Source organism: Podarcis gaigeae (assembly GCF_964106915.1).
Source record: "Podarcis gaigeae genome assembly, chromosome: 3".
Lineage (NCBI taxonomy): Eukaryota > Metazoa > Chordata > Lepidosauria > Squamata > Lacertidae > Podarcis > Podarcis gaigeae.
This window is the reverse complement of record NC_139680.1, coordinates 38,732,944-39,309,659: the sequence shown is the minus strand read 5'-3', so window position 1 is coordinate 39,309,659 and position 576,716 is coordinate 38,732,944. Positions and strand designations below refer to the sequence as shown.

Below are 576,716 nucleotides of genomic sequence, written 5' to 3'. Positions count from 1 at the left end.
GGACTCTTTGGGGAAGCCATGTCATTTGAATGCATGGTATGGATGTGACCTCTATCAAGTCCAGCTAAAACAAGTTTAGCCCATTGTCAAGTGTGCAAGCTCCTGATAGGAATACATCTCATACACCGGACTGTAGGGAGAGATTAAAAAACAAACTTTGGATATATACTAAAAGGCATGTAGAGAACAGTGGGTGTAGATCATTTGTTATGACTCTAATGACTCGGTGATTTTTGTATGACCACTCATCCCATGCAAAAGTGTGAGGATGGATGAAATTTGAGGAATGCGTGAATTTTAAGACTTTGTGGGGGTTACAGTAGCGTAGCGTGGGGGGTGCAGGGGGGGCCGACCGCACCGGGACGTAACATCTGGGGGTTAGGGTTAGGGGGCGCAAATCCATGGGTTAGGGGGTGCAAATTACTTGCCTTGCCCCGGGTGCTGACAACCCATGCTACGCCACTGGGGGGTTACCTCTAAATATGGGATGTCAGATTATTTTTCTTGTTCTTTTTTCTTTTTCTAAATGAAAAGAAGTGGCGTAACTGTCCCCAGCCACGCTGTGAGTCTGAATGCCTGGGGAACTACGCTGCATCAGCACGACACAGCATTCCCAAGGGCGTGATCCACACAGTCATCTTTTTCTTCTTGTGATTGCCCCTTGGAATGAGGCAACATCATGATACAGCACAATCCTTGGGGCGTTTTCTCGAAGGATGCACCCAGTATCACCGAAGCCACCACTCAAGAAGAAGAAGAGTTTGGATTTGATATCCCACTTTATCACTACCCAAAGGAGTCTCAAAGTGGCTAACAGTCTCCTTTCCCTTCCTCCCCCACAACAAACACTGTGTGAGGTGAGTGGGGCTGAGAGACTTCAGAGAAGTGTGACTGGCCCAAGGTCACCCAGCAGCTGCATGTGGAGGAGCGGAGACGCGAACCCGGTTCCCCAGATTACGAGTCTATCGCTCTTAACCACTACACCACACTGGCTCTCAAAGGGGGAGAAAGGGGAAGCTCTCAAAGTGGAAGCAAGGCTTTCCACCCCACCCTACCCCATAAAATAGAGAGAGATTGCATGCAAAGAAGGTAAGAAAACCTCAGTCACCTTGGTTTTTAAGGTAAGACCCTTCCTTCTAATTTCATAAAATTTGGCCATCCAACAAAGATCATTACACTACTTGGAGATAGTTTCTTCCTCCCCCAATGACAGTTGAGAAATATAGCTGGACCTGGTCCTCACTGTAGATTCAGGGAATATTGTGCTATTTTTCCTGGATTTAATGCCACTGCTTCTGTCCCTTTTCTAATGCTCCTTTCACACTGCAGTGCCTATCATGTTGTATAACAGTGGATTTTTGACCTCTATACCGGCAAGTCATGCTACATTTCGTTCACATCAGTGGGCATGGTGTGACAAAACAATGAACATCATTTAACAATGTTGCTACTCCCCCACCCTCTCCACTTCTGTTTTCCCAAGTTTCACTCATGAAAACAGCAGGAAGAACTGTAGTATGTCAGAATACTGCCTCAAATTGTGTCCCTTTACTCCAGGTTAAGGAGGCTGCAAACAGATTTCTTCTGGGACCCGGCAGTGTGGAAATGAACACTAAACTTGTTCTTTATATTCCGTTGGTTTTCCAGAAGTGGTCTTTGCATCATGCGAAAGCTCAAATATAATGTGGAAATTAACAGGGAACTATCAAGGAAACAGAATATACTACTGTGTGAACGCAGCCTGTGGCAGACAGCTATTTGTTACTACTACTAGGACTACTATGTGTTTGTCCACACTAGTTTTATATGGCAATAGAAGAGCAAAATTACTGAGCACATTGACATGAAATTCCATAACTGTCCAGTTTATTATTGGCATTTCTTCTGAATGCCTTGTAATGTCTACTGAAAGAAACGGCATTGGAAAGGAACAAAAGGACAGTGCCAATCAATCAAAAACAGCAACAAGCAAATAGAAGACAGGACACAAATGCCACACAATGCATATGATTTATTGCAAAAATATTAAACTCTTGTTTTTTATATAAAAAAAATCTCATAAGCTCTCCTTCAGGGAAATGATTGCTTTCATTATTATTCCATAGCTTCCTTGAAGAACAGCTTAGGCTCAAAACACATTGGGATTTGTGGGGGTTTTATGAGTGGTTCACATACGAAAGTTCTATGAAATTTTAATAATTTTGTGATAAATCCACAACCACAGCATCTTTAGCTTTTCTTCCTTTACAGGGATTTGGAAACTTGAGGACTGCGGTCATTTCTCTCTCTCTCTCCACATACCATCAACAGGTTTGTCAGCTTCAGGAGAAACGATGGCAGAAGCCAACACAGAGTTAAGTGCATTCAGTGGTCACCCAAATTATTTTGCGGCAAAGGTGAAGCCAAATGGTTCCCCCCACCCAGCTGAGAAAGTAAGGGGGGAAGGACAGGGTTCCCACACCTTGTCTTGCAAGCTACACCTGCTGGAACCCCCTTTTCTGTGAAAAACTAAAGGTGCAAGAGCCCTCCCCTCTTTTCCAACTGCCCACTCTAGCCTTAACATAAACCAGTGGTGGCTGGTATCCACTGAGACTGGTGGAGGGGAAAGCAGAAAGTCCTACTGTCGGTGGAGCCAGAGCCATGTGATGCTACTTGCCCTCATCCTCTTCCCTGCTGAGTTCTACAGTGACAGCACTGAGACTAAGGAGGAGGAGGTGGTCAAACCAGGGCCATTCCCTGGACTGGATTTAAGTAAGAAGGCAGACCAGTGGGAGCTGGCTGCAATTGGTGGGGCAATGCCTCATTTGCCACCACTGGCATGAGCTAAAACTCATTGTTGTTTATTATTTCATTGGAAGAAAGGAGAGGAAAGGAGTTCCATAGTTAAACTGTGGAACTTGCTCCCACATGAGGCAGTGATGGCCGCCAACTTGGATGGCTTTAAAAGAGTATTAGACAAATTCATGGAGGAGAGGGCTATCACAGGCTACCAGTAATGATGAATAGGCTCTGCCTGAAATTTCAGATGCATCGTGACTGTGAGCACCAGTTTCTGGGATTCACAGTTGGGCTGTTGTGCTCACATCCAGCTTGAAGGCTTCCCAAAGGCAGCCATTGAAGAAGAAGAAGAAGAGGAGGAGGAGTTTGGATTTGATATCCCGCTTTATCACTACCCGAAGGAGTCTCAAAGCGGCTAACATTCTCCTTTCCCTTCCTCCCGCACAACAAACACTCTGTGAGGTGAGTGGGGCTGAGAGACTTCAAAGAAGTCTGACTAGCCCAAGGTCACCCAGCAGCTGCATGTGGAGGAGCAGAGACGCGAACCCAGTTCCCCAGATTACAAGACTGCCGCTCTTAACCACTACCCCACGCTGGCTCTTGTAAGAACAGGATGCTGGACTAAACAGGCTGTTGGCCTGTTCCAGAAGGCTCACATTACACCCTTACGCTGCTTTCCTGTGAATCTGCTGAAGCTGCAAGCCTAGGCCAGAACACAGCAGAAAGCCCAAAGAAGAGATGGCTCACTGCAACCTGCAGTGAAATACGAGACTACAATGTCTTGTTTTCTCCTCTGTTGTTAAATATTAATAAATTGCAAAACTCCCTTCCTCCTTAAAGATGACAAGACAACACTTCCCCCAAAATTGTGCCTGGAAATACGCATGAATTGCAAACTGTAGAAAGCAAATGGTGCTCTTTGCAACGCCTCTGTGATGTGCAACTTAAGGCTATATTTTTTAGACAAAAAGCTATGATTACTATGAATCCTCATGGCTACACATAAAAATAAAAAGGGGGAATTGAAAATCAGTGACATTGTTCTGTGACCATTGCCTTGAATGGCTCTTTCAGGCAGCAGCCATAATTTCCCGGGACTTCCAGGAGGAAAAAATAGGAGTATCTTGAAGGCCAAAATGTCATTGTGACTGGAAATTTGGTGACCATGAAGATATAGAAAATAACTTTAAAAGAGCAAGGGGGAGTTGCCCAAGAACCTCTTTACCATGGCTTTTGACACCTGAGATGTATATTTTGAGGACCCACTTTATTTTTGTGATCGTATGTGAAGTCATTGGGCTATCGAAGTCCACATTTCCTTGTTTCCCTCCTCTTCATTTCTATTATCCACTCAGGCCATCCTCTACTGTATTATAGGTTTTTACCAGTCACTTCAGGCCCGAGTAAGAATTTTAAATCTGCCCATGCATTGGCCTTAGTGGGCTGGTTTTGTGCACTGGGGACATTTCAAAGTTAGGTGGAGGGGATTGCTAACTGGGCTGATCTGGTCACATTTGAACAGGAAGGTGTAGTAGATGATGGTAGTTGTTCTGTAGAGCTAACACCCTTAGGCAACCTTTAAGGTGATGGATGGTTAAAGAGGCCAGCGCTTTGGGGTTATGTGACAAGGGGGGCTGGATATGGTCCACCTTTGAGGCTTATCTCACCCATTTCAAGTTGTGGGACCCCGGAAAGGTGGGGTCAAGTAAGCCTTTCTACTCACTTTAATGGTGGAGATAAAACAAATGGTGTTGTTACGTCTTGCCCAATGCAGGTTGGCTCCCCCAAGAGATTCAGATCTGCTTGCTCCTGCACTGCTTTCCCTTCTACAGACAGGTAATTAATAAAATGTGGTCCCAGCACAACCCAGACATGTCTCATCCCTTTTCACCTGTTCCAGTTGCATAATCTAGTTACAAAAACACAGATTCATATGAAGGTATTCATATTCTACAGTTGCTGTTCTGGACACACTTCAGGTTATGCTGAGGTACCCTTCCCTCTAAATGTTGCTGAGACTTGAACACCCATCAGCCCCAGGCAGCATCACATAATGGTCAGGGATTATGGGAGCTGTAGTCCAATGACAACTGTAAGGCCATTCCTGATTTAACGCAATGTCTCCAGCTCTTTGAATCTGAGGAGCTTTAGCAAACAATTATTCCATTAATGGTCAAATTCAGCATCTTTATTCATTTGCTTTCCATTATTGAACTGACAAAACAAACCTCTTTAGACTCACCACATTTGTATTGTAAAAAAATAATTCTCAGGACTTCACACAAGTTTTTGAAACAAATCAAAAGTGTGGTTTATTTCCTATTGTGTAACAATTTAAAACGATTATGTTCTGTGTCGCAGGAACCATACCCAATGCCGAAAAGCTTGCAATAAAAAAAAAATGTGGCAGCTTTCAAAATTGCATTGTCTTAATCAAAACTTTTGTTCCTGTAACATCATCATATTTTGAAAAGTATGCCATTCACTTTCCATTCCCAAAGAGAGAATTACATGTTTCTGTCATACAGAGAAACTTTAAACTTGACAGAAGATTAATAAAAGGAAGAGTACTTGAAATACCAAGCAACAATAAAATGCAGGTCCCTAATTCCTTATTTTGCATTGCCCTCAATGAGCACTTTTGTCTGCTACAAAATCGAGTCCAGAGATTATTGCCATCCCACAACCAAAGCCAAGGTCCATCAATCCATACAAAAAGAAGCATGATGAGTTTGGTCAATGGAGTGTCGGGAGCAGATTGATGAACGAATTCAGTTCCCTCAAAATAACACTGTTCCTCCTACCTTACCACAAATTCCCAATATGGTACTTTTGCTTAAATGGATGTCTTTCCCTTGAAACTAAATGCAGGGATTTATGGTAGTGTGTATGAGTCTGGTGAAGGCTATTAAGAAAAATAATTCTGCTGCCACATTCTTCTGACAAAATGTTGGATTGCAAGTAGATTCAGAAAACTGTAAGTCATGGTGCAACTTCTTGAAAGTTTTTGTGGTGCCTGTTATAATGTGAGACGGTGGTTGGCCATAGACTTTGACTACACAGTTAGGTCCAATGTTATTTCCATAATTCCAAGGATCACCAAAAGGCTGGTAATGCTGGACTTAACAGTGCTAGAAGACTATAGATCAGCCACCCCCAAACTTGGCCCTCCAGATGTTTTGGGACTACAACTCCCATCACCCCTAGCTAACAGGACCAGCGGTCAGGGATGAATTGGGAGTTTTGGGAATTGTAGTCCCAAAACATCTGGAGGGCCAAGTTTGGGGATTCCTGCTATAGATGATCCTCTATCCACTTTGTGGTGTTGGGTGTCATTGTAGGATTTTAAGCAGCTACTTGGGAGATGCAGCTTGAAACTGGATGCTGATACTGAATAGTTTGTTTCATCTGAAAACCCTGTATCTGTGCATGAAATCTGATTTTCCCCTGAGCCACAAGAGTCTACTCGTGGTGGACAGAACAAGTCTTAATGTGTACAAGACAATCATTAGATTGATCATTTGGCAAGCAGGGAGGGTGCAATAACCCCTCTCCTTCGCTGATAGGCATGGATCAACTGAGGAGAGGACCTGTGGTCCTGTGCATGTGAGAGTAGGGTGGCTACACACATGCACGCCACTGGCAGACACCAAGGGTGAATGCAGCCCTTGGGTCTAAATAAGCTGGCCACCTCTGCAACGGAGGGAAATAAATTCTTACAAACTAAACTCTATGAAAAGTTCCTCCAAATTGAGTGAAAAGTTCAGAGATTGCTAGAATGAAGGAAGGCAAGTGTTTAAAGCCAACACAAAATTATGGGGGGGGGGAGGAAATCAGCAAGAGGTCAAGAATTGGCAACAGGGAGACAACTAATGTATACTTTAAGCAATTCAGGCAGAATTCCTTTAGTGCCTGTCTGGCCAGAACAGAGATGTGATTACAAAAGTCAGCAATTGATGGAAGTGTAAATTAGTCCTCGAAACAGCAGGAGACAGCTTGAAGAATGAGATCATTGAAATGCTGAGTTACTAATGAGATGTGTGGTGTTACATGGATAAGATGCAGCAAGGTGAATTGGTGGGATGCCTGGTGTTGGAGGTGACCCATCTCTAACCAGATGTACATATCTTCTAAGACGATTTATTTCCATAGTTTGCTACCACTAGCCCTATCCCCAATACCAAATCTCTGTTTATAGATTCACCAGAAAATGTTTTACCATTTTTGCCCTTTCTTAAGTGGTGAAAGACAGAATAAAAGAGAAATAAAAACAATTAAGATGGCTATCAGAAAACAAGAACTATAAAAGCTTCCTAGCAGATTTGTCACACAGTTTACTTCCTACTAATCTATGGTTCCCTTCCAATTGTCCCTAATATATTACATTTTCATATGTTATTTTCACCAATGCACACTTGGCTGCAATATATGCATATTTGTAAACACTGGTTGGTTAAATTGCAAAATTCGGACAACTGCGAATTCCAAAGGATGTCTGTGTTTGGTTTGCATAGTTTGGAAAATGAAAATTTGGTCACTTTGCCTTCAAATGCACACTGTATTGAAGTTGTGTCTCATCCCTATTCACAACACAACACAACACAACATCTTCAGTTAGAGAGGTTTGCGAAGGTTGAAAAATAAATGTTTCAATTTTTTAAAAAGGTTACTTATGTGAACTCTCTTGTGCCTTGATCTGTAAACTGTTGTAGCTTTGCTGTATCAGGTATGCTAGCATCAGCTCTGGTTAGCACGGCCGATGGTCAAGGATGATGGGAGTTTCAATGCAGCAGCAACATCAAGAGGATCCGAGGATTCCCCACTCATGTGCCACAGAATGTCACATTAGTTTACCTACCTACCATCACACTAATGAGCTGATCCTTTGGTGGAAGCAGCCCTTATTTTAGGCTGCAATTCTATACACACTCACCCGGGAGTTTTCACTACAACTTTTTACAGCTATGAAACTGTAAAAGCTATTAGTTGCAATGTCACCAATTCCCCAAACTAGCCCATTCTGATATCTCCCTTGGAATTCATTTTCAAAGTGTTAATCGGATACATCCAAGGGGAGAGACTCCATCAGGCAAGGCCTCTTTTCACCTGCCTTGCCCCACCCTCTGGCCCTAGGAGTCCTCATAAGGGAGCTGGTCCTGGAGGAAGAACTGTGAGGGGAGAGACTCCATCAGGCAAGGCCTCTTGTCTGCTTTTCTAGTCTCTGCTTCTCAATTTGTATTGTATTATTTTATGTACTGTGGCTTGCCATTGTTTTATTGGTTATAGTTTATAAATTATTTATTGTAACTGTTGAGTGGATTTATATGTTATTATTATTTAATACTATTCTAATGATTGTTGAAGTTACTTTTTTGATGTAGGTTGCCTGTTTTAAAGTTATGTTTTATTATCACATTTTTGTATTGCATTAGATTGTTATAGTAAAGGTAAAGGGACCCCTGACCATTAAGTCCAGTTGTGGCCGACTCTGGGGTTGCGGCGCTCATCTCGCTTTATTGGCCAAGGGAGCTTCTGGGTCATGTGGCCAGCAGGACTAAGCCGCTTCTGGCGAACCAGAGCAGCACACGGAAACACCGTTTACCTTCCCGCCAGAGCAGTACCTATTTTATCTACTTGCACTTTGACATGCTTTTGAACTGCTAGGTAGGCAGGAGCAGGGACCGAACAACGGGAGCTCACCCCGTCGCAGGGATTTGAACCGCCAACCTTCTGATCAGCAAGTCCTAGGCTCTGTGGTTTAACCCACAGTGCCACCCAGCTTGTAAACCGCCTTGAGTATTGTAAGATAGAAAGACGGCATACAAATAAAAAATGATGGCGGTGATGATCCTAATATTTCTACCCATTCATCTTCAAGTTGGAAACTCAAGTGCCTCCATGGCTCTCTAGCTTCATCAGTATCCCATGGAATCAGTTCAAAAATATCTTTATTTGTGGGACCTCATCAACTATGTCTTCCAAGTGTTTAGAAGGGTGTGCATACATGACATTTGAAATGGAATATGTCATATATTTGGCTATATGGTTGTGGTGGTAGTAACTTCCAAGTAACATAGGAGCTAACTCTTAGGGGCTGTGGGGGCTTCAGCCCCCACAATAAAATATTTGAGGTGGCTGCGCCCCTACAAAGTTGATGGACATTTCCATTCAATTGGTGTGTGTACACTGTGTCATGTGATCAGTTATGCAGGGCGGGGCTTACCTGGGCCCCCACAATATTTTATTCAAGTTGGCACCCCTGCCAAGTAGATTATTGGCACATCATAAGCAGGTGTTTTACATATGCTTTGGGTAGGCATCTGGAGGAATATAACTTAGGAGTTATTTCCTATGAAGGGAACACAAAATCTAAACTGGCAAACATGCTTGTTTATGCAGCAACTGTCATTGCACTCCAGAAACCATTTTGTTATTTCTGCACTAGCTAAATTCACTTGGAATATATTTTGTTTGGATAACCACATAAAATCAATCTGGAATGGAATTAAAGTGACCACAGGTTTCTTGCAGCCCTGTATAATCAGCTTTTTTTCTTTTTACCGACTATTTTGAAACTAGGATATAAAGGATCAGTGATGCATTACTGAAATTCGTTACTAAATTACTGATAAATTACTAAAACAAAAAATATTTGGAAGAGTACTTAACTGTAGAAAAGTAGCCAATTTGTATGTTACTATATTTAGTGAAGTCAGAATCTGGGGCATCATCCAATCAAAGTTAAGCACTTCATCAGTTCTAATTAGTCCCATTGAGTTCACTGGGAGAGCTTCAAGCCTGTGCTTAACTTTTCCATTAAAATCCATGGATCTTAAAAATTGCTTAAGGCTGCAATCCTCTGTTCACATTTACCTGGGAGTAAGTCCTACTGAAGTTATGAGACTTACATCTGGGTAAACATGCTTAGAATAGTACTTAGTTTTAATTGTGTTTATTTATTTTACAGTCCGCAAAGGTTCCATGAAAGAATCAGACACCAAAGGATGAGAAAAGGCAAATATGCCTGTTTATTTTTTTACCATTTCTTTGATATGTTCTTAATTATTTGTTGAAAGGTTTTTTTGTTTTTTAAAAAACAACAGAAGACTCCCTCACTTCCCAGTGTTACAGTCAGTCCTATAGGACATGAAGTATTTAAGCATCCATGTCAGGTAACCGTTGTTTCAAATTTTGTGTTTTTCATATTAAACAATTTGCATTTATCCCTTAATACATACACCATTTGGGGTATAAAGATAATTGCTTTTCTAAATGGAGAAAAACATTAAAAAGAAAGAATGACAAAGAGAAGAGAAAAACATAGTGTTTGTGGTGCAGAGGGGAGTGTAGTTCACAAGGAGAAAGGGTCTGTTTCTTAATTCAGAACCATATCAAGCTCAGGGCCAAGTGAGATGTGATGTAAAAAGCATCTCTGCATTTGAGTCACAGCATTTTGGTTTATTGGTTTTTAAAGGCAAAAAACAGCTGCTAGGTGGGGGGGAGGTTGATAATTATTGTAGCAGGTTGGGAATAGGGGGATTTACTCTTTCTAGACCAGTGTTTCCCAAACTTGGGTCTCCTGATGTTTATGGACTACAACTCCCATCATCCCTAGCTAGCAAGACCAGTGGTCGGGGTTGATGGGAATTGTAATCTGAAAACAGCTGGAAACCCAAGTTTCGGAAACACTGGTCTAGACAATCAAATAGGGTGCTTGAGAGAAGGGTTTTTTTGTCAGGACCCACATCATTCCCTCTCTTCCCAGCTGTTGTGATGTTGCTAATTGTCCCCATTGGTTGCTATCGGGTTATTTGTTGTATATTAAATGCAAACTCACATTTAATGCCTTATCTAGTTTGGCTCTCAGCTACAATGATTTGAAGACCTGCATCAGTGGAAAATATCAGTATCCATAATACAATACTTTTAAATAGTTCATATCATTCAGTTACTGAAAATGCAGGAATGAGGAAGGATGCAGAGACCACCCTTTAAGTCCATGCAATGTTTACCAGATGGGGTGCGGGTGGCACTGTGGGTTAAACCACAGAGTTAGGGCTTGCCAATCAGAAGGTTGGCGGTTCGAATCCCCGTGAGGGTGTGAGCTCCCGTTGCTCGGTCCCTGCTCCTGCCAACCTAGCAGTTCGAAAGCATGAAGTGCAAGTAGATAAATAGGTACCGCTCTGGTGGGAAGGTGAACAGCATTTCCGTGCGCTGCTCTGGTTCGTCAGAAGCAGCCCGGAAGCTGTACGCCGGCTCCCTCGGCCAGTAAAGCAAGATGAGCACTGCAACCCCAGAGTCGTCCGCGACTGGACCTAACAGTCAGGCGTCCCTTTACCTTTTAATGTTTACCAAATGCAGCAAAGGTTTCACAGCAGTTCCTCACACTGCACCAGAGACAGCACGTGAACAAATATTGCTGGGTGGCTCAGAAACTGGAGTTTCGTTTATTCTTGGTGGGTTTTACCCATTTGCTAGGAATTGGTGGGTCCCCCCCCCCACACATTTGTGTCCCTCCAATACAACTGGCTTGTGATCAAGATATTGAACTTGTGTATTCTGCTGGTGTTACTTCAGACAGCATGTGCAAGAGGGGCAAGGAAAGTGTCTTCCACTCTGAAATGAGAGGGCACGGGTATTGTTCAGTTGCGTGTTTAATGCTCCCATAGTTATCTGAAAACAGAGAGAAATTAACACAGTCAGGGTTAATTAAATACAAGTTGTTCCACATGTTTGACCTGCTTGGTAGGAAATAATCATCACAGCATCACATAGCTAATTAAAATGCTGGGAAATGAAAGCAAAGGACAGGAGGAGTCAGTTCTTCTCTGAGACCTCCATTCAATATAGTAATCTAAAGATCTAAGTAACTTCTGTTGAGAAGTATGGCAAACTGAAAATGCAGTGCATTATGGGGGAAACCAGATGCAGCCTGGTAAATGGCATTGTCCTGGGCAAAGCTGCATAAATCACTTCTGCAGTGTATCTGTAGCCTGGTGAAGGAACGTCAGCCCATAGGAAGCTGCCTTACACCAAGTCATATCAATATTCACAGTATTGTCTACATTGACTGGAAGCAGTTCTGCTGAGTTTCAGACAGGGAGATTCCCAGCTCTGCTTAGAGATGCCAGGAATTGCACATCTGTCCTTCTGCCTTCAGAGCATGAGCTACAGTGAGCTACCACTGAGCTATGGTGCTTCCCCACAATGGGAGGGTGAGTTAAAAAGAAAGACCTTTGCAGGATTCCCTGTGCTCAGCGGCACACTTAAACTGGGCTGGAGGTGCCTATCCATGCACTGTTAGTGGGTCAAGGATCTGTGGCCTTGGTACTATGGCTGGTGGTCCAATTTAAAAGTGAAAGGCTAGATAGAATGCCACAAGGATGGGAAATTTTTGCCCATACCATGTCTGGATTACAGGTGGGGTCAAGTTCAATTCTCAGTATGAAGGAGCGGCTTGTAATCCTGCACCAGCCCTGCACATCCACTCCTATTGTTATGTACTGAAGTTCTCACCCTGGGCCAGCAGGGGGATACTGTAGATAGTTTTCACTCAGGTCCCCATATGCAAATAAGGGATTGAAAGTGACGTTCAGTGATTGGATAGTTACAGAAAGTGGTTACTGTTGCGTTCTAGTGGAGCTGTATATAAGCAGGCTGGCTGAACCCTTCAGTTCAGTTCTGTTCTGGCCTGTGAATAAACAAGAGCTGTTTGAAGAATTGCTGTCTTGTCTGATATGTTCACCCACAACTTAACACCTATGGGCTTTAGCACACCCACAGGAGCATCATCTCAGGCTGTAACCTGTATTAGGGGAGAATCAGCAGAGGCAGATAATGAAAAGGAATAATCTGCAGGGTAAATAAAATGAAGGAAGGCAGCCAGTAGAACAATCTTCCCTGAAAGCACAGGAATGACTCTTCCTAATATTATGAAGATCATAATTAATATTCATCTGGAGTTATTTACCAACTTCTTAAGTAAAGCATGGTTGGGCAGATTTCAGGCTTGTGACATCTACTGTACTTCATCTTTTAACCAGCACTATAAGCTTCAACAGATGCTAGGTGCAAAACAGTGTTTTGAGAGCAGGGTATGGCTACATGTAAAATGCTGGAATAGCGGGTGGAGCTAATAGAGGTGTAAATGATGCCCACTTGCATGCCTTTCTATGATTGTACCTTTTGTGTGACTTCAACTTCCTCCTGCACTTAGGCAAGCACCATCTTGGACTATAGTTCATCGCCTCAATAAAACATGCTTGTTTAGCTAGACAGTTCAGTTTTTCTGACCCTTTGCAGCTTCATTTGATTATGTACATTGCTGCACTTTAGTATTTAATTTATTTTGTATATTGCCTTTTAATATTGACACTGCCTCAAGACGCTGCTGAAGAAGTGGTATGCGAATGTTTTAAAGAAATTATGCATTCATCCAAAGCGTTGATATTTCATCCTTTAGCCAAGTTCTGAAGCAGCTTACAGGCATCAACACTAACTGTACCAACATTGGAATGTCCTCCAAATGTGATAAATACAAAACTTCATCTGAGTTGCTGTAGAATATAGATCAGGGATTTCAACAACCTAATTTGGAGGGGGGGGCTTGTTGTTGATATTGTTAAACCATGGGTGTCAGAAAACCTTGCAGATCTACTGCAAACAGTGCAGATCCATGCCAATAGATATCCCCATCAGTTTTACATTTGCCTCTGAATTATCGCATTCTTCTCTAGATTTCACAGCACACACCAGTAGTTCCAGGACATCTGTTGGCTGGGCTGCCCTCACTTCTCACAAACACAGCAATCATCCATCAGTTAGGTTCATTTCCAGGTTTGTTTGCTGAGGCTGCAGGTCATACACCAAGGATGCAGCACAGTTGCTGCTTGAATAATGGAAACCAAGTTGATCGGTTGGCTGGGCAATGCCATGTGTGAATCTCCTTTTGTGGAGTGCTTTCCCATGTGACTGCAGCTTTTTCAGTCGCAGCTGCACACAGTTTTGCCAGGTTTCGTTCTGCAGCTTTGTTTCCAAGTGGTAACCAAACACCAGGGCTATTGAATTGTGTTTTTGAATCACCACCTAAGAGGACGTTTGAGAAGAGCCGCTCTAAGCTGTTCTCCTGCAGTGTCTTTTTCTTGACCTTGAGTCCGACAAGCTTTTCTTTCTCTGAAGAAAATGAGTTGGCATTCCAGCATTCTTCCCTGAAGCTTCACCAAGGTGCCCAGTAGTCCTTAGGAAAAGAAGGCCATGGAGCTGTTGACGTGAGTCATTATCTAGCAACAAAACCACAAACAGGTGCAACCTGCTTGATTGCTTCACCCGGGAGTAATGTTTTCCTGTTCAGCCACAGAAAAGAAAATTACTGCTAACAAGGTAACAGTTGCCATGCTATTGAAATCACTTCATTCTTTTTGCATTAAAAAGCCTTTTCCCTGTCACCTATTTGCATTGCCACATGTTGGAAAACAGACGAGCAGATGGCACACAATCCGACAAGCTGGGTGACACAGTTACATAGTCTAGGGTCAATCTGAGGTGATGCATAGTTTACTGACAGCCTTCCCACCAGGGGCTCAGACTGACCTGTGCTGAAATTGTTCAGTGGGACTCCATCCAAGTCCAGAGACAAAAAAAATCAATTAAAAGCTGGCATAGCGGCCCATGAACACATTAGCTGACAGGGAAAACACACCGGAGACCATAGAGATATTAACATACCAATGGGAGCTGATCTAAAAGACTTTAGCTAAGCAGCAGGTGTCAGTATGAGGGGCTTGTCATGATTGCCTCTAAAGAGGAAATTATTACATGGTAAAGAATGGCAACAGGAGGATATAGTGACAACTGCTTCCTTTAGCAGTGTGACAGGGTCAATGCTGTGTATGTATTTAGTGTTTTTATATTGTGATTTTAAGTTGCAACCACCCTGTGACCCGCAAGTATATTTTGGAATACTAATATTAATAATAATAAAAAATAATGAAGAAGAAGAAGAAGGAGAAGGAGAAGGAAGAATTTGCTGGGCAGCTAGCTAGCAAAGAAGAAGAGGGGTGCTGCAGTCCAGGTCTCCAGGGTGGAGCATTACTGGTGGCTCATTAACTTTGCAAATGCTTGCCCCTAGGCCCTTTGGTCTTTTGGAGAGTCTTTTTGGGAGGTCCAGGTGGGAGAGAAAGGAGCAGGGTGGTTGCAGAAGCTGCTTGCTGCATGTGTAACCACTGAATACAACCCACTGACATTTATAAAACACCTTTTTGAGCTACATCATATGTAGACAAGATGGATGTGCTCCACAGAATATATAGTATGCCAAGAGCAGGGAGCAAAGCTTTGCCTGCCAAGCCTCCATGCTTACTCATTAATATATTCTGCTCTCTGACTTGTGTCATGACATCTGAGTCAGTCCATTCACACCTTCCCCTCTTGTGGAGGAGGTTTCAAAGTGGGAGAGGGAATTGCCCTCACCACCAGCCTCAGGTGTCACTAAAACTGTACCTCAGATGCACAAGATGATCTCATTTTTCCATCTGAGAAGGTTCTGTTGCTGTCCTCAGACTCAGGCATCATCTGCCCAGAAGCCCCTTTTCTCCCCCATGGCACTGGAGTTAGCAGCTGTTGAAGCCGTCAAGGCCAACTGAAAAGGCTTTACTCATTGGAGGTGGAGCTTACCCACCCAAATAGAAATGCAGCTCTTTTTAAGGCTCAGTTTGGGCTTCCTTCTTGTTGAAGCATTATCAATTGAGGCTGCTTGTATGGCACTTCAGCCTGAACTGCTCATGGCACTGTCTAGGGGAAACCCAACCAGATAGGCAGGTAAAAAGTTGTTGTTGTTGTTGTTTTTGGTTGCCTGTTCCTTTGGCTTTGCTTTGTCAGAACTTGGACCTCTACTCATCAGGACATCAGCCTCCACTTTGTCATGCTTTGCCTTTCCCAAGCCTTATCTTGGACTTGCTTAAATTGCCTCAGTCCTCTTGTTGGAATCTGAACTCATGCTTAGCACCCCTCCCTGCTTGAGCTGGAAATCAATTTGCCTGAGACCACCACTCAGAACAGGACAGCTTGGCTCCACAGGTGGCAGCCTTCACCTGATGTTGACCATATCTGCAAAAACATGAGAAGAGTACCTTTGGCTGAGTTTTCTTCCTAAAGTGGTATACGTTATGAAACTATATGCCCATAAGAACATGGGAGGGCCATCAACTCTTGAAGGATGAAAGAGTGACATGAAACATGTCAGTGACTGGTGTGCAGGAAAATAGCAATATATATAGCTATCACATCTCACTGCAAAACCAAGTCCTATTCCCATAAGCTCCAAAGCAATGTTACCTGATAATCAGCTGTCAGCTTCTAAGAAGCACCCCATCCTGCTCATTCCTTCAAAATATGCCTACATGGAGAGATCAAATAACCACCAGATTCTTCCTCCCGGCAAATCTCACTGAACTGAGATCGTGGGTGCTCTTGAGGCGGCAGAATTCCATCTGGTTGGTTTGCAAAGTCTTTCAGAAAGAGGGACCAGTTTACTTCCATGTGTCTGTAATCTCTTATATTGCCCACCAAGGTTATTTATCCTTAGTCTTTTTATCCTTATCACTGAAAATGAGTTCTCTGAAGCTCCTGTCTTCTATATTTCCCTCAGGTGATTAAATAAACAAAACATCATGAATCAAATACAGTGATGTGTTTAGATGCTTCCATGCTCCAAAAAAGAAGATTCTCTTTGTAGGCTATGAAACTGAGATAAATAATCTGTATATTTGCTTTGCAATGGAGATTTCTGAATTTTTATTCACTTAATGACTATAAATTCGGCTGATTTAATAACAAACTGCACAACAGTTGATATAAATTCTTGTTATGGTTAATGTTTTCACCCATTAGCCTTTAATTTAAAGGTTTTTCTTTTGTTGTTACTGATTTCAGTCTTAGAAAATACATGGGAAAGTGTTGCAGGTGAGTGATACAGCATCTGCTCTGCATGCAGAAAGGGCCAGGTTGAATCCCTATCATATCCACGTAGGGCTAGGAATGCCCCATGTCTAAAACCCTGGAGACCCAATGGCAGTCAAGTGTACACAGTACTGAGCTAAACAGCCCAATGAGCTGACTCTGCATAACGTAGCTTTTATGTCTATTAGGTCTGTTGTCCCAAATGACTAGCTGACTCCCCTCCCCCAATAACTTGTGTCATCATGACATCACAGTGTTCTCTGTTTTGCCCATTCAGTCCCACCTGCTGTCATTTGGGAGCCCATGATGTGGAGCATCAATAAGAGAAACACAGAATGTTGCGACACAAGACATCTCCTACAAGCTACAGAGAAGGAAAGGAAAACTAGGCATTCAGCAGCTAATTTTGGTGGCAGCCACAAGGGATCATACATGTTTCACTGGAAGATTAGATTTCAAAAGACAATTTGTAGTTTTTATACATCGCCTTTCTGATACTGCTGCTCTCCACAAGATGCAAAAGCCGTACACTCCATTGCCAAGGGAGAAGCCTGAAACTGGAAAACATGCCTGTGCACATTTTCCCGTGGTACTTCGAAGTTTAAGGCCATGGTTATACTGGCATATACTCAGTTCAGCAACTCCTTATGGATTCAGGAACTCCAGTGTGTACACAGAATCCTCTTGCCTATAAAAGGTTCACTACAAACTTTCCTGGTGGGAGAAAGCTCCAAACGCAACCATCTGCTGCTCTTGCCACTGAAGTGAATAGGAAGTGCAGGGCTTGCAATAAAATCCTATGGGGCTCTGAGTTAGGACCAAAATATATACCTTTAAAAAGAAACATTCTGATCCTTGAATGCAGGCAGCATGTGAAGACCTCCTCTCCAGCAGTATGGCTGTGATTGTCACCTTTGATAGTTTTGAGATGGCACAATCCTGATCATGCACAGCTAGTCTCCACGCATTCTAACTTTTCAAGGACAGGAATCGTAAATTATAAAATATACCTACATACTGGGCTGGATTCAAGTAACCCAGGACACAGAGATAGAGGCAGTGAGAGATTTTACTTTCTTGGGCTCCATGATCACTGCAGATGGTGACAGCAGTCATGAAATTAAAAGACGCCTGCTTCTTGGGAGGAAAGCAATGACAAACCTAGACAGCATCTTAAAAAAGCAGAGATGTCACCTTGCTAACAAAGGTCCGTATAGTGAAAGCTATGGTTTTCCCAGTAGTGATGTATGGAAGTGAGAGCTGGACCATAAAGAAGGCTGATCGCCGAAGAATTGACGCTTTTGAATTATGGTGCTGGAGGAGAGTCTTGAGAGTCCCATGGACTGCAAGAAGCTCAAACCTATCCATTCTTAAGGAAATCAGCCCTGAGTGCTCACTGGAAGGACAGATCCTGAAGCTGAGGCTCCAGTACTTTGGCCACCTCATGAGAAGAGAAGACTCCCTGGAAAAGACCCTGATGTTGGGAAAGATGGAGGGCACAAGGAGAAGGGGATGACAGAGGACAAGATGGTTGGATAGTGTTTTCGAAGCTACCAGCATGAGTTTGACCAAACTGCGGGAGGCAGTGGAAGACAGGAGTGCCTGGCGTGCTCTGGTCCAGGGGGTCACGGAGAGTCGGACACGACTAAACGACTAAACAACAACAACCCGGGACACTAGCCTAAGCCAGGACAAGGGTTCCTGCTAGCGCAACAGGGCTTTCTCCCCTCTCCTCTCTCCATGCCTGTCTGTACCTCCTCCAATCAATTATGGAGGACAATGAGAACCCCCAGAGCAACACCCAGGGGAACAAAGGAGGGAGTTCGTTTTGTCTCGGGGGGAATGTTGCATTGATGGGACTATCAGAAGAGCACATCACTGAATTCCTCCCACTGTTTCATAGTGCAGTATTTTATGTAAACCATTTAGAGATTTTTGTTGTTCTTGATTAAAAGGTCTATACTTAAATAAATAAAAGTAAAAAAATAAAGGTTCAGGGTCCCCTCGACCCATTCTTAGTTCATATGATCTAGGCCCTAGATTCTAAAGTTAAGCCACTGACATCAGATTCTGGAGCTGAGCCCTTGATGAGCCTTGGCACAAATTCAGCCCTGCTGTGGGATAAGAAGCAGAGAACCGGAGAAGGCAGGGAGTTGAGAAAGGTTCAAGGAAGCCATTGGGGAGCTGCATAAACCACAAAACAAGCCTAGGAAGAAGCTGGGGAAAGAGAAAGCTCTTGATCCAGAAGGAAATGAACAAAAACCGCTTAGGAGACCAAGGGCACAAAGGAGCCAAAAGGGAGGCTGAAATTCAAATATTGATTTGAACTAACTAAAAGGCCACATATTTGGCTGCAGGGCTGTAGCTCAAATTTAATTGACTGGAATCATTCTCCTCTTTCTTTCCCAAGCTCAAAATAAAACAAAGGCAAACATACACAAATTGTTTATGGTGTCTGTACATGTCCCCACATACATTTCAGGTTGCACTCTTACTCAGGAAGACTGGAGAGCAGAACCAACACAGTGTGCCTGCTGGCATGAAGGATGATGCTCCTTCATCCACATGGCTACAAGAACAACATCCAACATTCCCTGAGTTCTCTCCTTCTCTGCTGTGCTGAAGCAGGAAGTGATGCTGGGATCTCATTATTTCTATAAACGGAGCCCGCCTGTGCTTTTGCAGATGGCAGCCAGCGCCTGCTGCAGCCCAGCAGCCCAGATATCCAAATGTAAAAGTTACAGGCTGATTATCGGCATTCCTTTTTATCGCACATTTTCAATACGAACAGTGCACGGCGTAATTATGTTGTGCAATTACAAGATAAGCTTTGCAGGTTTCATTTAAGGGACGCCAAAAGAAATGGAAAGCTGACTAATGAGTGCTATCACGTGATTGAGCCAAATGGCACTCTTGCCAATCTGCCATATATTTTATTACAGAGTTGTTTTTAAACTCACAATTTTCTTGAAGACACAAAACAAAAGACAAGACAATTATAGAGCAAATCAATATTTAAAGAGACCGTTACTGCGGCTCCATCATAAATATCAAAAGGTTAGACATTAGAAAGGCAATTTAAAATGACTGACCAAGAAGCAATTGGCTTTGCCAGTAATTATCTGTAGCACCCTTGTTGTAATTAAATTTATTTATGTTTGTAGTGGAATATTTGCCTTGCCTCCCACAGGATACCAGTGTTGCTAATTCCTGCACGGAAGCTGTATAATCCTAGGCCTAGCAGTGCTCATCTGGAATCGAATGTGTTTCAGCAAAAGTATTGCATTTCCTTTCCCCTTTCCTACGGGATCCTCTGGGTAAGGAAATTTAGCTGTGAGCGATTAAGTACTTCAATAAAATAAAGAGTAAATAAAATTTGATTGTATGCAAAATCTATTATTTGCCTTACTGAGTGAACTCAATACTGGCTCTGTCTCACATGCCTCTGTTTCTTTTCTTAAAACTATTGTAGAGTTGTATACCAGCCCTGGAAAGTAACTAGGGCCAAAACAAACATACAATCATACCTCGGGTTGCAGACGCTTCACGTTGTGTTTTTTCAGGTTGCGGACCACCGAAACCCGGAAGTACTGGAACAGGTTACCTCCAGGTTTTGGGGGTTGCGGATGCGCAGAAGCGCTAAATCGTGCTTTGCACTTGCACAGAAGTGCTGAATTGTAACCAGTGTGTGTGCAGACGCGCCACTGCAGGTTGCGGATGTGCATCCCACATGGATCATGTTCACAACCTGAGTGCCCACTGTATTATCCTGAACAGCAGAATAACTCTTAGGCTGAGTGTTGCTAGATGCTTTTCATATAGCTGATCCAGTACTGTAATTCCATTTTCATCATTTATTGTAGTGCTGAAATGGCACTTGCGGGGGGCAGGGAGAGGGTATCTAAAAGAAAGAAAAAAAGGCCCCAATGAACGCTGGGGTTTGTGGGAGACGAACCCTATCTTAGACTGATTTTTCTTATTTCCAGGATGCTGATTGGCCATTACACATCTCCAGAGCCCAATATATTTTGCTGCCTGAAGGAGAGGACAAAATGGCAACTCCTGCCATCTCATGTACAGAAACTGATGGGAATATCAGCTGAATCTTATCTGCAAACTGGCAATGGGACAGCATCCTTCTGAGGACAGCAGGCTATCTTATTGCTATTGAATTTTATTTATTAAATTATATCTTTTCCTTCCTCCTGAAGGAGCCCAGGGTGGCCAATAGATTCACAACTGAAAGAAACAAACATGTTTTTCATTGTCCTATACTGAAAGATTTTTGGCAGAAGATAGCTGAAACTATCAACAGAACTGTATGGAACAACCTTACATTTACAGAACAAAATATCCTTTAGAATTATATGTCCAGCACATGGAACTTCACAAAAGGACAATATGAGTGGACTGCATATAAACACAAATTCAATGATATTTGGAATCCATTCTTACAAATACTGTAATAGGTTAAGATCTGGTGAAGTACAATAACAACTTTATAAAGTACACAGCTTTGTGGTCCCCTCCCCCCTTTACTTTCCCTTCTACATGGGTGCATTTTCTCTTTTTCTTTTTCTCTCTTTTATTTATGCCTCACCATTATTAGTGCACATATAATTATGCACTTTTAAACTTTCAATAAAGATATCTGGGGTGGGGGGGGGAGCATTCTAAAAGAGTTAAAGCTTTCTAAAAGTAGTCACAGTTAAAAACATCTAAAAGTGGTGACAGTTAACTTTATTCCATCTTGGGGTTTCAAGGAACAGTATTCTTCATCCATCAAATGCCTGTGTAAACAGGGATGTTTTCAGATTCCTCCTGAAATTTAACAATGATGGAGACCAACAAACCATAGCTATGATGAACCACAGATTAGGGCTGAGACATAAAGCCACATTATGGCTGCACTAGAGCAGCGAAAGGGAGGATAAAGCAGCTGAACCTGGGACAAAACACATATTCATTTATATTCATTGCATCTATTTTTATCATATGAGACTGGTTTTAGTAATTTCCTCTGTGGTTATATCTGAATATAGCCAATAAAAACAAGAATCAATACAACAAATTAATCAACTCAAGATACTTGTAATAAAAATACATACAATAAATACAAATAATTATGTGGCAAGTGGTTCGGTTGGGGTTGTGGATTTGTCAGCTAGCACCTCCTGGGCTGCCAATGTAGGTATAATAAGTATGCAAGAGTGCTCCTGGTTTCATCTGTGAAATATTGGTGGGTTGAGGCTCCCATCTAAGCTGACCCTCTCTGTGGATTTGACTAATTCTGCTCTGCCACACGTATCTGGTTTTCGGGCTGTGGCTATGTACGCAACGAGAAATACTGCAGCTTTGACCTTTCATGTCAGCCCCTTGGTCCCTGTGGGCATAGCTACAAATGTGCATATCTGAAGGTCAGATTGGCAATGGTCTGACACGCCCTTTCCCCTCCCCATTTGTCATGTAAACTTTGACCTTTCTCTAAGGAACTGCTCCGCTATAATATATCTCAGCTGAAAATTGTTCCAAGCAGGAAAACGTCAGACACACATACATGCATAGAACACAAAATAATTATTGACCTGAATATTTTTATTATTCTTGTTGATTCCTGTTTAAAACCACATAGATTAAAGATGTGTTTAAAGCAAAAAAAGTAAATGTAAAAAAAACACCAAGCCAGGGAATTATTGCCAATTATAGAGCATTAATTTGAATAATTGATTTGATATAAACTACAAATTACTACATCAGCATCATGCAGTGCCCTTATGCTCCCTTTGTAGAGAACTTAATTTTGTTAGCAAGGAGGTAACTACATCACAACCGTTTATGATCGATCATAGTCTATATGTAGGAAGCAGATTTAACAGGAAGCAAGAAGTTTTATTTTATTTCATTTTATTTCGCCTGAGGTCTACTCACTGATCGTTTGAGTTCTGGCAAAGTTTAACCACTCTGTGAGATCTAGAATTTGAACGTAAAATGAAGTTTTACAGTGGGAGGCTGTGTCCTGCGGACACATAGTTAATCCACAATTTGCAGATAGAGGCATTCCTATTAATTCCTGGGGAAACCTGGGCAGCTAACATCTTATCTATGCTTCCTTCAAAGGTTGCCCAAACTGAAAAGTTTGAAGCTAAAATACGTTCATTCAAAGATTTTGTTGTTGTTGCTACATCCTGTCACTGCAAATCAAGCTGACATGAGCATGTCACCTGATTGCAAGCGAAGCAGAACTTTATTGAAGTGTCTATCATCGCATATAACGCTTATCAACAAAGACTACATGGCTGCAACTTGGCAGAGGGTGGGGGAAGGGTTGCACTGATAATGCAAAAAATGCAACTGTTTTTCTGAAGGTAACTGCTCCTGTCAGTGTAACAATGATTTCTGTGCCTTGCCATATCAACCAAGAGAGCAACAAAAGAGAGCAGGGTTCTGCAGATAAGGAAAATAACGCTTCGTTAATGTTCTTTAGTGCTTAGTATTATTCTGTTTCAGCAGCCATCAAGACAATATTACACGTGTTTGGAAGCTGATATGTAAAATAATGAAGGACTCCATCAGATGACCTGTTTGTTGACCATTCATCCTGATTTGCTTGCACAACTTTCTATGTCCTTAAATTGGGTATAAAGTTTGTGAACAATACTAAAATATGGAACAGCTTCCTCAATAAGCCTTACAGATGCATTGAGTACATCAAGTAATGTACTAAAAAATGTATATACTAGGGTAAAGTGTGGATCGAAATGCATGTGCTAATTGAAAATAGCACAGAAATCATTTGGGGGAATTTGCTTTGCAAAAGTGTGTATATACCAGGAGACATTTGCAATAAATGCTGATAAATTTTCACAAGGACTTAAAAAATACCCCCAGATAGATGGGAAAAGTTATGGAAAAATGAGAAAGGGAAATAGATTCATGCACTCAAACTGTGCATAAAGATCTGGCACCACCTCACATGCAGTGTAATGTCAGTCAACACAGAGCAGTTTGACAACTGAAGTAATCAGCTGGCTTGAGTGTCTTCTCAAACACATTTCTTACATGGTTTGAGTAGTTTATAAGAAGGCTAAGTATGTGAGTCATTTTAAAAGCCAATTTTGCTGAAAGCATTTGACGTGCTGCATTTTCTCATGTTGTTATAAGTACGGTAATGAAATATACCCATGTTCTCTTCAGCCTCCTCAAACTTTTAGTATGACAGTGCTTTATTTTAAAACAATTTGGCACTGTATTTAGACACCCTGGGTTTTAATGTGCAGTCCTCTAAAGGGGGGTGGGGATAAGACTGGAGGACCTGCATAGCTGGGAACCCTGCATAGCTCTGCAATATTTGTTCATATGTAGGGCACTAAAAGGGGAAATGGGGACATTCCAGGATCAAATCAGAAATCAGGATGGCTTCTGTAATTCTGGGAATTGTGTTCCTGGAAAACCAGGACACTTGGAGGGTTTGCATTATTCAGCTACTAGAACCGCAGGAATTTTTGTCCATTCAAATGGTGGTTAGATCTGGTTAGTGGAAGCCTGATGTTTGGTTACCCTGTAAGGATCTAGCCAGAGGAGCACATTTGTTAAGAGCTGGTGACCTGCATCAAGTGTTCTGCAGCAGATCACAACAACAACATCCTACCTGCGTTATATCAGCTGTTGATCATCTTCACTGCAGTTCCACAAAAAAGTCAAAAGGGCCAGTACCCTTTGCAAATGATATTTTTATTATATGGCTGCACCTTTCAAAATACCCATTATCTGTCATCGAAGCACATCTGAAGAAATAGAGAACCCAGCCATGCCACAATAAACAATGCTATCACCTCTGCTAGGTGAGCTATAAATCAGCCACGGAGAAGCCATTGTACAAAGGCCATGTAAGGCATCTGGGCAGTAGCAGCACAAGACAGCCAGCATCAGAAAACTCTACCTGTGCAGGTGGGCTATCACTGAAGCAGGAAAAGAGTGAGGGCAATACATCAACTGGTAGCTATTAGAAACCTATTACAAGAAGCCTTGGTAGACTTATGGGGTTTGGGGAAGAAATGTGATCTTTTCTGCATTTTCAGGCTTCTTGACAGATCATAATCTTTCCTAATCCTATAAACAAACTCTTCAATGTGAATAAGAGCAGGTGGGGAAACAATGACATCTTCCACATGTATTGGAGGTACAGTAGATATTATTCATCTTCAGTTCAGAAACTGGAAGTAATTTGTTAATTTTGTGAGCTTTGTTATATCATTCCTGGGTATGCTACAATGCTTCCAAGGAGTCTCCCATACACGACTGAGCTCCTCCTTGAATAGGTTCTATCACCCACTTTATGGGTGCCTGTATATATGGCCATACCTATCCCCTTGATTTCTAGAAGTGACCATCTCATCCCAAAGCTTGATTTACACTAGTAGCCTGACAATGGCAAAACTAAGATTTAACAACTGGATTTAAAGGAAACACAGTTCCTTTATTATCCGATGGGTAAGCCCTGGCTTCCGATCTGACAATAGATTAAAGCCATTTCCATGGGAGAGTTAAGTGTTGAGTTGAGAAGCAGTTCCCTTCGAAGTGTTTGCTTTGTAGAAAACTGACACACATTCTTTGCCACTGTTATAGACAAAGCTCTTTTCTATAACAGCATGGCAGGGCACATTGTTTCGTTGCAGGCTGGATTAATGGAACCCATTATAAGGTACTAGCGGCATGCTTGTTGGCAACAACCCACAGCAGACATAAGCCCACAGCAATCAATGGGCTTTTAAAAACACTGGCTATCAAGCACCACCTTTTTGGAAAGGCTATGCTTCCTTCTACTGAGGAGGCAACAAATTTCCAGCAGAACTTCAGCGTTGCCTGCCTGGCCATTTAATTCTTCCATTTGCATAAAAGACAAGTGGAAATTCATTAAATGAAGTTAAATAATGTCACAGTGCAGTGATTGATTTTGAAAATCATATCCTTTTATCTTTGTCAGAGCAGAGCTCAAGTCACATAAGTGGAAGAGTTTTGCCATCAATGTGAGGCAAACCCTGATGAAAAGAAGAAAAATAGGCCCTGGTTTGCTTTCAGTGTTGCCTTTCTCTTTCCCCTACCCACCCACCCACTCTTTTCTGCTGTAGGGAAAAGTCACACATGCCCTAGGGGGAAGCTCAGAGTTCTCTCTGATGTTGTGCATCTGAGTAACAAAATGAATACTGTGGCTTTCATTAAGCGCTATACTTTCCATCTGTGGACACAATGTACTTACCAATGCAGATTAGGGCCTTCTGATTTGCAATGCAGACGAGTCCTTTACACATCCATAGTGTGGCTGGAGACTTCAAAGCCTTCTTTTTTTCCAAAGAACAAAGCAGATTAATGACGAAGGATCTGTTTATTGTATGCATTCCCCTGTAGATGAAATGTTCGTAACCTAGGGGGTGAGCACAAAAGCACAGCAAATCATAGAATTGTAGAGTTGGAAAGGAACCCTGAGAGTTATCTACTCCAACCCCCTGCAAATACCTACCTCAAGACCCAGGCCTGAAGCCTTATCACCATTGTCCTCAGAGCGAGCAAGAGAGGCTCTGTTCAGATCCTCACCACTAACTCTATGTACATTAAAATCACATTGTCATGGTCTACAAGCAAAATATTAATGGAGGAACAGATGACGCAGGTACATCCTGCGTGTTCTAAGTAATGACAACCTCTGGATGTACAACTGGCCAGCTCTCTTGCTGATTTAGAACAGGAATAGCCCATGTGGTGCCCTCCAGATGTTGTTGGACTACAACTCCCAGAAGCAGCATCACTACAGCATACGAGAAGCAGGAGGAGTGAAGTAACAGTGATATTGGCTCTGTGTATGTTCACAAACAGGAGCACTGAACTGCCTCCAAAAATGAGCCTACACAGCACTGACCTCTTCGGCCTTTCCTCTCCCTCCCAGCAAGCTATAGCAATGCTGCTGTCGGGGGGGGCAGGTGTATGACAAATCCTCTCCTCCTCACAGAGGGGAGGCGTTGTGATCGGGAACCGTTCTGGCCCCTGCTCAACGTAACCGCTGACACACCACGCCCCCAGTAAGCCTGCCTATCAGCGGCAGGCTTGGGGTGGGGTTTAGCTGCTTAAATGTGGCCGTGGCAGCCCCTTCCCTCATTGCGCTGCCAGGTTCTTCATCGGGTTCCGGCAGTCATGGATTCTGTCCGATGCCCTGCTGGGCTGGTGGTCATGGCACGACCCCCGGTGACATCAGGGCTTACGGTTGTATTTGCATCAACAGGTTCCCCCTACTGGTGATTAACCCCCACTAGATTCACCCCTCTCTGAGTGGGTGGAGTCAACTTTGCTGTTATTCCAGTGCCTAAGCCAATACCTCTCACATGCTGTAATCAATAAAGCTGTAGCCTTTTGTAGCCCATAAACCTAAAATGCTGTGTCCATGTGTCTTTCTTATCCCAAGCAAAGGGGGTATGGTCCTCGAATCACAATGCCCCTTCTCCACCGGCCAATTCTGATCATATGTAAGAAGAGCATGCAATAAGTTTTTCGGTAGCTCCACACTTGTCCCCCACCCAACAAACTCAAACTTTACCAAAGTTGTCTGACAGAGGAAGCCACTCCATAAACAGGCTGAGTCATTTCCTGATAAGTTGGGAGGTAATGAATGATCACTGACTTTTATAAATGAAAGTAAGCTCCCCCCCCCATTCCCTTCTCTCCCAGACAGAGAAGTGACACCTTTGAAAGAGGGCAGGGTGAGGGCTTCAAGCTTCATGGAGTTAAAATGCCATGAAAGAGCCCTTGGAAGCTGATGAGAGCTTTTACTGGGGGGAAGAAAGCAGGAGGCAGAGCAAAAGGCCATCTGGTGTTCCCCTTGGGGGAACAGAATTGTACTACTTTGTACTGAATGTGTGTTTAATGAGTTTGAATGGCAACTATAAAAACTAGTGATCAAACGGGTAGTAAAATTCACTGAATGCAGAATAATTTAATGCTGCTAGCCAACAAAGAAGAAAGGGACACATGGGAGCACGAAAAAGATAAAGAGTGACTGGGCAGTCATCCTGTTCCATCATTGTTAACACAAAAGTTAAACCCACTCATCATGACTCAACTTTTATCTTTTTAGTTTCTTGATTTATGAGAAGCAAGCATAGGTACCCTCTGCTCCTTCAGGTGGGGAAGCAGCTCTTGGACCAAGATAGCCTGGCCACTGTGGTCCTGGCATTCATCGCCTGAAGACTGAATTACTGCAAGGCACTCTTCGTGGGGGTTCCCTTGGACTTAAACCAGAAGCAGCAAATTGGTTGATTGGGTTATCTCATCCATACCATAGAATATCTCTGTTGAGGGATCCACACTGGCTGCCAATATGCTACTGGGCACAGTTCAAGATCTTGTGTTTGACATTTAAAGCCCTAAACAACTTGGCTCCGGTTTACCTAAGGGATCAGCTTGGCCCATGTATTCCCGCCTGGCAACAGCTATGAGGCTGCCATTGTTCTTCTCTGGAAATAGCTGCAAGAAAGGAGATCTATGTCTGTGATGAATGTGCAGTTCTGCTTGTGATAGAAGCCAATTGAGATCCTTTTAGGGTCCTGAAGGCCTCAGGGACATGCTGAAATGCAATGTGCATGCACAAACAAGGAACTACCAACATGGCACTATATCCGCAATGTGGGACTATCATGCAATTCTACTGCAGATGTTTTATGGGGCCTCCACTCACATATTGGCAAATTCAGGTTATGCAATTATACGATCGGGAAGTCTTCTGCAACAAGTCTGCTTCCATAAAGGGTGGAAAGGCAGTCCCATAACTTACAAAGTAGCTGTATAGAAGAATAGAAGGAGGGGTTATTGCCATGTACTTTAACGCAGGCTCTTCAGAAGGGAAGCTAAATAAAAAATATAGTATCTTTGCTGCTGAAACTGGTTCTTGCAGAATTTGAAACCCATCTTGTAATGGGTATTTCTTGTCAATAGGCTGGGTGTGTGGACCCTTGGCAGATGCCTGACCCTGCAGAGCATTGATGGCAGCCCCCGCCCCCATTATGCCCCCTTTTCCAGCCACTTTCAGAGTCAGCGCCTAAAATAGTACTTGCTTGCATTAGCAAAGCAGTAACCAAGAAATGGGCTAAACATTACAATGACAGCGTAAGTCCTATGATATAATTAACAAATAATCAATGAAGAATTTATCGTCTATAAAACATTAATAAAATAGCTATAAAAATAAGCTAAATACTATTCTGTTCATACACATACACACATTCCTCCCCATTCCTCCCCCCCCAAATGAAACACATCCATCATACAGGACAACCTGATTTAATAGAAATATCTACAACAGAGGTATACTTTAACTTTGTTAGTTATTATTCCTATACCATCACAACCCTTCCAACAAGTGAGCTTTTTATTTTCCTATGCTATGATATGTTGGAAGTGCTTGCACATTTTATGTACACTCCCCTGTGCTTTGTTTAATTGGCCGTCAGGCCCACTAAGTTCCATGGAGATCACCCAGTGCTGGATTTATGTGTAAGCTAAACATGCTATAGCTTAGGGCCCCACTCTCTTGGGGCCCCCCTAAAAATATACTTCTTCTTAATTGTATTTCACTATTAATATACTTCTTCTTAATTGTATTTCAGTTCAACAAATACTTTGATAAAATACATATTTTGTTATCTGCAAATGGCTTTAGATACCTATTAGGTCCATAAATTACCATATAGCATATATTCAACACAAAAAACAGCGACAATTTGTTGACAAAGGACAGCTGGACATACAAAGGGCCCCATTACCTTCAGTAGCTTAGGGCCTCATCAAACCTAAATCTGACCCTGAGGTCACCACCGAGTAAAAGGGCGTCAGATTGCAGCCTTCAACAGTTTTTATATTCATTGTAGAGATTACAAATTCAGTCACCCAATCAGATCTTTTTGTTTCTCCCTCTCTCTTACAAAGCTCATTGGTATGCACATGCTGTCTTCCTGTGATTGGTCCGAATTGCAAACAGTGAGAGAATGCGAACTAGTGGTCTATAGACAATGGAAACTCTTTGTGGTCTGTTAGATTTTATTGCAGGATTAAATTTCACCACAGTTTTAGATTTCCCCACCGTCGTCGAGCATGCTCAGGTTGTACCAAAACCTCAGTCCAGTATGTTTCCCTGTTCTTCATTACCTCCGTATAAACTATCCAAGACAGGCAGCAGCCTTTGCCATGCTGGCAAACCTACCTCTTTCCTCAGAACTTCTTTTCTGTCCAGATAAAACATTAAGTTATGCAGACAAGCAACACTGCACACCTCTATTAATAGAAAAAAGATCCAACAAACTACCTGTTCACTCAGTGAAAAAAAATCCAATTAATTTGAATAGAGTTGGGTTGGGGTTTTTTTTTTTAATATTGGTAAAATTATTCACCCATTAAACTTCTGCTTTATAGCTACTGATCTCTTTCAGCACCCTTCAATAAAATATATCTTCCTTCTCCCACATTTCTCTTACTTGATGAAAGCATTCAATATATTAGGATGAGAGGAAAAAATCTGTTCGGAGGGGGAGAAATATTTTTGAAGTAATATAATGAAAGGTCTTCAAAATGTAATTAAAATGGGTGAAACTGGGAAAAAGAGAGAGGGAGAAGAGGGAGAAAGAGAAATGGAGAGAGGGAGGGAGGGAGGGAGGGAGACTGGACTGTACCTTCTTGCTTTCATTACAGAGAGCATTGATACCATGTATATCCTGAAAGGGGGAGGTAATAATAATTGCAAGATGTACTAAAGTGATGATAAGGTTCATCTGTTCAATATGACTCCAGTTAGAGTAAGGTGCCAGGAGATGCAAATATGAAGAAACTTGAAACTTGGGTTTTTGCTGCTAGTTCTGCCTCTAAATTATTTATTTATTTATTTATTTATTTATAAATAAATAAATAAATAAATAAATAAATTCATTCTAGGTTGGATCCAGTACATTTCTTTCTGCAGACATAGGCTGTCCTTATGTTCATGGATGGGATTTTGATCTGGTGGAGGCACCCGCAAGCACCTTCTTCTTGCAGCCTCTCCTCTCCCACACCTGCTGTCACACACCATATTATTTTGCAAAATGAGCTGGAATGTTTTGTGAATTTACTTACATAATATGACTGTTTTTTTGCATTAATAAATGACAATTTTTGGAACGAATGCAAGCTCTATGCAAAAGAGCCAACAGCAACCATCACTCTTTGGCAATCTTAAATAAGGAGGACTTTAAAAAATAATAATTAAAAAGAGTATAAGATAGCAAAACAACCTTCCTTGGAAGGAGAATGTCGCATTTCAGGACAGATGTGCCTGTTTTGCTAAAGGCACCTTGATGGGGGGGGGGGGGCTGCAAGATGGTGCAAACAGCCTTGCATTCCTGAGAAGATGTGCAAACAGCCTTGCATTCCTGAGAAGATGTCCTTGCCATATAGTGCTTGTAACCGAAAAGGAACATCTAGTCTAAAAGGCTGAGCAGAGGGTATGGAATCATTGCCACCTTTGGGCAAAAGCCTCTGCCACACCCCAAGGAGGAACATGAAGTATCCATCAGTCAGAGACAGATTTAGGGCAACACAATTGGTTCTCCCACATAGGGTGCAGGAGCCAGTTGGGTATCTTCTTGCCTTCTTCCCACAGTCCAGTAAGCACTGGGTCCTAGATTCTTCCTACTTCCTTCTCAAAGCCTAGTTAGTGCTTTCCCAGCTTTGGAAAGGGTGGGAGGGCTCTAGGACCTCATGGCTCCTTCCCAAAGCCCGGCACCATCCTTCCTTTGCTTTTAGAAGGTGGCATGAAGATTGGGGCAGAAGTCAAATTTTGGCTTGGCACAGCATGCCATTCACCAAGGCCTGCTCCTGCATTATGAATCCAGAACAACCATGCCAGGTAATTACATGCCTGCGGAGCATGTTTGAATATAATGCTTTACATAACGCTTTCACACAGTTTAAAACTCCTCACATGCATGATCCAGTTTTATTCCTTTTTCATCCTAACATCAAAGTGATATCCAACTAAGCCATATTCGGAATAGAGCCACTGAAAACTGGGACTACTCTAAGCATGCCTGATGCTGGTTAGCACCCTAAATTTATTGCAGGTTAAGGGCAGCCCACTTCAGTAGTTTTTAAATCCACAAAAAAATGTGTCTCAATAATTCTGAGTGTCCACAAGACTAAAGACAGGCACATCAGATTACTTTCAGCCTGTGTCTGTCCTATGTGCTCATTAATAAGTTTGTCCTGACCATTTTTTGCATAAATCTGTAGGTTTTTTAAATATTAAATTATTAATATTTAAAAATCTGTATAAAACCCCATATTTAACGTTATCACGTAATATTGTCTAAATATATATTTCATCTCAGTGTTGTGTTTATCCTAAAATACATGTTTGGTACATTTTCAAGCCCAAAACTGCATTGCAAAATACAGAGAAGTGTGAAATCTCAAGGATAATTAAATTCTGATCTGCACATTAATGCAGGAGGTGCAAATTAGGTGTTTGCGGGCTGACTCAAGATCCCTTTCATCCCTATACAAGACGTTTTTCTCTCTCACACACACAGCATAACAGGGAAATCCTATACACAAGAAGCTGGTACAGAGCAAGCTGGTGTAAATATGACTGATGTAAAGCTATGCCAGATCCTGAGCCCTTTAAGAAGCCCCAAGGAGGGGGGGAAAGCCAGCCATAGCCCAGCCAAGCACGAATTAATACCGTGAGAAAGCAAAACACAGAATTTGCTTCGGTATCATCTTTAAGTCAAACGTAATGCCCACTACACTCTTCGATCTGGTTTCAGAGCTTACAGTGCCACCCGCTGATTCATCAATAGTAGCTTCCTGAAGTTTTAAACTTTCCTATACCATCACAACCAATAACAGATGGACTTCATTAACTTGTATGGCCTCACATCCTGAAGGAGTTTAGTTGTGTATATGCAAATACTATGAAGCAGGAAGAGCAGTTTGGCTGACTCTGTAGCATTGCCGTGACTGCAGCTCCTGGCATAAATTTGTGTGCTTACAAATGCTGACTCTATTACCAGGACAAGAGCTGTCACAGACTTATGGGTTGCATTCATAGGGTAGGGGAGAATTGGCTTGTGAAACATCATCTGCCTCAGGGCACCAGAGATCAAAACACCAGGCAAAATGAGACAGGGAGCTTGCTGTCTCATTTTTGTAACCTTGGGTGCAAACGGCATTGAAAACAAAATTGAATTTGATTGAGCATGAGATCATAAAATCTGTGTGCTTTAAGTTGAAAGTGTGCGTGCGTGTTTTCAACACCCTTTTGCTGGCGATTGTTTTGGCAGAGGCATTATTCCCCATAAAAACAACAAGTTATTCGATAATTGGCCGAGTCGCTTGTTAATTTTTTCAGCAGCGGTCAGCCACAGTTCAAGCACTGAAAAAGTGGGAAGCGCTGAATTAAATATAATGTTGGCATCAGGCCAAGATCTAAATAATCATATTTTTTTAATGTGTGTGAAAGAATAAAAATTGAATGACAAAGATGTTAGGGAGAAATACGATTTTCTGAATGGGCATTACTATGCATGGGTTATATTCAATGAAGTATTTGCACTCAAAATATAGTTTCTGCTTATGCAATGGAACTTCCTCTCCCTCTCCTCCCCCCCATTACCCCCATCTGCTTCAGAGGTTTGGGGGCACCCCCTTGAGGAGATTTAGGAGGGTGCCGGGGGTGTGCAGGGGGATGAGAGGGAGAGGAAGTTCTGTTGGGTGAATGGAAGCAAGAAACACAACATTGTTAAATATTTACTTGAAAGTTCATATAGTCTCTATAGCCAATGGGACTTATTCCTTAGTAAGTGTATTTAGGATCACAACCTGAGTGATTCAGTTGCCTACAAGGAGACGCAAACATTGGTCCGAGATGCTCTAGGATGACTCAGTGTGAGATGCAGAGATAAGATGGTAAATGTAAAACTAAGCAAAACTGAACTTGTTTCCCCAGAGCAAATCACAAGAGAACATTAGAAAATATGACTTGATCAATACTTCACATTACCAGAGATGCATGCTGTCTGACAGCAATGTAGCTGATGAAATATCCTACTTGAAAACAATATTAACAAATGTAGGGAAAATATATTATTATTATTATTATTATTATTATTATTATTATTATTATTATCATCATCATCATCATCATCATCATTTTGATAGATGTATTGGCTATAAACTAATGTAGAAAACAAAAAAAAATGAATGAAAAATCTATTATTCCTTCAAAACTATAGTCACTAACATTAATTAATAACCAGTTAATAGGCCTGAAAGTGGAGATGAGGCGCCACACCCCCTAGTCGAATTCAACTGGATTTAACCGTACAAGGGTCCTTTACCTTTACCTTTTTTATCAAATAATAAAAAATAAAAAATAATCTACTCTCACTGAGTACAGATAGGTCTATTTTTATTTTAAAATCAATTTTGGACAAAATTTAGCTCTTTTTAGGAGCCATTTTACAAAGGAACTTAAGAGATGTATATTTTAAAAAATAATTCAGTGGCAGGAACAAAATCATGCCTTCCTGTAACCAAAAGATTCTCAGGCGAAAATATATTTCGACCTGGATAATCTTTTCAATTGCATCTTTGACATACAAGGTCAGCATGATTTCCACAGCCGGACTTCAATTATATTCAGGAACTTGGTTGCAACTTTTAGCAAAGAAGCTTCTTTAGAATGAAACTATTGCAAGACCTTCAGCATGACAATTTCCTTCATTTAATGAAAGGAAAGAGAACATTTGTTTTTTGAGTGTGGAAAATGCTGAAAAGGGCAGGCTGGAATATTCAGGGCACGCTGAAGCATACACCAAAGTGTCAGCATTTAGTACTGAGGAGAGGATTATGACACCTATATATGTCTGTGAAACAGAAAGCTGCCACCATATAATTTCTTAAACACAACCCCCTACTGCCACCAAAAAAGTTACCCAGATATCAGCCATTTAGTAAGGCTTTCCCTTAATCTTGGATGAGGCATGAATCCAAGTCAAATAGGAGATATCTATTTGGACCACCTCAGAGTCTGAGGCAGGACGGTCCTAAGTGCAGCCTGAGGGCTGCATGCAGCTCTTGAGACTTTTTTTTTTTGGTGGCCCTCAGCAACATTTGAAACCCCCCCACCCCACCCGAGCCCTCAGGCTGCCTTTCCAAATATGGGTAAGTGAGGTGTGGGGGCTCTGACAGGGTCCTGGAGTCCTGCCTCCTTCCCAAAGTCTTCCCAGCTTTGGGAAGGAGGTTGTAGGGCTCTAGGACCTGCCAGAGCCTCACACCTCCTGCTCAAAGTTTATCTGGCTTTGGGAAGGCAGCAAGGTGGTTGCTAGGCCATCAAAATTTGGCCTTGCTCCTCTCCCCATGCACAACAAGGCAGTGTGCAGCCTGCAGGTTCTGTGTCAAAGTACTCTTGCGGCCCACTTGTTATGAAAAGTTGAGCCACCCTGGTCTGAGGCAGCCAAGGGTCTGAGACGGTCCAAGGTGTTAAGAGCAAAATGCTTACAGGACTGAAGGAAATGTAGGAGCTGCATGGAATGCAGGAACTGAATGAAACACAATGCCTGCCAAATGTCATGTAGGCAATGCAGGAAGACAGTGGCAGTACAACCCACAAGTGTGCCATTAACAATTAACCAGTGTATGTGTGCATGCACAAGGTGGGAAATTCAAAAATTGTTTGTTTGTATAAAAGTTTGGGTAGCTCCTTTGACATTTTTGGACAAGCATGTCTTATCAAAGATTTTCTCTGGGTGTTGAACTGCTGCTGCTGAAGCAGCAAACAATAAACTGGCACCTACTGGATGCTTTGCTTTTAATATCTCTTAGTTTGATCTTTAAAAAGCAGAGACATCACCTTGCCAACAAAGGTCTGTATAGTTAAAGCTATGGTTTTCCCAGTAGTGATGTATGGAAGTGAGAGCTGGACCATAAAGAAGGCTGATCGCCGAAGAATTGACGCTTTTGAATTATGGTGCTGGAGGAGAGTCTTGAGAGTCCCATGGACTGCAAGAAGATCAAGCCTATCCATTCTTAAGGAAATCAGCCCTGAGTGCTCACTGGAAGGACAGATCGTGAAGCTGAGGCTCCAATACTTTGGCCACCTCATGAGAAGAGAAGACTCCCTGGAAAAGACCCTGATGTTGGGAAAGATGGAGAGCACAAGGAGAAGGGGCCAACAGAGGACGAGATGGTTGGACAGTGTTCTCAAAGCTACCAGCATGAGCTTAACCAAACTGCGGGAGGCAGTGGAAGACAGAAGTGCCTGGCGTGCTCTGGTCCATGGGGTCACGAAGAGTCGGACACGACTAAACAACTAAACAACAACAACAGTTTGATATTTTATTTAATTCCCATGTGGGAAGACGTTTGGGAAAAAAGCCTCTCATGACAAAGGCAAAGTGGGCTGGTCTCTTGAGGCACTGAAACCAACTCAAAGCCAGGGGAGAGTGTTTTCGTTGTAGTGCATTTTTGTATCTCAACCTTTGCGACGCCATCAGATACCCAGAGCAAGGACATTCATAATTTGGAAAAGTAGTTAGGACACTGCAAAAGCCTCTAGATGAAAGAGTTACAAGGATATCTTAAAGTGTTCAGGTCTGTCACTCATAAATTATTGGGGTGGGTGGTGGTGGGAGAGAGAGAGAGATAGAGAGGGAGGATTGACAGTTAGAGTTGCGTATCCAGATCCCCTGACCCCCTCATAAACTCAGACATTCCCAGTAAACCCTTAGGGGAACATCCTGCCAATGGACACATTAGAAGCAGGCTTTTCTTGAGTTTTGATTTTATGCTGGCTCTGAACACCCAAATGCTCCCTTTTTCTCTCTGCCTATGAAAATGTAGCTACACACACACACACACACACACACACACACACACACCAGACAGCCTTTTGCTTTCCCAGTGGGCAGCCCACTGCCAAGTAAATATGCCTCCACTGGCTTATTTCCATTGCTAATTTGTCATGCCTAGAATCATGTTAACAATACACTAAATAGGTACTTAACACTAAAAGTGCAATGTTCGCAGCTTAAGCCATGTGGATAATTCATGCTTTATTACATAGCAAATTCTCCATTATATTCTTCATGTATAAACATTAAAAGTTCCGGCCAGCAGTAGTCAGTAAAGGAAAGTGATGAGCAGGAAGGGCCTGGGAGGATGACACACGCACTCATTCCCTTTCGCAAAACTTCCTGCGGCCTCCTGTAAGCAGGCAATAGGGTTATGTGCATTTTCTCCAAGTACATGTTGAGTTCCCATTAATTTCCTATAGGCAATAGAAATAATGGGAAAACAGACATTCTGAAGGCAGAGTGGGAAGCAGCTATGTGAAGGAAAATGGACTGGGAAGACCATGAAACTTAATCCACACTCAGCAGATATAGTATAATGTGTGTATAAAAGCTGTTAGAATTGCATAAGTAAAAGGTTTTTTGTTTTGCTTTTTAAAGAAAATCCAAACTCAGGCAAATTATTTTAGCCCTCTTCAGGCAATCAGAATGAACATGTGAAGAGGCTCTCATGTGTGAGCAAGCCAGCCCTGCCCTCTCAATGCCACTGATCACACACATTGGACACGTACCCCAGCTGGCAAGGGGGCTCTGTATATGATGGGATATGCAAAGGGTTCCCTCCATGAGGATGTGAACCCTGGATTTGTGCCCCACTAATCACATGTGCAGCTGAGCAATGCTTTAGACTGATACCAATTGAAAGGTGTGGCTGGTGCATGTGTTGGCACCTAGGAGACAAGGCTAGTCAGGTACCAAATTTCTGTTGAGTATAAATAACTTTGCATCCGTCTGGTCAGTAAAGAGCAGGGTTGAGACTTGGGGTTTATCCACAATTACCATTCCTCTGCTATTTCCAGGCATGGTCCTTGCTTTAAAGCTCTGTGTCTGAGTGCCCTCTTTTTTTTGCCCTTGAGCTTTCCCCATGAAAATCTCCTCTTTAAAGCACAATCAGAACAAAGGGCAATTCCCAAAAAATCCAAACTGATGTTTGCACCAAGGACAAGAAAAAGAGTGCTCAGACACAGAGCTCTTAAGCGCACACCTGTGCCAGGATAGAGCAGAGCACTGCGCACACACCATTTGAACGGGAGTGCCCATCAACTTTGGGGGAACCTGGCCCCCTCAAATATTTTATTGTGGGGGGGGGGCAAAGCTCCCATGGCCCCTAGGAGCTGGCTCCTAGGAATTTAAATAAGAAAGAATGGGCAGTGGATCCAGCTTCCAAGCTGTTAACTCTCCTATACACCAGACAATTTTTTTAAAAAAAACAACAAACCAAGAATGTTGGGTTTCCTTGCTGTCTATTTCACAGGACTGCCATGCAGATAACCATGGAACAACCTACCAAAATATCACCACAAACTATTTGGATAGATCAGATTGAATGTGTAGATCAGCCTTCCACAACACTGTGCCCTGCAGCTCTTTTGGACTTTAGACTTCAACTCCAATTATGCAAGACCAACATGGCCAATGGTCAGAGAGGATGGCAGCTGTCGAGGGTAGCAGTTTGTGGAAGGCTGGTGAAGAGGAGGACGTTTTTTTATTAAAAAAACAGCAACAACAAACCCATGTCTGTGGATGTGCCTTGAAAATTTTAATCCAGTCGTTATACAGGAGATCACTCTGTTCATTTTCTTGGAGATAGTAGCTCTGGCACAGTCAGCAGAATAAGGCAAACCATTATGACAAATAATCTTTTCCAAAGGAAAGTTTTGAAATGGCCCTGATAAAGTGACAGAAGGAAGAAGCAGGAAGGAAGGGTAATAAAATCCAACAAAAGAGAAGAAGTTGCTGACTATGCGGAGGAAAAAATGCCAAGTAAACATCAACCTGGTCAATCTATAGAAGTTTACCTAGGAATGGGATTATTTACTTTGTGAAGCTTTCGTATAATGACAACTCCAGCTGCATTTGTCATGCTGGCTGCCAATGTGACCAGAGAAGAGGGAGCGGAGGAGAACAGAAAGTACTATATTAAGGAGATACCTTGTTTGGTTTTCCCAGTCCTCTGTCAAATCACTTCAGGGAAGGGCTGATTGATCATCGAATGAAATCTCTGCCTTGAACACTGACAGGGCCAAAGAGGAATAGAGAAGACAGCAATCATCGGGGAGAAAGAGTGCAAGAACTAAAAGATAAAGCTAGAGGAGGTTGCAGTGAGTTTGAACAAGGTAAAAATGTACATTGCTTAGGAGGGATAGGTGGAGAGAATAGAATGGCTCTCGCTTTCTTATGGCAGATTCTTCTTATGTAAGTAATAACAGCAATTGCCAAAGGAAAATGAAAATAAATATGTTTCAGGTAACTCTTTGGAGAAGAGCTGGTAAGGAGCCTTACCTGAGGGCAATCGCATGGAGTTTTCCTCATCAGGGTGGGAAGAGAATCTTCCACTGCTGAATTGTTAAAGGTTAGATGCCTTCAGATGTGCAGTCCTAACTAAAGTGGCAGTGGCAAGGCACATGTTAAACAGTGCTACAGTTATGCTATAATAGGTGTTTGGGAAAGTCCCGCCAGAGCATACCTATACCAATTGCAGAAATTCAGTTTGATTTGCATTTCAGTTCAAGACAACTTAATCTGGACTTCCTGAAACAACACATGAACTGGGACACAGCTATCTTTCCAAATTCCTGCATCTCTGAATTTTGAGATGCGGTTATTCAATAGTGTGCATAAAAATGAATACACTAGAGGAAAGAAGTCCTTTAAAATGCTTGCATAAATGTGCATATCAGTCAAAATTGCATAGAAAAATGCGCATATTAGGGAAAATATTGCACTTAAATAACTGATGAATGTTCATGATGATAGTGATTAGCAAAGGGATGCAGAAATTTGGAGAACAGGACTTCAAGTTGGAACAAAGAGAAATTGAAAAAAACCAAACTTGACAGATGTGTCCATCCCTGCTAGATTTGACTTTTCTAGGGCATAGCTTGAAGCTCTTTCAAAACTTGCAAAGTGAGTTTAATTAGAAGAACCACTTCAGAACACAAATTAATATGCCTACGTAAGGCAAGGAGGGCTGCTCCATCGACCTCTTCTGGCAAGCAATCATCTTTATATAACATGAGACTGGAGTATTTTTTATAATGTCAGAACCACAGAACTTATTCTGCTAGCGCTCTGTTGGCATGTTGACTAACAGCTTCCAGTGGCAATTTAAAAGTCAGTATCTCTTGCTGCATCAAATTAAATATACATAGTTAAACAAATGGCTTTTGTTGCTGCTGTTGCACATGCTTATTTACTTCAGAGAATTTCTATGCACAGCTTGTCATTATAAAGACTTAAAACCTTCAGCTAATTTGTGTTAGAAGTAGAAGCTGCTGTTAAACGTTTAATGCATCAGACAAGAAAAGAAATCACCTGGTATGGCTGCAAACAAACACTGGGAAGGTGAAAAAGAAAGTGTTTTTGAGCATAAGGAATCAGAGAAGTCTACACTAGATGGAAGGGGACAAAGAAGAAGAAGAAGAAGAAGAAGAAGAAGAAGAAGAAGAGTACTAGTAGTAGTAGTTTGGATTTGATATTTTGCTTTATCACTCCCCTAAGGAGTCTCAAAGCGGCTAGCAATCTCCTTTCCCTTCCTTCCCCACAACAAACACTCTGTAAGGTGAGTGAGGTTGAGAGACTTCAAAGAAGTGTGACTAGCCCAAGGTCACCCAGCAGCTGCATGTGGACGAGCGGAGACGCGAACCCGGTTCACCAGATTATGAGACTACCGCTGTTAACCACTACACCATACTGGCTAACACAAAGGGCTGCACATTCTGGCTTAAATGGACTTTAGCATGTCTACTTCCTTAGGTCAGACTGAGGCTCAATTTATACAGTAAGCAGAATCCAGTAGTCAACATGCCTGGGTACAGGAGTTCCAGGGTGCTGCCACCCTCTCAACCAGGACAGGTCAGGAATGGAACAAGTCACTGCCCCAATAGCACCAGCTGCTCCTGTTCTAGATGAAAAAAGGCTTCCTTGAACGGGTTAGATGGATGGTGCTCCCTTCCTCACAACCCATCCTACTGTGCGAAGGGAGAAGAATTGCTGTAGCTTTTTCTCTAGCACAGACTCTACCACTGAGCTATGCTGCAGCCAAATTGGTCAATCAAATTGGTCAATGCTGATGGTGAGCCAGCAGCTGTGAAGCCTAGAACATATTCCAGAATTCTCTGCACATTGCCAGGGTTCCATGGTAGATGCTGAGTGCATCCACAGTGGAAACGTCAGTGTGGAATGGACTCTTTGAAGGTGGGAGCTTTCCTGGAATGATGGCAGCAGTTCGTTCAAATCAGTTACTGACATTGGTAGGGAGCAGGATTTTAAAAGGGCTCTTCCACATATTACATAATCACATTCACAAGAACATTTATTCATCAGAATAAAAGAAGTACTTTCCCCCGCCACCTTTTGAGAAACCATCCTAAAACTGAAAGGACTGGACTTCCGGGTCGGCGCCATCGCCGAATGGCGGACTCCCTCCGAGCTCCGGAGGGAGCCGGCTTGGCAGGGGCTGGGTCCTACCGCACCGGCGATGCGGGGACCCTTAAAAACCACGGCCAGAGGAGGCCGTGGACATGGAGACTCGGCTGGCACCGTTAGCGCTCTCCCGACTCGTGAAGGAGCCTTTTTAAAGGCTACGGATCGGGTGCCGGGGAGAAGCGTGGTGCTTTGAGTACTCTGCTATCCCTGCCGAGCGCAGCCGCATGCCATCCGGCGGAGAGCGCTGACTTCTTCTATTGAAAATTCGGCTCTAAAGAAGAACCCGTGAGTAATTGGAATATGGACTAAAAAAAAAAGGGATAAATTTTTAAAATTCGGAGCGAACGGGGGAGGCGGAAAAAAGGAAGTCAGCCCACCCCTAAATTGTAGAAGAGCCAAAACAAAGGACTGGACAACTAAGATCGAGTGTAACCTTATCTTGCCGAATCAGCAACTTCGCGAGGGAAAATTATAAGATTGAGCTGGAGGAGAAAAGTGGAATTGTTTTTTTAAAAAAAGCAATCCCCCCCCCCCCGGAATCCCTGGAGCGATTCGTGAAACTGCCTGGAGAAAAGCGATGGAGGTTTTGACAGCTGTCAAAGAGCTGTCAAAAAGGAAGATTAAAATAGAGATTTTGTTATAAGGACTTTGCCGGTTATATTTGTTATAAATTGAATATAAACTGTTTTAAATATCGGTTAACAAGCTACTTGGACTGGTGGATGTGATTCTGGAAGGGAACTTTGCTACTGTAATCCACCTAGAGGAGCCGAGGGATATTGCATGTGTTTTTGACAGGAAACTTGAACAGTTGAATGGAACTTTTAATCTCCTGGGAAACTGCAGGAATGGAACATTATTTTGTCTACAGAGGTCTACACACTACAGGAAACAATGGAACTATTTGTTGGAAAATGAAAGGAACATGATGTAATGCTTTGCTCCATGAATAACAAGCCTCTGCAGAGACACTAGAAACTTTTGGAAAAAGAACATTTCTGTGGGAGAACAGAGAAATAAAAAGGAGGAGAATGATTGACAAGAACAAGGAAATAACAAGAACTGGACAGAACTGGGGGAACATTTGGGATATTCAGGTTTGACAAGCTTATGGATACAAAATTGGAGTTTTTACTCCTGGATATAAAAACCTGGATAGAAGAAATGGGCCCCTTTTTTGATAGACTCCTTCTACGATTGGACATCCGTAATCAAAGACTGGCAAAGAACCTGAGGGACATAGTGTAATGTGGGAACTCCAGGAAGATATTAGAAGTAGAGGGATAGGTGAAACGCAAAGGGGAAAGAGGGGAGGGAAAATTGGAATCCAAAGGCTGTAAAATCACTATTCATATTTATCTTATTTCCATCTGTACTATGTTTGAAAGGGGGAAACTCGTGGAAGGGTATAGATCGATCTTAGGAGATGGGAATTTGGATAAATTGGGTTATTGATGATGAGTGTAATTTGGGGATAAGAACTTGTTGAATTTAATTGCTTATTTGGAAGATTTGGAACACAAGAGGGGGTAGGGAGGGGAAGTCCTAGTTATTGGCAAAAAGTTTATAGATTGGATTTAATTTGTTTTGATTTGTTTTAATTTGGAAAACCTTAATAAAAATTATTATAAAAAAATAAAAATAAAACTGAAAGGACTGTTTCATTCATCACAACAAAACAATGCAGGCAATTACACCTAACAAGGGCTAACCGAAACAGTTCAGGATTCATTCTTAGCTTGTGGGAGGAAACAAGAGAAGATTTCTCTGGGGCATCTGAATGCACAGGGGGAAATATGTTGCTAAGCCCCAGACACAGTGGGAAAGGAAGCTGCCATTTTAATATTCCACTCAAGGTGCTGAAATACCCAGCGGGTGTTCCTGGTGAAGACTAATTGAAGGCAGAAATCCATTTAGGAATATTCATGATTTTAAATTATATGAAAATGATATATCGATGGTATCGAACACCAAGTAAATTGGCAAAAATGTATAAATGTAAATCAAATAAGTGTTGGAAATTTAAAGAGAAAGAAGGTTCTTTTTTATCAAATGTGGTAGTCTTGTAGTAAGGTTAAAGCTTACTGGGGAATGATATATAATGAATTGAAAAAGATGTTTAAAATGACGTTTCTTAAAAACCCCAAGAAGATTTCCTTTTGGGAATTATAGTGACAGAACTACCCAGACTGTACAGAAAATTATTCATATATGCATCTACAGCTGCAAGAATGTTACTTGCCCCAAACGGAAAGAAGTAGAAGTCCCAGCAAAGGAAAAATGGATACAAAAGCGTATGGAATATGCAGAAATGGCAAAACTTGCTGGAAAAATAAGAAATCAAGATAACAAACTTTTAATAAAAGAATGGAAATGGTTTATTGAATATTTACAGACAAATTGTAACAAACAGATAAGAACATTGGCAGGATTATTGCAATAATAAGAAAATATATTTAAATTAGATGAATAAATGAATTTGGATAGGAACTGCAGAAAGAGGGGGAAGGAAGTCAAGTTTTGAAATGTTAAAATGACTAAAATTATTGAAATGTATAAACTTGAAAATCATAAGGGTACTGAGAGTTGTTAGGTGGTCTTTATTCATAGAATTATAGAACTTTGATTTGGTCATCTAGTCCATTGCCCACAGAGATGTACGTTCCCAGAGTTTCCTGGAAAGAGGGGCTGATCGTTAAACCATTGTTACTGTGAGAGGAATAGGGGTCTTCTAAACACCTCAAGCCACCTTAACAAACCTCAGTTCCCATAATTCTTTGTGAAAAGCCATGGCTGTTTAAAATGATATGATACTGCTTTAAATATATGGTGTGGATGTTGCCTATATGATTTATCAGCTTTAAGGTTGTATCAAGAAAAGAACAAGCATGTGGGAATGGATGGGGAACAGGCAGCATTTACTGAAATGTACACATTTAGGTAACACCACGGCCTTCTTGGGTATGTTCATCGGTGCTTTGGATTAGCAGACAGTATGGAGACACAATGTCTCTGCATTACTGTTGCCAGTACTCCCAGAAGATGAAAATTATGATTGCTTATTTGCAGAGGTTAATTAATTTCAATGTATGCACGTTGAAATCTGTCCATTGCCTGGCTGAACAAAAAGTAATATTGGCCGCAGGGACAAAAAAAGAAAAGAAAAATACTTCTAAGGCTAATTTCAAACTGACCAAGTATTAAGCTTAGCATGAAACTATGCTGCTTAGGGATGGATAAGGAAAGTGTTGGGGCAATGTTCTTAAATGCCAGAAAGGAAGGAGTGGCTATGGTTTGGCACAGTGTGCAGCCTTCCTTCCTTCATCAGTTTTTCTCAGCAAATGCCCTCATTTTTAATCAATTTCCCCCTAGCTGGGCTCTGAGACCCAAATTAAGTCCAGCTGTGGAAAAACAGCTTGGAGGAAGGTGATTGCTAAACACCTCTTCCTTCTGCCAGCCAATTCTCCCTGACAAATGCCCCCTTCCATCCCTATCTTCGTATAATCTCAGCAACTGCAAGTTTGAAAACAAACATCTGCCAAGGTGTGCTGTTTCACACTTGGCCTTGTTTATGGTCTTCCCCTCTTGTAGGATTCAGGGCCTTCTGGCAGAGAAGGAGGATGACTTTGTGTCAGAAACAGTTGTTGGAAACTCTATTCATGTGTCAGCCCTCCATGTGGAGGACTATGGCTGCTGTCCTCTTTGGCACCATCTCTCTGACCTCTCAGTGTTCAGGGGACATCTAAAGGCTAACATGGAATGGAGGGCAAACACAGGAACGGGAAAAAAGTTTTGTTAGGGCATGTCTGAGAATTAGAATCAGGGATGAGGAATGAAAGAAGCACTGAAAAGACCAACCATTGCAGTGCTGAAGGCAAAGAAAGAAGAGAAGAGAAGATTTTGGATTTGATATCCCGCTTTATCACTACCCTAAGGAGTCTCAAAGCAGCTAACAATCTCCTTCCCCTTCCACCCCCCCCCAACAAACACTCTGTGAGGTGAGTGGGGCTGAGAGACTTTAGAGAAGTGTGACTAGCCCAAGGTCACCCAGCAGCTGCATGTGGAGGAGAGGAGACGCGAACCCGGTTCCCCAGATTACGAGTCCACTGCTCTTAACAACTACACCATGCTGGCTATGGGAAGGCAGGGCAAAGTGGTGAAAGGGGAGCAGGAGAGCATATCATGATATGTGCAACCCAAAATTTAGTCATTGATAGTGCATGCCAGTTGCAGCATATGTGAGTTTAATGACACCAACTTATTAAGATCCATTTCGACCAGGAATAATTTCTAGTGAATTGACACCAACACTCCTGTTCGTCATTGGGCCTGTGTTTTACTGCTCTGACCACTAAACCAGGGTTTTGAAAAGCCAGTAAGGTTCTGGCATGCTCAAACAATGACTCACCAGATTCTAGGAAGCTTTACCCATGATCCACCAGTTCCTTCCTCAGTCCCTCTCCTTGATCCACCACAGAATTTCAGGCTCCACCCCGACAATGTGACTTCCACCTTCCTCCACTGACCTTGAGGCCACTATCCTACAAATCATAAGCTTGCAGCCTTCATTATAATCATTTCTTACATACCTGGAACTCCAATGAGATTCACTCCTCCAAGTACTTTTCTAAATGGGGGTGGTGCCGTTGTTTTTCTCCTCCCGAAATCCAATATAGGGTTATTCATTAGATCTTTGTTTATATTTCCTCTCAACTAAAAATAAAATGCATTCTATAAAACATGAAGTTGTCCAATTCCTTTCTAGTGCAACCGAAGATTGAAAGCCCAATTAATAAGCTCAAAACTATTTGGACCCGGGGAATTTAACAATCACTTTTGGAGAGTGGTAATTTACGAAATGTGGCGACTTGCCAGCATGCACACAGCAGCATGGCACCATCTAATGGATGTGGTGACAGGACAGAAGGACCAGGTCTAATTGGAATGCCATTGTGACAAGAGCCAACACCAAAAAAGAAAACATGATTCTACTGAGGAGTGAGGCATTAATATGAGGCTGCAGGATGGCGATAATACAGGATACTCTATAGTTATGTAAATGAGCATATGAATCAGCTCACTCTGTGAAGTAATAACATTTTCTGCCTACATATGCAAAGAGTTTCCTTTTTTCAAAAAAAGGAAGACAAATAAGAACGAAGCTTCATGTGTGTCAGAGTGTCCTAAAAGTTAGCCCAATGGGAACAACTCCCACCCTCAGAAAAGGGCACAATTCTGCAGAGACATCACAATATTGCAGTTTGGACAAGGCTAGCGGTTACCTACATTCAGTTCCAATCTTCTCACTCTTAGTGTTCCATTCCAAAAGGCCACAAGAGTCCTATATTAAAAAAATGCCTTTCTTTAATGGTAGCTCTGGACGATTCCAAAGTTCCTGGATATTTGCAGGTTACAGCTGTCATAGCTGGCTCAGCACAATGTTCCTGCACAGAGTATGGTGGTGGAAGGGAACCTGGGGAAGGGAGCAAAGAGCGAGGAGTTACAAAAGAAGCAATCCAAAAGAACGGAGGAGATAAAATGTCAGCCCAGTTTTTCTACTTGGAGTGGACAGTCAATTTGTACATGACTCATGACAACAGGGCATGTGTATAGAAAGCAAGTAGGGAAAGAAGGAGGACAATCTGTACATACTTCAGATTCTAGGAAATAATGTTTCTAACACTATCCTGTAATTGAGGATCCTTCCAAAATCTGAAAAGAAAATACAGTGGTACCTCTGGTTACATACTTAATTCATTCTGGAGGTCCGTTCTTAACCTGAAACTGTTCTTAACCTGAAGCACCACTTTAGCTAATGGGGCCTCCCGCTGCTGCTGCGCTGCCGCCACCCGATTTCTGTTCTCATCCTGAAGCAAAGTTCTTAACCCAAAGTACTATTTCTGGGTTAGCGGAGTTTGTAACCTGAAACGTATGTAACCTGAGGTACCACTGTACAGTTAAGCTTCAGTCCAATAGATTCTGTGCTTTCTGGATAGTAATCATCATTGAAAGCAGTGGCGCTTCCTTTCAAGTAAACGTTCACCAGATCAGGTCGTCAACCATGATATATTGGGGAAGAATTTATTCAGTAAGGGATTTTGGAAAGAGTCCAGAACAGTTTTTCCCCAACCCCACTCCTTTGATTAGTGTCATTAGGCCCACCCAAGCCTTGGTCCACCTTCTGTGGCTGCTGTGGGAAAGAAGGTGTATCCTCTGTCATCACTGCTATAGTAGTGGCAATTGTGGCAGCCTGTATTCTGCACCATATCAGTAAAGACCAGTGATGTCATTAGCCTGCACTGGCACTTCTGACAGCTTAGTGCCATCCAGGATTGCTATGTATTCTCTGTTAGCTGGTGTTCTGCTTGAAGACACCCTCTATTTCAGTGATGGGGTCCTTGGAGGCTTCCCACGTGGCCTCTGGGCCTCCTTCTCTCTGACTGTGGGAGGATAAGAAAAACAGTAAATTGCAGGTGCTGGAGGCTCTGTCTGGATGGCATAGGAGCCAACTCCTAGGGGCCACGGCGGCTTCGGCACCCACAATAAAATATTTGAGGGGGCCAGGCCCTCACAAAGTTGATGGGCATTCCCATTCAAATAGTGTGTGCACACTGCATTGTGTGATTGGTTATGCAGGGGGGCTTACCTGGGCCCCCACAATATTTCATTCAAGTTGGCACCCCTGCTGGATGGGGAACCTGGCATAAGGAGCTATGTGGACACTGAAACAAATGGATCCTTTTCGTCAAGGCAAATTGGTGCTGCAAGGTGCCTGATCTAGATCAAAACCACAGTCTGAGAAAGGGTTAGAGCCCCCCACAACTCAGACCCTAATCTGGTATTTGCATTGGGAATAGATATCCCATTGGAAAAATTGGATTTTTCTGCCCTAATGCAAATTGCAGTGGTGTGTGTCTGTGTACAAGAATAAATGGATGATGGATGAAAATGGATGGGCAAGTGTGGTGGGTGTATGATGAAAGTGGGTAGAGTGACTTTTAGGCTCCATCCCCACCCCCACCCCTGGTATGTAACCCATAACACTTTATCTTAAGAAACAGTGGCCCTCTGGGGAGCAGAAGGTTTCCCACTCCTGCTCTGTTTGAAGGGCTGTCCTGTCAGAGTCCAGTTAAATCGAAGAAGGGAGAGGAGAGCAGAAACTTTGAAGTCGCCCCTCACCTGTTAGCTCCTGCACCACAGCCTAAGCAAACACACAAATCATTGCCTTTGAGGTATTGTATTTATATTTACATTACAGTAATCCGTTCTAAATTTGCATCCATACATATACATTAGTATATGCATTTTTTACGAAACTCTGCATTTTCTCTATTCCTGTTTTTGAAAAGTGATAAGTGGCCGCCCGGATGCCATCTTTACATTAAAATATATTATAATTTGGTCCAGTTTTGAGAGATACCCATGAAAAATTATGTCTGTCAAATTACAAAAAGATTAGGCATCCCACACCACTTTAATTTGTTTTTTATATGTTTTCCTCTAAGTATTCTTCCATGGACAAAAAGATTGCGGAGTGGTTTTCCCCTTCACTCTGCTTTCTCTGTTTGTTTGTTTTACTATTTTAGCAGTTATTGCTGGAAAATAGTGCCTGGTTAGCAAAAAGAAATGCGCAACTTAGCTTTGTGGAAAAACCCAAAACCTCTTATCATGGTGGTGAACAGAGCTAATGCTGGATGCTTCCACAGAAGGTAACAGAACCGCTGCATTCAGCTGATAGGGAATAATTTGGTCAGGAGGGGAGTTTTCTTTCTAAACTGAATTAGTAGTTGGCAGATGCCTCAAAGAAAGAAGGTTTATATAATCCTATTGCTCCAAGCTCTTTTTTCTTCTGTGCTCCCAAATGAGTAGGCACCCAAAGCTGCCAACATTTAGTCACCAAAAACACTCTGGCCATTTTCACATTTAACTATACTCTTTCTGTCTTTCCCCCGCTTTTCCTTCCCCACAAAAAAAATCTCATTATTTCCCCCTATATAAACAAGTTGGTGGAAGGAGGCAGATAAGCTATCTCCTAACGGTTGGGAGATTGTATCCAAAGGCCCTGGAGCAAACTGGTGAGTTTTGCGTCCTCTTTCTTGACTTCAAGGCAAAATTAATCCAAGTAAGATTGAGAAAGTAACTCAGAACAAAAGGGAGGGGGAATACTGAGGGATTCAGTCCTGAAACTGGCAGTAGGCTCACTGAGGGGGCATAGGATAAGTTGTCAAGTACAGTGGTATCTCAGGTTAAGAACTTAATTCGTTCTGGAGGTCCGTTCTTAACCTGAAACTGTTCTTAACCTGAGGTACCACTTTAGCTAATGGGGCCTCACGCTGCCACCACACAATTTCTGTTCTCATCCTGAAGCAAAGTTCTTAACCCGAGGTACTATTACTGGGTTAGCAGAGTCTGTAACCTGAAGCGTCTGTAACCTGAGGTACCACTGTATTGGAGTGAGCCAGCAGGGTTTGGGAAACAGACCATCCCCATTATAGTCAAAAGGAATAAACCAAGCAGGAAGGGAGTGTCCTCCCTCCAACCTTCTAATAACTCACATGTAGGCACCGAACAGGTTATCAGGCTTTATTGGCATCTTCTCTGGCACCAGTTACAGGTATCAAATGACAGTCTAATCTATGGAGTGTTCTCTCCTTCCTCTTGGCAGGTTAACTCAAAGATTTATGGTGCTGAGGAATGCTGGCAACCCCATCACCAGCTCCCACTTTGGGGACTAATTGTTAACACCTGCCTGAGGGGTCCCACCCAGCGACACTTGCTTACAGAATCAGGTCCAGGGCCAAGGACCTTCTGGCGGTTCCCTCACTGTGAGAAGCAAAGTTACAGGGAACCAGGCAGAGGGCCTTCTCAGTAGTGGCATCCACCCTGTGGAATGCCCTCCCATCAGATGTCAAGGAAATAAACAACTATCTGACTTTTAGAAGACATCTGAAGCAGCCCTGTTTAGGAAGTTTTTAATGTTTGATATTTTATTGCGTTTTTAATATTCTGTTGGGAGCTGCCCAGAGTGGCTGGGGAAACCCAGCCAGATGAGAGGGGTATAAATAATAAATTATTATTGTTATTATTATTACTACTACTCCTTTATGACAGGGAGGAGTAGTGTTATATCTAAAGGTTGTGTACACCTGTGAGGAGATCCATGACTTGGAGCATGGAAGGCAAATTGAGAATATTGGGGTACTTTGTGTAGGAGACAAAAACAGTGAAGTCACCACTGTTTCCCTCTCCCCCTCCTCCTCTTCCCTTCCTGTTTGGTCTTTTCTTTTTGAATAGGTCTTACTCCTCAGTTATTTCAGTCTAGTCATTTCATTCCACCAGGTTTCAGTAATGCCCATTATATCACATTTGTATTAAGAGCTCAAGTTCATCTTGTGAACTTTAGCACAGAAACAGGCGAGGGAGCTTGACTTCCCTGTTACGTGGGAGCAGTGCTGATGGGTTTTTTTTTGGGGGGGGGGTAGAAAAAGAAGTGCTGGAACTCACCATGAACACCTCTTTTGTTCTCTTAGAATGGCAATGGTGCACACCTGAGAAGTGCTGGAACTGAGTTCTGGCTGAAAAAAAAGCCCTGTGTGGGAGCACAGAATATGGTATGACAACAAATGTTGGTAGGGTGAGAACTAGTGGAGACATGGTGACTACATTTGCCTTCTCAAGGTTTCATCACCTGATGAAGTCTTTTGGAAGAATGTGTGTGTGTGTGTGTGCACGTGTATGTGTGTGTGTGTGTGTGTGTCTGCCTGCCTGTGTGTGTGTGTGTGTGTGTGTCTGTGTTTTATACATTTTTACAAAAGTCTGAGCCATTTCATATTTGAGTGCTGTGGCTTTGAGAGAGAGAGAGAGGTTCCCACTAGGCTTCCGGTAATATAAGCTGCAATTTCTTTTGAGTTCTGTCTTTCAGGAGAATCTCTCATTTGGAGCCTTCCCTTTTGAGTGACAGAATAATGCTGATGATCATTAAGCTGTATCACTTGCCAAGCTTGCCTCTGTTGTTGGCAGTTTTCCTGAGACACTCTGGTGTCGTGGCATGGCATTAATCTTTCTAATGGTTCACACAATGCTACCTGGCATGATATTCAAAAGTCAAGTTCTTGACACAAAGGCCCTTTACAGCTACAAAGTGCAGGATGTCATGATAATTCTAGGCAGCGCATTACCACAGGGAGCAGGGCTTTTCAAAGCATGCACCTTTTCATCAGAAGCTAAAAGATGTGAAGTGTCTTTTGGGGGGGGGGGCTGGGGTGGAAATATAACAAAAAAAGTCAAACAAAATATAGAGATGCCGTGGGATTAGGTCATTAAATTCCACTACAGTGGAATTTACTGGGCCGTTCACTCTGCCATTGTGGACTTTCCTTCAAGAAAGGCAAATCAAGCAGCCTAGAAGGACAGAATTGTAATTAACTTTATCAGCTATCAATCCCATTCCCATAAGCACCATGATGTGTTCCTGCAAACACTTTCCCTTCAAAAATTTTGAAAAAATTGTTAGGAAGAACATTTATTTCATACTTGCTTGATTCTGAAAGTAGGTGGGAAAGGTATACATACTTTCAAATTTCACTAACAGCTATCATGAATGCACTCTCTTTGACAAAATTTAAGTATATAATCCAAAATGCAAAGCCAATATATTATTATTAATTAGAATAGATTATTGCTATTACTGTTCTGCCGCTGTTAATAGTGTAAATGTCACGGTCTGTTCTTTCCTGCTTTTTTATGCATCTTATTAAGTGGACTATACTTCATATGAGCTTATGCCATAATGAAAGTGATGGTCTTTACGGTGCCATTCATTAGTGTTAAAATATATTGTGATATAATAACATTAATTGCTATATAATCATTATATTATATCACTTTATGTTATATTATATTCCTAATAAAACAAGCAGTTGGAAGTGGACAAATTTGTCCATTTCAGTTTCTCTCCGTTTCTGTTTTTTCCATTCTTAATTTCAGTGCTCTGCAGTTTTCTTTTCTTTTTTTAGTAAAGGTAAAGGTACCCCTGCCCGTACGGGCCAGTCTTGACAGACTCTGGGGTTGTGCGCCCATCTCACTTAAGAGGCCGGGGGCCAGCGCTGTCCGGAGACACTTCTGGGTCACGTGGCCAGCGTGACATCGCTGCTCTGGTGAGCCAGAGCCGCACATGGAAACGCCGTTTACCTTCCCGCTGGTAAGCGGTCCCTATTTATCTACTTGCACCCGGAGGTGCTTTCGAACTGCTAGGTTGGCAGGCGCTGGGACCGAGCAGCGGGAGCGCACCCCGCCGCAGGGATTCGAACCGCCGACCTTTCGATCGGTAAGTCCTAGGCGCTGAGGCTTTAACCCACAGCGCCACCTGCGTCCCATGTTTCTTTTTTTAACTCCTCACAAAACTTCACCAGGATCTTAGTCCATGTATTTCCTACTACAGTGGTACCTCGGGTTAAGAACTTAATTCGTTCTGGAGGTCTGTTCTTAACCTGAACTGTTCTTAACCTGAGGTACCACTTTAGCTAATGGGGCCACCGCTGCTGCAGCACAATTTCTGTTCTCATCCTGAAGCAAAGTTCTTAACCTGAGATACTATTTCTGGGTTGGCGGAGTCTGTAACCTAAAGCGTCTGTAACCTGAGGTACCACTGTTTGCACATTTTTTTCCAAAGAGCTTCTCCTAATACAATATGCTTTGTGTGTTGGTGGGAGAACTGCATTACGAATACAGAGAAGTGTGACTTTTGAAGGGAAACTGCATTTCAGTCTGTGTTATGGAATTTAAGTCACTGTGCATTTTTTTTAAAAAGTGACCCAACCTTCACTGAAGAAGCCCTCTTTCATTTGTTTGCCCTGTGACGGTAGACAAAATATTTGTAGTCATGGGGATCTAATGTGGTTTTAATTGGATTGTGTGTGTTTTTAATCATATCTTGTACAACACCTTGGAAGGGGAATTGTGCCCTGAAAGGCAGTCTATAAATCAGTTAATAAAGGAAATATCAATAAAGAAGACAGAGAACCATTGCTGCTGTACTCTGCTAGCTCTTCCTGAGCTTCCTTCTGCTGCCCCCACCACCATTATGAGCACATTCATACTTCAGGAGCGGAAGAAGACTCAGCAGGGGGCAGAGGCAATGGCCTACATCCCAATGAGCGCTGGTGCTCCACAGACCATCTCCCATCAAAGGACAGACTGAGACACCCCAAGCCAAAGCAGATTCCTTGCAAGAAGCCTATACTGCACAGTAGGGCTACTGCAGTCATAATCTGAGGACCTCCTTCATGCGCCCACCCCACAAGAGCTCCAGAGGGTGTGGTCTTTTCTGTGGTGGCTCTCTGTTTGTGGGATGCTCTCCCCAGAGACGCTCACCTGGCGTCATCATTATATATCTTTAGGCAGAAACTTTAATCTATAACCAGGCCTCTGGCCTTTAACTATCTGTGGCCTTTTAGAAGTGAGTAGGATGTTTTTACTGTATTTCTTTTCCCACTTTATGGGACGCAGGTGGCGCTGTGGGTTAAAGCCTCAGCGCCTAGGACTTGCCGATTGAAAGGTCGGCGGTTCGAATCCCTGCGGCGGGGTGCGCTCCCGCTGCTCGGTCCCAGCGCCTGCCAACCTAGCAGTTCGAAAGCACCTCCGGGTGCAAGTAGATAAATAGGGACCGCTTACCAGCGGGAAGGTAAACGGCGTTTCCGTGTGCGGTTCTGGCTCGCCAGAGCAGCGATGTCACGCTGGCCACGTGACCCAGAAGTGTCTCCGGACAGCGCTGGCCCCTGGCCTCTTGAGTGAGATGGGCGCACAACCCCAGAGTCTGTCAAGACTGGCCCGTACGGGCAGGGGTACCTTTACCTTTACCTTTACCTTTACCTTTACTTTTCCCACTTTGGTTTTGATGAATCTATGGGGAGGAGTTGGTTTGTTGGTTGGTTGTAAGTTGTTATGGGCTGTCTCGGGCAAAGTAAAGTAGCTAACAAATTTAATGAATAAATAAAGTGTTGCCAAAACCCGTCTTCCAGTTTCTTTAAAGTTTTCTTTCCCTGCAAAAGAAGCTTTAAGTTTCCTGGCTCATTCGCAGGGTGTTTTTGAATGTCTTTATAGTTTCAGTCACAGAGGGGATGAGCTTACCGTTTCATTGTAAACCAGCCAAGGACAGTGTGCAAATTTCTCTTTTCATTAAACATGCCTCTAGCACTCTATAGCCCCTGTGGTTATCTACCTACCTATTTTTATTTTTATTTTAAGTCCCATAAATGCAATGCAATTTCTTTTCTCATTGATTGGTGCAGACTGATCTGGGGTGGGGGTCCTCATGAAATCTTCCCAAAGCTTTAAGTGAAATGCAGGAAACTAAGGAGGCTGGCATCAGTGCACTCAATTCTTTCATTTTTAAGGAAAGTAAAAAAAAAAAAAAAATCAAAAAAATCTGTGCTGCATTCTTTAAAGGTAAAAAAGACCTCATGTAGAAAAACAACAACAAGGAACCGCTAATCAGCATCCCCATCGTTCCATGCTTACAGGAAAGGCTAGTTGAGGACATCTTTTTCAAGATGTGTGGGCATCTGGGAAGTTTACAAAATTAAAGTCACTGCAGAGAGGTGACTTGCAGAATGGAAGAAAGGGCATTCATAAAACTGCTCAGCCACCTCAGAGGTAAGGTGAGCGCAACAAAAAGCCCATGAGAATTTCACCAGTGATTCCTCCTCCCTTCAATAATTAATTGATGGGGTGGAGGGGGACCATGGTAGTAATTGTTGATGCAGCACTAAGTAGGACAGAATTATTATCCTCTTGTATAAGAAGTAATAACACTGAGAGCAAACGGATTGTTGAAGGCCGCCCACTTAGCTCACAGCAGTGTTTCCCTGTGAAAAGGGGACATCCAGTTTATAACTCTTCCTCTCCCTCTTACTTTCAGCAAGTAGTGATATCAGGATAAATAACTCTGCTGCTCTGAAGCCCATTTTCACACAAATTGAAAATGGGTGTGTAATATCTGAAGTTACAGGATCATGGCATGCTTTTCCTGACATAGTAGCAAACATGCATTAAAAATTAGCTAATTCCCAATCTCTTCTCCCAGCCATGCTTAGGAGAAAGAAAGCAGAGTATTCAAACCTCAGTAGATCACAGACTTTGCATGCAGTAGGTCACAGGTTCAATCCCTGACATCTGCTGTCTGAAACACTGCATCACCATTGCTGGTCATTGGAGACCAGAAATGGAGAACCATTTCTGTGGTCTTCCAAATGTTGCTGGACTACAACTCCCATCATCCATGACCACTGATCATGTCAGCGAGGCTGATGGGAGTTGGAGTACAACCACATCTGGAGGGTTATAGATTCCCCATTCTTGGTGAAGACAATACTGGATTAGATGGATTAATGATTAACTAAAAGAGAGATTCCTGTGCTCCAATGGCTAGAAGTGGCCATAGGGTAGGACTTGGAGGGCACAATTCTGAGAATGAGCCTTTCTATGTTATGCGCTCTGCTGACAGGAGTGTCATCTAGGGGAGGTCATACTTTCCCTCTCCTCTTTCACCACCAGGTGTGATTATTCCTTGGAAACATCTATACCTCTGGTTATGAGGAACTATAAAAAGTAGATGCATATAAAACACACTGCTTTTATTTTTTTTTGCAGGGTGACCTTGAAAGCCTCCAAGATTAAGCCTCTGAAGCTTGCTCTTAATTTCCACACACACACACACACACACACACACACACACACACAACCACATAGTGGCTGCAGTCTCTTCACCCTCATCCTAATAAAGCCTGAAATGGCATCACAAATCAAGCAAGTAGGAATAGCCGAGTTTTGGCAAAGGCTGAATAAGACAGGCACAAGGCGACAAGAGAAGGGGAGGGAGGCGAGTCCCTGTGCTCCTCCGACTCTCTTGACTTTCAGCCTGACTTCCATAGTTGGAAGTCAGTTTAAATATTTCATCCGCTGGAAGGCATTCTTAGCAGACATGCATAAAAGCCCAGTGAAAGCCACATATCTTTCCACCCGGCCTTTTAACAAGAGAACAGAACACTCTCTTCATCGAGCGACAACTCAAAAATCACTAGAGGAAGGAGGTTTTTCTCTCTGCTGCCACGAGATGTGGAGCAGCACTTCTGAATCCTCTTGGTGCATTGCTTCGAGATGCTTGTGTCGGAAGGGAGCAGAGCGTCTTTTTCTAAAATGTAATTGAAAATTCTGCAAAATGTTGTTAATAATGCTAATAATGCGTTGCTTTTTAATACCCGGACTGCAGCTTGCCATTTCAGAGCATTCAGAATGCTTAGCTGCACAGGGGAAGTAAATTGTTCATGTATCACCGTCAAGCACTGATCCCATACGGCTTCATGTTGTGCCATAAAACAAGGCAATGACATGAGCTCTGCCATGCTACCTGGCTATAAAGAAAGGCTAAACACATTCAGAAAGCGACAGAGAAGGAAAAATGATGGGTGGAAGGTCACTTTTTCATCATTCAACGTCTTCTCTTCTAAGCCGTGAATTAAAAAATTAAGGAAAACAGTTGTTTACTCTGATTGGCTTGCCAACTCTTGCCAGGAGCAAAGATAAGCAAGAGGGAGAAACTACTTCGATTCTAGATTTGAAATAGAAAAAGAAGATTCACTGAACATCAGCTAGGAGTGTGTTTATTCAAGAAACTAAAGTAGTAGTAGTAGTAGTAGTAGTAGTAGTAGTAGTAGTAGTAGTAGTAATTTATTGTTTATACCCAGCCCATCTGGCTGGATTTCCCCTGCCATTCTGGGAGGCTCCCAACAGAATTAAAAGCACAATAAAGCATCAAACATTAAAAACCTCCCTAAACTAAAGTCATTAAACAACCTTTAACTTTTTTGAAGGTGGTCCTAAATGTGATAACTGCCCATTATGGAACAGCCTCATCTGGGATATTTATGTCCAGGATTAAGTCTTGCAAAAAAGAAAAAGAAAAAGGAAAAAAAAAAAGAAATACTCTGGCATTCATTCAGGGCCAGATTAAGATATTTAGAGGCCCTAGGCATTTGAAAGATTCGGGTGCTCCCATACATATCCAATTCAAAATATAAACAATAATAAAACGTAACGTAAAATTTTATTTTTCAAAATGAAATGAAACCTACAGTAAGATGGAAAAGAATGTTTATTTTTGTATATTTGTGTAAATAATGCTTATTTTTGTTCAGCTGCACCATAAGGTCTATGACGAACCCAGCAATGGAAAATTTCTGGGGTGCCCCCCTTCCCTTGATGCCCTAAGCACATGCTTATTTTGCTTAATGGTTAATCCAGCCCTGCATTCATTGCAAAAAATATTTATAGCAGCTGGCTCTTTAAGACTGGGGAGCTTGAGTCTCTTCTCTGATACTCTGACAATTACGATTGTGCCTTGTCATGCCCCCAGCTCAGTCACCCAGCCACTATCATTTCAAAGCATGCAATTACACCGATGGTGTTTCTAACCTTTCTAACTCCCCTCCTAAATATATTTTAAAATAAGTCAACAGAAATCAATGTGAATCGCAGCCAAGTAAATGAGCTGATAATTGGAGTATATAAAGGCCACGAAAAGTGCACGATACTGTTTTTTTCAGGACTAGGTTGCAAGATTCAGTGGCAGGGCTGGCTGCTTTTCATGGGATCCCAGCCTAACTTTCCTATTAATATGCTAGTTTTCTACATGCAAGGAGCATATGACACAGAGAACATCCGGTGATGCAATCTCCCATCTGCTTTCACTGGGAAGACCTCTGTGGCTTTATACCACTTGCATATCACATCTCTATCCCTCTCAGAAGAGTTTCATATACCTTATATTTAGATAATGCCGGTGACCTAAGCAGGCAAGAATTTCCATTAAGGAAGTATAGCTGCCTTAGCTTATTGCGGATTCTGACAGGTTTTACACAGGTTTTCAAATATATTTAAGGTAAAAGACTTGAGGAACGATTTCAATAAAAACCAATTCACTCGAAAATATCAAACAATATTTCCATAATAACAAGATATGGTGGGAGAGCATAGAACATAGGCAAAAAAAAGGTGGTAGTGGTGTTTCCAATAAGAGCAAGCACATTTTTTATTGATCTTGAGCTAGCCTTTCATCAAACACCTTACACAAAATATATCTCCAGGCGATACGTCAAATGGAGAAGAGAAGAAGCCAGGAGGAGCTTCCCTGACATAAAGTCAGGTCATGACAGGAAGAACCCAGTGCTGTGCCATTTCAGTCTAATACTTACATCCTTAAAGTCACATAAAGCAGCAATCTCCTCCAATTTGGAAAAAAATGTCTTGCCTCATCATTCTCAAGCGATGAGCTGTCTGAAATCCAGTTGAACGCCCTACATGTCAGCATTTTCTAAACAAAGTTTCCACTCAGATTCAAAACCAAATCCTTGACTTTGGGTCAGGTGCGAGTTCCCTACTTACAACCCCTAACAGAACTGTTTGGAAGCTCCCAAAATATTTTCACTGCATGTTCATCTTGCAGTCATAGCAAGCAATACTAGCTTAACGAGATTTATTCCACTTAAGTCCCTGTCAACATCTTTCTTTCCTCTTCAGGAAATAGGAAAAGGAAAGTGTCTACCATTTTTAAAAAAATGGTAGGGAGGAAACGAAAATACAGTCCATTTTTTTTTTACAAGGGTGGCCAATCTGGTGCCCGTGGGCAGAAGGAAGGTCTTTGTGGGCATTGTGGTGCCTATGGGTGCTGGGATGGCAACCCCTATGGAGGGTAAAAAAGAGGTATCATTTAGGAACTAGGTTTTTTAAAAAAAACATACTTTGTTATTTGGTTCCACAGCCCCAGGTACCTTGAACAGGGTCTGATTCTAACTATCTTATTATTGTGAGGCCTACCTATCTGGATCTTGCTAAAACTGTGACAGTGACACCTGACAAAAAATCTTCAAACAGCAGGACATATGCTTATGTAGTGCTGTGCCTCTTGCTCATATTCTCCTGGGATCTTACGTTCCTTCTGTGGCTGTCTACTTGTTATTCTTCCCCATAGGATCATCTGTTCTGTTGCACACTGCTAATGTTATAGGTAGCAGAGTGTGGCAATATCATGGCTGTTGTGCTCTGTCAAAATGCATCCCGTTCTTGTGGAAAGTAGAGCTTGGGGCCATTCTTTTTCATAACTTTGCAAATGTGCCTTTGACATCAGTAAGAGATTTGTGCAAAGCTCAAGGGCAGAAAAGGACCTCAGTCCGTAAAAATAGCGCTACCATATGGCTCACCTAAGCAAAAACAAAGCAAAATCACAACATCTAAAATTACTTCACTGATCTGTTCAAAACATCTCAAATGTATTTATACAGCCAGATGTGCTTTTTGGCATTCCAAGGTTTGAATGGCTATATGAATTGTATCACTATAACTAGCAGAAAAACATAGCAAACATGGTCATTTTCCATATGCCTATTATTATTTTCTTTGGGTGTATATTTGCGATGTACTAGACTACCGTGAAGCCAGGAACTGGCAGTCAAAAAGCTGCAATTTGAACATCTCAGCCACTTTACTGATTGCAACCATAAGAGAATGATATGGCTGATGGCCCAGTTACCACCCTATCTGGACAGGGATAACGTGGCTGCAGTCATTTATGTCCTGGTAACCTCAAGATTACAGCAATGTGCTTTGCACAGGTCTGCCTTTGAAAATGGTCCAGAAATTGCAGCTAGTGCAGAATGAGGCTGCCTAATTGTTGACAGGCTCAATGTGAGCAACTCATATACCGCTGATCACAGCACAGCTGCACTGGCTGCCTGTATGTTTCTGGACCCGGTTCAAAGCACTGTTAAACCTATACAGTAATGCCATTTGTGGCTCAAGACCCTGTCCTGATATGAACTTATCTTCAGTCCTTCCAAGTCCTTCCCTTGATACTCCTGCTGAGGCTCAGCATGTGGCCACAAGCACGAGGGCCTTTTCAGTTGTGGCTCCCCATCTTCCCAGTGAAGTCTGCCTAATGCCATCCTTAACATCCTATTTGGTGCCATGTGAAAACTGATCTATTTTCCCAGGTATTTGTTGGGTTATTATGACAAACTTGGATGGATGGAAAGCTTTGGCTGCAGAAGTGTTTGTTGCTATTCTGCTGGGTTTGTTTATGGGGGTTTGGAATGATTTTCTTAAAAAATGTTGGTTTATATGTTATGGCTTGTCTAGTAGCCTTTTTGTGAGTCATTTAGATGCTTTATTGTAGGAAGCAATACAACAACAACAACAACAACAACAACACAGCATATGATTAAGCACCAAACATCGCTTCACACTGAATCATGTATAGCTGTGGTCCACATCTAGATGTTGTATATGAAAAAATTTACCCCCTGTGTAGACAATCATGTGCTCTGAGTCTGTCCAGATCAATATCACATTATGTTTTTGACATATGAGTTTATTTGCAGCCTTTATTCCAATTGTCACATTAAACTGACAAGGGGGCAAATACGGGCACATCCACAATACATTGTTTCTTCTGTTGTATTATCCCACTCCATTTTGCTATTGTTTAAGCATTTTCTTTGGTCTTCTACAGATTCAAGTTACATGATGAAAGAATAAAGTCAGAACAAATGAGGAAAATCTGTTGGACGTGAACAAGTACTTAACCAACTATTTTTGGTATGTAATCTCCCCAGATTCCTATGTAAACCTGGGTAAGTATATTTCATAGACTGTGTTATGAAGGTCAGGCTAACTAATTAAAATAGCCACTCTTGCATCTATCTATAAAACAATTGGACTGCTTCTTTTTTTTCAGACAAAGGCTGATCAGATAACAGGCTAATTCCTTAAGTGAAACTGACACAAGGGAACCAAATTATCTTTCATACTAAAGACTAATTTGATCTGAAGCGGGCTACTAATTGTGTATGTTCTGAAACTACCAATCTGAGTTTCTTGCGAGACTGCAAAGCCTAATGTAATGGTTATAGGGGTTGCTCGTGCGTAAGTTGCCGCCACTCCTGGCTAGGTTGCCTGGTTAAACCTTTTCTGTCTGGACAGCCCTTCACTTCGTGGCTGTTCAGTCGCTAGCAGAATCCGTCAGTGGGCGTTTCTTGAACCTCTTCCAGCAAAGAAGTTATTTGACGCCAAGTCTCCGCCTACTCTCCCTGCGCGGAAGTCTTCTGCGCAGGGTGGGTGTGGGTAGCGGAGGACCCGTGCTCTCCCCGCTGGTCTCCGGTGAGGAGTCCTGGAGCCCCCTCGCCGATTCCCCATCTGCCCCCCTTTATCCCTGGTGTTACGCTGATTTCCTTCCCCAGCCGATAAGCTGCCTCTCTCCCTGCTGGGCCCTTCTCCAGCATCGCTTTGGAGCCTTGCCTCCGCCTCTAGCTCCGATCGCAGTTCCCTGACATCCACCTCCCCCCCAGGACCCCCTCCACCCCCGGCCCGACTTTTTGATCCAACTTCGTTCCTTTCCTTGGTCGACGATGCGGGGAATCCCCGGAAGGAGCTGTCGCCATCCTCTGAGGATTCAAAACCCGCTTCCCACCCGCTCCGATCTCTTCCTGCGGGGTGGGCCTCCCAGTCTGATTCTTCTCCCTCTGACGCCTCTCCTCCCTCCTCTTCGGAGGCAGGAAAATCCACAAAATCCTCTTCGTCGTCTGTGGTTCCAAATTGCTCCTCCCAGAATCTCGCTAGTGGTTTTGGTTTATCTGGGAACAGGCTGTGGAACTCCTCCACAAGATACCCGTCATTGATTGCCTCCGCGGGGACCCATGTGTTTTCTGGCCTGGGTTCTCCCTCCCAAGCTACCAAGTACTCCAGCTGGCGCCCTCGCCACCTTGAATCGAGTATTTCCGTGGCTTGGTTGTGCTGTTCCCTCTCCTCTACCTGTGGGTGTGTGGTGACTTCTCCCTCCCGCCCAGGGAATTCCCGCCCCTCCCTGTACGGTGAGAGTAGGGACCTATGGAACACCGGGTGTATCTTCATGCTGTCAGGCAACTTGAGCTTGAATGCCACGGGGTTCACCTGCTGTGTTACCTCAAAAGGTCCCAGCCGCCTCGGCTGCAACGTCTTGCACCCTCCCTTAAAGGGTAACCCTTGGGTTGACAACTACACCCGGTCTCCCACCCATATGGTCTCCCCTTCCCGACGGTGCTTGTCTGCCTGCCTCTTGTAAATTTCCTTGGCCCGTTCCAAGTTCATCTTAAGTTGCTGGTGCAAGGCCTCCATTTCTTCCACAAACTGCTCTGCCGCAGGTACACTCCACCCTTCCTCCCCCCTCCCCGGGAAGGCCCTGGGGTGACACCCATAATTGGCCATGAACGGGCTCATTCCCATGGACACATGTTCAGCGTTATTGTACGCAAATTCAGCCAGCGCTAGTTTCTCTTTCTGCTTGCCCGTTGGTTTCCGGGTGTCTCGCTGTCGAGAAGCCCACCTCGACCTGCAGCAAGCTCATGAGCTTCCTCCAGAACCGGGAAGTAAATTGTTTCCCATGATCTGAGATGACCCTCGAGGGATCCCCATGCAGCCTGAAGATGTGATCCACAAACAACCTGGCTGTTTCCTCTGCCATCACCACATGTGAGCAAGCTATGAAATGGCACATTTTTGTCAGTAGATCGACTACTACCATGACTGCTGTCTTCCCCCTTGACTTGGGCAAATCTGTCATAAAATCGATGGACACCACCTCCCAGGGTCTTCCCGGCATGGGTAAGGGTTCCAGTAACCCTGCGGGGGCAGCCCTCTCCCCCTTTGCCCTCTGGCAGCGGTCGCACCCCCGTACATATTCCCGTACATCTTCCCTTACCCTTGGCGACCAGAACTGCCTGGTGACAGGCAACATGGTCTTGTGCTGACCAAAGTGCCCCGCTGTTGGGTTGTCGTGGAGGTGTTTGAGTACCCTTCCCCTCAAGGTCTCCCCCGGTACGTACAGCGCCCCCTTATAGTACAGTAGCTCTTCCTTTTCCTCAAACCCTCCCTGGTTTTCCCTTCTGTCCTGGAGTTCCCTGATTTTAGTTTGAGCGAATTCGTCGTTTCTAGTAAGCCCGGCCAGTTCTCGTTTCCCAACCAACATCCCCCCACACACCCATTGGTTCTCGGGGAACACGTGTCGGACTTCCGGCGGTTCCTCTCCTTCCATGTACTCCGGCTTCCGGGAGAGAGCATCTGCTCTTATGTTTTCCTCTCCCGGCACGTACCGGATCTCGAAGGAAAACTTGGAGAACTCCTGTGCCCATCGAATCTGTCTCTGGTTGAGTACTCGCATAGTCCTCCAGTATTCCAAGTTCTTGTGACCCGTACACACCTGGATCTTGTGCTGCGCCCCTGTTAGTAGATGTCTCCATCTGCGAAATGCTGCATAGATTGCAAGCAGTTCGCGGTCATACACCATGTAGTTTTGCTCCGACTTGCTCAGCTTCCTCGAGAAAAAGGCGCATGGCCTCCAGCCCTGCTGGGCCCCTAGCTGCAACAGTACCGCTCCGATGGCTCGGTCTGACGCGTCGGTCTCCAGCCGCATGGGCTTCTGCAGATCCACTTGCAGGGGCTGCTCTTCCGAAGCGAACGCCTTCTTCAGTCTTTCAAAGGATTGCTGGGCCCTTTCTGTCCAGACGAGCTTCTTTTTGCTACTGAGACAATCTGTGATGGGCGCTGTCAAGTGGGCGAAGTTCTTGATGAACTTCCTGTAGAAGTTGCTGAACCCTAGGAACCTCTGTACGTCCTTCCAGGTTTTGGGGGCCTTCCATTCCTGCACCGCCTGCACCTTGATGGGATCCATAGCTAGGCCCTTGTCGGACAACTTGTACCCCAGAAACTCAACCTCTCTTTTTTCCAGCTTGACCCACAACTGGTGCTTCTGTAGTCTCTTTAGCACTTCCCTGACGTCTCTGACATGTTGCTTCTCATTGTCAGAATAGATTAAGACGTTGTCCAAAAAGGCTACGCAGTTCTTGTACAGCAAGGACCCCAACACGTGGTGCATGAATGCTTGAAAGCAGGCGGAGCCCGACTGTAATCCAAATGGCATAACTAAGTACTCAAAGGCCCCCAGGGGGGTGAACATGGTGGTTTTCCATTCGTCCCCCTCCCTCATCCTAATCAAATTGTACGCTCCCCGGAGGTCCAGCTTAGTAAAGATTTTCCCCTGCCTCACCCGTGTTAAAATGTCGTCAATCCTGGGCATTGGGAAGGTCACGGGTTCTGATACCCGGTTCAAGGCCCTGAAATCTACGACTAATCTAGGCTGATTAGTATCCTTTTTGTCCACAAAGAACACCGGACTGCCCCCCACCGCCTTTGATTCTCTTATGAAACCTCTCTTCAGGTTCTTGTCAATAAATTGCCACAACTCCTGCATTTCCCGGTCAGACATGGCATACAGCTTACCCACCGGCAGCTGAGCCCCTGGGAGTAAGTTGATTTGGCAGTCAAAGGGCCTATGGGGGGGGTAGTCTATCCGCCTCCTTCTCGCTGAAGACCTCCTTCAGGTCAGCATATTGTGGTGGCACCTCCCCTTTTGGCTCCACAGCCATCCCAGCCACCCTGGCCACAGTCATCCTTGGGTCCCCCCCCTAGACAGTGTTCCAAGCAGTAAGCTGACCCAAAGGTGACTGACCGCTGATGCCATGCCACTACTGGATCATGCAGTGCCAGCCAGCTCATCCCTAATATTATTGGGGGTCCTGCCAGTGTGGCTACGTGAAAGGAAATGGTCTCCGTGTGCCTGGAAACCCTCATTCTCATTGGTGGGGTCTGGTGCGTCACTTCCCGTCCCAGAAGTTCCCTGCCATCGATGGTGGTCACTTGCAAGGGAAAATCCAGGGGCAGCAGGTGGAGTCGGTGCTCTAGAGTGAAGTCCTTCCTGAAGAAATTGCAGGAGCTGCCTGAATCCAGCAGCCCCTCCACCTTGACTGGGTGCCCATTCGGGAGTTCTAGCACCACTTCTATGGCTATAGCTGCCCTGGGAGGGTCTGGCTGGGGCACTTCTATTGGTTTCTTGGTTGGCTGTTGTCCCCGCTGGTTGGCAGCCAAGCGTAGTCGTTTCCCTGTGCCTGCCCCTTTTCCCCCTCCTCCTCACAGCCAGCAGCTCCCACCATCCCTTGCCAGGCCTTTCTTTGAGGGCAGACCCTGGCAAAATGTCCTGGCCGTTGGCAGAGGAAACACTTCTTGGTGGTTTTCCAATCCTTTCCCTCCCTCTTGCGACCTTCACTGGAGTTTGAAACCTCACGTGCATGCACACCATCTATTTCCATTGGCTCAGCCGGCTGGGAAGGCTGCCTCGGTATTTCAGGAATGCGGTAGTCATGGCAACGTTCCCCTCTCCTTTTGCGCTTCTCCTGAGCCCGCGCTTCCTGTCTTACTCCAATCGCAAGCACAGCCTTGGTCAGCTAATCCATCGACTGAGGGCGGGGTGCGCGGGAAAGCTCGTCCTTCACAGTTGGGGACAACCCCTCCTCAAACAACATTTGAATGGGTTCAGAGTCCAGATCCCACCCTAGCTGGTGGATCAACATTGAAAAGCGAGCGCGACCAGTAGTCTCTAACTGATTGGCTCCCCTGCTTGCACCCCATCAATTCCCATCGAGTCACATTTTGCTCCACTTCACTGGAATACATTGCATCCATCGCCTGAAGAAATTTCCTAAGGTCCTTCAAGGCAGCATTTTGCGACGCCATAAGGGGCCTGATCCATTCCCGGGCCCCATCCTGTAGATGCCCGACAATATAGGCCACCCTTTCCCCATCATCAGCAAAGTCATTATGCTGCAGTTCCAAAACATACTCTATTTCCGTTCGGAACGCGTTATAGTCCTGGGGCTTCCCCCCAAACTTGTGTACCAGTCCTGGTACCTTCCTTGCAACGGGGGTGGGTCTGACCTGTGCATCCTGAGCCCGCCTTTCGTCCAGCCGTGCCGTCAGGAGAGCCACATGCTGTTCCAAATCTCGGTTCCTCTCCACCAGATTTTGCACTCCAGCTGCTTGCTCCGTTGCGCCGGCTTCTCCGGTTTGGCTCATTATGCTGCCTGCCTGTCGCTGCGCACAAGCAATGTCAGAGACTGACGGATTGCTGTAATGGTTATAGGAGTTACTCGTGTGTAAATTGCCGCCACTCCTGGCTAGGTTGCCTGGTTAAACCTTTTCTGTCTGGACAGTCCTTCACTTCGTGGCTGTTCAGTCGCTAGCAGAATCCGTTCAGTGGGCGTTTCTTGAACCTCTTCCAGCAAAGAAGTTATTTGACGCCAAGTCTCTGCCTACTCTCCCTGCGCGGAGGTCTTCTGCGCAGGGTGGGTGTGGGCAGCAGAGGACCTGTGCTCTCCCTGCTGGTCTCCGGCGAGGAGTCCTGGAGCCCCCTCGCCGATTCCCCCATCTGCCCCCCTTTATCCCTGGTGTTACGCTGATTTCATTCCCCAGCCGATGAGCTGCCTCTCTCCCTGCTGGGCCTTTCTCCAGCATCGCTTTGGAGCCTTGCCTCCGCCTCTAGCTCCGATGGCAGTTCCCTGACACCTAAGCCAATACTTGTTTCCTGGCTACTCTATAGGATTTACTTAAATATGTTTGTGATGGATTTACTTAAATAGGTTTGTGGTTTGCACAACTGACAGTTGGTGGAACAGCAGAATTTGTTTACTCTTTTAAGTTCTTTTCCCCCCTGCATCACAGATGTGCAACCTTTTTTCAGAGATTGCTCATGATCCACCAGGTAGCACAGCTTCTCAAATATGCCTTTTCAGTTGATGTACAAAGGGCAAATTTTCAAGAAGCAGCAGTGACTACATCAATAGGCACAGGAGGATCAAATCTGCCCTGTGAAATTCAGCATAAATCAACTGATTTCAAGAGGAACATGCTGAGCTACAGAGGCTCACACCTCTGTTATTTATTTGGTTGACTTTAACCCTGCCTTCCCAAAGGCATAGTGTAGATAACACTTTTGAAACTGTTAATAATACATTTAAGATCACACTGAAATTTTAAAGCATCAAACAGCACTTTGTACAAGCTTGCCTCCCAGAATGATGTAGTTAATCACTAAGACCATATATTTATTACAGTGACTAACAAAACAGAGATCCTGAAGCCTTAATAATTTCTGTTTTGAGACACATTTATATCTATATATAGACAAACAGATCTATTAACATAGGCTCACCCAAATCCTAATTTTCCTCCAAGCTTTGATGGGGAACATCTCTGCTACAACTGCGCTTTAGAGGTATTCTGAGCAATCTCGTCCAAAGGGTGGAGTTGGGATGTGTGTGTCATTCTCCAGCAGTGTTCTCAGGGACCAGGATTCTAGTCCAGAGAAGTCTAAGTCTCCTTCCCAAAATTCTTACCAAGGTGACCTGGAATGATGGGGCTGAGGCAGTAGTGTCTGAAAAGAAGCCAGGGGAAAGCAGGTAAAGGTAAAGGACCCCTGGATGGTTAAGTCCAGTCAAAGGTGACTATGGGGTTGTGGCACTCATCTCACATCAGGCCAAAGGAGATGGTGTTTGTCCACAGACAGCTTTCTGGGTCATGTGGCCAACATGACTAAATGGCTTCTGGCACAACAGCACACCGTGATGGAAGCCAGAGCACACGGAAACACCGTTTACTTTCCTGCCACAGCGTAGTATTTATCTACTTGCACTGGTATGCTTTCGAACTGCTAGGTTGGCAGGAGCTGGGACAGAGCAATGGGAACTCACCCTGTCACAGGGATTTGAACCGCTGACCTTCTGATCAGCAAGCCCAAGGGGCTCAGTGATTTAGACCACAGCGCCACCTGTGTCTCTACTAAGGGCAAGCATATGGTATTTTGTGTATGTGTGTGTATGTGCACTATTTTTATAGAAATCTTTCATTCTAAAAAAATCTTGCTGAATATATATATGTATGCATGACAGAAAATTGAGTGGGAGCAATGGGAATGTATCTGGAATGAGTTTGCTTTTACATTTTCCCAAAATTTATAAGATGGAGTATAAGACAGATTTTTTTTCCTATTTCAAATCTCCTACCCACCCACCCTGGTTTGTTCAATTAATTGTAAACATTTCCCCATTGCCTTCCTCTAGCTTCTCTGGAGCTCCCTCAAAATATTTATGGATATTTGGTTCTCTTTACCCACCCCTGGATATAATTGCCTTTGCCTCCGTTCCTTTGAAAAGCTGGGTTTCTCAAGTACAATTTGTGAATATTTTCCCCTGACTGTGCCAAAGCTTTTGAATCAATTGTTATGAGGTGTTTTTAAAAGAAATAATTACCTGATGTTTGCCCTGAACTTTTTATTTGGCCAGGCTTTCCAGGAAGTCAACTCGCTGGTTTAAAATCAGGTTATTTAATTGCTCTTGCTAATTTGCTACACTGCTGTGCTTGATAACTTTGTATTTCAGCACAGATAGTTTCTAGGTCCAGTTCATAATTCTGGTTGTGACCTAGAAAGGCTTGGAACCAAGTGATCTGAAAGACTGCATTTTCCCATATGAGTTTGCCTGGGATACATGATGCTTAGGAGAAGCCCTTTTGTCTGGTCCACCAGCAGCTGAAGCACGTGTAGGTGGAATGTATAGCAGGGTTTTCTCAATGGCTGTTTCTAGGCTCTGGAGCTCTTCACCAAAGGGGGACTCAGCTAGCCCAGTCCAGAATGACTTTTCTGCCATCAGGCAAAAGCATTTTTACTTAGGCAGATTGGTAGCCTCTAACCTGACTTCTAAATATGTTGTAATTAGTTTTAACTGTTTGGTTTATTGCATTGTTTTTAGGCCTTTTACTTCGTATTTCATCATTTATAGCCTATTTAATTTAATTTCTATAAGGCATTTGTATACCAGTGGTGTAGCTAGCCACTCAGGTGCTGGGTGCGGCCCGCACACCCTGTAGCTGGATGCAGGGAGAGCCGCCCATGGGGGTGGGGCGTGCTGTGTGGAGCCTCTCCACCACCTCCCCCTCAGCTGTAGGGTAGCTGAGGGAGAGGCAGAGGGCAGACCCAAGTCCCATGCTGCTGTTTTAGGCAGTGCGGAGCCTGCAGGTGCCCAAGCCACCATGTCACTCTCAGGATGGACACATGACTCGGGCACACTGCAGGCCCAACAGGAAGTGCCAGCCCCCAAGGTGTAGCGCCCTTTGTCAGCCATGTTTCATTACATTTGTTGAATGAACTAAAAAGTTTTGTGAGACCAGTTTTTTAAAAAAACAACAACCAAAAACTCATATTTTTGTCATTTTGTCACCCCCCTCAGTGATGACACCTGGGGCGGCCCTCACTCCCCGCACCCCCTTCCTCCACCACTGTTGTACACGGCTTAATTGTTAGAATTTCTAAAGTAGTTTTGCGCTTACATTATTTATCCCTCTTTGTCCACCTTTCCCCACCTTGTGTGCAGGCAGGAGTGGCTTAGGGGATGCAAATCTTGGCATGCTGATCTGGATGTAAGTTGCCCCGCAGTAAAATTGAAGCCATTCTTCATTGTCTCGGAGGAGACGGAGGTTCCCAACATTAGTCAAGGAAGGGAATGTGGTGGAAGAGTCTCTTTTACAGGCTTTATTCTCAACTTTGGGGACGCAGGTGGCGCTGTGGGTTAAAGCCTCAGCGCCTAGGACTTGCCGATCGAAAGGTCGGCGGTTCGAATCCCTGCGGCGGGGTGCGCTCCCGCTGCTTGGTCCCAGCGCCTGCCAACCTAGCAGTTCGAAAGCACCTCCGGGTGCAAGTAGATAAATAGGGACCGCTTACCAGCGGGAAGGTAAACGGCGTTTCCGTGTGCGGCTCTGGCTCGCCAGAGCAGTGATGTCACGCTGGCCACGTGACCCGGAAGTGTCTCTGGACAGCGCTGGCCCCTGGCCTCTTGAGTGAGATGGGCGCACAACCCCAGAGTCTGTCAAGACTGGCCCGTACGGGCAGGGGTACCTTTACCTTTACCTTTATTCTCAACTTTAATAGCATCTGAAGCCCTAAAGTGCATGCTACCATCTCTCATCCATGGCTGGTTGAGTTAAACCTCAGGACTCTTTTGTCATTCCTGTCCTTAGCTAATTCCTCACTGTCACTCCCCAGATTTACTTACTTTAAATCACTTCTTGCAACAGTGAATTTTTCATTGAAATTGAAACTTTTGTTCTTATTTTTGGCTAGGAAAGTTTTGGGGAAATGCATCCTTGTGAACCAAAAACACAATCCCAGTCCCCAGATGTGTTTACCGTTCACTATTAATGTTGTTGACTTGGCTACAACTAGGGATGCACTTGAGCAAGCAGTTCCATATCAAAACTCTTAACAATCCCCTCAAAATTCTTGAGATTGTCTTGCCTAATGAGGAGCTTCCCAATTTGCTATAAGCCAGTGCTCAGAGTAGGGTGAGGTTGCTGGGGTTGGGATTTCATGTGGCTTCATATAGAGCTAAACCAGCCCCACTTCATTTCAGTCAACACCACTGAATCAGACCTAATTTGAAACAAAAGCACCCCACGTGTTTTTCTTCGTCTTCCACTTGGAACACTAAGCAGAATTCCAGCAGCTTCTACTACCGCTGTCATCTGTGGGATCAACTGCATCGCCAATCATGTGCTTATTGACATGAAGACTTTACATCAGAAGCCTTATGTCAATGGGAAAGGAAGAAATCAAAGTGTTATAAGAGCCATGGAGAGTAAATTCATACAAATTCACGTTTGAAAAAACCATGCATTGACTCAGGTTATTGTAACTGGAAGGCCGCAATTCTAACTCCATTTGCTTGGGAGCAAGGCTGATTAAATTCGATAGGAATTAATTCTCAGCAGACCTTACTAGGATTGTGCTGTAAGATTCCACTGAAATAAAAGAATGGGAATGAGTCATCATTATGCTTTGTTCCAACCTGATTCTCACACAGTACCTAAAAGAAACTTCTTTCAATGTCTGCTACTTCCTTCCATGTCCTGTTTTAAGATTCTGAAATATCTCCTTCCCCAGCCCCTCACTTTGTTTACGATCTAGCCCGATGAAGAATTCTGCAAAACCCAAAAGCTGCACATTCATTTTTGATACTTTTGTTGGCCAATTACAAAAATTGCCCCAATATGGACCATCACCTTTACTGCCTTCACGAATCTATTTGCCGTGTTTTAGCAACAAATCTATCAGTGTTACGTGTATGTTCGATTTTCCTTTCTTTTCCTTCGTTTTCCAAATAGAGAACAATCCCACTTACTTGGATTTGGAAATCCCAAGAGATTTCCTCAAGCCAATGCTGCTTATATAAACATCTCTTAATTTGGTTTTCATAAAACATACCTGGAAATTCAAGTTGTCCATATTCTTTATTTCTTGTGCATTTTGTATATTGTTAGTATTTCAAAGATATTTGTTGCTACCTGCTAAAAGTATAAGTGATAGGGACCAGCATCCTGATAGGTAGGGGCTTAACTCCATTGTTACCCCTCTTGATTCTATGGAGTCACTGAGCTCGTGGATTTTGGTGTCTTTTTTATTTTTGTTTAATGACAAGCACTTTTTAAATTCTTAGATTTTTTATTTTTATTTTATTTTTTTACTGCAAAGAAGGTCCAGACATCTAATTACAAAGCAGTCACAAGTAAATAACTGTGATCTTTTTCTGGCTCTGCTTCCAGACGGTGGCACAGTTTGTACAAGTTCCCTGTTGGATCAGGCCAAAGGCCAATCTAGACCCTACAGTGGCCAACCAAATGCTCATAGGAAGCCCAAAAGCAGAACCAAAAAAGCAGGTCCTAATTTAGCACTCTAACCACTATACCACCCAACTGAGACTGAATAAAACTCCTAGTATTTAGTGTAATCCTCTAAGCACACCCAAAATAATTACCTCGATTTTCGTGATATATGCAGACAGCACACAGGAAGGATGATCTGCGTGAAACCATGTACATGACTCCATTGTACAACATTTGTCCATAAGTTTAAGACCAGCTGCTAGCACTTTATTGTCTATTTCAATCAAAGAACATAGTGTGGAATTATATTAAAGCAGATTAGTTCTATGGATTATGACATCAAGATTAGACCTCGGTTTTTGCCTATCTGCAGCTTGTGAAAGGCACTAGACGCTGGTGAGTAGTCTTTATATGGAAAGAAAATTAAGTAATTCAACTGTAGAAGGCATTAATGGGATTTGTTTTTAAAGAAATATATATGAAATAAATGTAACTAAAGGTCAGATAGATAGATAGATAGATAGATAGATAGATAGATAGATAGATATCTGGAAAAAAAAATATTCTGTTCCTGCTAGGCTTGGATTAAAAATCATGAGTTATGAAAAAAAAATATTATTTTCTAGAAAAGGTTACTTTTTTCCCAGGCATTTCTAAATGCTAGAATTTTCTAGCTGTATTTTTGATTGAACTGAACAGTATAATACTGCAATGACTGCACAGGGATTTATGTTTTTCTATCATTTCATAGGTCAGTCCCAAACTGCAGTAATTCTCAAATGTCACCTAACTAGTGATGAATGCAAGTGCCCCTGCGTTAACTTTAATAAATGTCCACTGAATTCCAAGAACTGCTATACTGTTGGGTTGTTCAGGCAGAAGCAGAGCCTGAAGTAATAGGAAAGTAGTTAACAGACAAATAGATTCAGTCGCTAGTCCTTCTAAGGCACGTAATTTCTGCCATTATTTCCAAATGTTCATTCTCTATGGCTACCAGAGCCTTTCAATGTAGTCCCTGAAACGCTGGTTTGCTCTATTATTTATTTATTATTACATTTACACCATTCATTATTATTTATTATTTATTACATTATTATTATACCATCCCTCTACAGAACCCACAACAGTGCTGGATTAAACCCTGTGGAGGCCCCTAGGCAGTTGAAATCTCGGCCAGGGGGTGGGGAAGCTTGCAAATTATATCCTAATATGTTTTTGTAATTTTATTTCAAGATCAAATCAATATTATTTTGATCCATTGTCACAGAGCCCCTAAAAGGATAAGGGCCCTAGGCCAGTGCTTACTCTGTCTATTTGATGATTCGGCACTGGCTCAAGATGGTGTACACACTAGTCCCCCTCCTTATTTTATCCTCACAGAAATCTTGTGAGGAAAATTAGGTTGAGAGACTGTGACTGGCCCAAGGTCACCTAATGAGCTTCATGGCTGAGTGGGGATTTGAACTCTGATTTCCCAGGGCCTAGTCCAACAATGTAACCACTATGCTATAATGGCTCTTTACTGAGTAATGTGGGCTATAACTGGACACACACACACACACACACACACACACACACACACACCACATTTTGGAAGCTCACCTCTGGCTGCAAAGTCCAGGTTGAGAATCACTGGTCTAAATCAGCCTTCCACAACCATGATTCCCCTGAAGTTGCTGGACTGAAACCGTGAAGGCTGGGGAAGGAGGCAAATGGTGGAATGGTACCAGGTCACTAACAGCTGACCAACCCTTCTGCCTGAGACCACTGGGCTTGGCATTGTCAATGCTAGGAGCGCCATCCAGGGCCTGGAAATAAGCCCCCATAGCCCTGATGTTGATAAAGATGGAGGGCACAAGGAGAAGGGGATGACAGAGGACAAGATGGTTGGACAGTGTTCTTGAAGCTACCAGCATGAGTTTGACCAAACTGCGGGAGGCAGTGGAAGACAGAAGTGCCTGGCGTGCTCTGGTCCATGGGGTCACAAAGAGTCAGACATGACTAAAGGACTAAACAACAACAAAAGCCCCCATGAAATCACTGATGACAGTGGTAATCATCTTCTGGCGGGGCAGAGGGAGACAAAAGTGTAGACCCTGTTCACTGGGAATGTTTCTGCAGCTGAAGCCTATCCATGTCAGCCAGCATGCACACTTTCATCCAATGAGGGGAGATTGCGCAGGTAGACAGGTCAGTACTTCTGTCTTAATGGGAACCAACAGAAGCATATCTACAAGCCATTGTATTAACGCTTCCTGAGGTTTACAGTATCTATAAATCCATTGCACTGCACAGCCAGCAAAGGGCTGCAATTAGTCTGGTCTTATAAATCTGTACCAGCCTGTCAACTGTCAGAACCTGCTGAGATTCTAAAGAGAGACCAAGCATGCATGTACTTATGGTTTGAGGACATCAGCCCCAAACAGAGCTTTTCTATTCTTCACAATCCCAAAGACGTATTTTTCAGATCAACTCCATAGAAGCATACTTTATATGTACTATGATCATTTTCTATTTTTATGGGGCACTTACTGTGCAAAGAGGTTTATAATCGCACTGCGGTGTGCCCTGTCCATTACCTCAAATGGGGGAAAGGATGCATGTCTCCCCACAGAGCAATCCAGTCACCATTCTTGCAGCCCACAGGCTATTCATGCTCCAAGCAGGACACTATGGGTGCACAGCAGAGGCGCAATGTGCCACTGAAGGAAATGTGCCTGGCCCTGTCATTCAAGGCAATGGCTGGGTGGGTTGCAATATGCTCCATGCTATGGATGGCTACAGTATTCAGCTCAGCGCTAGGGAGGTGTGAAACTGTTCCATTTAGATTCACCAATATTTCTTTCTTATTGATGTATTTTGAGGCTGTTAGGCAGAAAAGCAGCTGTTTACCTAATTCTTAATTGGCCATCACCTTCAATTGCCATTTTATTACCTTGTAACAGCATCTTTTGTCCATTCCAGTTGCATTTTGCCAACAAACATAAGGCAGCTCAGCTGGGAGCCCAATGGAGACTTTGTTTCCTAATGAGAGTTAACCCTTCATGGCCCAAATTCATCCACAGGTGCATTGGCATTCCACATTTCCTTCCATTCTGGCAGTAACTGTCCAAGAAATTACTTCCTGTTCCCCAATACATTGGTCTTCAACTAGTGAGACAGGACTCACTGCTGCATCACAGCCTAATCCAAGGTGGGCCGTGACAGTAGCTCTACCACCACCAAAATATGTGGTAAAAAGATGAAGAAGAATTGGGTCCCATGTCTAAAAAGGTTGAAAACTACTGCCTTCATTGATAAGGTAATGAGTGGAATATATGAAGGGAGTTTCCTTTATAGTCTACTTCACCCTGATTCCAGAGCAGTTGCCTCAGATCAAAACCCATTGGGCGGTGGGTTGGGGGCAATAGGCGATCGTGTGCTAGCTGGGCATCCATGCAATAGTTTGAACCTTAACAAACTAAATCTCCTTAAAACTTCAGGACAAGTCATATAATCTTATCTCAACTGTTGCTTTTCAAATCAAAAAGGAGAAAGTATCACCCCAAGGAAATTTCCGCAGCCAAACTTAATAGGCATCTTAATTCCACACATCATTGGCGTTTTTTTATGGTAATAGCCCAGCATCAGACATTGGGGGCTAGGAGCAGGGAAGCTTTGCCAGGTTTGATATTTTTTTTTTACTGAACAACAATTTTTCTTAGAAGATCAGGTAAGAACTAAGAAAACCTTACATTTCCATGATAGTAAAAACCAACCAACTCAGGCCTCTAAAGTTCCAAATTTAACGGAATGGCAGTGACAGCCTTCACCCTTCACTCCAGCTTTTCAACATACAGCAGCATAGTTCTCACTGAATGAATTTTAATTTGGTTTTAAGTGTCTAACCAGATTAGCCTTCCTGCTGTATTCTGCTAATGAGCTGACAGGTCAAAAGGAGGTGCTTAGCTTTGTGCTAGTTCATCTGGGAATTCTATCAGAGTTTCGCCCAAGGCTGCAGTAATCACTTCTTGTGGGTCTACAAGACAACCAACCACTCAGACTCGTGAGGAGCTTTAAGTACTCTTGCAGAAATGCTGCTTTGTTCTGCAAAATACCCTCTTCTCTAATATGGGGGAAGCATGAGAGAAAGATGGAGGGTACCAGTTTGCCTTATGTGTGTGAAAGGGAGGAGAGGGGTGAGGGAATTTAATACATCATCATTTTCTAATTACTAAGCACAGTAAATATTATTAATATCAATATGTGTAATTTTGGGTAGGAACCCTCTGATGTCTTCAAAATCTTGATGAAAGGAACAGGGCTATCACAGGAACCAAAGAATTGACATGATTAAGCACTGATTTAAAAAATATTTTCAATATGGAAAAAGCAAATTTTAAAGATGGCTACCATGAAAACTCCCTATCTGAAATTTGGCAGGAGCTACCATGTCTACAGATTTCATGCTGTTATGTGGAAAAAACCTTAATCGTTACATCTATTTTAATTTTTAAACACTATAAACTTTAAAGGTGGCTAGTGTGAAAACTGCTGTGTCTACCCATCTGGAACTTGTCAGGGTTAATCCATTCTCTAGAGCCTCCCATAGCCCCAAATTTCACACTCCTTTGGTTAAAAATAAAACACCCCAATAACACTATGGCCATTTGTCTGTGTGATGAAACAGGATTAAATTTTTGGAGATTTGTAATGTTCATATCACAATGCAGAGTGGGTCAGGACAGTACTGAATCAGTCCAGACAAGGTCGGATTCAATCTGTATTTACAAACTAGGGACACAAATCAGACCTAGCCTGAGATTGAGCTAAATACTTTATAAGCATGCAGTTAAAATTTACCTGACATTCTGTGTTTCTTTTCATCCATGTTAAGAGAGAGAAGAAAGTCAGCAAGGCTCCTGAGCAACTGCTGTTGCTGTGCGAAGTGCCACAAAAGAGTCCAGATTTTTGCAGAGCAGCAACAGGTGCTAGCTTCCTGCTTTCATTTTTGCTGCAGAGTGGTCTCTACCCCACCATGAGGGAGTCCCAGCAGCCATGGCAAGGCATTTTGACAGGTGGCCCAAGGGCCCTCAGAAACCTGGAGCCAACACTGCCTCTCCTCCCTCAAGCAGACATTGTTCTGCACCCACTCCGAAGCAGCTAGTCAGGATATGTAACAGTGCCACAACTTTTCAAGGCTGTTGTGTCTTTAATCAAAAGATTCCTGTGTGCATGTTCAGCCTGTTTTATTAGTGAGGAATTACCCCCAGGGGTAGCTTCCCTTAATTACCCTCAATGCCAATTTCTATTCCTGCAGGAGTTTAATTACTAATTTCTTCCCACTATTATTTTCCCCTTTCCCTTTTCAAAATAGTGGAATAGTGCCATTTTGGTACGTGGAAAGAAAAAACCAGTAATTAACCTTTCTTCCCACCTATCCCCAACAACGTGGGCAGAATGTGCAAATACAAAGAAAGCTGTTAATTAACGTTGGAAACGTTCACGAGGGCGCTGTAGGATAAAATAGCACTGTGTTAAGGCTAATAGTGTGCAGAACCTCCAGTTTAAATCTCCTCCCAGATAACCTACATTAAAGAAACTCCTCAGCAGGGCTAAAGGGCTTTGGGGTGGAAACAACCCATGTCTGGCTCCTCTTCCTCCCCTCCCCCCAATCTATCTGCCAACTCATTGCACGTTGCATTGATCTTGCGCTGATGGATCTGGTGAGAGTATGTCTCAACACCGTGGTCGGGCACACTCTGCTAGCTCATGCAGGAAAGGCCTCAGCTGAACCTGTTTAACAGAGTTCTCTTGTGAGACTAAAGGGGATGGGGATTTAAAATGCCAGAGCAGATAAATAATGAAGCAGCTGTTCGTAGTACAATAACTTTATTTATTTATTTTCTGGCTGCTCTAAAACATTAGCTCGGAATATAAGTTAAGCACATTATGGAGAACGTTGGCCTGCCCTGCCCTATAATTAGAAAGAAAAGCACAAGCCTCTAGCTAGCAGCAAGCAGAGTGGCACCTAGGGAGGCAATTTACCTTTGCTTCAGCAGTCCTCTGTTAAAAAAAAACAGATAAGAGGCCTCTTAATAAGAATGTTTTCCTTTAGAAACAGAGGCTTCTAAGTGGCTTTTCAACTCAGTCATTGTGTTCAAGGGAAGAATTTATAGCAGGGTGGCACATTCTTTGATGGCGGGGGTCCCAGGTTCACTCTCTGGTATCCCTAGGTTTGTTTGGTTGGTTGGTTTTGTTTTGTTTTTTAAAGAAAAACGGATTAGTAACAGGTGATGGGGAAAATCTTTCTCTGCTGGAAGTCCTAGAGAGATGCTGCCAGTCAGAGTAGGCACTGTTAGAATTCCTGCTCCATGATTGCAGTCATAGGATTGCTGTTTTTCACATGACGGTGTATGTTTTGACTCCACAGAGTAGGAAGTGATGGAGACAGGATGTTTGTGTTACTGTGTTCCGTGAAGTGGGTCTATTGTCCTTTGTTCTTTTTCTGTTTGCTGCCTGATGCTAGAGAGAGAGGGAGCCATGTTGCAGTGCTCCATGTGTGTTTATATGTAAATAAAGTAGATTAGCCAAAACGCTGAGTTGATGGAGTTCTGTCACACATGAGGCGCAAACTCTGCGGATCCCTAAGTATGCTGGTGTCGGTTGGCATTGGTCGCTGTGATGTTTGGGCAGAAGAAAGCTTTTGAAGCTCCCGAACAAAAGACCAGGAGGGAGAGAACATGCCATTCGGGCATGTGTCTCTGCCAGAGTCCTACTCGAGTGTAGGCTGAACTCCTGACAGGCACTATTGAGCTAGAAGCTGCAGACACATACTCTGACTGCCACTTCCTATGTGCTTAATCTTGGGTGTGGGGGGTGGAAGAAACTAACGCTCATATAATCCTATAAAGCTAACACAACCTTCTCCAATGTAGTACCCAAGAGTTTTGGACTACAATTCTCATCAGCCCCAGAAATGGGGAAAGGAAGGGATTTTCACAGTCAACAAAGAAGCAGGTTTAAACAGCAAGGTGGGCATTATCAACTTGTACCTCCCTTCCCCATGTCTCAGTGGACATATATAGTTGAAAAAGCACATGGCATGAGACCACTGTATCATTGTTCTCCTACACTTTCTACTTCATGAGTTGCCACATTTGGTGATGCAGTGAAAGGTCATCACAGCTATGACACACAACTTTTCCCCCCCTTCTAAACTACATATGACGGTGGAGGTATTGGATGAAGTGTGTGGACAGCAGTCCCAGTTTTGGTTGAAGGCAGGGCAGCGGTGACTTGCTCCACTCTCCTCGCATTGCCTCTCTTACCTTAACATAACATGCATGAGATAATAAATGGGCCAGTGATAATGCATCAAGCATGAGATAATAAAGTGCAATGTGATGAATTCAAATGAGCTATTTAACATTACATAGTGATACCCTGAGTCTGAGTTTTGCTTCTGTGACACCAAGATAAATTGCATTTGTGTGGAACTTTGCTGTAACTGCAACTCCTGATAACAGAACCCAGAGACCCAATGTCCACAGATAAGCAAAATTAAAACAAAAACAACTCCTCTGTTGTCTTCGCTTTTTCATACCATGGGAATCTATGACTTTGTTTTGCTTGACTTTAAAATTCTACATCAAAACATTGTATGCTATTAGAACAGCCGTTTCAGTTATGTTCTCATTGTGACTAGGAAAGTAAACATTGTCTCATTGCTCTGAAGGATGGATAACTTCTTACCGCTGCATGAGCTCTGCTAGAAATGCACAATATTCTATTGACAGTGTACACCTGGTCCATGTGTTAACAAAATGATGTGGTTGCTTTGTCATTCATATCCACTTAGCACCAAGAAAGAAGGTGATCTCCTCAAAGTGTGACACAACTAACCAGGTTTATCTGATTTCATGTTTCATGAGTTTTCATGGGCAGGGTCTTCAAGCAACATAGCTCTGAAAATGATATGGACTTGCTCCTCGGATCCAAGCCAGCAGGACCTCTAGCCCTAGGTGATGCCCTCTGAACTCCATAGAATTTGTTAAATTTATTATTATGAAATAATAAATCAATCAAACTCTGAGGCGTGGGTCTCAGGTTCCTCTGAAGACCAGGAAGGCCTTGAGAAGCATTTCCTACCAAAGTCACAACTTTCCAAATGACCTACAACAAACAAACAACTGCATTAAAAGGCACTGACTCTTTCAGATGTCCAGATATAGCACTTGGGAGGGGGGAGAGTCCAGAGCTTTCACACTATCTCTGTTGGTCAAACCATCAAACCCTGGCTTTTGCTCCAGGCCAGTGCTAAAATCTCATTGCCTTAGCTATAGGATTGCTAGTTATGGTCCTGAAATTTAGCTGCTGGCCTCTGTCCGTGGTCCTGTGGTGATTCCAGCCTATGCTGCCTACCCTCAAACAAGTAACATGCATGACAAAAGAAGTAAGTGTTTTAAATTATGATGCTGTAGAATTCTGATATGACCTGCCCTGTAAGACTCGAAAGAAACTGTATTAAAACTGTTGTGTGTATGAGCATTGGGGAACATGGTGAGGTGGAGCTGTGATGCTTACCTGGACAGAGATGGGGCATAGGGCACCAAGGTCAGAGATGCACAGGTGTGCTAGTGAGAGCAGCAGGTTGATTCTAGTAGTCCCACCAGTGCAAGTTGGTGACCCTAGCATCAGTGTTGCCCCAGCCCAGTCCTCTCCAGGTAAGTAGCAGTGACACCAGTGTTGAGAAGGAGGCTCCACAGCTCTGCTCCACAACATGGGCCACTATGCTATAAGCCAGCTTTTAAAACCATGCAACAGAGATCTCTCTCTCTTTCTTTTTCATATAGGGCCCTTTTGATAACCAGCTGAGTACGTTTGGTTTGAAAATATTGTGCAAAATTGCTACTAATTAATTGACTGTAAAGATGTACCCTCAAGACAAATTCCAGGTCATTAACTTCCGAGTCAAAACACTTCCCTCTCCTCAATAGCTTATTTCCAAACAAGTTTCCACTCAAGCAAATTTTCACCAAACAGCTTCAAACAAGATATTTGAATAAGGCATTTTTATGGCGAACTGCATAAGCAGAAAAATGCTAATGTGCCATACAGAAAGGTCAAACGAATAAACCTGATATGAATGCATGAGATAAGGGATTCCCCAAAAGAGCAGTTAACTGAACAAAGTAGCTTTACTCTGCTAAAATGCTGGCAATTATTTCAATAAAAATAAATAAACAGTCAAGGAAATATGGAATCAGCTGCTGAGTCTAGTGCTGTTTGCTTTCTAAATGGGTATGCTTGCTTTGAGAACAAGGGGAAACAATAGCTGCACTTATTTTATAGAATTACAGATTTACAGATGGTGACTGATGGTTTGCTCATGCTTCTGCATCATTCCATCTGTCAAGAGAGACAACTGTGGTGGTGGGAACAACCGATGGTCTTGTAGCTTATTTGGAGGGGGGCAGGATCCACCATGGCCACTGCTATGGATCTGCAGCTAGTGAGGTACCAAGACCAGCAAGAAGGACAAGACACAACATTGTCACCCTGATGTCTCTAACAACCACTGCTTTCAGCTTCCTTTATGTACTGGTAGCCATTGAAGTTATGTGATTTTAGCAGCCAGAGTTATGGAAGCAGGGACTGCTGGTGGACTGGGGAAACTGGTCTGAGGAACTGCATTTGATCTAAATTTCCCAGGAGTCCTTGTGTCTGACATGCAGCCAGAATTCTGTGCCAGGCAACAGGGCAGAGAGTGCAAAAGAGACTTCACTCCTTCCTCCTCCTCCTCCTCCTCCTCCTCCTCCTCCTCCTCCTTCTCCTGCTGCTGCTGCTGCTGCTGTTAGATCAGCAACAAAGAGAAATATGTGGCGGAAGGGACATGTGAGAGAAACAAGCAGGTGGGTTGGTGAAGGAGTGTTAGATGTTTATCAGATGTCCGGGGAAGGGATCAGACCCTGCCATATTCCTAGTGACATCACTGAGAGTGGAACAGACTCTAAACTAGGTGTGTACCAGATTTGAAAAAGTCCTTAGAGATGGGGCAGAGAGAGTTCACTTCCCCCCAAGCCTAGTTCTTAGCTTGGGAGGAACCATCGTACCATCTCCCTTACACACGCACACATACACCAGCATGGTTTCATTGCCAGGAAACTCTTACTGATGGGCCAACCTCTGCATTTCCTTCCCACTCACCTCCTCGTTCTAGTTGTTCAGGGATAAAAGAAGTGTCAGGTTAGTGAACAGGTGGCAAACATCTTATTTTACTGGGTGGTGAACATGCACAACGTATGTTATCCAGCTATTCCATTTAATGCAGGCTGACATCATTTTACAGCTTGAAATAGAAGAGGGAGGGAGGTAAGAAGGACAGCAGGGGAGTGAATGGAAAGGGTAGGTGGAATCAGAGTGAGTGACAGGCAGAGCGTGTCAGTCAGAAACGACAATTAGAGGAGTCAGTTGAAGAGTGTCAGGTGAAAAGGCTGGTGGGTGGAAAGGTCAGATATGTTGGGTCAGTTTATTAAGCAGTTACATTATTTCCCATTCTTTATCAAACAGCTCCATCTTCCTGGCTTTGTTCCCTATATAAATAAATAAGAAATCAAAGAGTCTTGTGGCGCCTTAAAGACTAACATTTATTATGGTGTAAGCTTTCATGGATACAAGGCCACTTCATCAGACCCATTGATGCATTCTCATCTGATTAGTTTCCTCATATTCTTCCTCACAAAAGTTCCACACAAACTGGGATTAGCCCAATAGGCAGCAATCATTCCCCTACCACCTTCCCTATTAAAGGCATATTTTCATAGTGAATGGGAAGGCTGTCCACAGGGGAAGTGTACAGCCACTTCTGGCCAGCCCTAAGTACTTCCATGCCCTACAAGAGAAGTAAGGAATATGGCACCCTCCAGGTGGTATTGGACTACAACTCCCATCAAGCAGCATTTCCAATAGCCCCTGTCCTAAGAGGAACTGGTACAGCAAATCCGTTTTGATGTTTCAGCAAATTACAGTATGTTACTGGGACATAACTCAATTACTCTCATGCAGTGCTTTGAAACGGTGTGGTTATTGACTGCTAATCATAAGTATAGCAGTCTTCAATTAAATGTTGGGCTTATGTCTCCTAAAGTAGTTGATGCAGTGTTCCAACAGAAGAGGTAAAACTAGAAGTGGGAATATAAGTAAGGGAGGAAGCAAATATTTGGTACATGCTTAGAATGATGTAAATTCATCTTACTCCCTACCCTCCATGAGAAGTGCACTGATAAGGAATGGTGGGATAGTGTGGAGGAAGAGGCAGACCATAAGACTTATGTCCAGCATAAATGGTAGAAGTCTGTTCCTCTTAAATAAGTTTTCACAGGAAATGGAAAGCAACTGAAAGAAGCAATGCAACATCACCACCAGTAGAATGTGAATGGGAGAGGGAACAAAATAAGGTAGCAATGACAGCTACCTGGACTATTGTCCATGGAACTTTCTTCATTTCCATTTTAAAAAAAGGTAAAGGATCCCTGACAGTTAAGTCCAGTTGCGAATGACTCTAGGGTTGTGGTGCTCATCTCGCTTTACTGGCCGAGGGAGCCGACGTTTGTCCACAGACAGTTTTTCTGGGTCACGTGGCCAGCATGACTAAGCTGCTTCTGGCAAAATCAGAGCAGCAACCAGAAACACCATTTACCTTCCCGCCGGAGTGGTACCTATTTATCTACTTGCACTTTGATGTGCTTTCAAACTGCTAGGTTGGCAGGAGCAGGGACTGAGCAACGGGAGCTCACCCCGTCACGAGGATTCGAACCACCGACCTTCTGATCGGCAAGTCCTAGGCTCTGTGGTTTAACCCACAGCGCCACCCGCGTCCCTTCATTTCCTGAAGATGAAGCTTTATATTATGATTTTTTTAAAAAAATGCATCTAAATCTCAGGGAGGAATGAAAACATATGAAGTTAGTTAGTGCTTTGCTTTTCAGCATGGCAAATGCAGATTTTGAGAGCCGCAGTGATAGGAGTGTTTGACTAGGGCTACAGGAAAGAGACCCAGTGTGGTATAGGGGTTAGATTGTTGGACTACGATCTGGGTGACCATGGTTCAATTCCCCACTCAACCACGAAGCTCACTGAGTGACTTTGGGTCAGCCAATGCCCCTTAGCTTAATACCACTTCACAGTGGTACCTATTTATCTACTTGCACTTTGATGTGCTTTCAAACTGCTAGTTTGGCAGGAGCAGGGACCAAGCAACGGGAGCTCACCCTGTCGTGGGGATTTAAACCCCCGACCTTCTGATCGGCAAGCCCAGGGCTTGGGTGGACATCCTTTTAAAGCAGAGCTGAATGTGCCAAACTTTGTTTAAAATTCAGTAGTGGAGATTTCCAATCTATATTCTCTTTATGGAAGCCTTTTAGATTACTCCCCTTGACTTCCAGTTCTGTATTATACTTTGACCTTCCATCTGCGGCACTGGGGGGAAAAGTTGCTGCCTTCACTTGTAAGGATGCTTTTATACTCAGTAATGTTGCCGTGCCCTCCTGCAGAATGACTTTTGCTCCAAACCTACTGTAAAACTACCCATTTCATTCAGCATTTATCCATAAAACATGCATTAAAAAGCAATGTATATTTTCTACTTTTTGAGCAGTTTCACCAATATTTGCCTGTAGAGAAAGCCAGAAGCAATCACAGCTGCCTCTGGGTGTCCCTTTAAGGATCCTGCTTTGAAATTTTCCCAGCTTTCTTTCCTTGTGGTCAACATTTTACTGCCCAGAAGTGTTTCCTTGACTGCCAATGGCCCATTTCCAACCACTGCAGATTTTTAGATTGTTCAAAAACACAAAGAGTTATTAGCTAAAGAAAACTGTACATTATATATAGTATTCTGTGTGCAGCACATATATTTAGTTGAGGCTGGTCCACTAGTGCTACTGTGACACAGCCCTCCCAATGAGAATGTCAAGCAATTGAAAAAACAATATCCTCCCATTGTTTGAAATCTGTGTTTGGCTACACACACACACACAGCCACCAAACTTTAATGGTAGTGGTTTTTTTGTGGCAAAACCATCCAAGGGGGCAGGAATAAGCAAGGGGCTATTTAAGCCCACTCTGCCCCTCCTTTGGCTTCCTCAGTTCTTCGCACAGTGCTTGCATAATTTGATGGCTTTGGATTTTTGCTGACAAGCTAAAGCCATTTCTAATTATCAGGTTCCAAAATCAGATGATCGTATTCAAGGATAGGGAAAGTATCAAGCACTCAATTTTTAGGTACTCGGGTTTCTTCCAGCTCCGTTCATAAAGATGAATCCTAATTAGGAAGCTTCCCAGATACTTATCTGAAATAATAAAAGGTAAAGGTAAAGGTACCCCTGCCCGTACGGGCCAGTCTTGACAGACTCTGGGGTTGTGCGCCCATCTCACTTAAGAGGCCAGGGGCCAGCGCTGTCCGGAGACACTTCCGGGTCACGTGGCCAGCGTGACAAAGCTGCATCTGGCGAGCCAGAGCCACACACGGAAACGCCATTTACCTTCCCGCTGGTAAGCGGTCCCTATTTATCTACTTGCACCCGGAGGTGCTTTCGAACTGCTAGGTTGGCAGGCGCTGGGACCGAGCAGCGGGAGCGCACCCCACCGCGGGGATTCGAACCGCCGACCTTTCGATCGGCAAGTCCTAGGTGCTGAGGCTTTAACCCACAGCGCCACCTGCGTCCCTTATCTGAAATAATAGGAGGTAACAAAATGTAATCGACAAAAAAGTCCTCTCTATATTTCCCCAAAAAACAGAACTTTCACCCCTGTTGTGTTCATGTCCTGCTTGTGGACTTCCAGTAGGGAACAGAATGACAGACTCATTGACTTACATCAAAATGAAATAATAGTCCACAAGCACTAGCAAAAGTATTACTGCATAAGCTTTCATGGATTACCAAGAATGATGCATCTGGTGAAGCAGACTCTAGCTCAAGAAATCTTATGCCATAATAAATTTGTTAGCCTTTAACATGCTAGTGCTGTTCTTGTTTTGTTTGCACAATGATCTACTTGGTAGGGTTGTTGTGATGATAAAAAGACTATAAAATACGCTGGCAACTTTAAAACACAATTGCCAAAGGTAGGCTGGTTGAAAGCATGCTTAAGATAAGACCTTTATGTGGTACTGGACCATAGATTGTACTCTGCCTGCACACCCCACCCAGCAAACAACCATATATGGCACTCATAGGTCTCCTTTTCCCTCATGTTATGCCCACAATAACCCTGTGAGATAGGTTTGGCTGTGAGACAGTGAGTGCCCAAGGTCATAGTCATTGGCAATTTATTTATATGCTCTATTTTCCACAAAAAAAAATCTGTGCTCATAGCGGCTCACACAAAAATCAAAGCCTAAATACAGTAATACAATAACATATTGTACAATACCTATAACTGCAACATAACTGTCAGGGAACTGCCATCGGAGAGTCAGGTGGTGGAAGGGCTCAAGGAGGCTAAGAGACCCTCAGATGCTGAGGAAGGAACCAGCAGGGGGAGAGGGAGAGTTCCTGCAGAAACTCAGGTGGAGGGATGGCTCCAAGATGCTTCCAGTGAGAACAGCGGGGAGGGCTCAGGACCTCCGCTGGGGACGCCTACTCCGCGCAGGAAACTGTCACGCAGAGAATCCAGACGGAGAGTTTCCGTTAAGGAACTCTTATGTTGGCGTAAATTCCGGAAGCGCCCACTGACGGATTCTGCCAGCAATTGAGGTAGCCATGCACCCATGGCTCCGCGGACTGGGAGAATTTAGAAACTGATTTGCAGAGCCTGGAGGGCTTAAACGCTTATGCACGAGTAGCCCCCCTAATCCCATAACAATAACAATACAAATGAATAATCAACAGTTCATTTAATATAATTGTTTCAATAGGCATATAGATTACCAACAGGCCAAGCCAAAGTATCCATTAAGCAACTCTTTATGAAGGCTCCTGGGGCTGAAGGCAGGACAAGGTAAGTAGAACAATCCCACCCACCCCCTGCCTGAGTCAACTTCATTGCTAAGTGGTAATTCTGACCTTGTACTCCAAGATCCTAGTACACTCAATATCCCTCACCTTATTCCACATTATGGGGAAAAGATGTAGCAGTGAATAAACTGTAGCCCTGAAAATTTCTGTGTGGTATTTTTCAAACTAACCAATTCAGAATGATGTCCTGTACATATTTATCAGGAAGCAATCCACATAGAATCCAGTGGGATTTACTTCTGGGTAATGTACAGTCAGTGCTTTTTTCCCTAGAAAAAATAAGTTGTTACAGCAAGTGCCACACTTTTTAACAACAAAAAAGGTGCCATCACTGCATACCCTTGACTATCCCCTGGAAAAAAGCACTGTACAGTTCTTATATGGGACGCGGGTGGCGCTGTGGGTAAAACCTCAGCACCTAGGGCTTGCTGATCGCATGGTCGGCAGTTTGAATTTGTGCGGTTCGAATCCCCGTGGCGGGGTGAGCTCCCGTCGTTCAGTCCCAGCTCCTGCCCACCTAGCGGGTCGAAAGCACCCCTAAGTGCAAGTAGATAAATAGGTACCGCTTTATAACGGGAAGGTAACGGCGTTTCCGTGTGCTGCGCTAGTGTCACCTCACCAGAGCAGCTTCGTCACGCTGGCCACATGACCCGGAAGTGTCTCTAGACAGCGCTGCCCCCCGGCCTCTTAAGTGAGATGGGCGCACAACCCTAGAGTCAGACACGACTGGCCTGTACAGGCAGGGGTACCTTTACCTTTTACAGTTACAGATAGGTAGCCGTGTTGGTCTGCCATAGTCAAAACAAAAAAAATTCCTTCCAGTAGCACCTTAAAGACCAACTAAGTCAGTTCTTGGTATGAGCTTTCGTGTGCATGCACACTTCTTCAGATACACTTCTTCTGAAGAAGTGTGCATGCACACGAAAGCTCATACCAAGAACTGACTTAGTTGGTCTTTAAGGTGCTACTGGAAGGAATTTTTTTTGTTTTACCTTTTACAGTTATTATGGGATGTGGGTGGTGCTGTGGGTTAAACCACAGAGCCTAGAACTTGCCAATCAGAAGGTCGGCGGTTCAAACCCCTGTGACGGGGTGAGCTCCCATTGCTCGGTCCCTGCTCCTGCCAACCTAGCAGTTCGAAAACACGTCAAAGTGCTAGTAGATAAATAGGTACCACTTCGGCGGGAAGGTAAACGGTGTTTCCGTGTGCTGCTCTGGTTTGCCAGAAGCGGCTTAGTCATGCTAGCCACATGACCCAGAAGCTGTCTGCAGACAAACGCCAGCTCCCTCAGCCAATAAAGCGAGCTGAGCGCTGCAACAGCAGAGTCGGCCACGACTGGACCTAATGGTCAGGGGTCCCTTTACTTTTACCTTTACAATTATTATGGCATGACCCAGAGGTGGATTTAGGGGAGCGTGACTGGTTTGGTTGCACTGGGGGAACCACAACTATGATGGAGTATAGAAGGTGAGAGGCAAGAGGGAGCTGGATTTTGGCACCACACAGGGTGCCACTGAAATTTGAGACCCCAAGGTCTGCGCCTGCATGACCCCAGGCTAGAAATTGTGACACTTAGGTGCTAGGTATTTGTAAACCTGTGAGTCCCCAGTATCTTTGCAAGGGAGGACTATGGGGCACAAACCAGATCTATTTGTCTACACACTATGACTTCACTGATCATGCCCCATGATCACATAGGGTCACAGAGTGCATAAGGACAAATTTGTACAGTGAACAGAAAATGACAGCATCAGTCGCGTCTATATTTGACACAAACTCTTTTCATGTTACAAATTACATTAATCATAGTCACATAAATTTGTTTCTCTTTTCAAATATGTTACACACAGCCAAGCAAAACGTGTGAAAGCAACATTAGGCTTTACAGGTAGTCAGACAAGTATCTATTTTATTTTTAAAAAGAAAGAAAGACAACGCAAATACTCCTTTGCGAATGCAAACCTCTTCTCAATTAAAAGTTCTTAATAAAAATGAAATCTGCTTCCAAAGATGTTAACATCGACTGTCATATTATCTTGTCATGTCTTAAACTCCTAGTAAACATAGCGTGTGACTTCCTTATGCAGCCTCCACAACTAACCAAAGAAAATAGATGAAAGCATCTGAACTCTCCAAGGTACTAAGGCTCATTATTTTGCTCTTTAAAGAAACATTATTCCCACAGCTCAACTGGAATACAAGGCAAGTGATAGGAGACCTATTAGAGTGCTAATTCTACACAGGAACTCTAACAATTCTAGAGCCCCCATAATCATACCGGCTCATTAATTCATACACATACATTATATACTCATTAGAATGGGAAGCTGGAGTGAAGAGTATGGTGCTAGCAGAGGAAACAAAACAGATTTGTTGAGAAAGGCTTAAATCAGAAGTAACCCCAGTTACAGCCAAGAGGAACAGAATCCTCTTGAAGTAACCCCAGACACAGCCAAGAGGAACAGAATCAGGCCCCTGCCTTTTCCTCGTATCACATTAGTACTCCTAATTGCTAATGCAGCATAATCCACTAATCCTACTTTGTAGATTTATCGAAAGCTGCTTCTGATATTTTTAGAACCTTTTTAATGAGTGGGGTCAGATACTCAATAAAGGAAGCATCAATACAATAGACAAGATTACCTAAGAAGAGAAATTTCTGGGAATACTGTTCAGAATGTTTGACGGGGTGGGTGGGTGAATATTTACAGCACAGAAATGGGGTTGGGGAACTAATAAATTTCCCCAGACTCCCCCCTCAAAGAAACTTACCATTTCATGCAGATTCACTGCAAAGCCATCATTTTTTTAAAAAAAAAAATATTAATCACCCATTTTATCCTAGTAACAATGACTTCATCATGCAACACTATATGCTCCTTTGAGACATAGTCAAAGGCAGGTTATATATTCTTAAATAAATAAACTTTTAAAAATACATGCACTATCAGCACTTAAAGAAGAGAATGGCAGGGGAACAAATGAACAAAGCAGATTATGGAAAATCATTAACTTCTCTGCATGGAGCTATCAGACATTTTTATTTGATATTATTATGTTGATCATGCTTCTAAGTTTATCAAGTATATTTCTCTCAGTAACTATAGTCCTGGGTCATGCAAGGATGATATGTGGAAGATAAGCAAGTCTAGGTCTGGTCAGTTCCTGGATGAGAGGACATCTGGAAGCATTATTTAAGCTGCCTTGAAACTGAGATTCATGAAAGAAAGGTAGAAAATAGATGTAACAAATAAACATATCTATATTTTTAACTTTATATACTTGGTGTTTCTGCTGGTCTTGGGGAAACTTCATTGCAGAGCTTGAGAAACACAATTGTAATTGGTATTGAAACAGAATTAAAACCTTTGCATAAAGTTACCACAATGTTTTTCACTGCATCCAGGGAATTAGTTCAGCATTAATAATATGCAATGCCCTTCAGACATCCAGTACAATCTCATTTGAATTATTTTTCTCTAACATAAATAAGTTGATAGTCAACTCCATTCCACTGCCAAACTCATTTTATTGAATTAACAATCAGGTCACATTTATACTTAATTGCAGCAACATGTTGTTTTTTGCTTTTTTAAAAAAAACCCTAGGAAAACAAAACACATTCAGAAAACAGAAGTTCCTTCACGGTGACATTGGGAGTGCAAACTTTCTTAGGTTTCTGTCTTCAGCATGACCCTGACCTATTAGGTATCATGTCAAAGGCCTGGAAGAAGTTACCAGATAGAGACTCCCTTGACAGTTCTGTTACCTCAACAGTGGTATACAATCCAGATTCAGAATCATTAACATATCACACTGCAGTTTCTAATAATACTATAAAGTCTTTTAAATCTCTGGCATCTCTCACCCTCCCTCATTTTTTGCTCTGAACAACTGAGGCATCTGGGAAGGTGAGAACCGCTTCTCCCCACATATGTAGGTGTTCATTGCAAATTACCAGCATTTGGGGTAGGACAGCTGCTTTATATGCAGAAGGTTCCAGATTCAATTGCTGGCATCTCCAAGCAGGACTAGTATACATAACATAAACTTAGAGAACACTGCACATGAATAACTATGTTACTCTGTTCCTAATCCCAAGAGTTGTGGTGGTGATTTTTTTGTATAAAAGATTAAAACTGATTGGTTGGTTTTAGAAAACAAACTCTACTTCTTAAACACACACCTTTAGGTATCTCCTTGTTCACTGTATCCTTAACATTTCCTTTATGAAACAAAAAATATGCCGGTTATTTAATTCCTGGTGTTCATGCTAAATTTTCTGTTAACTTGACCTTCACATAGCCCCGGGGTGCCAAGTCCCAAGAGACTGCAACCTACTTTCAAAATTAAAATCTGGCAGTGATCTACCCCGGTTTTTCAGGGGTTCAGGTCAAAATTGTTCAGCTTTTTTGCAGGGGAGGGGAAATGCCCCATTGGGGGGCGGGTAAGGACTTTTTTGCAAAATCTGAGGGAGGAACAGAAGTAGCCACTAATTACAATCTCTGGCCAGATAACAGCCTCCATTTCTAAACTCCGGCTTCCCTTCTGTAACAATAGAGGCTGACGCAGGAAGAGGGGACAGGGCCAGAAGGGGGCCAGCGATCAACCGCGATCTACCAAAACCTCACAGGGATCGACCAGTAGATCGTGATTGACATGTTGGACATCCCTGACATAGCCCATTCTGTAAGTGAGCATGGAGAAAGACGGCCCTTGCATGGTCTCCAATGATGAGGCAGTGGGGACTGACTGGTGCTATGTGCCTTCCATGACCTCAAATGCCTCACTTAGAAATGTGGTTGTAGGTTCCCAAAGGCAAAGGTGGCAGCCATTTTAGAACTGTAGAAGCTGTAACATGAGAGAAGGAACTGTCAGGCAACTGAAATATGGCTGTTAAAGATTTTGGTGTGGGGGCTATTCTGTAAAGATCAATCTATACAGTCCAGAATGAGATATACGACAAATCAAATATAGTTAATGTTATAATTTTATCTGGTTACTGATTTCTAGATAGTAATTCAAGAGACACTGGTAACAGGGAAAAGAAGACATGGCTGGAAAATGTGAAAAATATGTTTGCTGTATGTCCTCTTAAGGGGCTTTTCACAGCCTTCTGGCACACAAGGGTGGCAGAGACATTAAAATGGCTCTCTACTCTAAATCAAATTACTTAAAAAAGTACATAGTGCTGGCCCACATTTCCACTGTTAGCTTTTCTAGAGCTCACTGAACTTAGCACAGATACTATTAAACAAGATGCTGAAATGAAACGTGAAGCCAATGGCTGAATGCTAGCAATGGGATTAAAAAGAGGGCTTCAGAGCTGACATACTAATCACATTCTGCTTTTTCAGAACTGCAGAGAAAACAGTTAACAGTGCATGACAATGACTGAGCAAAGAGGAGCACAGAGCATTTTTCTGCCCAAGTAAAGCCACTACTGAAGATAACATTGCAAGTGAGAAAACTTTGGAATCTTCCTTAGGAGTCTGAGTGAGGCAAAGTAGCCTTGAATGATGAAGCTCAAGTGCATGTTTCAGACAGTAAAACATACAAAGATTATGTGAATCTTCATGTGATCAAGAAAGGGAGGTTGAATTTACAGACTGGTAGTCAGAGAAGTTTTATTAGGAATAAATTATTGAAATTAATAAACATGACTAAGTTAGGCCCATTAATAGGTCTGAGTCAAACTGAGTGGAATACCTTTCAATAAGTTCATCTGTTTCTTTTCTCAGAAGCTCCATGATCATGTTTCCCACAACGCAGCCTGTTAAGTGCCTCCCATTTGGGTTTATGAAGAAGAGTAGAAAATGTCACAATGCAGATATACTGAAGACTACCTTTAAAGCCCTGTGCAGTTTAAGCTTAAGAACCACTTTCTCTGGTATGAGCCTGCCCCTTGTTAGGATTATCAGTTGAAGGCTTTATCTCAAACTCACCATCATCAGAGGGACAACTAGCTGTGGCTTGGGACCTGGGCTCTTCAGTTGTGGTGCCCAGAACTCCCTGTTAGCAAAGTCACTTTCATAATGCTGAGGGAAAGAAAAGATATCCTGATAACATTTTGCTGAGTACAGTGAACAAGAACAGTGCATAACTTGAGGAGAAACAAACAGAGAGGCTTTTTTAAAAAAAAAAAAAAAAAGGGATAGGCCTTGTACAAAATAGGGAGAAATTAAACTAACCACCCAGAGGAAAGCTTGATAGTTTCCCCATTAATCTCTGTGCAGGAATTTAGGCTGCCATCCTTAAAATAATCAGGGGCAAAACTCACCAGTGATTTTGGTCCATTTCGTCTTGATATTTTGAGGACATGCAATTAGTTTGCCTTAATGTATCAAAGGTTATATTTAATAAGATTGATCCTGCGCAGTTTGTGGCCTGCCAAGCCAAATGCAGCACAAGGAACTCAGTAAGCATTGTGCATACATTTAATCGTAAATTTGGCTGTCAACCGCAAGACTGTTCAGCATGACCAATAAAGCAAAGCGTAGCTCACAGCCATATATGGTAACCTGAGAGATGCTTGATAAGCCTCTTGCGTTTACACTCCCAAGAGGGTAGTCTATGAAGTCTCTGACAGGCAATCACACAAGGCTGGTTGGCAGCATGCAACTTGGTAGGTCATGTTTTCAGGCCTACAATTCCTAAATTATGAGAGAGATGGAGGGGGGTTCAAGTGGAACCAGATGCTTTCTGCTGTTGAAACATTATACAGGAACAGAACTTTCTTGAAGCATTCATTTTATAGTGCCTCCTTGTCCTCAGCTCTCCTCCTCCTCATCTGTTCTGGAGATTGTAATACAATTTGTTAGCCACATGGTCGTACAGCCCCATAGGGAAAGATTCAAATGCAACAGCTAAGTGTACACAGGAACTTGCATTCCTACCCACCCCTTCCCCACTTTTCAACACATATCATTAAAGTCTACATGGATTTACTAGCATTCATGAGCTGAGAATAATCAAGTGTGTGCCTATATTTATCCTATGAGGAGAAAGAGCCAAATGTAGCTGGGAGGGAGCAGAGTCTGAAACAAATATGTTTTCTGAGGTGAGGGGGGGAAATGCAGGTCTGAGCAATTTCAAAAATGTATGGCATTTAGCTGAGAAGGGAAATTCACTGTTTCTGCTTACAATGGTCTTGCTCTGAGATAAGACTAAAACATAGAATAGCATTATGAGAGTAAGCATCAGTAAGCCTCAGGATGATGCACTGCTGCTCCTCTTCCAGCATGGAAATGAGGACGTCTTCTGCTTCCTTGGTTTAACTGCAGCTTGTTGTGTCATCCAAACCCATTAAAAGTGTGACTCATTTTAACTATAGTTTACTGAAATGGCTTGCTTCAATCACGCCCATGAGGCAGCAGAGCATGAGACTCTTAATCTCAGGGTTGTTGGGCAAAAAGATTCCTGCATTGCAAGGGGTTGCACTAGAGGACCCTCCAACTCTACAATTTTATGAGTGTATGTTAGTTAAAATTAATCACACTTTAGGGTTCAAACAATATGGCTGAACTGAGATTAATCAAACAGAAGTTTCTGAATTGCAGCCATACCAGAGGAGGAGAGTGGGGATCACTCAGGTCCTATATCAGGGATTATCATTATGTCTGAATTCAACCATTGACTCTCTATAAAGTGAGGCAAAATTTGCTTTACTCAAGCGCACAATTTGTAGAAATTTTATCCTTAAGAAGTACCTTTGAAAAATGTGGGTTTGCGATCTAGGAAAAGCTATTTAACTCCATTCTGTTCAGAAACATCAAAGCAGCTCTTCAAAAATATACAGACATAGGAATTATTATAATATTTTTAAGGGATAAAACCAGAGCTCTATCCATCAAATTACTAAGTGTCAACACGCTATTCATTAGTACCACAGCACTGGATATCCATCTCCCATACAACAAATAGGCATCTCTCCACCACAGACTTAAACTGGATTAGTAGCAATTCCTCTCCTTAGGAAAGTTAGGGATTTCAGGCAGTAGTCTCTTATGAAATTGCTGCTCTTTGGGAGAATCCATGAGAGTGTCTAGTTTTCATACCTTCATGGAGTACTTTCATAAGATTCCCATGATGAATTCAAAGATTGAACCTGGATTAAAATAATTGGACCAGTACATTTAGTCACACAAGGGTTATTATATGAACAGTAGAGATCGCAGAAGAAAGACCTACATCACTACAACTTGTAGGAGCAATTTTCCTAGTTTGACTATGCACTGTGTGGAAAAGTACTTCCTTTTGTTTCTCCATAAATTTCTAACATTCCGCTTCATTGGATGTCCCTGAGTTTTAGTATGATGAAAGAGGGAGGAAAACTATCCTCTATCCGCTTTCTCAACACCATCCATAATTTTATTCCAGTAGTTGGGTTGTATCAAGCAAAAGAAGCAGAGAAGGAAAGGGGACTTGTGGATGGGACACTTCTAGGGACATGTCTAAACAACAGAAAAGTAAAATAAAAAAGACAGTGCTAGCTATTAGGGGAAATGTGTGATACTGCTAGAAAATGCGATTTTACCCATGTTTATTCCACAGTGAGAGTTTACTGCAAGCTGCAACCTTGCTTGATAGTTAGCCTAATGAGTTTCTCTACAGTGCAATACTGTTCTTCAATGCCTGAAAGTCTCAAATGCCAACTTGAGAAACCATGTGGATCCAATTGTGTAGCAAAATGAATATCTTGGAAGGAAAAGCTGAACTACCAAAAATTTCCCAATCACAAACATGAACTGAAACACTCAGGAATTATAGGTAGCACTGGAAATGTGTGCATTATAGAGATGAACATCCACCTTGGTTGGAGAAATAGAAGTGAGCTATAAAAGTGATATTTTTATATATATATATTTTTGTCATTTAGCAATAGGTCGCCAAGGCCAAATAGTGGAAGAGAAGACATTCTGACATATGTCAGAAGCATTCTTTCAAGTTCAAGGGAAATCAGTTTTCATAGGGAAGTTTTCATAAGCAAAAGAAAGAAAAATACCTTTTATGAACAATGCTAGAAACAGAGATGGCCCAAGTGATTTTTTCTGCTTGAGGCTGAATAGCAAATGGTGTCCCCTCAAGTCCAGATGCAAAGTACCCAAGACTTGCCAAGCTATTCTGGCACCTAAAGCAGAAATACCACAACCACCTCTCCTTCATACTATTGCTGCTGCTGCTGCTGCTGCAACAGCTGCTGCTACGATGAATAATCTAACAACTTTCATGACCTCTAAAATCAGTTCCAGAAGACTAGCACCTCACAAGGACTTGAAGGGGGAGGCACGTGGGTCATTTCCATTCATAGGAGCTAGGGGCTGAGGTCCCTTTGCCACCCCACCATAAAATGTTTAAGGAAGCCTCTCTTCCCCAAAGTTGATGGGCATTGCCTTCAAATGGTGTTTGTGTGTGTGCTATGTCTTGGGATTGATTATACAGGGAGGGGCTTACCTCCCCCCCCCCCAATTTTTTTTATTGAAGTTGGCATCGCTGCTCCCATTGAATTTTGCCACCTATATTTCTACTCCAACATAAGGGTTCATAGAATCACAGGGTCATCTAGTTCAACCTCCTGGAATGCAGCAATTGGTAGCAATGCAGGTTATTGTCTGAACCAAAAGTTCCAATGCAGGCTATTGGTGAACCCAAAGTTTATAGCTGGGGACTGAAAAGCAGCAGAAACAATTAAAAAATGATCTACTTTCTGCTTAAAGCAGGGAAGAATGTGGAAGCCGTGGTCCTCCAGATGGTGGTTAGATGACAACTCCCATCATCCCGACTATTGGTCATGTTGGCTGAGGTCGATGGAATCCCAGAATTTATTTATTTGCTATCATTCTGAAGTACTATACTTTTCCACGTATAAGACTAGGGTTTTTTTTACTCTAAAATAATGTTCAAAACCGTGGTTCGTCTTATACACGGAGTCCTCTCCCTCCATTTTCTTAAACTGGAGTCCCCCAGATTAGGGGGTATCTTATACATGGGGGCGTCTTATAGATGGAAAAATAGGGGTACATTTTAAAAATTGATTTTAATATGTCACATTCTGTTCTAAATTGGCCATGCCGGCTGGGCAGATGGGTGTTAGTCTAACCACCTTTATTTATTTATTTGTTTATTTGTTTATTTATTTATTTATTTATTTATTTCTCTAGCGCAAATTGTTTTAACTGATTTTAATATTTAATAGTCTGCTGTACATTGCTTTCACTGGTTTTAATATTGTTTCGTTGTTATAGTGTTGTAAGGCCACCAGCCACCCCACCCCTTCTGGTAAAAGGCAGATAAGGAATCCTATAAACACATACATAAAATGTCATTCATAGAAGATTGCAAACACTTTGACAACAGTTTTCCAAGAGTACAATGTGCACAGCCTGTTTCCTCTTCTCGGAAAGATGGTGGCCTTTTGCACTGCTTCGCAAATCTTGCTCTTCATGTCTTCGTGCTTCCCTTATTTGCAGTAATTCTAAAACAGGGATTTACTGTGGATACCTTCTGAGAATGGATGATATTGACAAGAAAGCCTCCCCGTAGGGGGAAAAGGTCTCTTATCGAACCACCTTTCCCTCTGTAGCCCTAAGGACATGAATTATGACCTTCAATTTAAGCCTGGATAAGTAGATAAAATTATATTTACATATACAGTTATTCATAGAAGATGAAGAATTTCTCCTTGCAGTGCGTTTCATGTCGACAAAGTATATCTCTATTCTAAACATGTAAGACACAGAATTGCAACATAATAGTAAGACTAATATGGAGGATGACATATAAAAAAATACAACTTTTTGTGAACATTTTTGGAATGGAACTGCAGAGCACTTTTGAGTTAAGTAGACCTGACATATAAAAGAAAAGCACAGTAATAGAAGTAAATTATGTTGAGTAAATCATATGCTATTTCCACTGACAGTCTGAGGTTTCGAATAAATGTCTGCCTTAAAAATATCCCAGGGCAACCAAGCAGAATCAATATTTCAACTACTTTGCAAAGTCAATAAGGGCATAAAATCTCACCCCGCCCAGCCATCAAATGTGGAACAGGTGCATATATATGCCCTTGAAAAGACTGACCATTAGGTGTGCCTAGGGTCAACATATTTATTATTTAGGAATCTGTATACTTTATAGTTAATAAGACGGAAACAAAACTCATCTGGAAGAGAGGTAGTTAGTTGATGGCATTGTCAGCTATACCACCGTGGTTAAATAGAAAACTAAATTATAAGATCATTCAGTGTTTGTAGGAACCATCTCCCAGATAGACGAGCATGTGTCATAATAATGTGTAATGAACAGCTTCCCCCCCCCCCAAAGAATTCTGAGATCTGTAGTTTGTTAAGGATGCTGAGAGCTGAATCCTGTTCTCAGAGCTCTCAGAGCAACCATTCCCATGATGGTTTAACAGTCAACCCCTTTTCACAGGGAATTCTGGGAATGGTAGCTGTGGGAGAGAAATAGGAGTCTCTTAATTCACAGCATCCTAAATAATCCCATAAGTACAATTAACACATAACCAGTGGGTATTTGCTATTCTGGGCAAATTAATGTGGATTAAAAGAGTGATGTCTTTTGTTTGTGACTCAAGAAACAATTGAGCAAATGGACATCAAGTGATATACGTGGCATTATTAATCTGCTGCTCTCAAGTCTGCCTAGGTAGTTTTGAAATTTGTAATCAAGCTCCTCCACACTGAAAACATTTTCCTTGAAAATGTCATTCATTGCATTATTTAACCTAATGGCTCTGATTCTGCATTTTAAGTGTTCAGCACTCCGTGTGGTTCAAAGGTGTTTAACAGTTCATCTGGTAAATTGCCAATTACCATTTGGCTTGGGTCTCAGGAAAAGGTTTCCCCTTCACTCTGTTGGGTAGCCCCTGCATTGCATTGTGTCCTTGGGGAGGCACTTAACACTTTTCTTGGTACCTAAATAGATGCCTGAATACTGGTAAACAGCAAATCAATATACGCACCATGTATCATGCTTAGTGCTAAACATTTGAACAACCCCTCCCTCACAATTTCCCCTCTATATGTCTTGTAAGTGGAGAGAGGTACATGGCATTCAGAATTAATGGATTTCCCCCCCCCCCAGCTTTTATTGTTTGATTTACTCAGGTTTTCCTTTCAAAATACTCTAGTTTGTGTGGGTGTGGGTGTGGGTGGTGTAGTTTGCTTCTCCTTATGGCAGGTGTGGGGAACCCTTGGCCGTCCAGATGTTGCTGGACTACAAATCCCATCATCCATTGTCACTGGCCGTGCCTGTTGGCGAGGATGAGAGTCGCAGTTCAGCAACATCTGGAGGGCCAAAGGTACACCATCCCTGCCTCACATCATTTAATGTACACATTGTGGTGGTGTGGTTGTTGCTCCCCCATGTCGCTCCCCCAGGACACCACATTGTTGAAGCAAAACAGGTTCTGGTTCTGGCCAGTGTCTGGGTGGAAGACCATCCACATGTACACAATAATGGAAAGAAAGGTGGGAAACAAACGTATGCAAAGTAATTCAATTAATTCGTTGATGTAGTCTGACGTTCCAGGTCATGTAGCTCATGCAGATGAAGTTGCTATTTCCCATGCTAGGGCTACTTATCCCTGGGCATGTGTAGTACCCATATAATCCTTGTGATGTGCATGGCACACACAATATCAAACATTACCAATGTGGCCATAGAGGACTACAGAGGAATGGCAGAAACATCACAGAGGTAACATGAAAAAATTACCCCAGTATAGTTCTAGAGACTCCTATAGAATACATGGTTCTCTTCCTCCTCAGTTTGCCTTCACAACAACCCTGTGAAGTAGATTAAGCTAAGGGGCATTGGCTGACCCAAAGTCACTTAGTGAGCTTTCTGGCTGAGTGGGGATTTGAACCATGGTCACCCAGATCGTAGTCCAACAATCTAACCCCTATACCACACTGGGTGTTTTTCCTGTAGCCCTAGTCAAACACTCCTATCACTGCGGCTCTCAAAATCTGCATTTGCCATGCTGAAAAGCAAAGCACTAACTAACTTCATATGTTTTCATTCCTCCCTGAGATTTAGATGCAATTTTTTTACAAAAATCATAATATAAAGCTTCATCTTCAGGTAATGAAGGGACGCGGGTGGCGCTGTGGGTTAAACCACAGAGCCTAGGACTTGCCGATCAGAAGGTCGGTGGTTCGAATCCCCGCGACGGGGTGAGCTCCCGTTGCTCGGTCCCTGCTCCTGCCAACCTAGCAGTTTGAAAGCACGTCAAAGTGCAAGTAGATAAATAGGTACCACTCCAGTGGGAAGGTAAACGGCATTTCCGTGCGCTGCTCTGGTTCGCCAGAAGCATCTTAGTCATGCTGGCCACACGACCCGGAAGCTGTACGCCGGCTCCCTTGGCCAATAAAGTGAGATGAGCGCCGCAACCCCAGAGTCGGTCACGATTGGACCTAATGGTCAGGGGTCCCTTTACCTTTACCTCAGGTAATGGGGACAAAATGGAACAACTGCTTTTCCAAACAAAGCAATCATCCACCGGATAACGTGCAAGCATTTTTTGTGGGGCAAAAAGTGGGGAAAGCTAGAAGGCAAAACTACTTCATATCAGGAAACACTGGCACTGGTTTCTTTGGGGAGTCCAATGTATGAAATAAAATGCCTCCCTGTTCCTTTATCTCTCATCCTATTGTAAAGAAAATTAATTGTTTAGCAAGGATATTATCTCTCTTCACTGGAACGGCAGAGGGAAGGTGCTCAATACCAGGGCAATCTTCTTTCTGTCTATAATGCAATAACTGCAGAAAACAAAATGGCATTTGATCAATTCCACATTATCAGAGGAGCTTCTCTAGATCGAGGGCACACAGCCCTATTGATTTTGTTGGAAGCGGGAGAATCCAGGCCACTATAAAAAATAAAATAAAATAAAGGCTATGAAGCCTGCTTGCACAGTTGGCTTGGTAGAATTGATGGCATCCTTGTATGCAATATGGCAGAGAAGAAGGACTGATAGGTTAACTTCTCAAATTCGAATGGATCCATCACCACTGGTGATGAGTAATGTTCCCCTCGCTCCATAATAATAATAATAATAATAATAATAATAATAATAATAATAATTTATTTATACCCTGCCCATCTAGCTGGGTTTCCCCAGCCTCTCTGGTCGGCTCTCAACAGAATATTAAAAACACAAGAAACCATCAAACATCAATAACTTCCCTAAACAGGGGAATGAATGAATGAATGAATGGGGATGAAAAATTGTGCGCAACCTGGGAGAGCACTGAGGGGACCCCATGTCTGAAAATCTGGATAGTCATTGGCCTATTCCCATAGGCAACACTAAGCTGAATGAACCAGCACCCTGATTCAGTAAAAGGCAGCTCTCTGTGTTCCTATGCACCAGTGGCCTAGCTAGCTGCTCAGGCGCCTGGGGCGGCGTGTGCGCCCTGCAGCCGGGGCCAGAGCAAACCACTCATGGGGGTTGGGACAAGCTGCCCATGGGGGCAGGGCATGCTGCATGGAGCCTCTCCGCAGCCTGCCCCTCAGCTGTAGGGCAGTTGAGATGGTGGGCAGACGCAAGCCCCACGCTGCTCGAAAAAGCAGCTGCCCGCCGCCTCCCCATCAGGAGAGATGCATGGCTTAGGCACACTGCAACCTCTACAGTGTGGTGCCCAGTGCCCCCCGCCTCACCTAGATACACCTCTGGATTAATCAGAGGAGAGAGGGCTGTCGAAGGCTACTAGCCATAAAGGCTATGCTCTGCCTGCAAAGTTGGAGGCAGAAATGCTTCTGGTTTCTGGAAACCACTTGAGGGAGAGTGCTCCTGCAGTGGCATAGAAAGGTGGAGCAGTGGGTGTAGGAGTTATTTTTTCAAAAACGCATATTTTTGCCATTTTGTCACGCCCCTCAGTGATGACACCCGTGGAGGCCCGCACGCACCGCAACCCACTGCCATGCCCCAAACAGTTATAAAAAGTTTTAAAAGGAAATACAGTGGTACCTCGGGTTACAGACGCTTCAGGTTAGAGACTCCGCTAATTCAGAAATATTACCTCAGGTTAAGAACTTTGCTTCAGGATGAGAACAGAAATCGTGCAGCGGGAGGCCCCATTAGCTAACCTGGTACCTCAGGTTAAGAACAGTTTCAGGTTAAGAACAGACCTCCAGAATGAATTAAGTTCTTAACCTGAGGTACCACTGTAAGGCAAAAAGCCACCTCTGGACTACTTAGGAGTGTGCCTTCTTTCCGCAGAACCATGTGGATTTCATAGGAGCCCTGCTTTTAAAAAACATGTAAACATGGCAACACAGACCCATGACTGTGTGTGGATGAAACCTGGGCCAGAAGATGAAAATAGCTCTCGCAGTAGGGATGAGCAGATCAGCCTAACAGCAACTTTTGGGTGGCAGAGTTGGGGATTGAAGAAAAGCCTCCCAGTGTAGCACAGTCCCGATTTCAACCCCTGGCAGTTGCTATAGGATTTTTTAAAAGCAGATGTGTGAAATGCAGGTGCATGTTTAATGTACCACCCTCAGATCTTGGGGAAAGAAAAGGAATGTGTAAATCTGGTGCTGCTTTATTGTAAAGAGAGAGGGAGGGAGGGAGAGTTTGCGGTAATTTTCTAGTCATGTTTGTTGACGAAACATGGCTAGGATGAGGAAGGTGAGCAGAGAGAAAAGGCCTTAAGTGCTCCTGAATGGCATTGTTTGTTTCTATTGAGCAACACATTATGGCACTTTGTGGTGAACGATGGATATTCCTTTGCAAGCAACATAAGAAAGTGCAACAGCTTCTATTACGAGAAAATTTATGTTGAATTAATTCAGCCAACATATGTTTGTGAAAGCCGTAATTAGATGTTGAAGTATTTGACAATTCTTTGTAAGCATGAACACACAGTTGAATACATTTGGAGCAGAAACGTAAACTGTAATTTCATGGAGTTACTATATAGCAAGCAGCCTGCCTAGGCAAGGAAGTGTTTTGCTACCCACACATTTCATACAATTTGCCTAAAGCTCAAATCCCTTCCAGAAGGTAATATGCATCCAAGACAGTGGATTTTTGTGTGTGTTTCTTTTTGTTTTCTTAAAGAAGCAGATTCTAGTCTGAAAATTTCCTGTCTTAATGAAGTCTGATTTTTATGTAAAAGTTCTCACAGAAAATGCTTCAGAGAGCTGTTTGAAGCTGTTTTTCTTGCACTGGATAATTTTGTTCCTATTGATTCACTGTATTAAACAACAACTTTTAAAGAATGACGCTTCAATAATCTTGAACACTTTTATAATATGCCAAGGAAAGGAGATAATCTGCAAGAGTCTTATAGTATTAAACTCACAATGGTTCCACTGGTATAATAATTATCATTAAGTAGATATAAAAATACCTCAAGTGTAATCAAAATGTGCTAATTCGGTAGCAATTGTAATGAACTCTGGTAGATGATATATGGTTTTAAACTGGTTTTTTAACCGACATGCACATTCCACCTGAATGAAGCTTGTGGAACATGGTTTGGGCTCTCATACCATAATGCAATCAGCTAGAAATATTAAAAAATAAATAATTATATCCTGCCTCTCCATCCATCAGAATCCACAAGGCAATTGTTTTAAAGCAACAATCTGTTTCTGTAGATCTGCTTCTTTTGATTTTTCTTTTAAATTACTCTTTATTGGAACATTTTCTTTTTCAGATACAGTGACTTAAAAAGATGTGTGAAATGAGCAAGGTCAAAAACGGTCTGTTTCTGATATGTATTCATCATATCAGGTGAGACTGCATTCCCACTCCCGCAACCCTAAGCACAGGGATTGAATTTAAACACATACATTTTGTATGCCAGAATATGTAGAGTGAAAGATATATAGGAAAAGAAAGTCTGCATGTGTGGGCACATGCGCTCACACACAAACAGCAACCGTACAAACTACAAACAACTGCTCTTTCATGTACCTGTCTCATCTTTAAAACACACCAAATGAGGTTCTAATTTCAGGAAACGTGTGTAGACTTTTAAAGCTTTCAGCTTTTGTCAAAACCAGCCTCAATCTGTTAGTTATTCTCACTGCTGAGTTGGGAGGTTTCAACACATCGATCCACAATACATATTCTATTTCCTGACACAGCAGAAGATGAGGGAGCCTGCCTGAGGGGTGCCATGCCTGCAGTTTTGCCACAGATCACGGGGTTGCAACCTGACAGTTCTAAGGGTGTATTCAGTATGGGGGCGGCGGTATTGCATTAGTTTTCCTGGATATAATGCCAGCGCTTCTGCCTCGGTTTCCAATGTTCCTTTTACGCTGCATTACCTGTTACATTGTGGCTATTTTATCATCATACATCCATATCACATTTAATTTCATTCACACCAGTGGCCACAGATGAGCATTATTCTAGGGAGTGGCCATAGCTCAGCAGGAAGACATGTTTTTTTATTGCTGTAGGTCCCTTGTTCAATCCCTGATTCCCCCCCCCCCCCGTTAAAAGGATTTCAGGAAACAGGGAGGGGCTGTGGGGAGATCCTTCTCTGAGATCGCTGGATGAACCAATAATCTGACATATGGTAAGGCAACTATATCTGTCTAATGCTAGGACTGGTCCAAAATATATCTTTAAAAGCACTACTAACCTCCGTAAAGGCACAGAAGGATCACACACACATTATGCAGGAGTTGTGGAGGAGCACATGTATTTCATGCAAGCTCTCCCCTTCAGTGCTGAACATATAATAAACCAATGATTGAATGAGGGAAAAGAGGCTCTTTGTGTGCTGTTGACAGGAGAAGTCTGCAACCACAAGCAAAATTAAGCTTTCGCCTCTTGTTATTTGATATAGTAATACAAAAACCATAGGTTTCTGATTCTGTAACTAAATTGACTATTACCATTTCATAGAGAGCTATAGTAAATAATGGCAATAAATATCACCACCTTACTTCCAAATAGTTCAGGTGAGAGATAAAGTATTGACACAATACTTGAAATAACAAAGGCTGTGCTAGAATTTCTCCTTCTGAGCCAACTTGCAAGGTTCTATGGCTACAAAATCAGCCAGTAAGGATAGCAAAATATTTTAACACTGACCTTTCCTTTCTCCTAACACTTTACCAAAAACACAGATAAATTTTATATCTCCATCCTTATCAAAAATTGGAGAGGGGGTCATATTTATAGCTTCACAGTTGGATGACACCAAGGAGTTATTCCATCTAGTCCAACTATTCTCACATAAAGCCTGAGCAATAACCCACCAGGCCTCAATAGCTTAAGTCACACAATCCAGATCATCATAGAATCACAGAGTTAGCAGGGACCACGAGGATCACCTAGTCCAACTCCCTGCACTGCAGGAATCTTTCACCCATCGTGGGGCTCGAATCCACAACCCTGAGATTAAGAGTTTCATGTTCCATCAACTGAGCTATGTGGAAGTGTCTGACCTAAAGTGATTTGGTTGACAATGTTAGGAAATGTTGCGGTACAACAGCACAAACTGATACTGCCAACAGAAAAAGCATCCATCCCTGACTGAAATGCTAAGTAGCTTTAATGTGTGTTATAATGTGATTGGTGTATGTATGATAATTTATTTAGTAAATTTTTGGAAAATTAAGATAAAAAACAAATTAAAAGTTTTGTTGGTAATTATTTATTCCTCATGGAACACTAGGTCTTGAGTCTTAAAGCAACTGAATCCTGTGCTTACCACAAGCTGATAATAAAAATTGTGTTCACAGAGCAATGCTCCAAATAAACATTTATTGTTTCTAAATCAGTCCCCTTGAATCAATCCTTGTGTAAGCGTCTAGTAGCAGCCCCCAGACTTTCAATATGTATTTTGAGGCATTACACTACTATGAGATTTGAAATACAAATAATTGGTGCATGCATGTCAACTTGTTGTTCTCCTTTCTGAGCTTCTTTGGGGTTCCTTGCCTCTTAGTTTTCCAGGCCACACCCTGCTTTAGCCATGCTACTATCCCGATCCAAAGGGAATTGTCTGCTGCCATGCCACTGCAATGCACATAAGTGGAAGACCAAGGCTGAGGAAGTGAGCTCTTCAAGTTATGGATGACCAAGGTACATCAGAGGAGGGTTGTACTACAGAGTTGCAACTGCACTATCTGAGATCCATGGAGACTGCAGATCAGTGTAGTCCAATGAGTTTGGAGAGCTGCTGTCAACAAGTATTTGACAGACTGCCAGAAATGCCTCTTTAGAGTCAGTAAAAAAAATAAAAATCCAGCCAACTACAAAACATTTTTGGCCGAATTGAATAGATTGTTACTATTATTGGGTTATTATCGGATTGTTGTTGGGTGAACTAAGGTGAATGTAGATCTGGTCTCACCCACTCATCTGGCCTTTATTACAGAAGTGAGCCAAATGGTAGCACAAACCGGTATAGTCGTCATGATGAGGCCTAAATGCTCAATTATTTCTTACATTTTATACAGACACAGATTTGAGTTCCAGCGTAGTGTTGGCTTATTTATGCAGAAGCAATATGTTTGTCAAGACGTGAAAGCTTTATAATTTCTGTGGAATTCGTTTTTTCTTTCTTACATCATGATTTTACCTGACCTTGAAAATAAAGTCTGAGACTTTGGGACGGAAAAACAATTTTCTCACTTGAACAGCAACATAAACCATCATACTACAGCTTAGGCATAATTATGGCCTAAACAGAACCCTATCAAGCAGAAAATAGCCACAGCAATCTGTGATACTCGAGCTCCTGTTAATATTTCTCCTTTCCCTGACAATCTTCCCCTTGTCTAAAGCTCAGAAGGCCAATCACAATGATAATTCTCTCTACTCGTTTCCATGATCAAACTGGAAATATTTCAATAGTAGAAGAGAAACCACTTTTGCTTCATTTCATACCTTTGATTATTGCTTTATAATTTGGCTTAGCTGTTTGTTTACGTCAAGGTTATAGATGCTGGTAACCCCCCAAAGTCATGAGAATTGCTGCAATCTCCTATTATGTGTGCATGTGCGCACACACATGGCAATCTCCACACAGCTATGAGATTGGACCTGAAATCCCACTTGTGGGACAGTTCTGCTGATGTGAGGGAGGGGAGAACTAAAGCAAATACTAGTGATGAAGTTGGTCTCATTGGCAAATTAAAAATTAACAGATTGCCAAGTCCAGATGGCATCTGACTGAGAGCTTTTAAAAACCCAAATGTGAAACTGCTGACCCCCTCTACTTCCTGGTAACCAGTAGTCACGTGACCAACCAGAGGACAGGTGAGCAGAGGCACACCATCATGCTGTCTACTACTGGGAGGGATTGATAATGTGGAGTGGATGACAAAGAAATAATCAATGCCATGTAGTTGTACTAGCACTTGTTCCCGTTTCAATTTTCAGCAACACCTATTTGCATGCTTTTACCCTCTGAATTCCAATCATGAACAAAGTAAGATTAGACATAAGCTCAGTTTTCAGAGTCCCGTGCTTCTTTTCTGCCAGCAAATTTATCTGACACACTTTTTTAAAATGGAAGAGGAAAGGGAATCGCTGGCTTTTTCTTTATTAATAGCTGAAAGCTAAAGAAGTATTATGGTTTGTGAAGAAAAAAAAATTACTTGGACTGGATGAGGCTCTAAGGTTTAGTCAAGTACCGTACATTGCTTCAATCTTAACCCCCGTGTGTAAGTATTCTGACAGGCAATCTAAGCAGAACAGGGGGGAACACCTTTGTGACGCATTCAGAATACAAATGAATTAGAAAGAAACCAGAGAAATGAACACAAAGCCAAAAAGAAATGGAAAGGAATTGTGTTTCTTTGGGCTCTGGCATAGACAGACATACACCATCACCACACATTTCTAATATTCAGGTTTTGGGGGACTAATGATTTCAGGACGAATGGTTTCTTCCAATGCATATTTCCTTGCAAAAAATTCTCACTGTTTATGGGTTGTTTTGAAGTAAGCGTATATAGCAATGCAGCCTAATTCTGCCCTAGAAGGGGGAAGTAAATGTTTTTAAAAGCTTAACAAGTCTAAGAAAACCTGTTTCCATCCAGATAAAGGTAGGCTACTTCTTGCCTTTGGGGTGCATGGTCCTTAGCCTAATTTCATGTTGGTGGCAAAGAAAGGGAAGAGTTGAGATAATTGCCACCCCATCCTCACTATCTCTTTTTTATTACATGTTATTTCTCACTCTCTTAAGAGTCGGGATGGTGGTTCCTGTTCCTGCTCTGCACTAACTCTGGCCCCAGCCAATACCGGGAGTGCAGCCTTCCAGGGTAAAAGGTTGCCCACTCAGTGTAGACAATGCTCACTGGGAATATTATGAATAGTTACTTGGGTCAGAGAACGATATCTCCCAAACTTTATGGGAGATCAACAGGAGATCTATCCTATTATGAAACACTGTCTAACAAGACACTGTTGTCTAAAAAATAAAGTAAAAGGAGAGATGCAGAATTTTGAAAGAAAAGCATGTTTATCTGAATTCAGAGAAGGCCAAAGTGAAAACCTGGTGCCCCCCAGATGTCCTTGGACTACAAGTCCCATCATCCCTGACTATGGCCATGCTGGCTGCAGCTGGTGGGTGTTGGAGACATCTGGAGGGCTTCTACAGTTTCCCCATTCCAGAAATAACATATCCACTCTAAAATATCTTTGCACATTGTTGTAGTGCACGAAAACATCCGTATAGGATTGGGGTAGAATTTCTCCAGAGACAAACATTTTATTAGAACTCAAAATTTTATCTAGTTTTACACTTTGAAGCAAAACCACAAAAAAAAGAAGTGGTAATCTCATATTGTACATAGAATTAAGGATTAATACGTATAATGAATCTGTTGTGAGATTAAGATAATTGCTTTCTCTACTGCACAAGATAATGAAGACATATCTTTATTCAATTTCCCAAATCTATCTATAATATAATTACATCCATGCTGAGGTATACAAATCAGTCTGAGTATGAAAGGTTTTCTGACTGAAAAAATTCAGAGTGAACACAAGAAAGGGGGGAAAAATAAAAGCAGTGGCACAGCAGGGTGTTGGATTTGATGGACAAAAATTAGTTCTCACCCCAGATTTAATTAAAAGCACTTTAAGTGTGTCTTCTTTTTGTGAGGCAATTCACAATGCTAAATGAAGACCTTTAAATGGGGTAGATACAGTTGACTTTAAAAGCCTGTGAGCAGATACGGTGGTGTTTTGTTTTTTTATCCAAGAGGAGAAGAATGAATTGATCTACCAGTTGTATATTTTGTGAGATTCTCCAAGCCACTGCAGGAGTTACTGAGAGTTACTAAAATTCTAAGCAATCCAGTTATTTATATTTTTATTTACTCTCAGATAATATATTTAAAGGGTGCCAAGATGTATCATTCTGCCCCATTAAGAATACAACCAATCTCCCCAACTAGTTTAAGGCTATACAGTGGTATCTTGGTTTATGAACTTAATCCATTCCAGAAGTCCGTTCTTAAACCAAAACCATTCTTAAACCGAGGCATGCTTTCCCTAATGAGGCCTCCCACCGCCAGTGCCCTTCGACCGTTCGGATTCCTTTCTTAGACCAAGGTAAAGTTCACTAACCGGAACGCTACTTCCGGTTTTGTGGAGTTTGTAAACCGAATAATTTGTAAACAGGGCTGTTCTTAAACAGTACTCAGTTTCCCTAGTTCTCGGGTGGCCTCAAGACTGGATAACATTGGATTTCCCCACACAGAGATACAGTTCTTCTGATGACCTTTACATGTGCCAGCTTGGGTCAAGGGTACATGCAGAAAGGATCTAGCAGTCTAAAGACAATCACAAGCTGAACATGGTCAGCTTGAGCAAAAGCTATGAGAGGCAATGAGCAAACAGATAAACATTCTGTTGAGCAGATTGTGATCAACCTAACTTGCACTGGCTCTGATGGGTAAGGTTTAGTGATTACTGGGATCAATTTTTTAAAGTGCCTAAATTCTCACTTTAGGAACCTTATCTGCTTTGGGGGAAATGCCTAATTCCTAGGCAAACTACTTCATCTTTAATTCATCCCTACATGGACCATAAAAAAGGCTGATCACCGAAAAATTGATGCTTTTGAATTATGGTGCTGGAGGAGACTTTTGAGTGTCCCATGGACTGCAAGAAGATCAAACCCATCCATTCTTAAGGAAATCAGTCCTGAGTGCTCACTGGAAGGACAGATCGTGAAGCTGAGGCTCCAATACTTTGGCCACTTCACGAGAAGGGAAGACTCCCTGGAAAAGACCCTGATGTTGGGAAAGATGGAGGGCACAAGGAGAAGGGGATGACAGAGGACAAGATAGTTGGACAGTGTTCTCGAAGCTACCAGCATGAGTTTGACCAAACTGCAGGAGGCAGTGGAAGACAGGAGTGCCTGGCGTGCTCTGGTCCATGGGGTCACGGAGAGTCGGACATGACTAAACGACTAAACAACAACAACATGGTAATTCCAATCAACCTTCATTAGCACAGGGAATTTTATTTATTTAAGAAATGTTATAAACCACTTAATCAAAAATATAAGGGGGTGGAACCAGCAGAATTTAAAAACAAATGTACATAGCTCATATATATGCATGGGTAGGCTTGCTTGCTTGCTTGCTTGCTTGCTTGCTTGCTTGCTAAAAAGGGGGGGATATTTGGAAATAGAAAGTTGATATTAGCATAGCTTTTCCCTGATTAACTTTTACTACTCTTGCCTCTGGTAATATTTCTCCGATGTAAGATTTCGATTGATTTATTAGCAAGACTGAGTTAACTCTCTTCGCTCAATCCTCAAGAGTTTGGTTTCAAAAAGGAAAAGTTTGTGTCCCAAGAGCAGGTGATGTGACCTGGCAGTGCCTGGGCCACCCTCCCAACATCAGTATCATTGTAATTTACCTGGATGGGGTGAAGGCAAGGCATGGTGGCAGGAGGCTGGGATTGCACAAGAACACCAGAGGGAGAGCTGGGTCAGCTCTGCACGACTGACCTTGCCACCCTCATCCATTCCAGATGGCGGGTGGGAAAACAGTGGTCTGAACAAATCTGTCTTCCATTCCTGCCTTCAACACAATGCTACTATCTTAACAAGTGCTTCCTATAGGACTTAGTTCTGAGCAGACATGCATAGAATTGCACTGTCAAGAGTAAACCCCGTTGAATTAGATAGTACTTGCTAAGGATGCATAAGATTGCACTCTGAAGCATGTGTGTGTACCCTTTACACCATTGTGGAAGAAAGAAAGGTTGCTTCTTAGCCTCATTTAGAATGAATCGTTTCTTTTTATGTCTTGAATTCCAGGGTGTGGCATTCTTAAGAATAAGCCTATTTTACTAAAATGCCCACAAATTCCTCGGGAGCCAGCTATGCTGTATTGCTCTGTTCTGCTGTATGCAACTGGTAAATGGATATTCTAATTTTATATGAGAAAATAAGACATCTCTATATGCCAAGAAGGCAGAAAGCAATTAATTTATTATGGAATATTAATTATTAAGTGCCCAATTGGAGTGGTGTCAAATGACAGTTTCCATTCTTGTGGTTTTCAGAAGAAGCCAGTCTTCAGCAAAGATCAATTACCAATAGTGTTGGACTCGACGCCGATCTCTGAGCAGTAAGAGATTCCAGTGGTGACAGGTGTTTGCCCAGGGTTTGTGTTTCCTTTTGGAGATGAGGAGACTGTGGTATCTTTATGAGATATGGTCTATTTACACATATACACAACCTGATGAAGAGGGTCACAACACTGCCACTCCAAGAAGACTCTGCTTTTCCCATAGCCCAGCCTTGGGTTTAAATGTGCATATAATTTTGAACAGTTATTGCTTCACAGATTATGAGAGTGACAGAAAGACTCAGGTCTTATTTCTATTTTAGGGTCTCACTCCTTTTGTGATAGATGAGAACAAAGGGAATGCACAGTGTTATCTTTAATAAAAACAAAACAAGCTCTCTCTCTTTTCCAGATTACATTATAAAACCGCATTTATGAGCACATTTGTATTGTTGTTTTGTCTCTGCTGATTGCAATTAATATTTTCCAGAAGCAGTGCAAATTATATCATATATTGTATGGTATGAATTGACAAAATAGTTTCTTGCCTTTAAATCTGTTTTGAAAAACATAGCTGCTGCCTGCAACCTTTGGAACCTACATTTTCCTATTTGAGATCCCACTTGTTGGAAAAAGTACCGTATTTTTCGCTCTATAACACGCACCTGACCATAACACGCACATTGTTTTTAGAGGAGGAAAACAAGGGAAAAAACATTCTGAATGAAACAGTGGATGTATCATTTTTGGGCTTCATGCTGTGGCCACAGACATGTGATTTGATGGTGAATTTGGGGTGACCCAATGCCAAAATCCTGAGAATTCCTGTGGATCCATGCTTTTTAACCACGTTTTTGCACCATTGCAGCCCCAGGCAACAGTGGGTGCGTGATTTTTTTGGTGCAGGCTGTAGCCATGGATATGCTATGTGATCTGATGGTGAATTTGGGGTGACCCAATGCCAAAATCCTGAGGATCCATGTGGATCCATGCTTTTTAACCACATTTTTGCACCATTGCAGCCCCAGGCAACAGTGGGTGCGTGATTTTGGGGGGGCAGGCTGTAGCCATGGACATGCTATGTGATCTGATGGTGAATTTGGGGTGACCCAATGCAAAGATCCTGAGGATTCATGTGGATCAATGCTTTTTAACCACGTTTTTGCACCATTGCAGCCCCAGGCAACAGTGGGTGCGTGATTTTGGGGGGGGGGCAGGCTGTAGCCATGGACATGCTATGTGATCTGATGGTGAATTTGGGGTGACCCAATGCAAAGATCCTGAGGATCTATGCTTTGTAACCACATTTTAAGTGGGGAGGGAAGGAAAAACACAGAAGGGACAAGGAGCAGGAGAGGGGTGTGCAGAGAAGCAGCTGGCTAAGAATGCAGGAGAGGGGTAGGGAGGAAAGGAAGGCAAAAGTTTTCCCCCACCCAAGCCAGCCAGCCATCTCTCTCTCTCTCTCTCTCTCTCTCTCTCTCTCTCTCTCTCTCTCTCCCTCCCTCGCTCCCTCCCCCCTCTCTCTCTCCCTCCCCCTCCCCCCTCTCTCTCTCTCCCTTCCCCCCTCTCTCTCCCTCTCCCCCAGCAGCACCGGAGCTTGCCTGGAGGGGAGGGGCTTTCCCTGCTCTTTGTTCCGTTTCAGCAAACACAGCAAGGAAACAGGAGGGTGGGCAGTAAGACCCTGAGGCAGAATGCAGGAAAGCAGCCGCTTCCTCTTTTCAGGTTTCGCTTCTCCGTGCAGCGTGCAGCCCCGCGATTTGATTTTTGCTTGATTTTTCGGCTCCAGGGACCACACATTCGCTCTATAACACGCACAGACATTTCCCCTTCCTTTTTAGGAGAAAAAATCTGCGTGTTATAGAGGGAAAAATACGGTAAGATGTGGGGAAATGCTTTCAGTTGTAAAATGCTTGGGCTTTATTTCCATCCGTCAAGGATCCTGGAGCAGTTCACTGAAACATGTAGAATATTTTAGAATATCGTTAATCTCTATTGAATTAAAACATAGTGAACTTAAGCTCAGCAACAAAAGAACTGCTTCAAAAGTGTACAATCTCTTCACCAGTTCCCTTAAAGCAGCCTTTCTCAACCTGTGGGTCCCCAGATGTTGTTGAACTACAACTCCCATCACCCCTAGCTAGCAAGGCCACAGCTCAGGGATGATGGGAGTTGTGGTCCAACAACATCTGGGGACCCACAGGTTGAGAACCACTGCCTTAAAGCCTCAGCAACACTGAAATGCCTTGACCAGTTTGTGAATGATAGGCTCAGTTCAGATGTAAAGGGAAACTGGTATTCTACTCTGAGAACAAACCACATTATTTGGAAAACTGCAATGCCTCCATGTTCACTATATCTTTTCAAGGGAGGAAGATAGGGGGAAAACCAGTAAAACTTGGTCACTATCAATGGACCTCCTTGCAGCCCCACAAGGTCTAGTTGGCAACAACCACCACTGCTTGGACTTGTGTGCTCTCCTCTTTTCTCTACCTCTTTTGACCCTGGTGAAAGGAGACAATTTCAGTTTTAAACAAACCACAGTTCCTTACAAATCCAAACTCAGAACTGTGATTTGTTGTCTATAGTCTGAGAATAAGCCAGGATCTGAAACCACAGCTTGTTCCTGGTTTGTTTTTACTAGCTATGGTTTAAACAAACCACAGTTCCATGCCACAGGGAATGGTGGTTAGTTAGAAACTGAAAGTTTTTGATCTTCCCCACACAGGGACAAGAGAGGGGGAATGTGTGAGCCCAGTACTCATTGTGATTAAGTCTTATCATGTGAAACTATGGTTTCCTATTATTCCCAAACCAAGCCTAGCAGAGCAACAAAGGACATTTCAGTCCCCAAACTGGACTAGAAGCAGACTAATAAGAAAGAAAGCTTCCCTGCTAACCTTCTTAATCCTTTCCAGTGTTACAAACTACAAAGGTGGCATATCTCTCAATTTGTACACACTCCAATTTGCTGGGGGACACATTTGACAGCTACTGAGCAAAAGAGAGTTCGTTTCACACACTTCGTCTCTTTTGGGACACCCAACTAAAACATGTCCAATGCAAACATTTTGATACCTTTGGAAAATAAAATAAAAGTTTTCTTTCTCTATCCTCACATAAGTTTTGTTAGCATGCCCTTTTTAATACCCTGAAAGACTCAGGGACTGATTGTGAGGTTTCTGACCTTTGTTCCTTCTCACTGCACCAGGTCAATGATAGATATCTGTAATTAGATTGTGCTGTCGTCACGTGGCCTCCTTCTGGCTTTCCAATGACTGTCCCTTCTATGGATATATGAGCTTTCCATTGCTAACCCCAAAAGGGAGGTTGATCCTTTGTGATGGATCAAATCAAATGCTCGTAAAAAAGCCTGCAAGTGTCAGGACCCTCCACCCTGAGCAGAAGCCTGGGCTATGACTCAGTTGAGGAGGGAGAAACCAGATCCGGCACACCAATAGCATGGGTGGGGGACATGCTAGAAACTGGCAGAAGTCTTAGCATAAAAACTGGGCCTGAGTTAAAGTCTGAGCCAATCAATTTAGGATTACTGGAACCACTGCCAGAACCATCCTGCTCCACTCCAGAGACCCAGTGCTCCCCCATGTTGGTCCATCACCACAGGAAGCAAGCTGGGAGGGAATCGTCTGAGAGGAGGAGCACTAGGCTTCCAATGAGGCATCTGCCTTTTTAAGGCTTTCTGTTCCTTAGGGAAGAGGCAGAGCCTAGATGGAGGTTCTGAAGCAATATAAGCTTCAGGCCCATCTTACACTATTTGGGAACATGTTTCACACTTGGAGCTGTCCAGGGTGCTGGAACTATTAGACTACCTTTGTGCTTCATGCCCCATTGTGCCCCATTGTGCTTCATGGGCTTTTGTGAAGGACAGGGCAGGGCAGAAGGGTGTTCACAAACCAAGTATTGTCTGCTGTACTCCAGGGCAGCCTGCACCAAGAACCCAGTATTTTACCTTGAGCAAGGAGGGGCAAGGGACAGGAAGGAAGAGGCAGCATGTATTCCCCTGGTGGAGCATCTTTCCCCTCCATAGATGCAAGCAGAACTGGAGATACTAGCTCCAGAAACTCCAACAGCAAATTTACACAGTAAAGTGTAAAGCACATCATTTCCCAAGTGCAATAAGTGTGATGCATGCCTAGCATCAAATCCCACTGGGGATTCTGGGACTAGTAGTGCTATCCCTAGGGGGAGAGATGCTCCATCAAAGCCTGGAAGTATCTGTCATTGCTGCTTGCATCTCTCCTGTGCCCCAATAGGGCATCTTGGAGCAGGAGGCAACATTTGCAGGATTAAGGCAAGCAAGTGTCTGCTCTCCTCAGTTCTGCCTGTGCATTTAAACAGGGCAAGTACCCCCATTCAGATGATAATTACATCTCTAGTCCCTTTCTTTCCAGCAGTCTTATTCTATTCCCTTTAATTCTAAGCACTCTATTCATGCTTCTATTAGACCATAGGTCAGAAAGAATAAAAAAAAATTGTGATATGTTGCAACCCGGTTTGAAAAACTTGTGACAGCGACAATTATGGTGTGAGAAAGAGTTGCTTGGGCTGACTAAATGTGGGAGTCATAAAGCCATGGCAGAGATTTGTAAATGCTGCAGGGTACCTCTGGACCTCGTGACCAGCACTCTGAGCTTTACAATGCATTGGAATGTAATGACCCTATATGGCATGGGTGCAATAAAAGCTTGGCCGGAAGTAGGTAACATGAGATTGGCAAACGGCCATGCGGCTGGTCAGAACAAAGGAGAATAAATCAGAGAAGGGCAGACAGAAGGGCTGCTCTCTCATATCATGGAAATATTACTGGCTTTCTGCGTCTTTATTTTACCCTAAAGAAGTGCTACTTGTAATGGCAGGCTCCAACAAGTGGTGCCCTCTCTGAGGCTGAATAAAAGAATACAGCAGAGGCTCAATTAAAAGAAGAGGAAAACTTAAAAGGAAGCAGTGTGAGGCTGACTTCAGACTTCAAAGAGAACCGAGAGAAGCAACTTAAAGGAAACAGTCTGAGGCAGACTAAGAGGATTTTAAAAGACACTGTGAGAGGACTTCGATCCAAGCAGTGGATATCATCGGCTCACCACGTCCGGAAAGGATTTCAAAGCGCTTATACATCTTTTTTTAAAAAAAAGATCCCGGTGAGTCGATCCCTTATATATTGATTTTAGAAATATGGGCAGTTCCCTGTCATTTCCGCAACAGAAATTTTTAAAGGACTTAAAATTTTTCCTCTCCTCCAACAAATTGGAAGTCCCTGATGGCGATTTGATACAGCTCATTCAAGCCATCGATGAGCACTGCCCCTGGCTTGCTGCAAATGGGACATGGGAACTAAAGCAATGGGATAAGATTGGAACATATTTTCATGGACACCCCAGTTTCAGTGTTCAAATTTTAAATGCTTGGTGTAAGATTCGTTATGCTATGGGCTCTTTATCACCAAAAAATATCTCCATGGCTGCATTGCCAAAACAACCTTCAACTTCTTTAATTCAGCATGCTGTTCTGCCATGTGTTCCAGCACTTGCTTTGCCAGCAGCCCCAGACCCCAAGCCTCCAGACTACAGTTCCTCACCAGAGGACCCAATCCTGCAAAAATACAATGGTCTGGCTGGAAATGACCCTGCTCTTTCAGCAGCAGAATCAGCTACCCCTTTTCAACGTGCAGTACTTGCCTGCTCCTTATCACAGGATACCATGGCATTCCCTGTTATTGTGCCCCCTGCTGGTGCTCCAGCAGGAACTCAAGCCCAGCTGTTGGTTCCAGATGACCTCAAGCTTTTGGCACGTACAGTTTTACCCCCGTCAGCAGGTGTATTGTTTGCCCATGAATGGGAAATCGCCTGTCGTGCTTATGCTCCTGCTTTACTGCAACAAGCAAGAGGGAATAATCCTAATCTTACCCTCGCAGATGTGATGGATGCTATGATGGGGCATGGGCCCTTTGATCAGGCTTCAGTGCAAGCCACACTGCTGCAAATCCTGTTGAGGGATACTGCTCTTGCTGCTCAACAAGCAATGAGAAAAATCCCCGAACCCTCCAGTATTCAGTCTAAGTGGGGTTCAATCAGCCAAGAACCTAGAGAATCATATTCTTCCTTCATGGACAGGCTGATTACAGCAGTGAATAGACAAATTGAAAATCCTGAAGCCAAACAAATAATTATCAAACAATTGGCCTTTGAAAATGCAAATGAGGATTGTAAGGTTGCGTTGCGCCCGATAATACACAATCCTGCCACAGACACAGCAGCCATGCTTCACATTTGTCAGTCTGTAGGTACAGCAGCTCATCTGTTAGCAGCAGCGCTAAATAAAAACCAGCCTGTAGCCATCGATACAACGTTTCCAGCGTGGCAAACCAAGATCACCGATACCTCAGTGTGGATAGAACAGTGGCCTCCACCAAAAGAAAAATCCGCAGCAATGGCACCATCTCGTTTCTGAACAGCTTATTTCTGAACAATTGACCCTTGGCCACATTGAACTGTCTTCATCCCACTGGCCCCAGCAGACAGGAACAGTTTGCTTTTACATTGCCAGTATATAACAATTTGCAGCCCACCCAGCAATATCAGTGGGTTGTCCTGCCTCACAGCACGCGGAACGACCCTACACTTTGTCAGCATTTTGTGGATGAAGCATCGGAACCTTTCCGCATGCGCCACCTTGAACTGCATCTTGAACTACACACAAACTGCATCTGGCAGTGTTTGCCTTCCTCATCATTTGCCTTGCCATCCTTTCCTGCACCGTTATACAAGGAAGAGGAGCAGACGACACAGTCCAGTTGAAACCACCATATTTCACCCTATCGGCTGGCAAGCTGCAGTCATCAGAATCCTACTCTGGCTGGCAGCATCCATGGCTCAGCCACTCTCGAACTATAAGAACAGCTTTGTTGAATAAGACTTTTAGGGGAGAAAATTATCATAAGATATGGAGGAATAATATTTTTGTGCAAGATATGATTAAGTTTTATTGCATGCTTCTAAATGTTGGTTGTGTAAAATATGCCCCCTTTTACCCTTCATTCAGGCATAATGCTTCATGCTGTGCCTATTAATGGATGCTTTCAATTTACAAATATTATATCCCCTAAGCAAACCTTTTGGCCTCCAGTACAATTAAACCTCCATATGCCTGCCCCCATTTGTTTTCAAATTAAAGAGGGGAAAGAATCATGGGGCATATATCCAAACTGTCAATATACATTGAAATTCATGTTTAATAGCTCTTGTTCTCTTACAGGAACATACAGTGACCAATCTCAGTGCTGTAGGAGTGACAGTGCATGGCTATAAATTAGAAAGGAAGTCTACCATGCAGCTTGGAATCAGAATTCTTATATTCTTGGCTTCCGGATGGAAGTTGGCTTCGACATTTATTGATTTTAGTGATTATTATAGTAGTTATTTGCATTATTTTGTGTTGCTATATACAATGTATTCCTTCTTTAATTTCTATGTGTACTGCATGGTTCTCCAGTCCGCGGCCCACTTCCGGTTTCACAAGAGTCGCTTATCGCACTCAATATAACCATAGTGGAACGGACATTTATGACTGATTAATAAAATAAAGAAAGAGGGCATGTGGGAATCATAAAGCCATGGCAGAGATTTGTAAATGCTGCAGGGTACCTCTGGACCTCGTGACCAGCACTCTGAGCTTTACAATGCATTGGAATGTAATGACCCTATATGGCATGGGTGCAATAAAAGCTTGGCCGGATGTAGGTAACATGAGATTGGCAAACGGCCATGCGGCTGGTCAGAACAAAGGAGAATAAATCGGAGAAGGGCAGACAGAGGGGCTGCTCTCTCATATCATGGAAATATTACTGGCTTTCTGCGTCTTTATTTTACCCTAAAGAAGTGCCACTTGTAATGGCAGGCTCCAACAACTAAATGCTGAAAGTCTATTATGGTGTTTACCTCTCTGAAGGCTATATCCTGCTTTTACACATAATCCACCAAGCTTCCAATGGGAATGGGTGGAACACAAAGTCCGGAGAGTGGCACCTGCACCAGAGGCACATGAACAACAATTCCCATAAGCAGTGTCACAACTTGCTAGCCATTTCTGGGCCAAGACCTTTATGGATGAGAAAGTTCATACAATTTATAACAGTGTTGGGGATGCTTGGGCCCAGGAGCCAATCATGGCCCTCTGAGCCTTTCTATCAGGCCCTCATGACTCTTCCCCTCAGACCATAGCTCTCAATGGCCCTACGTCACATTGTCCTTTAGTTCTTTTGAATAGCTGGAATGTGCCCTTAAATTCCGGATGGAGGACAGAGAAAAGTGTGCAAATGTGTGCAGAGTCAAAGGTGGGTAGTAGGCTAGTTTCTGCACACATTTGCACACCTCTCTCTGTCCTCCATCCATTACTAGCAGGGAATATTTCCCTCCTAGGAAAGTATATCTTTGCCCAGGGATAGGAAACTTGTGGCCCTCCAAATATGATGGATTCCTGCTCCTATCAGAATAAGCAATGGTCAGAGATGGTAGGGGTTACAGTCCAACAACATCTGGAGAGCCACAGATTTCCCCCATTGTATCTTAGCCAGTAAAATCCTGAAAAACATCTTGTAAACATTGCCCAGTCAGCCCCATTTTGTAGGAGACGTGAGATGAGTGGTATTTTTTGTTAATAAAAAATAAATGCACTCCTGGGAAAATGTTAATGATACAATCAAACACTTAGATTTCATAAACACCACTGAAGTATGGGGATTGCTGTCTACAAAAGAGAAGGTAGGAGGCTCTAGCTACTCCAGTCAATCATTTTTTCTTCAGAAGATACAGTACAATCAACGGTGCATGGCTGCATTGAAGGGTTGCTCATTAGAAACTAGTTATTAGTCACACTGTCATTCTACACAAGTAGCCTAGAGAAGAGTCGCCACATGCAAATTAAGCAAGGGAAGAACACACCAGTAGCATTAATCTGGGGAGGCCAGAAGATCCGGGGCTATTAGGAAACCTGTCTGTGGCTGATAAGCATGAGGGGTTTGGCCTTGGATGCAATCCTTTCGGTTCAAGTAACATTTGCAATGGGAGAAACTGCATATATAAGAAACTTTCGGATGGAACTGTGTTGCCAGGATTCTAAGGGAGAATGTGCAGGCACTAATAGGCACAGCAGTCAGTGCTATTAGAGATCTTTCAAGATAGCCAATAGCAATGATGCCTAACCATCTATTCTAGCGAGAGATAACAGCCCAGCAGCAGTCATTTCTGTCGACATGGGGCCCATGTGATATGGTGGAGGAAGCATCCACATGGATTCCACATTTCCTGCCAGTTGTTGCATTGAAAGTAGAGAGGTTTCTGTAGGAGAGCTCCCCCTGGGGCGCCACAAGACATTTTCACAGGTGTACAGTATAAAATTGGTGTGATTACTGCAATTACAAAAGAAACAATAAATGAACCGGCAACAAGATGCCGCACTGTAGAAGTCTGGATGAAGATGGCAAATGAAATATTCAAAGAACCCCTCAGGCAACCATTTAGTTTGGAATCAAGGAAGAAGGAAAAAAACAAGCAATTCACCTTGTTTCCCAGTGCGGTACAAAAGAGTACCAGCAGGGTAGAAGGAGACTACAGAAGAAGTCTGCAGGCAATCCTTTTGCTCCGATTATCCTGTGAACATTGTCCAATGATCTAGGGAGATGACGGAGGATCAAACAAATTCACGACACAAACGTATATAACTCTATCAGCAGTGGGAAATCTGTGATCCTGCAGATGTTTTTTTTTCAGTCCCAACTTCCATCAACCTCAGCCAGCATAGCTAATAGGGCAGAGATTATGGTAGCTATAACCCAGGAACAGTTGTAGGGCCAGAGGTTAGCTACTCCTGTCCTATATAATCAAGAGAACCAATTGCAGATAAGAAACATTTTCAGAAAGTGCAAATGCAACAATATCACCACTTATTAGCAGCATTGTTGTCCCTAATGTCTGAAGCAGAGGAGAAAAGGCTCAGCAACTTCCCTTAAGCACCTGCAGAGAAAGGCTGAGAGGCTGTCACCCTAACATCCTTTCTTCAGGCAAACAGGGGGTGAAAGGTAGCAGAAACTGGGTCCTAAGCTTGCACCCTCTACATTTGCCAAGTACAACACAAAGGCTGCCAGTGTTTGGGGTCTCTGTGCTTCTCTACTGTGGGGGGATGGGAATAATATTGCACTGAATGAAACAAAGCAGATATTGGAAAGGTAGTCTTAGGAAAGGATGAGAAAAATAAGGAAAGGGGGAAAGGGGTGACATCGGTCAAAATAATCTCCCCATTTCCTCTAGCAGGAGAGTACAGTAGGCAGAATTCTGCCCAACAATTAGCCTGGATCCAACTCATAGCAAACGAAACTTCCTGCAGCCTTTACAGCCCCCCAGAAACTTTTGCAAAGTGAAGCCATGATGCTCCAGAATACTTCAGGTGGAACTGATATGTAAGTCATTGGCCTCTGTATATCTGTTTGGAAAAGCATCATTATTAGTGTGCATGGATGCTAAAAGGCAAATATGCTACGTTTTGAATAAGTTATACTCTATACCCAGTTTCCCCCATATCAACTGGTGGTGAAAGACAATGACATTGAAATTACATGCACACATTTCACAATTACTTAATTGTTCATAAAAGAGAAAATGTTATATTGCAATTAACCTTGCAGAGAAAGATTTTAATTTAAAGCATTTCTATTTAGCATTTGAGCATTACACGTTTATTAAGGGGATTTTTTTTTTTTTTTTTTGCTACTAAGCCTTCTGTGCTGCTGCTCAATTCCCTTCTGAAACAGTGAAGTGAACTGTTCTTTTCTTATGAATATATTGCAGTTTTATAAATGGATCAGAGCACAGATAACTCACCTTCCAGCAATCACTATTCATTATAACAGTTTATGGCTCCATGATTTTAATGCTAGTTGTTTTGGTTCATTGACAATAACATCCATAAATATTACATATAATTTTGAGTTTAATGAACTCATTAGATGTCACCCTATTAGGGAGGCAATTTTGAACTATTGCATTCAGGGTTATATTATTCAAACAGAAGACACCCTTCCAATATAATTCCACAAGTTAAAAAGGAAACAAAAGGCAAATTGCTGTCTTCTCCAAGTATTTTGCAGTATGCTAGTTGCTGTGAAAATGATTTCCCTTGATAGGTATTTTTGTTTTGTTTTGTTTTGTTTTCTAGCAATGAATGTTGGATTGTGATTTTAAATGCCCTTAGTTCCCTGGTGTATATTGGGCATTAGGCATGGGCCTTCTGGAGAGTTGTCTGAAGTTCTAACAACTTAGCAATAATAAAGATTGTAGAGTTCTTGCTGAAAATCTTATAAATAAAGGATTTGTAAAGAAGGCAAGTTTCACTGTGCATCCAACTTTGTTATCCAAGTTACAGTGGATGCCTGAAATTTTATCAGTATTGTTAATATTTCACATGCTGAATGTTGACGTTCCTCCCCACCACCCTTGAAAAAATATGCAATGTCTGAAATCCCATAGATACACCATAAATTATCATGGTCTCCATTTGTATTTCCTTTTCTGAATTTAAATTTCAGTGACAAAATTCTAATTGGGTTGGGTGCCAGCAGTAGTACAATTCTTTCATTTGGTTGCAAACAAATCCCACAAAGAGAGATGTTTGTGCTAAGCTGATCTGCAAAAAAATTATGGGCATAATGCAGCTGCTTGTAAACACATGTATTCCCCACTTATTCCAGCAGGACTTTAAAAATCATTGACCAGATCTTGTCTTTGGTCTATAAAGACCATGTTTATTAGTCTGTTCAAGAGGTTGAGCTGCAGCCACAAGAGACCACTGTTTCTATCATGGCTCCTTTGTGTCCAATAAGAAAATGTACAAAACATATTTGGTGTAGTTAATTTTTCCATATAAATCTTGACAGTGTTTCCACTGCCACCTTGGTCTCCTTTGGGAGAAAGGGTGGAATATATATTCAATAAATAAATAAATGTGGCAAAGATCTGTTTTTCTTACAGGATAGTGCCAGTCTCCCAAGCAAGCTCTCAGTCTCATGAGAAATCACAATCTTGGCTTCCCTTATAGTGTTATTGTGTTTATTGCAACCAGGTAATCATAGAATCATAGCATTGTAGAGTTGGAAGGGACCGTGAGGGCCATCTCGCCCAATTCCCTGCAACGCAAGAATCTTTTGCCCAGCATAGGGCTTGAAACCACAACTCTGAGATTAAGAGTCCCATGTTCTACCAACATGACTGCTGGCTACATTCCTCTTAGGAGTTGTCTCTTTACCTTCGGTCACTTCCTCACCATACATTTAAAGCACATTGTGTTCCTCAAAGGATCATGGGAGCTGTAGTTTGTTAAGGGTACTTGGAATGGTAGCTCTGCAAGGGTGAAACAACAGGCCCCAGGATCCTTTGGTGGAAGCCATGTGCTTTAAATGTATGGTGAGGATATGAGCTAAGTCCTGTTGCAATTAGATCAATGCAGAATTCCCTCTTCATTATCCCAATGTCAAGTTAGGACACAGAGCTTACAGAAGAGCTCTTAAAATCTGTCTGTGACCTTTGAACTTTTTCAGCATAGGACATAGTAAGTCTAAGCTAAGTGTTTTCAAAGTTGTGCAAGACCTCTTTCTTATTTAGGAAGTCATGCCCCATGATAATGTAGGAACAAGTCCTAATCTAATTTCATTTAACAGGAGAATCAGAACAAGACTACAGTGATTTTCAATAAATCACTAAACTGAAGTGGCTGTTATGGAAGTCTGTATTAGACGATCAAATACAATGCAAATTACGGTACCTAGCAGTATGATTACTTTGCAAGAGCACAAAACTATGATAAAAATTCTCTGTGCAAATTGGAAGAGAATTGTGATTAATTTATTATAGTAGTAATTCACTTTAACCAGGTAGAAGGGTGAATTCTAGTATGAGAGATTGAAAATATAATACAAAGTGAGAGTGTTTTCATTTCAGAAGGTACTGTACTTGAACTCTGAAATGGCAGTGAGGTTATAGCAATTAAGCTGTTAACTCCAGCTGGGGTTACACACATGACCCAGTACTGCAGCAGATGCGAGCAAAAGTTAAAACTCCTTTATGCTAGGTGGGAGAGAGCTACATTACTAGTAAATAGTAAGAGAATAGCAGCATAAGCCACATCTCTATGATTTAATACAAGCCAGAAATAATAGCTCTCTGCCCTTGAATGCTCTACATGTCCACTCTACACATGGGAGGAAGCAAGATCTTGCTGGATGGACTTGGCCTTTAGACGTGGTTGTGAAGGTGACCTTTGGACTTCCTCTACATGTAGAGTGTGGCACATATGTAGATCCTTCCATGTGATCAGGAACACTGAGCGAACAGGGTTCCCAGTCACGTAGAGGAGCTACAGTATGTGTGCACCACTGTATGTGCCCATTTTCACCCTTATCTCAGTGTGTAAAGTGGGACCAGTCAAGATGCCTACATCCTCCATCTCTTTGAAGTTCCTAAAATATCAGATGCCTGCTCCGCAGTAACTCAAAGCAGGGCTTTCAATGTGGCTGCCCCCATTCTACAGAACAACATCTCTGTTGAGATACGGCTGGCACCTGCTATTTGTACTTTGTGGATACAGTTGAAGACTTTTTGTTTTGACAAGACTTTTCTGCTGAATGAAAAGGTCCCCGCCTTAGGTGTTTATTCTGCATTGTTTTTAAAGCCCATTGTTTTAGTTGTCATGTTTTGTGCTGTTTCTAAAGCTACACTTAGTTGATTTCATGTCAGTTGCCTTGAGACTTGTGCGAAGCAGGCGATTCATAAAACAGAAAATCATAAAATGACACAGCAAAGGTGGGGAACCATTCTCAGCCCAAAGGCCATGTGCAAAAGTGGGTGAGGGAACAGATGGGATTCTTACCTTTGTACAGGCTTCAGTTCCCACAGGGACCATCCAGGGACCATGCAGATTGCATTACATCCATTCTGTCATGGATGCTTTAGCTTAGATTCTTGCATTGTTTGAAGTTGGACTAGATGACCCTTGGGTTCCCTTCGAACTCTACCATTCTACAAACTGACGGCAAGCCCTGCAAACCAGGACTGGTGGTCTTTAATCTGGGTTTGGAGACCTCACTCTGAGAAAAAGAGGACTCATCTCCAATCCTCCAAACCAGAATCATGCATGCAGTTATGGTGCAGTGTAGTCTTCTGCAAACTGGCTGTTGTTGGGCTCCAGTTTCCATCATCCCAGACCATTGGCCATCCTGACTGCAGTGATAGGAAATGTAGAGCAAAACATCTGGAGTGCACCAGTTTTGGGGAAAGCTGATGCAGTGAGTGCGTTGTTAGCCTTAAACTAGGTCACCTGGGTTCAAATCTTTAGTCAGCCCTGGGACAGTAACAAAAATGAGCAGACCACCTGTGCCAACTTTTTCTATATTAAGAGAGAGAGAGAGAGAGAGAGAGAGAGAGAGAGAGAGAGAGAGAGAGAGAGAGAATTTGACATAGGCTTCATTTTTTTGCTGACTTCCTTCTCCCGGTCTTATTAATTTAGTCAATTTGTTCCCTACAATGGTGATCACGAGCAGAGCCAATCAGCTTCAGTTAATTAATAGTTTCAGCTAGTTGTTCAAAACCAAGCAAGATACTAATTGTTCCTGTTCAAATAATAAAATGTCTGAAGTGGAGTACATGGATGACCAAAATGCCCACAGTGTGAGATTTTTTTTTCCTCCTGCCCTAACTCCCACATGCAAAAACCTTGAGAATAATTTGTTCTGCTTTCCCCAACCAGTTTAATATTGTATTGAATGTTTTCCGGGAAAGGATGCTTACATAAATAGTGCTCATTCCAGGCTCATCTTCTGTAATATTAAACTTCTAAAAAGATAACTGGCAAGTGCTTGGGAGTGCTGGTGGTCGTATTTTGATCTGTCAAAACTATAGTACTATTTCCAGCTGTTAAACTCACAGAAATGAGAATAAGTCCCCTGTTGCCACCTGACATATTGCCACCCTTTAGAACTGACATATTTTCTGTTTTAGAACAGCTATATTGATTGCCAGTTTGTTTCCGGCCCCAATTCAATGTGCTCACATTAGTCTTTAAAGCCCTAAATGACTTAGGCCACAAATATCCTTTCCTACAGGGCCTCTTGGGTGTTAGCAGAGGAGAGCCTCTTGGCAAGTCCATCACCCTCAGAAGTTCAGGGGTTGGTGGCCCCAGAGAGGGCATTCTCTTTGGCAGCCTCTGAGTTGTGGGGTTCACTTTCCACAGGGATGCACATGACACTTTCATTATATAGATTCCACTGTTCTCTGAAGGTGAACCTCTTTAAAACCTGAGATATATATTTTATGACCCACCGCATTCTTTTTACTACTATGTATTTTAACCATTTTCAATACTATATTTTAACATTGTTGGGACTTGCCCTGGGACCTCAAGGTGAAAGGCTGGGGGAAAACGATATTGTTGTTGTTGTTGTTTTGTTGTTGTCATCATCTGCAATGAAGCACAGTACAGTTTAGCAGGCACCGTGAGAGGGGGCACTGGGTGCAAATGAAGGTGGGAATTGGTGTCTAAATGGTTCAGCAAGACTTTTTAGTCTGCGCCTAATGCAGATTGCACAAAACATCTTGGGCTGGCACTATTGACATATCTTAACTCTCTGGGGAGCTGGAGCAGGAATTGTAATCAGAGCGAAAAACAGTTCTTGGCAGGCAAGTAAAGAAGATAAAGCTATATCTTGAATTTACATTGACTGATGTGTCAGGGGCAGGAAGAGTCCATTCAAGGTTGAATGGCCTGTGATGGCAACAGTGGAGAAGACATCTACACAGGGTCAGCTTGATTATCTGAGTTGTAAAGCTAAGCTGGTGAAACAGCAGACATTTCCCAGAATTGCCATGCAAACAGGATACAACCTTTGCATTCCTTTAATTTCATGTGTACCTACCGTATTTTTCACTCTATAGGACGCACCCAACCATAGGACCCACCTTGTTTCAGAGGGGGAGAACAGAAAAAAAAATTCTCCCCCTCACTGCTCAGCGCCCCTTCAGCGTAGTGGCAGGAGAAACGGGGCCCCTTCCATTTCTCCTCCCGCTTTGCTGAAGGGGCGCTGTGCAGAGAGGGAAAGCTGTGCAGCGCCTCTCCAGTGAAGTGAAGTCAGGAGAGCAAGAGGGATCGGTGCGCACCGATCCCTCTGGCTCTCCAGGCTTCAGCGAAAGCAACGCAAAGCCTCCGGAGCGCGGCGGGAGTGCTCCCTCTGCGCTTTGGAGGCTTCGCGTTGCTTTCACTGAAGCCAAGGAGCCTGCATTCTCTCCATAAGACGCACACACATTTCCCCTTAATTTTTGAAGGGGGAAAAGTGAGTCTTATAGAGCAAAAAATACGGTAAGTAGAAATGAAAAATTGCCTCACAGCGCACAATGTGAAGATTGAATAGTGAGAGGAGAACAGTTTCTACATATTGGTTACTTTACTGTGTGGATGCCATGCTATGTTTCACACAGTACTTTGAGGTCCTCAAGAGTCTAATATAAGCCCTTGAAGGCATTTCATGAAATATTGAAATCGTATGAGGCTTACAATTATATTTATGAAATACTGAAATTACAGCTGATAGTCTTAAGCCTCAGAGGCCCTGTTAGAGGTATAGAAACTAGGGCTAGGAATTGGGGAGGGATTTGTTTGGTCCACCTTCTGAACAGTTATTGTGCATTGAAAAGTATTTATTTTATGTAAAAAGAGTGTCTAAAAATGCCTACAGAATGCAGACAATAGGCTAGAATAGCACACAATGGGTTCAAAATTGTGGGGAGGATTGTAAGCCTGTTCATTGGGGAGGGAAGGGTGTAGAGGGTAGGATCAAATTGCATGGACCTATGCCTCCCCCGATATAAATTCTGAACAGCTGAAGAGGTCAAGACTTAGGTTCAAATCCTCTGAAATTTACTTAGGGAGTTAAGTCCCATTTAATCACTAAGGCATAGTTTTAAACTAAGCATTCATAGGATGGCATTTTTACTCCGTATTTTGCAATGCAGTTCTCCAGCTAAGATGTACAAAAATGTATATACTAGGTAAGGTAAAGGTAAATGACCCATGGACTGTTTTGAGTCCAATCAAAGGCGACTATGGGGTGCAGCACTCATCCCGCATAAATATGTACATAAATTACTGAAAATAACATGCAAGATGCATATAGTCATGGAAGGCTGCCCGCAAGATAATGAGGCCTGTAAATTGTTGGTTTTCTTAAAAAAGAAGATCTCCTACCCCTGCTTTAAATACTCAAAAAGATGAGGAAGTTGAGGTGATGTAGGTAGCTGATTTGAAAATAAAATATACAGTTGTACCTTGGAAGTTGAACAGAATCCATTCCAGAAGTGCGTTCGACTTCCAAAATGTTTGAAAACCAAAGCACGCCTTCTGATTGGCTGCAGGAAGCTCTTGCAGCCTATCAGAAGCCGCAGAAGCCCCATCGGATGTTCAGCTTCCAAAAATAGTTTGCAAACTGGCAGTGGCAGAGCAAGCCAATCGTTTGCCTGGGGCAGCGTGCAAGTCCTGCGCCTATGGGGACAGGGCCAGCCGCCCGTGGGGGCACAGCCAGCCACCCGCGGCGCAGGATACTCCGCTGGGCCTCTGAGGAGTCTGCCTGCCTCCTCCCACTCAGCTGCCCTACAGGTGATGGGGAGGTGGCAGGCAGACCGTTTGGTGCAGTGTGGAGCCTGCGGGCACCCAAGCCACCGCATCACTCCCAGGAGTGTTGCTCGGGCATGCTGCAGGCCCCACAGAGAGTACCACCTGGCATTTTGTCACCCCCCTGAGTGGTGACACCCGGGGCAACCCGCCTCCACCGCACCCCCCTTCTTCTGCCCCTGCAAACCGGAAGACTCACTTCCGGATTTGCGGTGCTCAGAAGCCAAAACGTTCAAGAACTAAGCTGTTCGAAAACCAAGGTAAAACCTTAATGGGTTTCTTGTCCCCATCTCACCGCCGTAAGTAATTGCCTGTCCCAGCTCAGAACTGAAGAGGGAATAGCTGGTCCCCAGACCAAAACCAAAACTTCTCTACTGATAACCAGAGATAAGAATACAGTGGGGCAAGTGTGGGAGGAGGCAATAACAGAAATGTCATGCAACTCCTGTTCCACACAGCCACATATGGAAGAACTTGCAGTATGACAGAACTTCTGCATAGTCACTCTTTGTTCACAGAACCAGAGTGGCTACGTATATTTATACATATAAATGTTAACAGGGTGACTAATCTAGCAGACCTAATTATAACTGGAAAAGCAAGAACAACTTTTTCCCTCAGCGAAGCCTTTCTGTGAAATGTTGGGTGAGGGCATTCCGTCCTTACTTTTTTAGTCCTTCTCAGCTGCTGCAAGCAATTGTTTAGATTTTAAAATGGAAGGAACAATGGAAGGCTTGATAGTTTTGTCATTCCTAATGGCATTTGTCCACCCACCAACAACGATGGCACAGATTAGATGGTACACATTCCTTAGAATTGCTTCTAAAGTATAGAAGACGGTTGGAGAAGAGTAATAGAGGTTAGGCCTATCAGGACCTTGCTTCTATGGAGTTCACCACCAAGTTAATTAAGCTGTCAGCCTCACAGTCTGGCCATTTTGATGGTGCAGATCCCATTGACTTCAATGCAGCTTGTATTAGAAGACTTCTCTGTGGATGGGACTTCCATTATTTAATTTACAGCAGTTAACCCAAATTGAACCTCAGAGGAGGATGCGATTCTGGATCAAGGGTGAAGTTCTCAAAATTAAATTTAATGGTGTTAGGCAAATGGGTTGCACTAAGGTTAGAGAAGGCAATGCACATTATCTCTGTTCCATGTTAATCAATTTACAGAGATAGCCGCTTTTTAGAAAAAGGGGGGGAACCATACTGAATACTCTGCCCTTCTGTAAGACATCAAAGGTATGGGAAGCCATTTTCAACTTGAGGGCCACATTCTCTTATGGGAAACTGTGTGAGAGCCACTGGTAAGGAGGAACAGAGGCAAAAGAGGGCAGAGAAACCAATGAAAATTTTACAGTAGGCAAGTTTCCATGCACAGTAGCTGATTCATCTCGATTCTTCATTCAAACAGGCAAGAGGCATTATCAGAGTTCAATGTACCTTCCCTGGCATCCACAGTGCATCTACCCCACCACTTGCTGAAATTAAGTCTGAAAGAAGCTTTCTGTTTCAGCCCATAGCATAGGTTGGTCGTGGTGTGTGGTGATCACAGCAGTTTCTCTAATCTGCCAATCTGCCCATGGGCTCGAAACAGGCTGGTGACCCCTGAGGTAAAGTAACATCAGAGGTGACCCTGAAAGTTGAAAAGTTTGGAGTCTGCAGAAACTTCTGAAGAGTGAAACAATACAATTGAAGCTGCAAATATACTGAGAGCTTCACTTTGAAAGTATGCCACAAGACTTTGGCTTCCTTCCATTGAGGAGAGGAGGACAAAAATGCTTTCCTATTAGCATGATGGCTGCATGTCTTACATTTCTGCCTGCTATATAACTGTGTGAGGGAGACTCAGGCAGGCATTATCGGAATAGTAATTTGATGTCAGAAAGCTTCTGAATTCTTACATTGAAAGGGAAGCCAATTGGTTGCTAGGCAACTCATGACCACCCAGATGAAGGGCCACTTTATATCTTTAAAAACACTCATTTATACATTTTTCCACGCTGTCTGTGGAAATGTGCCATATTATTGGGGACGAAATGCCCCCTCTTAAAATACTCATGACAACAGAAAGCTCTGTAACATCCTGTGTAAAAGAGGCATCGCTAAACGTTTGGTGTAAGGGTAGCAAGCAACCTGCAATAGCCTGCAATGGCCACCCAGCTCAGAATCAGTGAAGGCGGTGAAGGTCCTGTGTGAGTGCCTGGAGGCAGTTGGAGGATGGATGGCGGCTAACAGATTGAGGTTGAATCCTGACAAGACAGAAGCACTGTTTTGGGGGGGACAGGGGGGCGAGCGGATGTGGGGGATTCCCTGGTCCTGAATGGGGTAACTGTGCCCCTGAAGGACCAGGTGCGCAGCCTGGGAGTCATTTTGGACTCACGGCTGTCCATGGAGGCGCAGGTTAATTTGCGTCCAGGGCAGCTGTCTACCAGCTCCATCTGGTACGCAGGCTGAGACCCTACCTGCCCGCAGACTGTCTCACCAGAGTGGTGCATGCTCTAGTTATCTCCCGCTTGGACTACTGCAATGGCTCTACGTGGGGCTACCTTTGAAGGTGACCCAGAAACTGCAATTAATCCAGAACGCAGCAGCTAGACTGGTGACTGGGAGTGGCCGTTGGGGCCACATAACACTGTTCCTGAGAGATCTGCATTGGCTCCCAGTACGTTTCTGAGGACAGTTCAATGTGTTGGTGCTGACCTTTAAAGCCCTAAACAGCCCTGGTCCTATATACCTGAAGGAGCGTCTCCACCCCCACCGTTCAGCCTGGACACTGAGATCCAGCGCTGAGGGCCTTCTGGCGGTTCCCTCATTGCGAGAAGTGATGTTACAGGGAACCAGACAGAGAGCCTTCTCAGTAGTGGCGCCCACCCTGTGGAACACCCTCCCTTCAGATGTGAAGGAAATAAGTAGCTATTCTATCTTTAAAAGACATCTGAAGGCAGCACTGTTCAGGGAAGTTTTTAATATTTAATGCTGTACTGTTTTCAACACTTGATTGGGAGCCACCAAGTGTGGCTGGGGAAACTCAGCCAGGTGGGTGGGGTATAAATAATAAATTAGTATTATTATTATTATTATTATTATTATTATTATTATTATTATTATTATTACAAATCCAAAGAAAAGGGCTGAAGCCCTGAAGAGTGGACTTATCGACAGCTCATTCATTCATTCATTTTATTTGTATGCCACTTTTCCACACACAAAGAAAAATCATGCTCAAAGCGGCTTACAACAAAGAAACAGGAATGCCTTTCAAACAAACACTACAAAAGCAATTTCATAATAACATAGCAAAACAAAAATATAAGAACATACAAAAAACCCAGTTAGCATCAAAGACTTAGAAAACTCCTTAAAAACAGCCCAAGTTACACCCATCCTACATTTCTAGAATCTAGCAACTATTTGTGCTGGCCCAAAGTATTTGTCGGCGGTGGGGCGGTAATCGGTGAAATCAGCCCCAAAGAGAAGAATGGTCTTCAGAGGCTTACCAAAATTATGATAAACTTTTTGGGGGGTTCCTTACTGATAAGGCAACAGATGATGTTTCTCTCTCCCAGCCATCTCTCTCTTGACCCAAAGAATCATTTGCTGCCAATATGAGCACCATTGGGGCAGTTCAGACAGCCTGGTTGTGGCTTAAGCTACATAAATTCAGAGCATATTTGTTTCCCACCCACCCCCCCAAAAAAAATTATTCATTTTATAACACAAATAAAAAACACAGACAGAAAAGACAAACAAATTCTTGTCATATCCTTATTTTCCTAAACATTGTTAAGTTGGCTTCCCCAAGTCCCACCTATCTGATTTTCATTTTACTTCCTCTTTAGCAGTTTTCATATATCATAATTTCTAACCATTTTTTTTACAATCATACTTAAAATAACTTCACATTTTATCACTTACAAATAATACTATTTTAAAATACCCTATCTTCTACTTCTAACCCTACAGCCTATATCCACTTCCAAAGCTATTCTAGGGTTTAAATATTAACATATATTTTTTCCAAATATTTCTTAAACTTCTTCCAATCTTCTTCCACCATCTCTTCTCTTGGAGTCTCCCGGTCAGTTCGGCAAGTTCCATCATCTTCATCTGCCATTCTTTGATAGTTGGTAAATCTTGTTTCTCCCAATTCTTCGCTAACAATATTCTCGCAGCTGTTGTGGCGTACTGAAAAAAAAGTAACATCCTTTGGGGATTTCACCCCCCACTACACCAAGTAAAAAGGCTTCTGGTTTTTTTTAGTAAATGTGTCTTTCAACACTTTTTTCAATTCATTATAAATCCTTTCCCAGAAGTTTTTTACCTTGGGGCACGTCCACCACTCAGAGCATATCTGAAGTGCATTCCTTTCCCCACTCCAAAAAATCCTGGGAGCTGTAATTTGTTAAGGGTGCTGGGAATTGTAGCTCTGTGAGGGGTAAGCTTATGTTTCCAGGATTGTTTTTTGGGGAGTGCTTTAAATGTACAGTGTTTATGCAACCCTGCTCTTCATTTTCCAACAGAACCCATTAGGAATGTCTATGTTGTGAAGAAAGAACCATCTCTCCCCCCCACAACAGTGCCCCAAAGAACGGCATGGGATCATGACTCAGTGTCATCTACACTGGGCATCTACTGAAAAATAAAGACAGAAACAACAACAGCCTCCCTGACCAAACTTATGGTTGATGGGAATTTATTTTATTTGGAATTGAAGGGTCCGAAAATGTACATAAAGAAAACCGCAAAACACTCCTGATCAAGATGATGCTTTGTCCTACAGAGTTGCAGATCAAAGTGTTTACTCACACAGTTTTTGTGACTGTGTGAAGCTGTTTGCAATTTAACAACAACAAAAACACCATTCAATACTCAATAATTCATCTGAGTTGACTAGAAGCTGTCCACAACAGCACAGTATGTTTTATTATATTGACTAGTAGCCAAGAAAACAAGGTCAGTTGCATTTACACTTGATTGTATCACTGTGAAAAGAAGCTATTCAAATATCTACAAGACAGCTAAAACCACTGGGCATGCTATTCTGTTCCAAGATCATTCCAATACAAGATAGTTTTCTGATCCATTCAATTGCTTCTTTTTATTTTTTTTATTTTTTGCTGAGGCAACATTATCCTCTGTTTTATGTTAACAACTTAAAATACAGCTTATGGAGCAGAAGAGGTTTCAGCTGTTAGCAGGAGAATAATAGGATTAAGTACAGCCATGCTTTCAAAAAACTGAGTACTGTGTTACTAGTGGAGAGCTGTAAAATTATTTGCATGCATAAATGCTGAGGATGTGCCCTTGCCCTTGATTTCCACACATTTCGCTCATCAAAGCTATAATGCGCTACTCACATTGCATGCCTTCTGTGTATAATTTCTAAACCAAGTCTGGTCTACTGTTTTTTTCTAAACTGGCTAAACTTCCATTCTCAAAATGGGCACCTATACAAAATTATAATGTCTGGCAAATGTTCTGCCCAAGTTGGTGTTTCTGAGATGGATCCAGATGGTGTTTGTGTAAGGTAAAGGTAAAAGGTAAAGGTTATGTCCAGCCAAAGGCGACTATGGGGTTGAAACGCTCGTCTCACTTTCAGGCCAAGGGAGCTGATGTTTGTCCACAGACAGCTTTCTGGGTCATGTGGCCAGCATGACTAAACCACTTCTGGGGCAATGGAACACCGTGACGGAAGCCAGAGCACACAGAAATGCTGTTTACCTTCCCACCGCAGCGGTACCTATTTATCTGCTTGCACTGGCATGCTTTCGAACTGCTAGGTTGGCAGGAGCTGGGACAGAGCAACGGGAGCTTACCTTGTCGTGTAGATTCAAACTGCCGATCTTCTGATAAGCAAGCCCAAGAGGCTCAGTGGTTTAGACCACAGTGCCACCCACATCCCTGGTGTTTGTGTAGTAGTGTGGCGCTACCATACACCAAGAGTAGGGAACCTTTTTCAGCCTGAAGGATACCTCCCCTTCAGAGGAGCCTTCTGCGAGTCCATAATAAATAAATAAATAAATTGTTGTTGTTGTTGTTGTTATATTTGTACCCTGCCCATCCAACTAGGCTGCCCTAACCATGCCATTGATAGGCAGAGGTAGAGAAAATGTGGGCACAGCAACAAATGTAAGTGTTTTGATTTGTACAGCAGGCTAGATTCTTCAAACTCACACATTCCTCTCCATCCTTTCATGCAAGCATCTTCTCATTCACTAAGCACCGTCAGAGGTAAAGGACACATTCCAACTAGGCAAAAACACTCAAGGAAGGTGCAAACCAGGGCTGTTGAGGGGTGTGGCTCAAGAAGGTTGTAGGCTGGGGAGAGTCCCAGAGAAGACTGAAGGGCCACATTTGGCACCCAGGCTTGAGGTTCCTCACCCTACCATGCACAATAAAGTCTGGTTACTGTTCCAGACTAATGTTTCGCCAGTTTAAAAAAAGCTTATTTTTCAAATGTACAGTTGGGAAACCATCTCAAAGTACTTTCTCCTATCATATATATGATGTGTGAGTTACCAAGTGTGCCCAAGAACCAAGTGCTTCAGGGTATTAAAGGCAAAAAGATCCTGAAGCTTTATCTACTGCTTCCGGACACCCTCTCGTTCTACTGCAGTGTCCACGACACATTGCCCAAGTATGTCCAAGAGGAGCTCCAAATGTTATTGGGCTCATGGAGTATAAGAGCACCAATGGCTCCTAGCCACAGTGACCATGTTCTACCTCCAGCTGCTGAGAATCACAGGTGAGGAGGCCACTAATGCACTTAGGTCCCGCTTGATGGTTTCACATAAGCATCCATTTGGTCACTGCAAGAACAGGATGCTGGACTAGATGGGTCCTTAGTCCGAGCCAGCAGAGCTCTCCTTACATGCTTATGACTCCAACTCCTTATCAGCCACAGCAAGCATGGCCAATATTTAGGGATGATGGGATTTGTAGTCCAACAACATCTGGAACATCCACAGATTCCCCATCCCCTTGTTCAGGGCTCCGGTGTAACCAAGAGGCCTTCTTAAGTTGGAGCAGGGCTTACCAGCCCTCTGATTTAGTTTCTAGGCTGGAATCAACTGCTGAAAAATTATGTGTAGTTTAGTCCCACATTGTGCAGTGCTCTTCTGAAAGTACCATCCATGCCACCCACTCCTTCATGCAAACATTTTTATTATTAATGTCCCACTCCAGGCCTTTCTTTCTAATTTTATGCCAAATTCCATGCCAAACCCATTCTATCTTTCTCTCTGAATAAAACAGAAGGTGGAGAAAAGAAGCCATGGGGGGGGGGAGTTTTTACATTAGGGTGGTAAATATGTTCACATTTTATTCAGCCTCACCATCATGGAATTACAGAGGGTCTGTGAAAGCTTACAAATAGCACACATAAATACATTTAAATTTAATATTATAGGTTGGGTGGCACCTTGGCTATACAGCCAGCCATTATGCAAAAAATAGGCTTTGCTTCTTTTTAAGCACACATTCCTCCCCCCCCCCATTCATTTATGTCTGGATGAAACTGTGCACATGTCTTAATCGATGAAGCATGTCATTATCGTGACTTTCATTCCAGCGTGAGCTTGATGGACACATGCACCATTTTCCCAAACCCTACTATCTTTATGGATTTTCTTCTGCCTCTTGAGATTTCAATATTAATACTGCTGTGACTGACAAAGTTATAAATATCTTTTTTAATACTCATCAGACTGCATCCACACAGATAAAGCTGATGGAAAGAAGCCTCTCCAAAGACAGCACAGAGGAAAAGCTATTTATGAGCATGTTTACTTAAATTCAGCGGATCTGCTTAGGTAAAGAGATTTAAGCTACTTTCTGAAAGCTTGTCAGTAGCTCTTTCATGTACAGCATGAATTAACGGCAAGTAAGCTGAGGTTAGCAGTGAACAAGAGGGATGAGTAGCATGTACGGAAACAAAAACTAAATCTTGTCTGTTCATTTAAAAACTGAGAGCATAAGCATGTCAAATTCTTCTCTAGATCACTTTTAGGAAATCATCTGAGCAATTGGAGTGGACTGTATATAATAATACAATTCAATGAAAAAGCTATGTTATCAAACAATTTCATGGAGTTAACTGCAGATTGTGTCTCTCTGTGTATGAATTGGACTTTCAAGCAAGAGTTAATTCAGTGTTTGAGTATAAACATTCAAATCAGGGGCAAGGCAGTCACATCCGTGCAGTTTTCAAAGTGTACTACCATTCCCCAAATACTTTTCCAAATCATCTACTAGTATTGTAGCTTAATTTTATCATTGGCATGGGATGCCAATCATTTGGTACTTGCTGCTATCTAGTTAATTGGGTTTCATCGAGGATGGACTTAGTTTAAACCTCTGTGCATTTATTTCTTTAGTGGAAAAGAAAACCACAATGGATTGATTTATTTTGCCCTTAAATGTATTGTTAGTGTAAGGGTGCAGGAGTGGAGAGGCAGTTCAGAGTGGAAGAGGAAAAGGAGAAGAAGGTGAGGGAAGACAGAAGAAAAGGATCAATGGGAGTGCAGCCCACATTTTAGTCCTTTAATTGTTCTTTTGTTGGCTTTTGAGAGTGGTGATCAGGGGAAATAAATCATGGCCTCCCTAAAAGAGGGCACGTGTTGCAGTGAGACGTGGAGACCGACCTCGTGCGTTGTGGATGGGTAATATTGGACAGCCACAACACCCGATTGGTAGGTCCCTCTATGTTAGGTTCAATCTGGCCAATGGGCCACAGTTCAAGAGGATCGAGGGACCCATGCACGTGACCCAGAGCTTCCTCTTCCGGCTTGTGCATTCGGAACACCCGCCCACCTCTCCCTACTTTTAGGGCATTTTGCGATTGACATTGCTATGCTGTCATTTGTCGTCTGTCGTTGGGACAGGGGCACAGCAGGAATTTTCCCACCTGGCTGATTGGCTGTTGCCATCTGGGTTTTGCCTGCCACATAGCAAATCATCACAACTTGTAAGGTTGCGGATAGGCACTGGTTCAGGTGATAGGGACGGGAGAATGGTCTCACCATCCCTATGTGGAGGTTATTCCGTTAAAGGACTCCTAAGACTCAACTGGTTTGGTCAACCCCCAAGAGGGGGTTGTGCCCGTGCCTGAGGGGGGCATCTGGGTGGTGAACACAGTCTGTTCCCAGCTTTTCGCCTATCCAGGTGTTCACCCTTGGCTGACCTTTGCTGGTGCCCTGGATCAGTGCTGCCTGCAAGGGTGCAGGGAGCTAGTTCAACCAGAGCCTATGCAACCACTTCACCTTCTGTAATCAATAAAGCTGTGAGTCGAGTGTGTCTTTATTTGGAGGGGGGAGGTCTCTGGGTCTGAATATGCAACTACAGTACTTAATCAGCTCAGTCTGAACTCGCATTCACTGCCTTCCTTGTCAAGCAGAAGAGTAGCATTGTTTGGGTCCATTTAAATTAAGTGTCATTTTTTAAAAAGGAAGGGAAGGGAAACAGAAGGTGTAACACCGTACAAGAATTGACCCTATTGCTATTAGTGAACATGAAGTAAAGATGTGATCTGTGTGGTGCCGGTGTGATGTAGTGGTTAAGAGCGGTGGACTCGTAATCTGGGGTACCGGGTTCTTGTCTCCGCTACTCCACATGCAGCTGCTGGGTGACCTTCAGCTAGTCACACTCAGTGGCGTAGCGTGGGGGTGCAGGAGGGGCTGGCCGCACCGGGCGCAACATCTGGGGGGCGCACTTGCACTCGCAGCTCTCTGCCCCTACCTGGCTCACTCACTCTCTCTCACTGCAGTGCTGGCTGTGCGAATCCAATCCAAACCGCCGGGTCGCCCCCACTGTGGAGGGGGGGTGCCAGGCATGCGGGTTAGGGGGCGCAAATTACTTGCCTTGCCCCGGGTGCTGACAACCCATGCTACGCCACTGGTCACACTTCTCTGAAGTCTCTTCTCTCAGCCTCACTCATCTCAGAGTGTTTGTTGTGGGGGAGGAAGGGAAAGGAGAATGTTAGCCACTTTGAGACTCTTTCAGGTAGTGATAAAGCGGGATATCAAATCCAAACTCTTCCTCCTCCTCCTCCTCCTCCTCTTCCTCCTCCTCCTCCTCTTCTTCTTCTTCTTCTTCTTCTTCTGGAGCCAGCCTCCCACCAGCAGCATTAGTGGAGCTTATGCAGGCAGGACTGGTGTTGGACAGGGTGGTGGGGAGATTGGGATTACATAAAAGCAACAGTGGTGTCAACCTGGTGCTCTGTACAAGTGTCTATTCAACCTGTACCTCCACAGCATGGAGACCACCCTGCCCCATCCCCACCCAGGGAAGCTGCAGCAATGTTGGTGTTGAGAAGGCAGCTCTGCAGCATTGCCCCACCACACAGACTACTACTAGTGAAGTATGAAGTGGTTCAGTTTTCCTATTAAACCCACCCCCCCCCCAAAAAAAATTACAAATATTTTAAATAGCTGTTGGGGTCCACAGCAAGCCCATTAATGTAGGAGATTTATAACAAGAACAACAGGCAAACATTTGCATATCTCAGCAGCAGAAGGGGGGAGCATTCTTTTTTTAAAAAAACAGCAACTTTACTTTTCTTCTTGCCACCAGGTGCCTCAAATACCATTTCATTTAAAGCCAGCGTTAAATCACGAGCCTTAAGATCAGATAGGTTTTCAGGAATCTGCTGTTGTCATGATAGAAGATAAGAGCTTGCACACACTGGGTTATCGCACTACATTTCAAATTAAGCTTTGCATCTGAATAACAAAGTATTAAAAAGGGAGGGGGCGCGAGGGGAGAATGTTTGATATTATAAATTGTTAAAACTCTATTAAAATTTAAATAAAAAGGAGAAGATTGGTTTTGCCGTGCTACAATGATTTGAACAGAAGGAGAGCAACCCTGAAGATCCTTCTGTGTGAAGCTACAAAGAGACTGGTATTAAAAGGCAAAGCACCAGGGGGAGGCAGCAGGGATGAGATATAATCCAGACAGCAGAGACTTCTGGCTCTGCCTTTATAATACTAAATCAAACCCTGTGGCACTTTGACAGAGTGAAAACCATTGTTCAAGAGGCGTTTTCCGATACACAAATCTCACAGCATGCTCGTTTTCCCCCCTTCAGACATATAGCAAACTGCTGTCTACAACTTCAACACCTGACATATTTCTATGTATGCTATTCAAGGCATTGTTCACACTCGTATCATCCAGGTTACAAACCAAGTCGCACATTAAGGTCAAGAGGAAATCACGACAGAGAAAAGTGTATTTGGGTTCTTGCTGCCAAAGATCATCCACAAACTCATGGAAAAATCATTAGAACTGTGTTTGGGGCAGAGGTGTCCATCTCTATTGCTCTTCCTCTCTTGCGTGATTATTTATCACATGCCTGAAAAGCACACTCTCCATTGCACACATTTATTGAAGGTAGTGTATGAGTCAGAGGTTCACAAACACATCTTCTAAGCTGAAAGTCCATTCCCCATACTTTCTCTCACTCTAATCAGACATGGCTGTATCTTTTTAATAGCTACCAACCTTTTTCTGCACACTGTGTACAGTTCCAGGCTTGGGCCAGTACTAGTACCCAGGACCAGAGGATTCCTGCAGACTACCCACCCATCATCCTGGTTTTTCCCACATAAAAACAGGATCCAATATATTGTGGTCATGGTGTCCTGCGAGATAAATCATTCAAGTATGCAAATATTTTTGCAGCTAATGTTTCAAAAATCCTTTGGTGGGGTCATAACCTGGAATTTAATGGCTATGGTGAGTTTATCGTTGATGGTTTGCTAACCATGACAAAGTGGGCTTGTGGTTTTCCTTTGATTTGTGTTGAAGAATATAAAGAAGGATTGCATGGTAGTTTGATTACAGCAAATGTGCTAACATAGAAATATTACTTTGATGAAATCCACTGGGGATTCTAACATGGTGCCCATGGGCACAATGGCATCCTTCTAGACGTCCCATGGTGGCCGTGAAGCCTCTGAGGCTCCCACTTCATTCACTGCCCCCGTCATCAACAGCTGGTAAGGGTGGGTACCATTCCCCCCTCCCTGGAAAAAAGTACTCAGGGCTATTAGTAGCAGTAGCAGTATTTATGAAATTTGTATACCGCCCTTCATCCAAAGAGCACAAGATAAAAATACAAAGTGAGAACACAAAATACATCATAAAGGGGAGAAGGTGGAAGAGTGCTGTGTCGTCATCATCATCCCGTCCCCCCACTTCCTCTTTCAACTCTATGAGTAGGAAGGAAAGGGGGTCCTTGGTAGAGGGGGAGAAAAACAAAGTGGCCAGAGGGAGACAGGAGGAAGAATATGGGGTGCATTTTAAGTTGGGTGGGAAGGAGGGGAAGGAGAGGGAGAAAAGCAGGGAGACTATGTGCACATGCACAAGTCAGATCAAAATGGCATAATATTTTTATTATTGATCCAACCTGGTAATCCCACTATCAAATCATAGATCACATATGCCTCCATTGACTGAACCATAACAAAATCACAGATCTTGTATTTTCCAGTGCTCCCACAGTACAAAAACATGGATCTGAGGCACTGTTTCTTCTGGATCCCCATAATTTTTATAAGGGATCCCCATCACAGAATCATCAAACTACAGGTCAGCTTTGTATCCAGAGATATGTTCTGTGATTCGTTGGTGGATTTGCTTTTAGTCCTGTGCAAAAATCATGAAGATCCACACACTTTGCATTGGTGTTTCTGTGGTGTTGGTAAGTACTGGATCTGCGATATTATGCAGTAAAACGTAAACTTTGATTTGATGACAGTCTTTTTTGGGGGGGACTCCTGTGTAAAATCATGCTAATTCAAGAGGATCAATTTTAATTCTACTAGATTTGACTTAAAAAACAAGCAAACCATGGAAACATAAAGTCAATTTAATTATTTTGAAGCAGTTGGTCTTAAAGAAGTGCACTTTGCTTGAAATACGCTGGGAACTTTCAGTACAAAACACTGTGCTTTCATAGCAGCATATCGCCGCTAGTAATAGCAATACACAATAATAACAGACCATTTAAGAAGGAGGAAAGAGTTTTCTGCACTTCACAGCCTTGTCTTTGTGTGGACCTATCTCCTGTGAAAATATTATTTTTCTACATTTGACTGACTTGATGAGCTGTTGTCATAGAAATTACTAACAAAAGAGCAAGATCAATACCTCACAGCATGAAGAAGAAACAGCCTATTTGTAATGTTTTCTGCACTCCTCGGTTTTACTTCCACATTATCTTTGGCACACTCAGGCAAGAAAATCAAATATGCTTAAAAGCAAAAGCATAACATGGTTACTTTTGCCTCACTTCTGACTACAGTCATTTTACAAAGTGGAGAACAGCTCTGGAAGGGAACAATGGCGGGGGCACCTGAAGTATCCCAAAGGTGGTCTCAGCTGTGACGTGGAACAGAGTATGGGTAGTTGACAGTTCTCCACCGCACCACTCTGGGTGGCCTGGCAAGGGAACTGACAATACTTGGCTAGCCACTGAGACCCTGCCCACTAGCTGGGGACTCCAATTAGCCAATTTAAATTGGCCTTTTTGGTGGCCTGGCCAGTCAGGAAAGCTCCTGAATTGCCAGCTGTACAAACCTAAGGGCAGGATAAAAGAGCAAGCCAGAAGTTGAGACTGAAGAATGCCTAACAATACAGGGAACAGTGCAGCTCAGCTGGAACAGGATTCTGTGGTTGGTCTGGATGGGTAGAGTTCGTCTTGAGCCAGAAGATTCTTCATTGTGAAATGGCAACTCCTCAGCGCCTAGGATTTGCCGATCGAAAGGTCGGCGGTTCGAATCCCTGCGGCGGGGTGCGCTCCCGCTGCTCGGTCCCAGCGCCTGCCAACCTAGCAGTTCGAAAGCACCTCCGGGTGCAAGTAGATAAATAGGGACCGCTTACCAGCGGGAAGGTAAACGGCGTTTCCGTGTGCGGCTCTGGCTCGCCAGAGCAGCGATGTCACGCTGGCCACGTGACCCGGAAGTGTCTCCGGACAGCGCTGCCCCCTGGCCTCTTAAGTGAGATGGGCGCACAACCCCAGAGTCTGTCAAGACTGGCCCGTACGGGCAGGGGTACCTTTACCTTTACCTTTATTTAATGGTTCCCCACTGCTGTTTTTTCAGAAGGTCCTCACAGCTACATAGAAACAAGGAACAAGGCAGGTTGTGCTGTCCTCTCATTGTCAACAGTCCAACAGATAGAAGCTTTATATTGCAATTCTGACATATAACCTCCACACTACTGAAATCAAACAACCCAGGAACTGATATTAAGATTTCTGTTTCCCAGCCCTTGCTTTACAGAGGAAGCTGCCTTGTGCAGAGTCAGGCAACTGGGTTATACTCCACTGATGGAAGGCTATTTTATCTAGCGGCCAGAGATAGCCGGAACTGTCTATAACTCAGTTCCCACACCTTTCAGGTGGGCGCCATTGCCATTCTAAGAGAATGAAAGAGGTGTTCAGGATGAGTTCCGGCACCTCTTTTTCTAGAAAAAATGGCACTGGATTTCTCCAAACTCACCCTTTTTCCTGCAGCCCCTTTCAGTATCTCCCATCCCCCTCAACCCGCTGCAGCAGATTTCAGGGTGGGCACAGGGGCTGGAGAGGGGAGAGGGAATCCTTGAAAACTGCCCCCCTGCTTTCCATGTACAGAAAACTCCTGCTGGATCAAATAGTCTTTTGTCAGCAGAAGGCCACACTTGCGTCCAATCCATTAGTCAATCCAGCTCAGTGTTGTCTGTACCTACTGTCAAGAGCTCGTCCTACACTCAAGTAGGACCCTGGCAGAGACACATGCCCAACTGGCATGTTCTCTCCCTCCTGGTCGATTGGGGGCTTCAGGAGCTTTCTTCAGCCCAAACATCACAGCGACCGATGCCAACAGTCATTGGCACACTTAAGGATCCGCAGAGTCTTCGCAACTTGTGTAACAGACCTCAACAACTCAGCATTTTGGTTAATCTACTTTATTTACATATAAACACACATGGAGCACTGCAACATAGCTCCCTCTCTCTCTAGCATCAGACAGCAAAGAGAAAAAGAAGAAAGGACAATAGTCCCACTTCATGGAACACAGTAACACAAACATCCTGTCTCCGTCACTTCCCACTCTGTGGAGTCAAAACATACATCGTCATTTGATAGACAAAAATCCCATGACTGCAATCATGGAGCAGGAATTCTAACACCCACATGGAGGCAGCTCTCCAGGACTGAGGGCATGTTCTGCTCCGCCCCACATCCCCAAACTCTACTTGAGACCTTTTGTATGGAGAGAGTGCTATCAGTAAGTGGCAGGCTCTCCTTTCAATTGTTTATTTTAAGAAATGCTGTGAAGGAGCAAACAGTAATGTGCAGTAAACACATTAAAATATGCCATAGAATGGAGTCCTGTGACCAACAAGCACAAACAACTGACGTATCAAGGCAGTTCATGTTGCTATTATTTTTCTTTCTGCTATAATGGATCAGAGCTATAGCCACTTCAGATTGCTAGAACAGCTGTTTCCAACTGTTCCTATTTCAGCACACTATAGAAGATTTCACACCTATCCCAGAGGAGAGACTACAGTTCAGTATGGCGGCTGCTAATGAATATGATGTCGTTCAGGCAATGCAAATAAATCAGAGGCACAATATGATATGTATGTGTGCATGTATATGTATATGTATGAGTGCACACACACAATGTATATGTGTGTGTGAGAGAGGGAGCCATGCTCTTAAATACAAGACGGGAAGCTTGACAAACTGCCCGTGATCCCTGATGTAGTCTAGAGGTGCACCACAAACATGGTGCTAAGCATATTCACATCCATCATTCAGGCAGAAGCAAAATGCACATGCTCCCTCAGGTGAAGTTGCTAATATGAGCTGAGACTTTCAGACGGCTGTCGAATGCGTAAGGCTTTTCAGAATCAGGATTTTAAAAAATAATTTAAAAAGTACTTCTGCCATGTATGCTTTCTATCTCTTCCAGTCACAGTTAGAATCTCGGTACAAATTTCCAGATTAAAACAGAAACAAAAACATTTTACCAGTTAATGTGATCCCGACCTGCATGATTCATTTGGGCAGAAGCTAGTCAGAATGAATTTCTCAGGTTATGTAAGCAAAATGAAGATCTGCACTGCATAGCAATTCTAGGAGGAGACTTACATTTTTAGGTGTGAGGAAGAGCTATTCCAGCATACGCTTCAACATTTCTCAGATGAAAAAAGGGACATCCTTAACAACAACAACAACAACAACAACAATTTTATTATTTATACCCCACCCATCTGACTGGGCTGCCCCACCCACTCTGGGTGGCTTGCGACATATATAAAAACATAATAAAACATTATTATTATTATTTTAAAAAACCCTTCACTATACAGGGCTGCCTCCAGTTGTCTTCTAAAAGTTGTACAGTTACTTTTCTCCTTGGCTTGCAGGGTCACATAACTCCATACCCTCCAAAAATATGGATGTCTTAAGGGAAAGCGGAACATTCTGGGAACAAATAAAAAACCGGGATGGCTTCTGTAAATCCAGGAGTGTCCCTGGAAAACAGGGCCTGTCTCAGTAACTCACTCCTAAGGAATACAGAGAGATAAACCACAAACTAAACAACTCTGAATATAGTTTACTAAAACTCATTAACTATAATGTACAGAATTTCAACACTTTTTGTTACATGAAATATTAAACAATATATACAATGCCACAATGATGACTTCCTCAACTCATTATCTCAAAGCCAAGCTGTCCAAATATTTCTGAAATAAGTCCATGAGTGAAATTCTCTGTGTATATGCTTGTGCTGGTGTGGTCCCAATGGAACTCTGACAACGAGATATCTGGATTTCAATGTCTGTTTCATGAATCTTCTGTTCGGCCTGAAAAGAAACTCTACATTATATATAAAACATGCTTATAAGAACCTCATTCAATGCAAGCCTTATACAATGACGAAAATTATTAGCATAATAAAAACTCAGTGCATCACGTTTACATACACTTGTCAGGGACTGGGCAGAGGAGGAATGGTGGAAACCACCTCCCTATCCTGACCCTTCCCGGGTGAAGGAAGACAGTTCAGAATTACAACAGGGGTTGGAGGGAGGTCATAACTCAGAGGCAGGTGAGGGGGAAAGTTGGGAAATCTTGAGAGAGTCAGAACAACACCTGGCTGATACGTTGTCATTAGAAAGCATTCCAGACCCTCCATCTCCCAGAACCCGACGTGCCTTAAAAGTAGGAGAGCAAAGAGCTAAAAGACAGAGGGCACCTAGCAGCACCCATAGAGGAAGTGGTGATGACGAATGAGGAAGTGGGAGAGATTCACTCAGGACAATGCCGCTATCCAAGAGTCTGGGTTCTGTAGCCTCTCTCTGTAAAGACTGAAATAAAAAAGGACTTAAGAAACTTTTCCTTGTCTTTATAATTTCCTGGGCAACCAACCGGGAGCCACTGACAGCATCCTGACAACACTGGTCTGCCCCATACACTCACCAAAGACCAATAAACATGTGGGTGAAAATGCAACTAACCTGGCATGCCAGCACATGGCTCCCTCTAGCACCACAGATCTTTCTGTCTAGAATGTCAAGTGCTAAGGGCACTCTGCCAATACCTGCCATTGCCTATGGCTTGGCAGGTGCTCTTGTTGTGTATGGTGTGTGCGTTTTGCTGAATGCTGAACTGTGGGGCTGGGGTGCACATGTTAGGTACACATACTCAAAGCTCCCTTAGCGCAAATGGATTCTTTTTTTCACTCTCCTTTGTTTTGGAGCCAGGACTGCTGTTTTAAGCAGGCATAGGCAAACCCAGCCCTCCAGATGTTTTGGGACTACAATTCCCATCAACCCTGACCACTGGTCCTGTTAGCTAGGAATCATGGGAGTTGTAGTCCCAAAACATCTAGAGGGCCAAGTTTGCCTATGCCTGGTTTTAAGCATAGCCAGGACATTACAGGGATGTGTCCCTACCAGACTGATCCGATTTCACCTTCCTGAATTTTGCTGAAGGGTTTGCATATCTTCTGTTTGTTATATTAATAAATACAATCATTTATTTCCAGTGCTGTGTCTCTCAAGTCTTCTTTAAGGGTGTGTGGGCCAAGACTTTCTCACTACATATTTTTTCTGCAGATCTGGGACATACTTTTTGTTTATTCAGACAGAATGCAGAGTGTGATGATTATCCGTGGTATATAATATATGTATCACAAACAATATTTACCTCGCTTCCTGCAAGCAAAGCACCTTTCTAGTTCTACATGCCAAAGTTCATTGCAAAAGGTGGCAATCAAAACCAGCTTCAAGTTTGAAACAAGAACTGTGGTTTCAAAATCAATTATCATTCTTTTGCGATGCTTTTGATCATATCTCCACCTTGTGAATTCTTTCCCTTTTGATCTCTGTATATGCTAAATGATTCTTCCCTGGCTAGACCAAGAGGCCCACAACAGTTGCACTTTCTTTCTGTGCTGGGCCTTTTGACTGAACAAATGTTGTTTTTCCCTTTAGCATTCACTTTCTACCTATTGAAATTAACTCTTTGAATACAGAAGGTTTAAGGTACTTTCTGCCTGCCTGCAGCCTGATGGAGATATGCTTGCCGAGGTAGAACCCAGCTGCTGGATATCATAACTCTCCTCAGCAATGGAAAGGGATACAATATTGTAAATATCTGATGCCCACAAGAGGCTGATTGCCTCATAGAGGCTGATTCAGCCTAGAAGTCCACATTGCCAGCAGGCACAAGAGTGGCTCTACATCCTTATGCCTGGACTGGTTCTATATCCAATTATTTATTATGCCTGTATAGCTCAGTTGGTTAGAGCATGGTGCTGATAATGCCAAGGTTGCAGGTTCGATGCCCGTATGGAACACTGTATATTTCTGCATTGCAGGAGGTTGAGACTGGATGATCCTAAGGGTCCCTTCCAACTCTATAATTCTATGCTTCTATGATCCTGTGCCTCTTGCAGCTCATGGGGAAAATATAAAAGGTGGAAGAAATCAAACAGCTCACATCTGGCTGCTTGCCTGGTACATATCTTCTGCTGCCATTAAACATAGTAGAACACAACTGCATACAGCTTTTATACTGAATCAACAGCACAAATATTAATAAATTACTTGTCCCAGTCACTAAACATTCTCCTTACCACCAATTTACCAATTTACCATTGTTCATTAGTTCCAGATCTTTTTGTATCAATCTAAGGTTTATGAGAATATCCAGCCATTATCAAGTTAGGCTACCATTGCTGTGGGGATGTAACCTGGCAAGAAAGAAAGAAAGAAAGAAAGAAAGAAAGAGGAAGGAAGGAAGGAAGGAAGGAAGGAAGGAAGGAAGGAAGGAAGGAAGGAAAGAAAAGGAAGGAAAAGGTGGACAAACATCTTCAATTCAACTGATCAATTAAATACATTTGTCTGCTATAAAAGCCTAAACAGAAGTGTTTTTCTGAAATGCTGAATGAAGTATGAAATAGTGATCTTTTTAATAACAAGATGTGTCACTTGTTATTAGGAGGAAAAGCAAATTTCAGTGTTTTCTTATTCATTCCTCATTGCACGTCAAAACTGGAAACTGTGTCAAAAGCTATATTAAAAATGCAGCTTTCAGACATATCAATTAAAACTTGTCCTAAATTGTTCAAATTGTCCACATACATGCCCAGTTGATCAATTATGGCTGCAATCCTAATAACGCTTACCTGGAAGCAAGCCCTATTGTATTCAACAGAACTTGATTTTGAGTAGGCATTCATTCTGCTATTAGCTTGACAGCCTGGGCAGAGTTACGGGGGGGGGGGGGCAGGAAAAACAACCCAAGACATATCTAGTCAGAAGCAAGTCCCAAAGAGTTCAGTGGAACTTACTGTCAGGTGAATGTGCATTGCATAGGATTGCAGCCCAAGTCTCGCTGAACACAGTGGGAATTGCATATCTTTATTTCATTATTATTATTTTCGATTAAAAGTTTGAAGTCTTCTAGCACAACCCTAACCATATCTGCCCTCACCAGAAATGTCCTATGGTGATTGCAGCTGAAATCGCTAGTCTCAAAATCTATCCATTCAGCTCACTAGTGTTGTGCACTGAGCAACAAATAACTCACGTGGAAGAACAGAATATTGTGTTTTCTCTATCTACACATTTTTGCTCTTCCTCTGATGTTTCTAATCTTGAAGCCAATTTCAATGCTGATTTAACTCCTTATATAATCTCACTGCTGTCGGTTTTGAGTTTTACCCTGAATTTTTAATGCTATGTGTTCTGCTTTCAAATACATTCCATTACTTTGTGTATCTTTCATACAGTGCTGCATAAGCAATGCCGATAATAGGTAGGAAAACATAATTCTCAGCTCTCAGAATCTTACAAGAGATGTGACCAGGTTTAACTAGTGGGTGGGGAAAATAAGGATGATCACTTAAAATTTAAGTCTGAAATAATGCCTACATAGAGTCACAGAATTGTAGAATTGGAAGGGACCCCAGGGGTAATCTAGTCCAAGCCCTGCAATGCGGGAATCACAGCTTTGATGTTTTCATCCCCCAAAAGTTTTTGATTTGAGTTTCTACTGAAATGAGGCTGCATTTTAATGTTGTATTTTAAACTTGTTTTTAAGTTGTATTTTAATCAATTGTTTTTATACCTGGTGTTAGCCGCCCTGAGCCCGGTCTTGGCTGGGGAGGGTGGGGTAGAAATAAAATTTATTATTATTATTATTATTAAAGAATCCCTGGCAGATGGTCAGCCAACCTCTCTGTTTAAAGACCTCCAATGAAAGAGAGTCCACCGCCTTCCAAGGCAGTCCATTCTATGGCCGAACAGCTCTGATTGGCAGAAAATTCTTCCTAATGGTTGGTCAGAATCTCCTTTCTTGTCACTTGAATCCATTGGAATGGGTCCTGCCCTCTGAGGCAGCACAAACTTACTTCATGATCCTTGTGACAGCCCCTCATATATTTGAAGATAGCTAGCATATCACCTCTCAGTCGTCTCTTCTCAACCTTTCCTGGTATCAATGTCAGAATTCTGAATGCTGCTCTTGCTTCCTTTTTAGCTTTTTGAAAGTGCCAATGTTGTTCTAGGGACTGTTCAGAACTCTGAAAGTACATCTCTCCTTCCCAGAATGCTTATGATCTTTTTGTCTTTTCTTTTCTTTTAAAAAGGACAAGATAAACTGAGTAGGGGCATGAGAAGGGTGTTGTTGTTTAGTCGTTTAGTCGTGTCCGACTCTTTGTGACCCCATGGACCAGAGCACGCCAGGCAATTCTGTCTTCCACTGCCTTCCACAGTGTTCTCGAAGCTACCAGCACGAGTTTGACCAAACTGCGGGAGGAGTGCCTGGTGTGCTCTGGTCCATGGGGTCACGAAGAGTCAGACATGACTAAACAACAACAAATGTTCTGGGCAGAGAAACAGGGTGTGGAATCCACACAGATACACATGGAATAGGGTCATTTTCAAATAAGATGAAAAAGCATCCCTGCATTCTGAAATTGGCACTTCTGAATCAGTCCCCAGAGCAGAGAGACAAAGCCTCATTTTGGTTCTCTCAAGCACACGGTTGATTTGTGGGAAATACATAGAGGACAGGTTATGACCAATAACATATGTTATGACCAATATATTTTGTAAGCTGCCCAGAGTGACTGGGAAACCTAGCCAGATGGGTGGGGTATAAATTATTATTGTTGGTGTTGTTGTTGTTGGTGGTGGTGGTATTTCAACAGGTTCTCTCTCTGGGCCCTTATGCAGGGCCTTTATACTAACCTGAAACTGCCTATTATCCTTCTAGGCTGCATCCTACATATATAAGGAGTTAATTGTGTAGAAATGTGTGCCATGAGAAAGAACTGTGGTCTTTTACTAAGAGCACAGCATAAGAAAGAACAATCTTAAGGGTGGTGGGCTTCCCTTGTAAGCCATCATGATCAGACTTACCCTGTCAGCTACCCAGTCACAAGGTTCCTACAGGAGTGCTCTCTCCCATGGCTTTCAGCAAGTCCTTTCAAGTCACACAGCGGCTTTTGCAGTCAACAGCTGTTTGTGACTTCATCTTAAGATAAAAAACAACAACAATGTGTATAAAGCCCAATAGGACCACTGCTTAGTCAGGGAGACACCAAAGCCAGTCTTAGACTGAAGGAGTAGAAGGATGTGCTGCTTTTCTGGCAACTCAAAGGAATGTAAGATCTGTGCTTTTATTATTATTATTATTCGCTTTGCGTCCTTGTTTAGCAAATAAACCCTGTTCAAGTAGCAGTGTGGTGTTTCTTTTGATTTTCCTTCAAGGCTTCGCTTTTCTTGTCTGACGAGTTCTAAGCCAGGAATCAAAAGGTTGTGCTAGGCATACACAAGCACAAGTGTGCGCACAGCAGACTATTTCACTCCCTACCCATTTTGCCATATCACCTTTGAACACCATCCTCAGTTTCCAAAGACATTTCCCTCTTTGCACAGGAGGCTGCTGTTTGAGAAGCACAAGTGCACAGAGCTACAAACCATCGCTTGAATATACTATTTCTGATCGTTTCACAGATTTTGCTATACTCTGATTTTAAAAGGCATCTATATTGGGAGAGTGGGTGTTTTCTTCCTGTGGCTGTCTTGATAGTCCTTTACTGTATTTTATGTCTATGGTAGAGGGTGGCACTGTGGGTTAAACCACAGAGCCTAGGACTTGCCAATCAGAAGGCCGGCGGTTTGAATCCCCGCGACGGGGTGAGCTCCCATTGCTCAGTCCCTGCTCCTGCCAACCTAGCAGTTCGAAAGCACATCAAAGTGCAAGTAGATAAATAGGTACCGCTCTGGCGGGAAGGTAAATGGCATTTCCGTGCGCTGCTCTGGTTCGCCAGAAGTGGCTTAGTCATGCTGGCCACATGACCCGGAAGCTGTACGCTGGCTCCCTCGGCCAATAAAGCGAGATGAGCGCTGCAACCCCAGAGTCGGTCACAACTGAACCTAATGGTCAGGGGTCCCCTTTATCTTTACCTTTTTATGTCTATGGTATGTAGTATGTAGACCGAATAAGCTGAAATGGAATTGTTCTTCCTTAAATCCTGGCCACAACCTTTTGGGATTATTTTTTTTTATCATTCTCATTAAACAGAGCAAGCAAAATCTAACATTTTTTGTGAATAGTGAGTCTCACAGGTTACAGCTGTATTTGTTGGGTTAGTTAGCAAGGTGACACTGAACATGAAAGCAAGCCCCTAAGTCAGGCCTGATAAAAGCCTTCTCCATATCCTCCACATATACATCTCTGTTCTGTTAGTTTGACACAACTCTCACAATGGTCAACTGCAGAGGAAAATTTAACATTAAGGTTGTTCACCCCAAATGCATATTACCTGAAAGCAGCCAAACATTCCACCAGATACTTAAAAACACACACAATGGTGGGAAGTTATCTTACCTCTTCAATCAGGTTTCCTCTTATTTTAAAGCAATTTCAAAAGGATGCTTAAAGCTCAAGTGGTCTTGAGAGATTTAAATTGCCTTGAGAAGGAAGATTTATCAGGTTGACGATGGATGGGTGAAATAAGTCCCAGAGGATTTCTGGAGTGTGAAATATTTGGTCTCTGAATGCAGTAGGTGGCAATGTATCAGATGCATCAACCTGCAAGCCATGCTAAAGGGAATGTCTTAGAAAATGTAATTGAAATTATGTATCCCATACATCAGAGGGCTGACATAATATAATGATTCAAACTAGTGTACAGTGCGAGAGGCTGATAAAAATAGACCAGTTTTTGGTGTGTTTTTTTAAAAAAGGAAATGTGAGCCATCTGCTAGACTGATTTTCACACCATGGGAAGTCCTAAAATGTTTGCTAATAGCAAGCTTTCAGCATGTGTTACTGGAACAGTAAATAGAATGCAGTTTGAACAACGTTTTTCTCCCATGAAACAATAAATGTGATACCATTCTGCCTGCCACTGTCATTCATTCCCCTCTTTTCTGGCAGTTTTACCCCAGAGCTACCCATGAAACACCTGCTAGATTTTGAATGCAAGGACTAGGTCCCCAAAGAACCCTGGGAACTGTCATTGGTTAAAGGTGCTGAGAGTTGCTAGGCGTGTCCTATTCCCCTTGCAGACCTACAGTTCCCAGCGTTCCCAGAGACTGACTGTTAAACCATTCATGAGATTTGTAGCTCCACGATTATGCAAAGGCCTCTCCTCTGAGGCCTGGCTGGCGTCTACAGCAGCTCCAATTCATCACCAGGTTAAAAACTGGCTGCTCACTCAGGCATTTGGGTCTGGTTGATTACAGCTTCGTATTGGGATTTGCCTAGTGCTTGATAGATGTTTCTGAGAAATTATGGTTTAATGGTTTTCATGTATTGAATTATTATATTATTTTAAACAGACCCTTCCCTGAGATCAAAATTGATAGGAGGGAAGGTTACAAATATGTTAACCCTTCTACAATAATCAATTTCTAAATTATTTGCTGCTCTGGCCTTCTTTGACAGGAAGAGTGGGGAAAAACATCTTATGAATAATAATAAATGAGAAAACAGACCGCTCTACCAATATGCAAAAGCGATGTGTCATTCTATTGACACAGATAAAGTCTGGTTTCCTTCTACTAAATTCAGTGCCAGTGTGGTGTAGTGGTTAAGAGCGATAGTCTCGTAATCTGTGGAACTGGGTTCGCATCTCCGCTCCTCCACATGCAGCTGCTGGGTGACCTTGGGCCAGTCACACTTCTCTGAAGTCTCTCAGCCCCACTCACCTCACAGAGTGTTTGTTGTGGGGGAGGAAGGGAAAGGAGAATGTTAGCCGTTTTGAGACTCCCTAAAGGGAGTGAAAGGCGGGATATCAAATTCAAACTCTTCTTCTTCTTCTTCTTCTTCTTCTTCTTCTTCTTCTTCTTCTTCTTCTTCTTCTGATTTCTTCCTAGGAACTGTGCTTAGGCTTGCAAACTGTCTCTTCAGTCTGGCTTAGGGACAGAAATCCCAGACAGACTGAATATGTTTAATATAGTTCTCAGGGTGTGGAGGATGTTAAGGGTGGGGTAGTACCTTCATTGGGTGACATGTCATGCTCCTTTTGGAAGCACTCTGCTCTCACCTGTGGTTCCTAGAAGCTGTCAGCATGCAACAGCGGCCACACGCTAGGAATGGCTTCGATTGGCCGGCTAAGCTAGGTGAGGGTAGCCAATGGGTCTCAAACCTTCAGTGAGTTAGAGATTTCTCCTACATGGAAGTTAGGCTCCAGTGGATTGAGTGGATGAGACCAATAGTGGGTCCAACAGACAAGAAGGTGGTTTGTGTACATGCTGTAGAGGGAAGTAAGGGGCAGATGGGGTCATCAACTGGGGAAGATAGTCCATCTACCAGAAGGAAAGCTCTGGTCCTAAATGTGTGCTGCCTTGCATCATATCTTTGGGAGGAGAAAGGCTAAGGAGTAAACCCAAAGCAAATCTGAAGTGGAGTCCCTACGACAGTTGGATGGTGCCTTGAGTCTGCATACTGACTAATTCTTTTTATAAACACTATAACCACACATGATACTAACCACACATGACAGGCTAATGTACTTATCTTAGGGAGGAAAGGAATGACTGCTCTGTGTTGATAAAGTTGCTATAATTATGATGAGATACTAAGAAGTAACATCAGAAATGATGGTAAAAATACAATGGGTTGCCACTCAGCCATACAGCCTTCAATTAAATATGGAAAGCATCCAAAAGTGAATCATTAAACCTCAACTGAGTTCCCCCATGGTCCTCATGATTCCACCAAATTGTCTTAACTGAGAAAAATAAGGAGAACGTTTTGCTAGTGGTGACCAATTGGTTTTGGATGGGCTTCTATTAAAAGGGAAGTTCTGATTCCAGAATCCCAACACCAAGAAGTCTCCAACTGAACTTTGAGCCAATCAGTGTGGCTGGATGCCTATATAAGACATTGAAAAGCTTACCAATCTTCTCAGGTGCTGAATAAGTTAAAGAGTTTTGGACCAAATGCTTCCTACCTCAGAATCGGACTGAACTTGTCCTGTGGTGTAACTCAATATACAGATTTAACTTTGCTTTGCTGCGTATCCTTTCCTGACTATGGACACCAAGGCTTTAGTATTCAAGACACAGCAGCGTCAAACACTGCAAGCAACTGCTCCAAGGTCAGCTTTCAAACAGTATGATGTACAGTTCAGGGTGTTGCTCCACTGAACTCAAATGGTCTTCAGCCCCACCTGCCTCAAGCTATTATCTTCTGTCTCCTAGAAATTGATTATTGTAGAAGGATGGCTTATTATGCAACCCAAGTGCAGCACATACTTCACCTCCTGATTGCCTGCTGACTGCGTATGTCTAACACAGAACAGTGTTAGCCATACACATTTTTGCTGAACTACATATGGTATTTGCTGTCATTAGTAATAATTCATTCGGGGTAGTTATGAGCCAATTGGAGCATGCAACGTGGTTAGCTTCACTGCAGGATTCTCCACCCAAGAGCTCGTGTTAATACTGTTTGTTCATTGGATTCCCTTTATTTCTGATGTTTTGGTGGTGAGAATCAATGTTTATGAATCCAAAACAAACACCTTACACAAGAGGGTGTTTTCAAGGAGCTTGGGGAAGCTGCTTTTATACAAGTATGAAAATAATTAGAAAAGAAATGCGGGGGGGGGAATCCCCCCAAAAAAGACCCCAGAGGAACAAGCATTTTCAGTGGCAGTGGAATGCTGATTGATCATTGGAGGGGAGAAGTGGGAAGTGGGGGGAGGGGAATGGAATGGAGTGACTGGAATCCTGAACACTGCAGCATTTTGTGGATTCTCCCACCAGTCAGAATAGTACAGTGGTACCTCAGGTCACATACGCTTCAGGTTACAGACTCCGCTAACCCAGAAATATTACCTCAGGCTAAGAACTTTGCTTCAGGATGAGAACAGAAATCGTGCTCTGGCGGCGCGGCGGCAGCAGGAGGCCCCATTAGCTAAAGTGGTGCTTCAGGTTAAGAACAGTTTCAGGTTAAGAATGGACATCCGGAACGAATTAAGTACTTAACCCGAGGTACCACTGTACCTGTAATGTGCTAATTCAGGAGTCGCTAACCTGTGTGCTTCTATATGTTGGTGGACTACAACTCCCATCATCCCCGACTATCAGATAAGGCTTGCTGGGTTGTGAGGAGCCATGACACTAGCTTCGCACTAGGGAGAGGAGGAGGGGTGAGATGGCAGGGAAGTTGCCTTGATGCAAAAGCACTGGTGGAGCCAACCCAGCACACCTGTCAGCACTTTTTGTGTGTGTGTGGTAGAAGCCCTGAAGTGTAGAAAGTCAATTGAAATTCTGCTTGCAGCATATGATGGAAGCTCAATGATTGGGTTGTGTTTGGAGGTGTCAGCCTGGAATCTACAGTACCACTTCTACACAAGTTGTGCGCTGTCCTTGAGAGAGCTCTCAAACTCCCATATACTGAGTCAGCTAACATATTTTACCATTTGTAACATGTACTTTGTCACTGCTTCTGAGTGCTTTTCACTTGACTTTAAAACAAACAAACCAAAATGGCATGTCAGAAGAGTATTGCGTCTGTTCACCCTGGAGGATTATCCTACAGAAGTTCAGCGTGTTCCTTCAAGTGGCAACATAGCTGTCTCCACAGGGACTTTTCTCTACAAACTAAAAACAAAACAAAACAAGACCACTCTACAGTCCAGCACACAAAAATTCACATCACTAAGACAATATCCCAAGATGTGCACACGGTTAATGGCCTCTTTCCAGAGACCTTTGAGTGCTGTGCAGTGGAAGGTGTACGTAAGCAGCTCCTCTTGAGTATTGCTCCTTGACTCAAAGACACTTCCATGGCTGATCTTATCTTGTCAAGAAATGCCCTGGATAAAATGTAAAGGACAGATATGGAGGATACTAAATTTCTTCACTTTACTAGATTTGGGCTGTACTCCCCTGGTCAGGTACGGAACTGGGTTTGGAGAATTGAACTATCCCACTGCCACCCAAACTTGGAAAATGTGTATTCATATTTCATATTAGACCCTGATATGCCCCTAACATTGGGATCCAATCCTTTACCCAGCAATCTCCTGGTGAATTTCCAAATCTTCTCCCCCTTTCAACCCAATGACTTGCTTCTGCCCCTCTTCCTCCCTCTGGTGCCTGGCATATAGTAAAGCAGAAAGTAAGGCACCAGGAGCACTGGGGAACACTACTGAATCTTTTAGCAGCACTAGGAAGTATTTTCCCAGTCTACTAAAAGATTCAGTAGTGTTGGAAGCCTACATTGTCCTGTGCCAGGCACCAGAGGGAGGAGAGAGAAATACCTTCTTCCCTTTTTCTACCACCACAGAAATAGTAAGAACGGTATTGAAAGTGAGAGGAAAGCAGGAAAGAATGTCTTCAAATTTAGTTTGCTTTAAAACTTGACGAAGCGGAAGTCGTTTGGGGATGCAATGCTCAACTCCTCTTTGAAGCAAGGATTATGAGCCAATAAGATTTATATTTCTAGCCAAGAAGTACAAAATTTTAAACATTACTATTCTTGACTATGACAACTAGAGGTGGCTCATGCTTCAGTGTCATGCAACAAATTATAATAATGGTACCCAGGTAAGGTAAAGGACCCCTGGGCGGTTACGTCCAGTCAAAGGCGACTATGGGGTTGTGGTGCTCATCTCACTTTCAGGCCAAGGCAGCCGGCATTTGTCCACAGACAGCTTTCCGGGTCATGTGGCCAGAATGACTAAACCACTTCTGGCGCAATGGAACACCGTGATGAGTGCCAGAGTGCACGGAAACGCCTTTTACCTTCCCGCTGCAGCAGTCCCTATGTATCTACTTGCCCTGGTATGCTTTCAAAATGCTAGCAGCTGGCAGCAGCTGGGACCGAGCAACAGGAGCTCACCCCATCGCAGGGATTCAAACCACCAACCGTCTGATCGGCAAGCCCAAGTGTCACAGTGGTTTAGACCACAGCACCACCTGCGTCCCATTACTAGGCGAAGACAAGGAAATTATCCCAATATCTTAGATATCTTAGCTTGCGCTCAAGCATTCCAAACAATCAGCATTTATGTGACATGAGGTGAGATGTCTTCATACTAGGGAGATTGGAGTTTTTAATTTTCAAAAAAAATTATTTCAAACTTTCTGAACTTTGTTCAGAAATAATAGTTCTGACTGTGTGTGTGTGTGTGTGTGTGTGTGTGTGTGTGTAGTAAAACAACCTTCTATGAAAATAAGATTGCCATTGTATCTCATTAACATAAACACTGTCATAAGGCAATAACTTTTGACAATGAAATTGGTACAATATATCCATCAATCATACAGGTTTAGGGAAAATGAAAAGAAGAAACTCAAATACATAAATGCAAATCCATTTTTCTTCTTTCTCCTCTTTCTAGGCTGTTAGTTGTAGTTGATAACTATAGAATTTCCCCCCAGTTAATTACTGCTGAACCATCTCTTGCCCGCCCACCTCCCTTCTCAGTGCTGCTGGCTCTGCCACTTAGAACAAGCCAGGGTGCATGTATGTAAGTATGTGTATGCACACATACACAGAGCCATAACTGGTAACTGCAGCTGCAGGTTTCCCCCAGATGCTCCTAGCTTTGCCCTGCTCATCCTGGCCATCTGTGCTGCTATCTCAGCATCTGCCACATCCTTCCATGCCACCATGAAAGTGAGAGGAGGGTTAGAATGGAAAGACTGCGGCAAACCACAGGGGTTGTGTTGTGTCTTTGTACAACTGGAGTGACCCACTGATAGTCAGGACGCACTGTTACATGAAATATAATCTTCAAAACAAGTTGGCTTGTCTTTCATTGTTTTGAACAAGGTCTCTGGTTTAAAATCACTAGGCATATAATTTTTCTTTACTAAAAAAAATAATAGTTTGAAGTTTTTCGTAAACCTCTATGCCACTGATGTTGCTCTTAAGAGCCTAACACCTGTTAGCTGGGCTGCTTCTAAACCGCACGACCAGGCGATTTTTGTTCTGTTTTCATAAACAGCTTAGCCACTGATCTTTCGGGAGAAAATGCACAGTTGCAAACAGCATGTGGGTTACTTGGGTTTAACCGCAAATGTCAAGTTTAATTTGGAGCTAGCAAAATGAAGGGGCTCCTGACATAAAGTTGGACAGCTCAGCTCTGCATGTCAGTTGGCAGAGTGCATGGGAATGACCTCTACAGGCTAATGTCGTCATCTGCTAATGGCTATTGGAGTCCAAGGAAGGAAGGGGAAAACTTTGCTTTGCTTGGGCATTTTTTATTGCACCCAAAGTATTACAGAGGAGACTTTTATGACATATTGCGTGCTTTTGTGAGGTTCGTAAGAGCCAATTCATGTCACAATTCTTGTAGTTGTTTCCTCCCAGTGGCAAGTGGGATTCCATTCTGCGCCAATCATAGCTGTCAGAGAAACCATGGCATGAGTCAAGACTGCTTCCCACAATGATATAATCAGCTCTTATCCTGAGCTCCCTATGCCAAACAAATGACCTTCACCCACTGGTTCCTCCGCTACAACCGTTAGGCTCATCTGAAAACGATCTCTTACTTTAGAAAGCCAGTATATGTCAGGTTAGGATTGTGGGTAGGGATGACGAAGATATTTTGATTTAGTACATACTGGAAGACAGACTTACTAAATGCACACTTTCAAAAACAACACCAAAAATTGAAACGTAGCCACACTTTGAATATTGCAGTGCAGTTTCCCAGCCAACTAATGTGTACAAAAAGCCACATACTGGGGTAAAGCATGCATTAAAAATGCATAGGTTGATGAAAATGACATACAAAAATGTATTATATCGGGGGAAATGCTTTGCAAGAATATGTATATCAGGAAAAATTGCATGCAGAAATGTGTGCCGGGGGAGGGGAGGATGCAGTTAACTGCTAACTGATATTCATGATGATTTAAAAATAATCACAAATTGCTGCAGAAATGTGGAATACTGAATTTAGGACTGAGGGGGGGAATGAAACCAGATTGACAGATCCATCCATCCACCCCAATTGGTGCTGGCATGCAAAGATGGATTCCTGGTGACTGCTCCTGAACTTTGGAATTATTTTCTCCTGGAGAGTCATATTATATTTGATGTCAAAGGCCTATGGAACCTTCTGACATGACTGACCTGTGCCTGACCTGAAAAGCTGGCAAAAGCTTGTCAGAAACGGCTTACAGGATGCTCAAGCTACAGTTTCCATCAAGCACAGCAAATCCTATTGTCTCTGTAATCAAAGTTTACTTTTCTTGAGGACACTGTTTGCTGAAGAGAGATTATTCTAGCTGTTCTTGCAGAAGCTATTGTGCTGAAGAAACCAAAAGTTTGAGCATGAAACTAGACCATCACACCTAAAACTAACATTTCTACTAGTTGGTTTTTCTCCTCAAGTTAACACACAGAAATGCTGGTCAGCAGAAAGCAGGATTCAGGCAGTTGGCTCAAGGGCATGTGTCTGAGCTGTCTGCAAATCATTGTTCTCCAAGTTTGTTTCTGCAAGCTTGTGTTTGTAATTTTTACATGTAAGCTGAAAGTGGACTAGTGGACTTTTGTGACATCTTGTTGCAAGTAATGGCCAATACAGTATCTATGCAAACTTCATTCCCTGAATGAATTAATCAAGTCTATTTGTCCAGTCTAAAGTCTGCCTGCCTACCTGCCTGTCTTCCCTTTTCAAGGATTTTTGTGGTTGTAAGTTGGGCATGGTAAGTGTGTGTAGGTCTTTTCTGACACGTTAAAACCTGGGAATATGCATCAAGCAGAAATAATGTTAGCTGCTGTTTTTTCACACTCACTTTGTGTGCCCCCCAAGACAAGACTTCTAATCCTTGGAATGGTCAGGTTATCCAAACAATCCTCTCTCCCCTTCATGGGTAGGGATGGATGAGTTTGTCCATTTGGGGTTAGTTGGCTTTTTAAATCCTTATGAAAATTTATCCACAGTTTATTGTACATTTTACAATTCAGTGTTGGTGCTAACCTTTAAAGCCCTAAGCAGCCTCAGCCCAGTATAACTGAAGGAGCTTCTCCAGCCCCATCGCTCAGCCCAGACACCAAGGTCCTCCTCCAGGGGTCTTCTGCTGGTTCCCTCACTGTGAAAAGGGAGGTCACAGGGAACCAGGCAGAGGGCCTTCTCAGTGGTGGTGCCCTCCCATCAGATGTCAAGGAAATAAAAAACTATCTGACTTTTAGAAGACATCTGAAAGCAGTCCTGTTTAGGGAAGTTTTTAAGGATTGGTGTTTTTATTATGTTTTTAGATGTGTTGTAAGCCATCCAGACTTGCTGGGTGGGAAACCCAGCCAGATGGGCGGGGTATAAACAATGAAATTATTATTATTATTATTATTATTATTATTATTATTATTACATTTCTCCTAACATATAATTTCTGAAAGCATTCTCCTCCAAGTCATTTTTAAAATGGTGTTTCCATTTTTGTACAGATTACTTGGTTTGCATTGCAAAATTCAGAGACCTGCTGCGAAAGGATAGCTGTGTTTCAGCTCATGTATTATTTTGGGAAATTAAGTAGGTTGACACTAAAATGCAAACTGAATTTCTCCCACAGCCCCACTTCGTGGCAGTAAATAAATAAATGAATAAATAGAAGTGGAACTGGAAGAGGAATGTTTGCCTTTACTTTTTAGCACCTTTAAGAGGATGGTAGAGGTGTGAGAGTTGCTAGCCAGCATCATGCAAGCGCATGGGTGCTGGTGTGGGTGTGGGTTGCATGATGCTGTCTTCTGACACAGCAGTATTTGCACAGAGCTGGCAGCAGCACTCCGCGCCCTCGGGACCAAGCAAACTACTGTACAGGTTACTGTTGGGCAGGGAAGAATAATGATAGTTACTTGCACATGTTCTCAAGAAAGAGCAGGCTCTAAGTCAAATTACATACATAAATGAACTTTCTTATTCATTTTTATTATTGAATTTATATACCACCCTATACCCGAAGTTTCAGGGCAGTTCACAAGACAAAATACATTATTCCAAAATACATTATTCCAATGTATGTTGCCAGTGAAATGACTGCTGCGCTGCTCTGGTAAGATGTGAATGGGGATCACTATTTCTTCCAAGAGTTATGAAATGTGTGAAGAAGCCCAAAGTGATTCAGTGGTGCATGGAAACAGAATGGAGAGAGAGAGAGAGAGAGAGAGAGAGAGAGAGAGAGAGAGAGAGAGAGATTTTACAGAATATGTCTTTGTTTTACATGCAGTTAATGACACCCAGGTGAGAGGTGATAACCTTCTTAAAGAAACAAAAATTAGCACTGTGCTGCAGATTCAATTAATCTCATGGGGTATTTTTTGCCCCACGTTGGACTTTGAATATCCATTGACGTAAAAGAACATTTAAATCTGACTCATGGCTTTGAAAAGCACAACTTATTTCATCTCTCATTAATGTAATTTTCATTTCATATTTTAATGATCTAGTTATTTGTACAGCCTAGGAGAAAAAGATGTCATGATTAAAATGTGGAATGGGGGAAATCTCGTCAGAGGAACAGGCAACTTGTGGTGAGAATGCTAATCAAAGTCCCAAACAGGGACTGTTTGGTTCATGTTTTTCAAAGAGACAATGTGGATTTCAAGGAAACATATGTACTGATTCTCCTGCCTCCCGCAGGAACAAAGACCAGGCAAACACCACACTCTTGATGGATGACTGAATCAATATGGTAAGCGTTGAGAAAATATAAAACCACAAAGGAGGACCAAGGAAACTAGAACATGAAAAACAATGGATACATCATAACTAAGAATTAATCTATCAAAAGGCTTACGCTACAAGGGCAGAAATCCAGAAATCCACTTCTACCACCCAGCAGTGAAATTGCTTTCAATCATGTGCAAGTAACAACCACAAGGCCCCCCATTTTGCATTTGTTTAACAAAAGTTTGGGATATTGTCCAATGCAATCACTAGTTCATCAGTTTTCTGAAGCGCTTTCAGAAGGCAGTAGCTATAATATGGATGTTCTGAGACAACTGGGAGTGCAACAATGCCGAATGTTGTGCGACTAATAATTGAAATCCTAATGAAGAAAGAAAATACCATTCTTTCGTTTTGAAACTGGCTTTTCCATAGAGATCTTTTATTTGCACATTTGTTTTGTGTGTTGTTGTTTTTTTTTTTGGGGGGAAGAGAGTTTGAAAGCTGCAGATGCCCCAATTCATTAACAGAAAAAGAAAAGACAGTACTGAGGAATAACTGCAAAAACTGTTTTGTCAGTTAAGGCTTAGAAGTGAGATGTCAAGAGTTTAGGAAATATCTTGAGCCCTAAAGATTAATCTCTTGCATACACAGAAAAGCAGAGGCTATGTTGAAACACCCCTTTTGAAAACACACCCAATAAAGTGATAAAATACAAAAGATGTTACAACCTGGCTGTGTTCCCGTATGCGATCTGGAAGAGATATTTTCAGCAGATTCAATATTTAAACAACTGTACCAGCCAAAGACCATATGCTGTTTTCCAACTGATATCTTAAGCTTATCGAAAAGCCTTTAGTTCCACACAGGGAGAAATTAGGAAATTGACTGCTGTACTTTCTCTTCGTGTCTGTGCTTCTTCATGGTTGCCCTGGATCACCGGGAGGACGCCAGAGGCTTATTTCTAATGTCATGCTATGGATTTACTATACATGGCTTCTGTGGGGAAGCCCGGAGGAAACCTATTTAGCCCAAAGGGATACTGTGCAAATAACACCAAAGTAATGAATTAGCAAGCTTCATAGTGGTGAGCCCAGCAAGTCAGAGGAGAGGGACAAAAAAAATGTTAATTCCAGCAAAAAAGGTGTGGTGGGAGTATGTAATAATTCTAATGGCAAAACACTGGGAGATGTCCAACATTAGCCAATAGACCCATTAAACTCAATGGTCTTAAATTCATTAATTTCAGTGGGTTTACTTTATGCCATAAAGTAAACACATTACTTTTGTGTCTGTCTCTGTGTGTGTGTGCACGCGCTAGTTTTTGTGTTCAGCTTCAGGTACATTTTTGCTATGTTTTCAAACACATTTTTAATCACTATCCAGAGTTCTATAGAAACTTTCCCCCAGGGTATCTCCAGTGTCCAGAACTGCGTAGCTGCTATACTGGTAGTCCTCCATTTTAGCCATCTCCACCTTTGATTTTCTTCTTCTCGGCTTTACTGCCTCTGAGGTTCCTTAACATTCATTCAAAACGTTCATTTTCTGATGCCTCTGTTTGCTTCTCCTCCTCCATCACTTTATATGCAGGCAGGGTCAAAGTTGACATCTTCAGTCTGCTCCTGCAGTCACACCATGACCCCTCTGGCCCTCCTTTGTTTACACCCAACTGTGTCAGGGCCAGTGAGGTGCGGCAGGCGAGACTGCTCCTGGCTACCTCCCAACTGTGGTCTATAAATAAATTGACTGTGACTATTTGTTTGTTAGGCTGATGACCTTATTGTTCATTTCTAGACCAATGCTTCTATGATACACAAATCAAGAGATATCACTTTCATAGGTACTATTGGGGCTCTGGCGTGGTGTCATGTAGACTTTTCTCCTGAGTCTTCACAACGCTCTCCCTGTCTCAGAAAAACAGCAAGTGGGATGCGGCAGGCTCATTCAATAATGCCTCAAATTTTCATTATGTATTGGATTACACCACAAAGGTACTGTCACACTTCAGTTACTCAAAGTAAAGTGCTTCTGAACCAAACATGTTCAGCCCTCTTTAAGCCTGAGGAGTCACTAGACAAACGCACAGCTCTCCAGAGAATGAAAGCTTGGTTCAGCAGTTCCCAGTTCTGAAACACGGGAGACACACTAAGCATTTCTTATCTGTGTGCACACGCATCAGAGTGAAAATGACAGGCAGAGCTGTGGAAAGAGACAGATCCTGTATTTGAGAAAGTAAAAAATAAAAAACAGGTATAGGTCACTGAAAACTTTATGACAATCACTGGAATTATTTAGAGAGGGTGTTTCTGTTTCAAGCAAGGGTTCCCCCCCCCATACCACAAAAAATGGGGAATACCACAGATTCAAGGCATAAGAAGAGACTTTCCAATAGATGCACACAAAAGTTTAATCACAACACAGAACCCAGAATGCTTTGAAAGAATGTATTTCTTGGGTGTAATATTTTATTATTTCTCATATGCTTTCTTCAAAAGGAGCTAACAAATAATATCCTAGCTTCTACAACTGCTTCTCCATGGAGAAAGTCTAATCATTTTATTGAAACATGTTGAGATTGGAGCCGTCATTAAACTATTTCTTTCACCTTTTGAATTATGTCTCTTTTGTGCCTTTCCTTTTCCACACAACACGAGTCAGCCCCAAGAAAACAGCACAGGAAGTGGCACAATCGAGGAGAACTGTTCCTGGACTGTACTATTACAGATTACAGATGAACATGGACCCATTGGAGGGCAAAAAATCCTGCCTGCAAATACAAAATTGCCATATTAGAGAGGTGCTAGGCTAAAATCATTTGATGTGCTTGTGACACACATATTAAGCTATAGATATGTATCATACACAGAGGGAGAAATATTGAATAGCGATTTCCCTGCCTGAAACCTGAAGTGGTGCACTCCATACCGGTACAGTGTTACCTGCAGCTCAATCAATGTATGTGTGAACTAGACCTCAATTCTTTTATGCACAAGGAAGATAACCCACAGTAGATAAAAAGGCTGCAGGTGGGTCATCACTATTCAATGTTCTCTCACCTGCTCTGCATGTATAATACAGAGAGTTTCTGCTTTATCTCCAGCTTGAGTCCCAAAGCAATTAGGGTCTGCCTGCCTTTCAGCAATCCTAGTAGGTGAACGACCCCCACTGTAGGAAACTTGGTCCTTTGTTTATTGTCCTATTGCCAGTAACACTTGGAGGCTGTGTTATGCAAAAATTGTGTGGAAATTATGCTCAGAACAATTTGCGTGCTGAGGTCCCCCAAAACACCCCTACCCCAATAACTCACACATCACTCGTAAATTTTTGTTTAAGGTTTTTGTCATAATTTTGGCCACAACTTTATTAAACATACAAATTGTGAGTGGTTGCTTAGGCATTGGTTATGACTATGTGTCCCCCCCACCTTGGGGGACAGCACTGACTCCCGGATTCCAGCGAAAGCCAGTGTGGAGGAACAAGATCAGGGATAACTGGAGCTGCAGCACAGACCCTCGGCTTCTCCCCGCATGCTCCCAGGGGCTTATGCGGCCCAAACCCGATTCCAGGGGTTTGGGTGAAAGGATGGTAAGCCCCTGAATTCCTTTAACAGAATTCCCGTGCAGCAGCAGCATTGGAGGGGCAGGCACAGCCAATCCATACCCCTCCACCAACCAATTTAAACCAATGCCTAACCACCAACCTTACAAGTTGTGACGATTTGCTACGCAGTAGGCAAAAACCAAATGGCACATACTACTCAGCCAAATGGAAAAATTCCTACCAGGCCCCCACACAAAGGCGGACGACCCCATGACAGGCATAGCAAGGTGAAAGCACAAGCCCAAAAGGGAGGGAGGGCGGGTGATCCGGTGCCCACAGCGAAAGAGAAAGCAGCTTGCTGTGAACCTTGTTTAAATAACCTCTGTTCCCACCCCCAAATTGGCAACATCAAATTTACCCCAGCAACACCAACCACCAATCCAAGCCAGGCCCCTTCAATCTATCCTGCCTGGCAACTACGGGGTGCTTTGCCTGGCCCCATCCGCAACACGTGCTCTTCTTTAGTGAGAACACGCTTTCCCACACAGGGAAGTTTGTAAAATGCTCTTTCCTCACAATGCTTTTGGGAAATAAGGACCCCTTCATATCCTGGGTGAGGAAGGACCTGGAAAAGGAGCAAAAGTGACAACTGGTTTAGTAGTCAGTGCCATAGAGAGGGACGCAGGCAAACCAATTGCTGGTGGCAAAGCTGGAAGCTAAGGAATATATCCCCCATTATTATGGTTTTAACTATGCAAATGCAGCTTAAATATAAAATGATATGTGCATGTACGTATGTATTTTGATTGACATTTCAGTGCTACTGTTTATGTTTGAAGCCAATAGCTTGACAGGTTGTCCTGAAACAGGGAATAGCCAGTCAGGGAGCATTTGAAGATGGGGTGAAGGAAAATTCTAAAGTATTGTCAGGAACAGGAACTAGTGTGAGACTAGGGATAAGAAAAAATGTAGATATTTATGTTTGCTGAAATATAAAAGTATAAGTATCAGCTGAGAAGAAAAAGTGGAGGAAGGGCAAGAAAATATAGATAGATACCAGAAACTAGGTACTGAGATAATGGAAACGAAAAATCATATAAAAAAAAGCATAGTGGATAATTGGAAAGCTGACATAAAGTGAAAAGGGTTGAGCGTAGCATAAGTCAACGTCACACACAGAACAAAGGAAAGTTGCTGGATGAAGAGCTGAAGTTATTTAGCTGGAAGATTTAGAAGAAATTATAACTGCAAGAAAGGAAAATTGTCAGAGAAGATGTGCATAAAGGGAAAAAATAGACCTTGAAAAATGAGGGGGAAAGAGCAAAGAAATAAAACTGTGTGACAGGGTAACGGAGGAGCTGCGGTTTTTCAAACCTAAAAACCATGTGGGTGATATCAGGTACAGAAGAAGTGTCTGAATGTGCTTGCTCTGAAAATGTTTGAAATATAGGGGACCCACAAAAGGGCAAGGAGCAGCAACAAGGAAGAACATCTTCCAGCAAAAAGTGTGGTATAAATAAGAGCCGAGTGATAAACTCCACCTGCAAAATATCTTTTAAGTTACTATGTGCCACACTATTAATGTCATCGTATGTGCAAAAATGTGAATTGGACAACAATGCATAGGACCACTATTAACATAATTTACGTTCCAAAAACCAAGTGCTTTGTAAACATGATCAGGTTCAATACATTCTGAGATGGAGCTCAGTGCCAGAACGTCCCCCCCCCCAGCCATGAACAAGATCTTATATAGACATAGCAGTTTGCCAGAGGGTACAAGTCAATCAGTTCATAGCCGGTCTTGGTGTTTGTGCAGAATGTAGATGAGTTCAGCATTTTAAAGCATTTCTGAGGAGGGCCTGATATAGGCCACCTACTGTGCTTTGATGTTTCACCTTCAGCCATGAATCCATATATTCTGAGGTATGCCAGGTCAAGCTTAGGCAAGATGGACTCCAAAGTTTTCACTAAAACTACACAATGTTTTCAGCAGGGATGAATGGCCCATTTGGACTGTACATTTACAGCATTGCTATAGCATACCACTTCAAACAGTCATGCATTTCCCCAAAGAATCCTGGGAACTGTCATTTGTTAAGGGGTCTCAGCACCCTTATCTCCCTCACAGAGCTACAACTCTCAGTGATTTAAGAGTCAACCCTCCCTTTCCACGGAACTCTGAAAATTCTTTGAAGGAAGCCATGACTGTTTAAAGTGGTATAATACTGTTTTGAGTACATAGTGCAAATGAGCCAGCCCCCCCCCCCCCCGGATGGGGGCGTGAGGTGTTGCTGTTACTTCCCATATAGTGACAATCCCAATCAACCACTCAACAGCATGACACAGTTCCCCTGGGGACTTGTGAATTTCTGCTTGAGAGACAGACAAAATACATATGGTAGTGAAATGAAGGCTAGCATCTGGCTCTTCACTTTGCAGACATAAAAAATGGTAAAGATCACACCACAACCTGCTTGAATCAACAGTAACAAAGCAGTTTTTATGTGGACTTAATGCCACTTTTATTATGTACGGTATATATACATCAACCCGATCTAATAACTGCCAAAATTGGTTATTGAATATTTTAGACTTTGTCTTCTACATTTTTATTTTTGTAAACTGCCTGGACAAGATGATGGATGATGATGATAGATGATAGATAGTTGATAGATAGATAGATAGATAGATAGATAGATAGATAGATAGATGATAGATGATAGATGATAGATATAGATAGATGATGATAGATGATAGATAGATAGATAGATAGATAGATAGATAGATAGATGATAGATAGATAGATAGATAGATAGATAGATAGATAGATAGATAGATAGATGATAGAGATAGATAGATGATAGAGATAGATAGATGATAGATAGATAGATAGATAGATAGATAGATAGATAGATAGATAGATATAGAGATAGATGATAGATATAGATAGATAGATAGATAGATAGATAGATAGATAGATAGATAGATAGATAGATGATAGAGAGAGATGATAGATGATAGATAGATAGATGATAGATAGATAGATGATAGATAGATAGATAGATGATAGATAGATAGATAGATAGATAGATAGATGATAGATAGATAGAGAGAGAGAGAGAGATGATAGATAGATGATAGATAGATGATAGATAGATAGATATCGATTCAAACGCCACTGTACAAAAGACAAAACCAGCAAAAGTCCTTCATCTCAGTCAAGAAAGGCTGATTCGGGACTGCTTCACTATGTGCAAAGATTGAGTTTCTGCAGGGAAACCATTGTTCTCCAGAGTACACATAGGTTTGAAGGAAAGGTGCATGTTCCTTCACATCACATGCACATGCCCAGGAGCCTGAATCAAGCTGCCATTCCCTGCTGTGGTAGTTAGTACAAAGGTGTTTGGGACATGAATCTATTCTTCACAGTTTAAATGTTTGCTATGGGAAACACTACTGTTAAAGTCGCTGTGCTTGCAACTAGGGATGGGGGGGGGGGATTTTGATCCAGTCCACATTGAAAGACAACCTTAGAGGAGTTACAGTTTCCAAGATAGTCATCCTTTGGATGCAGACCTGGGCAGTGTTTATGGAGGTCCTGGGCTACCCAGACGACAAGACCCCCCTCTTGGCCTCATTGATGTGGTTCAGAGGAAATCTGAGCAATACATTTGACACCAGCTTGGCTATAGGAGTTGCTAGAATGAGGCATACATGGTACCATCCAACTGTCTTAGGGACTCCATTCCAGATTTGTGTCAGATTTACTCCTTAGCATTTTCTTCTCCTGAAGATGTCCCACAAGGCAGCAGGTACAGATTTTTCATTGGGGTTTACTCCTGAAGCCTTTCCCACAAATGAGTATAGCGGCAAGGCAGCAGAAATTTAGGATAATAGTTTTCTGTATACAAAAATACTGTGTACAAAATACATATTCTAGAATTCTGGAAGAATCTATTAATTTAATAATTTTGACAATTAATTACAATTGTCTCTAAGTGGTATACAAGCAACTCAATACAATAAAGATAAAAATCTGTTAAAATTATGAAACTGGAATTCAGTTCAAATGCTTGCTGGAATAATTCAGTTCATCTGGGAGGGAGCCTGTCTGACTTCAGCTGGAATGGAGTTCCCTAAAAATCAGAGAATTTTGTGAGAATAATATTTTTAAAAAAACAACCCAGAGAAGGACTGATGAGGATATGCATACTGTAGCCTTCAGGGGAAACCATGATAGCACAGCACAGTCACCTGTGAAAGGATTAATCCTCCCATCCTAATGAATAAAAGGAAAACAGTATTTTAGAAGCTACGTTTAATTAAAGCATGGAACACAACAGGAAGGAAAATTTTCACATTTCTGTGTGTAGGAGGAAATTGCTACAATTCAAATTTAAACAGAATAATAGTTAATAGCGAAGCTCTAAATTGTCACTAATTACAGCATATTAATCCTGTGGTTTCCTTAGGAACATCTGCATCTGCCTGTCACGACCTTTTAAGACAGGAGCGGGCAACCTCTTCCAAGTGTATAACTAACAGGAGAGGCCCTTCTTCACACAATGTATTTCACTCCTGGTACCATATGTCATCTTCAACATGAAGCTCCGGCTTCAATGTTGTAATTTAGAACAGGCATTTCCTTGACAAGAAACACCCATCTATGTTGAACATCCGTCAACTGAACTAAACCTTCTCTAACTGAACAAGGTACCTGACAGGCTTGCTCTCAAGAGTCTATTAACATTAAAGTTACAATGGCATATCTTCACAGGTGGGTAGATAGGGGCTACAAAATAGGGGAAGGCATGGAAATTGGGGTGAGGGTGTGCAATGAAGAGTTGGAAAGGGGAAGGAAGAGAAGGGGGAAATGAGTCTATAAGAGGCATGGGATTTGGGTGTAGCTGAAGATGAAGGTCTGAAAGGTGCTGCAGAATGAGAGGAGATGTTGGCTTCATCATTGGGTGGGAAGTGAACAGGGCACATTGTAATTGCAATGTATGGGAGGAGGAAGATGCCATGGGGGTGGTCTGTGTGTGTGCAAGCTGGGATTGCAAAGTGGCCAACCAGATGCCTACAGGAAATCCAATACAGTGGTACCTCGGGTTAAGAACTTAATTTGTTCCAGAGGTCCGTTCTTAACCTGAAACTGTTCTTAACCTGAAGCACCACTTTAGCTAATGGGGCCTCCCACTGCCGCCGCACCGCCACCATGCAATTTCTGTTCTCAGCCTGAAGCAAAGTTCTTAACCCGAGGTACTATTTTTGGGTTAGCGGAGTCTGTAACCTGAAGCGTTTGTAACCCGAGGTACCACTGTATCAGGACCTGAGTTCCACAGCACTCTGGCCTCCTGCTGTTTCCAGCATCTCAAATTCAGAAGCATTCGCTCCCCCTGACAGTGGGAATAGAGCATGTATCCATTGTGGCTCATAACCATGGGTGGCCTCATCCTTATGAATGTGTCTGATCAAGTTGGTGGCCATCACTATTTGTGCCAGGAGCAGATTCCACAGTAGTTGAAGCATGAGCTGTGTGAAGAAGTGTTTTGCTCTGTCCTTGAATTACCCGGAACGCTCCAACCTTTCCTCTTAGGGAAGCTGTCCCTAGCCCTTGATCCATCTCTCTTTGGAGCAGTGTTCGAAACCGGGAAAGAAAAGCAAGGCGCTACATAGCTCCTGAAACCTGAGTTGTTGTGGAGTGCTGAAGCACAATTTCTAGTTGTGTTTTGTGTCGCGGTGCCCGGCGGATCCCCCGTCTCGTGCAGCACCGAAAGAGGCACGTCTAGGGCTGCTGCTAGCAGCGGAAGGGGGCAGCAGGATGCTGGGGCTGCAAAGTGCTGCTGCTCCAACTTCTGAAAACAGCTTCAGCTCTTCCGCGGCAGCGTGGCTGCAAAACCACCCCGAGATCCTCTCGCTTCCCAAGGCGGCAGCAGCAGCAGCAGCGATCCTGCTGCCCCCATCTTCTCCCTCCCTCTGTCAAGCGAAGCCTCCCGTCCTTCTTCCCCTTCGCTGGGGTGAGAGAAGCGATGCTTCGCTTTCCAGCCCGGCCATGTAGAGGGAGGAGGCAGAATAGGGGGAGCAGGAGAAGAAAACGGCAGCAGCAGGATCGCTCCTGCTTCTGCCTTGTGGAAGGAGACGGTTATTTGGAGCTAGAAGCAGCCGCGCATTTGTGGCATCTCGGCAGCATCCACAACGGCTTAGGGTCTGGCGCGCGCACGCGCGCGGGGGGGTGTTCTGCAGCCTCACAGCTCTTCGCCATCCCATCCAACCCCACCCTCTCCTTACAGCCGGATCTGCAAAGCTCTCTTTGAAGTCCCAGCGATCTCTTTCACGAAGGGCTGGCGGGGAGGAATGTCTCCTGCGCGCCCGCAGTGGCAATTGAAATGTTCGGTGCTGTGTACAGAAAATGCTCACAGTGATTAAATTCTCTATCGCAGAATGCGCCCATTGCTATGCGAGTTCTAAACACTGCTTTGGAGGCGAGGCGACCACAACGGCACACGATATTCCAATTGCAATCGCGCCACAGATTTGTATAATGCACTGCAGTTTTATTTCCAATTTCTTTCCTAATGGTCCCTAGCATGGAACTTGTTAAGTTGTGGGTAGACATATCAGACGACACAGCGATTTCTCCAAAGCAGCCCTTTATTTGTAATCTGGAACAGAACTGAACTGAGGAGCTCAGTCAGCCTGCTTATATAGAGCTCCACTAGAATGCAACAGTAACCATTTTCTGTAACTATCCAATCACTGAACGTCACTTTCGATCCTTCATTTGCATAACTATCTACAGTATCCCCCTGCTGGCCCAGGATGAGAACTTGTTTAAAACCATAAGGGACTTCCAGATATTGGAGAAAATAAGAGAAGGAGAGAAAAAATTAAGATCTAGGCCTAAGTCGAAGGATGTGCTTAGAGAAGTGAAATTTTTCCAGGCGCAATATTCAAAATTGATAAATCAAGAGGTGGAATGGAAAATTAAACAAATGAAACAAAGATCCTTCGAATCGGCGAATAAGTGTGGGAAACTGCTAGCCTGGCAGTTGAAAAAGAGACAAAAGCTTAATACAGTTACAAATCTAGAGATTGAAGGGAGAATGGTTCAGAAACCCGAGGAAATCAGAAAGTGTTTCCAGAGGTACTTCAAAGAACTCTACTCACAAGGGCCGCAAAAAGCCTCCGAGGTGGATCAATTTCTTAAAACTAATGGATTACAAAAAATACCCCTGGAAATGAGAACAAACCTGAACTGTAACATCACACAGCAAGAAATTGAAAGTGCCATTCAAAATCTTCAATTGGGCAAGTCTCCAGGCCCTGATGGCCTAACCTCCAAATATTATAAAGTTTTAAAGGACTATTTGATACAACCCTTGATGGAGGTTTGTAACCAGATTATGGAGGGAAGGAAGGCACCGGAAACGTGGAAAGAAGCTTTCATCACATTGATACCTAAACTAGAAACTGAAAAGACTCAACTTAAGAATTACCGCCCCATCTCACTCCTAAATGTGGATTATAAAATTTTTGCAGATATTTTGGCAAGTAGACTTAAAAAAGTATTAAATGAAGTGATCCATAAGGACCAGGCTGGCTTTCTCCCTGGTAGGCATTTGTTTGATAACACAAGAAACATTATTGACATTTTGGAACTTCTACAAACAAACCTTAATACTAGAGCGGCTTTAATTTTTATTGATGCAGAGAAGGCCTTTGATAATATTTCTTGGATGTTCATGAAGAAAAATTTGGAAGGGATGGGAGTGGGGCGGGGGTTTGAAAATGGTATAGAAGCAATTTACACAGAACAAAAAGCTAAATTGATAGTAAACAATGTGGTGACAGAGGAGTTTAAAATTGAAAAAGGGACACGTCAGGGGTGCCCCCTATCCCCCCTATTGTTCATCTCAGTTCTGGAGGTGTTGCTAAACATGATTAGAAAGGACCGGTTGGTTCAGGGAATTGAGGTCGGAGTGAAACAATATAAATTGAAAGCATTTGCAGATGACTTGGTATTAACACTTCAGGAACCAGTCTCCAGTACTAAAAGAGTGTTAGAATTAATTTCTGACTTTGGTCGGGTGGCGGGGTTTAAGTTAAATAAGCAAAAAACCAAGGTTTTAGCAAAAAACTTGACAGTTACAGAAACAGATGAGTTCTCTAAAGAAACGGAGTTGAATGTAGTTAAAAAAGTAAAATACCTAGGGGTGTACCTGACCTCCAAAAATTTGAATTTGTTTAAAGATAACTATGAGAAATGTTGGTCAGAAATCAAAAGAGATTTGGAAACATGGTCAAGATTGAAACTTTCCTTGTTAGGCCGAATAGCTGCTGTAAAGATGAATGTATTGCCGAAAATGTTATTTTTGTTTCAGGCCCTACAGATCGTGGACAAGGTGGAATGTTTTGGAAAGTGGCAGAAGGATATTTCTAAGTTTGTTTGGCAGGGCAAAAAGCCCCGAATAAAGTTTAAAATATTAACTGATGCGAAAGAAAGAGGGGGATTTGCCCTGCCAGACTTGAGGTTATATTATGAATCTGCAGCCTTCTGCTGGTTGAAAGATTGGATTTTATTGGAGAACACTGACGTCCTAGATCTGGAAGGGTTTGACAATGCGTTTGGGTGGCATGCATATTTGTGGTATGACAAGGTCAAAGTGCACAAATTGTTTAAAAATCATATTGTCAGAAGAGCAATTCTGATGGTCTGGACAAAATATAAAGACTTATTGGAGAGTAAGACTCCGAGGTGGCTCTCACCGGTGGAGGCCAAGGCACGTAAGAGACTTAACATGGAGGCCCATTGGCCTAAATATTGGGAAATAATTGAAAAAATTGGAGACAATTGGAGGTTGCTGAGCTTGGAAAAACTGAAAACTAAGGTACGAGACTGGCTGCACTATGCGCAAATTCAGGAGGTCTTTAAAATAGATAAAAAGGTTGGATTCCAGGTGGAAAAATCGAAACTAGAGACTGAATTGTTAGAGCCAAAAAGTAAACTACTTTCGAGAATGTATAACTTGCTGCTTAAGTGGAATACACAGGACGAGACAGTCAAATCCGCTATGATAAAATGGGCTCAGGACGTGGGGCATAACATTATGTTTGTAGACTGGGAAAGGTTATGGAACACCGGTTTGAAATTTACGGCATGCACTGCCTTGAAGGAAAATATTATGAAAATGGTATACCGGTGGTACATGACCCCAGTCAAGCTAGCTAAGATATACCATCTGTCTGACAATAAATGTTGGAAATGTGGAGAGGCGGAAGGGACATTCTTTCATCTCTGGTGGACCTGCCCGAAAGTGAAGGCCTTCTGGGAAATGATCCATAATGAACTAAAAAAGGTACTGAGATTTACCTTACCTAAGAAACCAGAGGCCTTCCTCCTGGGCATGGTAGACCAGAGAGTGTTTAAGAAGGATAGAACCTTTTTCATGTACGCTACCACAGCAGCAAGGATCCTGATTGCAAAACACTGGAAGGCACAAGATTTACCCACGCTAGAGGAATGGCAATCACAGTTGATGGACTATATGGAATTGGCTGAAATGACTGGCAGAATCCGAGACTTGGGAGAAGAAACAATTGAGGAGGACTGGAAAAAGTTTAAGGACTATTTGAAAAAACACTATAAGCTGTATGAATGTTAAAAAAAAAATGCACCTTTCAGGAAACTCTAGCTTCAGCAAATGTAAGTTAATGAAATGAAAATTAAGACACAAGAATTTAGAGGTAAAATAATGAAATAACTTTATTGTGTTTAATACAAAACATACAAGAATTGGGTTACAGTAAAATTGAAATTAGGGAACATGATAAAATGGAAGATACAATAAGTTTTGAAATAAGTTAACAAATTGCTGATGTTTCATATGACAGGGAACGTAGGGTTTGGAGGATGTGGGGAAGTCCTTTAGATTGGATGGAAAAAGAACATGGAAATTTGTTATTCTTCTATTCTATTTTCTTATAACTATTCTTTATTCTTTTTTCTGTATTTCTTAAAATTAATAAAAATATTTTTTTTTAAAAAAATAAAACCATAAGGGACTTCCAGGGCAGGGCCTTGAGGCACATGAGGCGACCACCTTGAAGAAGCTAAGCAAGTCTGGCTCTGGTAAGTGCCTTGAAGGGTGACCAACTGGCACCTGCATTGTATGCTGCCTAGAAGAAAACCAGGGGCAAATGTATGCAAACAAACAACGTGCCATGTAGCCAGTGTGCAGCGGGATAGCATGGGGGTGCACAAGGGCAGTTGCCCCGGGTGCAAAATTGTTAGGGGTTGCAAAATTTCAACACCTCAATACAGCTGTGTCCTTCTGTCGCTGGGCTCCATTCAAAACGGTTTCTCCATGCAAACCGGGAAGTGACGTCTCCAGACAACAAAAGGACTCTTCTTATCTCTGCAGCTTTGATCTCCTGAGCGATGCAGATACCATTAGGCAGTTGAATGCACATGCATGCTCCATCCATTTTCCTTCCTTTCTGCCAAAGGTAGTGATGTCAAACCATGCTCTCCATGTATTTATCTATCTTGTTAGCCGCTTTATAACCCATCGTAGCTCTCAGGCTCAAAGCACTTACCAGCATATTTGAAACATAAAAAAGCATATCAGAAGGAACCAAAAAGCTAAACTAACGTCACAAATATCCCTGATCCTGCACAGCAGATACTTGGTTGGGAGGCCTAAAGGCCTTAAAGTTCACTCGCCTGTGAAAAGTGAAGTTAATAGAAAACTCTCACAAGGACGCCTAACTACAGAAATGTCACCAGCACAATGAAGCAGGGGCATAAATAAAAACCAGATTGTTCATGGTCATGTGAGGTTAAAAAAAGGGGGGGGAGAAGAGGTGGTGACTGAAGCTGGTTGGCATTTTAAAGAGCTGCCAGTAACCATGACATACGATACAGATTAGCACAGCAGCAAATTCCTGAACATTATGGAACTCTTGAAGTAGATAAAAGCTCCATGAAAAAATACTAAGCTTCACACTAAAAAGCCCGGAAATTGGGAGAATTCTGTGCTAATCTCAATTCAGCAACATGGAAAGCAGCCTTGTAACAAGTCAGACCTGTTGGTCCACCTAGCTCAGTATTCATACTGGCTGACAGTGGCTCACCAGGGTTTCATAGAGGGGGAGCTTCAAGTCCTGGCTAGAGACGCCAGGGAATTTTAAGACTGGGCAAAAATAGTCTCCTTATCTCTCATCTACAGTGGTACCTCAGGTTACATACGCTTCAGGTTACAGACTCCGCTAACCCAGAAGTAGTACCTCAGGTTAAGAACTTTGCTTCAGGATGAGAACAGAAATCATGTTCCGGCAGTGCAGCGGCAGCGGGAGGCCCCATTAGCTAAAGTGGTGCTTCAGGTTAAGAACAGTTTCAGGTTAAGAACAGACCTCCGGAACGAATTAAGTTCTTAACCAGAGGTACCATTGTATTTTCAGGGAGTGAATTTGGGTTGGGGTGAAGAAATTTCAGCAAATATTATGGGGTTGGGTGCATTTTTCACAGAAAATTCTCAGCTGAGAAATTAGATTATATATTTCCCCTTCTAAGCCCCACCACCATATAATATATACTGCCTTTGTGCTTCCAGTGACAGAGGTGTCGGGGTGCATGGGAGGACAGAATGTGTTTGAAATGAGACTTCGAGCATCAGATCATGATGGTTGCATGTTGGGCCTCCATAAATAAAAAAATTAAATAAACACAGCTTGATTCAACTTGGGTGGGCAGATTTATCAACAGACTGATGCTATGAACAAATGAAGGGAGCATCAGGGAGACCCAAGCCATGTGGAATTTGGGTGCCCATGTTTATCATACATCATTTTAATGTACGCCACCTTTCCATAGTTAAAACTTACCACTTACAAAGTGGCTTACAACATGAAACAAAATCACATAATTACAAGTAGAATATCCATAAACAATAAAAAAAAAACAAATCAAAATGTATGCAATCAAATCAGACAATGGCCACATTAAATCATAAGAAGATCTAGAAATAAAGACACAAAAGAGTAATATCACCAGCACACCTAAACAATTCCTCAATCCCGGAGTCTGTTTAGCAGGCTCAACCTTTGTAGCCAGGTGGGAAAAGGCCTGCAAGGCAGGGAGCAGGTCTTCCAGGACTAGCAGCCAAGATGGTTGTGAATATGAATGGTTTGTATGGGTGGATGTGAGCAGTGGCTCTTCTCACTCTGTGCATCTGATCCCACTCAGCACTGCCATGTGGCCCCTGGAATCTTAATTATGAGATAATACGGCTCTCAGTCTCTTCACCCCTGCTTTAGAATGGGGGCAGGAACAAATTGCATTCCATCAATAAGCTATTTGTTTAGGGTTATTAGTTATACAATTATATAAGATAACTAATTTCTAAAATTACAAAGGTAAATTTGTGATGCATGAATGTAATTATTTAATTCATACGTGCATTCTTTTCTCAGTTCAGCTGAAAGTATTATAATTAATGCTATTTTAAGAGAAAATGACTGTTAAATTGCTGATGGCTTAGAAGGAAGGGAAACTTTGTTTAAGGAGGAGGTGGTAATTGAAATAATTGAACTTCACGTCGTAGTTCAATTTGCGTTCTGCCTCTTCCTTTTAGCAGTCACGATACAATATGGAATAAATTACTTTAAACTTAAGGCAGTAGTTGTTTAATTTCACTCTTCCTGTCGCAAAGATGGAAAAGAGGGCTTATGTCTGTGGCTTTACACTCAGTGGCTATTAGTAGACTGTTCTTCTGAAGGAATATCCTATATAGAGATAGAGAAAGAACCAGGTGAGGAACAGGAACTTTTTGTTGTTTGTTGTTTTTTACCCCAGAAGGAAAATTACTGAGAAATAAGGCCTAGGCAATGAAGAAGCAACATATAGAGTAATTTTAGGCACGTTGCTGAGCACCACCTGTAATTTAAAGTGCACTTTCCTAATCTGAAGGTAATTTGAGTATAGCATTCTGCAAGAATGAGTTAACCACAGGTGCTCCACTAAGTACTTTTGCCTCCAAAGATAACCACTTCTCTTCCCTTGGACGAGGAGAAATTCTGCTTCAGGTCCTGCCAGCAAGCTGAATCTAACCCTATTTAATAAACATTTTATATTACCAATACTTGCGTGGAGCATGAGACAGTTACCAGATAAAACTTTCCTGAAGATGCCTCTGTCTTGCTTTGTTATTTTTAGATCATTTTTAATTGTTTCCTTGAAAATTAATATTTTTCCCCCAAGTTCTGTTTTTAATATTTTGATGTTTGCCACCGACGGCTCCTTAAAAAATAAATTAAAAAATGTTAGAATCCCCACTTCTAGATCTAATGCATCAGTTTCATTAATGCAATCCAAGGCAGAATAATAGAATCATGGAAACACAGAATTGTAGAGTTGGAAGGGACCCTGAAGATAATCTCATCCAACCAGAATATGCAGCTGTCCCATATGGGGATTAAACCTGCAGACTTGGTGTTATCAGCGCCACGCTCTAACCAACTGAGCTATAGTAAAATAGATGACTGTCAATGCATTGTGCCACTATAAAATTATATGAATTTGTTGTTGTTGTTTAGTCGTTTAGTCGTGTCCAACTCTTCGTGACCCCATGGACCAGAGCATGCCAGGTACTCCTGTCTTCCACTGCCTCCAGCAGTTTGGTCAAACTCATGCTGGTAGCTTCGAGAACACTGTCCAACCATCTCGTCCTCTATCGTCCTCTTCTCCTTGTGCCCTCCATCTTTCCCAGCATCAGGGTCTTTTCCAGGGAGTCTTCTCTTCTCATGCGGTGGCCAAAGTATTGGAGCCTCAGCTTCACGATCTTTCCTTCCAGTGAGCACTCAGGGCTGATTTCCTTAAGAATGGAGAGGTTTGATCTTCTTGCAGTCCAAGGGGCCTCTCAAGAGTCTTCTCCAGCACCATAATTCAAAAGCATCAATTCTTTGGCGATCAGCCTTCTTTATGGTCCAGATGTCACTTCCATACATCACTAAATTATATGAATATGACAATTATATGAATAATAAATACCTAAAGTATTCTAGTTTACCTTTCATAAAGGGAAGAACAAAGGGGGACTTGTAGTGTGTTTCATGTCTTCCACAAATTACAAATCAAGGAATTCTAGAGCAAAAAAAAAAGTACATCTTTTAAGAGAAACATTTGGTGGCTGTCAATGCCTGTGACTAGGGAAGAAATGACTTCAACCAGCTGGTCTATCTTTGTGTTCAACTTCCTTTAATTGGGGCAAAGGATGGAGAATGCAGAACCTTGGGGAGTTGCTGTAGGAATGTTTTCTAATTATTACCATGCTGTGGAAAGAAATGTAAAGGCCGGGGGTGGGGTGGTAGCAAAGGAATCGGTTAACTCATAAAAGTGGTGAATGATATAAAGCAGTGGGTAGAGAGAAGGAAGGAAGGAAGGAACTATTGCTATAAATGCTCATCCACAAGAGCCATAATTAAAAGCCGCTAAGAATCAGTCATTAAATTATTTCACTTAGGAAGCACAGAAGCCTAGCATGCTCATCTACACATATTAGCAATTAGCATTAATAACATTGAGACTTAACATATCATACCCCGCTCATTAAAGTGCATTCACTATTGTAGACCCAACCCAATCCTGTGGAAATTTTTTTCCAGACAATTGAACTCTCTCCCGGCTGAATTTCAGGTGCTTTGCCTGATTTCCCTATTTCAGAAGGCATTTTAAGGTAGCTTCTGTTTCTATGGAGAATTCTAACTGTTCTTATTCCATAGCTGTCAACTTACAGATTTGAAAATAAGGGATCAGCAGCCAAAATAAGGGATTTTCATAACACAGGTATGTTCAGTTTCTGAGCCCCTCCGAGCCAAAGGCAGAAAGCCCAGCCAGCAGCCAAACGAAGCCTCAAGCGGTGGTTCCCACAGCACAGCAACCCAGCAAAGGAGATGCAGCAAGGAAAACCACGTCACCTCTCCACTGGGAAGCACTGAGCAAAGGCGAGTCCCCAGGCAATGCGGCTAATTTGATTGGCACAAGGCATGCAAGCTCCACCCCCCAATCGTTCTTAAGACTCCTTACTGGGTGAGCAATGCAGCCAAGCAACACAGTTGGAGCCTCCTTCCTCCCTGGCCAGCACGGAGGGAGGGAGGGAGAGGAGCTGCTTTCTTTGAAACCCAGGAAATTTAAGGGACATCATCAATAAGGGATAGCAGTGGGACACAGCGCTGGGACAGGGAACGGTTGACAGCTATGTTATTCTTTGCATATTGTCAGCAGTTTGTGCACACTTACATTTTTGATATTAAGCAATACAAAAAGAAAAGGGGGGAATGCATAAAAAGCAACGTAGTCTTACCACCATAATTTAATTTTGGATTTGCAGAAGTCCTGTACATAGTGGCCAGGAACTCAGACATGCATGCAGAGTTCTGTGCTCACAGGGGTTTCCCTTATTAGGGGACAATGAATGTACGCTTTAAGCCACACGGACTATTCTTTTACAAATAAAGACTAGAGAGGGTGTGTAGAGACCAGTGTATAAATCTTGACTAGTCATGCTGTGACAGTAAGTAAGTGTTATAAACAGGTTTACGAACCGCTGGGAAAATCTGCAGGGCAATGACAACAATGACAGCAAACCAACAGTGAAAAATCATGGTCAGGATTAGGAGGGTTCAAGAGTAATCCTGTGGGATCCATAAAATATCTTCCCTCCAGAGGTGTCACAAATGATGCCTATTTCCAGCAGCCCTCTCCCAATACTATTTAAAAGGATGGATTAAAGATCGCCTTTTAGCTGAAAGATTGCGGAAAAGGAGTAAGAAATGTTTTCACACTTTCCATGACTACCCTTCAGCAACCTATCATTGCTCTCAACACACCATGGACATGTGCATTCTTATGTGCCGAGAGAACCTTCTCGCAATATCCAGCAAGTGGGACTCTGCACAAGGGTGCTTTGGAAGGCAGGCATCTGCTGCTCTCCAGATTGGAGCTCCTGCTGTGTGCCTGGACTAGCTGGTCTGGAACCCTGCAATGCACTTTGCTGCTTTGAAATGGGAGTCCCTGCCTGAGCTCCCTTTGGGCCATGGGATGGGGGTAGAGGGCATAGCTGTCAAGTGTCCCTTATTTGAAGGGACAGTCCCTTATTCCAGCGCCATGTCCCGCTGCTGTCCCTTATTGATGGATGTCCCTTAAATGATGTCCCTTAAATTTCAAAGGAAGCAGCTCCTCTCCCTTCCTCCCTGCCAGCCAGGGAGGAGGGAGGCTCCAACTGTGTTGCTTGGTTGTGTTGCTCACCCAATAAGAAGTCTAAGAAAGACTGGGGGGTGGAGCTTGCATGCCTTTTGTGTGGCTAGTTAATGCAAGCTGAGGGAGTTTTTGATTGCTGGGCGCCATTTTGTTGCACATGCTGCTGCAAACTTTGCAGTGCAAAGCCAGGCCGGGGAGGCATCTTAAGTTGAGGCTGCATAGGCCACATGTGGTGCATGTGATTCAGATTCTATTCAGTTGAACCTCTGGTTACAAAGTTGGTTGGACAGTGTTCTCGAAGCTACCAGCATGAGTTTGACCAGACTGCAGGAGGACAGGAAGACTGGAATGCCTGGAACAGGTGAGGCTGCAGGTCCCTTATTTTGGCTGCTGGTCCCTTATTTTCAAGGCTGCTGGTCCCTTATTTTCTAATCTGTAAGTTGACAGCTATGGTAGAGGGCAGGGCACACAATTAAGATAAGATAAAACTTTATTTGCATTAGCCAATGGCCATAGCAACAGTAAAACGTTACAGTATATGTAGAAAAGGAAATTTGATATAAGAGCACAATTTAAAGTCCTGAATTAGCTGTCAGTTAGTGGCCCTTATTCTGATTGCCCCTGCTATGAACCTAGCAACCTTTGCAGCCCCTCCAACCTCCCACCAACCAACCCCTGCCCTGAGCCTCTAGGGAGGTGTCTCCAATTCTGGGGCTAGCAGGTGCTCCAAGCTCTCCACCCCTGCCAAGAGTCCCCCCTTTTCCCTGCTTTTGAAGTGAGAAATTATCCAGTTACTGGAATGGTGGTGTGGGTTTCTGGAGTTTAAAATAAAATCATTTGAAAATAAATAAATAAATAAAGGGCTGGGTTGGAATGTGGGCGCATGTGCTGTTCTAATGAAAGTGTTTCCAGTAGAGATCTTGGATTCTTAAATTTTGCAACTGCACTCACGCCTGGTTTTATGCTACCTAGAGACTAAGGTGAGAGCAAATAGGAATGGAGAGATACTACATGCCATTCAGGGACTTAATTATGGGGGAGGGGAGTTAACTGCAGAATCTGCACTACCGGTATATGTTTCATCATCATCACCATCATCATTTTATTATTTGTATGCCACCTTTCCATAGTTAAAACAATGCTCAAGGCGGTTTACAACATGACAAGATTTATATAGGTACCGTATTTTTTGCACTATAGGACGCACTTTTTCCCCTACAAAAATGAAGGGGAAATGTGTGTGCGTCCTATGGGGCGAATGCAGGCTTTTGCTGAAGCCTGGAGAGCGAGAGGCATCGGTGCGCACCGACACCTCTTGCTCTCCAGGCTTCAGGAAGCTATTTCCAAGGCTTGCGGGCAGCAGCCTGCAGCCCGGAGCACGGGGCGCCCTCCGGAGGATGCCCCATGCTTCGGGAAGGTGTCCGCAAGCCTCCTGCGCCTGGCGGGAGGTCCCGCCAGGCGTGTGAGGCTTGGGGCGGAAGCCTGCATCCTGAAGCATGGGGTGCCCTCCGGAGGACGCCCCGTGCTTCAGGAAGGTGTCCGCCCCAAGCCTCACACGCCGACAGGAGGTCACGCCAGGCTCGCCAGGCTTGCAGGCAGCAGCCTGTTCTGGGGGCTGGGGTTGGGGGAAGCTCAGGCTTCCCCCGCGCCAGCCCCACGCCTGGGGGGGAAATAAAAAAATTTTTCTCCCCCCCCCAAAAAAAACACTAGGTGCGTCCTATGGGATGGTGTGTCCTATGGGGCAAAAAATACGGTAATTACCAACATAACAAAAGTCAAACAATACATCAAAAGTACACAACCAAATGGAAAACAATCTCCACAAAAATCATAAAATCTAAAACTAAGAATGCAGCATTAATATCAATCACAATTTAAAATGACATTGATAAAAAATAAAAGCAATTAAAAACAAAACAAAAACCGCCCTCTCTGCCCAGCAGCAGTGGTATGAGTCCTTTATGGAGCCTGTCAGGCCCCGCCTCAAGCCAAGTTCAGAGAAGCAGGGCAGGACCCTTCAGGGTCCTAGCAGGTCAATACAGTGGTACCTCCGGTTAAGTACTTAATTGGTTCTGGAGGTCCGTACTTAACCTGAAACTGTTCTTAACCTGAAGCACCACTTTAGCTAATGGGGCCTCCAGCTGCTGCCGTGCCGCTGGAGCACGATTTCTGTTCTCATCCTGAAGCAAAGTTCTTAACCTGAAGCACTGTAACCTGAACCGTATGTAACCCAAGGTACCACTGTACCATAGCCAGCCATGGCTCTCCCCACCTCCCCACCCCAATAATATTGGGAATTGTTAATAAGGGTGCTGAGAGTTGTTAAGAGACCCCTTAACAGAGCTACAATTCCCAGAGTGCCTGGGAAAGACGGCTTGACTGTGAAATCACTCTAGAGATTAGGCGACTCTGATGAGAATAGGAGTCTGCTAACAACTCTCAGCTCACTTAAACCACAGTTCCCAAGATTCTTTGGGGGATGCCATAACTGTTTAAAGTAGTATGATACTGTTATAAATATATAGTGCACGTGGGTTCATAGCTCTGAAATTAATGGGCCTAACTTAGTTATGCTCATTAATTTCATGAGTAAAACTCCTAGTAAAACTTAGTTGAATACCACCATATATGTCTTTCACAGCTGGTTGCAACCATAGCTGTCAATGATAGGATTCCTCGCAAGAAAAGGGAAAAGTTGACAGCTGTGGTTGCAACTAATGGGCCCTGAATCTCTCATTTTTTATTTTTTATTTTAAAAAGGTGAATCCTAAAATTCAAATTTCTGCCTCCCCTTAATATACAGCAGCTGGCTTTTTAAGTAGTTCCAGGAAGTACCTATACCAGACAAGGAGAAAGAGATGTGCAGGTGGTCAAGAATGATGGATTGTTGCAGGTAATTATTTTAGCAAAGTAAAAACCTATTGGCTTTATTTAGTCATGATGGTAAGACGATGGTTTATCAAGCTTGTGCCCTCCCCATCCACTCTCCACGAGGAAGGAGATCAAAATACTTTTATGTCCATTTTCAATTAACTACAGTTTAGCATTATCTCCGAACCATAAATTGTGCTTAGCCTTAACTACGATACTTGAACAAGTTCATAAACTGAGGTTTGAAGCTAGCTTGTTTCGGTAACTATAATGAAGACTAATGCTAAATTGTGGTTAGATAAACATAGATGCTGAAAGCTGCTATCTCTTCCCCACACCAGAGGTTAACCGCTGTGGATGGGTGGGGAACATGCCAGAGTAATTCATAATATGTTAATAGTTTATTGTTATGCCCAAATGTAGCCATTAAAGGCAAAGTGAAATTTCTTTGTGCATCTGTCTCTCTCCCATATACATGTTATTAAATGATAAAAGCTTTGGATAGTTATACCTTCATGTTTAGTTCCTTAAAAGCATCCTTACGTTTTTTGCAACAAAAAATAAAAGTGGGACAGGCAGCCTTTTAAAAAGTTACTAAGGTAATGAAGAAAAGATCTCATCCATAATGCATAATGATACAATGGAAGATAACAAAAAGTCAATGCTAATCCAAAAACATTTATCTAAAATACAAATCTGACTCCCACCCCATCTTCCAAACACAAGATTTCAATTCTTCAAATTAAGCATCAATATAAGTTCATCACCAGGGCCTTATTAGAGAATTTGCCTTCACACAAACAAAAGGTTCTTCCTCACTGTGCTGGGAGCTCAGCATCTTTATATTCTATCCAAAATGTTTAAAAGGTGAGTGAAATCCAGCCATCTATTTAGTGTCAGCTGCCATAAGAAAGACTTTCAGTCTGGTACAATAGATCAAGATTTGAGTAGCATGAATAAGCCATGTGCTAGTCTATGGTGGTCAAAAAGATAAAGATTCCTTTCCTGAGAAAGTCACATTTCCCTGATAACTACTTTAAATTATGCTCATTACAACTGCTCTTTCGGGCTACAAATTCCCATCAGAATTTGTGTGGGGGGAATTCTTTTCTAGAGCATGTTTCCTAATGCTTCAAATGTTTCCCAATAAAGGTTCTGTTCCAAAAAGTTTTCAGTACAAGCATCGTACTTTGAAATACATATTCCCGAGAGGAAAATTGGCTTCCAGATGGAGAGATCAAAACTAGAAACAGAGCTGTTAGAACCCAATACTAAGAACTTATCAAGAATGTACGACTTGCTGTTGAAATGGAATACATTGGATGAGACAGTTAAATCAGCCATGATTAAGTGGGCACAAGACATTGGTCATGACATTATGTTTGCGGATTGGGAACAGTTATGGACCACCGGTATAAAATTTACGGCATGTAATGCCTTAAGAGAAAATATTATGAAAATGATTTACAGGTGGTACATGACCCCAACCAAGCTCGCAAAAATCTATCATTTGCCCAATAATAAATGCTGGAAATGCAATGAAACTGAAGGAACCTTTTACCACCTTTGGTGGACCTGCCCGAAGATTAAAGCCTTCTGGGAAATGATTTATAATGAAATTAAGAAGGTACTTAAATGTACTTTTCATAAGAAACCAGAGGCATTTCTCCTGGGCATGGTCGGCCAATTGGTGTCAAAGAAGGATAGGACGTTTTTTATGTATGCTACCACAGCAGCAAGGATCCTCTTAGCAAAGTATTGGAAGACACAAGAACTACCCACACTGGAAGAATGGCAGACAAAGGTGATCGACTACATGGGACTAGCGGAGATGACCGGCAGAATCCGAGACCAAGAAAAAGAGACGGTGGAAGAAGATTGGAAGAAATTTAAAGTATATCTTAAAAATTGTTGTAAAATTGAAGAATGCTAAAATGTCAGGGGAAAGGAAAATATAGAATTACAGCTGTAACTGATTAAGTGTTAGAAGAAGTTTAAAAAGAAAATAAGTAATTAATTAATTGGTCTGAATAGTTGCTGGAAAAAATTTTAAAACAAGGATGCATAAAAGGGGAGGTAAGGGGAAGTCCGAGAAGTAAGCTTATGGAAAAAAAGGTTTTTGAAATTATACATGTTTATATGTTTTCGTTTGTTTATGTGAGTGTGTTGTTTTGTTTTTTATTTGTGTTGGAAAACCAATAAAAATTATTATAAAAAAAAGAAATACATATTCCCAGTCAATTGCAATTCACACCAGTTGATGCAGTATTTAAGATGTATTTATTTCAAATACTTTTTTTCTGTCGCTTAATGTGGGTTTTATCTCTTTTTTTTAGATAAAGAAGAAGCAGGGATGAGAAACATGTGGCCCTCCAGATGTTGCCAGACTACAGTTCCTATGAGCCCCAGCCAGTACAGCCAATGGTCAGGGATGATGGGAGTTGTAGTTCAAGAACATCTGGAGAACAACTGGTTTGTCATCCTGTTATACAACGGACTTAAGCTGTGTTACAAGGTGCATTTCTGAACCCACAGAGGGTTCAAACCACATGCATGGACCTCATGTACGTTCCTAAGAGGAATGGAACATTTGGTGTGGAGTCAAGAACTAACCAACCATTGAAAATCTTGTGTTTAAGTACACTTTGACTTTAACCAACTTCCATGGAGAGAAGAGGGGTTCCTTTATGAGTCAATAACATAACACCTAAGTTCATTGAACTGTTGTTTGTTCCTTCTAGTGTACGATTGTGTTTTGTGATATAAGTTTGAAGTGGGGAGGACACAACCTTAATTTAGGGGATACCACATCTTTATCTTTACAGCTCCCAAATCATAAATCGATTTCCATTGTCTATGTGAAGTCTGTTCTTGCTTACAGGAGGGTGTTAATTAAATCTCTTAGCAAATAAAAAGATTAGTGAGGTGATCCTTTCTGCAGCTATTATTATTACACACCCGAAGATTGAAAGCCAGGATGTTAATTATTTCAAGGTCACATCTGAGATAGGAGCTTGTACCAGGGTCACAAATAGTTCATGAGGAGTATCTTTTACATTAAACCTAGTCAGCTGCACTGATGCCATGATCTGCAGAAATAAACTGATTACACAATTACCCACTTGAGAGCAAGCTCACAATAGGACTTGCTTCTGAGTAAACATACATAGGACTGCAATACACATCTCACTGAAAGCAGCATACTTACCAGTCTAAGCACCAGTCAACCCACTTCTCACATGCTTGTCATGGAAGCATCCCCAGAGCGCCACAAGTTGTTTAGAGTATGTGCAATGTGTTATTATTCACAGTATGCTGAGAGCTTTTGTTTACTTTGCTGTGTGAATGGAGTCACTTTGCAAACTGGCTGGCAGGCCTGCATTTAAAAAATTTGGCTGCTTTCGTATATCGCTTGTTGGAGAAATGTATTAAACATTTTAGTGCTGTTTTACTGCCTAATGCTTGAAAATGCAGTAAAGATTAAAAGCAGATAAATGTTCCCTGCAACATGTTTCATCCTTTTTCTGAATTAAGCTGTGCGTACATTTTTGGAGACTTCAGAATCCAGACCAGAATGGAAAAAAATCCAGGCAGCAATATTTTTTAAAAGAAGTTTTATTGACTTTGGTTTATTTGTCAATAGTTTTTAGCTTTCAGCTTGCTCCTTATAAAATGGCTTCAGTCTGGCTCTCCAAAGTGGACCCAGGTGGACCCCTGGTCCTCACTCCTTCAACATTAGGCTGTGTACACATTACCGTTTATTTCAGCTCCAGTTCACTACCACTGCTAGTGTTTGAAGCCGTTTACATATAACCACAGCCCATGTTTTCTGAGATGTACACACACCTAGATTAGAAAATTCCCAAGGATTACTGTGTCTAACATCCAGTATATGCCTCTTAGTACATTTGGACTCTGTTTGTTTTGACTTTACTGTTGAATTAATAGTGATTGCTGGCTAAGAGACCAACCTTTCTCAGCTTCATGAAGTATTGCAGTCTGAATGCACTTTGCATTCTCCAGAGTCTTCCTAAAGTAACTTGCACACTCTCTCTGTGAAAGAACTTCATTAAATTTGTATTACACGTTCAAAATGATGAAATAACTTTGAATTCTGACATACTGACGGGTTTGGTACTTAGCAAAATGCTAGTACAACAGCAAAGCACTACTTCCCGCAAATATACATTTAAACAAAGTATTTCTTTTTTATTAAAAAACAACAACACCCTACTAACACAGCTGCTTCTTTTTAAACCAGAGCTCAGTTCTGGCGCCTCTCAGGTGGGCACCATTGAAATTCTAAGAGAATAAGGGAGAAGTTCATGGTGAGCTCCAGCACCTCTTTCTAGAAAAATAGTGCTGCCTACTAGTATAGGTATTTGTTATATTACATGTCCTTATCTAAATACAAATCCTGAATTTGGTCCCAAAGCCTAATTATCTAGACTATCTGATGTGTGCTAATTTGTTGAGCAACTGATGTTTTGGCGCTGTGCAGACTTTTCAACACGTGGAGTATCATGTACCCTACTTCCTGTATCACTGTGCTCAGTTGAAGGCTTCTGCAGAGTTGATGTGCTTACAATTTTACATGATAAGGCTCCCCCTGTACAAATGGGAACCCTGAAAAAGTAGGTTTCCTGATTGCATTGAAAACTCCTAAGTGGCAGGGGTCACACAGTTTCCATTTTTTCTTTGGAATGAGAGCTTACATTGGCATATCGTAGAAGACCATTGTTCTCTCAAGGACATCAAGGTAGTGCCCAGCAATTGCTCCTCTCATGATTCCATAATGTCTAGAATTCCTGTGGGCCTGGGAATTTAAAAATGAACAGAAGTAACCACTTAAAGCTTTAGTTTCTTGCAGTCAGTTGATTCCTGAGATGGCTCTGTGTGATAATGTTTATCTTTAAGATTAGGCCTTGGCTGGCACCTGGAGTAAGAAAAATAAGCTTGCCTATGTTTACTCCTTGCCAAGTATTAGTCAGTCTTTCACACAGGTGGGAAACTGATATGTCACCCAAACACCAGTTGCGACTTACGTAACCCAACTACCACATTGCTGGGAATGGGTCACTCAAATATGCAACTCCAAGGGTACTGCGTTCCAAATTTGAAATGAACCATTGACCCTTTGATGATGTAGCACCCTGCTTGTGGTTAACGCTTAGCTGGAATGAAATATTCAACGCAGCAATAGAGAAATTAAAATAATAATTTATTTGTCAGACAAATAAATGAGAGGCTCAGTGGTATATGGTTACCAAGCTCTGGCCTGCTCTCTTGCCATCCTGGCCAGCACTTATATTCCCTTAATCCAGCCCCCTTTGCTCCTCCTGTGGCTGCCTCTGTCCAATCAGCCTGGTTGAAATTCCTATTGGCTGTTTGGTAGAACCAATCACAAAAGATACACCCACAAAAGATACACCCACTTCCTTGCCCTTATAAGGGAGACAAAGAGCTATATATAAATGACAAATAAGTAATAATATATCTTACATGGAATCTTAATTACCAGCTCACCTCTTGCCCTCCTTGCCCTCCTTGCCCTATTGCCTTCTAAAACAAATGTTTAATCTTACATTTTTATGTTCAACAGATGTCAAGGATCTTGAGTTTCACATCAATATTGAAAGATTTCCTTCATTTGAAAGTTTCTAAACAAATGCCTGTCAACCATATATATATCAAGAGTGCTTGGATGGCGTCTTCTGTCTAGCAGGGGGGCTAGGCTGGTGGCTGACTTAATTTCAGGATAAATACAACTCTTACAACCATATGAAATAAGAATCTAGCATTCCTTAAATCCTTTGCATAATTACATTTAAGCCAATATATTTAAGCTAATATATTTCATTCACTTATCATAGGTAGCCTTTTAAAAGAATAAAGCCTTTGTAAAGTAAAAAGGAACTCAGTAAAAAACAGCTTTTAAAAAGAAGCCTCTTCAGTTTACACCTCCCCCCTTTCCCCCTCCTTTCCCAGCCAGCTAGATGCTTCTTCTCCAGCCAAGCCAGTTGCCTTTCCCAACATTTAACCTTTTTAACTCTCTCAGTTTAAGAAAAAGAAACAGCTTTTAAAGATTTCTTTAAAATGCTCTCTTTTTCTGCCAGCTAGATGCCTCTCCATTGCTCTTGGCCTTTTTAACCTTGGAAAGAAGATCTGGCTCATTTTACTGAGAGGCACTTTGGTATTATTTTACTATTTACCCTTGCCTTTAATTGTGTTTTCTCAGTCTGCAAGGGCAGCATATGTAATTCTCCCTTTTTATGACTTTGAGAATTGTTTTTCTACTATAAATCAATGGGGCCCCCTTGTCTTAGGAGAAAAACCTCTTGCCAAGGTTCTTTCTGCCTGGCATGAAACATTTGAAAATCTTTTTAAGCTCATTTTTAAATACAAGCCTTGATAAAATATAGAAGCTCTGATAAAAAATGCAGGCTTATGACTAGATGCCTCATTCCCCCCTTTCAAGCTCAAGGACCTTCATCCCAAGTGTCCTTGATAGCTTGACCTTCATCATATTCCTGAGGTAAAGCTCTGTATAGGGCCATGATATGAGGTAGAGTTTCATTTGAAACCATCTTGCTAATTGTACTTCTAAAACATGAAATGATACATGGCATCATACACAAAACCATTACCACTACTGTCAAGAAAAACAAGCAAGACAATAGTATCCCTTTGAGTCCTGTGACATTAGGTAACCAATTGGTGAGCCATCCCATATCCCATCCTTCCCATGTTTGTACTGGGACATGTGCTATATTCTCCATCTTTGTGGCCAACACACGGATTGCCTCACCATTATCTGAAATGTTAAAGCAACAGGCATTCCCTGTCAAGTTCAAGACTCCACATAGGCCTCCCTGCCTGGCAAGTACATAATCCATTCCCATTTTCAGCTGCAAAATGGCGGCTCTACTTTCATCCAACTGTTGTGCAATAAGTCTCAAACTCTGGGCCGTTGCATTGGTTACAAGTTCCACTACTGCTTGCAATCGAATTATTCTGTTTAGATTATAAATAGGATCCCGTGCCCCTTGTATGAGCTCACCAGGATTCCAGGAGGCAGGATCATAATAGGCTATAATGCGCTCTGGCGGCCAATCATCAGTACCGCTCCAACTTTGGGTACTTCCTCCTGCTATATGAGAAATATCAGCATTCCTTCGTGTTCGCCTGGCCGAACTAGTGGGCATAATCCACATTGGTGGTAATACCCAACCCAAGAAACAAGTCCCACTCCATTTGGAAGGGAGCTTTTTGTATGCCCATTCTCCACATATCCACCACAACCATCGGGTCTGAGGTTTTTGGTACGTGGAGTACAGAAGGCGAAATACCAAAAGAGGTAGAGAGTTCACAGTGCAGTATGTTAGATTGCCTTTTTCTGTCACAGTTATGTTCCACACCACTTTCCATGCGTGAATAAAAGGAGGTGCACAGGGCAAGGTATTCCGAGTTCGATAGGTAGTACCGTGTGCCCAGGTATGACTATTCTTAATATAATCCCAAGTATAGTGACAATGAGAAGAGCCTATCATGGGAGAATCAGCTGCATCTGATGATTTATGTACACAGAATTCCCCTTGTACAGGTATAACTCGTAATGGTTTAGTTGAGTTCCATCCGGGGAAATTCTGTATTTCTGTTTGGTGTGGCATTTCGCTTACCATACCAATGGCATCTAATGGTATCGGTAATAAGGGCATACCTCCCTCTGAATCATCTGGCCCAAGAGAGCAAACAAGGCAATTGGTCCTATTTGCAACATTGGCTACCATCTCAGCTAAGCCTACCCACATATTGTGGTCATGGCTGAATCCATATTTAGCCAATTTGGTCAGATTCAAGGACCCTTCCCCTTCCCAAGGGATCAGGATTAATAATAAAATCATGTTGATGTCTAGTATATGCATTCCTTCCACAAAAGATTACCTTATTGTGATAGCAAATAATTATTAGCCCCAATATAATTCCCCCAGTGACAGAAATGGGGAACCACCAAGACCAAAACATATATCCCGAGGATCCCCAATGAGTAATATCTCTGATAATTGTTCCACAAGGGGGCAGTCAATCAATTGTATTAGAGAATCTTTCCGTTCACAGTCGCTGGTTCAGACGCTCCTCAAGCTTCAGGCGTGCGCAGGTCAGCCAGCTTCCAGGTTGTGGCTGCAGCAGGCCGGTCGTCAAATGTTGCCCGTGACCTAGCCCGTTCCCGGTAGGGCTAGATACAGGGGTTTTTGGAGAGAGTTAGTTTTAAAGGATTAGAGGGGTCACCTTTGCACGTCCAACTGCCTTCGGACTTCTTCAAACGAGAGTGATGAATCCAGGGGGTCACCTCAGCTACCTTCACTGCTGTTGGAGTAGAGAGCAAGACGGTGTAAGGTCCACGCCACTTTGGTGCAAGTGGATCACGTTTCCACTCTTTCACCCATACGCTATCGCCAGCCTGGAACTGATGAATCGGCTCGGCAATGCTGCACGGCGTGCGTTCGAGGGCCCATCTGTTAAGAGAAACAAAAACACGGGAGAGAGATTGCACTTGTCCCTGTGTCACATGATCTCCTATTTGTTTAAGGTCAGCTGGAATATCCTGAACAAAGGAGGGCGGTCTCCCATACAGGAGCTCAAAAGGTGACAACTTAAGGCTTTTTGTGGGTGCACACCGAACACGAAACAGTGTTATGGGTAACACATCTACCCATCCCAATCCCGTTTCCTGGGTTAATTTTGCCAATTGGGTTTTCAGAGTCCGATTCATTCTTTCAGTTTTCCCTGAACTCTGAGGCCTATATGCTGCATGCAGTCTCCATTTTACTTGTAGGACTCGACATACATCTTGTACTACTTGATCAATGAACGCTGGCCCATTATCACTTCCAATGCATCTAGGTAATCCAAACCTTGGGATCAATTCAGTGAGGAGTCTCTTAGTTACCTCTCGTGCCTTTTCAGTTCGGGTGGGAAAAGCTTCAACCCATCCGGTAAGAGTATCTACAAACACAAGGAGATACTTGAATCCCTTAGAAGGGACCAGCTCTGTGAAGTCCACAATTAGACTTTCCATGGGGACATATCCCACATGTTGAATTCCAGGAGGTTGTACCGGTCCCTGCCTGGGATTGTTTTTAGCACAAAGAACACATTTCTGTGAAATGCAAGTTGCTAATTGTGATAGATTAATAATATACAACTTCCGACTGAGACTCTCTCTGGTTGCAGTACCGCCAAGGTGAGTAGATTCATGATAATTTCTTACAATTGTGCCTGCTAGATGATGAGGTACATAAATCCTATTGTCCGGCAGGATCATCCAACCGTCCTTCATAACCGCTCCTTCCTGTTCAGCCCACTTCCTCTCTTCTGGGGTATAGTGAGGTTTAACTTCTTCTGGAACTACCTCTGGTATGAGGGCTGCTATAAATCCTCCCACAGGCTTTTGGGCTGCCTCTCGGGCTGCTTTGTCAGCAGCATGATTTCCTCTGGTTATTGGATCCCTTCCTCGTCCATGACCTTTGCAGTGCATTACAGCAATCTGTTCTGGAGCCCATACTGCTTCTAACAGGATTTCTACTTCAGGTCCATATTTCAAGGCCTTCCCGTGGGCTCCTATTAGACCTCTTTCTTTCCATAGAGCTCCATGTGCATGCAGGGTTAAGAAGGCATATTTAGAATCAGTATAGATGTTTGCCTTACATCCAGCTGCCAATTGCAGAGCTCTAGTTAAGCCTATAAGTTCAGCCTTTTGTGCTGATGTGCCAGCAGGCAAAGCTTCAGCTTCCACAACTTCCTCATTGGTGACCACAGCATATCCTGCTCGTCTGGCACCTTCATGCAGGTAACTGCTACCATCCGTATAATATACAACATCTGGATTTTTCAATGGTTCATCTTTCAGATCAGGTCTACTGGAATAAACTTCATCCATTACTTGGAGACAATCATGTGATTCCTCATCATCTACCTCTGGTAGGGGCAGCAAAGTCGCTGGATTGAGCATATTCACTACTCGTAGATGAATCCTGGGATTTTCACACAATAGGCCTTGGTATCTAGCCATCCTTGGGTTCGTTAGCCAATAACTACCCTTATATTCCATGAGTGTCAGAACAGCATGAGGTACATTCACATACATCGTCTGGCCGAAGGTAAATTTATCAGCTTCTTTGACAAGGCTTGCAGTGGCCGCTACTGCCCTTAGGCATGGAGGCCATCCTTTTGCTACTGAGTCCAATTGTTTAGACAAATAAGCTACTGGGCGGTTCCAACTTCCTAATCTCTGGGTCAGGACTGCAGCTGCAATCCCATTCTGTTCATGTACATACAGCTGAAAGGGTTTTTCCGAATTAGGCAATCCAAGGGCTGGGGCCTCCATAAGTCGTTGTTTGATAACTAAAAAGGCTTGTTTCTGCTCAGGTCCCCATACGAATGGGTCCTTTTCTGCACCTCGAGTGCTTTCATGTAAGGGCTTGGCCAGACTGCTGAAATCAGGTATCCATAGTCTACAAAACCCTGCTGTTCCCAGGAATCCTCTAAGTTGTTTTCTTGTGGTAGGTTCCTTGATAAGGCAAATAGCTTCTTTCCTCTCTGGTCTCAATGCTCGTTGTTGGTGTGAGATGTCAAAGCCCAAATATTTGACCTTTTCTAAACATAACTGTGCCTTTTTCTGGGAAACTCGGTAGCCAGCTTCCCAGAGCAAGTGGAGCAGTTCCTCTGTCCCTTCTTTACAGGTATTAAAATCCTTTGCCGCTAGTATAAGATCATCTACATATTGCAGAACCACCTTTTCTCCCGGTATTGAGGGGTAACTTGTTAGATCCCTCGCCAAGGCAGTGCCAAATAAAGTTGGGGAATTTTTAAATCCCTGGGGCAATCTTGTCCAGGTTAGCTGGCCTTTTGTTCCTGTCAAAGGGTCTTCCCACTGGAAGGCAAATATAGGTTGGCTCTGTGGTGCCAGCCGGCAACAGAAGAATGCATCTTTCAAGTCCAATACAGTAAAAAATGTTGCTTCTGGTGGGATCAAACTCAACAAGGTATATGGGTTTGGTACATTTGGGTGCAAGGTCTCGATAGCCTGGTTTACGAGCCTCAAGTCCTGCACTGGCCTGTATTCATCTGTCCCAGGTTTTCGAACAGGCAAAAGGGGTGTGTTCCATTCTGATTGGCAAGGCTTAAGCAGACCATATTTTAATAGGCGGTCCAAATGTTTCTGGATGCCCTCTGCTGCTCGCCGGGGTAAGGGATATTGCTTTACAGATACGGGGGTAGCCATAGGTTTTAGGGTTACTACAATTGGAGCTATATTCTTAGCCATTCCTGGTGGGCTATTTTCGGCCCATACTCCTGGTGGCACTTGTAGAGTTCGGAGGAGCTTGTTTAATTCTGTATCCAATGTGGGTTGGACTTGCAGGGCTGACATTAGGCGCCATGATTGTTCCTTAGGTACTGAGAGGGTAATTATTCCTGCTGCTTTTGATGGCAGTTTCATTTCTGGACCTCGAGGAGTGAAGGTGATTTGGGCCTGCAATTTGGACAGCATATCTCTGCCTAAGAGAGGTATTGGACACTCAGGTATATACAAAAACTGATGGGTTAAACGATGTCCCCCAATCTGGCATTCCAAAGGTTGGAGGAAAGACCTCTTAGCTGACTGTCCAGTGGCACTTTTAATGACTACACTTTTGGATGCCTTTTTCTGCAATAGTTCTGGGAGTACTGAGTATTCAGCCCCAGTATCAATCATAAAGTCTATTAAATGGCTCCCTAATTGAATCGTGACCGTGGGCTCCTGGAAGCCTAACTTTATGGAGTCCGGTCGTTCCTAGTCTTGAGTAAAATCCTCTTCTGCCAGTCCAATGAAATTGTCTCTATTCTGTCCTTGTCCTGGTCTCTGATATCTTCCATTTCGGATCATTCCCCGTCCCCGTCCCTGGTTTCTTGGGCCGGAGCCTGGGCCTGGGCCTGGGCCTGGGCGTACTTCTTCCAACCTCAGGGGTTCAGGACACTCCCGCTTCCAATGACCCTCCTTCTTGCAATTTGCACATTGATTCCTTCCCAGTGGTGGATTCCTTCCTCACCCTCTCCCTCCATTTAAGGGGCGGTGGTCTTGCTTCACTGCTGTGGCTAGCATTACCATCTTTTCCTTCTGCCACTTCTTCTTCTCTTGCTTCTCAGCCTCATCCCTATTCCGATAAACTCGGCGTGCAATGGCCATAATTTGGCTCATCAGCATCCCTTCCCATCCTTCTGATTTCTGAATTTTCTTACGAATATCAGAAGCGCACTGGGCCACAAATGTAGCAGTAATCATTCTGCTGTTTTCAGGGGCTTCAGGGTCAAAAGGAGTCCATATACGATAGGCTTCTTGCAGCCTCTCTAAAAAGTCTCCTGGACTCTCATTTGGTTTCTGTTCTACTTCTGAGACTTTAGACATATTAGTGGGCTTCTGGCATGCCCTGCGGATACCTTGCACAAGTGTCTGGCGGTAGGTGGTAAGTCTGGCCAGATGAATTCCATTGTTTGGATCCCAATTAGGATCTTCCAAGGGAAAGTTATCTTGGAGATGACGGTCAATATTAAAAATATTTCCCACTCTGGCCTGCTCACGCAAATATATCTGTGCCTTTTCAATTATGTCTCTCCTTTCCTCAGTGGTGAAAAGAGTATTTAGGAGCTGGCGACAATCTGTCCAAGTAGGGCTATGAGTATTTACTATTGAAGTCACCAAGTCCATCATAGCCTGAGGTTTTTCTGCAAAAGATGGGGTGTGTGTTTTCCAATTCATCAAATCTGTAGTTGTGAATGGAATATATTGCAGGGTCGAAGTTCGAGGTGGCCGTGGTCCGGGTTGCCCGTTAACCAGCGCAGGCTCCTCAAGTGCATCAAATACTCTTCTAAGAGGGGCTACTACGTGATCTTTCTCTTCGCTTTGCTCTAGGGGCCTCAAATCATAGGGGATGGTATTTGTCCCAAGGCGTTCTTTTAGCAGCTTTATACGCCTGGCTGTATTGCTTGCTGACCGATTAAGGTCTCCCTGTAACTTCTGTAATAATTCTCTAGGACTTGGATGTACAGGGGTTTGGGGTGGGCAATCAGTTGTTCCACTAAAGGAGACTGTAGATGCAGGTCTATTAGGAGTCACAGGTGGAATAACCACTTCTGCTTGGGCTTTATTATAGGACTCCAATGCCTCCTGAAGATATTTATCATAATCTATCAAGGAATCAAGCTCTGTGACTCCACTCCCATTATTCATTCCACTTTCTTGCCTTGGGGTTACAACTGGCGGAGTGTTTGAATTAAGCTCCCTTCGATGTGGAGCATAGGGTGGAGGTGGAAGCACCTCTTCCTCTGGTCCCTCAAAAATGGGTTTGAGTTTATTTGGCAAGATTCCTTTCCTAGCTTCAGCTTTTACAGCCAATAATTTGCATCGTTTGACTTTGCATTCCCTTATCCATGGAGGATTTTTATTTAATGTGCTCAGCCAGGAATCTATATATGGAAATTGTTCTGGGCACCCTCCAGTTTCTTTGGCGATGTTAGACCAAAGTTTGCTTACTAAATTTATATCAAAAGTTCCCTGAGATGGCCATTCAGTACTTTGTTTCGGCCATTCTAGTTCACATAACGTTCTCAAGCGCTCTGGCGTCATTTTGACTCCATATGCCCCTGAGAAGGCTTTCTTAAAATTATTTAACATACACTCAAGAGGTGTATTTTCCCCCTTTGAACCCCCAACTCCCATTGTATGGCCCTGTGAAGTATCCACTCAGTCACTCACACACACGCTTTGTCAATTTTCCCTTTTCCTCCACCAGACCAACATCTGATGTACCCAACCACCTAGCGTACTCAGTTTCCCCTTACTGAGACGCAGAAGTTTGATCAAGACTTCTCTTCCTCCCAATTAATTGGAGGGCCAAAAATCCCTTTGTGCACTTACCCTTGGTTGGTTCCCTGTTTCCCCCGGTCCGTCGCCGCCAGTGAGCAGGGTATCAGACAGACGAGTCTTCTGCGTTCCCCCTGGAAAAATTTACCAGTGCGCGCTGGGTAAGCAGTGGTCCTCTCTCTTGTACCCTGCCCAGTAGGGCGAAGGGGCTGCGTTCCAGCAGACCACTTATCCGAGTCACGGCACCATAAAATGTAGCACCCTGCTTGTGGTTAACGCTTAGCTGGAATGAAATATTCAACGCAGCAATAGAGAAATTAAAATAATAATTTATTTGTCAGACAAATAAATGAGAGGCTCAGTGGTATATGGTTACCAAGCTCTGGCCTGCTCTCTTGCCATCCTGGCCAGCACTTATATTCCCTTAATCCAGCCCCCTTTGCTCCTCCTGTGGCTGCCTCTGTCCAATCAGCCTGGTTGAAATTCCTATTGGCTGTTTGGTAGAACCAATCACAAAAGATACACCCACAAAAGATACACCCACTTCCTTGCCCTTATAAGGGAGACAAAGAGCTATATATAAATGACAAATAAGTAATAATATATCTTACATGGAATCTTAATTACCAGCTCACCTCTTGCCCTCCTTGCCCTCCTTGCCCTATTGCCTTCTAAAACAAATGTTTAATCTTACATTTTTATGTTCAACAGATGTCAAGGATCTTGAGTTTCACATCAATATTGAAAGATTTCCTTCATTTGAAAGTTTCTAAACAAATGCCTGTCAACCATATATATATCAAGAGTGCTTGGATGGCGTCTTCTGTCTAGCAGGGGGGCTAGGCTGGTGGCTGACTTAATTTCAGGATAAATACAACTCTTACAACCATATGAAATAAGAATCTAGCATTCCTTAAATCCTTTGCATAATTACATTTAAGCCAATATATTTAAGCTAATATATTTCATTCACTTATCATAGGTAGCCTTTTAAAAGAATAAAGCCTTTGTAAAGTAAAAAGGAACTCAGTAAAAAACAGCTTTTAAAAAGAAGCCTCTTCAGTTTACACCTCCCCCCTTTCCCCCTCCTTTCCCAGCCAGCTAGATGCTTCTTCTCCAGCCAAGCCAGTTGCCTTTCCCAACATTTAACCTTTTTAACTCTCTCAGTTTAAGAAAAAGAAACAGCTTTTAAAGATTTCTTTAAAATGCTCTCTTTTTCTGCCAGCTAGATGCCTCTCCATTGCTCTTGGCCTTTTTAACCTTGGAAAGAAGATCTGGCTCATTTTACTGAGAGGCACTTTGGTATTATTTTACTATTTACCCTTGCCTTTAATTGTGTTTTCTCAGTCTGCAAGGGCAGCATATGTAATTCTCCCTTTTTATGACTTTGAGAATTGTTTTTCTACTATAAATCAATGGGGCCCCCTTGTCTTAGGAGAAAAACCTCTTGCCAAGGTTCTTTCTGCCTGGCATGAAACATTTGAAAATCTTTTTAAGCTCATTTTTAAATACAAGCCTTGATAAAATATAGAAGCTCTGATAAAAAATGCAGGCTTATGACTAGATGCCTCAATGATACAGAGGTTTTTACTTTGAATACATACTCATAACCAGCCTGCCCTCAATTACATTTTCACTCTCAGGAATCGGAGCTAGCTACTTCTGTTTCCCATGGCAAACCCTTCTCAGATCAGTTAATCACAAGGTCTTTTGAAAAAAGAAGTCCAAGCCTTCCATAATGGATGTTAAGGTGTGTGTTTTTTCCCTAAACACCAGGCCTCTCCGTGTCTCTTTGCATTGTTTCAGTCTGCTTTAGCTTCTGAGCAATCTAGGTCAGCATCCATATGTAACTTTTTACTTGTACAACTCCTAAAGTACACTGTTGGCATTTGGTAAATAAATAATAACAGCAAGAATGTTACAAATTCAAGGTTGAATATTCAAGACACTGAAGCTTGTACGCTGGGGTAGCTAGGAGAGCCAGAAATTCTGAGCCATCTGTGTATTCTTTTCATTTTCCATTATACACAATTTCCATTCTACAATCCCTGGTGAACACAAGCAAATCACTTCTGCAGCCTACAGACAAGAAGAACTGACACCCCACACCCACATTTCCCTTAACGTCTTTCTGTGTGATGCGTTCATCAAGTTTGAATAATTATAGAGTGTTTGTTACACCCTACAGACATGGAGTGGCCACTGCCAGAATCCTCCTATTTCACAGTCCCGTCCCCCCCCCCCCAGCATGCTGGATGGATGCCATATAGACATACACACATACGTCCCTTTGGACATGCTTAGCGGCTCCCTCCAAACAAATGTATGGGGGGGGGGACACAGGCTGAAAACTTCTTGCTCAGTGCTATCAGCTACACTTACATTCAAATAGCTGTCCGCAAAACATGTGAATATTTAAAGCTATTCACTAGATCTTAACAATAAACCAGTAGGTTTTTCAGCAAGTATGGGGAACTTATTGTCCACCGGATGTTGTTGTTGTTGTTTAGTCATTTAGTCGTGTCTGACTCTTCGTGACCGCATGGACCAGAGCACGCCAGGCACTCCTGTCTTCCACTGCCTCCAGCAGTTTGGTCAAACTCATGCTGGTAGCTTTGAGAACACTGTCCAACCATTTCGTCCTCTGTCGTCCCCTTCTCCTTGTGTCCTCCATCTTTCCCAGCATCAGGGTCTTTTCCAGGGAGTCTTCTCTTCTCACGAGGTGGCCAAAGTATTGGAGCCTCAGCTTCACGATCTGTCCTTCCAGTGAGCACTCAGGGCTGATTTCCTTAAGAATGGATAGGTTTGATCTTCTTGCAGTCCATGGGACTCTAAAGAGTCTCCTCCAGCACCATAATTCAAAAGCATCAATTCTTTGGCGATCAGCCTTCTTTATGGTCTCCAACTCCCATGCTGTATCAAAAACACGCACCTCTTCTCACACCATGCTGCACAGATTCTCCAGTTTCCAAAAGTGACAGTATTGGGGTGGCACTGGCTGTCAGCTTCCTCCTGCTTAGCTTCAGTGTAGTTCTTGTAGAACTCAGCAGGGAGCAAGATAGGGTCAGAAACAAAATTAGTTGGAACTGCTTGTCATTGGCTCTGGCGCCACCTACTGTTGACCTCCCTGCCTTCTGCCCTAGTAGTTCCAATGAATATGCAGTTCCCTTCATATGTACAAATCTTGACTCACACACAATGCTTGCAAGAAAATGAACTAAAATTATTTAAATTGCAGTACCTGCAAGGCATTATAAACTTACAAGTAAGATCTGATCCCTCTAATAGAATTTTTCAAGTTTGTTCCATATGAAAGGTTGCCGTTTACCTGTAATGACTGCAAAATATCTAATATAAGGAAATCAGCAGAGCAGCTGAGATTGTTTCCCACTCATTGCCAAAATCCCAGTAAGAAGTAGAATTGCATTCGCTTTTACTGGAAGATCAACATTTGCATAATGAATTTTCTACCTATGGTTGAAAAGCAGTGGATGACATGTGTAATCTGGTTGCCTAATATAGGGAAGCTTTAATTATATGGGGGGATATATTTCTCAGTTTCTACAGATGAGATGTTTATTCTAACACGTGGAGTTAAATTACTTCCAAAACAAATGATTGCCGGACATACAAGCAGTTCAGTCCGAATCCTTCCTTAGTAGGCAACAAGCAATCCAGCCGCGAAGAGTGCTGAAGTGGGATTTTGCAGAGATGGGTACTGTTTTCTGTAATTAGGTACCAGCTGTACTAGACTGAAAAACTTATAATTTCCTCAAAGTGGAAATTCCACAAAGTTCCCAAAGTGGCTTGCCCTTTTGGTTGAGGTGTTTAGAAACACAAGATAGGGTGGAAGTGACATTGCATTTTTTGGCATTTTTTCTAAAAAACAAAATACAAAAACAAACAATAAACTCAACATTGGGGGTGTCCAGATTTTTACTTCTTGAAATGTTGCAACCCAACACAAGACCATAGGCACAAATACCTACCTACAGGAGAAATGTGGAATGTGACCATCCTGGTGTGGCTGGACTACAACTCCCATCATCCCTGCCCATTGGTCATGCTGACTGCAGATGATAAAACTTGAAGTCTATCAATATCTGGATGACCACAGGTTCTCCATCCCTGACCTACAGTGCTGTTTTCTTTGTTGAACGTCGTCTAGCTAAGCAGGCACAACCTCAGTGCTGAAATATAAGGTAAAACAGCATTTATCCACCACTACCCAATACATGAATCTTTTCATTCACAGAAAATATGACTGGAATAGAGTTGGTTTAGAAGCAAAATAAGAAAATAAGAATCCCTTGAATGTACTTCATGCTCACTCAGTTTCATGCAGCCATAGATTCACTCTCAATGGGCTTCAATGCCTGGAAAGGATTCCACATTCAGTAAACTCCAAACTGCTAATGCAGTCTTACATCCTTCCATATTGCATGTGAGTTACATGACAATATGCTCACATTAGGCCAGTTTGGGTGTAATCCTATCCATAATTTACAAGGATTACCCTAGTATTTCCTCTCCTTGAGTCATTCTTCCACCTTCAGCATGGTCACAAGCAGCTGAGAAGTTTACACTTTTGTCTTTTAAAACTGCTATGTCATCCTAACCTGGACAAACTGTGGTAAATCTTAACTATGGCTAGTGGAAACTAACCAGTTTCAAAATGTGGGTTATGTTGGTGCAAGGGGGAAATGTAGTTATAAAAAGGAGAATTGCTGGATGCCAAGATCCAAGTTTGGGGCAAGTACTCTCAGGTGAGAGAACCCCAGGAGATATTTAACATTGCAAAAATGCAGCAAAGCATGGAAATATAGACCTTTCAAATATGTCCTAGCACATTTTAATAAATGAAGAAAATCAAGTCTTCCCCTCAATTTGCATGTAGCATTAAATTAAGGGTGGTGAAAGCAGTAGCATGAGCCAGCTTCAGTGGGCCTAAAAGCAAAGAGAGCACTTAAATGCTGTTTAAGGAATTAAACAGTTGGCTAAATGGACACTTAATAAAATACGAAAGGAAAGGTTTATTAGGTCATTCATCTAAAAGCAATAACAGGGGTATCTAAAACTACTAAATAGCAGCTGGAGTCCAGAAACAAAGGCTATTTTGCTATGCTTTAGCTAGTGATGGAGAAGGGCAAGTATGTGTTGATAATTATAGGTGATACACACATCTTTTTGATTAGTTTCCCCCCCTTCACTGTGGAAATTTTGTAGCTGCTCATTTTGCAAAATTCTGGCCATGTTCACCACCTTTAATGTTCAACCGCTGCAAAATATTGAAGACTATGCTCACGTTGAGTTTATCCAGTACACTCCTGCCCTAATAATAGCTTTTGCAAAATGGTGGAAATGACTGCCAGTAGGTATACTTGAAGGGACGCAGGTGGCGCTGTGGGTTAAAGCCTCAGCACCTAGGACTTGCCGATCGAAAGGTCGGCGGTTCGAATCCCTGCGGCGGGGTGCGCTCCCGCTGCTCGGTCCCAGCGCCTGCCAACCTAGCAGTTCGAAAGCACCTCCGGGTGCAAGTAGATAAATAGGGACCGCTTTCTAGCGGGAAGGTAAACGGCGTTTCTGTGTGCGGCTCTGGCTCGCCAGAGCAGCGATGTCACGCTGGCCACGTGACCCGGAAGTGTCTCCGGACAGCGCTGGCCCCTGGCCTCTTGAGTGAGATGGGCGCACAACCCCAGAGTCTGTCAAGACTGGCCCGTACGGGCAGGGGTACCTTTACCTTTACCTTTAGGTATACTTGAAGACTTTGTCAGTGTATGCCAATTTGTGAGATGCTTTTATCTTTCTATAATAAAACTGATAGTTCTGCCCTCAAGGGTTCTTTGTTGAAATTCCATAGTGATATGCATGAAGATGAGAGATATTATCGATGACAGCTCTTCCAATTGGCTCCAAGTACCTTCCAGCCAAGGTATTTGTTGCAATCCTCCCCCCCCCTTCCTCCCCTTGCCTATTAAAGGAGATTTACAAGAGGGAAAGCCTTTCCAGTTGACACTTGATAAGGATGGAGCAGACTTCTTCCTTATATGTCTATGTCACTGTTCAGGATATCAGAAGAATCCATCAAAAATGGACCATCATGGCAACCAAGAATAACTTTAAGAGCAAGGTGTGCTGTGGCAGTAATCCCCTGGTTGTGTAAACATGGTGCCTGCATATCCTAAGTGCTCTGGCATCTCCATCAGAACAAAAAAGCCTTCTCTGCTTTTGATCTGATTTGTTATAAGTAAACCAGCAAATATCCTTCAATAGAAACTGGGGGAGAGTAATGGCTGCAGTTTCCCTTTCCCCCTTCTGATGCATATTTAAAAGAAAAAGGGGAAAATGAACCATACCCTCCATTGCATTTATGGACTGTGCACAAAATGTTGGATGGGATCATTAAAAGATTGCTCTTACAACAACTATTTCAAACTGTGATGGCTCTGTGATAATCTAAGTTATTCAAGAGATGGATATCTTGCTGGTCAATTAAGTCACTGCCTGTGATAGCAATGCATTACTTTTGCTAAGAGGTTCAAAATTACATCAGGTATAGGCATAATATTAGCAACAGGGTGAAATAATCTTTCTCCCTAAGTTGCCCATTAATAGGTATGGGAAAACAAAAGTAATTTGTAATGTTATATGAGCTAATTGAACATCGGCTATTAGATGCCTACCATTTCTGCATGAATTTTAAATGAATATAATTAGAGGCAAATGTAATATGTTAAGATTTCTACAGGTGCTATCACAAAACATCCAGAAAGAACACTGGTGGTTTTTTATAAAAAAGCAGTATTTAAGAACATGCTGACATTCAATATCAAAATTCATAACTTAATCCAGCATCCAAGTTCATGTGGTTTGGCATAAAGAAGCAACTTGCAATCCTTTCACATTGTGGAGGATTTTTAATTTGGAATAAACTCATCTACAGTATTATAAACATTAGCAGAATCCCCAGGGAATTTGGATCTACATTTATTTGAACTTTAAGAAAAGACTTGGAGCTATTTTGGTGCATAGTCATGTACTGTTTACATCCAAAGTTTTTCAAGAGACCACTTAACCTGACCTGGCTTCTTTAAAGAACAAATCTGAACCAAAACAGACACTTGTTCGGTCTTACGTGGCGTGCAGGATTCTACCTGGAGTGAGATCAGGCTTGTACACCTTCTCCTCCCTGCTTCTTCCTTCACTACAGGAAGTAGATAGCAAGCACATAGGGATCTTTCAAACTGTTTGACTGCAGAATTCCCTCTCAATGGTGAAAAAGGCAGGAGAGATTATGTGTGCCTGTAGCCTACTACCAATTATACTTCTAGTGGAGAACATAAGTAATGACTGACCAATTCCTATGCATGCATTTATCTGTCTTCAGATTGAGCTTAATCTGAGTATGAGTCAGTCCCTGGCACACACACACACACCAGAATGGGAGTTCAAAAGAATTAGGAGATAGTTCCTTACCTGAGAGATCTTGTCACCTGTTCTGGGTCAAGGGTTTATCTATCTTCCAAGACTTTGGGTCCCAACAGAGGACTTGAAAACTGGTGGCCTCTAGTTGTTTCTAAATGTTGTTTTCCCTGTATACCATCTTGTTGGTGGCATCCATCTGTCTCGAGACAATGGATAAATGCGCCTTTGGGGGTGAAGTCAAACGGTTGGAAGGTTACAGTGCTGCTGTAACTGTAACTGCTGTAACTGTAGAGACTGATGTGGGAGAGACATGTTTTGTTGCAGATGGGGCAGGTTAAGGTGTCTGGTTGCGCTGCTACAGATGCACCATGGTGTTTCTTCTTCTGCACTCCGCCCAGCGGTCATTCCTCCTCTGGTCAGTGCTATGGATGCGTCACCTGACTGTCTCCAGGCACTGCAATCATCTGCAGGGGTTTCCCACATGGCAGAGTTGATGTTGCCAGCCTTCATGTCACATTTGCAGACATATTTGCAATACTTGGTCTGCCAATGAGCCTGAAGCCAAAGTTCCCTGTAGAGCACCTTCTTGGGGGTCCTGGCATCTTCCATTCTGTGTACATGACCTATCCAGGGTAGATGCTGTTGAGACAGGAGTGAGAATATAGTGGGAATGTCAGCTTGGGAGAGCACATCTTTGAGACTCTGTCCAGCTGTGCAATACTGAACCACTTCCTGATGCAGTGCATGTAGAAGGCATTGAGGAATTGCTCCTGGTGGTTGTAAGTTGCCCATGACTCACTTCCATAAAGCAGCATGCTCAACACCCAAGCCTGGTAGACCTGCATCTTGGTATTGGTCATTAGAATCCCATTTTCCCATACCCTTTTGGAGAGGCAAGCGGTAGCCATAGCTGCCTTGCCAATATGCTTGTCCAGCTCAGCATCAATTGAAAGGTTGCTGGTTGTGGTGGAGCCCAGGTAGAAAAAATCGTCTACCACATCATGTGTGTGGTCACCACTGCCACGCATGTTGGTCTTGTTAGGCTGATGGTAAGGCTGGACTCCATGCAGGCTTGGGCAAAACAGTTGATGTGCTTGAGTAGAGCTTTCTTAGAATGTGTAGTCAAGGCTGTGTCATCTTGCAAAAAACATAACTCAGAAAAGGACCCACTGCACTTTTGTTTGGGCACAGAAACATGCCAGGTTGAACAGACCCCCATCCCTCCTCAAATGAAAGTAAACACTAACTTCTGTTGAGCTAAAGGCATATGAGAGCACCAAGGAGATGAACACGCCCAAGAGTTGGGGCAAGAACACAGCCCTTTTTCACACTGCTCTTTACAGGGATGTCATCCAAGGATGAGCCATCATACCTGTCCTGAACCCCTGGCTTACCTGGCAGCAAATCAGTAAGTCAAGTCCAAAGTCCAAGTCTGGGGTCAAGCCACGCAAGCAGAAAGCAAAATCCAGGAAGCACAGTCCAGCGTCAATCCAAGTAGCCGTCTGAAGTCACACAGTCAGAATACAGTCCAGAGTCAAACCCGAAGCACAGTCCTGTAGAGGTCCAGGAGCATCCAAGCCAAAATCCATCAACATGGGCAGCTGAGCAGACACAGCACCTCAGCTCTGCTGCCATTTTATACTTTGCATGCTGATTGCAGCATGACGAGGCAGGTGACCCTCACCTGTTCTGAGCCTACTCCAGCTGAGGAATCACACCCCTCCTCCCAGAGCTAGTGAGCCCCATTTGGCCAGCTAATGAGCTGGGCTGTGGGCCCTTGCCTGCCTCAGCTTCCTAGAGTGCCTCTCCCACCACTCCCTACGCCTCAGAGCCTGCCATGTTCATGGGGACAGGGACCCTCTGGCTCAGGAGATGGATTCTGTTCCTCTAGTTCTTGGGCATAGACCTCCATCCCCTTGCCATTCTCTGTCACCCTGTAAGAACTTCCTTCCTTATCCCCTGTTTGCCCCAGAATGTCCCTACACCCCTCACCGGGATCTTCTTCATCCTCTTCATCCTCCCCATCATTCTGCCAGTTCATGACAATACTGGACGGTGCCTCACATGTTCTCAGGGAAGGACACAATCATTGACAGTCTATCCTGAGTCACAATGTGGCTTTAGTGCTCAGACATCAATAATCAACACTGTTTTTTCACTGTACCAGTTGCAGGAGAAATGCTTGGAGCGGAGGTGCCTCTTGCACATCACCTTCATAGACCTGACAAAGGCCTTAAACTTTGACAGCTGAAAAGGACTTTTCACACTGCTCATCAAGAAGAATGCCCACATAAACTTCGCAAGATGATTGTGTCCTTCCACGAGAACATGGGTGATATACCATTTATGGCTCCATAAAAACTGGCGTTTGTCTTTGATACCAAAACATACTGAATTTATGCTCTTGTACAATGTCAGGAAGCAACAAGAAATGTTTGAAAAATCATGATTTCACATATGACTCGTTGTTTTGATATGGATGTCAATAGATACAAAGCCTTCTCGCTGCTGGCATAATTAGTGCAGAAGTTTGATTGAGAGTGGATTATGTGATAGACCGTTCATTGAAAATTGTGACTGTTCATTGTAAAATTTTTCATTTTGCAATTTATGAAATTATGGTGTGCTGTGATTGTAAGGAAATATAAAAGAAAGGAAAATGACAGACTGTGGCAAGGAAGATAGTTTGAACTTTGATCTTTCAGAATAACTGTTCTCTTTGAAAGATCCTTTACAATCTCCCACCACTGCTACGTGTTTATATGCTTGCTAATCTCAGATTGCATTGCATTCATCTGATGATGCTGACTGCAGTCGCAAAAGCTCATGCCAAATGATGGTTAGTCTTTAATATGCTGCAGGATTCTGGATTGTTTTTGCTACTGGAAAACGCAGGCCTTCATAATTTTGATTAATGACATTTTGTATGCATTTAATCAAAGTATTTGCTAAAATGTCTTGTTTCTTTTTAAAAAATAAAATCCAGTAATTTAGTTCTGCTTAGCTTTTCTTTAAAACAAAAGAAATTCCTTCCATTAGCACCTTAAAGACCAACTAAGTTAGTTCTTGGTATGAGCTTTCGTGTGCATGCACACTTCTTCAGATACCTGAAGATACCTGAAGAAGTGGTATCTGAAGAAGTGTGCATGCACACGAAAGCTCATACCAAGAACTAACTTAGTTGGTCTTTAAGGTGCTACTGGAAGGAATTTCTTTTGTTTTGACTATGGCAGACCAACACGGCTACCTATCTGTAACTAGCTTTTCTTTGTTTGCATCTTGGTTGTTCTAATGCCAGCATTGGGTTGGAGCTTTAGCTGTTTTTGAACTACAACTCCCATCATCCCTAGCTAGCAAAACCAGTGGTCAGGGATGATGGGAAGTGTAGTCTGAAAACTGCTGGAGACCCAAGGTTGGGAAACACTGTTCTAACTCAAGATATTGGCAACCATCAAACTGATATATATTGCAAAACCATCAAACATGATATATATTGCAAAGCAGAGATACATGGTGGACTTGAAAGCCACAAGAGTTAAACAAGATACATTTGTATAGCCCTGCATCAAGTGAATTCCTGACTTTTGCACTGCCCCAGCCAACATATGCTGACTATCAGATATGGGGTCCAGGATGAAATTTATTTGCCTCAGTTGAATATATGTGAACAGGCTTAGGAACCCTGCCTTGTAATGGGGAGTTCTATCATTTGAACAATAAAAATGCTCAATAGGGGAATATATTTCCATGCATTTTTTGAAAGAGAAGCAATAATAGCAGAAGGTGACAAATGCAATTATATTTTCATTTCGTTGCAGAGAAGTCTGAGAAAGCACGTGTTACAAGGGAAAGAAAAATACACATCAAATAGCATATTATATTAATATTTTAAAAGCAAGTAAATCAATGGCAGGGTGTTGATGTGCAGCAAGAGATCGCTGGAGACAGATTTCATTTCTAACACAGCTTTGAGGGAAATGCTGTATGTGGCCAACGGGAGTCGTATAAGTCCTGGGAAATATATTTAAAGTAAGCAGGTAAAGCAAGGTAGTTTTTCTTGCATTGTAACACCAGCTTTCCATGAAATTCATTACAATTCCCATTGACAGCCTAGCTATTCCGCATGGAGGGTGGAACTGACCAGCTGTAAATTGTTCTGATGCTGGTGCTGTTCTGCTCAGCAGACCTGGAGCTTAGGGTTTTAAACTGACATTTCTGATTCTTTGTGAATGAAAGCCTCAAGGAACCTTCTCCTTTGCTCACAGAAGCAGACGTTACAAACTCGCTAATCCACAGTTTGAACTGATTACGGTGCCAAATGAGATTATCCATTGGGAGTGAAAACAAACTTGTTCGGCTAAAGAAAGCAGGAGTTTGCATTCAGAACCACTACCACCACCTCTTAGTAATTAGATGGTGTTATTCTTCACCGGTATCAATTCAGTTATTGTTAGAGAAAAATTGTCAAGTAAACCCTTGTCATCATGTGCATATTATGGATAGGGGGTGGGGCTGAAGTTGAGAGAGAGACTTCTGTGAAGGTCCACTGTGAGCTCATGAGACTGATTTCCAGCTCATGGTCTCAATAGCCAGTTAACCAATGCCACAGGTGGATGCTTCTTTGTGTGTGGATGTATTCTGCAACACGTATTAGATGCATTTGTGGTGGGTTTATACAGACCTTCAGATATAACAGGGGTGGGAAACCTTTTCTGCCCAGGGAGCCTGGTTACCATCTTTTCCCTACCGCATGGACCGAATTTGACAGTGGGCTGGGCAACCCAGTCACCTAACATCATTATTACATCAGGAGATGGGCAGGTGGGTTGTTTCACACACACCCCTGTTGCATTCCCTTGCTCAGCATTTGAGATATGCCTGACAGCCAGCTGGTTGTCAGGTGCTTGGGTGCCTCAGCTCAAGCTTCTCTGCCAACCCAGGCAAAAAGCACCAGGCAAAACAATCAAATTCCTCTTGGGGATGAGCAGTGAGTTCAAACCTGCTTTCTGTCATGATTGGCTGTGAAATTGAGTTCCTCATTATGTCAGGTGTAGGGCAGGTGGACATGGGATGGGGAAAACATCTTTTTGGGGTCATTTGGGTCTGTGGGACAGAGGTTCTCTACTTCTGAAAGAGAGGGTTGTCTTCTGTAAAACAGCAAACATGGCCACTATAGTTTGACCATCTCTCTCTTTCTATATCTCTACCCACCCCCTCTCATCTTAACAGGGACTTATATTGTGGGGAGGAACAGCAGGCAGGCTTTGTGTCTAAATAATAAGGAAGGCTCTATGCACAAGTAATTTTAGATGTCTACCTGAAACACATTTGTTAGAAAAGCTGAATATCGCTGTCTGAAATGGAAAGCACACACTCTGAAGGACTGCAAATCTAATCACTTAAAAGAGATATAGGCACAGACAATGCAAATACTGTAGAAAGCAGCTATCAAAATTACCTAGGAGGAATGAGCTTCTATATTATCAACCAAGTTTTTCAGGCATTCAGAAGAAGAAGAAGAAGATTTCCAGCACTTATGCACCAAAATGAATTAATTCCCATGCAGGATTATCAAAAAAGCTACTCATTAAAAAAAAAGGCAGCAGCAAACTAAACTGATAGCCATATGTGCCTGGAATTATCCACAGGCCTCATTTGATCGTGCATGAGGCAATAAAACTGAAGATAATTTGCTGCCACAGGCGCATGATGTCTACAGCTGGTGCGGGGAAGACTGAGGATATGAATACAGGAGATTGGCATTGGGTTGAACTAGGCCAGGTAAGTGTAGGTTTGGCTAAGACGTTTGGCATGTATCCAGCATCAGATAGATAGCCCCAACATAGGTCGGGTGCCACAAACCCACATAGGCTGTCATTGGGAGAGGTGTATTGGCCTCTGTGGACTCCCAGACAGAGCCACCCCTCCTGAAGTCCTTTGACAGGGTACCCCAGTGATGAAGGATCTGGCCAAATACCTTATCCATCATAAGACAGTTGCTATGAGATAGGCGAAAACCAATTTGCCTGCAGGAGAAAATTCCTCCCTGGTCCCAAATATGGTGACTGAGTAAACCAGGCATAGGCAAATTCCAGCCCTCCAGATGTTTGGGACTATAAGTCCCATCATCCCTAGCTAACAAGACCAGTGGTCAGGGATGATGGGAATTGTAGTCCCAAACATCTGGAGGGCCGGAGTTTGCCTATGCCTGGAGTAAACCATAGCAAGATCCTACACACACACACACACACACACACACACACATCCATCCAGGCAAGCAAGGGGCATTATAACACTTCAAGGGTACTTCACCAGAGACCTGCTGCACCAGTCACCATATTCTCTCATGCAGAAGAAACCTAAGTAACATTTACTACTTTTTTCCTCATGTGAGTGTTTTTTTAATCTGAGATGAAATACAGCTAGGTAAACTGTAACTGTAATTAGGGCTGCAGTTCCATGCGGTTACTTACCTGGAAGAAAGTTCAGTCAAACTCAGTGAGGCTTACTTCTGAGTAGACGTGTATAGGACTACTAGCAAACATGTGCTACATGTTAAGTGCATTTCTCAAACCCTGTCATAGGGTCTGAGGATCTTCTGAAACAGAAAACAGCAGGCATACTCAACAGGAAAGGACATAGCAGTCTTCTGTAACTTCAAGACATTTTGATGAGTTTTCTGGAAGGAGGGGGTATGTGGGTACTGACCTGTTGCTGTTGTTATTTGTGCTCTGTGCTTGAATTCTGCTTGAGAGTTTCCCATAGGCATCTGTTTAATCACTGTGAGAACAGGCAGGATGTGGGACCAGATGAACCATTGGCCTAATTTGACAGGTGGTTCTCGTAGTGTTTTATTCTTCCTATTGATCCAAGTGGCACAATGCTGATTTGTTCATTCCTTGCTATACTGTTGCTCCTGATGTTGTTTGTAATAAAGTGAAGCACAGGTTTTTTTTTTTAAAAAAAGTGAACCTTTTTATACAAAAATATTACCATCTCATTTCCACTCATTTTGTTGCTGAGTTTGCTTAGCTAGTTGTTGATTTTCTGTTGTGAGATGCTGTTTGGGGAATCCTGAGAAACTGGAGATGTTTTCTCACATTATAGAAATCTCTGATTTGGTTAGGAAGAAATCATTTCACCATGAAGAGGTAGGTTTTTGTTACTGTGTTAGCAAGAACGAATGTTGATATAAAGCTATTATGAAGAATGAAAATTTGATCAGGCAGTCATGTAGCAGTAGAGACGTGTAAATTCAATTAACGTTAGCTCATTTTCATACCGCAGCGGAGGTGGGGGGTGCATTTTGTGCTGGCTGTGGCTGTTGGGATCTTTATTTTTTATTTTGTTTCTTTCATTTCATCTCTCTTTTGGAAAGTTTTCTGAGCTATTAGGGCTGGACAGCTGGTACAATTAAAACATGGGATGTGAAGCATTCACACCAAGCATTTTCCAACTTTTTATTCCCTACAGACCACTTGAAAATTGCTAGGGGTCTCAATGGGCCATTTAGGAAACCTTTTGTTCTACAAATCAGAGCACATATTTCTTATTTTAATAACTTCAGTCTTTCCTCTTCAGTGCAGTGGATTTTCCTGTTTTGGTGAGCAAACAGGAAAAGGGAGGAATCAAATACAGGGAAAAGCACGGAGTTTCATCACTGTTCAGCAAATGTTCCGTAGGCCATCTGAATGGAACTTGCAGATAACAGTTTGAGAACTTCTGAACACAATGGCAATATGCTGAAGGTCATCTTTCTAAAGATTTTCCCTAATGCCTGGCACTTCATGTGCCATCACTATAAGTACTCAACAGATCAGTTATAGTTCTTGTTTGCCTTAATCATTCAGCTATTGTCCCTGTTTTCCCCATTTATTAAATTGAAGCCCTTGTTGCCTCAGTTATTCAATTATTGTCCTTATTAATGGCATTCATTAAATTATCCTATGTCCTATTCATTCAGCCTCCCTGGGCACTCAATAGTTCCCCAGGAGGACCAAACAACTGGGACAAGGATAAGTAAAAATCAATGTGTTTTAAAAATAAGAAATAAAAAATTGGATCTGCATTTAAATAACACTTTGCTTTTTATTTTATAATAGCTCAGACAAAGCCAAGTATATGATCCCAAGGTGTTTATGAATTGGACAACAATAGACTTTAAGTTAAATAGCATTGTCTGTGCATCTGCAGGACCTTTTCTACAGCTCAGTCTATAGAGGAATTTTGTACTGCATCTGAGCAAGATAAGTTCCAGTAGCGGCCCTACTGTTAGGCAGTAGGGAGTGACTTCCTGATGCAACTGATTCTGGGAATCATGAAAGGGCATCAGATTGTTTCTTGTTGCTGAATTCTTACTGCCATGGAGAGGGAGAGGGCACTTGTGGGGTTTTCTGCCTCAGCTGCCAAAATAAAATGACAGGCTTTGGGTACTATGCATCTTGATTTCTTAACTTGGAGTTCAGTGCAGTGGAAGACTAACGAAGGGCTCCTGGCTATTCCTGATCTGCTGTTTGGTGTAATTGGCCTTGTGAGGAACAAGGAGGTTGCAGCAAGGAGAGGGACAACCATTGGCCCAGGAATGCAGAGCTAGGGCTCCTATATGACTGTGAGGTCACCAACTGTATACTCACATCAGCACAGGTAAGGTTGCATATTATAATGGAGCTGATTCTGAGGCCTTTTAAAATGCTTGTGCCAATATATACTTCTAAGATGCACTCTATTTACATGTTATTTTATACTTTCAATATCCATAGCATTTTTCAGCATGCAAAGTGATTTACAGTTTGTTTGTTTTTTACAGATCCATACGTATTTGAAAAAGAGAGAGTGAGCAGGCACACACTCGTCTGAATTGCCCCTCTTACTGGAATACAGCATGACAATGCCTCACAATGAACAGCAGATGGTGCCCAAGAACAATGTCCAGCCTTGACCGGAAGACAGGGAGCAAGGACTCCAGTTTTTGTGGCATTGGAAAAAAGTAAGTGTTCGATGGCCATGCTTGTGTGAGGGACTCCTGGAACCAATATTGAAAAGGTCAAAAGGTTGACATTCCTGTGTACAAAAAAAGAGAGCTGTACTGAAGAGGAAACTTTGGAATAGCAACTGTCAGGGCTTTTTCCCTGGGGGGACGCAGGGGGATGCATACCCCTAAACAGTTGTGCCTCATTGAGGGGCAGTATTTCAATATGAGTAGGAAAATGAGAGTACAGTGGTATCTCAGGTTAAGAACTTAATTCGTTCTGGAGGTTCGTTCTTAAACTGAAACTGTTCTTAACCTGAGGTACCACTTTAGCTAATGGGGCCTCCCACTGCTGCCGTGCCACTGCCGCATGATTTCTGTTCTCATCCTGAGGTAAAGTTCTTAACCTGAGGTACTACTTCTGGGTTAGCGGAGTCTGTAAGCTGAAGCATCTATAACCTGAAGCGTCTGTAACCCGAAGTACCACTGTACCCCTAAACATTCTTGGGGGGGGGGAATCCCTGGTGACTGTCATGTCTCTTTATTAATTGGGGTGGTCTGAGATGTTTTGCCAATTTTGCTGCCTGGGGAGGCTCCTTTGAGCTCTAGCATGACCAAAAAATGAACTGGAACGCTTGTGGTATAGAAAATTACAGGAATCGATCAAGAAGTCACAGGACATGCACTGACTAGAAATGAAACAGTTTGTATGTGCTAAAACCTTTGCAGGTGCAGTTTTTAAAGCAGGATCATGTGCTGTATAATGACTCCCATTATGAGTACAAATCACTGAGTACAAACCATCATGGAAGCGCAAGAAAAAGGGCATCTGGAGGACGCCCTGATAGGAACATAAGAAGGGACTGCTGAATCAGACCAATGGCCCTTCTAGTCCAGAAGATGAAGAGTTTGAATTTGATATCCTGCCTTTCACTCCCTTTAAGGAGTCTCAAAGCGGCTAACATTCTCCTTTCCCTTCCTCCCCCACAACAAACACTCTGTGAGGTGAGTGGGGCTGAGAGACTTCAGAGAAGTGTGACTGGCCCAAGGTCACCCAGCAGCTGCATGTGGAGGAGCGGAGACGCGAACCCAGTTCCCCAGATTACGAGACTACCGCTCTTAACCACTACACTGGCTCTCGAATCTTGTTCTCACAGTGGACAACCAGATTCCTATAGGAAATCTGCAAGCAGAACCTGTGCACACAAGCCTTCGTCCTCCTGTCGTTTCCAGCAACTGGTATTCAGAAGAACCACTTCCTCTGACTGTGTCACTTCCTCTGACTGTGGAAGCAGGCTGTAGCCAAAATGGCTTGCAGCCATGGAGACAGCTTTATCCATGAATTCATTCCATCTTCTTTTAAAGCCATCCAAGTTGAAGGCCATCACAGCTTCCTGTGGGAATGAGCTCCACAGTTTAACTGTGGTGCATGAACAAATGGACCCCCAGCCTTCTGTAAAACAACCGGAGGGACAGAACTGAAACCTGCCAAGGAAAACAGCAACTTAACTTTCACAGTCTGCTTGGGCTTACTACATCATTCTTTTTTGTTTGCATTCTCTCCACAGCGTCATCTTCTTCTCGATCACAAATTTCCTGTTACCTCCTGGAGCCTTTGGCAGATTCTGTGGACATGTGTATGTTTCACCTCACATAAATCAAGCTCAGTAATCCAAGCTGTGCCTCCTCAACACCATATCAAGGAAGATAATGCTGAGCAGAGAAAGAGGATTTGAAGACAATAGTCTGGCAGGTCTTATGTTTGGCTTTGTAGCCATCATCTTCTTACCTTCCTCTAGAATCTAGAACACTGATAATGTAGCAACCATAATCTAACTTCTTTTATATCTTGAAGGCAACAAAGATAAACTTGTCTATTAGTATTTATGAGTGGCATTTTAATAAAGATGAAAAATATCACATTCTATCAGGCAAATATAAAAAATTGTTATCCTTAATCAGTGCAATGGCACCCACCTGTGAGATGCCAGAACTGATCCCTGCTGAAAAAAAAGCCCTATCCTTAATATAGAAACAGGAAGTTTCAATCCATACTACTACTACTATTATTATTAATTACATTTGTATATTGCCCATATCAGAAACACATGCCCCATAGCAGAGGTATGCAAGATTCATTTTCAAATGCATAAAAAAGGACATACAGCTGTTTTTGATGCCCTGTTTTAAGTGTTTGTTAAAATAGAATAATAATAATAATAATAATAATAATAATAATAATAATAATAATAATAATAATAAAAATAATATATTTATACCCCGCCCACCTGGGCGGCTTCCAACAGAATATTAAGATACAATAGTTCAAATACAAAATAAAAAAGTTCAAAGCTGCCCTAAAGTTGCAACCTAAAAACTAGAGGGGAAGAGGAAGGTTTTCCTAAAGCTGTTGCATAAGGACTATGCAGTGGTACCTCGGTTTACGAACTTAATCCGTTCCGGGAGCCCGTTCTTAAACCAAAGCTGTTCTTAAACCGAGGCGTGCTTTCCCTAATGAGGCCTCCCGCCGCCGGTGCCCTTCCAACGTTCGGCTTTTGTTCATAGACAGAGGTAAAGTTTGCTAACCGGAACACTACTTCCGGTTTTGTGGAGTTCGTTTACCAATTAGTTCGTAAACAGGGCTGTTCTTAAACCGAGGTACCACTGTAGAACCAAACGGAGGCATACTCTGGCCTCTGTCAGTGGCTAAGGGCCACCTGCAGGCTGTACTCCCTGCCTCCCAGGAACAAGATCTTGGGAAGGAGAAGACCAACCTGACTCCACCCATCAGCCAGTGATGGAGCAACTGCTTCAATGCAGCTTTAGTCTTCCTTCCCCATTCCCTTTCCTTTTATATCATGTCCATTTAGTTGTCATGTATGTAGGCAGGGACAGTCTTTATACATATAGCACTAAGAAGACTGTACTCAGTTTCTCAATATTAGAGAATAGCATTCTTGTTCCATGTTAGAAGTGAATACCAATCTTTTTTGAAGAGCTGAAGAAGGGGATATGAGAATGGATTTGGGATGTTCCAGGTTTTGGGTACAAGTTAACTAGGCTAAGCTAATTAAGAACATGTTAGCAATGGTGCATTGATGACGCTGAATGTGAAATGTCAGCATCGTTCTTTAGATGCAATATTTATTTATTGACAGCATTTATATTCTGGCCCATAACCAGAGTTCTCTGGGTGGCTTAGAATAAAGATGTTTAAATACCCTGCCAGCCACAAAATGCAAATACAGCACCAAGTTCAGTAGCTGATAAATCAAGGCATAACATAAATTGAAGACAGGAGGATTTTCAAGCAGCACGAGCGGATCTTAAAAGCGTCAGAATTCCAAATCCTGCAAAAACCCTTACAGGCCTTTAAGCCTTTAAAAAGCCCTTTAAGAACATTTTTTTTAAAAATCCCTGGGGAATAAAAAGAAAGTCTTCCTCTCACACCAAAAAGAATGGGTACCACTCTGGAGACAAGCTGAAAGTATGTTAAAAATAGTGAGGGGGGCAGGGACAACATAGGAAGCAATGAAATATTATTTTTTCAAAATTGAATCATGCTGAATTATTATTATTATTATTATTATTATTATTATTATTATTATTAATTAAGTTTCTATACCATCCATCATTTGAAGATTTCAGGGCGGTTCACAAACAAAGATAAAAGATAACCCCCCTCCCAAAAGGCCATGGAATATTAATTAGCCAAAGGCCTGGTTAAAGTGGAATGTTTTCGCCTGGCGCCTAAGGATGTATAATGAAGGCACAAGATTCAAGTGATGATCAATTTATACGAGGAGAGGCAGAGTGTAGTGGGGAGTTAAAAGAATGCTTTTTCACAGGTATGGTCCATGCACCTCATTAAAAAATTGTGAAAGGTAGAAAGTGCGACAGAAGTTGATATTGGTACTAAGTGAATATACACTCAGCCTACATTCTGAATCTTGGTCAGTGTTCCAGTCATGAGATGGGGGGAAAAACACCGGAAGAACATTAATAGGATTTATGATATAAATATATCTCTGCCACTGCTTAGTGTCCCCGTGAACATGAATAATGTTGGTCCAGCTAAACTAGAACAACACACACATCAGCGCCATAATCTTAGATAAAACAAATTTAATGAATTGAGTTATATTTGAGTTCTGGGGGACCGAACAGGCATTTGAATCATAGTAACGCAATCCAAAAGAAAGCTGAGTAATGGCAGCCACATAATCTCAGGGTTCAAAGCAACTCCTTTTCTATAAAGGACCCCCCAAGAGCAACAGGAATGGGAGGAAATAACTATAGGCTGCAGAGATATGCAGGTTAAAGTCAAAAAATGGTCACAGCCAATTATGTGAGTTGAAACTTTAAAAAATGATAGAAATCAAATGCTATTTGTCATGAATAGGGAGCATTATCAATAGGCAGAAGCTGCAATGTTAAAATGGTTCCCAAAATTTTTGACGGTTGAACAGGGCAATCACATACATGTTGACTCAGATGTAAGTCCAATTGTTTTCAATAAGGTTTTCTCCCAGGCCAGCTAAATGCTTAGCATAATTTCATCAAGTGCATGAGGACATAAAAGGAACTGTAATGAAGAGATGAGATTTAATATACAGCAAATGAATATAAACACTTTCTACATACCCCCCCCCCTGAATGCTATTCTCTTTGTTGTCACACATTCTTTTCTTTTTCTGTCTTCACACTCAGATTTCCACTTTTACTGGCATGACTTCTGTTCTTTTAACAGCTGCAAAACAAAAATGCAACAAGTGACTTTTCCCAAACATGATAGAAAAAGCATCACCCATTGAATTCCTGCAACTTGACTTCACACAGGATAGTTTTCTCCAGTTGCTTCAGCTGTTGACAAGTTATGATAGCGGAGGTGCATTGTTGTAATAACTCAAAAAAGAAAGAAAGGTAAGAGTGTTAAAATCTTGAAATATATAGTTCAAGCTCCAGTTGTCAGCCTGACTCAGTGTGTTGATAAGGAGAAATAACAATTAATACAAAGGCATGTTAATGAATAGGAGATAGCTTATAGGTGTGCCAGTTCACTTCCTTGTATTTTGTCACAGCTCATAAAGATAAACAATATTAGGAATTCTGTTGCTAAATGTTCAGTAGTAAGTAACCTTTCCCAGGCATCCTGTCAACTTCAGATAACTTTTGTACTGCTAAGGGAAACTTAGGGAGGTATTTAACTATGTTTTACTTAGAGTAGACCCATTGAAATTAATAAGCTTGACTAAGTTGTGCTCATTAATTTCAGCAGTTTTATTCGGAGTAAAACATAGTTGAATACCACCCTTAATCTTCATCCAGTTCATGTTGCAGGTGTGTATATGAGCTTCACTAACTTTCCACATTGAAAAATATTCTTCAGATGCACCTATCTTGCAGAACAGGTGATAAATAGCACCATTAGATGTCCAGATGGTTTTAATTAAATGTATTTAACTAGTGTTTGTCTCTAATGAGAAAAATGGCCCTTACATTTGTCTCTCCCTCCCTCCCTCTCTGATTCAGTTCTCCGTGTAGTAACTTGGGAACCACAGGTGTGACTTCAGAAGTAGGGAAGAAACACAATGAAAGAGCAGGAGTTCTTAGAAGCACAATGAAAAGAAGCTTCTACATACAATATTGTTCTTTTCAGAAAACACACACAGCAGTGCTGCAGGGTGTTTTTGTCATGCTGCTGCTTTATACATCAGGAATCAGTGGACACAAAGCCTGTCAAACTTTCCTAGCACAATCTTCTGAAAAAACAAGAAACTTCTTGCTTCCTGTGAAGGAAGCAAGGAAGTAGTAGAGCACATGTAAAGTCCTTAATCCTCAGCATCTCCAAGTGGACCTGGGAGAGATAGGCCTGAGACCTCACAGAGTCACCACCAATCAGTACCAACATTACTGAGCTAAGAGGACCAATGGTCTGAGTCAGTATAATGTGGCTTCCTGTGTTGTTTTGTTCTGTTGGTGAAGAACTGAGTCAGCAACTCCTTGGGTCAGGCAGTCTCTGATATGCAAGCAATAGCTCAAACCTTTTTATTTATTTAGGAGTTCAACTTGGTTCAGCCTGAGCATGATCCAAAGCTCTGCAATGTGCATACTGAACTTCCTGCAGACGGGAGATGCTCATGTCTTTTCTGAAGTGAGGTAATAGTAAAGGTAAAGGGACCCCTGACCATTAGGTCCAGTCGTGGCCGACTCTGGGGTTGCGGCGCTCATCTCGCTTTATTGGCCGAGGGAGCCGGCGTACAGCTTCCGGGTCATGTGGCCAGCAGGACTAAGCCGCTTCTGGCAAACCAGAGCAGCGCATGGAAACACCGTTTACCTTGCCGCTGGAGCTGTACCTATTTATCTACTTGCACTTTGAAGTGCTTTCGAACTGCTAGATAGTGAGGTAATATTCTGTACTAAATAGCCATTCCCATTACCACATGACGGGAGGATAAAAGTTCATATTCAGTCAATTCTGATACAAAGCAGGATCCTTGTGTAGCAACTACACTGCCGCCTACATGTGTGAGATGGGAGTAATGGCAGCATATTGGCTATGGGTCCAAGAAGTGTTGGTCTAGGAATATGTTTTGACACAGATCCTCCTTGCCCCTGCTTTGCACATGTCAAAATCTCTAGTTACAGATAGGTAGCCGTGTTGGTCTGCCATAGTCAAAACAAAAAAAATTCCTTCCAGTAGCACCTTAAAGACCAACTAAGTCAGTTCTTGGTATGAGCTTTCGTGTGCATGCACACTTCTTCAGATACACAGTATCTGTGTGTATCTGAAGAAGTGTGCATGCACACGAAAGCTCATACCAAGAACTGACTTAGTTGGTCTTTAAGGTGCTACTGGAAGGATTTTTTTTTTGTTTTGTCAAAATCTCTATTACCCTACAGATACAACAGATATGATGATGTCTCCACTCTAGGACAGTCCCTGTGCATTTCAAATGCTCTCAGGCACAGGCTCCCAGTTGTCCCTCCCTTCCCATATTTCAATTCATCCCATTATATCCCATACACCCCACATCAAAAGGATATTGGGGGCTCTCCTGTATCTTTCCACAATTGGTTGAAAGAGAGTCTCTTTGTGGGTGCAAAGTTTGATCGCATAAAAGTTGCACCTACAGCAATTTCCTTTTGCTATGGGGGCCTACTGGGAAGCAAAAACAATAGCTGATCCTCCATCTTGGGAATTGCACAAACCACCTGCTAATTAGGAATCAACGAAGCAGTCCACTCTGGTTCCTTTGTTTTACCAGTCTTAAGTTCACTTTGCCACATTTCCACATCAAATTTTGCAATTTTTTATTTTAAAAAAGTCCTAATGAAAATCCACCAGCATTTTAGTGAAAATGTCTCATATTAGATACCTTTTTGCAAGACTATTTCCCTACTATTATGCATTTAAATATTCGTTTTCACTATTACAGTGGTACCTCGGGTTACATACGCTTCAGGTTACATACGCTTCAGGTTACACACTCTGCTAACCCAGAAATAGTGCTTCAGGTTAAGAACTTTGCTTCAGGATAAGAACAGAAATCGGGCTCTGGCGGCGTGGTGGCAGCAGGAGGCCCCATTAGCTAAAGTGGTGCTTCAGGTTAAGAACAGTTTCAGGTTAGGAATGGACCTCCGGAACGAATTAAGTACTTAACCCAAGGTACCACTGTATATGCATTTTTATGAGCATTTCTCCCTAATAATACACAAATTTGTACACATTTTTGTTGGGACCACTGCATCACAAAATTCAGAAAAGTGCAAATGTAAATTATACTCATGCCTTGCATTTTCTTGGATGCAAATTAGGTAGGTTTGCATTAAGATAGGAACAAAACCAAATTTCTCCTCCATCCCTAGCTATTACCCACATGTTCCATGATAGGTGGAGAACAGATGGTGACAAATGAAGTCTTCTGGCATTCATCTGTGTTGTTGTTTTTTAAAGTAATATTTATTAAGAGTTTAAAAATTACAAAAAGAAGAAAAAAGGGAAAAGGGAAAAAAGTTACAATACATGAAAAACAAAAAACAGCACTTATCTTAACAAAACAGAAAGAAAAAAACAGAAGCAATTAAAAACACATTCAATACTTCCATATCTTATCTTTCATTTACTTGTTTCAATGACCTCCTCACACCTCCCTTTTTGTGTTCTAGTTCAGTTAGCTATTTCAGCAAATCCTTTCCATCTTTCTCAATTTTTGTCCTATAATTTATCTTAACACAATCTAACCTTACGTTTTCCCCTTTGGGAAATCTATTTTTACTTAATTCTTTATAACATTTCTGCTAAAGCCATATAACTTCATTCCAGCATCCTTCTAACATTCATTAAATTTACAGTGTTTCTGTAAATAGTCTTTAAATTTCTTCCAATCTTCTTCCACCGACTCTTCTCCCTGGTCTCGGATTCTGCCAGTCATTTCCGCCAATTCCATGTAGTCCATCAACTTCATCTGCCATTCTTCCCGGGTGGGCTGGTCTCAGATTCTGCCAGTCATTTCCGCCAATTCCATGTAGTCCATCAACTTCATCTGCCATTCTTCCCGGGTGGGTTGGCATTCATCTGCGTTTGCTTCTCTTGGCTCAATGAATGCTTCAGCTTCAAGCACTACCCAGCTATGCTTCACTTGTATGTTTATAGTGTCCCATTGAAATACAGCCATTAAAAAAAAAAAAAACTTTGCCTCTTTAAGAATGTATAATTATTTATGACAGCAAACCGGCTAGAAGAAGCACTTCTAGATTAATTAACAGTGACCCATAATTAAACACAGCAGTACTTTAGAGAAGCAACAGTCCCTTGATAGCATTGCTTTTGCTATAATGAGTGTTTATCATCCTTGTTTGCTTTCACAGTGGTAGTTATCAAGTTTAGTTACCAGGTTTTTTAATTAAGTGGAAATATGGATAAGGTACTGTAAAAATACCCAGGATTTACAGATAGCTCTCAGTGTATCAATTCCATCAGAGAAACATTCATGCGGCCCATTCCTGTCTTTATTTGCAAGGAAATAATTCCCACTAAATTCAGTTGAGTTTATCCCCATGTGAGATGATGCTGTTCATATCAATGTGCTGCCAAAACTTCCAGTGGCTGTCATGGGAGGTTGTTTTGTGTGTGTATATGCATTTTAATGAATTGTAGGTGTTTTGTATGGGCTTTTCTAATGGTGTGATGTGTTTATGTTTAATGTTTGTAAGTGATGCCAATAAAGGTTTGATGATGATGATTATGTTTTAAAATGTGCTGTTAAGAAGTTTTACAGTCTTTTCAGAAAGTTGCTGTATATCTTAAGTTTATTAAAGTTAGCAATATGGAAATTTTGCAAAATATGTTATCAGCTTTTGGTAACTTTTAATGCACTTACAATCTCAATAGCAAAGTTTGATGAGAGAGTGCTGGCGCTAAGTAATTGTGTGCAAACACACATTAATTTAGTAATATGCTAAGTAGTAGATTATTCTGTTCTGAATATGTACTGGGTAACTAATAATCAAATTTTGGTTCTGCCAGGTGGTGTTTCAGTATTGGACTCTAATGCATTTAAGCATTCTTCAAAAACTTTGATTCCATTTCTCTGCCTTTCCTAGTGACCACTATTATGTTTATCTATTTTGTTAATTATCCTTTAATAATGGGTATCTTGGCTACAGAGCAAGTACAAGGCTTTCAGAGAACATTCAGTTCTCCTCGAAAATCCATTCATTGTCGTTGCAGAGGTGATGTTGCATTGAGAATTCCTGCAGTGTGTAAAAGAACAGAATCTCCTAAAGAACAGACAACTTAGTCTTTTCATCCTCTCATGTTGTGATTTTTACATGGCTTAATTATGGTTGGAGTTGCACGTTGTTCCCAGTATTTATGAAAGAAGAAATATCACCATAGCTATAGTGCTGTTGGTATTCTCATGTGTAGCTCAGAGTAAATCCAGAATTCCATTGTTCAAGATGGCTAATTTCCTGGCACAAATTTCTCTCTTTATTTCCAGCAGGCTGGAAGAAATATTTGTTCAGAAAACATAAATCTATATTCCTAAAGAATGTAAAAAATTAAAAAAAAACAGGCAGCAGGGTAGGTCAATTTGGGGTCCCAACAGCAGCGGCTTTGTAATCCTTGCCACAAGTAGATCAAAGAGGGCGATCTTTGTTTTCTTCTGCCATTGTTTAAATCCCAAGTAAAAATAGAACTCTGACCAGGTTCAAATGAAGGTTGTTCTGAGAGCAACTTGTTCCTGCAGCACTAGGAAAGTTTCTTGCCGCCAGTGAATCTCACAGTGTGAAGTCTAACCAGGGCAAACAAAGATATGCAATAGAATGAAAAGACCAATCCCTGCTTTTCTGGAAGACGTGTAACCTCTTTTTAACCAAATAAAGATAACAGTACCCTGGCACAAATATAGGATAGGTAAATGTTACAATAGGTCCAACTATCATTATGGAATGGAAGTGTAGAAGGAAATACTTAGCATTAACAGTATTGCAAATTTTGTTCAGCTTCAGGCTGCAGAATGCATTCCTCTTACTTTCCTGTCTCTGCCCATGAAACCTTCTTTTCCCTCCCCACCCCCTCCTAATCTAATTTGGAATTGGATGCTCCAAGTTGTGACTGCTACAGAACTTTCCTGCTGAGTCATGACATTGCTTGCTCAGACATTGCTAAAGCAGCCTTTTCATGGTTTGGTTGGTTTGTTTTTAAGGGAAAGGCTCCGCACCGTCAGCTTGCTGAAAGGATGTTCGCTAGCTATGATTGCACCTCACCAAAGTAATGGGCTCTCCTACTGCCGTCATTTGCCGATGCTTCTTGATGTGACATAGGCCACATGACTGGGATGTCCAAATGGCAAGTGTTGACAGGTAATGGTCACTAGAAGAAGGCTTCCGTTGTTTATCATGGTGCTACTGAAAGTCTACTGGGAGCTGACAGATGCCACTCCAGAAGGTTAATAAGATGAAGGCAGCTCCTCCAGCTGGACCATAAGAGGGATTATGTCTGAGCAGCAGATAAACAGCTTATTCCAGAAACAGACACTGCTTTTTTTTCTTCTTGTTTAAACTTCGTCACTCTTCTCTGAATTCTCACTCCAGTTCTACTTTCATTCTCTCTGGGTGACAGGTGTGATCTTGAGAATTTGCTCAGGTTTTCTGCATCCACACCTGTTATTACACATCAGGCCAGAGAGGATTCTAAACAACTTGGGGTTTGGCAACACCTTTCAGGGGGGTGGGAAACGCAGCTAGTAGGAAGTTTTGTTCCTAAAGTCAGTCCAACATAAGTTCTGTTTCCTGAATAACCAGCCTTGAACATTGTGAATGATAAAAAAGCAGCATGCATCTGAAAAGTGGATTAATATTTCTTATAATTTGGCTCGCGCTCCAAGTTCAAGGAAGCAAAGGTGAGTATATCTTAAAATACATTGATGCTTCAGTTGGGGGTGGGGAAGCAGGGGGTTTAGCTGAGAGGAACAAATGCCAAATTTACTGTGCGAATGTTAAAATGTGTTTTGCACTCCAGATTTGGGCATGCTTTCATTGAAGAGTATTTTTTGCTATAGGATTTGTTATTCCTTTTCAATATCGCTGTATTGCAGAAACTTTTTGTGCTACCCTTCATAAAAATTCCTAGTATGCCTGATTCAGTCAAATTAGCCTCTGTCGATGATGCACTTCACTTTAGACCTTTCAGTAAGACACATATAATCTCAAAACCAAAAAAGGCAATAAATGTGAAGAGGTAAGTACAGTATGGATTTCTGCTGAAAATGTTTAATCTAGCTAAAGTTGGTCATTTAAGTTAGTTGCAAATTCACTACCAACTTTTCCTTTTAGTTTCAGTGAGGCTTAATTATAAATATCTTTTGGGTGAATAATGTGATTCCATTTCATTTTAAGAGAAACTGCTATAGTTCAAATTGCAGATGTATTTGCCATCAAGGTGTTTATGTGTTAATGATAATGCTGTACAGGGATTAAAAACATTATTTAAGTGTTTGCTGAGAAAGGCATGAACTAACAATGATAATAAAATGGTACATACTACTTTTGCAGTGAATTAATTTTAAAAAACAAACAAATAAAGTCTCACTTTGTTTTAGAATGGAGTCCTAATATAAGCAAAGGCATTTAGTCCACATCAGAACTGGGCTATCTTCCTTCTGATGAAGTGAAAAGTTCACATGCTTTGAATTTTGTGTAACAGAAACAGCATTGTCAGTGTTACGTTTCCCTTTTTCTTTCTAGACAGAAAACAGCAATTGGGTGGGGGATTTTGTTATTATTTAGTAGTTCATTTGGTGTACTGATTTTCTTTCATTTTTAATAAATAGATAAATTCACATTGCTATGATTGGATTTTTAAAAAATGCAAGGATTCAGTCCACGTTCCAACTCTGGGTTTGTCCAACATATTTCCATGAAAAGTGAAGTGCAAAAAAATGAGTGGATTTTAGACTGCCTCACTCATTATTGAATAACTTCATACATATACCAGACATCTCCATTGTGCAGGTAAACGTCAAACAGGATTCAGGATCAAATCTATTTTTATTGGATTGTCAAAATGAGTAGGGATAGATTAATGACAGTGTGTTCCCAATACTGTTTTGAAATAATGTCTCTAGATGAAACAATGCAGTCATTTTTCTGCTATTTTTCTTAAGCTGCCTGATAATAGGAAGTATAATCATTCACTAACGTACTCAAATAGCTGTAGCAAACACTGATCAGAATCAACGTTGAGAATATTTGTCTAGAGAAAAATATAATTTAGCTAAGTAGTAGTACCACTTACAGTTGTCTTTTGAAACCATTGTTTGTTATTCCATCTTTCATTTTCACAATCCAGTTAATATAATCCTTTAATACTGTTTTAAAAATTGGGACACCTGGATGCTAGAGAAAAGTGAATGCTTATCTGCAGCAAGAGCTATAAGCAAAATGTGGGCAGAGATTCACTGCTCTTGCATTGAATGAACCTTTTAAAGCAATTAAAACAAACTTATTTGACAGATTGTCAATTAACAAGGGTATGAATCTTGTAGCCTTTAAAAAAAAAGAAATTTATTATACGGAAATATATGTTTGTTCTTATATAATTCTTGAGGATTTCAACCCGTCTGAAATTAGGAGTTACTGGATGACATTATAGGAAGAAGAAAGTGACTATCTGAAACTTCCTGATAGAGATTATGAATTATTTCCCCAAGAAGTCGTCATTTAGAGGATAAGGCACAAGGCAACTACCTGGGTCAGGAGGGGACAGGAAAAGGATTAAATAATAAAATCTCTTTTTTTATATACTTTGAACCTGCACCAGACAGCTTAACTCAAGATTATTTCTGTGCATAGGGGCTATGACAGATCAGAAGATTTATCTTAAACAGTGCTGGTATTTGTCAGTTTGTGTTATAGTCTTCCCAATGTGATTTCCCCCTCCCCATTTTTCATTTTTGGAAGTATGGCATGAAAATGCATGCACATTTTTTGATACCCCTACCCTACCCGCTTGATACTAGAGTCTTGTGGCACCTCAAAGACTAACAAATTTATCATAGCATAAATTTCATGTCCACAAAGCAGTCCACAATTTCATAAATAATTTGTTAGATGGCAATCCAAAGTCTACAGACCCAGGGAGTAAGCCTCGTTGAATTCAATAGGACTTATTTCTGAGTCGAAATGGTTAGGACCACACTGTTAGGCTTTGTTGTTTTGGGTGCAGCAGGCTAACATGGCTAGCCTCTAGAGATTTGGGCAGATATATATTTTATTTAAATGTACTGCCAGAAAGTTGTCATTATACCTGGACAGAGATTAACACTATGAGAGTTGCATTAGGAAACTTCAATTATTTGTTCGGATGAAAGGATCGCTTTGATACTGGGCTCATCATTTTCTTGCTTGAGTAAAGACAGAGACAGCAATTATGCAGCTGCCCCAGAGCACATTGTGATCCAACTATCTTTTGGAAACTTTCCACAACAGTAATGTCATCTTCCAGGAAGGTCTGTCATGTTAGATTCTACACTGGGATGTGGACAGTCATGGCATAGCAGCTTACTGCAATGGTGTGTATACGGGCCTACTCTAAGCCACATCCTAGAATTCAGTTTCTAATCTTGGCTCTACCTCTGTTTTTCAGCAACTATTAGCTTTGATAATGGGTCTCAGACATGAAACACCGTTTCAGAATGAATCTGATACCCAAATGAAAGGCAGATGCAAGACATTCTGTCATACATGGACAAAGTGCTGCGAAAGCATTAATTTGACTTATATACTGACTTCCTACTTATATTTAAATAACTTTGTTATCCTTGCAACAAAATTCTCCCATGACATAATTGAAATAGTGTATCTTCATGGTTTGAAGGTGCAACTTCAAGAACATTCCAAATATCAATGCACAGGTATAAAGAATAAACTAAAATAATAATTGTAAGTCTTCTTGTTAGAGAATTAGAGGGAAATACACCCAATGTTAGGAGGAGACTTCCAGATGATTTGACCCACATCAGGGATATAGGAAGCTGCTGTTTACCAAGCCCAAATCCATTGCTCCCTCTAGCTTAGTTTTGTCCTTACAGTGATTAGCAGCAGTTCCCCAAAGCTTCAAGCAGTGCTCTTTCTCAACCTGCAGCTGCCAGAGATTGAACCTGGGTCTTTCTACCTGCCAGCCACGTGCTGTGCCACTGACCTATGGTACTTCCTTATCCTTTCTTAGCACATTAAAGCTATTTGGAATTTCCTCTTAGGGCTCCATGAATATTAGGCATAATTCCAATGGTTGCTCAGACAAGCTAGCAACATACACATATCCCTCCTAAGCAGAATTCTAGTCATATTTTTCTTCCACACCCTGAACTGCTAATATAAGATGCATGATCATTCTTGTCACAATATTATTGACTCCTTTTGTTATACATGAAAATTATGTAGTGGTGAAATGTTGCTGAAAGCATTAAAATATATATATATATTGTATTTAATTGGGTCAGCCACATGTGAATGTACTATCTCTTGATGATGTTCCATCGCTTGATGGCTTATCACACACTGCGTTGCCTTTGCTGAAACAGTGCAATATTGTTGAATGGCATCAAAGCATAATTCGCACATCCGTGTTATCATCACATGATTCAGGAGTTACTCGGTGAGTCATATGAATATGTGGACATGTTCTTTGTCTAAATTACTTACAGATTGAGATCAAGTACCTCTACGTTGTGTCCTTTCCTTTTCAGAAAAGAATACGAGGATCATGTGGTTCATGGAAGCCTAATGTGAGTTTTAGGTCAGAGAATAAATATTCACCAGTTTATTCAGACAGGCGCACAAAAGCTTTCTATGTGCTTTGAGAAATCATTCTAATTACTTCTGGCTTTCCACTTCCCCTCCTGACGGCCTCAGCAGTGACTAGCAACTGTTAAAGATCTCTGTTTATATAACTGACCTCAAGAAGAAGGTTAAAAATATCTGTACCAAGAGGCCCTCATCACAATTTTTCTTTTGTTTATGCAAGGCTACAAGCTTTTGAGTGCTCATCGCCATTCCACAAGTTAATTTTTCTGTTCACAGTGGAAATGCTATAGGCAGTTGTATTGGCTGTGTTAAACACATGCAACCTGTTCTCTGACACAAGACCTGGGAGTGACCTTTTTGTATTATTGAAGTATTACTTATAAATATGACATAGGGATAAACTAGTCAACATGATAGATATGCTTGTCATATTTATTGTATACCATCCATCTGGGTCCAAACTATTATGTTTTAAGATCAGGAGGGGGGAGCCTTTTGCCTACTTCTGAAAGAAGATATATACAATGAAGTGTTTGAATTGACTCTGTTGGTCAGTTAGATTAGATAGAGGCGTTGCATGCTTGACTCTTGATAGCATGGTGACTACTGTCTTTTTCCTCTGAGACAAGTAGACTTGATAATAACAGGGAAAATGTGGGGGGGGGGAGAACTCTGGAGTGCGAGAACAAGGCAACTAATGCTAATAACAGACCCTCTGTACAATAATGATCCAAATCAATAGGTCCAAATTAATATCGAGTACTACTGTACTCTTGGCAGGAAGCTCACTCTATTGTAGTCCGTGGTCTGGTGTTTTCTTTTTAATTTCATAATTTTACTGTGACTTCAAACCGATCAGAAGAGCATTGCAATCTGTATGCTGTTCAGTTGCCTGTGTGTTCATATGGATGCATTTGCATCTGTGTGCCCTGGAGACGAGCTGCATCTACTCCTCCAGGAAAGTCATGTGCCCATATTTACAGAGGACAATCCTAGGCCAAGCCCGGTTTAAAGACAAAGAACCATAAAGAGAGACATTGAAGTTGCTCATCAACAGATTGATGAGCTTACAGATCACCTGATCGCAGTCTTCCCAATATGGTGACATGTACTGAGTTTCTATTTAGAACAATCATTTAACAGGAATCATTTCTAAGCTAATTTGTATATATCCATTTCAGTTAACACATGCAAATTTAATGTCTTTACCTCCTCTTTTTTGGTGATGTGCAAGTGACCAGCCTACAATCCCTATTCTAAGTCACTTCTATAGACTCTGTGGCAGGGGTGAGTGAATCGATGGATTGGGGTTTATTTGTTTCTCTTTTTTCCCATTTTAAGTTTAGTTCTCCACATTTCCACATCCATTTGCAAATTCTTCTTTTTTAATCACGAAAATTCATCAGCGTTTTAGTGTGAATTTCTCCTAATACACACAGTTCTATATGGAATTTTGCCTAACATTTTTATGCAAAGCAATAATACAGTTTTATGGTGTCTTCATTAAGGTACGCAACCTTTTTGTGCAATCTTTGCCATAGAGTATGCATTTTTGTAAGCATTACTTGACTGGAAAACTCACTCACTTGCAAAATACAGAGTAGTGTAGATTTCTAAGGCTGTTTAGCTTTCAGTTCCTGTATTGGCACATTAGGTAGGTTCACCTTTAAATGCAAACTCCCATATCCCTCCCATCTCTACACTGAGGAAGGAGCTGGTCACTGAAGAATGGTAACCCTAGGAAGTCAAGTGAGCAATTTGTTAAGAAGGCATTTTGAAAAGGCACAGAAGGGGACCAAAAAGCCACCACCATTTTTGAGGGGCAAGTACCAAAATGAAAACTGTTGTTGGTAGACAGGAATATTTGGGCATACGGTACCTCAGTATATATACTTGCATGGGAGAATAATTAGTGTGTTTAATGTCCCTTCAATTGCTGTATTTTCTGAATTTTAAATTATTTATTATTAATAACTTATTATTTATCCCACCTCTCTTAAAAGGTGTTGCAAGTGGCTTAGTGCATGAGTGTGTGTTATGTTTTTCTTCAAAGAACCAGCCAGCTCTTTCCAACTCAGCTCCTTTCTTATTTTCCCTAGAGGACCAAATCCTACTTTGAACTAACTTCACACTCTTTCATAGTATAAGTTTGGAACTGCCTTATAAAGAGGCAAAATGTTAAGGTCAAGGCATGTAATGGGGGTGATGGCATTTATATAGAGCCTGTATAGCTCTATACATTTGTTGTGCTTACTGTTTGTATTTTAAATAGTAAGATTCCCTAAGGGCCAGCTGCTTTAGTACATCCGGTTGAGAGCTGATGAATGGCTGAGAAACCAGACTTTTAGCAAGCTGTATCCTTTCGCAGTAGAAGGGAGCAGAATTAGTCCTACTCTAGCAGCTTCAAATACACAGCCAAAACTCTACACAAGCAGGAGCTACCCTTTTAACTTGTATTATAAGAAAGGGAAAGTTCTGAATGTGAATATTCCTCCCCCTTCATTGAACTGAATGGGAAATTCTGCTACTGGAAAAATATGCTCAAGTTGTATAGTATGTGAGTGATACGTCTCTTATTCAGCTGGCAGACTCAAGTATTATTTCTTTGTTCTGACTGTATTGCAATGTTCATATGATAATATAAGCATATTCTTGATTGGATTTGTCCATCTGCCACATTTAAATACTGATCTGTATTTAATTATTAAAGCTCCCTTTCCATCATTAGTTTTGCCTGGTAATTTAAATACAAGCAGTGCAGCAGCTGAAAATGTAATTCTTGTTCTTAGCTTGCTTAGCAGCATATATAAGAAAGCTAATAAAATTATCCACTTGATAATTTTTGGAAGGGGAAGTTGTCATCCAATACTGCTTTTGTCTCTGAATTTATGCAACTTTTCCCATTAGTAATTGGTCTACAGTGGTACCTCGGGTTAAGTACTTAATTCGTACCGGAGGTCCGTTCTTAAACTGAAACTGTTCTTAACCTGAAGCACCACTTTAGCTAATGGGCCTCCTGTTCCTGCTGCGCCGCCGGAGCACGATTTCTGTTCTTATCCTGAAGCAAAGTTCTTAACCCGAGGTACTATTTCTGGGTTAGCAGAGTCTGTAACCTGAAGCGTATGTAACCTGAAGCGTATGTAACCCGAGGTACCACTGTACTCTGAAGGCAGTATGCCTTGCTAATCAATCAGGCAATCCTGCCTGCATTTTTAAAGTATCTTATGGGACAGAAATAATTTGCTTTTCATAGCTTTCCAGCATTGGGCTGACCTTCAGGATATTATTGCCCCTTCCTCCAAAATTATTCAAATTTCAGCAGGTTTGTTTTATGCGAACACCTACAGCTGTTTGGTCCACATTCTACATTTTGTTAGTCTTCTATTTTACATAACTATATTATTTATGCTTTTTGCTATGGGAAGCTGTGACAGTGCCCCTCAACTGAATCCACTATTTGTCAATCAATTTGTCATCAGCCAATGAAATGATCTAATGATCTAATGTTTGATGCTATCAAGTGCTGCCATGAATAGGGCACCAACATTGAGGGCTAGCTTGTTCCAGGAGGACTGTCAAAAGAATTTAGGTGGCATGGCAAGGGGAAGGAGTTGTTAAGAAAAAGAATAGTGCCTCAAAGACGTACCAGTGAGTCAACATTTGCACAGATTTGTGAATAAGAAAAATGTTACATAAATGTTAAGTGATAATGAAAGGTCAGCGGTGTGTGACAGATGTCTGCCTATCTACAATTGAATTATAATTGGGGAGGGGGTAGAATATTTCCACAGCTGTCTTCACAGTACAGAAATCAGGAAATGCCTTTGCAAATAACCAGAACTAAGTAAAAGGGCAAAATTATCATGCTTAGCAAATATGTCACATGCAGATACAACACTGATAATAGCATAAAATATTTGTTATATGTGGCAAATCTGAGGCTGGAGATTAGCTATCCATGCTTCTGAGGTTATTTGAAAATATATGTATTGACAAACTCATATATGTAGTGCTTCGAAAGAGCGAGAAGCTGGATGGAGCCCAAGACTGACAAGCCCTGCCATTAGCTGTGGTAGGACTGAAGTAGAACACAACATGGTTACTCAACAATGCAGGATACTCAAAAGCACTTCTTAAAACTGTTACTTTACATATTCTAGAATTGGTCATAACATTAAAAATGGATTCTAGGGCTAAATCCTTTCACAAATTACTAAAGCATGCTTACACCCGGCACAATTGAACAGCAGCCTCTCTTACTGAGAGAGGGAACTAAACTGCCCCACCAAGTGAATGTTTTAATGTGAGTGGGTGGGGTGGAGGATAAATGGGAAATCCTTCTCAGACTTGGATTTTGATCCAAGATGGAGGATACTTTGGGGCTTGTGATACCATGCACCAGCCAGTGTGGTGTAGTGGTTAAGAGCGGTGGACTCGTAATCTGGGGAACTGGGTTCGCATCTCCACTCCTCCACATGCAGCTGCTGGGTGACCTTGGGCTAGTCACACTTCTCTGAAGTCTCTCAGCCCCACTCACCTCACAGAGTGTTTGTTGTGGGGGAGGAAGGGAAAGGAGAATGTTAGCCGCTTTGAGACTCCTTCGGGTAGTGATAAAGCGGGATATCAAATCCAAACTCATCTTTCCTGTTCTTTGAGCTGCCAAAGTTTCCTTCTTGGGACAAACTAGGTGAGCTCCATCAACACCCCTACATTCTTGCCCTGCTTGTGGACTTCCAAACAGTTGGCCACTCTCAGACATGAATCTATATGGTTCGATTCAGCAAGACAAATTCATATATCCTTGTCCTGAATTTTCACACGATGTATATATGTGCTCAGTGTGAACAGATTAGCTATTTAATCCTGGAATACTCCTCTTTGTCACAAGCAATTGAATGGGAGGTTGCTGGTCCAGCACTGTGTTTTACAGCAAGGCCCTTTGCTCCTTTCTGGTGTTTGAATTGTATTTCTTTAGTTGAATATAGAGAGCAGCCTTATGCAGAGTCAGGCCCGCTATGCAACTTGCCACAGTTCAGAGAATGGTTAAGAGTCAAGACACACGGTGAGTTCTGCTACTATGCATTTTGCCCTCCCCAGGGAGAAAGCAGAACTACACCTTTAAAAATGATTTGGTTGGCTGTGGTATCAGGTGCAAATGGGAATGGATCGTCAACACCCTACTAATCAACTTCTGTTGACTTTTTAAAAAAGAGAGAACAGGTATATCACAGTTCACCTGTCAAGGATTTAGAATTATGTGAAGCTAGGATGAGTCAAGCTTAATCGCCTACAGAAGGAAAGGAAGGGAATTCATAGTAGTACAAGTAATTTTCATGTCACAGGACTTCTTAAAGGATATATTGGTACTGAGCAGCTATAGAACTTGGCGAGTGAGATATTTTAAAAGGTGCTCAATGTGATGGCCTGCATTTTGTTGGTTTTGCTCTTTGGTGGAAAAAAGGTATGTAATTACTAGTAACTATATCTATGTAAGTAAGATATAGGGGAGGAGTTGGTGAACAATGAACTTTCCAAGTGTGGAGAGCTTGAAGACACGGGATATTGGGTTTATCTATTTATATTTTAGAAATGGATTACAGGGGAGATACAATTACCTCACAAAGCAGGCAAATGTGTTTTCATCTTTCTGTGAATCCTTTGTCTGGCTTACTTCCCCCTGGTCTGGGAGGGGAGGGCCTTGACTGTGCCTAGTGATGAAAAGTACATGAAAGATTATGTGAGAGCAAGTATGTGCGGTGTTCAAAAAATGATGGGAAATGAAACCTCTGGATGCTTCCTTTTTGTCCTTAACAGCAAATATTTATGCCATCTGCAAGAACCAGCTGCAAGGGACTGTCTTTGTTTAGGCCAAAGTTTCCCAAACATAGGTCTCCAGCTGTTTTTGTACAGCTCCTATTATCCCTAGCTAGCAGGACCAGTGGTCAGGAATGATGGGAAATGTAGTCCCAAAACAGCTGTAGACCCAAGTTTGGGAAACCCCAATTTAGGCATTTTTAAGGGGAACCAACCCCAAAGAGACTTACTTGCATTTGCACCATTTAAAGGTGTCAAAATGTAAGCACCAGTTAGGAAGGTTGAGGCTCCAAATTATTCATTTGCAGTTGTGGCTTTACCTGCCCTACACCTAACATCATGTGGGCATGGCTAGCTAAAAACAGCTTTCTGAGCAAAAGTAGAACCCCTGATGGGCATAATTTAGCCTGCAGGCCAGAAATCCCTCACTCCTGCAGTGGAGTGTTTGATGGGGACTAGGAAGGCCTGAGTTCAAATTTCACAATGTGTTAGTGAAAAACAGATCTTGAATGAAAAATAATAGATTTGTTTACTGGGCCCAGGAAAAAACAACAACCCAGCATGTGAACTACATTGTGTTGTCACTTTAATGAGGCAATCTGAGACAGTTGTGCCAGGCACCAAGCACCATTCCTCCCACTTGCTTGCTTCACTGCCTGTACCAGCCATACTCTACCCATCTCTGTCCACCCACCTCGTGAGGCTTTCTGCCTCACTGTCTCATTCTGAAGAAGGGCCAGAGGTTTTACCATGACTGAGGAAGAGAGGAGGGGGGGGCTGCCAGTACTGATGGCAAATTAGCAATACAGTGGTACCTCTGGTCACGAAATTAATTCATTCCGGAGGTCCGCTCTTAACCTGAAACTGTTCTTAACCTGAGATACCACTTTAGCTAATGGGGCTTCCCGCTGCCACCGCACAATTTCTGTACTCATCCTGAGGTAAATTTCTTAACCCAATGTACTCCTTCCCAGTACTCCTTTTGTAACCCAAAGTTTTTGTAACCCGAGGTGTTTGTAATCCGAGGGACAACTGTATAAGAAACCAGCAGTGCAGTGAGGTAATTTTAGATTCTGGACTTAATGGCTGTGTCCATGTGCAGTACACCAGTTGTAAAGCACATGTTTAAGACTTCTCATCTGCCACCCCGCACTTGACCCAGTCTATGATTGCAACAGCCTCTACAGTCCTGATAGATTCAAACCAAAACACCAACCAAAAATAGCATGGCAACTCTGTTTAAAAAAATAATAATCTGAAAACGAACAATTTCTATACTTCACACTCGCTTAAACCATAATGTCATCTCCACAACAGGAGTGAAATGGAGTTTGCTGTGTCTCAGGAAAAGAAGTAGGAGAAAAGTGCAATCCCTTATGCCAGCCCTACATGTTGCTGTGCCCATTCTGCATGCTGGATCGCAGAATGAACAAATAACAACTAACTAAATAAAAATAAGAACTTTTGTGAATCAATTTAGGCCAGTGCTGGCTGGGGCTGATAGGTTCAGTATATCTGTGGGGCTTCTGGTTGGGAAAGACTAAATAGAAGTTTACAGCAAAATCAAGGTTTTATTTTCCCCGCCCCTTCCTTAGAATTGTAGAGTTGAAAGGGTCATCTTGTCCAGCCCCCTGCAATGCAGGAATCATTTTGCCCAATATGGAACTCGAACCCAAGACTCTGAGATTAAGAGTCTCAGACCAACTGAACTATCAAGAAGTTGTTCCATACATGCTTCACATTTGTGCCTTATGATTGAAAGTTTTTGTATAGTGCTGCTTTTCCACATTGGCAGTGCCTTAGTTCATGCAAGGTTGTTTGTTGTTATTATTGTTTACAAGTCCTTGTCAAAGCCTTCCCAATTATTGAATATCTCGTGTGGTTCTCCTTCTTAGGGGTGCCGTTTCAGCAAACTGTTTTATTTGTGTTTGATGCTCATTTTGCCTGGTCACAGGTTAGTGAAAAACAAATGATTGTTGATAGAAATGGAGCTGAGAAATATGGCAGAACCACATTGCTGTCTTCTCTTTCCTTGTTGTCAGTAAGATATTAGAAGCTCAGTGTGTGTGTGTGTGTGTGTGTGTGTGTGTGTATGCCCTGCACTTGCAACCAACACTAAGATTTGTGCAAAAGAATAGTTCTGGACCAGACTCATATTATCCAGGTGTTTTACTCTCTGTGTGGAAGAGCACTTGTCTAAATGGTCTTAAAACATACTGGAATAAATGTTCCCAGCTTGTGTGTTTTGAAAAAGACATCCATTGGAATGTTAATTAAGAAATTATGCAACAGTCCAATGCACAAAGGAAGCTACTTTTTCTCTGACATATTACCGGAAGTGTCACTCCCCCCAATTTTTTTCCTGTCAGTTCAGATTCAATTCATTCAATTCCAAATCATCACAATGAAGCATATATTCTCTCTTATTTTCTTTTCATCTATCTAACAACCACTGACATAATAATGAATGTTTTCGGCTTTGCTTGAAGCTATATTCTTCATTTCAGAGAGTAAGAGAAAACTATAGACGTAGATCATTCCTGCTACGTGGAAACTTGTCATGCTCCACTAAATATTTAGCTCTTAGTTTTCCTAATATTCTTATTTTCTTGTAAGCTTGATTCTCTTGAAAGACATTTGATTCCTTTTCTCTGCCCCTTACTGAATTTGAACTATTTCCAAATGCAATTACCATCTACAGTCAATTCATTGGTATCTAAGTTAGCTACACACATATTGTTGGCCTCCTAGACAAATATTTTCTGCCTCAGAAAGTTTTCCAATTATCTACACATTTTACCATTTCCTTTTCATGGAAGGTCTTTAAACAAATATTGGGATGCTATTTACCTTTCCTTATTTTAGGTTGCTTGTGCAATTAAAAGACAGAACTGCAAAAATGCTTCCAAAGCATCTTGAAAAGTTCATTTAAAATCAACATTATAATTTTTTTTAAGCATCAGTGAATAAAATTGAAAATATAATTACTTCACTGACTGCTCCTTCATTATCTCCATGAAACTGATAATGCAGCTTTTTTTTTGAGCCATTGAAATTCAAAGCTCATAATTTCCTTACTGTTAACTTAAAAATTCACATGCACCTTGAATTAGTATGTCATGTATCAAGTTGTGTTAGGCATACTATCTAGACTAGCAAATATGCTGTACAAAGTTCTGCTCTCGTTTATTAAAGATTACTTTCCTGCATAATTTCCCACAAAAAGGTTAGTGACAACTTTCCCAGTGCTTTGGTATCTTTCATGCGCCAGAAGCAGGTGCATCCTGGTGGGGCTGGGAGTGCCTGGAGTGCATGTGACTCAAAACAGCCAAGCATAAGCTGCTGAATGATGCAACAGGCAAACCCACTTTGACTTGAAAGAGAAGATAAATGTAGCACAGTGGACAGTAATGCATAGGTTAGACAGCAGATCTACACCCAGTTCCTTGTAACAGAGGCAAGTTATAATGAAACATTTGTCATGTTGTTGGTATTTTGAGGTAATAGTTTGTTTCCTTATTCTTCAGTAAATGGGGGTTGACTACCCACAACCATCTGTGTACTGTATAGCATTTTATTGATGTATTTTTTTCTCTTTGCCTTTCCTTTAACAGAAACCCCTAATAAAATGAATCGCGGTGAAGCAAAACACCTTGCAGATGCTTCAGGGTCTGAAAAGTCAGAAAGAACGACAAAGAGGTCTAAAGTATCCACCATCCGAAGGATATTTGATATGGCGAAACATCGAACAAAGAGGTCTTCTTTTTTCCCAACTGGAGTGAAGGTTTGCCCTCAAGAGTCAGTGAAACAAATTTTAGCAAGCCACCAAGCTTATTATAGGCTAAGAGGTGAGCATGCCACAATTTGACCTGCTTTCGATATACCATGCAATTATTTTTGTAACAAGTACCCATAGCCTATTGGCCCATAACCTATTGGCCACATGTTTGCTTTTTCTTGCAAGAAAAGACTTTGAAAGCGACTCTGTAGGCAGTGTTATATCTTTCCTGATATAAGTGGTACAACACTGCCAGTATATTAAAAATGACCGTGTGGGGTCCCAGTGTTATACATCAAAGTTTGGCTGTGGAGAAGTTGGTGTCAAAATTCTCCTCAGCCGTGAAGATCAGTGGATGACCTAAGGCAAGTCAATGAAAGTCAGCCTAGGCCAGCTCACAAGGTTGTCTGATGCTAAAATGAGATAATTTTAAATGTATTTTATAGTGCTGCAATCTCCTTGGAGAGAGGGTGAGGTATAAATGTGACAAACAGTCTATAAGCAACAATTTATACTGAATCAGACAAACAGTCAGCCTGGTCTTGTGCTGTCAGTTCTGCCTGTGTTTCATCTCTTCATAAGTAACCATGTAAACCCAGGGTAACCAAAATGGTGTCCTCAAAATGATGCTTGACTACAACTCCCAGAGGATTTCACAGAGGCAGGTAGTTGACTGCTGTGGGAAATGGGACTTGATGAGCCCTTTGTTGTTTTCTTAAATTGCAGCTTAATTCTAGAGATGTTGTGTTGAACCAACAGCATTCCAGAGGCAGCTTACACACTGAATCCTAGTACAGCCCAATGTGAGCTGTGTCACATGAATTTCTGGATGATGTGTTTTCATTCTAGGAAAAGTAGCACAAGGCAGAAGTAGGATTCTTTTATGCCCTCCTGCGTCACTTAGAACTATATCTAACCTATGGACATCTGGAGATTTGTGCTGCACCACGCCAAAAGAAGGGTGTTGGAGGAAGGTTTTCCAAGACACACAGGCTTTTGAGGGGCTGTTTATAATGATGTAGCTGCTTTGAATTAAAAGGATCCAGATAGCGTACACCTGCAGTCCAAGACAAATTTAATAGTTTAGTGAAGCTGTTTGAGTTTGTCTGCTAAATATGATAAATGCTGTCCCTCTTCTGGAGCATCAGCAAATGCAGAAAAATTGTCATGCAGTTCCACATATTTCTGCATCTCTCATATTTATGTTTTGTGAGTTAGAGTTAAGATGTTCTGCAAGAATGTTTGTAGAACGTATATAATACATTATCTTGAATAATTCATCAGCCGCGGTGCCATAGGTTTTGTCACACATGAGTTTTGCAAATGGGTTAAAAATGATTCATGTGTATCAGGAACTTGTGGTGTTTACAGAAAAACTGCAAGCAGATAAATTTTCTGCCATTTTTTAGAATGGAATAAATCCAACCTAGAACTGTAAAAGTTGATGGCTTCCTATTTGCCCAGAATGGCACCTGTTTTCTTCAATACCGCAAGAGGCAGCACTATTACTAGGATCACAGGGATAGGAGGAGTATGGTTAACCATTCCCTTTCCAGCAAGATCCTCTCCCTGCATAGTAATTATGCTTAGGAAGAAAACTGGTGCTGTGTGTGCTCCTCTTTTTATGCTATGATCCCAACAAAAATCCCATCAAAATCACCACAAGATGTGGTGTGGGGCAAGGAGAAGGCATGGCTGGGTGTGGCCTGCAGATTGGTGTTCTCTGACTGCAGGATTTCATGCATGCTCTGAATGTTACTTGATATCATTAAACAAATAGTGATTGAGCAGGAGATGTAGTTCATCTGCCAAGGAACAGTTAAAGCATCAAAGACTAGGGGGTGGGGCGGGTTAGCATGGTGTGCTGGCATATTCTGGGTATAGCTACTTCAATAGCCTCTGAGGTACTCCTTAGGTAGTGGTTTTACTCAGTGGTGTTTCTCTGTTTGTGGAACAGCCCCCTTAGTGTGATGTTTCTGTCTCCTTTGCTCTTAACATTCGGGAAGTTGAAATAAATTTAAAAATTAAAAAAAATGTCCAGTAGCACCTTAGAGACCAACTAAGTTTGTTCCGGGTATAAGCTTTTGTGTGCGTGCACACTTACACAAAAGCTTATACCCAGAAGAAACTTAGTTGGTCTCTAAGGTGCTGCTGGGCAATTTATTTTATTTTATTTTTTATTTTTACTACACCAGACCATCACGACTACCTACCTGAATTCGGGATGTTGTTTTTTTATATCATTGTATTACCCTTACAAAAAAGTACCCTAAGCAGCTACCTAGAATGAACTAATAAGGATGGAAAAGAAAGTTGCACAGTGATTAACCCTTTTATTTCAGCAAGACTATGGCAGAGATGGTACTCTTGAGAATGCATTATTGAATTCACCAAGTCACAATGTTTGCTTCCTTGAAGTAACTGTTTTGGGCTTCCTTGGCAATTTCCCACTCAAATCTATGTTGAATTTGGTAGCACCATGGCAACTTTTAGCAATCAGTTCAACAACACTTAAATCTTGCATGTCACCAGGTCCTGTGCACCGTTCAAGTTTCTGTCCATGGATGCCTCTCGTCTGGTTGGTTCCATGGCCAACTGTTTTAGGTTAGTCATTAAGGGCACCTAGAAATGTTACCTCTTTTTCATCACTGGAACATTGTAATCAAAGTCACTCATTATTACAATGTTTCTTCCTACAGCTTCCTCCTTTATTTCGCTTTATATCTCAAAATCACTCTGGATGTTTTCAACAGGGGATGGTGGTACCTTCCTGGTACTAAATTACTCTTAGGGCCTTGTATTGCCACCTAAGTGATTCTGTGGAGAAGTCCTTTTTGGATTTCTTGTTCATTCGACACTATAATAAAGAATGTTGTGACTCCTAATATGCCCTTTTGGTTTGTATTTGTATCCAGAGATAGCCTTGTCCCACTGCCTTTCTCTCCACTTCACCATGTTTCTGTTTTGCCCATTATATTGATGCTCTCCTTTAAAATCAAGCACTTCATTGGTTCACCCATCTTGGCTCAGAAGTTTCTAGCATATAAACACACATACATGGTGCCTCTCTCCAAATTTCTCTGGCATGTGTGTTTTCCTCTATGGCGCTTTGGCCTTTGTGAATGCCTGTCATGCCCCTCTGCACTTTCATTGCCTAGTTACTCTAATCAAAAACATTTTCACCCTCATCCCTTAGGGATGATTCATCTGTAACTGCACGGCCCTCCACTCCAGTTGGCTTTTTCCTAGGGTTCAGTTTAAAAGTTGCTCAGCCACCTTTTAAATTTAAGCACAAGCACTCTGGTTGCACTCTGGTTCATGTGGAGCCTTTCTAGAGGTCTGGCTTGGCCCAAAATATTCTCCGGGGCCTAATAAATCTAAAACATCCATCTCATGCACACATTGAGACTCATCAGCTGTAGATGGCCTCACATGTGGAAGAGGTTGCATTTTAGAGAAATTACCTTGGAAGGTTCTGCTTTCTACCTAGCAACCTAAACTTTGCTGCCCAGATCACAGGCTATCTAGATCAGTGTTTCCCAACCTTGTGCCTCCAGATGTTTTTGGCCTACAACTCCCATCATCCCTGACCACTGGTCTTGCTAGCTAGGGATGATGGGAGTTGTAGGCCAAAAACATCTGGAGGCACAAGGTTGGGAAACACTGATCTAGATGACTTGTGATCTGCCATTTTGCACCAGGCAGGCAAGTCACCATGTGGTCTTGCACACTGATCACAAACCCAGCTATGTTCTGATTTAATCACCCACTGCCAGGAGCCCCTGACCCACTGAAGGAAGTATTATCAACGCAAAGGTTATTTATTCATCCTCCAAGGAATGAGCCCATTCAAAGGGATCATTTCAAAAGAAGGAATATAGTCACATCTATCATATCACTTTAAACAGAAAGCAGTGGGGAGGGGGACATAGTTCTTATTTTGTGCACATACTTTTGTAATATTTCTTACCTGTTCCGTTATTTATAATTTACTGTAGTATTAAAGCTTCCGGTGGCAAAGGCTTGGATTAGTTGATGGCTCATCAATGGGTTATTTATTCACAGTATTTACCACTTTTCAGGCAGACCTCACAAAGCAGTTTACATAAGTCAGCATTGCTTTTTAAGAAACAGTTGCAACAGAAAGGCAATTTGTCTGTTTGGAAGAAGCTGCTGCTTCTCCCCTCCTCTCTGGGCAAGGTGGTCCTTCAGAGCCCCCAGCCCCCCCCCCCCCCCGGTGGCAGTTGGGCGGGAGGAGAGGCCACAGAGGGATATCAATGGTGACAGTTCCTCAAGTTTCTTTCTTCTCCCCTCCCCTCAGGAGAATACTTTATTTATGAGTTGCTTCCCATGATACATTCCAAAGTGATTCACAATATGATCAAAGTTATATATCTTAAAACGATTAAAGCAATTGCATATATAAAAAAGCAATCATATACAGGCACACATACAACAACAGCAGAAACATAAAATCAAATCCAGCATACCAACTTTTGCTACCAATTTAGATACCCAAATACTAATAATGATGATAATAATAAAGGTGCATTAATTATTTAGTATGTAAACTAGTCTGTCTCCTAGTATTCAGCGATGGTAGTCTACTGTAAATTTTTGGGTTTATTTGCCTAAATTATGTATTATACTACTTTTCCTAACTATCCAATAGTAAGATACAGATTGCAGCTGCGTGAGCTTATTTCTGTAATCAGTCCCATACCTGAGTTGAGCATCAAATTATGATGCCAACCTGGGCCTTCGCCATGCAGGGCAGCAACACCTATAGCAGCACTTCATGTTGATTATACGAGATGCACAATAATGCTTCTATGTGTGGTTGTTCACCACCATATGATTAAAGAACAGCAGTTGTTCTTCCCAATTATGAAGTGTGAGAATATCTGTCTTTATGAGGTTTGTGATAAAAGCTTACGGAATCTTTTTTTTGTTCTTTCATTCATTCTTTCTTGCATTCATTCTTCCTTGCATTTTCTCTCTCTATGCAGTCCTTGCCTATATATTCTACAAATGAATTTTCAAAAACATTAGCAAAATTAAATTGCATAGCAATTCTTGATTTTAGACTGCAGTTCTCTTCATGCGTATGGGATTGAGCTTTCTTTTTCAGGACTGTCTTTAAGGTATGGAGGTTTTTATGTCATGAGTTTCATTGCATCTAGAAACTATGCATTTCATATCCAGGTGAATATGGAAAGAACTCCCACAGGTACCTGTTATATTAGAGTTCAAAAAGTAAAATTCCTGACACCTACAAAGTTGCTGAGCCCCGAAAATAGTGATTTTAGGCTTTTAGGCTTTTAGCTGTTTCTGCTCCTTTTTGCACCATATTGCCATACATCTGGGTTTTTCCTGGCACCAAACACCCCCTGGCCAGCCCCAGAGGCACCATGCACCTCGGAAGCTTGTAGCCTGGGCTGCTGCAACAAACAGCTGTGCAAGCTTTTGGTAGGTAGAAATGTGAGAGGGCATCAGAGAAGGGAGAGAAAGAAAAAGGGACAGAGGCCAGTGTTGCCCACGGCACTCCTGACCATCATTCAAGGCATCACAGGGTGCCATGGCACACTGGTTGAAAAACCCTGTTCTGGGGAAAGGCCCTGGCTGCCAGTTTCCTCCTCTTCCTTAGTTTCCATGTTGCTTTTGTAGAGCTCAGCAGGAAGGATGGAGGCATTAGAAGTAGAATTAGTTGGCTCTGCCAGTCATTGGCTCTAGCGCCACCTGCTGTTGGCTCCCTCCTTTCTGCCCCACCAGTTCCAATGTATACCAGCCACTACTGCCATCTTCCTTTGCATCTATACCCTCCATCCATTGTTTGAGGACAGGATATTGTGCTAAAAGCATTGGATCAAGGCCACCATTGATATATCTCCCTCCCCATCAAAAAAAAAGGGGGGGAGAACCAATTGAAATTTGTTTTTGGCTTGTTTTTTCCTCTCAAAAACCCCCCTCAGACAACATATGTTTCATCTGTGTAGTGCCCAGCTCCCTTTTAAAGCTATTCAAGCTGGTTTGTACGATATGGCAAAAAAACAAAACCTTGTTGCTTTTCTTTGTTAGGAATTAATTAATGGGCTTGTGTAGTCTGACATGCACACATTCATTTATGAACAGCAGGTTGTTAAATATTTGTGTGCACGTTAGTCCTCCTTTTTGGAGCTTGTTGTATTAATTGCACGAGGCTGCTGACAGAGGCTGAGCAGAGGGGACTCTTGGAACTCTTCCTTGCAGCCATGAGATTTTACCCTACTGTGTGTTTGTTCTGAAGCGTCATCCCAGCCTTATTAGTTTTGTGCGTTTGCACATGCTTGCTTTTATTTCCCCAAATGATACAGAAGCCAGCAGTTGTTCCACAGCTGCGATGGCTGTTATTTTCCACCAGTAGCTACAGTTTTGGCATGCGGTTCGGTTAGTTATTCAGCATTGAGAGGGAGCACTTTAACTTTTAACAAATTAGAGCCAATGTACAAAAGAGGAGAGTTGTTTCCATGGGGACTATACATCAAAGCAGGTTTTCTTTTCTTTTTCCTGGAGGGTCATTTGAAACGACAACAAATGAAGCAGGAATATAGATGCATAGGACCACATAATTATACTTCGGACAGTATAACATTTATGAGTCAATAGATTCGGGGGGGGGGGATAAAATGTACACTAGAATTGGCATTATCTATGGCTAGATTATTTCCATCTGTGCCTAGGCAATTCTTTCTGTGGAACAATAGGAGAGTTTTTCCCTTTTACCACAGGATTCTGATCCCGCTTCAGTAGCTTGGTTACTGTTCAAATGTAATGAATGAGAAGGCATGCCCAGAGAAAAACACTTTTTTCCAGAAATACGCCATTTCAAGAGCATTTTTGTATCATATTGGTAGTCCTACACTGTAAAAGGCTGCAGTAGGAGCCATGAGGATCAGCTGATAAATAACTATGCTTTCAGTAAAGTGTGGGTTTTAAAACCCTTTGAAAACCATTTCAGGAATTATCTGGGCATGAATGTGAGGAAAATACTTTACTTCGAATAGGAACCAGCCATAGTCACCTTTCGTTATTGCAGCAGCACTAGGAACTAGTTCTGGTGGCTAGCTTTAGATTTTATAGGGTACAGGTATAAAGCACTGTGAAATCTCGGGGTGGGGAATAGTTTTGCAAGGTCTAGAACAGGATATAAAAACTGGATGGGTGTATGTACTCAAATGATGGTTCTGTAGTATTGCCACCAAATATCTAAAAAGCTATTACTTGGCCCTTAGCTCGAATCTCTTGTTTATATGATTTGTTGTCACCAATTCGCCCCACCTCAATCAGTGCAGCTTTTTGCAAACAGCAGTTTCATCTATCCAAATCACTGATTATTTAGATGCCAATACATGCGCAACTTGCACTTGCCCTTCAAAGCACTTTCTTTCCCTCAAAGAGTTCTGGGCACCATAGTTTACCCCTCACAGAGTTAGTTTCCAGCAACCCTTAACAAACTACAGTGCCCCGAATTCAAAGGTAGTTAATGTGCTTCAAATGTGCACTAAATATGTCTAGTGTATACAGAGCCTTAGAGTAGTAGGGGTATAAAACATTTCTCACAGAGAGTTTGAGTTGACATATTTTATTGCAGCAGAAGCTTGTTTGATTGAGGTAGAAAATCAAGAGGAAAGGCATTTCTCATTATTGTACTTGCCAGGGTATTTCCACCTGTCAATGTAACTTTTAAAAGCCACTCTTTGGAGCCTGCTATTTTATTTACTACCATCATACTTAATGCAGTTTTCCTGCCATAGGCCTGGTTCTTCCAACCAGCCGCTTGATCATCACCCCGGCTAAAGGAGCCAACAGTTCAATAACCACCCCATACCCATGATTTTCACTATTGATTGATCTGAAGAAATTAGTGCTTCATGACTCTGAGTTAACATGTTCACCTCCAAATTACTGCTGAGCAAGCTGCTGTCCTTTCTCTGTGTCTTCACTTCAGCTGAGACCTCATGATTTTCTGAAACATTTTTAAAAAAATCATTTTGGGGAGATGCCTGAATAGAACTATAACCATGTAGAATTACAGTCGCAAAAAGGCATATCCCTGGGGAAACAAAGTCTATCGTTTTGAGTAAGTGGCTTTATTGTAAGCTTTATTGAACAAATAAATAATTACTTCTGAGTAACTCCCACTTAAGTGAAATGCCCTCCCAATGCATATTTATCAGGCTAATCTTTCTATGCACATCTGGCAAAAAACACGACTGTTTTGGAAGACATTTGATTATTTTATTGGCTTTGTTGTTTTATTTCTGTCCCTCTATTACTGTTTTTTGATATATGAATGTTGTGTGTGTGTATGTCCATTTTTAGTAGGTATTTTATGGTATTCTGTGACGTTCTTATACTGTAAGCTGCTTTGAACAAATCTGTAAAAAAAATGAACAATGAAATAAACATATGAGGACTAGTTCTGACTAAACATACTGATGAGCATACTGCACATTTCTTTCCAAAAGGAAAAGAATGGGTGTAGGGGGGTGGTTTTTCCTAGCTTTGAAGTTGCTAGACAATTCTAAACAGAGAGGCCACCAGTGGTCCTTTTGCTTCTTAAAAAAGTTAGAACTAGTAAGCGATTGAATGAGCTTCAGAGTTTGGGCAATTTGGGCATTTGTAGTGCAGAGTTCCATGTAACCCAACATTTAGCTGCCTATGTGAGACAGACTGAAGCATTAGTAAGGGATCAAACACCTTTAAGTCTCTATACAGGTGCTGTTACTAAATTAAGATTAAAGTTTTTGCCCAGTAAAGTGCAAGCATTCTTATTCTCTTTTCTCAGTCTGCCAAGAAGCTGTATGGGAAGCCTTCCGGATCTTTCTGGATCGGATTCCAGATGCATCAGAATACCAGAATTGGGTCACCGCCTGTCAACGAGACACTTTCTGCATATTTGACATTGGGAAAAATTTCAGTAATTCTCAGGAGCATCTGGAGATAATTCAACGGGTAAGACCTAAAGACCGTGTTTTCTCACACAGAAGAATGTCTCTTTTAAAAGACCAAGGCACATCAAAAAAACATTTAAAGGGTCCACGGTGGAAAAGAAATGGCATTAGACTGAATCATGGAATAATGAAAGAAGAAACTTGCAAGTAATCTGTTTTTCTCTTTTTAAATCTTTTTCCAGCGAGTAAAACACAGAACCTTCCAGGATAGGTAAGTAAACCAAAATAAGAGTTCTCTTCAGTTGATGTTCCTGCCTTCTGTAAACAAAAATGTAAAAGGTATGTAAGCATTTTGAATGTTATGTAGCTTATGTGCATGACATACATTTATTACACCTGCTACAGTTAAGAAGAGTGTAAAAAATCCTCTGAGTCTGGTGTGTCCATGAGTGACTGCCTCTAAAGAGTGAGTGATTCAGAATCACACTCTGTTCATAAATAATTTGATCCACAATCCTATCCAGGAAGATTTGGGCATTAGCTATTGTAGGCTGGAGATCTTTCAATCTCCAAAACAATTTCTAAATAGACATAATGCAATATTCACAGGACAACTGAGATGGATAATGTCAAGATTGAAGTCATATAAAGTTATTTCCTTCTGACTGTATATTTGTTTGTTTAAAATTCCATGAATTTTTCAATAATGTGCCCTGTTACATATACCATTCTGTAATCTGGTTTTTATCAACATTTCCAAATTCAAGATGTCCAGTCCAAACCCTTTTTAAACAGTTCTTGTGAGCTCATATGATTGGAGTAAAGTCTGGCTAGGAAACCTCACAAATTCCACTTTCAGCAGAGTGTGAAAGTTGGTATATAAGTTTCCTTTTCATTGGTTCTCATGACTAGACCACTTGTGTGAGCTGTTAAATGTACAAGAAAGCATTCCTGTGGCTTTAATCTGAGCTTTAGCAGCCACCAGATCAAGCAGAAAGAATTTTGAGAAGACCTTTTGTTTGGAAAGATGTTACTTTAGATACAAGTGTGTTCTTGATCTGGCCAGTTATAATCTGGGAGAAAGAAAAAAAGAACATGGAGTCCTCTTCATTTGTTCACTCTTTCTGATTGCCAAACTCTTTTCTCCTTACAGTCCTCCCCCTCACTCCAATCATTCCTCCTCTGGCAATGCCATAGTAATAAGAGGGCATATTTTGGATGCATAATGTCCCAAAATAAGCCTCTGCATGGCACCTCTAGTTGAAAGATACCAGGTTGCAAAGGTAGAGGATTGAGAGAATTTGGCAAATGGATGTTTTAGAAAGGGTCGACACCCTAAATTAGAAGAACGTTTAGCTTGTCACAATGTAAGACAAGACCCTCAAAGAAGGAGAACATATAGATTTCCTGACTTTCATCTGTTGTGTGGTAGCCACATGAGGTGCTGCGTCATGCAGAATATTGGAACAATTCATCAGAAAGGAAAGTAAATATTTTACCTCCGTGAAAATGACCCCTGTGGTTGTTTGTTGTGGCACTTATTCGTTTTATTTACTATTGCTTCCACTACTACTCTTTTGAAATTGGATCAGTTTTGTAAATTAAAGGAACAGCGTGAATGGAGAAAAAATGAGTTATAGGACCAGTTCAAGCATCACTGTAGAAAGAAACAGAAGCAGTCTTTTACATTGCCTAAAAAATAACCCTGACAAGAGTTCATTACAAGTTTAAACTGAAGTGAGGCTACATTTGGTGCACTTGTATATGATTTGGTTTTCCCTTCTGAGGCCTTCACAACATTGCCTCACCTTACCTTTCTCTGCTTGTTTTCTGTTATACCCTTTTATGACCTTCGCTCCTCCAACTCTATTAGCCTCAGCTTTTTGCTCTCTTAGAAGCAGGCACAGCTGGCAATGATGGAGCTGGTTGTTATCCCTCACTGCCCCCTGTGTCTGAGCTCCTTTTCTGACTATGAGAGCAGAACCACCTTTTTATTTCAAATCCCTCCTCAGAACCCACTGGTTTCTTAAGGATTTTGGTATAACCCCTTAATTCTCATCCCCAGCTTTAAGCAAGTCCATGTAATATTAAAAACACGATAACATCAAACATTAAAAACTTTCCTAAACATGGCTGCCTTCAGAAGTTTTCTAAAAGTCAACTAGTTGTTTATTTCCTTGACATCTGATGGGAGGGCGTTCTACAGGGCTTTGGATTTCACACTTCTCTGAATTTTGCGCTGTAGCTCTTGGTTTTAAGGACATACACATTTTAAATGTATATTCTAGGATAAAATGGAAGGAACTCGATACCACAGTAAACATTGCCGGATGGAACAATACCTGTTCTGGGGATTTCCCCCATCCCCACCTTGAGCCAATTTTGGGAGGGTGGGGGGTAGAGATGAGGGGAAAGCAAGTTGTGCAAGCCCTTTGTGTAGGACCTCCACTGATAGGACTCATTAGTTGAATCTCACCCAATGTGTTTAGAAAAATTTACTTTGAGATAGAAAATGTATTTAAATCATTTGTGAAAAAACAAATATATAAATATAAATTTTTGTATGGATTTTTTTTTTTTAAGAAACAGGATGGCATTGAATTATGAATAAACAACTTGTAAAATTGACAGAGACCAGAAACAGACTGATTCATTCATGGATAGTGTTGTTGTTGTTGTTACTATTGACAGAAATGTTTTAATTATTGGGGGGGTATTTAGAAGCATTTATTCCATTATTTGGGCTGCGTCTATAAAACTAAGGCACCTGCCCAGCCAACATAAGCAGTTTTAAGTTCCACTGATGTAAGTGCAAAGAGGAATGAAATAGAAGATTCATTATCCTATTGAGACCAATAGAACTTTAGAGAATACCTAGTTGAATCAAGGCTTTAATCTGTATGTCAAAGAGGAAACAATTCCTGTTCCTTTCATCTTCACTGCATAATTTACAGTGTTCCTTCTTTATTTCTGATAGAAAAGAGGAAATTTCTACAGAGAAAACTAGTGGCAAAAAAATTGAAGAACCTTCTGTTGCTACAGGTAAAGTAAAAGATGCCATATGTGCTTCTATCCATTAACCCTGAGTATTATTGTTACTTGTTGTTCAGAACTCTGAAATATAATGGGTGTCACAAGTGAAATATGCTAATGGCATATGTTTGGATTATAAGTCTCATATCTTTCCCGTAGCTACAAACTGAGCTTTCAGTGCTTGAACCAGAGTGTTTAACTGTGCACTATTCATCTTGTTTCTGCTGTAAAATACTTCTCAGGAAAGCTGCTGGGGTTTGCTAAAAGAAATAATCAGGCAGGAAATTGGCAACACAGAATTTCATCTGGATGGGGTTTGATGGTATGTTGTTGAAGGTGATGCTATTGTTCATGCAACTGCACGAATGGCTTTCAAAAACTAAATGGCAGCACTGAAGGGGCCATTTTGGAATGTGATCCTAGCAGGGTTGTAGGGGGTTCAAAACTTTTGTCCATTGCTATGGTTCTAGTCTGTGTTGGGCCCCTGTGTACCTGCTATTTGCAATGAAATAAAACCTTCCACTTGCACCAACAGTCTTTCTTCTAGTGCAAATAGTAAGTACAGGGCTCTTAATCTGGATTGGGGCTACAGCAGAGGAACAGAGGCTTAAAGCCCCTACAGTCCCACCCCAGTCAAGCTCCTGATCTGAATTGGGGCCCTTATGCCTACTATTTACTTCAAAACATCCTTTACGTAATTGTTAATTGCCTGAATGGTGGCACATGTCGTTTGGCCTTTAAAGTGAAGTTCTAACTCATGGTGAATTCAGTGAGTCTTACTCTTAAATTAGTGTGCATAATATTGTCACCCCAATCTGTGCCTTTGTTTCTCTTGAATTATATACATCACAAGAGGTAAATGTATATTTTAATTCATTTCTTAGGTTCAAATTGATTCTGTTATTTTGCTAATTCACATTATTTGCTTCTTGGGCAAAGAAAGAACTCCCACACCTGTTTTTAACCCCTCTCTACCTTTACTGCACACAGCAGCCCCTACAGGCCCTGTTGTCGACGACACCAAAGTTCCTGTGAAGGTGAGGGCACATTAACATTCCATATCACTAGCCAATTGCTCTTGGTTTTCTGACTCAGTGACTTGTGTGCCATTAGAGAAAGCCATTAGGTTTTCTCTATATTCACTTCAGTTATGATGTAAATGTTGTATTAGCGTCTCTCCTGTGAGCTAATTGTGAATGATGCTTCCTGCCCACGCTTGTGGAAAATAATGGTCATTTGAAATGGCTTTAAAGCAAAGGTTTCACCCACCAATGTTAATCAAGGCTTTTTGACCTTATTGCATAATCCATTCCCATTACACAAACAGAAGCCTATGCTTTGCTATGAAAGGGGTGGGAAAACAAATCAAAGTTTTCTTTTCTAGCTTCTGGGAATGAGGGAAAAGGCATTGAGGAAACATTGGTCGAGGGAAAAAGCCCGCCAGGAATTCATGTAAGGAATACTTTGAAATACTGGCTGGTATACACAAAGTAACCACAAAGCCATGAGCTGGGCATACCTTGATCCATTGTATGTTGCAGTCAGGACCATTGCAACTTGCCCATACCATTCATGCAATCATTCTAGAAACCTGTATGTTTAGGGTCATTAGCAAAGCTGTGTGCATTTTGCGATGTGCTCCCCAATAGCCCTTTCATTGTCATAGAGGATGCTACAAATCTTCGGCTGTAGTCTTCAGACTCACCAGAGCATCCTCTGTGCCATTACAAGTTATTATGGGATGCACCTCTCAGTTTTTGCAGCATAGCTGGGCAGTGAGGGAATGAAGTATTGGGATAGATGTTATTTAAACTTACATATTTTTTACATCCTGTCAAATCATCACAGTAGCCCTACCCACCAACCCAAGGGAAGACCCAAGCAAACTGGTGGCTGGCATCAGTACCACTAAGGGCACCCCACTTGACTTATTATTGGAAAAGTCTCAGCTGAAAATAGCAGTGACTGGTACATCTCCTTGTTGTGATGCTGTTACTGATTGTATCAATCTACGACTGGGAGATGTTGCTTCTACAGGGATTTCTGAACATGGGAAAATATAGACATTTGCATGCTGACAGTTTTCTAGGAAGTTGTAACTAATATGCATATTCATATACACATAAATATTCATTATTTTAGAGATTAGTGCTGTATCCAGCCTTTTAATGCAAAATCAGTTGGTGTATATTCTGTGCCCAGTTATTTTTAAATGACATGTGCATGCATCTTTAAGAAATATCACACAAAATTTCTTTAAAATATAGAACTAAATAATATTAGTGAGTTCTGCAACAAGGTGTTGTAGTGTGGAGTGCTGGCTTGAAGCACAAGCCAGCCAGTATTCCATTCCCCTTCTCTAGTTTTTCTTCTTCTTCTTCTTCTTCTTCTTCTTCTTCTTCTTCTTCTTCTTCTTCTTCTTCTTCTTCTTCTTCTCCCCCTCCTCCTCCTCCTCCTCCTCCCCCCCAGAACCTTCAACTTTTTTCTCCTTTTACTTTGTCTCCTTTCCCAAAGTTTGTGTGTGCATGTGCATGCTTCTGCTAACCTCACAGGTTAATACCTCTGTCTTGTGTGTGGATGGTGCAGTTTTGATCGCATAAGATTGGCAGTCAGAGAATGAGTTCACTTTCAGTATACAGGATACTGGGTGTTGCCCAGGTAGGATGGAAACTCATTTCCTCTCCTGTTTTTCTCAGGAGCCAAAGCCAGAGGTCCCGAACATAGTCCCCGAACGTCCTGTGGAGCAGATGGTGGAGTTCAGTGTGACCCTCACTGACCAGGAGTATACTCCAGAACTGAGTGATCCTACATCTCCTCAGTACCAGAAACTAGCTGAAAAATTTCAGCTTCAAGTAAGAGCGCTCAGTTATTCAATGACAATACAACTTACGCTTGTTTGATTAGAGGGTTGGTTTGGTTTGGGTTTATTTAGTGGGACATTATAGACAGTGATAAATAAGAAATGTGTCTGTTGTCTGCTTTGCTGTGTGTTGATATAGAGTAGTGAAATTATTTAGACTGAAATCTGTGGGAAGTTGCTTAGTTTTGTGTTTCCCAAGTAGTTCAGATTTGCAAGGAAATAATGAAGTGCTCAATATAGGCAAGTTAAGCGCTTTTAAACCTCATTGATTTGATACGGGAAGGTCTTGTTCTTTCAGCAAATGATAAGCAGCCCCATGTTTCAGTGGGGAAGATGCATCAGTCCATGCCAACTGTTCAGTCCACAGTTTTGTACATGTGCATGCCAGTGTCAAATCAATATCGAGATGCTAAGCTAAGTAAAGAGCTTTCTGCCATACAAACTAATTAAAAACACCAGTCCTTGGTTTTAGCAAGGTTTAAAGTACATAGGCACTGTGTCCAAGAACCAGTTTGCCTGATAACCCAGCACCAGAACCTGAACCCACATTTCACAGAAACCGGTTGACGCTCTACTACCCTGGACCACGCTAGCTGTCAGGAAGTAGTAACAGTGACGACATTCTGGCCTTATGGTAATTGCTCTTTATATCAGTTGGAACCTCAGTTAGTTTAAAAATTCAGTCATTCAAAATAGAGAACACCGCTTGCTCCTAACTCTTACGTCCAACACTGCAAAGGTACCCTGCACAATTTGTGAGCCATTAAGCCAACAGCCATTCATGCAGGGGTGCCAACTTGAATAAAATATTGTGGGGGCCCAGGTAGGCCCTGCCCCACATAATTGATCAAATGATGCAGTCCACACACACCATTTGAATGGGAATGCCCATCAACTTTGGGGGGCAGCCCCCTCAAATACTTTCTAATGGGGGCTGAAGGTCCCATAGCCCCTAGAAGTTGGCTCCTATGCATCTATGGTTGCCTAAAGATTCAGACTTCCTGTTTTGGTTGCCTACCTGAGACTGCAGGGTTGAAGGAGGAGGTGGTCAAGTACCTGACAGGTCCCACAATATGTGATTGGTTGGTTGTGTTCAGGGTTGAATACTTAGGTGTGCGCAAATTATATGAACTGTACATTCTCTGTTGCTGTTTATAGATATGGTAGCAGGAGGAACAGTGAGGTGGTGATCATCTTGTGGGGTAGAAATGATGTGGCCCTGGAGAACACCATGTTGACACACACACTTACTTCATCTTTAGATGTATCAGGGAGATCACAAAAGTGATTGTGTCAAGCTGCTGCTTAAAACTCACCAGGGGAGAAGGGGGTTGAGCTGACCCACATTGTGAAAAGGATCAATTCTCATGGGGTGGTTCTTCATTATCCCTTAGCTGATGCCTGTTCATGCATTTTGGGAAAATTTGGTTTGGAAGGAGACCTCTAAAAGCCTGTTTAGCCATTTAGATTATGCTGTGTGAACATGATGTGGTGTTTTCCATTGTGGAGCCCAGCCTTTGGAATTCCTTCTTCCTAAATATGACAGGTATTGACCTTACCTGTATTTTGACATCTGCTAAAGACATTTATTTCACCAAGCATTTGCTGATCTCACACACACACACACACACACACACACACACACCAACCTTCATCTGAGGATCAAAGATGGTTTTCCATATAAAAACACAAAAATAATTAACATAGTTACAAACAAAACAATACCCTCCCAGTTTAAAAGGCCATAAAATATTTAATTTGCCAAAGGCCTGGGAGAGATGGAATGTTTTCACCTGGCACCTAAAGGTATGCAATAAAGGTGCCAGACCAGTCTCCATGGGGAGACCATTCCACAGGGAACCATTGCAGAAAAGGCCCGCTCTCATGTTGCCACCCTCTAGACCTCTTGTGAAGGGGGCACACGAGGAAGGGTCTTATGATGATCACAGGGTCTGGATTAGCTGCAGGAGATGTGGTCCTTGAGGTATGGCAATGCTGAGCCATCTTGAATTGGGCCCAGAAACTAATTGGCAGCCAGTGCAGTCTTGTCCCGGTGAGCAACTTGGCTGCTGAATTCTACACCTGCAGAAATTTATGAACTGTCTTCATTTTTTTTAAAAAAAAAAAAAAGATAGATATTAAAGTTTTACAAAGAGAAAAAAGTTACAGAATAAAAAAGAAGAAAAAGGAAAAATACAAAAAGTACAAAGATACATATAAAAAAATGCGAAATACAGAAAGAATAAATAGAAAACAGTTAAAAACAAATCAATCTTTTCATATCTTAGATTTCATTTACTTATTTCCCTGACCTCCTCACACCTCCCTTTTTGGTATTCCAATTCACATAGTTAATTCAGCAAATCCTGGACTTCCGGTCAGCGCCTTCCCCAAATGTCTGTTTAATTTTTGATCTTTCTTTTCTTAATTACATAATCATTACAGCTAGAAACCCCTTAATTTCTAAATCAACATTGTTCTAACATTCAATAATCTTACAATGTTTCTTAAGATAGTCCTTAAATTTCTTCCAATCTTCTTCCGCCGTCTCTTTTCCCTGGTCCCTGCCATTCTTCCAGGGTGGGTAAATCTTGTGTCTTCCAATACTTTGCGATGAGTATTCTTGCTGCTGTTGTAGCGTACATAAAGAAAGTTCTATCCTTCTTTGGCACCAATTGGCCGACCATGCCCAGGAGAAAGGCCTCTGGTTTCTTCAGGAAGGTATATTTAAATACCTTTTTCATTTCATTATAGATCATCTCCCAGAAAGCCTTAATCCTTGGGCACGTCCACCAAAGGTGAAAGAATGTACCTTCATTCTCTTTACATTTCCAACATTTATTATCGGACAAATGATAAATTTTTGCAAGCTTGACTGGTGTCATGTACCACCTGTATATCATTTTCATAATATTCTCTCTTAAGGCATTACATGCCATGAATTTCATACCTGTGGTCCACAACTGTTCCCAGTCAGCAAACATTATGTCATGTCCAACATCTTGTGCCCATTTAATCATAGCAGATTTAACCGTTTCATCCTGCGTATTCCATTTCAACAGCAAGTTATACATTCTTGATAGTATCTTAGTTTTGGGATCTAACAGTTCTGTTTCCAATTTTGATTTTTCCACCTGGAAGCCAATTTTTTTATCCATATTGTAAGCCTCCCTTATTTGATAATAATGAAGCCAGTCTCGCACTTTATCTTTTAATTTCTCAAAACTCTGCAATTTCAATTTGTCACCTTGAAATTTATGAACTGTCTTCGAAGGTAGCCCCACATATAATGCATTGCAGTAATCTAACCTAGAGGTTACCAAAACATAGATGACAGAAGTTAGGCTATCCCTGTCCAGATGGGGCACAACTGGGTCACCAGCCAAAGCTAATGGAAGACACTCCCTGACACCAAGGCCACCTGAGCCTCAAGTGACAGCAATTAATCTAGAAGTACCCTAAAACTATGTGCCTCTCCTTCAGAGAAAGTGTAGCCCCATCAAGAACAGGCCACCTCTCATCCATCAAGTCTAGGAAACCACTTGGTGCCTCAGTCTTATCTGGATTGAGCTTCAATTTGTTGGCTCTCATCCAGTTTGTTACTGAGGCAAGATAGTTTCCCGGCACACTCACAGTCCCCCTTGCAGATTTAGCCTTTAGTGATGTGTTTTCTATTTTTTCTGATGTGGATTGCTATCTTTAATTTACTACTGTTTTAATATTTTCTGTAAACTGCCCTGAGATTTGATAATGAAAGGTGGCATATGAATATTTTAAATGTTGTCGTTTAGTCATGTCCGACTCTTTGTGACCCCATGGACCAGAGCACACCAGGCACTCCTGCTTCCACTGCCTCCTGCTGTTTGGTCAGGCTCATGTTGGTAGCTTCTAGAACACTGTCCAACCATCTCGTCCTCTGTTGTCCCCTTCTCCTTGTGCCCTCCATCTTTCCCAACTTTGGGGTCTTTTCCAGGGAGTCTTCTCTTCTCATGAAGCGGCCAAATATTGGAGCCTCAGCTTCACGATCTGTCCTTCCAGTGAGCACTCAGGGCTGATTTCCTTCAGAATGAATAGGTTTGATCTTCTTGCAGTCCATGGGACTCTCAAGAGTCTCCTCCAGCACCATTATTTAACAGTTTAAATAAATAGACAAAATAATAAAACTATGTGTGCTTGTAAAAAAGAAAAGAAAAAAGCAAACAAACAAACTTAACAGGAAGATGCTTCTAGCTCAAATCCTCTGGGCATGCTCTGAGATGGTACAGGCCTATGCGAGGCCTATACCACTGTGCTGCACTCCTTCGCCTCAAGTGGTTTAAGCATCTGTTCCCCCATTGCCAGCATTTCCTCAGCAGCATAAGACAGACTATAGAGATACCCAGTCAGCAGAGAGCATTAGTCGTACTACACACCATTAGGAAAAGTCATTTGAGCCTCATCAGGAATTAATGTACAGTACTTTGTAGCGATTTCATTTCAACAATAAACCTAATGAGCAATCTAAATACGAATGTTGAATGAAATTAGCCACTGTTGTCTGAACTACTTTTCAAAGGAAGCTGCCAGGGGACCCAAAATCACACATTCTCCTCTATTCATTTGGGCATTATCCCATTTCCTCTGAGTTAGAGGAGAGATGGCATGTTTATATCATTACTAAGGCTAATTGCATGCTTCATTAGCTATTTAATAGCCAGCAATTAATGATCTGAAGGTTGCTTAGTTGAAAGTTAAGCAAAAGTCAGTATGGCAAGTGAGGAGGGAGGTGTTGTGGGAATGCTGCTTTGGGGTATTCACTTTGCCTTTTGAATTCTTAAATCCTTTGCAAATGCAGTGCTTATTCGAAGTGCGTTTGGAAAAAACTTCAAATAACCTCTTCCTAGAATGTAACACAATTTTTTATGCAAAGTTGTGGGTAAACTTTCCACATTGTAAAACACCCTACTGAGATCTGAGAACTAATAAACTGACAGTCCAACAGCTTTTAAACAAGTTTTGAGAGAGGTGTATGAATAATAACGGGGAAAGTGTGTGTTTGCATGTATCTATCAATCTATAATTTCAGTCCAAATGTATATGTATTGACTGAAATTGCCACTGACTGCTTTGAAGGGCCTGCAGCTTTGTTCTTGAGATGAAGAATTCATCAATGAAATTGTTCACAGCTCTGTCTTTCATGCCTAGACTCATTGGCCTCCTCCAGAAAGAAAATATAAGAATGCAGTGGGCAATGCTAACCAAATACAATGCTCTCAATTCTCTAGCTTTTGATGCAAAATAGATAGCGACAGATCTCATTATTCATGGCAAGGTCTGTAGCTACCCTGCCACCACTTCCATGACAAAGAGGGGGAAATTAACTGACATGTTCGCTGCATTGCCATTGCAGCACATATTCCAAGAATAAGGGGGTACCTCTTTTGACTGTTGAACAAAACAGTGGTTCTCCTGCCCACTTGGCTGATAGGCTGCTCCCTTTCCCCTGATCCAGCCCATCATGAGAAGGAGAGGAATGGCCATGCATGGACAGAACATCTAAGTACAACCACTGTTCTTAAGTCAAAATTGCACAGTTGGGTATTGTATTTTTCCAGGAGGTTGACCGAGTGTTTTTTGACCTTCATTTTTGGATTACATACACTTAGGCAGTATTGGGATGTGTGGGGTAATTGAAGGAGAGGCAGGTGTGCCAGGTCAATGGGGAGTGCACTTGCTGTCCTCCATGTGATGGACCAGGTCAGGGGAGTGGTTTCATCCAATCCAACTCAAAGACAGCCAGCATTTCAAGTAGTTATAAGCACCTCTGGTAAGTTACCATTTGATCATCAGTCTGTGTTCCTGATGGTCAGTAATCCTGAAGGTCTATTTATGGTGGACTATAAATACAAAAAAGAAGATGATTGGGCATGTATAGTATATGTACCACAGTGTTTAACACAAAATATTAACCAAGAAATGGCAACCAAGAGAATAATAATAATAATAATAATAATAATAATAATAATAATAATGGCCCATAATCAATCTAAGCTTCCCATGGGAAAATGAAGCTTAGCAAATGTTTACTTTACTTGCCTCAGTATGGGAGGATTCTTTCGGATAGCCATAAAGTTATTAACTTATACCTGAAAAGCCTTCTGTGATTTGTGTTTTCAAGATCCTGTAGTATGTTTGTAAAGAGCTGCCGCTGTAGTACTGGTTTTGCTTGGAAAGAGAAGCACTATTTATATATTTATTCTTTCTATTTCCACAATTTATATACACTGTAGTCTCTAGGTCAATAAAGATACAAAAGAAATAAGTTAGATAAAATAGGTTACAATTAACCACAACATCAGAAAAGCTTATGTAAACTTCGGGATACGTAGGCCGCAAACCCAGAAGTCTCTTTCCGCGTTTTTGCCACACACACATGTGCAGAAGCGCTCTACCGCCACACGTGTGTGCGCAGAAGCAGTCCCTCCAGTTGCGGAAACCTGGGGATCCAACCAGAGTTCCAGAATGGATCCCGTCTGCAACTGGAGGTACCACTGTACTTTAAATACCTGCTGAAATAAAAAGGTCTTCTCCAAGTGCCAGAAGTTCAAAAGGGAGGAGACCTCTCTCAGCCAGGAGGAAGGTCCACAGAGTCCACAGAGTTTAGGTATTGAATGGGTACCTCAAGATCAGGCATTCAAGATACCCAGCTAAGAAGCTAGTGCCAACTTACCTGGAACACAAATATGCAGTCACATGTGGGGTAAATAGAATAAAATAAATAAGGAAGGAGTATTGCAAAGGCAGCCTCATTGTCATCAAGCTCCTTCCAAGGTCCACATTGGAGCAGGGAACTCACGGCCAGTCCTCAGAGCCCTACTCCTCTTCTCTGATGTTAATGTTGGTCACTTGCCCTCACCTAGCTTTCAAGGGCAAGAATATGGAAGAGCGCCCACTACATGCTTTGCCCTCTGTGCAGCAGTAGTGTGCATTTGGCCCAGAAGGAGAGCGGAAGACAATGGGCTGTGTTGAGCGTAGCAAGGAATCTGGCCGACTCAATAAGGGAGGGCACTGAGGGCATCTTCCACAAAAGAGTGATGTCAGAAAGGCAACGTAGCCATTCTCTGTCATTGTTCCCTCCTCCCCATTACTGTCAGCACAACCTGATCTACTGAAACAAAGTACCTAATAATTTTTCTGTCATTTGTATTATGCACAGTATCATTCAAGGGCTAATTAGGTAGCAACAGCAATAGCCGCTTCCTGAGCAAGTGGGCTAGGATGGATAATTAGGCTGCATTATAAGCCGGTGGATTTAGTAGAAGGCCATTAGATTGGTTGGCTTACTTGGGTGGGCTTTTATTTCTCTGCATCATCCATGTATGAGGTTCAGCCATTATCTCCTGCATCCCACTTTATAGTGTCTCCATATATACCCATCACTTAGTCACTGGAAATAAACTGCCTTATGTCATTTATCAGGTGTAGGAAGTGATTGTTGTGTAACACAGTGGAAGCCTTTTCTAATAATGATTTGTGGATGTAGGAAGTTGGTCATTCATGAACTAAAGAAGTGTTTTGCTTCAACCCTTTGGTTAAATTCTTTTATGGGATTTAACTGCCACAAGTGCAGGGAGAGGTGGGACACAAGTATTATAAATGAATGCCAGGAAGGCACACCCACCCACTGCCTACTGTTAGGTGGTGTGAAACAACCACCCGGGTAACAGATTATTGGCAGTAGAGGGGTGTTGGGAGGACTGAAGAGCATGCGCCATGTATCCTGCGCACACACCCCTGCTAGCCTTTTGCTTCTCTTGGCTAGCCTTTCAGTGGTGAACAGTGTTCTGCCAGCAGTGGTGAAATCAGATTTCATTGTCATTCCAGGTAATGGGGAGAGGACACCCTATTACCCATTGCCTCTGGCAGCAAAATGCCCTGATCTTAGGTCTCAAAGCTCAGGTCATATGGTTTCCCAGCTTATATCACAATGTGGTAACCAACTTAGATTTATTACTAAGTGTACTCTAAACAGCTTTACCGAAACCGGGCTCCCTGATAAAGTGAGCCACCGTGATGCATTTGTTTGCAAACACATGTTCCTACCTCATTCGCTTTATGTGTTTAAGGATGCATCAAAAACCATAAAGTGACTAAAGAGGCTGATAGTGGAGTTTGGTGTTCTGCACATGCTGAGAGGAAGTCAAACTCTCATATTGCTTCATGTAAACTGGAGGAAATTCTGGCCCTGGAAACCAAGGCCCTGGGCTTAAACAATGCCCTCTGTAACCTTATTGCGATCACCAATACAAATAATGCATACAGGCTCACTAGGTGAGAAAAGCTGCAACATTGCAGGGCTTTGTCCATTAATCTAAACAGTATCTCAGCATGTCCAAGTTAAAATGCTTAATTAAGGTCTCCACTAACCATGCAACGAAAGCAAATTCCCCAATGGTCTTTCTGAATTCCAAAGTTCTGTTTTACAAATGCTAGAATAGGCTCTGCTGGGAGTAAATGCTTATTTAGCTAACATCTGTTAGTTCCCCTGACAGAAGAATGAACATATAATTAACTTTTTTCCCTCTCTGTTTAATAGATGCAAAAGATATTTGAGAAACTTGCAGGATTCAAAGAAATCCGTGTATTAGGATTTAGGTAAGTGATAACGTTATTCACTTTCTAGTTAGGGTAAGTGTTCCCTTCTCACTAAGGAAGCAAATAAGGCATTTTATTCTAGGAAACATTTTGTTGTAGATTAGCATTTCAGAATCTTCTAATCAGTTTTCTCTGTGATCTGTAGCTTTGTTCTGTGTTTATTTGGCTTTGGGGAATTTTTCTGAATGTTGCTGTGTGTCCTTTTATTATTCTCTGGGGACCAGATTCAAATCATCCATTCGGCTAGCAGAAGCCAGTGCAAGGACTCCTGCTAACACAATGGGACTCTCCCCCAGTTCCCCCCCCCTCCATGCCTCTCCCTCTGGAGAAGCCCTGGGACACCAGTCGGGGGTGGGGCGGAGAGGAGGGGAGATGGTTCTGATGGAGAACAGAAATGCTTGCACTGATGGAACATGCTCTGGTTATCTCCTGCTTGGACTACTGTAATGCGCTCTACGTGGGGCTACCTTTGAAGGTGACCCGGAAACTACAACTAATCCAGAATGCAGCAGCTAGACTGGTGACTGGGAGCGGCCGCCGAGACCATATAACACTGGTCTTGAAAGACCTACATTGGCTCCCAGTACGTTTCCGAGCACAATTCAAAGTGTTGGTGCTGACCTTTAAAGCCCTAAACGGCCTCGGTCCAGTATATCTGAAGGATACTGGACACTGAGGTCCAGCTCCGAGGGCCTTCTGGCGGTTCCCTCACTGTGAGAGGCCAAGTTACAGGGAACCAGGCAGAGGGCCTTCTCGGTAGTGGTGCCCACCCTGTGGAACGCCCTCCCATCAGATGTCAAAGCGATAAACATCTACCTGACATTCAGAAGACATCTGAAGGCAGCCCTGTTCAGGGAAGTTTTTAATATGTGACATTTCAGTGTATCTTTTATCTTTGTTGGAAGCCGCCCAGAGTGGCTGGGGAAACCCAACCAGATGGGCAGGGTACAAATAATAAATTATTATTATTATTATTATTATTATTATTATTATTATTATTATTATTACAATCTCCTTAGCAGTGTGTTGAACTCCACTCTATGTAAACAGTTTAGTGATTTATTTTTTAAGTGGTATAATTTTTAGTGATTTCAATCAGTTTTGAAAGCCGGTAGAGAGGTTAGTTTAGACAAAAGTATTTCTAAATTGGCACTTCAAGACAGTATGAGACTGTAGACCCTGCCAATACCTCTTCCTCTGTCACCTCCCTTTTCCTCTCCTCTATCTGTTGCTCCACCTTTCCGAAAGTGATAGGCAGGAAGCTCCAAATTGTAGGTGCTACCATACTATAAGATCAAAGGGAACATGCAGTGTTTTCTTACATACAGCAGAAAAGAAAGTCCCTGGGGACATTAGGTTATTACTCACGTTCTTTACAACCCACATAAGTGGTCCCACAACTACAGGTTTGTTTGCAGCGCACTGAAATTTTCAGGGATCCCAAGGGACAGCAAGAGCTCATGTGGTGGTGTGGACAGTAATTCTACTTGGGGTGGAGGCTGACATGCGAGGGAGCCTCAGCAGAACTAGGTCAACATCCCATTCAAGCTCAAGTAATGCAGGAGGTTGGCCTCTATTATTGTCTCCATCTTTATGCATTTAGGTTTTCAGGTTTTGTTTAAGACATCCTAGTTAATTCATGACTACGGTGAGATTTCAGTTGGGGACATTCCAGCTTGTGCTCTTCACCACTACAGTACTATCTACCTGTGATGCTGTAGGTGATGTTAGTTTACAACTCCCATCAGTCCTGAGCATGTGCCAGGCTGGCTGGGGCTCATGAAGTCCAACAACTTTTGGGGGACTACAGGTTCCCCACCCCATTCTACCATAATATCCATCTAGACCAACGATTCTCAACCTGTGGGTACCCAGATGTTGTTGGACTACAACTCCCATCATCCCTGAGCTCTAGCCTTGCTGGGGACCCACAGGTTGAGAACCACTGATCTAGACCCTTTCCATGCCTTGAAGAAAGCTTTCTATCATTCCCCCCAGGTGCTGATGTTTTTATCAATATGATACTAGTGTGTTATCCCACACCTACATTTTGACCAGATGTGGGGAACCTCTGGCTTCAGATGTTGTTGAACAACAACTCCCTAGACCCCTGACTATTAGTCATGCTTGCTAGGGCTGATGGGAGTTGTACTTAATAATAATAATAATATTGTTATACCCTGCCCATCTGGTTGGGTTTCCAGGAGACAAAACTTCACAGCACATCACCACCAGAAATAAAGATCAGTTACACAAGGATTAAAGATATCCTGCTGCATATGGAAAAGAAGCCTCCATATATATCATTCACTTACCTGGCAAATTTAATATATAAATGTTGGGAAATAGCTAGTTTAGAACCTGGCCCTACACAAAGATTCTTTCTATTTACCTCTGAACATTGAGCAGCACTAGAAATGGAGTCTTGACTTTCATGATTATCTTCGAGAGAAAACGTAGTCTTTGTTTTGGTGCCTTCCCTTCTTGTACATCTCAAGCTAGGAGAAAGAAAGCTGTTCTGGGAGAGCCACATGGGTGTGCGGGGGCAGCTAAGGAGCTCCATATTTGGCATGGAAGATATGTCAGACAAACAAAGAGAGGACAGTATTACAAAGTGTCATGGCAGGACATGGCCTCAAGAAGTGTGCATAGTCAGAATGATAATTAGGTCAGGTTACTGAGGCCCGGATTTGGACAAGAGCCAAACAAAGTCAATCCCAGCTTCCTCGTTGCCACGGGAAAGGTACAGATTAGCACCCGATGAATTGCAATTAGTGACCTGGGGAGGGGAGGGGAAATGGATGGAAAGAGAGGGGAAAGCTGAAGAGCTTTCTTTTACTCCAGGAAGGGAAAGAGAAAAGGAGCACTCACGTTTTGTGAAGAAAGGAATTTTAATGATGGAAATCACTTGCCCTGGCAAATAACAAAGCGGAAAGATGCAGAGTATATTATCAACTGCAAGTTAATATGTTTGTATGCTTTAATGTTCTTCTTTCTTTTCCTTCGAAATACTGCCATCTGTCCTGCCTTCGTGTGCTGGAACTGAAGACAGAAGAAGGAAAAAGATGGGTAATTTCCCCGCACTTTTTTTATATAAAAAAACAACAACACATGATATGACATGCATAGTAATGTCAATGTGAAATTACCTAGTTTTAAGATACAGATCTGGAAGAAACATGTAGGCTTGGCTGACTTTAGGCCACTTTAGCCTAAACCATTATGTAGCATAGGCAGACAAAGACTGATGTGAATAGCAGAAAGTTCCTCCATCTACAACATAAAATAGACAAGGGAAATGTTTTTGCTTTTCTGTTCTGCTGAGAAGACCAGATTCCTTCTCCCCACCTCCCTCTTGATAGGGTCATCATCCTATCACAGAGCTACTGTAACCGCCACCTTCTGTGTAGGAGTAGGAAGCAATAGTGCTAGCACAGTAAATTAAATGCATTTATACATGGCTTTAGAAAATGATAAGAAGCAAACTTATTCTCAGGCTCTCTTTATGTATCTTTGAAGGTCAGTTATCATCTGACTCACAAAAGGAAGTTGTCTGACGTGTGGGTTTTTTGGAACCCCTTAAGTGTCTACCAAGTAACTATTGATTTTCAATGTATGATACAAGTCTAAAATATTTTTGAAACCTATTCCCTACCCCACCCTGCCATTGAGGAGATTTGCCACAGAGTAGAATATGGAAAGCACAATTCAGTGTCTCCCCCTCCCTTCAGATGTTTGCCATTGCAGAGCAGTTTTAAGCAAGTTTAGTCCATAACTATTTGTTGTTCCTTTTCCCATTCAGAAAAGTGAAGATTGATATCCTGATCCTAAACATTTGTACTGTTAATTGTCTGTGAGGTTGATGTAACATGATGACACTTGCAGTGTGGTGTAGTGGTTAAGAGCGGTAGACTCGTAATCTGGTGAACCGGGTTCGCGTCTCCGCTCCTCCACATGCAGCTGCTGGGTGATCTTGGGCTAGTCACACTTCTCTGAAGTCTCTCAGCCCCACTCACCTCACAAAGTGTTTGTTGTGGGCAAGGAAGGGAAAGGAGAATGTTGGCCGCTTTGAGACTCCTTCAGGTAGTGATAAAGTGGGATATCAAATCCAAACTACTACTACTACTACTACTACTCTTCTTCTTCTTCTTCTTCTTCTTCTTCTTCTTCTTCTTCTTCTTCTTCTTCTTCTTCTTCTTCTTCTTCTTTCCTTAAGGAGTCATGTTCCCTTACCCTGGAATCCTTTATCTTAGAACATACCAGCTCTTTCAGGTCTGCTTGTGGTTACTCAGAGGTGAAGAAAAGGCACACTGATCTGCTTCATATGACGTATTAAATTCTAGTCAAATTTGCTGTGGTTTAATATGAATGACACTTTACTTCTCCCCCACTTCTGCTGCACTGCCAAGGAACAAACCATGATCTGACTTGTCACGCCATCTGAGCTTGGTTTCATGATTTATTTCCTCAAACAAACCATGAGTGGCAAACTGAGAACAAACCTTGGCTTCCGCTTGTGGTTTGTTCAGAGAGAAACAAACCACAAGTCCTGGTTTGGACAACAAGGCAAGCCATACCATGGTTTGTTTCCTAGCAGGAGCAAGGGAAGAGTGAAGCACTGCTTGTTCACATTAAATTGTGGTTTATTTTAACTATGGTTTAGTGCGGCATGTGAACCAGGCCTCTGAGTACATAGTCACTCCTTTTTTATTTGATGTGACTCCTAACACAGAACAGGTCTTTTATGGCACTTTTATTTATGTGCCCTGTTCCTCTTAAGCATTCATGTACTGTTCCAGCAAGAAGGGTAGAAAAACAACTGCGTTTGTTTGACTGATGAGCAACTACTCCTAGGGACTTACCCAATTAGTGCTATAGTCAACATTACCTTTAGTACACGGCATGATATGGTTGCCACAGGTACTGAATGTGGGAGGCTGCCTTGTTGTCTCGAATGTGCCTTTTTGCTGGGATCTGATAACACCAAATTATAGGAGTTGAGGTGACCTAGCACTGGAAGGGCTATGTTTTTTGATGCTACATGCACGTGCACACAAACCTATATCATCATATAGTGAGTTATAACTTACATGAACACTTCTGCACTTGACAGATTAGGAACGCAGGAACATAGGAAAGTGCCTTTTACTGAGAAGTCAGGCCATTGGCTATCTACTTCAGCATTATGAATGCTGATTGGCAGTAGCTCTCCAGGGTTTCCGCATCGTACCTGGAGATGCTGCAAACAGAATCTAGAACCTTCTGTATGCAAATAATATGCTCTAGTCTAGCAGTCACCTACAACCCTTCCTTATAGGTTCAAACAGGGAGTGTCCAGGCTCCAACTATGTCTTTTAAACATTTTAAACTGCTTAGAAAGGCACCTTACCCCATGGGTTGAGTGGGATTTTTTTAATCCAGCACTAGTTATATAATAAGTACTGTTCAGTAGCTGCCCATGCCATGTGTACCATCCTGCAGTACAATTAGAAAAGCAAGGGATGTGCTTGGAGAAGAATATTGCTATTTGAATGCTGAGGAAATGTAGTCATTCTGTTTGGGAGATACTGGTTAGAAAGGCGTCTGGTTTTCCATGCAAGTGAGAAGCAAAGTTCATTTATTATGCTAAATGGGATTTTAAGCATCTCCCCCTTCACAAACATCTACCTGCATGCCTCAATCCAAACTAGGAAGGATGGGAAATCTAGTTTTTAAATTTTGCATCATTAATTGTGTTGCATTGTGGATTAAATGTTATTTTCCATTGCTGGTATTTTAATGTGTTGGTTGCCTGGAGAAGGCATTTCAATAATTTAGCCAAGTTGACCTTTACATGACTGGAGTGAGTCATATTGCAAGAGCTCCTGTTAACTCGCATCAGTGGCAATATCTCCTAACCCATCTCAGTCACCATAAAAGCAGTGTGACTGGGTTTTAACCAGTGAAGAGGGCTGGGTGACCGAGGGAAGTTGTGACTCATTGCTACTAACTTAGATTAGCAAGCTAGCCAGTGAAATCAATCACCTAATGACAAGCAGGTCTTCCATGTCCTCCTCTATTACTAAACCAATTTCAGTGAAATATGAACTTGGCACAGGTAAAAGCATTTATCATACACTTAGTTTCCTCCCACACCCAAAGGTCAAGCAGCACGGTAGCTCGGTATGTCATCAACTTTGAGAGAGAGGAGTCCGAAGTTAAAGGTCCTGCGGATGACATCTCAACTATCAGCTCCAACAAGATTGAAAACGAAAAAGGTTCTATTAGTACGGAGGGCGAGATACCAGCAACTAAACCGAGAGTGACAGACCTCCAGCAGATGGTTGCCATGGCACTACAGGAAGATAAGTCACTGTCCATGGATCTTGGGACACTTCAGTTTGCTGACGGTCAGTCAATCAGATTTTCCTCTTTGTGAACTAGGGAGCCAGTTGAAAATGACCTTGCGCTGTGCATCATTGATTCTCTCTGAGATTGCAGAGATCTAGTAAAATGAATAAATATATGTATGAATGCAACAAATGGATTTGAACAGCACATATATTTCACAAGCGTACCACATTTGTCAGCAAGCTAGAATTAACTGGTGCTTTGAGCCAAATAGACACTCAGTAGTAAACCCAGACCTGTTGCTGTGTAATGGGAACAATAATAATAATAATTTATTATTTACACCCCGCCCATCTGGCTGGGTATCCCCAGCCACTCTGGGCGGCTTCCAACTGAATATTAAAAACAATACAGCATTAGACATTAAAAACTTCCCTAAAGAGGGCTGCCTTCAGTTGTCTTTTAAAAGTAAAATAGTTGTTTATTTCCTTGACATCTGCTGGGAGGGCGTTCCACAGGGCAGGCGCCACTACCGAGAAGGCCCTCTGCCTGGTTCCCTGTAACCTTACTTCTTGCAATGAGGGAACTGCCAGAAGGCCCTCGGCGCTGGATCTCAGTGCCCGGGCTGAACGATGGGGGTGGAGACGCTCCTTCAGGTATACAGGACCGAGGCCTTGCAATGTGGACATCCTGAACAATCTGAGTTCATACTGCTCTTTCCCATTAGTTAATTTAGAGAGAAAGCTCAGTTCTCTGGAGTAAGCAGCATCTTTAAAATTTAAATTCATATTGAATGACCAACCCCCCCCCCAGCTCTGTAATTGTATTTGTCGTGTGGCATTACTCAAGTTTACAACATAGCACCTTATGTAACATTTTGCACACTTTGATCAGTAAGCATGCTTCTTGTCATTTATGCAGATTTACTGAAAAAAATCCGTTTGCATTTGTCTCATTTTGCAGAAACCATTAGGCCATCAAGTGACGTAGATAATGATATCCAATCCATGGTAACCGATGGTGTCGCTGGACCTGGGTTGGTGAGTAAATTTTCCTGCCTTTGTTCCTTAAGGTAAGATATATACCAGGAACCCAATAAAATCATTGTAAAATAAAAGTTTGACTGTGAATATGAGTAGCATCCAACAGACCCAGGCTGCTATTATGTCTTCTCTGTCCAATACAACTCCTTCTGCTTCACGCAATTTTCGTTTCCCCTCTCCCCCCACCATGTGTTCACATCCTATGAAACCCTAGTGCCGGAGTGAACTTTTCAACACAGTTGTTTTTAAGGCAAAGTTTCCAACACTCAGCCTCCTGCCCTCCCGATCCCCCGCATAAACTCCTATTTTGTGAACGTGTATATTTTATTCCATTGGTGGCTATTAAACTTTGTTTGCTAAACCAAAACAGAGCTGGTGCTCATCTGCCCTAGTTTTAAAAACTAGCAAAGGAGGGAGATCCAAAAGGTTCCTGCCCCTTCTACCATTTATCTCAGAGCAAATCTATGTCTCCCATGGAGGGAGGAGGCAACAGATACGGAAAACAAAATCTGGAGCATGCATGACTTGTGGCACCAAAAAATAAAATGTGTTTATTGCATAATTTATTGATTGATCATGTGAAAATGTCATATAGCAGGAGTAACCTACCTGTGACCCTCCATATGCTGTTGGGCTCCTACTTCCATCAGGCCCCAGCAGCATGGTCATTGATGACGGGAGGCATAGTCCAACAATATCTGGAGGGCCACAGATTACAATATCTGTGGTTTCAATGATACGTTGGATCCAGGAAAGAAGAAGGTGGCCTGTTATAGATGGAGCTGACTCCTCTTGAAGGATCAGATCTGTAGTGTGGGGCTACTCCTTGATTTTACCTTGTCACTGAAGGCCCAAGTGGTATCTGGTATGGAGTGCCTTTCTCCAGTTGGGGCTGTTTCACCAGTTATGACCATTCTTGAGTAGGGAATGGCTTGGCCATAGTGATCCATTCTCTAGTAACCTCCTGTTTGGAGCACTGCAGTTCACTCTGTGTAGTATTGTCCTTGAAGATGGTCAGGAGACACCAGCCATTTAAAAAAATGCAGCAACCACAGAACTAATGGGCATGCAGTCCTTAAATATCTGGACTGTCTGTCATATTTGTCACTGGGCCTATTATAAAGTAACAGTTCAGATGTATAAAGCCTTAAATGCCTTAGGACCCAGTTACCTGAAAGATGGTGTCTTCTCCATATTGTCCTTCCTTTGATGTTGACTATGGAGGCTCTTCTGGTACTGCCAATGTTAACTGAGAACAAACAATGAATGTTTATTATTTGTTTACAGATAGTTGCCTTGGTGATACTACCTTCTGTCGATTGCAATAGTCATTGTATCGCCACCCTGTTCATTGTTTTAATGTTAACTGAGGCCAGGATATCTATGACCCTCTCCGATAGACAGACACACCAAGGGCCTTCTCAGCAATAGCACCCTGGGCTATAGAATATTCTCTCCCCTGAAGTCTAGCTAGCACCTACTCTGTCAGTTTTCTAGTGCCAGATGAAGCAGTTCTCTTGCTTCAGAGTATTTTGAATATTTGTGAGAGGACAGGTGAATGTGTTAATGTTACCTTTATATATTTATATTGTTATGAGCCACTCCAGGATCATATGTGACAAATAGTGTAACAATAAACTCTATAAATAAAAATACATACATGTGTGCGCGCACATACGTACACAGTTGTAAAATATTTTCTGGAGTGTACCTGTATACATTACAGCAGAGTTTCCCAAATTTAGGTCTCCGGGGTTTTGGACTACAGTTCCCATCATCCCTGACTATTGGTCCTGCTAGCTAGGGATGATGGGAGTTGTAGTCCAACAACAGCTGGAGACCCAAGTGTGGGAAACCCTGCATTACACAGAGGCAACCCCTGGTTTGCAGTGCAGTTTATAGAAACCAGAGCAAATCAAGGTTCTATAATGTACACTTAAATCATAATAGACAAGCACTTAGCAACCTTAATGTGTGCAATGGCCTTCCCTAGGACCACAACTAAGTATCATAGCAATTGTTCCTCTCTTCAGGTTTTCTTCATCCTCTCTTTCTTCTCTTTGCTAGACCTCTGAAGTACCACTGGTTTATGCAAGTCCAGCAACAGTTAATGACATTGAGGATACAAACCTCATTCTAGATTACCCAATGCCCACAGTGCCTTTCAATGCCTTGGATAGTACTGGGGTTCCTCTCAGACCAGGAGATCCTGATTCACCTCCTCCAGCAGATCAATCAGCCAGCAATGATTTAAGCCCAGCCTTTTCTGAGATGCCGACTGAACAGTTATTCACACCTGCAACATTTACTGCTGGTATCTTTCAGGAGGTTAGCGATGAGGAGAGTGAAGATGAGAAGATGAAAGACCAGATCCCCAGCACAGACTCAACGATCCTCTCTGAGCAAGGTAAGCTATTTAGTACCTTTCCAGTACAGGAGATCCTGTGTTCATACCATGTGTTGACAGTATGCAGATAATGGCATTATATGTAAAATGTGCATTTACTGTTGCAGAAAGGCTTGCATTTCCCTTCCAGACATTTTTAATGAACTGCGCTTATAATAATGTTGAGCATGTATATACTGCATGTCAAGTGTTCAGTTCACATACATTACCTCAGTTAATATTACAACAAGTGAGCAAGAATTATCTTCCCTATACTGCAGATGAAGTGAGTGGCATAGCTGAGGCTGAGAGAAAGCAGCCACATGTTGATGTCACACTGCACTGTAGTTTAGTGCAGCATGAATGGGCCTAGCCCCCTCCAGGCAGATCTATACAGGGCAAACCATTCACATAACCCAGTCGGAAGCAGTTTAGGGCTTTAGGTAAGTACAAAAGCCTTAAACTTGGAATGGCAGTAGCGTATTGGCAGCCAATGCGGTTCTTTAAAAAGCGGTGTTAAATGTTTGCATTAAGCTTCCTTAGTCAGCAGCCTAAGCACTGTATTCTGCATTAGCTGCAGCTTCCCTACCAATCTTAAAGGTTGCACCTTGTAGAACTCACCACAGTAGCCCAGTCCTGATGTTACCAAGTCAGTGCGGCATGGTTAGCGGGACCCAAGAGCAGTCATAGGTGCCATTCCCACCACCTGGGCATTCTGCACACCTGCTCCTTCAGGGATAGTGTAGCATTAAAAGTTGCCTGCCAGACTCGGGGCCTCCATCCTATTGGCATTTAGCTGAAGCTTATTAGCTCTCATCCCATCCGCCACTACATCCAGGCATTGATCCATCACTTTCATAACTGAGACGTGATTCAGATGCAACATAGAAATAGAAGCAGCATCACAGCTGGGGAAGGGAGGTTGGGACAGTGGGCAACCAGCAGCTGCCCAGCCAGGCTACCAGGTGATGTGGGAACTGCCTCTTTTCAGTGTGTTATTTTCATGATCTTGGTGTTCTCTGCAATTGCATTCATAGGCATGTTAATTGTCCCAAAATATAACATCGGAAATGAAATACCTCAGCGTGGTGTGCACAGTTAGCATTCTTTTATTCTGCAAATCATCTCTTTGGTGGTCTGCATTCTGTAGCCTCCCAGGCTACTCTGGCACCCTGGGTCTAGAGCCTTTGCCTGAATGCACTGTAGGATTTTCAAAGTCTCAGCTGGGATCTGCAAAGCAGTTCCATTTTTCTTCTTTCACATTGCTGTCACTATCAATTTAATGGGGCTCCAGGTTTGCTGGAATCATCATGAGGTGCATGAAAAATGCACACGTGTCACTGGGATCCTATAAATTCTCAGCATCTCAGAGCAGAGTGCCCAGTTCATGGCAGCAAGGAAGTGTTAAGATGCTGAATGTGAGGCAGTCTTTCTTGGCATACATCTGGCGGTTTTTTGGGAGTCAAGATTATCACTGTCCCTTTCAGAATAAGGTTTACAAGGGCAAGGTAAGAAACTTGGCTTCCCAGGAAGCTCATTGTTCACACAAGAGAAAGTGATCCAAGGTGTTTTCTGTTAGGACTTGTGACAAAACACTCAGACAGGCAGTGATGAAATGGAAGTTATACACTCGGGGTTATGAAGGGATTTGCTGTAACTCATTCAGCTGATGGCAAAGTGACAGCAATTCCCAGTCTGCTTCCATGTGTGATACATTAGCTGCATTTCCCTTATCTGGCTTTCTGGTTTGCAGCAGCTAACAGGGTACTCTGAAATGCTTTCCACAGGCAACGGAGGAAAAAAATATCTGTGCCAACAAGCTTAAACAATCATATCTTAGTTTATTAAGCTGAGATTTTCAGAGGGCTTCTGTCCCCTTTACCCAAGCCATAGTTAAATCTGGGAGCTTTTAATAAACCATAGTTTCCCAGTTTTGGAACATTCCAAGATAATAAACCAACTTCAGTTTGTAGTATAGTATCCCGGATTGTTCCAAAACTAGTAATCCTAGTTTCAGATGGAACAGGAAACTGGTTAGTTAGATGCCTCTTTGTTTAATCATGGCTCACAACAGAGGCAGTTTAAGGGCAGAGCAACCAGTTGGGTCGCACTGGTCACCATGCTGCGCGGGGTGCCATGATGATGCTGTAGAATGGAGCATGAGAGGTGGGGTGGGCACTGGATTTTATCAGAACACAGGGTGCCACTGAAATTTGATAGCTCCAAGTCTGCCATTGCTCGCAACAAAGGGGCTGTGTGCATGGGCAACAGGCTCATGTATATCTTTAAGCTGATGTATGATGGTTCAAATGTCATATTGTATGCCTCTGCTCTGTGGACCTGAAAAGGAATGTGTAGCCTCTCTTCTGTCAATTTGAAACTGACCATGTTTTCTGTTGAAATTGCTTTGATGGTGAGTTTAGCCGACACCTGCAGCAATCTGTTTGCTGACATCGTAAAGACTAAAACTGCACAGTCCAAATGATAGAGTGTATCGTCGCTTTTTCCACTTTATTGGCAGGGGCTGCCACTTGGCATAAGCTGTTGGAGCACCTGCACATACCTATAACACCAATCATTCCACCATCTTCTCTCCTTCGTGTGGCGTTTTCTAACAAAATGAAGCTGCATTTTCTGGGCAGCTCAGTGTGTTGCAAGCACGCTTCTGCATGAACTAACTGGGGGAAAATACTTGAAAACAAAGGACTGTTTAAATAAGGGAAACTATCAGTTCTCATTTGATTTCCAAGTACATGCAGGCAGTTTATTCATGCAAAGGGGCCCATCTCAGTGCTTACAGAATGTTGAACAGATCAAAACAAATATGGTTTTCTTTCAGACATCATGGACACAGCCTGCAGGCAAATGCAGCTCTCGTCTCCATCTCATTAGTTTGTAGACGTTGTCACAAATCTGTCTCATGTTCCAGATTGCTGGATTTTAGATAAATCCTTTGTTTGTTTTTTAGTGGGCTGACAGGTATTAGTGCTTTTGGTTCCTTAACCAAAGTAGCAGAAGGGAATTATTCATTTCAGAAATGATTTGAAACAAACATTATGCTAAATAACTTGCTCCCATTCTATTCTGATCTAGGAGTAGCCTTACCATGAACTGACGGGAAGTAATTTTCTCAGCAACAGATTCCAGCTAGAGATGCCCCTTTGGCTCCTCCAAACTTCATATTTTGATCTTATTTTTTAAAAAAATATATAATGACTGAAGTGGGCCCAAGATGGAGCAGACACTTAAGCTGAATACACTGGCATAGCCATGATGGTGAGATTTTACCTTACAAAAGCTATTCCACCTCTAGGGACCTAGTGTTATTTGCTAAATACAAGGGAAGGTAAACAGTGCAGGACAACAGAATCCAGTGCTCAGATTATGTGGAAAGAAGATAAAGTCACAGGGCATTTGAACATCGTGGGCCCCCAAAAAGTGCATTTTGCGGGCTAGAGTGCGTGAGGTTATCACCCAAAATGGCTACCACAATCTCCTGCAAAAAAAACCCCAAGTTGTCCCATTTTTACCAGGGCCCTTGGCAGGTATGTGAAGTACATTCATGCTTAAGTTACCACTGGAGAAGTGTGCCACTGTTTGTGGATGTAAGTGAGAAAGCGTCCGAAATGACATGAGACACAGGACCTTTTAAAAATTCTTTTGGATAAGCAAGCCTTGTCAGGTAAGAACTCTGATTTCATTATCCTTACTTTTAGTTCTTACAAATTCTGTTTGATCACAAACTGACAAAGTCATTGTTAACGTTTTCATCAGGAGCACCATCCACTGTCTGCCAATATCTTTTCCTGCTATAGATGTGTTGAGAATGATCTGGCTGAAGTCAATGCTTTGAAGATAGAAAAAGCAAGTCCAGCTATGTACCTTTTTATGAGAATTACATGAAGTTTTGATGAATATAAGGCTTTCTGTTTCCACATCCGGATGGATGGATAGATGATAGATAGATGATAGATAGATAGATAGATGATAGATGATAGATAGATAGATAGATAGATAGATGATAGATAGATAGATAGATAGATAGATAGATAGATAGATAGATAGATGATAGATAGATAGATAGATAGATGACAGATATAGATAGATGATAGACAGATAGATAGATATAGATTTTTTTTGTGTGTGTGCTACTTTAAGGTTAGAAAGCTTTTCAACCCTGGGAGTTGAAACTCTGAAAGCAATATTAGATTGTATGTGCAATGGTTATTTTGGGGGTTTGTGAGAAGCAACATGCAATTTCATCAGCAGCACAGGGTATTGTAATAAAGACACTGATCTTGATGTTTTCAGACAGCTCATATTTCTATGTTCAAACATCCATATTTTTTGTCAGTTTTTTTTTAAGTCAGTCATTATTCTGTAGTTATTGTTTTCTGCAAAAGGACTGCTGTACAGATACATTTCAGGAATACGTTCACAACTTTCAGGTTAGATATAAACTTTCCTTCAATAACACATTGCTGCTTTCATGCTCACCCAAGATTCAGCCCAGCTATTTTCCTGAAAAGCACTGTGCAGTACTATGCATGCTTACTTGGAATTTAGTCCTGCTGAGTTCAGTGAGGCTTCTTATTGCCAAGTAAGTATGCAGACAATTGCAGCAGCGTCATGATTGACTATAGGCCAAAGTTGCACATTTTCTTCCACACAAATTGCTTTTTAAAATGTTCATTCAAAGGAACTCTGGTTCAGGATGTTCCCAACATGTGAAAGGGTGGGAGAAACAATTGGGATTTCAAATCAAGATCCTTCATAGCCAGTCATCCTTTATAGGTTATGCCTTAAATCCACCTTAAAATGTAATTCAAACATACCAAGATGTGCCAGGGCTAATGTGCCCTAAAGGTAAAGGTAAAGGTACCCCTGCCCGTATGGGCCAGTCTTGACAGACTCTGGGGTTGTGCGCCCATCTCACTCAAGAGGCCAGGGGCCAGCGCTGTCCGGAGACACTTCCGGGTCACGTGGCCAGCGTGACATCGCTGCTCTGGCGAGCCAGAGCCGCACACGGAAACGCCGTTTACCTTCCCGCTGGTAAGCGGTCCCTATTTATCTACTTGCACCCGGAGGTGCTTTCGAACTGCTAGGTTGGCAGGCGCTGGGACCGAGCAGCGGGAGCGCACCCCACCGCAGGGATTCGAACCGCCGACCTTTCGATCGGCAAGTCCTAGGCGCTGAGGCTTTAACCCACAGCGCCACCTGTGCCCTAGGTATTGAGAAATAACAAATAGTTTTAGTCCACCTAATTGAAGAGAAACAGGCATTACAGTTGAACCAGTAGGATTGGTGTTATTCTTCCGTTTCTAATTTTCTGCTTGCCTTTTTTTTTCTTTTTTAGGAATCTTGGCTTATTCTTTCATGTGTTTTGTGCCTTGTTGACTCCTGTCATTGCTCCATCCAATAAATGCTGATACCATAGAGCTACGTTTCCGGGTATTAAATTAGCCTGTGAAAGGGTTTGCCATAATGTTCAATATGTCATATAGCAAATGAGAAACAAAGGGTTTAAGATTTGATTTGGAATCGCATCTCCATTTACAGAGAACGTGGATTGTATTGTTGCACACCACTCCAATCTCCCAGCAGTGCGAGATTCCAGGGGTTCCAGGGGTTCAACCAGGCTCCATGATATATCGTTTATTTACATACATACACAACCTGAACCTGGAGGAGTTCACAGCACTAACACTCCAAGAAGGTCTTGCTTCTCCCATAGGCACAGCCTTGGATCCAAACAGACTTAAGATATCATGCTCATGCTCTCCAGCTTGCTGCCTTTAACAGCCTGACACCTTTTTGTCCTCCCAGGTCACATCACAGCCAGCTCTAAAAACTCTCCTTCAAACTTCTAAGTAACTCTGAGTTGAGGGAGTGCCCCCCTGTCTTTGGTTTCCTAATCACTCATTGTCTTCCTTTTGTTCTCCTAATGGCTCATCTCCCAGGCGACTACCTCATCAGAAAACTGGTCTGGTTTATATTTTAACATTTGCTGAATCCAGGGGTTCAGTGTCCGGCACCCAGAAACTCATATCAGCAGGGAGCCTGGAACTCATAACACAGGGGATTCTGGCACCCACAAACTCATAACAATGTACTGAGCTTGTCAAAATATAATTTTAAAGGTGCTGCCAAATAGTATGCTTATACAGACAAGCAGAGTTATTTTAGTTCTTTACACTTCTTTTTTTTACCTTCTGTAGATAGCTTTTTGGCCCCCTTGCGACCTCTCTCATTTTGAAAAATGTTAAGTATGCTGAGAATCAGGCACTCCCTGCATTTGATTACAATTTTTGGTAGTGTATTTTTGTTGCCACTAGTAGCTTTCCATCAAAATGCTCTGCAACTGCTAAATGTATATGTAGCAGCAAGGTGTAATCCGAAAGCCAGTGACAAACAGTACAGTGGTACCTCAGGTTAAGTACTTAATTTGTTCCGGAGGTCCGTTCTTAACCTGAAACTGTTCTTATCCTGAAGCACCACTTTAGCTAATGGGGCCTCCCACTGCCGCTGCACCGCCGGAGCACGATTTCTGTTCTCATCCTGAAGCAAAGTTCTTAACCCGAGGTACTATTTCTGGGTTAACGGAGTCTGTAACCTGAAGCATATGTAACCTGAAGCATATAACCCAAGGTACCACTGTACTTACATGGTTCAATTTAGCAAAAGTTGTTCACTGGCTTCTAAATTCCCATTCTAAGATCTTCCTAGATCATTTCCTTCAGGACTCAGCTGCTTAGGGCTAAGCTACCCTGACCCCCTGTGACATCAGAGCAGCTAAGCCAGAGGGGACACAAGTCTTTCAGAAATATTGAAACTTGAAGCTGTGTTTTAAAATATTCTGTCCCTGTTCTTCCAGCAACACTATGTCTGCATGCTGAAGTGCATGCTATTGGTAGAAGCTGAGAGAGAGAAAAGAGTTAGACGTTGTACATGAATGTAAGAATCCATCCACAGTTCTTCAGTATGCATACCTACTTGCTGCTTATTTCATTTTCAGTCTTTCTAGAAATATAATTGAAATGTTCTTTTTGGTACAGGATTCCAATGTAAACAGCTTTTACCTGGAAATTTACCTATAGATTCTAAATCAAATGAATAATATTCTGCCCTGAGAGTTCTGTCCTAACAGAGTTAGGTGTGTTTGAACTTGTTTAAATTAGAGGACTCAATGCTTTTTTTCTAGAAAAACAGGTGCCGGTACTCACCACGCAAGGGAGGGCTATCGGACCCTGCCAGAGCATCATGTCTTTGTCCCTAAGCTGGGGACAAACTTCCCCGGCTTTGGGAAGGAGATGTGAGGCTCTGATTTGAGGCAGAAAAATACACTGCCAGGGGAAAAAAGCACTGAGTGGACCTAACCCAGATTTAACACTCTGTTGGATTGTGGCATATGCCTTTTTGTTCTTAAACTACATGTTGCTTTCTATAATGTTTTGGTAGTCCTTACATATTCTTTTTTTTTTAACAGCATTTGAGAAGCAACAGAATATAAAAGCAAAACAGGAAGTTGAGTTACGGATAAAGGATTCTTTCATAGGCCGTCTCTGACCTGCAATTCCCCTCCTGTCATATTAGCCATCTAATTAGACTCACGCTGTTTTGGTACTGTAATAGAATTCAGTGGCATGGCTCTCACTTTATAATCCTTTCATTAGGAAACACTAATTCTCTAAGCTGCCCAAAATAGTTAAAGTACAGTAAGCAGAAATAAAAAGTGCATTCCCAGAAAATACAGTGGCAAATAATAAGCATACTGTAATGATTACATTTTTCTCATGAAATGAATTTCTTCACAATACCAGAGAAAGTATTAATAATGAAGATGTAATTTCAATCTATCTTGTGTGCGTGTTAGATGTTTTATTACCAACTGATTATATAATAGACTCATATGAAAACTTAACACAGAAATATTACTACCTTGTATAGTAAACTACTTCTGTTCCTGTGAAACCTAACTTCTCTCCCATATACAGGCAACAACCATTTTGCACGTACCCGACTGACATGTGGCTATCGACACACATCATTTTCGGCCCTGGAAAGGGGTGGAATGGGCAGAATGGGGTGGGGGCAGAATGGGCTTATGCGCTGCTGCAACTCCCCCATACAAATGGGGAGTTGCCTGCATTGAATCACAGGGATCCATTTCTGTAAGTCATTTTTGAAATTTTTTTGTATCCTTCACCATAGCTGTCCATTTCACCATAGCTGTTCCCATAAGTTGTGTATTGGTTCTGTTTTAGAGAAGCTTTGCATATAACATTTTTTTTTCTGCTAGTGAGTATATAAATTTATTTTCTACGTGGCATGCTCTTCAATATAGTTTGACATAGGATCATAGAATTGTGGAGTTGGAAGGGGACCATGAGGATCATCTAGTTCAACCCCCTTCAATACAAGAGTGGCTGGGTGGCTAATAATAATAATAATAATAATAATAATACCATGGGGCTCGAATCCACAACCCTGAGATTAAGAGTCTCATGCTCTACTGACTGAACTATTGCAAAGCTTTCATGTAAGGCCACCAAACCCCTGGAAGCTAGTTTGATAGATGATCTTAGGAACATGTATTTAGGGACAAGGTTTATAGCCTCCATATGCTGTTAGGTCTTCTCAACGGTTCAGATCAGTAAAGTTACTCAAGGTTATCTAGGTACTTGGTGGTGGTGGTGAGAATATTAAGTTTATGAAATACAGCTTTTTAGAATGTATAAGCTAAAAAAGTTTCCATTTTCCTAAGTAGTAGTAAGCCTATCTGCTTTTTGTAAGGGGGTGGTGCCACAGCCTGGCTAATAATTCTCCCCCACCAACCTGAGCACTGAAGCTCCCTGCTTCTAAGTCAATAGGTGACAATGAGAAATATCTGAGAAACAGGCTCCATAGAGCCAGCGTCCATGCAACACTGATATTTGTCCCCACCTGTTGCTGTTTTAGGAAGCACTCCTGGTAAGGGGTCTCTAAACAGTGATTATATAGGGTGGGTAAGTTTAGCGTAACTTCAAAGACATTTGCCAGCAGCACTGCAATAGCAGAACAAGTCAGTAGCATATGAGAAATGATGGCAGAGACTTGAGTTATCTGTTTTGCAACACTCACTAGGATTGTGGAGGGGAATAAACTGCAGATCAGACCTAAATCTATTCAAAAAAAGCAAGTAAATCACTGCGTTCAAACAAAATGTAAGTTATTCCACCATATTCATTCATTTGCACCCAGTCACACTCAAACTTCATTAAAAGAAAATAACCTAAACAAATGTCAATAGCAACCCACTTCTGTGTCTTGCAACCACTCAGCCTTTGACCAAGGTATGTTGGCAAGTTATTAAGGAAATATTGAGTCAGTGAATTTGTGGAATAACTGAAGAATGTGCATAAGTGTATTCAGCAAATTTGTATTGACTACACTCTAGGAGATAGTCAGCTTTACCGTTTTGATGTTCAAACCAAAGGCAAATCATTGTCATCTAATTTGCACCTAATTGCACATGCATCAAAGGTGTGACAGTTTGTCAAACCAATTAGTTGCTGAAGATTTAATCATAAAAATGAAGATTCTGAGCAAGAAATGTCAGCATAGCAACTTGTAGGACACAATACTACTGAAGCGAATTATTCTTGATATAATTGTCATCATCCCTTTATCTTTATGCTGTGCTCCTAATTCCCTTTCCTGTCATATTTCTTTTGGTTACAGACTCTTGAGTACTCTATATTTCTGTACAGAATACCAAGGCCTTTGCACATTTAGGAGAAAACATGATGGGCAGGGGGCGGTCTGTAAGGAGATTTGGTGACCTAAGATAAATTATGAAAGTAATCAGGTAGAGCTATCATTACTAAAATAATAGTTTAGGGGGAAATGTTTAAAAGTGACACAATGGGTATCTGGGGGGCAGAAAAGGACTGCACCCACGGGCACCGTCCACAGTGTCATGCATTCTGCCTGCTCTGCCATCCATGCATTCAGCACATTTGAAAAGGGCGGCCTTCGGCCTCCCCCAATAAAATATATGAGGGGGCGGAGCCCTCCAAAGTTGATAGGCATTGCCATTCAAATGGTGTGCGTGTGCCACGTCTGGTGGTCAATTATGCAAGGCACCCAATTATGCTCCCCCACCCCAAGAAGTCAAATGCAGGTGCATAACATTGAGGTTAGGGCAAACCCAGGTGGTCCTCCTTCCTCTGTATGCATGCACCAAATGCATGGAGATGACTGTATGAACAGAGTTGAAGAAGTAGGCCAATTTTTCATCTGAATATGGTCCTTACTAGAATAAAGAGAACAATGTTTGAGTTAACACATTAAGGTTTTCCATGGAATTCATATTCCACATGCCTTCTCTGTTTGAATAAGTGTGTTTGTGGGAGAGGAGGCATGGGTAATTCCTTGTGGAACTCATTCCATATGGATGGATGCCTCACTTTCACTCAGCCAGGTGGTTAGCTAGAACACTGTTGTTCTGTTGGACTTTTGAGACTATAACGGATTGGAGTTGAATTCCTGTATTTATTTGCTGCAGCTTATTGACATTTTAATAAGGCGTCCTGATTTGTATTTTGCTGAATTACTGTCATTTCAATTACCTGAATTGGATTTTAATTATTCTTTAGCCATCTTGTGTGCATGTTTTCAGTGGCAAGTAGGGCATAAATGCCATAATAGGGAAACAATTCCACTTCAACATCTTCCACAGCAGACCTTAAATGTGTGTCTTCTACAGTGTTGTTGTTCAACGTGTTGTTTCCTTTTTAGATGTAAAGATCACTGATGAACTAGAATCTTCAGGCGATGAGATTTTGGCTGCAATAACTACTATACCATATGTCATTGGTTCTCCTGCCCTTCCCACCTCTCTTCCTGAAGATGATATTTTGGGGCCTACAGATCAGATCATTTTATTGCCTGCTGTGACTACCAGTGGTCCTTCTGTTGTCATTGACCAGTCTTTTGAAGCAACAAGCTCTGGGTGGGCAGTGACTGACGGTGACATCCCTACAGGATTTGACATGGGGGTGCAAGATATTGCTACTGAACTAGATACGGTTGAAATCATGAGGCCAGCAACAATTAGTGAGGATGGAAGTGGCTACTATGCACTGCCAGAAACTCCGGATATGACTCCAGCTCCTCCACTGAAGTATGTCACCACCAGCTCAATGACAACTGCAGCCAAAGGCAAAGAGCTAGTAGTCTTCTTCAGCTTGAGAGTAACCAACATGCGGTTTTCTGATGATCTCTTCAATCGGAGTTCCTCAGAATACAAAGCACTCGAACAGCAGTTCATGCAGCTGGTAGGTGGCAAAGAATTGGCTTTAATGCATTTATATTTGCAAGCTGTTATGCCCCCCACCCCGTGCCATTCCCCAAGTTAAAAACAAATTCCAAATAATGAAAAGCATTTTATAAAGAAAACTGGCACCTACTCTTCTTACTACCCAACCCTGTTCATGATGCTAATCACATGTGATTCTCAGATGTTGTTGTTGTTTAGTCATTTAGTCGTGTCCGACTCTTCGTGACCCCATGGACCAGAGCACGCCAGGCACTCCTGTCTTCCACTGCCTCCCGCAGTTTGGCCAGACTTATGTTTGTAGCTTCAAGAACACTGTCCAACCATCTCGTCCTCTGTCATCCCCTTCTCCTTGTGCCCTCCATCTTTCCCAACATCAGGGTCTTTTCCAGGGAGTCTTCTCTTCTCATGAGGTGGCCAAAGTATTGGAGCCTCAGCTTCACGATCTGTCCATCCAGTGAGCACTCACGGCTGATTTCCTTAAGAATGGATAGGTTGATCTTCTTGCAGTCCATGGGACTCTCAAGAGTTTCCTCCAGCACCATAATTCAAAAGCATCAATTCTTCGGCGATCAGCCTTCTTTATGGTCCAGCTCTCACTTCCATACATCACTACTGGGAAAGATCCTCAGATGAAGGGCAGCAAAGAAATGTCATTATGATGATGTAGTTTCAACCTCATCCCTGCCTCAACTTGGGTTGGAAGAGGAAGTCAATTCACACTTAACAGCAAACCTAACCTGTGCTTTCTGAAACAATAGAAAACCCCAAACAAACTCATTTTTCAAAATCCGCACTTCCCTGAATTTTATCTGTGTATTCTTCACCTGAGTTGTGTATTTAGCTATGGTGGTGGTTAAAGTCTTCCTCTCTAATAGCGGCTCTATCACCAGCACCTCTGGAAGAGGGGAAGCTGGAGAGAGAATATTTTAACTTCTCCCACAAAGCAGAGCCCAGCAGGCATGAGAGGATAGGGCCTCCATTTTAGGTGTGCATGAAGTGAAACCAGCACCAGAAGATAAAAAGGATGACATCCCTTGAACTGCCTTAGCTACCACTGATCACTCCTGCTGCCATTGCAGGGCGGGACTCTTTTGGCTTCCTCAGCCAGAAGGCTGAGGTTGGAAGTGTGAATAATCATAGCTGGAGGGTGCTAGCTCTCCTTGCCATGAAAGAACATACAAAACATGCTCAGTTATTGGCTATGCAATGCAGAGCTGCCAGTATACACAAGTACTTATTGTTGACTTTGGCAGCTGGGACATAAATATCCAAGGCTCGCTTTTTCCTTTTAACAACTAACAACATGCAAAACTCTCTTGAAACCATAGAACTGCCTTGCCTGTGGCTGCAATTCACATTTAAGCATGTTTAAGTCCCATTGATTTCTTTTTTAACTGGATTGCAGCCTATGAAATTTAATTAGAAGGAAAATCACACTCTATCTATCTTAATAGATTATTGAAGAAGATCTAACCAGAGAGACAGTTAAAGACTAACTGAGAAACTTAACCTGGTAGCAGATGTAAAGTCTGCTAATAAAGTCAGTGAAACAGAGCAGTTGATTTATGTTCCCTAAAATGAAAAGTGAAAATAAGTGGAATCAATGATACATGGGCAGTGACAGAGGACTTAAAGCAGGCATGTCCAAAGTCCATTTTGGAGGCCTAATCCTGCCCTCCGGTCGATTTAATCTGGCCCCTGTGGCAGTTTATTTCCTGGGGTAAAATTGTAAAAAAAACCTCAACAACTTCAATCCTAAAAGAAGCTCAACAACTCCAACCCTAAAAAAAATCAACAACTTTAGTTGACCCTTTGGTTGGCCCCCACGGCCCTTCACTTCATAAAATCTGGCCCTCTTTGAAAAATTTGGACACCACTGACTTAAAGTTTTCTCTTTTCTTTTTTCTTTTTGTAGCTTCTTCCTTACCTACAGTCCAACCTAACAGGCTTCAAACAACTGGAAATACTGAACTTCCGCAATGGAAGTGTGATTGTCAACAGCAAAATGAAGTTTGCCAAGTCAGTGCCGTACAACATCACAGAGGCTGTCCATTGTGTGCTGGAGGATTTTTGTGACGCAGCAGCTCAGCGCCTTAACCTTGAAATTGACAGCTATTCCCTTGATATTGAGCCAGGTGATGTAAAAAATGGGGCAGTGGGGGAAGAAACATTGCTCTCTCCTGCAAGCATTTCATGATGTCGGTTGCTCTCTGTAAGACGGGTGGCCCGGGAAGAATGAAAAGCCCCAGGTTGTCTCTAAGTCATGATCAGGGTCCCTCCTGAGAACCCAGTGAAACATGGCACAGAGCCCAAGAGCTTAAATAGCTGCTTTTTATCAACAGAAAATAGCAATTGGGGAAATGCGTATTTTGACAAGAAACATTGCAAGAAATATATGCATTCTAAGCTAAGACGAGGCAAATGTTATTTGCACTTTTTTATTTATAACAAAATGTAAAGCTCTTAAGCATTCCTGAAAAGGTAAAGGGACCCCTGACCATTAGGTCCAGTCGTGGCCGACTCTGGGGTTGCGGCGCTCATCTCGCTTTATTGGCCAAGGGAGCCGGCATACAGCTTTCAGGTCATGTGGCCGGCATGACTAAGCCGCTTCTGGCGAACCAGAGCAGCGCACGGAAACTCCATTTACCTTCCCACCGGAGCTGTACCTATTTATCTACTTGCACTTTGAATTGCTTTTGAACTGCTAGGTTGGCAGGAGCAGGGACCGAGCAACAGGAGCTCACCCCGTCACGGGGATTCGAACCTCTGACCTTCTGATCGGCAAGTCCTAGGCTCTGCGGTTTAACCCACAGTGCCATCCACGTCCCTAAGCATTCCTTAGCATTGACAAAAAGGTACCTAGAGAGAAACTGACTATACTGCATATTTACTTTTATTGGGGGGAAAGGATGCATAGGCCAAAATCAAGGAAGATATTATTTTGCCCGCAGTCCAAATGAAGTCAGTGGGAGTTCTGGCAAATGTTCTAGGTACTTCATGCTTACAGAGAGCACCAACAGAATCACTCAAGAGTAAGAGGCCCATCCTGCCAAGTGCAGCAGCAGCAGCAGCAGGGATCTTGTGCCAGTTAAAGCTACTGGCTGGGAGGGCTGGTGACAAACAGTCCTTCTGCAGCTGCAGGTCTGTTGCAGCTTTTCATTGGGAGCAGCTCCTGTAGGGCTGTGGGGAGATTTCCTAGCTGTTCAGTGCCCTGGCCAATGTCCGGCCAAACATCATGTAGAACATGTCAGAGAACTGAGTCTCTCTCAATGAATTGACCTTTCCCACAAGCAAATCTAAGAGTAGAATGAAAACGGTGGACTCTTCTTAGAATGTACTCCCAGAATGAATCTCACATGTCCCAACATAGCTGAAGGATCACTTGGTTCTCTGCTCAACATGCTGCTGTCATTGAGTTACTCTGCTGATTCGCACACACTTCCTATGACAGCTGCAGCACTAAAGAGCATCTGTTTATTTGGCCACCCATTCTACAAAACTGGTGAAAGAGTTCATCAGGCATTACAGACCTGAGTTCTCATTCCTTTGAAGAGTCACACTTCAGGAACATGGCATAATGGGCACTGAGTACCCTGCTGCGAGATAAGCATGTTACATTGAGGTTATATGCTTGGGTGGAGTAGGAAGCTGAGTGTGCATTTTTAACAACAGAAAACTGTCTGCTGACCAAGGAAGGGTGAGGAGGCTGGCAGCCAGGCTACTGTAACTGAGAGAACCTTAATGCAAGCACAGACAGTAACTGTGAGAAATATCTCAAGGTGGCATAGCAACTGTGCAATGTGAACTCCTTATCTGAAGTTGCATGTGTACTTCATGAATTAAAAATGTTGTCTTGACAACAGTCCTGAACGATCCTCCTTCTACCTCACATCCTGGAATGTTGATACCGCATTTAAAGGAGATAAACAAGATGGGTGTTAAATTGTGTCCCTTTTCTGACTAGAACAAAGTTTGTGGATTAAAATGTGAGATTCCATGCAGCACTGTAAGCAAAACCAAACATAGTTGACCATTTGTTTTTATGTACGTCTGAAGGGATGAGACACTGCAGTAGCCAGAGCTCCTCTGGGGGTTCTTCAGCACTTCAGTTTGAGAAGGTTGTAGACATTTGGAGCTGGTTCAGAGGACAACGATGGTCAAGGGTCCTGCAAAGAAGTCCTATGAAGAATGGGTGAAGGAACTAGGTCTCTTTAGCCTGGAGAAGGGAAGACACAGAGGACATGATAGCTGTAGTCAGATACCTGAAGGACTGTCACCTATAAGAGGGCAGAGACATCTTGTCTGCTGCCCGAGAGGGCAGGTCTAGATCTAATGGGATTAAGTAACAGGTTGACTTTATAAAAGGATTAGACAAATTCATAGAGGCTAAGGCTTCCAGTGACTACTAATCCTAATAGCTATGTTGTTCCTCCACTGATGGAGGCAATATGCTTCTGAGTACCAGTTGTTTGAAATCATCACTCAGGTGCAGTTGTGCTCAGGTTCTGTTTGTGGGCTTCCCACAGGCAGCTAATAGAACAGGATACTGAGACTAGATGGGACACTGTTCTGATCCACCAGGGCTGCTCTCCTTGTGCTTTTATGAGGGTGGATGTCAACTGAACGTTAGGAGAAAATCATTAAAGTTAAGAACAGTTCAACAGCAGAACCATTTACCTGGGTGGAGATCTGAAATATTTTATTGAGGGGCCCTAGGAGTTGGCTCCTATGATCCCTGACCACTGTTCCTGTTAGCTAGGGAACATGGGAGTTGTAGTTCAAAAACAGCTGAAAATTTTGGGAAACCCTGGACTAGATGAATGAATGAAATATGAATGAAAACTGAAGTTGACAAAAGCCTGATTGGTATATGTAGAAGAACAAATATATCTTGCTTTCCTATTATTTGTTTTAAGGGTAGGATGAAAATTCATTACTTGAAAAAATAGGATTATGTCTGAACCAACTTTGTTCCTAAAATTCTACAGGAATATATAATCTCCAGATTAAAAGACAGCTTTTATTTCCGAGTTGGGGACTGCTAACTATAACAGATATTCTAATAAATTCTGTGCAAGGCACACAATTACTTGAACCAGTTTCCTTTGCATGTCCTAAAGGATTTTTTAAACACTGTTACATTCTCTTTTTTAAAAAGCCTGGGAGATATAAAATTAAAAGTTCAGTGTTGAGGGAAAATGAGGAAAAGATCTACATACTGGTTCTCAGATATCTGGAGATGAGGCAGACTGCCAAGGAAACTGAGCCAAGTGACACACACAGCTCTGAGTCGCAGGCTTGTGTGGGTAGCAGACTATTTCAGAGAGGGAAGAAGACTCCTTTCCAGAAATAAAAGCCCTTCTGGATCAGACCAATGACTTGTCTTGGCCAGGATCCTGCTTCCCACAGTGGTCAAACAGTTGCCTTCAGGAATCCTACAAGCAGGGCTTGAGAGTAGTAGCGCTCTCCCACAGTTGTTCCTAGCTAGTGGTTCTAAGAGTTCTCCATTATTAGTCTGAGCATACGACTGTCACAGGCAGGAGAATCAAGTAAAGAGAAAGCCAGATCACCAAAGAAAAGAATCCATAACTGCAGCTTTTTAAATGCAAAATGATGCTGGCTCTTCTTCTAAGATGTATTTTACTGATAGACTTGTACTTGTGGGGGGAGCTCCTGTTTCCCTCCTCAGTCAAGAGTAAGTTTTTGCCAAGTGTACGTGGCACTGCGGCAATGGGCCCATGTTTTTAAAAAAGATTCTCCTTTTCTTTTACAGCTGATCAAGCGGATCCTTGCAAGTTCATGGGATGCGACGAATTTTCACAGTGCGTAAAGAATGACTGGACGAAAGAGGCCGATTGCCTTTGTAAGCCTGGTTATGTACGAAGAGATGGTCTGCCGTGCCGTAGCCTGTGTGAAATTGAGCCACACTTGTGTGTTAATGGTGGCAAGTGTGAACTGGTTCCAGGAAGAGGGGCAGTGTGTAGGTAAGTGTCACCACTATTATATTATTATGTATTTATTTATACCCTTCTTTTCCCTTGGCAGTGACTCAAGGCGTCTTAAGGGGGGGATAAGAACAGCTAAAAACATTTTTATATAAATTATTTGTTTTTAAAAATCATTTAAAACAATTAAACACTAATCAATCAAACACACACAAACACAATTAAAAACATACAGATATTTATAATAACTGCAGCAGGGCACCAAGCCTTTCATTAAAAGAAGTCTGTTCCTTGTTGTCCTTCTGGAAAAGGAAGGAGCCAGTCTAGCTTCTCCAGGGAGGGAGTTCCAAAGTTTTGGGGGCAGCCACTGAAAAGGCCCTATCCCCACATCCCTACCAAGTATGCCTGTGAGGATGGCAGGACCGATTGTGATTATGAATATTTTGAATATCAGTGCTGCTGTAGAATTTGAAATATATTATGGAATCTACTGCATCATTCGAACAGCATCACATGATAGAATGCAGCCATTACAGACATTGAGTAGGGAGGGAACAGTGGTTTATGGCATCCGTACAGAAAATTCCCAATTGTAAAGCTCTCTGGTAGCAGGACTGGGAAGATCCCAGGAGAGCTCCTGCATGCCATAGTAACAGTACTGGCCTAAATGGGCCAGTGCTATGTTATGCGCCTGTGCTCAGCATCAAGTTTTTGGTTCCCACATAGTCATGTTGACTTCCAGCCTCCACTGTTTGCCATAAGCCGGAATCTACTTCATGCAGCTCAGCGGAAAGGGCTTCAACGTTAAAGGTTATTTTTGTCAGATTTGAACATTGCATGTACTTGTCAGCTGTGTAATGGACCAGACGCTTTGTTTAGATTTAGCTCATTTTAAGAATCTGTAAATTGAAGGAGGTAATCTTCGGGGTTTCCTCGTAGTCTAGTTGATAGATACTGACAGGAAATCCTTCAGTCGCCTCATCAGGCATAATAGAAAAACAAAATAAAAATGCAAATCTTCCTATATTCAGGCCCGTTATGGAGAGAGGAATGCATGTGCTTTCTGGTAGCCTATGCACCTGTTGCAAGGGGCATGTGCTAGCAGAACAGAACATTTCCCTCCTCTCCCCTGCACACCCTCCCCTGCACACCCTCAAAATCAGCTCCAGGGGTTGGGAGACCCTCTGGAGAACATTTTGGGAGTGGGTCAAGTGAGGAGAGGAAACGGAAGTGTCACTGCACCAGCAGAACTCCACCATGTTGCTTTGGCTACAATCTCCTGCTTCTATATTCTAAAATGGGAGGTTTGCCTTTCCTTGCCCCCTGGGCACCTCTTGTGAGGAAGACCTGCTCCAAGTTCTTTTCCTTATAGGACCTTCCACCATTCCAAGTGAGCATATGGAGATTCCTGAGGTAAGTATCTGAGGCTTCACTGTGCTTGTGGTGGGAGATGCCACCGTATAGGAAATGAACCTGAATGAACACACATTTGCCTGTCAGCTACTTACACCACGTTATTATTAGCAATTCTATTACAGTGTTATTACCATAATTTATGTACAGCATTTATAGCGCACTCTATAGCAGTCCTCAGGGTGTCTTACAAGAAGAAATCAAACAATTTAAAAGTTAATATGGAACCATAGAATTACAGAGTTGGAAGGGACCCTGAGGAACTCCCTGCAATGCAGGAATATGCAGCTGTCCTATAGGGGCATCGAACCTGCAACTTTGGCCTTATCAGCACCACGCTCTAGCCAACTGAGCTGTCCTATAAATGACTGGCATTCAGTGGAGTCAGCCCGCTTGTGGAATTGACATCCACATGAGCTATAGGACTTCTCCTTCACTCTCTTGCCCCTGTGTGCCTCCAAACTCCACTCTGAGTGGCTGTGGGGACCCCTGGAGCATATCTGAGCTGGGGGAAAGATAGGAAGGAGAAGTTCTACTGGGTCTACTCACACTTTGGGTGCCGGCTGATAAATATAAATGCAGCATAAAAAGTGGAATAAAAAGAAAAGTCCTAAAACCTAACACAGATTAAAGGGTTTAGGACAGGCATGGAGAACCTGTTTTGAATTGTTTTTCCTGCATGCCCTTGGTCTTGTTTTGACATAAAACTGCTTTGCTTCCCTTTCCCTCCATGTTTTAGATGCCCAGCCCGTAGAAACAGCCGAGGGCGTTGTGCAAAATATGCTCCAGCACCTACCCGGTCCAACATCTCCAAAGCTTTGATGCTTGGCTTATTAAGCCTAGTTATTCTTCTCGTCACTTTAATATATAAGTTGCGAAGAAAATGCAATACCAAGCCTAAACTGGAGTAAGCAGCTTAACCCTCCCCCAACAGTTTTTTGGAACTTTTAAAAACTACAGACAGGAAGTCTTACCCTAAACAAACATGTTCTGCCTTGTAGAGGTCCTCCTCTCAGCCAAAGCAACACAGAGAATGCTGTCAGAATTAATCCTGCCTTTGACCACCATGAACCCATCAGTAGTTTGTGTCATGGGCCATGTAACGTAAGTGCTTGTATCAGTCCTTCAGAGAGCAGTGATCAAGGAGCATTGCAAAAGCATGAGCACAGAACAGAGCATGGAGGTAAAATGCATGCAAATACTACTCGTTCCTCTTCAACATGTGTCTTCTCTGAGTTGCCCTCATTAACAACCAACTTCAACTTGCCTTTGGTGTTCCACAACTACAAAGGACTAACCCTCACTGTCTCTAAAACCTCTTGTCACAGCTTCAGACCAGAACATTCTTTTTAGCACTTCTGCACTGTTAGCACTTTCTGCTCTAGCTTTTTGGCTTTGATGGCTTGCATAGCATGCAGTAAAAATTCATATCCTTCTTTTCCTTACAGGCCACCTGATACAAAGCAAAGACTGATGAGTTAGTATCTGACGCCCTGAATTCTAGGCAACAGTCAGCGGACATAAAGGTTTGTGGTTTTTATTTTTGTAAATAGCTATATATTGTGTGGAAACATCCTCTCAATACCTTTGAGAGTCAGAACCCACCCTTCATGTATTTATTTGCCACTGCTATAGTTGAGCCCTTTTTAAAAGAGCCTAAACAATCATTGAAGAGTGGTGTGAAAGTAAAAGAAAACTGAGCACTACAAAGGCCTGGTACAAACTACTAAAGGAGAGGATCTTGGAGTATAAACTGGATTCCAGGGGTGAGCAAAAATGTCTGTCTGTCATCGTCCCCCCCTCCCTGAATTCTTTGCCCAACTTGTGGGCAGCAGCATGGTGTGGGTATTGGAAGAAGGAAGCATTTTTCCAGATCTTGTGTCCAAGTGAGGTAGTGGACTTCTAAAACATTCACAGAACCTTCTACTGTGAAATTTCAATTCAGTTAATGATTAGTAGAATACAAACTTACGTTTTTGTTTGCACTGGTAGATGAAGGTAACAATGGAATAAGGGAAGGATGGAAGAAGGACTAAGCCAGAAGGACTAAGCACTTTGCTTCCTTCAGCAATTCTAAACAGTATTAACACTGGATCTGTATTTAACTCTGTTAGTGGGCAATAGAGGGGTGGGGTTGCCAAATACTCTTGGTGGGAATGGAAATATCCAGCAATTCAGAAGGAGTCCAAAGAGAAAATATTCTCAGAAAATGTAATAGTTATTTTCTGATAAAGTTTGGCCAATACTTTATCTCAAAAGAAGTCTAAGGTTTGGGGCAAGCGTCACTCCAGAAATTAACTCTGGAATCTGAGGGAAAGCTCTCAGTGTCTTTTGAGTCAATGTTGGCCACATTATTGGCACTTTGTTTCCACAGATTTTCACCAAGAGGACTGCTGGTTATACCAAGTTCACTCACCTGGATAAATGGAGTCTTTGGGGGAGGAGAGAGGCAACAACAAAGCTTCAGAAGGCAACCCATACTTTTTTTTCCATAACAGTGAACACATTAACTGAAGTTTATATCTGAGTAAAAAAGAACAAGGTGGCTGCACCTACTTTCCGTCAAAACTGTTGTCCTCCATTACATAATATCCATGTTATCATGAATGCAGTGCTAAATGTATTTAATAACTGTACAGTGTTTATATGATAAATATTTTTATTTTAAAGCTTAGATTCAGATGCAGAAGTCTCTGCTGGAAAAGTTACCATTGGTGGTATTCTATCCCAAAATAAATGAACAGAAAAGTGGCCGACACATATACTAACTACTGGAATGGTTGTCAGTTATGTGGTAGTAACTGTTTTATTATAATTACTGGAGAATCGTATTGAAGGCTTACAGTGGGGTTTTCCGCCCTAAACACCACCACCGGTGATTATTATAAGTCTTTATTAAATTTGTTAGTCACTTTCTCTTGTTCAGGGCAACCTAAAGTGACCTACAATCAGACAGACAGAAACTAAACCCCACAACGCTGTTCTTTTACAGATATAAAGACATTAAGTGGACATTTTTATTTTAACTATAATTGCTAAGATATTTTCCTATATGCTTTTGAGAATCGGCCTGTAAATTTTAGGCTGTGTGTATAAGGGATGTGTTTGCTATCATATAGTTGTGATAGATTGCAGTAATTGTTTTTGTTCGCACAGACACCAAGCCACTAATGTGGTGTGATTTGTTACTGTACAAGACTTCTCAACTAGCAACATGCAGGCACATCTAGTAAGATTTTTCAAAAAATGGACACACCCAACTACAACCCACACTTCTGTGCTGGGTCATTTGTCTAAATGGAATAATAGGTTGTGCGGAACCTTCAATGCACGCTAAGCACCACATAACTGGTAGTGATCCGAATTGCTTTCAGTAAAAACAAAGTGCTTCAGGTGTCTGCAGCAAGTAGGGGGTAGAGACTTGTTGGATAGGTTGGTGCATGTGCATAATGCTACAACCAGCCAGGAATATGCATGAGCCTCAATTTCAAATATTCTAAAGCAGCAAGAGATGAGGAAGCGCAGCTTAGAGGTCCTTCTTCACCCCATCCCCCAGATGTACAGAATATCCAAAGCCAGAATTATTTAAAGTTAGGTGTGCCTAGGAACCGAGCACTAAGGGGAAGTCTTTTACTAGGGCTAGCATTGCTTCCTTTCTTTTTTGGAGTGGCAGATGTTTTCCTTTAATTATCAAGTGCATTTCTGCTCTGGGTATAATCCTAGTGCCCTGAACCATCTCTCCTTCCTGCGTGCATTTAGGCAATACAGCTTATATAAACAATACCATGGCTAATTGCTTCTCTTAAATGTTTACTCAGACCCAATACCTGTAAGAGTTGAGCTAACTAATCTTCATCTATTTATTTTATGGTGTCAAGAAAGTCGCCTGCCAAGTTATATTCTCATATGGGCTCGTAGACGCCGCGTTAGAGGTAGTCAGCCGCCTCAAGGTAAAAAAAATGTTGAGTTTACAGTCAAGTGTAACATTATTTATATATACATGGAGAAGATCTCATCTTAACGTCAGTGAGGAAGCTTACATGGACACCAAGGTACCATTTCACAGCCTAGATGACATCTTTAGGGCATATATCTGAAGATATCCCACTATACACCAGGCACTATTGGAGGTTGTGTAAGTTAAGATTCCTCATTGTATTCAATATATTTTCATTTCAGAGCTATTTTTTTTGTATATGTTTATTCATACCAATTTCTATAAGAAAAACAATAGAAATCGTTTTTACATGTCAGTTTTAATAATGAAACAATTGTTCTTGACCATAATTTATCATTTTCAAATATTAATTACCAAATATCTTTGCTGGATGAGAGAATGTTTTGTATTTCAATAAAATAATAAAATATTTAACTAGAGTGTAGACAGACTGTATTTCTATGTTATATATCAGAAAAATGTCTGCTTAGTAGTTAAAAGGTTTTTTCCTTTTTTGCGCATCTAGGATGCATGCATATATATATAACATAAAATATTTAAAAGCGATATAAGGGCAATCAAAAATATTTTATGATCTTACAAAATATTAAATCCAGTGCTTGTTTTAAAGTAAGTTGTAAACAACTTCATTTGATTCCAGTTGGCTTATGGTCACAACTATCTTTAATTGGGTCGTGGAAAATAATGGTGCCTATTTGAGAAAAAAGCATTAGTTGGTAAGAAGAATGTTAGAAGCAATGACAACCCTCGACACACACACCCCGCCACCCCCAAAAGTTCCACATTGGAATATTATGCAAGCCAATTCATGAGACAGTTTTAGAAGCCAGTACAGTGGTACCTCAGTTTATGAATTTAATCCGTTCCGGAAGTCCATTCTTAAACCAAAACTGTTCTTAAACTGAGGTGTGCTTTCCCTAATGAGGCCTTCCGCCGCTGGTGCCCTTCCACCATTTGGATTCCGTTCTTAGACAGAGGTAAAGTTTTCAAACTGGGACACTATTACCGGTTTTGTGGAGTTCGTAAACCAAATCATTCTTAAACTGGACTGTTCTTAAATCGAGGTACCACTGTATTACTTTAATAGTTACACTGACTTGAGAAAGCAAAGTGCAAGTTTCAGAGCTCCACCAGTCATTCTCACTCTTTCTTAAATAAATAATATCCCAGAGAGATCAATTGAGTGTTTTTATTTTGCAGCAATTTTCAGTACATCATTAAGGTCATTTGACAAAGTACTTAAAACAGTTTAGGGTGAAAATAACCCAGGGATAAAGTAGCCAGAGATACCAGAAGCTGAGGAAATTTTCAATGGAATGTTAAAGACATTGTGCTATTTTCTGAAGGGAAACTTCTGTATAGGTTTTACGTTCCCAGTAAAGTAACATGAATTGAGACACAGGGCATGTTTATAACTGCATTTTCATTACTCAGTGACTGCAACCAGCATGTGAAACAGTCATCGCAGACCAAACACTATAGAAAGAACTTCAGCAGAACATCACATCCCCTGAAACAATAATCGGAATCCATTCAGGTGTATTCAAGTAATGTACATGCATAAGTAAAACAGCACCGCCCTTCCAGAGATCTCATAATCAATAGACAGCAGTAGGTCCATTTCTAGTTGCAACACAGGGCTTAACTTGTTTTCTCTTAAGCAACACATGGTGGTTACTAATTTTCATGACGAAGCATGTAGCCAGTTTATATGGAAGTGCGAGATATTGCAGTTATCATCCCATCACATGCAAGCATTTGGGGGCTCCTTTTTCACAACCACTTCCTAGGATTCATTTGCTCATGGCTTTGCTTCCCAAATATAATGCATACAACTCATCTATTATGCAAGCCTACACTCTTAACTTTTAGTTACTCCTCCCTTTTTTGTAAGCTGTACCTTTAAATTACAACACAGAAAATATTTTAAAGGAGAAAGTGCATCTTTTATATACCATTAACAATTTGATGCGATATGGGGTCCATAAGAAACAGCCCCAGACATGCCAAGGAAAGTGAGCGGCAGCAGTAATTAACGAGGGTTTCTTTAAAAAAATAATAAAAAAGCATGCATAATGTCAATAACTGTCTGGGAGGATACAGAGACCATAAGAACATACACAGGGTAAGAGGCATTTTTAAACTGAATGTGATTCTAGTAGGAAACACAGAGAGGTATGAAACTCTCATGTAATGTAACATATCTATTCCTCATTAACTATTCTCCACCCCACTTTCTCGAAACCTCTTCGCCATAAAAATCGTTGTGTTATCCACAGTGCTTTTTTAGAAGAAGAAAAAAGGTGCCGGTACTCACCATGAAGTTGTTACAGTAAGTGACACACTTTTAACATCTGAGGGAGAAAAGGTGCCAATACCGTGTGCCCTTGAGTACCCCCAGGAAAAAAAGCTCTGGTTATCCAACTGGCCTTGTATGTATTTGTGACACCAATCAGATCTAAAGCATAGCCTTCACCTAGTGAAGTATCCAATTAGATCATGGTCAGTTAATGCTTAGCTTATGACTATATCATTAATTCTAACATCCAGTCCCTATGGCCTCAGGTCAGCAATTTTGCATTGAATATACTAATCTTGTTCTGCCTAACATTGATTAGAGGGGTTCTGCGAGTTCAGGACCAGCACAAAAATCCTCTCTCGCTCTAGCCCTACATGGCAAAAAATGTGTTGTATGCATTGTTCCTGTTGCTGGATCCTAACCATCCAAAACAGAGGGCTCCATACATAAACTTGGATCCCATGAACTGCAAGCAGGCTCTGTGCTGCCTCCTCCTTCCTGTTGCTCCTTTTGACCTAAAATCAGGGTTTTTCCAAAATAGCAAATGGCGCAATGCAGGAGGCTGGGGACAGCAAGACCCTCCTTTGTGTGATTAGAAGTGCCTTTAAATTGGGGCGTGCTTGTGACCCTCTAGATTTTGCTGGGCTCTGATTCCCATCAACTTCAGCCAGAACGGCCAATGGTGAGAATTTTAGTTCAACAACATCTGGCGAGCAACAGGTTCCTCATTCCTAGATTTAAGTCATGGATCCCACTGGGGGGGGGGGGTGAAGGTTGCATGTGCAACCTCTGATGGATTTTTGGTGGTGGCAACTTCGACAATCAAGGCTGTCAGAGATGACCATGCCAACCAGATCTTCAGAAAGTTGATGTGCAGGAATAGGGGTTTTTACAGACTGAAGACAAGATGGAAATAGACAGGGTGTGAACAGTTTTAAACCATGCATTAAAATTGGAGGTTAATAAATATTGCAGTTTTACATCCTCTCAACCCTGTCCCAAAGTTGGGAGCCATGTGGCCGCTTAGCGTTTTACATTGATAGTTTTTACACTGCAGAGAGTATTTTTGCCAAGAGGCATGCTATGGCAGAAGGCAGTGACAATGGTGTGCTTAGAAAGTATATTGAAGAATTAAAAACTACAGCCCAGAAATGTAATTAGCTTCTTAATATACTAAGGGAGGGGAAGCCTCCCCAAATTCAATCTGTTTCCTTCCCAACCAGACAATACTTATTTCCCCAAATCTCCTAACACTGAGATAATACCAAGGTTTAATCTGTTGATATTAGCCAGCTATAGGGCTATCCGGCAACATCAATAAAAGGCAACTTCCATCTGTGTGAAACAAGTAATCGTTATACATAAGAAATTTAATTACCATCCAGGGTACATTAGCAAAAAAAAGCAACCCACAAAGCCTGAAGTTGGAAGATTAGCTGCAAAAAAAATAATCTGTAAGATTAGAAGAAAAGTTTATTACTTTAACACTATGAAGTTAAGCCATTTGAAGCAGCATGGCGCAATTAGAAATTCCAGTGCTGTGCCACTCGTCAAGAGTCTGAAAGTTTCTGACAGAAGCCACCTAATCCCATGTGCATTGCACTGAAGTACAAAGGAACAGCAAAATTCAGCTGACAATTAGGCTGTGCTGTCATGAAAAATGGAACCCACTTCCCTTATGCTTTCAATCCTAAATGTATCTAGGTATATATTTTTGTAAAATATTGCTTAACTCTGTCTTCCTTTGTTTGACTAAGAAAGTTATAACCGAAAAATAAAAATGAAGAATTGCCTGAACAAATTTGTCTTGTAAAAAATAGTTAAAAAAGGAAAAACCCACTGCTTAGTAAATTCAGTATGCATCAGCAAATCTATCCCTAAGTACTCCAGACACAATTGTCCTGCTCTCAGTAGTTGAAATCCTGCAATCTACCTAAGACACATTTCCCAAAATGCTTTCTTGTGGACATCTACCTAGATGTCAAGCAGTTTTCATAAGTTGCACATGAAGTCTTTCATCTTATAAAAGTTTTTTTTTTAACCTCTACAGTAGAAGTTAACAATAAGGCCTCACAATTCCAGTTATAAGATGCAATGTACTTTTTTTCTTTTTGCTATGCTATCTTGAAGGAGAGACTAACATTCTGGGTATCACAAAGGAATTAACAGTGTAAAGAGGAAGACAAAATGCAGTCATTGTTATGTAGTTAAGTCCCAGTAGAGTGTTACTCTATGTTACAGCACTTTGAGTGTCATGACAGATGCTATGGGCAGGGATTGGTGCATGAACGAAAAAAGCAAACCACGTAGTTGGCTGAAACGGATGCTCAGACCCTCAGAACTAGTGAATTCACTACACAAATTAAAACATCAGAAATACAAATTAAAAACTGCCACATTAATAAAATCTGTTTACTTTATATTAAACATCTCTAGACAATTACAGAATGTTTAAGTGTCCTCTGCTGCTCAGAGGAATTCTTCCCTTTATTGTTAAGGTGGGGGACGGGACCAAGTGTTAATGTAGAAAGTGACTACTTATTTCAACAGGTTCTGCAACATAGCAGTTGCATACGTAGGCCGAGCTTGTTTGCTCTCAATTGCATTTTGAAGATACTGGATTCCCCCACAGCGCTCCCAGATCTCTTCAAACTGCCTCGGCAAAATCTCAGCTCCACGCTTACGAGTCAAGCCAGTCTCTTCAAGATTCAGCTCACACATCTCCATGTCATCCTTGCCTGGGATGTCAAAAAAAAAAAGGGGGGGGGAGGAAAAACACCACCAGATTTAACAAAACATACAATGGGTTTCCAGTTTCTCCTACACTTACTGGACTTACTGTGTTGTGTTTATAATTTAACACATACAGTGGTACCTCGGGTTACATACGCTTCAGGTTACATACGCTTCAGGTTACAGACTCCACTAACCCAGAAAGAGTGCTTCAGGTTAAGAACTTTGCTTCAGGATGAGAACAGAAATTGTGCTCCGGCGGCGCGGCGGCAGCAGCAGGAGGCCCCATTAGCTAAAGTGGTGCTTCAGGTTAAGAACAGTTTCAGGTTAAGAATGGACCTCCAGGACGAATTAAGTACTTAACCCGAGGTACCACTGTACTCATAAAGTTGAAACAAAGTGACAGTGAACATGAGAAAGGCATTACCTCAGTACTAAAAATATTGCCAGAGATCTTAAGAGCATACACACACACACACACACACACACACACACAATTTGTATTTGTACACATAATATAAACTCTGGGAACCTTCAGGAACAGTTATGTGATACAACATGAGATACTGGGACTATAAATCAAAAACTAGAAGCCCAAAGCTTCTTTAGATACAAGACATTGCTTTGAGAGTAAGGAATAACAAGACTCCATTCTTCATAAAAGGGCAAAAGAAAAATAAGTGAATTAAGATATAATGTCTTGGATGTAAAACCCCAGTCTGAAAATGTTTCAGTGATACTATTCAGTTCTCTTGCCAGACTATACCACTTCAGAATCTAAAAGTCTCCTCTCATGTGGAGAGAAAGCTGGACTTAAGAGTCTTCCCCATAGCAATATTGCCACAAGGAGGGCAACTGCAACACAATCACACGATGATCAAATGACAGAAGATGTGAGTGTTGGCACGTGCACAGCACACTTAGAGAAATATTGCATACTTTTACAGGGCTTCCTTTGGTTTGGTTATGGGCACTGTTAGCTTTCCACACCACTTACTAGTGCATTTCCTTAGAAGTGAGAAATTAACAATAGCAGAGGATTGGTTCACATTTACACGCCCATCACTTGATGATTGCAGCATCAACTACAGGCGAAATGTTATGACCTCTCTGCCAGTGCTTTTCAAAGGGATCAGCTCAGCAATTTAATTGCACACCAAGTGATGTAGAAGGATGTATGAACTGAACCATGGTCTGTGGCACTGTAGCTAAACAGTCTCAACAGCATCACAAAGTGAGTAGTGTGGTTTTAAACGCTAAATGCTTACCCAGACATTTATGACTTTTTCTGAAAATGTGAGCATCCCATTTTTTTAAATAAACAAGAGATAATCAGTATTTGGTTTTGCTTCAGTCTCATTAAATGAACTAAATTACGCTTGCTTGGATATATGGGATTTTGTTTAAAATCAGGCCATATAGATTAAGAGCAGTGTCCTACAGTAATATCTGTATAACAGTCTGTATTAAGTACTGAAATGTGTTTAGGAGCTGCCAAATAATGTAGTTATTCTCATTACTCTAATTAAGGACTGATGTCTTTGGAAATTAGGGAGACCAAGCTTAATTAAACACATCCATTTTTATCAACAGGTCCCTTTCCCTCCAATCCTTGTAAAAAATGCATTGTGCTTCATACATTTCCTTTAGCCCAGTGACTCAAGGTTTCTCCATTCCCTTCAGTGTCAAGGATACTGGTGCATGAAATACTGTTCTAGGATAGCTCTGGAGCAAAATGGATCCTGGATTTTTTTGGTACTTCCTGCTAGACTGACCTTTGAACACATTTTCTTCTATTTAAAGAAGAAAAGGAGGGTGCGGGAGGCATAGGAGCTGCTGTTCCCCCCTATTTTCCTTGAAAGTAGCAGCAGGATAACTTGTTCAAAGGCCAATCTAGTAGGAAGCATGAAAAGTAAGTTAAAACGTCTAAAGCTGTAAGGATGCTCTGCAAATATAATACTGATATAACAAAGCCATCATTCACTGCTTTGCTTAAGTGATTATGGGGTGTTTCATAATGAAGTTGGTTATATGATGGTACAGCCTTTTTGAATACAGCATTTGGATTTTATTTGTAACTCCTCTTTCCTGCAACAAATCTCAGTTTGTTTTTTCCACTAAAAGGGGCCTAGGATTCCACTTTTCATTGCATAACAAAACTAAAAATGAATACCAACCAGCCACTAGCAAGATAGGTGGCTTATCAGGATGAAGCTCCATTTGCCGAGCAATCCATGGTCCATCAAAGTGCGCATACCACCAGCCTTTCTTCTTGTTCTGCGGATCTTTGTATTGGTCCGCCGGGCGGATGAACGGAATACGGAAGTAACGCTGCTGCCGACTCATCTCTGCCTCTTGCTGCTGCCTGGCAGACAACTGGCTTGTTGGGTTCTGTTGAGCTACGAGGAATAACTAAGGTTAACATTCGCAAGCCAAGGATCAAAATCAATCTTCAGTACAGTTACTTCTGTTGTTTAATCTACACAGAAAGTAGGAAAATAGTGAAAATATGATTACAGTGGTACCGTGGTACTCAAAGGGCTTGGCTCCTGAACAAATCGGCTCCCAAACGCCGTAATCCTGGAAGTGAGTGTTCCAGTTTGCAAATGTTTCTCAGAAGCCAGATGTCTGACACAGCTTCCAGTTGAATGCAGGAAGCTCCGGCAGCCAATCAGAAGCTGCACCTTGGTTTTCGAATGGTTTCGGGAGTCGGATGGACTCCTGGAATGGATTAAGTTTGAGAATCAAGGTACCACTGTCTGTATTCCATAGCAGGGAAATGAATCATAATACTGCTCCCAAAGGAAACACCTTAAAGCATAGTTTCACAAGTTAAGTTACCCTACAACCTGGAGTAGATACGAACGGCATAAGAGAAGGTGAATGATAGGTACAGGTTGAGAAACAGTCACCGTTTAGCTTACCTGAAATCCCACATTCTGAGAGAGAGAAGGGGAGGGCCATTTCCTGAACTTTGAGAGACGTGAACTTGGCAAAAATGCCATTAATATAAGTAAACATGAATTCACAATAGCATTACATAAATCTGATCCAGTAGTAGAAACTGGTCCCTTAGTTTGCACTAAAACCTGCTGCAGATGTTAACTGGAACCAGGCTCAGAAGTAGCCTCAACTTGATTGCAACTTCCCACATTGCCATTGAAACTCAATGCATACTGTTCAAGTTCACCTAAGAAAGAACTCTTCTCAACAACTGTTTATGTTGTGAACCACCCTGAGATCTATAGATGAAGGGTGGTAAGCAAATTTAATAAATAATAATATATATTTTTAAAGATGCTAAGAATACAACTGTTGTAGGCGACTAAACAGAAAAGACATTTCAGTAATTCAGTATTAAAATAATTAACATTGAATTCCTCTGTTAGCCAACCAACTTTAAGTAGTGAATCTGGTTATGGACTCTGCCTGGCTCAATAAAAAATGATGAGCTGCTATAACATCTGATTTATTTATTCCATCCCCTCCCAATTTATAGGCAACATATTGGCAACTAGGAACAGAAAATAAGTGTATCTTGCCCTCATTCATACATGTGGTGTTAATAAATCCAGAAATAGCCATTGTTTATCCCAGTGTAGAAATATTCCCAGTGTAGAAATGAGTAAAAAGACCCTTTTGCTATAATTAGGCTTTAAACCATAAATATTATGTCCAATTTATCCATTGGCATCACCGGCAAACATTCATGTAAATAGTTAGTGTGTATTTTTCTGGGAGAATTATTAAGCCTGTTTATTTTCATTTAAATTAACTGACATGCAAAGTAATACATCTATTTCTGTAAGTCTCCTCAATATACTTTGAAGTAAATGGAGGCTGTGGCTTTCACGAATGTGCATAAGGGTGAGCCATAAAGAGGGCTGAGAATTAAGAGCATTTTATTGGCACTCAAAGGCAGCTAGACAGGTCTTTTTCCTCATCCTCCTGTACTCAGACCAAGGATATTCTGCAGAGTAAACAAAGCCCTTTGGAAAAGAGAGATTAATTTCCTCCTCCTAAAACCAGCACCGTAGATGTTAATTTTTATTCTAAGGTTAGTCGATTAACAAAAGTTCAAGTGTTTTGCTACAACAGAAAAAGATGTCTCTGACAGGCACAAGCTGCAGAAATGCCGCATCATATGAATTTATCACCATTCCTTTTTATAATTAAGAACAATATTCCTATGGTAACATGAATATCGTCATGGGCTGCTATCTTTTTCCTGCAGCTCCCTGAGCACTTTTAGATGACAAAATAATTACCAGGCCAAGTATGACGTGACACAAATGTAGCAAAACACAGTATTTCGTTAGGGTTAGTAAATCGGAGCCTATGTTTTTCCTATGTGCAAAGTTAGCTGAAATAAACCAATTCCCTCACTTACTTGAGTTGGTCAAAAATGGTGCAAAATCTGCAAACAAACATTGGACACTGAAGAAACCATAAAACTTTTCGATCTGAGCAATCTGAAAAGGCACTCTTTCAGCAATTCAATGGAACGTGCCATTAGCCACATGTAACCACTGAATGGGATGGCAACAAAACTGGAAAGAGGGGCTACTGGCAGCTGGACTGTTGTGCTCACCAGGAGGGAGAGTGGGCAAAACCATCAGGATGCCAGTGCAGGCATAGTGGTGGGCATCCCTGTTTTGGCTCCATATCACTGTGTCCATCTCCCCACTGCCTCGCCCTTCCCCTTCTTGGTGGGCACAACATGGCTGCTTGGAGGCCAGGTATGTGGCAGCATACATCCCCACCACCCTGTCCCTGGGAAATAGCTAATATGGATAATACACGATTCTCCCTTCCTGGTTAAAAGGGGAACAGTGCAGGGCCTTAGCTTTGTTTCATATCTCGTTTGCAGATAGAACAGACTGGAGCCCAACCAATTCAAGACACAGGGAATGTCAATGCAAACAGTATACCATAACTATGACGTGTGCAATGCCACCCAAAGTAACAGGAAAAGGTACCAAAAAATGCAAGAAACAGATTCTGGTAATCACTCAACTGTCTAGCTACCCTGTGATAATATTGGTGGGTACCCCACTCCAGTAACCTAGAGACTCAGGCTCTCTCAGGCTTTTCCCATTCATGTGTGCTAGCAGGAGAGTCCCATTCCCATACATCTACTTCTCAGAAGCCAATAAATCTGGTCCAGTCCCTTCTGTAAGATCCTTTTGTCCAAAAACTGACACACTACACTGTGGGCTATACCCAATGCTTCAGAGGGTAAAGGGAACCAACAGAGCAGATTTTTGGGGCATGCAGCAGAGGGGAAGAGGAAGACTCAAGTTTTTAGCACCATGAAATAGAGGGAAGTAATTTGAACCATCCGTGCCAGGATAGACACAGATGCTTTTCTACTCAGAAATTATTCTCTGAACAAAACAAAGGAACAGTTCACAGAGGCACGCTCATCATGATGACTAAGGTAAAGGGACCCCTGACCATTAGGTCCAGTTGTGACCAACTCTGGGGTTGCGGCGCTCATCTCGCTTTATTGGCCGAGGGAGCCGGCATTTGTCCGCAGACAGCTTCCGGGTCATATGGCCAGCATGACTAAGCCACTTCTGGCGAACCAGAGCAGCACACGGAAACGCTGTTTACCTTCCCGCCGGAGTGGTACCTATTTATCTACTTGCACTTTGACATGCTTTCGAACTGCTAGGTTGGCAGGAGCAGGGACCGTCGCGGGGATTCGAACCGCCGACCTTCTGATCAGCAAGTCCTAGGCTCTGTGGTTTAACCCACAGTGCCACCCGCGTCCCTATCATGATGACTACAGAAGTTCTTAACACTAGGACATTTCCTCTGAAGGCTGCATGGACTGACAGCCAAAGAAAGCATCCCTGAAGAAACAGAACAAGAGAAGTGTTCTTTTAGTTTTAGTATCACATAAAACAACTGGGCTATCAATGTAGCATGGGTGGGATGTAAATTAAACAAATAAATAAATATCAATCTCCTATATGTTACAATTACAGTGTTGTTGTATTTATTAACTATAAAGCTAACTTATAAAAAAGTAGCCAAAATATTTGAAAGGCATTTCAAACTTGTGGAAAATAAGTCTTGCTAAGAACTGGGTTATTTGGAGATAAACTGGACCCAAGCAAAATTACCCTTCAAACCAGAGTCTCCTATGACATTTATGTTAAAGCTGTACCTGGAAAAACAGAGCCAATGTGGTTTACTATTTGGTAACAAAACTGAATGCATTATATGAAGTCTTTGGATTCTCTCTTTGTCCTGAGCATCTGACTAGTGGTAAGCAAGCATTAGCTCCATTTGGCAAGGCAAACTGAAATCTTTATTCAGGTAAAGATAATGGCAAATCAGCCAAGATATAGTATTAACTGTTATAGATTACACCAGTTAATGAAATAGTAAATCCCCTTTAAACAAAAATATTCCTGATGGTTTTGCTTTACTCATGAACTATATTTTGAGTCCAGAAGACAAACGGGATAGTTTTCTGGCTACCTGGCTTCATTTGCCTTCCCGCCAACATAGCCAGTTTCCCAGAACATCCAGAGCTCTTGGTCCTGCAAGCCTATTTGTGGAACACACTTGCTTTCCATTCGTAGCACATACTGCTCTAGATCCCATGGATCAAATTAGTAGGACATGAAATCAGCCCCGAGTGCTCACTGGAAGGACAGATCGTGAAGCTGAGGCCCCTATACTTTGGCCACCTCATGAGAAGAGAAGACTCCCTGGAAAAGACCCTGATGTTGGGAAAGGTGGAGGGCACAAGGAGAAGGGGACGACAGAGGATGAGATGGTTGGACAGTGTTCTCAAAGCTACCAGCATGAGTTTGACCAAACTGCGGGAGGCAGTAGAGGACAGGAGTGCCTGGCGTGCTCTGGTCCATGAGGTCATGAAGAGTCGGACACAACTAAACAACTAAACAAGAACAAAGCTGCCTTTTAAAATATTCTGAAGGGCAATTAAAGTTCTTACTTTATTCTAAGGTAACTATTAACTTTTCCAGGAACCTCATTCAGGTACTCCCTATCTCCTTAGCTCTCTCTCTCCCAGCATTTTTTAGGGAAAAAAAGGATTTCCCCTCACCATAGTCGGTCACTGATTTGGGTGCACGCTGTTCTGTTTCTGTATTGCGCTTCTTATTCTTGGACTTCCAAGCATGATAAACCTTTAGCCGCCTGTGAAACTCTTCTCTGCAAGCTGCCAGCAGTTCAATATCTGTCTCAGACAAAACACAGCAGGGAAGGGAATAAGTGAGGAAAAGCAATAAACAAATATGCTTATGAATTGTGTTGACAGAGCCAAACAACCAAAATTATTTCAGAGCAAGTTATAACATTACTTCTCACAGTGTAAACTTATCAAGCTGTGGAAGAGAGAGAGAAAATTGGGGAATAACTTTTTTCTTTTTCTTTTTCACGGTTTAGGCATTTTTAAATACGTGACAGCAGAAAAACGACATAAAAACAAAACGAAAAGAAACCTACCAAAAACAGTGTTTCAAAAAAGTATCCAAGCTTTAAAATCTCACATTTTATCAGATCTAAACTTAACCTTCTGCATGCAGGAAGAATCTTCCGCCCAAGGAAGGGCTGTTTTACATCTTGCACTCAACTGTGGTACAATTGAAAGGAAAACAAAAATTCGAAGATGTTTTGCTTGTGCAACAGGTTTTTGATAACTGCTATAGAAACCACTATTATGCACATTACACAGACTCTTGTGCGTACACAGTTGAATCTCTTAATCCTTCTATTCATGGTTCTTTGAACTCAGACTGATAATACTTGAATTTCTCCCAATTACTGCCTCCCTCATTATGGGGGCGGGGATTATTTGGTCTCTGCCTCAACACAACATTGCCAATGGCATTAGGAAGGGTGAGAGCAGACCCTCCAAGTATCCCTATTTACAGGGACATTACCGGATTTACAGAAGCCGTCCTGGTTTCTGATTTGATCCTGGGATGTACCACTTTTTGTTAGGATGTCCCTCTTCTCGTCAGAGAAATGTTGGAGGGCATGGAATTATCTGACCCCCGAGCGATCTGTGACATGCAGTTAAGAACCCTGTCTGCTTTGATATGCAGGGGACAGAGTGCCTCACACCAAGTGTTGACCGGGAAATGCCTGAAACACACACAGCAAGAAACAACCTATCCACTTTTATTAGATTTCTACCACGGACCTAAGTGTTCACATAGTTGCTTAAGAGTTTTGCCAGGAAAAAATAAGCAAAAGTGCTCCTACTAGCCAACAGGCTTCTTCTCCCCCAAATGGGCAGCTACTTACCACAAGAGGTATTGATGGTATCACGTAGCTCGGCATACTTCCACTTGCTAAGGTCATGCTTCTTAGTGCCAGCTGCAGCTTTGGTGGCTTGCACTGTGGGTCCCCTGAAACATTTTCATTAAGAAGTTATTGCAATATTCACAACAACAAGAAGGTGAGGTCAGGAAAACAGGAGACGAGAAGATCGTAAAAACAGGGACCCATACAGCTATAAGGCAAACAAAAGGACAACTGCACTGATTGGTAATGCACAGGACTTTTTTTTCCAGCTCAGTGGATCCCATTGCCATTATAAGAGAATGAAGGAGGCATTCATGGTGGGTTCTGCCGCCTCTTTCTCTAGAAATATAGCAGTGGCAATGCACCCAGCCCTTTGGAGGGAAGGTTTTTTAATCAGAGGGAAACTTTTTCTGTACTTCTTAAGAAGTGAAAAGCATTCCAAGCTGTCTTTCTCTTATTCTTTGACAAGAAGATGCCACCATTTGCCCCTCTTGGAATACTTTCATGACAAGACCAAGGACATAGCAAAGCTCTTTAACTTGAATAGTGTTTGATGTGCTTCCTTTTGCAGGAATAGTGATCAATTCTCATTTGACTCCCATTTTCTGTTACTGTCCATAGTCAGGCATGCTTGCCTGTGTACAAACTACATATGTACAGCGACAAAGCAAGCATAATCGGGCATGTGTTGCTTTTAAGAAGTGTGAAGCAGTTCCGAATACAGCTGCTATAGAGTGTTTAATAATGAGGAGGAGGAGGCATATGCCAAATATTGTACACATGTACATCACCCTTCACATTTGACAGGATGTACCTATAATTCAAAGAGTCAGATCTCTTGCATTACTATTATTAATTAAATTTGTATGCCAGGGTGCTTTGCATCAGAAAAATACAAAATGAGAATACAAAATACATAATAAATGAAAACAAACCAGTAACTCTCCATCTCACAAACATATGTAAAAAGCCATAGAATGTTAATCAGCTGGTTGAAGAGAAACATTTTTGCTTGGCACCTAAGGCTACGTAATGAAGGGGCCAGGTGAGCCTCCCTGGGGAGATCATTCCACAACAGGGAGCCACCACAGAAAAAGCCTGTTCTCAGGTTGCCACCCTCTGGACTTCTTGAGGAGGCACACAAAGAAAGGCCTCAGATTATGATCGAAAGACCCAGGTAGGTTCATATGGGGAGAGGCAGTCTTTGCATGACTTCATAGCTTTGTCAAACAGACATATTGATCAAAACAGAGACTGAGGATCTCTATTCTCCTTTCTGGTCATTTATTTAATTTTCCATCCTGTCGTTCTATATAAAAATCCATCCAAAGTTAAACATCATCTTTGAGAATTCTAAAAGCTTCTAAACAAGGAGAAAGGATCTGCAAGAAGCGGCCACAAACAGGAAAACAACCAACCAAATGAAGCATTTTTACCTCTTGAATACCTGGACGATTGTCTATATACCAAGAATAGCTAAATATCCTTAAAGCTTCAGAGCAGCAGCACATGAAACAGCCACATCCTTGGCCCAAGGGACACATGTGCGCACACACACATCATTCCACAAAACCGTGCAGCCTATTCTATTGCTAATAAATCTCCTCTCTACCCTACAGAAGCCTACAGTGCCTTATCTCTCACCTCAGACCTGGGATTTCACCCTCCCCCCCCCACTCCTTCAAGCTTTCCTTTTCATCCTACTTTCCCCTCTCCTACTCAGCCTACTAATTCTTGATATTCACTCTTGCTGCATAACACAGTATACAGTTCTCTAATATTGTCATTCTTTGAGTGAAAGGAAAACTAGCCAACAGTCTTGCTTCACTCCCACATTTCTCTCTAAACTCATTCTGTAGTAGCTGCTATAATGGCCTCAACGCAGAGGCTCTAGGTACTGCGGAGATACGATTCCCATCATCCCTAACCATTTGTCACTTTGGGGTGGGAATGAAGGGTCCTGTAGTTCTAACAACATCTGAAAACCCAAGGTTCAGGGAGGATGCCCTATAAAGGACAGGTGTGCTTTTATCACTGCAGTTATTTTACTGTTTTCAGTTACAGATTTTTGTGTACTGCTTAGAGATCTTAAACATTAATATGTTTAGAAATGCTTTAGAATAAATAAATAAGGTTCTGGGTAAAACTGGTTCAATTTTCCTTAAATCTTCAGTATCAATTTTTACTCTTTTGTGCCACTTAGATCCATTATCCTTAAAAATATGTCTATGAGTGTCTGAGAATTTAGTTAAGAGTGTCTTATTATGTTACAAGCAGTGTCTAATGTGATATTAAAGTGCAGCTTTTAAAAAAAAGTTTAAATGCTGTTAGGACTAGACAAGATTCTGCAAGTTTATTATCAAGAGAACTCAAGAATGCCAGTCATATTGATCCAACTATCCTTACCAACAAGAACTCAATTTTTATTATTAAAATATTAACAATGTGCTCTGTTCCTTACTGTTTAACACAATCTCAAACGTGGCGAGTGGCCTTTTGCACAGCTGAGAAATCAATAGCCTTTTATTGCAGCCATTACATTAGTGCATGCCATAAAAGTATATCTTAAATGACAAATTAATTCCCCATTCGCTATTCAAACAGCCTGAAACTCAAATACATTTTAGAGACTCTCATTGCCCTTTTACTATATATACACAAAATGCAAGTGCATAAAATCGTGCATTGTAATGGCACAATGAAATGTAAAGGTTATGTTTTAAACTGCTGGCACACTTCCTGTTAGACACAAAAACAGTGGTTGTTAAATCTAATTTCCTCAATATAATGACTAAGCCTCTTGAACAATTAATGTGACAAATCCTGAGGATTTTCTTTATTTAGCTGCACCACCCGTAGGCCTAAGTATCCCTCAGATAGTTTAGATCAACAGAACTAGGCCAAAAGATCTCTGGTTAAACAAGTAATCTTTAAGAATGGTAATCCAATTGAGTAGCTTAGCTTTTCTTTGATGGTTCTGCTAAGATCATGGTTATGTGGACACAACAAACCTGTGATTCATAACTGTCAGTAAGATGTGTTTGGTAGTGTCTCCATTCTCATTGTGCCCTTTGGGACAAACCAGGGTTTATTGCTGTGCAACTTGTGAAACAGCCCAAAGTAATGGATAATCTGTCAAATACACATGCTCATTTAAGTTATTCGTTTTGACATTGCAATCTCATTTGTCACATGAGCAAGCATGTCATTCATGCATAAACTTGCTAAAGGCAAGCACCCTATTCCAGAGGCTCAGATTCTGTAACACCCAATATGAACACAGAGATAATAATAATAATAATAATAATAATAATAATAATAATAATAATAATAATATATTATTTATACCCCGCCCATCTGGCTGGGCCTCCCCAGCCACTCTGGGCGGCTTCCAAAAGAATATTAAAATACTGTGATACATCAAACAGTAAAAGCATCCCTAAACAGGGCTGCCTTCAGATGTCTTCTAAAAGTCTGGTAGTTGTTGTTCTCTTTGACATCTGGTGGGAGGGCGTTCCACAGGGAAGGCGCCACTACCGAGAAGGCCCTCTGCCTGGTTCTCTGTAACTTGGCTTCTCGCAGTGAGGGAACCGCCAGAAGGCCCTCGGTGCTGGACCTCAGTGTCCGGGTAGAACGATGGGGGTGGAGACGCTCCTTCAGGTATACTGGACCGAGGCCGTTTAGGGCTTTAAAGGTCAGCACCAACACTTTGAATTGTGCTCGGAAACATACTGGGAGCCAATGTAGGTCTTTCAAGACTGGTGTTATATGGTCTCGGTGGCCGCTCCCAGTCACCAGTCTGGCTGCTGCGTTCTGGATTAGGTGTAGTTTCCGGGTCACCTTCAAAGGTAGCCCCACATAGAGTGCATTGCAGTAGTCCAAGCGGGAGATAACCAGAGCATGCACCACTCTGGCGAGGCAGTCCGCAGGCAGATAGAGTCGCAGCCTGCGTACCAGATGGAGCTGGTACACAACTGCCCTGGACATGGATTTAACCTGTGCCTCCATGGACAGCAGTGAGTCCAAAATAACTCCCAGGCTGCGCACCTGGTCTTTCAGGGGCGCAGTTACCCCATTCAGGACCAGGGAATCCTCCACACCTGCCTGCCTCCTGTCCCCCAGAAACAGTACTTCTGTCTTGTCAGGATTCAATCTCAATCTGTTAGCCACCATCCATCCTCCAACCGCCTAAAGACACTCACACCGTCACCGCCTTCACTGGTTCTGATTTGAAAGAGAGGTAGAGCTGGGTATCATCCACATACTGATGAACACCCAGCCCAAACCCCCTGATGATCTCTCCCAGCGGCTGCATGTAGATGTTGAAAAGCATGGGGGAGAGGACAGAACCCTGAGGCACCCCACAAGTGAGAGCCCAGGGGTCTGAACACTCATCCCCCACCACCACTTTCTGAACACGGCCCAGGAGGAAGGAGCGGAACCACTGTATGACATTGCCCCCAGCTCCCAGCCCCTCAAGACGGTCCAGAAGGATGTTATGGTCGATGGTATCAAACGCCGCTGAGAGATCCATCAGAACTAGGAAACAGCTCTCACCTTTGTCCCTAGCCTGCCGGAGATCATCAACCAGTGCGACCAAGGCAGTTTCAGTCCCGTGATGAGGCCTGAATCCCGACTGGAAGGGATTCAAATGGTCCGCTTCTTCCAGGCGTGCCTGGAGTTGTTCAGCAACCACTCGCTCAATCACCTTGCCCAAGAATGGAAGATTTGAGACTGGGCGATAGTTGGCCATCGTGGCCGCATCTAAAGATTGTTTTTTAAGAAGCAGTTTAATAACCGCCTCTTTCAGCGGGTCTGGGAAGGCTCCCTCACGGAGGGAAGCATTCACCACCCCATGAAGCCCATCGCCCAGCCCTTCCCGCTAGCTTTTATAAGCCAGGATGGGCAAGGATCAAGGAGACAGGTGGTTGGTTTCACTCGTCCAAGCAGCCTGTGCACATCCTCGGAGGTAACAGATTGGAATTGATCCCACGCAATTTGACTAGACAGGACTCTAGCACTCTCCCGCCCCGGCCCTGCTCCCACGGTGGCGTCTACCTCTTCCCGAATCTGAGCGACTTTATCTGCAAAAAACTTTGCACTGTGGCCAGGAACTCCTGTGGCCAGGAACTCCTGCATTCTCTTCAATGTGGGGAAGTGTGAACACAGTCTCCAGAATTCCTGGACTTTATTTAAAAAAAGAGGGGGGAATACAACTTAATGTGTGTATTACAGGTTTATTACCTTTGACCTGAGCTTTCAGAAGTTGATAGTTAGGGGTGGGGAATTGGATACAGATGACAATCTTTACCTGCCCCACATCTGACATGTGGGCATGGTTTGGTCAAAACAGCCTTGTAGGCCAAATGGGGAGGCCCAAAGAACGGAAGGTTCCCACTCCTGCCACAGATGCACTCAGCACACCAATATACAAATGCACTGAAGGGAAACTAAGTCACTGTCAATAAAGTAAAACTAAAGGAAAGGGATACCATCTTGGCAGTTGGAATGTTAAGTACGAATACAAATGAATTGAGACCCAAATAATTATTTCTGGCAAGTCCAAAGCATGTGCTAAACCAGGGGTCCCCAAACTAAGGCCCGCGGACCGGATAAGGGCCGAGGGACTCGTTTATCCGGCCTGCGGTGACCGCTGCCATTGCCCACTCTTACCGGCACTGTGCTGTACGGCTGCCCACTTCCACGTTGGAGGAGCACCGGAAATAGCTTGCACACATGCATTATTGCGCAAGCGTTATTTCTGGTGCAGATCCAGGTCAGAGGAGGCCCATGCACATGCGCACAAGCTATTTCCAGTGCTACTCCGACCAGGAAGTGCGCCGGAAATAGCGTGTGTGCACGCGTATGGGCACACGCTCCCCTGCCCTCCGGGCAATCGGCGCTGGAGACACCAGCCCGAGGCGTGGTAAGTTTGCTGAGCCCTATGCTAAACCAATGTTTTTTTCTGTCTCCAACTCCCCTCTTTGAACACTGTGTGTGTGTGTGTGTGTGTGTGTGTGTGTGCGCGCACACACACACACACACACACACACCACTAAAACATTAAGGAGTTGGTTCCCAATCATCATTCCAATGCCACAAAGTTCCTCTGCAATTCTTTTTACTTTCATACATTGATTTCCATGTGGCATGCAGCCGTTCATATCCACAGGACCCTCTCTTTCTATTCCCATGCAAAACAAACTAGTCAAACTCTTGTTTGGATTTTGGCCAATATATACAATAAAAATGTGATGTTCTGGCAAATCAATTACTGGGACAATAAGAACGCAGTTTGATATACAAAACGGTCTTTTGCAAAGAGCTTAACATCCAACATTTGCTTATTTAATTTTGTCAAAGCATTACTTTTATATATTTTTTTTAATGTTTCATCTTAACTTCAGGCACCAAATGCTGTTAAAGCTGCATCTGGCCTGGAGGTGAGAATGGACAACGTTTAATTTGCAGCTCAATAACACACAGAGTCCTTTTTACTAGAAAGGACGAGTGCATTCCAACATTGTCTGTACAACAGTACAATAAGAACATTATTGAATATATGCCACCTGTCTGTAATTGGTTTAGGTAGTACTATTTGGCAACAAGGTAAGATTTTGATCCTGCTGTTCTTTAAAATAGATCTGTCAGGATTTCAAGATTTAATAGCTTTTCAGAAGCCACATGCTAAGAGGCAGTTACTGCGGCAATTCTCAATACGGAAATGAATGAAATGCAAGTTTTTTTAAAAAGCGGCAAGAAATCTCTTCAATTTATCTACATCAATAATATTAGATAAGAACTTTGATGAAAATTAATTCTTCTTCGTGCAATTCATAAATCTAACAGTGAAATTATTTCTTAAAATAAATCTGATGGGTGCAAATTAGTACTAAATTGGTGCAATGAACGAATCTTGATTAGAAGTTATTTCTTCATTTTCCCAAAGCAATTCAAATAGAACTTAATTGTCCTTTATTTTGATTTATTATGATTATTTCATATGGCGATTGAACTGATTTGTTTCCAACAACCTGTTACACCCACCTAGACAAAATTTCTGACATTTCACTGGCTATTTGCTCCCTATAAAAGAATTAAGAATATATGAGGGTAGAGGGAATATAAAAGTGCTAGCATAGTAATTCCAGTGGTTTTATACATCTAATACTGGATCAGCAGACAGATGTCTATCCTAAAAATTATGCTGCACTAAACCGATCCAGAGTTTTATCAGTAAAACAATAATTAATCTTTGTTTAGCTGATATCAGAAATATACACTTTGATTGAATCAAACAACCACACTTACATAGGTGACATTTAAATTACAACCAATTGCACCTGTATATAAGGAGTCTGAAAGACTGACACTCAAACAGGACCCATGCTCAAATTATAACTATTCTGCGGTAAATGGAAATAAAGAACATTCGTTAGCAAGGTGGCTTACATTGTGGAAAATTATTTTTAAAAATTTAAAGCCCACAGATTTCTACAGAATGCCCCATAAAAAAAAGATTGTCATACGCAGTCATTTGACATCTTGTTCCATTGGGTCTGCAAATAGAAGATATTTTGGTTAGTGTGGCATTTTCCTAAGTTAGTTTTGTACTAATTTGCGACATTACAAAGCCTGTTTGGGCAAATGATTGCCTGTTATTATCCAGAAGGCCCAGCATCCGATTCTCAGGGGTGGCTTAAAATGTTGGTTTTTTCAATTAGTGTTTTTCTATCTAGCCCTTACTCCAAATTGCTCAAGGGAGTGTATCTGGTCTCTCCACCATCCAATTTTATCCTCACCACGATCCTCTGAGGTAGATCATGGTGAGACAGCCAATCCCCCCCAAGGTCAACTGGTGGGTTTCCTAACAGAGTTAGGATTTGAACCTGGATTTCCCCAGTACTGAGCCAATACTCCAGCCATAGCACCATATTAAGCCTGGTGGTCAGAATTTACAGAAGGCTTTCGCCCAACAGGAATATATATGATGCAAAGGAAGGACAGAAGACCTAAGCAAGTTTAATATTTGGATATGTTCTAAAGTTAATTTGACTGGAGTCTTCTTACTCATTTATACAGCACTAGGAGGGTATGTGTCTGAAACGAAAGGATAGCTGGTAAATTCTTGTAAAGTTTCTTTGGTTTGGGGTTACAAACCACACAGAGTAGAACTTACGCTGCACTTAAATGGCATGCTGCTATTAAATTGGCTTAAACTAAAATTATGGTATGAAATGCCAAGTTAAACCATGGTTTAGCACAAACAAGCAAGCACATGGATTCCTGGAATGAAGATCATCTTTTAAATGCACTCGTTTTCGTTTTGGGCTGGGTGTTTGTTTTATTACTGCTCAATTCAACCTATGTGTGTGTGTTATTCAGAAGGGGCTTCCCAGGTTTATCAATATTTCTGATGCTAATTGCATTGTAAAAGGTAAAGGCAAAGGACCCTTGACAGTTAAGTTCAGTCGCAGACGACTTTGGGGTTGAGGCGCTCATCTTGCTTTACAGGCCAAGGGAGGCGGTGTTTGTCTGCAGACAGTTTTTCTGGGTCATGTGGCCAGCATGACTAAGCCACTTCTGGCGCAACGAAACCAGAGCAATGCACAGAAACGCTGTTTACCTTCCAGACGGAGCGGTACCTATTTATCTATTTGCACTTTTGGGGGGGGGTGCTTTCGAACTGCTAGGTCGGCAGGAGCTGGGACCGAGCAACGGGAGCTCACCCCACTGTGGGGTTTCGAACTGCCGACCTTCTGATCGGCAAGCCCAAGAGGCTCAGTAGTTTAGACCACAGTGCCACCCACGTCCCTAATTGCATTGTAGATTGTGTTTATAGGCAATACTTGGAGAAAGTGCTCATTCTTAAAGGTGGCATACAAATGTTTTAAATGCAGTAAATAAAATAAAATAAGAAATAATATTAGCTTCCTATTTAAGAAAGACACCTTTTCAATGGCAATATCTTTTTTGAAGGGCAAAACTAACAAAGTGCAATACCTGCGCAACCCGGGGTCCAGCTGAGATTCATCATTGATGAGTTCCGACTCACTCTGGGCAATTCTCATGGCCAGCTCATGGTCTCTGCGCTCTTGTTCCAGAACTGCCTGCTGCTGGTTCGCTTCTTCGCGTTCTTGTGCCAGCTGTGCCTCAACTTCAGCCTGGAGAGTGGCGTAAAATTAAGTTACATGGGGAAACATTTCCCAAGTCCATACTGCCTGCTTCTGTAGAAAAATGATCACTTAGGTGAAACACACAGTCGAGTTTACAAAATACAGCCTAAAACACCTGTGCTCAAATGGGTTACTGTAAGCCCATGGAGAGCTTGCAAACAGCATGGATCAAGATGAGAAAAGAAGTATAAGTTCAGTATAGGAAGCCCTTCATATGTTAATTTAGAAACCAGGTTTTCATGATAGAAATCTTCAGAGTTGGGAAAAAGCAATACAGCTCACAGAAAATCAACAAATTTTAGAAGAAATTCTATATACCTCTCAGGCAAAAGACATTTAAGTGGTTTACATAACTAAATTATGGGTCCAGACAGCTGCAGAATTGTCTGCAATTGTACATAGCAGAGTTTTATCCATTATCATTTTTAAAACAATAATAATGCTATGTAGTTGAGACCGCTTGACTGAGTTCATGAGAGAGAGGATTGCAAAATGCATTTCTCAAAGCACTGTAATGTACTGGCTTCTCTGTGTTCTTTTGCAATGCGTTATTCCAGAATGGTGCGTTTAGTGAGCTGCTTCTATAGGGAAATATCAAAAACTCACTCCGATGATATCTTTCTTTTTTTTATTGGCCACTTGTGAATGGAACACAGCGACCATGCTATCGTTTCCTACCTGAAAAAGTTTAAATGAGTAGAATCTTCCATGGAATAGATGACCCATGCACCTCTTACCAAAACTGGGGTAACTGAAGGTGTAGGTTTCCTACAGCTTGAGGACCCAAGCAGCTGTCATGTGCCAAAATACCTCTCTACCAACACATTCCCAACAGTCCTAATTCAGCAATGCCTTCCCAGAACGGTGGGCTGGATGACCGTCACAGACTGGCATCGGCTCTCATTCCGATTATGGTATTGTCGAGTAAATCTTCATTTCTGCGATGGAGACTTTCCCTATGCAGATCCCTACTTTGGATTACCCGGTGGCAGCAGACACAAGAAGGAAAGCCGATTGAATGTGGCCTAAGGAAAAGCCCCACTGAAAGGAACAGCTGCTCTGCTGCTATCGCCAAGTGAAAGGAAATCCACTGAAAGGTCATAGACTGAACTGAACAAGGCATCCCTTTACGTATATCAAGACCAAGGCACACAGTTACCAGCATACTTGGCCGGCCGACCAACCAGTCCTGTGCAAGCCCCATTACCAGGAAAGGGAAAAGCAGGAAAGAATGAGGATTGAATAGCAGCAATTGATTATGCCCTCAGTTTGGTAGCAATGCATGCTTCAGTCTTGAAATACACAAAGGGTGCCTTTTTTGTTGTATCTATAATCCCTTGTTTATTTGCGTTATTTAAACGCTACTCAATAACAGCATTACTCTATGAGCTCCTTGGAGGAAAGGTAAAATATGAATAATAAATAAAATAAATGTAACCCAGGGCACCAGGTGCAAGTAAGAAAGATCCTGCTGTTAGATCACTGATACAAAGCTGGTTCTCTGTCTTCGGCTCTTAAAATGTGTAGACAGAGATTATAAACGGACTAGAGAATTAGCTACTGTAAGAATCATGGAACTACTTAATTAGACATCTTTCCAGTAACCTAGTCAGTTACAGAACCAGTAAAAAATACAGAAAAAGTAGTGTCCTTGTTTATAACAGGGAACAAAGGATCCAAAAACAGGTAAAGTACCTTCATTAGATGACTTTTCTTATATGGAACTTAGGTACACAACTCTATAAAAAATTTTCAGAACTGCCAGTTCGGCAAAGCTTCATATATGCTACATATCCTTTAAATATATCCCAAGCCAGGAGTTATTTAAACACAAAGCGGGCAAAGATTATCTTGAAATAATGGGTATGATATCAACAGCGATCTTTTGCTTCTCTTAATTAAACATAGTTTAAGAGATTAATACAAAGTCACATTATGAAAAAGAAAACTGGTCTATATAACAAAAGAGTGCAGAACTCAGCTATCAAGTAATATACGTTATCATTATGATTCCATTAAAGAGCAGCCAAAAGCTTCCGCAAATGAGTGTTACTTTGTAAGGAATCTTTTTAACAAAACTGACATTTAAATCATGGTTTCATTATTCTGTCATATCTGTGAGTAGCAATAGCCCTCTCATTAAACCTCCATGCTCAAAACTGACAAATTCCTCCTAGCAGGTACTTTTCTCTTTGAGGCAGCATAATCTCCCTCGCCTTCGGTGCTCCAAATTATATTAATGTTAGTAGTGGATTTAAAGCACAGAACCAAATCTAAGGGCTGAAGCTCACGACTGTCTTAAATCTAGCTTGGTAGCTTGCATTACAACTACCTATTTTAACATGAATATTTAATCACTCCCTGTAGCAATATCCTTAAGGAAGTCTTACCTGTTACTCTGTGAGGCCACAGAGTATCTCACCTGCCCTTTTGCCAACACCACCTAATTGTTCTATGCACACACACTCCAGCTTCAACAAATTGTGACTCAGAACACTTGCTTTAGTATTACATTTGAGCAAGTTCTATTCAGTCCGTTGTGGAAACTCTGAGGGAGTGAGGGCATGACTGTGAGACAGAGAAAGTGCTAGTAGTGCAACTGTCCCACCTGAATTCGTCTTTCTTCTTCTTCCCTTTTTTTCCTCTCCTCTTCTTCCTGTTTTCTCTTTGCTTCAATCTCATACTTTCTAGAAAAACAAAATTGACACTCAAAGAAAACGAACATTCAGGAACTGTTCTGTCCCTTCCCCTCACTTTACCGTTACGTCGTTGTTTTCTCCCACAAGAAAGCAAACAAGTTTACATCAAAAGAAGTATTCGGGAGGGGGGAAAGAGACACTCAAGAGACAGTCTCTTAAGAATAGTTTCCTTAGGATTTAGTCTTCTATCTATGGTTAAAACAAGGATGGATCTATCTGGCCCTTGGGCTTGCCCCAGGCCACATTTCCCACCCCATTGAGTGGTTTTGCCTGGTCAGCTCTTCCATTTTCTGGAGGGCAGAGGGCAGGGGGCATGTGCAGTAATCTCTGGCTTTTCATGTCTGGAATATCGCCTACTGTTCCTCTGACCACTTTTGCCTCTGGCTTCATACACCACTGGCATGAAGCCCCTGAACAAGTTTCCCATGGGGGAACATGGCTGAAAAGGTTTCCCCAGCCTGGATCTCTGTAGGATAATTTTCTAAGACGGAAAGTTCACTTTGGATGGTTGTCCATGCCTGCATTTCTGTTGGCCCTAAAACTGGCAATTGCATTGGACACTCACAGTCGCCTTTCGTCCTCTTCCTTCTTCCGACGTTGCTCCTCTTCCTCACGCCTCTTCCGTTCTCTTTCCATTTCCTCCTGGATGCGCCGCAGCCTTTCTTGCTCTTCTTCCTGTTGCTTCTTTTTCTGCAGTGAGCCCAGAAGCTGCTCTGAGCTTCTCACTAGACCATCGTATTCCTTCTGGATCTGCTGCCTAGGCATTTCAGTGGCCTGCAAAACAAACCATTAGTCACTAGCCTTCATGGCTGCAAAAAATGTGCTTCAAAAAGAAACGGCAACGACTGCTGAAATTTCAAAGACGATGACAGATTGTTGAATAAGATATGCAGTAGCGTGTCCTAGGAAAATCCTGTTTCCTCACTCCTTTAACAATAAGCAGAACCAGAAAAAGGGTTGTAGAAACAAGCAAAAAAAAAAAAAGGCACAGAATTACACAAAGTAGGAAGAAATATGCATATTTACATGCTTATTTTTTTAAAAAAAGCTATCACACAATTCATCTTTTCTGTGTGCTGCATGGATCATTACGGTGCCAAATTTTAAAGATTTAGCATGAAACACTAAGCGCCTTGCATATTTTTAAACTTAACCCTTAATAGGAATTTGATTCTGAATCCATCAAATGCCTCCCAAGGCCTCATCCCTAAGAGCAGAAGATCTCCAGGACATAATATGCTCTCAATATGTTCTCTTACCTTGATCTTGATCATCAAAGCATCAATAGACGTTTCAAGGTCCTTGACCTGCTTGCTCATTTCTGCTTTCCCCTCTTTCAGAGCACTTACTACTTCATTGAATTTATCAAGCCTGTTCTTCAAGGTGCGGACCTTTATTAGCCCATCAATGCTGTGAAAGGAACATTTCTCTACATTTCAGAAAAGGCTCCCTCCTTTGAGAAGCAGACAGCAAATACAGAATGAGATCCAACATCAAGCAATGGGGCATCTACTCATACCAGGGGATACTTCTTCCTCTCCTCTTCTGGGAGACCCTGGTGAGGAGCACATTTCTGGGGGGTTGTGTCAGAGCAGGATAAACACCAGAAGCCCTGTTTGTGCAACCAGATTTCCACCGCACAAACTGTTTCTTGAATTTATATGCTGCCCTTCATTCCAAGTTCACAGAGCAGTACACAGTAGGTATCACTGGATGTTAGCTATGAACCACTGTCCCATGCTGTGCCCTCAGGTTCCCCTTGGACAAAGCCATGGAGTTCAAAAGAAAAATTACAGACAGGGTAACAAACAGAGCAACTGCACCAATCTTATGAATTCTGTCTTGCATTGCAAGTTTTATGGCACACAGGGACTGTGATGGAAGATATGCATTTTTTAAAAAAAAGTTTGTTGCGTTACCGTTGTTTTTACGCCTGGCTTTATTCCAGTGCTGTTTTTAAACTGTTTGGGGTTTTCTCTCTAGGTTACTAATTCTATACTTCTTAGCTGAAACTTATTTGTGAACCGCCCAGAGATTCTGTATTTTACTTTTGCAGCTGGGCAGTTCAGAAATGTTGCAATTACATCACATAAATAAGTAGTTTTGAAGGCTCCCCATAGAACTTAACCTTTCCCAAGATGAGGGAGGGCAGCACCAGTAGAACTGAAGTCCTAGAAGGAACACCCCTAACATCTAGCATCCTAGAAGGAACACCCCTAACATCCCTAGAACTCTTTCCAGGCTCTCAAAGCCTTGGATGGGATGTACAGGTTCTGCCAGCAACAAAACCGGACTGGTCATTCAGTACACTGGCATTTAGGAGTGGGGTGCAAGCATATATATAGGATTGCTTCTTCTTACCGCGGTTTATGCTTTCTCTTGCACAGCCACATACGAATCGTCTTTTGTATTTTAATGCAGGCACCGGCTCTGTATTTTATTTTGTTTTTCACTGTGAAATACAAAGAAAAAATTGAAAGACCATCACAAATGTGCAGGTAGGGCATAAGCCAACGTGGTGTAGTGGTTAGAGTGTTGGACTAGGGCCTTGGAGACCAGGGTTCAGATCCCTGCTCAGACACAAGGCTCACTGGATGATCTTAGGCCAGTCGCAGCCTCTCGGCCTAACCTACCTCACAGGATTGTTTTTCTGAGGATAAAAGGGGAAGGAAGAAAACTACGTATGCCACCATGAACTCGGAAGAAAGGTGAGGTTAAAATGTAATGAAATAATAACAATATATAATGATACCATAAAATGGGAGTTGGGAAGGTAGGGCAAGCAGATGACAAAAACCTCACACAATGTTGTTTGGGTTTTGTTTTTGTTATTTAAAAGCAAACCCTGGAGCAGGAAACCTGTGTCCTAACAGATGTTGGAATTTAACTCCCTTCATCCCTAACCACTGACCATGCTGGCTGCAGCTGATATGAGTTGCGCTCCATCACCATCTGGAGGGTCATCAGTTCCCCAAGCTTGAACTAACATTCCCTTTCCTCGTTTGTGGTTAAGGCAACTGTGGCCGTCAACAATTCCTGTGTGAGCAGTACTCATGCTTCTGAACAAATTTACCTGGCTATGAGCCCCACTCCCATGCGTGGGAGACTTAAATTATAATGTACGGAGCCTGCTGGATCTGACTAAAAAACCCTCAAAGCCGAGCATTGGGTTTGCATCCGTGACCAGTTTCCAGTAAGCTCCCAAATTAAGAGTACCAAGTTAGCAGCCCCTGTTGTTATTTTTCTACCAGCTTCTGGTATTTAGAAGCACACCGTGCCTCTGGGAATTTGATCATTCAGTCTATTAATCTATGAGTATTTCTCAAGACCCCTCTCACCCAGGTGTGCATCATTTTTAAGGCATCTAAACCAGGGATGGGGAACCTGTGGCCCTTGAGATGCTGTAGGACCCATCAGAGCCAGTCACTGTGGTCAGGGATGATGGAAGCTGCAGACCAACAATACCTGGAGGGTCAAAGGTGTCCCATCCCCTGGCCTGAACTGACAGGCCATCGCAGCAACTTGTGATAAGGAATTCCACAACTTAATACAGGGGTCAGCAACCTTTTTCAGCCGTGGGCCCATCCACCATCCCTCAAACCATGTGGTGGGCCTGGCTATATTTTGAAGGGGAAAAAATGAACGAATTCCTATGCCCCACAAATAACCCAGAGATGCATTTTAAATAAAAGCACACATTCTACTCATGTAAAAACACACTGATTCCCAGACCGTCTGTGGACTGGATTGAGAAGGCGATTGGGCCATATCGAGCCCCCGGGCCTTAGGTTGCCTACCTCTGACTTAATATATGGGCATAAGAAGATCGCCTACAGGATCATACCAAAGGTCTGTCTCGTCCACTCTGTTCCATTCCCCATGATACCCAACCAGATGCCTCTGGGAAGTCCGTAGGCAAGATACAAAGGCACCAGACCTCTCCTGTTGCTGCTCCCTAGCAACAAGTACTGAAAAACATCCTACCTCTGAAATAACCCTGCCTATAACCATCCTGAGTAGTAGCAACAGCTAAGCTAGTGCTCATCAGGGCATCTTGTGGCAGTGAATTCCATAAATAATACAGTCCATAAATAATGCACTGTGTGGAATGACTATTCTGAACATACCCCTGATCAATTTCATTGCATGCTCCAGGGTTCTAGTATTTCCAAGTAAGTGTGTTTTAATAGTCTGCAGCTTCAGGAAGTTTTCAGTGCTGGCTCACAAATACCCCCCTCCAGACACCCCCCCCCCCAAGAGACCCGTGAACACATACATTTAATAACCGACAGAGAACACCACTGGACCTTCTTCCAACGACTGCAGATAAGCCAGTGGTTGACTCGTTTAACCAACTCAGCAAGATGATCTGGGTCAGACTTCATGATCTGATCAAACTCTGCAAACTGAAAGTGGACACCAGCATCACAAAGAGGAAATACTTTACATGACAGCTGTTTTGGAATGTTGAGGGGGCTCAGGTGGGATGAAGCACAAACAGAATGTTGTAACCATGGCAGTGAAGGCCATGGCCATGGGGGGGGGGGCTTCTGGGCTCTATTCAAGGTGATGGTTTTGACATTTAAAGCCAGACTGTGATTGATTGATTGATTGATTGATTGACGGATGGATGGATGGATGGATGGACGGACAAATGTTAAAAATAAAAATGGGCCTAGGGTCCTTTAAGTACTGCCTGATTGCTTAGGCTCCGCCTTGATCACTGAGACCATCTGATGAAGCCCTTCTGGTGGTTCCACACTCCCCTGAGGTTCAGCTGCCGTGCCCAGGGACTGAGCATCTAGTGTGCAGGCCTTGCCCTGTCAAACTCAACACCAGTAGAGGTTCAACAGGAACCATCACTCCCTTCAGAAATCTTCTAAAAACTTTGTGTGTGTGTGTGTACAGACAGGCCTTTACAACCTGACTCCCCCCCCCCCACATATCTCCTTTAATCTATCGGTATTTATTGATGTTTTTCAATGCTGTTTAATGGGTATTTTGTATTATTTTATTTCTATAGGTTGTATTCCACCTTGTGGGATGCATGAATGCATGAATAAAAATAAAGAACCAAATAGATTTCCTTGCATGAGCCACATGCACTATACATCTGGCCATCTGATGGTCTGGCAAACTGCTTTGCCCCAAGTCTGAGCCAGCATATGAGGATACAGCTGCAAGAGCAATAAAAGAGGGCTTTTGCAACTGTAGCCTCAATAATAATAATAATAATAATAATAATAATAATAATAAGCTCTCTAAGAAAGTTTGTTATCTCCCCTGGCCTTTTGAAAAAGGTGTCAGTCCTATTTGTTTACTAAACCTTTTGGCGCCTAAGGCTTTATTGCTCATTGTGGGGTTTTAAACCATTGCTCTCATTTTCTGACTTTTTGTGTTCCAGAGATTTAGGTTTTTAAATCTGTTATAAGCCAATCTGATTACAGGGAGAAGTTTGATCAAGGTATTTTAAATAGATAAGTAAATAAAACTTGGAAATGGCATTGCTAATATCTGCATCATCAGAAGGGACAAAATTAAATTGTGGTTTTGTTTTGTATTTTTTAAAAAACAACCCAGCTTTCACGTGTCTTAGTTACCAATTACTTTACAGAAAGAATGAGTAGAAAATGTTCACATTCATCAACTCTCCTTGGATAACAATAACACTTACCTTGCCAGGTCTAAAAAACACTTTGGTTAATCCAAATTTATAATCATTTTCATTTAATCCAAGGGCTTTGAAGAGTGCCTGGGAGAGGAGAAAAACACTTTGATGAATAAATCCTTTGAGAGGACAAAGATTTCAATGAATATCAATTCTCTATGATAAAAAATACAAAAGAAGTGTATTTAGCATTCTAGACGTTAATACCTTGCAGAAGAGTCTAGGATCCAAACGAGACAGCTTTGCAGGCATGTACTTTTTGTACATGTTATATAGCTCATGGAATGAGGCTCGGGATGGGAAGCCACCTTGCATCAAATCCAAAACAGACACCATGCCTAGAGTAACGAGAATGCAAAAACATGTCACCAATTAAGTTAAAGGGACACAGCTGTCACTCTCACAATGCGCTGGGGCGGGGATCATTAAAACTTTGCAAGCATTGCACATTTATTCTGAGACACAGTGACGGGCTGAACATCACCCAAGGAGCAACATAACCCAGGAAGCCTTGGTCACATTTTACAGAAGGGAATGGTGAGAGTGTCTGTCTGTACTAGCAGAATTGCTCAAAATCAGATCAATTGCTCAAAGGCAGATCCCAAGTGAGTCACATCACATCACCACATACACCTAATGTTCAATATTATCAAAGGTATCAGGAAGTCCAAAAGGATCAATAGAATAGCAGAGCTACTCAAGCATCGCCAAGGAAGGGTGTAGCAATTTGGAGATGGCAAGCGGGCAAGAGCTGGGAAATACCCACGTGACTCAAAACCTTTCCCATGGAGACAGAATCACTGGACTGTTTGAAGGGGAGTGAGGTTGAGCAGGGATGACATGAGCAAAGGTATAAGGTAATCTGGTTGTCTAGCCTCCTGAACGAGATTTAAAACTACCAGTTCTTGTATAGACTGGACTCTAATTATAACGTGTGCATGGGTATAATGCATCCAGGAGTACACAAATGCACATATGCTGGATATTTGTGTACTGAAGTTTAATATTTTATTTTAGAGACAGTGAAATTTCTTACTGGGTGTGCTATTAGCTATTGTTTTATTGCCTGAAATTTGTGTTTGTTTGTTTTGTGAGAGTCGCCTCTTCTGCTAAATTTATATTATTTTGTTCTGGCTAGGATGGTTTCATTTTATCAGCTGTTTTATCTGTTTTTATAAGCGTATGTTATGACGTAACCTGCCCTCATGGTGAAGGGTTAGCTAAGAACTCTTGTACAACAAATCAATAAATGCAACCTTGGAAGAGAAATCCAAATAAATGGGAGATGTGCAGTCTATCATGTGGCTAACAGTCCTTTCTATGTAAAAAAGGGGGGAGACAGAAGATGCTCTCTGCTGCATTTATTCTTGGAGACATTCATGTTATTTTAATTTCTCCCTCTCCTGCTTCTCATATTAATAAGCCATTTATTTTTAGCATGTTTCTCCCCCTTTAAATTTGCATGAACTTGTTTCTCAACGAGAAGATAGAAACAGAAACCCATAAAAGAAAACCACGGCTTGTGAGCAACACAGAAGTACGGAGTTTTATTACTTCCCCACCTCCCTCTTTCACAATACTTGCCAAGAGCGATCAGCCTTCAGATTATCAGCCAAAAATGGTGTCAATAGAACCCTAATTAAAGCAAAGTTGTTAAGCGTTTATGACTGATTTGCTAAATTAAACTTTAAATGTAACTTGACATGACAAGCAAGAGGGAGGCTTGCCAAGATGAACCAGATGCTTAAAGTCTCAGGGCCCCTCTGGCATGCTAAATTAAGAGAAAAACTGAGGTGGCAGCTAATGAAAACTGGAAGCCTAACTGGAAACGAGGCTTATTTCAGAGGAAATTAGGTGCCTCCTGAAAACCTGTTCTGTATCCCAGATTTTCTGATGTCCAATCCACAGCTCTACTTGCTCCCCAGATGACAGCGAGTGAGAGCATTTTGCCTAGTCTGGTAGAGATTTTGGCTGCAGTCTTATGCATAACGTACCTGGAAAGTCGTTCCACTGAAGTCAACAGGGCACACTTCTAAGTAATGGAGTATAGGTTTGCGCTATTATTTGTCACTTTGCTACTCATGTACCCAAAGTGACTTAGATGCAAAATAACCACCAACAGAAGTTAAACAATTAAAATGCTAGAGAAGGCAATAGCTCTTTGCGCACGTGTGGTGTGAGGCAGGTGTAGCCCATAGTTAGGTAGCCTATTGCGCCTGAATTATAAACATTCCAGTGGGAAAAAGGTCCATGAATGTCAATGGAACCTCCGGCTGCGTGCATTAAGGGCTACAGTCCATCTTAAGAATGTATCTGCAGAAGTAAGGTTCACTGAGTTCAGTGGGCGCTGCTCTCAGATTAATGCACTGCAGCCTTAAAGTATATGAATCCACATACTATTGATTTCACAGGTTTGGAGTCAAAACCTTCCTGCTCCCATTAGAAAAAGCTTACTTTTAACAGAAAAAAGGAAACATTTTGATCCAATCCACAATACCAGAAAAGCATCCTGATTTGGTGAGGTTGTGGCTTCTTTTGAATAAGTGTCTTAAATAATAATTATTATTATTATTTATACCCCGTCCATCTGGCTGAGTTTCCCCAGCCACTCTGGGGGACTCCCAATCGAGTGTTAAAAACAATACAGCATTAAATATTAAAAACTTCCCTAAACAGGGCTGCCTTCAGATGTCTTTTAAAGATAAGATAGCTGCTTATTTCCTTCACATCTGAAGGGAGGGCGTTCCACAGGGCGGGCGCCACTACCGAGAAGGCCCTCTGTCTGGTTCCCTGTAACTCGCAAGCTACATTACTCTCAAATAGTTTTAAAAAACAGGTTTCTAATGTCATCATTAATGCCGATTTTTCCCCCTCCAGGAGAAGTCATTAGGGACAAGCCACGCAGGAATGTGGACAACTCTTTTTATAAAAAATAGAAGGAATTAAATACATCTCCTCCGACTACTTTGGGAATTTGGCACAAGAACTCACAAGGAAACTATTACTGTAATTTACATGAACCTCAAAAAAGTGTGTGCCTTCAATGTTTGCTGTCATGACACATAGCTTTGACTAATTACTACTCCAGGAGGAGCTAATGGGGTCTCTCCAAGTGGTCATGTTGACTAGGGTGGATGGAGTTCAACAACATCTGGAGGGCACGATGCTGTCTACACCTTGTTTTTGTAGTCTAAATCACTGAGCCTCTTGGGCTTGCTGATTGGAAGGTCGGCGGTTCGAATCCGTGTAACGGGGTGAGCTCCCATTGCTCTGTCCCAGCTCCTGCCGACCTAGCAGTTCGAAAGCATGCCAGGGCAAGTAGATAAATAGGTACCGCTGCGGCGGGAAGGTAAGCAGCGTTTCCGTGCACTCTGGCACTCATCACAGTGTCCCGTTGTGCCAGAAGCAGATTAGTCCTGCTGGCCACATGACCCGGAAAGCTGTCTGTGGACAAATGCTGGCTCCCTTGGCCTGAAAAGCGAGAGGAACGCCAAACCCCATAGTCACCTTTGACTTGACTTAACCATCCAGGGGTCCTTTACCTTAACTTCTTTTAGTTTGACCCCAGTGTCCAAATATGTAGCCTCTGGGCGACCTGTTACAGATTTCCTTGCTGCCCTCTGGAACTGGATTTCCATGGGTAGGGGACGTACAGAACTAAGTATGATCTGACTTTTGTTTTTTTAGGAATGAAAGGGGCTTGAGAAAGGTGGAACGCCTCTCCTACAAACACAGCGTGCTGTTTTTCTCTTCTCCTTCCCTTCCCTTCCCTTCCCTTCTCCTTGATGCTAGTGCACAGAGCAAGACCTCGAAGTTGGATTTGTGAAATACCAGCTCTGCACCAAAGATCTAAGGGGATATACTGGCACCTTCCATGACCACCTCCCCAATACAGTTATTTTGCATTTGTGGAGGGATGAATCTAAACTGTAAACTTTTCGTAACAGTATTTTCACCCAATGCTTCACAAAGAACTGCTATATGGAAGATTAATTAGTATAGCAGTAATTAGATCCAAATTCAATATATGCAAATGGGAGGATGGCAATATAAAATATTTCAAAGGTGCTCAGGTGATGATGGCATGGTGCTCTCTTTCTAATCTGATAATGCATTATGATCTCATGCTCAGACCGTTACCATTAAGCTTCCCTTTTACTGTAGACAAGATTGTGACATGGCATTTTAAGAATGGACAGGTGCTTTCTGGTTGCTGAAGCAGCTCTGACCAAGCAGAGGTTCCTGCTGGAAAAAGGAGGGCTTTGGACTGATTCTCCTTTTTACCTACAGCTCCCAGCACCACCTCCCATGCTGCTCTGGAGGATCACCCAACTCTTCACAGCAGATTTTCAGGAAATACCAGTAGGTTGCAGAGCGAGGGAGGAAGAGACAAAAAAAAAAAACCCCCTTCCTATGGAATGTCCTGCGAATGGGAAGTTTCGACCCAAGCCAAGTGCATAGAATGTCCAGTTCTTTCCTCTCTGCTTTTAAAATGCTTAAGAAACAAGGATTAAGTTGTTGCCCTTTAAAAAGTAGCTGGGTTAACTAAGAATCAATATTATCTCCCACTTATTGTTATGCACCAGTAATCTTGCTGCACTGGCAGAGCTTTGCTGAAATTAAAAAGTAACCTGTTGTTTCTAATTAAGGAAGACTTGTCTAAAGCCCTGTTGTTACAACTCCGCATGAATCTTTTCATCTACATGACAATCGTGCTACAGAACTGAACAAGACACATCAAGTTACCTGAACACTGGAGCTGGGAGAGGATCTGGGCGCCTTCGAAGTGGTGGCTTGTCATCTTTAAATTAGGCTTGATACAGCGAATAAAGCTAGACCCCTGTTGGAAAAGGCAGCAGGTTGGCAACATCACAAAAATACATGCAAATCACTTATAAGTAAAATAATAGATTTTGAGGCTTCAGGCTTTACTGTCCCCATATGAATCCAACTGCCCATTAAAACCTCAATTATTTCACCTTCGGAAAAGCTGGTGTTTAGAAGCATTATCTAAATCAAACTGCTATTGTACCATATTGGTGCATATTAATATTTTCTCCATTGTTTGGATCCTCTTCTTTGAGGGGGAAAAAGGGGGAGAGCAAGACAGACAAACTTTGCAAAAGATTAAACTTCATGTACGTTCAAAAAGTTACACACCTTTTGAAGGAAGCCAGCCAGCTCAGATCATCTGAGAATTGCATAAAGATTCTAAAACTGAGCCTTTCCCTTTCTAGACACTACCCCTCACTTCATGACCAGTATTTTTCCTCCAGGCTTCTAGGGTGAAAGATAACTTGTTTTCCCTTTTAAGTAAATGCAAATACAGAGAAAGGCACAGGAATATTTTATTCTTTGAAGAACAAGGTGCTTTGCAATAGTTTTCCCTAGCTAAAGAAGAATTCCTCCCTCCTCCTTTTTTTTATTGAGACTAGTATTGATACCCAGAACTCAAGTGCCTTGGGAAAGTTATATTTCTCAGGGTCCCTTGCAGTAGTGTGCAAATTCTGAAAAAGGAATGAGGGAGGTTGTACTGCCACTGCTGCAGTTACCAAAAACCCCCACAACATTTAAGTGGGGACAGAACTACAGGGCAGACCACAGTGGCTTTTGAAAGAGTACTGAGTAGTTTTCAGACCACTGCATTCCTGATGGTGTTCAGAGAGTGTGGGTGGCAAGTCAAGTTCTGAATAGGATCTGGAATAAACTGATATATATTTCCAATGCGGGGAGCAGCTCAGTTTATAGATATTGGGGGAAGAGAGTTCACTCATCACTACTACTCACTCATCATGGGGTATGGAGGAGAGGATAAAATATTTTGAGCTTTAGGCTGAGCTCTGAGATAGAACAGATGCTGTCAAAATAAGGCATTTTTTAATCTGTCTACACAACTTCAGAGCCATAAAGCAGCATCCCAAAAGGCTGATAAGCATTCATTTATTAAGGAAGCATTTGATGAATACATGAATTGACAAGTCTGGCTCGAGGTCTTTCTGAGGGGCTCTTAAATCAACTCATAATTATGTGGCAATTATGGCCAGAACATCTCAGACACTTATTCCAAACATCCAGAGGTCAATATACAAATAAGACTGCAGCTAATGAATGACACCACCAAAAGACAGTCCAAAAAGCTTGAAGAACATTTACTCTTCCTCTAGAATCTCCCTTTTCCACCTCCCAAGTTTTCATCTGGTTTTGAAGTGCCTGTTATATCTAGGCAAGAGAGGCAGAGAAAACCAGCTTTCATTATTTCACAGCATTTGTTCACATGCTGCTTGTTCATCAATTTAAAAGGCTCCCAAACCCTGTCCAGATTCAATAGTATTGGGGTGCTCCTTCCACAAGCATTTTTTGCTCTGTCTCTCTATCACATGCACAGCTTTATCACATCACATGCATGAGTTGTGGTGGCATCTGCTGCTGGGTGGACAACACAAAAAAACACCTTAAATCCATATCTGGATGTGTTGGATACTATGAACTCAGAGCCATAGCCTCGTGGTCTCTTCTAACTCTGTGATTCTATGATACCATGAAACTGAAACATGTGCACCCAGGAAGGCTGAAGAGATTATTTATAGAATGAAAAAAGGATGAACACCTCTCTATACACAACCATGAGGATTCCCTCAATTTTTCTCTCTCCTTTGATAATTTTTAAATGGAGAATTCTCCCAAAAATAAAAAATGCAAAAGAAGTTTCTTGCATAGCACTAATTTACATCAAGCTTACATCAAGTTTTTAAATGTGTTTGTTAAAGACTATGTGAGATTTTTTTTAAAAAAAAAAAGAAACACAATTACACATCACTTGGGAAGACAGACGAACTAATGTTAGTGTACTAGAAGAAGCAAAGATCACCAGTGTCAAAGCATTGATTCTTCAACATCAATTTCGTTGGACTGGTCATGTTGTGCAGATGCCTGACTATCGTCCTTCAAAGCAACTACTCTATTCCCAACTAAAGAATGGAAAGTTAAATACAAGTGGACACCGAGAGAGATTTAAAGATGCTCTCAAGGCAAACCTAAAAAAATGTAGTATAAACACTGATAACTGGGAAACACTGGCCTGTGAGAGCTCCAGTTAGAAAACAGCCTTCACCAAAGGTGTCATGGCCTTTGAAGAAGCACAAACTCAGGGCAAAAAGGAGAAACGAGCTAAGAGAAAGGCACATTTGGCAAATTCTCACTGTGATCAACTCCTGCCCTGAAACCTATGTCCGTACAGCTCCAGAATTGGCCTCCACAAGGACGTAAAAAAAGGAAGTCCGTCTTCCGCTCACACTAAACTTCAAAGCAAAGAGCAGGAGGAGTGGAGGCAGTGAATGAACTCTTTTATAATTTGGATTTGAGCATTCAGTGCATCACTTTAATGCAGAAAAGGATTTTAAGCATTGGATTTATGCTAAGATTTGGACTGTAGGATCTTTCTCTGAGGAATCTACATTTTAAAAAAGGAAACCCAGGTGCTGGAACTGCCTGGCAACAGTAGCAGTCAGCCTGCAGACATAAATACTTTGAAACAAAATTTGGAAAAAATCTGAGGGGCTTGGACTTTGCTACTTTGACATCTTATGAGGTACCAGCAAGCACGGCTTGAAACATTGTGTTTTTGTAAAACCAACTCTGCTGAAGATTTAGCATTTGAAGGCTTTTGGACATGGGTTTTGTTTTCTCTGTGAACTGTATTTATTGATTCCCTTCTGAAAGACTTTTTAAGCTCCCCCTAGAGGTTTTGGACTTTACAGCAGTGACATCCTTATACTTTCTGTTTCCCGGTCTCCTGGTTGAATGTTATCATCTGGGCTGTCTTTTTCTCATGGGAACAACTCAGCTTGACCTTGAGCCTTAGATAAATTTGGAATGAGTGGCGCAAAGAAAAAGGAGCCAAAAGAAAAGGAAAAAGAACAAAGACCGCGAACTAGACAAACAACTTTAGCCTCAGCCTTGCAGCAACGCAGATCTTCGGTACCCACTGTGCTCTCTGAGGAAGCAGCAGCTTCTCTGCCACGTGCAGGGGAAGGAGAAACAGAGGAACTACAATTGGAAGATATGGCCTCAGGAACAGCTGCCTCCATTTTAGAAAAAATATATGAAAAATTGGAATTTTTGGATAAGAAAGTGGAATCCTTGGATAAAAAAGCTGATGAGCAAACTTTTAAAATAGACCAAAACACCGAATGTTTAAATAAATTAGCTGGACAAGTGGCACAGAACGTGGAAACAATTGCAGAATTGAAGGGAGCTACAGGGGAGAACAGAAAATTGGTTGAAGACACCAGCCAAAGGCTGGGAAAGTTAGAAAAAGAGGTGAGGCCACTCAACAAACAAGTTGGTGAACATCAGACCTATCTCTCGATGATTGAACTGAGAAGTAGGGAGACCAACTTAAGGATTAGATCGATACCCGAAGTGGAAGAGGACAACCTGGCTGAGTTTCTGACCAAAATATTTTCCAAGCACTGGAACCTAGAAGAGACGGACTTTAAGATTACATCAGCTTTCAGACTTGGAAGACTGACAAAAAAAGACAAGCCCAGAGACTGTTTGATATCACTGAGATCAAAGGAGGAGAGGGACAAGATTTTGGGCCTACACTACGGAAAGTCACTGGACATTTTAGATAAGAGGATTGAGTTATACAAGGACGTTCCCAAACAGCTTTTGGATTTGAGATCGGAATATTTGGAATTAGCAAGACTTTTGAGGAGCAACGCCATCATCTTTAGGTGGGATTTTCCACAAGGACTATCTTTTACTTTCAGAGGGAGGAAGATCAAAATTAGAACATTGGAAGACAGAGACAAATTTCTGAACCAATACGGAGAGGACCTTCATAAAAAACTTGGATTACCATCGGAGCTCGAAACACCAGAGGTACCTGCACCCTTGGATCCTGAAGATTCAGCGAAAAAGGTACCACCCTCAGAAAAATAACCAGATCTATCCAGGATGTCTCTGCAACTTCTGAGTTGGAATATAAATGGCTGCAATATTCCGGAGAAAAGGAGGAAAATTTTTCACATATTAAAAAAGGAACAATTGGACATTATTTGCCTGCAAGAAACCCACGTGACTAGGCTCCACAGAAAAGTGCTGATAAATAAGAGACTTGGCCAAGAATTTATATCTTCAGACATAGTGAAGAAGAGAGGAGTGGTGATATATGCAAAAGAGAGCCTTTCACCTAAATTCTTATTTAAAGATGAACATGGCAGAATTTTGGCAATTGAAATACAGTATCAAGGAGAAAAAATTTTGATATTAGGAATCTATGCACCAAATGATGGGAAATCGGAATTTTATAAGAAGTTGCATGAAAGCATGCTGGAATATCTGGACTATGACAACATCATAATGATGGGAGATATGAATGGGATTGTATCAACTAACATGGATAAGTCGCAAAGTCAAAAAGTTACCAAAGATGGCAGACTACCAAAGACCTTTTTTGAAATGACAGAAAATATGGGCTGGATTGACATATGGAGAATCAAGAACCCCCTAGGAAAAGAAGGAACATTTTTCTCTGAGGCTCAACTGACTTGGACAAGAATCGACCAAATTTGGATTACTAGAGGTCTGGCACCTAAGGTCAGGAAAGTGGAAATCTGCCCAAAAACCTGCTCCGACCATAATGCCTTGAAAATGGACATGACATTATTACCAACCGGCTCCTTTAGATGGAAGATGAATGACAATTTGTTTAGAAATCAGGAGATCATTAAGAAGGCCCAAAAAGTTATAAAGGACTATTTCGAAATAAACCTGAACACCGCGGTGGAAAAAAGAACAATTTGGGACGCAAGCAAAGCTGTGATGAGAGGGTTCTTGATACAACAGAATGCCATAAGGAAAAGGACACAAAATGAAAAGAAAGACAAGATTCTGGAGAAAATTAAAGAACTAGAGAAGAAGCTAAGAGCCAATCCGAAGTCACAGCCGATTTTGAGAGAAATTAAACTTCATCAGGCACAATATTCAAAACTGATAAACCAGGAAATAGAATGGAAGATTAAATCAATGAAACAAAAAACGTTTGAATCGGCAAATAAATGTGGGAAACTGCTGGCCTGGCAGTTGAAGAAGAGACAAAAACTGAACATAGTAACAAATTTGGAAATTGAAGGAAGAAGTATACAGAACCCCGTGGAGATTAGAAAGTGTTTTCAAAAATATTTTAAAAAATTATATACTCAAGGGCCGCAGAATGAAGTTGAGATTGAACAATTTTTGAGGAAAAACGGATTGAAAAAATTGTCACAAGAAAATCGACTACTCCTGAACAGCAAAATAACACGACAAGAGATTGAACATGCCATTCAGAACTTGAAATTGGGCAAATCTCCAGGGCCAGACGGCTTGACCTCCAAGTACTATAAGACATTAAGTGATTATTTGATCCAACCACTGCTGGAGGTCAGCAATGAAATTATGGAGGGAAAGAAGGCGCCAGAATCGTGGAAAGAAGCGTTCATCACATTGATACCAAAATCAGAAACTGAAAAGACACAGCTCAAGAACTACCGCCCCATCTCCCTTTTAAATGTGGATTACAAAATATTTGCTGATGTTTTGGCAAACAGACTTAAAAGAGTTTTAAGTCAAGTAATTCATAAAGACCAGGCAGGCTTTCTCCCAGGCAGACACATGTTTGCTAACACAAGGAACATTATTGATGTCTTGGAACTTTTGCAAACTGACATAAACACTAAAGCAGTGCTAATTTTTATAGATGCGGAGAAGGCCTTTGACAACATCTCTTGGAAATTTATGAAGGGAAATTTAAAAGAAATGGGAGTGGGGAGGGGTTTTGAAAATGGGATTGACGCAATATATTCAGAACAAAAAGCAAAATTGATTGTTAATAATGTGGTAACAGAAGAGTTCAAAATTGAAAAAGGAACACGACAAGGCTGCCCGATTTCCCCTTTGTTATTTATTTCAGTCCTGGAGGTGCTCTTAAACTTGATCAGAGGGGACCGGTTGGTGCAAGGGATCCAGGTCGGAGCGAAACAATATAAACTTAAAGCTTTTGCAGATGACCTAGTTTTGACACTGCAGGAGCCGGAATCTAGTACGAAAAGAGTTTTACAATTGATTGACAATTTTGGTCGGGTGGCGGGATTTAAGTTAAACAAACAGAAAACTAAGGTGTTGGGGAAAAATTTGACAGATATTGAATCAGAACAGTTTCAGAGAGAAACAGAATTATCATTGGTGAAAAAGGTAAAGTACCTAGGGGTGAACATAACAGCAAAAAATCTGAGTCTATTTAAGGAAAATTATGAAAAATGCTGGTCTGAAATTAAGAGAGACTTGGACAGTTGGACAAAATTGAAGCTTTCTTTGTTAGGCCGAATTGCTGCTATTAAGATGAATGTATTGCCAAAAATGTTGTTTTTGTTTCAAACACTACAGATTATAGACAAGACGGAATGCTTTCGGAAGTGGCAGAGAGATATTTCTAAATTTGTCTGGCAGGGCAAAAAGCCCAGAATTAAGTTTAAGATACTGACTGACGCAAAGGAAAGAGGGGGCTTTGCCCTGCCAGACTTAAGGTTGTATTATGAAGCCGCAGCTTTCTGCTGGCTAAAAGACTGGCTACTTCTCGAAGACACTGACGTGTTGGATCTGGAAGGGTTTAATAATAATTTTGGTTGGCATGCATACTTATGGTATGACAAAGTTAAGATCAATAAGGCCTTTAAGAACCATATTGTCAGAAAAGCAGTGTTTAATGTCTGGACAAAATATAAAGACTTATTGGAAAATAAAACCCCAAGGTGGCTTTCACCTCTGGAAGCTAAGGCCCGAAAAAGACCCAATATGGAAGCCAATTGGCCAAAATATTGGGAAATATTAGAAAAAGATGGAAATAACTGGAAATTGCAGAGTATGGAAAAAATGAAGGATAAAGTGCGAGACTGGTTACATTACGCTCAGATTAAAGAAGTTTTTAAAAATGACAAAAAGCTAGGGTTCCAGGTGGAGAAATCGAAGCTGGAAACTGAACTGTTAGAACCTAAGACTAAGGTACTTTCAAGAATGTATAACTTGCTGTTGAAATGGAACACACAAGACGAAATGGTTAAATCGGCTATGATAAAGTGGGCACAGGACATTGGGCACAACATTATGTTTGAGGAATGGGAAAGGTTGTGGACCACTGGGCTAAACTTTACTGCATGTAATGCTTTGAAAGAAAATATAATGAAAATGATATACAGATGGTACATGACCCCAGTTAAGCTTGCCAAAATATACCACTCGTCTGACAATAAATGTTGGAAATGTAAAGAAAATGAAGGAACATTCTTTCACCTCTGGTGGACTTGCCCTAAAGTGAAGGCCTTCTGGGAAATGATATATAATGAACTGAAAAAGGTATTTAAGTATACTTTCACTAAGAAACCAGAGGCCTTCCTTCTGGGTATTGTCGGCCAGAAGGTGTCAAAGAAGGACAGAACTTTCTTTATGTATGCAACAACGGCAGCAAGGATACTCATCGCAAAGAACTGGAAAACTCAAGATCTACCCACGCTGGAAGAATGGCAGATGCAGCTGATGGACTATATGCAGCTGGCGGAAATGACTGGCAGAATTCGAGACCTAGGAGAAGAAAGGATTGAAGAAGACTGGAAGAAATTTAAGATTTATTTACAAAATTATTGTAATTTGATGGAATGCTAAGAAGGATGCTTGATTATAAACAATTGGCCATCACTAAATTAGATGAGCATTATTAGACTATATTGTAATGATTGGTTATAAGATTACAAATAAGATGGTAATTTGCTTGAAAAATTTTATGAACAATGTATGTGCGAGCGGATGACGCGAGGAAGTCCAAAGATGTTATGAAACTTTGTAAAGACACAAACAATGCTGTTTTTCATTTTTGTATCTCTTTTATTAAAAAAACCTAATAAAAATTTTGAAAAAAAAAAAAAAAACAGAATTGGCCTCCACAGTCACTTACAGACTCACTGTTAAGACCCTGTTCATGGAAGACAATTTTACTTGGCTATGAGTGACTGCCAAAGAAAATAAAGAAGTGATGTTTTAGTAGGTACTTGTACTTTGCATGCTAAGAATAGGGCAGATAAATGGTCTCAGATGTGTAAGCAATGATTCTCAATACATCCCATTGTGTTTATCATGGGCAATTATCTGCTAGCAAGTCTTCCCCAATGCTTTGATCCGGCACTGAAGCCCTCAAGGATGGGATACTTTAAAAATATACATATCTAAAACTTGAAAATGGTTTGAGCCACATCGAAAACGCTCAACCTATGCACACAGAAGGCGCCATCAGTTCATGTATTGGATGGTAATATCCAAAACGTCTGACCCCTAATAACTAACTTGTTGACATGGATCATGGAACAGCCATGCTTCAGCAAATAAGAGCTTGCCTCACTATCAAATGCAGTGGTTATACAGTTAACTTATTCCTGCAATACGTCATTTGAAATCTATAGATTTGGTGTAAATGCAATTTTTTAAAAAAAAAAAATAATGTGAGTTAACAGAAGGCAAAGAATCTCCACTTACTGTACTGCGAAGCTTTTCCAGGAGCAGATTCAGCTGAGTCTGTAAAAGCAAAGGAAATTGCATCAGTATGGAGAATGGGAGATTAGGCACACAGGACATACATGGGCATGGCCAGGCTTCATGTGGGGGGAGCAGAACCTCAGTTAGTGAAATATTTTATTGATTTACTTAATAGGGGCAGCTGCCCCCCCCCCCGCCTCCCCCCGGGCTACACTCATGAGGACACATCATTCCTTGCATGCATCACTTAGCACGAGCTCCCCATGCACACATGCACTTGCTCAAATGGAGGTGAAAAGGAGAATGAGTGCATAGGATCTGTCGGTCCACGATACCAACACCTTCACTTGCTACTCGTGGTCAAACCGCATTAGCAGCAAGAGAATTAAGGTGGGAAGCAGCAACGCCATACCATACAACTACCAGAATTCTTCCACCCGACTTCATATGTACAACTTGGTACATAAATGCTTCTCGTACCCAAGTGGCCTCTACGAATGTCTCCTTTCTATGCAATGGAAAGCACCACCGATTTGCTAAATGTGAGCTACTCTTTTAAACACTGAACACAAGGGTAAGCCAATGTAGTGCCCTGCAGATGTTGTCAGACACCAGATCCCATCAGCCCCAGCTAGCATTAGCAGTGGCAGGCTTGGCAGGGGCTTTGGCCCAATGAACCTGGAGGGCACCACTTTGGCTTCCCCTTGACTTACACTACGCATTCACCTGGCACATAGATATCCTGATCCATGTTATTACATGAACCTTACATGGATTAAGTGGATGGTGTAGGATCAGACACAGTATCACAAATGATATGGGGAGTCTTGTACTTCGCCAGATGCAGTGGATGTTTGCACATAACTCATCAGGAACCAGATAGGTTTCAATAAACACTTTTTTCAGCCATTAGGGTGTGTTGGTCGAAGTTACAAAATGTTTAAAATATAGACTATGGATTGACTTAGTGGTCTAGTTTTTGTTTCAAATGGTGATTCACAAAGCCAATCACCTGCTAATGAAGACACACCCACCACCAATTTTTTTTGCCTCCCCCATGGACCTCCCTTGGCATTGCACAGAGCCCAGGGAAATGCAATTTTCATGTTGGGCAAAAGAGGGTCAACCCATCCAATGACTCACCTGGCATGCACAGAGAAAGTGGTTGGAGGAGCAGTCAGTTTCTTACCTGGCATTGCAACCAAGAGGCAAAAACAGCAATGTAGGCTTGAGCACTGGTGTTTAATTTTCTCTTGCCCCAAAGCCCAGTGAGTAGTAGGAACAGACCTGCCCACCTCCCCAAGTCCTCTGTGCATACTAGTGGACCCTCAGGAAGAGTGGGTTTTCGTTTCATAGCGTGCTGGGCTTGGCAGAAGCCAGAAGCAGGGAGCATCTTCCTCACTTGTTTAGCCTAGCACAGAGACTGGCTCTGCTATCCTATCCCGTCCCACTTCTCCCCCAACCCTATTCCAGCCCCCATTATCAGGCCATTCAAGGGGGCTGGGGGGATGGGAAGGCTCTGTGGCAATCTCAAGTAACAGACGGATCTTCAGCTAAGCTAAAAAGCCTTGGCCCTGCTATAATTTCACCTACTTCTCTGCATGCCTGAAATCCTCCTTTTGCATTTTGATTTCGGAAATACACACCTACACTTTCTACCCATGGAAAATGACTTATGTTTGTAAACCCGTTTTCTATTTGAAAAGCAAGCAAGTTGCCTTCTTGGTACATTTAGCTCAGTAATGTCTACATTAGGAGTAGCCAACATGGCGCTCTTCCAGATATAGTTGGACCACCTTGGCTGTCTCTTACTGCAGTCCCTGCTTGTGGAGCCCGAGTTCCCACAGCCATTAACAGAATTGGCTGCAACAGCTGCAGGTATGTTCTGTACTCAAGAAAGTGTTTTATTTTCTTGATAATTTTGCTGCTTTAAATGTACATTTTATATTTAACCTCCATTAGTAAAGATTTCATTTGAAATCTTTAAGATGATATTTTAGTTTCCTGTTAATTATGCTGCTTTGGATGCATACTTTATATTTGACTTTCTTCTGTAATGTTTTCTTTTAGATTGTTTTATTTGGGTACTTTGAGATCCCCCCCCCCTTAAAAATGTAAAGCAGGATGGAAATGAAATTATTATTAATAATAATGATGATTCACAACTCCCATTCATTCTAACCAGGAATGATGGGAGCTGTGGTCCATCATCATTCATGTTGGCTACGCCTGATTCTACAGTGTGTGGCAGCCTTTCTTCAGAGTTTCAGAAAAGGAGTACTGCTGGAGGAGAAAAAGAACTAAGGCAGATTTCATACATATCTTCTGGGATTGTGCAAAAGCAAAACCTCTCGGAGTTACAATTTTGAATATAGCAGGAAATCACCGGCTTTGCATTACCTAGAAATGCAAACACAATCCTTCTTTGCATGCGGTGAAGTTATAAATCCCGATCTCTAATTAGTAACTACTCTTTTGACTATGGCAAAACTCTATACAGTCCAGAAATGGAAAAATAAAGACCCTCCAACCAACCCACAATGGCTGAGGAAAGCTTGGGGATATGTCACAATGATAAAGCTGACAGAAACACTTTAAAATATAATGATCAAAACAAGTTTATGGGCTCTGTTCATTCAACAATCAAATCGCAGGCAAAGTACCCCTGTATATTCTTTTTATGTTAATTTAATAGTATGTCATTATGCAAGCTATTTTCTCCAACCATTTTCTCCCTTTCCATTTTTCTCAATATATTTTGCTTTTCCCTCTATTTGGATGATTGTGGTATTTAATTTAAAATTTAAAAAACAAAAGTGAAAAAGAAAACGAGCTCCCCCCCGCCAGCTCTAAGTGAATTGAACCCAAGACCCTTTGCATGCAAGGCACACAGTCCAACCCTGAGCTACTGCCCTTCCCAAGTCCCACTACAGACTTAATACGTGATTTTTAATGCATGGGTTGTTGAGGGAACCAGCAACAAAAATAAAAACCCTGCTGTGGAGTGGAGGCATTTTTCTAACGTTACATGAAGCAAAACTGATGTGCTAGAAATAAGAATTCTGGCTGAAATTACTGCAGTTTGATAAATAATGAGTCCACGAAGGTGATACATTTACCTGCAGCCCTTGGTTTTGCCTCTGCCTGCTTTTCCTCTCAACTCCCCTATAGCTTCCCCTCCAGCCATCCTGAGCTGGTAAAAGCCAACTAAAATAAAAACTGATGAATAGGGAAAGGAAGCAGAAAAACAGAGAAGGCTTAACACAGAAAGAGCAGAAGACACAGAGGTCAGATTTACAGCTAAGAACAAAAGGAAAAATTAGGAAAAGCATCAGATAATACTGTTAGAAGGGCAAGGGGGGTGAGAAAAGGAATGCTCAACCCCCCAAGGTTTTTTGGGTTTTGTTTTGTCTTGTCAATGCTATTAATATTTTTAGAGGGTTCAGAGAAATGATAACACTTTAAATCTACTTTACTGTCTCAATGGGACACCCACAGCTAGCTTCTGTTGACTGAAGGGGCTCGCTTCAAATGTGCAAATTCTCATTATACAACAGAAAGCAAAGCTTTTTAAACCACACATTTAGCTCTGATAAGAAGTTGCTTCGGGGTCTGCAATTAATACAGATGCTAAACACACAGTATTAAACTAATACAGATTCCCATTTTGGCAATTCATTCGCTCCCTGTGCAACATTCAATGCTTTCACATGTGGTGAAGTCTCGGTTGCAACTTTCGGCAGCCACAGCCCAAGAGAAGGTGGAATGACAGAGGCAACAGTGGAAGTGTGTGCAAGCGTGAGTGTGCGACTGAAGAGTCCAAGAAGCCCCACATAAAACGTTGCAGAGGCAGATTGCAAAAGCGGGTGTGTGTGAGAGAGAGAAGCCATTCATGCTGTTTGTGAGTCATAAAGGAAGGGCAAGGAACAGAAGTGAGGCAGAGGGACGTGTGGAAGAAATGAGTGGTGCAGTGTTACCTGGAGATCACACAGGCCTTTCTGAAATTCAAACACGGACTACGAAAAACAGGGAGGGAGGACAGAAGGAATACCCCAGTATCCTCAGGGCATGGAGAAATGCTGCTTCAATATCAGGGAAAGGCAAAAAGCCACTGAAGATTTGCCTCAGTTTACTACAGCAAAGGCCAGACTAGATGAGCTATACCTGTCATATCACAAAACTGTTTGAGGTTGCAATTTTGAGCATACATCCTAGAAAATGGAAATCCTGCTGAAACCAGAAGGGATTGTTTCTGAGTAAACAAGGATGGTCCGACAAGAGGAATACGTGAAACTGAAACCACTCATGCTGTCTGCCTAACTTTACAGTCTCGTTGTGTTCATAGAAAATGGAAAGGAGTCCCGATAAAGGAGAAGGTTTGTCACGCCCATACCTTAAATTTGTTTCCCACACTGATGAAACTGAGCTTCCCTGCTTTTTGTTTATGGTCCTTGTTGTTGTTTGTGTTGGATTCAAAGAGCTGCCGGATAAATTTATCTTTGGATTCACATATAAGGGACTCCAGAGACATATGCAGAGCGTCGTTGTTTTTCTCCACAAACTGGGTCTGAGGAAAATAATGAAAATAATGTTAGGTAGGAGGGAAAGGTTGCACATGTCTATGGTATCACTTGATCACTGTGGCACCTGGGCAGAAATTGTACACAGGAATATGACACTGCAGACCAAACCTCAATGATTTTAAAAAGCAGAAGCAAAAATTGTTTTACTTCATTAGGTTACACCATTCAGAAACTTTTAGTTGCTCTCACAAACAGCATTGCCAACTTAGATTAACACCTCTTCCCAATGAAACTTCTTCAATATTCAAATGATCTGGTGGGGTCCTAAGCATGATGTTGAGTTCTTCCCATAGCCTTCGTAAATTCTCACCATGTAGCTGAATATACTTTATCTGCTCAGCCACACTCACAAGGATCCACTACACGACAGATATAAATAATTTATTTTTAAAACTATACAGAAAGATGAAATTCAGTAAATCATGTTCACTTACTGTCTCGTAACATACTGCTCCTGCAAAATGTCTGATTATAAAGCCCTCGTCATCTCGGATATTTCTGTGAACAGCCAGTTTAGATTTCCTGGGTATCTGAAATTTAAAACCAAAATTTTATTTATGTTATTTATTTATAGGTGTCATAGAACTATAAAATCATAAAGCACAAAACAAATGACCAGCTACGTACATAAAACTGCAAAGAAAATAGATTAGAAAACTACTCTGCCTTGTAAGCCCCATGCATTTTTACATGCCAGTCCGAGGCGGCCATTTTGGCATGCCACAAATTAATGTACTGCTAAATGGCAGCTCTTCACTGCCCTCATGGTCTTCAACTAAAAAGGAGAAGAAAGTGAAGGCAGCTAAGACTCCAACCACATGGACTACACTAGTTCCTGGTTGGATTATGTATTTACTAATTAAAATATTAATGCCACACCTTTTGTGTCAGAGCAGTTCAAAGCATACAAAACATACAGAATAGCTTTGACACCTATTTTTTTAAAAAAAACAAAAACCAGCAACAACTACTAAAATGTGCAACGGCAATATCGCAGCTATGGGTGTCTTGAATGCCCTCTGAAAGAGAACACTCAACATGCAACTGAAAACTAGCAATGCAAAGGCAGACCACACCTCCCCATGGACAACGTTCCAAAACCTTGGGCCCAACATACCCCCCCAAAAAAAAACCCTGTCTATGAAGCAGATCTTAATGAACAGGTATATGGGAAAAGATAGCCCTCATGTATGTTGGACCTGGGCACTTTAGGTCTTTAAAGGTCAAAGACAACTCATTAAACTGAACCTAGAAACAAACCAGAATCCACAGCCAGCATGTCAAAATTGGTGCCACATGCTTTCTTCCGCCTACTCCATTTAACTGTAAGGAAGCCACATTTTATATTGAGTTTGTGACCAAGGCAACTAGATTGCAATCACAGCCAGCAGGGATGGTGGTCAAGGTTTATATTAGGGAGCTAGACATATTCGTTTTTGCAATATGATCACATTAGTGGTTTCATTTGTAGCTTGGTGGAGTATTGTGTATCGGAATCTTATCTGTATATGTCACTTGGAGAGTTCTTGTGGAAAGTGGCTAAGAAATTAAATGTGATGCACTGCAGATTCTTACCCACCTCCTTTTAAAATTATGTGACTCAAATGAACATTGGAGACAGTGTGCAATTGTACTGACTTTCTCCCAGAACCTCAGAGACCAAATGCTTCTTTATGCCTGGTCATGGTAAATAAATCAGAAGTGTACGTTTATAATATTCCCTTTCGTTTTGCTGTAAAGACATATGGAGATAAAACCTCCCTTGACTATTGCCAAGGATGCTTCCCTGTGGTGGGGTCAACACACTGGGTTTCATAACAAATGGGTTGATTCGGAATTTAAGGTGACATGATTGCTGCAATGGGTGCATCGGGCATTCATCTGTGTAGCCCATCCATTATGTAAAATGGCACCCTTAACTAAATATTTTGGTTATTTTAGAAATATTTTAGATAACGTCCCATTTGTGGAGATGGAAACTTTTTGCTAAACCAAGCTGTCATGCGGGAGGTGATTTTTGAGGGTTGGTGAGTAACCAAACATTGCAAAGCAAACATTTCCTTGTTCCCTGCAGTCAATCTCTCTGTCCTTGTGTCCTGAATTCACACATTGCAATTAGAAACCAAAATACATATACATGTAATTGTAGCTACACTCTCTCCAAGCAAATGAGCCTCTATAGGACCAGTACTGTCAGTAGGAAAGTATTCTGGAACATCTGACAGAAAAGGGATAATGGGGAATCTTGGATGTACAATTGTTTTATTTACGACAATTTATAACTTGGGGTAAACAAAGTGATGCCAATATAAAAAAAATAAGCCTACCGAGAGTCTGAAGTGATCTTTGTGCTTCTGATGTACCATTGATGTAAAGTGCTGATCACTTGGCTGGGGAAGCCGATTTTCTTCATCCAAAATGTCAAGAACACCTATTAATTTCCCTTCAATCAAATCTGTTTGCAAGACAGAAGTCAACAGGCTAGTTAATACAGTATATACAGAGTAGTGACAAGAGTGTTGCCAAGCAATACAAAGCTTGTACCTTTCCTAAATACATCTGCTCTTGAGTAATCTGCAGAATCTGCCAACCGCTATTCTATTAGCTGATATATTAAGTGGCTTAGCAGTAAACGTCAACAACCTAAGCAACAAACCTGTGGTTTGTCAACAATATGTGAATTCAGACGTTTTACAACAATTAGTTTTTGCAAAGTACCTCCAAATTGTGATTTCATATTTTGGTTTATCAGTCACCCAAACAATCCAGGTTTATAGTGAGGCTCAGAACCAGACCTTAAAATAAACTATGTTTAAGCAAACCACAGTTTCACATTACATCCCTTCACTAAAATTTCAAAATATGGATCTCTTATATAATATGAAAGGAGCAGGTGTAAAATACAGAACGTTTTCATTCAAAAAAATCATGTGAAATGGCCCATTTCACCCTCCTGCTGCTTCCAAGAATGTTAAAGGTTAAGGAAAACAAAACAGATATACTACCATTCAATTTCAATGAAAACCACAGCAAATAAAACTTCTTTTTTTACACAAACGGCATCTCAGAATTCAACATGCATACCTATACAGTCTTGGTTATCTACATAGTGGACTTCATTGACACCTAAACCTTCTTTCTGGTAAAGTTCTTGTTCCTATAATAGAAATAATGAAATTATTGTATGAGTAAAATACTGCTCATCTATCCAACTTCTCATATCCTTTACGTGGGGGCCGAAGGTACATGCTAGCAATGTCACACATGAGTGCCAGCACCATCCCTGTTTCTGACTTGGTTGTCTTTCAAGTCAAGCTGATCCTATGATAGAAGAACGAGTAATGGTCTCAGTGATGAGCCACTTCACAGTCTTAAGCAACCTGAACTTTGTGGCATGAAACAGTTCTGAAATAGCTCGGCACTTTTGCTCAAACTTCCAAAAAAACCAGCAGTCCTATATTTTTCTGGTGCCCTGAACCACCTCCTATGTCATTTGCTTTATTTGTTTCTGGGAATATGATTGTTCAGTATCTCGAACATCAGGCCTTTGTCAAATTGCTACAGGTGCTATGAAGGCTGACCTTGTTCAAATGATTCCAGCATTGCTGTCTAACTAGCATCACCATGTGCACTGAAGTGGAAGCTGAAAAATAATGTTGTCATTTGGAAGTTTTTCTTCATGGTTTTCAAATCCAGTAGGACATTCAAGCACATCAGTTATATGCATGCTCTTAAAGTGTTAATGGGGGAAATAAGGCTGATTCAGACACAACTTTTCTGTGCATCTTCGTAGAAGGAATTTCAAATCACTATTTTTTTATTTTTAAAAATTACACATATGGGGTATCTACGTAATGCAATATTTGTGTAATTTTTCTCAAAAGTCCATGAGACTCAAGGAGTTGACTCCTAGAATTGCTACAGGCAAAGATCTGCAGATGTATTGTATCAGCAGATCAGACACTGGTAATAGAAAAACCTCAGTGAAATGACTATAAACAACATGCATCGCATTCTAAAATGGCAGCTGCGTTAAACTGTTGTGGCAAAAACAAGAGTCACTGAACAGCCTTATTAACTGGTCACTGTAAATACTTTGCTTTCAGGTACTTATCACTGGATTCTCCTGAATTTCACTCTGCATTCATTGTTGTATGTCCCATTCCCACCACCTGCCAAATGATATTTACACTTCATGCATCTGAAGAAGCGGACTGTGGTCCATGCCATAATAAATTTGTTATGGTTGTATACAATTACCTCTTTGAGAATCCTTTCGTTAAAGAACTGCTGCAGCTTCTCATTACAGTAGTTAATGCAAAACTGTTCAAAGCTGTTGTGTTCAAAATATTCTGTAAAATAAAGGAATTAATATGCTTTAAAATCAGTGGGGGCGTCGCTAGGAAATACACTTATTATAATCTTATGTTGGTTTAAGGCCCAGAGTTCCAACATTAGGTCTTCCATTCAGGAAACACAGTTGCAATTCAGAAGAGTGAAGTTAGACTATCCCCTACTGTTCTCTTTTAAAATACAAAGGAAGTGCTCAGGTAGCAGCTCTGACTTTCTGACGGTAACTGCATACAGAGTCGTGGACTCAATTCCTCTTCCCACCATGGGAATTCCAGTTGCATCCAAGGCTTAATGAGAACAATTTGTTGCCATATTTCTTTAGATTACTTCACATCTTCCATTAAGCTAAAGACAGGTAACATAGCCAGGGTAGCACAGTGGTTTAAAGAAGGAGCTTTGAAACAGGAACTCAGGGTATCTAATCTCTACCCAGCTTACTTGCTGATCTCCCAGTCTCCGGCTCCCACAGCTCCTTCTGCTATAGGTTGATAACACTGCTTGTTTATTGAATAATACCGCCAGACTACATAGCACTTTATAAAAAGGAAGGGTCACCACAACATAAATGCCAACATCTTGATCACTGCTTTGGGAAGGTTTCCTGGGATCGGGCTTAAGTCATTTGGACTTTTAGCTTCCCCCAATCCGATGTAACGCTCACTCTGCTTTGAATGTCAACAGACTTACACACAACGCTAAGTGATCACTCCAATGGAAGAAATACAGATCACTAACTAGGTCCCAGAGCACGGTCTGAAAGCAGATGATGCAATACAGCAACCATATTAAAGCTAAACAGCAATTTAGAGTTCCCTAGGCAAAAGACTTACCAAAACCTGCGATATCAAGAACTCCAATGAAAAAACAGGACGTCTCAAAAGGGAAACATTGGTTTACCCTGTTTACCACGTGGTCAAAGAGGTGACTGTAGACAGTTTTTGCCAGAGCATCACGTGCATTGTTCGCCTGTTCTACTTTCAGTGGAACCCTGCATGGTAACAAGAGGATATTTGTTCATTTCAGATCTCCCCATTTTTGGTGGCAAGCCCTCACAACACAACTTCCCAAAACAAATGAAAAACGACAGAACGAAACAAGATATAATCTTCAAAACCTCAGATAACACCATAAATAAAGATCTAGTGATATGGTGGAATTTTCTTTTTCTTTTTTTAAAGCCTTTTTTTGTCCTCTTAAAGGCTACAAGAAAAGGGGACAAGTGGAGTTCTTAGGGGAAGGAATTCCAGAAGCATGGGGGCCACCAATAAAAAGGCCGGGAGCCTAACACCCATCAACCTTGGTGGAGGGCCCAATACCAGTAAAATCTTAAGTTTGCTGTTCCAACATGCATGCATTAAGGCAACAGACAGGAGTTTCACCACTTGAACATAGTTGTAAGGTGCCTGTACCTGAAAAGCAAAACGGAATGTGTGGAATGGTTCATATGCCTTGGTGATAATGCTGGTCTTATGGCCAAGCTGAGCTTGCAAAACTGGAGCTGCTGTGTCTACAACTCCAATGTGGAGACACCAATTTGCATGAATGGTGTCTCCCCCACATGGGTGCTGTATACACAGCAATGTCAATTTTCATTATAGCAGAGGACTGAAAAATGCTGCCACCCTCATGGAAACTGGGGCAGCCACAGTCACGCTACCTACATGGATGCATCGGTTCACGTGAAGAAGAAGAAGAGTTTGGATTTGATATCCCTCTTTATCACTACCTGAAGGAGTCTTAAAGCGGCTAACATTCTCCTTTCCCTTCCTCCCCCACAACAAACACTCTGTGAGGTGAGTGAGGCTGAGAGACTTCAGAGAAGTGTGACTAGCCCAAGGTCACCCAGCAGCTGCATGTGGAGGAGCGGGGAAGCTAACCTGGTTCACCAGATTACGAGTCTACCGCTCTTAAGCACTACACCACACTGAGCCCAGACTGTCCGCAAGCCCAAAAACAGCCCCATGTGTTAGCAAGGCGATTATATGGAGTGCTGCTCTGTGGTGAACTCCTTTAAAAGAGGTCATACATCCTCTCTCTAGGCTCCCTGGAACTGTGTGAAAGCTATATCCAAATACTGAGCACATAACATCTTCCTTCATTATGTAATACCTGGAAGAGCAGAAACTGATGTACTAATCCCTTGCATATCCTCTAGTTCCACTCTGTGGTAATAGGTAAAGAAGCTCTTTGGCATTGCTCATTTAACCACTTCATTGCCCTCTGCCTCCCCCCCTTTTTTTTACGGTTTACATCCTGTTTTATGTAACAAAGCACACAAGATGAAAGATTGCTATTTAAAATGCTTAAAATCCACAATCGGAAGGAAGCAGACTCAGTTGAAAGTGGGAGAGCATGGAAGATGAAGGAGGAAAGGCTGGATTCAAAACACTGGATCCTGAGGAGAAACTGGAAAGAAGAGAAGGAAGTATCTCAAACAAGGAAAGGATAATATTCCAGGTATATTTCTTTGAGGGCTGAGCCAAATGTGCTATTCTCAGCACACACAAAAACGGTATTTTAAAATTGACCTTCTTCCTGGTAACAATGATCTCATCACACAGCAATTTAGGTTCGACAATGTGACACCACCCCTGAGGGCAAAAGAGACTTATTTGGACAATGCCTGTTCAGAAGAATTGCCCTCACTCAGAATTAGTTTTGTGGGCTACTTGTTGTCACATGATGGGGGGTGGTGGCATGAAATTATAGCCAGTCAGGGACTACTGCAGCTACCTAAAACTCAAAATATTGGAGAGAAAGGAGGGTCATCTATAGCCCAACCTCCTGTGAAGAGTGCCTTCTCATTGCAGTAAATAGCCACAAAAATGCACACCCTGTAACAAACCACCAGGAGCAGGGCGTGCCTTTTGTGGAAAGTTTGATTTGTTTTATTCACAAGCATACAGGCATGCACTGAAAACAGATGTAGACACAAAGAAAGCTAACATTGAAAATAGGTTTTCCAAGACAGCTTTTCTGTTGTGATGGGGGGGAGGGATAGAAACTTTAAGACGTTTCACTTCTTTGCCCTCTTCCCCTTTACCTGGCAGCAATGAATACTTATTTGCAAAAAGAAAAGAGAAAAACAACTGAAAGCTTCACAGGGAATCTGAACTGTTTTGTTGGCAATTTTAAGCCCAGCCGGTTGAAAAAACACAATCCCATTTGCACCGAGATGCTGACACTGTCAGAGAAAAGGATTAGGAGTTACAGTCCTCTCTACACTGCGCTCTTCTCTAGGTCAACACAGAGAGGAATTGTAGAGAGCCTGCAGGGCAGCTGTCTAGCATTACACCATTCTTAGGGGTATAAAAGGCAGGCTTTCCGCTATCGCAGTAACGCCTCTCCTTTGTGTAAAAACCCTATGTAAAGGCAAGCTGCTGTGCATTGGAATTCCCCGCTATTGCAAACGAAGTATCTAGGAAATGAAGGCTCTGTTCATCTGTTCATTAGGAATGGCTGCAGCTACATTACATTAGAGTGTAATTAGCCTTAATGTACTATCTCTTGATTTATCTTAGCGTAATAGGTACTGACAGCAATCCTATCTTATAAATAGAGGGAAGATTCCTTTACATTCCCCTTCTGATACGTTTAAGAGCTCAGCGCTGTAATCCTCGTCGTTCATGTCAACTGCCAATCTTTTATATAAGGCACTAGGCACACCATAATTTTAGGGGGCCCCACAAAAAAAAATTACACCCCAGCAACTTTCCACAGTAGATTTCAAAATTAAAGGAAAATTGAAGGAAGAAGAAAGTAGTATACATTAACACCTGTAGTTTAGAAGTAATGCTGCAGAACCTCTTCAAAACACAATGCAAACTTATCCCTCAATATTATTCCTACAGTGTTGGGGGGTGGGCACCCCAGCCCTAGAGATGTGAAGGCCTGGGAGGAAATGGAAAATGTGGGGCAGGACTCATTTCCCCCGTATTGTTCTGGATCCCCCCATTGTTTTGGAAACACAACAGGACAAAAAGCAGAAAAATGGGGGGACTGGGATTTCCCCCAATTCTTCCATTTTCTCCCTCCTCAGGCCTTCATAGCTCTACCCAACACTTTGGAATCTTGAAATATTAAGACAGCCAAAATGCTGTGGCTATAAGAAAAGATCAAATTCCATGCTCCCAGAAGTCACACAGGTGTCAAATTGCCCTTTTACAGGTTTATGGTTTGTCATGGGAATACTGGCGCAAGCAGCAGGGGACCAAGAATAAGGCAGGACCCATCTAAAATTCAAACCTGTGCCCCCATTAATGCATAATAGTTACATTAAAAACTATTTATTTATTACCTGTTACTGTTATTAATAAATTGATTGCTCGCCCTTAACCAACAAGTCCCAGGAAGGTTACAACAACAATTAAAAAATCAGAAATTAAAAATGGTTAAAATAAATTACAGTAATAGGGAGAGGGTGGGCCCTGAAAACACACACCTCAAGTTTGAAAGGCCAGGGTAAATAATTGTGTCTTCAGCATTCGCCAAAAGCTGTATAGGGAAGATGCCAGATGTACTTCTGTGGGAGAAGAGGGGACTAAGGGCCTGCCATGGGGAATGTCCTCTCCTAGGCCATCACCACCCTGAACATCTGGGAGCCACAGAACTACTAAGAGGGTCCCTCTGCTGATCTTAACGCCAAAGAGGGTTTGTAAGGAAGGGCAAACACTAGCACAAACACCTTAAATTGGTCCCAGAAATTAACCAGCAATTCATTTGGACAGGGGTGTTTGAGTGTTGTATAGGGACACACACACCCCTAAGTCAATAATCTGGCCACTGCATTTTGAACCAGTTGAAGTTTCCAAGTCGCCTTCAAGGGCAGCCCATGTACAGTGCATTAAAATAATCCAATCTGGAAGTCGCCAGAGCCATAGAGTCCCATGGCCAAGTCATCTCTGTTTATCTCATCAAGCTCATCCCCACTACCTATTAAGCAGCTCATTCTTCCTAAATCTTAATACTTAAGTATTCTCTGTACTTTCAATGGGGAAAGTGCAGCAATCATGTCTTTTTTTGTTTTGTTTTTGTTCTTCCTTTAGTCACTCCAAAAGTGGCTGCATTTCCCACATTTTCATAGAATCACCGGGTAGTATTCTATTGTGTTTTACTCAGAGCAGGCCCATTTAAATTAACGAACGTGACTAAGTCAGGCCCATTAATTTGAGTGAGCATACTATGAGTAATGCCTGCTTGAATACTGCCCATAGAGTCAGACAAGACCTCCAAGGTCACCTAGCCAAGCCTGCTGCAGATCTAGGAAATCCAGCTTTACAGTTTCTTTAATCAGTAGCCTTCAGTCTCTGCTGAAAACCTTCTGAAAAAGGATGGTCTATCATTTTCCAAGCAAGTTTGCTCCACCGCTGAATAGTTAGTCATGTCAACAAGTTCTTGATCATGTTTATAATCTAAAAATGGTCACCTGCTTTGGTTTAGAAACCTGTTCAATATTTGACACAGAATTTAATCTAGACTTGGGGCTCCTCCAGATGCCCTAGTTATTGAGCATTTATCCTGATTTGCTTGCACAAAGCTTATGTGGAAGTTAGATGATATCTGTTCTTTATTGAACATTTGTTCTGATTTATTTGTTACACAATCGGCATTCATCCAGATTTGCTTGTGAGGTGTTTATACATGTTCTCATTGGCCAGTCGGTCATCTCATGTTTTCCTGTCACTTTCCTAACTGCAAAAGTTCTGTTTCTGAATTAGGGCGACCCCTTGAATAGCGCAAACCTAAACTTCCTGCTTGAATCCCTCCCACAAAATACTAACAGCTTGTTCGGTTCTGCCATCCTATAGAACGGAAAGGAAACTTTTGGTTAAAGGTGAAGTTCATCTCACCTTTTGTACCCTGGGAAAGTACACCTTGATTTATTAGAGTGGGAGGGTAGCAACAATGCCCAATGAAAGTTGTTGAAGTGAATGAAGATGGAAACTCATGATATAGCAGTGTTTTAAAGGCCCTCCTGAATGGCAAGTAGGTTTACTGGCTCCACTCAAGAAAACATGGGAGGGTAGTGCACCAAATGGGCTTTCAAGTCCCCACTTCTGAAAGGGCAGTGTGTGATGGGGTATGGAGGGCTGCAACAGTTGAGGAAAATTAGGGCAACTCAGCAGGACTGCCTTGAACAAGTGGAAGTGTCTTTTCACCATGAGCACAGCAGTGATTGCAGTGTCTGTTGCTCTGTATCCTTCTCCTTGTACAGAATGACCTCCTTCCCCACTGCTGCCCTCCCACCAGCTGCATTAAGTCAGAAGTGATCTCGAAGTGGCAACACATTCTCATTCTGTCCATTAAGACTTCTTCCCACTGGATTGGCGCCTTCTCTTTTTGAGGAAAAGCCAGCCTCTTCAGAGAAAGCGAACCTAAGCAAATGGTATGCAAAGGTATGAACTTTGGGCTCTTGACACAATGTCATGTAATTAAAATGGAAATTTGGGGTGAAGCCCACGTCAAACCAAACCAAGTCATCTTGCGGAAGTAGGCAAGGTTCTCAGATAGCGTAAATCAATGGTAAGATGAATCATTGCGAGCGTGAGCTGTTAATAGCCGAAGTGACTGAACAGAACCCATCCACAATTCAAGCAATGTTGACAGGAGACAAACCGTTTACATAGCAGGCTATTTGCATAACTCATGCCTATAAAGCGGCAGTTCTGCTGCACAGTGCTGCAAACCACACACACAAAAGAGTAAGTTGCAGTGCTTAAAGAACTGAGCGAACATCGGAGTTTTCCACTTCCATCTTTAAAATGTTCCAAGGAGCCGTGCAGGCTGTACGCTTAGTACAAACATCATGCTTACTCCCGGGTTTTAAGCAATTATTGTTATGCGAATATGGATTCAAGCTGTGCCGAGACACACTGCAAGGCATTTTCACTTTCCCTGCTAGCGTTTGACAGGTTAATCATTAACAAAACTGCCAGGCAATTTTTTCCCCCTTACCGTTATTGCACAGATATATTCTCTCTTGCACACTGGGATGAAAGGGAGACAGAAATAAATTTGGCACAGCAACAGATGTTTTATTGCTCTTCGGAAAGTGCTATTCATCTTGCAGAACAAAGCAAAAAGGAAAAAGGAAAGGCACGCAAATCTAAATTTCTATTTCGCCATAAACAGTTGCAAGTAAGACATTTCCGAATAGCTCAAAGCAAAGATTTAATAGGCAATTTTTACAATCTCTGTTTTTTAAAAAAGACAACTACCATGTAGGGCAGCTGTTTGGGGTGGGTGGGGGGGAGAAGAACAAAGAGAAACACACTGCTTTTCTGAGCCACTTACTTTATAACCGTTCCTTTGGTGCCCCCTGCTGTTGTCAGCATGACTCTGGTGGTGAGGCTTACACGCAAATCATCCTGGTCCAAACCAAGGAGCTCTGCACAGCATTCCAGAGACTGGCTAGATTTATTCTTCAGAGTGCAACCACCTATTTTTTAAAAGCAAGAGCAAAAGGGGGGGGACAGTTAAAAAGTGGGTTAAAAAAAAATTCATTAAAGTAAGGAACCAGCAACTGCCTACAAAGTCCTTTTCATTATACAGCTACTTGTAACACACAGCACAAACTATTCCACAAAGCATGAATGAACAAAGCAGAATCACACACATAATAATAGGCATATCTCTTAAGAAAAAAAATACCGTATTTTTTGCTCTATAAGACTCACTTTTTCCCTCCTAAAAAGTAAGGGGAAATGTGTGTGCGCCTTATGGAGCGAATGCAGGCTGCGCAGCTATCCCAGAAGCCAGAACGGCAAGAGGGATCGCTGCTTTCACTGCAAAGCGATCCCTCTTGCTGTTCTGGCTTCTGAGATTCAGAATATTTTTTCTCTTGTTTTCCTCCTCCAAAAACTAGGTGCATCTTGTGGTCTGGTGCGTCTTATAGAGCGAAAAATACGGTAAATCGCCACACACAAACAAGGAATCCTCTGTGTTCCTTTGCTGAAGCGCACCAACTTTTCACCAAAGCAGCAACACTGCTTGATGCAAAATGAAACAAAAGTTACTGATCTAACCAGAAGTGCTGCCAGCTTCTTCAAAATCAATATTCCCGAGGTGTAGAACGCCAGCCACCACCCGGAAGAGATCCAGCTTCTCTTCATCGTCTAAGCCAATCTTCTTCATCGCAGTGCACATTCTGTTAAAGTCTCCGTGATCATCGAGCAGAGGATCTTTCAGGGAGCCTGATTTCAAGTACTATAAAAGCAAAACAAAAGCAGTCTCAAAATGCTTGGAACTAATATTTCCATTGGTGAACATCCAGCCAAAAGTGTATTTGATGGACAGAGCTCAGAAATACCACACATAAAAATTAAGATTTGTGTTGAATGTGGAGAAAGGAGTATATGGGGCAGAGTGATTTGAAACTTCACAAAGATCTACTAGAAGGATGTATGGAAGTAGTGTTAACCAGAGACAAAATGTGTGTGTGTGTGAATGCTTTGATTTTATTTGAGAAGTATCTTCTTGTTTAGAAAATCTTCAAGAAAACAGCCCTTAAGAGTGAGGGCAGGAATTACTGTCCTCACTCTGAATTGGCTTCATAGCATTCTGACAGGGTAGCGTGACACTGTCACGGATGCTACATGATCCTCAACTGTTTGCTGTCACATAATCAGGTCAAAGCAGCCTGAGAAAGCAGTCAAACATTTCAGCAGTAATCAAGTAGCTGCATAAGGAGGAGCCAGGGCAAAGGAAGTTGCCTCACACTAATTCAGATCATTGGTTGATCTAGCTCAGAACTGTCAAAGCTGACTAGGAGCTCACTCCAGTGTTTTGGAAAGGAATCATTTGCAGGCCTACATCGAAATGTCAAGGGTTGATCTTTGAATGAGTTCTAACACTGAGCTACAGGCCCATCCTCATTTTGGCCCCCATAAAATGGAACAAAAATGTCTGCTTGCGAACATTTGGTTCAGGCCCAATGTTAACATTCCTCAGTCTTGGCACAAGAAAAGTCAGGCGACAGCAATATACGTAGATTATGAATGAAGTGTGTGATCATAAAATTCAGCAGAAAAACAAACACTGGTCTGGCAAACAGAACTGTGTATAGAAGTCCATAGCCCAGTTCTTATGAACTTTTATAGTGCATAAGAATTCACCAGGCAATGGGTTCTTTGTGGGGAGGGAAAGTTACACACAGTTATGGTTATTCAGCTGTTTTGAGTTCAAACATCACACACCACCACCACCTCTAAAATCTAACCATTTTAACTAAAAAGCAAGCTACTACATGCAAGGGTGTGGGGAAGCATGCAGAAAAATAATCCTTAAATCTTAAAAGTTCACTGTAAACCCAAAGAGAAGATGCAATTTGACTTGCATTGTACCCACTTTAATCCCAAACAAGGGAAACACTGATCTAATCATCTAAGAATAAAAATGCTAACATGCATCTGAAAAATTCACATCACGTAGCAATTTAATGAAATTAAAATTTCAAATTATACAAAGTGATCACCTCATCTTCCTGATAGGAAAAGGATAAAAATAATGTAAGCATTAATTGATTACTCCGCTTACTATTATTAAAACATGTTCAAGGAGGTTTAAAGATGAAACAACAAAGATGACTTATACAATGGAATAGCTTGATGAAAGAGAATAACTTATAGTTAGAAAGGGCAGGTGACATTCTTAGGAATCAATTCCAAGATCCATACTGAGATCAGAGACTATATATTTGTTTAAAACCGAAGACAGAATTTGCATTCTAATATACCTCTGAAAATAGGTCATCCTTCAAGATCACATATCTATATTTAAAAGGATCCCTGTATTTACAAGATGGATCTTCTCTTCATTTGACATTAACAATCCCTTCAAGTTTTTGACACCAGGCTCATTCACATGGCTCTTAGCCCACAACAACCAAAGCTTTTGATCAGTACAGGGGTCAAGTAGATGTAAAAGACACATATCACCCACTGAACTGAGAGGAAGTTAGTTTCTTCACATGGCATCCACATAAGATGGACGGGTGGAAGGAAAAAGAAAAGTCAGGGCTCCCCGCACCTTTAACAGTTGAACTGAAGAGGGAATTTCAACAGGTGAAGTTTGTGACACAGCAGAAACCCTATCCCCTTTTTTCACCTGACCACCCTTCACCCACACCACAGCTGTGAGAGCATGTCTTACGTCAATGATGGCCAAACTTGGCCCTCCAGCTGTTTTGGGACTACAATTCCCATCATCCCTGACCACTGGTCCTGTTACCTAGGGATGATGGGAGCTGTAGTCCCAAAACAGCTGGAGAGCCAAGTTTGGCCATCACTGTCTTATGCAGTCCATGGCTAAAAGTTTATTTAAGACCCTCAAGTGTCACTGGTCCAAGCAGTTGTGTGAATAAATACATAGTTATAAAGCAATGCCCACCCATGGCTAAATGAAGTTGGTTGTGCATTCTTTATATGACTGATCCTTTGGAGAGAATACTGTCATTTTTATTTAATTTTTTAAATTATTACTTATAATAGTAATAAAAATTAATGTCTCCGCACTACATAGCGATACTAGGAGTTGGGCAAATTACTTGATTGGACATTGCAACAGCTCCAAGTTACCACAAACAGATAAATTAATAAATTATCCTAAAGGTGCCAGTACATAAGCTAACTGTTCTCCAATGTGCTTTCTGGGGTACGAATATAAACCATTCCTACATGCCCAAAGAGCTTTGCACGTTACAGAGAGAAACCATGAGTAGCTACTAACCTAAGCCCATTTTAGGCTTGTGGTACCAGCACTTCACTATAAGCCTGATGCTATGCTGCCATATTAGCGATAAAACACTGACGTGGCAAGAAGATTTGCACTGAAAAAGGGATTTTTTTCCCCTCTTGCCTCACTAGCTAAGACTTCATGGCAGCCCCCTTGTAAGAGCAACCAATAAGGGACCACAATTGCAATTGTTGTGGGCACTCACATGGGGAGTGAAGCATTTCTGTGAACAGGTACCCACCTGGAGGCTATATACTGGCGATGACTAGGGAGTGGGGAGGTAGGGAAATCAGGATCAACAACCCAGCCCAATAGGATACCTTTATTGAATTTTGCTTTTCTGCTTCTTTAGTTTACTGAGACCAGCATTACAATATACACTCTGTACGTTTGGGCTTCTGCAGGTATTTAAACTCAACAATGTAGTGAAATGTTAAACTACACAGCAAGCAAAAAATACCTGCTGTGTTGTTGTTTAATTTCTTTAAATAGTCAGATTGGGGTGGGGTGGGGAATCCAATTGGGTATTCAATTATAGGCCACTTTTCCTAAAGAATGTGTGCCAACGAAATTTCAGTGGCTACAACTTGGGCACATAGGCAAGAACAGAACCTCCCAAGATTAACCCATATATACATGAATAAAAGTTCGGTTCATAAAGGGAAGCCACAGCTGTGACAATGGGTCCTAGTTGAAATGCCCTTACATAGAGCAGTGGATAGGTTTTCCAGCTGCACATTAGGATCTGCATGCACTAACAGATGGCTGCTGTCATTTTTGACAGTGCCAATCATTTGTCTGAAGTAGTAGTGGTGGTGACATTCAGTCCCTGTTCTCAAACAAGGATCAGTGCTGCCAAACTGCTTGCATACAAAGCAAAAATAAGTCCTACCATGTGAACCAGATGTGAAATAGCAGCAAGCGATGGCGGCAGCAAATGCTGCTGCTGCTTTGCAAAGTCTGAGCTTTTAAACATGAATGTAAAACATACGGAGTAGCTCTCATACCTGAGGACTTTTGCGGTTCTGTAAAATTTGCTTATCTGTTTCTTTGGTGGCAAAGTACTGAGTGCAACCACGATTCAAATACTGTTGTGAAGCAAAGGAAAACAAAAGATACAATTAACAACAAAAACTATAGAAGGAAGTAGAAAAATATGGTGTATCATCATCATGTTACAGGATGTAATTGTAACATCAGCTGGACTATCAGCTCCAGTCGTGGATGACTCTGGGGTTGCGGCGCTCATCTCGCTTTATTGGCCGAGGCAGCCAGCGTACAGCTTCCAAGTCATGTGGCCAGCATGACTAAGCCGCTTCTGGCGAACCAGAGCAGCGCACAGAAACACCGTTTACCTTCCCACTGGAGCCGTACCTATTTATCTACTTGCACTTTGACGTGCTTTCGAACTGCTAGGTGGGCAGGAGCTGGGACCGAGCAACGGGAGCTCACCCCGTCGCGGGGATTTGAACCGCCGACCTTCTGATCAACAACTCCTAGGCTTTGTGGTTTAACCCACAGCGCCACCCGTGTCCCTCTCATTTACATCCTATTATACATTTAATTATTTGAAAATGCAGGTATTATTTCTGGGTTAGATCAAGACTTGCTCTTCCATGAATAGAAGGGGTCCTATGTGGAACAGACTGATATCCAGTGGAAGTTCCCACCAGTGGATAGGGAGGGGAGATTTGAGCTAAATTCTTCCTATGCCTGCAGCCCCTCAGCACCACTTTCCATACTGTTCAGAAGAACAGGCCAACCTTTCAGTGCAGATTTTTGGGGGTGGGTGGGATGGGGAAATCAGCATAAATCGCCTCTTCCATTCCTCCAGCAGAAATATTGCATGAGCTGTTCATGAAACCTCTGGGTTAAACCCAATATACTTTAAAACCAGGACAGTGGAACAAATAGACCCTTAAAACGAAATTCAATCAGAGAAAAGCAACACCCATGGACTGTTCATAATACATCGCTACAGCGAATTGTATGGTAAAAATGAACTAGAGCAAATAGCAATTTTTTAAAAAAATAATTAAAGCAAGTCATAGTGGGCAGTATTTATGCTGATGGAATGTTTTGTTTTACCACGACGCTGAATTCCTTCCTATCATTTTGATCTGATTTCATATTATGTGTCAGCCTGCAAACCATCCCACGCCTTGTGTAACAGGACACTAACACAAATAAAATGCTTATATGCATGAAAAGATCTAACTGATAAAAAATAAGTTAAGAGGAGAATGCATCAATATGATGACAAGTTGAAGATTCAACCACTTTGGGCACAAAAATCAAGGTTTAGTACAGGGGTAGCCAACTTGGCAGCTTCCAGTTGTTGTTGGATTCCCAACTCCCATCAACCCAAGCCAGCAGGGACAATTGCCAGGGATGATGGGAATTGTAGTCCAGAATCACCTGGATGGCACCATGTTGGCTACCTGGGTTTCATGGCTGAATAACTTCACTGTAAGCATCCTGCAAGATGGAGGAAAGTGGGGAGGAAGAACAATCAACTCACTCTAAAATTATCTGGTGAATTTAAATAAAGTTTCTCTCTTATATCTTCAGAGGCTCCAGCACACAGCCTGTAGAAAATATGGTAATTCCTTTCTTCTTTGCCTTGAACGCAGATCCTCGATTTCTCCAGCAGATAATGTGACACAAATCCACCAACTACTGAATTCTAGGAGGGGAAAAATAAAGCTTTTCTGAATGAGGAAATGGTTATATTTAAAAAGATTTCCCAAATGAGATTACAGAAAGAAAAGGGAAGCTCCTGTGCAAACCTACCATGCACAAAAAAGTACTGATACCTTTTCATTGAAATGGATTTCGACAAATTTTCCAAAGCGACTACTGTTGTTGTTACGAACGGTCTTTGCATTTCCAAAGGCTTCTAGAAGGGGGTTGGCTATTAAAATAAGAAGAATAAAATGAAAGTGGCTTAATATGATTTTTTTTCCATTTGAAGCAAAGGTGGGGAGAATAACTATTTAAAGCACAAAAAAGCAAACTCAATTTTTAAATCCCTAAACGTGTTACTCTCTCAAAGAATTTGAATAAAATTACATTTTTCAAAATAAATGATAAGCAGATCATCTTATATATTTATAGATAAACACACAGTCATATCCACCCTTCCATCCTTTTTTCCAATACACAATTCAAGAAAGAAACCCTCAAGAAAATCTATAAGGCAAGTTAGACTTTGCTCCAGTTCTTAAGATGCTGCCTAGAAACGGTCAGCATTATCAGGTGAGCAAAAGCTAGCTTTGGACAGAAAAAAAAAGTCACACATTCAATAGCTTGTTTAAAGCAACTGCAGCTGCATCCCCAAACACATGAATTATCTCATTCCTTGAGAGAAGGACAATGCACAAGGCCTGCTAGCTGCTTCTGTGATCCCCAGATCAGGGCAACTATCTGATGATAACGGAAAGGACAGCCCTGATCCCATGGCTCAGCTACAAACACAAACAGAACCACAGGCCTTGCAACAAGCAGGTGCCTGGAATCTTGCCCAGACTATGGCGTTTAAGCTGCGCTGTCGCATCACTGGGACAGCAAAGACTGCACTCCTCCTTCAGCAACTAACCCAGCCATCAAAAACAATGCAAAACAGCATAAGCACGTGGCCACTTGCAATGGTGGACTGCTCTCCCCAGGGAGACCCCTCTGGCACCATCTTTATCTAGTTTTAGGCTCCAGGCAAAAGCTTTCTTTTTCACTTGGGCTTTGGGCCCTGGATTTGAAGGGTTTCTAAGTATCTTTGGCCTCTTCTAGTGTGGCAGGATCTGTAAGTCCTGTCTTTTATTGAGGTTTAAAAAAGTTTTTATTCTGCTTATTGCAGTTGGTTTTAGTATTTCTACTGAGCCTATGAGTTACTTCCACGAGTAAAGCAACTAATAACTGATACAAAATAGTAGTAGTAGTAGTAGTAGTAGTAGTAGTAGTAGTAGTAATAGGCTATAGTTTCCCAATGGTAAGGAATTTTCCATGCAGGGCAGGTATGAGGCAAATTAACAATATTAAGCAGATGCAGCCATCATTTGTACAAAACAAAGCTACCAATATCGCTCACTGCAATATCACCGTAAGGCAGGGATGGGGAACCTGAGGCCCTCAAGATGCTGATGCATCACAACTCCCATCATTCATCACCAAGAGACATGCTGGCATGCTGTTAAAGGTCCAGCACCAGTGGGGAGGCCCACATGTTCCCACACCTGTTCTATAATTGCCCTGCTTGACCAGACCACAGCTTACATAGTCCAGCATTCTATTTCCAACAGCAGAGGCTTCTGGGAAATCTTAAGAAAGGTATATTTATCACTGGCTCTGCTGTATCTCCCACCGTTTGGCATGTAATATCAAGCCTCAGCAGGGATGTTGCACTCAAGGAAGTCCCCATTTAGGTCCCGTCCTCCTCAGATTCACATTACTGCTACACACACACGTTTAGCTAACGCCACATTTTAAAATTGCCTTTGCCTCAGAAAACATTTATCTATTTAGTCCCAACAATGTTTTAGGAATTGGGAAAGGGGGGGGGGAGAGACAGAAGTACAAGCATTAAAAAGGAATTTGGACTTCTGTCTCTAAGGATATTTAAAGAAAACAAAAAGTACTGATCTCAAAATACCAAAGAAAAGCAAAGATGATAGCTGACAGCTCTCAACCAACTTTTTAGTTTTCTTGCATGTGTGTGTTTTTTCTTTTTTTTTATCCTTGATTTGTAACACAGAAAACAATTTGGGTTGGTAGGTGACCTTTCAAGCTATCCAATTTGTCAGGCAAACACACAAAAGAATCACAACAAAGACTCAATGTTTACAAGTACTTCAAATGTGAGAAGATTTTTTTTTTTTTTGGAAGAGGCTACAAAAAAGGCTTTGTGAACAAGTCCTTCTGTTGTAACAATGCAGCCACACTGCACACATGCATGTTAAGATGTGCAAAAGAAGACGGGTGCTAGTGTGCAGCAATGGCAGCTGTTCTAGGTAAGATTTTTTTTCCCCAGCTACCTCCCCAACCCTTTTGCAAAAAACCTCAAACCTCTAGGTAGCAGGGTTCAGGAACTGTGCAGCTTCAAATGCTACGTCCAACTGTCAGCCATGGATTTGGAATGCCTATGTATTTGACTGTTTTTAAGAGACACCGTTCTCAGGTCTTTCATCATTCACTAAAGGTGGACACATTGCTCTCTGTTTGACACTGGCTAGAAAGCAGGGAGAGAGGTGCTCAATCTAGCCCCAGTGCAATGTGCCCTTTCACAAAGGCTCAAATGGCAGGACTTCCCTTTTTTCTTATGTATCTAAATCTATCTTTCTTTCTGTCCATCTATCTATCTATATCTGTCTGTAACATCATATGGGACAATTTTAATTGCCCAGCTGAACAGGAGAATCTTACTCTCACATGTTATAATAAGCATACTGACTCATTGAAAATCAGGCATAAAAGAATTGAGAATGAAAACTGGCATAAAAGAATTAAGAACTGCAAGATGGTACCAAAGGTACGGAAGGTGGATGGTTCTATCCTTTGCTCTGCGCCGTTCTATCTTTTGAAGCCTTTGAAAGAGGGATGCAAATTTGGAGAAATTCTTTCTCGTAACCCTGCCATGGATTCAAACCTGCCGTTCGCAGAAGGAGTGCTTCTCACCTAAGCCACCTTCATATAGTCTCCATGCAGAGAACCTACAGGTGGGAAGGGGAAGTGGGACTGTGCCACTGGCTCCGCTCTCAACATTCTGCATGGAAGGCACTAGCCATGCTCCCTGGACATCCATGTGCTGACGGTTGCTCAAGCATGCACTTTCCCTATGTATGGACAGCCAGGGCAGGAGGTGGCGCTTGGCCAGTGGGACATGGCCTTTTGCTTCTTTAATCCATGCATAGTGTCTACATGTGGATAATGCCTCGGTGAGACGACAGTACAGAGGTGGGGGATCGTTTGCAGCCTGGGGGTCATATTCCCTTCTTGTGCAATCTTCTTAGACTTGTTTCTACACACGTTCATACATGGGCACTTTCTGTGCTGGCTCCCAGATTGTGGAATGCTCTCCCCAGAGAGGCTCGCCTGGCACCATCATTTCATGTTTTTAGCTGCCAGGCAAAAACATTCCTCTTTGCCCAGGCCTATGGCTATTAAATAATCTATGGCCTGTGAAAGTATGGCGGAGTGGACTGCTATTATTATGATTATTTTACTATTAGGCTGTCTCTCAGTATGTTTTTTATTATGTTTTTATCATTGATGTTCTGTAATGTGCTTTTAATGTTGTACACTACCTGGGATCTTCCGGTAGAGGGCAGTATATAAATTGAATGAATGAAATAATATATACTCCTCTCCAGCAAGAATGTAAGAGCTAGAGGCAGGATCATAGTTCAAGGGAAGACTTCGGGGTCTGCAGAGAAAGGTTTAGAGTAGGGTTTTCCAAAACTCGGTTCTCCAGTGGTTTGGAGTTCCCATTATCCCTGACAACTGGTCCTGCTAGCTAGAGATGATGGGAGCTGTAGTCCAACAACAGCTGGAGACCCAAGTTTGGGAAACATTGGTCTAGAGGGTGACTTTTGGCCTCAAGGCCTGAACCCATTTTTGCTCTAATGTGGATGAGAAAAGTGACTCCAAACCCAGATAAATTATTGTTCTCGTATGCTATTGCACAAGACTTTGCCCAAGCTCCAAAACCTTTCATAGCCCTCTCATTACTGGCTCACTCATTCTGTAACTCAACCCTGACACACTGCAGTGAAGAAGTCTTCCACTGGTGCTAGTACAAGAGTTCATAGAACAGGTTCAGGTTCTACTTCCACAGATAGTTGCTTTTGCATCCAAGGCCCTGAGTCTGGTGGCAGTATTTCTGATTTGGATTTAAAGAGAGAAAGGAATCATAGAATCATAGAATCATAGAGTTGGAAGAGACCACAAGGGCCATCGAGTCCAACCCCCTGCCAAGCAGGAAACACCATCAGAGCACTCCTGACATATGGTTGTCAAGCCTCTGCTTAAAGACCTCCAAAGAAGGAGACACCCCCACACTCCTTGGCAGCAAATTCCACTGTTGAACAGCTCTTACTGTCAGGAAGTTCTTCCTAATGTTTAGGTGGAATCTTCTTTCTTGTAGTTTGGAACCATTGCTCCGTGTCCGCTTCTCTGGAGCAGCAGAAAACCACCTTTCTCCCTCCTCTATGTGACATCCTTTTATATATTTGAACATGGCTATCATATCACATGGCTATCATATCATTTGAACATGGCTATCATATCACCCCTTAACCTCCTCTTCTCCAGGCTAAACATGCCCAGCTCCCTTAGCCGTTCTTCATAAGGAATTGGGAAGCTCATTCCCGATTCCTACAGACCATAACCATTCCGAGGTCAAATGCTGAAAGTGCCTACTGTTTGTCAACTGAAGCTTGAAAGAATGAGACACCCTCATATTTGGTATCTTGGTAAGATAACTGGGCACATTCATTAGTATACTTTCCAATACATGGCCTGTTATAAGGATGTTATACAACACCACATTTCAAAATGGCAGTGTGATACCTATTTCTTCCACCTCAGCTAGTTATTGTTAATTCATACAAATGAAATTTAAGCATGACAAAGTACCTTCTACAATTCTGTCATCAATATCTTGACCACTGCCATAGGATTCAGTCAAATACCTGCGGGAGAGAAAGAAAAGAAATGTTATCAAATATATGTTTTCATATTTATATAACCACCACAACCCCAGGAATAATTATCGAAGGGTGGCTATATAAATTGGATTAAATAAATGTCACCACTTTTGCATTACTTTACTTGAGGAACAGCAGACACTGCCATTCCCCTCCTTTCTCCCTGGTTTGTGGGCTGCATCCAAAAGTTATGCAAGTGAAATAATTTTTGTGCAGTCGGGACCTCCAAATTAAAACTACCTCTCCTAATAGGTGTGGAACTTTCCAGAAGAAAGAGTGTGGTGTGGCACCGGGATGTAGTGGAAGAGTGGAATTGGAAAAATCAGACAGACAAATACAAGGAATTCAGGAAGAATTCCCTGAGGGGTATGATGCCTAGGAAAGGGTTTTCAGTTACCTTATAGGCCTGCATTGGTGGGGGGGGGCATGGTTGAGAGGTTGGGGAAAAGCTGCTATATAAGCAGCGTTCACACATGTAACGTTTGGGTGGAACCCTAGAATGTATGTCCTGTGTCTGAAGAAACTGTTTTTTGTCGTAATATTTTTTATCCAATGAGACAGCATGGCACATTACTAGTGTCTTGGTACGGGAAGACCTCAGCTGAAGTTGACTCTGGGTCCATCACTGATTCTCAGCCTAGGCAATTTCACAGGCCCATTGGGAATGTAAAATGATGTTAAACCCATGAACACCATCCCTGAGTTCCTTGGACAAAGGGCAATAAAGAAAAGTAAATTATGAGTGCAATGAAAGAATCATGATGCGTATTTTGAAAGCTTCCTGTCACTAGGAAGTCTCTGGGGCAGGTGGGGCTCCCTGTACATAATGGAATCACCCTGGAATTGCCATCCATGCTGTTTTGTATATCTGAATTACACCCATTAGGAGTTTCACGATTTCTTAAGAGAGATTAAAACAGCCAGCACACAGTATTTTATTCAATGGTAATGTTTTCAACTAGATATACAAACCGTAAAACAAATTTAGTGTTTTCTGTCTTGCCAGCTCCGGACTCTCCAGACACAATGATCGACTGACTCATCTTGAGTACTTTCATATCACGAAATGCTTTATCGGCTGAAGTAAACATTTAAGAGGACATTAAAATGGATTCATATAAAACAACACAGATCAATGTTTTCATTAGCCTTTTGAACACTATGTAATGTTCTTGTGTAAGCATCATCTGAAGTAATGAAATCGCAATGTTTTGAAGTATTCACCTGAAGTTATTTACTTCCTGAGAATTCTTTCCAATACCAACAAGCAATATCATGCTAGACAGACAAATAATGCTACTTTATTTATTTACAACATTTATTTCCCACTTTTATACAATGCAATCTATAAAGTGGCTGACAAATATATGAAATTCGCATTTGTTGTTGTTTTTAAGAAAACAAACACATTAAAGGAACTAGGTCCAAATAGAACAGAAGTAAATAAGTAAAAAATAAAATGGGAGCTGAAAGAGCCCTCAAGCTACCTGTCTTTAACATGGCACCAAAATGAACAAAAAGTGGGTCAGAAGCAAATGTTGTTTTGGAGGCAACACCACTGAAAGCACCCACCTCACCTCCGATGGGGAAAGCCCATTGGATGAGAATTGTGGTTAATGGGCAAGCTCACATAACACATTGCATTAATGTAACCTGGAGACAGCCGATGTATGCACAACAGATTAAGACAGCTGGAGTAGAGTGACCATGTGGATCTAGGGTGTGATGCATCCACTCCTTAAAAAGCCCACTCTGGGTGCAATGGCTTGCAATAACTACTAGTCAGTTACCAATACTCCTTTGGGGCACAGACGTTGGAACAACTTCAGTTGTTCTTGGGTGACACTGATTATCTGGATTCATTTCAATCTGGGTTCTAGTTCTGAGACTGAATCAGCCTTGGTAGTGCTTTATGGAGAGAGGGACAGTGTATGACCCTGTTTTCCCCACTCAATCTCTCAGTGGTTTTTGATACCATTGACCACAGTATCCTCCTTGATCGACTGTGTGAGATGGGAATTGGAGGCGCTGTATTACAGTGGTCCTACTCCTATCTGCACAGTCAAGTCTAGAGTAGCATTAGATGCATGTTTTTCAACCACCTGTCAGTTCCGTCATATCCCCAGTGCTACTTAGCATCTAAGAACCTAAGGGTCCACTCGGGATAATCTGACCACTCTTCTCCATATATTTGTTAACCTCAAGACTGGATTGCTGCAATGCGCTCTATGTGGGGATGGCTGTGGCTGTGCTTCAGAAGCTTCAGGTAGTGCAGAATGCAGCAGCTAGACTGTCCCAACAGCATGCAACACCTTGGCTAAAACATCTGCACTGACTGGTCATATTAACCATGCCACTTTCAAGGCTCATATACAAAGCCCTGAACTACCTAAGGACCTTAACATGCCTTAAGGACTGCTTGAGCCCTTATATCCCAGCTTGATCAGTAAGATCATAGAGGGGAATACTGTTAATTGACTCCTAAGTTACAGAGGCCCAACTGGCCTCTACAGGCCTGCCATTTAGCATCACTGGTCTCATGCTGTGGAACACTCTTCCAGCAAAGATTCAGCAGGTACCATCACTTTTTAGTTTCGGGCATACCTTGAAGATATTTTTAAGCAGAGAGGCCTAGGCAACTATTTAATTTTTTTGATCAGCCATTTAAACCATTTTGTACTGTTTTATGGTGTTTTATATTTTACTGCATACACTACCGTGTTACGTTGCACGAATCAGGGATATAAAAATGCTTCTATAAATAAATAAGCAAGCAAGCGGCAGCTAGATCATTTTCCTATCAGACCATACAAAGCAGGCACACCAAACAAGGTTAATGAAAGGCACTTCTGGCTCCAGATGCTATGCAGGCATCCATGAGTGGACCTAATCCTTGAAGGAAATCATAATCCCAACAAGAACAAGCAAACTACCTTGACCATGTTCAGATGGACTTCCTACCAGTTCTCCCATATTGTCTCAATTCAGATTCAGTTTAATTAGACTTCCTAAAATCCATTACTAATACCAGGCACCATCTTAGGACACCTTAGTGACAGGAGACAATTACCCATTTTTCTCTGTTTAAAACAAGTGAGAAAACACCCTAATATCATGAGCCAAATAAACAACGGGAAAAAATGCATCAGGGTTGGAAGCAAAGGCAAAATGGTATACTACTTACCAATTGCGTAGACATGCGGGGGCAGTGTCCCCAGTGATCTACCCTGATACTTTTTAATCGCATCTGATGAGTAAAGTTTAGGTATATCAAAGTACGGGTTCACTGCTATCAGGATGTTGGCTACGTATGTCTGCCAAAAGAAAACATAAAAGAAAATCCATAACGGTGTTTAATTGATTTGGAATTTCTAAAGACTCTAGAGATCTACTACAAAATTCAAAATGAGAACGTGACTTTGAGATTGGACTCGTGTATGTCAGGTCAATCTCATTGCTTTAAGAGCCACTTGAATTCAGAACCATTTTGAATTCAAAGCATATATAACAAACGCATGTGTTTTTTAAAGCTGCATTTGTTAAACGTATAATCTGCAGTTAAGAACCTTTTCCAAAATTGTGCAATTATACACCAAGCAATGAAATTAACAGCAATAATTGTAATAACAGCCCAATGCAGACAAAATATGTAACTTAGGATTTAGGGGGCAGGAGTGCAGAAAGGAGGGGAAATGTATTTGATATAATTGCGTATCTGTTTCTGGCACCCTTGCAAAAGTTTCTTCCTTCTATTTCACAGCTGTCATTTGCCAGAGCAGATGGTGGGGACTATGTGTCATTTAGTCAGAATTCATTACATGCAATCAGGCAATCTGATAGCTACATAAAAGATTAAGGTGGCCAACTGAGCTAGGAAGGGTCAGAGGTGGCATGTGCTTCTTTTGTTTTGTTTTTTAAAGGAAGGGGGGAAATGCATCTTTGCTATTAACATGCCATATTCTTGTAATTCAGGGGAAGAAGGAAAACATGTAGAAAGGGGCTGTGGGGCCATACTTTATAAGCATGGGCCATCAGAAGTAGAGGTTTGCCTCTTCACACACAGGTTCCCCTGGATTCTGGAGCGTGGCTTGAGCCGTTGTTTGTGACAAACACCTCTACCTCCACATTTTACAAGTCAGTACAGTACTTACATAAATTCTGTCCTTACTGTATCGAACTTTTACATTGTGTAGGAGTGTAGCTTCATTTAAATACATTAGCGAACCTACAAGGAAAGCAGAGTGATGTTTTATAACACAGCACACACACTTGTTCCAGTTTTTATTACCTTTCTTCATCTCCAAGTAGTACACAGAAAACAAATGCTCTCCCCAGAGAAGCTCGCCTGGTGGCTTTAGGCAGCAGGCAAAAACAACCCTCTTCTCCTAGAGCTTTGGGTAATTAAACAATCTATGGCCTTTAAAACTTGGGGGGGAGGGGTAATTGTTTTGTTTGTTGTTATGCTGTATATTTTTTTATTTAAAAAATATATATAAAAATAAACTTTTAAAATAAAATATAAATATAGAAATAAACTTGTTTATTTAATAAAAAATAAATACAATTATTATTATTATAATACACTCAGGCATAATATGTTTTAAATGGTACCTAAACATACGCAGGCGGCGCTGTGGGTTAAAGCCTCAGCGCCTAGGACTTGCCGATCGAAAGGTCGGCGGTTCGAATCCCTGCGGCGGGGTGCGCTCCCGCTGCTCGGTCCCAGCGCCTGCCAACCTAGCAGTTCGAAAGCACCTCCGGGTGCAAGTAGATAAATAGGGACCGCTTACCAGCGGGAAGGTAAAAGGCGTTTCCGTGTGCGGCTCTGGCTCGCCAGAGCAGCGATGTCACGCTGGCCACGTGACCCGGAAGTGTCTCCGGACAGTGCTGGCCCCTGGCCTCTTAAGTGAGATGGGCGCACAACCCCAGAGTCTGTCAAGACTGGCCCGTACGGGCAGGGGTACCTTTACCTTTACCTTAAACATACATAGTGAGCCCTTGGGGGGGACACAAAAAAATTATGTTCCTCTCTTGGAAACACACCTACAATACAGCATATCAGCTGAAATGGCAAGACTGATGGGAAAGATCAGAAATCAGGAAAACCAATTTGTGAAAGACTGGATTATATTTTCAATATATTTGAGAGACCACTGTAAACAGTTGAAATCATTGGTAGGAATACAATGAAACTTGTAAAGTAACATGAACTTTTTATATGATAGATATATAATAGATAGATTACAGTAAAAGATGCAAGGGGGGGGGGTCAGAAATTGAACCCATGGAGGGATGGAGGGAGGTTTGAAGGTTCGAGAGAACTTTGTTCTTTTTCTGTTTCTTTTTTGTGTGTATAATCTTTATGTAAAACTAATTTTTAAAATATTATTTTTTAAAAATGGAAACATACCTACAGGAATGAGCCTTACTTTTTGAATGGCTGTAGTACAGGCCATGATGTGTACAGTGAGAGCCAGGAAGCAGCAACAGCACTCTGCTAGAAAACTACCCTAAACCCACATTTTGTGCTCTTGCACAAAAAGCTAGTAATAAATCTTTCAGCAGACTTTCTTCAATCATAGGCGGAAAGGAGCAGTTCAAAATAAAATGTTAGCTGCCCATTTGTTCTCCGGGGATATATTGGGATAGCTTTCATTCTTTCCCCATACTATCTAACATCTAAACAAGCCAGTCAAGGGCAACACAGCTGCAGTTCAGATCAAGGTCTGTGTTGCTTTATTCTATTTGTTATATTTCTGACTCAGTGAGCTATACATCACAAAAATGTGTCCCCTCTCTGAAAAGCAAACCAGGGTGAACAGAGTTCATGGATTTGCGCATGCAGTATCCCCACGCCCCAAACTTTTTATGAGCAGGAGGTTGAATCCAAATTCCAACCTCCACAAATACAAAGGCTGCTTCTGCCTGCAGTGTTGATCCAGTAGAGAGATCCTGCTGGCAAGAGGTGGGAGAGAGGGGTCTTTTGCCAATTCCCTCTCTATCCCCCCGCACCCCCTTGCAGCCCTAAGGATCACCTTCCATGCTGCTGGAAGGCTGCAAGAAGAAGAGGAAGCTATCAAAAGTAGCCTTCTTCTCTTCTGCTGGTGGGAGTGTGCCTTTGGTAGAATTCCACTTCAAGGATGCTCCCCCACCAGTGGCAAAGCCTGGTTCTGAGCCAGAGTGATTCAAACTAGGTTTGGGGCTCAAGACCCAAATCACTCTTTCAAGCAGAGTCTGGGTCACAAGACAATATGCATCTTGTCTTCGGATAAATATAGCATATGGGTTAACTGCAAAAATTAAAGATCTGAATGGGGAAATAAGTACAGCTGGCTAGCCAAGCCAGGTTTTACAACTTTCACTTACAATTATCTTCCACATCCTTCTTACTGTCTTCTTCTGCAGGAAAGACTTGGTTGATAGCAGCATGAAAGGTCTGTAATTGAAAAAGAAGATAATGTTGGCTTCTGCTATAAACTGAGAAGATATATGAAGAAACAATTTACATGAAAGCACTTTATTTAAAAACTGAGCTGCACGGGGGGAGAGGGGAGGTTCAGACATACCCAGTCAGTTTTTCTGACACACAGATTTCCCCAAAATGCTAATGCCATTCAAATATCAGAAATACAAAAAAATAAATTGGGGAACACTACAGATTGAGGATACTGCATTTGTGTTAATGGTCATGAGTTTCTACCTAAGAAGTATGGCAAACATACGGCAGCACATGGCTTAGTCCCATCTAGATTGAATTATTGCAAAGCTCTCTACTGGGGCTTCATCTGAAGAGTCTTTGGAAACCTCAGTTGAGCCAGTGTGCATCTGCAAGGATGTTGGAGATGACTGACCATTGGTCCATATTACCTTCCCTTGTCCTCCTCAAGTTAGGCAAGCCAAGGTATCTTTCTTTGATTTCAAACATCCTGGATGTTTCATTTAATTGAGCAGCAAAACTGTTATATTTTGCCTACATCTACACTTGACTATCCAACTTGTGATGTTGCAGGTTGGGTTAATAAAGACTTTAAATGTAATTCAGCCTTCAGAAACATTCCAGTTAAAACAAACTGCAACCATGCACCACCATATCAAATATTTTGTCGACTGCGGGTTACACACAGAACTGCTACAACAACAGAACTGCTAATAATAACACTTGGTAGGCCCCAAACCCTTCTACTCATCCACAAGGTTTTTGAAACTGCCCTTCTCTAGAGCAAGCCCACAACACCTCTGGAAGCCCTCCCACAAGGACCTCAGCATGGCACCCCATGTGTGCTAGAAGCTGCTACAAGAAAGGACTAGTGTCCTCTTCCCTTTGTGCAAATTGTAGACGTTCCATCAAAGAGAAGAGAGGTGGGAAGTTTATGTGGGTGACATTCTATGCAAACTTGCAACTGGTTGAAATGCAACCAATTTATTTTAAACAAGCAATTACAGGTCAGTGCAAACATTAAAATAAACATATGGTTCCGCTGAGATCAAAAGAGGATCAGTTTTGTCAAGAAGAAAGCAGACGGCAGAGGGGGATAAAGAGCTCGTGCTAAGTAAGACATATAGACAGTCATAATATACTAGATCCCTTAGCATACTTTTTAAACACATATCCTAGATTACACATGTATATTTGCAGTGCTTGAGCATGTATTTTTACTTCTGTGTATCAGCTGCCCCTCTCACCAGGGTACAGCTTTACTGAAAATGGTTTTCAGACACCTCACATCTGAGATTCTTTGAAAAATAATTCTTAAAAAGACATTAGAATTAAAATAAATTATAAATAAAGGGTATCAGTGCCATCCACTTAAAAAGTGATATCCAAATAAAAATGTTTCACAAGGCTTCACAAGTTGACTTTCAGCACAATTCAGTAAAATTTAGCTATGACCAAGTCCCATTAAAATAAATGTGATTTAAGCTACGAATGAATGTCCAATTCTATCCCATTATCAGAGATCTCTTGATTTCCAAAAACATACCACTTATCTGCAATGCTGGTTGGGATTCAGCCAACATGTTAATCACATTAATTTTCATGGAGAAAAATAAAGTTTAATTTAATATAATATCAAAATACCATGTGACATTTATATAGGATTTCCATATTTTCAAGTTGCTTCACTTACATTATATTGCAGAAATCCTTACAATAACCCCATAAGGTAGATTAGTATTATTTACCTGCAGAAACAGGACTAAGACCAAGAGAATGGCTTGCCTCAGGAGACCTAGTGAACTCACGGTCCTACATGAACTCACAGACACAAAATGGTTCTTAGTGTGGACTGCTCTGGTCTAGGTCCAGTGAGGAAAAAGTGTATTAACAGCTAAATAAGGCTCAAATGTGGACAAGCCCATGTCTCATGGCAACACCTTCTGGAAGCCTGCATTTACTAAGAAATTGGACATATTTACAACACCCTCAACATTTTCTTGAGTCAAAATGAGAGTACCCCTAAACATTTATTTAGAAAAAAGCACTGATTATGCCTGAGGAAAACCCACCAACTTCCTTCTCACCGGACTTCTTCCTTAGGAGACATACCTAGCTTCCCTGGCAGAAGGAAGCCTGTGGCTTCACCTCTTGACCTACAACTAGGATTTCCACCAACCATCAATGCATTATTATTTGTTTTGCAGTCTTACATTCCAAATTTAGATATACAAAGGGTAAAAATAAATAAACCTACAACCTATTGATTTTCTGTACATTGTTTACCTGTGCCTCATGGATTCTTTGTGAGTCACGCAACAGGAACAGTTGCTTTTTAAAAAAACTGCTACAAAATAGCAACCTTTTCAAAATAATAACCATATTTATTAATAGCATTACTAACTTCAGGGAACTCTAGACATTATTTTAACCTCTGGCCCTCCAGATGTTGCCCAATTACAACTACCACCTGCCCCAGCAAGTGTGGTCAATGGACAGAGCTGATGGGAGTTGTAGTTCGGCAACTTTTGGAAGGCCCAAGATACTTCTAGTTGTATGACTGCAGCTGAAAATGGCAGCTAACTATCTAGCTTCCCCAAGTAACATCTAGTACAATTTGCCTTGTGTTACAATGTCACAACTTCCCACGTTTTGCACCACCAACAAACGATGGAAGGTGAGGGAAAATCCATATTGTGGTGTCACAATATGAAGTAAGCTGCACCAGGCATTGAGTCAGATTCCAACTTAGTTAGTAAACTTTGGTCCTAATGTAGACTTAATCAGACTTAAAGCATGGCTAACTTGATCCACTGATTTGAATTAAGCCTAAGTATGGTGCAGGACACAAATTCTTTGCTAGAGTGCCTTTGCCAGTGTGCCCCACCCAAGAGGCTCTGCTGCCATCACCACCACTCCATAGTGATACCTCACTTGTGGAACTCCTTCCCATTGAACATACAACTGGATCTCTCAATGTTGTCTTTTAAGAAACTTTTAAAGTTGCATTTATTTACTTGGGCCTTTGGAGGAAGTTGAGGTATTAGGGCTCTTTTGAATCCTTAACAGTGTCCTCTGAGGTCACTTAATTTTAATGTTAAATTTAAGGACATTTTAATGTATACTGTAGTTCCGTTGTGTGGTTTTATATTATGATACACACTGCTCTGCAGTCTTCAGATAAAAGGAGGTCCGCAAACAAACTAACAATAATTTATATTACTACTACCACTGCCTATATTACTACCACCATTGCTAGTTAGTGTGGACCCAATCCATTATGCGAGTGGAGCAGAAGCATGACCACAGTTTTCAGTGTCTTTACAGATTTACAGCAGTCTAGTTCAGCCTGTAATCTACCCAGAAATAAAGTAGCTCAAGATCCCAGATATATTCTGTGCATAAATTGGTATGAAACATGACATTTGCCAAGTATTCTTACATAGACAATTAGCCATATGAGTAACAATTTCACCAAACAAGTATCTCTTACAAACTTAAATTAAATACATCATGACAAGCTAGAGTCTTGTTAATAGATCCATCTTAGCTTTAACATTGAAGAAAGTTACTGTATCAATTTAAGTGACAGCGATAACAAAGGTGTAACCCTTCCGGTTTTCTGTGGCCTACATCCACTTTGCCTCTGAAGAGGTGCTGAATCTTAAACAGACACATCAAAATAATTGCTATGACATTTCTCAATCAGCCTCTTACAGCCGTTGCCTCACAATCCAGCAGACTCTCAAGTATTATTGTCTCCCATGAATGGTGCTTAAACATGCTGAAAAATCCCAACAATTGCTCATACAGCAGCGATTAATCTCAATTTTCTGAAAGAAGTATCCACAATGATTTTATAATGGATAATTTAAGACAGCTCACCTACATTTTAGGTTCCGTCAACTAGAGAGCTATAGATTCATAGAATTGTAGAGCTGGAAGGGATCCTGACACTGTAAAGTACTGCTCTTCCAGAAAATATAGGTCTTTCACTTGGGTGGGACATAAGATTGACAACAAGAATACATTCAAGATTAAGTTGCCCAAAGGTGCATTATCGTAACACTTCATGGCTGCTTGTTATATCTCATAAAAGACAGAAATACAGTGGTACCTCAGGTTAAGTACTTAATTCGTTCCAGAGGTCTGTTCTTAACCTGAAACTGTTCTTAACCTGAAGCACCACTTTAGCTAATGGGGCCTCCTGCTGCTGCCACGCCGCCGGTGCACGAATTCTGTTCTCATCCTGAAGCGAAGTTCTTAACCTGAAGCACTATTTCTGGGTTAGCAGAGTCTGTAACCTGAAACGTATGTAACCTGAGGTACCACTGTATACCATATTGGCCTGAATAAGCCTCACTTCTTCCCCAAATTCCGACCGTGAAAAGTTAAAGTGCAGCTTATATTCACGACATTACGGTATGCAGCCAGGAGCGTGGGGCAAACAGTGGCAGGAGCGCAGCAGGAGCGTGGCACCCGCCCCACACGTAGTCCCCCGTCCTCTCCCCCAAGGCCAGGAAGGGAGAGAGCAAGGAAGGGGAAAGGCCGCTGGCAACACAACATGGCTCCCCCCGCCCAGTATGCAGCCAGGAGCAGCAAGGAATGGAGCGGCTTATATTCGGGTGTGGCTTATATATGGGCCAATATGGTAGGTTTTCCTGAGGAATGATCAATCACCTGAAAAAATCTGGATCTTGACCAACTCACCCAACCACAACAACTTCCAGTTTAAAACTAGGTACATGATAAGGCAGAGAACTTTGATCAGAATAGGAAATGCAGAAAAGAAGTGTATTTACAAGTCCCCATATGGCATAGTACACATTTCCTACTTCCGCTTTCAGAGGCCTTAACAGAACTGTGTACTTTGGAATACTTCCCCCCCCCCCCAACAGCAGGCCATAACACAGATCAAGCCACTGAGTGGAGCTTCAAAGGCAGTCTGGCGCCCCAAATCATGTGTCACAGGAACCAAGCTACAGGTATGATCAATATTCTAAATTACTTGACAAACAGCCTCACCCTCATTGCATACACCTTCTCTTCAACTAAAACAATTTCTTGAAAGGTTTGTAATCACCTTTTTGGAGATACTTACCTTGCCTTTTTGATTTAGAGGTTCAATAGTTAAGGTATCAGGGCCAATATCCACAATCAATCCCATCTGAAACCCATCAGTCGCGTGCGGAGCCCAGACAGGCTTCCCGTCCTCCATTTTGAGGAGCTATTTTCTAGAGAGAGAAGGGGGGGGAATGAAGGTAAATCAATCAACCATCTGGTAAGATTCTCCTTACAAGTTTAACACTGCAGGTTTATTCCAAATATTTGGATAAGGAAAAGGTCTAGCTCAGCCACTTCTTAGGAAAAGTTATACTAACTCAAGCAGCATGTGCTGATTTCAGTTCCCCAGTTCTCCAAACACACAAAATAAAGGGATACAACTGAGCTGAGAAATATTTAACAAATATTTTTGCATTTATCGGAGCTTGAATGATGACTGGACTCCAAATCCCTGATGCTGTAGAGTTGCTAAAACTAAGGAGCTATGAATTTGATCAGTCCCCTCAATGAGAGAGCCATGCTGCTTTAAGTAATATTTTCTGAGGAAAGGCTATGGATTGTTCTCACACTTCAAAGACTAAACTTTGTTCCATTTAGCAGTGTAGATCCTATGTCTTTTAAATGTTCCAGTGCTTGGGGGTTTGTTTTGTTTTTTAGTTCCTGTTTACTTGACTTTCAACACATGTGGCCATTACACCCACAACTTTCTCAGTTCTCTTCTCAGGAACTGGAGATAGGAGGATAACAACCGCAACACAAATTCCACAATATGACAGATGGAAGACAGATAGAAAGTGTGAATATTATATTAAAAACCCAATACATTAGGCAGGAGTTATTAAGATGCAAAAGGTTGAGAATGAAATCCCTAACAGTAGTAGAAAAAGTCATGATGAATACAAAGAGTGGGTTTCTGGTCCAATAGCAATACTTCAGTTTGTCTCTTGAACGAAGCAACTGAAAGAGGCAGTTGCTACATAAAATGGATCTCTTTTATTTAAGCATGGTTCTATAAATTTCTAACTATGTATAGCATTGCATTGCATCATATCATATCCATTTTGGATCAAGATTACACAGCTTAAAATTAATCTAATACTCTTGGTAAGCGATTTGTCAACTCACATCCACACTATTAAATACAAAGCGTCCTGCAGTAAGCTTCCATTGGTAATTAAATACACCCAAAGCAATACACAAGCAACCTTTTTTTTCTTGTCCCTTTATGCAATATGTTATTGATTTATTATTTCAGATCTACATAAGGACTCAGGCCAAGAGATCCTATGCATCTATCTACAGAAAAACAGGTATCATATTTATGCATCTAAAATATTTAGTATGCTGATCCAAAACATATTTTATGATGGTAATAAAAAAAGTTCCGTCTACTTAGAACTTCCCCTTCACAAACGCTGCTGAAATTTATGAAACACAGCAAGTGAATATTGGTGGACCTTTTCCGGTGTTTGATGTTTCTCATTCTATATGTCAAATTTGCAAAGCCAAGGTTTTATTGGTAAGTTCAGCGACTCTCATCGAGAGAGAGAGAGAGAGAGAGAGCTCCATTCTTCAGAATCAAAAAATGTATACAGGTTATAAGGAAACACCGCAATGTAGATGGGCAAGGTTGCCTCAAGAGGCATTCAGGTTGTTTCTGAAGTGCTTCACTTCTTTGATTTGTTCCTCCAAATCTAAAAGGCAAATTGGGATTTCACAAGAGAATTTTCCAAAAGTAAAACCGACAGAAAAAGGAAATAAACAGCATTCACCCTTTCACCACACACGCCGAGAATTGTGCGCTTCCCAGTTGCCTCTTGGGAGACTCTTACTGAGGTTTCAAAGGAGCAGCTGTAACATGGGGGGGGGGGATGTCTCAACATTCTATTGCGCACACAGCTTTTGTACAGAAACATGACCTTAAATTCAAGGAGTTTGCAATGAACTTCTATCCTGGCAATCCTCAAACTGTTTTGTTTTGACAAATTTCAACAAATTTTAAAAGAAAAAGACTTTTTTGTATTGCTATGGAAGCAACTAATTTATTTACTTAAAATGTGCACTTAAATTTTGGGTATTAAATTAGAATAATAAAAAAGAGGGGACACCTTGTATGCAATCTAACCTGGCGCCTCGCTTGATGCAGGAGAGAGAGATCATATTACATATATGTATACTAAGCACACATACAACTGTTTTCATATATAGCATTGTTTTCAAATGTTTGTAATTTTTGTATATGGAATTGTTTCAAATTGATTTATATGTGGACCTGTTTTTAACTGCTTCTACATCTTTATGGCTTTACGGCTGTAATTGTTCATTTGACTAGTAAGTGCATTTTATTGCCCAGGGACTTATGGGAAAGGGCAGGTAATGTTTAGGGGTACTCTCATTTTGACTCAAAGAAAATCACCATTTTATAGTTCGAATTGGGGAAAATAAATACAGTAAATGGACAAAAGTACAAAGATTCACAAAATGTTTAGAGGTATGTATCTCCCCAGAAAAAGCACTGTATATACCCATAAATGTACATATTCACATAAAGGCAGAGAATTCTGAACAGGGTGTTGACAGACGCCCAAATGGAGAATACATGGACTGAGTGGCCAATCCCAACTTTTGGATTACATGACTGACACTGCCCATGTAAATGTGCCACAGCCTTTTAACTACACTATATTTAAACGATTTTTGGATCTCGCCCCTCTCCCCCACCCTCAATGGTTGTTTCATTCTTCTGATTCCCAGCTGTGGCAACTTCTGTGTCACTCAAAAACAAAACCCTATTGTAAGATTTTTGTGTGCGATGAAACGTTGTGACACAATAAATCAGTTAGAAAATATTCTGCCACAAAGTGCCAGTCATCAGTCATAAAAGCACCTCGATTACCTCAAAGTAGTTTGCTTCCTTTTATTTTTTATTAACCTGCAGTAGTGCACAAATGTAGACATTATCGCTAGGCAATAATGGTGTGAGCTACATTGGACAGGAAGGGCTCACATATCCTTCCTTTAAAAAGGCCTGTCAAACAAGCAGATTTTTCACTCCTACGTGTAAGGAGAGAGCCATAACAGGCATTGAAATCATACTGAGGTGATAGGAGTCAAGCTCAGCTTGATCAGAGAGATTCCCACAAGAGTGGCGACAGTCGACAGCAGTCCCTCAACAGCAGAGGTGGAAAGGGAATAAGGCTGTATTTGCTTCTAGAGGAAAGAAATCCTGTCAAATAGCAAAAGCATTCTCCTGTGAGGCAGCTGCCTCAAGCAACGCACGTTAGACACTATCTTACTGACAAGATACTCCCCTCATTTAATTGAATTTTGCATTCTGTTTTTTACCACAGAGGACAAGGGTGCTACCATATGCAATTTCTACATCTCAGGCATTAGAATGGGCTTGGGCTGGTCCTACTGGGCTGAGGTGAACAGGAATATAGGCAGAACCGGGAGAAACAGGTGCCAAAATGTTACCATGGTTTGAACATGGCCACTGCATCGAAGGAGCCATAGAACTGCATCAAGTCGTTACTGCCACAGCCTCTGGGAAGAGTCTTCAAGAACTGTGATCTCTGGTACTCTGGAGTTGTCTATAAATTTGGAATCCAAAAGCCATTCTACACATTTCCTTGTTCAGATGGTGGCTTAGAGATGATTGAGAACAAGGTGCAACGTCAGGAGCTCACATGCGGTCTTCCCCTCTTCTCTTTTGCCCCAAGTGGACAGGAGAAGAGCCAAAGCTCCTGCTTCCACTTTGGATTAAACCAATTACCCTTATGTATGAACTGGGGGAAAGGAAAGCGGAGCACACAAGCCCAAGGCTCATCGTAGATCATTCAAATCATCTAAATGTGGAACATGTGGCCCTCCAGATATTGCTGAGTTACCACCTTCACCATCCCTGATCATTAGGCATGCTTGCTGAGGCTGATAGGAGTTGGAATCCAACAACATCTGGAGGGCCACAGGTGCTAGACCCAAGCCACAGAATGAGGCGATATGGTTGCAGTAGTGGAATTCTGCCTTATTTCAGAATGCTGATGGGTTGTGTATGACTATTTTTAAATGTTTGCCCAATCAGAAAGAAGTACTCTGCATATAACCCATAGATTGGGGGGAAGCTTAGAACAGTCCTCTCCCTGCTAACTTACTACATGCACAGTTGTTGTTTTTAAAAAATAGGAGAGCAGTAACACACACAAACACACACAAAATGAATCTCTGCATACACAATTTGGCACTCTACCATCTCATTCTGCATTATGTAAAGTTCAAAACAGCTCTGGATTTCTGTATGGGCATTTCCCCCAACTCAAGGGGAAAATAATATGGAATGTATAGAATCCCTGCTTCCAGACCACAAAAAAAACCCAAAAAACAGAGATGCCTGCATATGCTTTCAATCCGTAATTGGCCTTATTAATCGCAAGGACAGAAAAAAGACTTCAGCTTTTGCCAGCAAAACTAAAGCTTGCAGAACCTTAAGTACGTGAGCACTTTTGTCCACAAAATGAAAGTTTGTGGCTCTACACTGTGAAGTCAAGTCCAGTTTATGTTAACTTGGAAGCCTTCAGCTACATTCCAAGCAGTTCACAACACCCGATTATCCTGGTCATGTGTGCTGGGCAACATAGAGCAAATCCTTTTGAACAACATCTGTATTCAGTCAGACCTGGCCGGTGGCCATATTTATTTCTTTATTTAGAACTGTACAAATCAGATATAAGCCACATTTTCTGTAGGTTGAAATATATGCAATTCATTCTTAACTCTGGGCTCCACTTTTTATCCAACCTCCAAGCATCCAGTAGCCACAGTAGCTCCAAGGTTACGACAGAAGTCAAAAAGCAAGTTTTTACCACTAACTAAGGTGCCTATGAGAAGTTAACTGGCTCCTAAATTTTGCACACAATAAAAATCCAATGATATGAATGGTAATGGCTCTTTAGAATATTGAAAGTGTATTGGATCTAAAGAGGCCATGACTTTCACTAGCCCCTGATTTATTTTTAGCATATAGTACTTGGAGAACAACATTCATTTCGGACAACCACGAAAACCAAAGGAACATTGTTACCAGGGCACACACTGCCATTTCTCCAGATGTTCAAGTAGGCTGCACAAGCAAGCTACCCTGAAATTAAAATGTATAATCTCTTAACCACCAGGCCTACAATAAAAGGTCAGTCAGTTGTCTGAGGAAGTAGCCACTTCTTAAATTCCAGTTCCACAAAGTAGGAACTTCAGATCTTGAATTCATTTGTTTACTCAAGAGACTCCTTTTTTCCATTGACAAAACAGACTATTTCTTTCCCTGATGCCACATTTGTGTCCAACAATTGAGCTATTATACACTACTGAAATTAAACCAGGGCGTTTGCAATGGTTTCTTATTTACTATCAATTCAACCTAATGTGAGGATATTTTTGTTCGCACCTCAAACTGTGCCTTTACACACAGTAGAGTCATAAGCCTTTATTTTATGAGTTTACAGAGCTCTTTTACAGAGCTGCTATGCATCTGGAATTTCCCTGACACAGCTGGGATTTGTCCGTCAAAAATGGCGTCCAGGTGGAATGTTTGAAAAGCGGGCATACAGGAAGTGTGGTTTTGTGATGTGTGTTGTTGTTGTTTCTTGAGATTCCCCTAAAAATAGGTTAAAAACTTCATTTTTGAAGGGAGGTTTAAAAAAAAAAAGCTCAAAATTTTCACATTTTGAAATATGGTAACCATATCTTTTACGATATAGAACTTTTCAACTACTGGAACCTATACTGTTTTCCTTTATTAATTTTAATAAATTAATAAAGGGGCCTCTGATTCTTTTTTTTTAAAAAAAGTGCACTGCTGCCAATTAATGTGCCTAATTTTGTTTTGAACTGTATTGTAGTTTTATGATATCTTGTATGGGGTGTGTCCCTAATGGTAACCTATGATTAACTTTATAAATTTATTTATAAAACAAATATCAAACATAATTCAGTATTAAGCATGTGCCACAATACTGTGGTGGACACGGGTGGCGCTGTGGGTAAAAGCCTCAGCGCCTAGGGCTTGCCGATCGAAAGGTCGGCGGTTCAAATCCCCGCGGCGGGGTGCGCTCCCGTTGCTCAGTCCCAGCGCCTGCCAACCTAGCAGTTCGAAAGCACCCTCGGGTGCAAGTAGATAAATAGGGACCGCTTTCTAGCGGGAAGGTAAACGGCGTTTCCGTGTGCAGCTCTGGCTCACCAGAGCAGCGATGTCACGCTGGCCACGTGACCCAGAAGTGTCTCCGGACAGCGCTGGCCCCTGGCCTCTTGAGTGAGATGGGCGCACAACCCCAGAGTCTGGCAAGACTGGCCCTTACGGGCAGGGGTACCTTTACCTTTACCTTTTACAATACTGTGGTACAAATATACATCTATCATAAGCGTATTTCAGTTTTGATTAGTTATTCATAGCTTCCGGCAAACACTATTATTTTGGACGTATTTCACTACTGATGATTTTAGATGTGATTCTATGCAAGCATCTGCCCTCCAGATGTTCCCATGCCCTTCAGCCATAGCCAACATGGTCAATGGTCAGAGCTGATGGTAGTCTAACAACATCAGGAAAGTCACAGGTTCTCCATCCCCATTTTATACCTTGATAATTCCAACACGTGTAAATATCTGAATCACTGAAAATAGCACTGCACATGTGCCCTCTGATCAGCAACTCAGTGAGAAACAGCCAACAAACAGGCAGCTATCTAAAATCTGGGTGAACCAGTCAAATTTCTTTGGGCCTGTTAATTAAGAATAGTGTACTATATAGCATTATGCTTTGAGAATGAATTCCACATGTAATTGCATATTATATGAAAAGTATACCTTTTCACTGCTTCAAACACTTATCCTGTCAAAACAGGATAACATCCCTTAGATGTTCTTGGGCTGGAAAATAGCCTGCACCTCAGATAAGGGCATTATGGTTTGGTTTTGGTTTTATTTAAAAACGTTTCTAAACAGATTAAGATCTTTAAAACCTCTAAGCGGTGTACACTTTGCACAATATAAATAAAATATCCATTAAAAGAGAAATACAGCCTAAATTCAATAAAAAAAAATGAAAGCATAGAAAAGCAAATAAAACAGATTTGGGAGTTTCATACACATAAATCCGGGGGGGGGGAAAGTAAGTCTTTACAAGATGTCTGAAGCAACTGTTTCACATATCACGGGGGAAGGACATTCCTCAAAACAGGGGAAACAGCAGAACATGCCTGTTCCCCAGATGATTGAAGTGAACTTGCAGGTTCACAGGGGTCGTTGGTCTTTCAGGCAACCTGATCCTAAGTTGTTCAGGCCTTTAACATGGCTTGCAGCTGATTGGCAGCCAATGTCGTTGCCCTGGCACAGGTGTAACATGCGAGTGCTCAGGTGTTTCACTCTACATCCTGGCTGCAGCTTCCAGACCAATCCTAAAGGCAAGCCCCACATGGGAGTGAATTACAGTAGTCCAATTTTAAGATTACAATGACTAAGCTATCCCTAGCCAGGAAAGGGCATATTTGGCACACCAACCTAAGCTGATGATAGGTGCTCCTCACCACAGAGGACACCTGAGCTTTCAATGGCTGAGATGGACCTAGGAATACCACCAAACTATACACCTGTTCTTTTGGAAGGAGTGGACCCCAGTCCAGAACTGAATCCTATGTCTATTATATCCAGAGCTAGCACAAATAAGAGGCACTTATAGATTTGATGCTGGTGAACTGTCAGGGCGTGGTGGGCAGAAGCCCTGAAAACAATATGTGATTATTTACTTCCGTGCATTCTCTCATTGTATCTTACATTATCATTGTACTGGTATATTCAATCAAATATCGACCCTTCATATATTATTCAGCCATGCACAGTTTCATTACTTATGTTATTGTTTCTGTTTTTAGTAGTGGGTCTTGGATTATCCTAAGACTTGAGCAATCCTACTGCAAGTAGTAAGTGAATTTCTGTTGTGGCTGCAATTTCTAGCTCTAATATCAAACATTTATTAAAAGTGCACTGAATTATTTATCTAATGCCATTGACTTGGTCTATCAAATGGTCTAAGGAGAGGAGAGTGGGGGATGTAATGGGAGCTGAAAGGCGATTTGATCAGCAGCATAGTTTTAAATTAAGCTGAATTTTTATTTTTATTTTCATTTCTATACCGCTTTGTATTTTTAGGGGGGCGGGAATCTCAAAGCGGTTTATGATCTACTTTAAAATATCAAATAAAACAATCCAGAATAAAACACTGCTGAAGAAAGTCAAGTATACTATGGCATAAAAGAGTAAATTGTAAAAATCCTTTATAGATCCCATGGGCTGCAACCATGTAGAAATTTGTGCTTGGGAATCAACTGAACTACATGCACAAGCTTACCTTGGCTCTTATAAACACTCCATTCCATAATTCCCATCCATTCACCATGTTGGCGTGGACTAATGGGAGCTAGAGTTCAAAAACATCTGCAGGGCATCACATCGGCTATCGCCCGAGTGATAATACAACTCATACCCTCTTCTTTCTATTTATCTTCCCACAGCTAAAAGATTTTTTGTATAATGAACAGGAAGAGGTTACAAATCTTTCCAAGAATGAAATCATAGCAATGCGTTCCCCGTGGAAATTGGCGCTTGCTTGCACATCCGTTTGGTGACGCTACAAGCAGTAATTTCATGACATCAAGAGGATTCATTCCTGCACATAAATCTCAGCAAATTGCAGCCTTTGCCATCTGAACATTTTTTTAATGCTCTACTGCATCCAGTATGCTACATTTGCCTTTTTTTCTTTTTGCCACTGTAACACATGAGTAGTTATCAGATAGCCTTGAGTTCCCAGGTAGCAGATCTAACCAAAAAGCAAAGGTTATCATTAGTCCCTAAATCCATCACAATATACACTCTTCCACAAGATTTCACTATCTTTCTGTTACTCCATCTTAACCTACATAAGCTTGCCACTCCTACTATGAATTAAAAATACTTCCCAGTGTGATGCCATCTACAAATCTCACCAACCTTATCACTATTTTTACCAAAGGTCACCTGTTAAAATATTGAATACATGGAATGAAGGACTGATACCAGAAAAGTCTCTTCACATAATAACTTTTGGATTATGTCAGGCAGTTCCTCACCTATTTGAGAAACCAGGATAAAGCTCACTGAAGCCCATGGGTTGGGCATTCATGAAGAAATCTGCCAGTCTCAAAGCCTAATCAGACACAAAGACTTTGAATAATAGAACTGAACCAATAACAGCCCCAGTGGCAGCATATAGTTTCCTACCAAACAGGTATAGACTTGACCTGGTAGGCAATAAATGGTAATGCAAAAAGTAAACACAGACACCCAGGCCTATAACAGAAGTTCCAAAATCCACATTACCTTTATTAGGTAAATCCACATTACCTTTATCCAGATTACCTTTATTAGGCTGACTAAAATGTCACCATAGGGTGCAAGCTTTCAGGTTCTCCGGAACTCGTCCATCACAGAGTCTGCATCTATTCAGATCCCTAACACAGAATGGAGGAAGAGGCACGAAGCATTCAAATGGGTCTCTATTAGTTGCTGCTCAGGTTTCAAGCTGCACCGAGTAAAAAATAAAAAGCTATTGGCTTTAAGTGATGGAATGATCACATACAGAAAGTTCTGCTATGCATATTCAAATCTCATATGGTCAACCAGCCGTCTCAAGGCACTGTCGCTCCAACAACTCCCAACTATAAAGAGCTTCATCTCTTCAGCAGCCCAGCCTGTGACCCAGTTTTAAGTTACAGATAGGTAGCCGTGTTGGTCTGCCATAGTCAAAACAAAAAAAAATCCTTCCAGTAGCACCTTAAAGACCAACTAAGTCAGTTCTTGGTATGAGCTTTCGTGTGCATGCACACTTCTTCAGAACCAGTTTTAAGTGTTCGCTTCACCACATTCTTACAGAAAGTGTTGCTCTTCACTAACTACATTATGAAGCGAAAGTCACCACATGACTTGCAGCCCATCATGCAGCAAGTCTGCCTGTCTCCAATTTATGTCAGTAACAGGCAGAGGACAGAATTCTGTTTTACACCTTGGCACTGTGGAGGGCAGGGAAACACTTGCGCCAACACTTTACTCCATGGTAAAAGTTAAGTGGAGACTGGAGTCTGTCTGCATACACACCAAACATCTAAAGCACATGACTTCCCCCAGAGAATTCCATGCTGGGAATTTTAGCTATGCGATAGGTAAACTCCAGTTCCAAGAATTCTTTACAGGAAGTCAAGTGTTCTAAATGCTTTTTTCAGGGGGGACACAGGGCTACCCCAAAACATTTTGTGAATCTAAGTTTGGCCTCATTGAGGGGCAATATTTCAATATGAGTAGGAAAACGAGAGTTATCCCTAAACATTTTGGGATATGCCATAACACAGATAAGTCAACAGAGCTTCCTGGGCTAACACTAGCATTAGCAACATAATCATTAGCACAGTAAATGCATGAGCTTGCTTACAATAGTGGCATGTTTCATAGGTGTTGTCTTGCAGGTGTGACAGTGGCCTTTAGAGAGCAGCTTACAGGAAAGAGGTTGCATCACCCGGACTCCCATGCGATTAGGAATACTGCTTGTTAAATGACTTCGCACTTTTTTGGCGAGCTCACAATGAGGACTACATTTAGAAGCAGCAAATTAGGATTTGCGCACACATACAAACCTATAGTTACCGGTGACTTACTTCCCCTCCCTTGCCGGTTTAATGAAAAGATTAACAAAGCAAACACAAAAGTGTGCTTATATAAATGCTCGATTTCTATTTTTAAAAAGGAGGCAATGGAGCTGGAAAAGTACCCTTGGAACCAGATGCCCTCATCTCCTACTCCCCGACGTGTGCTGAAATTATTTGGAGATGAGGGAATTGCACTCTTCACCTGCTCAGAGGCACTTTCATCTATTTTCACTTCATATGAGCAAGGGGAGCCCACATTGGCCAAACTATGCCCTATGGACTGTCACGGAAACGAGCTTTTTCTGCTGTTGCCCCTGCCCTTTGGAATGCTCTTCCTCCTGCTATATGGGAATGCTTCTTCCATTGTTTGTTTTATGTGTCTTTTAAAGACCTAGTTCTTTGTCCAGGGTTTCCCTGACCACTAAATTTAGTTATTGAAGCTGGATCCTGCATTTGGTCATTCTGACTTGAATTTTATCTACCGTTATAGATAATGGCAAGCCGGCCAGATGGGCGGAGTATAAATAATAAAAGTATTTATTTTTTTAAAAAATTATTATTATTATAGTGATGTTGGGATTAATTGTTTTATGTTATTGTTTTTATATACTGAGTTTTTCACATCACTTAAAAGAATGTTTTCCTTAATATTAAGGTGATTACAAATGTTCTTAATACTTTAGCGCTGAGAACCAAATACACATACTACGGCAAAAGGAAAAGGAAATTAAGTTCTGGCAAGACGGAAAGGAAACTAAGTTCTGCATGTACACACAATTCTTGCAGAATGTGTTCAGTTGGGAGCATCATAATGGCCATGGTGAAAATCTTTTTTCTTTTTTTAAGGCGGGAGGGAAGAGACACCCAAAACTAAAAAGATAGCAGTTGGTCTTGACAGCAAAATATTCAAGGAAATAAGTGGGAGGCTGGGTGTTTTCTACATGGAGGAGGAGGAGAAAATGGAGGGGGCATGACAGTAGCGTCCAAATATGTAAATATAGAAGGATGTCAAAAGTTTCCAGCTGCCATATGGAACAATTAGCAAGGGACCTACATAGGGTGGCCATAACATGACTCAGACTATCTCCATGACACCTACATTCCATTCAATGTCACATAGCAGAGGCTGGAAACTTCAAGGCTGCTTTCCCTTCTGGTTAACTTTACAAAAGCCACGCGCCAATAGCAAGAAGAGAAGCAAGAGGCATTATCAGAGTTCATGGACACCATTCCAGCCAGGCAAAAACATTCAGGGTGTGAAGTGAGGATTGTGGCCTGGGAAAAGTTCCGAGGGCCAGACAGAGAGGGGTGAAGGGGCACATTTGTCCCAGGGACATGAGGTCCCCAAACCCATTATACAACTATTCCACACCCACAGAAATCCATGCCACCTCATGATTGGTGAGTTAAAGATTATTGCAGAAAGAGACTGCTGTAATTCCTGTCAGTGACAAACCTTTTGGCAGGCTTTCACAAATTTCAGCTGGGAGGAAGAACCAGTCATTACTGGCGTCACCATGGACTTTGCTTCCCTAGACTCCACTTGCACACACACAAGACTTGGGAATCCGTCCTTGTACTTCTGAGACTCTCCAAACCTCAGTGTGAGGTGAGAAACTGAACGCCTCTTCCCCTGTTACCCCAAATATCCTGGGAGTGTGCAAATAACTTAGAACAGAAGCAGGGACTCTGCTATCCAGAACAAAATAAGACCTCTTGTGCCTCTGAGTTCTCTCTGATGTATGAAGAGCCTACAGAAGAGAAAGGGACTCTCATTTTGTGTGATCAACCAAGAACTGTGGTCACCACTAGTCATCTGCAAAACCCCTGGCAAGCTGGTAGCCGAGGGAGAGTTGTTTATTTAAAGTGTACATTAGACTGTGTCTAGAACAAAATGGAAAAAAGACTGCTTTAAAAATAAGCGGGGTGTGTAATCATTTTTAATTATTCCACTGCTATCCCTTATCAGGACAACCCAATTAATTGCTGCTTTTATGCTTTCCCCTAGAGTAAAACAGTGGCTCTAGAACCTTTCTCCAAAACATAATTAGATCAACTGCTGTCAGTCACCGCAGCATCTCTGTGTTTTGTTATTTGCTGCATTTAAACCTATTATCTTGTTAATCCATTAGGGAGGAGAATAAAGCCAAAATAATTCTTAAATGTGCTTCAAATAAACTTAAATGGCTTAGACTTGTTAAACTGGAACCTTCTGTGGCTGTAAGAGCACATTCACAACCACCCTGGCTATGAAATGTTATTTTTTTTAAAAAAAGAAATTTAAGTATCATTTCCCTTCCATCGCCAATACCTAGCCAACAACTTCTCATCCATTTCAGCTTCCCAAATGTATTTGTTAACATTACCCAACAGCCCTAGAACAGAGCTGGGGAAGCTTTGACCTCCAGATCTTGTTAGACCACAACTGGCATCTTCCCTGACCATGCTTGCTGTGTCCACAACATTGGGAGCAGAGGTAGTCAATGCCACATTCTCCAGAAGGTTTTGACTACAACTCCCATCAGCCCTAGCCAGCATGGCCAATGGCCAGGAATGACAGCAACTGTAGTCCATAATTTATAGATGACACCTGATTGGTTATCCCTCATCTGGAGGGCCAGGGCAGCCAAGAAGTCACTCCAATATTTCATTCAAACTTTTAAAGGTATCCTTTACAAGGGATTTTATACAACAAACCTTATGAAAATATGACTGCTGGGAAAGGGAGTCAGGACCAACACTTACTATAAACCTTATGTGCATTTTCACACTGTTACCTTATTATATATAATTTTGATCTGCATGGATGTTGTTTGAAACACTAAGCTCCTAAACATTCAATTCTTGGAGGAGGTTGCAATCTCAGAAGACAAATCACCACCCAAGCCAAAGCTCGTATCCACATTCAAACTTTCAATTTTCTTACATTTGCTGAGCAAAACTCTCTTCACTATCTGAGAATACACAGCTATTCCCAACATGACATTCTAAGAAGATGACTTACATCCTGCAATAATTACAAGTTGTTCATAATAGGCAAGAAGACGCAGATCAATTCAGACAGTCTAGTCCCACTTACACCAGAAAACCAAAACAAAGCTATTAACGTAAGTAAGGATCACCCATTGACACCATAATAATGGGCCTAGAGCTTCCACCCACTCTTCATTGTGACTCAAATTACCTCTGAGTGGCCACACCCTTTATTAAAAGTAAAGACAGATCAAAGGGTAGTGAGACAATTATTTTTAACTCGTGAATCTATTAGAGAAGTCATTTCCAAGGTATTCACTTTATGCTTATCAAGAGCCACCCCAGTGGACAAGCTGCCCTGACATACAGCTTGTCTACCACTTATCAGTCTTGCTTGACATTGTGGAGTCTACAGCCACCAAGAAGCATAGGATGTGTTCCAGGATGCACAAGGTAGCCCAATGCCAGGGACCGTCTGAACACTGAGGAGTGGTGGCTGGGTACTGATGAGTGGGAGCCGGGAGAAGGGGTGTTGTTGGAGATTGACTTGCAAGAAGGAATCAGTGATCTGGGGAAGCCTGTAGCAGCCAGGAGATGAGAGTCAGAAGCAGGAGAAGCTGCAGGATTGGAGAGTGAAGCACAAGTGCAGGAGTCTGGAGAGATAGGTCAGCCTGGTATAGAGTCTAAGGCTTCCATGCCTCCTCCTCCTGCCCCCACCTCTCCTGCTCCACTGTCTCCCAAGACCATAGAGGACTGAAGAGGGAGGAGCAGAAACAGGTTACATGCAGGTGTAGTCTTCGCCTGCTTGCGTGCAGCTTGGGTGGGGGAAGATATAGAAGCTGAGGTTGGTTGGAAGGGCTCTCTGTTGCTGCATCTGCCTCATTGGGTACACACCTAGGAGTAGCTGAAAGTCAGAGGACTGATGGACCTGCCTTTTCCTTGTAAGTGTGCTTTTATAAAGAGTTGATTCCTCACTCTGGACATTCCTTGCCTGGCAGTGCTGTATCAGGCATGGTCAACGCTCCATGGGAACTAGCAGCATGCCCTGGAACATTCAACAACACACAAGAACTACAGAGCAGCTAAACTGACATGGAAGAGGCATTCTGAAGGTAGAAAGTAAGGAAATCATTGTATTATCTGAACAGTCCATATAGCTTGGAACCCACATTTTATTTTCTTTCTAGCACTTCTCCCAAATGGCTCCCAACAGCCAAACAGCAAAATGATGCATTTTTTAAAAAGTTGATATATTCACTTAGTAATACAAAATGTAGACAGATCACTTCCAACATTATTTCATTTCTTTTCAATGGGAGTGCTACAGGGTGTTCTGGGTTATTTTACTTTCAAAGTCATTAACAGGTGCTATTTAACTTGCCTTACAACTGGGCATGCCCAGGAAGCATACCTCTTGCATGAAAGTAACTTGACGAGCCAGGGATTTGCAAATTAATCAGAACAGCCAATCACTCTGAACCAAACTGGGTAGATTTTAATATGTAGGCATTTCTTGACAACAAGATTTAGTAATGAAAGGAGTTATTACTAAAAATGGTTGTCTACTAAGGAAGCCCAGGTATAGTTTGCACTGCAAAGTTTCTGCCCATACTCTTGCGCAACCTTCCTCAGCCAAGTACTTTCCAGATGCTTCTGGATTTGAATTCTCATCAGCCCCAGCCAGCATGACCAATGGTCAGGACTGATCAGAGCTGGGAGTCCAGAACTTCTAGAGGGCACTCAGGTGTGGGAGTCTGCTTCACTGCTTTTCTTCATTTACAGAAAAGTGCATTCATTCTTATAATTTAAAAACCATTGTATATTAGCCATCAGACACTCAGAATGGGAAACATAAGTCACTGATCCAGCACATTCTCACAAGCTACAGTGATAGACTGGCATTGCCAATACCACTGCCTCAAATGTATTCAGCATAAATATTTAGGACTTGGTTGCTGAGTGACCATTTCAAAGAAAATGTTATTACTGTTTTTATAAGTAATATAAATATGTATCTTCAGGGATTTAATCCTATCCAAAAGGATCATATGGTTATACAATCACTTCAGTGACCAGAAGACTATTCTTATTTTACACATTTGATAAAGATCACACAAAGTCATAACAGGACAAACTGTTTTTAATTAAGTTTGTCATTCAAAAAGTACAAACAAATGTTTGTTTTAAAAAAATAATAACGCATGGGCATTCTCTCAATGCTGCTTTTGTCCAAGAAGAACAGACAGTTCTTTCTCACACAGTACACAAATAAGAATATTTATATATCAACGTATTAAAACAATGTTTTAAATACAATAGCTAAGATCCAAAGAACTACATTAGGTGTGCTCAGCGATCTGGACATGCTCAGTGGGATTTTTAAAAATATATTCACCTCTCCTTTGAACAGTAGATCCCCCCGCACACTATATTACAAATGGTTTTTAAGAGGGGGTTTTTCAGTTTCAGAAGAGCTTTGCCATGTGTCCAAGGGCAGCTCTTCAAAAGGCAAAGTACAAGGCTCATTTGACTATGGGGAAGTAGTTGTCCGGCATCCAAAATGGCACACAATATATTTTTACATAGCTTATTGAGCCAATGTACTTTCTCCTCTTTGAATCAGTCTTCCAATGACAGCCTAGAACTGTACCTCCCAGTTGTTTTGGACTACAACTCCCATCATCCCCAGTCATTGGCCATGCTGTAGTAACACATTGGAGAAAGCTAGTCTAGAGGGATTGACAAACTAATCCAGTGTATCTCAATAAACATTTCCACATAGGTTGCATTCAGTAAAAGGTCTCAAATACAAGCTTTTCAGAAAACAGTGGGGATCATATTCACAGTAGCAAAGAACACTAAAGGGAGCATAAAGCTGGTTCTCTGTCAAATTCAATATTTATTTGGATTTTATGAATATGGCATGGTTTTCCTCGTCACATTTGAATTGGTCCTTTGTCCAAGTTGCTCAAAGCAGAGTTCATTTAACTTTATTCTTGGATTCACCCTGTGGGTTAATTTAAGTAATACACTATGTGGCATTGGGCAAATGAAGTAATATCAGGCAATGTACATTTGTGACTCTTTCCAATCAAAATCCTACGAGTGAACACATCTCACAAATACAAGCTGTTCATTTAAAAGCAATAATGAATATTAGTCTTAACGTTATGGCAGTCCACATGAAGGATGGGAAAGCAGCTAATCGCAGCAGCCGATTACATGGAATGACCTCAAAGAACAGAAGTCTCCAGTTTCAACCTCACCTGTCCTAAGGGGCTTTAGGCAAGCTACTTTCAGAGCATCTGCAATATGGGGGGATATTAATATAGACAGAGTTGTTGTAAGGAATGCAACAATACAATGCATGTGAAGTTCTGTAAACACTTGAAAATCCTATAAAAATGTTAGTCTGTGGATTTCAAAGCGTTTACCATGAGTATGATTAAATGTTAGAGATCACCTTTTATTTCCACTGAAACATCCTTAGGGCCCAGCCACAAATTTTCATTTAGATTCCACAAAGCCAAAGAAAAATGTATTTGGGGTTGTGGTTTTTCTCTTCTCTCTCTCTCTTTCTCCAAGTTGTAGTTTCTAGGTGTATTTTTGCTCTGCCACCATGGGGAACAGTTTTCTGCCTCAAAGAACCTACTTTTTCAGTAATGTTGACTAATATATTCAACACTGTATGCAATTCAAATTAGTTCTCTCACCAGAGACAGATTTATCCTGAGAGATTAGTTGTGCCAAAACAAACAGGAAAAGTCCCTGGATAGTCTTCACTCTTCAATATCATGCTACCCTACCATAAACAGAACTCAAGAACACAGATGATTCTTCCACAACTTTTGTATTATCAAAATTTTATCCAAGCCTACTTGCTATTCTTTTAAGCATTCCATGCTTAAAATGCAAAGGAGATTTCCATTTATTTCCAGCAGATGGACTAAAACGGCTTAAGGTTTTCATCTGCCTCTTAGGATCTCCTAGTCCTATTAGTCTGTTTTCATTAAAAATTTACCAGGCTGAAATATTGTGTTTCTGCCTTTGAGGCCATTAGAGGAAACCAAGTACATGCTCTACCTGACTGAGAATGAAGAGCTACAGTGAAAAGCTAGGTGAGCCACAAAATGCCCTTAGCAAATATACTTATTTGGCAGACGTATGAGAAGAATTGCTTATAGAACTGGTGTCAAAACTGGTTTTATTTTGGCAAATTATGTGCAAAAATAGAAGAAGAAATCTATTAGTATCAGTACAGTATTGTTATTTTCTAAATTTGTATACTGCTTTCATCCGAAGATCACAGGGTGGTTCACAACATAAAAATACAAAACAAAAACAAACCAATAATCTGAGAGCAGACCATCCTAATAGGTCCCCCACCTCTGCAGAGGCTGTAAGGTGCTGAAAGCCTAAACCTCAAAAGGAAGTGATCTGGCCAGGACAAGGGACTAATTACCCCACTTTCAGATCACCCTCTTCCTGCCCTGTTGGGGAAAAAAACAAGGCCCAGAGTGTGGTTTGCCACATCCATTGGGCCAGTGATGTTGATCAGTGATGGTCATCATGGCAGCTATGAAGTTCTGAGCCACCCCAGAGCCTGTAGCCTCAGCAGAGATGTTGAAACCAGCATTCTGGGAATCTTCAACACTGCGTCTCTGCCAGCTCAGGCAGGGAGACTGCTGGGTAATGAGGCGGGTGTTAAACCAGCAGAATCCCTAATCTGTCCCAATTGCCCAATGCCAGAAACACACACTCTAGATCCCGTCTCAGTTGGGACAGAGAGCCTGGAGAAAGAGACAGAATAGACTACAGCAACTCCCCCTCCTTGACTCTCAAGTCTGCCCCGATGCAGCATCATGTACCCAGGTGGGCACAACTGGGTGAGACCAACCAGATCTGTCTCCTCATCAGATAGTGGATGAGGGAGGTTTTACTCAGAGCTGAGCAACAGCAGCTACAGAACCAAGGGCTGGCTGATAGGACAACCACGATTCCCCAGGAACCACAATTCCCTAGCCTGACCCACCTCAACACCATACTTCCCTCTGCCCAGAGCCATTGCGATTAGTCTCACCCCTGCTCCCCTAGCTCTTCCCTTCCCATGTATATCTTACATCCCTTAATTTTAAAAAACAATAACAGCTATGTAGAATCACATGTATACATCATTTAAAACTAAAGAAATAAGACTAAACATTCTAAAGCAGTTGACAATTTTACCCACTCAGCCTTCTTGATACAGATATAAGTAAAAGGTGAGGGTTGCCACTTCAAAACAAGATGCTTTCACTTGAATATGTCCTTGAGTCACAACTTTTTGCATGAAGCACTTTTAACTAAATACTTTTCTATGCCAACTGTACTCACAACTGTACTCACATCTCAAACAGGAAGTGGAATCGCACACAGAGAGTAGAGGCAAATGGCCATCAAAAACCTGCTTCTGATATTCATGCAAAACTCATTTAATGAAACCTATCCCTGCACATTACTTTAAAGTCTAAGGACGCATCACAGCAGCACCTGCAAGATGGGAGAAGCCATCTCCTGGTTCTCAGGTCAATGAGTAAAGCACACCCTTTTTTTAGAGTTTACCGCATAACCAGCATGCAAGTGGTCCCCTCCCACTTCCATGAAGGACTGAGGCTTGAAATACACCAAGATCCAAAAAGGCAACTGTTGGTTTGCAAGATTTGGGAATACCCCTCCCTTTTGTCATTGTGCTTGTTGCCTATTGGTGCTGCCCTCCTACATTACTTGAGGTGTACCACAAAACTGACTCATTTTCTTTGAAGGAGTATACAGAGAAGTGCAAAAAGAAAGAAAAAATAACCTAACCAACAGAGACTGCTCTTGTCCCCATGTAAACACTTCACAGATAAATAGGGGTGGGGGGTAAAATAATAAATGATAATAATAATACATTTTATTTATACCCCGCCCTCCCCAGCCAGAGCCAGGCTCAGGGTGGCTAACAATAGTAAAATTACAGTAAAAACATAATGGGGGGGGAACCAATTTAAAATACAGGTTAAAATGCAATTTAAAATGCAGCCTCATCAAAACCATAAGGGGAGGGAAACATAAGGGTCAGACTGAGTCCAGACCAAAGGCCAGGCGAAACAGCTCTGTCTTGAAGGCCCTGCGGAAAGATGTCAGGTCCCGCAGGGCCCTAGTCTCTTGTGACAGAGTGTTCCACCAAGTCGGGGCCAGTACTGAAAAGGCCCTGGCCCTAGTTGCGACCAGTCTAACCACCTTGTGACCTGGGACCTCCAAAATGTTGTCATTTATGGACCTTAAGGTCCTCCGCAGGGCATACCAGGAGAGGTGGTCCCGTAGGTACATGGGTCCTAGGCTGCATAGGGCTTTAAAGGTCAAAACCAGCACCTTAAACCTGACCCTGTACTCCACCGGGAGCCAGTGGAAGTTTGTACTAAATACAGCTTATTTTAGTTATTTTTCATATCACCCTTCAGTTCAATAACTCCTAGGCTGGTTTACAATAAAAATAATTCGGGGGGGGGGGGGAATAGTTCCAAAGATGTACAAGTATGTGAGTAATGATGAGCGAAATTTCAGAAGCCAGAGAGAACAAAAAGAGGATGCCCAAGAACTGCAGGCAAAACTATGAAACAGTAATGATTCCTACACATTACTAAGGTGGGGGCACCTTTGTTCCACTCATATCTTAATGCAAACTTACAAAATTTGCTCTTCTCAAACGAATACATGAACAGGTCTTTGAAACAGAAATTTGAACTCCTCTGAATTTTGCGATGCAGTTCTCCAGCCAAATCATGCATACAGAAATGTATGCATTTCTAAAAGTGCTTGGAAAATGTAATGGTTTCTAAGGGGTTGCTGATGCGTAAGCAGGCACCTATCTCCCTGGCTGGGTGCAAACACCTGGCTGGGCTGCCAAAGTGAACCTTTTCTGTCCGGACCACCACTCACCCGTGGCTGACTCAGTCACTGGCAGAATCCGTGAGTGGGCGTTTCTTAAACTTCTTCCAGCAAAGAAGCTCTTTGACGCTTAGTCTCCACCTACCCTCTCTGCGCGAAAGCCTTCTGCGCAGGAAGGGCGTAGGCAGCGGAGGACCCCTAGTCTCCCCGCTGGTCCCAGGCAAGGAGTCATGGGACCGCCTCGCCACTTCCCCCACCTGCCCCCCTTCTCCACTGGTGCTATGCTGATTCTCTTCCCCAGAAGATGGGCTGCTTCTCCCGATCCCTGGACACTCTCTGGAATCCCTCTGGCTTTTGCGCTCTCCCTCCAGAACTGATGGCAGTTCCCTGACAGAAAAATAATGCATGAAAATGATATACAAACATGGATTTTATCAGGGTGTGTGTAAATTTCCATGCAAACTATTTTCATGAAAAGCTTTGCAAATGTTCAGCTGTTTATGAATGATATAAATTGCAAATAAAGAAAAAAAGCACAATTAGAAGCAGAGGGGGACTTTGTACTTGTATGTGGAAACGGGACACATAGAATTTAAGATCAGAAAAAGTGGGAAACTGGAAGAATTTGAAACAGAAAGATTTGTTCACTCCTGCACTGACCCCAAAAGAGAATACACACAGACCTCTGAATAACTAAAATTATATTGTTTTAACATACTGCATGATTCAATAATGTTTCCCTAGCGAAGCTCCTCCTTTCTGTTTCCAGCACCACCCAAGTTTAAAGCAGCAAAAGTTTCTACTATTAAACAAGCTTTTTTAAACTGTAGTATCTAATCCAAGGAATATTTAACAGTATAGAGTAATGGGATTAGCACACTTAAGAGTCCAATGGACTACAGCTGTTATTTAATTCTCAACAGCCCAACTTTGCTTTAAAAATGAATTGAGCTCCATTTTTTCTATAAGGCCACACAACAGGGGTAGCCAATGTGGTGCCTTTAAGATGTTGCCGACTCCCACTCTTACCTGCCCCAGCTGGCATGGCCAATGGACAGGGCTGAGTTGGAGTCTATGATATCTGGAAGGCACCTAGTTGGCTACCCCCATCCATTTAAGGATCAATGCACTTTCTGAGTCTTCTGCAGAGGTTTTATTATGAAATCTACACTGACGTAATTACAGGTTTGCTCAAATAAAAAGCCTGGCATTGCAGAATTGCCTGCTCACAACACACATCAGGGTGCCTACGTTAGTCCTCATGCTGGTTGTTGTCAACGCTACAGACTATATATCCTTCGGCATTCAACATCTTGCCTCGGGAAGATAAAGATATTCCACATCAGCTTCATAATGACCTTGTCTGAAACAAGTTTGGCCAAATACAAGCTATATTTTTAAGCAACAGAGATTAAGCATTTGGGTGAGGAGGAGTATGGCAGTTGTAATTTAATTGCTTCTTGCCCTGCTGAAGTCTTGAGAAAATAAACAGAAATTTATTCTCCCTCATGTTCCGCACCTTCCTTGCCATGACTCTCATCAGGACAGAAATGACATCATTTCTCATCTACAGATATAGATATAAAGTGGTACCTTGGGTTACATACGCTTCAGGTTACACACGCTTCAGGTTACAGACACCGCTAACCCAGAAAAAGTGCTCCAAGTTAACAACTTTGCTTCAGGGTGAGAACAGAAATCGTGCTCCGGCGGTTAAAAACGGACCTCCGGAACGAATTAAGTACTTAACCCAAGGTACCACTGTATATTGCTTGCAAAAAGTTTAGTATGTTATGCTAGAAGATGACCTGTCATCTACATAAAGATACACAGAGTGCCTTAAAGCAGCCTTACTCCACCAGGTGTTCTCGAGATGTTTTAGACTGCAACTCATGTGCTGGCAGGGGCTGTTGCAGTCTAAAACATCTGGGGAGCACCAGGTTAAGGAAGGCGGTCTTAAAGAAAAGGAATTCGGCTTATCTTGTATTTAACACAACTGCACCAGCAAATTCTTGAACAACTTGTTTTATTACATACATTTAAACCCTAACATGGTCAGGTATGCTCACCTAAAGGCCTGCTTTTGCCCATAATCACCAGCCAGCATTTCAAGATCACCATCTCAGGCCCTGCTCTCTGTTGTCCCTTTAAATCTGGACTCGTTTGGCAAGAGAAATGACCTTTTTGCAGTGACACTTCAGCTAGGAACTCCTTCCATGGAGAAGCCCACCAAGCTTCTCCCGTTTTCTGGTGCTTTTAAAAAACAAATCTTGGCTACTGCCCATGGTTAGTGAGGGAAAAGTTTAACCACGAGTCTGGGTCTGAGAAAGTTTCTCCGCCAAATATTGGCTTAGCTCAACGCAGCATGGGAGTAAAAAAAATACTCAACAAAGTGCCTGTGGCCTCCTCTCCATGAGCCAACACGTTTGTCCAGTTGCAGCACTGCATAATTTGGTCTACTGTGTTGTGTGAACCAAGCCCATGTTTTTATCCGTGGTATTCCCCCCCCCCCATTTCTTTTTTAAACTGGACGGGTCAACCTGCTTATTTTTAAAACTGGATGGGTAAACCTGCTTTTCAAATTATTTTTGTTAGCTTTGCTGCTTTGATTATGAGAGTTTTCATAATCCACCTTCTGAGAAGATTTCCTAAAAGACAGAGTATAAATCTATAATCTATCCTCCACAAGCGGCGATAAAAATTTCCATAGAAAAAAGGCTAGCTCTCGAGATTGTCGCATCCTAGGAAAAACAAGGACTGAACAGTGTGATGCAGATGAAAGGGGGAGGCCTGCATTCGTGGGAAAGAGTAGGCTTTCATTGCAACCTGGAGGATAAAATAACTATGCCACAAAAACAGGCCACCAGATCTGCCCTATAAATTTCCATCCCTGCTGGCACAAAGTCACCAGGGGCACCCTACAGCTAACCCTTATATGTTGATGGTTACCTTTCCCTGATAAATCACACGGCAAACCGAATGTTTTATTCCATAGAGTTTCTTCCTAGTGTAGGAATAAATCAGTGCTAATCAGAGTGCATTACATATTAATTATAACACTTTAGTTTTACTTCTCAAGTTCTTGTACTTCTGTTGTAAAATCCATGTGATGCCCTAGATACTGGCCCAGTCTTGATTTGTACAGATCACTCAGGGGAGATCAACTGTACCACACAAGGACCCCATTTGTAATATTCAGCTCTTCACCTCCAAAATGATAAGAACAATGCTTGCTGCAGAGTAGGCTTGCCCAACAGCTGTGACATTACCTAGCTTTCTAAAACGAAATTTAAACCTGCGTTGCTGAAGCCAATAGGATCTCACCTTTCACTTGACAGATAAGCTAAAGCTGCAATTCTAACCCCATTTACCTGGGACGAAGCCCACCAAATTCAGTAGGACTTCTGAGTCAGCATAATTAGGAGTGTGCACTAAGCTCCTAAAGCAAACATTCTTTGCACTGTCCTCCTATACTGGAAAGAATGTGTATTCATGAAAAACAACCATCCTTTACTTGTCAACAACTCAGTGGAAAAGCACAGTCTATGATTCTCTGTTTTGCTTGCATTAGGTCTCACATGGAATCCCTGGCACCTCCAGTTAAAATGAGCTCCCATAAGGAAGCGTAGAGAAATTCTGCCCACAGTCACTGCCAGTCACTTTAGGCAATATTGAGCCTAGTCTCTGTCAATCCAAAACAAAAGGCAAAATTTGGCATAGCAAAGGATCTAATATGATATTCAACTGGCAATTCTTACTTCGCTCATATTCAGTTGCCTTCACAGACTTTCACCAAATGTGGAAAAGCATCGCCTTTTCATTCTTTGCATATCAAGCATGGCCATTTTAAAACAATTCATTTTGTAAGTGAAGTACAAGGTAGACTGTAGACTCATGTGTCCAAGAAAAATGAAAAATTCCTCATGAGCTAACATCCATACAGGAAGAGACGGAAGACAAATGCAATCAAAGTGAGTTTCTTTATTTATTATTATGGATGTCAGGGTTTCAGGGACAGAGAGCGAGGGGGAGGGGTCCCAGGGCGACGAGGAAGAGGACGACGACGACCCGAGGTTGTCAGTGAGTCCGTCAAGTGAATCGGAGGATTCCCAAAAGGGAGCCCCCCTGGTCAGGCCAAGGGGCAGTAGAGAGGGAAGCAGTCAGAAGCAGGGGAACGAAGAGGGAATCCCCAGTGGGGGTTGGAGATCGGGACTGGCCTCTCCGTCGGAACGGAGTGAAGGGGGTGGAGTTGCCAGTGTGTCAGAAAGAGCAGAACAGGAAGCAGAGAGGGGAAGGAGTTCGGAGCAGAACGTCCTGCCGGAAGGGGAGGAGTGTAGTACAGAGAGTAGCGTAACGGTCGAAAGGAAGGTCAGAGGCAACGTACACGCGCCAAGTTCAAATGTGGAGGCGCGTGGAAATGAGGAAAGCCCTGAGGAGGAGCCTGGTCCCAAAGCACGAAGGAGGGGGGAGCAGGCGTCAGAAGACTCAGCCTCGGGGGAGTCCCGGAGGGAGGGACCACAGGGGGGCAGGAAGACCCTGCGGAAAAGGAAAGAGAGGAAAAGGTGGAGCAGTACAAGCCTCTTAAGCTGGTGCAGGGGCGGGACTGACTCAGAGGGGACTTCTAACATCTAAGGGTAACAGATGCGGAGCCACGGAGCTTGGATGTAACGACAACAATGTTCTTCAATAAAACCTTTTGTATATAACTTGGACTGGACTTTGGTCTCTTGTGAGCTGGGACCTCGGGTGGCTCTGACAATAAATATTATTATAACACTTAACATGAGTGTCTCACCAATGCATCTCTCTTAGACACAAGTTTATTTTTACAGAAATATGTTTTATGTCAAGGCCTTTCTGCTAATTTGACAATGGGTGAGTTGCTGGGGTGGGAGGAAAGGGGTATAACCATCCATCATTACTTTGGTCAGCAACTGCCTAGAGCACTGTTTCCCAAAGTGGGCAATACCGCCCCCCTGGGGGGTGCTGGAACAATCCAGGGGGTGGTAGTAGCCTTGGGTGCAATTGGGGTGGGGGGGTTAATATAAATAAGGGGGTGGTGGAAGCATAAAGAAAGAATTTTTTGAAAGACCATCCATAAACGCTTCATCTGTTCTGTAATTATGCTTACCAATGTAACACAGAGTTAAAGTCGTCGTGATTACTTTATTTTCCAAATAAACACACAAAATGCAAGTTATAACTCGAAATCAGTGGTCAAGTCCTCCGACAGATCTTAACAAGCATTTTTTTTATTTTAATAGTATCCTTTTGAAATTAAAAAAATTGTCCAGTAGCACCTTAGAAACCAACTAAGTTTGTTCTGGGTATAAGTTTTCGTGTGCATGCACACTTCTTCAAATACTTCTTTGTCAGACCAACATGGCTACCTACCTGAATATTATCCTTTGCGTGTAATGCACTATGTTACTATGGTTGATTTTAATAAGTAATTTTATAATTTAAAGCTTCAAGGTGTCTTATTTACAATAGCATCTTTCTTTACTATGTTGTAGGACATAGGTAGAAATATTGACACATAAAAAAAGCCAATTTGTCACTGCATCTTTCTGTTCATTCACTTAAAAGAGCCAGTGTGGTGTAGTGGTTAAGAGCGGTAGTCTCGTAATCTGGGGAACCGGGTTCGCGTCTCCGCTCCTCCACATGCAGCTGCTGGGTGACCTTGGGCCAGTCACACTTCTTTGAAGTCTCTCAGCCCCACTCACCTCACAGAGTGTTTGTTGTGGGGGAGGAAGGGAAAGGAGAATGTTAGCCGCTTTGAGACTCCTTAGGGTAGTGATAAAGCGGGATATCAAATCCAAACTCTTCTTCTTCTCTTCTTAAAGAAGGCAGATTTCCAGGAGGGTGCTAAGTAATTATTTTTATGAAAAAGGGGTGGTAGGCCAAATAAGTTTGGGAACCTGTGGCCTACATGCAGCTTGAACATTATGATTAAGTCATAAAACCCCATGAAATCCCCCTCTTTGCTGGCCCCTCTCATAGTGCTGTCATGCTGCCAGAATTGCTTAGAGATTTCTCCAGTACCCTTAGGAAGCACTGCAGATATTTCATGGGGAAAGCTACACAGGGTGAAATTCTAGCTGCTCTGCCCTTTTCAATGCACAGTAGCCCTCAGGGCCAGGGCCTGGCAGCTACCTCCCTGCTTAGGCAAGAAAAGAGAGAGGCAAGCAATAGCCTTCCAAGGAAGCCCCACCCTGAAAGCGTTTGATTAAGGATGAAAACAGCTATGACTAACAGTGTAACAATGCAAAGTCCCAATGGGCAGAGCTGCCAGATCCCAGCTGCCAAGCAGCTAATAGTCAACGAGTTTCACCTGTTACTGCCTGGTATCAGGTGCTTAGTGCTCAAACCAGAAGATGATCATCTCACCGGGTAACTTGGCACAATGACAACCGACGGCAAATGCCTCCTGATACAGGCACACTCTAGAAGGCAAGTTGACCCTTCCAAGTGGCCCTTCAACAGAGGGAATCAATAATCAGCTTCCACTTTGCTCTCAGCTTTAGGTTCTCCCATGCATTGTTTGCTTTAATGTTGTGGGTGCCCCAAAGGGAGATATCCCTGAAGAAGCATGGAAAATATCCCAGGTTCGTTCCCCAACATCTTTAGGTGGGGCTGAGAATCATAGAATCATAAACTTGTAGAGCTGCAAGAGACCATGAGCATCATCTAGTCCAACCCCCTGCAGTGAAGGAATCCTTTTGCCCAATGTGAGACTCGAACCCAGACCCTGGGTTCTCATGCTCTACCAACTGTGGGAAAGACCTCTGTTTTCAACCATAGAGAACTGCTGCCCTTCACTAGAAGCTTTAGCTACCTACATCCTGACAAGATTTCTTGACGTAGTCAGTAACACTGGCTACGTTCTCCCCTGCCCTCCTGTGATATTGGTCATTTTTCTTTTCTTTTCTATTTTTAACAGACATGCTGCTCATAATAAATACAACTAAGGGTGCAGCTAAATTACTGTTTATCCATCTTTCTGTGAAACTTTGTTCCGTGTGTATTGTCTACAAAGTTGCCTACAGCTATCCACAATAAGAAGAAAAACAGCAAACTGCCTGGGAAAGCAAGCCTCTCTACAAAAACAACCAAAAAAACACTCTCATTTAAAAAAGAAAACCTCTTTTACTGTGGGGTAAATTGAAGTCAGAAAGGCTTTGCATCATTTCTTTTGTTTTGAACTTTTTGCAAGACTCCAGCCTTGGCCTACTAAGTATTAAGCACTGCAATGCTCTGTTGGTTTTCAATAATAACTTGATAAAAATAAGAACTTGATAAAAACCATTCGGAATGGCACAGACCCCTTCAGTCAACCGGGCCAGTTCCTTATGAGCTCTACTGCAGCAGTGTGAATAACCTGTACCTCTTACAAAGGGTCTCTCATTTGGTGATATGCTTCAGAAAGGCAATTTTCCCCCAGGACTAAACCTGGAGAGATTATTTATACTACTGAATATGCCTTACATAAATTAGGTTTTATTAAGTATGCTGTGAGTGTGTTTTATTTTTACCTTGTCAGCTACCCTGAGAGGGCTTCTGCCCTTAAAAAATACAGCCTAAAACTCTTTCTAATTAATTAAACATGCAACAGTTTGGCTTTTATTCCAATCTTTCTCTTGCCAGTAAAGATAACAATGCATATTTTTTTTAGTTGTTATTATCGCCATAATGCTGTAATCCTTGAAGGACTCTTGAGGGATGTTAAAATAACCACCATCAACAATTTATAGTGTACTTGGGTTTTGGCAGAGCTTGTTACTAAAGCTGAATTGGAGAGCAAGAGTCTCATTTTTCACCTCTGTTAATGTGTCATACTTGCAGCACAAGAAGGCTTGCTTCAGTTGTCAACCTTTGTACTCTCCTGAACTGAGGATCAGGTTCACAGACCATTTTACAACTTAATGATTTCAAGAACTGTGTGAGGGAATTAGCTCATCTCTCCATCAGCATTAGTTGCAAATGACAAGATCTAGTCCTGCTCTGGGATCAGAATCTGTAATTATTCAACTATATTTATTGCTCTGAAAGACACCATATTATCTAGATCTATTACTGCAGTATCTTTAGTTATTTTGCCTCTGGTCTGAAGGGTGAAAGCAATAACACCTGTTAGGAACTGCTAGCATCACATTCACTGCTAAGGGACCTCCTGCATATGAGATTTTCCTGCATCTGCTCATATAGTACACCCAAAACTCACGGGATACAAAGCCCCCATTTACAGCTTGTTGAAATGCCCTTTCTACATAGCACACACAGAGAATCCTGCATTATGGGTGGGTGGTGCCATCTGCATATGGGAAAATATGAAGCGAGAAATGCCATGCTATGGAAAATGCACACATTTTCTAATTCAAAGATCATTCCTGCAAGCAATTCCCTTCTTCCTTTGCCCAGGAAAGTGTAACATGTAAAAATAATGCATTCTGTCCACAGTCCAAAATAATATGTTGCATCTCAGGTTTCCCTGGTTAATCTGCAAAATATCCAGCACCATCTAATTATGTCATATAGTCAAAAGTACTGTCCTTCAACTGAGAAATATGTTGGCAAGTGGTTTTGCACAGGTTACAGGAACATAGGAATACCTTATACCAAGTCAGAACATTAATCCATCTAGCTCAGCTTTCTCAACAATGACTGGCAGTAACCCTCCGCGATTTCAGATGGGAGACATTCCTTACCCTACCTTGATATACCAGAGATTGAACCTAGGATATTTTGCATGTAAAGCTCTACATCTGAACACTTAATAGTTTGTGAAAATGTCCAACTAACAATGGCCAAGATCCAAATAGAGGCATAGGTTTATGCAAGAGGCTTGTCCTAGTCTAATAGAATCTACAGTATAATTTAAGATTCCCTTGCCACCCAATAGCAACATTCTCTAGGTGGCTTGCAGTATCCTAGACAACATTTTAAGAAGCTTCACTTACTGATATACATGTACATGCCTCGTTCAGCTTTGCATAATTCAAGAGACAAATAGCATAATGAAAGTCACTCCCCTCTACCTTAAGGAGCATTTGAAATACCATGAACTAGTCATGTCCCATCACCAACATAGATTTTGTCCAAGGAAGAGGCAGGCATGGTTCTTGACTTTAGCAATACCATTCCAGTGTCTCCACTTTTCCCAATTTCTGTACAAAACCCACACAAAGAAAGGCACAGCTTCCCGAAACAGGGGCCATCAGACAAACTGAAATTTAATATCAACAGCTAATGCAAGACCAAAGACTTAAAATGATTAATTTTCTGCCACACGCCACAAAGGAAGCAATTTCTCAAGACTCGTAGATAACCATCACCCTTCCTTCCTGAATTAATCCATGATAAAATGTATTATATTATCATTTTGCAGCCCAGTTCCTGTTATCTTTCGTTCTCACCTTGCTCACTGTGGGCAGTCAGCACAAGTTACAGTTGCCTGGAGATGATGCCAGAAATTACCTCCTAGCGCCCTTTGTGCTTTCTGTCTCCATCTCCTATTCATTGCGGCCTTGGAGCGGGCCAGGATGGCATAGTTAGTACTTCTAAATAGAATGTATAGCTTCTTATAGTACAGGCATGATAGAGATCTCCATATACAATAAAATACACTTACTACACAGCAGTTGCTTTTAGTAACATGTATGTGGAGACGGCAATGTAAACTTAGGCTCACTATTGTATCTCCATTTCCTTATCTGTGAACCAAGGGTACCCAATCTGGCTCCTCCAAATGTCACAGTACTCCAACTCCCATCAGCCCCAGACAGGATGGTCAGGGGTTCTAGGATGATGGGAGTTGTAGTCCTTCATTATCTAGGGAGCACCATATTGGCTGAAGTCAGAGAGAGAATACACATATACGTATAAATATACGCAATCTACTTAGAACACCTGAGAGATTCAACAAGAGATCCGGGCCAGAGTTTGTGAATCACAATTTCTGCCACAGAGAAATGTGTGCACTCTGTTCTCCATCTAGATTATGAACACTTCCCAATGGGGGAGACCCCCCCCCCCAAGCCTCAGCTTCAGATATTCAACAGGAGTCCATAAGCACCAAAGTACCATTATTGCATCCTGGTAACTTCTTTTTCTTACCTACCAGATATCCAAAGCTGTTCCATTTAGTGTATCTCACAATTAGTTCCTGGCTCTGAAAGCTGATGCAACTTCTTTTTTTTAATAAGTTTTTTTATTGTAGCAGACAAACATAGATATTCTTCTGTAACTTGTACTAATAACCTGTGACTTTTGATCTCAGGTGTGCATTTTGGGTCAGAACCTTCCACCAAATGCTAGTGTTTATCTTTTCCCTAAAAGTCTTGAGGAAGGTTATGTTGTAATAAACATCCAGATAAGGAAGTCTAACTTTTCCCTGCTGCAAAACCCAGAGTGCACCCTCATTGCTTCCTTCTTTAATTATAAGAGATTACTCAGGTAAGGGCTCAGGCCTTCTCTATTAACACCAGAGACTCAGGTTCCACAGTAATCATCACATTCTGAATTAATTAGCAGGCGGCATGTTAATTTAATGAAAGAGGCAGGCAAGGTAACAACTACTGTGTGCAAGGAAACCTTCTTTCGTAGCTATAGTTTCTAATGTTTAGATGTTGCTGTTATTGTTAAAAATAATAATATTTTAAACCTCATGAGTACCCGATATCCTCCCACATCATAAGGCAACACACAGCATCAGGAACTTTAAACCCCACTCCCCATCCTCCAAATACCAACTGCTCTGGAATTATAACTGTCAACTTTTCCCTTTTCTTGCAAGGAATCCTATTCGGAATAAGGGAATTTCCCTTTTAAAAAGGTAAAAGTTGACAGTTATGTCTGGAACATCAGCTTCTTTCTTCATTTCAGAATATCTGATATACCTCAAGTAAGCAAAAAAAACCCGTAAACAAACCCAAGGTAAATGTGTTTGTGAGGAGAAAAATAATTTTCAGAACTCAGAAACCTTCAAAGTTCTCTTTAGGTCAAAAGTTCTGCAGCCTCTCCCAGCTGCAATCACTTCCTACAGAGAGTAATTACCGCATTTAGAAGTTCTCCTAAAGGTGAGCAATCAACCTGCAACAACTGCCACCCAAAGTTTCCAAAATCAGAGAGAGAGAAGCTAAATCATTCCATAAAACAACATGCCAAGAATGACGAACAGGATGGAAAGCCACCCTTTAACCTATATATACACATATATGTAAATTATGACACATACATATGCACAAACGTACTGTGTGTGTAGAAAAAGAGATTATTTGCAATGTACATAAAAAAGAGCAGGCTAGTGTATTCTTTTGGAGGTGACTTTTAATGCGTGTTTGTGGGAGGTGATCTTGGAAAGTGTTAACAACTTCCCCCAACCAAAGCCTATGTTGCTGTTCATATCTATCTATAATAAAACAAGTCGTATTCCAAGATTTATCTAACAAAAGTCAACCAGGGGTTCCCAAATGAACAGCGTCAGCAACAGGAGGGGAAAAGCCCAAGACAGAAAGCAGACCCGAATGCAAGCCAAGGAAGGGAGAGAGGGAGGAAGGGAGAGAGGGAGGGAGGCGGAGAAAGAGAGAAGAAACTCGGGATGGAAAAAGAGGGAAGGGGCTCAGAGATGGGGAGGGGGGAGAGAGCCAGAAGAGGCGGAAGGGGGGACAGGGCAGCAGCGCAGCCGCCGGCTTTCTGAGCCGGGAGGGAGGAAGGCAGAGCGCGGGGCTCTCCGTCTGGCCCCCCAGTTTACCTGCCGCCGTCGCCGCCGCCGCGCTTCGTCCCCAGCTGATGCCGACTCGGCCCGGGCGTTGCGCGGCTGCTGCTGCTGCTCGCAGCTCCGCCCCGGCGCTCCTGGGAGCCGAGAGCGGCCGGGCCGGGGCGGGGCCTCCGCTGACGCCACGGCAGGAGAGGGAAGAGGAGGAAGCGCCTGGTGCCGGCCGGAGTTGCAACTTGGAGCGGCGCTTCTCCGCTCTCCTCCCTGGCCAAGGGATGCTGAGCATGCGCGGACCCAGCCGAGCGTGCTCAGTAAGCGGCGCCGAAGTCGCCTGCCCAGTTCTCTGCCCTTCCTCGGACTTCTAAATCAGACATGCAAGAAGTAGAACGCGAGCGATCTGCTCCGGGGCAGGAGGACTCGGAGGGTTGTTCGGAGAGCAGAGGTTCCCTGCTCAGGGCTCTCGCCTTGTCGTCCCTTTGGCTGCCCGCACGAGTCTAATCTTCCGAGTGTGTTGCATGGCAAAGCATCGCTTCAGCCCCCCCACCCCATAGAAAAGAAGAGAATTGGTACCCACACCACGATCATACGCAAAGAATGCAGAGGTTTTATCTAGCACCAACAAAGCTTGTGCGCAGCTACAGCAGTCCATGTATTTTAATATTTTGTGAAATATTATATTTAGTATTTTATCCCTGTCTTTCCATGTACAGTGGTACCTCGGGTTACATACACTTCAGGTTACATACGCTTCAGGTTACAGACTCCGCTAACCCAGAAATAGTACCTCGGGTTAATAACTTTGCTTCAGGATGAGAACAGAAATTGGGCTCCGGCGGCGCAGCAGCAGCAGGAGGCCCCATTAGCTAAAGTGGTGCTTCAGGTTAAGAACAGTTTCAAGTTAAGTACGGACCTCCAGAACGAATTAAGTACTTAACCCGAGGTACCACTGTGCCTTGGTATTTTGAGGTTCAGTTTGTGATTCAATATATTTAGGAAGTGAAGACTGAGTTTTCTTTGTTCACCCAAATGTGGGTTTCTGATGTTCCCTTCCCCAACCCTTCTTTTTTTAAAAAAAAAAGTTTTTCCTGACCTGACATACAGGTTTCGGAGATGATGAATATCTGTAGCAATAACAAACACTTTTGGAACATTAGGAGAGAAAGGATAGATGTTCAATGTGGGTATTTGTTAGGGAGATACATAAGGAAGGAAGGAAGCTCGGAGCAAGTAGTGAAGGGAAGTAGGACTCATGTTGTTTGAGCAGAGTAAGGCAATAAATCCACTGTCCAGCCCAGAATTTCCTGTGTTATTGAAACCAGCTCTGAGCAAGTTTGTTTTCTTTTTCTTTTCATCTTTGTGGGACGCAGAGTGGCGCTTTCAGCTACAAAGCTGACCTGCACATTCTTGCAAAGAATACTTTCCTCTTTGGCCTAGAATGCAGGAGTGCAAGCTCAATGGAACACCTTCTCTTCCCATGCCCATTGTCACAGGAGTGCAGTAGAAATCCCATTTCTAAAATAAAAAGCTAACAAGCAAAGTTCACAATTCAAAGACTGAATAGTTTCACTTCAGGCTTTCCAAAAGCAGTTTCTGAGATGTGTTTGGGCAGGATTCTTACAAAAGGCATGCTTTGCAGCTAATTATGTTCCTCATTCACATAACATGGCATTCACATAACAAAACAATTATTGCTGGGATGGTTAAAGTGGGTGACCCATTTCTGTGATGTCAGCGCAAGGTTATTTCCGCCTTTCCATGCCACTCCCACTTTTCTTCTTAGTTCCCTGTCACATACCAACAACCTTAGGTGATGACCTCTGTTAGGCTAGAAAACGGCTTCATTTGTTTACTGGCACACACAGAGGGAATCACAGAGCATCTTGTTAAGGGAACTTTACAGGACATAGATGGTCTTTGGTTATTTTTATTTTCCCTTGTGTCAATTGTGTATAAATTTACATAGATCTTGCTCTTCAATACTGAAGGGTTCCTAGAGCAGTTATCATCCAAAAGCTACCAATGACCCAAAAGCCAATGGTTTCACTAACAGAGCAAGCAAACAGCAATAATTTTTAAAATTTTAACAGACAAGGTACCACAGCTACAACCTCACTCCCCAAATTAACCCTTCATACCACAGTACCTTCATCCTTCAGGATGGCACTTAACTATTAATGTCACAAAAATCATAGTAAAACTGCTGTAGCAAGCAAAATATATAAACTGTGGCAGGCAGAAGAGAAAATCACATCTATTTCCCACCACTGCCCCCCCCCCTTTATTTTGTCCAACTCTGCCTGGGCCAAAATTATATCGTATTATCATACAGTAGGGGTGGGGAATCCCATGGATTTGGAGGTCTGGTAATTATTCAGGTTGCCATAGGTGTGGAGAGAGAATTTAAGTCTTTATTAATGTGCTGGAATCCTGAATAAAATTCCTCCCCGAAAGCTACAAATTGGCACCAGGATTTCCTCACAATGCACAGAGCAACAGAGGAGGAATCTTATTCAGGGCTGTAGCACTCAAATAAAGGGTTAACACTCACACACTTGCTGAAACTTGGGTTATGATGAGCTGTCCTCCCTGCACAGTTGATGCTATTAGCATTTGCTTAAAATTTGCCTGTTAAATGCTATGATGCATTTAATGTCATGTGTGCTCTGGTGCTCTTCTCTGCTGCATAGTTCATGAGCAGGCTTCACCACTATGAGTATTTTATGTTACGAAGTGGTATGTAGAGCATCTATGGAATTTAAAAGAGTTGTTTTAAATTTGCTCTATAGTGTTTTGTTTTGTTTTAAGGGCTCAAGCAGGATGCATAAGAGGAAATAAGTTTGCTGCAGCGTAATGTATTGTATATAAATCGCTCAGTTCCATTCTTTTTTTAAGGCCAGAACTGCTGCCGCCCCTGGAACCATCTTGTGTGACAAACCTGTGGTATGCTTGGGGTTATTCCAGTTGTAGCAATGTCCTACAAATATATGCTTCTCCATATACATTTTGGAAGCAGGCCAGGAATGGGTTTTCCCACTATAAGTACAATTATTGGCAGGCACTAACATGAGAGTGCTGTTAAATTGCAACTCATGTTGCACTTCAAAAGGAAGGACAGGGTCAATCCCACTTATAGTGGTGGACTGTGCTAATATGGCACCCTGAACAAGGGCACACTTTGGTACCCACTAAATATTTATGTGCTCTTGTGTGTAGAACCCTGCAAGGGAATTCTTGAAGTTTACATGATCCATTTGCCCCTTTTTAATACAGTCAAACCTCAGTTCTTGAACAGCTCAGTTTTTGAACGTTTTGGCTTCCAAACACCAAAAACCCAGAAGTAACTGCTTCGGCTTTCGAACGATTTTCGAAAGCCGAATGTTCTAAGTGGCTTCTGTTTTGAGTTTTCCTATTGTACTGAGGCTTCCGCTTTCTGTTGTTGAACGTTTCAGAAGTTAAACGGTCTTCTGAAACGGATTACGTTCAACAACCAAGGTTTGACTGTATAGGAAAAGCTGTAGTCCTAAGTTCCTTTCAAGAATTTGACTCAGCACTACTTCTTTTTATAAAGTTTGTATTTAGGAAACAAACAAAACAACTCAAAGAAGGCAAGATGCGCTCCAACCAGATTGGTTAAATTTTTGGACAAAGTACACAATAGTCTGCATTCAACTAATCTTTACTCAGAGTAGACCCACTTAAATTAATGAAACAAGTTAGTTGTAGCCATTCATTTCAATGACTCTATTTTGAGCAAAAGTTCATATTTCTGCTTTTTTTTAAAAAAAAGAAAAAACGTAGTATGCTTTCTTCTGACCAGCTTTGGTTTTAATACTATAAAGGAAAATCTTTGTAGTGCTTTACAAGGAAAGGTGAGAATGAGTAATCTGATGCATTATTTATAGACTTGAGTACATTCTACCCAAAAACTCCAATGAAAAAGGAAATGCTGCCTTGGTTTACTGGCCCACAAGAATGTCTGGTTTCTGTAAAACTTCTCTAATGTTACAGGGGAAGGAACAGATCAAACTAAAGGGCAAAAATGAACAAGAAAATTAGAAATAAGATTTAAGTAGTGAAATGCATGCTAGTTGTACATACCCCACCAACTCAAATGATTCCAAAGGTGCATATACTCACTTTTAACTTTTCGACCTAATACTTGGACTACCAATTCTAACACAAATTGCCAGGGTTGGTTTCTTACGACGAAATGAAATCTAACAGTATTCAGAAAGGCTTCCTAAAATGAGGAAATTTTCCTAGCCAGAATTCTATATACACTGGCACTGTAGCAAGTTCAAGTAAAAGTGTTGGGACTTGCCTCCAAGCAAGATGTGTTTAGATCAGTGGTTCCCAAACTTTGTTGTTTATCTCTGGACCACTTGGAAATTGCTATGGATCTTGGTGGTTTTGCTGCCTGTTTAGCAATTGTAAAGCACTGTACTTATGGTTCACCATACTGGGGGGGGGGGTGACAAGTATGACACCGCTGGGATCTATCCTGGCCCCAGTGTTGTTCAACATCTTTATAAATGACTTAGATGAAGGAACGGAGGGGCTGCTCATCAAGTTTGCAGATGACACCAAACTGGAATGGGTAGCTTGTACTGCAGAAGACAGAATCAGGATTCAAGAGAAGAGTAACACATTGGATAACTGTGTCAAAACAAGCAAAATGAATGCCTTAGTCATACCCCACATGGAGTACTGTGTCCAGTTCCGGGCACTACAATTAAAGGAGGATATTGAGAAGCTGGGATGTGTGCAGAGGAGGGCAAGCATGAGAAAGGGCCTGGAAACCAAGCCTTAAGAGCGATGGTTGAGAAAGTAACAACAATACTACATTCTCCATTTGCAAAACCAAACCAACAGGGAACATCTACTGATAACAAGAGGAAAATATTAAAGCATACAATGCTTGGGAGAATTTTTAGAGGTCATGAAAGCTGGTGCATAAAGTTTCTCAAACATGTGTCTTCCCACTCCCGCCCCCACACTTTTCCTATCATTTTATAAAAACCTGCTTTGAGCACCATCTCACATTTTAAAAGGGGTGTCTGAAATGTTTCTTCAGCTAAACTTGTCATGGAGCCTTTGGGAAAGAAAGATACAAACATCTAAATAAAAAGGAAAGTCCTGTTACACTAGATTAACAGGACCTCATTTTAGAATATTCCCCAAACGTTCTGCACTCTTTAAGTGTAAGCAGGCAATTCTCTCAGCAAGAAAAATAAAGAATGCCACAAGGGAATATTAAATGTCACCTCTCCTTCTGCCTCTAGCAAATGTTTACCAGCACATCATACATTTTTCATGCTAAGTAACCTAAAACTTTTATAAGAATTCCTAACAGTTATTCTATCCAACATGAAAACCAATACGAGAGAGACATCTAATTAGTAAGCTATTTGATAGCTTTCTCTGAGGAACTCATTCATGCTGCTTTTAATGAATACAGGTCATACTGTCTTAAAGGCATTATTATGCAGGCAAGAATGTATTTTTATAAACACACCCACTAAGAGTACACCTCTGTGTATGTCTACTCAGAAGGAAGCTTCACTGACTTCAATGGAACTTATTTCCAGGCCAGTGTGTTCTGGACTGCAGCCTCTATTGGTGCATTCCCTCCTTTGGTTTCTCTGTATAGGATTTCAGCTCGACTTTTATACTTGAACTCAGGTGCCGATTAATGTCAGATGAGCATGTGCTGTTGTTTTTCAATACACTATAGAAACAAATCAAGATTAAAGCTTAGGCAACATGCAGCATAAATTACCCAAGGTCTTCAAACTTGTTTTTGACCATTTTATTAAAAAAATAAATTTCCTATATCAACATGTGTATCAGGTTGCTGCATGACTGATCCATTACCATAATATTAAGAGAAACATTGCATTCTTCACATCTCGAAAAGGAATACAAGCTCCAGGACATTCTGAAAAACAGAACCATGTAATCAGAATTAAAGTATACCACAACCTGTTTGTTTTTGTTTTTTTTAAAAAATCATTTCAACAAAAAACCTTGCACAGGTTGGTATGCATTTTGCTAAGTCTACTCTTCTAATATAACTTGTTCAAGAAGTACTATTATTATTATTTTGCCACACCAACAAATGTTTACATTTGTTGTCAATCCTTTTTAGGTTTTACTCTAGCTAGCTTTCTAAAAAATGACTAGTAATTCTCAATTTTGAGGCATAAATGCTGGATCATTAGTGCCACTTGTGCGCTTTTATATCTAATGCCAAGAGTTGTTTCTTCAGAGTCACAAGTTATCCCTATGAATTTCTTGAGTGTAACACTGACAATGCCATGAGGGTTCTACAGCTGGTCTGACCACGGCAAATATTGGGAAAGTATGGAAAACCTAAGGCTGCAATCCTAAAGCTCGGCTCCTTAAATTGAAGCCAATTAGACAGAAGCAATTTTGTGTGCTGCACTACAGCTCCAAACAGTACTGCACTTGGTCTTCCTCTTTGGACAAAGTAATATCAGAACTAGCTGCACGTAAAAACAAAAGCAAAAAGGTGTACTGAGCGGGTGACACTGCTGTAAAAATCAAGAACCGATGCAAAAGTAAAAAATCCTGTGTATACAGGTTAAAAGGACATACAGAGTCATGATGGTCTAAAACTCAGCATATTCCAACGGTATATTTCCTCCCATTCAAAGTCTCTTTTGGACAAAAGCATTGTTACACCAAAATGTATCTGCAAAGGAGTTTCTGTTCCCCAGTTTTCAATATCAATACCTTGTGAATATTTAAGGAGTTATGGAAGAGACTTGATTTCTTTTGGACTTTTTAGAAAAGCTGGCATCATAAGGCTGTACTTCTTGAAACGTAATTTAAAAATCAAATTACATCATGGAAATATGCCAACAAGTTGTCTCAGTATTGGAAGATAACTCTACTTAAAATTGAGGGGGGAAAGAAGCAAGCAAGCAATGACATCTAGCAATATTTTGGTTTTCTGGACAATACAAAAAAATAGTACTCGTACATTTAAGAAATGTTCCATCAGATAGATAAAGCACATATGAATGCACATTCAGAATTCTGACACAGAAAATGTAATGTGGACAATTTGCTGCTATTTCCAAGCACACTTACAAAAAATACAATTTTATAATGAAAGAATTGTCAAAATACAGTTGAACAACGATCGGGAGCCACGCCCCCAAAAAGGATTCAACAGTATTACTTAAGCTCTGTTTCAGACTGTATTAAATACTGCTTAAGTAAACTTGTGGTCATAAAGCAGCATTATTCCAAGCACTTGTGAAGTTCCTTCTTTCATTATCTGAAGTGTCCTTTACTAAAGATTACACTGCCTGGCACTCGGATTCAAAGTGCAAACTCCTCACCTTGGAAACACAATGCATTTAGACACATTCTTATATTGTTGTACATAGCTGAAGCAGACACATCTTGTATATGGCAACTGTAAATCAAAGTATGGGTTTGATCACCTTGCTACATAGGTATTCCCCGTGCATTACAGAAGTCTTACTGGGAAATGTTCAATGACAACTTTACTTAAACACAGAAAGAGTTAACCAATTCATCCTATAAATATCTTCTTTATTTGCTTTGTGTCTAGAAGTTTCTATTAAGTTCTATTAACAGAAATACATAACAAAAGGTCTTCTATGTAGTGAAAAACTTAATTACAAATATTGAAAAAGGTTGGACTAATTAACATATGTACAGATTTGTCTAGTTAATATATTGAGGGGAATCTGTTTAATTAATGACATACATTTATAAGCATCAACAGTAAGTTTCAGTTGATAGTACTCCAAGTCCTTAGTTTGGGCAATGAGGATATGGTAAATTTCAAGATTGTTTTTTTTTAAATGTAGCCATAACATGCAACAGAAAATATTCAGTCTGAACAGCTGCTGATAAATTGTTCTATTCCTTCCTGAAAAGATTTCTCTGCCAAATTAGTGTCCTTCTGTCCCTTCTTTTCTTTGTTCTGCTGTTCCTGTAGATTCAGGATTATGTTTCGTATTTCTTCCCGTTTTGTTTTCATTCTTGGGCGAGGAAACCAGTCTGTTAAATTCATTGGTAGTTCAAAACTTAGAATAGGAGTCTAGTAGAGACAAAAGAAGTAGGCTTATAGCAACAGGGCCTATAATGTATGACTTTTATATGACGTATTCAAAAATTAAGAATATCAGAAAATGTCAGATTTGTTACATTTTTACCCTTCCTCCAGTTTCCTCTTAAAAGAGCATACACATAGTACAACATACTCCTAAAGAAAACAATCATACAGAAATTCTCAACAAAACAATAAACACTATATTTATTTCCGCTTGCTGAAATGTACAAGGTGTTCATGAGCAGAGGGCATAAACTAGCCTAGCTAAACTAGTTTTGATTACATTGAAACAGTGATTACTATATTTGGTTCTATTCAGCTACCTTCTTAAGGTCCCATCTGCACTATACATTAAAAGCAGTGACATAACACTTTAAACTGTCAAAGCTTTCCCCATGGAATTCTGGGAACTGTAGCCTGACACAGCTGAGAATTCTTAGGAGGACCCCAATACGCCTCATAGATCTACAATTGTGGCTTAACAGTCAATGTATCTTCTCAGGAACTGTAGCTCTATGAGCAGAATTATGGGTCTCTTAACAACTCTCAGCACCCACAACAAAATGCAGTTCCCAGAATTCTATGGAAGAAGCCGTGACTGTTTAAAGTGGCATGATACTGCTTTAAGTGAATAGTGCAGATGGGGCCAGGATAAAGCTGTGACAATGTTCTGTAGACCCAGGGCATTAGGCTAGAATGCTGGCTTAATAATGGAAGCAGGAAGGTTGTCTTGCTCACACCTTACAGATTAATCTATCGTTAGAAGCAGTTTATGGTCTAGATAACTTTTGCACAGGGTCACACAATACGGCAAAAGGGAGTGAGATGCTTTTTTTGGGGTCACAAGTGGAGCACAGGTTTGCTTATCTGCCATTGTTGTAGTGCTCATGATGGATCATCATCTGCAAAGAATTCTACAGCTCCAACACTCAGCACAATACAACATGCATTGGAAAGGGTTCCTACTGACACCTCACTACACAATTTAAATATGTACTTAATCCATTTGCATCTATAAACTTGTTCAAGGCACACTGGGGAACTAGAGTCCCCACAGCATTTTAAAGCTACTTTACATTAAATATGTGTATGTTTATATAACCTATAGAACATTAAATGTGTGCATGTTTATATAAGCTATAGAACAAAACAAAACAAAGTATCAACTGAAGCATTAATCCTAGGATTCAGCCATCAATATTATTCTATGTTGTGGAGCAAGCTACACACTTGCTCATTCTTCTTAATTTAACCTATAATAGGTGCTGCTGCCAGCTAGTCATCCTGACACAGTAACCCACTGAGAATGTGGCAAAGATAGGCAGGAGTTGCCTTATCAAATCCAAAGCAATCATAACATTGGGAACTAACTGGTCTTTTATAAATGCTGTACTGCAGCTTGTTAACTACCTCTAATCATTGTAAAATAAAAGCCATGGAAGTAGAAAAATGGAGACAGGGACAAGAGGTGCATACAAGCACTGCTCCCAATGTTCCTGGGTACATGAGCTTCCGTTCAGATGTCTGGAGAAAGTGATTAGTTCTGCATAAAATGCCATATTCCACAAAGAAAGCAAGATAGTGTGACACTGAATTCCACTATTTTTGGCTATTACGAACATTCCGCCTGACCGAGCTGGCCAGATTGAATGATCCCTCCACCCCTCCCACTGTGGGGGTAGTAGGGGGCAAATGGGGGAAGAGAGTACAGTCATACCCAAATGCCTTGCGAATTGAATGTTTTGTCTCCCAAACACTGCAAAATGAGTGTTCCAGTTTGCAAATGTTTTTTGGAAGCTGAACGTCCGGCGCAGCTTTTGATTGAGTGTAGGAAGCGCCTGTAGTCAATCTGAAGCCATGCCTTGGTTTTCGAACCTTTTTGGAAGTGAAACGGACTTCTGGAACAGATTCCGTTCAAGAATCACAGTATGACTGCATGGAGTTCATTAGGTGACTCCCATCCACAGGCTCCAGAAATGTGCATGGTGGCTAAATTAAACTTGATAATTTCAATGTCCCTAAAATTTTAAACTAAAAATACAAGTAATCTCACCTCAAAAAAGCTCTCCACATACTGTAGCACATAAACTCCACAATCACTAAAGTTGTTCTGCTGTGGCACTTTAGGGTTTGAGCCTTTCATAACATCTTTGGAGAAACTTCTTTTAGTGCCTTTCCTGACTTCCCATTCCACCTCCAAGTATCTGCAATATAAAATCAAGAGGATGAGAAAAATGCTTTTATGGGATGTTCCAGGATTGACTGAAAAGGTTTTGCTTGAGAGGTCAACTACTTACTCCCGTAGTGTTCTAACGACGTTTGATCGGGAAGGCCCTCGCAATGAATCCATGAGCAGAATGCAAGGCCTACAAGAAAGCAAATTGTTTTGGTCTCATTAGAATTTTGCATATGCCACAGTGTTAAAACAAGGAAATGATATTATTTGATGAGGGTTCATATAGCTCTCACAGGTATGTGTAAAAAGAAAGAAGTAGATTTCTTTCATGATCCATACACAGTAGAAGTGTCTTTTTTCTTCTTCACATCTGTGCACCGAGGAAGAAGACACAGGTTTTGTTTCACTCCACCTAAAAGCTATACTGCATTTTGCTTTCATTTTATTGTAAATGCTACATGAATGTAAAGTAAATTACAATGAGATTTAAGACAGGACTAAACACAAATAATTTGAGCAGCCATTTACATGTATTATTTCATTACAATGTAAGACTAGATCAGGAACAGGGAGGGAGCCTGCTGCCCTCAGGATGTTGCTGAATGAAAACTCCATTCTTCTCTGACTACTGGTCATATTGGCCATCCTACTGAGTGATGGAGTCCAAAAACCTCTGAAGGACCACAGGTTCCTTAATCCCTTGTCTAGACAAGACCCAGAACTACACTCGAAAGATCAGAACTTTACTTCATTTTCCTTCTAACCTGTATATCTCAAAGCAAGTGGATTTAGATTTGCATAAATATGCCTACATTTTTAATCACCTACTATTATTGCAAAGAGAAAAGTTTATGTCCAACTCTTTATATTCTTATAAGGCAGATGGGAGTTGAGGTTTTGAAAGAGTGCTGAAGGTAATATAATTACTTCATGATAGAGAGGAAATAACAAGTCAGTCACAGCTCAACTGTAGAGCCACAATGCTAAATAATATACCTAATTCTTAAAGCTGGAAGGTAATTAACAACTATACAACAAATGTAGCCCCGGTGTGTGTACAAGGATAGCTATCCAGCAGCAATTCCAAGGGTCAGATCCTGCATTAGTATAGCAATTATATTCCCCAAGCACTTCACTGGTAGGACTTTTCAAGCATAGAAAAGAATTATGTACAGTTATATTTACCCATATCAGTTACTCTATGTTTGGCCTATTAAACTTTTAAGAGGAACAACATATTAAGAACAGCTTACACATAAGGTGCAAAACAGAAAAAAAATCAAGTGACATAATAATAATAATAATAATAATAATAATAATAATAATAATAATATTTCTATTGAAAAAGCAAATTTAAGGAACTGGTTAGCAACATAAGGAGCCATAGCCTAAAATATGTGGATATTAAAGTAGTTGTGCCCTTTTTGCTAAGCAAAGCTGATATCTGAAGTAGTATTACATCGACCGTTAAGCCTTTGGATTCGAGCTGGATAGAAAGATACTTGAGCCACCATCTGCTTGAGACAATCCATGCCAGGCTGTGGCACAGAGTCACAGTAGCTCTGAATGCGATACTTCTAAAAGCTTAAAACATTAACATGTTTCTCTCTGGTGGAGCAGGCAGACTGTTAAGAATACTTCACTGGTGATGCAGATACTTACAGCAAACATAAGTCATAATAACGTTACAATGTATATTAATTCTTTTGTAAACCCAGAATTGACAAATGAAGAAAAAGAGGTTGAGTAAGCTAAATTCTGAAAGAATGAAAAAGCAGAGATTTTATACAAGCTTATTTACAATGTTCAAATCCTGCCTGACCAGAGCAGGAATTATTATTTTTTTAAATTTGAGCTCTAAATTTGGAAATAACAGAACAGGGGAACAAAAAGAACACTGGATTAGGAAGACACATCTGTGATTATTAATGGAAAGCCATAAATGTGTCACTTCAAAACTTACTGTTTACATATAGTTGGCTTCAGATGCCATTGTCCCAATTCTGAATTACAATGATCATCCGCAAGACCATCATCATCACTGCTGTTGTCCTAAAATAGAAAATATGTATTTGTAAGATTCTATCTTAAGAAACCCAGGAGAAGCTAGAATTACATATGCAGCAAGGTGGCATGATCCATGTGGTTATAGGACTCAGGCAAAATGCTAGCTCCCTCCCCTACTCATGCCCTTTATGTTACAGGCATTGAGGCTGGTGCACATTGGGATTGGTCGGGCAAAGACAGTAGGTGAAGCTGGGACCAATGACAGAGAGAGAACGAGCCAATGAACTTTTCTTCTTTAAGTAACTGAGTTTGGCGGGAGTGGAGAAAAAGAATTTAAACTTTTTCTGCAACAAAGACCGCAACCTGTATTTGAACTACTCCTTGTAATAAAACCAGGAAGCAATTATTCTGTTCCAGGAGAAACATTATCTAGAAATTAGAACTTAGAAACCAAATGAACCTATCAGTACAGAAAACCCCCACATCATATAATGATGGGAGGAAAATTATCACACACAAATAATATGGTTTCCATTTCTGCAGTAATCTCTGCAGCCTGCAATGCAATGTAATGGGCTATATACATTTCTGCCCGTTTTGAAGTTCCACCTTTATGCTATGCTTAGATATTTCACTGTGAATATTTTCTTGGAGGACAACAAATGACCCTTCACCCTTCTGAAAAACTGACCTGTTTACCAAGGCAGGTGCAATCCAAGTACGACTGCAAATATATGAATTATATATGACTATATAATTCAAGCTGCCCAGAACACAGAAACTACACTCAGTAGATTGCCTCTAGCTCTTGAATAAAGGCAGGAGAACTAGCCAAAAGAAAACCTACAGGAAAGGCTAGAAATAACCCAGACAAAGATTACAAAGTATTTTAAGAATATAAAAGCAAGATAAATGGTTATGTTTAGAAATTTCTAGGTGGAGGACTATAAAGCCAAGCCATCTTTCCATTCAGAATCTAAGTATCACAGGATGAGAGTATTTCAAGTGTACCACAAGGACTATGAGGATAGAACTTCTTTCTTGGCTATTTTTATTTCCTGAACAGCTGTGAAAATGCTTTTCAAAAAGATTTTGAAGTCCCTCTAGGTAGAAATTACTGACCTGCATCCAGTCTCACTATGCCTCACATATACAGCTGATGAAAGGAAAAACAACTCATTGGATGAAGGAACAGGACAGCCTGTAAGTATTAGTCTGTATAGTCTTTGAAATTGCAAACCACACTAGTAACTCTTCAAATAAAGACTGCCATTTAATATATAACTGGACTGCCCAACTGTCCATAACAGCCCACCAGCCACAGAAATTTCTCAGGAACAAGGAACAGTTAAGGAAGAAAATCAAGAAAGGGAGGAAATTTTAATTTCCCGCACTTTAAAAAAGAATCTAAAAGATCCACCACTATGTTCCCCACCGAAAGCAGCGACAAACGGCTGTATCTGCACAAGACAAAATCCCTCGCTAGACTTAATAACAGAACTAGAATGACTAAATGCTGTCAACCAGCCACCAACTCAAAAACGGACCCTACGCTTGCTGTCCTGGAATATCGCAGGGTGGGGAAACAAAGGCGGAGACCCAGACCTAATGAACTTCTTTAAAGACTTTGAATTAATACTTCTACAAGAAACATGGTCAACTAGAGATATCAAAATCAATGGCTTCACCTCCTATACGAAACCCGCATTGAAAACAAACACGAAGGGCCGGCCGAAAGCAGGGTTCTGTTGTATGATCAAAGACAACTTAGGGTTTGAAATCAAGCAACTAGAAGAATGCTTACCACTTGCACAAGCTCTACTTTTAACCCAAAACAAAGATTCTTTGCTACTTGTAAATGTCTATATCCCCCCAACCAAAAACAACAGCAGCAGTGAAAACTGGTCACAACTAACCTCTTATATAGAAAATCTGACCGATAAATACCCAAATGCCTCACTGATAATAGCAGGTGATTTTAATGCCAGAGTAGGAACCAACAATGAACAACTATGTAGCAAACTAAATTGGAATACTGATAATGATATCGCACATGCCCTGAAAATAGGACGATTCTCCAGAGACAGGGTTGTTAACAACGAAGGCTTACGCCTACTTGAATTATGTAACAACTTTAATTTGCAGATTGTGAATGGTTCAACAAAAGGCGATAGAAGCGGGGAGTTTACATACTTCTCCCCCCGAGGATGCAGTGTCATCGACTATATTCTTGTCCCTTATAATATTATAAATTCGATCATGGACTTCAAAATTGGAACGCGCACTGAAAGCGACCACCAGCCATTATCGTTGTCTATTAACTTAAAGGACGAAACCAAAATAACTAAGTACAATACCATAGAACCTTCTCAATACAAACAAATGACCCAATTAAAATGGTCCCAGGAAATGAGTGTAGCAGTGGGGCAAAAACTTACAGCCAACCTGAGAAAACAAGTATTATCCAACTTAAAGATCACTAATTTCTACAGTGATATTCCGAAAATTTATAATGAAATCTTTCAAATGTTTGTAGAGCTTAGTACTCCACCTAAAGTTTGGGTACTTAAACATACCGCTAGCCCTTGGTTTGATGATGAATGTTTCCAGCTAAAAAGAAAACTGCGCCAAACATTTAAAAATAATCGCACTAAACTAGAGCCCTCTTATCTTGATGAAAAAAGAAAATATCATTACATTCTGGCCGAAAAGAAACAGAAATACGCAACCCAAAAATGGCTACAATTATTTGACTCAATTCAGAGCAAAAACAACAAAGCGTTCTGGAACCTAGTGTATGGAGGATTGAAAGCCGAAAACCAACTAACTCTACCACCAATTGCAGAATCCAAATGGTTCCAATACTTTACATCTGTATTTAACAATCTACACAGTGAACTTAAAGGAAATGAAACCACCAAAAATAAAATTATTAAACTCCAGGAGTGGCCAAGGGTAGAGGAAGAGGAAATTAGAGAGATAGTTAAAAATTTCAAATCCGGGAAATCTCCTGGACCAGACGGTCTACCAATAGAATTATTTAAGACCTATATCGATTGGTGGGCAGAACCCTTAGCCCAACTGTTTACGCTTATAGATAAATATGGGATCATACCTGAGATATGGCTAAGATCAATAATTATTCCAATCTTTAAAAATGGCGACCCAAAAGAACCAAGGAATTATAGACCGATAAGCCTTCTATCAGTGATAGGGAAAATCTACGCTAAGCACCTCTTATCTAAACTCCTTACCTGGATGAAAAATCTAAATTTACCAGGGAAAGAACAAATAGGTTTCTCCAAAGGTTGCTCCACACTAGACCACTGTCTTATACTTATGCATCTGGTTGAAAAATACAGATCCCAAAGGCAATCTAAGATATACGCTGCTTTTGTAGATTTTCGTGGTGCATTCGACTCAATTGACCGCCCAAAGTTGTGGAGGAAACTCGCAGAATTAAAAATTGATCAGCGCCTATTGATTCTAATGCAAAATCTACACTCTTCCAATACCTGTCAAGTCAAACTTAACATCAAAGGTCACCTTTCATCAGACATCCCAATCTCGAAAGGGGTAAAACAAGGGTGTATTCTCGCCCCCTTTCTATTTAATTTATTTTTATCAGACTTGCCAGATTACCTTCAAAAAATAGAATCACATGCCCCTAAACTTAATCAGAAACCAGTTCCTCTCTTACTATACGCAGACGATGCTGTCCTACTATCCTTAACGAGCTTGGGTCTGAAACGTCTTATATCTTCACTGATCCTCTATTGCGAATGTAACAAACTCTCTATAAACTATGAGAAGACAAAAATTTTGGTCTTCTCGAATGGTTGGAAATTAGAGAAATGGAAAATAAGAGGGCAAGAAATCCAACAAGTGAAAATCTATAGGTATCTGGGAATCTTATTCCAGAGCAATTTAGGGTGGGCAACCCATCGCACAAATGCCATAAAACAGGCAAAGTGCATCTCATCAGCAGTTGCCCGTTTTCATTATCAGAAAGGTAATCAATTTATTCCTGCGGCAAATCAGATATTTCAAACAAAAGTGCAATCCCAGATATTCTATGGAATCCCGCTATGGGTCCAAGCATATAACAATGATTTAAAAAAGATTCACTCTAGCTTTCTGAGACGTATTCTTGGACTCCCAGCTATGATCAAATACGAAACAATGTGTGCAGAAATAGGCATACACACAATGGAATATTGGGCATGGTCCACCTCAATAAAGTATTGGTTACGCTGCCACTTTCGCTGCCCTCCATCAAGTCTGCTCGCTGATTTGCTCAAAGACTCCTATAAATCAAGATGGTATCAGCACCTCGAAAAAAAGATTGAATCTTTAGGCATCGAGCTGGAGCCCCTGTACAATTCTAGTGAGCAATATATCTCCCATAATATCCTAACTAGACTAAAGGATGTCGAGAGACAAAATATTATGGCAGCTGTAAACAAAATTTGCTCCCCCATATTCTATGAATTAAATATCTTAGATAGCAGAGCCAATTACGTCACTAAACTAATAATCCCAGCCCAACGTAGGGCTTTTATGCTGGCCCGTTTGAATGTTTTTCCCTCAGCATTTGTCAGGGGAAGATATCAAAACATTCCTAGAAACAAGAGACTCTGCAGATGCTCTATGAATGTCCCGGACACTGTAGAGCATATTCTCCTTCATTGCCCATTGTACAGTACGCTCCGTCAACGCGTGCTGTCCCCTCTTTTGGGTGGTATGGAACCGCAGCAAGGTGAATGTGTGGGTTTCTACCTATCCGACGTTGACCAAAGGGTAACGGCGGGGGTAGCCGAGTTTTTGGTAGCAGTCCTCCAAGGAGCAGGATAACAAGGAAAACCACTGACTCTATATGTATATATATATATGCATTTAGCAAACTGCTGCCTTTTTATATATATTTCAAGGCTTTTATATGTTATTTTCTCTTTTAAGGTTTTATTTCCATAATGCCTAATAAAGGTTTGATAAAGTAAAATAAAGTAATATAACTGGACTGATATCCTTGAATAACAGAAGAGAAAAAAGGGAAAAGCAACATTCCCTTGGTGCATGTAATGTGGAACAAGTTCCACATTAAAGTGAAACTTTAACACAGTCCGAAATTTTGTTTAACAAAGAAGCACTTTCTGCTCAATTTTTGATGATTACAATGATGGATAAAGCTCGCCTTCTAGTGGCTGGAGTTGGGAACATAACCATGGAAAGTGCTCCAGAGAAGTACTGGAGAAATGCTATGCTGTATTTTATTGAAATAGAAATACAGTGGTACCTCGGGTTAAGTACTTAATTCGTTCCGGAGGTCCGTTCTTAACCTGAAACTGTTCTTAACCTGAAGCACCACTTTAGCTAATGGGGCCTCCTGCTGCCGCAGCAGCACAATTTCTGTTCTCACCCTGAAGCAAAGTTCTTAACCTGAAGCACTATTTCTGGGTTAGCGGAGTCTGTAACCTGAAGCGTATGTAACCCGAGGTACCACTGTAATGCTGTTTAGACTTTTTACCTGGTTATCTTGATCTTCTGAAAAATCTATTAGTTCATCTTCATTTAGTTTAGTGCTGTCAGTTGAATCTTCACTGTAGTTTAGTCTAATTTTCTGTAAACCATCTGCATTAACCACAACGATTAGTAAAAAAATGAAAACAGAATTGCCACAGACATATACATAATATACATCACCTTCTGGACAGGAAAAGTAAACCACAAAGTGGAATAAATGTTTTTTTGTCAGCATCATACATGAGAACAAATGTCTAACTGAAATCTATTATTTCCAACAATGCAATCCTATCCATGCCTATTCAATAATAAGTCCCATTGAGTTCAAAGGGATTTACAGGCAAGTGGGTTCAAGACTTTGGGCTCAGCTATCAACCTAAAAACACTCAGCTAAATTACATCTCACAGCAGTGCTGAGACATAGCTTACTGTACTGACTAGGAAGCAATATAGCACACACAGCAACATAGCAGCAGGATGTCAGCTCGTGAAACAATTTTTTCTGTTGTGTGTTCAACATAACATTAAGCCAAACCGCATTCCCAGAGAGGAGATTGCAGCCACTTTGCTCCTTCCCTGGTCCTGCTAAATTATGACCTAAACTGTGGTTTGGCTTAGTGCATTGTCAGAACCTGGGCTTGTAATTTGTCTTGCTCCAGACAGAGCAGGAATTGCAGCCAAAGTTTGTTCTTGGAGCTCAGGTTGAAATGACACCCTAAGCCAAACAGTGGCTTAGCTAGCAACAGGACTAGAGGAGGTAGGTAGGTAAACAGTGACAATCTTCCCACTCGCATTGAGTCCACCCATTCGCAGTGAGCCAGTTTGGCTATTATGAATTAGGCAGATGAACACTTTCTATACAAGAACTGCTTAAGCGGACAAATCAAATGGTTTGCTTGATCAGAAGTAAGTAGGCAGTTTTACTCTTCGCCAGTTGTGAAATGATATATTTTTGTTTAGTGTGATTTGCAATGTGCACAAGTAGGAAAAAATACACAGCAAACTTTGAGCTCGGACATTCTGTTCTCTCCCTTCTGTGGCCAGTAGGATTTCAGAAGTTTTAGCTTTTACTTTCAGTTTATCCACATCAGCCCAAGGCTCACTGCAGCTTGTGAATGCTGCACTAAAAGAATGCTTAATGAAATGTGTGAAGAGGACCACATATTTCACTATGTGAAATATGTTGTAAAAATGGTGTCAGGGGTGTGTGTTGCCAAATCAGCAAGATGTCAGGGAAAATCTGGACGTGTGGCAGCGCAATAGAAAAAGCTGTGGAAACAGCTCAAAAAGCTTAGGTTTACCCAACAATCTATCTTGGGTAAATCTATCTTGAAAAATGGCAACCCTAAACAAGCTGATCACTTGACTCTAGTTATACAGGGTGAGTCCTTTAAAAGAGGCCCCATGGATAGTATGACATCTTCCTCACACATTTACCCCAGCAACGAATTACTTCAACAAAGTATTGAATGCTGCATATTTTTAGAAACCAGTAAAGCTTAGTATCTTAAGGAGGTATCACTGATTGCATTTCTGATTTTGAAAATGGTGGTCTTTGAATTCCACATCTGAATCTCCAGAAGGAGCAAAACAGTGATGATCTGAAGAAAATCTAAATTTGAAATCTATAACTAAATTTATATTAGCTTTTCTGCGGCTCTAACTAAAGAAAATATAAACGTTAGTTTTTAGTTTTCCAAGCCAAGATTCACCAACCACTGCACATTTACCGTGGATCAGCTGAAATTCTTACATTGGTGTTTTTGCAACACTGAAATGTTACCATTTGATGCACAGCTGGAGGAAAATGTGTAGAACAAATCTTATTAGTGGCTGGCTGATTCTGAAGAAACGGGATTCTTAATGTGAATCTAGAAAGTGGTCTTATAGTGAGCATATACTTGGCTTATATAGCACAGTATTGTTTACTGCCACTGGTAGCTATTTGCCAATGCTCAGAAGAGGGCATTCCCACCAGCAATCCCTGATATGCTTTTTTTTACAAGATATGCTCCATATTGAACTCCCACTTAGTTTTAGCAGTGCTACAGTCTCAACACTCCCCCACTACCCCCATCATTCACTGGGATTTTTTTTAGCAGTTTAATTATTTAAAGGAAAAAAATATAAGTTATATTAGCAGTTATAAGGTATCAAATTCCAAATATCAAACATATATAGCCAAAAGTACATACCTGTAGCCTGGATGTGAATTTTATCTTCGTTCTGCATGCCATTTGCCTCTGAAATCCTATGGTCGTGTTTATGAAACACAGATTCCACAGTTCTCAGTCCTTCTGGGGTGCTGTTTAACTGATTTAGTTTTTTTAAGCCACTTTTCAAAGAAGGGGTTCTTTTGCAATACTGTGATTCAGTCTCCCCGGCTTCTATGCTTGTGTCAGTTAATGCTGCAATATTTTTCTTGTTCAGCACCTTCTTTGTAAAAGATGAAGAGGAGTGATGTAATGTATTCAATTCACTAGGTACAGGAGAAGTGCTTCTTTCTTGATCCAAAGAGGAAGATTTAACCTGCATAGATACGTTTTCGTGGTAGTATGGATTGGTCTCATATATTGCATTTTCTAAACCAGGGAAACAGATGACAGCCAAAAACCAATGGGCCCTGAAAAAAAACCAAAACCAAAACTAAGAATTGACTCAACAGCTATCATCATATATATGTATTACTCATTTAGTATAGATCAAATAACTCCAAAATTATTTGTTCGTTATTTACATTCTTATCATAGACATCTGTTTCACACATTCAGATATGTAAACAGTGTGGTCACATTTAGAGAACAAGGCACAATAATTGTATGTATAAACTGTAAAGGGAAACTTAAAAATTGCCTCCTCCTGGAAACTTCTGGCAAATTGCACTATGTTTTAAACCAGAATCCCTGACCAAGCACAATGCAAAGCCAGGATTCAGTAAAAAGGAAACCAAATGTTGCCGAAGTACAGTGCAATCACATCTTACGCGTTCCATTTCAAAGCTTATGTGTATAGGCAAAAAACACATATACTCAAACCCTTAGAACTGAACCCCCAACTGAACTTCCTAGGGCTTTTGGAGCTGGTACATTGGCTCTTATGAGATCTTGCAGGGCCATCCAAGTTCCCATGAAATCTCACAGGTGCATCCCTGATCCAAGAAGAGGAGACAGCTATGCTTGGGAAGCAAGGCAGAGAGCTTAAAAAACTTTTTTTGCACCAGGAAAACCTAGCACAAAAAAACCTTGCGGGATTTCAACCAGCTAGCCTTCAACTGCATATATTTGAAATTGCGCAAGTCAGATGTGCTAAGATGTGATTACATTGTACTCATCATGTGTGGGCAGGAGGGGAATGGGGGAATTTGTGCACATGTGTGCCTGATGCTTTGCTTGGGCTCATTCAAGCTCATCCTCATAGCACTACATCATGGTTTAGCATTACGTGCAAACACAGCCAATGACCTGTGCAATCCAAGCATGTGTTTCATCATAAAAACAGTCTGTACCAAAAACACAGCTGGTTTTGCCCATACTAGCTGCACTGCTCAGGAGCAAATGTGTCCTTCAAACAAATAGAGAAGCCGCATTGCAATGAAACCACCTATTCCAATTTTCCCAGATAAGTGATTTATGCAAGGATCTCTCTGTAGACCTAGTTTCCCTATTTGGCGGCGGGGGGGGGGGGGGCTTGAACCAAAAGAGAATCTTCAAGGACATCAGAGAGGTGGAAGAAGAATACTCAGTTCGTGGTTCTGACAGTTGAAGAGAAGGGGGGGGGAAGGATAGTTGGGGAAAAGGTGTGTATATTGAGAGAGTAATAACTCAGGCCCCAGAGAAGAGGGGGTTACATACAGATGATATCCAGGGTTTTCTGGACAGTATGATAGTTGAGAACATGGCTCAGATAACAGACACACAGTCCCACAACCAGTCATAGCAGAACAAATTCTACTTACGCTTCATTAAGAGGAACAAAAATAAAATCTTTTTCAAAGATATCAACATGTCGTGTCCATGTTTTCACTCGTCCATGCCGTTTCTGCTGAATTCTGCGAACACATCAATATAAAACAATATAAAACACAAGGATTGATATTTAGGTGATATTTATGTATTCTCCTATCCAACAATGAGGATTTGACTATTATCACAATCTTGTGGCACCAGCTATGTGAAGATGTTTAGGACTTCTCCTGCATCTTCAGTTGTTTGGGCAGAAATAATATTTTTAAAAAGTCAAAATGAATTGCCAAGTGGTAAATCATACAGCTTTTACTTATAAAAAGTACCATTCTGTTCTTCTACTCAATTTATGATAAATGAATTTGTCGCATATTAATCTGGGACGCGGGTGGCTCTGTGGGTAAAACCTCAGCGCCTAGGGCTTGCCGATCGCATGGTCAGCGGTTCGAATCCCCACGACAGGGTGAGCTCCCGTCGTTCGGTCCCAGCTCCTGCCAACCTAGCAGTTCGAAAGCATCCCTAAGTGCAAGTAGATAAATAGGTACTGCTTTATAGCGGGAAGGTAAATGGTGTTTCCGTGTGCTGCGCTGGTGCTGGCTCGCCAGAGCAGCTTCATCACGCTGGCCACGTGACCCGGAAGTGTCTCCGGACAGCACTGGCCCCCAGCCTCTTAAGTGAGATGGGCGCACAACCCTAGAGTCGGACACGACTGGCCCATACGGGCAGGGGTACCTTTACCTAATCTGGGTCAGATGTACATGACCCTCTGGCTTGTGTGCTCCCTCCCTCTCCTTCTCTGGTGCAGCCAGAGGCATATGGGAAATTTTTATTTTCAAGCTCCTTATAACCATATTGGAAGGAAAGGGCCTTGAGTCTGAAGTTCATCTTTAAAAATGCCATTGTCCCCACAGGGGATGGATGAGACATGCTGAAATTGGAATTTTATAATACATATTTTAACCAAACTTACGTAAGTTTTGAGGTTTCTTGGAGATTTCTCCTCTCCCTCTGATTAAGGCGTTTGTAAAAGAAGGAACTGAATACATGAATTCTATCAGCATCTTCTTTTTTCAATTGTTCAAGCACCAGATATCTTTATTTTGAAAAAGAGAAACAGGAACAAAATAAAACAATGCTTTCATTCTTGCCTCTAAAGACCTGTTATTCTTGAAAAGACTGCCACATGCTGGCCATTCTACGTAGACAAAAGTAGACAAATGTAAGAACTTCATAGTTTCGGCAGATATACTTCATTTAGAATTTAAGGTTTGTCCATCGACTATTGAAACCACAAAAGGTTTCAATACACTCAAACAACTTACTTCAAATAGAAATCAATGATTACGTCATTTAAAAATTCTCCTTCATTTAAGCAATGAAGATCTTCATTGGTCACAGAAATACCACCCTTTGCAGGAGGTGGGGGATAAACGATCAACCTGCAAATTAAAAAAAAAAAGTTAAATAAATTCTGAACTTGTTATTTAGGAAATAATTACAACACTCAGAAAGACCTCTTACTTTTCTATAGGACCTATAAAGACTGTATGTGGTTCAACACTTTCATCATCATCAAAAAACTGGAATTGTGTTGCATTTCGCAGCTGCATTTTGGATTCAGAGACCTTAGGGGGGAAAAAATACTTATTTACAATGCAGTACCAAAGTCATAAAATATTAAAATCCTTTCCAATTCCCAAATAGCGCAGCATGTCCCTCTTTCTATAAAACTACCTGTTGAAACCAAATAGAATATGAATTTGAACACAGTGGGCACATAGAGATGTAATGTTCTCAGCATCTTAAAACCATGGTTTATGGTGCAGACAATGAGCACCAGGCCTGCACCCACCTCTGTTACCCCTTCCCCTTCCCTGCTCTATGTCACCTCCAGTGCAGATTTCCTGGACTGTTTCAACCAGATTCCCCATTATGTATGAAACAGGTAATTCAATTTTAATATCAATTTATTAACCAGGATATTAAGTTAAGATCAGAACCTGACTAAATATTCTGTTTAGTATACAGACATAAAATAGCTGAAATATCACATTGACAAAATATGTTATATGGAAAGCATATATTTTGACTTGATAACATTTCATTTTTTCAGTTTTACTATCCAAAAATATATACTTTGGCCCTCTCTTTAATAAAATTTATCTAGAACATGGATGCAGCAGACATTGCAAAGGGCATTTCTGAACAAATGACTTCACAACTTATTTAACATTTTAATTCAATTTTGAAGAAAAGGAGTAGTACATGTTTTGCTTTGCCTTCTTTATGAGCCGTGCTTCCTCTAGAAGTGTCTTCAAAGGATTTTGTAAAGGCCACAAGCCTACTATTTGCTTCTTCAAATGTAATCTTCACAAAAAAATCAGAAATGTTGTTCCTAACACCAATATCAATGATTATTTTTTCAAATATTGCATTTGCATGTGGATCAAGGCCCGTCTCAAAAATTAAAATGATGTATTGTTCTTCAGGATCTATGGAGGGGGGGGGGAAGAGTTAGGAGACAATGAAAGTATACTTTTAAAACCATAATGCTTACATTTTCAAAATATAAAGCTGATAATAATAATTTTATTATTTACACCCAGCCACTCTGGACAGCTTACAGCATATTAAAAATGTTTGATATCTAGGAATAACAATCACAGCTAAGAGGTCCCTAGCTGAACCAATTAAAGAAAGTATTCATAAGAAACCGCCATATAAATGGGGGAAAAAACTAAAATTCAATGCCTCATTCTAAAGAAAAGGTTCTGCTCATGAAAAAGCTAGAGCAGGGCACATTATGTCAATTGCTACTCATGCAAGTTGCTGAAGAGACTGATGGAAAGGGAAAGAAACGGACACCAAACTCAGTTCAGGCACTCCCTTTTTTACTCCACAGCTCAAGTGCTTAACTACTTTCCTATTCTCTGGAATGGTAGCAAAGATCACACAAGTGGGGGGGGGGGAGTGGTATTAAGATACTGACCCCATTTTTATTTTTATTTTGTAAAAAAAGGGCAGCTTGCGCATAACAGCACCCACAGAGTTTTGTGCCGCACACAATTATCTCTGAGTAGAGAAGAGAGAGCTGTGGTTCGTAACCTATTCTGGGCCACAGATCCCTTTAAGAACCTGCCCAGGAAAAAAAGGACATAACACATACCAGGGGTGCCAACTCCTGGGGGCCAAACCCTTTTGCCCCCCTCCACCAATATTCTTTGGGAGGGGTCACTCCCAGAAATGCAGCATAATTGCAATAAAACATTCCAAACCAGTGTGTTACTTAGAACTTCAGGAAGTTGGGAAAAGCAAAATATGCTATGTTGTCTTCAACATGATCTAGACAAAATTTTCTAAATATGCCAGACAAAAATATACAGTTCCATTTATTAACCTAAAAGTACCACTGAATTCTGGTGCTGGCAAAATATGACTATTTTTTCCTAGTGCTATTTAATTGGAGCATTTTCAGAGAAACCAAAATAACGTTTGGTGAAATATAGCTCATCTCTAACACATCTCTGTTTCAAAATATTTTAAACCACCTTAAGTTTCAATACCATACAAAGGTTCACTTACTTGCACCTTTACAGTCATACCAGACATTATCTTTTTGCCTGTTCATCTTCAGTTGGGATCTCAGGCTCTGACAGGCAGCAGGTATAGTTTGCAGGAAAACTACTGGCAACTTGCGAACACCACACCACTCACACTTTGTAAGGTCAGATGTTCTTAAAGAAATATCTCTAGTATCGTTTTCTGATTCTAGAAAGGTTCAAAACATATTTTGGTCAGAGTTACTTACATTAACATTATCTGAAAAATGTAACCGCTTGTATGCATTTCAAGAAAATAAAACCTGTTAATCAAAGACAGACTACGTTTCTAACTCTGAAATTTGCAATAGGTATATTTGACCTACTATCAAATTTACCCTCATAGTGTGTGTCTCTGCCTGGCTTGACAGTTTTAAAACTGAAATTCATGAAGTTAATACTTAAGGTGTGATTATTATTTCCAATATCTTTTTTTTAAAAAAAGGAACCACTGAATAGTCATACAATATTAGATATATTCCCTGCACCATCCAATTTTACTTTACAAGGGGGAAAACTGTCCCTTAAAGAGTTATGCACTATTTGCATGTGATGATATTCAATACCCATTATTTCAATGGGTCTACTATGGGTATGACAAATATTGGATCTTAAGGCTAAAACAATATATTCAGCAGCAAACACAGGAGCTTGGATCTGCAACTGGGCAAGCAGAACTTCCACTCACAGAAGGAGCACATTCTGCGCTTCTGCCATTCTCTGTAGCCCACTCACACCACAACCCGTATCATTCTGGAGTGACTTTGGGGGTACACAGAGGAATGCAGTGGAAGGAGTGAGTGTCACCAACACTTCTTTAGTTCAAATCCAAGATCCCCATTTTGTAACAATGTTTACAAGTCAGGCCATCTGTCTCAGTACTGTCTACACTGACGGGCAGCAGTTCCCCAAGTTTCAGGCAGGACTATTCCAACCCTACCGGGATATATTAGGAATTGATTCTGGAATTGTTTGCATTCAAAGCAGGTAAGTCTACCCCTGTTCTTGCCTATTATATGCAAAGCAAGGGCAGGACATGGTAAATTAGGCTTACCATATTTCAAACAGTGAAAAGGTGCTAAACATTTATCTTCTGTGGTAAGCATATTAAATCTGAAACTCCAAATCCAAATACATATTCTTCCACCATTCTCAGTATTTAGTACAGCTGTTGTGCACACTAATAATTCCAAACCAAGCACTGCTAGCTGCCCAAATTATAACTTTGAATAGGGAAATACAAACCTTCCAGACGTATCTTGATATAGTCTAGGCAAAACTGAAAGAGAAGGTCCAAATTACTGAAGTTATACACACAGGGAGAAAATCAACATCACACTCTTCTGATCGTTCTGTCAGCACGAACTTTTCTGCTTGCCAGATAGAACACAATCTCCCCCCCCCCCCCTCGTGTGTAGTTCTGGGGATTTTCTTGACCCTCCAGAGCGGATTTGGGGGAGGCATGAGGAAAAGCCCCACTGAACAAGTAGGAGTCCTTATGATGGCTTCCACTAGTGCACTGGGTTAGTTGAATGTAGGCCACTGTCTCATTAAGAACCTTCCCATCCTATTTTTCAAAATCAAAGCCCTAGTCACAAACCAGATTAGAAATTGCATCTCCCGATATAAAAACCCCACTTTCTAAACCCCAGCATCATTTGATTGTAAAAGAAATGCATTTTAAGAGGTATGCAGGATACAGCGAAGTAGCATCTGTGGTTGGTATACTAATTTTATAGAAGTTTAGGAATGCATGGCTTTCTAAACCTGCAGGAACTATTCCCTTTTGTGTAAACGGAACTACGTTTCATTGAGGTGGAAATGATAGCTGCTTTTCAATCTAAGTAGAACTAGATTTTTTATGGTGACACAACTACGTCTCCTGAAGCTCTACTAAGTGCTGAACATGGTCCTCTAAAACATTTTAGTTTGAACATTTGTAGCCTGTGGCAGTTCAAACTAAGCACACTTCTGAATCAATATGTACACGCACCCTGAATGTGCAAGTATAGGTAGAATTATCTTTAAAATGGTAGCACATGTCTACAACAGTGATGGTTACCATCTGATTTGCTGCATGCAAGTACAGATGGCACACATGCATAATAAATGAGCAGGTGTCTTTTTGACACCTGCTAAAGACTTTCTTCTTTCAAAAAGCTTTCTAAACAGATTTTTATTCCAGTTGGCATCTGTATTGGAATTGTTTTTATATACATAATTGTCTTAACAATTAAAACTTGCCATTGTCATAATCATCTTCATATATCCAATTGCACTCTTCCCTGCCACCCAGCCCACTAACTGCATTTCCAACCTGTTCCTCAAGGATTTCAAAATTCATCTTGTTGGCCCAGCTATCTTCTGCCTCCCATCCAAATCTCCATATCCTTTGACCTCCATATTTTGAAAGACTTCCCAAATACTGCTATTGTCATTCCCTTGTTCTTAACTTCAAGAACTGCTCTTCGCAGCCTTTACTATGGAATTTCCTTTAAAAGACAAGGTGATAGAAGAAAAACACTTCCTGTGTTTCTCACACTTTGGCTCCTTCCATGACCTGCTATTGATACTGTAGCTCAATCATTTTTCATCACTCCATTTTATCTGCTGATTCCTTAAACTCTGCAAAGTTTCCATTTTCAGCTGCTTCCTACCTTCTACTCTCAACCTGGATGCCCCATTAACCTATTTGTTATTATAAAGCAGGAACTAACCAAGCACAATATTAATTCTTTTACTTACAATTACAGGCTCCACCACCATTCTTCGCAAGGTTCCTATTCTTATGCTTCGACAGTTTAGGATGACACTTTCATAATTATTCTGATATTTTAAAGATACGACGACATCAGTAGCAAGTTCTTGGGAGAGGACTTTGCGCCGTTTTACTGGAGCATTGGCTACAACATTGCCAAACTGAAAAATAATTATCAGAATTCATCAAAACATTTTTACTTCAAAAGTTGCCTTTAAAATGTGCTTTTAAAGATAATCAGGCATTAAAGGCATTGATGGGGGAAATGTGCAACTGAAGCTTTTCTTTCTTTAGAAAAAAAAATCCGAACTTCTGCAAACATTAAAAACATAAATACTGGAAGTATGCAAGAGATAAAAACACTCCAGGGAGGGAGGAGACACACCAGAAGAGTCACAGATGGAAAAATAAAATTCTGAACAAGGACAGCAAAATAATTGTAATGACAAAAGAAAAAGGCACAAAGTTTGTTTGTTCAGAGAAAGAAAGAAAGAAAAGAGAAGAGAAAGAGGCATCCTAGCCAAAAGCAGTTTTTACGCAAGCTACTGCTGTGATGGTCAAAAGAGAATTGGCTGGAAGGCTGGAGCCACAATCTCTTGATACTTGTGTATGGAAGTTAGAGACAAGGAGCCTACCAAGCCCATTGTCTAGCATTAAGAGTTTCCTGAATGAGCTTGGCACAGGCACCAACGCCATATGTAGGACTACACAGAGACTACAAAAGAATATATACATTTTTTTGATCTGGTCTAACTGTTTCTCTGCCACATGCATTTATTGGCTTACTATATTTACCCGCATCAACTGCACTGCCTATTACCTCACACCAGTTATAGCTTAAGAGTCCTACTCAAATGAAGTTGGGGAGACTGAATAGTAGGGTAGCAGAACAGAGGACATGCAAAATAACAAAAAGGAAACACTTCAAAACCAACCGTGAAAATAGGTTAGATCGAAATAATGAAGTAACATCAGACTGCATTATTTTATTGTACAGCAACACCATAGGCACAATCCAAACAAATCCCAGTGATTTCACCACAAGATTTAATCATGTCCTCCAGCTGAAATCAATGGTTAACTGGGAATGAGGGAGTACGATCCAACTAAGTGACTAAAATACAAAATTGGAAGATCAAAAAATTATAGAAAGACAATCTAGTAATTTAGGTTCCCTGCCAGAGGTAAAAGAGATATCATATATTGAAACCAGTCTGTTTCTTCTTTTTACATTATTATAAGCCCTGGACAAACACTATGTGAAATTTATTTCTGTAAAGTTTCTGCGACCCTCTAATTTTGCCAAGAATAATGTATATTAGTGATTTGTTATAATTTCTATTACATAACTTCTAAAATTAATTTACCAGGTTTGCCTGTCTGTATGGGTTGTTTAAATGTTGCCTTTTTGTCAGCGTATGTTTGCAGGTCCTCTGTTCAGCGGACTTCTCTGGAATATCTTTTGCATGTTCCATGTATAATATTTCCACAAATCTCAAGAAACCACATATTTAAGAGCTATAAGCAACTTCAGAGGTTTGAAGATAAACTGTTACATAGAACACGCCCTTTTTAAAGAATTGCTGCCACGACTGTTAAGTCTTAAATTAACATACCGTGAAAGTTGTCCCCATTGACAGCACTGCTCATGGTGCATTTTTGTCTTTGTTTATCCAATTCTTGCAGAGATGCTCAAACTAAAAAACAAAAATCCCCACCACGAAATCCTTATATTAAAGTGCTATTAATTGGGACAATTTTCAAAGTACTTTAATTTTAAGGAAATCATCGTCCTTGCTGGGTGTCACTTTGCTTACCGACAGCTAGTTCACACATACCAGCTGCACTGTTGAAGCCACTTCCCTGTTGCTACTTTCCATACTCCACTGATACTACAGAACTAAAAATAACACATAGGACGAGTGAACCACATGAAAGAAACATCCTCTTCCCCCAATCTTACTGATCCGACACTCAAGTTACCTTGCTCCTCTAAAATGGCTCTGACAATGTAAACTACCAGAACAGTGCGAAAAGCAGTCACAGGAAACTGGTTCTCACATGGTTGAAGCAAACTAAAGTCCCAATCCAGGGAACACTTTTAATGATGCATATGGACCTGCTTGTGCCCAGTGTGCTTCCCCACCCCCCTGCTTTTTGAATGCAACTTTCTCTATTCAGCCTGCTTCAAAATCTTCCAAGTTTCAAAAGCAGCTTGTCACACAGTCCGTGGGATCCGATGTTTTCAAACACCTTGCTGGATTTATACTATTAGCCACACACATTTCCAGATTGTGGTCCAGATTTGTGAAATAGCATTTGAAGATGTTAAGACAATCCAATAGAGAGAGAGAGAGATGAAAACTATAACGTCATATTTTGTTTCGCTCAAGAGTAGATTATTTTCCCATAAGAATACTGCAGAATATTTGCATGTATTAACTACCATATGTTCACATTTATCTATCAATATTGTATATGCGCTTACACAATCATTTCAAACTACATATGGATGGACTACCTGGTCTTTCATTCTTGATTTTCTTGGTAATATGACTGCAGGTTCTGTGTCTGCTGTAATACTAGTTAACCTTTGTTCTAGTTCACAAGTGTTTTCCTTCAAGGCTGCCTCCACCTTTCCTGTGGAAGGGGCAGGAGAAGAGCAGGCTGAATCTGCTGGACGTGGCGATATGCTCTCAATTCTGTTAGTGCTGCCAATCTCCTCCTCCTCTTCGTCATCACTGGATAGGACAACTAAAAGGAAAAGCATTTGTCTCAAGCTCAAAATACTAGTAACTGGAGGTGGTGACCTTTTAAGATCTAGGCTACTGAGGCCATTGTTACCCCACAGCCCTTTCAGGTAACGAACGGTTTAAGACAGAGCTAAAGAAGCCTAATTTTACAGGGTGATAATCCTCCCTACCTTCTCTACTCAGTATTAATTACATTTATATCCCACTTTTCTTCCATGGAACACAAGGCAGCATTCCTCATATCTCCAGCAAAGCAGTGGCAAGTCCAGAACTACTTTGCTTGCACCAAAACCAATAAGCAACATCTTGCATTTTGTTTCCTGTTCAGAAATCTCCCTACCAAGAGAGGGACTTTTTACAAATTAATGTATAACCAGCATTATTAGGAAGTCTAAAGGTTCAAAAGAACTCTGTATTTTAATGTTTGAAATCGCTGTTTTATATGTATGCATTTTTTTCAAAAACTTAGTAACACACACACACACACACACACACACACAACCAGCATTATTTGTTCTATGATTTAAAACTTACTTGGATCATTTAGATCAGATGCAGTTGTACTCTTCTGCCTTAGGTTTCCTGTAATCTTAGAACTGACTTTTCCATTCAGCCGCAACATAGGAGAGCCGATGTTACGCCTCGCTGTGAAATCAACTGAAACTGCCCCAGGAGAAGATCCATAAAACTTCTTTGTATTTAGTCCTGTGTTTAAAGATTTTTGCCCTGTTGAATTCTCATGTATTGGTTCTCGTGCTAAAGGTCCCAAAGAATCATTTAATTGAACACTTTGCATGGTCTGCCTTTGCAAGCCCCCATTACAAAAATTTCCACACATTTGGCATTTGATCTGACTTTCATTTGGTTTTCCTACGCATAGGCAAACGGTGGAGTAAGTATTCTGTTCCAAGCCCTAGAGATTAAAAAGAAGGTGGGGGGAGAGAATAAGCAGCTGTATTTATTTTGATCACATTTTCAAAATAAACACATTAGACATCCTATAAGGCTTAGGCAGATTTGAAGCGATAAGATGGAAATCTAAGCAATCTCTTTGTGAAATTTCAGGTTGAGAACCTGCCACAAGAACCTGGCTGCACAACTCAAATTATTATTTCACATCATTTTACTTGGGCCTGTGCCTCCACTTCTAGTCTTCCCTCAAGTCAGTGTTGTTCAACCAACATTTTACTTTACCTCTACCCTTTACTCACATAGTTTCCAAGTCCTCATATCCTTTTGCCCCCGTCAGCCCCAGAGCTTCTTGCCATTCACCTACCAGGCCTCTAAGCATCACTGTCTACCCAACATCTTCAATAATTTGGAAGCAATGTTAGAATTGTTGAGGGGCAGATGTTCAAAACGTAATCAATATTCATTATGTTTACCATTATTCTATCCCCTCTCCATACAGCAGAGTACATGTATGTGCGTGCAAGCCAAAAAGCAGGAATCAGCAAGTTTACCTTTTGGGGAACAGTACTGGGAAATCAAGTTCTTTGCTTTCCAATTAAGTTTTGACAAGAACAGTTTTCTGCTAAAAACAGTGCCAGTGCTGTTGTGGTAGCAATGGCACCTGCAGCCAAAGTACAACTACTACAAGATATTCTGTAGCCCAAGACCTAAAAATGCAAATTAACTTTCTAACAATATCAACTTCTGAATGAATTTAACAGAATTTAAGAAAATTTCACCATATGACCCACCTCTAAGTGAGTTGCACATTTTTTGGTAGCAGGAGATGGAAGCAAACCGGACTGATACAAAGTGCAGTGACGTTTCAGTTGTACCTTCCTCGTAATTCCTGAATCTGACTCTGAGTCAGACTCTTCTCTGTTCTCCATCACACTTTCTGAAAGGGGAGAGTGAAATCATTAACAACTTCCCAATGTCCTCAGCTGAAGAACAATGTAACTCTAATTTACTCCTTTATATCACTCCAAAAACAGCAGGGAAAGTTTCTAACTGCCTAGCTCCATGTTTAAATGGAAGGTCTGAGGTGGTACTTCTTGAAAGCAACTACTGCTCACCCAAAGTGTGTGAGAGAGAACAACAAGTTTTTTTCTGCCTGTTGTAGCCATTGTAAGCACTGTGCTTGATGCTGTATGATTTTTAATTCATTTCTACAGATATACTGCACACCACCAGAATGAAACTCAGCTTGGAAACTCCTTCAGTAGGTTAATCTGTAGGTAACCAGTGCACAAATGACAATGGCCAGCTATGTGTAATCTTGCAGCATGTATTGCTAACATACCAAACAAAGCCAAGAAAAAGCACTGCAGGCCACAGCTGCCACTTGGAAATCCAGTAACAAATCCAGGTCCAAACTCTGGTCTATACAGTATAGAATAATTTGATCTCATTTAGTACAGGCAGATTTAGCCTACTTAATCTACCCACTTTGATCAACTGTGTGTTACCTGGATGAAGCTTAAGTTTATTCACTCCCATGACGTCTACCACTGATCACCGGCACATTTAATGACCACTGATGAAACCAAAACATACTCCAGTCAGCTCAACTAACACATTTCAGCTACTGACAGAGCGGGCAACATGCGCCATTCTAACATATTTTATCAAGAGTGCTTCTCCTCAGACACCTATTTGACAGACATTTAATGGAAGTAAAAACAAAGTAAAAAACTTACGCATCCCCTGAAGCCGAGACAAATTATCATAGTCATTTTCTATCTTCTGGATGTTAGGAGGATATTCTTTTCTGGGGGGAAATAATTAGAAGCTGTATTCAGAAAATATATGGCTTATTTAAATGGAACAAAAACAAAAGATTTAACACTGCAGAAATCTTAATTTAGAATATTGAAGCTTGCCATGTTCTAAAACAATAAATGTGCATATTCAAACACAATTCCAATGCAAACAAATGAATAGTCAGGATAAATGAGAAAAGATAAGTTTTCCAGCGTTTTTAACGAAATATCTCCTCCAAAAAATGCAGTAACCATATACACACTACTTTTCTGTTTGAAAAAGTATCCATCATACAGCACTGCAAACTAAAAGTTTAGCAGAAAGACTACAACTACTACTAGTTACAGGTAGGTAGCCGTGTTGGTCTGCTGTAGTCAAAACAAAATTTAAAAGTTCCTTCCAGTAGCACCTTAGAGGTCTCTACTGTGCTACTGGAAGGAACTTTTTAATATTGTTACAACTACTACTTTCTTGATAAAGCCCAGCTAAAATTTGATTATGTGCAGCATATTTTTAATTTTCCAAATGCTTACTTACCAGAGCCTGGTAAGGGTCTCCCGCGACCTTCCCAGTACCCAGGAAGTAAGGAAAACCGACTTGGTGCACAGGTGTGTGTGTTTTATTTATTTATTCTCTCTCTACACGTGGTATGTTGCAATAGTATATGTAAAGTGAGCACAGGTTGCAGGCCCACTGTGGGAAGTGGCCAATATGCAACTGATCTATTATGGATGCAGAAAGTTATATGTTGTTTTATCAAGCTTCTGGATGTTTTCACTCAATTCACTGCGTAAAATGTGGCTGTTTTCTCTTGCGACTGTGTGTCTGACACAGACTTTAATACTTCATATCTTTTTATTTGCAAGATGTGTTTATATAGCTGGCTCTACTGTAGTTTCACTTAAGCCACTTAAGTGATTTAACAGAATTCCTGCTTGAAATTTTCTCATATTTAATAATTGTTCAACATCTAAAGAAGTAATGTATTAGACATTTGACATCGTGTCCATAGTGCACATGTTGCTATTTCTGGCCACAGTATAAATTCATTCAGCTTAATTCCAGCAGGGGTGGTTAGAATAAATTCTCAAATAAAGTTGTTTTATTCCATTAACAAGTCACATAAATTACCACTTTAGTATTAGTAATCTTTAATGAGCAATCACAATGAAACCCCTGCTTAAACAAACCCAAGTACTAGGAAAAAAACAATGATTTGAAGATTCCCTCTGCCTGAACAAAACTCAGGGAGGTACATAGAACAATTTTAGTTCTAATAAAATGGGCAGCAGCTTAGTGTGGTTTACTGAGAACAAATCTCAGCTTGTGGTTAACAAGGATAAAGCTTAACCATTAGTCCTGGTTTGGCCCACATGCTAGGCCATACATTGGCTTATCTAAGCACATTTGTGCTTTCTCTCTAAGTCAAGGTGTAGTTAGTGTGTCAGACAAACCACATCAAAACATATTCACATGTGAGAACTTCTGGAGAGGCAAGATGGCGAGCACCACGGCCCCGCAGAGCTCCTAAGCAGCACCAGCTGCACTGCTTGACTGGTCCCCACACTACTAATTCAGCCACTGCCGCCACCATGATCCAAGGAGAGTTGGAGTGCTCACCACAGAAACCAAAGAGGCCACACGGAGCCCCCGGGACTCCCCTGACAATCTCAACCCCATTGGGACCAAGAGTGCTCCAGCAACAACTCAGTGGAGCTCCAGGGCCCGGAGGCTCCAGAGCTGAACTAAAAACAAAGCAGAGCAGCCCACCCACCACCCACCCCAGCCAAGCACCCACCAATTGCCCTCGCTGCCATAGAAACTGCCAAGGGAGAAAGGTAGGAGGGGACCGGGAGAGAGTTGGTGCAAAATGAGGAGGCCGGTGCCCAACTGAGAAATGCGTGCCAGGGTTCACCCAGGAAAGCCAAGGCACGGCGCAGACCTTCACTTGCTGGCATGTGGGTGCTGCTGGCTGCCAGAGATGGGCACAACAAGGATCCTAAGACTAGGATTTTTATTTTATTTTTATCCCCTTTTTATTAAATAAATAAATAGAATATTTTATTTTATTAAGAATTGTAAGGGCGGCGCCCACAAAGGAGGCCTGAACCATCAGAGGCCACTTCCAGGGACTGCTGTCTTAGCCTTGACGCAGGGACCTTCACCAATACCCTTTTTAACTACATATACAAGCCTCCATTTCAACAATACCACTACATTATTACTCATTTTCTACTCATTTTTTATTCACTTTTCTTTTCTTTCTCCCTTTTATCTTTTTTTTTAAACTGCCCTCTCATTTTTAACACATATCCACATGTATAAAAGAAAGAACTTCCCATGTATAAGGAACTTGCAGTTGTTCTGTCCTTATTATAAAATGTATAAGATAAATATCCTCAGAATAAAAATCAAAACTGTACTTTTCCTGACAGAAATAACTCTGACCATTGAAAATTTATAAAGGAAAAATGCTATTTTTATCCACTATACTCCCTTCCTAAATAAGTGAAAAAGCAAACCAAACATGTACTTTTGTGTAACAAGAGTAATACTGTGTATATTTGTTTCATATACTGCTTTAAATAAATCTAAAGCAGAAAACACAATGTTGCAAATCAGTTCTGCTTATAATCCAACCACACACACACACTCACTCACTCTTATATAAACTATGTAAAGAAACAACTTGCACAATGGCTCCAATGGTTTCTTGCACCAACACACTATCTCACCCCCACCTCTAGGATACTAGTGTAAAGGCTCCACCGCACCAACCAAGGCACATACTAAAATGCTTCTTCTTTCTAAATCCAATCAAGGTTGAAACATCTGTGAATGTGAAATTCCCATAGTAGAAAGAGAACTGCCAAAATAATTACAGAACAGGCCCAGCTCATGGTCTCACAGAATGGCCTATCTGCCATCAGGATATCTAGAGCAAGGACTCCCCTTGTTTGATATTAACTGACATGAAGGGTGGCATGGCAAGACACTGTCCCTTACGTAGTGGGACCCATGCAGTTTCTGGCTTTAAAAATTAACACCAAATGATTGTAAAAGACAAAAATATACACCTAAAAAGGAACTGCAACCCTTTCTATACCCACCCTGATGATCTGCACAAGTCAAGTGCTGGATAGAGTAGCAGTCCAGGATGATATAGGACAAAACTGAGCCCTCTGAATCATTCAGCCAAGTCTCTAATGCAGCTTTGGTTAGCTGATTTTTTACTGGCAGTCAGTTTTGCATTTACCAGCAATAACGCCCATTCTGGTAGACCCAGTAATAATCTTAAGCATGGGTGTGGGCTTGGAGCTAGATCACAAGGATGTAAGATATCCCAAGTTCCCTTCCCTTCCCTTCTGAAGCCGTACCTTCTCTTGCTGCAAACCTCCTGCATGTTTGCCCTGGCCAATGTCCTCCTCTGTCCAATCTCAATGGAGACACATTTCTCCTTCTCCATCCACCACAACCAGGAAGCAAGATCTTGCATTTAAGATATTGCTAACCATTTTGCTACACTGGAATTTCTGTTTAAATTAGCATGTCACAGAACACTGTTTTCTTGACTAACAGTGCAATCCTAACAAAGTGTTCACAAAGTCCTGTTTAATTCCATGGTGCGTGCTTCCAGTTAAGTAGAGTTGCTGCCTTAATGCCTGTGCTACATAGATGGACATATGTAGTGCACAAAGATGTATGCATACATGTATCACAGGTATTTAGTCAAGAAAACACACCAATTTAAACAAACAAAAAATCATTACAGCTAAATGTGTGGTAACACACCAATTGTTATTCTAGCAAAATAGTTTTTTCCATCAATGTTGACCATTAAGCTTGCTAGTGGGGATTTAGCTATCAGACACAACTTCATTATTTCCACCACATTTTTATTACCATGCTCATGTCACCATTGAGCTTACCTTTCTTTTCGATCCAGATTGCTTAAAATATGAAAGAGAAAAATATAATAAGATACAAAGCCCTTAATTTGTAGAACATCAGTAGATTTGAAAAAAGAAATCTGTATCTGGATATCCAATATTCAAATTAAATTTGAACTCTTTGCTGTAAGTAGCACTTAGCATCTAAATTTGCCAAAAAAGATCACACTTTTTAGCTGTGTAATACCATATCATTCCAAGTCTGTCAACAGTTACTGGCATAATGCTCCCTAGAATATATGTCAGAATATAACTGAATGTATTGTGTCAGCATATTATAGTTCTGTAAGGTTATTTAAATAACAGCATAACAAACATTCATTAACACTATTGTATAACCATTGAGTCCCTTTTGCTAAGAATTTAAAGGCCAAACTATTAAGATGATCCTAGCGAGATGTCCACTAAATAGTGGGAACACATACAAAGGAGATTTTATGATGCAGCAGCTTCTAGGCCATATGGTGTCATGCACCAGATCACATTCAAGCAACTGTCTCTAAACTTCCTATTCAGGTCTCACATGAATCTGCCTTCTTCCAGGTCTAAATAATTCTTTAGTGTTTTTAAAAAGTGGGGAAAAGAAAGAGAAAGGGGGACAATCAATCTCTTGTGTTTATATTATATGAAGAAAGAATGAAAAGGAATATCCATGTTGGGCAGCAAGGCCCACATGTTCACATGGTTGGGTTTGTAGAAAAGTTTGGTAAAAATAGGATTAAATAATTAAGGATTAAATAATTACCGTATTTTTCGCCCTATAGGACGCACCGTCCCATAAAGCGCACCTAGTTTTTTTGGGGGGGAAATAAAGGGGGAAAATGTATTTCCCCCCCCCCCCAGGCGCGGGGCTGGGGTGGGGGAAGCCCGAGCTTCTCCCGACCCCAGCCCCCAGAACAGGCAACTCTCCGTAAGCCACGGGAGCCCAGCGCAGGGCTCCCGCAGCTTGCGGAGAGGTGCACGAAGTATGGGCGCGCTGCCTTCGGCATGCAGGCAACTCTCCGCAAGCCGCAGGAGCCCAGCGTGGGTTCCCACGGCTTGCGGAGATCTGCGCGAAGCCTGGAGAGTGAGAGGGGTCGGCGAAAGTCTGCATTCGCCCCATAGGACGCACACACATTTCCCCTTCATTTTTAGAGGGGAAAAAGTGCGTCCTATGGGGCGAAAAATACGGTAGGCACAATGGAGTATGCCTATTTGAGCCTCAACATCCCCATCTTATTCCCAGGCTTTGCCATCTTTATTTTGTTTAGTTCCCATCTTGTCTTATCTTTTCAACCTCTGCTTCCTACACCTGCATCCTTTTTCAAAGCCTTGCACCGTACTCTGTCAGTTTCCATTCCCTTAGCCTCTACATACCACGTTTCTAAGACAGGTATTTAGCATTTTAAAAATCTGAACAAAGTAACACTTCTATTCCAAAATGTCTGGCAATGGTGTATTCACATTTGACAAAGTTGCCATTTTAAAAATATTTATCCTTTTGCCTCTTCATAAAAAAACATTTTAAAAACTTTCTAAATATGGCATTCGAGCTGCATAGGCAACCAAACCTCAAGTCACAAAAGCAATATATGATGCTGTCAGGGGCTCAGGAGCAGAGGCACAGGAGAGGGAGGAAATGGAGAGCGATGGGGAGGAATCCGAGGGGAGCGTAGGCGGTGACAGTGGTCAGAGGGATTCCATGAGCCTCTCCAGCGAATCGGAAGATTCACAGAAGGGAGCGCCGATGGCCAGGGCAAGGGGGGTGCCAAGGGGGAAACCCCAGAAGGAAGGGGCCAGCGGGGACTCCCAGAGCAGCAGTTGGAAATCAGGACCAGCTTCCCCACCAGAGCGCAGTGGGGGGGGGAGGAGTCCCAGGCATCGGGACCAGTGTTCTCACCACCAGCGAGAGAAGATGAGTCAGGATTGACCACGCCTCCATCAGAGAGCGGGGAAACGGTCAAAAGGAAAGTTACCGGCTGGGCGTGCGCGCCAAGTTCAAATGTACAGGCGAGCGGCACAGCAGGTAGCCCGGATAGGGAGCCAGGTCCTAAAGCCCGCCGGAAGGAGGGGCAAGACTCAGGGGGGTCAGCGTCAGAAGAGTCCAGAAAGGAGGAAACCCCAGGGGGCAGAAGGACCCAGAGGAGGAAAGAACAACGGAAGAGGTGGAGTAAGGCTAGAGTCTTAAACTGGTGTCTAGGAGGCGGAGACTCAGATGGAGCTTCGCCAGTCTAGGTTCTAAGACGTAGAGTTGCACGCTGCGGTTTGGAAATGGAAACTAATCTTCAATAAAGACTTTTATACGTTATTGCTGACTAGCGTTGGTCCTCTGTGAGCTGGGACCTAGAGGCAACTCTGACAGATGCAAATTTGGGGATTGGAGAAGATAAGTTTTGTTAATCTTACTGAAACTCTTATCAGGAATATATCATTTGGAAAAGAAAAATTTCACTCTGAATGTTTCACTCTGCTTTTCTGTGGGTTGAATCCAGGCTTGGTCATGCCTAGAGTAGATCTATTTAAAGGTAAAGGTAAAGGGACCCCTGACCATTAGGTCCAGTAGTGACCGACTCTGGGGTTGTGGTGCTCATCTTGCTCTATGGTCCGAGGGAGCCGGTGTTTGTCCGCAGACAGATTCTGGGTCATGTGGCCAGCATGACTAAGCCACTTCTGGCGAACCAGAGCAGCGCATGGAAACACCGTTTACCTTCCCGCTGGAGCAGTACCTATTTATCTACTTGCACTTTGACATGCTTTCAAACTGCTAGGTTGGCAGGGTGGGTTAAACCACAGAGCCTAGGAGCAGGGACCGAGTAATGGGAGCTCACCAAGTCGCGGGGATTTGAACCGCCGACCTTCTGATCGGCAAGTCCTAGGCTGCTACCCATGGCTCACTTTGGGAAAATCTGTTAAGATAGGGCGTAGTTACCTAAATTTTAAACTATTTACAAACTTAATGTCTGACTGCATTATTTACATGGTATAAGCATGGAATTGTGGGGGGTGGGGTGGGTACATGAGGGCTGTTAACTTTATTTTAGTTTCTAAAAATATACATAAGAAGAGGAGGGTATATTCTATTACTTCTTCGCCATCCTCCACATAAAGTTTGAGAGCTTCTGTCTCACCAAAAAAACCTCATCAAGGAAAGCAAAACTCAAAACTATTTCCCTCAAAGTCCAAACCTTGATTCCTTAAGAAATGCACTATTAAAACCCATGGTGCAGTAGGAAGACTGCACAATCAACCAGACTTTAAATAAGAAACATTTTTATTTTATTTATCAAATTTCCATGTCACTGCCCCCCCCCCGCCCCCATATCTGAGGTTCACAAGGTCAGACTTTAGATTAAGGCTCAAGTGTGGTTAACAAGTTCAGGACCTGGCATATTATCATACAATATCCAAATTTGTGATTCAGTCAGGGTAAGGAAAGGTATAGATGAAAAACCTACACCACAGACACAGTAAGCAGACTGAGCTTGGTGGACCTTCAGTGCTCAAAATATTTCTTCTTCTAGATTGTTAAATGAGTACTGTAAGTTGGTGAAAACTCAAAGCTTCAACAACGGAGAGTTCCATGTATGGGTTGACCCATAAATAATACAAGTAGGACAGAAGTAAGTAAAAGATGACAAGAGATGCGGTGTCTTTATTCCCCAGTGAAGTTTCATTGTGGCTGCCTTAGAAGTACAACTCATTGGGCGCCATGCAGTTATACTACGTACCACTTACTTGGTCTAGAAAAGACCCTAATTCACTTACTCTATCTTTGCCCCTAGCCAGATAAGGAACAAAATATTCTAGAACCTCTTAGACTGGTTGCAATACATACAATTTAAAGTCTCAGATAATCTAAGTGACTTTTGTGCTGTTTCAGCACATGATGAACCCACTATGGCAGCACTACCCTTTTTCAAAGTTTCTACATTTTTGTAAGGTCTGTAATATTTTCTGATAGATCCTTTTTCTCATCAAGTAGTGTTTCACAAGTCTACACCCAACCTGTTTTTGTTGTGCGCATTTAATGCGAGTCTTTAGCTGTTCTATACTTTTGCATTTGGATAAGGGAAAAACAGGATGAAGCTCTGGGTTAGAAAACCAGCCAATCTGGAAGGAGGAATCAGCACAATTATACTACCAGTGGGGCTTCTCCTGTCCTCAACACTCACTGTGGAAGCACAGGTGGGATATTTGACTAGGAGTGCCTTTCCTCAACTTCAGTTGATATGCCAGCTATAATCTTAGTTAGAGATATCAGGCCCTGCCTCAAAGCCATGCCTTAGGTGATGCAATCAACAAGGGCACCATTGAAGACTGTTTGGAAGCTTCGACTGGTGCAGAATACTGCTGCCCTGTAAGTGGGAGCAAGATTAACAGAGTATGGCACTGATTCTGTACCAGCTGCACTGGTTACCAGTTTCTGAGCCCAAATCAAAATGCTGGTTTTGGTTTTAAAGCCCTAAATTATTTGGGATAATTATTTGAAGGACCACCTTTACCTATATGAACTTGCCTGGGCACCGAGACCTGCCTCAGAGGCACTACTCATGTGGCCACCTGTTAGGACAATTTGCTTGGTTGGTGCTATAGACAAGGCCTTTTCTATGGTGGTTCCAATTTGTGGAACTCTTTCCCCACAGAGGTGTGCATGATCCGTCCCCCCAACACTACTCCATTCTAAGCAGATATTTAAAGAAAGACCCACAGCATACAAAGCTGTTTTTTTCACAAGAGAAATTAAGTATGTCCTTTAAGTCTTACCTTTGTGCTGCTGTTTTTACTAAAGATGTTTGTGCATGAGCATGGTGACAGCGTCTAGCTTGTACTACTGTTGCGGAACAAGGACTATTTTGAACATTTTCACTGCAAACAGAAAAAACAGATAAGAAAAAAATGTTAAAATTCACAGCATGGAAAGAATTATAAGTCTGCTTAGAGAAACTCCTCCATTACTTCACTTTCTAAGTGATACCTGAATCAGCACTTCCACTATGCTACCTAATCATAGTTACACTGACACTTTTGATTAGCCAGCTGCAGCAAGAAATGATGAGTTATTTGCAACTAGTGGGTGCAATCCTTCTTCTCCATAGAGCATCATAGTCCATCATGGTCAAGATTCCAGATCTTAGTCCACAACAACACTTGGATATTACAGATAGAGCATCTAAATCTATTTTTCAAAGGTGCAAATGTAACAAACTTAAGGTCCTTTTCACAAGCAGAATTCTCACAATCACTATTTCCCCCAGAAACAAGCCATTTACTAAATAATTTTTAGTCTATTAGGAATCACTATACCTCAATTTCTTGCTGCTTCCCAACATGTTGAGTCCAATTGGGGTTACTCTTAAAACACCAGGTTCAATTTTGCTTCGTCTAGCATATGTTCTCATAGAATCACCTCTGGCACCAATAGTTCCTGAGTGAAATCGCAGCACCTGAAACAATTAGCAAAAGCTTAATCTGCAAAGCAGCAGCTCTCAGATGGAGACATTTTACATTTTTATTAAGCTTTCAAATACTAAGATATTCTCAATCCTCCAAACACCTACAGCCAACACAAAAGTCCTTTTGGACCTGGAAGAGGACAGAACAGGGGATGGGGATGGGGTCATGCACACTCTGCCAACGCACTTGGGGGCCAGGAACAGAACTCCCACACAAACAGTTGCCACCTGTGATAATAATACAAATGAAACTGGTGGTCAGATGAATTATGTTGCAAACTTTAAATGTGAGAGAATGTAGTGATTTACTATGTTCCTTTGCAGGAAAACAATGATTGTTTATTGTTTTTACACACACACAAGAAGCCAAAAGTTCCACTTTGCCAAAGCTTCAAAGCTGCAAGGCCATATAGTAAGTTGCTGATAAAGTTTAAGAAAGCATGTGTGTGCTCTGTTTTTAGCGGCATACACACTGCATTAGTTTGTAGCAGTCACCTCCTCATATTAGAACTTCTTTTTTAAAAATTGACATACTGAAATGTTTCACTCAATGTGAAATATAAAATATGCATTTTCATGTACATTATATTTGATAAATACTCACTTTTTTCCCACCAGTGGGACTGCAGCTTCCATCACTCTCATCCACAGTCAGCAGACTGGCTTCACTTAACAGGCAAAGAACAGGAAACAAAATATGTATATTGTAATTCAATAATAGCAAACAGGGTTTCAACAACTACTGCAAAAAGGTCCAAGTAATGTTTTCTCAATCTGTTAAACAATCACGTGGTTTACGCTTTCCTCTAAAATATTTTGGTGCTAGTTTGCCTCAAAATAAAGTGTATACAAAAGACAGGGGGAAATACAATGTCAGTAATAGTATTACAAACCTGGTAATATGTAGAATTACTTTAGCAGATGGCTTCACAGTACCACTTTTGTATGGATTTTATGGACATTGTTCTAAGCAAACACAGAATTTGAGATCTAGACCTGAAACTAATTTTGTAACCAGAACATTTGCTTGTAAAGAGGCAGTACAATTTAGCAGTAAATCGAAATATGATTCTCTTCAGAATGCTCAGCAATAAATGTGTAGCTGTTAACCATTTGTGTGTAGATCAAAGTATTTCACACTGAAGGTTGTGCTTCTGTTTTTGGAATATACAGTAAATCTTCTTGGCACCATACTAGGTACCTAGAAAAAATAGTATTCCTCCCAGAGTTATTACATCCATTGCATTTACAAGGGAAGAATAGAATTAATACAAGTGGAAACTGCAGAAAAATGCATCCTTGTATCCCAGTAAGAGTGCTTCTGTCCAGGATTCTGCCATTCCACTTCCTACCCCTTTTGTTTTATCTGTCACTCAACCTTCCATGGCTACAGCATGCTCAGTTTTTAGCGGACTTTTTGGGGGGGCCGCAAAAACATGCTGATCTCATCCTACTAAGTCAGTTCTTGCATTCTTGGGAAAAGGTTCCATTGTTATCTCAACAGAAACTGGGTTTCAAGATCCAGTTGATACAACCACTTGGGCCTAGAACATCCACTGTTCCTAAACTTTGATACTAAACAATTCTCTGCATCTATGCTATGATTTAGGTTCCTTACTTTTCTAAATAATTGCAGTATAAAAGGATGGTGGAAATGAAGCACTAGAACCTGGGCAAGAGCAAACACAAACATTAGAAGTCTGCAAGAAAGTTACTGAAAATAAAAACACAAAATTCTTTTTGTTAATTAGCAGCACAGTGCACAAATAAGTACTATTATTCTGAAACTGAAGCACCCAAAATGAGTACCAACTGTGGTATATTAGAAGGGGATGTCATGACTGCTTCAAACATGACCTTTTTTTTTTTTAAAGGAATGATCCTAATATAAGAAAAATGTGCACGCAATCACCGGAGATGTACAGCATATGTTACCATGTGCACACATCAGGAAGTCATTGTGTACACTGGCCTATACACACAAATGCCAAACTTCATAAGTATAAATGTCTTCCTATTTACAGGATTATCTCTCTGAGGAAAGTGTCATATGGTATAGAACACACCTGACTATGAGATTTGTGAGAGAAAAAGAATCACCTATCCTTTGCGTGAGATCCAGCTATCTGTTGTTATGTTTCACTTGTCACTTTTTCACCCTGGTATTGTATTAGTATTTTTAAACGTTCATGAGACCAAATCCAATTATATTGTTAACAAAAATAATTAGCTCGCTTACCAGTAGTTGTTCCATAACTCTTCTCCACCAGTCTATTAAGCAAGGAGGCTGAATGTCAGTCTACCACTCATCCCCAATCAGTAAAATTCAAAAAATGATATACTCCCATAAATATATAGTGTTGTAGGAGATAAGTGAATGGAAGAATTTGTTGTCTATAAACTTTCCAAGCCAGGATTTTTATAAGACTCCAAACTAAGAAGTTTGCAAGACAGTAGTCTTCAGTTTAGGTAAATAGGACAGGGTAGGGTGGAAAGCCATCTCAAGAGACACATAACAGCATGCATGTAATGAAGTTTCTATATGACCTTCAAGTTTTTTTATTCTAGAAGAAGTGCCAAAAAAAATTGAATTATTTTGCTATTTAAAAGATTTCAAATGTTCCTGACTCGATTGTTTTAACCTGAGCTAGGTAGGCTCCATAACTGAATTAATTCCCCAAGATTCTAGTTATTAAAGATTAAAAATAAGAAACCTACTATTTGCTTCTGGAATAATCCGTAACATCTTTAGGCAATAACTAGCCTGAGAAAAACCTTACATGAATGTGACCCTCTTGTGCGTATGAATTAGTGACCCTCTAGAACACTTCCACTTTAGAGAATTAGAATTGAAGGGGTGCTCAGTTTTCAAATTACTGTAACGTTCCACATTTTACTTTCTGTAGCCTAGATTAAGGTATCCTTACTCTTTTTCTGCATCTCCTTCACTTTCGTCTGAACAATTAAAGCCCCAGGTATTTTTGAAACCTCCATCTCGCTTGGACTGTGATGTATCCAAAGCTGAAACAAAAATAAGTTAAAATCAGTTCAGGATCCAAGCAACACATACTAAGAAAGGAAAAATTACAGCTAACAATTCCACTATTTAGCTGACAGATCGCAAGACAATACTTTAAACACTATTTTACTTTTCTATTTATCAGCCTTGGAACATTTGAAACAACCACTTAAGGAGGGTGCAGAACAGGGCCAGGGAGGTGCAAAACCTGGGAAAGTCTTGAGGGCCAAATAGAGAAGCTTGGAGGATCCCATGTCACCCCAGGGCCTGAGGTCCTTCTCTCTTGATGTAAACCAAAGTCAGGAACATAATGTTGATGATAGCAATAATGTTTAGTTACACTCTGAATTCCGTTACTGTCATGAGAAGGTTTTTAAAAAGCAAGTTATGTTTAACAGTGTTATTTCAATAAAAACTTTAAGGTTTATTTTGGTGAACAGTGGAACATTTTATTGTAGCAGGTTTAATGACAAAATAACTGCTAGAACTTAATGGGTCTAAAAGGCTGATCCACATCTGCTTCCAAATGATAATCATAGAACTCACAGCGCTGCACAAAATGCTTGAAAACTCTAATGTGGTATTTACAGACTTTTCTGTGGAGGGGATATCATTTTTTTCTTAAAAACTGGGGTGGTACAACTGCCAAGACTACACTGCTAAACAATGGCGGTTCCAAAAGGTACTGGGATTCTTCCATTTCAGTGTCACCAACAATGCTCTCTATCTCTACTAGAGTGGTACCTCTGGTTACGAACTTAATTAGTTCTGGAGGTCCGTTCTTAACCTGAAACCGTTCCTAACCTGAGATACCACTTTAGCTAATGGGGCCTCCCGCTGCCGCTGCTCCACCACCGTGTGATTTCTGTTCTCATGCTAAGGTTCTTAACCCGAGGTACTACTGCCAGGTTAGCGGAGTTCGTAACCTGAAGTGTTTGTAACCCCGAGGTACCACTGTATGTATTTTGCTAAATGGTTTGTCTGCTTGTTTTCTATGTGTTCAGATGCCTCTTGAGATACTGTTGCCAAACTCAGTATAAGGTTGAAGGTGGTGGCCTTTATCCCCATTTGGATGCTGGCCACTATTTTGAATCAAGATGGTTGACCAAAACATCACTTTGGTGTGACTTTGCCTGTTTGGGGGCATAGGTTTGATTGCCTCTCAAAATATTCTCACCAAATTCAACATGAGGATTCTCGAGATGGGGATAGAAGTCTCTGTTGGGCACCATTTTGAATCAAAATGGCGGACAAAAATGTGACTTCAGTGTAATTTCACCCAGATTTGGGCACAATGGATCCAAACTCACAAATTATACCATCCATTTAAAAATCACAATATATTTTTGGTTTCTAAAAATTTATGGGCAGCACTGGGCACTCCACACTAGTTGGGACTATATGTGGCATCCAAAAAACTTCCAAAAGAATATTCACTCTATGTATTTTTATCTGCGATGCCACTGTCTTTTACAATATCAGGGTTAATTAATATATCTTATAATTCTTGCAATTTACCACAAAAGCAGTGTTTCAAGTACATTACAGTGCTATTTCAGATTTTGAAATTAAATTCATATGACTCTCACTACAGATAAAATTCATTCTCATGCCCAATTAGATTCATTCATGAAGTATTCTTAAAAATCTATACAACAGCAAAATCCAACATTTCCTCAAACATGTCTTTTTCCTGGGGACTCATACAAATCAAAGAGTCTCCAAGTATTTTGTACAATTTGTACTTTTAGCTTAATAAAGTTGCTCACTGCAACCATGGCAAATTAGGCTGCATACATATGATAATTTTACAAGATTCTGAAGCACTCTTGCATAGCTATTATTACCCATAATATACATAATCATTTTTCTATCCTGCTGTGGTCTCTGATCAACCAGGTTTTCAGGTTTCTGTAGCACTTTAAACAGTATCTGAAAGGGAAAAAACTGGCTCCCAACAACTACTGCAACAGATGCACATACAGCTGTTGCTTAATAGCTAAAAGAAATGTTTAGTAGGCAAAATACATATACATATCCACTGTGATTTCATTTCAAGAGAAAAATAATAACAAAAGGATACCTCCTTCCACAGTGTCAAATCACATTGTTTCAATAACATTTTTTTAGTTTTAATAATCAGTCCCCTTCTTCAGTACTTTATTTTATCCTTAGGAGGGAACATTGTTAGAATAGTAACTGGTTTCCATCTGGGCTATTCACTTTCACCACTCAACTGAGACTCTTCAATCCACATTAGTGCATACATATATCAAAACGACAACTGCTGGTTCAGGACTACTGCCATGGTAATAGTAATGAAGAGGAAGCTCTCACTGTTCTATATAATAGCTGAATGTACACCACCTTAGCATGCATACCACCTTAGGAATGCAAAGAGAGAAAACGCCACTGTTTTAGAATATGAATTAGCATCATGTTCCTCAATTACTGCTGAGAACTAAATGTACTCTGTATTGCATTGCACTTATGCAGGTAAATCATCTGATGATCATTATTTGAATTAAATGTGAGGATTCAGAATGCTTAGCTACTCAGGAAATAAAGTAATTCACAATCCAGCTTCTATGAAGAAACAGTATTGAGTCAGTCTGGCTGTGATTTAAACTGAATACAGGAGCAAGCACAGGTCAGTCTAGAGGTATGTGATAAACAAAAACTAAAACACAGAAAGCTCAGAGGAAAGATGGTTTCAGAAAAAAAGAGAAACATGAAGGAAAGTGGCTGCATCCCCTCAAGGGTAATCTGCTGGGTGTACAGGTGTCATGTGGGGTCAGATCCAAAAGTGAGCAGTTTGTAGCACTGCAGAATTGCATTGTTCCTGTTCTGAAACACTACTATGGATAGGCAAATATGTCAGTTTCAGTCGGTTTCTCATTTTTACCATCTTAAACTCAGCTCTCTAGATCAGATCCAGATTTTTCTGGAGAAAGAGCCTCATGAAAATTTAACAGCATTTTAATGTGTGTTTTTCCTAATACAATGGTACCTTGGTTTATGAACTTAATCCGTTCCGGAAGTCCATTCTTATACCAAGGCGCACTTTCCCTAATGAGGCCTCCCACCGTTGGTGCCCTTCCACTGTTCGGATTCCGTTCTCAGAACGAGGTAAAGTTTTAAAACCAGGACACTATTTCTGGTTTTGAGGAGTTTGTAAACCGAATCGTTCTTAAACCGGACTGTTCTTAAATGGAGGTACCACTGTACATATACATATGTACCGGTATACATATTTTGTATGCAATTTTGCCTAATGTACACCCTAATGTACACCCTAATGTTGCACCCTAATGTACACATTCTTGAAGCATTTCCCCTAATTTGATGCATCATGTTATTTTAACTAATATAGGCATTATACTTTACCGCCCTAATATATGAATTTTGGTACATATTGTTTGGCTGGCGAACTGCACTGCCAAATTCAGAGAAGTGCACCTTTCAAATGATGGCTGTGTTTTTGTTTGCTTATTATTTCAGAAAGCGCAAATTCATCTTCAAATATAAGCTGATTCAAATCCCTCCCATCCGTAGACACCTTTCCCAAGCATACACTTTATGTGGAAGAGGAAGTGGTTCTCAGAGAGGTGGTTCATTGAGCAACAATGGGTACACAGCATCCCAGTGAGCACATGACATATGATGCAAGGCCACAGGCTACCCACCACTGGGTGAGAGAATCAGAAGGGAGGCAAAAATGGGAGCTCTGAAAAAACTTCACAAAGCATAAAAGTAGCAGGTGGCTAGAAGGAATTTGAACTAGGTAGCCAGTGGCTCAAAATAAAAAGACCTAATAAAACTGCAGGAAATAGAAGCATGAGATTAAATGATGAGCCAATGCAGAAACACGGGACAGAAGGGGGGAGGTGCTCTTTCAGGTAAGCTGGCCCTGAGTATACAGTACTAGAACATACAGTATCCTAAAGCAGAATATTTCACTACTGAGAAGAGAGACTTTGCAGAAAACTGCTTAGAATTGGAGGGGGAGGTCACTCTGTCATATTTAACTCCTAATCATGCTTCAGTACATTATCTTATGTAAATTAGAAACCGGCTTCCACCTTGTTCTCTAACTGCTGATGTCCTTATTACTAAACAACACAGAGGGTGGAGAGAACACTGTCAGATGTGTTTTTTCTTAGCTACCCTGCCCCACAGTGAGCCCATTTCACTTCTTTGCCATTCAGTGTCCTAGCTGGGATAAAAAATCTGCAGGAGCGGCAAAACTGAAACCAGAGCAAGTGCTAATGGAATCCTTTTATTCACTTAAGTCTGAAATAAATATATCTAAGGGGAAAATATTAGAAATTGTTTGCCTCCTTGGAAGTCTGTCTATAAACAGTTTTTAGTCCAAAGTGTATTAATACTGCCGTACAACAAACTGCAGAGAATGGTAATAAAGCCATGGTTTTCAAAGTGGGAAGCAGTTTTCCAAAATGTGAAATGGTTGCTAGGGAAGACATTACCAAGCACAGAGAATAAAAAAAAGGGGGTGGGGGATGTGAAACACACACTGCATTTTCTTTTAGATATAAGATCCACTCATCCTACCAACAAAAATCTTTCCTTTTACATATTATGAAGTATGATCTCATCCATCATTAAGTTTGTTACCTACGGCAGACTAGCTTTTCAAAATGTAGTCATGCCCTGTGTTTATCCACAGTGAGCATTCTCTCCAGGCGCTAAAGAGGAAAGCACACGTCCACTTACCTAGCTCAGAAAATATGTTTCAGATATTGTTAGGTTGGTGGCAAAGGCAGGGGAATAAGGGGGAAATAGTTCCTTCACCTGAACTGCCCTCAGAATGGAAATTATTCATGACCAGTGACACTGTCAGAAGTACAAGGCCATCCAAAGTCAGGAGAATAAGACTACCAATGGTTACTAGTCATGATAGCGCTGTATTATCTCTAGTATCAGAGGCAGCATGCTTCTGAACACACTGATGGGGATCATGAGCAAAAGAAGACTATGTTCTAGTTGCGGCCTTGCCATAGGATTTTGGTTAGCCACTGCAGAGATTAGGGTGTGGGCCTAGCAGAGCCTTTGGTCAAATCCAGGCAGCCTTTTTAAAACTTAGAGGAGTACTGGGCAAAGTTACCCAGCAGCTGCATGTGGAGGAACGGAGATGCGAACCCGGTTCCCCAGATTACGAATCTACCACTCTTAACCACTACACCACACTGGCTCACGTTTCTGAGAGGAAGTAAAAGGGATGCTTTCAAAGATCATGAGAGTGGGCTCCTAAACTAGCTCCCTGCTCCTGGTGATGCTGACTACAAAGAAGCGAACCTGCTTCAATCTACATAGCTCCCTCCATCCTATGTTTCGTTTCTTGGGCATACTAAAGTACCAAAGAACATTTGGAACTTGGTTTTATAAATTGATTACATGTAGGGTTTCCCAGAATCCTGTGCCCCATGATCAAAAGTTCCTTACAGACTCAGAAGTGCAGTGATGCTTTAAAGCTACTGAATTTTTGAAATCAACAGAAGTCATTAAAGAATGCAAACATTAATAAATAAACAGGAGCAGCTCAGTAAAGTAAAAGATAGGAAATTGCTACAGAAATGGTTTCATTCTCACTAGAAGTCATTGCTTGCTTGCTGTGGGAATTATATAGAAATACATTTACTCTATTTAAAACAAAAAAAAATCCTTCCAGTAGCACCTTAAAGACCAACTAAGTTAGTTCTTGGTATGAGCTTTCGTGTGCATGCACACTTCTATTCTATACAAAAAAAATTATGACAAAATCCTGATGCCCCAAATCCTCATTTTTGTTCATTCCTATTGGAAATGAACATCATTCATTGGAAACAATAGCAAGAAGGGATTAAACATGCCTAACGTTCTTGACACTGGATGGCCCAGCCACTTTGATAGGGACCATCGCATATCATAGTCAAAATTTGTTCATGCAACTATGTTCCCATAACATGATTGTGTGCACTGTTCAGTTAAGTCTAAAATGTATTCATAGCCTGAAAAGCTGTGCAAGTTGAGACCTATGCCATCTCCTAGAAACTATATAGATGTAGAAGTTTAAAATACTGTTAATCGGGCTTAAGAATACCAACATGCCCTTTCTTGTGAAAGAAAACACTAACTACCAGACCAAGCACTTCCTTCATTTGCAACTCCTGCTGTGGCCACCTGACATAGTCAAATTTTAGTAGCAAGGGACAGGCCTTGCTTTTCTACTTTGTGTTTATTTAAGGTAATTATTTTATGCTTTGATTCTGTTTAGCTACCTTCAGCACACGACTGAAAATAATCACTATTTCGTTTAACTGGAACTGAATGAAATATAGTGTATAAATGCAATACCTAGAAGCCTGCCATACCCCATATATATGAGATTACTAATAAAATAAATTTGTAATCTAAATAGTAATCACCTATCATACATTCCAGACTATTGTTTTTGTTGTCATAGTTCTTAACCACCATCACCAATAATGGCACATCTGCAACAGATGGCTTTGTCTGCATATGTCCCATGCTGGCATACTCTGAACTGTTCTTGGCACTCAGTATCCTTGTTACTGACCCAGTCAATACTTTAAAAATATTAGTCCAATAAACCGTTCTCAAAGAACTGCAAGTCATGGCTTGATTCTGGTTAGCAAGCCAGAATTATAGTCATCACTTCAACCTCTGTTTTCTGATTTAGATGTAAGGGAATAGTGTGGTTTAACAAACCCCAGAAAGTTTTGGATTAAGGAATGTGACCAAAGGGAGGAAAGACTCCTGCCACAACACTCAGTCTTAGCCTGATAAGATGGACCATAGCGATCAGATGGAGAACATTACATCTAAACAGGGACAACATATGTCCACTTTCAGATTTTCATGTGGAAAGGAAATATCTCACTGAGGAGAAAATCACTGCCCCACAATATTCCTCACAACACCTACCAAGACTCTGCAATACAATGCCCCATAGGAATACGGCCTGGAATAGCAAACTGGATTACTTCTTTGAGAATCACAACAACACCCTCATCATCTTGCCAATTTAAGCAAGCAAACCAATTTGCGGAGACTACAGATGCTGGCTAAAAGAGGTTTAAGCTTGATTCACAGTTGCAAGAGTGCAAGCCTGACCTATTAAATGGGATTGCAAATGTGGAAACAGCAGTACTGCAACTTACTGTGGCAGGGTAGCAGAAACTAGTCAGTTTCTTTGTCCTGATAATAAATCTGCTTCTGCAGATATTGGCAATATTAAATGTAAGCAGCCTTCATTCACTTGGAACACACAACTCTTAACAGGCAGCGGTAGACTCAATTCACACATGCAACCATTCTTGTGAGTAGCAACGTGAATAAAGGCTCCTGTGCATGTAAAATTCATTTCTATATTGAGCACCCACTAGTGTAGATAGTTGCATTTGTGGATCAAGCTTAAACCTTTTCTTTCAGCTTGCATCAATTGTGCAGTGTCATTTTCTGACACTGCACTGCTACATCACCCATCCAAAGAACTGTATCGGAGAGATTCTTCACATTACTTTCTAGCCATTGATTTTGCTCTTTGTACATTATAATAAATTAGTGTTTCCCTTAACAGATCAATATGAAAGAAAGCATATGAACTTGTACTCATAATTCTCCATCTCTCAATTTGAAGCATCAGTACTATTTGATTTATGGAACAAAACACTAAAAATAATATGTTTGACAGGATTATCACATATATTATCTCTCTAATTATGTGATGTATAAATGCATACTACCATTTAAAAATAGGCATAACAGGAGAGGAACTATTCTTTGAAATCTATCTCCAAGATAAAGTATTTTTTAGAAGACAGCATGTTGCATTATCACTGTGGGGAAACAGGATGCAAAGCTATCATGCTTGCACAATTCATTAAACTCTCTGTACCCTAAAGAGAAACAGAACAATATTAGAACGAATTATATGAGTACTTGGCAAACTTTTTGCTGTACTTCATACATTTAGTGCTGCAAAAGCTACCTTTTTACAAATAGGACTAATTAAGTCTAAAAACCCTATCTACACTTTGCTAGAAGTAACACAGTGGGCCCAACCAATATGTATAGGATCATGCTCTATATATGGTAAGTCGTTCCCTTACCTTTCCAAGTGAAGCAGGTATGAAAACACAGAGAGAGAGAGAAAGAAAAGAAAAAGAGAAACCTTACATGGCAATATTCCCACGTTAGGATTCCCACCAACCCACCTGTTCTTCCTTCCCAATATATTCAACATGACATTTCTAATTTCCTTTAAAATAGAAAATACGAAGAAGCGGCGGGGGGGGGGGGAGATGAGGTGGAAGGATGAAAAACAGGCCACTGCCCTTAGCAACTGACCACAGCGAACAGCCATACACAAAAAAGTAAAACCCGCTTGAGCTTCTCCCTAAACATTCACCTTTGCCAGTCACCCATCGCCACACACACACACACACACACACACACACACGCTCCCCTTTGAAAGCCCTCGAAACTGCATGGGAAATACCCCCCCCCCCCGCCACACACACACCCAAACGGGGCGGGAGGAAACCTGCCGACCCCCTTCTGAACCTCCAGCCTCTCTTTTTCCACGTCTACTCGGAAGCAAGCGGTGTCCTTAGGCTGCCCACCCTGGGTGGGCTCCCCCCCCTTCCCGGCGCTTGCCATAATAAAACAAACCCAACTCACCCTCCAGGAAGAGGCTGTGTCTGGAGCCCCCGACGCTGCTGCGGCCCACTCCTCCTCCGCCCCCGACACCGCCGCCCCCGACGCCAGCACCGCCGGCCATCTTCGCTCGGCCAGCCCTTTCCTCACACCATCGCGCCCCCGGGGAGCAGCTGCTGCCTCTCGTGCCCAGGCGCCGGCGCCTCAAGAGGCGCAGCTACGGCACTAGGCCTCGTTCCTCCCGCTTCGGCCTGCCTCTTCCGCCGCGGCTGAGGCCCACTCGGCGCACGCTCGGCGACTGGATGCCGGAGGGGGGAGGAGAGAAAGGGACTTCCAATGCCCCTCACCGGCCAACCGCCTATTGCAATGGCGGGCGGTGGGGGGGGGGAGGGAGAGAGACAGACGCCGGTAGACCAGAAACGGCGGCGGCGGCGGCGGCCCCTTTCCCCCTCTCTCTGTCTCTCTCCCGCTGCCTCCCCTTATTGGGTGTCCGGCGTCAGCGAAGCTTGCCCCCGCGAGAGAGAAAGGCGGCAGCCACGCCGGCTGCCCTTTCTTCTCCGCTGCCTGGCACCCGAAGGCGGGGGCGGCGAGAAAGAATGGACGGCAGCGACCGGGTCGAGCCGCCCCTCCCGTGTTGCTACTGCTGCTGCTGCTGCTGCTGCTGTGGTCAATGCCTTCCCTCAGAGCGAAAGCCAGCCTCCCGAAGACGACATGCACCGCTCAACACACCACCTCTCTCGCTCGCTATTTATTTATTTATTTTCCGCTCCCTCCTTTCCAGAGGAGGAGGCCAGCCCTTAAAACACACGCACACAGAAAGAAGGTGTAGTTCGTCATTTGCAAAAGCAAAACGCAACACCTCTATCCCTCCCGCCGCCCCCCCCCCCCAAATGTTTAAAATGGCCGCAGCAGAGCGAGGCTGCTTGCCACTGTTGCAGCAGGGTTGCCCCCTTGGCTTTTCTCTTCTTTGCTCGCTCGCTCGCTCTCTCCCCCCACATGCAGCTGCAGAGTATGTGGAGAAGGCGACAACATATCAGCAGAGGGAAGTCGAGGAAATAACTTTGAAATTGTTCAGGGTGGGGGATAGGGTGAGTGCCTGGTTGGGCAAGCAAGCTTTCCTCACTCCTTTCCCTTTGAAGCATTAGAGCATTTATTTTTAAGCATTATATGCATAAGGCATTTCCTTATATACACATACATGCACAAACATTTACCGGTATTTAGAAACATCTCCCCCCCCCCCCACCTCCAGGCCAACCCCAGTTCAATGGGCTCTGGGCTGAGTAAAGCAGCCTCATCATGAACAGGATAAAATATGGGATGTTTCCAGTGGCATAAGTATAGCAATGCAGTGTGTTTTGTTTATTAAAAAAGAAAGAAAAAAGACTGTTGCAGGTGCAACACCCTGCCCTCAAGATGCCTTCTGGTATAACGGATACAAGTAAATACAGAGTATCAAAATGACATTCTTGAATTTTACTGGATAGAATAGTGTCTTATTCAACTGTTATTATGTGCTATAGTTGAAAGTGCGGAAACATCTGCCCAATTTTGGAGTACATAGCTCTAATTACTCCAATTAGTTTATACCAGAATCAAGGCTGCCTGATCTGCTAGTTCTGCAATACCATGATTCTATGGTCAGGGAGATTGTTTCCTCCCTGCTAGCAGAGGGGCACTTAAGCCAGTGTTTCCCAACCTTTTTTGGGCAAAGGCACACTTGTTTCATGAAAAAAATCTCGAGGCACACCACCATTAGAAAATGTTTAAAAAATTAACTCTGTGCCTATATTGACTATATATAAAGTAACTCTCTTTAATAGGCATCAAATAAACACAAAGAAAGTATTTTATAATTACTTTATTATGAAATAGTAAGTACCGTATTTTTCGTCCCATAGGACGCTCCGTCCCATAGGACGCACCTACTTTTTTTTGGGGGGGGGGAATAAAGGAAATTTTTCCCGTTTATTTCCCCCCCCCAAAAAAAAAACCAGGTCGGGGAACAGTGGGATGGCGGTGCTGCGCCTCCCCGCTGTCCCCCGAGCTTGTGGGGCTGGCCCATGTCTGCCCGGCGCGAGGGGCGCTCTGCTTCAGGGCGCCCCGCGCGTCGGGCGGCAGGCTACAGTCAGCAGCATGGGGAACCCTCTGTTTCAGGGCGCCCCACGCGCCCCCCGGTGCGCAAGGCTTGCCAACACGAGCGCGGAGCACGGGGCGCCCTTCGGCTGCCAGCTGCCGCCCGCAAGCCTTGCGCTCCTGGGGGGAGATCCCCCGGGTGCGCAAGGCTGGCCAACACCAGCGCGGAGCACGGGCGGCCTCCGAAGGGCGCCCCGTGCTCCGCGCTGCCAGCTGCCGCCCGCAAGCCTTGCGCTCCTGGGGGGAGATCCCCCGGGTGCCCAAGGCTTGCCAACACGAGCGCGGAGCACGGGGCGTCTTCCGAAGGGCGCCCCGTGCTCCGTGCTGCCAGCTGCCGCCCGCAAGCCTTGCGCTCCTGGGGGGAGATCCCCCGGGTGCGCAAGGCTGGCCAACACCAGCGCGGAGCGCGGAGTATGGGGCAGCCTCCGAAGTTCACCCCGTGCTCCGCGCTGCCAGCTGCCGCCCGCAAGCCTTGCGCTCCCGGGGGGAGATCCCCCGGGTGCGCAAGGCTGGCCAACACCAGCGCGGAGCACGGGGCGGCCTCCGAAGGGCGCCCCGTGCTCCGTGCTGCCGCCCGCAAGCCTTGCGCTCCCAGGGGGAGATCCCCCGGTGCGCAAGACTTGCCAACACCAGCGCGGAGCACGGGGCGTCCTCCGAAGGGCGCCCCATGCTCCGTGCTGCCGGCTTCCGCCCGCAAGCCTTGCCCTCCTGGGGGGAGATCCCCCGGGTGCGCAAGGCTGGCCAACACCAGCGCGGAGCGCGGAGTATGGGGCAGCCTCCGAAGTTCACCCCGTGCTCCGCGCTGCCAGCTGCCGCCCGCAAGCCTTGCGCTCCCGGGGGGAGATCCCCCGGTGCGCAAGACTTGCCAACACCAGCGCGGAGCACGGGGCGTCCTCCGAAGGGTGCCCCATGCTCCGTGCTGCCGGCTTCCGCCCGCAAGCCTTGCCCTCCTGGGGGGAGATCCCCCGGGTGCGCAAGGCTGGCCGACACCAGCGCGGAGCGTCCTCCGAAGGGCGCCCCGTGCTCCGCGCTGCCAGCTGCCGCCCGCAAGCCTTGCGCTCTCGGGGGGAGGTCCCCCAGGTGCGCAAGGCTGGCCAACACCAGCGCCGAGCACGGGGCGTCCTCAAAAGGGTGCGCAAGGCTTGCCGACACCAGCGCGGAGCACGGGCCGGCCGGCCGAAGCGAGCGGCAATGGGATGTGGGAGCTCGCTCGCTCGCCACCCCGCGTGTGCTCGCCGCTGCCGCCCCGCCTCTCGCCGCCCGACTCGCCCGCCTCCCTCCCACGGCACACCAGGCAATGTCTCGCGGCACACTAGTGTGCCGCGGAACACCGGTTGGGAAACACTGACTTAAGCATCACCAAAAAAGAGGATGTTGCTTGTGTAACTGCATATGCTAACTAAATAGCTATAATTTAAATATAGTGAAAACGGAGAGCTGAGTGCCAGCTTCAAGGCCTCTGCTCTTTCTTATCCTTAATCCTGGCTTGGACTGGTTGTTGTTGTTGTTGTTTAGTCGTTTAGTCGTGTCCGACTCTTCGTGACCCCATGGACCAGAGAACGCCAGGCACCTCTGTCCTCCACTGCCTCCCGCAGTTTGGTCAAACTCATGCTGGTAACCTCGAAAACACTATCCAACCATCTTGTCCTCTGCCATCCCCTTCTCCTTGTGCCCTCCATCTTTCCCAACATCAGGGTCTTCTCCAGGGAGTCTTCTCTTCTCATGAGGTGGCCAAAGTACTGGAGCCTCAGCTTCACAATCTGTCCTTCCAGTGAGCACTCAGGGTCGATTTCCTTCAGTATGGAGAGGTTTGATCTTCTTGCAGTCCATGGGACTTTCAAGAGTCTCCTCCAGCACCATAATTCAAAAGCATCAATTCTTCGGCGATCAGCCTTCTTTATGGTCCAGCTCTCACTTCCATACATCACTACTGGGAAAACCATAGCTTTAACTATACGAACCTTTGTTGGCAAGGTGATGTCTCTACTTCTCAAGATGCTGTCTAGGCCTGTCATTGCCCTTCTCCCAAGAAGCAGGCGTCTTTTAATTTCGTGGCTGCTGTCACCATCTGCAGTGATCATTGAGCCCAAGAAAGTAAAATCTCTCACTACCTCCATTTCTTCCCCTTCTATTTGCCAGGAGGTGATGGGACCAGTGGCCATGATCTTCGTTTTTTTGATGTTGAGCTTCAGACCATATTTTGCGCTCTCCTCTTTCACCCTCATTAAAAGGTTCTTTAATTCCTCCTCACTTTCTGCCATCAAGGTTGTGTCATCTGCATATCTGAGGTTGTTGATATTTCTTCTGGCAATCTTAATTCCAGCTAGGGATTCATCCAGCCCAGCCTTTCGCATGATGAATTCTGCATATAAGTTAAATAAGCAGGGAGACAAAATACAGCCTTGTCGTACTCCTTTCCCAATTTTGAACCAATCAGTTGTTCCATATCCAGTTCTAACTGTAGCTTCTTGTCCCACATAAGAGATCTCTCAGGAGACAGATGAGGTGATCTGGCACCCCCATTTCTTTAAGAACTTGCCATAGTTTGCCGTGGTCGACACAGTCAAAGGCTTTTGCATAGTCAATGAAGCAGAAGTAGATGTCTTTCTGGAACTCTCTAGCTTTCTCCATAATCCAGCGCATGTTTGCAATTTGGTCTCTGGTTCCTCTGCCTCTTCTAAATCCAGCTTGCACTTCTGGGAGTTCTCGGTCCACATACTGCTTGAGCCTTCCTTGTAGAATTTTAAGCATAACCTTGCTAGTGTGTGAAATGAGTGCAATTGTGCGGTAGTTGGAGCATTCTTTGGCACTGCCCTTCTTTGGGATTGGGATGTAGACTGATCTTCTCCAATCTTCTGGCCACTGCTGAGTTTTCCAAACTTGCTGGCATATTGAGTGTAGCACCTTAACAGCATCATCTTTTAAAATTTTAAATAGTTCAGCTGGAATACCATCACTTCCACTGGCCTTGTTATTTGCAGTGCTTTCTAAGGCCCATTTGACTTCACTTTCCAGGATGTCTGGCTCAAGGTCAGCAACCACACTACCTGGGGTATACGAGACATCCATTTCTTTCTGGTATAATTCCTCTGTGTATTCTTGCCACCTCTTCTTGATGTCTTCTGCTTCTGTTAGGTCCTTTCCACTTTTGTCCTTTATTATGGAAATCTTTGTACGAAATGTTCCTTTCATATCTCCAATTTTCTTGAACAGATCTCTGGTTCTTCCCATTCTATTGCTTTCCTCTATTTCTTTGCATTGCTCGTTTAAGAAGGTCTTCTTGTCTCTCCTTGCTATTCTTTGGAAATCTGCATTCAATTTCCTGTATCTTTCACCATCTCCCTCGCATTTTGCTTGCCTTCTCTCCCCCGCTATTTGTAAGGCCTCATTGGACAGCCACTTTGCTTTCTTGCATTTCCTTTTCATTGGGATGGTTTTCGTTGCTGCCTCCTGTATAATGTTACGAGCCTCCATCCATAGTTCTTCAGGCATTCTGTCCACCAAATCTAAATCCTTAAGCCTGTTCCTCACTTCCACTGTGTATTCATAAGGGATTTGACTTAGATTGTATCTTACCGGCCCAGTGGTTTTTCCTACTTTCTTCAGTTTAAGCTTGAATTTTGCTATAAGAAGCTGATGATCTGAGCCACAGTCAGCTCCAGGTCTTGTTTTTGCTGACTGTATAGAGCTTCTCCATCTTTGGCTGCAGAGAATATAATCAATCTGATTTCGATGCTGCCCATCTGGTTTTGATCACGTTTGGTCAAAACTCTCCACTATGACCTGTTCATCTTGGGTGCCCTGCTCGGCATAGTTCATAGCTTCTCTGAGTTCTTCAAGCCCCTTCGCCACGGCAAGGCAGTGATCCATGAAGGGGGCTTGGACTGGACAGTCATTCAAATAAGGCTTGTTTTATATATAAGGTAAAAAAAAGGTAAAGGACCCCAGATGGTTAAGTCTAGTCAAAGGTGACTAAAGTATATGGTTGCCCTACTCTTCACCCAAAGTTTTAAAGGCCACTTGTGTTTATATGTCTGAAGCATATTCCTGTTTTGTTTGTTAAATTACAATCCCAAACCTGGGAGTAAGCCACACCAAATTCATATGCATTTATCAGAAGGCATGACTAGGATTGTACTGCACTGTAAGAGGCCTGTCTCTTCCACAGATACTGAAATATGAAAAAATAAGCCTTTCTATAAATTTGCTTTCTCTTTGGACAGTCATCCCTAGTGCTACTGAAAGTTTAGGTCTTTGCAAGTTTGTCTTCAAAGGCAGTCCCACATAGAGCACAGTGCAGTAATAACCCTGGAAGTTAGTGAACCGAATATCAGTTTATCAAAGTCTAACCTAGCCAGAAAGGACAGAGCCTCTGCACAAAGAGCAGGTGGAAGAAGGTCTTCTAGTACCAACGTTCAGTTTTTGGCATCTCCAGGGAGGAAATAAACTTGTCTGAAACCCTGGAGAGCCCCTGCCAGTCAATGTGGACAATACACACCCAGATGGATGGACATTCCATTCAAGTCATCTGGTTTTCATTTTGTATATCCCTTCCTTGGAGCACACTAAAAGTAATAATAATAATAATAATAATAATAATAATAATGCTGCAACATAGGTATGCACACATTCACACATATTTATGCACCTCTAAAATGCAGGATGAGTAAATATTTGTTAAAGGATAATGTTACTCCTCCAAGATTTATTCAGTAATGGTATTTTTGGCACCATTCCAGTATCCAGCTTTAAGATTCTTTCCCCATGAGAACTTATCACAGAAATCCAGCTTTCCACTTACCTGTTTACCAAGTATTTCTCAAAAGTAACATTGAGTGTGGTTGGGTGCTGCAAATGCTTCTAATGCAGCCATTGATAAAGGATCCATGGCAATGAATAAATTTGACAAATTTTGCAGTGCAGTTCTCCAGCCAAGTAGTGTTTACAAGTTGAACATAAAAATGCATGTATTAGTGGCAATAACATACCAAAATGCATCATATTAAGGGAAGGTGCTTTGCAAAAATGTGTGCATTAGGATAAATTTGCAAGGAAATGTTAATGCATTTTCTTGAAGACTTTCAAAAATCACAAACTGATGTGGAAATGTGAGGAACTGGACTTTAGATTAGAAACTGAGAAACTGAGAGGAACCAAAACTGACACCCACTTATTTCTAGCACGTACACCACACCTTGGTGAACCGAGACAAACAGAATGTACTTTGTTCTCTATAAATGATCTCAGGAATGTGTAAAATCATTGTACTACATTTTTGTCTTGATTAAATGCCAAATTGCAATAGCAACTACTTTGAAGTGGTGCTCAAAGTGAGAGAAAGAAAACAATAGAATAGTCAGACCACACTCAGTTATGTCCACCTGAAAAGAAATGGGTGTTATAGGTCCACCCCATCCCACCCCACTGAACAAAATCTGCCCTTTTTCCCTTATGGGGTATCCAAGAGCCCATATAGAGTGCTTAAGTGGGTTCCCTATCGGTAGGAGAAAATAACAGAGGCCAACCAGAGAATATTGAGAAGCAAAGCAGCTATTAAGCCTGATCTTTATTAAACTGTTGCAACAGGGTGCTCCCCCCACACGCAGGAGAGAGGAGGAGAACCCAGAACAAAGGTGTACCAGCCCTTATGTAGACTTTTCAAATTGCCCCCCCCAAACTCCAGACCACCCCCAGAAACATCATACAAACATCGCAGAAGGGGTGATTCAAAATGGTCTCATGACTGTCTTCCTGTACTGTTTCAGACATGTGGTTTATGTATTTATGTATGTGTATGCCTTGTGCATTTAGTTTACATATTTGAGACCTTAAATTCTTATAGCACTGTTTTGAAAAATAAATGTTTAGGGATTATGTTTTTTTGTGTAGGTGGGGGATGGTCAGTTGTTAGCCTGTGGGTTGGATCTGGCCTTGAAGGCAATGTTTACCTTACCCACAGCGGCCGTACCAACTTTTAGTCAATGTGTAGTAAAAAAGAGGTTTATTACTATTTCCCTCCCAAGGAAAGTTTGTTTTCCAAGTTGTAAGGAGCAGAATGTGTGACGTTATGCTTGAACACCTAATTGTGCAACACTTTCTGCAATAGCTTTAGTAGGGGGCCACTTTGTCTGGCATAATACACTTCTGACATGCATGCAGACCATTTGGAGAACAGAGTGGTCCTCAGGGGCATGAAAGTTGTCCATGTGCTGCTGTTGGAGGCTAAGGATGCTTAGCCTAAACTCTACACAGAGGTGCCTCCTGACCCAACAAGAGTCAGAATATGTGTTCAAGCCATACTTCCAAGTACAGCATCTTCACCATGCTGTGTTTCTAACTGAAATAAGCTTCTTTATTTGGAACATAGCTGACTGGCAAATTGTGCCCCAGAAGATGACAACATTGTGCCTGCTGTGATATCAGTGGCAGAGCCTCGTCACTGCCCATCCCTGCTCATTTCCACCAAGGGTTTATTGGCAACATATAAATGCCTCCCTGAAATCCAATAACAGGGTATGTTTGGGGGTTGGGAGAGAATCTGTTAAAAAAACACCAACCAGGCAAATTATACTACCTCTGGACTAATCAAGTGGGCTGTTGTCATTTATCATGATGCTCTCACCCAGTGATGCTGCTGCCTCTTCTCAGAATAATTACCTTACAATGTGAGTAATCCTCTTTTTTATGTGTGAAGGGCCAGTTATCAAAGTAGCCATGAAAGATATTTGGGGGAAGACAAAAGAGCTGGAAATTCGTGCATCCTTTAGAGGTAACCCGTTTATGCATTGATTCTTTAAATTCTGGTGGTTGTTTTTAACCATTTTGCATGGTTTTAAACTTGATTGTAAGTCTCTTGGAGACCCCCTGCCCTGTGCTAGGTGACAAAGAAATAAAATTAATAAATAGTGTGTGTGTGTGAGAGAGAGAGAGAGAGAGAGAGAGAGATTGGCATTCAGCCTGACATATCCAGGCAGGGTTGGGAATGTCCTTTAATCTGAAACCCTGGAGAGCTGCTACCAGCCAGTGTAGACAGTAATTAACTAGAGGGACCTATGGTCTGACTTGGCATAAGGCAACTTTCTATGTTCCTAATATGCTTTCCTTTTTTATTTTAATGGACAGGCTAGGTTTCAGCATGCATGGGCAATATTCAGGGATTGGTTACAGACTGTGATAAACATCACTGAGCTTGTGAAACTTTTTAAAGCATCATTTTTTTGTGCCCACGAGCTGGCTGAATGTAGCTTCCCTGTTAAAGAGGAGATGATTGATCTGAGAAAACCTATATCCCCACCTTTCCAGTGTAAAAAATAAATGATGGTTTACGACAAATTTAAATTTTCAAAATAATTTATAACTGTTATTTTGCTCTGCTTATTTATTGGTTCTGGACTGATGAGGAATACAGTAATGAATGAAATAATATTAGAGCAGCTAGCTTAATTGAACAAATGATATCTAGGGGCGCTATTGAGCATTTTTCAGCTCCAAGTTGAACAGAGTGGTAAGCTAGCTAGAAATAAAAATGATTTTTCCCCCTGTATTATTTTCATGCTGTAATTCTTTTGCTCTCTTTTTGACAAACATGTCCTACTTAAACTACAGTGTTTTTGTCCATGGCCACTAAACGGATTGTGCTCGTTTACTTATTTATTATGCCGGGCTGTTGGTATAATTCCTCCAGGACGTCTGAATCAAAAACATACGGTGGGTAAATGTTTGTGCGGACCAAAGGTGCCCAGCTCAGTCTCCCTACCTGTTGAACTTTATTAATTGAGCACAAACCTCTGTTTTGATAAGCCAGTAAGGTTTAGTGGTCAGAGCAATTAGACTAGGATCTGTAAGGATTCAAATCCTGAATCAGCCATGAAGCTCACTGGGTAACATTGGACCAGTCATTGTCTTGCACCAGTCACAGCCTAACCTACCTCATAGGGTTGTTTTGAGGAGAAACTGGTTTTGGGAAGACTTGAGTTCTTTGGAGGAATTATGAGATATAATTCCATTTATTTATATAAAAGCTTTTCTAAATGGCTTCCTATTTTAATATCTCTATGTGGTATACAAAAACACAACATAAAAACAATTTAACAGTACTGTAGAAACAGGAATTCAGTAATAAAAAGGTTGACTTGCAGGTCAGGAAATCCTGGGCAAAAAGATATGTCATTACAAGCAGGTAGCTAATGGATGGTGCTTCATGTATGGCAGAGGGAAGGGCATTCCAGAACGCAGGGGCAATGGTGGAAAATGGCATTTTTGGGTCACCGCCCTATGATAGTTCTGTAGGATGTGGTGCCATGAGTAAAACTTCCCAAGATGATCTATGTAAATGATCTTTCGGGTCTACACAGGCAGAGGCAGGTGGTTCCTTAGGTTACATGGTCCTGAGATGTTCAAGGATTTTATACATCAGTAATAAGAATTTGAACAGGGCCTGGTAGCTATTTGGCAGCCATTGAAAATGTAATGATAAAAGAATAAACCTAACAAATCATTGGCATTGTATTAGAATCATATGCAGCTAGATGCTTGTTCTCATATCTGTTCTGTTTTCTGCACTGAAAATTCCTTAATACTGTGTGTATCCATCTGTCTTACTGTTTCCAAGGTTTTCATGATAAAAAGCTTAATAAACATATCAAGAATGCTTTAATTATATGAAACATTTATTCGGTGCACATTTTACGCCTTCTGTTAAGAGCAGTGCTTTATTTGCTGTTTTCAGAATTCAGTATAAGATAAAATTATGCATAGTTTGGATGCAGACAGTACAGCCCACTCTTAAAGAGAATAAAAGAATTCTTTCAGACTCACAGAGCAGTTGATAAACATCCGAAATGCTAGTACTTTTGTGTTTACTGCACTGTGTTAACATATCCTTCAGAATTTGACTATAATTACATTTCAGATGGATTGACTGTATAAATTTTATTTCATTTGACTCAGGATTCACTAAGAATGCCAGGACAGTTTTGGAAGAATATCACTATAGCTCTGGTAAGACACTTTCATTCAGCCATTTCTGAGTAAAGATACTATTCAGTATGACAATATTATCTTTGAGATTTAAGCTTTATGCCATTGCTATAAAGTAACAGTATTTAATGCCTTGGGTTTTATGTAATGGCATTGATAGTTCATTTGCACATAGTTATATGTTACAACATTTTTATACTTTGCTTTCATTGCAGTACTAGTGTTGAATAAACTTCTGATTCTAAAAATGCATATTGCTTCCTACATTTCAGAAAGCACTTTAGCAAGGTGTAGCAAAATAAGAGTTAAATTGTTTAGTTGCAGGAGTAAACAAATCTTTGTGTTGTCACATTTCTTACAACATGAAGAAAGAGCCATGGATATGAAAGAGGAAGCTTATGTAAGGGCTGCAGTTACTTCTGACAATAACTGTTCCTATTTTGAAAACAAACTAACAAAAAACCAATATGTGCAAATTGAGTATTCACTTTAAATTCTAAGGTAGGGTTGTCAAATTTCAAAAAGTAAAAATCTGGACACAAAAGTTTGGCCAAAGTTGTTGAGTTGCTTTGCAGGGGTGGGGGCAAAGTTCTGGAGCGAAATCTCAAAAAAGAAGAAGTTTTTGAGCTATTTTTAAATGAAAATCACCAAACTCTACACTACCAACATGGGCTGCCATATGTCCAGATTTTCTTGGACATTCTGGCAATTTCCATTTGGACACTGTTTACGAGGGCTGCATACTGCCTATGTCCAGGAAATTCTGAGCCTATGGCAACCCTATCCTAAGATCTAATTTCTATGCTCTAAGGATTGTTCCACATGCTATCAAATTACAGGAATGCAATTTCTGGTATTGATGTGGGTGGCGAGAGGCAGAACTCACTAGAGATAATTGGCCAAAGATGCACAGCAAGGCTCAAGGACCTGTGTATTCTTGGATAATTTTGTGCTTTGAAAAGGACACTTAAAAGTATTTGCTGTGACTTAGCTTTTATATGCATCATAACAGAAAGAGGGGTGAGTATGGAGAATAGCCACACATTGTCTGAAGCACAACAGGATGGGGAAGCCACAATGAGATCTCATGTCTTGTTCCCATGCCCTCTTCCTGGCTAATCCACTGTGGCACAGTAGCTTTGTATAAAATTACTGGGCTGCACTTGGCGATGCTGGCTGCTGATGGTGAATCTGTGCTGTGTCACTGCAACACGCTCACTGGGAACAATATCCGCCTGGAGCAGCGTTACTTGTGTCCTGTTCTGAACACCTGCTTGGTAATGAAAACAAGGGGCAAGCCATCATCCCAAACAACATCCTTACCACTTGAGTGGCTCAAGCTTCAGTCCATCTTTGATAGCTTGATCACCACAAGCTGTAATAATGGAGACTCAAGGCATCAGGTTGGAAGGGGGGTAGCTTTGATGTGCAGGACATAAATCTTATTTGTTCATTTTATAAAAAAAAATTAATTGCAGGTGCTATTGGTGCTAGAGATGGGAAGCACATTTTTAAAAAATGCTTTAAATAGCTGGAGAATAACTGGACTGAGAAGTATACAGCTTATTTTGCCTTTTTAAAAAAATAACCCTAGAGCTTCTTTAAGAAATGAGGAATCAGGGTTTTTCTCTCTCTGGTTAGTGATAATTATGCAGAAAACCTGTATAAGCAGTTTAACTAGAGCCTAAGATATTTTTAAAAATACACATACTTGGATTGTGGGTGGTGACATGATGCCATCATACAACTTCCAGCCCTGGGAAATCTTATGTGTGTTTCCACCCTATTAGGCTTTCTGAAATCTGTTATTTGGCCCAAATGAAGCACACTCCAAAGCTGTGTTGCTGTATTTATTTCTGTGAAACCTATGCTCAAGATTCCATTTTGGGTCTGTCAGATGATATTATACTTGTTCTAATCCAGGCTTCCTCAAACTCGGCCCTCCAGAAGTTTTTGGCCTACAACTCCCATGATCCCTAGCTAGCTGGACCAGTGGTCAGGGATGATGGGAATTGTAGTCTCAAAACATCTGGAGGGCCAGGTTTGAGGAAGCCTGTTCTAATCCCAAACAGTCCCCGGTTAGGCGCTTTCTAACATTCCTGGGTCCATGCGACATATATGAACATGTTCATGGCTGGCATCAAAGGTTGGCATGGCTGAGCATGTGCCAGGGGGCTCACATCCCAACATGGGGGTCACTGACAAGAACGCCACCAGACCTGTTCCTTCTCTGTTGCCACCAGCTTGTTTAACCATCTCTCTCTCTGGTCCAAACATTGGTGAGGGGTGAGAAGGTGGGGAGGAGATGCCGTTGTCTGTGTGCTCATTGGCTGTCTGCCTGGCAAGCCAGGAAGCAGGTGATAGCAGTGATGAGGAAGAAGAGAAGCAGCTGGTTATAATGGTGGTGAGGAAGTAGACTCAATGAGGGAGAGCAGCTAATGAAAGGTGTCTTGCCCAAAGGCATTCGAAACAAAGAATGTGCCATGTAGAACAAACTGATGTCATTATTTCCATCAATATCATAATGCCACCACATTTGGAATACTGTGTACAGTTCTGATTGCTATATGCTAATATAGATGGTGGCTCAAAAAAAACTTTAAAACAACTTTGGCTGCCTTTACCATATCCTAGATGTAGAAAAGATTCAGAAAAGGGCAACTAAAAGGTTACAACATTTGGGACTTTTCAGTTTAGAGAAAAAGCGAGTGGTGATATGATAGAAGTTTACAAAATTATTGAGAAAGCGGATAGAGAACTGTTCTTCTCCCTCTTGCATTACACCAGAACCCATGGACACCCAGTGAACTGAATGATGCAAGATTCAGGGCAGATAAAAGAAAGTCCCCCTTCATGCAGCACATAGTTAAACCATGGAACTCACTCCCACAGGGTTGACTGCCAACCTAGATGGCTTTTAAAGAACACTAGCGAGGGCTATCAATGGCTCCTAGGCATGATGGCTATGCTCTGCCTCCAAAGCTGGAGGCAGCTATGCTGGAAACCACGGGAGACGAGAGTGCTCTTGTGCTTGAATTCTGCTTGCAGCTTTCCCATAGACATCTGGTTGGCCACTGTGAGAACAGGATGATGGACCTGATGGGCCGTTGGCCTGATCTGGCCTGCTCTTGCTATGTTCTTGTGTTCTTAGTGCTGCAGCCTGCTTCAGAAGTCATGTGGCCTTAGCCTCAGAACAAGATTCTATTTTGAACTGGGAAGCAAAACCTGCAACATATTAATAAATATATGTATTGTATGTAGCCTACCAGGTACTTGTCAACCTCTTATTTTGGTGGAGTTGGGGAGCAGGCCCCAGCAAGCAGCAAAACCTGGGTGTTTATCAAGACTCTGATAACCTAAACCTACCTCACAGGATTATTGTGAGGATGAAATGAGGATGAGGAGAACAATGTCCACAACTTTGAGCTCCTTAAAGGAAAGGTGTGGTGTAAATGTAAAAAATAACACAACCATTTATGGCTAGTGGACTATGTTCAATTTATAGATTATAAGGCGTACAGCTGCATAGAAAGTTCACTTCTATGAATTGGTGTTTTGTCCACAGATATAATGTATCCATAATTGTGAATACTAACAAAAATTAAAGTGTATGCAAAAATTTAATGAAGAACATTTGACTGAGAATTCTCCCCCCCCCCCCCAAAAAAATATACAAATTTCAGCAGTTTGGGTCCTATTTTAAAGTGGGAAATTCTGATAGCACAGTAAACAACTTAAAATGTTAGTTTAATAATAGTTTGTTATAAGGAATGACAAATCATTGTTGCTTAATCTAATCTTTCTTATGCTTAAATCTTGCGCATGGTTATCTGGTCGTAAGCACAACCAAACACAGCACGACTCGTTTCCAAGTCACCCTCCATAAGATTGCACATTAAATGAACTCATTTCAACAGAGCACCACGAGGTGGCATTGTTTTGTAAGCTTTGGATGCTGGTAAAGGAAAGTCTTAACAAGAATTTTCATATCCCCAAATGTATAGTTGTACTGCAGCCGATCCATATGGAGTGAGCACAATTAATGGAAATTAATGGGATTAGAAGAAGAAATCAATGGGATTTGCAGCCCAGTCCTAATCATGTTTACTGAGAAGTCCCACTGGATGCAGCTAATAATACCTAGGATTGCAGCAGCAGCAGTGGAGATGGAAACAAAAGGAAGCAATTCAATTAGCAATAGTAATTAGAATTCACTAAAATTTAATGGGGAGGGGGTAGTGTCTTCTTAACCTCAATTTGACAAGTGGACATAATTTCCTCTTCACTCAAGCGGCAGACCCACAAAACAGTTACTTTGGACACAAAACAAAAGTTGCACATTGCTATTTCCAAATGACAAAGAAGTCTTAGTGAAAAGAAGGCTATAAAGTCCATGCCAGGGGTAGCCAACATGGTACCTTTCAGATATTGCTGGACTCCAGTTCCCACCAGCCCCAGTCAATATGGCCAATAGCCACGAATAGCAACATCTTGGAAGCAACTTGCTGGGTACACCCCTGGTCTATGAGATAGATCATGACCTGGGGGAATGAACACAAATCCTCCTGATGCGCAGTTGCTAATTTTAGCTTTTCAAAATACAACATGTGATGTAATGGTATGAAAACTGGCATAAACAGGACTAGGTGGTGACTCAATAAACATTCCAGAGATAACCAGAGCTGTTTTATGGCTTTCTGGCATTCTGCACTGCGGTGCTGATCCTTATTTACGTTGGCTTTGATTGATGCAAGAGAGACAGCGGAGTTAATTTATGTCAGCTGACCCAAGTTTAAGATCAAGCCACGGGACTTAATTTGAAAAGTTGGGAAAGGAATGCAATTTGCAAGTGACATCATATGTAATCTTTGAAATACTAGTTATAACTTTAGGTTATTTTTGCAACCCACTGATCATGTATTATTTGGTATAGGGGAGCACAGCCAATTTTTAAACTGGGGATTAGTTATCTGACTGGAATTTATAAAAGTATCTGGCATTCCTCCACGATCTCCCACAGATTGTTTTCCCCATGGAGGCATGATTTTCCTCCAGACGACTCTGGGGACAGCGCAAAAGACGGTTACTGTCAGTTAGCTCTTGCACGTTATATATTTCCCACATGTAAAAATACTGGCAGTAATTTGGTTGGCCTTAATGAAAGAACAAAAATGCTCTGATGGGAGTTTAACACTCATGGAACATCTTATATTGTAAACTGTCCTGTGATCCTCACATGAAGGGCAGTATAGAAATAATAAATAATAATAATAATAACAACAATGGGAGTCTGACTCCCTACCAGGCTTTGGCTGGGCTCCAAGGCAGGCCACAACTGCGGGTCCAGTTCTAAGCAAACAAATGAGAGTTGAAAAGAGTCATGTAACATGGCTGAGGACTATGTCTGAGGACTAGGTGGGGTCAGATTCTGAAGCCAGCAGTGGCGTAGCGTGGGGGTGCAGGGGGGCCCGGGCGCAACATCTGGGGGTTAGGGTTAGGGGGCGCAAATCCACGGGTTAGGGGGTGCAAATTACTTGCCTTGCCCCAGGTGCTGACAACCCACGCTACGCTACTGCTAGGCAGGCAAGGCAGCGAGAGCATTGGCTCAGACAGAGGAACTAAGACTGTAGCTGCAGTTATAGGGAGTCAGCCAGGAGCAGTAGTTATGAAAAGGCAACTATTGGTTCCTAACAGAGGCACCATATTCCAAAGTACATTGAGGGAGGCCGATGCAACGTCACACAACATCCAGACATTACTCTGCTCACGACTCTGCATTCAGCCTCAACAATGCGGGGGGGGGGGGGCATAAAAAAAGATTGAGGGAGCCCAAAGAGCCTTTGTCCCCTGGAGCAAGTGCCTATGGTTCCTAAAAAAATACCCCAAGTTCCATATAGCCACACATCATATAGATAGGGTATCACAGCACCATATTTTTCTGCTACTCTCAAAAAGTACCCATTATCCCACGCATACCAATACCCTGTAATCCTCTCCAAACCTCGAACGTTTCAAACACAGTTTACAAAAGTTTGATCCTTGTCAGAGATATATTACTGATTTTTAGTATCATCAATGGTAAATTATGATGCACTGCATCTTTCAGTATGTAAAGGAAACTTGCTTTGCAGAAGTGACTTATAGGAAAGACTGACTTAGGAACAAAAATGTGTTCTCACTAGACTACAGAAATTCGATAACTTGGCAAGAGAATTTTGGATGGTCTCGGGAGTAGACTACTTTACACTGGTGCTTGGCAGTGAATTCAACAAGTGTTGAAATAGGATTGAAGCTTCAACATCTCATCTCTCTGTGGTATGTGTCAGCTAGTTAGGAGAGCCAAAGGAACTGAAGGTGAAAATACAACTGTTTTGGTCACATAGTAAACAAGTAACAAAAATTAGGAAGCTTGGAGTCCACACTTAAAAGTGATGTGTTAAAAAATTCTAGCTGTAAAAACCACAAAGGTTGCTAGTACTGTGCTAGCGGAAGTGAAACTGAACTGTTCCTCCTATGGAGAGGATCACATTGCCAGCCTAGCTGGAGAAGTTAATCCATGTTCGAACCCTTTCCTTGAGCTTTTGGGCATGTTTGCAACATTCCTGATCTCATAAATACATTTGCCCTCTCCTTGGCTCTTCTCAGCTCCATATCTGTGACCTCCTATCCTCCCTCAGGTGTGGATAAATATAGCCTACACCCACACAATACATTTAAAGGACTCTTTAAATGTGGAGAGCCAGTGTGGTGTAGTGGTTAAGAGCGGTAGTCTCGTAATCTGGGGAACCGGGTTCGCGTCTCTGCTCCTCCACATGCAGCTGCTGGGTGACCTTGGGCCAGTCACACTTCTTTGAAGTCTCTCAGCCCCACTCACCTCACAGAGTGTTTGTTGTGGGGGAGGAAGGGAAAGGAGAATGTTAGCCGCTTTGAGATTCCTTAAAGGGAGTGAAAGGCGGGATATCAAATCCAAACTCTTCTTCTTCTCCTCTTATACCACTATCAACAGCTAAGGCTTCCTCCAATGAATCCTGGGAACTAGTTTGTAAAGGGTGCTGGGAGTGGTTAGGGGAACCTTAACTGACTATGTGTCACAGGATTCCTTGGGGGAAGCCATGACTTTTAAAGTGGTATAATAGTGTTTTTGGTGAGTGATAAGAATGTGACCTCAGAAACCTATTGGTTATTGGACTCCACTTGGCTTGAGCCTAAGCTTTGTTGCTCTTTGGCATGAATATCTAAATAGTTGCTTTATGTTATTTTTCAGTAACAATAAACTGATGGGAGTATTAAGAATTCTTGAACGATTCTCTCATAGCTCATTTCGTAATCTGAGTCATTAATCTGTCTTTTCTTCATTTTGTTTTATTTTACTCATGGTGCATGGGAAACTGTTATTTATGGTATATTCTCCTGTTTTATTGAGCCTGTACAGTGAGTGGGTTGGTGTGTGTGGTTTTTTGCTTAATTTATTTTGGATCCAAATTCTATGAAGCTGCACACAGAGAACTCCTCAAAGGGCTTCAGGTGTAAAAGAGCTGGCTGAACCTCTTTTTTAAATTGTGTCTCATCTAGTGTAATAAGTAAAATGTTCTGCTCATATCTATAAAATTATAAAACTTTTAAATATATCAAGCTTGCTCTCTTGGGGGCTGTTGGTTAAAAGGCAGCAGGCTGATATTGCATTGATGAGAAATATTAGATATGAGCAATAAAATAAATATATTACTCATAACACTAAGCTATTCCCGAGTGGATTTTATAGATGTGAACATGATTCATCATTTTAGGCAAATATCATTCAGAAGCTTCTAAAATAGGATCTAATCCCAGAGGCAACAATAACCTAAACTGCAGGTAAAACCTTTATTACAAACCAAGCAAAAACGTGTCAAACTTTCGAGTTATCTTGTTAACGCTAGTACTACTCCCAAACTAACATCAGTTCAACACACCTTAGTGTGTTCCCAAGCTGGTTCTGCCAGATGGAAACGTTTTGACTGCTACCACTTACAGCAAGCTCCAATCTTCAGGCTGTTTTCTTTCTTTCTCAATATTCTCAAACTGCAAATAGTTAAGCCCTCATCTAAACAGCTATGGTCTGCAAGTTCCAGTGAACTAGGCTGCATACACACTATACATTTAAAGCATTAACTTCCCCTGAAGAATCCTGGGAAATGTTGTTTGTGAAGGGTGCAGGAATTGTAGCTCTGTGAAGGGTAAACTACAGCTTCCAGGATTCTTGGAGGCCGGCTTCTCTAATCCTGAGGTTACATGACCTAGCTGAATGGCATTTGGAGTGTGGTTGTCTCCCCTTGCTTCATCTGACCACACCTCTTATTTGGGACTTACCCCAGCCTTAGTTGAGTCAGGGTGGAAGATATAAGCCCCATTAAGTTTGAACCTCCAAATTAAGGATCCAAGTTTGGAGAGGATCCCATATTTTGGGGGTTAATTTTCCTGAAGATACAAACTGCTGAGGGACTTCAACTGGCATAGCCCTAACCAAGATCTGAGTGTTGTAAATTGGAAAGGGGAAATACTGGTCTTAATTTTTACATCAAAACATCTACTTAAGTCTCACACTCTCTCTCTCTCTCTCTCTCTCTCACACACACACACCCCCCTCAGTATTTAGATATTTTAAAATCATTTACAGGCATCAAGCAAAAATGAAACCAATGTCAGCTTAGGCAATTATGACTTTAAAAATGATTTTAAAATAATAATTTTAAAAACCGCATGTGCAGAAACATATATAAGCCACTGAATAATGGTTGCTTTCCTAAATCTGGACTATTCTAAATCCTTAAAACTATTTGTGATAGCGTAATCTTGCTGAGGTCTGTTTCTTAACAGCACCAGAGTATACTGTGAGTAATTTAGAGCCACCAATCTCCCTTCACACTTTCCACATAATCTTTTGTTTATTGGGGCACCAGTTTCCTGTGTTGCTACACAGGAAGAGCTGCAGGAATTAGAAATTAGCCAATTGTCCATTTCGAATTGTTAATGCAGTTAGCGGAACTGTGCCTGGAACGAAGATTTCGGTGAAAGAGATTTCAACATGCGTTCAATTCTCCCCACTGAAATCAATGGGACTTAAATAATGATCTCGCCTGCATTGTTTCAGACAACATTGCCGGAAATGGAATATACAGTGCTCTATATGATATCATACTTTTTTCCATTACTGTGCTGATAGAAAAGCATTCTATGTTAAATGGCCTCCATCTAGTCTAGAGATAATTGAGTTTTTGTCCTGTTGATGATTGTAGTGAAACTGGAACTTGATTTTGCCTGGACTGAGGCTCAGTACGTATGCCTTACTCCGGCTTATTATACCGCTGCAGCTATGACCACCATGACCACTGTTCTAGCTATTTCATATATATTAGATATCAAAAGTATGCTAGGAACTGTACTAAAAACATACATTATTAATGCCCTGCTCCAGGGCACTTACAATTAATGCAGGGCTGGCCAACATGATGCCCTTTAGATGCTATGAATAAGATTACCCATCATCCCTAAGCATTGGGCAGCCTAGCTACGGCTGATGGGAGGCAGTCTAGTTATTGCATACCAGGTATACTAATTCTCAGTGCTTTTTTTCTGGGGGGACGCAGGGGTACACATAACCCTAAACATTTTGTGAATCTAAGTTTGGCCTCATTGAGGGGCAGTATTTCAATATGAGTAGGAAAATAAGAGTACCCCTAAACATTTTTAAGAAAAAAAGCACTGTTCATTCTTACATTACTCCATGAACTCCATAAATAACAGCCTGTTGGAATGTTATATTTCTACATGTGTCTTGATTCTCTTCAATAAATCTATGTATGAGAGCTTTGTCGAGTTTTGTTGAATACTATCTAGACAGAGAGAAGTCTCAGGACGGAATACACCATGTTGCCTACACCCTATGAACAAGACGATTGTTTGGACAATTGCTTACCTCATAGTCATGAACCAAACATTGGAGAAAAGATAGCAGGCAAATAAGTTTAAGCAAAGGTCTCACATAACACTGTTTTGGATTGTGTCACCCTCATTCATTTGGCTAACCCCAGTGTGCCATTTGGATGAGTAGGCATAGGAAGAATATTGTGTAGGCTTGTTGGTGTCAAAAGCTCTATATTTCTATACCTGACACCCATACCCCCCAAAACTGGTGCCTACAACCCCTTTTGCTCAGAGGGACGTGGCTTTTGCTTAGAGGGATGCTGACTATTGCTCGGGAGTGTGGTTTATCATCTGCACTTGGCAGAGGGTAGGGGATAAATTAATTGAGTTTGCACTTTACTTTTTTTTTTTCAGCTGGAACTTGCTGGAACTCAGTTCTGGCACCTCTCAGGTGTGTGCCATTGCCATTATAAGAAAACAAGGGAGGTGTTCTTGGTGAGTTCCGGCACCTCTTTTTCTAGAAAAATTGCACTGAAGTGAGCCTACCTAATCTGTGCTCAGACACAAACATGGGCGTAGCCAGGATTTTTGTTCGAGGGGGGGGGGGGGAAAGCATTTTCTTAGGAGGGCAGAAACTGAGTTAGTGAAATATACTCGGAGTCAAGAGTGGATTTCATGCTCTTTATTCAGCTCATAGTGGTGAGGAGGAATGGAAGTTCCCCCAGAATGTCTGCTTTATATACATTATTTACATAATGGGCCCCACATGATTGGCTAATTCCGGGATTCACCTGTAGGCCAATCAGGTTGCGGATTCACTTCCACCTGGAGCTGGATTGGGTGGCTCCTGTGGACCAATCAGACTGCTGCATTCTGAATCCTATCGTTCTAGAGCCGATCAGACTGCTGCATTCTGAATCCTATTGTTCTAGGGCCAATCAGACTGCTGCATTTTGGATCCTATTCAACTCAGTACATAACAGTTAGCTATGTATCTTTATTGAATTTTATTGATTTAGGGGGGCAGCTGTCCCTCCCTGCTCCCCCTTGGCTACGCCCATGGACACAAACCAAAATGCAACTATGGGTTTATCCACACTTACCTTTCCTCTGTGCTTTCCAGGTACGGTCTGCACTTTAAAGTTCCATGTTTAAAGCTCTATTTTTTGCCCCAAAGCTTTTCACCATGAAAACCTAAATTGGAGCAAACAGTAAATCCATGGATAACCTGAATTGCCATTTGTTGCACTTCAGCTTTAAAGAGCAGGTTTTCACAGGGAACACTCCAGGGTGAAAAACAGAGCACTGGGACATTGAGCTTTAAAGTGTGGACCTGTGTTTCTTAAGCATAGGGCAAAAGGTAAATGTGGATAAGCTCAAACTTTCAAAATTTGCACTTCTCCAAATTTTGCAATGCAGTTCTCCACCCAAAAGTCGTAATGGGGGAAGCGCACAGAAAATGCATGATATGGTGGAGAATTGCTTGCAGAATTATTAGGATGAATGTACATGGAAATGTAAGAACAGTTTCAGGTTAAGTACGGACCTCCAGAACGAATTAAGTACTTAACCTGAGGTACCACTGTATTGTGTTGAAATTTCTAATAAGAAAAAAGAAAAAAGAAAAAAAAGCCCTGAAATTTTTGTTTGCACAGAATTCAGCAGCCCATCTATTGCTATTTATTAAATAAGTAAACAAATACCTGTACAAAATAGATTTTGCTCCCAAGCGTAATCTAAAGGCCATTCTTCTCTGTTCCCCGTTAGAACCTTGCACTGGCATCTGCTGATTGCACTGCCTTTGAACAATTCAGTTTTGTCAGTGGATATCAAGATATTCATGGCACAGCCAGGTCATAAGTAATTATAGATTAGGAATGAGGATAGTCAATGAATAACAGAAGCAAATGGAGGGACAGTGCACCAAATATGTTCCCTTTTGAGCAGTCCTGTTCGTCTACAGATATTGAACCGTGTTTCATACAAAACTTTAAGAGCAGCCTAAATTTTCAGCCCTTGCCAAGCTCTGCAGTACTGCAGCGTGAGGTAACCCGAGTGTGATCATAACAACATACCTTCTGAGGTAAAGGACATTGGCACCAAGCTATTTATTTCTCATCTCCCATTGAAATATTCGTAGCTAAGCCTATGGCTGCCGTCCACAAAATATTTAATCTGAGTAGCCCATGCATTTGGAGGGGCACCTGTCCCAGAATGAGTCAGTTGTGGTTTGCAGTATTTTAGACAATCTCTCTGCTAGTAGTGATTTATTCAAGACTAACCTTATCATTGGACGACGCAAGGAGGCTAATTATGAGGCAGCATGTTATAAGAGGCAGCTGTTTTGTTTCACTGGCAGATGGAAGGGACATTCTTTTCCCAGAAACAGCAGGATGTGAAAGGTAAATGGAAGATCAGATCACATTAAGGATTTGAAGAAGGACCATCATCATGTATTTCAGAAAATAACGTAGGGGGTGTTTAGCCTAGAGAAGAGGAAACGAAGAGGGAGAACAACACAAGAGAGGTCTTCCAATACAGGAGATTGGGAGTGAGGGGCTTGTGTTCTCTGTTGCTCCAGAGGTTGGAAGATATAGGAAAGATTTCAGCTCAGCATTAGAGAAATGTTCCAAGAGTAAGGGCTGCTCAACAATGAAATAGACTTGGGTGGTGGTGGACTCTCCTTCCTGAGAGGCATTTAAGCTGAGTCTTGGCAGATATCTGTAGTGGTATCCTTCACTACAGATCCTGCAGTGGGCAGTGGGCTGGAATACTAAATGATCTGCAACTATGTAATTCTTTGTTCTTTTCCAATAAAAAAGTCTCTCTCTGTCAACAAGGTCCATCAAGGCAAAGGCAACTGCCAGGACTGAGCTGTAGGTATCGGTAGGTTGGAAGCTATGAAGCAGAAGTTGCATCACAGAGTCAGATGTGGGAAACCTTGGCTTAGGCATTGGGCGTGTATCCCTCTCAGCCCCCTGCTGGGGATCTGAGGCTAGACAGGGTCAGGAATTCAGGGGCATTGCAAAACGTGTGTTCACACAGCTGGCCCCCTTTATCCACACAGCTGAGGGGAGTACTATGACCCACCACTGTGCGCTTGTGGCCAGAGACTCCTCTCAAGACCCCTTTAACGGGTAACCCTGATATCGCTGCCACAGAAGGGGCGAGTCACCGCATCACCTGCTCACTGAATATTGGACTAATGGATTCCACCCAAAGCCTAAAAACACCAAAGTTGTGACAATTGCTACAGGGAAAGCAAAACCCACAGAGCAGGGGAAATTCCTTCCCATCTCTGAAAAACAGCAGCCATCGTCCTACCGTAGCAACGCCCATGAACCTAGAAAGGAAACAGTTAGCCTGAAAGAAAAGATGCAAGTACAGGGGGGAGGGCTGGGGGGGGGGTGATGCCACGGCTATAACGGATAGGGATACACCAGTTTAAAAATGGGTTCTGGCGGGAATCCAGACAAAAGACTCCACAGCAACCATCGGGGGCGGAAACCTCGCCCACCATTTGACCTGGTGAGTGGATATTCCAGTGCATGGAAAGCTGACAAGTCTTGGTAAGACCCTTTTCCCCTGAGATTTAATTTTTCCATGTGGAGAGAACCTGAGGCAGCAGGTAGGGAGATTCATTCATTCATAAGCCCCTACCTTGACCGAAGTGGTACACAACATTGTTCTAGTATTATTTCAGTTAGGGCAGCTGTTGAGAATCTGTAGCCCTTCAGATGATATTGGATTGCAACCGACATCAGCCCCATCTGGCATGGACAATGGGCCTGGGATGATGGGAGGTGTAATCTTAACATCTAGAGGGCCACTATGGCCTCACCTCTGGGCTAAGGCTTGTTCACCCAATCAAGATTTAGATGTTATTACCTTAGGTTATCCTCCTTAGGATAGCATCTCCTTCTAGCTAAATGGATAAGTAATTCCCAGGCAGAACAAAAGACTGTGCTGATTTTCTTGGGTCATTCACTGTTCATTGCAAATGTTCTGTGCAAATATGACCCCCAACCACCAAAGCTAAAAACAACACACCCTGCAGTTTGTTTACGGGATCACTTTATCGCAGGCTGAAAGTAAGCCGAGTCAAGAACTGGTTCTGCCAAGGGTGCTGTCTCTCCCTAAGCTCACCCTGACCTGCACTTCACCCTTCGAATGTAAACAAACCAAGGATTGAAGTTGATTCACTGCGCTGTATCCCAGGATAGTTGATTCTGTAAACAGGATGCTAGAATGCCAAAGTGCCTAATGTGAGCCTTGTTAGCATTCCACACACCAAAACAGTTTAAATTGCTTCAAAATTGGCGACAGATTACTTAAAAGGTCCTTGTTTGTGATAGCTTTCTAATAAATACTGTTGGCTTTTCACATGACGATTTTCCTGTAAATGTTTTTTTTATTAAAAAAACCAAAAAAATCTCAAAATAATTTTTAAAATGACATTGACCTGCTGACCCTTCGCCACAATTCTTTTTTTGAGGGATAAAAGGAATTACACACCCTGTTTGTGTTTGATCATGTTTATAGTCACGGGAAGACTCTTCCTGCAAAAAGTGAGGTTCCTTCATATGTACGGTACATACTGAGCTAGCTATAGAGTGCAGTTCTATATCCACTGATAACTCAGCAGCTGAGGAACTCGGCAAAGCCTGCTTCAAACTTCTCAGCTGTTGACAGGCTTGACTTGCTGAGAACACTGGTTAAATATAGCACGAACGAGCTCAGCTCAACAAAGTCATTGCTCTCTGAACAGTGTGAGAGGAGACCAGGAGAGGGGAAATGCAATCTCAGAACTTGACTGCCAAAGCTTAGCACCACAGAGCAACAGTTGTGGGTGGGGGCAAAACAACAGCAAGAGAGGCTTTCAGACAAAAGCCGGGGGGGGGGGGGAGAAACATAACTGAGAGGCTGTACCTCCTGTTTCTTCTGCGTGGTATTTCTCTTAACAGGAACTACGTTCCTCTTCTGCTCTCTTCCCTATTTCCTGCATTACTTCAGTCACTGATAGATCTAGAAAGAAAGCGAGGGGAAGCTTCTGTCTCTGTGTTCTTCTGGGCCTGATTAATACCTTCAGTCTTGGTCATGCAAGCTAGATTCCTGAAGCCTTCCAAGAGCACAGTGTCTTTGTAAAAGGAAGGCAACTCGGTCTTCTCTTCCACTTGGCAGGTAAGACTGAATTGACTTCTTCAGTGGAGTTTTTCATTGAGAATGATTGTTTTTGCTTCTTGTTTGTGAATGTTCCCTTGTTTCGTGTGTGTGTGTGTGCCTTCTGTGTTTAACATTCTGCTTAATGTGGAAAGTTGAGAAGAGAGACACTCTCTTTACAAAAAAAAGAGAGAAGATAAAAAGACTGTCTTTTTTTGCTTTTATCAGTACAGGAAAATTGTCACGTTCTTTTACGCTATCTGTCAAACTAGCAAGGCTAATAGCAACATTCTAAAACCATAATAGGACAGGAGATGGGATATGGAGGCATGGAATATAACAAAGGCATCAGCTATGTTTGTGTAAGCACATGCTGTCAGAAGGCACATTAAGATTTGGGTTTTATTTTAAGAAGACTGGCTGGGGCTAGTATCACAACAGCCATAAAACCTAGTAATGAAGACTGGCTGGTCAGCAGGATGAAGTAGGCATGCTGTGATATTCTGAATTAATTGTGAGGCTCTTGTCTGATGCTTTCTAGCTCACCTATCTATTTTTCGCAAGCCTGTAAGTGCTTTTGTACACCTGGTACATTTTGTTCTGCCCTTTTGACAATAGTCCCAAGTCCTGCTGCTGCTATCAAGAATATCTATCTTATTAAATCACAGTCCGAATGTTCACTCTGTGTGAATAACTCCATGAGCATTCATAAACAGGATATTTTTGGACATAACAATGTCAGGATTTATTTAGGTATAAATATATCTTTACAGAGAACTGACCATTCAAAATGTTACCACGTTGCTAGAACACACATTCTATTTTTTACTATGACAAAAAATAATCCAGTTATAAAAACATTTACTTCCAGAGTACATGGAACTTACTTCCATGTAACTGATAGTACTCTGTAAAAATATGTTTATCATATTTTATTTTGTGTTTTTGCATTTTATCTTCTTTTTGTAAACCACACTGAAAACTTAGTTGAAGCATATAAACCCTGGAAATAAGTAATGGAGCAATTGTGTTTAAGAACCGCAACTTGATAGGATTGTATACCCATATGACCACACCTATCTAACTATTAACTGCCTAAAACCAGCTAACAACAGAAAAATCAGGCAAACAAATAAATGCAAGAATAATTCATAACTTGTTGGAAAGTGTTGACATTTACCTGAAATACTTCCTGTTTCTTAAAAAAGATTTTTCTAGTAATAAAAGAATGCAGTAACAGAATTTTCTGTTGTGTGCCCAATGCAGATCATTTGCTCAGTCTAAGAATATGATAATTTGTTGCTTTATTTAACTACCGATATCTAAAGAAATAAAATGACAATCTGATATTTCAATCATTAACACATCTAGTCTGAGTTACATCCCAGCAATCAAATGACATCTTAGTGCCATGATCCTAAATTCACTTACTGGGAAGTTTCCAATAAGTGGACTTAGGATCATGACACTAAGTTACGATGCAAAAGTGGTTATTTTTGTTTATGGGTATAAATTATGGCTGATAATGTAACTGCTAAGAAAACAGTGAGAGAAATGAAACAGTAAGAATGAGACACAGTTAGAAAGAGTCATGGGAAAAGTACTGTGCATTATTTATTTTCCAGAGATGTATCAATTGAATATTTAGAACCCAGATGATCTACAGTGCCTATTCATGGTCTTGGTTTCTCTTCTTGTCAGTATGTTTAGGAATGCATGCAGCTGTCTATCTCTTTCTTCTAGTGCATGCCTTAGGCCTGCCCTAATAGGAACTATGACACACCTACTCCCAACCCAATAAATAATCAACTTCCACCCTACAGCGCCAGGAACAAAACTTTCATCCATCCATATGGAACAGGTCAGCCATGTTGATATGTATCTATTCCTTAGACTACTGGCTAGCACCTGCAAGGGAAACTTTTTCTTTTCAATACTGCTCTTTTGTGTGAGTGCATTTCTCTGCTGTGGGTTAAAGCCTCAGCGCCTAGGACGTGCCGATCGAAAGGTCGGCGGTTCGAATCCCTGCGGCGGGGTGCGCTCCCGCTGCTCGGTCCCAGCGCCTGCCAACCTAGCAGTTCGAAAGCACCTCCGGGTGCAAGTAGATTAATAGGGACCGCTTACCAGCGGGAAGGTAAACAGCGTTTCCGTGTGCGGCTCTGGCTTGCCAGAGCAGCGATGTCACGCTGGCCACGTGACCCGGAAGTGTCTCCAGACAGCGCTGGCCCCTGGCCTCTTGAGTGAGATGGGCGCACAACCCCAGAGTCTGTCAAGACCGGCCCGTACGGGCAGGGGTACCTTTACCTTTACCTTTATTTCTCTGCAAAAGAGCTGTTTTAATTGTAAAAATTGAAATACCATAAATGTGCCTTAGAAGCTGATTGTGGGAAAAGGCAGACTGCAGCCTTTCCCCATCTGCATGTTTCCATTGGGAGGAGCATAGAAAGAGGATGATGTCAAGGAGGTTTAACAAACTGAAGGACACCCGTCCTCTTTCTATGCATCTCCTGTATTCCTGTGGAGCTTTTAAAAGGATTTCCTAATGAAAGGTCAACAACTTTGATTTCCTAAAAAAAGCTTAACTTTGGCTGCCCCCCCCCAAAATCCTGGCTATGCCCATGCTAGCAAATATCAACCGTGATGGCTGTCATGAGAAGAGTCCCTCAGTATAACTCTTTGAATGTAAATCACTATAATTAGCAGCATTTTTGTTATTATTATTTTTAGGTGTGTAATGGCTGCTTGCTAAACACAATAAATCACACTGAACAGAGCTGAATTGACTAGCAGACCCACAAAGTTTCATGTAAAGAAAGCAGCAAGGTCTTATCCTGTGGGCTAAAGAACTATAACTCAAAACAAGAGAAAGGTTTGCATAGTCCTGAAATAGCTTGGGTGCTAGAAACTAATTCATTCCACCATTTACCTCTTTATGATAATAAAAAGAGGGGGAGAAGTTAGTGAAGCACCATAAACAAAGAGCTTTGTGGAGTTAACCTTCCCACTTTGTGGGAGGGATCATTTGTTTCCCCTTGTCACAGCAAATAGCTTAATGTGTGCTGGCATTTTTGATGGCTTCGTCTTAATAGTTTTCAAACAGGAGTCTGTCTGAATAAAATTCACCAGCTGATATGTGTAAGGAGCAAAACAGTGTAATGACCTAGTCACCTCTGTATGTTCCCTTCCCCTCCCTTCTAAAGTGGGTACACAGGCTAAAATTACCCTTCTAAACAGGTGCCCACAAAGGGACTCTGGGGTTTTCCTATCAAATCTGTGAAATATGGAACATGGACTTTACAACAGCTGGGCCACAGGGATTGTTAATAGCTGGACTGTTTTTGATGTAGATTTTCATCCCAGGAAAATATATTGACCTAAACACATGTTCTTTCTTCCCTCCTCCTTCTTCCAACACCCCCTGAACCAGTTTGGGGGGCAAACAGTGGGAAGAGAGTGGGGAAACCCCACTGCCCTATGTGGAAATCCTTGTGTGGGCTCTGCTAATGGGACTCATTATTTGAATCTAGCTCACAGCCATCATGGCTAGTCACCATCGATAGTCTCACCCCTCATGAATTTGTCTAATCCTCTTTTTAAAAGAGGATATCCCAACTAGGGGCCATTACTCATCTCATGGGATAAAATTCCGTTGTTAAACTATGCGCTATGTGATGAACTATTTCCCTTTGCCTGTCCTGAATCTTCTTATATTCTTCTTCGTTGAATGGCCCTGAGTTCTACCTCAAAAACTTTCCCCTATCCACTTTTTCTACATCATGCATGATTTTTAAAGTAAACTTATTCAAAAGGCCTGGATGAACTTGGTGCAAAAATGGACACAAAGATGGCAGCAGCCAAGCTTACCTCAGAAGGCTATTATTCCTTATCTGGGGTGCCACTACTAAAAAGGTCTTCTCCCTTAGGGGGTTGACTGCATCTCTTCATCTGGTGGGGCACCCAGAACAGGCCCCAGAACAGTTTTGGCTAGAAGGTGATCTTTCAGGTAGCCTGGTCCCAAACTGTTTCTGGAGTTTGGGACCAAACAAACACATAAAGGCAGGTGCTGCTTTGGCCTCCTATGTCATCAGCTAACATATGGAAAGGCTGTTAACTCAGAGCTCCCACAGCTGCCCATGTAGCTGTTGTCCTGGCCTGATCAAGGCACATTCCATAGGTTCAGAGAGAAACTTGTCCCGACCACAGCCCCTTGGCAACTGTCCACACCTGCTCACAAATGCCTGCTTCACCATTTTAGGCACAAGAGCGCACTGTGTTGGGGATGTAGATGCAATCTGCTAACTGTGTGGAATCCTCTGTCAAGGCTATTATCTAAACACATCACTCACTGGCTACCTCTCCTTATCAACCTTTCCAAAGAACAAATAAAGCAATCTTTGTCATCTACGAAGAAGCCTTTTGCTGGCCTCCTCTTCTGTGTTGTTCCCTATTTTCCCATTGTCCCCTAAGCTTTCTGCTCCTTAACCCATCAACTTTGCGAGCCCTTCCTTTCTCCTTCAAAGCTCAGCATGCTTTTGTCTTGTATTTGTTGCCATTTCCAGCTCCTCGCCCTTCCCATGGGAAAGGCAGCCTACATCTTTCTCTTTCATCTCCTTGCTGTGGCCTTATTTCCTTATGCCAACAGATGGTTTCTACTCCTGGAACAAGCATTTTCTTTTGCTACATAAAATATTAGTAATTTTCAGCTATGCTTTGATATGGGTTTGGTTTTTTTTAGCAGTTTAGCAGTTTTGTTTTCTAAAAAACAAAACAACCCCCCCCCCCAAATAGGTGTAAGGTACACCTGCTGAAATCACATATTCTGCACAAGTATTGATGGCACAGGACAACAGCCCTCTCCTCTTTTTAACCTACCCACCCTGTTCACCAATTTGGGATCTTACCTATTTCCTTTTAAGAACATAGGAACATTAGTCGTTTCATTTTAGGGTTCCTCCTCTCTCATTCATTCTGTCTAATGTGTTACAAAATACTTATTCACTCAAATTTCCTAAAATTCATAGTCAGTCATTAGGATACACAAGAAGTTTCTGTCTTCACTGCTTTTCCCTCAGCTTCTTCCATATCGCTTTTTCTTACAACAAGTTCTAAACAGTGATTTCTTCTTGTGCTGAAGGTCAGGTTGTGTTTATACACTAGAGGAAGGCTGTGGAATAATTTTGCAGGAAATAACACAACAGATTAGATTGCCATCGGCTATTAAATACATAAGGCTGAACTCACTGAAGTGCCCAGACCCTGATCCAGGATAAATTCCTATGACCCCCAAAAGTGCACTTAAAATGTGGATTTCTGGAATGCGAGCCAAATCTGTATGAGCAACATAGCAGTTGTGTGACTAGTTTACATCAAGCCTCCAGAACTGAAAGGAGGATAAGGAACCACACAGATCAGCGGCTGCAGCAAAAGGGATCACAGAGGACAAAGATGACTACTTTATTTTTTGGGAAGGGCGATAAGGAGAAGCTTCCTGATTTCTCAATGCATATTTACTGAATCACCGCAAAGTCTTCCAAGGGTTTGTCAGTTGCTGGGTTTGTGTATGGAGAAAGATGTAGACATCAGAGTCTCCAGGGTTTTCCCACTCTCAAGTTTTCCCCTAAATCTGAATTCTTTCTGAGATAGACATAAACTATTCCATTGCTACATTTCATGGATTTTTAGGTGTGACTATCAAGCTTTTATGGATCATAGTTTGAGAGTTTTGAATTGCTTTTGTTCCAAAGATACTGTAACCTGACCTCTTTGGATAAGGGAGTACAGAATCTGGTTAATTTAAGAAATGGCTAGAGGATGGCAGTGAACAGAAAACCTTGCATTTGCCAAACAAACAAACAAACAAACAAACAAACAAAAGCATCTTGATTGTGGGCAAACTTATAAGGCTACAATCCTATACCCACATATCCGAGAGTAAGCACCATTAAACTCACTGAGATTTACTTCTGAGTAGCCACATGACCTGGAAGCTGTCTGCGGACAAACACTGGCTCCCTTGGCCTATAGAGCGAGATGAGCACACAACCCCAGAGTCGTCTGCAACCGAACCTAATGGCAGGGCCGGATGTAGATGAAGAGAGGCCCTAGGCTACTCCACTTGTGAGGCCCCTCCATATCCCCCATCCTCACAACTAGAAGAAAATGAAAGTGTGTTATAAACGAAATTGAGTGAAGCCAAGGATGATGACGGGTATTTAAAATTCTACAATTCACAATTTCTCCTCTAACGGACATAATATATTATTGTTAAATACCATGGTGATTTTTAAAAATGCGTAAGTTTAACACTGAAAAACTTTTGTATTAACTGAACTTTGTAAACCTTTTATTGCCTGGGCAGGCCTGGAACTAGTTCCCATGTCTTGTTCCTCTCTAAGGAGTCAAGTTCAGCCTTCATGGCATTTAACCATGGCTCAGCATCCTCTGAGGTTAAACTTTGGACCTCTTGGAAGCTTGAAGGTTCCCAAACCTTCTCTGAGTTACTAACAACAGCTGTATCTACTATGACAGTTTTAACAAACTCTTCAGCATACCTTTTGGGTGGTTTACCCTTTGTGGCCCTTTCAGATCTGCATACTATACACAAGTCTTCCATGCTAGGCTTCTCCTATTTAGGGTAGGCCACAAGCCTGGGCGTCCTCTTATATACCTGCTGGGATTAACAAGTCATCTGACCCTCACCTGAATCTCATAACTCTCTGGCTGCCTCTAATTAGTTATCATTTAACTCTTAGGGGAAATAATTAGCATCACACATCATGTGCATGGAAGTTGTCAAACCAATTAACCAACTAGAAGGATTACTGTTAATAACACCAATTTCCTATAACTTGATATTGCTTGATAGTTTTAATGAACTGCAAAAGCATTTTTAGTTTGCTTTTTGTTGCCACACTGGAATATTTCTTTATTAGTGCCACTTTGTTTTGTTCGATTCCTTGCAAATGAAGGAAAACAACTTTTCTGCTTGTATATGTTGATAATATAATTTTGAAACAATATTAAAACAGACCTGCTCTCTTTTGGCCTGTATTTTGGAGCTTTATAATATAGGAAGACTTTGGAAGAACCGGTTGACAAGTCTTATCAGTTGCTGATGTATGTGTGGATTTTATTTGCTGCTATTCTGGGCTTCTGGTGCACCAGGGTTTACACCAGCGTAGTAGAGTTGGACAGGATGCCCGAAGGGATGCAATTTATGAGCTTTCTCCTTTATATGCACAGCAGGGGGTGTTCAGTCAACAGTGCAAAGGCTGAGTTGAAGCATTCCCTGCTAGTTACCTGCTTTCAGCGATAGGGGTCGCTGTTTGGTAGTACCCAATTGGTTAGCTGTCAGATTCTAGAGCTCCCTATTGGTGGCTCTTAGGTAATTCACAAAATACAGAGTCCATTCATAAAACACAGTGTTCATTCATAAAGTGGTAACATAAATCTCCATTGCTACATATTGGGTGTATCTTTCAGTGGTTGAATGCACAAGTTTATGGCCATGCTGTAGTGTAGTGCTTATGTGACTGTGAATAAAAGGTGGCTGGGCTCATTGTCTCAGGGTTTCAGAGGGGGAGAGGTGACAAAACTGATTTCCAAGTTCGCCCCTTTATTTCCATAACAATTCCTTGAGTCTGTACTCTAAATGGTGACACCAGGGATCTAGAAGGTGCAGGGCTTGTCAGCCCAACCCCTGCACAGTCTCATCAGGGTTGACCTTAAGGCTGTTGGAGCAATTGGGCCAATTTGGGCCCCATGGGCCGCTCCTAAGGGGCTCCCTGCACCAGGGCAATCTAGATGGATTTTATTTATATCTATAAGATTTTGCAGACTTTGGCTGTGAACTGGGGCCCTACAAAAAAAAAAAAAAAAGAATCCCCCCCCACTGCTTCAAATTGGGCCCCACTGGCTAGCCCTGAGTCTAATAGTTGCTGGGCCTGAATTGCCCTGCCCTTGCATGAAGTTTACAATTTTGGGAGAGGGGAGACTGCAGCACTGGGGAGCAGGCAGGCTGGCGAGGCCCCCTAGATTTAGAGGCCCGAGTTGTCCTGCCCTCACATGAAGTATTGGGTTTGCAATTTTGAGAGAGGGGAGACTGCCACTGGGGCGCAGGAGGGCTGGCGAGGCCCCCTAGATTTAGAGGCCCTAGGCTTCAGCCTACTTAGTCTATACATAAATCCGGCACTGCCTAACAGTCAGGGGTACCTTTACCTAGGCACGTACACCACATTACTGCTTTAGAATTCTTGCTGCCATTTATGTTACACACACACACCACCCTTTTTCCGAGGATCATGGGGCAGTTTACAACATAAAAACACACAAAAATGCACAAGTGTCCTGCACATGCCTACTCATGGCGACCACCATGTATGAGTGGCATGTGTCCAGGGTGCTGGCATACTCCCTGATTGGTGGGCTTTGGTTAGTTGTTTCTGGGGATGTGGGAGGGGGAGGAGCATCTGTACCCTTTTTGTGCCATTTGGGGATGTTCCAAGATGTAAATCCTTCTCTCCTCCTGGGCTGAGCAGATACAACATACAGGAGCCTTTGTGTCAGTGTAGCAGTCACAAATCTTCCACTCCCAGTGTAACTGGAGAATAGGATTCCTTTGCCTTTCCTTTTTCAACTGTATGAATTCACTAGTGGTACAAATCAGATTTTGCCATCTTTAAAACAGAAATATAAGCGAGGATGGGGAATCCCAACGAGGAGATCATTTATAAAGTAGGCATAACTAGTAAAAGCGTGGTAGACTTGTTGATGCCAGGAAATCATTGAAATCATGCTGTGTAGGATATTGAAACAAACTCCGCACATCACTGTAGCATCCCAAAAAAGAGGCTGTCTTGGTCAATGATCAGTTCATGAGATCAAAACCCAGCCCTTTTCATGCAGTAAGTAGTGTATGGTGCTCATTACAGTTGGCCATGTGGCAAAGTGGTAATCTCCACGGTGGAGCCAGTTTGTTGGGACGTGAATAATCTTTCACCTCAACTTCAGCAAAGGCTGAAAATCAATTCAGCCACGTGACCGAGGAATTAGATGGTTGTGGTGTGGTGGAAGCACACAGAACTATCTATGAGGCCAGGTTTTTTAGGCTGGAATCTGTCATAGAATCATTGGGTTGGGAGGTACCCCAGGGGTCATCAATCCCCTGCAATGCAGGAATCTCAGCTAAAGCATCCATGACAGATGGCCATCCAGCCTCTGGAAGGTCGCTTGTGGTTGCTTTTCAATGTGGGGCAGAAAGTAGCATTGTGCAACAATGCAAGTTTTAATGATACAGACACAGGAAATGCAAAAACACCATTTAAATATAGCTTGTGAAGATGACCTGTATGTGTGAACAGTCCTGAGTATGATTTAAATGTCTCCAGGGTTGAGAGCAACCGCTTGTCTTTCCTTTTTGGGGCAAATTATTACATACGCAGTTAACACTGTTCTGAAACTTTGTACTACAGAGACAGATAAAATTATATTCTAAAAGTACGGTCAGTTTTTGTTTTGTTTTTGTACAGAAAGATATGTGAATTCTTTCAGGCTCATGGGAATTAAATGTTTCAGGGTTTATTAGCCTAATTCTTCTGTGGCACATGGGAAGAAAACAATCTTTTCTTCATAAGCAAAGGATCCTGGCCTTGAAAGAATGGTAAAAGTAGCAATGTTAGTTGCATTTGGTTAAATGGTTTCTACTGCTGTATTTTTGTGAACTCTTATTGTATGTGGGTGGCGTTCTCACCTTGCTCTCATGGTAGTTGCCATTACAGTTTATCAGACATATTAAACCCCCCCCCCTTAAAACAACAACAGAAGAAACATGCAAAATAAACAAGGATGTGATTGAAAGCAGTAGCGAACTGACGTCATCCTTTTAAACTGCTGCCAGCTTGCTTTGTTTATTGATGAGATCTTTGTGAAAATAAGGTCTTTTCTACGCCCAGATGAGAAGCAATGGGGCTAAGTAGTCTTTACTTTTGTTTTTCCACTCCCATTTCCCTCTCTGCTTCTAATGCACTTAGGCTAAAAGTAACCTTGTAATGGGCCGAGTTCCGGGAACTGAGTAAGATACAGGCTGAGAGAAGGAAAGAAGCATTGTAGACTTCATGACGAACTATTTCAGCACAGCAACCTGAGTGTTTAAGGAAATGAAGCAATGCCCGTTTATTATATTTGCAGTTACTGTGACAACAAACATATACTCCCCCCTCGCATCCCCCAAACCCTCATACATCATTCCTGACTCCATTCAAAGCCTTTGAGTCCGGCAGACAGAATTTTCTCTTAAGCCCTTTTGCATACCTGACAATATAGCTCACATGGTGTTATTATTACCTCCGTTGCAAGGACTGAATTAGGCTGTTTATGCAAGTCGTTTTGGAAGGGTAGCAGTTGTGCTGTCTGTTGACACCTGAGTGCTAAGCCTAGCAACGCAGTGTTTAGGTAAGAGAACGGCCATTTCCAACTGCAGGTTCTACAGTCTTGTGGCTTTCAGGATTTTGAGAGCAGCTGCTTTCACCATTATTATTATTATTATTATTCTAAAAACACTGCTACTTTTACCATACTTTTTTTTAAAAAAAATCAACTGTCTAGGCATCATGGAAGTGGAGGGAATTTTGAAACGGTTGGCAGGAAGTATCTATTAAAAGAATTAAAAAGAAGAGATATTTGAGATTTCTCACCCACCACACCATCTCCTGATCATGGAAGTATCACAGAATCATAGACTTGGAAGGGACCACAGGGGTCATCTAGTCGAAACCCTATAGTAAAATACCTGCAAACTACAGATTCTATAATCAGAGTGCAAATACAGTAGTTTGGTTATCCTAACTAAGCTTTCACCAGTAAGATTGGTGGGAAATGCCCGTTTATTTTATTGGAGCTCAAAGTGATGTATCTGAGTTCCCCTCTCCGCATTTAATCCTTACAACAACTCTATGAGGTCAGTTTAGGCTGAGAGATTGTGACTGACCCAAAGTCACCTTGTGAGCTTCGTAGCCAAATGGGGATTTGATCTCGGGTCTTCAACACTATCCACTACACCACACTGCTTGGAAGTCACAATAACATCTGCCTTGAGAATAGATCTGACTTGTGTCACTCTGTTCAACATTTCTTATCACCCAAGTGAAAGAAAGTAGAATGAACAGGCCTTAGTTCTTAATGGGGCACACTAAAAGCAAACACTGTCTGACTTTCAAATCTGTTTTGAAGCTAGGCTTGCTCCACTCCCCTACTGGTGGTATGAAGCAGCTAATGTTTCTTCAACGTTTCTGCTGACAGTTACAGCTGACAGCTACATCTTGGTGAACCGCAGTATAAACCCTGCCTTCAAGCTGTTGCTTTGATTATAAGTGTTTAATTCCTCTCATAACATATTCCTGCAAACTCTGCATGAATCCCCTCCCTTCCCAAGATAATGGTGCTACAGTTCCCTAGTGCTGATAGTCATGTCTTTGGAAATAATTGTGCTGATTTCAATTAAACTGCCTTTCATTTAAAGCAGATTAGGATTGTAGCCTTGATCAAAATAACAGTCCAGTGCAGCGTGGACAGTGGATTCACTTAAAGGGTTTGTCGTGTGGGAATCAAAAGAGAATGATGCTGATTGAAAATGATACGAGCTATAAGCATTCCAAGAAATGCCATTTGGTGAAAGATGGTGAAAGAGCCTGTCTCTATGCAGTGCTGACATTTGCAGCAGGAAACATGTTGATCTGTGGCTGTTCAGAAAACAAAACTTCATCCTCCATCCATATAAATTTTACACTGTAAGGACTAAATGCCACATCTGTTACTGTAGCAGATGAAACTGAATAATCTCAGTCTATATCCTGCCCTCTCCAACTAGACTTCATGTTGAGGCCTCAACTACAGGATACGCAGCACAATCCTATGAATGTTTACTTAGAAGTTATTCCCATTGAGATCAATCTAAAATGGCCCTAGGGCTATTTGGACTCATAAATATGCCCAGGAAATTTTAACAAATTGTATTAATGAGAGAGATGGAGATCATCCCACTACACATTCCTCCTGTCACCAGTGTGCCAAGTGACCAAGTGACAGGAAGATGAGCAACCATCAGATAGAGCCCCTGAAATTATTGAGACGGTGAAGATGATAAAACAGGAGAGTTCTTGTTGCTCACTAATCTGCATACATCTTCTTTCACTTTATTGGCTCTCCCCCACCTTCACCTTGCCATGAAAACAGAAACAATGAGAAAGAGAGAGAGACACTGAGAGAGAGACATGGAGAGAGTGCACAGGCAGGTAAGCAACTGTTCCTCCCTATCTAGTCAATTCACCCACCCATTCCTCCATTGAATGTCCAGGAGAAGCAAGAAATGGGCAAAGAGATTGCCAGCAGGGGCCCAAGGGGAGTACCCTCCTGAAATAATATGGTAGCAATGAATGGATGCAGAAGCATGAAGTTCAGGACAGCTGTGGATGTGGTGACCCACATGTGTCATTTTGTCCTGGCTGCATCTGCAGTCCTGCCAGTGAAGTGAATTTTGTAGCTCTGTTGTGTTCTGGTCTGATGCCAAAACCCACAGGGAAACCAGTGAGATTGCTTGTCCGTGACAAAGATTGGAAACAGACTAAGGCCTTTTATGCCTCTGTCTCCAGACTCCACCAACTTGAGAGAGCTTTGGAGTCTCGATGGGTCAATCCTCTGGTCTGTAGATGGGTACACCTCCTCCTCCTTCTTTCCATAGCCTCCCTCCTGGTGTGCTCCCCACACTGCTGGACTGGTGGTGTGCAGTGAGAGGCATCTAGTTTTTGGGGCTCTGGGGAAGGCGTCTGTGAGGGCTCTGGCCTGTAGGCCCTGGTGGTCTGGGAGGTTCCTCTGGGAGTTCTCGTCCAACCACCTTGGGCACACTGGTCTCCCTATCTTCCGCAGTCTTATCTCTGAGTCCTGATCCAAATTCTGCTCCCTATCTGGTTCCCCTACAGCCTACAGCATGGGTAGGCAACCAAAGCCTGGGGGCCGGATCTAGCCCAATCGCCTTCTAAATCTGGCCCGTGGACAGTCCGGGAATCAGCGTGTTTTTACATGAGTAGAATGTGGTCTTTTATTTAATATGCATCTCTGGGTTATTTGTAGGGCCTGCCTGGTGTTTTTACATGAGTGGAATGTGTGCTTTTATTTAAAATGCATCTCTGGGTTAGTTGTGGGGCATAGGAATTCGTTCATATTTATTTTTTTCCGAAATATAGTCTGGCCCCCCACAAGGTCTGAGGGACCGTCCCCCTGCTGAAAAGGTTTGCTGACCCCTGGCCTACAGCTCTGTGTCCACATCATTGCTGGGCACAGAGGTCATGACAGTCTGTGCCAGCAAGCACTTCTTTTCCTACTAAACTCCTGTAACAGTTAAGAAATGTATCTAAAACTGCTCATTGACACCTGGGCATCTCAGGCACCCCTGACATAAAAATAATGTTGTTTTAAAGGATTGCCTAATTCCACACACACCCTTTTGTCTGTCTTTTATTTGTTTGGATGTGTGTAGATGTTTTGCCTGTTTTGAGGGAGTTCCGAGCATTGCTAGTCATTCTTCCATGAAATGGATATTTAGTGGTGCCCATAACGGTTTCTCAGATTTTCAAATGTGCCCCCAGGCCAAAAACAGTTGAGGAACTCCTGATCTAGAAGGTAGTTTATGAAATCAAACTTTAGACAATGTGATATCGGAGCTGGGCTTAAGGCCAGGCAAGGCAAAGCTAGGCCTCTGAAAAGCTCACACCGTGTGTGGGTGAATTGTGTGAACTGCAAATTGGTAGAACAGATTTACACCCCCCCCCCCATATAGTTCCTTGAGTTAAAACAACATTTAATGTATATGATTGTGAAAATAGCTTTTCTTGATCTTTCTGTGTGGCTGAAACAGGGCTAAAATTCCAGAAGATATAGAAGATAACAGTGGCTAAGTGTCAAATAAACACGTATTTTAAAATGCTATCATAAAACATTACAGGAAGGAAAACAAACTGTAGCTGTTACATTGTTCTTATATGTTTCCAGCACACTGCCAAAATGAATTCTTTTGGAGGTTAAGAAAGGGGCCAAATTCAAGCAAAGTCTGGGTATGTTTTTGCTTAAAGTGGAAATATCTTTTGACAGGACATGAGGTTCTCAACCTTTCTTTTTATAAATTAGCCATTGTAAGTGGCATGAAGAGAAGGTAATGGACAACTTCACAGTCGACAATAGCTTCAGAGTAAAGGTAAATTAGAATAAGGAACACTAAAACTGAAATTTATGCATAATAGCTTGGAAAGCTACAGAGTCTTGTTTTATGCACAGAGAGTTTGAGGTCTTCACTGTAAAGTGTTGTGACATTCTGGCATGAGGCTGATTTGAATTCTCAGTGACATTGTTATTGCCCATTTGCTGATACAGAATCAGCAGCCTTGATGTTTAAGTTAAAGAACCGACAAACACCTCTTATTCCCACTCTTCTTCTTGTAAACACTTAAAAAACTTCAAAAGTGACAAGTATTTACAAGAAGGAGTTTTTGTGTGCTTGCAGGCATACGGATCAGGCCGGTTTAAATTCCTCAAACATCCCTTGCACCCACTCTGTAAACAGTCATCTGCATACTGCTCCCAAGAAATTTGCAGCAGAAAGAGCCCAATTCTTTAAAAAAAGGGGCTATATGCATGTGAATTTTAACATAAAACGTGTGCTAAATATGCTTCCTAATCGGTGCAAATAATGTATACACCCACAATGGAACCACTAAATAGTTAACACTGTAAGAAGTCCCTCACTGTCTTGGAACGTGAGGAATATTTGTGGCAGTTGATAAAGGAAAGGCCACAATGCATACAGGACACATGATGGGTTTCCCCACACTTCCCCTTAAGAACTGAGTCACCGCTGTGGCCGACATTCTGATTGATTGATTATTGATTGATTATTGATTAAGCATGGATTAATTAAGAGGAAGAACCATTTGCCCTGCTGCTTTTTCTTTCTCGTTACCTTGCTCAGGGTGTTTTAAAGAAACACTTGCAGAGTTGGTTCTGTGTGGTTCAATTACTACTTTCTACAAGGCAATCAGTGTACAATGCATTGAATGGTGGGGGTGTAACATGCAAATGTAGTAAACAAAGAAACAGCATAATTTGTAAAATACAGAATGTTGGGTAGTATTCAATGAAGTTTTGCTGAGAGTAAAGGTAAAGGTAAAGGTAAAGGGACCCCTGACCATTAGGTCCAGTCGTGCCCGACTCTGGGGTTGCGGCACTCATCTCGCTTTATTGGCCGAGGGAGCTGGCATACAGCTTCCGGGTCATGTGGCCAGCAGGACTAAGCCTCTTCTGGTGAACCAGAGCAGCGCATGGAAACGCCGTTTACCTTCCTGCCAGAGCAGTACCTATTCATCTACTTGCACTTTGACGTGCTTTTGAACTGCTAGGTTGGCAGGAGCAGGGACCGAGCAATGGGAGCTCACCCCATTGCAGGGATTCGAACCGCCAACCTTCTGATCAGCAAGTCCTAGGCTCTGTGGTTTAACCCACAGCACCACCTGCGTTCCTTCGCTGAGAGTAGGCAACTTCAAATTAATGAACATGGCTAAGTTAGGACCATTCATTTCAACAGGTTTACTTTGAGTAAAACTTAGTTGAATTCCACCTGATGTGTTTAATTTACTCTAGTCATTACCTGGGTTATCTTGAAGAATGCAATGGATGGAGGTTACATGCCTTGCAATACAATATATTGATGTCTACTTCATTCTGATTCACCTACTGCAGGTTCAATGCAGAAGTTCATCTTTATTTTTTTAGTCATCATTTAATAATGACATTAGTCTGTTTAAGATACTTGGTGTATAGAATGAAGGAGATAGGCAAACATGTCTTGCTGTTGCTTTATAACCTTGAAAACAAAATAAAAATTGAGTGTGGCCCAGATACAGCCTTTACCACATCTTGGCCTAATAAAATTGACGGTTCGTGACACAGACTAAGCCTTTAATGGATCTCGGCTTTAATGACAGCATAATTTTATTCAAGCTTTCTCTTTGATCATGGAATTGAGAAAGTATTTATTTAGCATGCTATTTCGTCTCATGTAATAAGACACAGGTTTACTTTTCTGGTACCCAGTCCAGGCCAGATGCAAAAATAAACATCCATGGACTATTATATTCATAAGAAATTCTATGGCAATTTTGTAGACAATTTAAAAAATGATAGATGATAGATAGATGATAGCTAGATAGGTAGATAGCTAGATAGATACTGTATTTTTCTGTGTATAAGACGATTTTTTTTGTTTTTTTATGTTAAAAATTGGGGGTCGTCTTATACACGGATAGTGCAGAGGGCGATTGGTGGCTGCTGTGAGCAGGAGATTGTCTGCGGTGATTGGGTGGGTGAGTGGTGGCTGCAACAAGGCCTGCTGGCGATTGGCTGCTGCTGGCGGCCATCGGGCAGACGATTGGTGGCTTCGGCGAGGCATGTGATTGGCAGTGGCAGGCAGGCAGGTTAGCGATTGTTGGCAACCCCCCAAAAAAGCTCAACAACTCTGGGCAATTTCCCCCCATTTCCTTAATTTGGGGTCCCAAAAAATAGTCTTATACAGGGGGGAGTGTTATACATGGAAAAATATGGCGGATAAAAAGTGAAGTGTGTGCCATAAATGTCTTTGTGTGTGTGTGTGTGTGTGTGAGAGAGAGAGAGAGAGAGAGAGAGAGAGAGAGTGAGTGAGAGAGAGAGAGAGAGAGAGAGAGAAAGAGAGAGAGAGAGAAAGAGCGAGCGAGCAGGGCAGACCCTCAGGCAGACCAGTGAATAGTATTCTCTTTTGTAGGGTACCACTCCCTCTTTCTATCAGTAAAAGACAAACAGATAAAATACATGGGGGGGGGGGAATAACAGCAACAATAACGCATTAACTAACTAACCATTGGTGGCCCTTTCATGACATCTGAAATCAGGTACCTGAGGTTGCCTCCTTCACTTTACCTAATGGTAGGGCCATTAGTTGTGTATAGTCCCAGATACAGAAATTGAATACGTATAATTTCTAATGAGCTAAGCGCCTTACAGTGTTCATCTTGATAAATATCAGAATTGTGAAACAGCTATTCATCTGTGTTTAACAGGTGTTGAGGCACAATAATATGACCCATTGCAACCCACCCTGGGACCTGCTGTTGAAGGGTGGGCATTGGGTAATAAATGTGATGACGACGACAGGCATTGTCATGGTTCAGCCTGTGTGTGGCTGGCTCCCTCCATGTCCACACTGCACTGAGAGTCACTACAACACAGTCCCTTTTGGGTAAAATGTGATGGCATTCCCTGGGACGACTGAGATGTGCCTTTCAAATTTTATTTTGTTTATTTTTGTATTTTTTGCTGTTGTGTGCCTCCCTCCATCCCCACCCCACCCCCTGTCCTGGTACTGGGCACACCTTGGGTATTTCAGCCATTTTGTCAATGGCTTATATCTCCAATCTTGGCACAATGTGATTGCATGAATGTTCTGTGAGGCAGGTATCGGGTGATGAAAAAGCATAGAAAGAAAAGCTTCAGAACTGGACAATTGGAGACCAGGCAATGTCTTATTTAAAAGTGGATCCAAATAATGGCAGGAAGTCAAAGGTCTGAAGTGGTTCCCCTTGGTTTCCTGTTGCTGCAGGTTTCTATTATCCAGTGGTGTCTGCTGTAGTCAGACAACACCAAGAGCCATGCTAGAAATCTTTCAGAAGCACAGCAGCTGCTATTTCATGTGCCAGGAAAGCAACTCCAAATATCTACTGCTCTGTGGTGGCAAGAGGATTGAAACTTGGGATTTTTGGGACTTCTAAACCACATGGCCATATTTCCCATATTTCCCCCATTTCCCTGCCACAAGTGACATTGACTGCTTTAACTGGTTTGCTTCGCAGCACAGCGGGAGCAACAATAATTCTTGTTCATGTTGTTTCATATCCTGAAGAGCAAAAGCTTATGGAGAAAGTGTTTTGGCTCTGCAAAGGTATGTGTGTGAGAGAAAAATTGGTTTGATTCCTCTTTTCTTTCTGTCAGTCTCATTCTGCTATGTCAGGTCTCTGACGTAGAAAGAGGCCTGATACTTCATACTTGAGGATGAGAGACCATAACAACACAGGCTGAAGTGGCTACAGAGACATGCAGTGATAAATAGCAGCAATTAATAATATATAATTAAGTAACACCCACACCCCATTTGTTAAGCAAACTAAGAAAAACTTACGACTTGTGGAAAACAGTTTTGGAAATAATTTTTGGTGAAAATAGTGAACTGAAGAGTTTCTAGGCAAGATAACTTTATCAAGAGCCACATGCATATCACATGTATGTGTTAATTGATGGAACACAGGTTCCACCATAATGTTTAATGAATTAAAACAACAACTTCATTTGTGAGGCAGACATATCCTTAGACCAATCTGGAGTCTTAGGATGGCAGACAAACCCAATATTGACCTTTTCATACCTTCCAACATATCTCTGATGAAAATAGGGACGTCCCATTCCATAATGATAATTTTACTATTTATGCCCCACACATCTTACTGGGTTGTCCCAGCCACTCTGGGCAGCTTCCAACATATATAATAACATAATTAAACATTTTTTTAAAAAACCTTCCCTGTATAAAATTGCCTTCAGTTGGCTCTGGGGTCAGATAACTCCATACCCTCCAACATTTTCCCAATGAAAATAGGGACACCCTGAGGAAAATTGGGACATTCTGGGATCAAATCAGAAACCAGGACAACTTCTCTAAATCAGGGACATCTCTGGAAAATAGGGACACTTGGAGGGTCTGTCTTATTGCCAGATTCTATCACAAGATATATATTTGGCATAAACAGCAATGGTGTTGCAGAAAACAAAACATAATGTCATGGTAGCTGTGACTGATGCCTGAATCTTTTCACCAAAATGCACAGAATAAAAAGGTTAAGTTAGTCTCCCTTCTAGTTCATTTTGCACAGGGGTAAACTTAATGAAAAGCAGGGCCTATGGATCCACTGAACAAGACTGCAGAGTGCCAGAGAGTGAGTAAAATATCATTACATCATCATGGTATTTTTGGCCAGCTCACATCCCCATGGAACCTGCTTGTTTGTATTGGGGGCCTTTACGTAAATGTCTGTGACAGGTTTTAATTAATGCATTATTATTTTTTGTGTGACCCTGTGCATTATTCTCGGTGTGTACAAAATACGCTGCATCCTTTATACTGTGAAGAAAAGGAATTTGGGGTTTCCTTATCACTTCTGTTCTTATACTGACTTGCCTTTGTAAGACTGTGTGTTGCTTCTTCTCTTCACTAGAGGATGTGGGGAAATGGAGGAGGGAAGGAAGAGAATATTCCTCAAAATTACCTTCGTAGGTGGAAAAGAGGACCACCCACTTCTTAAAATATCTCTGCGCCTCTGGGCAAGCTGTTATGAAGTTTCAGAAGTGCAGCTGCAATGGGTGGGGCGTGTAAGAAAATGTCACTGCATTAGTACAAATCCTTGCGTGTACCTAAATGGGGGTTTTTTAGATCACGGCCTGGCTTAGCCCATCACAATCCCCTTATAACCACTCTGACCATTTGCCCATCTAGGCTAGTGTTGTCTGCTCTGATAGTGGTTTGGCATGATCTTAGGCAGTGCTTTTCCTCATCACCTGCTATTCGGTCCTTTTATCTGAAGATGCTTGGGGTTGAACCAATGCCTTTCTGCTTGCTCCACTACTGTGCTGTCTCTCCCCTGCCCTCAAATGCAAGCCAATGTCTCTGGCATCATTGGTCCTTGCATCAATGGCAACTGCCCCACCGAGTATGCTGGACTCCAGCTCCCATCAGTCCCAGCCAGCACAGCCCGTGATCAAGGATAATGGGAGTTGTAGTCCCACATTTGGAGGGCCATAGGTTGCCCCTGCCCTGGACACAATCTTATTTTTCTGCTATTGATGAAATCATCATAATCAAGTTTGATCAGCTGAGTTTGAGGTTTACATTTTATCAAAATTTTAATAAAAAGCATATGGCAAGATATGTAACAGCCATTGTATGATCTCAGAGGTATCTGAAACATAATGGCCAAAACTGAACTATGGTGAGATGGAAAATATGGGTTGTATCCAACTAAGTTCTAATCGGACTAGACCCTCTGTAATGAATGGACCTAAGTTAGTCATGCCAATTAATTTCAATGGATCTACTCTGAGTAGGCTTAGCATTGGCTATAACCCAATGCATTAAAAACAAACAAACTACAGTTCCTTACCATTTATCCTTGAACATAGTACTGACAAATATTTTTTATACTTATATTCCCATATCCAAAGAAGTTTCTGTGGAGCATTGTGCCAAGTTAAAATTGCTCTGAGATCAGATTTTGCACTATTGCCATTGCTGTTCAATCAGAATATCTATGTACTCTCTGGAGTGCTCACATGGTGGTATAGAACAGTACTTCTGGGATGTATTTCAGAGATGTATATGTTTTCTTTTAAAGTATGATGTGCTTTCCCCCCTGGTTCTTACATTGTTAAGCATGCCCAGAACACGCACAACGTATAGTCAAAACAAAAAAAAATCCTTCCAGTAGCACCTTAAAGACCAACTAAGTTAGTTCTTGGTATGAGCTTTCGTGTGCATGCACACTTCTTCAGATACAAAGAAGTGTATCTGAAGAAGTGTGCATGCACACGAAAGCTCATACCAAGAACTAACTTAGTTGGTCTTTAAGGTGCTACTGGAAGGAATTTTTTTTGTTTTGACTATGGCAGACCAACACGGCTACCTATCTGTAACGCACAACGTATGTTAACAACAGTGTTCCCACTCCAGACACAGTTTCGCACAATAATGCAAGCTTGAAACAATGCCTAGGGGTGGTTGTGCCATTTTCTTTGCAAACTCTAATGTGCTAAAGAGCGCTGCACTAGATGTGTTTGGTAATATATCCAGATGTACATTCATATACAGCCTGTGTCAGGCAAAGGAATTTGCAAACAAAACCAGTCTCTGCCTTTGTATCTCCCTTCCTCAGAATTATGACAGTGAGATCCCTTCCTGGAAACAGTGAACATTTAAATATCTAGTTCAATAGACAGAGAGCAAGATAAGAGACCCAAGTTCAGTTTGTAAGGGTTATGAAGTCCGTTACTCAGAGTACTTTCCCAAATGAAAAGAATGCACAACTCAGTGGGAATTGCAACAAGGAGATACAGATAGGATTGGGTTCCAAAAGGCATATTTTGCATTTACTGTACCGCATCTGCCCAAAGTGGTTTTCAAAATATCTTTCTTTCATTTAGCATACCTCACAAGCATAGACACCAATAGCATAGGTCCTCTAATGAACTGGTAACTAGTTAAGGAACAGGAAGCTGGGAATATGAATAAATGGAAAGTTTTCACAGTGGAGTAAGGTATGCACTGGGGTCCTTGAAAGATCTATATTTGGATTGGTGCCCTGGAGTCTGGAGTGAGCAGTGAGGTAGTCAGGTTTGTGGATACTAATGTATTTATGATGGTAAAATCCAAAGCAAACTGCAAAGAACTCCGGGGGGGGGGGTGTCTCTGCAAACTATGGAATTTGATCTTTGCCAATTCCAGTATGAATCAACCTGATCTGTATCTCCTAGTCCAGCAGGTTAGACTTCTGCTCTCCATCAATTTTCATACTTCCTGAATGCTCCAATGTATTTCTTGGCTTTAAAAAAATGAATCAAAATTTATATTTGGAGAGAAAGTAACACACACACACATGCAAAATTTAAATATGTAGATTTCCTTTATCACCTCTTAGTAATTGAGGCTGCAGTCCTATGTTCCCTGGAGAAGTATCCCAAAAGCCATAGGATATCCCCAAACCATTGGCCCAACTGACCAAGGGCCAAAAGGGGGGGGGGAGGTTCTGGAGGTGTGCTGGTGAGACTAGGCAGCCCATGTACTAGCCACTCAGCCAGATATATGTCAGCATCCTTCAGGGGCCAAGATTCCAGCTGGCTAGCCCCCAGCTGGATCATGCCCTTCCAGCCATGATGAACCCCCAACCTCTGGTGCGATGTAAATCAGCAACTCAGACTTCAAAAGACTGAGCACGCTATATCAGCAGAGCATACTGCACAAACAGAACAGGCATGAGGCTTGTGGAAACATACTAACAAGCTACGGATTTATTAAGCATAAATCAGGACAAAAGAAACATGTCGTCTCACTTTCTTCTCCTCAGAAAGACAGTCAAAAGCAAAGGCTATACACACAACGGAAGTTCCCAGCAAGCTGTGCTGGTATGTAAACAGACATGTGACATGCAACAGTTCCATGTCTGCAACTAAAGGTGGAATGGAATTTTCCAACAATATATTGCTTTTGAAGCTTTATAGGGGATAATGGGGAGGAGGGACCAAGGCAGCATACAGCCCCCACACTACCTTGCAAAGGAATCTGCTGGACTGCAGATTCTGAAGTGGACAGTCATCCTCTTTAGCCTAGCTAAAGGAAACTGCTAGGCCTAAAAGGCTCCCTTTTAAAAAATAATAGCCCATCCCAAGACAGTGGGGCCTGCTTCCGAGTAAACATGCATGGGACAGCATTGTGGGATAGCAACTCCAGCTGCTGGTGGTGTGGGTCTAAGACCAAGGCTTGTAACAAAGGACTCAAATTCCAGGGAGTGGGGAGGGAAACTGTTAGCCCCTTGTGGTTAAAAATGGCGAAGAATTTTGTGACACCCTAAAGACCAGCAAACGGATTTTACATGTACTACAGTTCTAAGTCAAATCTTCCTGTTGATTAGTTCACCACTGTCAACTTTGTCCAGTCTTTAGACTGCCACACAACTGTTGTTTTTATTTAGAAACAGAGGGTCCTGGAAGTAGAGAAGTTGGCTTTTAAATAAATTATGCCTCGATTTTGTTCCTTATGAGGTTAGATATCAAGCAGACTCTGAAAAGCAAAACATATTACAAAACCACCCAGGAGTTCATTCCCTAGATACTCACATTATCCATCTCCTGTACTGTCTCTTTTAAACCATCACATTCAGCTGAAGGCTGATTTTGAGTTATACCTTTAAAGTAATATATGGACTTGGCGGGGGGGGGGGGGAATGGTGTCTTTTATGAAAGATAGCACCGTTTTATTCTGTAACTGGTCGTGCAGGATTGAAGTTTCCTGCTTAAACGTTCCAAAATGAAAATTTTTATTTCATTATCTGTGAAATGTTCTGCTTTCATCCGCGGCCAATATCTTCCCCTTTCTTACAGTGTTGCAAGCCTTCTGGTTTCAGTAAAACTTGAGTTTGGCTTGGATTTTACCATGGCTCTCTCTCTCCCCCACCCCTCCGCTTTTCAATTACCCTTCAACACAGACTTTTTTGAGCGTGCTCTTAGATTACATGTTGATTGTGTTGACTGTAAATGTCAAGTTGTTTTTCAGCTCTTTCCTAGCACTATACAGCTTTCCCCAGCCCCTCCTCTTTCCTTTCCTTTCCTTTTTTGTTTTGTTTTGTTGCAAGGTTGCACAAACAATTCATTTAGAAAGGACATGGGGGAAATGTGTCTTGTGCTATTATAACTGCTACTACCCTGGGTGGCTATCCATTATCCCCAGGGCTATTACTTAAATGGTGACTTCATTTGATATGACCCTGCCACTGTTAAGCAAAATAGCATTCTCTAGAGGTGAACAAACAGTGCAGGTCCTGTTAGCCAGTGAAGAGACAGCTGGCACTGAGTTAGCGATTGGAGTCAATGGACTTGACTCTCGTTATGCTTCCAGGCAGAATGTCTGGAGCCAGTCACCATCCAAGAAAGTTAATCTTGAGGGCTTGTGTACATTCATTTTTAGCGCTGCTGTTATTGTACCAAGCATGGTTTGGTAGCATTAGTGAGACAACTGTTCAGACAAAATGGAGACAGAAGGCTGCCAAAGGGGCTTGCCTTGTTCTTCTCCAGGAAATGCCCGCTCACACTAGAGGTGGGCACAGCCCTGAAGGGGTGAACGGCACCTCCTTAATTTTTAAAAAAAAACCAAGGAGGGGAAGCCACTTCATGCACTAGAACAGAGAGGCCTCTTGGGGAGAATGCATGCTTTTCCCCTATTAACACTCATCTCTCATTGCATGTTAATGTATATTGTGTATCACGGTGTTATATAGGAGCCTAGGATGTTGCCTTTGGTCCATCTAGCTCAGTATTGTTTACCGTGACTGGAACATGTGCAGATTAGGGCAACCAAGATGACAAAAGGGTCTGGAAACCAAGCCCTATGAGGAACAGTTGAGGGAGCTGGGTGTGTTGAGGAAGAGGTGATTTGATAGACTTCTTCAAATATCTGAAGAGCCATCACATGGAAGATGGAACCAGCTTATTTTTTGCTTCTCCAGAGGTTAAGACCTGAACCAATGGATTCAAATGACAAAAAAGGAGCTTCTAAATACAGTGGTACCTCGGGTTACATACGCTTCAGGTTACAGACTCCGCTAACCCAGAAATAGTACCTCGGGTTAAGAACTTTGATTCAGGATGAGAACAGAAATTGGGCGGCAGTGGCGTGGTAGCAGTGGGAGGACCCATTAGCTAAAGTGGTGTCTCAGGTTAAGAACAATTTCAGGTTAAGAACGGACCTCCAGAACGAATTAAGTACGTAACCAGAGGTACTACTGTATTAGGGATAACTTTCTGGTGGTAAGAGCTGCTCAACAGTGGAATGGGCTGCCTCCAAAAGTTGGTTGACTCTTCTTCATCGGAGGTTTCTGAGCAGAGGTTGGATGGCCATCTGTCAGGGATTCTTTTGGTATGATTCCTGCAACGCAGAAAGTTGGACTAGATGACCCTTAGAATCCTTTCCAAGCCTACAATTCTACTATTCTATGAGCAGCAGTAGCTCCCCAGGGTTTCAGAAAGTGTTGCTGAATCCAAGGCTGCATACATGTTATACTTAAAGCACATTTAAAGTGCATCCACCAAACAACCCAAAGAACCATAGCTCAAATCCCCACAGAGCTACAGTTCCCTGTTACATAGGGATTAGTCTGTTTTTCCAGAATCTGCCTTGCAATTCATAAGTTCACTGGAGGCAAGGTTGCTTGGACTGGATATTCATACAAAATGTGGCTTGGATGTTCATACAGATGTTTGCAGAAGACTCAGCTCATGCCAGAATCAGCATGGTGGTGAAGTCCTCTTCTGTGAATTAAAATGACCCCATGTTGCAGAAAACATAGTGGATTAGTCACATTCCAAGGAACAGCAATTGTGCCCCCGGGGATGCCTGTCTCATACTCATTTGCCTCTTCAGACCAAAAGCACTTCCTACCAGCATGATAAGGCAACCAGCTTTATCAATATCTAGCAAATTGGGGATCTTTAAAGAACATTCCTATCTGAGCAGATAGGGATCCCTTCTTTCACTGACACACTTGACAATTGCTTCAAAAGTAAAGGTAGCTGTGCTGGCCCATAAGGAAAATTCCAAAATCCATATCAGGGAAATACCAAATCTCAGTTTTGCAGTTAGTAATTAACAATATACCCGAAAGGGTTTGCTTCCAGCTACCTTCCTCCTTTGTTGTTGTTGTTTAGTCGTGTCCAACTCTTCGTGACCCCATGGACCAGAGCACGCCAGGCACTCCATTCTTCCACTGCCTCCTGCAGTTTGGTCAAAATCTTCCTCCTTAGCTGAGCCCAAATTCATGATATTTCACCTTGGCCCCCAGGCTCAGTTGACCTAGGTGATATGAAAGCTCTGTTTATAGTGGTTGCTGAGTGATCACTGTTTCAACACATGCCGATTATCACAATGGTTGCAGGTAGAATTTGAGAATGCATCCATAATTTACCTTATGTCAGCCTTCCCCAGTCTGTTGCCCTCAGAATGTTTTGGGGTTGTATTCAAAGTAGCACCATGGAGATTGTTTCATCTGGCAAGTATTTCTGTTTCCAGATAGGATGAGATCTCCCCTCTCCTCCCCACAACCCATGCTCTTCTGGGGGTTCTCCCGAACCCCTGGAACAGATTTGGGGAGGATGCAGAGGGTGTGTAGGGGGAGAAGAGGGGGTAATGTCCCATTACTGCAGCGTGACTCATTGTGCAGGCTTCTGCTAGTGCAGCAAGTTAATCAAATATGGCCCATTGACTACAACTCCCATGATCCTTGACCATTGGCCATGCTGGCTGGGACCAATGGGAGTTGTAGCCCAAGGCCTCTGAAGGACAGTAGGTAGGGGAAGGCTGCCCAGCGTTCCAGCTTTGGAGCCTTTGGGGTACATTTCATTTGTACAATTGTACAATTAATTGACTTCAGGCACACATCAGTAAAATACTGCATTGCATGAGCTCAGGAAAGCTGTAATTAGTTGAGCTGGTAAGAGATGAGCGAGTCTTGAATTTTAAAATATAGACTTTGATAAGCTGCATCACATATGTGCAATAGGTGACCAGATGGAAAAGGAAAAATGTAAAAACTGAGCGTGTGCCAAGGTTTGAACATAGTCCAGAAATTTGCATTGACATTACTCTTCCAACAATATATGGACATTTGAAACCACAAAATCTGTGAAGGGACTCAAAAAGAGGGAACCTCATAGGATTTCTTGCTCTCCTGGTAGTTTAATAAATAAAGCAGTTACAAATATAACATCTAATAAACTATGGCTCCAGGAATGGACCGATTTTGAGGACCAGTTTCTTTAAGAAGACATTCATACAGAACCATTATGTCAAAATGTGATTAGCACTGATTAGCGTGTTAATCTATTTCAATGTGTCCTAAGAAGGGCTGGAACTCTGCAGCAACTGAATGGCTGAGTTATGAATTAAGAATTCTCTGGCTCACGTCTCACTTCTGCCATGACCTCAGTAAATGGCTTGAGACAAATCACTGTTTCTTATGCTATGTAAACATTCCTAACTTAAAAACCAGTGAGATTGTTCTTTTATCGCTGCATTTCAAACCACATTTTCAGGTTGTTGTAAGGTATTATGTATAGTGTTACAAAGGTTGTACACTACTCCCAACCTCTGCCAAGAGGTGTCAAAATTCAAGTGGGGTTCCAGTCGCTCACCCAGAATTGTTTTTCTGTTGGGAAATCAAGGCACAGCAGAGGCTAGTGTCTTTTAAGAAATATGGTATATTGTACACATATTTACACCTGGGTCTACTTTGGAGTTCAGAGCATGGCATCTCAAGAGGGGCTTGTTCCCCCAGCATTCTAGCCCTGGATTCTTGAGGCATCCTGACCGCCATATCTGATTCTGCCCCAGCCTGCCAAACTGGTTCCGGCCTCCACAGCAGCTCATGAAGTCCTGCCTACTTCCTTTTATCTTCCCCAAAACCCCTGCTCCAAGCAACTCCTCCCCATCTGTCTTCTCGCCTCCTTTATCCAGACCTCTGTTTTTTAAAAGGACAGCATTTCTTTCTGTGCGACACCCTCTCCATCACCCAGGCAACCTCTTCCTCTCACCTGCAGAGCCTCCTGCCTGGTTGATGGTTTCTATTGATGGCTTAATGACTTGTTTCCATAACCTTTTCTAAAGGACTTCTGTCTCAGGTCCTCACCCTGGCTTGGAAGAGAAGCTTAGCCTGTATTTTTTACTGGCTTGGCATCTTCCCTTCAATACTCCAAATATTAACTAAATTCTAACATTTATTATTTTCTAACATTCACTAACCCTAGCAGTTATGGGGAAACTCTGTTACCCCAGATCTGTAACAATAAGCTTAGTTTCATCCTCACATCTGCAGTATGCAGATAATACTGATGTGTTCCCAGGTTTACTGAGGGATATGCTTGGAACTCTGCTATAGAAATGATAATTTAAGAAGTAATGTTATGCGATTGGAAATCTGGCTCTCGTTTAGCCATTTCAGTAAGAGCTGTGTGCTGTCGAGAATTTGGCTCTAAAAGTGTTATTCCCACTTCCTGCTTTTTTATCTGTTATACAGAATGCTGATACATTTGTGGTTTGCTTGGGTGTGCTAATAGGGCATATGGTTTTGTAACAACACCATCCACTTTGTAGCAGGTTCCACTAATGCTTTTCATAATTTAGGAATATAATTAGTTCTGATAAAACATTATTTTTTAAAAAACAACCAAAAAAAGAAGACCAAACCATATGCCAGGGAATGAAAGAAACATAGCCTTGTTTATAAGATTGAAAACAAACTACATGGTGTACATGGTGCCTGGATCATTGTGTTGTGTAATGTTTCTTCATTATTTTCTTGCCTGGAAGCCAGTTTTGTTTTATCTTTGTTGGTAGCTGATTCATTTCTGAGTACCGTTCGAAGTGCTAGTTCTTATCTTCAAAGCTCCTCATGGTCTACACTAGACTATCTGATGAACTGCCTTCTCCAGTATATACTCTAGCCCGCCTGGTCTGATGAACATCAGAAGGCCTGTTCTGGGTCTGCCCATAGACTGAAGGACATGCTTGGTGATGGCACCTATGCTGAGGAATGTCCCTTCCTAGGCTGACCCCTATGACTTTGTCAGGAGCAGGTCAGCAATAAACCACATGGAGTAAGTGAAGTTAACTCTTTATTAGACGAAACAAAGTATGCTCAGGAGTGCCTGGCCTAAAGAGCACAGGAGCTCTTCTTGGTAGGTCCTGCCCCTATGAAGCAATTGTGGAGACAGAAGGTCTCCACAGTTTTCCACCCCTGCCTAAGTCTCCTCCTCCCCCAGGTCCTTACCAAGCAATCTGAAACTATGCTACCATTCCTGTCTTTGCTCCTCTCTCTTCATACCTCTCCTAGTCCTGGGAGACCAAGGGTTGTAGCAAGAGGGCGAGACACCATGGCTTCTTCACCAGCCTGATTCATCTCTGCCTCTGGGCTTCCCTCCTCTCCTGCTTCTGTTTCTGGACTTCTCTCTGCCACAGACTCTCCCTGCTCACCAAGCCCTATTACTGCCTCAGCTTCTGATGCACCCCCCCCCCCACAATTTGACCTCTGACTATTCATCATCATCCCACCAGCAATCTGCCCAGGCTCTGAGCCTTCTTACCTTGGGGGTTCCCCCATTGCTGTCTCCCACCAATCACAGAATCACAGAATGGTCGAGTTGGAAAGGACCACAAGGATAATCTAGTCCAACCTCCTGCAGGGCAGGACTCAAACCCACAACCAGGAAATTAAGAAGAGTCTCATGCTGTACTATTCTTTTGCATCCACCCAGCCCATGACAGACTTCTTCACTATAAGAGGCCAGATATCTCATGAAGTCTAGCAATGTTCACTAAAGGCCGACTCAAAGACACGTGGCTTTGCCCTTGTGTTGGTTTGTATTACTACAGCTTTTCACATAAGGAATTATTTGTGGAAAGTGCCCTGCATGAATTCAGTCCTTCTCAGTAACCTGACCACTGACTGCAGTAGCTAGGAAATAAAAGTTTGTGTCATGTACACTGAGACTTATCACAAGTTTTCTCTAGAAGGTAGGATGTTCTCGTTGTATGATTGGTATCTATTTGACAGTGTGGGCTCACCCACACTTCTGCTAGACACAGGTCCTAGCAGTTTTCCACTTGCTCTGCTGCTCCCCCCAGAAAACCTGCTCTTTAGTGCTAAATTGGAACAAATAGCAATCCGCATAAAACCCAATTACTGTTTGTTCCAATTCATCATTAAAGATTGGGTTCTGCTGGGGGAAAGTGGTGGGGCAAACAGGTATGGATAAGCCCTATGTCAGGCCTCAAATCCACTGTGGATCCTGAACCCAGAACCTGGCAGACTACTGGAAAGGATTTAGCCATGAGTTTGACCAAACTGTGGGAAGACAGGAGTGCCTGGCGTGCTCTGATCCATGGGGTGACGAAGAGTCGGACATGACTAAACAACCAAACAACAATGCTATTACCAGCCTCTGACCTAAATAAAAACATGAGAAGAGCCTGTTGCATCAGGTCAACGTCCCATCTGGTCCAGCATCCTGATCTCATGTCTTTGCCTCTGTCTTACCCTTCTCAGCTTAAACAAGTGCTGGTGTAATACTCTATGTATCAGTTCTCACAGAGGAATACAGTTATTGCCTGTGGAAGCAGATGGGTCTCTGCAAGAGGTGTTGAACATTACCTTACTGGGGTTGGAGAATTAGAATTAAGTTTCTGCACAAAGTGTGGCAATGATATAATATTTTGATGGGGAAGTTGACAGATAGGGCAGTGGAGCCAGAAATTAGAGCCAACAGCTGTGTATATTCCCAGCATGTTGTGCTGACCACATAAGGTGACATCAGCAAGTTCTTGCCATATTGAACCAAGACAAGACATTACTGTGGGAAGAGTAATGACCATTAAAAGCTGTGTGAGAGTACAGTGAACAAATGCATGGTACACTTGGATGACAGTACAGAGTCAGATTCCTACTGACAATAGAAAAAATGGCAAAAGTTTCCTAATACTGAGGATTAGCCATTTCAAGAGCAAAGGAAGCCTTTTGTAGGCAAGCTAATCTATCTGGTAACTTGCCAGATACATTCCTGCTGAAGTTGTCATCCTTCTTTGCTGACGATGAAGCAAATTTTGGAGCAAAATACAGTTTGTTCATATTAAGCTAAACTTCAGGAGCCGTGCTCACAGATGAATGTGATGACATAAAGGAGGAGAGAAAAAGTAAGAAACATCTTACATATACAGAGCTACCTTAAAATGGCTTTCCTGTTGTTCTGCTCCATGCCTCTTTAGTAGAGTGTGGAAACTTGAATTGTCAGGATAGCCCTAACCATGTCTGTCATTCATTCCTGCGTCAGTGACCAAATGGTTGTCAGTTAAGCTGATTGCATGTGACTTGAACATTCCTTGCCAGGCAGGAATTGTGCTTTTCAGTGGGTACCATGCTGCCATGATACTGTAAGACCCAGCCTGGAAAATGTTGGACTAAGACCTGAGAGTCCAGGGTTCATTCCCTGGGTAACTGTGGACAAGTCACAGTCTCTCAGCCTAACCTACCTCATAGGGTTATTGTGAGGATAAAATGGGGAGGAGGAGAATCACAAGCTCTTGGTGGAAAGATGGGATATACAGTGGTACCTCGGGTTAAGAACTTAATTCATTCTGGAGGTCCGTTCTTAACCTGAAACTGTTCTTAACCTGAGGTACCACTTAGCTAATGGGGCCTTGCACCACCACCGCATGATTTCTGTTCTCATCCTGAGGTAAAGTTCTTAACCCAAGGTACTATTTCTGGGATAGTGGAGTCTGTAACCTGAAGTGTCTGTAAGCCGAGGTACCACTGTAAATGTAACAATCAGTGCTATTTTTCTAGAGAAAGAGGTGCCGGGACTCATCATGAACATCTCCCTTGTTCCCTTATAATGGCAACAGTGCTCACTTGAGAGTTGCTAGAACTGAATTTCAGAGAGCTTCAGCTGGAAAAAAAAAAGCCCTGGTAACAATAAAATTTAAAAAATAAGACTTCAGCCTCTGTTGATCTGTAGGAAAAATGTGCTACCACTGGTGAATTGGTACAGATTTTTTCATCTGATCAATTTCATCTGAAATCAATTTCAGCTATGGACACTTCAACTTCTCTCATATGAACATATTTGCATTCTATTAAAGCAGTAGAATTGGTAGCTATTTCGATGTCAATGGAAACAGGAGATGGGAACAAGGGGTTATTACTTACATCACTGTTAGGTTAAGCCAATTCATAGAAATGAGGTGCTAGTCAAAGCCAGCTTGTCTGACATGTGCCTCTCCGGTGGCTTCCTATCTATATGTAATTCCGACCAGCCTCTTTATCTGATTCTACAAGTATTACTGATGCCACAGCATTATCTGATTTGGCCTGTTTTCCCAAGAGCTCTGATGAGTATATCTTACACTAGATGAAAGAAAACAAGATTAGGTTGATCCTCTTCTGACATCCTCCGTGTCAGCAAATTCCATGGAAATATTTCTTTCTGATCTCTGCAAAACCAATGTAGAAGTCATGTAATTAAAAGCACACATGTTGATAATTATTGAAAATTGAAGCACTGTTTCCCAGAACAACAAAGGTTTAAGTAAATAACCAGAACACTCATGCACCTACCACATAAAATGAGACAAAAATTCACTGCCTTGAAGAGTTACGCAATATTTTCTTCATACTGTTGAAAACAATGTAAACACTAACCTTTTAATTTTAAATTTTCCCCTTTACTTTTATCATCTTGGGTGTACGATATATATCTAATTTTACATATGAGAGTGGCTTTTGGTGGTTTGTGCATATTGTATGCAAAAGGATGCTGAGGTAGTGTAGTGTTGGTAAAATTATTATTGCCAGGCTCATTCAGTCATGAATTTGCAGCATTTACCAAATGAGATGCTTTAAAGCAATGTAGTTATTTGGCTGCTTAAAAAAAAGTGTGGACTGCTTACTGTTAATAATGCTGGTTGGGTATATATTTTGTTCTGGAACAACTTTTATTAGCCACATCAATGAAGAAACCAGGTTTTGTTTGTCCTGTTCTGTTTTCATGCTTGGAACACCATGAAATCAGTGTTCTTGTAATATTTCCCCTCGCCCCCTTTTTGCATCTAATCTCTCCTGGTTCCACTTTACTGGAATTCTGCACAGATTTCCTTGTGGGGGGATGAAGAATTTGAAGCAGTGCAAGTCAAAAATCCATTCTGTGTGCCAAACCAGCAAATTCCATTTGTTTATTTCTCATACTTCTTTCATTTCACTCGTATGCAAATATCTAAAATAGCAAGTTTGCTATGTTGATTTCCCTCTCATCTTTTGTTACCAAGTTAGCACAATCTACCATAATTTTTGAACTCTCAATTAAATAATGTGGAACAGAGATGGGAAGATTTCAGGCTTGTAGGATCTAATTTGCTTTTCTACTAGGAACCCTGTGGTACATGTATTTAGGAGAGTGTGTGTACTTAACACATGACTCTAAAACATGATTATGAGAGGTGAAAACTTTCCCAGAGAAGCAGTCAAGCATCATACTATTGTGTGCCTAAACAGGTTGTTCACATCACACTGATGGTTTATTTGGGACAATCAATAGAGCATCCATTTATAACAAAACAAAACAAAAAGAATCATAAGTCATATGTTGGCTAATATGGTGCAGCATAAACATAAAATCACAGGTGCATTTAAACTCACAACTTAACACATTTATACTCCCAGCCTAAAGAAATCAGAGATGCTAATCTCCAATATAAATAAAGCAGTGGAATTATGAAATTCCTAGAAAACAGAGAAAGATCGCAAAGTGCAGTCTCCTGTGCTTGGAGAGGCTCTTGAAGCTTTTGATTATGATATGCATGTGAAACAGCATGCATGGAAGTGCAAAAGTATTTGCCTGAGTATGTGCGAACCAGAGAAAAGTCAGGTCAAGCGTTCTCCCATTACACCCCAGATACCACTGTTCAGAGCCAGGTGCACTCTAGTGGCTCTGGAGAGTGGACCTCCTCGTAGGATTAAGAGACAGGCTGCCTCTGAGCACATGCTCAGTTCAGGAATTGGGCCCAGTTACAAAGTGAAGCTCAGAGACATTCCTTACATAAACCCACTCCTGGTTTTATCCCCAAGCTTTTTTGTGTTAGAGCATTCATTCTGTTGTAGTCCACGGAATAAAGCTATTGGTCATGTTGGGCGCGTGTGGTGCCCATAACAATTTATCCTGTTTGCAAATGTGACATCAGGCCCAAGCTAGTTGGCAATCTTTGTACTAGGAGATCCTGCTCAGCCTTCCCCCAAGAACTGCTCACCAATAAAAATGTACTGCTCATCAATAAAAAGCATGTTCTACAATCATTAAGTAATTGGCCGACCCACCCTTAAACTATGTGAAATCTCCAAATAGGTTATTATGTGATGTTCATGTCACTTACTGATGGGGTGGAGTGAGATCCCACAAAACATCTGGGTCACCATGAGAGCCAAGTACTTTTTCCTGAAAAGGAAGTAGACTGAAATGCTCATGACCTATTACAGTTCAGTAGCAAATTGAATTGGCCTGAAAGGAAACATTGGCCAATGTTTATTTTTCCACCACAATCCTGAGACACCAAGTGTTTCCTAAACCCCACAGGTATTGTTCACGTTCATAATAGATATTTATTTTTAGAGTGGGGGCACAGATCTTCTAAGAGAGAAAAATGCCACTGGTTGAGTGAGGATATTCTGCTTAGGTATTCAAGAGCCTAGGAGCCAGTGGGTTGGATTTCAGTGGGACCAACTTAGTCTGAACCCATAAACCTTCATATGATCATTTCCCTAATGGAAATAAGGCTACTAAGAAGAACTCTGTGCTTGATTTTTCTCCTTCAACTGGGGCAAATAAAATGGTGAAGCAGCTACAGAGCTTAAGGATGGCAATGGAGAAGGAACCAGGGTATTGGAAACTACAATAGTACATAGTAAGCTGCCTTATCGCAAGTTAGACCTTGGTCCATGCAGGCTATCTCAGTATTGTGTATAATAAATGGCCACAAACTAGTTTCAGGTGAGGTCTTTTTTAGCTGCCTCTGGAGATGCAGGGTGGGGATTGATCCAGAACCTTCTGCATGCAAAGCATTTGTTCTGCCACTGAGTTAAAGCCCTTCCAGCAATAATGCTTCACAGTTGCATGGCACATACTGAGAGCTCAAAGTGCTACGCACATGCTTTATATCCGTAATCCTTATTCAAACAGCTCTGTTAGGAAAGACAACAGCATTAGCCTTGTATTGCAGATGTGAGGCTCAGGATGGAGAAAGAGTGGTTTTCTGTGGCTCACAGCTACTTCTACCAGGGAAAGCTTACTGAATTCATTGAAACTACAGCACTGTGATAATGATGGAAATTTGAGAAGTAATAAGACCTATGTTTAGGAGACAAGCATAGCACTGTCTAACTGCAAGCCCTTCTCTGCTGTGTTGTTGTTTAGTCATTTAGTCGTGTCCGACTCTTCATGACCCCATGGACCAGAGCGCGCTAGGCACTCCTGTCTTCCACTGCCTCCCGCAGTTTGGTCAGACTCATGTTTGTAGCTTCAAGAACACTGTCCAACCATCTTGTCCTCTGTCATCCCCTTCCCCTTGTGCCCTCAATCTTTCCCAACATCAGGGTCTTTTCCAGGGAGTCTTCTCTTCTCATGAGGTGGCCAAAGTATTGGAGCCTCAGCTTCATGATCTGTCCTTCCAGTGAGCATCCAGGGCTGATTTCCTTCAGAATGGATGTCTGATCTTCTTGCAGTCCATGGGATTCTCAAGAGTCTCCTCCAGCACCATAATTCAAAAGCATCAATTCTTCGGCGATCAGCCTTCTTTATGGTCCAGCTCTCACTTCCATACATCACATCTCTGCTCTGTAGTTTCCCCCAAACAGATTTGTTAAAGTGCCTTAGGATTTACAATGTCACTATTAATCTGGCCTTATTAAATTCCTCATGGAGACTAGATGGTCAGTTGCACCAAACCATGTTGTCCTGTGTATGGTTGACAAGTCAGATAAGATTGCAAGCATCAAACTGAACATTAAATTCAGAGGAAGAGGTTATTAAGAAAAGATCAAAATAATATTATTTTCACTATGCATTTGCATGTTTTTGGTCTTAATAATCACTGTAATTAGATTAAGTGCCTAATTAATATTACAGAGGGTTTTTTTTCCCCTTGCGAAAAACGTTGCAAGAACAGAGACAGAAGAGGATAACATGGTGAGATTTTAAGCCACAGAGGATAATGGTCTTTACTGATTAGTTCAAGAGAGGAGCTTCTACATCTTACAATAGTTTAGGAGAGTCTGAGAGGTGCAGTTGGAGAGAAACTGGTAATGATTAGGTGGATGAAAGCCTTTTCTGAGGGCAGGAAAGCTACATAGGAAAATGGAAATTATGAAGGGAGGGAAAGAGAGAAGTATGAAATTGTGACAAATGTTGCATGTGAGAATGAAAGCCAGAAATTGAATATATTTGTATGGACAAAAATATTAAATATTCTGCAGTGGGAAACTTGGGGGGAAGCTACAGTTCTGTATGGTCTTGCCAAGTCCTTTTAGTGACTAAGGAACTTGTTGAAGAGCTAAGCATTTTAATTGTTGCCAAAACTGAATATGGCCCTGTTATTGGAGGCTGCAATCTGGTACCAACTTACCTGGGAGGAAGTTACACCAAACTTAATGGGGCTTACATCTGAGGAGACTTAGGACTGCAGCAATAGTTTTGCCATCTTCCTCCTTCACTTTTAAAATGGTTGCCTCTCATAAAGTTTGGCAAAGTTCTGTTTCATTGTGTATGGCTGGCTGACAACTGCAGTGAACCTGCCTGGATACTTAAATGAGATATCAAAGTACTTTCTGCAGAATTTCATCGAAAAAGGTGTTGTTTATAATTATTATGAAAGTATCTTACTTAAAAAAAAAAAAAAGAATAATACATTGTTACTGGTTTGGAAGTTCCTGTGCAGATGGCGTAAAAATAAACAAATATTTTCCCACATGATTTCAAATTTTCAAATAAAACTAAAAGCCCTAGCATTCAATTTTATTTTATTTTTGGTTTTGTTTTATCCAGGTCAGGATGAGATCCCGAAATCAAGGTGGAGAAAGCTCATCCAACGGGCATTTCTCCAAGTCAAAGACCATTATAAGCAACACAGAAAACCAAAACCTTCCGGAAGATGCAAAGAAAAAGAACAAATCTAACCGGAAAGAAGATGAAGGCTCAGGCTCAAGCAACGTCAAGCAGCACAGCAGACTGCCAGGTCCTAGTGAGCGGAAAAGCAAGAAATCAATAGATCTTTCTAAAGAGGATCTGATTCGTCTCCTTAGTATAATGGAAGGAGAACTGCAGGTATATCAGAAATTCTCTGCCCCACTATTTTTTTGAAATATTTTTTACTTCTATGCTATAGAAAACATTTTTGCCTTGACATATATAACACAGAGTTCATGTGTACATGTGCCATATAACCCAACCATTTTGAAGACATATGTCTGGGCTCCTTTGGTAGGAAGGCCTTATAAAAAATTAATAATGAATGAATGAATGAATGATCTTAGGGAGAACACTTGGACTCTCCTTCAAAGGCTTAAAGTCCCAGTTGACTTGGAAGAAAGGAGAAGCTGAGTCTCCTCTCTGAGGTCAAGAAAGATTGAAGGCCAAACTACATCCCTGTGATCTCTGTAAAGGAAATGAGAGCCCAGTTAGTCAGCATCTAAGTCTGTATGACTCCATCTGTCTCATAACAGCATCCAAAAATCACTAATTAGGAAAGAAAGAAAAAATCCCATTGTACAAGACAGCATCACACAAACAGAACAGGGAAGCCTTTTGCCAGAAAATACACAGAAACATATAATACTTCTCCGCCCAACAAAAGCAGTACTGAAACTCAGCACCTATTATACCAGCATTTGTTGATATTCTCAGGGGGAAGGAGCTATTGAAATGAATAGAGTGAATGATCCACAGGGTGGTTGTGTGTCTGTTTTAAAGAAACTATTGCCCCCCCAAACCTCCCCCCCCATGATGACTCCATGATGTCAAATCAATGGATAGAGTGGCCCAGATGATAATAAGCAAAAGGTGAAGAGTCTGGCAGGACTGTCCAGCTATTGCAGTGACCTGATACAGTGGTACCTCGGGTTACAAACTTAATTCGTTCCGGAGGTCTGTTCTTAACCTGAAACCATTCTTAACCTGAGGTACCAGTTTAGCTAATGGGGCCTCCTGCTGCCACTGCACCACCAGCAAGCAATTTCTGTTCTCATCCTGAGGTAAAGTTCTTAACCGAGGTACTACTTCCAGGTTAGCGGAGTCTGTAACCCGAAGTGTTTATAACCCGAAGCGTTTGTAACCCAAGGTACCACTGTACATTGTAGCATGTTATATATGCTTTTCTTTTCCTTTGCTGTATGCAGTCAACTCCTTGCTCGGTGTTTTGAATTATGGAGCTTTAACCATAGTCTTTTCTCTCTGGGTCTTCCTATACGAAGAGCCAACGGCTGACTAGCCCTGTAGCTGTTTTTAGTGTTACACTAATGCCAGGCATCTGCAAACAAATCTTTATACATTTTGCGGTGATGAAACAGGGAGGGGCTAGCTTTGCTATCAGAGTTTATCCTGTTGTGGAAGAAGGCAGCTGGATTTTTATAACGTGGTTGAAAAATTCACTGAAATGTTTGACAGACTGGGTGAGGGGAGGTAGGAGGCAGGAAGAAGCACCACCTGACCAAAATAGATAAGGAAAGGACCTTTCGAACACATGAGGCACGAGATAGGAGAGGAACCTCCTGCTAACAACACAAGTGCCACCCAGATACCTCTTCGGATATCATAGGGCTCCAATTCCCATCAGCCCCAGCCAACACAACCAATAGCAGTCCAGCAGCATCTGGTTGAACTAGCTACTTCATTCCCCTTCCAAAATAAACGAAACCAGGCTAATCGACAGCAGGGATTTTTCTTTGCTAGCAGCTACAAATGGAAGGATAGTTTTGCATTAAACAGCCATCATGTCACAACAGAAGCACTTGCTAGGGCAATGCACACGATGTGACTGATTTAGTCATAAGCAGGGGTGCCTGGTTAGGGGGGTAGGGGACAGCCCCCCAAATATTTTAAATGAAGTGGCCAGGCCTCTTCAAAGTTCTGTGGTGGTTTCTCGCAGCCCTACCTGGTAATGCCAGCGATTTAACGCTATTCCATTGGCCTATGGCCCTTTCCTACGGTATAATCGCTATGCCATAGTGGAGCGCCTCTGCTCTGTGAGGGAATGCGTGTCTGTGTGTGTGCTCAGAATAAAGGAAATCTGACACAATAATGCCATTCATCACATACCTCTGTGTTCTTGCATTGCCTATCAATAGTTATCAATAGATTATCAATAGGCTGGGATCTCTTGGTCTTCTTTTCAGGTGCAGGCCACACGGCTTTCGCAAAATATATGCCTTCTTAATGAGAACAAATGCAAAACAGCCAACTTGGAAAGGATTTGCCTTTCTAGTTTTGTGTGTATCTGGTTTAAAGGCTCCACCTGTTGGCCAGCTCAAATGGAACAAGTGCTGCACATCAAAGTACTGCTGTTCCTGTCTTTTGCTCAGTAGGCATTTAACTTGATTTTCTTTTCTTTTTTTAATAACAATTGACATCTTTAAAAATTCCATTAGATTCTTGCCAAACAAGTGTGTCGTTGGGCATATTCCCATCAGATATCAACACTTTGCAAAGAACTTTGCAAATTAAATATGTGGCAATAAAAAATGAGGGACAATTTGCATTCTTAGTTATGATACTGCCACCAAAATTATGTGGGAACTAAATTAAGTCCAAAACCCATTTTACTGACGCATCTGTTTACCACAAAATAGATACTTGTGCTGCTCTTCTTAAGTGATCAGTCAGGGCTTTACAATAGCTCAAGCATAGGAAACCTGTAAGCCTCTGGATGTTCTTGAACTCCCAATTCCTGTCAGCCCCAACTAGCATGGGCAATAATCCGGAATAATGGGACCTGTAAATTAACAACATCTGGAGGACCACAATTTGCCATTCCTGCTGTAGATGAAACTAGGCCTGGATGGTGTGGAGGGGTGAGATTTTACAAAGGGGAAGGCTCCCCCACTGAGAAGGCTCTCTCACATGACACCACAATGCGAGCAGCAAGCCTCAGCCAGAGGTTGTAGAGCCAAGAAAGCACAGCCAGTTTTATGGGGAGCTAGGCCTTGAAGTGGGCTTCACTACGCTATGACTTGTGAACGTTCCTTGCACATATAAACAGTGGAATAACTCAGTTGGCAGAGCATGAGACTCTTAATATCAGGGTCATGGGTTTGAGCCCCACGTTGGGCAAAAGAGTTCTGTGTTGCAGGGGGTCGAGCTAGATGACCCTCGCGGTCTCTTCCAACTCTACAATTCTATGTTTCAAAATACAACAGGCCCAATCCTTTCGTGGTTACTACTTTTTTGCAACTCAGTATGACCTCTTGGTACTTGTACACTATTTGTGTCTTCTACTCTGGTATCTGTATCCAAGCAAGACATGGACCACCCAAAGCTTGCCTTTTTCCCTGTCTCCTGTGTGTGTTTATTCAGTGATTCATTTAGGTAACACTGGCTTGGATCCAAGGAAGCATTTGAGAGAGTGGATGGCGCTTTCACTTGCGCAAAGGGGTGCTGGTCTTGGATTTCTGCTGTTTCCTCCATACAGCTGCAGCCCCCAGGCCACATCAAATGCTATTCTGGAGTATGCCCCTGACTCTCAAGAGAAGCTTCTTTTTCGGGTGGCGAGGAGGGGATGAGGCTGCAGGAAAGCCTCTTTCCATGAGCAGAGCAGAACTCACAGTTCCCAGGCTCTACACCTCTCTGTGAGAAATTTGATTCTTAATCTAAGGGCAAAGCTAGATTAGATGTAATCAGTTTGACAAGGCATGTCTGTGATTTTTGGTTAGCAAAAATGTAAGCAGGGATGGTGACTGTCAATTTCAGTTTCTCTCAGTTTCTCAGCCTTAAGTTCCTTTATCCACCTCTTTTTATTTTAATATCTTTATGAAAATTCACCAGCGTTTTAGTGCAAATTTCTCCTTATAAACACACTTGCATTCAGTTTCCTCTAATACAAAAATGCATTGCAAAAAATGTGTATCTTATTTTCAGTAATACGTGATTTTTTAAAAATGCATTCTTTACCCCCAGTACATGCTTTTCTGAACATGACTTGGCTGCAGAAATGTATTGCAAAATTCAGAGATGTACAAATTTTGAACGGAAGGCTGAATTTTGGTTCCCACGTGGTTTTGGGAAGTATGAGTTAGGTAGATTCACCTTTCAGTGACAGATGAATCAATTTTTTCCACCATCCCAACACAAGAGGCTCTGAGCTGAAACACGACCAGAGTGTGGAGGAGGAGGGCTTTAAGCCTTTGCCCCTGCTACAATCCTGGTTGGAATCAACACACACACTCCACCGCTAGCACTTGCAGGTCACAAAGGGAAGAAAGCTCCTGGTGCCAATGGGAGCTTTTCTCCCATTGCAAATTTATTTTGTTTAAAGCATTTCCAAACCACTTAATATTTCAAAATTTCTAAGTAGTAAGTTCTATGTACAATATAAAAATGATGCCTTTTAAAACCAAAGTACAGCTTAACACCAAGGAAACAGTGTAACAACATATAAAAGGTAAAGGTACCCCTGCCCGTAAGGGCCAGTCTTGACAGACTCTGGGGTTGTGCGCCCATCTCACTCAAGAGGCCAGGGGCCAGCGCTGTCCGGAGACACTTCCGGGTCACGTGGCCAGCGTGACATCGCTGCTCTGGCGAGCCAGAGCCGCACACGGAAACGCCGTTTACCTTCCCGCTAGTAAGCGGTCCCTATTTATCTACTTGCACCCGAGGGTGCTTTCGAACTGCTAGGTTGGCAGGCGCTGGGACCGAGCAGCGGGAGCGCACCCCGCCACGGGGATTCGAACCGCCGACCTTTCGATTGGCAAGCCCTAGGCGCTGAGGCTTTTACCCACAGCGCCACCCGCGTCCCGTAACAACATATAGAAGCAACTAAAACAGAAATTCAAGGGATTAATACATGGAAGTCAGGTTGCTCAGAAGGGAAGGTGGCCCTCAAGCTGCAGAATCTTCCCCACCCTTGCTCTATCCACACCTCCTGAACTTCACAGCTGCAGTAGTTGTTCCCCCACCCAGTTTTCCATGTTCACTGTGAGAATTGTGTCCTCCCCCCAATTCAATGGGATGGCACAGAAGCTGCACTGCTGCAGGAAGCTGGATAATCTGAAGGACAAAACAGACAATACCGGTATATTAAGTTTTCAATGTGTAGTTTTTTTTCTTTTTAACAATGCCAGTTCCTTGGGATTGGAAACTCAGGATTAAAGGATTGCCCCAGAGCCTTGTTCTTTCCTTCTTCTTCTTCCTTTGGTCTTGGTCAAATGGCTGCAGGCTTTACTCAGCATCATAACACAGTTACTCGACTTGAGCACAACCAACAGATGCCCATGGGCGTCCTTTCGTTTTCCTGAGAGCCTCCAGCAATCGCTGGAGAAGAGAATAACACTGCTCTGGTTCCCCTCAGCAACTCCAGCCGCTGATAAACCTGATGGACACAATATCTGCAGATGGCTAAATTTGGCCATGAGAGCATTTATAATAACCGGCGAGGGCAAACCGCGAGTCAGCTGGTTTGTCCATTGTGATGCCTTAATTCCTGAAGCATGTAAGACATATCGCAACACACTTTGATCTGTGTACATAATCTACATTGACCTTTCGATTTTGCTTCTTGTAATGCCAAGGATCACGGAACCGTAGGCTTGCGACTAACCTTCCCCTTTGGTGCGATAATAGAGAACAAGGCTCCTTTTCAGTGTCAACAAAACAAGAAATGATATCTTTCAGCCCTTAAAAAGTCTGACAACATCAAGCAGTGTATATAGTTAATTCCTGGTCATGGGAATTTGCTGTCCCCAGGCCAGACTACAGATAATGAATTATGTCAGTGAAAAGGCTCTGGTGGCCGGTTCTTTTCACAGAAAAAGTGACATCATCTGTGCAGCTCTCTGGCAATAAAGCCGAACCAAAAGCTATATGGCAGGAAATAACAGACAGATGTCTTCCAGGGTGCATTTGATCTGTTTCAAAGCCTGATGTAAGAAGTAACAAAGTGGGGCTCTGCTGCATCGCCGCAGTTCTCGCCTCCTCATTTTGTCTTCTGAACATTTGGAGGCAAAGCCCCCAGCCCCATTGGAAGTGCAGTTTATATATATAGTTGCATGCACACGCACACACAGAGAGAGAGAGAGAGAGAGAGAGAGAGAATAATAGGCTCACTGGTTTAGATCAGCGGTCTGACTGGCCCAATATCCTGCCTTTGACATCAGACTTTATTAGTTGCTTGAGGGTGTGTGCAAGCCAGCACAGCATTATTATGTAACAGAGTTAGTCCATTCATTGAATTGGTATAACTGGTACTTCACTGGGCTATTCATTTGTCTCTCCTGAATAAGCAACAGGGATGTTGTTGTGTTGCTGATACATGGGGAAAAGTTTTAACTGTATATTTTATCTTTTAAAAAGACATCTAAGTAGTGGGGTGTGCCTGGTGCTGCCTGGGAATCTGTAGAAACTATTTTTTTAAAATGGATTGTGTAATTCATGAGTTTGGATATGTCACACCAAAAACCGGGCAAAGTCACAACACAGTTAGGTCTTCCATCTTGATTAAAAATGGTGCCCAGCACCCAAACTTTGATGAAGACTATAACCCCTGCACCTCGTGAACCCTCATGCTGAGTTTGGTGACAATATCTTGAGAGGCGCCCAACAAATGGACAAAGTCACATTTTTGTCCACTATCTTGATTCAAAATGGCACCCAGAAACCAAACAGTGACAAAGCCTGCCACCCCCACCTCAGAAACCTTGATGCCAAACTTGGCATTGTCATCTCGAGAGGTGGGTGGACAGACAAGCAAACCACTTTCCAAATATATAGTACAGTACTTAACCCGAGGTACCACTGTAGATGCAAGTGGAGAACCTCGAGCCTAGGGGCTGAATGTGAGCCTCGAGACCTCTTCATCTGCCCCTTGAAACTCTCCCCAGCTCACATCCCTCACAGGCCTTGCTCCATACCCAGAATTGGCTGTCCTTGAGGCCTTATAATGCCTCATGACTAGATGGAGGATGGAAAGTGGCCTTTGTGAGTGTGTGTGGAAACTCACATACTGTAGAAAAGAAACATTTGCATGTTTTTCTCTGCCTGCATTTGCTGCTGGCAGACCCCAGAAAGTTGCTCAGAAGCAAATACAGTCCTCAGGTTGAAAAAGGTTTCCTACCCCTGTATTGCATCAGGGCCGGTTCAAAATATGAGGCGTGCCTGGGCAAAGCATCATCTAGTTGGCCTTCTGTTGTGTTGATGGGCTCCTTGGATTTTCTTGGTGGCAGCAGCACTCCAAAGGTGGAAGCCGCCACTTAAATTTCCCACAAAGCCCTGGGATACCCAATATTCCAGTGTATTGTGAGAAATTAAAATGGAGACTCATGGTCCCAGTTTCTCATTGTGAAGTGTCTAGGACAGCTTTTAGTGGTGGTGGTGAACAACCCTGTGGGGAGTCCAGAGGCCCTAGCAGCTGCCCCAGAATACTGAGCCTGTATTGCATGTAGATATGTTGTCAACATGGATGATGAACATCTGAAAGACACATGCCATACTAGCCTAAATTGCCAGAAACTGAAGAGAACTTTTCTTTTGGCTGTGAGAGATAACGTTTGCAGCTTCCTGAGAACAGGCACCTGAAATCCTTTAGAGGGCTACCTTGTGAGTTTTTATTTACGTTCTGTGTCAGGCCCAGTGCACAGAGTCCTTTAAAATTTAGAAAATGTACCACTGGTATGACCACAACACTGCATTGGGGATCCATGACCTTATCTTATTTCTGATCCTAGTACGCAGCAGCTGTTGCACTATTAATAAACTGAATGAGGACTACAGAGTGCTCGTGTCCAGAGTTTGACAGTTACAGGTGTAGCATAATCAGAAGAAAAAGTCTGGACTTAGTAAACTTTGATCCCCTGTTTCATGGTGCCTGTAGTCATGTACCCCAAGCTGTGCACCATAAGGGCTTGGAGAGTCATCTTGGGAAGTTAATAATATCCAATAAATCTTGAATGATTTCATGAAGAACTTTATTTATGAGTGGTGCTATTTGTCTTTAGCATTGCTAGGCTCTTTCCATGTGCAATGGTCATTATATAATTGAAGTAACAGATCTCTTTTAACAGCAGAGTTCAATTATTATCTTACACGGCTCATCAGTCAGCTAGGAAACAAAGTTGTTGGTGGCTAAAAGGCAATGATGCTTTTAAGCAAAGAAACAGTTGGGCTTCATGAGCATCTTATACTGAACCTAAAATTAACTAGCTAATGGGCTGTTGCTTCCACCCAGGGAATGCTCAGATTGCTGGTGGTTAAACAATTATGTATGTGTTGCAAATCAGTACTTTTAACCCAAATAATTACTACAACAGCATCCTATGCAAAGCAGGTATGCCAGAGCTTTGAAGACAACATGCTAGGGACTAGGAATCCCCCAGAAGTATTTGCTTTCCTGGATCAGACCAGAGGCCCATCTAATCCAACATTCTCTTTCTAACAACAATCAGTAAACCTTTTCTGGAAGCCCAGCATGCCCAGGTTCTTTCAACTAGACTACTATCATGTGTTCAGTGTGGGGCTGCTCTTGAAAGCTGTTTGGAAGGCACAATTACTGGTAGTTCAGAATTCAGCAGCTGGATAAATAGCTACAAGGGGTATATAATGTCAGTTCTTTATGAGCTCTACTGGTTGCTGATCTCCCCTAGGCTTCCTCTTTCTCTGGGGCCTTCTGAGGCTTAAAAGACATCAGCCTGAGTCTGGAGGCTTGAAACATCTTCCAAGCCCCACCCTTACTTAACTGAAACCAATCCTGGCTGACAGGGCTACTCATGAGTAAGCCATGAGTTTAACAGCTTCTTCCCCACAGCATGGCAAAACGATGATAGCCATTCCTTGTTGCTTGTTCCCAGCTTCTGCTTTTCTGAGGTAAACTGCATCCAAACATGGAGGTTTCATATAGCTATTATGGCAGTCAGTAGATATGACCACTACAAATATGTTAAATCCCGTTTTTCAAAGCCTTGAAGCTGGCATCAGTGATCAGCCCTTGGGTCTGCAGGCTTCTCAGATGAGGAGCAAGAATGGGGGGGTGTCTCATTGTATGGGGTCTCCTGTGTAAACTGCTTAGAGATTGCTGTCATTAAGCTTTATACAAATTGTTGAAATAAAATGAATGAATGAAAGGAGTGGGACCCTTCCCACACTAATGATCCTATTGGAACTGGACATCCCTGCACCTTCACTGGAGGTCCCCACAGAAGCTGCCTTGGTTCCTAGAGGGCTATCAGATGCCTGGCTACCACCCACAGGGCCTCAGATGAGGAATTCAGAACTGCCCCCAAAGTGCCCAACTTATGCATGGACACCATTGGATACAGCCCATAGTACGTCAGCAGTCGAAAATGCTGCTATTTCATTGTTTAAGTAATTAAATAGTAGTAGTAGTAATATTAATAATATTGTCAATTTGCAGGCTCGAGAAGACGTGATCCATATGCTGAAAACAGAGAAAATAAAGCCTGAAATTCTGGAGGCGCACTATGGCTCTTCAGCTCCAGAGAATGTCCTCAGGATATTGCACAGGGATGCGACCCTTGCCCATGAGAAATCAACAGGGGAAGATGTCTATGAGAAACCAATTTCAGAGGTAAGCAAATTACTTTAGAAACCTTGAGTCAGGGTGTCCTTTTCATTTTGACTTGCATTTGCAATTTGCTTTACAAAATACCACGACTGAAGGCATGGGCACATCCCCAACCTTGCATGTCTCTGTTTTCCTCTCTTACACCACATGTTGCAGTGGCAACACTTGCGTACGTAGATACCTAATCTGATCCTCTACAGTGATAGCGTGTTAGCGCTCAACACGTTGCATGTTTGCAAAGTTTACGAGAATTGAAAATCTAAAAAGCAGACTTTGAGGCTGTGATTGGAGAAACACATGCCTTTGAGTAAGAGAACACTGTGAGAATTACCTCTGAGGAAACATGCATGTTCTGAATGTGGAACCAAGGGCAACAGTATGTTACCATTTGCAAATTCCACAGCAGCACAACACACCAGTGACCAAACCACTGTGATATCTGTATATAGTCCTGTGAAGTTGACTGTGTTTGCTCTCAAACAGGGATGGAGAACACTAAGCCCAGGAGCCAAATGTGGCCTGTTGGCCTTGAAAGCATAAGCCCCAGGGATATTGTGGGGTTTGGGGTGTGTGAATCACCCTGTGTTCCAAATCCCATTTAGTTATTCCACAGAAACTTCTAGATTTCTGATTAACTTGCTGACTCTATATAATGGATGACTATTATTACAGAATGGGTCTCTGTGCTAGGCATAGATGCCAAAGAAAGACTTTTTCTCCTTTTTTTTAAAAAAGAGAGGGGTAACTGTTAGCTGTCATTGAGAACATAGTGATCATGAAGTATAAAAGGGCAATCACAACTAATCTTCTTAAACTGCTCTGTACAGTTTAATTCTGAAGAGATTTAAGAGTGAGCCTTTAAACCTCACTGAGAATCTTCCCTTCCTTCACATTGAAATCTCTTTTCTCCTTCCAGTGAAATCTGAAATAGTGAGCCGAATAATCAGTCCCTTCCTTCAATCTAAGCTCTCATCAAAATCAAAATGTCAGTAGCTCATTGCTGAAGCAGCTTGGTATGGTTACAATTTTAACTGCTGTCCTCCTCTACATTTGATCTGTCGTGGGCAAAGCTAATGGGTATCAGTGGTGTTTATTACTAGTGACTGCTTATAGGCAATGAAAGAGGCCATGCCACGTTTACAGTAATGCAACATCCTTGTTCAGCAGATGTACCAATGTCAGCCAACACTGTATTTAACACAGTCCATTTTATATTTCAACCAACCAGCTGGACAGACTGGAAGAGAAGCAGAAGGAAACATACCGGCGCATGCTCGAGCAGCTCCTCCTGGCAGAGAAATGCCATCGGCGCACAGTTTACGAGCTGGAAAATGAGAAGCATAAACATACAGATTACATGAATAAGAGCGATGACTTTACCAATCTCTTGGAGCAGGAGCGTGAAAGGTGAGCATTAAGAGACAGCCTGTTGAATAAACTCTGCATTTCGGGGGTTATTCTGATGGGAAACAACGGGTTTTTCAAATACATTTTTCAGCAGAACTGCAGAATTCCAGATATCAGAGATATTGTAGAGAGGGAATTAACATTTTTAATATACTGTTTCTCACCACTTATTGAACTTTTTTGCCCAACCAAAACCTATTGTCAGTTCTCTTGTACTGTTGAATCTGTATTACAGATATGGGAATAATTCATTCAAGGCTGCAGGGCTAGTCTAAGACTTAAAAAAATAAATAATAATTTGGGAACAAATATACAATCAATTACAGTTCCTCTCTGTTGCTGCCACACAAACCCTATGCCCAGCTGTATTAGTAGTAATAAAATAAAACATTAATTCAACCGCTGCCCATTTAAGATGTGTACCAGTTTCCTGTGGGTCTGGGGTGGTCTATATGCATGCTCTTTCTTTGTTTCAAATGAAATAAAAGTGGACCACATAGTCCAACACTTTTTCACATCTGAAGCAGAGTGGCAAATGGCACCCCCTACTTCTTCAATAGTTTCCACAGCCAGCCAAATTATTTTGGCACCCAAGAAAAGAAAATCCCACATATGCCTCTTCCCCACCCCTCTGACAATAAAACTACAATAATAAATTAAAGAACTAACAACTTGGTGCCCTTTCATGATACCCAAAATCAGATGCCTGAAGCAGCTGCCTCACTTTGCCTAATATTAGGACCGGCCCTACACACATTTTTATATAATGAATCCAATCCTCACTGATTCGCTCTGTGATTTCAGTGTGAATGTTTCAACATGCAAAGATACCCTTGGAGAAATAGTTTGGATTGGTATGTGCTAAATCATGATCTGGACATATGTTTAGTCATTGAAAAAAATAGTTCAGGATGCACACTGGAAACATCAAGCAATGTCAATTTCAATATATAAACAGCAGCAATCTGAATAATCTCTAGGATAACCAGTAAAAGAAACTGACTGGTTTATCCTAGTTTATCTGCTGTTTTGGTAGTGGTGATGGTACTCCATAGGGAATATATAACCCAATGGACTTATATCAGTTTTATAGCACAGTCAGTCATGGTTTCACCTAAAGAATGCTGAGAATTGTATTGCGATGAACTACTGAACATTTTATGGGGAATCTTCATGACATCATGAGAAAAACATCCTTCTCCTATGTTTTCTCTGTTCAGCCTCTATTCCCCATCCATAGCTCAGAAGATTTTACTTTTTTGAAGACAATAGGACAGCTGCACACTTTCCCCAGGCATAGATGACCAATCAGACAGCTGTCCACATGTTTGGTTGGTTGTAGCCTGTATAAATTGTTCTAGAGATTCTCTCCTCTGAAATCTGTCTCTCCTCTCTAGGAATCATCTCTATTGCTTTTATCTCTCTCAATTCCAAATAGCAGTGCTTTTATATCAGTTTCCATTAGAGTCTCCCCTGATGGGAGTCTACTTAGCTTGAACTACCATGGCTTTCTCTAATTGCTTTGCAGTGGCACCAAGATTATGGGTCGGGGACAAAGCAAAAACAGACACATAATTCCAAAGTACGTGCAGAGTTCAAGTGGAACTAAGCTAGCAAGTGTTTCTCTGTGTTCACATATTCAACGTTTGATTTTGATTTTTTCATAGTCTCTTACAGAGGGACTGTCCTGATTGGTTAAAGCAAATCACTGAAAATACAGGCAATTGATGAAATATATGACATCAGTTTTCCTGTGTAAACTACAGTTCCCATAATTCTTCAAGGGAAGTCATGTGCTTTAAATGTGCAGGGCCAGTGAGGATGTGATGGCTAGGGAGGAACAAATACACAATGCTCACTCTCCAGCCTCGCAGTTGTGAGAGAATGTCCCCAAAGGGCTTGAAAGTGGAAACACTGGCTTGCAGTTCTTGGAGCCGCTGTTTCGGAGGCCTTGGAAAACAAAACCAATGGAGCAACACTCTCCCTTATATTTCCCTGTATACGAACTGCTGGAGTTATTTAGCCTAGCGTAATCAGTTAGCTTTTTACGTAAGGCTTCTTTGTAGGTTAAACCGCTGATAGTGATTGGATGTTTGAATTTTCTTAGCTCAGTATCCTCAAAGTTCTTTTCTCCAGTTTAAACAGTAGGGCCCAGGTATAGAGAAACGCTGATTAATTTATTCCAATACAGAGTACACACAACACACACACACACACACACACACACACACACATTATCCTGCTTCAGTGCTAGCGTCACAAATATGGTCTTTGTTAATGCTCCTGGTTCCACCCCCTCTGAAAATGCACGGCTATAATTGTAGGTATACGCAGGGGATCCTCGGACCCCCGGATCTTCCTCCTATGAAAACTTTCGCTCTTCTAATGACATTTTCTGCTCTCCATCCCAGCACCCCCAGCAAAGAAAGAACTGGCGAGTTTCTCAGTAGCCTGTGATAATACATTCCTCTCTGCTTCAGTCATCCTGGCACTGAGATGCTCCTTGGCTGCTCTTCTGGTGATGTAATGCTGGGACCGCATCACCTGCAAAGGAAACTGATCTGCATCTAATAAAGAGCGCAGGCCTCTTGAATCAGAAACGGGAGCACTGATGTTAGCGGATTTCAAACATCTCTCTCGTACCCCCCACCCCCCTTTGTGCTTTTGTTATTCAGGTTTCCTTCGCTTCCCTTTCCCATGAGAAGCCAGCCCCAAGCCTTTCTTCCCAAAATGTTTTCATTTTGCTCCACTTTATTTCATATACATGAGATGCAGAGCGACTGTGGAGGTCTAAATTCAGAGAAAGGCCTTCTCCTATGATGGGCTTAAAATCTGCAGACTTCTCTCTCTGGGTTTGTGTGTTAAACAGAACGGTTGCTTTAAAAAAATTACAGCAACAGAGAATAAAAGGGTTATGCTAGTGTCATTTTGCTGTCGACTAGTTGAAGCTTTGTCAGAGCATGTAGGCCGAGATATAAACCACTGCTTAGACTCGCGCAAGTGTGTTAACCCAGGAATAGAGACAGATTGTGTGTTAGCCCAGATGGAGGGGGTGCCAACTCCCATCCGCCCCAGACAGCACGGCCAACAGTAGCTGACCCTGATTCCTGATCAAGCAGCTTTTGAAAGTTTGGTTCCACATAGGCAGTGCCTAGCGGGGGGAAGGTAGCTCCTCATACAAACAGCTCCCCACACCCCATTGCCAGACTCATGTTGCTTCTTGACAGAAAGCCGTTTTTCATAGGATTGTTTCATACAGATAGAGAAATGCCATCCTGTGTGGGCTGAAGGCTTCCTTCCAAGCCACTAGAGTTCCGCTCTCTCCTCCTTTTCTGGGGAGGGTTCTGTAGCAGTTCCTCCCTAACACTTGTCTTTGGCTCTCACCTTGCAGCCCCTTTGGGGGGGGGGGCTTCTACCTTGGCCTACACCCCCTTCTCTGTTGCAGGAACCACACACCTGGCCTGTGAGTCAAACCAACTGGATTTACTTTAGAGAAACCTAAAGTGGGGCAAAATTCACCTTCACATAATACACTTGCCCCTTTCTGTTGCCCCTTTTTTCTGGTGCCTCCACTGCTTTTTAAAAGCATTGCTGGGAGGCAATAGAGGCAGAAGGTGCTGTTCTTCAAGAAAAACAAGTTTAGAGTACCCTTGGACCCAAGAAGCTAATTTTATGGTTCTTTGTAATCTGATCATAATTGGTAATTTCTAATAGCAATACACCTATAACAATATTTGAAGACCAAAAGCCAGAAGCTTATATTAGGCCTACTCAGAGTAAACCCATTGGCTTTAATGGATGTGACTAACCTGGGTCCATTTATTTCAGTGGTCTACTCTGAGTACGGGACACGGGTGGCGCTGTGGGTAAAACCTCAGCACCTAGGACTTGCCGATCGCATGGTCGGCGGTTTGAATCCCCGCGGTGGGGTGAGCTCCCGTTGTTCGATCCCAGCTCCTGCCTACCTAGCAGTTCGAAAGCACCCTTAAGTGCAAGTAGATAAATAGGTACCGCTTTATAGCAGGAAGGTAAATGGCGTTTCTGTATGTTGCTCTGGTGCCGGTTCGCCAGAGCAGCTTCGTCACGCTGGCCACATGACCCGGAGGTGTCTGCGGACAGCGCTGGCTCCCGGCCTCTAGAGTGAGATGAGCGCACAACCCTAGAGTCTGGCAAGACTGGCCCGTACGGGCAGGGGTACCTTTACCTTACTCTGAGTACAACCTAGTAATTTGGATACAATCCAGAATTTTCATCTCATACAACATGATAGATTATATGTAAACATAAAATCTGTCACTTTAATTGTGCAAGGTGGTGTTTTTTAAATGTTCAGATACATTTTCTGCCCGTATCTTCTGAAGGTTTTATACGTTCTGTTCGTTAGTTTTTCTCCCTTGATTGTAAAGCTATGATCCAGAGCAGCAGTGAAGGGTGAGGGTGAGCAGGACAGCACTATTGGGTGTTGTGGGAATTTATAGCATTGCAATTATTACTCCTCTGACTGTACAGTGATTAAAATCTGCAAGAACAAAAGAGCAGGAGAATCAGTGTAATATTCTGAGAGTTCTGGCATAACAAACCCTCTTTCATAACTGCTGCATATCACTGTTATATCTACAACACTGATATATATATTTCTATTTTTCTCAGGGATACCGTCGATACGTTGAATTTCTTGAATTCAAAGACAATAATTTAAATGAAAGGGATGATCTTGGAAAAGACACCCACTAATTTCATTCAAATGTTTTCTAATTTCCATAATGAATATTTAGAAACTGGTAAATGAAAGGGAAACAACAACTCCTAATCCAGTTGTTCTTACTTCCAGCTGATCTTTAAGACAGCAGTTTATAGATGCTACTAAGACTGGATGGAAATGGTTTCGAGCTTCTGTATGGGTTGAACAGCTTTTAAGATTAAGGAGGGATAACTAGATAATTGTAGCCACATGATAACTAGACAGGGAGAAAGGAGGATGTCAGGACAGTGCCTCAAAATAGTTTTGCTGCAGGGGACCACAACTCAGCAGGACAGCACATTCTTTGCATTAAGAATTCCCAGTTGCCAGGTTCAATGGCAGGCATCTCCAGATAAAAGGATAAAGTGATGGGAAATACTCTCATCTAAGAACTTGGAGAGCTGCTGCCAGTCAGAGAGTACGATATTAGTCTAGGTGGACAAATGTCTGATTTGGTATGTCAGCTTCTTGTGTAGTGAGAATTATGGCCTGCCTGATACTGTTCTCATGCTGAAAATAAAATCTATTGAGCTTCCATTGACTTATAAATTACAGCTGATTCATCTAATATTGTGAATGTTGTGAACATTTCTCTAGCGGAGAGCGAGTTGATGGCTTTAACAGGAGCTGAGAGTAGCCCAAGGGTATTGCACTACAAGTTCCATTGACCTCAGTATGACTTACCGGTACTTCTGAGTAAACATGCCCAAGATTGCCTGGTAAGAGTGTGATGTATGATTCTGCAAAATAAGTATAAAAAGGAAATGGATTTAGGCCGTTTCAGAACACCACAATTATTTCTCTGTGTGTTTAGCATAAGGATTGATTTAGTGCCAAGTAACATAAAAGCGCATGCAGCGTGGCTGACATTTGAAAAGGTAAAACAGCTTTGATTTTATCTGGAACCAAACAGATCATACAGCTTACAAAAATAAATAAATACATTGGTAGGGTTCTGTCATATTATGATTTGTAACTAACAGGGGCGGCTGTGGACATTGCAGGAGGCTAAACTAAATGACCCTCACTGGTGGAGGAACAGGGGTGCGGGGGGGAGTGCACCACCCGCGGCGGCACGATCCCAGTGAGGTGCCATCGCGGCTGCCCCCCCGTGCTGGGTGCCACGCCCCTGCAGGCGGTGCACCATGCCCCAGGACGTGTGCCACACCCCTGCGGTGGCACGGTGCATCCATGCGGGTGGCATGCCACACACCCCAGGACATGTGCCACACACCCCGGGACGCACGTTGGCCATGCCCCCGCCTGCTCTCTGCCCCACCCCCCACTGGAGCTTGAAGCTCTGCCACTGGACCCCCAGGGTCCCTTTCAATTCTACAATTCTATGAAATGTCTGCCATAAGCTATAGTTTATGGTTTGCTCTTTTTGAAACAGAAATTTTTGGGTGAGGCATGTGACTGACAGTGCAGTTCTCTACACAGAAGTAAGCCCAACTGGGTTCAGTGTGAGGTATTCTCAGGTAACTGTGTAGAGTTTGGTATTGCAACCTATGATTTCAAAGAGAACGGCACTGTATCATTGATGCATTGATGGAGGAAGAGGAATGGGACCCAAACCCCCCCCCCCAGGGCTTTCCACACCACCATCTGGTCATATGCTTTGAGAAAAGCCTGAATTCTTCCCAGTCAAACAGAAATGCTTTTAAATAAAAAGTGTCTAAGGTCATTATGTTTAGTTCATGAATCATACTCCATAAAAGGCAATAAATGCATAACAGGGAGATATAGAACAATTCACGGCGTGATTTAAAGAAGAAGAAAAAGCAGCGCCTCAGCCCATCAATTCAGAGGGAGAAAAAAGCCTCAAGAGAATAATATAATGTTTTATAACATCTGCCTGGAATGACCTGTTTTAAATAAAAGCACGGCTGGTGACTACGGCCAGTTGTTCAGCTTAAGTTTACTAAGTGAGGGGTTTTTAGGGAATATGATGTAAGTAATATAAAATGTATAGCCCAGAATCAGCACAGCTTGCAATCCTCTTCCCTCTTCCAGCATTCTTTTTTCAAGGATATGTTTTATTTCTCTTTATTGAATACTTTCCCAAGAGGCACAACATGAGTAATGCAATATATTTATATTAAAAACAGCTAGCTTTCCTTTTTCCCATGATTAAAAAAACCCACCCTTCCCTCCACCAAATGGGTTCTAGGAACTCATTAACATGCATTAAGCACTGCACAGGTGGAAATCTGCAGGTTTGCATAGAAATATGATCATTATCTAGAAGCCTCACCTCTGAGCATACAGTAACCTGGAGCGGCATTAAGATACTGCTTCTTTAAGGATGGTGATTCCTTGTTTGCAGTGCACTTTTCATGGCAGCAAGTAAACGGGAATCCTGGGGAATAGTTGTTTGTTCTTTTGCAACAAGCATCTGGCTTTGTTTGTAGAGGATTTAAGTAATGTAGCCAAGGAATCTAGGAGCTCTGTGGGTGTTACCTTTACTACATTGCATGAGTTCCATTGCATGAGATAAGAAGCATGAAAAGAGGAGCCAAAGCAGGGTTTAATTGATGCAAAAGCACAGTCCTGAAATCTATGTTTAAAAAGGGGCTGAATCCTGGAATATAAGCAGCATGGTTGCAAGAAGAAGCTACTGCTTGTAAGTATGGAACCCAAAACTGGTGGCCGTCATCTCCTCATTTAATTAACGCAGACCATAAGGCACAATGCAGCATACGGCATATATGATAGCAAGGTAGTTTTATGGAGAGGGTGGATCTAAAACACCTGGCTTCAGTCAAACACAGTTGAAAAGATCTTATCAAGATCACAGCCACACTATAAATTTGAAGTACTCGAATGCTACTTCAACAGCCATGGTTTCCCTCAAAGAATCATGGGAACTGTAGTTAAGGGTGCTGAGAGGTAGCAGAACTGGGAATTACAAAACCACTTTTTAGCGCTCAGTCGGAGCAAACAGCAATCTTCCAGACTGACATTTGCTCTAATTTAGCATTGAAGAATGGGTTTTCCCTGGGAAAGGAGTGGGTCAAGAGGAAAACTGCTTGGACTCACTCCTTCTAGTCATGGGACAAGTGGAAGTGAGGACAAGCCCTAAGTGTTGCAGTAGTAAGTCCTTGGGGTTTGACCAACCAAGTCTGAGTTTTTGAGCAGCATGAAATACAGCTTAGGTGGATAAATAGGTGTTTGGTTGCTACTGATCTAGTTCCTAATTATTTAATTATTGTTTATACAGTAATTTGTGATTTGTTTTTACTACTGCAATCTGCTTAGCGTTCTCACAGGAAGGTAGGGGGAAAATAAAGAATCAAATCTGTCAAGAAAAATACCTCTGGCAGAAATTAAACAGATGAAAACTGATAACTCACTCAGTAGAGCACAAGACTCTTGATCTCGAGGTCGTGGGTTTGAGTCCCATGTTGGGCAAAAGATTCCTGCATTGCAGGGAGTTGGACTAGATGACCCTTGTGGTCCCTTCCAACTCTACCATTCTATGATTCTGCGAAGTTTTTGCTAGCATGAAGATGCATTGATGGGGGGAAGCGCTGACCTGATTCATCTTCTAAATTGCAGCTGTTAAAAATAATTTAATTTCAGATGATGCTACCAAACTTCCAGAAAGGTAGTACACCCACCTTCTGCCTAGCTTGGGGAAAATGCATATCACCATGTCTTTCTTCACTGGTCATGTGAATGTACACTAAATGACATTTAATTCAATGACAGTGCAACCCAGATTTAGCTGTTGTAGGATGACCCCCTGGAGACTCATAAAGTGGCTGATTCTATATAAATCAGGACTTGTTTGTAGAGTGATGCTGTTAGTCCAACAGCAATCTCATACCCTGAAGCATTATGTCACAGCTGTCTCTTAAATACACAACAATTGTAGACTGGATTTTCAGTGTTGTTTTTTAAAATTGCAACCCAGTTTTTTTCCTGAGTTATAAGCAGACTTTGGGCATGTAAATTCCTAAGATAGTTAACCTAGTGTCTCTTTAGGAGATGTATAGCAACTATAATAAACAGTCTCTAGCAGAGAGCATACCCTTCCTGTAATTTTTAGGTGGAGGGGTTCATTTCAGCTTCCATTGTCCTTTGTGCTGCATTTAGGATGGGAATGCATAATAGATAAATAATGGTTTTACTTTACTTTCATGCTGTGTGATTTCAGCTCCTTAGGCTGATTCTGAAAGGATTGCAATTGCAGCTTGAACACATGTTTGAATGGAACTGGCTGGAGTTCAATTAGTTTGGAAGAGGGGGGGATTTTAGGGGGGAGGATGAGAATACACTTCTATTGTACCTACCTTCCCCCCTACTCCCCCCCAAGCCTTTCTCTAGCCACTGTTTTCCTTTGCTTTCTGAAGTAGTGAGGCTCCACCCCCCCTCACTGCCCAAAGTTAAATCTGCACAATAATGAACCATATAAGGGAGGGATGACATCATCAGTGAGTGGTCCCAAGCTGTTTTGCACAACATTCACCTTTCATTGTTCTGATGACATGGCTGGAATGTGATGGCTAATTCCCTGTAGAGCAGGGGCTAAGCAGGGCCTGCAGACTAGCAAACTCTTGCAAAGAGAGGCAGGGAGGGGGAATCGAAAGTGCTCCTCATTAGGAGAAGGTAAGAAAACCACACTCTGCTGTTTTGTTTGTTTCCAAAATGTTGCTTCTTGTGTATGCACATTTTTCAGTACTTGCGCTAATGGATTTGCTTGGCAAGAAGACTCTGCGAAGAGCCTGTTGCATGTAACAGGGAAGTACAGACATGTGCTTCGTTACAGCGGCAAATTAACTGCAGCTTTTAAAACTAGAACAGCTCGGATCTCCTTGTTGACTGACTTGGGGAGGGAAAGCTCTACCTTGCATCAAAAAATAGCCTGGCTTTCAAGGTATGGCATGTTCTGACCTTGTAAATAGAGAGATGCTATGAAACTGAATCTTTCCTTGGAGTTACTTTGTGGTTCGGTTTTCATTTCATTGTGCAGAAGACAATTCACAAGTTCTTAAGGGAAGGATAACCTAGACCAAATACAGCCTTGGCAGAGCTTTAAATCTTTTGCTTCACATTGGCATAGATCTTTTTTTGCTGAACTCTGTACTGATAATTTCTTATTATGTAACCAAGACATTGAATTGTTTGGTCCTATAAGCATTCTGTGTTGTGAGTACTCTTTAGGTAGTAATCCTGTGCTTACTTACCTTTGAGTAGGACCCACTGAGCTCAGTGGGTCTTACTTCCAAGTAGGCTTGTGCTGTTAATGTGATTGCTACAAAACAGTGTGTTGGAAAAGCCTTCAGGGCATTTGAAACAAGTGAGATATCCCACTGCTCTAAAACAGGGGGAATTTGTCTTGCACTGTATTCAACAAAAGCAGTTGGTGTTCATGCTGGATTAATCTTTAACTACTTTGTAAAATGATTTTCTAGTTCCAGTGAACTGGAATTGTTTATTTCTTTGGCATAATTTTTTATAGGGCAAATCCCAAGGCATGTTTTGAAAGCACGTGGTGGCAGCCACCTTAAAAAGGTCACTAGCCTGGATCGGAGTCCACCTTGGAACCTCATTATTGCATCTTGAGTTTATTAATGGAAGAAAGGTGACATATAAGTAAAGGTAAAGGGTCCCCTAACCGTTAAGTCCAGTCGCGGATGACTCTGGGGTTGCAGCGCTCATCTCACCTTACCGGCCAAGGGAGCCGGTGTTTGTTCACAGACAGCTTCCAGGTCATGTGGCCAGCATGACTAGGCCACTTCTGGCGAATCAGAGCAGCACATGGAAATGGTGTTTACCTTCCCACCGGAGTGGTACCTATTTATCTGCTTGCACTTTGATGTGCTTTTGAACTCCTAGGTGGGCAGGAGCTGGAACCAAACAACAGGAGCTCATCCCATCACGGGGATTCGAAACGCGACCTTCCAATCAGCAAGCCCTAGGCTCTGTGGTTTAAACTTTAACAAACAAGGTTATTTTCAATGCTACCTTCTTTATCTGACCAGTCAAAAAACCTAGTGGTGAATTGGGCAGATCATGCCTGCTTACCCAGCGTGCGCACATGTGTGTGTGTAGACACACACGCACACATGCACACACACACACGTGATAGTGGTAGCATGTCCTGCGTCACAGGGTGTCACATAAGCCATCTTAATCTTTACAGCAACTACATAAGTTAGGGCAATACAATTATTTCCATGTTATAGATTACTGGGGGCTCAGGTTGAGGGTTAGCCTAAAACAGCATGTCTTAGCCTTGTTTGGGGGCTACAACTTCCATCAGCCCCAGCTAGAATAGCCAATGGCCAGAGAGGACGGCAGCTGAAGTTCATCGCTATCTGGAGGGCCACAGGTTTCCCACCATTGCCATTTCTCATACTTATGTGCATTTCATTTACTTGCAGTGCAGTCTCAAACATGTCTCCTCAAAGGTCTCATGCATGTTAGAACGTGCATTTGTCTTTGTATGGATGTAGTCTATCCACACCAGACTGCTTTTAGTTGGATGCTCAGCTCTGTCCACATTATGGTACAGATAGTCATGCAAACATTATCTTATTTAAAGTGTGACGATGGCTGGATCGGTGCACCTGAGTTTCCCCCTACATATGGTGTCGGAAATAAACTTGTGCACATAGTCATGTGTGCAGATCATGCAAGCCCTTGTTTTCTTGTGGAGCCCTCATCCCAGATTGTGGTTTTTCAGGGAATCCATACAATCCTTGTGTGGGGAGAAGAAATGTACACCTTTGTAAAAACACAATGTGGGCCAGAACCTTTTCATAGATTATAAGCATATGAGCAAGGATTGTGAATTCCTATTTACGGTCAGCTGCTTAAAAGCTCTTGAAGTAATAGATGATGTTGATGATGCACAACTACTAAATATGATAGCTTTTGCACAGAAACAAGAGGCAGCTAGGACACAACCAGAGTTTGTTGTGCATTTCACAATAAGCTGTTGAAATATATTTACATTCAGCAAGACAGCTCTTAAGAGCAAATGCTGGATAGCTCCCTGAGGAAGTTTACTAAGTTTAAGACTGGCTGAGGTGAGGGCCATCAAGTTTTTCTTAAATGGAGAACTCTTCCATATGGGACAAGGTGAGGGCTTCATTATCACTCTGAAAGTTGTTGGAGGCTGTATTGCAGTACTGAGTGAGCTGGATCTACCACAACCCCTCATAACAGTTTCCCAAGAGGAAACTCTACTCAACGTTGATCTTTCATTTTCTCTATTGACTTTTTGGGAAAATAAAAGAGAGAGAGGAGTTTTTAAAATTGATTGATTGGTAAGACTGCTCTTCAATAGAACTGCCTTGTCTGGGCAAAAAAAAAAGCCAAAAAGAACTCTGTAATCCCAACAGAAGAATTCAAATAATGCCAAACCACAGCTGTATTGCAAGCTATGCCACATTGCTATTCAGTGCCTCCATCTTCAAAATCCAACTGCAGCCCCCAAACTTGCAGGCATTCAGTTGCAAAAATGCATGGATGGCCTTTTGCATATCTGCAGGGAAATCCAATCTCTCTTTGCAAAGACACTTTCCCCTCTGCTTTCATCTCCTTGTAGCAGATACCGGTAATTGCAGAGAAAGAGCTACAATTGAACACTATTCACAACATCAGAGCCCTTTCTCCTCTCAGCTGTTCATTGGGGAGCAGCTGTTGCTTAGGAGGGGACCCAGAGGGTGGGTGCTTGTGCAGCTAGGAGTTCCTTACTTCATTGTAAGAAAATACATACAGTCCAGAAGTAGATTATTTTGGGTTTTGCACGCTTATCCTCCATGAAAGTGCTTTCCATGTCTGAAAATTCATAGTAACCTGAATTGTTTTGTGTAATCCCTAATAAGGGGACAGGCTGAACAGTTTCCTCAGTGATTCTTTAGGCAATAGTTTTACACATGCTTTAGATATGTGTCAATTATTATTATTTTTTAATCCATGACTGCTTGGTTTGTAGGTTGTAAAAGCAGAGTTATAAAAACCTCTTATTACTTTCTGGAAATTTCTTTAAATATTTCTGGTAAGAGGAAACATGAAAATATTATGTGAACTTGAACTTTAAATAGCTTTATAGAGAAGTATGTGCTTCTACTCTAAAGAGTAGTAAAGTTGGCTGTTTAAGGAGAAAACTTCATTGAATCTGGAATGTTCTAAAGCCTGCAGTGACGTACCCACTGATGACAGTTAATACAAGCAGAACAGTAATAATAGCACTGATACTGTTCTCTTCCTGCAATAATATAGGTTTATACTAGTGAAAATATTGCTCTGTGTTTGGATTCTCCTTTTCAGAACCCTTATTCTTGACCAACTCAAAGCATGGTAAAAGGAACTCAGATCACCTGAGGAATATCGATCTATAGTTCATTTCAGAGAAGCGATAAACTCTGGGCTAATCTGGAAATTTCTGAATATTCCAAATTAAGTGTGACTCTTTTGGTTTTTTATATTCTTCTAATTAAATGACAAGGTCTGGCTAGTTGAGACTTTGAGTTGAGGTAATCTCAGAGCGTTAAAATTCCAGAAGCAAGAAACACCTTGTTCAAGCCAGGCTTACAAATATTTTAGTCTGAATCAGTAGTTGCTAGTCGGGTGGTGTTTGTCACCGGCCTTCTGAACACTGAGCATCCCTGGTGGTTCTTGAGAAAGGTTGTGTTCAGCATGGGGCAGGTGTGATGGCAGGAGTGCCAGATTTGTTTCACCACTGAGTTGCACCGCACTCTCTCTGTCTCAGGAACTAGCAGTGATGCTCAGTGTTTGGAAGGCAAGTGAGGAACGCTACACTCCCTGCCCCACACCACTAACTGGTGCTGATCTCAGCTTAATACCTTCAGTGAAGGAGAGCACTCTACCTCCCTAGACAGTCTTTGCCACTGTCACAAGGTCACAATATGACCAAGGCACAAATAACTGGCCTATGTGGATTTGATACACTGACTTCTACTTTAAGCTATGCTCTCAGCCATTGAACAGCATCAGCAAGCCAGTGCAACATTATCCTGAGCCAGAGATGCCTGATGTGCCGATGCTGCATGTGAAATTGAAGACATCCTCCATGAATTTGCCTAACCCTCTTAAAACCCCATTTAAGGTTGTTACTAATGGCACTTATTCTGCTTCTTCAAAATAATGATGTGCTTCCTGAACCTACTGCCAATCAACCCCATAGCATGTCTCTTGAGTCTCGGGTAGGAGAACAGATTATGACAAACTACCTCAGGGAAGATGGGAGCACGGCAAGGTGACCGAGTCTGTTTTTTAACCTCGGTGACTCCCTGTCTATTAACAACTGATATAATATAAATATGCAGCAAGAACTATCAATATTGGGGTTCCCGTGACAGTTTACTGGGCATAAATTAAAGCTGGGCCACAATGGAAACAAAAACTATATTTTTATGAACAAACACTCAGTGGAACATAAAGCTTGATAGTTTCACTATTAAAGGCACAGTACTTGTTTTCTGTCAGAAACACTGTTTCAGGTTTAAACAAGATTAAAAAAAAAATCCCAGCAAGAGAACTGCTTCTATGAAATCTATTTCATCCCAGAATGGCTATCTGCTTTTACTCTGCCTGTAAAATACCTCTAGCCCCTTTGTAAGCCCCTCCCCCTTCACCTGAGAAAATTAATCAGGTTTATCCTTCCTGATAAACCCCTATGCACCACAAGCTGCTTCCGTTGCCATGCCCTTTTCTGCTGGTTAAACTGTCAAATTATCCCTTTACCATCCTTACTCTCTCCTGATTGGCCATTTCTCCTCCCTGCCATGATTGGCTAAGGGTCACCAGGAGGGATAACCCAAGGGTTTGTCAGCTGCACAAGCATCTCTAAATGTGTTCTTCCTAGTTCAGGGATGGGGAAAGTCCATGAGATGGCCCTTCAGATGATGTTGGGCTCAGGCTCCCATCAGCCCCAGCCTACATGACCAGTAGTAGTGACAGATAATGGGAGTTGTAGTCCAGCAACCCCTGGGAGCCACAGGTTCCCATTCCTGTTCTAATCATGCATACTTTTATAAATCTTTGTGATGTTCCCTCTTAGCACACACTCTCTGAAGCTCCATGTTCTTGAGTCTTTCCAAGGAAACTGTTCCAAGCTTTTGATGATTGTAGTTGCTTTTCTGTGCCTTTTCCAGCACTACGGCATTCTGTTTGGGTAACCAGAATTGCACACAGTATTCTAAATCTGGGCACAGATTTGTATAATGGGATTATACTTTCTCTGTTTCTTACAGCTGGGGGGCAGGGGGCGGGATGAGCTAAGCCTCTGTCCACTGTTCCTACTATGCTCATCAATGTGGAAAGAACATTTGGGGACTGAAATTCATTCTGTTGTAGTGAGCAAATAGGACTTATAGTTCTAGATGAAGTTTGGGCAAATGGCATATTAGAATTTTTTTATCTTTGAATTATACACTGCAATAGTAAGAGTGAGATAATAATTTGTATTCTTTGGGTTTGAAGTTACTGATCCACGTTAGTGTCTGAACTGGAACTAAGCCAGAGTTTTCACTTATATATACACACAACCCCCTGCTAATTAACATGAACTCTAATCAAACCCAGTTTTTTGTGGTTTAAGCCTTGGCTTTCAATATATAGAAGACCAGGCATCAGATGTGTAGTCATGTAATCATTGCTACAAGATTTCTCTAAAGAGGCAGAGAGGCATAAAAAATGTTTCAACTTTACAGTGATGGAAAAGGGTAAATTTAAACCTTTGGTCTGATCCATAAGAGATCTTATGTTCTAATGTTACCCAAGCATTGGATAACATTAGAACAGAAGAGGATCCTGGTTGGACTAGACCAACGACTTACATATAGTACTGATAGATGCCATCTATAGGGAAGGTAGTACATGTTTCAATGACAGTATGTACATTAGTTGAGAAATTTTCTGGTGAAAAAAATTGGGTGGCTGGGGAAAGAGAGGGTCAAAAGGAGAATTTCCTTCCTGCCCTTTCTTGTTAAAAGTTGTGCAACAATATGCACAACAGCTCCCAAGGAATGTACTTTTAAAAGAACCCTTAATGTACCCACCCCTTAAAGGAATAGCATGCTGCACATTTTGGCAATTTTGGGTGTACTCATATGTACAAGCACCTAGAGAAGGGATGGGGAACTTGTAGGGATGGGGAACCTGTAGCCATCCAATTGTTGCTTGACCCCAACTCCCATCATCCCTGGCCATTGGTCATGCTGCCTGGTGCTGATGGGATTTGGAATCCAGCAACATCTGAAGCCCTACATGTACCCCCCTTGCTTAGAGATATGCATAGTTTAGGTAGTAGGAATTATTATTGTGTTCTTTTAAAAAGAAGCTTATAACACTGTGTGTTTTCCCCATCCTCAGATTAAAGAAGCTTCTTGAACAGGAAAAGATCTACCAAGCCCGAAAGGAAAAAGAGCATGCAAAAAGGCTCAACAAGCTAAGAGAAGAATTGGTCAAACTCAAGTCATTTGCACTCATGCTTGTGGATGAAAGACAGATGCACATTGAACAACTGGACCAGCAAACCCAGAAAATACAAGATCTAACTCAAAAACTAAGGGAAGAAGAAGAGAAACTTAAGATTCTGGGTACCAAAGGAAAAGAGGATGGGCAGAAGCTAAGGAAGCTAGAGGCAGAACTTGAACACAAGACATCCTCCTTTTCCCAAGAGCATGAGGAGATGACTGCCAAACTGGCTAGCCAAGAGTCGCACAATAAACAGCTCAGGCTGAAACTGGCTGGTTTAACCCGGAGAATTGAGGAGCTGGAAGAAACCAACAAAAACCTTCAGAAGACTGAAGAAGAGCTTCGGGAACTGAGAGACAAAATAGCCAAAGGGGAATGTGGCAACTCCAGCTTGATGGCTGAGGTGGAAAACCTCCGCAAGCGGGTGCTTGAGATGGAAGGCAAAGATGAGGAGATCACAAAGACTGAATCTCAGTGTAAGGAGCTTAAAAAGAAACTACAAGAAGAGGAGCATCACAGCAAAGAACTGAGGCTTGAGGTGGAGAAACTGCAGAAGAGAATGTCTGAACTGGAAAGGTTGGAGGAGGCTTTCAACAAAAGCAAATCCGAATGCACTCACCTGCGTTTGAACCTGGAGAAAGAAAAGAACTTAACCAAAGACTTGATCAATGAGTTGGAAGTGGTGAAGACGCGAGTGAAGGATCTTGAGTCTTCAGAGAGTAAGTTGGAGAAAGCTGAATTAAACTTGAAAGATGACCTGACAAAGCTGAAGTCTTTTACTGTCATGCTGGTTGATGAGAGAAAGAACATGGTGGATAAGATAAAGCAGGAAGAGAGAAAAGTTGAAAGCTTGAATAAGAACTTCAAGGTGGAGCAAGGCAAAGTTATGGAAGTGACTGAGAAACTAATAGATGAGAGCAAAAAACTGTTGAAGTTGAAATCTGAAATGGAGGAGAAAGTATCCAGCTTGACAAAGGAAAGGGATGAGTTAATTGGCAAGCTGAAGAGCGAGGAAGAAAAGTCCGCTGAGCTGAACTGCAAAGTGGATCTGCTGAAGAAAAGGATTGATGGCATAGAGGAGGTAGAAAGGGAAATAGCCAGAGGCCGCGTTAAAAAAGGGACTGGGCTTTCTGGACAAGAGGACAACAAAATTAAAGAGCTAACAGTTGAAATTGAAAGACTGAAGAAGCGTCTCAAGCAACTGGAAGTTGTTGAAGGAGACTTGATGAAGACGGAGGATGAATATGATCAGCTGGAGCAAAAATTTAGGACTGAGCAGGATAAAGCTAACTGTCTTTCTCAGCAGCTGGAAGAAATGAAGCTCCAGATTGCAAAAAACAAAGCAATAGAGAAGGGAGAGGCAGTGACTCAGGAGGCAGAGCTGCGGCAAAGGTTTCGACTGGAAGAGGCGAAAAGCAGAGACTTGAAAGCCGAAGTGCAGGCTCTCAAAGAGAAAATTCATGAGCTGATGAACAAAGAAGACCAGCTTTCTCAGCTCCAAGTGGATTACTCAGTCCTTCAGCAAAGGTTTCTAGAAGAAGAAAACAAGAACAAAGCCATGGGCCAGGAGGTGCTGAATCTGACGAAAGAGCTTGAGCTGTCTAAACGCTACAGCCGTGCCCTGAGACCCAGTATGAATGGGAGAAGGATGGTAGATGTGCCTGTTACATCCACCGGAGTACAAACTGATGCAGTAAACAGCGAGACAGCAGAAGAGGAGACACCAGCTGTGTTCATAAGGAAATCCTTCCAGGAGGAGAACCACATTATGAGCAATCTTCGACAGGTTGGGCTCAAAAAGCCCAGCGAGAGGTCATCTGTGCTTGACAGATATCCTCCTGCGGCAAATGACCTTACCATGAGAAAATCCTGGATCCCATGGATGAAAAAAAGAGAAAATGGCTCTCAGGCGACTCCAGAAAAAGGAGCCAGAATACAAACCAGTCCAGAGCGTCCTGGGGAGGTTGTCCTTTCTCCGAAGCAAGGGCAGCCTCTCCACATTCGGGTAACTCCAGATCACGAGAACAGCACTGCTACTCTGGAGATTACTAGTCCAACAGCTGAAGATTTCTTCTCCAGTACCACTGTTATCCCAACCTTGGGGAATCAGAAACCACGGATTACCATCATTCCCTCTCCTAACGTCATGTCCCAGAAAGGAAAAGGGGGTGAGAGCCCAGCGGGCCCAGAGCGAGCCATGTCTCCAGTAACTATAACTACTTTCTCCAGAGAGAAATCTTCAGAGAGCCCAAAGTCTCCATTCATGGAAAGACCCGTATCACCAATTCAGATAATGACAGTGTCTACCTCAGCAGCACCTGCAGACATTACCATGTCTCCAGAATCGCAGGACATGACCATGGGGAGGGCTGTGTTTAGAGTAACGCCAGAAAAACAAACCGTCCCAACTCCCGTCCGAAAGTACAATGCCAACACGAACATTATAACGACCGAGGACAACAAAATTCACATCCACTTAGGGTCTCAGTTTAAACGCTCGCCTAGCACTTCTCAAGAAGGAGCAAGCCCTGTGATAACGGTCAGGCCTATGAATGTAGCAGCAGAGAAGGAGGTGATGACTGGGACTGTCCTCCGTTCCCCCAGGAATAACATATCCTCAAGGCCTGGAGCAAGCAAAGTGACAAGTACCATCACTATAACTCCAGTTACTACGTCATCCACACGAGGAACACAATCCATGGTAAGCAATAGGGAATCTTGTGGAATATGTTTGCATGCAATATGGTAGGGGGAAACATGATTTTTGAGAGTTGGGCTTGGATCTGAGAGATCTGGGCTCATCCTCAACTTGGCTTAGGAATTTGGTGGCCTGACTCAAGATGAAATGGAAAACCGCAGTTTTTTTACGAATGGCTGCAGCAAATCTTGACGTCACTCTCCTCCTTCACCTCCTCTTTTTCATACCAGAGGAGAGATTAGAAGTACCTTTGTTGAGTGTTTTTGGCAGGGTTGGAGAATCTTTCTCTTCCCTAAGGGCCAAATTCCCTTTGGGAAAACTCATGGGGGCCCAAGCTCCCAAAGAATGGCGTGGGGAAAGGGATGTCTTAGGGCAGGCATCCCCAAACTCAGCCCTCCAGCTGTTTTGGGACTACAATTCCCATCATCCATGACCACTGATCCTGTTAGCTAGGGATGATGGGAGCTGTAGTCCCAAAACAGCTGAAGGGCTGAATTTGGGGATACCTGTCTTAGGGGAAGCACTGTGGGGCTATATAAAAAGAACTGATGGGCCAGAGATTTCCTATGCTTGCTTTTTAGGGCATAGCACTTAGCATATATCCCTTTAAAACTCTAATCTTCACACACCCACACCCCCCCTGTTGCCTATTCTGAGACTCCTTGGGAAACATCTGGGAGAGGAGGAGCCATAGAAAGGGTGGACAGCAGGGACCTTCAGTCCTGGCAACTGCTCTGTAGGGGCAAGGTTTGCTGAGTTTCCTTGAATAAAGAGTTAACACTCTGGCACCTTACTCTGCTTCTTCATGCTGACTTCATCTGACTCCAGCCCTGACAGTGGGTGGTGAGTCCACGTGTTTCTTCCTGTCCTTTGAGCACTGAAATACTAGGAGGAGTGTAAAAAGACTGGGGCAAATTTTTACTTTATATGAAAGAAAACTGTAAACAGTTGAAAATGCTTGTAGGTTTGAGTTGAAATGTTTGGTAATGAGAAATTAAGGAGCTGGTTTACATATAAGAAGGGGATTGCTAAAAGATTAATATAGGGTAAAAAAGTGGATATAGGTATGCGAAGAAATTGGTAATGGTGTGTGGAAGTCTGTCAGAGGGAGGGAAGGAAGTTGATGCTTTATTTAAGCAATGCTTTAAGTTATGGATTTTTTATTATTATTTGTAATGAAATATAGAAAACTTAATAAAACTTATATGAATAAATAATAAAAATAAACTTAATACAAATTATATATATATATTTTAAAAAGAGATACTAGGAGGATTACTGTTCTCTCCTTTTCCTCACAGAAGGCATCTCAGATGACACCCGGGGCAGATACAGGAAACTTGACCAAAATCTGTCTTTATTCCACTGCTATTTTTTTTCTTCCTTGTCTTGCAGACGGGACAGGATGGGTTATCCCAGAGACCTACACCCACCCGAATCCCTGTATCTAAAGGTATGAAAGCCGGGAAGCCAGTAGTGACAGCCCCAGGATCAGGAAATCAGACCAAATTCGAGCCTCGAGCCGAGACTCAGTCTATGAAAATAGAACTGAAGAAGTCTTCAGCCAGTAGCTCTGCCTCCCTTGGTGGGGGGAAGGGCTGAGGGCAGTGGCTAAGGGGGTATGTTCTGCAGGTTTTACTGCTACCATGGAAATAAGCCCCCTGTCCTGTTTAGTTGTTAATGTTTGCACATACTAATTAAGTCTGCTGAAGCTGTCACTTCTACTAATGCATGCATGTTTTACCTATTGAATGTAATAATCCCCTCTTCCTTTCCTCTCTGCTGAGTAAAAAAAGAAACCCCCCTTTCTTTTTTAAAAATGGTCTAGTTCAGCAAGTTCTAAAATGGGGCTGCTGTTGCGATTTACCTCTTTCAAGCAGCTGACCTTGTCCCCCTTATTTTGCTGCGCAAGATCATTTTAGTCAGTAGTTTGCCAGTAAAGTTGAGCACTTTACTGTTGTTCCTTTTCAAAGCCACATCTGTCTAGTTCGAACTGTTCTGAGATAGCAACAGGCAACATACAAATGCCTCATTTAAATACAACAGGTATCATTCCTGCAGTGCAGGAGGGGTTAGGAGTGTATTCTAGGTGTAGATCATTAGGGTTTTTGATCTTGCAGATCTTTTTATTCCCAAACTCAGGTTGGACCTAACTGAAGGCTCAACAAAATCAATTAAATCATTTTTGTTCATGCCAATGACCAATGGTTAAAATCTGCAGCAAGTGAACAACCTTATATTTATGCCTTCTACCTTTTGATCTGGGATGGTCCTAATGTCAGCATGTTGGCAGGGGCGAGAGAGAGGTCCTGCTGGCAGACTTTACTTAGAGAGAGAGATGATATCTAAAACAATGAATAGGTTTGAGCCTCAAGATCACACCTGTATTTCTCTTGTCAACATCTGGACTTAGGGACATCTGGCCAAACTGTGTGTCTTCTGCCTGCATTGGAGTGCTTTGCTTTTATTTCTGAAAGCATGCTTTGAGAGTGGAATTTCGTGTGAATATGGCTGGCTGCCATTATAACTGTGTTTGTCTATTAGAACCCCAACTGTTTATGAGCATTTCTGTTGAAGGAAGTAAACAGCTACAACCAAAACCTTCAACCTCTGGCAGAGGTGACGTGACATGCAAAATCTTCTGCCAAGCTGCACTTTTCCCTTTCTTTTCTTCCTTTTTGTTTTGTAATGATCTAGTTGAATGACCTGCAGAAATTCAGCAACAAATTCCTCAATGGCTCCATTCTGGAGGAAAGGGGGAAAGTATGCACAGTACCAAAAAGGACCTCCGTGCAACCAGTGACAATAAAAAAGATGAAGTGCTTAAAGCAGAGTGAATGGATTTATCCATTAGGAGACGAAACTGACCTGCAGAGAGATTGTGTACAGTAGTTTAAAAGTAGTCTGAGGTAGAAGTCTATAAAAGGAAGACTGCCATCAATGGCTGTAAGTAAAATACAAATGCAGGAATGAATTGTAGGTCAAATCATGTCATTAACTATACCTTCAGCTGCTAAGGGCCACAAGTATTGATTTTTTAAAACAACAACAACTCTAGTGCAAGGACAGTGCAAGGCTCTCCTCTCCAGATGCTGGTGAACTCCCCATTCCCCAACCAGCATGGGGAATAGGCCAAGGTTATGGCAGTTGTAGTCTGACAACAGCTGGAAGGCTACAGGTCCCTCATCCCTACCTAGTGGAACAGAATTTTCTCCTTCTTCACTAGTGTGTTTATGGGCTGCAGTGTTTTGCTGGCATTTCAGATTCCAGGTGGGCAGCTGGATTAGTTTGTTGCAGCCCCGAGGCACCTTTATCCATGGTGGACGCTTTCATGGGGCCAGGCAGACACTACTTCATCAAATTGTGCTCTGACCTACAAAAAGCTTATGCCACAATAAATGTTTGGGGTGTTTTTTTTGTCTTTGAGGTGCCACAGATCTTCGCTGACATTTCGGTTTACTTGTCTAGCCTTTACCTACATCAATAGCAAATGCCTGTTATGAGAAGGAGTGAGGGATGTGAGGCTTGTATATTGCAATGACACAACCTGTCGTAGCCAGTGCCAACCAAGTGCCAAGCTTGGAGGAGGTTTTCTCTCTCTTTTTCCCACCTTCCCTCCTCACGGGTGCACACAATAGCTGACTTAACAATGCTTTCCACTTTTCCCTTCTGTGGTAAGGCTGTGGCAGAGCCAGCTGCTTTTCTGTCTCTCCAGCCAGGAGCAGAGAGAATGCTGCTTTATGCCAGAATTTTCTTAATGCAATGAATGGAAGGAATGACAAAGTGTGTACAAATGATTAATGCAATCCTTCCTCCTCCTCCTCCTCCTCCTCCAAAAAAAGGGGTGGGGAAATAACTCACTTCTACCTCCATCTTCCCCTCTCCTCCCACCTTCATGTTTGTTTCTGGTTCAGAAAATAAAGTGTGACAGAGTGAAAGAATCCAGGAACGGGCTTTTGCCTACATCAGCAGCAAAATGCCCCTTATTAGAATGAGTCAGGTATATGTGGCTTGTATATTACAGTGACACATCCTGTCCCAGCCAGTGTCAAGCTCAAGCAAAGCTTTTCTTTATCCATAGGAGTGAATGGCAGCCATTCACTTGCATGGGAAATAGGAAAGAAGTGCATTCAGGTGGTGACTAAACCCTGCTTCCTACACCCAGTCATTTGAAAAGTTTCTATCCATGTCGCCACTCCTAGGATCTGTTTCTGGCTTGCACGTTGACACAGTGTGGGAGCTAACTTTTCATGAAGCAAGAGTAGAGACCTTGTGGCCCACCAGATGTTGTGGGACTCCCCATCAGCCCCAACTAGCATGGCCAGCGGTCGAGGTGATGGGAGTTGTAGTCCAATAATATCTGGCAGTCTGCAGGTTCCCCATCCCTGCTAGAGAAAGAGGGATGCTGATTATAAAGGACCAGATCGTGCCAGGCTGAGAAACCTGAACACTATTCTCCCATGACTTTGCTTCTTAACCGCCTATATTCACTGCTCCTGCACAGCCTATGGTGGTGCTGTGCAAATAGGAGAAAGCTATTCTCCTGCTTTGAGGAGGGAAGATTGCATGATTTCACGTACAGAAAAGCCTGCTCGCATAAGGAGGAGGAAATTGAGCATGCAATCACTAAATATTTCACTGGGTGCCAAAACAATGCATATTATTTCTGCTTTCAGGATTACATAAACTGGTACGCTTGTGCAAGAGCCATCTGAGCAAAATCAGACTGCTTTAAATGGAAATTTGGTCACCGGACACTGTCCATTGATGTAATTAAACTTTTTGCTGCTGCTGCAGTAGCCTAGATCATTTTTGCAGCTATTGCTGTTACTTCAGTACTCTCAGTGCCTTATATTAACTTGAGGTTAATGGACTAAATACACTGCTCATCCGCTGAGGTACTCTTTTGAGATTATCAGAGTTTGGGGTCATTTTGATTACAATGTAAGGACATTACACTTGCATTGTAAACTAACACGTTCCTGTGTTTTAACTGGCTTGTAGCACAGGCTACTACAGTAAGGGTTATTTTTAAAAGACCTCTTACGTGCTTTTTATTGCTTATCTGCTGCTGATGTTCCTGGGTTTGATTGGAGCTGTCATTTGCTGGCAGCTGGATCTTCTTTTGGGGCTTATTTTCATTGGGAATAATGTTCTTTCTTTCCCAGATCAGTGTGAGTCCCTTAATCTTGACTGATCTTTAAGAAGAGCTTGAGCGAATAGTTTGCACTTGTAAAAGTTGACTTCATTTTAAAATCATCTTACTATTTTATCTATGTTCAGTTTTGGGGATACATAAAATTTCCAAATGAGTAGCAGTCAACAATTTACAAAGCCAAATAGCAGTTTATTTGGATTTAATTTCACCTGTTTACAGGAAGGGTGGCGGGAGATATGCTCTACAAAGGTTCTAGTCAGATAAGGATTTTAGTTAAACAAACTGAGTGGCAGCCAAAATATTATGCATTTTGTCACAGGGCCCTACAAAGATATCGCCTTTTGCACACAATAATCTCAGTTGTAAAGAGAGCTAATTTAAAATTATAATTTAATCACTAGGATTTAATGATACTTAAGCCTTATGCAAACTGTTCAGTATGAGCCTTATTGTGTGTGATCTCAGGGCTATTACTTATTATAATTGGATACTGAACAATTGTGTGCTATTGTATCTGTTATAAAAGAGCAAATACGGGTATAAATTGTAGGTTCCTTTTTTCAAAACACTCAGTAATGGCAACCTGGTAAATAACCTTCAAGATTTTTGATGGCTATTTCCAAGCATGCTAGGGACCAATTGCTGTTTAAGTTAAATTAGAGTAGTGCCATCTAGTGACAGTCTTCTAGAATAGCTCATTCTTTTAAAGATCATGATTAGTTTATTTGTTTATTTATTTCTGCTGTTGCTGTGATTTAACTAATACACATTTCGGCTTGTGCACATAGGTAGCTTGTTTTTTTTAAAAAAATAAGTAAATAAGAAGAAGCATAGCCAGGGTAGGATTGGGGATTATATACAAGCCAAAAATGGCTGCAAATTTATACATTTGCAAATCAGTTTAATAAATTCTCAAAATTAAACTAGGAGAAACAATGAACAGAATGGGGACTATCAATGCATCCCTATAATTTGATTCCTTGAGTATTTCAGGTTATAGAGCCTTTGTTCAGTGGAATATTTAGCATCAAATGTAGCTACCTGAAAAGGAGAAATATTCAGATACATGTCTCTGGTTTTATGAAGCTTCTTGACTTTGATCTAAAGAACCAAAACTCTGCATGTTTATTCAGAAGTCTCCTCTGTTTAACGGGGCTTACTTTCCTAGTACTTAAGGATCAGAATCTGTCGTGCCTGTTCAAATATGCGTACCCTGTGGCTATATTTGGTACTAAATAGTTTTTTCTGTAGAAGGCTTGTAGAACTTGAAATTAGTTTTTGGCTTATTCACTGTTTTGAAGCAGTCAATTTCTATCATCCCTTTTATAGTCATCTTTGCATCCAACAAAATATCTCCCTTCTTATGGAGAGAGACCTACACTAGAATGCACAGATGACTTAATATATTGGAATTAGCTTTTTAAAAAAGTAATATAGAAGAAAATTTGCCATATAGAGAACTAAACCCCCTCCCCCAATCAAAACTGTATATAGCATCATGATAAAGCTAATTATCTTGTAGAAAGACACAAGTTGGAAAACCTTAAATTTGCTATTACCAACTGCAGTTTGGAACTGCAGAAAGGACCAAACTCTCAGTCGCTGCTCAGTTTTTAAAAAGAAAACTATATGGGTTGGAACCAGACGGACAATGCAGTTTTCATTACTCAGAAGTAAGTACCATTGAATTTAAGGGAGCTTACGCCCAGGTAAGTGGATACAAGATTGCACCCAATATTAGTTCTCATTTATTTCAATGGGACTTCATGTTGGTCACAGCTAATCTTTCATGTTAAATATCAGTAGGACCTAAGTGTAATTAAAAGAAATGTTATGATATAGGGATACTACACTTCCAACTAAAGATATGTAAGTAAGTGCTGGAAGTATTTGAAGCAGAGGTTTGTTTGCTTTTTAAAAAGATAAGTGAGGAGGTCTCAAAGTGGAAGCATACTGGGAAAAGAGAATTCATAAGATAATTTTTTAAAAAATAACTACTTTTAGATATAGGAGTGTTTCTTTTAACCAAACTATAGTTAGTTCCTAAGGAAAAGGAAGTGTTTCCTTTTTATGTAACTCCCACAACAAGTAATATTAGCCTGCTGGTGGCAAAAGATGATTTCTGAAGCTCAAGAGTGGATGGAAATTATTGGCATTTTCGAGCAGCACAATAAATAATTTCGAAGAAAATCGATGTGTTAATGGATTGGACTCTGCTTTCAAGATGTCCACAACAGAAAGTGTTTTCACTTTAATGTGAGAAAGGGGGCTTACATCTGCGATGTAAATAAGATCTGAAATTGTATGAATTTCTGAATTAAAAATTATTTTAAAAGCTAAAGACATCATCCCATCCTCTCTTGGTGTGGTGCCTAAATATGGAGGATCCCAGTTAAGTCTCAGTAGAGCTGTTTCCTACTCCCATTTCCTATGTGATTATAACTGGTACAAGGGACCATTGGAAGAATGGGAGGTTTGTCCTTTGCCCAATACAATTTACATGTGACCATGAGGAACTTATGCTGAGTAAAGGGAACAGATGGCAGAGGATATGGGAACCTTCAGTTCATATTAATTGGCTCCCTCACTGGTTGAGTGCACATATGGTGGAGAGAGGAGGGAGAGCTGTACAGTGCTCTGCAGAAATACTCTTGAGAATGAGTGGACTGGATTATGCTCCTTCCATTTACATATGACAAGCAGCTTCGTACCCAGCAGTGCTCAGGAATTCTAAGAAACCAATGAAATCAGTGTGGCTTTGAAATTAGTGGTTGAAATCCATGCAGTTTTGAAAGGTTCAGTCCCTTGATTCAAAATGGCGTCCAGTTGAATCCAAACGTAGGCGAAAACCTGTTCCTTGATCTCAAGGAACATTATGCAAAATTTGTTTGCGATATCTTAAGAGGCATCCAACAGCATGGCAGGCAAACAGCTTTCCAAAATGTATTGTAGATGGGGATAGAGTGCCCTCAATTATACTGCTAATTCTAATCTCTTCTTTGGCCATCTTGATATGAGTAGTTCTGTTCTGTCTTTCTTGTTTGAAGTGGCACTTTGAAGTTTCTGTAATGTAGCTAAGCTGTTGATGGGATTAAAGATTTAACAGTGTGGGTCCTCATAGACCTTTCATGTATTCTCATGGTAACAGCCTATGCTTTGCTATGTTTCTTTTCCCCTTTAGAGAGCATCATCATCCATCAGTTACGCATGAACTCAAGATGAGATGCCATGCAAGCTCCATCCTAGGTACTTGCACTTCTCCTCCACACCACTTGGTTGGATCACTGCTGAAGCGCCACCTCATTCCCTGTGATCTTACCTGCTACTGATTGCTTGCGGAAGTATTTTATTCCTTCCATCAGAATCTGGCTTTTTGTGTGTGCAGATCCATTTAAAAAAAGTTTGATCTTTGGAAATTAGGTGGAAAGAGAACGTCTTCTGTGCCAATTTTACTCTTTAATTTTGCAAAGCCTTTGAATCATGTGTGCTTTTTGTTTGGTGTTTCCTACGTTATTTATTTTTATAATACAATTTGTAATGAAAGACATTTTGTGGTTGTTGTTGGTTTTTTTGCCAAATCTGACTTTGGTGGTCTGCGGCACATTTGGTAGTAGAATACACTGTCAAAGATTTCAGAGTGCCGGTTTGTATATTTTTTATTGGAGTTTATAAAGATGTTGACTTGACCTCAATAATGGCACCTTTTAGAAAACTTTGCCACGTTTCCTAGCCATAATGTGACTGTGAGATTAATTGCCCTAAAGACTGCTCTGTGGGATAGTATTATAGTATGTTTTTTTGTTTTTGCACTGTGCTGTGGTTTTAATACAAAACTGAACACCAACAAACCAAAGCCTTGAAACAGTATTAGACTGAATAATTGTTTTAAAATGTTGTACGCTGATTTCTATTATGCCATGCTCATATACTGTGTGTTTTTACATATGTCTGTACCAAAAAGGTTCGTTTTTAATTACACTGTAACAAATAAATTTTCACAAGTGTGCAACAGTAATATGGTGTTCCAATTCTAACCCTAGTGTTAGAAAAGGGTGCTAATGCTGAAACTTACTGATCATTCACATTGGTTTTTATGCTTGTTTCCTTGTGAACCAAACACTGATCCGGTTAATCCTGTGCACCCAAAACCTTTTAATTTCACTGCGCTCAAGTACACCTAACTCTGCATTGTATCAGGCTGCAGATCATTTACCAACTGCTTCACCAGTTGAATCACAAGTTTGCAGCACACAATTTGGGAGCATAAAACCTAGCCTTATTTGACTGTGCTCCTCTATACCTCAATACTATATTCTAGATGGAACACAAAATTAGTACAGTTTCTCTGAGTCAACAACACTGGTGAAACATTGTGGGAATTGCATGGAGATCCTGTGGTATCTGCATTTTTTTTTAATGATCTATTTTTAAACATGCCTTTCCACCGAGATATAAACCCTACATTATTAAACTACTTCTAAAAATAGTTATGGTTTCAAATTGTTCCCATATTTGCAGACTTTCTATGATGCTGTATAATGAATGTGAAATTGTATATAGCTGCAATAAGGAGTGTGTTGATAGAAAGAATATGAAAGGGTATCAATACTATTTTGCACCCGTACTGTGCAGAACACAGAAGACATGTGATTTAGGGGCTTCTAGACAGAACAGCTTGGGTAGTGTAAGGCACATTGAATTGGTGCATGTGGTACTCACAAACAGCTGCGGGGGTATTCCTCCATTATCTGCTAATCAATGCTACTCCAGATGCACTAGCAAGGTGAGGGCAGTTGGTATAATTCATATTTAGCAACCATCAACCCCTCTCATGGTACCAGCCAGCATGGACACTGTGTTAACAAGGGAGAGAGGGTGTAAGCAAAAGGGGAGGGAAAGAGTTTGATAAAAGCAGTAGCGAATGAGGGTAAAGAAAGGTTATCTGTTGACATCAAGGGATAGAAGCTGTGACAACATGAGGAGAAAAAGGAAGTAGGAAGTTGTGGCGAAAAGGGACTTTTGTTCATTTATAAAATGCAGGGAAAGGAGCTCACCACGATGAACAAAAAGTTTCAGACATGGAGAAATGGTATGAGGGCAGACACTGAGGTGTACTGTATGTTAGATCATACAAAGAGATGGAACTGAATTGCAGTACAAGTACATTGCCAGGATATTTCTGCGAAGTACCCAACAGGTAATATTTAAGCAGCAGGAAACCCAGGTTTGCCAGCAAGTGTACATTTGAAAAGGAGCTGCAGCCAATCATGATTGGCTGCTTGAGTGTACCTGTGTGACAATATGATTCACACTTCACATTCTTAGGTGTACACCTAATTTTTTTTTTGATATATAATATGTGAAGTCAGTGGCCCTGTAGTTAACGTCTGTGAAAGTAAATGCCAATGAAATGAGGAAGACTTAGTTCCCCCTAAAGAAAAAGGACAAGCCAGGAGGAGGACAACAGACAGGTTTGTTGTAGAATTCAACTTCCTAGTGAGATAAATAATCCAACCTGCCTGCCTTGAAATTCCTACTTCAGGTTCCAGGTAGACTTCAGAAGTGTTTGGATTTGTACATAACGAGTTGTTTGTAATTTACTGTTCCTTTGAAAATCATAAACATTAAAAACAATCTCTCTGCGTGCACACTTTGTTTTTCAGTAATCTTTTGATGCTGAGGCAACAACTGCTATTCTCGTCCACATTCATAGTCCCTCCATCCCTGTGATTCAGTTGCTTTGGATTTTTATTAATGATGTCGTCTTCTTCTTGTCCCACAATATCTTCCTGAAAAGATAACAAAGCACGAATATTCTTACAGCAGTGTGTTTACACCTGGAGCCAATGAGCTAGTGCCATTCCCTGAACTATAATGCTGAGGGAGGATGTGGACTGAGCTGTATATCCCAACTTAGCCCATGGACGGCGGCTATACTGTGCTGGTCTTTCTCCCCATAGTGTGCCTTAAGGCACCTGTGCCCTAAGATGCTGATAAGGGTCACTTGAAACAAGGACACGTGCATGCCTATTTCATCACCAAGATGAGCGTTTTTTCTTCAGGCTATGCGAGTTGCTAGTGGAACAGATTCCTATCTGGTTATTATTTGGTGATGTCGACCAGCATCTTACAGCGAGCGAGGCTTGGAGTTATCTATCACGTCTCGCATTGGAAACAGCCCAAATTTTATACGGTATGACGCAAGATAGTTGAAGACTCTAATCAGATGTAGAAGGCCAGTGTAACTTTCCATCCTTTCAAAAAAGCTGGTGTTATGGCTTTACTGATTTCCAATAAAGTGCCTCTGAATCCACTTTAGAAATAAGACACAAAGGAAATTGAGGAGGAATGCTTTCCTTGTCCTGCATCAGTTAAACTGCATGTGCTTCACCTGTAGTGGGGAAAATGAAAATAGACAAAGCATACTTGGGGTGGGAAGCACCTTTGTTCTTTCTCTCTGCAAAATTCAGCATGACAGAAAAGCAAACTCACTGTAACAGAGTAAATTAAGAGAAGGAAGAGGACAGAAATTAGAATGAGAGAGGGGTTGGGGTGTGGGTGGGGTTGGCCTATGGGACTCTAGCTCCTCTCAGCCCCAGCCCGGAAGGCCAGTGGTCAGGGGTAATGGAAGTTGTAGTCCAACAATATCTGAATGCCACAGGTTTCCCACCCCTGAATTAGAGAGAGGAGTTAGAGGGAATGGACAAGGTTGAAAAAGAAAGACTGGTGGTCAAGACAGAGGAAGTAGATAGGTATGTTGAGTCACTAGTTTGAGTAGATACATTTCCTGTTCTTTATTGAATGGCTGCATGTTAACAAATTGATTCATTTGGAGTTGTGTCTAAATGGTGTACCGGATATATATAACGTACCGGATATATTCTGGTGTGAGAGAATCCTAGAGTAATATATTTCAATCTATAAACATAGTCAAGCATATAGGGAGGTTTCTCAAATGTTGAGTGGTTTGCTGGGAAAGGCTGCTCTTCATCACATTATTTTCTCTGTCATTAAGATGTATCGGGAGCATTGATTAAAAAAGAACTGTATTACAGTACAGTATGTTCTGCACCAATTCATGCTTCATAACCAAGATTAATCCAGCCTTCTATAGGCGCCATAAATCTGTCCTGATAAATTTTGCCTAACTTCAGTTAATTCCAAAGTGATAAGCATAGGATCACAGAACTGCGGTGTTGGAAGGGACCCTGAGATGATAGAATATGCAGCCGCCCAGAGTGGCTGGGGAAACCCAACCAGATGAGCGGAGTATAAATAATATGGGGATCGAAGCTACAACCTTGGCGTTATCAGCACCACACTCTAACCAACTGAGCTATCCAGGCTAAAACACCAGGTTCTTCATACATTTCTACATCTGTGTATACCGTCTGATAGCTTGTTTTGTGAAATATACTCAGAGTCGCAAAGTGATTTCATGCTCTTTATTCAGCTCATAGTGGTGAGGAGGAATGAATGAAAGTCCCCTCAAGGTATCTGCTTTATATACATTATTTACACAATGGGCTGCACATGATTGGCTAATTCCGGAATTCTACTGTAAGCCAATCAGGTTGTGGATTCACTTAAATCTGGAGCATGATTGGGTGGTTCCTGCCAACCAATCATACTGCTGCATTGTTCTAGGACCAATCCGACTGCTGCATTCTGAATCCTATTGTTCTAGGACCAATCAGACTGCTGCCTTTTGGATCCTATTGTTCTAGGACCAATCAGACTGCTGCAGTTTGGATCCTATTCGACTCAGTACATAACACCCCTCCCCTCTAAGTTCCAGTCCTGCCCGGGAGGTCGCATTCATAGTCCTCAAGGTACGCTGGCGGCCTACGTGTCCGTTGCGGCCTGTGGTGTTCCCTGGTCCGGTGTTCAGGTTCTGGCTTGTGTTCCAAGGATGCTGGCTGTGATGGGGCTGTTTGGTCTGGCGCAACCGGCTCGCTCAGTCGTGGTTCTGGTTCCGGTGTCCTTTCGGCCTCACGGGTCCTCTCTGTATTTACTGATTCTGCCTCTCCTGCTGGCCCCTGCTGCTCTATGGGCCTCACTGCCCCACTGTTCCCTTGGGACTCCTCTGCCCTTTCCTCCTCCTGGGTTTCTCCCGGGAATCGTCGCCGTATCTGGTCGCAGTGGTGGCGCCAGCATTGCCCTCCATCCGTTAGCACCTCGTACGACACAGGGCCAGTGACCCTGGTGACTGTGGCGGGTACCCATGCTGGGCCTGCCCCAAAATTCTTTGCGTACACTGGGTCCTGGGCCTCGAAGGTCCGGGGGTTCCTGCCTTCCCCCACCACTACCTCATCCTGAGCTCTATCGGGGTGAAGGCGGTCCAATCTGATTGCAAGGCGCTGACCCATTAGTAGTTCAGCGGGGCTCCGGCCAGTCGTTGAGCTGGGGGTGCTGTGCTGTGCTAGGAGGAATGTGGCAAGGCGGTACTCCCAATCCCCTTGCGTCATGCGGCGAAGGGTGTCCTTGGTGGTCCGCACCATGCGTTCTGCTTGGCCATTGGTGGCAGGGTGGAATGGCGCCGAACGGATGTGGCGGATGGCGTTCTGCGCTGTGAAGGTTTGGAATTCTCCTGACGTAAATGCAGTCCCGTTGTCTGAGACGAGAGTGTCAGGGAGCCCGTGGGTTGCAAACAGCCTGCGTAGTACCCGGATGGCTGCGGACGTAGAAGTGGACGGTACCAGTGCGACTTCCAGCCATTTGGTGTAGGAGTCCACCACTATGAAGAATGTTTTCCCCTGAAAGGGGCCAGCGAAGTCCACATGCAGGCGTGACCATGGTGCTCGGGCGGACTCCCAGGACTGGACTGGGGCCCTTGGGGGATCTGGGCGGGATTCTTGGCAGGCCTGGCAGTGTTTGACCCAGGCCTCTATCTCTCCGTCGATCCCCGGCCACCACACATAACTCCTGGCAAGGGCCTTCATTCTTACTACCCCTGGGTGTGTCTCATGTAGGGCTGTGAGGACCCTTTTGCGGAGGGGCTGGGGAACAACGACCCTGCTTCCCCATAAAAGGCACCCCTTGTGGGCCGACAGTTCATGTTTGCGGGTTGTGTAGCCAGCGAATTCTGGCCCAGGCCTGCTGCTGGGCCATCCCCTCCACACCCAGTCCAGGACCCGGGAGATGACCCTATCTTTCTTGGAGTGGTGTGCAACTTCTTGTGCCTGAATGGGGCGGTCGGGAAGCAGCTCCAGGCTCATAACCTCTTGTGCAGGTGCTGGGTCGGGGCCTGTTTCCGGTAGTGGTAGCCTGCTGAGGGCGTCCGCATGGCCCATCGCCTTCCCCGGGCGGTGAATCAGCGCATACTGGTAGCTGGCAAGGAAAATTGACCACCTGAGGACACGAGGAGACAGCACTTGGGGGGTCTGCTTTTCGGGGGCAAACAAGCCAAGCAACGGTTTGTGGTCAGTCACCACGGTGAAGGGCCGCCCGTACAAGAAATCATGGAATTTTTTTTTACTCCCTTCACAATTGCCAGACCCTCCTTGTCGATTTGTGAGTAGTTCCGCTCGGTTGCGTTGAGTGTCTGGGAAAAGTATGCCACCGGTACCTCTCTCCCATCCGGGAGTTGGTGTCCCAGGACAGCGCCAATGCCATAGGGCGAGGCGTCGCATGCTAGCACCACCGGCAGCCTCTCGTCAAAGTGTGCCAAGACCGAGTTTGAGACAAGCAAGTCCTTGACTGCCTGGAATGCGGCCTCCTGGCGCTGGCCCCACACCCAAGGGGCCCGCTTGTCCAGGAGTCTGTGTAGGGGCTCCGCTACCGCCGCCTTGTGGGGAAGGAAGGAATGGTAAAAGTTCAATAGTCCCAAGAAGGCCTGAAGTTCAGTCTTGCTCTTGGGCGCTGGGGCATCACAAATGGCCCGTACCTTGTCCCCAGTCGGGTGGACCCCTTCTGAGTCCACCATAAATCCCAGAAAGTCCACCTGAGGCACTCCTAGTAGACATTTTTCCCGCTTCACCTTGAGACCCGCTGTCTGGAAACGGTGCAGAACGGTGCGGAGGCGGTCCTCAAACTCCTCTGGTGTGGGCCCGGCAATCAACACATCATCGAAGAAGGGGGTGACGCCAGGAATCCCTTTAAGGAGCGAGTCCATTAGATTCTGGAATATGCCTGGTGCCACGCTGACACCGAATTGCAGCCGCTTTACCCTGAACGCTCCTCTGTGCGTCACAATCGTCTGTGCCTCTGCTGTGGCCTCATCTACTGGCAGCTGTTGATATGCTTGGGCCAAGTCCAGCTTGCCAAAAATTTTCGACCCAGCCAGGGTAGCAAGGACATGGCTGACCACTGGCACTGGGTATGCATGGGCCGTGAGGGCCTTGTTTATAGTACATTTGTAGTCTGCGCAGATGCGGACCGAACCATTAGGCTTGACGGGTGTGACGATTGGGGTTTCCCAGGGGGCATTAGGCACCGGCTCCAGCACTCCTTGCTCCACTAGCCGGTCCAATTCCTCGTCTATACGTGGTTTCAGGGCGAACGGGACCCGGCGGGCCTTGAGCCTGACTGGTCGTACTGCGGGGTCAAGCTGTAGAGCAATGGGGGGGCCCGTATACTGTCCCAATTTCCCATCGAAAACCCCTGGAAATTCCTTGCATATAGCGTCCACATCCACTTGTAAGGTAGTGTGGTTCACTCCGGTGATGGCTAGTCCCAGTGGTCCAAACCATGCCAATCCCAGTAAGCTAATGTAGGGGCCCTTGACCACAAGCAAGTCCAGTTGCCGCGTCCGCCCTCGGTATTGCACCCTGAAGGTCCCCACCCCCATTGTGGGGACCTTACGTTTCTGGAAGTCCCGCAGGGTGAATGGGGCCGGCCTGAGTTTGGGACCCCCAGTAGGACACAGTTTCCTTAAGGTCCTTGCCGAGATTATGGATAGATTTGAACCCGTGTCAAGCTCCATGCGGCATGGGGCCCCCTCTATCCGTACCTCTACATAAATTTTCTCTATGTTGGGGTAGGGCAACTGGTATACCTGGAAGTCCGTGAGCTCCGTCGAGTTGCCTTGGTGCGTTGGGCCCCGGGACCTGGGGCTCTTGGATTGGTCATCTGATGCCTGGCGTCGGGTGGGCCGAGCCCGACACACCCGGGCGATGTGTCCCAATTTTCTGCACTGCCTGCACTCTGCATTGCGGAAACGGCAGGTCCTCCTCTCGTGAGTTTCCCCGCAGCTTGCGCAGTTCCCTCCTTCTCGTCGAGGCAGCTGTGGTATGTGGGCTGCTTGAGTGCGCTGCTGTACTCGGTGCACCTCCTCCCTGTCAGATCCTGAGTCGTCAGTGAGGTCTTCGTGGTGGACCCTCGGTTGGGATGGCAGGCTCGGCTGTGCCTCTTGCGTCGACCTCTTGGCAGCTTCCGTTGCCAGGGCCTCCTCCAGAGCGACCTGGAACGTTAGGTCCTTCTTAGCGTAGAGTCGTTGTTGCAGTTTCTCATCCCTCAGGCCACCGACGAGGCGGTCACGAAGCATGTTCTCCAGCTCTGAGAAGTTGCAGAACCGGGCGGCTTGGCGGAGAGAGGTCACAAACCCAGTTATGGTTTCCCCAGGGGCTTGCCGCTTTGCATAGAAGGCATTTCGACGAGCCACCACTGAGGGTTGCGGCGAAAAGTGCCCCTTCAGCTGTTCCATTATTGTTTTGTATGGAACAGTAGCGACGTCTTCAGGCGCAAGGAGAGCCCGGGCGATTTCAAACGTCTCCTCTCCGCAGACGCTGAAGAATATCGCCCTCTTCTTGGCGTCTTCTTCATCGGTGACCCCTTTGGCTTCTAGGAGGAAAGTGAAACGGGAGGCGTACGCTTCCCAGTCTCCCGTTGCTGGGTTGAACGGCGAGAAGCTGCTGTCGGTTGCCATTCTGAGTTCCTTGTGTCCTGGAGCTGAAGCCTGGATACACGGTGCGAGGCAGCGGTGCGGCAGGTGGCGGTGCTGCGGTGCTGTGTGTGGCAGTCAGCT

The 576,716-nt window shown here is 42.0% G+C and overlaps 5 protein-coding genes and 2 long non-coding RNA genes across 28 annotated transcripts; 4 read left to right on the top strand and 3 right to left on the bottom strand.

The window, feature by feature from the left end:
• Positions 1-226,514: 226,514 nt before the first annotated feature.
• On the top strand, positions 226,515-296,975 carry IMPG1 (interphotoreceptor matrix proteoglycan 1). Of its 7 annotated transcripts, XM_083730125.1 has the most exons (22): positions 226,515-226,668; positions 227,110-227,207; positions 231,054-231,103; positions 232,293-232,398; positions 240,540-240,773; positions 249,531-249,697; positions 249,879-249,907; positions 252,614-252,678; positions 253,660-253,706; positions 255,366-255,521; positions 264,105-264,163; positions 267,212-267,232; positions 270,305-270,552; positions 271,457-271,533; positions 273,604-273,943; positions 284,702-285,240; positions 287,158-287,377; positions 291,016-291,226; positions 293,340-293,507; positions 293,602-293,704; positions 294,049-294,126; positions 294,975-296,975. In XM_083730125.1, the coding sequence occupies exons 5-21, from the start codon at positions 240,554-240,556 to the stop codon at positions 294,055-294,057; spliced, it is 2,679 nt and encodes an 892-aa protein (XP_083586251.1). In that variant the 5' UTR covers positions 226,515-226,668; positions 227,110-227,207; positions 231,054-231,103; positions 232,293-232,398; positions 240,540-240,553; the 3' UTR covers positions 294,058-294,126; positions 294,975-296,975. The 7 variants fall into 7 exon arrangements, with proteins under 7 accessions (XP_083586251.1, XP_083586249.1, XP_083586248.1 ...); XM_083730123.1 differs by lacking the exons at positions 231,054-231,103; positions 232,293-232,398 and having other exon boundaries at positions 226,515-227,207; XM_083730122.1 differs by lacking the exons at positions 231,054-231,103; positions 232,293-232,398 and having other exon boundaries at positions 226,515-227,207; positions 293,602-293,783.
• On the bottom strand, positions 267,036-269,389 carry LOC310840730. Its single transcript, XR_014562055.1, has 3 exons — positions 269,254-269,389; positions 267,313-267,436; positions 267,036-267,205 (listed from the first exon to the last, which is right to left on the bottom strand). It is a non-coding gene; the product is annotated as an uncharacterized lncRNA (long non-coding RNA).
• A 758-nt stretch (positions 296,976-297,733) lies between the features above and the next one.
• Positions 297,734-412,454, bottom strand: MYO6 (myosin VI). Of its 6 annotated transcripts, none has more exons than XM_083729964.1 (35): positions 412,214-412,454; positions 379,890-380,022; positions 374,719-374,788; positions 372,504-372,577; positions 371,537-371,666; positions 369,325-369,430; positions 368,282-368,337; positions 363,472-363,569; positions 363,177-363,341; positions 361,663-361,743; positions 357,949-358,129; positions 357,218-357,362; positions 350,755-350,912; positions 349,832-349,923; positions 348,656-348,728; positions 347,899-348,026; positions 346,006-346,101; positions 345,382-345,555; positions 340,989-341,027; positions 332,169-332,262; positions 327,630-327,760; positions 327,429-327,506; positions 326,031-326,160; positions 324,116-324,206; positions 323,014-323,164; positions 322,320-322,528; positions 321,664-321,742; positions 318,883-319,043; positions 317,409-317,438; positions 316,927-316,965; positions 309,880-309,983; positions 308,675-308,806; positions 305,981-306,007; positions 303,768-303,989; positions 297,734-301,595 (listed from the first exon to the last, which is right to left on the bottom strand). In XM_083729964.1, the coding sequence occupies exons 2-35, from the start codon at positions 380,004-380,006 to the stop codon at positions 301,396-301,398; spliced, it is 3,861 nt and encodes a 1,286-aa protein (XP_083586090.1). In that variant the 5' UTR covers positions 380,007-380,022; positions 412,214-412,454; the 3' UTR covers positions 297,734-301,395. The 6 variants fall into 6 exon arrangements, 5 of the variants coding, with proteins under 5 accessions (XP_083586090.1, XP_083586091.1, XP_083586092.1 ...); XM_083729965.1 differs by having other exon boundaries at positions 379,890-380,024; positions 412,219-412,291; XM_083729966.1 differs by lacking the exon at positions 305,981-306,007.
• LOC310840785 lies at positions 326,227-329,084 on the top strand. Its single transcript, XR_014562133.1, has 3 exons — positions 326,227-326,320; positions 327,159-327,218; positions 328,909-329,084. It is a non-coding gene; the product is annotated as an uncharacterized lncRNA (long non-coding RNA).
• LOC310840671 (uncharacterized protein) lies at positions 379,278-391,021 on the top strand. Of its 4 annotated transcripts, none has more exons than XR_014561982.1 (4): positions 379,278-379,529; positions 379,687-379,773; positions 381,108-381,162; positions 390,678-391,021. XR_014561982.1 is itself a non-coding variant. In XM_083730963.1 (4 exons), the coding sequence occupies exons 1-4, from the start codon at positions 379,353-379,355 to the stop codon at positions 390,761-390,763; spliced, it is 315 nt and encodes a 104-aa protein (XP_083587089.1). In that variant the 5' UTR covers positions 379,278-379,352; the 3' UTR covers positions 390,764-391,021. The 4 variants fall into 4 exon arrangements, 2 of the variants coding, with proteins under 2 accessions (XP_083587089.1, XP_083587088.1); XM_083730963.1 differs by having other exon boundaries at positions 379,278-379,439; XM_083730962.1 differs by lacking the exon at positions 390,678-391,021 and adding an exon at positions 383,203-383,505 and having other exon boundaries at positions 379,278-379,439.
• A 5,517-nt stretch (positions 412,455-417,971) lies between the features above and the next one.
• Positions 417,972-467,731, bottom strand: SENP6 (SUMO specific peptidase 6). Of its 2 annotated transcripts, XM_083730059.1 has the most exons (25): positions 467,402-467,698; positions 466,888-467,332; positions 458,093-458,186; positions 455,770-455,833; positions 455,017-455,156; positions 454,477-454,578; positions 449,713-449,733; positions 445,720-445,790; positions 444,772-444,917; positions 443,603-443,981; positions 442,837-443,069; positions 440,303-440,476; positions 438,803-438,836; positions 437,541-437,726; positions 436,224-436,450; positions 435,480-435,583; positions 435,281-435,397; positions 434,929-435,051; positions 433,952-434,044; positions 432,192-432,619; positions 430,001-430,104; positions 424,430-424,518; positions 422,588-422,656; positions 422,344-422,494; positions 417,972-420,278 (listed from the first exon to the last, which is right to left on the bottom strand). In XM_083730059.1, exons 2-25 carry the CDS (start codon positions 466,985-466,987, stop codon positions 420,069-420,071), a joined length of 3,459 nt encoding a protein of 1,152 aa, XP_083586185.1. In that variant the 5' UTR covers positions 466,988-467,332; positions 467,402-467,698; the 3' UTR covers positions 417,972-420,068. The 2 variants fall into 2 exon arrangements, with proteins under 2 accessions (XP_083586185.1, XP_083586186.1); XM_083730060.1 differs by lacking the exon at positions 449,713-449,733 and having other exon boundaries at positions 467,402-467,731.
• Positions 467,732-490,128: 22,397 nt separating this feature from the next.
• FILIP1 (filamin A interacting protein 1) lies at positions 490,129-570,397 on the top strand. Of its 7 annotated transcripts, none has more exons than XM_083730036.1 (8): positions 492,625-493,062; positions 505,270-505,328; positions 529,558-529,836; positions 539,123-539,296; positions 540,522-540,700; positions 556,791-559,596; positions 560,989-561,046; positions 567,933-570,397. In XM_083730036.1, the coding sequence occupies exons 2-8, from the start codon at positions 505,308-505,310 to the stop codon at positions 567,971-567,973; spliced, it is 3,558 nt and encodes a 1,185-aa protein (XP_083586162.1). In that variant the 5' UTR covers positions 492,625-493,062; positions 505,270-505,307; the 3' UTR covers positions 567,974-570,397. The 7 variants fall into 7 exon arrangements, with proteins under 7 accessions (XP_083586165.1, XP_083586163.1, XP_083586160.1 ...); XM_083730033.1 differs by having other exon boundaries at positions 560,989-561,212; XM_083730038.1 differs by lacking the exon at positions 505,270-505,328 and adding an exon at positions 515,277-515,334 and having other exon boundaries at positions 492,630-493,062.
• Positions 570,398-576,716: the final 6,319 nt, after the last annotated feature.

Coding starts and splice junctions, on each gene's coding strand:
- IMPG1 (XM_083730120.1), top strand. CDS start 227,141: ATGCATCTGAAAAGTGGATTAATATTTCTTATAATTTGGCTCGCGCTC. Junction 240,774..249,530: donor AGCTTATTATAGGCTAAGAG/GTGAGCATGCCA, acceptor CTCTTTTCTCAG/TCTGCCAAGAAGCTGTATGG. Junction 291,227..293,339: donor GGAAGAGGGGCAGTGTGTAG/GTAAGTGTCACC, acceptor TCCATGTTTTAG/ATGCCCAGCCCGTAGAAACA.
- LOC310840671 (XM_083730962.1), top strand. CDS start 379,353: ATGGCTCCCCCCGCCCAGTATGCAGCCAGGAGCAGCAAGGAATGGAGC. Junction 379,440..379,686: donor CTTATATATGGGCCAATATG/GTAGGTTTTCCT, acceptor CCCCCCCAACAG/CAGGCCATAACACAGATCAA. Junction 379,774..381,107: donor TCACAGGAACCAAGCTACAG/GTATGATCAATA, acceptor TTATTATTTCAG/ATCTACATAAGGACTCAGGC.
- MYO6 (XM_083729964.1), bottom strand. CDS start 380,006: ATGGAGGACGGGAAGCCTGTCTGGGCTCCGCACGCGACTGATGGGTTT. Junction 348,027..348,655: donor AGATAACCAAGACTGTATAG/GTATGCATGTTG, acceptor TCTTGCAAACAG/ATTTGATTGAAGGGAAATTA. Junction 303,990..305,980: donor ACCATTTTTGACCAACTCAA/GTAAGTGAGGGA, acceptor TATTCCTCGTAG/CTCAACAGAACCCAACAAGC.
- SENP6 (XM_083730059.1), bottom strand. CDS start 466,987: ATGGCCGGCGGTGCTGGCGTCGGGGGCGGCGGTGTCGGGGGCGGAGGA. Junction 444,918..445,719: donor GTCTCGGCTTCAGGGGATGC/GTAAGTTTTTTA, acceptor CTCCCCTTTCAG/AAAGTGTGATGGAGAACAGA. Junction 422,495..422,587: donor GTCGTTAGAACACTACGGGA/GTAAGTAGTTGA, acceptor TTTATATTGCAG/ATACTTGGAGGTGGAATGGG.
- FILIP1 (XM_083730033.1), top strand. CDS start 505,308: ATGGAGAGAGTGCACAGGCAG. Junction 539,297..540,521: donor ATGAGAAACCAATTTCAGAG/GTAAGCAAATTA, acceptor TCAACCAACCAG/CTGGACAGACTGGAAGAGAA. Junction 559,597..560,988: donor CACGAGGAACACAATCCATG/GTAAGCAATAGG, acceptor CTTGTCTTGCAG/ACGGGACAGGATGGGTTATC.